General features: G+C 39.5%; 6 protein-coding genes, 1 long non-coding RNA gene, 2 other non-coding genes and 1 pseudogene across 18 annotated transcripts; 5 read left to right on the top strand and 5 right to left on the bottom strand.

Moving 5' to 3' along the window:
- Positions 1–10,550: 10,550 nt before the first annotated feature.
- LOC110561756 (large ribosomal subunit protein eL8-like) lies at positions 10,551–10,943 on the bottom strand. The gene has a single exon (XM_060373896.1). The coding sequence runs from the start codon at positions 10,939–10,941 to the stop codon at positions 10,636–10,638; it is 306 nt and encodes a 101-aa protein (XP_060229879.1). The 5' UTR covers positions 10,942–10,943; the 3' UTR covers positions 10,551–10,635.
- A 4,428-nt stretch (positions 10,944–15,371) lies between these two features.
- On the top strand, positions 15,372–15,478 carry LOC132649797 (U6 spliceosomal RNA). Its single transcript, XR_009588313.1, has one exon. It is a non-coding gene; the product is annotated as a U6 spliceosomal RNA (small nuclear RNA).
- Positions 15,479–50,641: 35,163 nt separating this feature from the next.
- Grm3 (glutamate metabotropic receptor 3) lies at positions 50,642–265,658 on the top strand. 2 transcript variants are annotated; one of them, XM_060373976.1, is made up of 6 exons: positions 50,642–51,589; positions 171,151–171,760; positions 190,392–191,247; positions 243,163–244,229; positions 250,914–251,088; positions 265,080–265,658. In XM_060373976.1, exons 2-6 carry the CDS (start codon positions 171,293–171,295, stop codon positions 265,151–265,153), a joined length of 2,640 nt encoding a protein of 879 aa, XP_060229959.1. In that variant the 5' UTR covers positions 50,642–51,589; positions 171,151–171,292; the 3' UTR covers positions 265,154–265,658. The 2 variants fall into 2 exon arrangements, with proteins under 2 accessions (XP_060229959.1, XP_060229960.1); XM_060373977.1 differs by lacking the exon at positions 50,642–51,589 and adding an exon at positions 75,649–76,093.
- LOC132649806 (small nucleolar RNA SNORA33) lies at positions 81,781–81,911 on the bottom strand. Its single transcript, XR_009588319.1, has one exon. It is a non-coding gene; the product is annotated as a small nucleolar RNA SNORA33 (small nucleolar RNA).
- A 3,364-nt stretch (positions 265,659–269,022) lies between the features above and the next one.
- On the bottom strand, positions 269,023–435,451 carry Elapor2 (endosome-lysosome associated apoptosis and autophagy regulator family member 2). Of its 2 annotated transcripts, XM_021648343.2 has the most exons (22): positions 435,094–435,451; positions 357,755–357,875; positions 340,873–341,068; positions 336,541–336,688; positions 332,674–332,760; positions 330,946–331,051; positions 329,986–330,138; positions 329,307–329,395; positions 324,294–324,474; positions 323,566–323,694; positions 319,585–319,675; positions 318,846–318,948; positions 315,171–315,308; positions 312,437–312,700; positions 302,955–303,128; positions 299,765–299,954; positions 298,203–298,299; positions 297,426–297,527; positions 289,235–289,361; positions 286,960–287,138; positions 285,771–285,936; positions 269,023–271,652 (listed from the first exon to the last, which is right to left on the bottom strand). In XM_021648343.2, exons 1-22 carry the CDS (start codon positions 435,277–435,279, stop codon positions 271,593–271,595), a joined length of 3,087 nt encoding a protein of 1,028 aa, XP_021504018.1. In that variant the 5' UTR covers positions 435,280–435,451; the 3' UTR covers positions 269,023–271,592. The 2 variants fall into 2 exon arrangements, with proteins under 2 accessions (XP_021504018.1, XP_060229958.1); XM_060373975.1 differs by lacking the exon at positions 357,755–357,875 and having other exon boundaries at positions 435,094–435,213.
- A 56,668-nt stretch (positions 435,452–492,119) lies between these two features.
- LOC110555233 (cytochrome c-like) lies at positions 492,120–492,434 on the top strand (annotated as a pseudogene).
- Positions 492,435–506,521: 14,087 nt separating this feature from the next.
- On the top strand, positions 506,522–550,432 carry Dmtf1 (cyclin D binding myb like transcription factor 1). Of its 4 annotated transcripts, XM_021648353.2 has the most exons (19): positions 506,540–506,660; positions 513,453–513,603; positions 514,612–514,734; positions 516,141–516,257; positions 517,641–517,763; positions 525,749–525,843; positions 530,299–530,413; positions 531,236–531,312; positions 535,371–535,528; positions 536,753–536,785; positions 537,612–537,721; positions 539,547–539,775; positions 540,825–540,976; positions 542,255–542,464; positions 544,574–544,659; positions 547,255–547,410; positions 547,737–548,114; positions 548,798–548,942; positions 549,147–550,432. In XM_021648353.2, the coding sequence occupies exons 4-19, from the start codon at positions 516,149–516,151 to the stop codon at positions 549,254–549,256; spliced, it is 2,286 nt and encodes a 761-aa protein (XP_021504028.1). In that variant the 5' UTR covers positions 506,540–506,660; positions 513,453–513,603; positions 514,612–514,734; positions 516,141–516,148; the 3' UTR covers positions 549,257–550,432. The 4 variants fall into 4 exon arrangements, with proteins under 4 accessions (XP_021504026.1, XP_021504029.1, XP_021504028.1 ...); XM_021648351.2 differs by lacking the exon at positions 513,453–513,603 and having other exon boundaries at positions 506,522–506,660; XM_021648354.2 differs by lacking the exons at positions 513,453–513,603; positions 542,255–542,464 and having other exon boundaries at positions 506,522–506,660.
- Positions 531,306–541,732, bottom strand: LOC132649760 (uncharacterized). Of its 2 annotated transcripts, none has more exons than XR_009588294.1 (3): positions 541,593–541,732; positions 541,037–541,108; positions 531,306–531,792 (listed from the first exon to the last, which is right to left on the bottom strand). It is a non-coding gene; the product is annotated as an uncharacterized LOC132649760 (long non-coding RNA). The 2 variants fall into 2 exon arrangements; XR_009588293.1 differs by having other exon boundaries at positions 541,037–541,197.
- On the bottom strand, positions 550,257–565,719 carry Tmem243 (transmembrane protein 243). 4 transcript variants are annotated; one of them, XM_021648357.2, is made up of 5 exons: positions 565,590–565,719; positions 565,048–565,317; positions 552,562–552,612; positions 551,701–551,805; positions 550,257–550,814 (listed from the first exon to the last, which is right to left on the bottom strand). In XM_021648357.2, the coding sequence occupies exons 2-5, from the start codon at positions 565,123–565,125 to the stop codon at positions 550,692–550,694; spliced, it is 357 nt and encodes a 118-aa protein (XP_021504032.1). In that variant the 5' UTR covers positions 565,126–565,317; positions 565,590–565,719; the 3' UTR covers positions 550,257–550,691. The 4 variants fall into 4 exon arrangements, with proteins under 4 accessions (XP_021504032.1, XP_021504034.1, XP_021504031.1 ...); XM_021648359.2 differs by having other exon boundaries at positions 565,048–565,226; positions 565,576–565,715; XM_021648356.2 differs by having other exon boundaries at positions 565,576–565,714.
- LOC132649779 (basic proline-rich protein-like) lies at positions 565,215–566,847 on the top strand. Its single transcript, XM_060374231.1, has one exon. It carries the CDS (start codon positions 565,215–565,217, stop codon positions 565,938–565,940), a length of 726 nt encoding a protein of 241 aa, XP_060230214.1. The 3' UTR covers positions 565,941–566,847.
- The last annotated feature ends 9,869 nt before the right edge of the window (positions 566,848–576,716 follow it).

Below are 576,716 nucleotides of genomic sequence, written 5' to 3' on the forward strand. Positions count from 1 at the left end.
CTAAGGCTCAGCGGAGGATGGGGCAGAGAGAAGGCAAGAGTCAGAGAACTAGGATGTTGCCAGTAGAGTCTTCTGTGTATGACAATCTGTATCTGACAAAGAAGGTGTGCCCATGAAATCTCAACAATTTGGTCACATAAGCAAGAGCTACATAATGATTTAATGCGTTTTTTTTCTAGCTGCAATTTATTATATTAAAAGAAAATCTTCATATGCTTAAAGGGAAGATACAGCACTGTTTTGTTTTTTTTTAACTTTTTGATGATTTTTTCTTCAAATTTTAGCAAAATTTCTAAACATAAAATTTACATGTTGGCAACTATTTAAAAATTTTTAACACAATAGCATCTAAGAATATACACATATATATGCATACATACGCACACATACATAATGGAGACCTAGATTTAGAGATTTTGAGTTTGACCCAAGACACTGCCTAGTTCAGGTTTTCCAGCCTTAGTATCGGCTATTTTTTTTTCAGAGTGAGGAGCCTGACCCCCTGCATTCCTGGTTATTTACTCCTCACTAAAGAGAATAAGACAATGAGTTTTAAGAATAAAACTCCAATTTACTAGACATAAGAGTTTCACATATGATGTCTATTGGAAGTACCCAGGACTAATAATTCAATGCTACATTTGAGAAATTTTACCATTTTAAAATCATAGCTATAAATGTGCATTTCACAGTGTATAGTTGTAATGTTTTCAGAAACAGTTTCTTAGTAGGTTTAATTCAGTCAGAGCAGCACAAACCTAAAACGAATTCAGAACACTGAAGATGGTGCTACTCTGCCCTTCTGTGTCAATTGATAATCCCTACTTATTCCTCCCATAATTTTTTCCTTGAAGATGTTGTACTATCAATTTTTAGTCCCATTTCATGGAGATGAAGGTAAAGATTCATTTCTCAACACAGGTCACACACAATAAACTAGAGGAAAAGGCAGGCATTGTTAAGTAAAGCACTAAAGCAAATATCTTGCATATCAGATGAACTCTATTGCAATTACTTAGTTTTGCATTTTGCAGCATAAAAGCAACAAAAAGAGAAGTCTTGTGAATGGAACGGTATGTTTGTGTGCTGGCTGAAATTTAAATTTGACAAGTTATTATTTTGATTTTTAGTCACTTGAACATGTGAAAACTATTCTTAGCTCATCCCATAAATTATACAAAAATAAATGTGACACGTATTTGACTCACCCCTGTATGATAAGCTTTAATTTCAGAGCACATCAGTCTCAGGATGAAAACATCTGGAATACCAATTTATCTACAAACTTTTAATCATTTAAAATTTATGACACCAGATTAATTGAGTGGTTTAGAGAGAGTCAGAATAAAGAGGAGTAGATTATTTGAAGGAGCATTTTATCCGAAATCAGGTGGATCTTTGCCAATTACTTTCCACAAATAAACATAGCATGTGGGAACTTCAAGTTAAGTAGCTCTTTGGCCATTTGTGAAATTCTCTGAGTTTATAGTTTCACACTGACACCAAGAGCTTAAAGTATGTGAAGTCCTGCATTCAAGCCCCAGCACTTCACACACCTATGACTTTGGAAAGAGAAGTGAGAAATATAATAAATCGCAGGTCACCCTTCGCCACCTTAAAATTGGAGACCAGCCTGGCCACAAGGGAACCAATATCAAAGAAACACTTGAAATGTTGGCTCATCTTTTATGATAGTGAGAGTCTTTTCTAATTTCATGAAAAAAATCTTTATAACTTAATTCTTTATGGAAATTAAAACCACACAGTAAGAATTATTTCGGTGGATTCATTGTATTGTGTTGTCAAGACATTTTGCCTATTATGCATTCTTCTCGTTGGAATATACCAGTGTTTTATGAAACCAAGGTTCCAGAGTGAGCAAAGCCTGAGAGGAACCAGGACAGGGTTGAAATAATCCAGCAGGATGGTTAATGGTCCCAGCACTCCTGTCCTGGACGCAGCAATTCATACTCAAGCTATTTACAGTTTTCACGAATATGCAAGTTCAGAGTAAAGCCCACCTTAGAGAAACAGATGAATCTCTCTTGTGTTTCAGAAAAAAAAACAAAAAACAAAAAACAAAAAACAAAACAAATAACCCTACAAACCTCACAATTATGTGCTAAAAGGTATGTATGGCTTACCTAAAGTATATTTCTTGAGCATAAAACACTTTAAAGAATATTCGTTTTTCTGTTAACTGTTCATGGTATTACAAGCTATTTCATTGATATTCAAGAAGAGCTTACTGTTTGGAGAACAGAATTTTCTGATTTTATAATATAGTTAAAATTAGATTTTTTTTTCCTTACTCATGATAGACACTGCAGTTCATACCCAGAAAAGAGAGGCCTTAGAAGAAATTCTCATCATACTTTGAACTGTATTGTTCGGGTACATAACAGTCTTTGTATATGTAGTTTGTCTTTGTGGCCATTTGCTTACACAATAAATTAAAGTTAAGAATGGCCATTTCAAATAAAACTATGTTGTAATAATAAAAAACAAAGCATTAAAATTTCCCACATACCTCTATAGATTAAATTAATTATAACTCCTATTAACAGGTATAAATACATAAATAGTACTAGTAATATTATTAATTTAAGCCTTTTATCTTTCAGAAACTTATTTTAAAAAGTTGTCAAATGCTTTCTTGAAAAATAAATCATCTATCATGAAATCTCAAGAGGACACTATTCTAATGTTTTAATAAGCTATGGTTTTATCTTCCTATTCTTTTCTGTTTTCTAACACTTTTCACTTAAGAAGTACTTTCACGAACTTCCCCTTCATCATGGAATTTATCCAGTTTGGTTGTACATAGTACTTATTCTGACTACCTACAAATACACACTAGAATAGTTAAGAAAACCTGAATTAATCTATATTGCAAAGAACCATGAGAATAACTCTTGCCTGTTTGCTATCCAGGAGGAAAAAAACAAAAAAACAAAAAAAAAAAAAACAAATTTTTAAAAATTATTAACATAACAAAATTTAACCAAATAATGGAGCAGAGATTGAGGAAATGGCAAACCCATGACTGGCCCAATGTGAGACCCACCCCATGCGAGAGGGCCAACCCCTGTTCAGTATTAATGACACTGCTATGCTTGCAGACAGGAGCCTAGAATAAGTGTCTTCTGAGAGGCCTCATTCAACAGCTGATAGAAACTGATGTGGAGACCCAAAGCCAAACAATAGGCTGAGCTTGAGGTGTTCTGTGAAAGAGTGGGAAGAAGGATAGAGGAAGCAGGAGGGGTCAAAACACTACAAGAAGACATACAGAGTAAACTAACCAGGCCCCATGGGGCTTACAGAGACTGCACCTTCAACCGAAGAGCATGTATAGTCTGGACCTAGATTGCTACACACATGTAGAAGATGGGCGGCTTGGTTAACATAAGGGTCCCCTAACAATGGGAGTAGGGGCTGTTACTGACTCTGTCCCTGCCCCGGGATCCCTTTCCCCTCGCTGGGCTACTTTGTCAGGCTCCAGTGGAAGAGAATGCACTTATTCCTGCTGTGACTTGAGGTTTCAGGGTGGAGCCTCTGAGAAGAAAGAGGGGGGAATGGCAGGAGGGGAATGTGAAGGTGGAACTGAGAGGAAAGGAGGGAGGGGCCAGGGATCAGGCTGTAAAGTGATTAAATTAATAATTTATTTTAAAATTTAACCAAATTAATTATTATGTGAATATTAAGTCATTATAGGCAACAAGCCTTGGATAAGAAATCAAAAGGAAGATTTTGAGTGTTGGTGATAACATTAATTAGCTACACCATAATCTTTACTAAATCTTAAAATGTTTGTTTCCATCAGTAAAATGGCATCAAAAATTTCTACCCAATCAACACAATTATTTTACCTTTTAAAGAAACTTATCTATATGAATACATATAAAGAGAGAAACTTATAAAACTATCTAACGTTTGAATGGGCCCTTTATTAATTCCACTGATATTTACTTGTATGTTGATCTATTATTGTATTAAAACTATTTCCAATACAGACAGAATTAGATTTCTAATACCTCTAAACAGTAAATATGAAATAAAGGCAAGACCATAATATGCTTAGATACATAAAAGTGTCTGATAATTTGATAATATATAAGTTTCTTCTCCATCTGCCTCACAGCCCAAGTGGGTGTGTATGTACAAAGGCTTGCATTCACGTTGAGAACAGCACTTTGACAATTTATGGCACAGTAGCAAACTTGTGTACCTGACCATGCTGGAAGACACCTGCAGGAAAAAGACACTGGACTGAGGGTAGGAAGTGTTGTTATATATTTCATTCACAATCATGTCACCACATTAATTGGCGCAATCAGAAGTAACCTTTGAGAACCTACATGACATATTTCTTAACGAAGCAATCTCGAGCTTCTCCACATATCAGTTTGTTTGTTAGAGACTGCTTTATCATTCCTTGTATACCACCACACTCATAATTAAGTAAGGATACAGTAGCTCATAAGAAATAAACTCCAATCAATGGTTAGCAAAATGCTTATCAAGAATATACATAAAATTATAAAGACTTACTCAAGGAATTATTTTTGTATTCACTGCTGGTCAGCACATTTGTTGCAATCTGTGTTTGTGAATACAAACCTAAAATTTAATATGTGACTATATCAAAGAATCAAAACTAATATTTGACATGGACTTTACAATTTAAAATATCAATGCGACATTCAGCCATACCAGCCAGGTGTTACTGTTTAATTATATCCATCATCCGTGCTTGTTCTCAAAGAATGCCTGGCATCAAATGAAATTTTCTGTTGATAATTCTCATCACAAGGAAGTGAATTCTTATATTCCAAACTACAGTTCTTAATGATTCCTAAAACCCTTTTCGTAAATGACCAGCGGTGGGCACTGTTCACAACTAACCATCAATGAGGTTTAATTAATTAGAAAATCCTCCTCAGTAAGATATTTTGAATGATCTGTCATCTATACAGATCTCTATTAGTATCAGGTTTTTATGAGTTGTGCACTCACTGGTGTATAGCCTTACCAAAATCCAAAAAGAAGAACCTTTGGATATTGTTCTCCAAAGACCTGAATTTCCTAAGACAAACAATACAGAAGAAATTTCCTCTGTCTGAGGCGGAAAATATATGACCAGTACTATACGGCTTTACAACTGAAAGGGAAATAAGCATGTGATGTATTTGAGCAATTTTGTCTTATACCTTAATATAATCATCCTTTACCTTCCATAAACAGTATTCTTTGTGGTTTCTTTTTATATTGATGGTTTTCACATGTTCCCCTAGGTTTATTCAGGCTGGATGGCCAAATAGCTGAGATAGAAAAGGCCCATCTGTTTTGCCTAAAAGCTGAGAATCCTCAAAACAGTCCTACAATTAAAAATGCATTTCACAGTACCTGCTCAATAGATTTCTAGTATTGTCACAGGCATGTAAGACTGTCAGCTTACAAAGAAAGCAGATTCATACTTCCTAACAGGTCTAAAAGTTTCCGTCTATGATGGCTGCACTATTGTGGCAGGACAACAGAAGAAGAGATTTTGGCAGAACAAAACTGCTCATATCATGACCAGGAGCCAAAAATAGAGAAATTAGAAAGGATTGTGGTCCCAGTATACCCTCCAAAGTGTGTCCCCTATAGCATAAAGACTTCCAAATAATTCCAATGTCCTTAAAGTGCTGTGACAGAAGACAAGATCTTTAAGACATTACTCTTTGGAAGAAATTTCAGATCCAAGCTTAAACGCCAATGTTTATTGTTTCTTCACTATTACTCTTCATACCTAATTAATGTTCCTTTAATAAAAATACCTTAGTAGTAAAATTCATATTTGTGCACGTATGCCCAAGGCTCCCATTTCTTGCACATTCCTGCAATTTTAGACTAAATATTTTCTGACTCCTTGTTGAGTGATAATATATTTTGCAAACACTGTGACTCAACTGAAAATATCAATACATGTGGATCACTGAACAGTGGATATACTCAGAAGGAATTCAGAATACCTGCCCTTAACAAGGAATGTATTATCTAAAGGGATTTCGTCTGTACCTACTGGCTTTATCGCCAAAGTAAAACATCTCCCATCTCTTGCTTCTTCACAGCACCTGAAATAGATTTTCACTTAAGTTAGCTAATTTAAAACTGATACTGGTCCTGTCTCAAAACACTGGACAAAATTATACACATTTTACAGATAAATAAACTGATATTCAAAGGAGCCAGGAAATTTTCCTTATGATAACTTTGTAGTTGTGATTCTCATGTTTTATTTATATACTAACTTTCCCCACAAACAATGTATCTCAAAAGAAACATAAGGAAAACTTGATAAACATGGGGGCTACCTATAGAAAAATTATATAGAACAATGAGAGAAAGGTTACAATGATAGTTAAACCTTCTAGCAGACAAGAATTAAAATGTTGTCATTTAAATGACAAAATATTCAATTAAGAGAAAGAAAGAATTGCATGAGAAATTTATTTATCTTGTAACCTCATGATATAATCACTTAAATTAAAGCTTATAAACTTATTTTTTAATTTTATTAGCTTAACGATATTAGGTCATTATGGGATAAAGAATATATCAGGAAAATATTGGCTGATGGAGAAGAAAATAGACTTCTTCAGAGGAATGCTATATGTTCATTGAAAATATGTTTTAATAAGAATTAATTAACATGCAATGGTATAACACAATGATAGTGTGTGTTTGTGTGTTACATGTTTGTGTGTACGTATGAGTTGCATGTGCATATTTAAGTTTTCCTATAAATTCTTTCTGTTTAGTATGTTTTGAATTTGCTCCTAATAGAAAAACAAGTAACATCATTATTTAAGTAGAAACTGAATCATACTTCATCCTGCTAGTAGCTATCAAGTACTAAGTAACAATCTGAAAATATAAAACATCAAAGTGTATTAAGACAAACATCTTGGCATCTCTCACTTAAGTGTGTGTTGTTTTCCAGATTTTATTTCACCCAAAAGAATAAATCTAGCAATTATCTTATTGTTATAGATACTAAATTCCAATTTGTCATGAAACAGCATTCCTATAAAAAATACACAATCGCACACTACTTAAGGTGTTATAAATGTGCAGAGATAAAAATAGAGAATGAAATTGTGTGTGGAGCACGCCCGTCTGTTCGTTATCATTTTTCTAGCAGGTCAACTTGCCTCAAGCCAAAATAATTTATTTCTGCTCACCAAGTTAACAAGTTTCAGTTCCTGTTTCTCCAGCAAAAAATATCATAACATGTCTGAAAAGCAGAACGTGCCACCCGCAAAGGTATAAACTGTCCTTTTCATTAGTGTTGTAAAATTTAATGACAGGGCAGATTATAATTGGCTTTTTCTATTTTGCTTTATTTGGTATCACATTGTGCGGTTTCTGTGTATTTCATAGCCTAACTTCTCTCTAGCTGCTATAGCTCATTAAGCAGGGAAGAAAGATGGTAGGAAGCACGAATTAAATGGTTCCATCATTGGTCCTTTAGGCAAGATAGACATGGAGGCTCCCTAGAGACTTGCCAACCCTCATGGGTTAATAGGCCCTCTGTGGTATTATCTAACCTTTCCTGTTGTCTGTAACAATTCCTTCTTAAGTAAACATTATAGGACTTTTGTGCCATTACAAATTCGAAGTAGAATCATTAGAAAAGCAAAAAAGCCCAAAGGGGAAAAAATACCACCATGAAAACATGTCTCCTCTTACTATCCAGGCCAAAATATGTGTATGTAAAGTGCTTGTATTATATGCAGAAGCTTTTGTTGTGTTTTCAGCTCTAGAAAAACAGGAATTTTCATAGCTAGGTCTTGTTTTAGTACAGTGTACATTGTTATTGCTAAATAACAGGTTGCTTACATTTTTCTTGTTAAAAGTAATGTCTCTATAATCCGGAAGGGAGTCTTATGCTCCAGACACTTTTGTGAAGCATGGCTTTGTATTATTATCCAGTTAAAGGAGAACAGAAAAGGCTAAAACAGGTGAAAACCAAGAAGAACCGCAGTCTCTAGGACAAAGATAAAGAAAGCATGCAATGCTGATGAATATAAAAAGGAGCGCAGAATGACTGTCAGAACCACGCAGGATGCAGACTGAAGCAGACAAGTGCAAACTGTGTTTTCTATACACTAGAAATGAACTGAAATTTTAAGATAAAATCAAAACCATTCATGGGTAAGTTTAGCAAAATTCAATACAAAGTTCATATACAACAACGATGGTAAAGTACTGTTGGCAGCACCTAAGGACACTTCAGTAGGTGGAACTGCTCCTTATATAAATGACTCAGGTGCTTTAAATACTGTATTATATTTCTTTGTCCCCTCCCGTCAAGTTGTCCAAAGCTGGTGCTACTCTCCTGAAACACAAAACTTTTTAGGGGTAGTTGCAGAATCCTTTCCCATTGTTAGGAGAAACAAGGTACTGGCAACTATTTTCATCACAAACTGTGGTGGCTCATGGCAGCATCATTTCTTCCTTGCCCTCACCTCCATTAAATGTTCAGGGTTTCTCTAGGAAAAGGGCATATTTGTAACTGAACAAACCAACTACTGCTTAACTCTGATATTGGCAAAACTGATCAATAAGAATTATGAACAGAAGTTGTCACGTAATATCAATACATATGAAAACCAGTACCTATGTCTGACATGTCCTTATGCAAAAAATATAAAACCTCACATGAGCAATCTTTACTTACACCGTGAAATTTTCTGACAAGTAGAAAAATAATAACTTTAAGTAAATGAAAACTTTCACACATATAATAATTTGGGTTTATTGTTTCCAGTAGGTACAGGTCAACTTCTGGTTTTGGAGGGCTATCTACTATTATTATCATAATACACACACAAATAAATTCAAGATTGAGATTATTGTGGAGATGATGGGGGTTTGGTTTCATTTGAAATGCATCTTCTGTTTGTTCTAATTAAAATTTTATAGGAGAAATCATTAAAGATATAAAATTTAATGTAAAACTTAAAATACTCTACTCAACATAAATTCCACATTATAATCATTTTGAACAAATACCAAGTATATTATTGCCACCCAATAACTAGAGCTCGATCAAACATTTTAAGTGAAGGGATTTTGAAGCAATTCAATGAATAACATTTGTATTTTGTTATAGTTTCTTCTTACTTCAGAATTGTGAGAAAAGTGTTTAAATTTTACCTTAATAATTTCTAAATTGCCACTTCAAATATTTCCTAAATCTAACTTGAAGTAACATGGTTAAAATGTTAATATTAATTGTCTTGCCAATTATGTATTTTGAAGTGTATGTGTGTGTGTGTGTGTGTGTGTACAAAAACAAAGCAAGACCATGAATTTGAAAGAGAGCACAGGGACAGAGTACATGGGAGGGCTTGGAAAAAAGAAAGGGAATGGGAAATTATGTAATTATAATCTCAAAAATACATAAAATTTTAAAAATGAAAAAATTCCGTCCTATCAAATTTTAAGCTATAACCATACAACTGTTTTTTACTGGTTTATAATCATATTAAAAGTAATGTCTTTCATTCAATATTTAGTTAAATTTTCACATCAGTGCTATAGTAATATATTTAAAATCTTAAAAGAGAGAAAGATTATTTGCCAACAAAGAATAACAATGAACAAGTCCATTCCATCTGAAGCAACATAAAAAAAAAAGAAAACTAAAGAAAATACATGAGAAAACCCTTGAAGCATCAGCCATTATGAATGGTTGCACAAGTTGCCAACAGTAAGTTTCCATTGTGTGAGTCATGGAAGAAAAGTCTAGCGTTTCTTGACAAAAGCCAAAGTCAGGGTTTGGAGTTCAGTGACACCAGGGCCGGTAGAGTTTGCAGACTGGAGTACCAGTAATGATGAGGAAAGCATTACAGAGAGAGCGAGCCCTGGGGATGTGCTGAGGAGTGTCTAGAGTAACGTTATTACCCCAGACTATGGGGAGGAAACCCAAATCGCCGGAAAGGAATTCAGAAAATGGTTGCTTAGAATACGCCTAGGCCTGGGGATAATGTCTGTAACCAACAGAGCGCAAAATTTTGTCACACAGGACAGATAGCATTAACCAGCATCTTATTTATTATTTCTTTTTCTTTCTTTTGTAATTATATTTATGTACAGAAGAAAACATAGCAGTGCACCTTTAACCCGGTTTAGTGGTGAGTTCTTTAGCCTTTGCCTTTTTCACCTTGGTAAGTGAGCCACGGATTTAGGACCCAGGACATTGCTTTCCTCAGTGGAAAGCGTATCTCATCCTATCTGTCTTTGTAATTGGTCCTAACAGCTTCCACTAGCTTAGCCAAAGCACCCTTGTCTTCTGAATTAACCTGTGTGAAGGCAGCAGGGGTTCAAGTCTTTCTGTGAACCAGCCGCCCCAGCCTGGCATTTCCCTTAATGATGCAGTAGGAGAGCCTCATCTTCACACACAGGGCAGGTAGGAAAAGCACCAGCTCAATGGGGTCTGTATCATGTGCAATCACGACCCACTGACCCACTGCTCTCCACCAGAAGAACAGGTGCTGTCTTAGTTGGGACATCCATTTTCCCAGCAGCTTTCTTCTCAGCACTGGCCAGGAGCGTGACTTCTTGTCATGCTTTGTCTCTGGCTTGTTACTTGTGGGCAAGCTTAAGCAGATGGGAAGATGTTCGCTGGTTCAGGGCCTGGGTGAACTGGTTAACGGCAGGAGGTAAATGGAGCCACTTATAGACGATGGCTCTCTGCCGCAGCAGCCTGATGTAGTGGGGCCATTTGAAGAAGCGAGTGAGATCTGTTTGGGACTGGGTATCCTGCCCACTGCCGAAGTTCTTGGGCCTTTTCTCAAAGAAAGGATCAACCACCTTTTTGGCTTCCTGTTTCTCTACGACGGCAGTGGCCAGAACCATCTTCTTCCGCTGGATCTTCTTTTCTTTGGGCATCTTGCTGGGCATGTTACTTCTATAGTACGGAAAACATAAGCTTAGATTAATGTCTTACAGTTTCACCTAAAAAAAAATTTAAAGCAAGATTTTTAATAGACAGTTGTAGGTAAATGTTTAAGAAAATTAAATTATGTTGCAGGTAAATGGATGAAGTTTAAAAAAAAAAAAAGTCATCTTGAGTGAAGTAACCCTAACCAACAAATACGGAAAAATTTTTCTTATATGTAGATGATAAATTTCAAGCCTTTAAAAGGTATGCTAAAATCTGTATAACCACTGAGGTTAAGTATAGAGTAAAGGACTGGGGGGAAAGGGGGAGGGTTTCCCAAGCAAGGAGAAATAGAATATATAGTTATGGAGAGAAAGTGGAACGAAAGACTCCAATGGGGAGTAGGACACCCGAGGAGGGTAAAAAAAAAAAAAGGAGCATAGGGAGGGACAGGTACAGCTATAGATGCTCCCTAAAATAGATGCATGTTTGAAACAACTGTAAATAGAGTTACCAAATAACAGAGGAGACATTGCATCCACTAGCCTTTTTTTTTCTTCCAACTGAAACATCCAGTGCAAGGAATAGCTTATACCCATTCGCTGGCCAGAGGTGCCCCGTGGAAACCCCAAATATATCAGACTCAGGCTATTACTTGCTCTTCACAAACTGATAGTAGGATCCTATTACTGAAAACAACACTTCAGTATCTCGTTGAACACAGAGAAGTTGAGCTCGTGCTCAGCTAGAGCCTCCACCCCTCCTGACAGGTGTTCGTGGTGCTGGAAGGTGCTCCACACACTACCAGAGGGAAGAAATGCTCACCAAGCCAGCTACAAACTGTGCAATCTACAATAGTAACAGGCTTGCAAGAGAGGCTGCTGCAAAAGTGGCACAACATTATAGAAGTAACCAACCACTCCCTGGTTGCACTTAAGGCCCACTCCACAAGATGAAACCCCTGCCTGACGCTGCTCTGTTGGTCACAAATCTTGGGCTGGATAGACCGTGGGCACAGCAATACAATGGCTCTTCTGCTAACACTCTGCTACGCCCATAGACCAGTGCCTCACTCAGCCTTTGTCAGAGAAACTTCCTCTTGCAGTAAATGGGAACTAACATAAAGTTCCACATGAGGACAACGTACGGAGAGTGAGAGACTTGGAAACATTCAGCCTTAAACTGGATGCGTCCATCAAACCCATCCCCTCAGAGCCCAGGGAGCTACGCAGAAGAGGAGACAGAGAGATTGTAGGGCCCAGAGGGGGTGGAGAGCACCAGGAAAACAGTGTCTTGCAGGCCTGTGACTGAGGCACGTGTGAACTCACAGGGTATGCTGCGGTGGGCACAGCTCCAGCCACAGCGTCAATCCACGTGAGGTTTCAGCACTAAGAGTTTTCAGCACATGGACACCAGCTCCCACACCTGGCCAAGAAGCTCTCTGAGACTGACACCATCTTGCAAAGAAAAACAAATGGTTTCCCACAATGGATTCTCACTGGGAATATTAACCATACCTAAGGTCCATGCCCAGTAGCTGGTCAACACAAAAATAACTCAGCGGAATTTTTATATACTTTTTCTCTCATATCACTTTGGGGGGCATTGGTTTGTTTGTTTGTTTTACTGGTCTTTTGCTTGAATATTATGGCTTTCTGTTTTGTGTTTTTATGGACACAAGCATGCGTGTGTGTGTGTGTGTGTGTGTGTGTTTCTGGAGACTTTATTTTTTTAAGTCTGGTTTGTTTTGCTCGCTTGTTTGTCTGTTTGCTTTCTAAAATGAAAAAGAAAGAAAGAAAGAAAAAGAAAGAAAGAAAGAAAGAAAGAAAGAAAGGAAAGAAGGAAGGAAGGAAGGAAGGAAGGAAGGAAGGAAGGAAGGAAGGAAGGAAGAAAGAAGAAAGAAAAAAGAGTGAGCATGGAGTTATAGGTGTCTGGGGACATGGGAAATGTCTGGGAGTTGGGAGAGGAGGAACCACAATCAGATTATAACACATGAAAGATTTTTTCAATAAAACATGAATTTCAATAGACCAGCTAGTATACAAATAATTCTATACCAAAATAAAGACCAAAAAAGAATTTTTAAAAATTAAAAGATCCCCCTTTATTAGTGACCTTATGCGCTGCCATCACAAAATATCTAACAAAAGCAGACTAAGGAGGTTATTTTGGGCTCACAGTTCAAGCACGCAGTCATAGTGGCAGGAAGTCATAGCTTTAGGAATTTGGAGGGGCTAGTCATATATTCAGCCCACCCCCCAAAAAGCAGAAACCAATGAAATTAAAGTGCTCAACTCACCTTCTCCTCAATCCAAGACCAGAGCACATGGGATGATGTTACTCACAGTTACCTCAATGTGGGTCTTCCCATCACAATTAACATAACCTGAATCCTTTAGCTTGATAATATTAGCAACCATACCCCTTTAAAAGTAAATTCTACAATGCTTGCCATTCAGAGGGAAAAAAAAAAATCACAAAACATTTGACCCTTAATGAGAAAATAACGACTCATTGGAAAGTTACCGGAAATAAAACAACTTATTTTCACAACATGATTTCATTTGGATCGTGTTACTGTTTGCATATGAAGTAACCCTAAAATGGCTCGCGTGTTGAGGGGATTGGCCAGAGGTTAATGCTACTATCTGGGGAGGAGATAGAACTTAACTAAAGAAAGCAGAGCATTGTGGGGAGAGTACTTGGAGATGTCTTGTTCTTGCCCCAGTCCTCCATGAACCTCTGCTTCCTGCCCACTGAGGGGAAGGAATCTCCTATCACATGGTACTGTCACCATGGTATTCTGCCTAAGTGCATAAGGCCAAGCAAACACGGACTGAACCGTCTGAAGAAATGAGCAAAAATAATTTTTTCTCTTTTAGGCTGTCCATTGCATTTTTCTGTTTTGGCTACAAAAAAAAAAAAAAAAAAAAAAAAAAAAAAGTAGAGTAAACATACTGACCTAAAGTGATCTTCAAGGTTTATAAAGGAAAAGCTTGCTTTTCAGTAATTTTTGATTCACTCTTTCAAAACAAGTTTATTTTCCTTTCAAATTTTGGAATATATCTACACCTTTCTCCAAAAGTAACAGAAACAAAACAGAGCCAAAATAAATTGCTTTATTAAGTTACTATCTGAAGCAGTTGATATGGTAATATATAGAAATAATAGGTGGAAATAACACTTAAAATCAGCATGGAGAAGTTTGAGGGAGGAGAAAGGAAATGGTATAAAAATAGTACATATCTGTGGAATTCTAAAACAAACATTGAAAAATAATCCATCATAATAAAATGAAGGAATGAAAAGCTGGATTTATTTAAAAATTAATCAATATGTGGTTCACCACATTAACAAATTTAAAGAAAAATTTATTTAATAAACTCAATACTTACAGACAAAGCTTTGGGCAAAAACTAATATATACTAACACACACAAATTAGACTTCCACAGATGAGGATTTTGAGTGCTATCAAAGATATGAATGAAGTGAATTTGGCAGCTGCTAAAAATGTTTTGCAGACACATGCAGTAGGACCCAGACATTATACTTATGTCTGGTGCTTATTCAAAAAGTTCTAAGAACATGTCCTTCCAAGTTCCGGAAGCAAATGTTTCTCTCTGTTGCATCTATAAGAATCAAAAACTGAGAGTAAGTCAAATGTGTGAAATTGGGTGAGTAGATTTTTTAAAACATGTTGAGCATGTTTAATAAAAAAAGAAACATAACCTCAGTATGTACATTAACAATTAATTTTTCATTTCAAAATAAGCAATTAATAATGTATAAAATTATATCTGAGGAATGTTTGACATTGTATTTAATCACTAGATATTTATTTTAAATTGTCACACTATATCCCATACATAAGTATAAACATTAGGTCAATAAAATAATAAAAAACAATCTTAAATTGGTTAGCTGGGTGAAAAAAAAGACTTAGAAGTGATTACAAACTGCTTAATTTCACTTATTAAATTATATAAAATGCAAGGCAATCTATACTGATCAAAAGCAGTTAAATTGCTACTTGAGGATGTTGCTAGCGACAAATGCAGGAGACAAAGAACTAAAACTAAGATGACAGAACTTTTCAGTTAACTGAGCCTTGTGTTTGAATTATATAGTCCTGATGGCACAGGAGTAAGAAATTTTATAATGAATTATAATGTCCAACTAAAAAATTTCAGATTTACCACATGAATTATACTCTGATAAAACGTTGAAAGGGTGAAAGAAGATAAATTTGCAAAAATATTAAAACTTGTTTGAGATATATCAAATAAAAATTTATAAAAATTATATAGTATTATATGTCTAATTTTATAGCGAAAATAGATGTTTGAATAAGCTAAAAAATCAGGATGTATAAAACTTTGTTAACTGTGTTCCATAAAAAAAAAAAAATATTGGCAAACATTAAGAAACAGCAGTGAGTCTTCCTTCTGCAGCACATAAAGTAGAACTGAAATAATAACAAAGAAGACTGGCATAGACCCTACGCAAGGATGGCATCCAAATTCATGCAGCATATCTTATTTTTGTAGAAATGACAAACTTATCGTAAAGGTTGGCCTGTGTGCCCCACATACAAAGCAAAGAAGACCGCCTAGCCATGTGCTTGAGGTGTGGCATGAATCCTGTGGGGCATCCTTATAGAGGAGGTAACCATCAGCACACTGACCGTCTCTTCTATCCAAAGAGATGCTTATGTTGGGTGCAAGTTGGGTCTCATTGCTGCACACCAGATTGGGTGACTTTGTGGAACTATAACTGTGAAGGAGACAGAGTACTAGAACTCAAGAGCCCAATAAAGTTTTTCTTTGGCTAATTTAAAAAAATAAAGAGGCAGCAGTAAAGTTTTCTTTATACAGAGCACATCTTCCTAAGCGAACTAATTATTTTACGTTTAATTTATATAAATGGCTCTAAAGGGATTTGGACTGTTCTGGATATGTTTTAACTCTTACCTTCTTAATACTGATACATAGCTCATCAACTGTAGAATTTTTAAGGTTTATTTTTTTTTTTACTTATGTGCACCTATGTATGCTGTGGATATAAACATGTTTTTGTTTTGGTCCCAGGTGTAGGATGTGGGACTAATCCAGATGGTCCACAGCAGCAGACTACTCGCTTCCTGTGGGCTCTGAGAGGAGCTCTTTGCCAGCTGCAGAGAGTTTTAATCTGAGAACTCTGGAGGGAGAATGAATGCCAGAGCCCAGAAAGTGTATAAGCTCTAAGAAAGAACAAGGCTACTGCTGCTTCCCCCTTAGGCTCCCAGTTGCTTTTGATGCAGTGACACAAAAAGTTAGAGATCTCATGGAAGGAGGATTAGACTGGCTTCAAGGAACCCAATGACCCTAACCAGCAGGAAGCAGCTAAGAAAAAGAACTGCACACCCTCTCCCACTAACCCTTTCTCTCTCCTACCTGGTGTTGGGATGTTGGAAGAGACTGGGGAGGAGTAGGGAGAAAGAGATATAAGAAATGTAAATAAGAGATTTCATTACTACTATTATTAATTACAATTTATTCACTTTGCATCCCAACTCTAGCCTCCTCCCTCCTTCTTTCAGCCCTCCTATGCCCCTGCCCTAGTCCTCTGATAGGAGAGTTTCTCCTCCTCTACTATCTGACCCTAGCCTGTCAGGTCTCATCAAGACTGTCTGAATCCTCTTTCTTCATGTCCAATTAAGTCCACCTCACCAGGGGGAGGTGATCAAAGAGCAGGCAACAGATTTTATGCCAGACACTGCATCTGCTCCCCTTACTAAGGAACCCCCATGGAGACTGAGCTACATCTGAGCAGGAAGTCTAGGTCCTCTCCATTCATAGTTCTTGGTTGATTCATCAGTATCTGGGGGGCCCCTAGGCCCATATATTTTGGCTCTGTTGGTCTTCTTGTGGAGCTCCTGTCCCCTCACGGTTTTTCTAGCCCCCCCCATCTTCCATAAGATTCACAATAAGGACATTTCTTCAACCATGTTCATAGCAGCTTTATTCATAATAGCCAGAATCTGGAAATAACCCAGATGGCCCTCAACCAAGAAATGGATACATAAATTGTGGTACATTTGCACAATGGTACTAGTTAGCAATTAAAAATTAGGATATCATGGAACTTGCAGAAAAATAATGGGAACTAGAAAAGATCATCCTGAGTGAGGTAACCCAGAAACAGAAAGACACACATGGTATATACTCACTAATAAGTGCATATTAGCCATATAATAAAAGATAAACATACTAAAATCTATCGTCCTAGTGAGACTAAACATCAAGGAGGACCCTAGGGAAGATGCTTAACCCTCATTAGGAAGGGCAAACAGGATAGACATTGGAAGAGGGAGAAGATAGGGAACACCAGTATAGGAGCCTACCACAGAGGAACTCTGAAAGACTCTACCCATCAGGCTATCAAAGCAGATGCTGAAACTCATAGTCAAACTCTGGGAAGAGCAGAGTGAATAAAAGAGTTTTAAAAACTAATGCCTCCATGTATATCTATGTATGTTTGTGTAACACATGAGTGCGGTGCCCACAGAGAGCAGGATAGTGTGTTTGATCCCCCGCACTTATAACTGTGAGCCACATGACTTGGATGCTGGGTATTGACCATGGTTCCCATGAAAGAGCAGAAAGTGCTCTTTACCCCTGAAACATCTGCAGCCTCAGGCATAACAATCTGTGCTTATTTTAAGATCTATACAAAATGATTTTTTCTTATATTTTATAGTTATAGTCTTGGATGCTTTGATATGCAAGTTTAAATATGAATAGATTCTTTGAAGAGATAGATTACCTTTGTAGTTCACCAGTCTTCAAATTTGCAACACCCCACCCCCCATCTCTACCTGCTAGGATAACAAGTATGAGTCATCATTCCCAACTCCAGATAGTTCTTTAATTTTTCCTTTCTGAATTTCAGGCAATCAAAAAAGACCAAAGCAATAATGAGCTAAATCTATATGGAAATACAGCTTTTCATTTTAAATAGTACATAAAAATTTTTGTTAAGTATTTAGAGCCTGGTGTAGAATACAGATGGCCTCTCTGTGTGAATGCAATATAAAATAAGCAGAACAAAGTAGCTAAAACAGCTTAAGCAGCAAACTTAAGTCTTAAAAATCTGATGCCTGTAGGGTATAATTGCGTTTCTTTCCAGGAACACTCACACCTTGCATTAATGAGAACATTTGGATGTTATTTTTTTTTTTTCATTTAACGTCTCTTTGATATACAACCAAACAAAAGAGAAAAGCCTAAAAATAAATAAATAAATAAAATCTCAGTGAATCCTTAATAATTGCAAACATTTATTGAACTCTTAAAATATGTAGGTCAGTTTAAGGACATACAGATTCTTCCAATAATTCAAGAGCCAATAATTCAAATAGATTATACACTGGTAGCGCTATTCTTCTTATGAATTAATAATGAGTTTTAAATGCCAAGTTGCTCCATAGTAAATAAAATAAATTTGATTTTTACTTAGGCAGCCTATTACAGAAACAATTTTTCACTTAGAATAATTTTGCAACATGGGTAATTATCAACTTACTCAATGGATTGTAACAAGTGTTTAATCTAAATGTTTGTTTTTGTAAATCTCATGTTTTAGAAATTGCACTATACCTTTTCTGGCTTAAAGATTATGTTAAATTAAATTTCACTAAAGCCTAGTCTTGCTAGTTTCTATACCTGTAGTATGCCTAACATACTACATGTAGCATATTATAAAATTTCAAAGAAATGTCACTTTAAACACTGAATTATGTGGACAACTAAATGCTCAGCTTAAGAAATTTATCAGCAGCCTCTGCTAAAATGTACTTCATGTTTTCAGTACACGTTTCTCTCTAATACTACGTACAACCAACATACAAAAGTATAAAATGTTCTTGTAAAACAAGACAATTTTCTATTCTAAATGTGGATGGAAAAGAGAAGAGGATTATTCACTATTTTTCCACCATTTTAACGCTATTAAAATGTAATAGCCCGTGGTAGCTCAGTAACTAATTGGTTTCCCATAGTAAGGGGAACAAGGACTATTTCTAACAGGAACTCAATGACTGGCTCTTTGACCTCCCCCCCCCAAGGAAGGAGCAGTCCTGTTAGGCCACAGAGGAGGGCTTTGCAGCCAGTCCTGAAGATACCTGATAAAACAGGATCAGATGAATGGGGAGGAGGTCCCCCCTATCAGTGGACTTGGAAAGGGGCAGGGTGGAGAGGAGAGAGGGATGGTGGGATTGAGAGGGAATAAGGAAGTGGGATACAGCTGGGATACAGAGTTAATAAAATGTAATTAATAAGAAAAAATAAAAAGAAAATATGTATTAGGTGAATTTATAGCCCATCAGTTCACTAATTTCAAAATATTTCAACAAAATTATGAAAAAGAATCAACTAAGGCAGAAGAAACATATCAGATACATGTCATAAAGATAGCTGCTAAGGGGACGGGGGTATTTCTAGGGAATTCTTTGCTGTGCAAAATAGATTAATTTGCAGCTACATAAAGATAACCCTATTAGTACCTACATAATGCTTACCAGTGTGGATAAAATTTCATTGTATATATACTTGTATATATACATATATATATGTATGTGTGTGTATGTATACACAATGTATATATACATACAATGTATGTATATATATGTATATATACAATGTATATATATATGTATATATATACATATATATATATACCTTGTTTCCCAAGGTAACTTGCACATATATTAGAAGTTCAATGTGAAAAATAAACATGTTTTTTGTATAAAGAAAATATACTGATTGGTTATGTGTAAAAACTCAGATCTTTAAATAACAGACTTTACTTTGTTTTCTACATTGTATGGCATGTCCGACATGTACTTTATTTTTACTAACACCTTAACCTGAGTATATTTGTGTTACTGCTTCATCGCCTAGATAAATGGAAAAACTGGATGACATTTATCAAATCAAGGTGGTATGTATCCGAATCACATCTGCAAATGACCCTCCCTCTATTAAGCACTTAGGAATCCCACAATTTCTATGCCTTATAAAGCAAAATTTGCCTTTTAACAAATCTTTTCCACCTACACAGAGCTCATTATTCACTCACACTTACCTCTCTTAACTAGAAAAGAATCTCAAGGTAAGGCAGTAAATATTTGACATGAAACACAAATAACAAGATAATCAAGCAAGAAAATTGCTCCTGAAGGAAATAGGTATATAATCCACAAAAAGATGAGCCTTAAAATTGAATCACCACCTTCGTGAGACTCAAATGATAATTTTTAGTAATGAAGTCAAACAGTATTCACATTATGATTGAAAAAGTGTGTTTTGCACATGACCTAGATGGTGTAGAAAGCAGCCCTGCATCATCCTTCTCCTTACATGTATAATAGTTGAGCAACAATTTTCAGACCAATCCCTTTTCTGAGAAACTCAGAAATTAATGGAAAGGTCCCTACATCTCATATATAAAAACACGTTCAGCAATGACAGTGTTTACATCTGCATGAGTCTATGTGTGTATGAGAGTGAGTTTACGTGTTTACGTATATGTGTGAAATCGTGGCTGCCTCCTCCAAAATATAAGTAAACAATCAAGACCCACAAAATCTCACAAGGACTCAAAGAGATGTGTATCAACACATACTATCGTCACACTGTGTCAAAGATGAAGACTGTACTTTGAATGAATCAAGAATGGGGATTGATCATATTCAAGGTAATGTCAATAAGACTAACACTGACTTTTTATCCAGAAATCTTGAGTTAGATATGCCCAAAGTGTTCATGAAAAAAAAAATCATTAGTCATCAAGAATACTACCAGTAGGAAAATGATCTTTCAAAAATAAAGAAGCAATTGATTCAAAAGAAAGCCGAGAGAAGTTGTTACTTTTATAATTCCTTTTGTAGAAAAAAAACAAGAGAAATTCTACAAGTCAAAATAAAGAATTCTGAGTAGCCATGTGGTTGCATATATAGCAAATATAAAGCTTATCAGAAAAAATAATTTGATAAATACATTTTTTTACAATACTGCCTTGCAGCAATGGAGCTAGGCAAATCGATTCAATTTTAAGTCTAGTTAACAAAAGAAAACACTTGAAGATAATTAAACCCAATAAAAACATCATAAAGATGTGTAATAAAACCACATGTAAATTCTAATAATAGTTACACATGCTTAAAGAGAATAAAAACTTACCCTAGAACCTTGGACACGATTAAAATTAAGCTATATATTAAAAGAATATAATATAATGGGGGTAACACATACCTTAACTACATATTATATGATGCCAAATAAAACCCTCAGTATCAGGAACAGGATACATCTTATGTCATTGGTTACAGGGGTCCCATAGGCCCTCCACACACTGTAGACTATTGCCAATGCTTTTGGTTATCTTTCCCAAACCAGACAGTAAGACCCGATCGAGGGAAACACCACATAGCTATGACACGGAACATGGACAAATGTAGCTGAGAGTTACATTTGGAAGTGGTGTTCCTAGTTCTAGAAACACCGTACACGTTACTGGAGGCAGAAAGTAATCACACTAGTTTCTTTTTTTATTTATATAAAATTTTATTTTATTGTAATTTTTATTTTTTATATTAATTACAATTTATTCACTTTGTATCCCAGCTGTATCCCCCTCCCTCATTCCCTCCCAGTCCCACCTTCTCTCCCTCTTCTACTTTCCTCCCCCTCCCCCAGTCCACTAATTGAGAAGGTCCTTCTCCCCTTCTATCTGACCCGAGCCTATCGGACCTCATCAGGACTGGCTGCATTGTCCTCCTCTGTGGCCTCCTCTGTGGCTGCTTCCCCAGCAGAAGGAGGTGATCAAAGAGCCAGCCACTGAGTTCATGTCAGAGACAGCCCCTGTTCCCTTTAGTAGAGAACCCACTTGGAGACTGAGCTGCAATGGGCTACATCTAAGCAGGGGTTCTAAGTTATCTCCATGAATGATCCTTAGTTGGAGTATCAGTCTCAGAAAAAAACCTTGTGCCCAGATTTTTTGGTTCTGTTGCTCTCCTTGTGGATCTCCTGTCCCTTCCAGGTCTTTCTATCTCCCCCTTCTTTCATAAGATTCCCTGCACTCTGCCCAAAGTTTGGTTATGAGCCTCAGCATCTGCTTTGATACACATCTGGGTAGAGTCCTTCAGAGGCTCTCTGTGGTAGGCTCCTGTCCTGTTTCCTGTTTCTCCCTCTTCCAATATCCATCCTGTTCACCTTTCTGAGTGAGGACTAATCATCTTACCCAGGTTTAATGTGCACTCTTTAACAAGCAAACAAAAAAAAAGCATTCTTTGATCTTTTATTTTTAAATCTTTTGAAGCAATATTCTATATTGCTATTCAAGAAATTAATACACAAACAAACACACAGAGACATAATTCTAAGTTTTAAATATCTATAACTTTTACTTTTAATGTAAAAATATTAACTTAAAAATGAAAGAAAGGGCATCGACAGAGCAAAAGTATATCCCAACAATAAAATTCTAAAACTTTTTCTCTAATGTCAGAAACAAAGCAAAGATATCAGCTTGCCACTGATATCCACCATACAAGTGTAACTCCTAAGAAGTTTTTGTAAGAGATAAAACAACTGTCCAAATCACAAAGGGATCAGTTTAATCATTTCTTTTACAGATGAGATCTCCAGTGAACAGTTGTGGGAAACAGTTTTAAAGAATCACTACACCAGACAATGTAATGCCAGCATTCAAAAGTTAATTGCGTTTTCATGCACTATCATAAACTAGATAAAAATAAATAGATAAAACAATCTAACCTGCAAAAACAAAACAAAACTAAATCCTAAGAAATAATAATGTAAAAGACAGCTACATATTGAGTATTCTTTATCTGAAAAGCTTGAAACCAAAGAGTTGGAATTTGGAATGTTTCTGAATTTTATAGTATATGCTGATAATATATATTCTAGGATTGGATTTCAACTACACATAGTAAATCCATATATTATTACATTTGCTTCATTCACATAGTGTATAAATAAGTATTTGATATTTTTAGTCTACCTACATTCAATTTTTTTTCCATGTGTATATAAGTCCATGAGTTTAAATTTATATTTTTAGATGAGTGATGCCATACATTTTACAAAAATTGCAAAAGACTAATAAAAATGATAGCAATAATTAAAGGAACAGAGGCTACAAATCTGAGTAAGAGCCAGGTAGGAGGCTTCATGAGTGGAATTGAAGTGAATAAAAGGAAGGGAGAAATGAGACAATTATGTTATAATCTCAAAAATAAAAAATAAAAAAACAAATGAAAAGAAATATCATGTTAATGAATTTTTATTTTTTATTTTTCTTAAATTTAAATTTTTATTTTTTTCACAGTTTATTCATTCCATATCCTGATTGAAGCCCCCTCCTTCAACTCCCCAGTCCCACCTTCCCTCTCTCTTCCCCCCATCCCCTTTCCCTAGTCCACTGAAAGGGGGAGTTCTCCTCCTCTGCCATCTGCCCATAGCTTATCAAGTCTTATCAGGACTGCCTTGATCCTCTTCCTCTGTGGCCTGGCAGGTGCCATCACCAGGGGTAAGTGATCAAAGTTCATGACAGAGGCAGCCCCTGCTCCCCTTACTCCCCAGGAACCCACATGGAGACTGAGCTGCCAATCAGCCACATCTGTCTCTGCAAGACCCCCTGGATTCAGATTTTTTAGCTTTGTTGGTCTCCTTGTGGGGCTCCTGTCCTCTCCATGTCTTCACAGAATGGATGTGTAAACAAGATCCAACATTCTGTTGCATACAAGAAACACACCTAAGTCACAAAGATCAACATTACCTGAGAGTAAAGGACTGCAAGATGATTTTCCAAGCAAATGGACCCAAGAAACAAGCAGGAGTAGTCATTCTAATATCTAATAAAATAGACTTTCAACCAAAATTAATCAAACTTAATCAAACCAAAATCAACCAAAATTAATCAAACTATACGGGGACGGTCACTTCATACTCATCAAAGAAATATTCTACCAAGAAGACATATCAATTCTGAAATCCATGCCTCAAATACAAGGGCAGCCACATTTGTAATAGAAACATTAATATAACCTAAACAACACATAGATCCCCACACATTAATAGTGGGAAACTTCAACACCCCACTCTCATCAAAGAGGTCAACACAACAGAAAGTAAAAGTCATGTTAATGAATTTTAAAAGGTGATATTGTCAAAACGTCCTTACTGCTGAAGCAGCATATAGAAATCATGAAATTCCTCTCAGAATATCTCTTACATTTTGTACAAAAACAGAAAAAAGAGAAAGGGAGAAGAAAGTAAGGAAGGAAAAAAAGAAGTAAGGAAGGGAGGGAGGGAAGGAAGGAAGGGAAGAAAGAAAGAAAAAAATGCTAAGGTTTGAATGTTTGAGTCCTCCCAGAATTCACATTACTAGTCACCAGTGTAAAGGGAAGTGAGGCCTTTGGAGAAATGACTAGATCATGAAGTAGAAACTTATGAATGGGATTAATCAGTAACATAAAATATATAAAATAAAGGTGTAAAGTTCATTCATCACTCCCACTATATTTAGACAAAGCAGAAAGATACCCTTCTAACCAATGCACAAGTCCTCACCAGAAACTTCTTAGTCTCTAAAATGTTTGAAACCAAAAAATGTTGTTGTTGTTGTTGTTTTTAAGGTACCTATTCGGAGGTATTTTCTATAGCAGACTGATATACTTAGAAAAAAAATTAGAACTAAACGAGACCAAAAATCATCACTTTAATCCTGAGAAAAAAACAACAAATAGAAAGATCAAATTTCATAGAAAAATATGTCTTAGCTAAGCGATACTCTCCGGGCTCATGAGCTGTCTCAGCACTCCCAACCACAAGGGCAGCCGGTCCATATGTGCAGACACAAAGAGAACAAAATAGAGAGGACCAAAATAAATCCACACGTATGTAGTCAATTGATCTTTGAAAAGCCTGTCAAGAGCAGAGAGCGTCAAGATAATAATCTCTAAAAACGGCTATCCACCAGCAGAAGAACAACTTGGATCAATTCAATTCAAATTGGATCAACGTCTTTAAGGTAAGACCTGAAACTATAAACTTTTTTCAAGAAGAAAATATAAGAGAAAATTCTTCCAGGCGTTGTCCTTGCCAACTGTTTCAGAGGTACAACTTCAAAACCATTGGAAACAAAACCCAAACCAGGAAAATGAGCTCCTGTCAAGCTGAAAGCCTTTTGCATACTGAAAGAAACAGTCTATAGATTGTAAGAGCAAATGGCAATGAGACGAAATATTTTCACACCATAACAGGCCAATAGGCTAATCTCAAAATGCATGAGGAGAGACATGATTTGTGTGATGAAGTATTTGTTGTACAGACATGAAGACCTGAGTTTGCATATCCAGCACCATGTAAAAGCCACACGTGATGGCATGTGTCTGTAAATCCGGCATGGCGGTGGTGGCAGTTGCAGTGTGGAGGCTGACACACGGTTCGCTGGAACTCACGAGCCAGCTTCTCTAACAAATTGGTGAGTTCCAGGTTCAGTGAAAGACCCTTTTTCAAAAACAAGGTGGAAAGCAACTGAAAGAGAAATGACATTGACCCCTAACTCCACAAGTAGGAACACTTACACATGCCCAGGCAAGCAGACGGCAGATGAGCAGACCTGTCAACTCACATGGGCCTCAGAAACAGCCACGCTGACATTTCTCAGCCCAATAAGCTGTCCATGAAGCACCCAGGGGAGAAATAAATAAAGTTATATGCATATATGAGCAATATATATGAAATAATCAGAGATCTGCGTGATTGATCCAATAGTTCATTTGTTTAATCACCAGTACTTCCAGAAAGACAAAAGGAGAAAGCGTTTTGAGGAAATTAAAGAAATAAAGACAAAACAAATTATATAATAAAAAGAAATGAGAACTGTGAAGAAATAGATTCTGAGTTTCAACTAGAATCTGTTTTTAAAGTCATCAAAACATTCTACTTTAAACTTTCAGACTACCAAAATTAACTCAAAGTATTTAGAAGTTGACAATCACCCATAAAAATGAATGGGCCACCTACAAATAGCCTCCCAAATGAATTTTAAGCAGCAATATTAAAGATTAGAAAACAATTATAACAATTCCTTCAAAGTTCTGTGGTAAAACAATGTTTAGTTTTGGATTCCAGCCAAATATATTAGCTATTATGAGGTTACCTGTGGTCAGATACATACATCTTATCTGGTCCAAATTGGGAAGCTTACCTAAGCATGTGCAAAGTAATATTAGGCTGTACTTCAGAAAACTGGAAATCAATAACAATAAATCCAGAGTGGAATAAAAGGCACAGTGCCGCAAAAATACAGGACTTACCCACAAAAGTAGGTAAGAAAGAGAAAGCTTTTTGTAATAAATTTGGAAACTGAGTGGTTCAGTGAAAGGTGATGATAATACAAGATAAAGTAAAAGGGAAGCAACTAGAGCTTGTGAGCACCAGAAGTGAAGCTTTGTTGAAGTCAGGGTTCAAATGGGCAGCAATTACTTCAAAATAGAGTCAAATGTTCATTGGTTTTTCGAAAAATAGAACGCACTCCAAACCCAGGGTCGAGGGGTGGGGGGAGGAATCAGAGAATGGTTGTGCTTATAAAGATACAGTTTGTTCTTCCTCAAAGTAAAAAAAAAAAGAGCAATGAGAAACTCCAGAAGATAAAACTGTGTGAAAAATTGCCTTGGGAATGTGATGCAGACTACGACGTGGCTGGCAGCTGTAGAGGCCACAGCGGAACTTATTAAAGCTTGAGGTTAACATCCATTCTGGGATTGGAGAATAGAAACTTTAATGAATTCATTTACTCTTCATGGAGAGATTGTTTTCAGTTGGTTTCAGCTTTTAGAGTGTTAACCCTTATAGAACACCTTATTAAAAAAAAATAAACAGAATCAGAATGTTAGTGGCTTTTGACGGTAGAAAAATAAGTTGAGGAATAGGCATGGAGGAAAAAAAATGGTCAAAAAGGCAGGAGTCTTAGCAATCTTGTTGTAAAACTACAGATTCAAAAGATACTGCCTGTAGTAGTAAAAAAAAAAAGTCCATATTAAGATGCTCTATATTTGGTTGTGATGATTCAACAGATAGAACGCATGGCTTTGTGTCAGCCAAGGAAACGCTGAACCACTGGGTTACATACACAAGCCTCGGATGTTCTTTATATCATATAATTAGAAATTTTGTCACTGAGGAAACTGGAAAAGGATAATACAGACATATATGTTGGTTGCCAAGTTAGCAGGTATAGAACAGCATAAGTGTGTTAAATCTTCTCCTGTCACAATAGGATAAAAACGGAACATCTCTACAATTCAATAAATCAAGAAGCAACGCAAACTTCCAAGACATCAAAGCTTCCAAAATAAACAGTTATAAAACCACAACTAGTCACAATGCAGGGATCGAGGGATTGTGGGGAGCCAGTCCCAACACAACTCCTGTACCTAAGGCCCGGGGAACATGCTGGAAAAGGGGGCAGAAAATTGCAAGAGCCGTAGGACCAGAAAGGTTGCTGTGAGACTGGGTCTTCAAGAAAGGTTGCCTTAACATGACATGAACAATGATGATATCAATAGGTATGTAAACACAAAAGAGGGATATTTGTTTGTTTGTTTGTTTGTTTTGTTTTGTTTAATTTTTAATGTATTATTTATTGCAATTTATGGTAATAAATAATATTCACTTTGTATCCCAGCTTTGGCCCCCTCCTTTGTCCCCTCACAATCCCACCCTCCCTCCCTCTTCTCCACCTATGCCCCTCTCCTAATCCCCTAATAGGGGAGGCCCTCCTCCCCTTCTGTCCAACCCTAGCCTATCAGATCTCATCAGGACTGGCTGCATTATCCTCCTCTGTGGCCTGACAAGGCTGCACCCTCACCCCCAAGGGGAGGTGATCAGAGAGCCAGCCACTGAGTTCATGTCACAGACAGCCCCTGCTTCCCTTACTGGGGAACCCACTTGGATACTGAGACTATGGGCTGCATCTGAGCAGAGGTTCTAGGTCCTCTCCATGAATGTTCCTTGGTTTGGGTATGAGTCCCTGCAGGGCCCCCAGGGCCCATTTTTTTTTTTTTTTTTTTTTTTTTTTTTTTTTTGGCTGTGTTGGCCTCCTTTTGGAGCTCCTGTCCCCTCCAGGTCTTTCTATCTCTCCTTTCTTTTGTAAAATCCATGCACTCTGCCCAAAGTTTGGCTGAGTCTCCACCTCTGCTTCAATACCTTGATCAGTAGAGTCTTCCAGATGCCCTGTGTGATAGTCTCCTGTCCTGCTTGTTCTCTGTCCTCTCCTGCCTTTAAGGTCTGTTGCATTTGCCCTTCTGAATAAGGATCGAGCATCTTCCCTAGGGTCTTCCTTGTTGTTTAGCTTCTATTGGACTATAGATTTTAGTATGTTGATCCTATATTATATGTCTAATAACCACTTATGAATGAGTATATACCACGTGTTTCTTTCTGCCTCTGGGTTCCCTCATATCTTATAGAGCCCCACTTTTAGACAAAGAAACTAAAGGCAACTATTCACTACTGAGAGGAGGGGAGTTAGGCTCTCACAAGGATGAGTCCCCTATTTGGTTATCCAACACAAAGTGGTCAGTCTTGAAATCAAATACACATAAACAGGAAAAAACAAAGTCAGCAGGTTGTGTATGTGTGTTTGTGTATTTGTATGTATGTATGTATGTTCATGAAACAATAACTGTAGAGGAATTTTAATCCAGCAACATGGCTGCTCTGGAAAGGTATCAGTCACATCCAAAGACCTTCTATCTAGGTCTTTATGGGTTGGCTGGAATATAGGCATGCTTTTAGTACACACAATTAATCCCAAACAATGACGTCTAATTGAGGGGCAAAGTGACAAATCAGAGAAAGTTTTGCAGAATTAGTCAGAGAAAAAATATCCCCAGCTCTCAGAAAAAATATTTTAAAGAGCTGGCTTGGAGGAGACAGAGCCAGAGTGAGTCAATTCAGAGTCAATGCTGTGCAATGCAGAGGAATTAAGTTTGTTCGTGAGTTAGTTCAGTACAGGTCAGCAGAGGCAGTTGAAGCCAAAGAATAAGAAAGAGTCAGAATATTAGAACAAATTTCCAGAGTAAGGTTGAGGCTAAGCAGGGTTAGTTCAGTGAGAAGCTAAGAAAAGCCAGTTTGAATCAGTCAGCTTGGAAAGGAGTCCGAGCCAGAACAGCTGAATTAGACCATCCAGCCACAGTTCAGAAAGAGCCATAAAGGGAAAAGCTTATTCAGCAGTAAGCTTTTGATATGACAGTTATGTCTGATGAATAAAAACAACTTTTACAAATAATAGTAGTAAAAAAAAAAAAAAGCCATCAATTTGAGAAAGACTAGGGGAGAAATAGGAGAGTTTGGAGGAAGGAAGGAGAAAATGTTGTAATTTTAATTTGAAAATATGTTTTAAATATTAAAAATCTTTTATCTAGAAAAAGATTCATTAAGAGGATGAGAAACAATGACTACAGGGGTATCTTTCTGAGGAGCATCAGTGTGAAGCATGAACATTGCTGGGTTTTAGCATAGGTATGTGTGCCCTACTTAACTCTTAAAATTTCTGTATGAAATATTTTTACTGTTTTTCAATATTTCACATGAGAAAGATGATATAAGCAGAGCATATATGCTTGAAATTAGTTATCAAAGTCACAAGTGAAACAGACTTGCTAGAAGCGCTGAGAAGGTATTCCAGGAAATCACAGAAATTCCATGCTCTGTGTATCCATGGAATACACACAGAGCATGGAATCAGGTGGGTAAAAGTCCATAACCCTTTTCCTGTTAGCACAGAATCTGAGCGTCTGGTCCCAGTGATGAGAAGGGAACATTTTAAAAAGTGCTCGTGTGCCAATTATAGGAAAGACACTGCACCACACTTCAAAGCTATAAGCAGTTAATCACTTAAGAACATCATCTCCCAGCCTTCTGAAAATGCATTTTCTCCATAACCTTTTTCTCCCCAGGGATAATCTGAGAATTTCTGTAGGTACAGTCATTTTTAAAATCACTCTTCAGAAAAGAAATTGGCATACATTGTTTGGTTGTTCTGCCTTTGGATTAAAATATCACTTAAAATTATTAAAAGAAAAGAATTAAAAATATCAGGGTGTGGAATTTCCTGTATCTTAATGTGGTAATTCACCTGATGCTTTTTTTTTTTTATCAGTTACATTTTATTAACTCTGTATCCCAGCCATGTCCCGATCCCTCATTCCCTCCCAGTCCCTCCCTCCCTCCCTCATCTCCACCGTGCCCCTTTCCAAGTCCACTGATAGGGGGGACCTCCTCCCCATTCATCTGATCCTGTTTTATCAGGTATCTTCAGGACTGGCTGCAAAGCCCTCCTCTGTGGCCTAACAGGACTGCTCCTCCCTTCGGGGGTGGGGAGACCAAAGAGCCAGTCATTGAGTTCCTGTTAGAAATAGTCCCTGTTCCCCTCACTTTGGGAAACCAATTGGTTACTGAGCTACCACAGGCTACATCTGAGTGGAGGTTCTAGGTTATATCCATACATGGTCCTTGGTTGAATGTCAGTCTCAGAAAAGACCCTGTGCCCAGATATATTTGGTCCTTGTGGAGCTCCTATCCTTTCCCCATCAGACTAACTCCCCTTCTTTCTTATGATTCCCTGTACTCTGCCAAAGGTTTGGTCATGAGTCTTTGCTTTGAAAACACTGCTAGTTAGAGTCTTTCAGATGCGCTCAGTAGACTCCTGTCATACGTTCAATGCACATCCCATCGGTCTTTCTAAATGAGGATTGATCATCTTACCCCATGTCCACTCAATTGATTATCTTTTTTAGGTGTATAGATTTCATTATGTTTATCATATCTTATAGGTCTTTATAAGTGAGTATATCCCATGTTTGTCTTTCTCCTTCTGGGATATTTCACTCAGAATGATCTTTTCTAGATCCCACCATTTGCCTGCAAATTTCATGATTTCCTCCTTTTTGATTGCTGAGTAGTATTCCATTGTATAAAAATACCACAATGCTTTTAAGGCAAAGATCACTACTTTGTTAGGGTTTCTATCACTGTGAGGGAGCATTACAGCCAAAAGCAACTTGGGGAGAATACGGTTTATTTTACCTACACTTCTGTATCACAGTTCGTCGTTGAAGGAAGTCAGGGCAGGGACCTGGAGGCCAAAGCTGATACAGAAGCCATGGAGGAGGGGTGCTTACTACTCAGTCTGCCTTCTTATAGAACCCAGGGCCACTAGCCAAGAGGTAGCACCACGCACAACAGGCTGGGCCCACCTCAATCTAATTAGGCAAGCTAATTACAGGCTTGCCTAAAACCCTTAAAGAGATAGTTTTGCAGCTGAGGTTCCATCTTCTCAGGTGACTCTATCTTCTGTGAAGGTAGCCTAAAAACTAGACAGGACAATCATATTAAAGTTAAGAAGTTTGCATGGTGTGTGTGTGTGTGTGTGTGTGTGTGTGTAGCTTTACTTATTTGTACATTTGGACTATATGTGCCGAGATCCTTCAACCCTGATATTAAAGCAAAAGATGTGAGTTACAAGAAAAAGAATAATCTAAAAACCACAAAACCACAGATAGTGTCCATAGGGCAAATTCAAGATGATTAAATGTTAATACCTTAGTTTATCTTTATAATCATCTATTGTAAAGAAAATACAATATCACTGAATATATAATTTGCTTTAATCTGAATTAAACCATCTATAAAAAATTAATCCATTGTAATTACTGTCTTTGATTTTTTTTTAAGTAGTAAAAACAAGCATAATTCAAAGGACACTATTTTTGGCCTGTTGCCCACCATTCAGCTTCTCGAGCTCTAGATTAGTTTTAAATAATTCTTTAAAAATGTTGTCTTTTGTTTAAGACAAGGTTAGACAAAGTGATGTTCTCTAGTCCTCAAAAACTTATGTTAAATCACAGATTTAAAACCACATATTTTTTTTTAAATTGTGTCAAGTGGTTTTCTTTCTTTTATAGAGATGTTTTGCATACAACCTGTTCTGTTCAGTTTCCTCTCCCACAACTCTTCCTATATCCTTCCCCACACACAAACCTTCCCACACCTTTTTGTCTCTCACTGGAAAACAAATAGACGTCTAAAGAATAATAATCAAATAAGAGGAAATAAAAGCAAACAAATTGGAATAGGACAAGACAAACACACAAGCAGAAGAAAAGAGCCAAAGGAAAAGCAGGAATGCATATGTAGACGCAGAATCACTCATGTTCTTATACATAGGAATCCCCTAAAAACACAAAACCAGAAGCCATAATGTAAATGAAACGAATCTGTAAGAAGAGGGGAGGGGAGCTGGGAAGCCCTGTCAAAGCTCTATGACAAATAACCTCCAAAAATGCCACTGAGCTTATTTTATATTGGCCATATCACATGGCTTTAAGTGGCTTTATTCATGAGTACCCGAAAGCAACAGCCACACCTGTCCGTATACTTATAAACGAAAAACAACAACGCCTAATGAAGTACCACAGGCTGAGACAGGCGAAGGTCAGTGAAGTACAGATAAAGGGTTACGGCTCAGCTCTTAATAAAATCTAGATCACGATATAAAATGGTACTCAGGTCAGCAAAGCTGAGCAACACTGATACTAGGATAAGGGTACAGACAAAACTCAATTACAAAGATATTCTAGAATTAAGAGGAGAAATCCGGTCTTGATGAATCCCAAAAGTTCCACGTTAAGCAAACGACTTTATTTCAAAACACCAAACAGAAACACCCTAAAAGAAACAAACAAAAATACCCAAAACAAACATAAACACAAACAAAAATACCCCAAACGAACAAAAACACCCAAAACAAACAAACAAAGCCAGAGGGTAAAACATTTGCCTCCCAAAGGCAAGTTTTCAGATCCTAGCATCCATGTAAATGCCATGTGGAATAAGCGTCCCACCTGTAATTCCAGACTCAGAAACGTAGGAACACAGATTCTCCAGAGCAAAGTCTTCAACCAGACCAGCAATATTGCCAAGCTCCAAATTTGGCGACAAAATACTGCAGGATTACTAGATATTAGCCTTGTGCACACATGTACACACCACACACACACACACACAAACACACATACTTTCACACTGCAAAAAGTGTACACATACGCATGCACAGAGAGACGAACCACAAACAATCAAGAGATTGAAAGGTAGTCTACACACTCATGTACACAGAACAGAGGCTATCCTTATAAGCTATGAGCTAGCTTTGAAAGTCATTTGAGCTGATAAACAGTTTTAGCCTAATAAAGTGGAGGAAGCATGGCGGTTTGAATGAGAATGGCCCCCAAAGGCTCATTGATTTGAATGCTATGTCAGAGGGGAGTGTCACTATTTGAAAGGGTTTGGAGGTGTGGCCTTGTCAGAGGAAGTGGGGCACAAGGAGGACCAATCGGCTTTGAGGTTTCAGAAGCCCAAGCCAGGCTCAGTGGTTCTCTTTTCCTGCTTGCTGTGAATACTGATAAAGAACTCTTAGCTGCTTCACCAGCACCGGGGCTGTCTGTGTATGCTGTCATGCTGTCCCCACCTCCTGTCATAATGTGAATGGCTAAGACAGGAAGAATAAAGAAAAAATGTTTTTTTAAACTAGGGGTACTACACAGAAACACAAAACTTAGTACATGGTCAGTTTTCATAGATACATGTTGCCTAAAATTCAACTCCTCTCTTCCTGGAGACTGTGTGTATACGGAGTTCAATATGCAGGATAATAACAAATGATCAAGTATTAAGTCATCAAGGTCCTGAAGCAATACTGGCTGTTTTTCAAGTGTAAATACAGTTTATAGAATTTGTATTTTTTCATGCTTATGAATAGCTCCCACGTGAATGCTAGCTGGAGTTTCCTTTTGAGCCATGTCTCTTCCCCAGCTCTACAATGAAGCCATTGCTTCTACTGAACGGTTTTCATGTGACCTGCCTAATTGCCATTATTGACCGAGCCCTGATTTTCACAAGTGAGCTTGGGCTCTATATTAGAGACAGAGTTCCTACTTCAACTGGCTATCATTCTTTACCATCCTTCTCAATAGTGTCTACGATGAGTTGTTCTAGAGTACAGCCATTGAGCCTTGAGTCAGCACTGACCTCATCTTCTTCCAGATCAAGAGTAGAGTCAATTTTTATTCAACAAATATCTGTTCAACAAACATCTTTTCAACAAATAATCCATTCAACAAATGTCAAGTACTATGTTTCTACGGGATACCTGTATTTTAAAGAAGAAAAAAAAATTCTTGTGGCTGAAGAGATGTCTAGGGAATAGGAGAATTTGTTCCTATTGCAGACAACCTGGCTTCGGTTGCCATAACTCACATGGTGGCTTACAGCCATCTGTAACTCCAGTTCCACGGGGTTTGACACTCTCTTCTGGATCCATAGGTATGACGTATATACATAGTACACATACACTCACACACACAATAAATAATGTTTAAATATATTTTTCTTATCTACGCTTGTTCTTCTGTTTCATCATGAGCTGAAAGCACAGAAGAGATCAATTCCAAATTTCTCCACAAACCATGAGATAATGACCTCGCAATTTTTCCCTGGAGGCTCTCCAAAAATCTACACACATTTTCTAAACCTAACAATTCTCTCCTTGTGGAATCTGGTGTTTCTAACTCTCCAAAATATATACACATTGTCTAAACCTCATTGAGTAATAACAAGAATTCTAGTCTTAAGAAGCATGTGCAAGATTGATAGACTCCTGTAGTTCTAACACTTGGCCATAAGCAGACAGTTCTTTAAAAATTTTAGACTTATGTAAAATCTTAACTAAGTATTTAATTTACTAGTTAAATGCTTATGCACTCATACTTGGGCATAGAATCAAAAGTATCTAATAAACATATTCACTTAGTCAATAAACATCAAATTTGCACTACCTCTAAATTACTGTTCTTCACATTTGAATATGAAAGTGTACAACAAACTCTCTGCTCTGCCAGGGCACATTTTCTGTGGAAAGTAAAACAATCAACAGAGAGGTAAATATATTCTGTGTGTACTGCATATCTAGAAGTACAGTGTGAACAAAGAAAGAGAGGGGTGGATATGTATAACACATATGTTGTAGGGATTATGTCCAAAAACTTTACAGCAGAGATACCAATCTGGCCAACTAAAAAACCTGAGAAAAGTATCCAAGGTAAATGGAGTAACAATGGAGCCTGCCTGAGCCACTAAAACAGATCAAATGGATTGTGGGAAGGCAATATTTTGAAAAAATGTGAAGAGTAGTGACTGCACAGGTAAAAACAAGTTTTCTGTGCCCAACAATCACATTGGCCATAGTTAAGATTCTGGGTTTGACTTTTAAAAGAGGAAGAAATAGTTTAAGTTCTGAGCAGAAAAAAGACATGATGTGATCTAAGGGACAATTTGACTGATGTAACTTTAATGTGGACAGTGGACAGAAGCAGAAACAGAAAAACCAATGGTAGTGATCAAATTGGTGAAATTCTGATTTTACACTGAAAGGTACAAATGCTAAACTAAAACATTTTTATAGATAAAAATCTTCAGCAAAGTAAATCAGAGTGAGTAAAATATTCCCTATCTTTGTGTGTGTGTGTTTGTGTGTGTGTGTGTGTGTGCATGAAAACATGACCAGCTTTTTGAAACTCCTAATAGTATCAATTTTTAGAGTTTTTCTAAGCCTATATCAAGTTTATTCATCTCTCACACACACCCCAAAAAAATGTACTACAGAATGTACCTGTAATGCAGTAATTACATGTGCAAATGAGCAGCTCATTTATTTTGGTCCTGGGAAAATGCCATTCATCAAATTTATGAATGCAATGAAATCACTTCTTCCATGTTTATTAAAAGTCATTATGAAAATGTTATCTCTGCGCTCAGCTGACAGTTTTAAACTTAATGTGACTTTTAATCAATGGCAACAAAATCAATTATGTCACCACTAAGCACTCTAAGGAAGGTAAATTACTACCAGCCAAAAGACTTTCACTTCAGTTTGGGACTTCACATATATCAAAAATTAGAAAGAAAATTCAAATGGTGACAAAAAAAAAAAGAGATCCGTGGTTTCTTTTAGCTCTGTGTTGTGGAAAGTTTCCCTGTTTAAGAAAGAAAATACTGTCAATCAACCATGATCTTCCACATATCTTGCAAATGTCACCTGCAAATTTTACTGAACTTTCACAAAGTAAACGCATAAGAGCATGATCAATCTTATATGTTATACTTACGTATTTTTATAAATGCGCATGCTGATGGGCATTTTGTCACAGAGCTCATTTGTTTGCTTAATCATTCAAATATTTATTTCTTGCACAGTGCCAATCAAAGCCTGAAGTAAGGTTTTAACTTGTTTGGCAAGTGTAAGACAGATGACGGAGGTGTAGTTCGATGGAAGGGCAAACAGATGGATCAATCAATGATGGCATGCCTGATGCTTCTACACAAAACTTAGATTACAATTCCAACGTTGATTTTTACCATGCATTGAAAGTATCCACCTACTCTCACTATATATTTTTCTACACAATAATGGAAGATAATACATTTTAGATTTTTAAATGTTTCTTGACAAAATTTTTTGAAAATACACTTTTCTGCTCTCTAACTAAAATTCAGGCACCATGTTCAATAGTGCTTATCAGAGGGTCAATAATGTGATTAAATAACAAGATTCTCCAACTATAAACTAAAAAAAAAAATATGTTCTGATTTAGATCTAAATATGATCTTTATTGAAACTTTATGGAAAGAAAGTATAATATAAAAATAAAAATGCTCTCATAATATACAATCAAGTGAAATAAATTTTACTTTATTCCCCTTATGTAGTTAAAATTTCTTCCCCCTCAACATCTTGTCTCACTCAGTATTAACAGAATAGATTCTACATGCTAAGGAGAAACTGCCTTCAGCAGCTTGTCTTGGTAATTCTTTCTTTCAGTGACTCAAACTGACACAGGATCTTTTCTGAGACTGATACTCCAACCAACAACCATTCATGGAGATAACTTAGAACCCCTGCTCAGATGTAGCCCATGGCAGTTCAGTGTCCAAGTGGGTACCCTAGTAAGGGGAACAGGGACTGTCTCTGACATGAACTGATTGGCCTGCTCTTTGATCATCTCCCCCTGATGGGGGAGCAGCCTTACCAGGCCACAGAGGAAGACAACACAGCCACTGTCTTCCTCTGTTAAAGGATGCTTTAACATTTACATTTTAAGAAAAAGTTCTCCTTCTTTCTTGGTCTCTTCAGATAAGTAATCATATTAGCATTATCATCGATTTGTGTACCCCATCTTTCATTCCCGAACAGGAGGCTTCCCAGAGCAGTTGTTCTTAACTTCCGTTTACAGTTTCTCAGAATCTTTTAGTCTGCACTAACTTCAGACATAAGGACAAATTGTAAATTGAGCACTCAGTAATCATACGCACATATGTGTTTCTCCTGTTGTCTGCAGTTTACATCACTAATACAGATTTCACAATCAATTAAGCAAAATCAATACACTGTCTATAATTAACACATTGAAGTTTCTTTGTTTGGGGTTTTGTTTGTTTGTTTGCTTGCTTGTTTGCTTGCTTGTTTGCATCCTTCTTTTGTCCAACTCACGATTCACATCTGGTACCCATGCAGCTCAACACTACTCTTGACTATGAGAACTGCTCAGTTTTTTCTTGGCTTGAGCAACATTGATTGTTTTAAAGATAGCAAGCGGCTCATTTTTATGTTATTTACTTTGTCTTCTTTTTCACTCCTTGATGCAGGGCTCACGCTGTTTAGTGAATTTCAGTGATTTATGCTTGTTTTCTCCATGTTTTTCTAACTGGGAAGCTTGTTTAAGTACCCCAGATTTTATGTTTTCAACTGTGAAAGACATGTTTGATCAATGAGTCTAGTTCTATCTAAAAATTTTTATTTTCATCTTTATTTGCTATTTAATCCCAATCTTTAGAAGGCCTGTCTTTAAGCTGATATCCATTCTGCCTTACTTTATTGTGCCTTCATTAAAAATACAAACACTTAATTTCTCAAGCACGTTCTTATAGGACAAAGAAAATATTAGCATTTTACCATGTAGTGAGTGTCATTAGGAACCCCACCCACTGCTAATTTTAATTTTTTGCATTCTTCTTCATAATTTTCTTTTTAAAATATGTTCCTGTATTTTTAATAGCCACATAATGAACAGGTGAGCCTTTTCTCTTGGAATAAGGTAGAGAAAAACAGATCGAAATTAAATTGAAGAAAGACCCTACATTGATCAGGGCCTCCACACATTCTCATTCCTCATCCATAACATCCTATCATGCGACACTAGGACAGTCATAACTGTGGTGCCAGGAATCAAAATTAGCAGGGAAAATGCAGTCACAACAATTTTCAAATCAACCCGAGACAACCACAGGTCACTTCTTTTGTAAATCACTCCCCTGATCTTAAAAGCAGGTGACATAGCATAAAATCTGACAGAAATGTGGAGCAGCTGCCCATGCAGGCCTGGTACAATGAAAAGCAAGAGCCTCACCAGCATTCTCTAGAACATGTGACATCCCATGGCCAAGCCACTTAAAAACAGAAAACAGTGTTATTCCTTCTGATCTCCAAAGGGACCAATCTAAACAGTTTCCTGTGAAAGAGCAGGTCAGCCTGTGCCAATTAACTGTCAAGGCCTTTCTCTCATGGTCTCACCCGATGGTGACTACATCCAGCAATGACGATAAGGTGACCTGTACAACTAGAGTTTGTCTGAGGCACAGGTGCTTTTAGCCTTGGCTGACTAGACTGTCACTTTCCCAGGATATTGTTAATACGCTCCAGTGACCCATCAAAGTCAGAGTCCCACCTGGCCAATTTACAAAAGCTTGAGGCCCAATGCCACCTACCTAGAATGCGTGAGCTAAAAATCAACATTAAAATTGAAGAAAGAAAGAAAGAAAGAGAAGGACCCATATGGTATGCTATAAAAAGTTACCACCTACCAAAGGCACAAAAAAGAAACATGACTCCCACCCCCTCCTCTTGTGTGGTAAAACAAAATCCAAAGGCACCCTTTTGGATCATGTAAGGTCTTTCTTCAAAAATGTGTCTTGAGATCCAGAGTTCCCTGTCTTCCAAATTCCTATTGTGCACTTGTTAATGAGGTGGTGGTCTAAAGATCTTCAGAACAGGGACTTCTCTCTCCTATTGAAACTGGAAACTAACGGAAAATTCAACAAATGAGTCAGACTAGAGAGGTCATCATTATTACTGAGGAATTTGGCTGGCTTTATAGATTAGACTTGTAACCAGAATGCATCTCTAAGAGAAGAGCTCAAAAGTCAGGCCAACTGTATGTTGTTATTGTATGCATGTGTATGTGTATGTTATACACAGAAAAGAGTAACATACTTCATCAAATAAGAATAAGGTCTGAACGGTGTGGTTGTGTTATTATTTCTTGTATTCTAGGAAACAAGTGAACCCTGTTGTCTAACTTAGGGCTTATGTAATTGTAAATACCTATTTACTGAGAGATATTAAAATGTTTAATGTAGAAGAAATATAAAGCCAAAAGTAAAGAAAGTGAGACAAAGCCTGCTTGTTCTCCTATGTTATGTCAGTTCTGTGAAGTTTGATTCTACATCCTCTGTAATAGACAGGGGAAGCCAGGCAGTAGTTTACTTAGTCATAAGGGTTTAGATGCAAACCAAGAAAAGAAGTGATTTTTTTTCCCATCCAACCAAAAATCAATGTTTTTGGTTTGTTTGTTTTTTTACAGACACAGATTGTTATTTAAAAGTATCTTTAAAATCTTTTTTCTTTTTTAAATTTTAATTTTTATATTAATACAGTTTATTTACTTTATATCCCAGCTGTAGCCCCCTTCCTCATTTCTTTCCAATCCCATCCTCCCTCCCTCATCTCCTTCCTGCCCCTCTCTAAGTCTACTGATAGGGGAGGTCCTCTTTCCCTTCCATCTGACCCTAGTTTATCAGGTCTCATCAGGACTGGTTGTAATGTCCTCCTCTGTGGCCTAGCAAGGCTGCTCCTCCCTTGGGGGAGGGGAGAGGTCAAAGAGCAAGCCACTGAGTTCATGTCAGAGACAGTCCCGGTTCTCCTAACTAGAGAAACACATTTGGATACTGAGCTGCCATGTACTACATCTGAGCAAGGGTTCAGGAGCTCCATAAGGACCAAATATATCTGGTCACTGATTTCTGAGACTGATTCTCCAACCAAGGACCATGCATGTAAATAACCTACAACCCCTGCTCAGATGTAGGCGATGGTAGCTCAGTATCCAAGTGGGTTTAAAATCTTTAATATGAAAGACAGCACCTATATTCACAGAAGAAAGTTTCCATGGGAAAAATTTTAAAATGAAGCAAAGTTTAATTGAATATAAGAAACTATTTTACTAAATGGAAATTTCAGTTTTAAGAGAATAAGTAAATCTGGAAATCACCTTGAAATTACTAGCCATTTTGAAACACTGAACAATTATTGCATGTAACCAGTGAAAACAGAGTCTAGAACTCTGTCTTACTTTGAGAACATAATTATTTATGTGGCCTCATAAGTTTAATCAGTTAGCCTAGTTGCTGGAATGATCTAATGGCAATTTTTCTTTAGTTTGGTTATTTTAGTTGAGATTCTATAGCAAAATCTGTTTGTTCCGTTTCTGCTTTGTATTTAAAGTCGTACATTCATAGCATCGTGGAGAAAAGGGCATTTGGGGGTACAGAGAAAATGACCTTCAAAAGCAAATGATGGATCCTAAAGAACACAGAGGTATTACATAAATACAATGTCACTCTTAAAGACATCATCTCCAGTCAGTCCGTTCCGTGCTCTAACCTTAGCCCCACCATTTACTACATGGGCAAGCCACTTAACCTTAGTTATTCAGTCACTTCATCTTTATGTAAAAATAGTAATGCCTCCCTTCCAGGGTCTTATCATAGGAATTAATAAGTCAATGTATATAAATCACTAACATAGTGAATGACCCATAGAAAGTGGTCAAAAATAGAAACACTTTTGTCTTAATCACAGGAGAAAGCACACTACAGAAACAGCTCCCACACAAGACAAATAGCCTTTTGCCACTGCGGTTGTCATTGGTGCTGTTGAAGTTATTTCTGGATCTCTCTGCCTTCTAGGCATATGATAGAAATGCATCTCTGCCCCTCTTGTGGGTGCTGGGATTCATTCCATCGTTAAATTGTGCACAGAATCTATGCATATCTCTTCTTGCACATAATATTTAAGTGGCAACATGAGGCCTTGCTTTTCCCTTTGCACAATAAGCAAGATTCCATATAGTAGCTATTCCATTAGTCTGGGTCACAGAACAACAGAGATGTCCGTAGATAATGTTCAGTCAACATGTAGAATAATTACTGTTTTTAGCAAAGAAATTTAGAAATTGTTTTCTACCCAGAAGAATTTAATCAACCTTGACAAATGTACATAGTATATATCATCTCCCTCTAATATAGAGATAATCACATTGCCAAAACTTACACTAACCTTCATATGTTCTATATCACCCTTTGGTGATTATAACCAAGACGTTGGTTAACATTATCATTGCTATTCACTCATTCAGTGGAAGTTTTCTAACATCGCCCTTGAATCCATTCCTCCAAGGTTGGTTGGATCATGAGATGGACAGAAAATTATGAATATTAACTAAGTATTTAATGTTATACAGTCAAGAAATAATCACCATTATGCCTATCAGTCATAATACTCATGGGTTTACAATTCTATTGGTTTCAATGACAGCTGCAACGCCCAATAATGACTATTCCTTAAAGTTAAACTTTACCTTGAAGATGCTTCTGTGTTCTGGGCATACCATTATTGGGATAGGATTATTTGATAACACTTTTTATATGCCAATGCTATTAAGTATTAAGGTTTGTGGACAAGATGGACTCAGCGGAATTATGAAGGGAACAAAGTAAACGTAAAATACACATTAGAACAGAGTAGTCTGTAGTGAGGTCGAATACACCTGAAAATCACTATCCAGTGATCAAACAAGAAAAAAATGGCAGAGTGAGATAATGGAATGCATGCTGGGTACAGATCACATCATGTCAGCGAAGTTCTCAGTTTACAATGCATTTCTTACATAATCTTTTAAAAAGTCACTTATATTTGTGATTTCAAATTTAGGATGTTAAAATTCAAAGTAATGAGGTAAAATCTAGAAGAGAAAATATTTTTAAATCCAAAAAATTGCTATTTAGAGACATACATTTGTGATGTACACAAAGGGACTGCTGACAAAGACCTCGCGGACTCTGCATATTTGCTACAGTAACATCTGCAACTGGAAAAATAATAAAAGTCATGAAATGAAAAATAATAAAATCATGAAAAGTGATAAAGCCATTGAATGTTTGTGCAAGTTGCAGAGGTAGCATTGTAATCCCAGAAAGAAGTTTCTGTTCCCTTTATTCCAGTTTCCACTTCTAAGGTGACAAGTGGTGGCAGATTTGCCAAGGGCCACAGCTGGGGATATAGTCTGTCATGGGATCTGGGTAAGAAACTGTTTGAGGAGCACTGGGCAGGAGCACTGGCTCCTCTGTGAGTCTCTGTCTAATCTTACTCAGCATTCTCGGGCTTCCTAAGCGGAGGAAATTCAGGGGCCTTCCTCTGCTCCCTACTCTTCCAAACAGAAGGAAAAAAGGCACTGTCGCGTCGCCTTCTAATCATTCTTACAAAGCACAGCACGTGCAGACAGCAACTTTCACAATAATAATTATTATGTTTCAGAAAATTAATGAATCAGCAAAGGGAAAAATCTCCGACTAGCACATAACTGTAATAAACATTTCCCCCAGGAATTTGGTGCAAGTCTTCTTTTCTGGTGTGAGGCAATTGGGTTCGAGCATCGTGGATGTTAATTCTGGTGAGGTAACAGAGTTGTTACAGGTTACCACTAACTTGGCACCGCATCTAATTGAAGTATCCCACCCTGGGTCACTGACTCCACTACCAAGCTGAACCAGAGAATTAGAACCTAATTAATGTTTTTTGTTTTTGTTTTTGTTTTTTCAGTTGCTAACATTAATTCAAACCAAATGTGTTTTGCCTGAGAAAAACACTTCCCTGAAAAGTTGAACTCATTTTATTGAATTCTGGCTTAGCCATGATAGCAAGCTTAATGACCATCATTTACATTCACATGCTGTCTCCACCCATGATCTCTACTATGAGGCCGTTGCACTGAGCCAGGAATATATACTCTTTATCATTAAGGACTTTAAATATCTTTCCTGTTGATGAGGTTTTCCCAGACAATGTAGTGAATTTCACAGAAAATAAAAAAGAATTCCTTAACTAACAACAAGAAATAATTACATACTTTTTTTAAAAACATAGATAGGTTTCAAAGAGGTTAGGCGGTAGGAATTTGGTTTGAGGTATTTTTTGTTTGCTTTTCCAAATAAATAAGAATATTTCCAAAGTACCGAAAAATAAAAAAATTCAGGATGTTACAAATCATAGAGTAGGATAACGTGAAATACAACCAATACATTTATCTAGAACTATCTCCCGTAGTCTAAGGACTATGGTTGAATAATTCCTAAAGGCAAGGTCTTATATTGATAGAGCATTCTCTGGCTGCATGCACCACAATCCCAAGGGCACAATTAGAACACTAATCTGTCGTGCTCACCCAGGATATAGCACACTGACAGGCGCAAACTAGGTGCTCAGGAAACATTGCTGAATAAGCCCCCCCCCAAAAAAAAAAAAAAACAAAAAAACAAAAAAAAAACTTCCAGGGCTATGTCATATTTCAGATATCAAAACTTGAATTATAGCCCAGAACACTGACTCTAGTTTATTAAAGGTATAAGAGGAGGGGAGTGTTGGCATGATTTCCCCAGTCAGACATTACTGGCCAGCTAGCCCCAAACCAATCTCATTTACCTTCTATTTTAAGGCTTTACACTAAAGAAGCTAGGGAGTTAATTATGCCATTTCCAACCTAATTTGCATTTGGGGGCAATTGGCCAGTGAGGCAAGCATTCATGCCACATTGTGTGATGATGAGAAAAACCGTGCGTCCTTGATAAAAGGGGAAACATAGCTCATCGTGTTTATTACCGTTTCCTGATGTGATAGCTGGGGTGGGAGCAGCAACATTGCAACGTGAAGGAAAAGACAGTGATGCTGACCATGACAACACTGTGCCGCTGAAGCAACCCCAAATGCTGCCTATTTCTATAATCATCACATGTTAACACACACTAGAGGCCCACACGTGATTCGGTTGTCACTGGTGAGGTTATGTGTTACTAGCCACCAGAAAGCTGGTAGGATTCCTTTCTTCTTGCATGTGTGTTTTAAAAGCTTAGTCTTGATCTAGTGTGCTCATAAAGTAGTATATCGTTCATCACGGTCACTTGTGCCCACATATTTTATCTTGAGCAATGCATAGTGGCCATACCTACAACGCAGCAATATGTCTTAAAGAACTTCACATATATTCATCATGTTAGTTTTTTTTTTTTAACTGATTGTTACACTTCTACTCACTGTCACCATAAGAACTATGTTCAGAGTTTAGTTTAGTTTTCTTGGGATTGCAGATAGGTGATGCTGTGTGTCGTCCACTATCATTTCCAAGGAGTGGTGTTTGATTGCCTAGAAAAGAACAGAACTATCAAACTTTGCTTTGAAATGAAAAGCCAATTAGTAATGACAAGTAGAATGCTGTTACTTCCAGGTGTGAAAAACAGATCTGAATTGTCAAGAAAGAAATAACCAATATAAGCCCAACATAAATAACATCAGCATTTTATATCTCAAACACACAGTAAAAAAAAACAAACAAAAAAACAAAAAACAAATAACAGCATGCAAATATTTGAGAATAGATTTATAGATGGATAAGCAATCCTAGCTGGCATGCTGTCCTGCCCTACATCTTCCTGAAGCACTTGCCATCATCTTTTATTTAGACTGAAGTCACAGGCTTTTATTAATATCAGTGAGCCTATGTACACCATCTGTATGAATTAACTCCCTCAAATACGGCCTGAGGCTGGAGGCTTTAACTCATTTACCATGCCTACAAGCTTCTCCAGATCCTATTACTTCACTCTCACACCAAAATAATTATGTAAATAAACTTAAAAATAAAAAAAAAAATAGTTTGCAGATTATGAAACACATATCTGAGACAAAACGCCTAGAAAGTTTCCCCCCTTTGTCAGATGCCTGCTAAGATGTCAGCATGGCAAGCACTCAAGACAAGTGAATGGCACCAACACTCACTCCCCTTGTGGAGATTTCAGCCTCATGAACCAGATTAACACATTCAAACTTTTCCCTACATCCTCTTCCTTAGGATGTCTACCCTGTGGTTGTGCTCAAGTTGTTCAGCCATAGAGATAAGTTATTTTAATTTTTGAAAGTTTACTTGTTAATTCAACAACCTGTGTCTATTGGGATAGACTTTCCCCCTCACTATCACTTACACACACACACACACACACACACACACACAAACTTATAAATAGAATATACTTCCACAAGCCACAGAGAAATAAGAGGAAATACTGTAGCTATACTACTTGTCCAAATGAAGCACCCAGTTTGTGTGTGGATGACAAGCTATTCAATTACTCATGATTAGTGACACAAAGAAAAGGATTGGTTTTACTGAGATTTATTTTGTTGATGACCAAAAATAATAATGTGGTGATAGCTCAGTGGGTAAAGCACTGACGGAGAATATCTGCGGAATTTGGGTCCCCAGCACCCACATTAATTCTTCATAGGAGTGGTGGCCAGCCCAGAATCTGATCACTCAGGCTTGGGTTTCCCTAGAACAAGCTGGCTAGCTATACCAGATGATTTGCCAAGCTAGAAGTTCAAATGGATGAGATACTCTACCATCAATATATAAGTCAGACAGAGATCAAGGAAGACAGTCAATGTCAACTTCTTACCTTCACATGCCCACAAATGTATATCCACACATATGCAAAAACTTATACACACGTGAATACACACACATGGGTAAGATAATAAAGTCTCAAAGCAGACGTTTTAACAGAAAGTATTTTAATTTAAACATTTAGGTTTTAACCTACTATATTTTGGTTGTTACTGTACAATATTCAAGACAAAAAGGAATGAAAAAGCATAATAAATACCCAAGGCTTCTTTCCTTCCTTGTGAGAATTAAGGAAAGAAAAAAAAAAAAGAATTGGTTTGGTAGACAGCTTGCAAGATGATCTAAGTTTGACTTTCCAGAACACAGATAGGTCAGACACAGTAGTGAACATTTGCGTTCCTCCAGCAGGATGGGAGGCAGAGACAAGAGACACCCCAGAAGCTTGGGACCAGCTAGCACAAGAAAGGAAGCAGAAGAAGGAGACTGTCTCAAACAAGTGGGAAGGCAAGCACCAACACTCATAGTTGTCCTTGAACCTTCACAAACACACACAGACACACAAAGAGAGACAAAGAAAGACAAACAGACAGACACACACACACCACATCCAAACTGCAGATCAGTGTGTGACTATAAACCTGACAAGTGAGTCTAACAAAGCACCACAAAACACTTTTTCTCTTTTCCCATCACTGATTCTCTGTATTTTGCCAATGATGCTTGTTCTTATCTCCTTGAACATATTGCAAAGGATAGCACTTTGACCTTCTGAGGGTTCCAGATGAAATTTCCTTCCTTAATTATATTATGTGGGGAACTGGCTGAGATTTAGATGGAATAAGGCCCAATGCCAATACCTGTAGGACTTAAAGCCTTTCCGCTCAATCATTTCCAGAGGACAGCACAAGGAAGCCCACAGTAGGGCCCGACAGGTTCTTCTTTATGTCCATCCAGTATTTTGTGTCCCTCCCTTAATCAATAGCCACAGCTTTTGATACCTATGGGACGAAGAGGTCAGAGGTACAAAGTGTGAAGGGCCAAAAAAGAGTCTTTTTTTGTCCAGAACTGGTCTAGCATTGCTGTTCCCTGAGCTCAGCGGGTGTTCATGCCTGAGTTTCCTGAGTTTCCTTTGAAGAATCTTCAGCTATGGGAATCTCTCACAGCAGAATCTGACCTGATTCTGGTGATCTGTTCATGACTGGACACCTAGTACCCTACCCACTTCACCAACAGGCTTCTCCTACAGCCCTTTCTATACATTTTTAAAAAGAGACGCCCCCTCCAGACTAGTGAAGTATAAACATGAAGCCTCCTGAGGTAGGCTCACAAAAGCAGCTGAGCCTCAGAAAGCAACCTTCTTGGTCCTCAGCCTGGCTCTTTTGTGACAAGCATAGCCTGGAAGGCTTTACCACCACAGCCCTGTACCCTGCACACGTGATCTACAGGGATCCACAGATTTCCCACCATGCTCTTCTGGGAGGAATAGGGAAACATCTCCAACATCCAGTGAGCAGGATATCCATTTACATAGCACTCACCTTCTCTTCCCTCAGTCCTCTGTGAGGTGTAGCTAAGCACAGCATTTTATATTCCTCGGTAGTGAAGTAAAAAGCAGTCTATTGTAACCCTAATTCTAGGGAACATAACAAATGACTTCCTGTATAGTACAAACTATTATCGCCTTTTGCACCTATATATTTAAAATAGCTCTAGAAACTCTCTACTATCATTTGCTACCTCTCTCCATTTCCTCGATTTTTCCTCTTTTCCAGAGGATCCATGATGCTCCACTCAAAACCCTGTCAGCACAAAACACCTGACAATATTCACTTGGGAATATGGGAGTCTTGGCACCCCTTTGCCTTGCAGTTGTATTCAAAACAAGGATCAGAATATTTTCACTTTTATTGTGTAATAATAATTAAATTTAAAACCCTAAGGAGTAGGAACAATTTGGAAGGGGGTAAAAAAAATAAATGAGGGTTGCTTATAGTAAATTCATGACATTTTTGTGTGAGTCTACGATAGATAGAGAGATAGATAGATAGATATAGAATGAATAAATATGTATGTTTATTCACTGAGTTGGTCAGTCAGTAGTATCGCAGGTAAAAAGTTCTACAGAGAAAGGCAAAAAGTCACAGAGTAGGTGGAACAAATAAATGAAGGCTGAGGTAAAAAATATGCAAGTGGTCAGGAGGATCAGTCATTTGACAAGCCAAACCTGACTCTTTTGAGAAACAAGGTGAGGAGGAGAAATACAGCCACATGATGGTCACAAACTAGAAGTATGCAGTATAAACTGGATCCTTATCACCACACATGATCAAAATAACTACACATCTCTGGCTAACAGTAGAAATAGCAATGAAGTGATTGAGTCCATGGATATTTGTCATGGAGGACTGAATGCTAGTAACAGAGAAAAAAGGGACAAGAGGGTAGAGGGAAGTCTGTAATTAAAAATTATATATGGGCCCACCATTACTGGCAAAGATGGTATACTTTATGTATCATATTTGAATCAAAAATATACAAGAAGGCAGCCTGTTAACTGTCAAGAGTCATAGAAATATCATGACTAAACATTATTAATCACCCAAACAAATGTACATAAGTTAGTAAAGTTTAAAAAAATTAGTAAAAAAAAAAAAAAATCTAGAAAGAGTGGCCTGAATGCTAAGTATATGTTTGACTTGAAAAAAGATTTGATAAATATAAAAATGTTACACCAGAGCTACTTAAGGGTGTATGATAATTGATTAAAATGGAGCCCAGTAGAATATTTAAGGAGGAGGGGGGGAGATAAAGAACATACTGCTTAATCACCATGTCATCTACTCAGGAGCTAGTGTTTAGCTCTATCCCTGGAGAGTTTTAAGTCTTGAAATGCACACACTAACAAATAAACACTAAAAGCTGAGCTATATTACAGCCAACCATCTTTTTAGATCATAAAGGAAGCATGCAAGTTCAAGACTAATTTGTTTTAAATTAAGTATTCTATCTGCTCACCAATCCAAATGTCATTAGTTAACTACCAACCAGAGACTAATAGTCATAATTAATATTTATAGACTACTACTTGTAAGAACTAAACTTTGACATAATTCTAAGATGTGAGCAATTTTTCCTAGTTTATAGACTGCAAAACTGGAATGTGGTCTTTTTTTATTTTTTTAAGTTCAGTGTTAGAAGCATGTCAGTTAGGAAAGATGAAAAACTAAGAATTCAAATTCAAATAATGTGTGTCAAATAATTTCAGTATCCTCTTCATTTATCATTACTTTGTGGGAGGCAAGATGGGGAAGGAAAGAAATGTCCCATAAGATCGAAGTTTGGTTCCAGATTACTGATTCGTTTCACTATGTCAGCCTCTGCTCAGTGTAAGCCCCAGTGTAATACACATCCCACAAACAGCCTTACAGAGATGCAAGTCAGCCCAGGCATCAGCATTTCCTTTTTGCAAGCACAACAGCTTTTCTTTTTTTAATGAGATGCAAGCATGTGATTTCTTCTATTCTTATTATGGTAAGGTCTTACCAAGGCATGGTGATAGCTTCTGGAACATTCTAGAAGGGGACCCATATCTCCCACAATGGCATTCTAACACTATCCAAATCTTTCTCTTCTCCATTGTTCATGTCGTTGTTCCTTGGTGTTCATGAATCTATTGAGCAGAGATCATTAAAAGTTGTCTCACAAAGTTCTAAATAGGTTTGTGGTGAATAGCACGCTAAGTAATTATAGCAGATCACTAAGGGAAAGTTATTTTGCTTTCTTTCTGACGATTCTACTGAATTTCAGAAGTAAGTGTGGCTAGAATAAGTACTTCAAACACTACTATACAGAAACATTTTTTAATACATCCAAGTTTTTAGATTTAGCGGCACACACAATAGCTGTAATAAGCATGTGTGTCTTTTAAATATCACCATCCTAAAAGAACCGGCGGTAAAGCATTTCTGTAGTTTATAGCATTCTGTAGAATAGCTGGGTTACAAAAGAAAATAGCTGCTGAACAGTTTAGCATGAAATATTAAAGGATAATGTAGCGTTTAAAGCATTCTCTTTAATTGTGTCTGGCTTCATATAACTCAGTCCTTGGTTAATATAAAGTTAGTACATCGGGGTGGAAAAATTAATGAAATTTCAGTTTTGAAATTGAATACAATGCATTTCTAATCAGAGCATAGAAAGCTGGAGTTTTTTTTTCCTTTAGGATGCTATCTGTAGCTTGCAGTCTATTGAAGCTATTTCTGTGTGCTTTTTTTTTTCCTCCTTTGTGCCTACGTCACCGATTTAAGGTATTTATTTATTTAATTTTAAAAGGAAAGAAAAGGTTCTGTGAAGACCCTGCTAACCTGGAAGTAGGACGAGAGAAAGATTAGTTTGGTAATGGAAACGGGTAGCTCCAAGGGGCCAGTGTGGTTGTGCCGGAGGATAAGGAAAAAAAAAAAAAAAAAAAAAAAAAAGACATTATCTCAGCACTTCCCTAGAATCTTTTTCTGCCTAAGAAATTTGGGAGAATGCGAAAAAGCAGCAGCCCAGCATTCTTGAAGGGGCGTGGTTTCTCTCAAGGGGCTGTCCAATCGAATTTCTTCAGAGGGAGCTATCCCGAGAAGATTGATGAGCGTTGCTAGGAAACAGGAGCGTCTCCCTCCCTGCTGACCCAGAGATGGTGCTGCACAGGCCTCCCCAGGGGCTCTCAATGTGCAGTTGAACCGCGTGTGGGGCAGAGCTTGCGTACGGGTCCTCCCGGGTTCGCTCGCTCGCACTGCTCTGTCTTTCGCTGTCTCCTCCAAGTGTGGTCAACCCTTCACACAGGGACCGCGGGAGACTTCTTACTAGGAATGACTGTCGGTCCCTGCCCACTCGCGTGCCAGCAGCCTTAGCAGATCTTCAAAGTTGGAGCCACCTCCCTCTCTACCTCCCCACGCCCCTTCACGCCACTGCTCCGAAATTCACCGACCTTCGCATGCATTGCCTAAGGGCTGCAAACCTTAGGGCAGAGAAGCCAGCAGCCCCGCCGGGCTTTCTGTATCGTAAAGCTCGGGTCTAGGTACAGTAGCTCACTAAAGACTCTGCAGATACACCCCTATAAACGGAGGGAAGAAGGGGGAGGGAAAGGAGGAGAGAGGAAAGGAGAAAGAGAATGAGGAGAGGATGTCAGAAGGTCCGTGCCTCTCTGCTTGAGTCCCAATTAGATGCGACTGTTTCAGCCTGGCCAAGGTGAAGGAAAGTTGCCTCTGAGCCTAGGAAGTGGGTTTGGCTGTAAAGAGCAGGAGGGCGACTGAGCTCTGAAGATCCCCTCCCTTCTGCTGAAGACCACTGGGTCCCCTTCTTCCCAACCTCCTCCTGCTCTTCTCCTCTAGCCCTCCCTTTTCCCACTCCTCCTTGACTCGGAGGCCTGGATGCTGGGCCACTGGGCAGTGGTCCAGCGCGCAGCCGGGCGGGGGCGGGGGCAGGGGGCACTGTGACAGGAAGCTTCGCGCACAAGTTGGCCATTTCAGGGACAAAATAAGTTCTCCCTTGGATTTAGAAAGGACAAAGGCGGCAAGCTCCCTCTTTTGTGTCGGATGAAGAGGACCAACCATGAGCCGAAGCCTGGGTGCAGGCTCACCGCTGCCACTACCACCGCGGTCAGCCTCTGTTCCTGCCAGGAGTTGACGGCGCTAGGTAAGCAACCCCGAGAGGGACGTGTCCCTCCGGAGGGTGCCCAGCGAGGGCGCAGGAGCTTGGGTGCCGCGTGGGGCAGGCAAAGCGAGGAAAGTTGAGGCAGAGCACGGACCGGTCTCTACATATGTGCCAGGGGTGGAAAACGTGGGTCACAGGAGCGATGTGGGTGTGCGTGAGATAGAGTTTGTGTGTGCGCGCGCTACTGTCCCTCCAGGAAGAGGCCGGTTTCAGAGCAGAGATTTGCGGCCAGGGAGTGAGAGGTACAGGGACTAATTAGAGAGACAGGTCTCGTTCGCCAACTGCCTCCATCCAGCCCAGAGCTGGGCTCAAGATTCCTTTGCTTGGGGGGTGGGGGTGGGTTATAAGGCTTTGTGCAGAGGAACCCTGTGATGTGTGGCTGATACGCTGGTAGTTCCATGTGGGTGTGGAGGTTGCCAGGCAAGGTGGGTAGCGGCCAGCAGGACCCCCGGGTGCTGCCAGAAAAAGCTCCGCAGCCAGAGGCAGACAGAGGTTCACCCACCACCGGCAAACATGCTTGGAAATCAGACCTAATTCGCTGCCCTTTGCTCCTTTTTGACTTGAGCCAAGAAGAAATTCAAGAGCCAGACTCAAAGCCTATCTCCCCCTGGATCCTGTTCCATTTTCTTATCTGTCAGTGAGATAACTCGGAGAGGGCGGGAGATCCGCGTTCCAAAAATAGGCTAGGTAATATATCCAATAAACTGATTTCTTAGGAATTGCTCTTAGATCTCCTTCTAGTTTTCCCGGGAAGTAACAAACATGTAAGGGTCTCTTAAAGGTGCAATACTTTCAGAGAACTGTTTTAAGGATTGAACGCCTGCTCTCAAAACAGAGTGCTGCAAATTGTGGAGGCAAATGAAACTCCACCTTTCTCAAGATGTGTGGCCACAGAGTCAACTAATTTACTTATAAAGTAGTTCTACTCTTCTTTAAACAGTAATGCATGTGCTATAGATACACTGAATGTATATATACCCAATGTAATCTTTTGGCACAATGAAAGTTAAGATTTTTATGAGTTTAGTGTTTAAGCACCTTAGGAGTCGGTTACTTAAGAGTTTCTTTGCTTGGATTTGGGTTCCTGGTTCCCAGGACTGCTTTTTTAGCAACTTTGTTTCAGGGTGGGGAGAGAGATCATCACTTTGGAAATACTCATTTACCTGTCTCAATATCTAAATTAGCTCTGGTTTATCTGATCATAACTTCGGGATGCTAGTTGAACTCTGTTATATGTATAAAAGGCATTTCCCAAAATATCCACATTTCCATTACACTAGATGTTGTGGATAACAATCTACCAAAGATATCCAGGAAAGACATCTGGTTTATCTGATCAGCTGTTAGTATTCTGTACTTCTATTTGCCTGTTTTTTTTTTTTTTCTAAAAGTAGTCCAGTATAACTTGACAATCTAAAAGCTAATGTGCAGCAGACCTTAATTAAGAGGCATTTTAACTTTGTAACAGTAATGGCTTAGTTTGCGAAGATTCCCCACACCTGTAGGTTTGAGCTGTCCACACCTTCCGGTTCTAAATGCCTATCAAAAGTACATAGATGTTTTGAATGGACATGCCCTGAGCTCTTTTGGTTTACAGGCTAAGTGGTACTTTGGGTGATCATGATGCAAAACGGCAAAAGAAGAAATTCTGAAATACATTCTAGCACACATAAAACAAAGAAAACTGATCTGTGTTTATAAGGCCTACAATAATATGACAAGAAAACTTTGTATTATTAAGTCCAACCTCACTCATGCCTCAAAATGCTGAGGACATCTGTTTCAGTAAGCTAAACCCTTACCATAAAATATGAAAGTTAATTCATTAAAAAAACACCTTTGTCAGTGCACAAAGGATAAATCTACTGATTTAAAGTGTATAGTGTTTCTCAATTATGTCTTAGTCTACTGATTACAGATGGAAAGATTACAGTTATTATAAATAATATATATAGATATAGTTGTGATGTGACTTACTCATGTATGTATGACAGCTGTATTTGAAAGGTGCTAGTATACATATTGGGGGCAGTGGAAACCTTGCTATTTATTTCAAGATTGCCTAATATCAACAACACTTCTCTTATTTTATGTCGTTGAAATTAAAAATTGGTAAGCTCAACAAATGCAAAATTAACACACACAAAAAAGAGTGATCTTTTTCTGTTATAACCAATATCTCTGTTGAATGAAAGATCTAGGCCATCCAAAGGTCATCTGTTTCATTTCTCCACCTCATGACAGGTGATCAATAGGAAACACACCGTTAATCTAGGATTCTCTAGTTTTATAAGAGTCATAACAATAATAACTTACAACTTCCCTGAGAATAGTCTCCTCATCTGTGGGCACTAACTTTATTTTCAAATTAAATGATCCCTTCTTTCTGTCCATTCTCGTAAGCATGAGTCCCCAAATGAGCCAAGAGCCTTTATGGTAGCAGGTATCAAGATGTAGCCTAGGAATGAAATGTTTTGATTTGTTTTCTGTACTCAACATCATCTCAAGAACCCATTAAAAAAAAGGGGGGGGGAAATACCTAATTTCTTTGGACAGTAGAGGAGGGCAGGTTACATTTCTACGGGGTAGAATATAGACAGAGCAGTAGGGGATTATTTGTCTTTCCCAGAGCCAATTCCAAACAGGGGTTGATGCTTACACACAGTTGTCTCCCTTGGCTGTTTTATGCTGAGTTGATTGTTCATTCCCACTTCTTTTGAGACTCTGCTAAATGTATCCAATTCTGCATTAGATGAATTTGTTCAAATTGCTCTCAAGAAGCAGAGTAAAATGATAGAAGATTATTTACCCAGACTAAGCACACAAAATGAGTACAATCGTAGTAACTGAGACCACACACCGCCATTAGAGCGTCCTCCTGCCTCCCCTAATGTAAGCTGGGTCCCCACAGCATCAGTGTAGTCTGGAGTGCTCTCATCCAGTGTCTTTCTAAATGGCTCATGTAATGACTTCTTCCAGAGTTTTTGAAACACTATTTCATACTGTAATGGTTCTATTAAGAATTTTGTGATATTCAAACGAATTCTTCCACGATTCTGATTTATCCTTATCCTTAACTCCTTATCTTTTACTCCTTCAGGCTATTCCATTCTCTTGTATTATTTAAGGTCATCATCTGATATTTATACAGGACTTGTAAAATTCATGGCAACATAAGAGAGCACACAGTGCCAAATCCACATCTTTGTCCAATAGTATGTGTTTTAGGCTATTTACATGCATGTGTGTGACTCTATGTCCTCATCCTTTATCTGATTAATGTCAGAGATAAGAAATTGTCTTCCCTAACATTAGTGACCTATGTGAATATCCAAATGATCCTTTCCATGTAAAGTTCTGAGTGGTTGCACATTTATGAAATATTTTCATTGAAAATTTGCTGTCACCACTCACACTACAGGGGAGTTTTGTGACATGCTCTTCTGATGCTCCAATGAGCTCCAGAAGCTGTTGTCATGTAAATTCCACTACCAAAAGGAAAGTGGTTTCCATGATTAATAGAATGTGCTGAGAATGTCATAGTGTACCTAAGATAGTTGTGTGTGAGCACAGCACAGAAGTTCTGTTAGTTCTGTTTCTAGTGGCCACTTCATACTGATACAAACTAAAACATCCAGAATTAAGAACATATTATTCAGTGCTCTGTTATCATGAAAAGTAAGCTCACATCATGCATATACCAACATAAAGTATATTTAGGCTTATATGGAAGAACCATATGGGAAGATTACTTTAAAAATAAGAAGCCTGAAATAGCCACCGGGGAGTGGGGGGGGGACAGGATTTTATTTTGTCCACTTAAAATCTGGTCCCAAGGCATCCGTGTGTTGGCTTCTCTAAGATTCTTTAGCAAATTTCTTGGTAGCCTCACTCTCCCACTCAACTGTTTCTCCCAGTCCCCAGGCACTGAAATGCAAGATTTTACTAGACAGTAGAGGAGCGAATGAGTAGGAAGTGCCTCTGAGGTACGCTTTGCAAATATAGAAGATGGCTGTCTCTGAGTGAGGTGGATCAGCAGCCAAAAGCAGAGTGTGCTGCTATCCTCACACCTTATTGGCCATGAGACTGCACACAGAAACATCCACTCAGAAACAATAGGGAGAAGGGTCACTGCAAAACTAACTCTATTTTTAAGGGCAGTGAGATGGGCTGCATGGAGCAAAGCAATTTTTAAGTCAGAATACTCCCTTCTGAAGTCCTAAGAGGTTTGTACAGTGCCATTCATCCCATAGTGGTGAGTACCCTCAAAATGATTTTCCTTAGAAACAAAGGGAAAAATCAATTTTCTTGGTATAGGAAAAGTAGGCCATTAATGTATTTGTGATTTCACCCTGGCACCAGAGAGGCATTCTAAGGAGTGACACTCTGCATAGACTGTATTTTCTTATCAAACCAGCAGTCCTGCTATACAATTGCAAAGCTGCACACCGTATTTTAAGGGTACAGATACACTTAGAAAATTTTCAGGTATAATGTACACCGAGTCTATACCGAGATACCATGTTTCCCAACAAAGCCACATATGTAGATGATAGCTCCAGAAAAAGTATAAGCAGCCCCCCAGTTGAGTTTCTTGTCAGAGTGTACATTTATTATCATTCCTTTTTTTGTTACCAAAAGAGTCATTTGGGCAAGCATAATAGTCACCAAACGTATAATAATTTTCAAAACCCTGATGCACAGTTTTCAAAAACTTATAGCTAATATATACAGCACAGGAACTCTAAGACTATAAGAATATCTATACCAGTGATAAGTTTTAAAATATATGGGGTAGTTTTGATGAAACTCTCTTAAAAGAAAGAACACAGCCAGAAAAGTCGGCTCTTAGCAAAACAACCGGTGAAAAAGTATTTACTAGCAGCTGTTATGAACAAAATATGATTTAGGGTATGTAGTGAGGACACAAAAGTGACAAAATATGAACAGAAACTTTCTAAGCATATACGCAGTTGAAGCTGCTCAAAAACTGAATTAGAAATTCTTGATTAGAAACGAATAAGGAGTTAAGGAGATTTTTTGGTCCAGAAGAGCACTTTCATTCAAACACAAGGACCTGAGGCCCACCCCCAGTAGTCACACAAGAGCCAGCTATGACAGCACGCACCTGAAATCCCAGAGCTGAGAAGGCAGAGACAGGAGGATCCCACACACTTTCTGGCCAGCCAGTGTAGCCAAAGGGGAAGGTCAGTATTCAGCGATAGACTATTTCAAAACGTAGAGCTGTGAAAACTTTAAGGAAGACACCAGACATAGATCTCTCACCTCCACACATGTATCCATACATGTGTACACACACACAACTAAATTAACACCAGCACATATGTGTGCACACATACTTACAAACAAAAGAGTTAAAATAGAGCTGTCAAAATTATTAACCAAATGAAGACACTGGCCTCCTTCATTTAACATTTTAATTTGGATTTAAGACATGCATACATATAGACATTCTCTGTCTCTCTCTCTCACACACACAAATGCTCTATAGAAATACTGTGCTATATTCTGTATGAAGACAAAACTAATGGCATGTCCTAATAATAGATACTTATTGACCTGTTGCCCTGTTGGAATAAGTTTACCTTAACATAGCAAGGATCGTCTGGTTTATAGTTACAAGAAGTCCTAAGATGTTTAAACAGTGACATTCATCCCATAGTGGTGAGTACCCTCAAAATGATTTTCCTTAGAAAATGAATCAAGAAGATACTGGGAGCCCTTTTAACAGAAGAAATGTTACTCCTGTCAGAAACAGGCATTCACCCAGGTCCCAAACAAAAATCCAAATCTATTCTAACCCCATGATAAACTTTGTCAATTATATTGTAAAATATATTCCCACCCAGATTATGTTTCCTTGTTGTGCTTCTTTTCATTCATAAGTCTTTTTTGAGATCAAATGAAGGGACATGCTTCCAAAGGATGTAAAACAAAGAGCAATGAATGGGACTCAGGAAAGGTCCTACAGGCCAAGGCATCATCTACCCCTAAACAGAACCCTTCCCCAAAACAGGAAAATATGGTGAAAGAAATAGACTGAAACATTAATGATAATTAAGTATATATAAGAAAAATCAGAGAATTGGAACTCTCTAGGAAGATGATAGATGTGTTAACAAGCTGAAAAAATACCAGCTCTGAAAATATGAAAGAAATAAATTTCCTGGATCTGAGTTCAATGAAAATCACCATCTCACAGAAATACAGTGACAAAAATACCATCTCTGAAAGAACCAGGAGGCTTTTCTGCTCAGTAAAGACTAAATGTTCCTGTCAGTCTTCTCTTACAACCTAATTATTTCCAGGTAAGCAACCTGGAAAAGGTGTTCTGTAGACTAGCAAAACTTTGAAATGTCTTTGCCAGACTGGAATAGTAACAGTTCATCTTCACATAATCTCAGTATTTTTATGTACTGGAGCATTTGTCTGTAATCTATCTAGCAGCCTGCAAATGAAAGAATTCAGAGATTCTCATGTTTTAGCACACTAAGATTAAGAAATATAAGTAGCCTGATCAATCTGTGAGACTGCCCTATAAAACTCAAATTCTTTGAGAGGAGTGCTTTCTCACAAACCAGAAACCAGTTCTCTTGCTTGCATAGATTTATACCTATTGTCACACACTAAAGGCTTGAAGTATGAGTCTTACCCAAAGATGTTTCTCAGATTTGTGCTAAGATATTTTTATAAACAGAAAGAAAGAAGATTAGAAGGAAATAAGAAGGAAGGGAGGAGGAAGGAAAGAAGGAAAAAGAATGGATATCCCAGATCTGTCCCTCCATCTGGAGGAAGCTGGTTTTTTTCGATTGTTAATAATAGAGAGCAGATAAATTATTAGTAATATTTTGTATTTTACTTAGCAGTTTCAAGAAACCATGTGTTAGTGAATACAACATAGTGGAAACTGCTTTCAAAAATATGTCAAAATACATGCCAATTTGAGAGATGGCAGTACAAGGTCAGAAACAGTTGGAATTTGTATCTGCCTCAAGGAGAAAATGAGATCTGAAGAATATAATTAACTGTTTCTATTTTGAAACACATTTTTTTTTCTGCAAAAGCAGAGACCCTCTATTTGCTGATTCCTTAATCCCAGTGATTTCTGTCATGTTTGGGAATAGTGATGGGCAGGCCCACACCTCACTTCAGCACTGATAAGACACAATGTGAGACTCAGACACATTTGTCTAATGACCAAGGCCTGTCCTTTGGAAAAACACTTAAGGAATATTTAAAGCTCTACTATCTCAAACTATCTCTCCTGACATCTGCCTTGGTTCATGAAATTCTCCAATTTTTAAGCTGTAGCATCACATTCAAAAAGTACGAAAACATACACCTCCAAAGCTATCTAGTGTACATAGTCTACAAAAGACTGAATCGTCAGGGTTGTTTTCCAGAAAACTAACTTCACCAGTTTGGTAGGGATGTTTCAGGAATATGGAGTTTTGCGTTCTGTGGATCTGGCTTCATAAATGCTCAGCTTTTACTAATGTGAGACAATACCATCACTTGAACAAATGAAGCTTTCCAAGAAAAAGATTAAGTGGCATACAGCATGCACCTTCCCCATGTTTCTTCTAAGATCCTAACTTATGCCTTGCTGTGTGGTGTGGAAAGGAAACTGGTGGTGCCTCAGATGAAAGGACTTGGAGTGCTCGGGAGGAAGAGACAGAATGCCAGGACCAGCCTCTGTCCTATCACACAAGACAATACCCTGACTTTGACAATCACCTCTTCAGCAAATAACACTTAACAAAGAATGGCCCGCAAAAGCCAACATCAGGATCACTTAGACATGAAGACTGTTGGCCAGACACAGCCCAGACTAGTGTAATCAAATACAGTTGGAACTTGAGTTAAAGAATCTACATATTGGCTGAGCTTCAGATTATTCATGAGAAAAATGCAAGTTTGAGAAGCATTCCTCAATTAGTCTGCTTAGGACACCATATTAAAGCACTGCAGTGGCAAACAATTCTGGACGCTGAGGTGTCCAAGGTCAATTTACCAGCAGATTTGCTGTACATCTTCTTTTCAGGTAGGATGCTATTTTGCTGTGTCCACACAAGAGGAGGAAGAAAGAACTCTGTTCTTATTAAGACACTAGTCCTGTCAACAAGAACTCAGGTATAGTATAGGCCTCATTCAAGTCTATCTCCCAAAGACCTCATCTGTAGAAACCATCGCAATGAGGGCTAAAGATTTAGCATATGAATTTTGGAGGTACTCAAATATTCAGTACAAATCAATTTAGCATGGAATGATGGTCCTACAGAGAATGTTCTGTGAACTGCTTGTACCAAATGATTCACCACATCATTCTAGTATAATTGGATTAACCAGTTGTCTAAATTCTGCAAGCTGAGCATTTATTAATTAAGCTCAACTAATAAAGCAGTTTCAATGAGTTATATGTGTAGGCTGACTGTCCAGAAATCTATTCTCATTACAAAGGCATTTATTCTGTTACCTGTAGCAAATCTTTATAAAATATATAAACACTTACAAGGCATCATCTTTTTTTATAAAGGTTTTACATTAGAAAAACCTCTCCCTTCACTCTGCAATTTTTACTATAATGCTGAGTTATTATATAAAAGAAAAAAAAACACAGACACTTTAAACAATTCATTAGTGAAAACATTTATTTTCTTTCTTTCTTTCTTCCTTCCTTCCTTCCTTTTTTTTTTTTAAATAGATCAGAAACCTGACTTGCTTCTATGCACTTCAAACTGAAGTTGTCTTTATGGCTATATTTTTGTAATCTAAAGGACATGGTAAAACATTGTTTTGTCCAATTCCCCACCTCCTCCAGATTTTCAGGGCAGCAAGAGTGTCTAGAACCTCATTTGGCAACTTAACATTTTCCACTCAGCTTCTACTGCATTCAAGTGAATGGTTGCTTAGCTGAGGTTGGCAGAGCTCACAATGATAGCTTCCTTAGCAGCACTGAGAACCACATGGGAAAAATGCTGAAGGGAGAATGATGGATGGGCTGCAGAGGGTGGAGGGGCCTCAGACTGGGCCACTAGGTTCTGGTCTCAGGGAGTCTTCATAACTCAGCCTACACTCAAATTCATAAATGGGGCAACAGAGAAAGTCAGACCTCCATGCTTTCAGACATTTTTAAAGTCCAAGACTCTCAGACATCACAGTGTTTACCTACTATAATGTACACTGTGGCTCCTGCAGAGCCTGGCTTTCTTGACCTTTTTTCTTTATGGTTAAGGTAATCTTAATAGGAGCCTCCCTATACATCAAGCTTTGTATACCTAAAGGCAAAAGCCCCATCACCATCCCTAACCATTTCTTTCCTTCATATTTCCCAATCCCAACAAGGCCTCACCTCCTAATACTGCCATTCTCTATGAGCCTATGAGGGCTATTTTTTAATTAAAATTTTATTTTTTGTATTAATTATAGTTTATTCACTTTGTATCCCAGCTAAAGCCCCCTCCTTCATTCCCTCCTAATCCCACCCTTCCTCCCTCATCTCCTCCCCTTCCGTCTGACCCTAGCTTATCAGGTCTCATCAGGATTGGCTGCATTGTCCTCTGTGGCCTGACAAGGCTGCTATGCCCTCATGGGGGGTGGTGAATTCATACCAAGACACTTAGTGATACAGAATTCTTGCCTAGCAAGAAGCCCCGGGTTCAATTCACAAAAGCATCCTCCAATGGGAGTATCTTGATAAATAGCTGGTGTTTCTCTTCCATTCCTAGATTTTCAAACAACTAAATGGAAAATCATCACTTAAAAATAACTTCCTTGCGATCTTTCTCAATACCAACATCTGCTTTCTGTTTTCACCCAAGATAGGCTTTGTATATCAGTGTAGTCACAACTTCATTTTGAATGTATTTTTCCTCCTCCTTTCTACAAACCTATAGTTAAATCTAATTTCACAGTCATCAAAGTCTATGATGTTTTCATCTGTCTTATCAAAGTTTTATCCAAAACATCTAACAGTCTTATACAGGCCCAAATAATAAATTCTGTTTTGGCAGGCATAGAGTATTCGACAGAATAATAAGCAAGTCTAGTTTTATTTCTTCCTTCTTATTTAAAATTAATTTGGTAAAATATACTTGAGGAATAAAATAATGGGAAACTTTACCTACTAAACAGTCTTCATTTAAAAAAAAAATAGTATGCCTAGACCAATAGGATGATTGAAACTTTGAACACTACAGGTAAATATTTTCTTCCTGGCAGCAGGAGCTGTCATGTTTGCATTCAAATCTAGAAAAGAAAGCTTATGTGCTCTCAGGGGTCATCATCAGTGCTTCTTGGTAGCTGTTACTGACTCAGGCTCTGACTTCTGCAAAACTGGGATCGGAAGAAGATGATAGAGTATGGGATAGAGATAAAGAAGGGGTAGACGGAGTATGGGTAGGGGGGCATGGGGGGCAGTTCTTACCTGCCAGTCTTCACACATTCTGTGACACTATATTTTTAAGGTCAAGCACACAAGCATGATGAAAATTCTTTTCCACTGCTGAGGGTTCAGTACCTAAGGTCTCCTGGCACCGTTTTCTTTTGTCTGATCACAGCTCCTCAATCCTTGCTCCTTCAGCAGTCCAGGTCACATGATTCCCATTCTTGGGGTCTTAGTGTCCATCCAGGCCTTACTTATGGGCTCAGTTCCTTTCATTTACATTCAGTCTACAGGAAGTACTCACACATTTCTTCAGGAAAACTCTTAAGCATGAGGACCTAGCTGATGTATCATTACCTCTTTATTCCTGAGCCTCTACTATACCAGCTATGTAGCTGGTGCTTTTTATCTCCTCTGTATTTCCCAGACTGGAAACAGCATTAGCCACTGTTATAATTCCTGTGGGTTTTTGATCCTCAAAAGCATTTCATAATGTTCTCTTCTTAGGACACAATAAAAGACATTACAATTACTTCCTTAGATATTTTTCCTGCTTTGCTGAGGAGACCAGGAAAGGTACTAGTTTTGCAACAAATGCTTATTGAACATCTGTGTTTAGTACTACATGTTAAAGTTAAAAAAAAAAATTCAAGGGTTTTTTTTTTTTTAGAAAAACATATCATTATAATTTTTAGTATTAACACATGTATAGTATACAGATTACAGGGTCTGGTGCCATAGTCTCACACATCCATACTTTATGTATCAAGGGTATCCATCCATTTTACTACTTTCCAGGACTTACCAACCCCTAAAAGTTCTTTTTAATTTCTTTAAGAAAATAAGAAGTGAGGGCTAGATAGACAACTCCACGGACGAGAGCACTTCCTGCTCTTATAGAGGACCAGAATTTAGTTCCCAGCACCCATATGATGGTTTACAACCACCCATAACTCCAGTTCCAAGGATCCGATGTCTTCTTCTGACCTCTGAGTGACTAGACACACGTATACATAAAAACACTCATACACATATTTTAAAAGTACTCTAAAATTATGATACAAAATTGTAATTGTGTCCAATTTTTAAAGACATTTTATATGGAGATTGCTCTATCAAGGCTTATGTAAATCAGAAACTAGAAACTTAAGAAGATTTTATCTTCCTGATCAGAATCATCTCCAAGAAGGCAGAGACATCTTATAACCTTTTATATAAGTAAATCTAAAATAATAATTGGAACATACAGCAATATTTAATAAATATTTCATGAGTGAATAAATTCTATTTTTAATTTTTAAATTTAATCAGTATGCACATTCCATGCTGAAATATTAATGTAATTTCTGCCCTTCATGTGTTGTACTTTAAAAATAAGAATTGTTACATTTTTAATTTCAATCCACAAATTATACTATCTTCCTGAAGGCATTTTGCATCTCAAACAAAATAACTTCATATGAATATTTTAAAATGTCATGAAAAAGTGACATCAATCCAGTGGAGAACATCCTTAAGTGTCTGCTACTTTCAAGGCATTAGGTGATGCATTGAAGTCAGAGAGAAGAGTACCTCGCTATGCATGTCCAAGGAACACGAAGTCTCACAGGAGAATAGCAACACATGCAAATGCAAGTATGGTAATAGGAAGGTTGAATATCTATGCTGTGAGGGCAAGAGGGTCATGAGACTTCTTTTTAACATAACTAGGGAAGGCATCATGGAAATTTTGCATGTAGATCCTGGACCCTGAAAACTTGTTCCGATCTTAAGAAGGGGCTACTCTGGGCCTATGTGTAGATGGCAAATGCTTGGGATTTCCTTGCATGTTTTGTTTTCGCTAACGGATAGGGCATGTGAAGGGTCAATGTAGAAGGTAAGGCTCTCATACAAACTGAAACAGTGGGTAAGATTTTTCCTGTAGGCAGAGAGGAACCACTAAAGGCACTTGAGCAAGGAAATCTGAAAGCGCACTATGAAGATAAATATGAGGAAATAAAGGTTTGGGAGGCAGGGAGATGCGCTGGCAGGTTATGGCAACCCTCCAGGTGAGAGGTAATGATGGCCCAAACTAGGGCAGTGGCAATGGGAATAGGAAGCATGAAATGAATCTAAAAGACATAAAGATGAATAGTGCCTCGTAGGTAGGAATTAGCTGTTGAGTGAGAAACACCAGCCAAAACAATTAAGCTAATCATGTGCCCTTTCAGCAATAGAAAAGAGCATGCTGTATCAATTCTCTTGTTTAATAAAGAAAAAGGGAGGCTATTTAAAAAAAAAAAGAAATCCATCAGGAAGTATGTCAAAGAAAGATGTGTGTAAGATGAAGGCCAATGGCTGCAGCACACAGATGTAACGTCAGCACCTAAACTCAATATAGACAGTCACCTTAGTCTTTCCTCGGGGCTCTGAAAAGAGCCACTCTCAGGCATATGAGCCTCTTTGTCATCAACTTCCTGACTATAGCAAAATAAAATAAAATAAACAAAAGAAAGCAAGCCTTCTAAAAATACAAGTCAAGATGTTACTCCCTGCTGAAAACTCTCCAAAGAGTTTTCATTGCCCTTAGGATATTCATAACATTATTTACGGCTACGTCATGGTATCGGGTTCTTTTTCCCTCACCCTGCCTGTTGCATTCTACAACCACTTGCATTGCTGTCTTCCTTGTTCCTCGACACCCCCTCCCCACAGGGTTGTAACCTTCCACTGACTCCCTCCTGTCCCTCCGTCAGGCTCTCTTAGTTCTGTACCCATCCTGTCCTCCCAAACTGTAGTAGGTTAGTCCTTCCTGGATTGCACACTTCAATCTCCCTGCGTCCCTTTCTTCACGCTCAGCTATAATTTATCTCACCACTGTAATGCGACTGCTTATTCACAGGTGCATCTCTTTCTCCCAGAAGAGCTAGTACTACATAGCAGAAAATCGATACATATTTATTGAATAAACACAGTAATGGTTAATTAAATCATTCTGGGGCTCATTTTACTTCTCTTTAACATTGTGCTATTGAACTTTGGTATTTCTTCTTGCCATGCAATTCCTATAAGTAAACCTTGTCAATAAAAAAGAATTCAGCATCGCAAGATTGAATCAGTAGCCGTTATACAGTAAAATAAAGTGATTGCCAGATGTAAATTTAAATTTAAATTGCTATCCGACTATTCAGGTTACTAATAACAGTCAGAGATGTTTGTTGATTCTTCAGCTGCAACTCTGCTGACATTCTATCTGTCTATTTCACTTTAAACACTGAGGTATGAAGAATGAGAGCTAGAGAGAAGTAACTATAAAAACTAAGAAGTTGAGTGAATGTTCCAAAAAAAAAAATTGTCCGATTCCAGTCATATTTCCTCCTGTTCAGTTTTTTTAAGGACAAAAGTACATTTCATAAATTTTCATGGAAATGAATTCGTAAATCACATTTCACCATGCTAATGCCAACTAATAACACCCCAAGGTGTTCCGCTTAGTGCCAAGTCTGTCTCAATAGTTCTAAAAGTAAATGAGTGTTTTCACATACATGTTTTATACGGTGCTCTTAGGACCACGAGAAAAACATCGTAAACAATAACTTTTATCAAGTGCTTAGAGTAGGTGTGTTTGCACACATTGCTATTCTAACTCCACAGGCTCATTTAATCCTCACAATTAACTCCGAGCTGTAGATGTTATCATTCCGTCCATTTTACAGAGGCAGAAACGAAAGCACATGTTGATCTAGACCAACCGCTTGAGGCCAGAGCTTGTGAACTTGACTGGCTGAATGTGCCATCCCTTTCTGTGAAAGCATCTCAACCCTAGAATGTAAAATGGGCAAACAATTAGAATAATGATCTTATTCCTTGATTAAAAATGAAAAACAGCTAAAAGATATAGTGATCCTGAGTTTTAAAAAATTTGCTTAGAACTTAAGTAACAACACATGCTGGAGAGGATGTGGAGAAAGGGGAACCCTCCTCCATTGCTAGTGGGAGTGTAAACTTGTACAACCACTTGGAAATCAATCTGGCACTTTTTCAGACAATTAAGAATAGTGCTTCTTCAAGATCCAGCCATACCACTCCTAGGCATAGATCCAAAATATGCTCAAGTACACAAAAAGGACACTTCCTCAATCATGTTCGTAGCAACTTTATTTGTAATAGCCAGAAGCTGGATGTCCCTCAGTTGAGGAATGGATGCATAAATTGTGGTACATCTACACATTGGAATTTTACTCAGCAATTAAAAACAAGGAAATCATGAAATTTGCAGGCAAATAGTGGGAACTAGAAAAGATCTTCCTGCATGATGAATCCCAGAAGCAGAAAGACACACAGGGTATATACTCACTTATAAGTGAATAGTAGACATATAATATAGGATAAACATACTAAAATCTGTACACCTAATGAGAGCTAAGCAAGAAGAAGGATCCTGGGTAAGATGTTCAGTCCTCATTCAGAAAGGCAAGTGGATGGACATCAGAAGAGGGAGAAAACAGGGAACAGGAGAGGAGCCTACCACAGAGGACCTCTGAAAGACTCTACCCAGCAGTGTATCAAAGCAGATGCTGAGACTCATAGTCAAACTTTGGGCAGAGTGCAAGGAATCTTGTGAAAGGAGGGGGAGATAGGAAGACCTGGAGGGGACAGGAGTTCCACAAGGCAAGCAACAGAAACAAAAAATCTGGGCACAGGGGTCTTTTCTAAGACTGATACTCCAACTAAGGACCACGCATGGAGATTACCTAGAACCTCTGCATAGATGTAGCCCATGGCAGCTCCGTGTCCAAGTGGGTACCCTAGTAAAGGGAACATGGACTGTCTCTGACATAAACTCAGTGGATGGCTCTTTGATCACCTCAAAGAGCAGCCTTTGAGGGGAGAGCAGCCTTACCAGGCCACAGAAGAAGACAATGCAACCAGTCCAGATTAGACCTGATAGACTAGGGTCAGTTGGAAGGGGAGGAGGACCTCCTCTAGCAGTAGACTTAGAGATGAACATGGGAGGAGATGAGGGAGGGAGGGAGGGACGGAGGGAGGGAGGGTGCTACAGCTGGGATACAAATGGAATAAACTGTAATTAATAAAAAATTAATTAATTAAAAAAATAGCTTAGAATTTGATTGGTGTTATTGAAAACATAATTAACTGTCTATGTTTTAATTTGATTCAAACATTTTCCAATTTCAGTAGCATGGGAGTCAGGTGATCTAAAAGAACCCTTTTTAGTGCCTGGTTTCTTTATTTTTTACTTACGATTTTCTTTTGAGCTCTAATATTTGTCTATCATATGAAAATGTTGTTTGTTTGTTTGTTTGTTTGGCTAAAAATATAAACAAGGAAAATGTAAGAGATCCGAGGCCTCACATAATTTTTAAAAGACAATATAGTTTGTTTGTTTTTAAACAGTGTCTTACTACAGCAAATGTTTTCTATATTTTCCTGAGGAAAAAATGAAAAATAATTAAAGCAATTAAAAATTATTTATATATTAGGTAAGGGGAGAAGTTTTGAATTTTATTATTATTAGTAGTAGTAGTATTGTAAAAAAACAAAATTGATGCATAGATGAAGTTATTTATGAAAAAAAAGGAATCTTCATCCAGCTATCCCAACAAGTACATTTACATGTCGCTAAGCCTTTAATTGATTTATTAAACCGAGCTTACAAATCAAAAAGGACGAGGTTCTGAGGAGGTAATTACAGGAATACAAATCAGGAGAGGCAACTTTGAAAGAATAGTAATTCCCCTTCTTGAAACTGATCGTAAGTCCCTAGGAGGTGAATAGAACAGCCTAAAGCAGCCCTTTCTCTCCATTCAGAAGTGATCATGAATTAATTGTGCAGTTTAGCCAAACTTTGTTTTTCTGTGTATCCAAGGAGAAGATTTCTCACGGACTGAGAATCTTTGCTTATTTGTAACATATACTCGGTATTTAGAGATAGTACTTGACACCACAAGTGCTCACTGGAAAGCCCCAATTCCCCAAACAAACAGACAGGGTAAAGGAACTAAATAGTCTTCCAGCAAAATGAAGAGAGAGAGAGAGAAGAGAAAGAATGTTTTAGAAGCTTTATGGAGATAAATTGGTTTTAAACAGTCTCAAAGATCCTTATTGACGTCAAAAAGCCTGATGATAAAATCAAAACTCACCCATCAATGAAAGCTGTAGCACATGCGCCTGCATTGACTTGATTATAAAAGCACTTACTATAAATTTTATCTATCTTTGAGCATTAACTGGGCTATGCAGCTACAGCAAATATGAGCATTTACTGATAAATTTCAACACTTCTACTTATTAATTTTTATAGTAAAAATAAAAGCATAGATTTCTGACTTAACCAAATAGGGAAATGTTATGTGTGGGCATACCATTTCAGTTAACTAATTAATATTAAATGTACCTTGTTGATTTTCATCTATTCTGTTATTCTCCTGTTCCAGGGGGATAAATTGAGCTCATATGTCAAGCCTGACACTATTGTAAATAATTAGGATAGAATGACAAAAAAAAAATCATAGGCTTCTATTTGCAATATTAAAACTATTCATACTCAAATTAGAAAAGAAGTGTAAATTCCACCATTGCTCTTTATCTACTAGTTCAAAAAAAGGTGAGAACTATCTATTTAGGAATGGACTTCGGGATTCCCTGAAATCATGAATGGAGGGAGGCCTAAAAGTTCCACACTACTGACAGATGGTGACCACAAAGGAATGGAGTCCTTAATAGCTCGTGACATGTAAAATTCTTCTGTTTAACTCAGTATACTTTGGCACATATAGCTGTTCTTCCAGAAATGCTTATTCTTTTCATATATTTGTGGGTCAGACTTGTAGTCTGTGCTGGTAACCAAAAGTATGACCTCAAAGAGTTCATGGTCAACTTGAGAATAATTATAGAAAGTATGGTATGTGTAGAACTAACTTGCTAATTATAAGCACAACATAATTAAGAAGATATTCATCTTTGGGTGGATGACACCTAAATGAACATCAGTACAAAGTCCCAATTTATTTCTAATATCAGAGATCAGACCTCTACTCTTGCCTGATGCGTCTAAAACAAAAAGGGGGAACTGTAGAGAGCTGCGGAATGCTGTGCCTTAAAGATGGAGCTGGTTTCTGCCTTCCACCTTCCGGATGGTGAGTGCTCTCTGTCATGAACAATTCCACATTTGGCTAAGGCTGAGGATCTGGCTTGCTTCCATGTATGTGGACCTATCTGCATTGCCCACATGGCACGCTGGGGTTGGCTACCCAGAGGCTATTTAAGCTGTGGGCTGGCTTTCCCCAGGGTCAGATGATTGTTCAAGGTTCCTGAATAAACTGCATTAAAAAAAAAAAAAGAAGATATTCATCATCATCTAGACTCAGAAAAAGTTTTCTCATGTTCTTTCCTTAAGGTTAGAAAAAATGTATCATTATGAAAATGAAGTATTTTGAAATGACTTTTAAAAAGTTTGCATTCAAATACTACTGGAAACATGGAAGGGAACTATCTAGATTTTCATAGTAAAATAAGTTTGCTTGTCAATGTTTTTCTGAAAATTACAAGATGTATTTTTTAATGGCATCAAAAACATGAAGTAATTAATAAGTCAAATAAAGTAAGAAATCACCATAGCTAGTAAAGTGACTATTATAACTCTTCCATAAAGTGAAATAAGCCAGTAGAGTTATATCTAATATTATCAATAAATATGAAAATAATTTTATTTGTTAATTAGCCATAGCTTTTAACTAGCAATTCCAAATTTAATGATATAACATTAATTATATATTAACAGATCACTTTATGAACAAGATAACTTGGGCTAAAAATATAAACAAGGAAAATGTAAGAGATTCGAGGCCTCACATAATTTTTAAAAGACAATATAGACAACTAATGTTTTAATTTACTAGGTAAATTAAAGGTACTATGTGCCTTGCAATGTTACTCAGATCCAATATAACAATAAATATAAATATATATAAGGTAATACACTTGGCAGGTATCTATTAAGCATTAATAACTAGTAGTCAGTGAGATAAATGGCAAGCCTAAATTGACAAGTAGCATGAAGACAAAGAAAAGAACTTCCTTTTTCAGAAAAAGAAAAGCTGTACTGGGGTTAATATGGGACAAATTAGGTGAGAAATTTGATGGGATCAAGGTGTTTGTCATCATGAAAGTCCCTGGAAGTTACATAGAGTAGGGTCATAGAAAACTAACTGGAAGGCTGATGAGAAAGCTGGATTTCAGGAATTAGGGACAACTGTTCATGCACTGAGTGTTTTTTTTTTTTTTTCCAAAGGCTGACAAATAAATGAAATACCACGAGGGAAATACAGATCAAAGGAAAGTCAATAAATATTTTTTAAGTTTGACTGGATTATATGTGGTATGGCTCCCTGAAGATGAGATTGAGCAAGTAGTATTGGGAGCACATGAAAAAGTATGATAAATCAAAAGATTTTTATAAGAGGTTGTTTATAGTGTCTTAACTTTAGAATAACAATAAGCTATATAACATTCTGACTGTGAGAAGCTTTTTACCTAGAGGGAAACACGGTGATTCATCAAATATCTCAAAGAATATACAGTTACAAATGAAACACATGTCGAGAGAGAGAGAGAGAGAATGAGAGAGAGAGAGAGAAGGAAATGCAATGCTTGGAGAGTTTAATGCCACAGAAAATGGACTCCCATCAAAAACGAGAACTGGAGACTAGAGAGGTGTTTTAATGTACTGCTTGCTTGGCAACCATCGACATCTATGTTCAAGTCCCCAGCACCAGCCTAAAAAGCTGGACACGGAAACACACATCTGTAATCCCAGAACTTTGAGAGCAAAGCAGATGCCTGATGCTCGGGGACCACCATCTAGCTAAATTAGTGAGCTCCTGCCTCAGGGAGAGACTCTGCTTCATAATAAAGTGAAAAGCAAGTGGAAAAGGCGTGAGATGTTCATCTCCGGCTTCTACATGTACAGGTGAACATGCATGACACACACACACACACACTCGTTACAACTGAATACATAAGAGTTGATGCCATAAAAAGGACATGAAATCAAGTTGTATTCAAAGGAACGGATAGGCAGGATCCGTATCATGTGGAAGGAGAGAAGCTTAAAGACGGGAACACAGAAGAGTGGGCGGCAGTGTATGTGCTTTATACTGAAAGCAATAAGAAACCATTTAAGCGCCTGGGAAAGGAAGGTGGTCATTCATTCATTCATTTGAAATAATGATGTAACATTCTCAGAAATGTGAAATATGAAGTGGGTTGAGGGATCAGAATGGATACAAGCAGATTTAAGTGATTGTCACAGAGTACAGAAAATCATATGTAGGGAAGAGTTAACAAGTGGATCATTTCATGAAAAGAAAATTTAGTAATCAAAAGCAGAAAGTAATTTGATGAGTGAAGCGTGGGTAATGCGTAGTAGTTTGACTTCTGCACAGGTGTTTGTGACCTAGGCAATGATCCTGTCGAGCAAAACAGCACTGAAACCCATTTTTAAAAAGAGAGCTGGAGATCACTTGTATATTAGAAGTGCAGATCAGATTCTAAACATTGCTTATCTCAATTGTTTTTGATACTCTAAGAAGAAACAAGTCATTGTTGATGAATGCCCATTGTGTCTTAGGGATTTGGGAACAAAGAGTGCATTCAAAAGCTATGTTAGGCTCATCCAAAAGAAATGACAAAACCCTCTCTACCCAGTACAGCCTGCACAACTCTGGTGCAAACAGATGAAGGTGACATTTGGCTCAGAAGCCCAGAGAGGGTGATTCACCATTACAACTACAAGATTCAAATGCATACTCTTAACACACTGTGCTAGTGAAACCAAAGCCACCCCCTGTAGCATCAATTTTACCCTGACTTGAACCTTCTAGAATTGGGAGGCAGTGACAGCATGGGCTTGGGAAAGTCTGGATTCTTTCATTTATACAACAGCAAACAATTTCTTTACAAATCTGAGTTTTCTTCTTATTTTTCAGCTTTCTGGAAAGAACAGCTAAAACTAATTTAAATCTTAGAACGTAAAAGTTTTATTTCAGGCATCACTATTGATTGTGGTAACTGAGAAAGTATACTTAGAAAGATATATTTTTCATTAGTCAAACTATGTCTAGTAAATGAGGAAATATATTGTACATTAGTTCTATTTTCTCCCACTATTGTCAAACTACGTTTGAGAAAGAATCGTAATGAAGTAGGGGAGTCCCATACTTAGTGCTGGAAGAAAATGTTATAAATCCCATGACTACCTCTTATGACATAAAGCATCCTGGAAGATGTCAGAGATTTCTCCAGTTTTCCTCAAAATTTTGTTCAGATCATGGAAAGTATTAACTATAAATGTGTCCAATAAGGCTTGGCACTTGGTAGGTCTTCATTAAATTTTAATGGAAACCTACTAAGGCTGAAGAGAATCTCCACCTACAGCAGAGTTCACAGCTATATTCGCCTTTGCTCTAATCATGACATGACAGTATCTTCCAATCAGCCATATTAATTCAACTCCATTTTTATAATCAATATGGATTCTAATTAAAATGCTCCATCACTCAATGCTTTCAATTTATCCTTATGGAATTTTAGATCTTACTGTGAATTGCACACTTTTCTCCATAAATCATCTTATGTATTTTTCTGCTTGTGAAAACTACATGTGAGATCTAAAAATTATGGAAATGAGACTTTCATATTAATTATTTCTTGGCATTAGAAAGCAAAACAATGCAGAAAGAGTCCTGGCTGTCTTTATGTCAAATTGCTGTAGCTTTAATAACTTCTGCACCGCAGAGATTACAAAACTGATGCGTATTTTTAAATGTTAACTCAAAGTGTCAGACGGTTGCTTATATTCGGAAAAATCTTAAGAATAAATTTGAGGACAACACAGCAACGCGGGCTGGTGGACATATTTTCTGTCATTCACACTTTATGAACACTCTTACCCTCTAATCATTTTTTTATTTCTATTATATTGTTATCTTAGCTTTCTCAGAGCCTTGAAGTCAGAAATAAGAACTTGATGTTAATGTTAATTACAGGAACAAGTTGAAATGTAGTTTAACAAAAGCATGAGATATTGAAAGTCAAATAATCCCTGAGAGCTTTTTCAGCTTCACTTAATAAGCAGAAGAAGCTAGGGTGAAATTTGGGGAACTAATAACCCATTTTATGGAGAAAGAATTTTGGATCTCACACCGCACCACACACACACACACACACACACACACACACACACACATACAAACACACACGCGCACACACACAATGATCTGATTAGGCTCCTTTTTCTCTAGAAGATGCCTTGGCCCTTGAGGTAAATGGAAAGTGTTTCAAAAGATCATGTTGCCTCCTTGTCAGACTTAATATGTTTAACCCTACAAAAACTAAAAATCTTTATAGAACTAGTATGTTCAATTATGGATGTTTGTGGGTTATCTTTAACATCATCTAAACACTTATGTAGGTTAAGTAAGAGGCTTTGTTTCTAGAAACAAATAGCCCTTTCTGGAAAGTTACCTGGACCACAGTTGCATCTTTGGAACCAGTTTCTTCTTTCTTTCTTTCTTCTTTACTCACAGGCTACAATTAGCTCTTCAAGCTTCAGAATCTCTTTTCTTTCCAAATCATTTGTGGTGTTCAAGCCAGCTGTTGTTCTTTTCATGAGTAAGAAAAAAAATTACTTGTTTACAAAATACATCTTACTGAGAAGGTACATTGAAAAACTAATGAGCTTAATACATATTCTATCAGGTAAGTTAGGAGACTGACTGGGAAGCACAGGCCCTACTGAGCACCCTTACCTGTTCTCAACTCCTCCATTTACTCCATATGGGCAACCTACTCCTGGCAAGTTCTTCAGTTAGTGAATTTCTTGCCAAAATCCACATCAGATATTTTGTTGTATAACTTAACTACCAAGAATAAATCTTTGACGCTGAGGTTGTCATAGGAGACTATGAAATAATATGAGTGGGAACATTTATATAAAGCATATTTCTTTCCGGAAGTTTGATCTCATTTTCAAGCTCAGCGCCTCTGACAGGAAGAAGGCAGCAGGAAGCAACTTATCAAACCAAAGACTTGTAGATCATCTCTATTGCAAATGTCAAAAATCCCTCAAAATTATTTTGTAAAATGAGTAATGTTCCACCTATGCCACGAAACTAACAATACCGTGCTTGCATGTCTGACCTAAATAGTGGAGATGCCTGACTGCCCCAGATTGTTACAGAATTAAGGGCAAAAAAATAGTGGATGATTCAACTGGATGCCTACAGCACAGTGAGGGGAAATACCTGTGGCTTAAGACAGGCAATATTGAATGTTTATAGCTTTACCTTTGCTTTAAAGGAGTGCCAGTGTATATTCCAACCAGAGTCTCCCTTTGTCCTAGAGGTTTTTCATTAGCCTGCTACCTGCCTTGTATTTCTTCTGTCAAATAAAGGTAGGATATTTTGATAAACAGGAAGCAGAGCTCTGACATTATATTATCTCTCTATATGACCAAGCTTCAATGGAGCCTCAGCATAGCCTTTCAGGAGCTCTTGATGAGAGCTGGCATTCACAGGGCATATCTGCTCTGAGAAAGCTCTTTTGTGATGTAGGGATGCCGGTCAGAGGTAGAGCCTGTCTCATGCTCAACTTCCAACCCTTCATGGGCTCTTCACTTTACTCACTCTTACCTAACTCCCAGAAAACTTTTGAGGATTTTTTCATTAGCTTTTCAAATGTTCTCTTTTTTAGAGATTTCAACTGGAGCACAAAGACACACAGACTATAAATATCAAGGAGTTTTGCTTTCCGGTGGCAGCTCTAAAAAAGACCGTACTCTCAATCCCTATCCTGCTCTGGTCACTTTGACCCAATCAATAAACTCTCTAAGCAGACACTGGAGGGAGCCAGACTGTTGGCTTGAACGGAAATTTGGGCAGCTAATCAGTGTACCCTCACCCCCAGTTTTCTTTGCCCTTTCTTTCTTGTTGTTGTTTTTGTGTTTGTGTTTCATTCACAGCTTCTCTCCCAACCCATCCCCACCTCATAGCCAACAGCCTTGTCCCTGTTTTATAGGAAACTTTTGTCAAGTTTATGAATACAAATTAAGACCTGGAGATTTCTTTAGGCTCCTAACTCAAACCTTCTGTCTTGCATGTCTTTAGAATCTGAACTTCTCATCCTATGGGCGGGTACTCCATTATAATCTCTCTGCCTTAGCTATTCTCTCTTTCTGTGCTTCCTCAAGAGTTTGTTAAACACCACCAACAACAACAACAAAAAAAAAGATAACTAACATCAAAATATTTTTTATTTTGTTTTTTTACTATATAGGCTGCCATTTATGAACAAATTTAGACAATCGGGTTTATATAGACAAGAAAATGTACACCTCACTCACAGAGGCTAAATACGTATTAGGAGAATAATTCTTTCATTCATGTTGGCTTTAAAGTGATTTAAATTAATTCTAAGCACCACCTCCACGGCCCATTGGATTGGTTTAACACCCTTTGATGGTGTTGTTTGGGCTTTTCTCTCACATGCTAATGAGGCATTCACTTTAGCTGCCACAACTTCATATAATCCTTCAGCAATTCTCACACTTTCTAATGGCCCTTTTTTTAAAAAGCAGGAAAGCTTGGGGAAGAGGAGGAGGAGGAAGAAAAGAAAGAGGAGAGAGTGTGGAAGAAGAAGAGTGCTACTAGATTAGTATAAATTTACTCTAAAAAAAATAGGATCAGAAAACAGAAACGTGTGGCTGACTGCCCTTGCGCTGGAAGAGCAATTGTCTCCGAGAAACAGATCCATTCATGCACAGACTCTCTTGTCTACTCAACCAAGAGCAAAACCTCACGGCTCCCTTGCAGCATGGTAACCATCCGGAAGTGATTTATAATCTAAGAGGAAGTCTGTTTCTTGAGAGTCTAATGCTTTCCTTAGACGTTCCTTCGATGTGGATTTTACAAACAACCAAAAATTAACGTTATATTGTGATTTGGTTGCTCATACCTGTCGGGTAAAGCCTGGATTCAACTGGATAAAAAGAGAAGAGACAGCGTGCTCCTATTACCCCAAGAGTGAGTATTTCTCCTCGGAGTCCTCTCAGACTCTCAAGACGGGTTATTGATAACTTCCTGAAGCAACTTTGATAATCATCAATTGTAATTTCTCTATGGTTGTCATATTTTTTAAACAACTCTCCAATTCCGCAGCTCTAAACACGTAAAAACATCCTTTTATTTTAAAGTGGTCTATATTTTTTGTTAAATTTTGTCTTCAAGATTTTTTATCTTACCATTTTTTTCTAATTCACTTTACATCCTTTTCACAGACCCCTCCCTCCTGTCCTCCCTGTCCAGCCCTCCCACTCTCTTTCCCCTTCCTCAGAAAAAGGGAGGCCCCTCCCCCAACCCCGAACATCAAGTGGCATCAGTCTCAGCAATTCTTCCACTGAGGCCCAACAAGGCAGCCCAAGCTAGGGGAAAGTGGTCCAAAAGCTGGCAACAGAGTCCATGTCAGAGACAGCTCTCACTACACTTGTTAGGAGACCCTCATGAAGACCAAGCTGTTTGATCTGCTACATCGGTCAATGCATGCACTTTGGTCTCTGTGAGCCCCATGGTCATCAGGCAATTGACTATGTTGATCTTCTTGTAGAGTTCTTGTCCCCTCTGGGTCTCTCTATCCTAACCCCCAACTCTTCCACAAAACTCTCTGAGCTCTGCCTCAAGTTTGGCTGTGGGTTTCAGCATCTGTTTCTCTCTGCTGCTGGGTGAAGCCTCTCAGAGCAGAGTTATGATAGTCTCCTGTCTGCAAGCATAGCAGAGTACAGATAAGAGTTGTCTCTCTCCCATAGGGTGGGTCCACTCAAATTGGGTCAGTCATTGTTTGGCCCTTCCCTCAATCTCTGCTCCATCTATATCCCTGCAGACCTCCTTGACAGGGTAAATTTTAGGTCAAAGGTTTTGTGGGTGGGTTTGTGTCCCACTCCCTCCACTGGATGCCTTGCCTGAGTATAGAAGGTGGCCACTTCAGTCTCCAGAAGCCCCTCTGCTAGGAGTCTCAGCTAGAGTCACCCCCATATCCTCCTCAGAGCCAATTCCTCTAAAGATCTCTAGCTTGTCCCAGAGATTCCCCATCCATTTGTTTCTTTTCTCTCTCCCAACCCTCTCACCTTCCACCCATGCTCTCCCCACACCTGGTCCCCACCCTCACTCTCCTTCCCACACAGTTTTCTCAGTTCATCCACTTCTGATGTCTATTTTATTTCCCCTTTAAGGGAGACTCAAGCATGTTCCCATGGGCCCTCCTTGATACTTAGCTTCTTTGGGTCTATGGATTGTAGGATGGTTAGCCTACACTATATGGCTATTATCTACTTATAAGTGAGTATATACTATGTGTGTCTTTCTAGCTCTGAGTTTCCTCACTTAGGATAATATTTTCTAGTTCCATCCATTTTCCTGAACATTTTTAGGATTTCCTTGTTTTTAATAGCTGAGTGGTATTCCATTGTGTAAATGAACCACATTTTCTTTATCTGTTTTTTGTTGAGGGGCATCTAGGTTGTTTCCAGTTTCTGGCTATTATGAATAAAGCTGCTCTGAACATAGGTCTTTGCGGTGTGCTGGAGTGTCTTTTGGGTATATGCCCAAAAGTGGGATAGCTGGGTCTTGAGGTAGAACTATTCCAAATTTTCTGAGAAAATGTCAGATTGATTTCCAAAGTGGTTGTACAAGTTTGCACTCCCACCAGAAATGGAGGAATGTTCTCCTTGCTCCACATCCTTGCCAGCATGTGCTGTCACTTGAGCTTTTGATCTTAGTCATTCTGATAGGTGTCACATGAAATCTCAGAGTAGTTTTGATTTGTGTTTACCTGATGGTTAAGGATGTTGAGCATTTCTTTAAGTGCTCCTCAGCCATTAGAGATTCCTCTGTTGAGAATTCTCTGTTTAGATCTGTACCTCATTTTTAAATTGGATTGTTTGATTTGTTCATGTTTAATTTCTTGTGTTCTTTATATATTTTGGATCTGTTAGATACAGGGTTGGTGAAGAACTTTTCCCAATCTGTAGACTGACATTTTGTTCTATTGACAGTGTCCTTTGTCTTACAAGATGCTTTTCAGTTTCATGAGGTTTCATTTAGTAATTATTGATCTTAGAGCCTGAGAGCTTTTGGTATTCTGTTCAGGAAGTTGTCTCCTATGTCAATGAATTCAAGACTATTCACCACTTTTTCTCCTATTAGATTTAGTGTATCTGGGTTTATGTTGAGGTCTTTTTTTTAATTTTTATTAATTATAGTTTATTCAATTTGTATCCCCCCATAAGCTCCTCCCTCCTCCCCTCCCAGCCCCACCCTTCCTCCCCCTTCTTCTTGCTTGCCTCTCCCAAGTCCACTAATAGGGGAGGTCCTCCTCCCCTTCCTTCTGATCTTAGTCTATCAGATCCCATCAGGAATGGCTGCATTGTCATCTTCTGTGGCCTGGTAAGGCTGCTCTCCCCTCAGGGGGAAGTGACCAAAGAACAGGCCTATCAGATTATGTCAGAGGCAGTCCCTCTTCCCATTACTATGGAACCCACTTGGATACTACGCTGTCATGGACTACATCTGTGCAGGGGTTCTAGGTTATCTCCATGCATGTTCCTTGGTTGGAATATGAGTCCCTGGGGAGACCCCTGTGTTCAAATTTTCTGGTTCTATTGCTCTCCTTGTGGGGTTCCTGTCCTCTCCAGATCTTACTATTTCCCACTTCCTACTTAAGATTCCATGCACTTTGCCCATCAGTTGGCCTTAAGTCTGTGTCTGCTTTGATAGTCTGTAGGGCAGAGGCTTTCAGAGGCCCTCTGTGGCAGGTTCCTAGGTTGTTTCCTGTTTTCTTCTTCTGATTTCTATCCTCTTTGCCTTTCAGGATGGGATTGAGCATTTTAGTCAGGGTCCGATCTCTTGATTAGTTTCTTTAGATGTTCACTGTTTTAGTAGGTTTATCCTATGTTATATGTCTATATGAGTGAGTATATACCGTGTGTGTTTCTGCTTCTGGGACAGCTCACTCAGGATGATCCTTTCCAAGTCCCACAATTTACCTGCAAATTTCATGATTTCCTTATTTTTCATTGCAGAGTAATACTCCATTGTGTAGATGTACCACAATTTCTGCCTCCATTCTTCAGTTGAGGGGCATCTGGGCTGTTTCCAACTTCTGGCTATTACAAATAAAGCTGCTACAAACATTGTTGAGCAAATGTCTTTATTGTGTACTTGAGCCCCTTTTGGATATATGCCTAGGAGTGGTATGGCCGGATCTTGAGGAAGTGCTATTCCTAGTTGTCTGAGAAAGCACCAGATTGATTTCCAGAGTGGTTGTATGGGTTTACATTCCCACCAGCAGTGGAGGAGGGTTCCCCTTTCTTCACAGCCTCTCCAGCATGTGTTGTCACTTGAGGTTTTCATCTTGGCCATTCTGATGGGTGTAAGGTGAAATCTCAGGGTGGTTTTGATTTGCATTTCCCGAATGGCTAATGACATTGAGCATTTCTTTAAGTGTTTCTCTGCCATTCGATATTCCTCTACAGAGAATTCTCTGTTTAGTTCTGTTCCCCATTTTTTAAGTGGATTACTTGGTTTGCTGTTTTTCAGCTTCTTTAGTTCTTTATATATACTGGATATTAGCCCTCTGTCAGATAAACGGTTGGTGAAGATTCTTTCCCAGTATGTAGGCAGTCATTTTGTTTTGATGATGATGTCCTTTGCTTTACAGAAGCTTTTCAGTTTCATGAGGTCCCATTTATTGATTGTTGCTCTTAGAGCCTGTGCTGTTGGTGCTCTGTTCAGGAAGTTGTCTCCTGTGCCAATGAGTTCAAGGGTCTTCCCCACTTTTTCTTCTAACCGATTTTGTGTGTCCGGTTTTATGTTGAGGTCTTTGATCCACTTGGACTTCAGCTTTGTACATGGTGATAAGTATGGATCTATTTTCATTTTCTACATGTAGACATCCAGTTAGACCAGCACCATTTGTTGAAGATGCTATCTTTTTTTCCATTGTATGGTTTTGGCATCTTTGTCAAAGATCAGGTGTCCATAAGTGTGTGAGTTTATTTCTGGGTCCTCTGTTCAGTTCCATTGATCCACCATTCTGTTTCTATGCCAGTACCATGCAGTTTTTATAACTGTTGCTCTATAGTACAGCTTAAGATCAGGGATGGAGATACCTCCAGAAGATCTTTTATTGTAGAGAATTGTTTTAGCAACTCTGGGTTTCTTGTTATTCTATATGAAGTTGAGAATTTTTCTTTCCAGGTACGTAAAGAATTGTGTTGGTAATTTGATGGGGATTGCATTGAATCTGTAGATTGCTTTGGTAAGATGGCCATTTTTACTATGTTAATCCTGCCCAGCCATGAGCATGGGAGATCTTTCCATCTTCTGATATCTTCTTCTATTTCTTTCTTCAGAGACTTGAAATTTTTTTCATACAAGTCTTTGACTTCCTTGGTTAGGGTTACTCCAAGGTACTTTTTGTCATTTGTGGCTATTGTGAAGGGTGTTGTTTTCCTAATTTCTTTCTCAGCCCTTTTGTCTTTTGTATACAGGAGGGCTACTGATTTTTTTGAGTTAATTTTGTATCTGGCCACTTTGTTGAAGGTGTTTATCAGCTGTAGGAGTTCCCTGGTAGAATTTTTTGGGGTCACTCACGTATCCTATCATATCATCTGCAAATAGTGATAATTTGACTTTTTCCTTTCCAATTTGTATCCCCTTGATCTCCTTCAACTGTCTTATTGCTCTAGCAAGTATGTTGAGGTCTTTGATCCAGTTGAACTTAAGTTTTATATAGGGTGATCAGTATAGATCTATTTGCATGCTTCTACTTGCAAATATCCAGTTGAAACAGACACTCATTGTCCTAGTAAGCCTCCCATTTCTGTGTCAGTTTATCCTAATTTGGTTTCTTTAATGTTTTATACATTTCTTTCAGTAGCTTTATTTTTTTATTTTGATGTATTGAATAGACCTAAGTTTTGCTTTGTTTTACTCCCCCCCCCTTTTTTTTAATTGACTAATATTTCTGTGGAGGACATGCTTATCTTTCACCATGGTCAAAAGTTTTCATAACTTTAACTGGTCTAATATCTTAGACCAGTCTGTAATGCCACTCGTGCTAGTCTTACCACTACCACAGAAAAATGTTAGCATGCTAACATTCCCCACAGTTTCAAATTCATGTTTTCAAATGCCTGTCAAGCAATTTCATTACGTGGATTGGGACCATAGTCTCTCACATTCCTTATGCTTTCTCATAAGTACTTTCCATGTTTTTAAAAAGACTTCCTTGATTTTTGAAAGACTTTGCATTGTTAAACAAAATAGAAGAGTAGCAGTTGATTCAGAAAGGAAGCTAGCACAACTTCTTTCAGTGATGACTATTAGAATGGGAGGAACCCAAGGCCATGACTGTGCCTCCAAATGAGAGGGAGAACATTAGAAGTAATATGATAGAAGAGGAGTCTAAACATTATGGAAATTTAAAGAAAAGGAGAAGCTTGTCTTTTAAGCCTGGAGAGGACCTTCATAAAAGTGGGAATAAGAGACAGATAAGGACAGATAAGACAGATAAGCCTCAGGAAGAGAGATGGTGGAAATGAGACAGAGAGACTATTGAGAGAGGTCTCCCTGTCTAGCAGGTCTAAAGAGGAGTCTTAACTATCATGGAACATGGTTCCCAGAACAAAGAACAAGTCTGATTCTTTTTTTCTTTATACTGTAGCCATTTTCAAGGACCTTAAAGACTGCAGCTGTCCTCAAGGCTCATAACATGGTAACACTATTGCTAGCCCTTTCTAAATTTCTGCAGAAACACATTAAGATATGCAGATCAATTGGCTGGTTTGAACTAAAAAAAAAAAAAAAAAAAAAAAAAACTTTTAGTAATGTCAAAATGTTTTATATCATGTAATTTAGTTCCATATAGCATACATGGCAGGGAGTGTAGAGGAGCCATGTACTATAAATTTAGTCATAACACAAACTGGTTCTCAACTCCTTGTCCTAGAGAGAGATATAAAGGAAATGGACTGATTAAGGCTGTGGGATCAGACCTAAAGATGGAGGATGGTGAGCATCATCTCATACATCTGGTAATATGTGCTTTGAAACCTGGGAAGAACCCCTTCCCGCAAAACACTCCACTAATCCAATATATCAAGTTGATTGCATTTGAAAATGACATCTTAAATACACTCTTCTTTTCCATTCTTGTGTATTGTATCAGAGAACCTACTTTAGCAGTTCCCTGAGTCTTTCCCATCCTATCATCCTATATACATCTATAGTTCAGCCTTCCTAAACATGTACTCTGTTTCACCCATGCTTGAAACTCTCTTGGCCTCAAAAAGACTGAAGATATTATCCAAGGGTAGAGTACTTGCCTAGCATTCATAAAGCCTTAGATTTGTATCCACCAAAAAATAATAATAGATTGATATATCTTTTCTGAAATAAATATCTCAAAGAAATTTCAAATTCAGTGTCTAAGACTGAGTTCATTCTCTAAAAATATGTTTGTTCTCCATGTATCAGCACTATCCCACTGAGAGCTCAAGCAAGAAATATGATCATAATCAATCTTGACTTCTCTCTTATTCCAGATCTAAGCATTTTCTAAATTCAAAGACTTTTAACTCTTATGTATACATTATTTTCCTCTTACTTATCTTTACCTATATTATACCTTTGTTATTTCTCAGTTGATATATGGCCATAGTCTCCTAACTTATCTGCCTGCACTAAAGTTCTGTTCTCTCAAAAGTCACCATGCTCATTATTTACTGTGTAACAAACTGGAGCTATTTAATGCAGCAAGGATTTATTATCTCACACAGTATTTGATGATCAGGTTTAACTGCATAGTTCTGGCTCATGCTCTCCAGAAATTGCATTCAAGCTGCAGACTGGATGTTAAGTAATCAGATAACTTAAGCAGTACAGATGAGGTTATATGTGGCTGTGATTTGAGAAAATAAGACAAAAAGGAAGCCTCAGTGACCTTCATTAGAGAGTTGCAAAAGTTGTCCTCATAGTTACCATTTTATTCTCTTTGCTGTAAGTGCATCGTTAAGTTTGTGCCATATTGAAGGAGGAGAAATTAGATTCTACTTTATAAGAGAGACAGCATCCTAAAGTTTGCAAACAAATTTCTTAAACCACCTCATCCATCAATATTTCAAATTAAAGAAAAACATGATAAAGGCATACATTTGTAATTGTCATATTATTTTTTTTGGTGAGAGAGTTTTTTTTTTTTTTTTTGGTTGGTTGGTTGTTTTTTTTTTTTTTTTTTTGGTGGGAGGGGTCCAGGGAAGGGGGAAAAGGATGGGGAGGTTGAGACAGGTTTTGTCTGTGTACCCTTGGCTGTCATGAAATTCACTTTGTAGACCAGGCTGGCCTTGAACTCACAGAGATCCACCTGCCTCTGCCTTCCCAAGTGCTGGGATTATAGGTGTGTGCCACTGCAAAGGAAAGCATTTAGTTATTAAATTGGAGGCTTGCTAACATTTTCAAGGGAAAATTCCATTGTCTTTATGGCAGGGAGCATGGCAACAGGTAGGTGTAGTGCTGGAGAAGTAGCTCAGAGCTACAGCCTGATCTATAGGCAGAGAGAGAGAGAGAGAGAGAGAGAGAGAAAGACAAAGAGACAGAGAGACAGAGAGACTGGGCCTGGAATGGGCTTTTGAAACCTCCAAGCCCAACCCTAGTGACATATCTCCTCCAACAAGGTCACACCTCCTAATTCTTCTCAAATAGTGCCGCTCCCAGGTAACTAAGTATCGAAATCTATGAGCCTGTAAGGGCCATTTTTATTCAAACCACCACAGTAGACTGTTTTTCATTACAACACCTTGTTTATATTTATACAAAAAAACCCATAGGTTTATTGAGAAAAAGATATTACTTAATTTTTACTCCTATGTAATTAAAGTAGCAATGATTCTTTTAGTAGACAGTGCTTGAAGTCTCAAAGTATACTTGTGAATCCATGATAACCTTCATCTTCAGTTCGTTAAGGAACCATGAGTATAATCAAGATGGTCTAATGGTTTTTAGGTAAAAAGCTCTTTAGTCCTATCGAGGTTTCAAAGAACCTAGATCTATATCCCTGCTTCTAGAGTGCTATATCTGCCTGAGATGGAACTGTCAAGGCATCCAGGAGTTAACGTCTCAGCCAGCTGCAGACTGAGAGACAGAATCAAATCCACTTACAGGGAAAGCCAATAGTCTATGAGTAGTTCTAGCAAAGTACCCCAAACACAGTCTGGCAGTTCTACAGCTGCAGTCACACTTGACATGACTTAGCAGCTTATAGGCAAGGCTAGAAATAATAGTGAATATTATAATACATTATCCAAAAGCCACTAATTTAAGTACACATACATAGACTAGCAGTTATATTAAATCCTAATCTTTTGGTTTCTTCTATTTCTGGATGGAGACTTAAATTCAAAGAATAATAAATCAATATTCTTCTTGATAAAGAAAGCATGTTATTTATTTAACTTTTTCTAAAGATAAACTTTTCTCATATTTTTCTCACTAAAATATGATTGAGAAATAAAAATACCAAAATGAGTATGTTTTAAACCAAATCAGAATTAAATTACCTTTAGTTAAAAATATACTTTTTTATTGCATTAATACTTTCAAAATTGGGAAAGATATTAGAGACAAGTATTAAGAAAAAGAGACGAAAAGAATTAAATAATGTCTGGAATATAAAAAGAAACCATGACTGCGTCCCATATTTATCATCCCATAAGTATAAAATAAAAACAAAAACCAACTCTTAAGCCTTAGGCACTTTTTCTCCAAGCTAAAGCTCTCAGTAGAAGCTACATGAATTTCATCAATATGTTTATATGATTCCAAGCCAAGAAATTCTGTAAAGATTACCAAAAGATCTGATGCAGCTTCTGGCAAAAGATAAAGTACATCTCAGAACCTAGAAAAAAAAATGTGTTAGAAGACTTGCTTATCTGATCAAAAAGATTTTAGATTAAAATCTGGAAAATAGAGAAACATGCCCCAAATAAAGCATAAAATTAAGTACTTTGGAAAATAGATATAATATATTGAACACTAACAGTAAGAAGAAAGTGAGTGAAAAAAATACATATTCCAATCAACCGACAAGATAGAAAAAATAATGTAACAAACTGTATGCTTTAAAGCTAATATAATATTATAGGTATATTCTAATTTTAATGGTGTAATTAATGACTAAACATGCAAATTATTGGGCCACAGAGGAAGAGGATCCAAGCTGTCCTGATGAGACCTGGAAGACTAGGGTCAGATAGTTTGGGAGGAGGACTTCCCTTATGAGTGGACAAGGGGAGAGGGATAGGGCAGAGGGAGGGAGGATGGGCAATGAGGGAGTGGGTTACAATCGGGATACAGAGTAAATAAGTTATTAAAAATTAATAATAATAATAATAATAAATACTTTCAAAAGAAAATATATACCTTATGAAAATTGAATTGATACAATTATCTTCTCTTTAAAAAAAAATAAGAAGAAAGTCATACATATATTTTTAGCAGGATTATTTGGGTAAGCATAAAAGGACAGACCTAGAAATGCCAGTGGGGGTTGGGCAGTAATGTAGGTTTATGTGTTTAGATGAAGCATAGAATGAAACTTCTCTATTAGACCCTTAAATGGGAAGATGATTAAGTAATAACAAAGTGATGTGTATTTAGTCAACTTTTCATGTGTGGAAATCAGTCTGTAAAACAAAGGCCAATAATTGCTAACATTGGTGTTAAACATAATCATGACATTTTTAGGGTCATTCATGAATTTAATTCTTTGTACCAACATTCGCCAAGACTTTCAGCCTGATTCTTAACCTCATACGATCTCTAAGCCATTCTTCATTTTATACCAGGCCATGTACATTAAATGAAAACTCACCAGCATCCCAAAGCCCAGTGTGCTGTCTAGTTTTATATCAACTCGATACAAGTATAGTCATCTGAGAGGAGGGAAGCCTCAATTGAGAAGACTGAGGCACCAATAAGATCTGGCTGTAAGCAAGCTGGTAGGAACATTTTCTTGATTAATGATTGATGGGGGAGGGTCCAGTCCACTGTGGGTCAGGCTACCCCTGGGCTGGTGTTCCTGGGTTCCATAAGAAAGCAGGCTGAGCAAACCATATGGAACAAGCCGGTAAGCAGCACCCTTCCATGATGGCCTCTTCATCAGCTCTACCTCCAGATTCCTGCCTTGTTTTGAGTTCCTGTCCTGACTTCATTCAATGATGATCAATGACAGTGACATGGAGGTCTTAGCTGAATAGACCCTTTCTTCTCTAGCATGCTTTCGTCATGTTTTTTTTTTTTTCATCACAGCAATCGTAACTCTAACTAGGACGCCCAGAGTACATGTAACTAGTCAGAACTTCAAGCATCTTCTCTCTTACTATCCCTGGGTTTTTACCATCCACCATATGATTCACCCAAGCAGATCACTTCCACTTACTTTTCACTCACTATTAAGGCTTAATTTTAAGAAGATTCTGAGCTTATACACAATCTCCTTAGCACCATGACAACTATCTTTGAAGAGAAAAAAAAAAAGTGTGCTGCCCCGTTTAAAACTGGTAAACCAATCAGAATGTGGTTCGTCCTTACCATCCTTGAAAGCCTGTTCTCACCTCCTCAACAGACCGCTCTTTCTAGTAGCAGATGTCTCTTTGCCTCATTGGCTTTCTGCTAGGCTCATCAGACCTATATAAAACATGTCACTTTCCTATTAATTTGCCCTGTTAGAAGACTTTGGAAATTAATATACTTAAAATGAAAAGATAGATATGATAAAGGGCAATTACTAATATCTCTATAAATGTTAAATATTTTGCTTTTCCCAATATGTTTGGAAAGAAAAAAACATCTTGGATGAACTAAGAAAAGATAAACATTTCATCTTCCAGATAAATATACTCTAATTTGAGAATGATTTATAAAACTTCTGAGAAATAGAAAAGCAACTTTTACAAAAAGTAACATCAACAAAAGATGACTACCAAAGGACAGGAAGCTCTCAGAACACTGTGTGATTACATGTACTATTCAATGATCCCACGAGAAAGAACATGATTATCCACATCAACCAGAATACCTTATATCAACATATGAAGTTTTCAAAGAATAAAATCAATAAACAATATATATACACAAAAATATCTAAATGAACAATTGTGGTAAATAGGAAGCCTCCTGATAAAATGAGATTTAAAGCCTAAGAATATTCAAGAAAATTATTTTCATAAGAAAAATATTAGAACCACCCAAACTGTTCCCTGAAGAGACTGCTAAGTATGTTCTAATACGTATCAAAACATATTTTCAGATGAAGAAGTGCCTTAGTGGTAGAAAACTTGCCTACCATGCTGGAGGCCCTAGGTTCAATTCCCAGCACTGAAAACACACACACAGATACACAGATATACACATTTTAATATACATGTATAACATATTCTAATGTTGAAATTTTATTGCACGGCATGTTATCTAACCAGACAAAATTCATGATATAAATATGAATATGCTTCTAATTTTAAAAGACCTAGCCACAGTAATAAAATATATTAAAATATGAACATTTTATATAAAATATGAGTACTACAAATAGTGAATTAGAGTTGATTTTTGTTTTAATGCTTAGGCTATCCACTGGTTTTTAAGTTTTTCACTAACTACTCTGTTTATAAGTGATAAAAATACTTTTCAAAGGTCATGTACAAAGGGTAGAATAAAGAGCACACAATTATGGATGGAATACAAAAATGGTACAAACTTTTCTGGAGTGTCAAAATGCAGAAGCAATAACTCAGGTTTATGAATAATGCCAAGTAGATAGACGAAAAGAAACGTTTAAGTTAGGTTTAAAATAAGAATGAAAGCACAGGCTAGCCCTGCTGTTTTTTTATTTTTTATTTTTATTAATTACACTTTATTCACTTTGTATCCCCCCATAAGCCCCCCCTCCTCCCCTCCCGAACCCACCCTCATTCCCCCTTCTTCACTCATGCCCCTCCCCAAGTCCACTGATAGGGGAGGTCCTCCTCTCCTTCCTTCTGATCTTAGTCTATCAGATCTCATTAGGAGTTAACCCTGGTTTTTTAAACAGGGAAAGTCATGCTAACACTGCTGAAGAAAGATGGTACATCAAGGGCAACTCCAGGGTGTCTCAGAATGCGATCAGACACTGTCACACCCTCACATGGTTTCAGGCTTCTGTAGCTCCACATGCAGACCACTCATGTTCCAACGCCTAGCAGGAGCTTTCAGACTTAATCACAACATTTCAGACACCATCTTTAGAAAATCATAGCAATTAAAAACCAGACATGGTGATGGCTTGGACCTATAATTTCAGTACAAGGGAGGCAGAGTCAGAAAGATCAGGAGCCCATGGATAGTTTTGGGATTATAACAAGTTGAAGGTCTATACAAGAGCCTGTCTCAAAACAAAACAAAAACCCACACACACACATACAAATATACATTTTTACAAAGCATAAAATGATTTCTGAAAAGTGTTACACACTGATCTTAGCTCCATTTCTAGAATGAGTCTCTAGGGAGATTGTGACCTTCAGAAGGTGATGTGGAGCTCTTGTGTCAGCATTTCCGTGTAAGGCATTTCTGCCTTGTAATAGTTAGTAAATAGTAAATCAATATCAGGCGAGAAGTCTGTGCTCCATGGTTTCTGAGCTCTTTTCTAATTCTGAAATTCTGGAATAGGCAATATTTTTTTTATTTCACTTGACTTTTAAAAATCTTATCACTGTGAACAAGTTGGATATGTAGGTGTAAGTATATATTAATGATTAAGTGAATGACTTGTATCATATTGACTATCATGTCATGAGACCCTTGATACACCTTATTCTTTGTAAGGACTTGCCATGAGGCTTTAATCTTTCACCAGACCATTTTATCAATACTCAGAGTAATGAACACGGAAGTGGCAGGCATATTATACCTAGAGATGTTATCAACTTATCTCCACTTTATTTACTCTAAACCTGTATTTAAAGCAAAATATGTTCAACATGAACTTTTTTTCCTTTAATTTTGCCACAAAAAAATCACAATATTCCTTCTGAAATTATATTCCCATTGAAGAGAAAATGAATCAAAAATATAGTCTTGGGTTTCACCAATAGAGAAACCGTGGCCAAAATCTCTTCATGGCCCCGGGATCCCTGTGCGCCTGCTGGAGTTTTATAAGCAATTCTCCATGCCACATTTTGAAAAGAAGAGACAACTCTGAATATGAGCAACTATGATCACCCAGTACATGGAAACCACAAAACATGCAGATGAGTAAGAAAGCTGTTAATCTTCTACATCTGTAATAGAATATCCCTAAAAATCAAGATAGGAAATAGAAGGTTTATTTTAGTAGTTACAGAAGGAATAGAGTCCATCATGGACAGGAAGTTATGGCAATAGTCATGGAAAGCATGGCTGCAGAGCAGGAAGCTGGCTAATCACATCCTCATCCACACAAAAAGCAGACAGAGAGACCTAGATCCAGAGTACAAACTCGGGGGCTGGAGAGATGGCTCGGAGGTTAAGAGCCCTGCTTGTTCTTCCAGAGGTCACGAGTTCAATTCCCAGCAACCACATGGAAGCTCACAACCATCTATAATGAGATCTAATGCCTTCTTCTGGTATTCAGATGTATATGCAGGCAGAACATTGTATACATAATGAAATAAATAAATCTTAAAAAAAAAAGACAAACAAAACAGAGTACAAACTCTCAGTGCTTACTCAGATGGTTATATATTTGTACTTTCTCCTAAAGATTCTACAAATTTCCAAAACATGCCACCAATTGGGAACCAAGTGATTAAATGTATTAGTCTACAGGGGACATTACTTATTCAAACCACCACATAAACTTCAATCATTTTGAAGGAAAATAGTTCAGAGAGCTATGCTAACTGCAATAAGATATTTTGTCTTGTTGTCTAGATTGGCTATTGTCTTTATTCCCAGTATCTTCAAAAGGACAGAGTAGTGTTAGTGAGAAAAACTCGTGGAAAAATTGTAAAGAATGCCTTTTAGACAAAACAATCCACTTTAATATGAAAGCCAAGTCTCTATGATTCAGTCTTAAAGAGCACATTCATGGAGAACAAGACAACTACTGGAATTGTCTTATCTATTCAAGTTCACTTTCACCTTAAACTTTTTTTTTTTACGTGTTTCCAGGTATTTGTATTTAGCCATTTGGGCAGTCTCCTCAAGGTACTGTGTTCCACCACCATAAATAATACTTCTTAAAACACTTTCCCACAGTACCTTATAATATAATTTAGACGCATGAAAGATCCTAATCAGTAAATAACTACAAAATGATTGCAGAAGAATGATCATTATGAGCACAAGAACTGCATGAATACACATCCCAAGGCACTAGCATCATTAACTGATCTACTCTCAGACTCTGGCTTTTTGGTTTCATGTGCTCTGAGGAATTAGCCAGACATCATATGCTATTATACATTAATTAATTTATTTGTTTGTTTTGTATTGTATTCATGTGTTTGTATATATCTAGGCTTATCCATTCCTGGGTATTCATGTAGAGATCAGAGGACAACTTATTGGAATCAGTTCTCTTATTCTACCATGTAGGTATTGGAAATTGAACTGAGGTCATCAGGCATGGCAGCAAATGCCTTTACATGCTGAGGCATCTTGCTGGCCCTTAGCTACATTTTAGAAACCAAGAGTGAATACAATTTCACAGATATTTTCCTTTGATCCTTCACAGTTTACATCTTTCCTGTTTATATGTAATGATCCATTCCCTCAACAGGTTAAGAGAAGATGAAGATTCCCTGTCTTTCACCTAAAATTTCTTCCCATTCACAATCTTTTTCTTCTCCTCCTCCTCTTCTCTCCTTTGTCTTTCTCCTCCCCTTTCTCCTTGGTTTTCTTTGACAACTTTTATGTGAGTATTGTATTTACATCATTCCTATTCTAATCTCCCCGGTCAAATCTCTCCCATGTTTTCCCACTCTCTCTCTCTCAAATTCAAGACCTTTTCTTTTATTATCATTGTTACAAACATATAGATCTAACCTACTGGTTCCATTTAGTGTTGCTCTTATGTATGTACATTTAGACCTGACCAATTGGGATTAAGTAACTGGTCAGGGGCCTCATTCTGAAGGCTAATTCCCCCTCTCTCAGCTATCATTTATTATCTGTAGTCTTCACCTATGATGGGGCCTGATGAAATTTTACCTATCCATGTTGGAGTCTTGTGTGGTCATTATGCAAGTCTTGTTTAGGCAACCATGTTGTTTCCAACTCACAAGTTAAATTCACAATATGACTCCATGTTAAACTAAACCTTAAGGCACCAAATTAACATCATGTTCTAGGAGGGTTTATAAGTACACACATGCTGGAGAGAAAGAGACAGACAGAGAGAGACTGTGATTTTTCTCTTTCCAATATTTCCAAACAATTGTATCTATTAAAGTGACAGAAAAGTTCCAAGAATGTGGAAAGTATTTCTTTTCCTCTTGTGCAAAATTTAGGAGGATGACAATTCAAGATATCAGTGATCTTTCCACACTGTCCAAGAGAACTGATCTAGCCACATTAATTCTACTATCTCATCATTTTCTAAGATTAAAATCTCGTTTACATTTCCTTTTCCTCTAGACCTTTGCTATCCTGTGTCACATGAACAGAAATAAATAGAAAGAATTAGACATGAATGTACCCTACCATAAATAAAGAATGAATATACTCCTTTTTTTTTTTCAGTGTATCTACATTATTTATCAATGGCTTCATTTTTAATTTAGCATAGTTTTTAGTAAGCAGGAGTGGCGTGGGGTAGGGAATAATGAAAACAGCAGGTGGCAAGCCAGAGCAAATGGGGCAATGGCCCAACATCCGAGATAAGCCTGAGGAAATACAGTGTTCCTGACACTTTACCTGTACGTTGTCTGGCCTAAATCCTACCCTTTCCTCTCATCGTAGACTTAGACCGAAAAGGAGGAACCAAGCGTTGAACTAGCCCTGCATTTTGAAGAAGTAACAGCCTACTTAAAAGTAGAAATCCAGGTTACTTTCCTGAGAGAGAAAAAAAAAAGTTTTTGTGATGAGTAGGTGGCATGTAACTTGCAGCCTTGCATCAAAAGTGAAGAATCACAGGTACTAACAGAGCAAACATAGCAAATGAGAGCTGCTGCCTGGAGCTTACTCCCAGCAGACTTGAGCTCATGATTTCTACAGCCAGCTTATTAATGCTAGCATGGGAGTCCAGTGTTTTAACATTCTGGATTTGAAAATAACCAAGCAGTTTTTAAACAAACTCTCACTTTTAACTTGTACATTCTCAAGGCACAGCGTAACACTATCCGACAGACATATTATATGCAAATTATTCACAGTATAATCTAGTTATTTTGCATTTCGTCTATCACAGATGATCATAAATAAAGTGAAAAACATCAAGAGAACAGTATCTGGTGTCAAATATTACAGAAGTAAAATATTGTGCTTGTCATAATTTGGTACATATATTAGCACGTCCTTTTCTATGGCTGTCATCACAATACTCTACCCACAGTTTGTAATGCTCCAAGTCTGTGTGCCCAATAAAAGTGATGTATGAAGGAGTTATGAAGAAAGTGATAAGCAGCAGGCTCAGGTTAGCACATTCTGCTTTTCACCTGTAGTTTAGATTTTGGCCAACACTTTGTGATGTTGTGTTATGGAAAAATTCTGGTGAAGTAGTGCTTAGGATTAGAAAATAAAAGCCATCCTGCCATAGAAAAATATTTAAAAAGCTTGCCTCCAAACTGAACCAAGTTCAAGTTTATAGCAGTGAGTTTTTTTATTATTATTATTATTACTCTGAGACTCTTTAATTGCTGGCCAAGTGTTCTTCATCTATTCATTCAGCAACTATTAAACCCTTGAAAACTGTCAGAGAATGAGCTAGCCATTCAAAGAAAAGTAAGTCTTAGAAATGATAGATAAGTGAGAATAGTAAAAGGTCAAGTGTGTTAACTATGAGAGCGAGATAAATCTAGAGTGTCATACCAGCAAATAAGAAAAAATATTTAATCTCAAGTGGGATAAATGTCATGATGGTTTCCTTTAAAAAAAATAAAAGGGAAAATTTAAAATTTGCTATTGAAGATTATGTAGACCAAATTAAGGAAGAAAATTGATACTCAAAGTGGGATGAAGCGTTGATATGTCAAGGGACACAGAAGCACAATTCAATATGGCTACAATGTTGGTTTGAGACAGAGGTAGGCAGCAAATGGTAGGAAAAAAAACCCTTGCCTTTATTTTCCAAACAAGAAGGCTTATTTCTTGTCCTATAGACACTGAAGACCCAAGATATCAAAGGGGATGAAATATTCAGAGATTTACACTTAAAAAGAAAAATTACTCTAGGAAAGAGACTGAAAACAAATATATCCCAAGCATTTGTCTTAATTTGCTTTCTATTGCTGTGATTTAAAACCATGTACATGGGCTGGAGAGAAGAGTGAGCAGTTAAGAGCACTGGCTGCTCTTCCAAAGGAAGCAGGTTCAAATCCCAGTACCCCCAGTTCACAACTGTCTGTAATTCCAGTTCCAGGGGATTTGGCCCCTTCACAGAGACATACAGAGAGGCAGAACATCAATGTAAATAAAAATTTTAAAAATTAAAAAAAAAAAACAAAGCCATGTCCAAAGACAACTTGAGGAAAGAGTTTATAGTCCGTCACTCAACAAACCAGGCTAGGAACTAAAGGCAGGAATTCAAAGGCTAAAACAGAAGCAGAGCCCATGAAGGAATGCAGGAGTACTGTTCATTTACTCCATGGCGCCTTCGGTTCACTTTCTTATGCAAGCCAGGACCATCTCTCCAAGGAGGCATTGCCTACAATGGGTTGGGACCTTCCACCTTGATCATTAATCAAGAAAATGCTCCCATACCTTTCTCACAAGCCAATGTGATGGAGGTTGAGGCTGCCATTGTCTAACCTGAGGTGACTGAGTTGTATAGGAAGATCACAGAAGAAATGTCAAAGGAGAAGGGCCCTTCCAACACAACCATTGTGTTGAAGGCAATGTGCATATGTAAGAATCCCCTAACAGGTAAGAGCTTGTGTTTGCAAGGCAGTCCCTGAGAACGCATGGCATATTTAATCGTAGCATGCAATAGAAAGTGACAAATGACTTTACATAGGAGCTCAGATAAAGGCTTAGGAGCCTTGAGCAGAGAGCAGCCATTTCCATTCCAAGCAGAAAAGCAAGACTGTGGGGGCTGTTGTGTGGAAACATGAGCTTGGTTAGGCAACCTTCAGTTCTTCCCTTTTCCCCCCAACCCCCAACTTTAATTATCACAGATGGAACATAATCTCTCCCTCTGAAGATCTAAATACTTCATCTCAATTTTGACATATGCTGCGACCTTTTTTTTACTATTAGATTTATACTTGTTTTCTTATCTCTCCTACCAGATTGTAAAGCTCATTGTAGTCCTTAACTGCAAGCCACTCACACAAACTGGCACTCCGTCCTCTAGTTTCTGGACCAATACCCCATGACAATGTCGCCTTGCCCTAGGAACAACACAGTTCTGGGCTAAAAGCCCACCTCAGCCATTTGCACAGACCTCATCTATCTGTGATACACAGGCTATCGATGTCCTTTAAGTCACACTCTCTTCAGGAAAAGAGGATAATATCATATTATACAGAGGTCATTGTGAATATTAAGCACGATCATGCTTATGAAATTGCTGAATACATTGTTTGTGTAGTTGTAAATAGCAATAGTGGATTTTCTTTCAAACAACACTGTGTAATAATGATTTCCTGGGTAACATGAATAAATAAATGATCAGAAAGCAATTTGCTTTTATAATAGTTTTCAGAATATTTTATGATTCTTGAATTCTTAGTTTTTACACAGCTAGTGTTGTTCCTTATTTATGGTTTTCCAGTCTTCCTCAAGTTCTTAGATATAATCACATTTTTATCCCTCTCTTTCAGGAGTTTCTGAGAAATATTTTATGAAATAAACCAGCACTTTAAAACAAAAAGTTTCACTAGTATTAAAGCAGAAAGTGATGGTGTTTAGCTTAATGAATGAGCTAACCACACCCACCCCTCAAGGATTCGGGTTAAACAAGATGTCACAGAATGTTAATATTTCTATAGCATAAAGACCTAAACCCTGTATTTATTAGTCTTACCTCTGCTATTTTCTGGCTTCATGACCTTTGTATAATTTATTCAACTTCTCTCTGCCCCCGTTTCTCATACTTTAAATAGTGACACCAGCCTGAGTTCCTCAGAGAAGTGATGTGAGCTTCAGAAAGTGAAAAATAATCTTTTTTTGTGGTGCAAAGTTGTTGCTATCTTATGTTTCTCATTATTTAATCCATCTCAGTTTGCTTTTATTTGTAGCATGTCTTTTTGGCTTCATTAGGGAAATTCATAAAATAAAATAGAAAATGTAAGATGCACTGAGTTATATGAAGTTTTCTTCAATTACTATTAAAGCAAACAAAAGAGTGTGACAAACATTCCTTCCTCAAACGTGTTCCTATATAAGCCTTGGGAAAAACTAATAAATGCACTGTTTCGTTACAGTAACAAAGAGTCGCTAGAGAGTAGGGCTTACTGAGATCAATTTCTGTCTGTGGAGATAACGAAAATCTAAAGGAAGGCTTGCTGTCCTGGTAAGACAAGATCAGGTCTCTCCTCCCTTTTCCTTCCCCATTGCCTGTGTCATTTGCTGAAAATACAAGGCATTGTTGTTAAAACCAGTATTCTGTCATCTCAATGTCCAGCAGCTAAATAATCAGCATTATTAGATTAGTTTCTTGTCATCCCTACTAAGCCTATTCGAATCCCCTGAAGAACAACTGAAGCAAGTCACAGAGTGAAGGTCTGTGCTCCTTTCCCGACAGGGAAGTTCTGTGACTGGTGTCCAGGATCACTTTTTTTGCCTTGGATAGGCGCGGGTTGCAGCTAGAGTAATAGGAAGGGCCTTTGCTTCCACTTCCGAGACACATAGGTTAGAATTCCTGGATTCTAGAAACGCTCCAACTTAAGGGGCAAACTGAAGAAGGTAGGAGCCAGATCAAGAATCCTAAAAGCAAAGTTCTAATTTGTCCATAAGTGGTACGTAGCTTAAAATGAGAGGAAGTCCAGGTGAAAGCAGGGAACAGGGCTCGACAGATTTTCTAGAAAGGTTAGTACTGGATAATGAAAACCTATGCCCCTCAAAATTGCAGCAATTTGGTAAGCAGCACCTTTGGTTTAAAATCCCATAAAGATTCTCTAAAGAGTAAGAACAAATAAGATACAGTGTGACTCAATGACAAAGTAAGAGCAACCAGCTAAGGGTGCAAGAGATGCAAGTGCCTCCATGCCTGAATAGCGAAAGAAAACCTCTTACCTATCTGAATGTGTTCACTGTTTGCACTCTTTCCAAGCATGCAAGCCATGCTAAAGGGGGGGGGGGGATGGTGGTGAACAAGGAAACAAAATGTAGAAACCAGCAACAAACGATTTCAGACCCTAAAAGATCAAAATTATAAGAATTTAAAATGCTGATGATTAATATATTCAAATAAATAGAATAATGGAAAATTCTGGTAGGATCCACAAAAGCACCAAACTGAAATTTTTTCAACTGAAAATCTGATGAGTTAAAAGAATGTCAATAAAAAAGAAGGAAGGAAGGAAGGAAAGAAAGAAAGAAAATAATCACTTGCCTTCCAATTCTGTAGAAAGAAAAGGTATATCTGAGGCCAAGGAAGAGAAAAATAGGTATTTCCAGTAAAACAAGAGCTAAGCAGTCTTCTTTGTAGGCAGAGCTCTATATAAAAGCAGATACTTTCAAAGCATTCCTGAAGCCTGAAGTGAAAACAGCTTTACAGGGACACAGAACTTCTGGAGTTAGAAAAGTCAAGAGAAGCATCACTTCTAGGACAACTGAATGCAGACTGACAAGCAAAAATACATACTCTCCAATAGTGTGTATCAAATGCCTGTATAACGGGACCATAATGCAAGGTTACCACAAAGGTTTAAGGAGATCAATGAGTGTACATGACTGTCCTTGCATGGTCAGGAAATGGCAAGAAGAATTGCAACTAATAATGTGACTATGAAAAAGAGAATAGAGAAAGTGAAAAAATAATTTCAGGGAAATTTTTTAATGGAATAAAATCTGAGACAATGTTGTGGAAAAAAAACTCAGGAGAGGAGAAATAAAATCTAAACATTTGAAACAACAATAATGAAAAGAAGATACACTCATATGAGCTAAATCAATAATATTTATTGTCAATTGGTTCAACTCTTTATCTAAATTTTAATCTATTTCAATTAGGTAAATATATATATTTTTTAAATTACATTTTTATCTTTTTTTTATGAACAGCTTTTACCTGCCAGTTATACCTCAGTAGAGCTAGAAAACATCCATGGCAAAAGTAAACATATTTTATTGAAAATATAAAATTTGTTTAAGTAAAAAAAAAAAATGCATCTACATGCTACTTCCAAAAAAAAAAAACAAAAAACATTGTGAGCACATAGAGTCATACATTAAGTTTAAAGAACGGATATAGATAGAACTATAAATACTAACCTAAATAAAATTTACATACTTGAATTAATGTTAAACAAACTATATTTTAAGGCAAAATTACAGAATTCCAATAAAAGTTTAAAATCTATATATACAATCATATATATATTAATAAAATCATAATCTTAAACATTTAATGGCACAAGTTTTAATTATATAAAAATTAACAAAACTAATGACATGCTCCCTTCTTTCCTCCTTCCTTCTCCCACTTCCCTTCTCCCCCTCCCCTCAGAAAAGGGGAGTGCCGCTCCCTCTCTATCAACCTTTCCTAACACAACAAGTAACACCAGGACTGAGCATATTTTCATCCCCTGAGACCGGGCAAAGGAGCTTTGCCGGGGAAAGAGATCCAAAAGCAGGCAATAGAGTCCCTGTCAGAAACAGAGCCCCCCTCTCCAGGCATCTCATATGAAGACCTAGCTGCCCATAGGACATGTGTATAGGGGGCCTAGGTTCAGACCATGCATGCTCTTTAGCTGATGTCTCAGTCTCTGAAAGCCCCCATGCGACTGGGTTAGTTGTCTCTGTTGGTCTTTTTGTGATGTTCCTGTCCCATCCAGGTCCTTCCATCTTATCCCCAACATTTCCACAAGACCTCCGGAGCTCTGCCCCATGCTTGGCAGCAAGTCCCAGCATCTGTCCTGATCTGTGGCTAGCTGGAGCCTCCCAGAAGACAGTCAAGATCCCGTCCATCATCAAAAGACAGAGGCCCATCCAAACACTACAGAGATGGCATTAGAACAGTCCTTTGTGAGAATAAAGTTCCCAGTGTCTAGTCAGAACTGCCAGACTTCACAATATTCTGTTTTATTATCGTTTAGAAACATACTTACTAATTGAAATCAAGAGTGTGTGGGTACAAATATACACATCTACAGATATGCTACTTATCATCCATGTTCCTTTCTTTATCTTACATATTTTCAAGGGTTAAGAGTTAAAGGAGCAGTTCATAAGTTAACACTTCCAAGGCTCTGGTGGCTTAAGATTTAATCTTAGTTTTAGCAAAAAGGGAAAAGAGAAAAAACATAGATAAGCCCACTAGATTCTGGAAAAACCACCTGGTTAAGAGAGTACCATGAGCCAGAGTTGAGAAGGCCTGAAAGAGAAGAAGGGACAGAATCGTAGAGTGGGAATCCAAACTCATATTTTAGACAGCAATACAAAATTTTAGTGGAGAATAATAAATATAAGAATAAGAAAGTTCAGAGAACACTGAGAGGCACCGTTTTGCACATGTCAGATAATTTTGGAAATTTACAGGACAGATGATTCCATTTTTTTCTAAAAGTACATGAGCAGCCTAGATATAAAACATGGAAAGCTTTGGTTTCAAACAGGGAAAGTGTGTTAAGCCTGTCCTGAGATTTGAGGCCTCCTCTACAACCCAAAGGAAGAACAAGACATTATGGAAAGGAACGGAGACAGGCGTTAATAATACTCCTCATTTATACAGGCTGCACAGCTACACAAATGCAAAAAGCTTATTACGAACAACCCCTTCTTATCTGAACATAAGCATATATTTAAAAAAGGTTTTCTTCATTTCTTATGAACAAAAGAGAAAATTATTTCCCATAAACTTCTGGTGACTTTTAACTACTAAAGTAGTTTCTGCCAATACTGTGTATATGTGAATTTTAATTTCAGATGTATAATATATGTATGTATATCTATATTCCTATAATATATATCTAATACCTATACAGGCATATAAAAATAAATATTTGTTTATTTTCTTGGTGGTTTTCCAGAACCTAGTAGGCTCATTTATGTTTTTTCTCTTTTTCCCTTTTTGTTAAACCTAAGATTAAATTTTAGGATATAAGATTTTTAATAACCTTATAGGTATCTTTACTATAAGGAAATTTGCCAGAGAATCATAGAACATGCCTGACATTAATAGGTTAAAAAAAAAGTCTCTTAATTTTCTCCAAAGCTCCTGTTCCTCCACCATGATTTCGCTGTCACCCAAGCAAAATTTTGAGATTTCTCCCAGTGTGTCACCTTCTACAGCAATCCATTGGGAAATCTTGTTCTTATTTCTGACTGTCCTAAAAGTCCTGCATGGCTGTATGACTTCATCTTCTGTCTGTCTTCTATCTTTTATCCATCTTCTATCTCTCTCCACAGGCATGCATACTTTCCATTCTCCAACTCGCAGCTGCACTAGGCACTTTTCATTTTGCTATGACAAAGTATTGAAAAAAAAAAAAAACTCAAAAAGGGAAGGTTTGGTTTTGGTTCACAATCTAAATCACAGTCTACCGTGACAGGAGAATGAAAGCAGTGGCAACTTGAAATGGCTTTCATTTGGTCTGGGTGCACAGAAAGATTAGTGCTGGGGTTCAGCTTGCCTCCTCCTCCTTATTTGGTCATGGACCCCAGTATGTGGAAAGGTGCCGTCCACATTTAGGGTGGGTCTTTTCTTCTCAGTCAGCCCAATCTAAATACCCTCTTACAGGCACAACCAGAAGTTTGTCAACCAAACTGCAGATACCAACAGATTCACAGTCAATGTTAGTCGTCACAGTAACCAAAGGGATATTTCTTAAGACGTTCAGATAGATGATTGCCCTCAAACATGTAAAACTATGGCTACAAAGCACAGATTAAAAGTTTTTAACAGCTCATTGAGACAAGCAGAGAGGTTCAAAATCTAGTTCCAAATATAACCACAGACATAGGGCATACAGGAGGGCACCCAAAGCAAGCTTTCTGAGTTGAGACAAAACTAGTTAATGTTGAAAAGGCAATAAAACTGTAACTTCTGGGTTCATATGTCTATCCTTTCTGTCATAAAAATTAATTATTTCTGATAAACAAAAAAGCAAAGAAATATCTAATTTCATTGTCTGGGTTCTGATCAAAAGTAGAATGAGCGTCACACTAAGACATGACCCTTAGGAAATCAAATTATCCTTGGAAGGACTGATAATACAGTGATCTAGTATGTAAGATGGAGAAGGGCACATAAAGCCATCTTTTAGCCTGCTAAGTTTATGATAATTTTTCTTGCTAAACATCAATAAGACTGCGTAATTTACTGTTTTGAAACTTTTTTTTTCCTAGAACAAAGTACATATTTCTTGTCACACATCGCAGAGTCACCCTAGTCTGACTTAAGGACCTCATTGGATCTCTTTCTCACCTCCCCTTGAGTCATTATGATGTCACGTCACAGTAATGTCACTGTTCCTCCATATACCCTTTTCAGACACTGCATTACTCTCAGTTTACACTCAACAGGTATATGCCCTCACACCACCCAGGAGTCTGCTTGGGTGCACACATGGACATACACCTGCCATGTCTCTCTACCACGTTTGTTCTCCTCCTTATGAGGCTGCCATGTCTCTCTACCACGTTTGTTCTCCTCCTTATGAGGTATGACATGAGGTATTTCTTTTTATGTCCCTAGTGTTCATTATTGTACCATGACTTTTCCCGAGGATACATGAACAAACTCCCACACATTGCTCCAACAACAGAACCAAGAAATAATTTCACCCAAGTCTAGGTTAGTGGAAAAAAATTAATTTTTAGGGTTACTTACTAGAACAGGGGTAAAAAGGTTATTTAGTGGGGCCTGAATCATAGAAAAGCCCCTTCCACCAAGGGCAATAATCCACCATAGCTAGAGCTCCCTGGATCATTTGCAGGCAGCCCAAACAGAGTATCCTCTCCCCAGCAACTGTTTATGGCTTACAGAACTTTGGAAAATGGCCTTGTGACTCCTCACAAGCATCCTGAGCCTTGTTTCACTAGCTTTGTAAATATGTTGAGCCTCCCTTTATAGGCCAGAAGGGAAAGTTTCAAGGCTGAGAGAATAGCCAAGCCACTCACAATTGCTAAACTTCTTTATTAGGTTATAAGGGAGCTTTTGCCCGTCAGCTTTTTCAAGGACTCAGTGGCCCTTTACACAGTCCTTTTACATTTTATTTACTTAGTTGATATATGTGCACAAGTGTCTGTGCACACACACGCCCAGGCACACACACATTGTGGTGTGTGTGTGGAGGTCAGAGGACAGCTTGAGTAAATCCAGTTTGCCAGCCCTCTGTTACTTTCGACGGTGGTCTGTAAATAGCAGGCGCAATCAAACCTTTTTTTTTTTTCAATGCAGTTTATTCAGGAACCTTGAACAATCATCTGACCCTGGGGAAAGCCAGCCCACAGCTTAAATAGCCTCTGGGTAGCCAACCCCACCGTGCCACGTGGGCAATGCAGATAGGTCCACATACATGGAAGTAAGCCAGATCCTCAGCCTTAGCCAAATGTGGAATTGTTCGTGACAGAGAGCACTCACCATCCGGAAGGTGGAAGGCAGAAACCAGCTCCATCTTTAAGGCACAGCATTCCGCAGCTCTCTACAGTTCCCCCTTTTTGTTTTAGACGCATCAGGCAAGAGTAGAGGTCTGATCTCTGATATTAGAAATAAATTGGGACTTTGTACCGATGTTCATTTAGGTGTCATCCACCCAAAGAGCATCAGACCCGTCTGATACCTTTTTCTCAGAGGCGGGACCTGGGGCAGCAACCCGCATGCAATCAGACATGCTCTTCTCTGGGTCCAAAGCGGCTGACCCTGAGTGCAGTGCTTAGCCTCGCATCCTGAGCATAACATTTTAGCTTTTTATGGTAGCCAACCATGCTTGGGGAGACTGTCCTGCTTCAATGGCTGTAAAAGCCTGAATGGTCATGGCTGCATTACGCTGTTGTGAGACTCTAATCTTGCATATATACCACAGGCAAACCAAGGAGACCAACACCAGAAGGCCTGCTAACACTCCCATGCCCGCCCATTCCTTCAGATGATTCATGGCTGCAGCAATCCATGATGATAATCCTGTGGCTAGTCCTGCGTCCACTCTGGTAGAATTTACCGTGACAATGGCCACTCTCAGCTGCTCCATCGTAGTATCGAATTCTCCAGTCCAATTACCTAAAATATAGCTCGACAATGCTGTCTAAGCAATCAAACCTTTTTAAGTTAATAATTACTGTGCTAAATACTAACATTTTTTCCTAAAATATTTCAAAAATCAATGATAGAAAGGTATCACGCATGGCTGTGAGAACAGAGAAAGACTTGATTACAGGGATATGAAAAACTACAGCACAGTAGTTCAGCACCTCCATACTGGACAGAGCCACCATAGAGAAGCAGGGGGTGAAAACTAAGTAGCTCTCAGCAGGTGGTAATGGAAGGAGGCCTTTCATTGTCAGAGTTAGTAGATTCGTGTTAGAGCTGATGGTCATAGATTAAGATAATGGGGGAAGGGGAGGGCACAGCATCAGGGAAGCTTCGTACTCAGTGCATTCCCTGCATTATTTCATTTACTTGCTATCAAAACCCTTAGAGGTAATGAAAACACCTATTTTCAAGTAAGGAGACCATGATATACAACTACTAAGTGTCAGAGCCTTCCTTGGAACATCGAGCAGTTTGAAACGATCAAACTTCATCCTGATCATCCCTGCTCCCTGCCACCTTCTCCCATACAACGGCAGCAAAAAATAAAGTGTACGTGTAGAAAGACGGTAAAATTTTAAACCAAAACAGTACGTATTAAAATGTAGTTCAGATACATTGACTAAGGTTAAGTAGATCTTGGTGAAAGCAGATGACTGGAAGAAGAAAAACAGAATGCTAGTGACCAACATTGACAGGGCCAGCCAAGAGGCATCTCACAAAAATGAATGGCTCCTAAGTTCCACATGAAACAACTGTGTTTTCAAAATGAATTCAGGAGGGTTTGAGAAGTTGAGGTATGATGTTAGAACAGAGGTCTTTGAGGGTGATAGGCAGTCACATTTGAAATCCCCCAAATCTCTCAGAACTACTTTTATGGCTGACCTACAGGTAGTCAATAAACGATCTTAGAAAGAAGGGCATCGAGGAAAAAGCTAAATGCTATTAAAGAAATAGAGTTTCACTCCATTGCATCCTGTATTTACTTTTTAAATTTGTATTTCTGTCTTTCTTTGTGGGAGGAATGGTGTGTAGGTTTGGTATAGAGGTGTGTGTGTGTGTGTGTGTGTGTGTCTGTGTGTTAGTTTGGGGGGAAGCTTACTGGAGTTGATTCTCTTCACCATGTGAGAACTAGGAATTGATCTGAGACCATTGGGCAGCAAGTGCCTATACATACTGACCATGTCACTGGACCTGCTACAAGTACTTATTGAATACCTACTCTTTATAGAATACTATGCTGGACTCAAAAGTACCAAATAGTAAAAGATGAACTGTGAGTCCTTTGGGCTCAGTGGGCACTGACTCTGCAGAACATGTTGTGTCATAACTACATTGCCCGTCTTCAAGTCATTATACAGAAATGAAAGATAATTGCCCTTTACCACAATTTCACTGTCTCATTTAAGTGATTCTAGATGAAGTTCATTAATCACTTCTATATTATGGGCTTTTCAGACAACGGAGTGATTGCAAGAGTGATTAAGCCAATATGGATTGTGCAGGAGAAATCCATGTTAATTCAACTTGGATTCATACCAGAGTTATGTTCTTCATCTAGATGCTTATACTAAGAAAGGGAATTATTTTCAACACCAACTAACCAAATAATTCACCCAGAAATAAAGAACAAAATCAACCTTAAAGAGTCACAAGGGAAAACAAAACAAAGCGAAAAAACCAAACCTCATTTTAAGTTTTCTTTTCAATGTAAAAAGGATAAAGAACAAGTAATATAAAAAGAAATAAGTATTGTTCTGTGTTATTTCTTTAAAATATCTTCTTTCAGTTAATAAAAGGTCATTTTTCAGGTTCTGTTGCTTTCCTGGGGAAAATTGCTAATCCCAAGACAGTGCTTTCAGTTTGATGAGTTGCATAATGGTTGGTCTTCTATAGATTGAATGAGAAATAGCTGGAATCTCCCCTCCCTCCAATGTTATGTTTGTTCATGGGCTACTTTCATGGTAATTCTTTCAGAGCATTTGTGTTGGGTAATGAGGGAAGATCAAGGGTTCCTTTTCATGACTACAAAGTTAATTACTGCAATCACAGAGCCTTTGCTGTTGAGGTTTGTATCAACGCTTATCAAGTCCTTAAAAGTATTCATTTGCTTGATTCCTGGACAAGTCACCTAAAATAAAGGAGACCAGAATTGTCCTTCAGTTATTTCCCTGGCTTACTTACTCTTTCTTCCCTGTAACTGAATTTTTTTTCCTTGACTGTAGAGGGAAAAGAGACAATGAACTTAGAGTGAAATAGGAATGAAGGAGTTGTGGAAAATATGTATTTCCTTTTTCCTATAAGTAGATGCAAGATTTTCAAATCGTGCTCACTATAAATGGTAGATATGATCTGATAGATGCACATGAAGATTCATTAAAATAAAATAAAGTAAAATAAAATAAATAAAAACTTTGAAGCCTGAAAGGAAAATCTTATCTTTCATTAGGCTTTGAATATATTTTCAATGTGTAATATGATGACCATGTTAAAGTGGAAAGGCTACAAACAGGAAACTCAGACACACTGCCCAAGTGGTAGATAAATTGTTTTTACTATTAAAAACTATATAACAAAGTAGTGTCAAACTATAGAGCTGTTATAAATAGGATAAGATTCTGAAATTGTAATGAGCACAATATAATTCATAGAAGGGCTTTAAGTTAAGCATAAGTAAGAGAACTAGATCCCAGCACTTCTCACAGTTACTTGGCAATTAAACCTACAACAGGTAGACACAGATCTATTTTATAAGACCCTCTGCTAAAAAAAAGCTTACTTTGACATCAGATGCAATATAGATTCCTATCATGGACTATGGTATGTGTTGTGATACTTCAAGCCAGCTACTTGACATTTCTTTTTTTTAATTAAATTTTTATTTTTATATTAATTATAGTTTATTCACTTTGTATCCCAGCTGTAGCCCCCTACCTCATTCCCTCCCAATCCAACCCTTCCTCCTTCATCTCCTCCCATGCCCCTCTCCAAGTCTACTCATAGAGGAAGTCTTCTTCCTCTTCCATCTGTAGTTTATCAGGTCTCCTCAGGACTGGCTGCATTGTCCTCCTCTGTGGCCTGGCAAGGATGCTAGCCCCTCGTGTTGTGAGGGGTGGTCAAAGAGCCAGCCACTGAGTTCGTATCAGAGACAGTCCCTGTTCTCCTTACTAGGGAACCCACTTACTTTGCTTTCTTCAAAAAATTAGGGACATAACACCTACCTCAGAAGTCATAGACAAGACTGAAGAAGATAATGTAAATATTTTACCAACTCACTGGTTATTTAAAAAAACAAAACAAATAAACAAAAAAGGGGTTCTTAAGCTGTTTATACCTGCTGTGTAAAACTGAAGTGCATCCTTTCCTCGTGGCTTACCTGCAGTAATGATGACATGAACACCATTGGCATATACAGAGCTTCTGCAAGGCACCAACCACGGTGAGAGTTTGCACTGGTTCCTTACACTGCCACCCGCCTGAGCCGGGGAGAGAGTCCAGTAAAACACATCTTACAGCTGACACAACTACAAAGAGTCCAGCGTAGAGTTATCTGAAACCAAGGTCCACTGTGTTCATTGCTGGTCTCCTATTTCTATCCATTTCTTCTCCTGTGTCCTCACACACCAACCTTGTGGAGAGCAGTGAGGGTGTTGTGCCTGGTTCTTACATGCTTCTTAAAAGAAGACTTTAGAGATACTGAATTGCACAGAATATTTTGAATCTAATTTGAATTTGAAAACCCAAATAAATCTATCCCTTCTCAAAAAAGAAATGGATTCACAAATACACACACACACACAGTCAGAAAGAGAGAGAGAGAGAACTTCTTCAATATAGGAAAGTAGTACAATATTAGTGGAAAAAGAATAAGCAATAAATTAATGATAGAATAAGATGTGTAAGAAAGCGAAGCAAAATCAATGTTTAGAAAGCTTGAATGACAGGAGGTCAGACCTTATTTGACAGATGGAAAATCCTAGGATAAGGGGAGAGCTGAAACAAATGTAAAGACTCAGAATTTCTTTTCTCCATATGACCAATTATCGCCAGACTGTCCTCACCTGCCAGCCCCAGTAATGACACGGGGACTATTATTTATTTATTTAGCTCTGGCCTTAGCTTAGGCTATTTCCCAACTAGCTCAGATATCTTAATTAACCAGTTTATTCAAGTCCACATTTGCCGTGTGCCCAGTTCACTCTTACTGAGTCCAGTTTCCTCCATATCTGGCTGGCAAATCCAGTGCCTGTCAGTTCTTCCCATAGTTCCTATCTATGCTTGAAAGTCCTGCATTTCCTCACCTGCCTAGCTAGAGGCCACCAGCTCTTTATTAAACCGATCAGAAGATGATGGAGAATGTTTACAAAGCACCAAGATATGGGTGATGCTCCATAAAAATAGCAGTACCAAAGCCTGTACTCAGTTCCCTCCCAGCACAGGAATCAGTATTTGAATAATACGAAGACAACCATTACACAATGCACAAAAAGATTATCCCAATCTTTCTAAAACCTTAAGATTAAAATTAATTTTAACTGAAAATAATTAATAAAATAATAAAATAAAATAATTAATAAAATAACTAAAAGAAACTATTCCATTTTTAAAGTCATAAACATTGCTAGATTTTAGATTATTTCTCACCTACAAAACATCAAAATCTCTTTACAGGTATATTCATTCCTAAGAGGTAATAATTTATCCCATGGGGTATAACGCTACCTTGAGGGGGGCAAATCCCCTTCTCAGGTTCAGAGATTTGAAGACCACAAAAGGGAACTGACTGAGGCTGTGTCTTTGTCAGTCTATAATTTCTCATTAATTCTGACAACGCTGAGGGTAAGTGGTATTATCCCCACTTTACAGATGAGATCTCTGTAGTTACGGAGGCTTAGAGAAGTTTACTAATTTTATGGATATTAGGTTGAATTGGTGAGTCTGAGATAAATTTATGTTTATTCAGTGACCAAAAATAAAGCAAGCAATTTAGCCAAAACACCATTTCTATCCATTTTCAACAGTAGTAAGCATTGCAATTTCTTGGAAGGAGTCATGAAATGGGTTCCACCAAGAATTCAATGGCTACATCTTTTGGAGTCAAGCACTCTTTGATGTTCTTACCACAGCAAAATCATTCCTGTACCACAATCTATTGCTAACAGTTGGGGCCTCGTAAAGTCTGCCATGGAGAAGCTCATGAAGACACCCCCATCCCACTTCTATGCGAAATGAGAGGTCTTCACCTAAAATGTCTTCTTTGTCATCTTCTTCTTTCACTTTTTTAATACCTCAAACATTGTTACACAAATGCACGAATTTCAAGTTTAGCTTTCTGTTGAACTGGAAAAGATGGCAAATGTCTGGTGAAGTGTAAATACCTGGTGAAGAGAGAAGCAAGATCTTGGGACCAGAACATTTCTGAAAAGAGCACCAACCCAAGGCTGCCCCCTTTGGGTGCACTCAGACAAGTCCACTCCTAAGATTCTGTCTTTCTTCTATGAACTCTCATGTTGACTTAAAGCTCACACGTTTCTTGCTAGAAAGATGTTCCATTTTTTTTTAAACACAGATGCTCAGTTTGTTTTCTGCTCTTTTTTCTGCTTAACATTATGTTTATTTTTTAATTAAATTATTATTTTTTACATTAATTACATTTTATTCACTTTGTATCCCAGCTGTAGTGCTCTCCCTCATTCCCTCCTAATCCCACCCATGTTGAGGCCCTCACCCAAAGCAGAACCTCTGGGAAATCCCACAAGCTGCTGAAATTCTTAAATCATGGACACAGGTCAGAGACCATCAAGTCAAAAATGAAAAGTTTAGCCATAAAGATAAATTTAGGGAAGAAAAATCCTTGCACTTCTGAAGAAGAGAACCTTTCAGCCTTGATTTTCTTATTAACTAGGACAGATGATTTAGAAGGAGATGACTCATGCAAATCAGGAAGGTATCTTAACAGAAAGACATCTCCCATTTGATTCAGGAAATGTAATACTCAAGCTTACATAGGAAGTTTGATGAAAGACCTGTTAGTCCGAGGCTTTCATTTATCAATTGCCAGTATCTTGTACCTCCACTCCAATCCAAATTCTATTGAGCTACTTGTTGTTATGGTTTGTAACTATATATTTAACTTTTATTTATGAGTGTGTGTGTGTGTGTGTGTGTGCTTGTGCAGGTGGTATAAGTGTGTTGGAGGCAGGGTGCATTCCGTGACATGCATGTCAAAGGCAGAGGACAAAACTTATATGAACTCAATTTTCTCCTTTGCCTTCACATGGGTTCTAGGGCTCCAACCTGGATCAGGCTTACACAACAAATGTCTTTATCAGCAGAGCTATCTCACTGGACCATTTACTGACTATCTCTAAAGCCCCAGTTCTCTACCTAACTTAAGTGCATCTACCACAGAATAACAAAACATATTGACAGGAGCTATTAAAAACAAAACTAGTCATAAGAAACAAGCAGGTTTTACAAAGCACAGTGTACAAAGTGCCGACAGGTATTGTCATTGAAAAGAATTTATATTCCTTTTTTAATATTCTTCTGTTTTCAAAATTCCCAGCATAGCTAACTTAACAGTAAGTTCTTCCTCATGAATATAAATTCTACCTTTGATCACAGCTAAAACACATAACCAGCTGAGCTCAGTACACATCCAGTTCATACAAGAATTAACAAAATGATTTCGATAGAGTTTATCTGAGAGCAAGTTTTATAGTAAAGTTCAGTGGCATGAGATGAAGAGAGTCTGCGTTCACTTCCCCAGGGTGATTATATACTTATATCATTCTTTATCATCATCACGGTTCTGAACAACATAAAAGCCATATCTTGTGCCCATATTGACTTGTAATCTTTGTTACTGCCTCAGAGAATATCTGTTCCACAAAGCTCTCTGACTGATGGGTCATTTAGAGGGTAGGCAGCAAGGATAAACCACACTAGGCTTTAAGGCATGCACTTCACGAAGATGGCGAATTTACAGTGTCGGAATGTTGGCCCAAAGATATTTCCAGCACATTGAAAGCAGACCTGTCTTCTTACACATCCTCAAGAAACTGATGTAACATGTCAGGATGTCACTTTATTGACTTGCAACAAAAGCAAAAATGCCTTTAGATGATAATACCTAAGTCTGTTTGCAAAGCCTGAATGCTGCTTTTTTGCATAGACCTCAAAAGGAAGCCAATTTACAATTAGAAAACGATTGTAAAAGCATAAAATTAAAACTAAAAGAGTTAGTTAGACTAAGGGAATTCGTTAAGAGGCATATTTCTGATGGCCTTCCAAGAGTCCTTTGGTTCTGTCAAAGTGCTTCCTATAAGAGACGTCTTCTCTAATCTGTAATTGAGGAGCAAAACTAGAACCCACAATCTTACTTTTAAATTTTCGGAGAAGCCTTCCACCTGCTGCCTACTGCTAACCACGTCTTTAATTTTCCGGCTTAATTTGTACTGTAGTTTAATTAGCAGCCTTGGTCCTGCCTTGGGAATCATGTCTACTTTTCTCTGCCTGAGTAAAAATTGTCACATGCTATATAGTGAATCCAGACAGTTATTTGTGTCTGAATATCTTGACGCAGGATGTGATTATGATAGCTAGAAAGTAGAGCGGTGTGCAATACTGGATTCTTTGCCTGACGTTTTGCACAAAAATAATTGGCATTTCTATAAAAATGTAACGTTATTGGGTAACACCAAGTATTTTGTTTCTGCTGTCATGTGTTCTTCTTGGTGGCTAGAAAACCTTAACATTGATACTTCATGATCCACAACCTCAAAAACATTCAGTGGATGTCAACGGCATCAATATTAATTTATTTTCTATTAGTTTAAGTAGAATTCACCCTGAGATCAACTGATGTTGTGTCAGTGTATTTATTTTAATTTAAATAGTCACACTTTTGAATTTTCAGAATTTCTGAATCAACCCAAATTACCAAGATCCTACGACATTCAAACAGCTAAAAGCTGCTATCCAGAATTAAGTCAGAAACACAGATTTCCATTAACTCCTGTTTTTTTCATAACAACCAGAAGTCTAGTATAAAACTAAAGATAATAACAAATGAAAGACAATGTGTGATTTTAAGAGATTTTAGTATTATTTTTTGTAATGTCCTGCGTAATAACTATTAAATATTATAACCACAAAAAAATTTGCTAATCTAGTAGTATTTTTTTTAAAGCTTCACTGCTATGAAAACGGATCCAAAAGAATAAATGTAGGGGACCTCAAAACACAGAAAGTAAAGTACTATTCATTTTTATAAAATACGACAAATTCCTACTGGCAGAGATGACAAGAGCATAAGGCCTGGGAGTCCCCTGTCTTTAATATTGAAGGTTAAGGTTAAGGCAGTTCAGGGTTAATTGCATTATTTGTTTATTTACTTACTTACTTACTTTTTTTTTTTCAAAACAGGGTGTGTGGTGTGTGTAGCCATTGTTGTCCTGGAACTCACTCTGTAGACCAGGCTAGCCTCAGACTTACAAAGATCTAACTGCCTCTGCCTCCCAAGTGCTGGAATTAAAGATGTGTGCCGCCGCCACCCACTAGAGGTATTATTTATTACTCCTTAAATAGTCTCTTCTTTATTCTCAATACAATGTGCTCCCTTTGTTTTAATTCCCTTTGGATCACTTGCAATTTATCTGAACTTTTTTTTTAATCATGTACTTTTGATTAAATATAATCTATTCCAAAAGGAAAAGATACTCAACCATGACTACTCAAACTTGGTAATGTTACAATTTGGGAAGCTATAAATTTGGGAAGAAAAGACAACAAAAAACTGTATATCTGCAAATGTTATTCAATTTGCAAGAGCAGACATTGATTTTGAATAAGTATAGGCTAAAATAGAGACTAAAGTAGGCTTCCCTGAACTAAAAATTATATATTTTAGATAAAATTGATAATAATCTTGCCAAACCTATGATCCATACTTGTAACCACCGGTACCTGTGAACTGAAGCAAAGGGTCACCTATTATTAATTTAAAACAAGCCTATGCTATAATGTGAGACCTTCTTGGAAAAAAAAAAAAAAAGGTGCTCTCTTCTCTGTAAACATGATCGTCACACTATATCTTTATAGCATTATTGCAAACATAACAGAGTCATTTCCCACTTCATCCCACTAAACAGCAATGCTCATAAGCAAGAGAGAATTAGTGCATCGCCCAAGAATACTTGCAGAGACAGCACAAAAAAAGATTTTGGGGGGAAATATAATTGTAGTGCTGTCTCTGCAATCTAGGCACAGCTAACTGTGAGCCACGCAACTGTAGAAAAGGAGGGTCCAAGTCTCTGCCTGGATTTTCTGGGAAGGCTTTCAGTTCTTTGCACTCTCCCTTGACTGGTACATTCTTGTCCCCATGGACCATAAGGTTGATGAGATTGGCTAGTGATGAGCACCTCCCTCCACCCTTTGCCATGCCCTCTCCCTTACCTTCTTTGGAGGACAGAATGAGCGAGGTTCCAGAATGAATGAAGGGTTAAGTTGGGTTTTCACAAGCAGCTCTAAATCATTGCTAGACACCGCAACATGAAAGCGTCTGAGGCTGATTTGCATACATGGGAAAACAAAGTTAACACATTTTCAAGAATCTGAATTTCTAAAATTGCATTTAAGGGTCTGTGACTCATATTCTAAAGCTGAGCTCTGGATCCCCTGAAAGATTCAATTATCATCCTCTTTATGCATTTTCAACACAAAATTCCACCCTCTCTACACTTTTAAGTGGAAGACTGGCAAGCTAACAGGAAAGTCTGTTTTCTGCATGCTCCTCTTTCTCCCTTTTTTTCTGTATTTTTTTTTTAACCGTAGTATTCAGCCCTAGAAAATACATGGTAATTTGACAGTTTTATTCTGATGAGGTTTCTTTATTTAAACAAAGATTTAAAACACAATGTCAGGTTCAGTGCTATGATTCTATACGTCAAAAGCAACATAGAGTTGGAATATTTAAGAGTTAGTCCACAGGAGGAAAAGGAGGCATAATAAAAGAAACCAAGAGCCCATTTCAAATCCCAAGAGATGATTTCCCACAAGCTGTGTAAACTTTCTTTTTCATTAAACAAATCATCCGAGAGAGGAACTTTTGTTTTTATGTTTTGGGGACAAACAGTATTGGTCACCTGTGGTTTCTCTCACTGGAAACCTCAACAGTGAGGGAAACATGTTTTTCATTTTTCCCAGATGAATGTCTTAAGATTATATTTTTGGAATGTGAACTTTATAAAGTGTGACCTAGGTTTTGTAATCAAATCTAATTTTAGATGAAAGCACAAATCTTTGAGCCATTTCCCAACAATTCCACGAACTTTTCAATAGTAAAGAGCCTTTTCACAAATTCTTTTAATATAGTATGCATTCAAATTGGTGGGAGAATCTGTAAGGTAGAAGGTGCCAATGAGAAAGGCTCCTGGGATTTCAACATATTTTGAGAACTTTAGGAAAATTGTTTTCTATACATTTATATATTTAGCCATAGAAGAAATTGCCCATTCTTGGCAAGCACCCTGCTTGCTAAAACTATACCCTAATCCCTTTTTATTTTGATAGTCTCGCTAAGGTGTAAGGTTGGCCTTGAAATCACTCTGTAGCATAGGATGGCCTTACACTTTTTGTCTTTCTACCTCAGCTCCTAAGAATCAAGATTAGAGGTCAGTACCAGCATGCAGGGCCTGTGAGAACATTTTAAAGATTCAGTTTCTAGTAAAGAAGCAGAGAGACAGAATTGAGAAAAAGGGGAGATTTACACCCAAATATCTGCTCTAGTTTGCTTTTCGATTGCACCATAACTAAAAACAACTTGGGAAACAAAGGCTTTCTTTCATCATATACTCCAAGGTCGTAGACTATCTTTGAATGAAAGCCTGCCATTAACTCAAGGCAGGAACCTGGAGGCAGGAATCACGAAGGGATGCTGCATACTGACTTTCTCTCTGGCTTATACTGAGCTCGATTTCTTATACAGCCCAGACCTATCTATCTAAGAGTGTTACCACCTACAGCGGACTGGGACCTCTTCTATCAATCAGGAAAAAAATAAATGTCCTGCAGACATGTCCACACATCAGTCTGACAAAAGCAAAGGTTCCCCCTTCTAAGGTTTGTTTCAAATTCACAATGAAACTAACCAGGACAGTGTCTCGGAAGTAGCTTACATTCAAAGGTGATGAAAACTCTGAAGAATGTGTCCATATTTAATATGACTGTGCCCCTACATTCAAAGGGATGAGTACATAAGTATCCATATGGCGGTATAAACAGCTTTATGCTTTGTTGAAGTCTGCTCACTTAGTGATCATACTACATTATGGTCAACATGATCATTTCTATTTTTTTTTTTCTTTTTAATGCACCTGGTCTTTTCTCAAATATCTTTTATTCTGAGCATTCTTACTCAAACTTTAATTTGAAACTGAAAACCACTGGCCCCTTAAAGTTTAAGTGGATGATGGATTTTAGAGAAGCCTTGCTTGGGAAGAGGGACACCTTCTGCCTGCTTCACACTTGTGCTGAACAGAGGGAAATGTTACTTGGTGATTACGTAATGCTCATCTTTTGTATTACATTTGCCAAAAGAAGACGGGAAGAAGGCAAATTTTCACTTTGTTCTGTTCTCTAGGAATGTGCATTCGTTCCTTCATCCCTTTTGCCTTTGACTAAACCAAGGCTCAGCCAAGTGGAATGATTCATCAGGAAATACACTGCAGTTGACAGCATGTCAGAAAATCACAGTTCCATTGAATGTATTCCACAGAAACACACAACTTCATCAGCTCTTTTTAACTGAAGCAGGCAAACGAAACAGGAAAATGGTTTTGTATTTTTAAAAAAGACTCTTTCTAGAATCAACGTGGCACAAAAGACACCAGATAGATATGCTGAATTATATTCTGTAAGAAAGAAATTTTTAGACTTATTAAATAACCTCCACAAAACAAATATATGGACATACATAAATATAAAAATATTATAATCGCACTAAAAACTTTATATATTTCCATTTATAAAGTTATCTAATCCCATTTTTGTCTCCCTTATTATTGGTCTTAACTCATCATCTTTCTAGTTAGTGTAAACACTGCGAATTTTTTTATGTATTCATTTACTCTCTGCTAAAAATTCACATAGCTGCTTCATTAGTCAACACAACCAAGCATTTTCAGACTACATGTAAATAAAAAGTGCTAGAGAATTGCTTAATTCGTCATAGGTGCCAGGATATATTTTTAAACCAAGCATCATTTTTGTGATGCAAATGAATAAGAAATGCAGGATAATTTCTTCTTAAATTTTCATTTGACTACATTGGAGTGAACTAAGTATCACTGTAATGAATTCACAGAAATACACTCATGATAATCAAGTTCAATGGCAGAAATATTATCCCATTATCACCTGAATAATTCCTGAAAGATTCAAAACATAACATTGGGAAAATAAATCCTGTTATCTAATCCATTTCTACTAAGAACCAGAACACTTAACACCCTCTTTTGTAAGGTCAAATGTACATGGTGATCTTAAATACTGCTCACAACTCTGACAAAGGGCAATGTCAGACATCTGTAAATTTGCAGTATACCAAAAAAAAATAGTTTTTATCCAACTTTAATCAACTTAATATTAATTTCATGAATTTTACACCTAGGGGATTTTAGTTGCTATAGCTCTTACCGTGAATAATCTTTGCTTTTGCAAACTGATAATTAATTCTTACACCTTGAAAAATCTGAAAAGCCGCGACCTCTGAATACATTCACATGGAAATTAACATTCTTTTCTACCAGTCCTTTGAAATTCCTTCAGAGATTCACTTACCTCATGTAGTTCAGACTGTTTCAAACATCCATTAATACAGTTTCCTTTTCTCTAGATTTCAAAGGCTTAGGATTTTGAGGAACCTCAAGTATGTTAACTGTGAGACAATTTCTTCTGTATTGAGAACATTATTGAATATGTTGTTAGGTTTTAACCAGTGTCACCAGTGTGTAATCTAAGTGTAGAGTTAGTTCACCCTCTTACAGATAAATATTTTTATGAAATCAACATAGAGACATTTAATAAAGAACGTCATTAATATAACACAGTTCATCATAGGATCTGGTAGGTGACTATAAGATAGTATTGAGTGTCACAAACTACTATAATTGGACATTCCCAACATCCGCTCTTTGCCTTCCTTCTTCCTTCTTTCCCTTAAATTGTCTTGCCCTTTTCTTTCAATGTCATTTATTTTTCAATCTTTGGACCATTTATTTTCCCATTAAAGTGAAACACAAAGAATGACTTTCATTACACCTCAGAGAAGTGAAGCACTGGTCGATTGGCACCACAATGTAGGTTCCCTCATTGGAGAAATGGGAGTCATCTCTATTCTCCATCTTTGAGACAGACACTTCACAATGGATAAATGATTTGAAAATCAAACAGGCAAGAGGCATTTTGTTGAAAGAGGAAGCTAAGACTAAAATGGCAGATGGTTTAGGTCATCTACACTCTGAGTCGTGAACAAGGACACACAATACTCTTGAAAATGAATGAGTGCTTATCAAGTCTGGTGATGAAAAGAAAACTCTCATCTTTCCCTTTATTTTGCATGCATCATTCTGAAATCACTTCTTTATGTAAAAGAAAGCCAGAACATAAAATAAACAGAAATTATTTGATGTGTTTCCTGGGATTTTTAATAACACTGTACCAGCAGACTTACAGAACACAAATGTTAATTCATCAATCTCAACTGCCTCTTTTAGAAGATCTTGCCTCTAGATGCTGGGATTATAAACTATTTTTAAATATCACAGGCAACATTTTGTTGATGGAGTTTATTAAAATATAAATCTGAAGATAGCTCCATAAATGGGAGGGCAAACAGAAATGTAGCGTTCATGCTTCCCAGAATCCAGGGCATCTGAATGTTGTCTACCAAGAATGACAAAAGCCTTTGTTTGTACAGATCTACACAGTTTTGCAACCAGTATGTCACATGTTGCTTTTAACGCCAATGATAAATTAAAATTATATAAAGAAGCACTTTACAGTAAATTCATTGAAACACCAGACTCTTTTTACAGTGGAATTTTTACAATTCCACTATCTAAATACTTTGTGAAATTTTTTTTTTTAATTCTTGTAGGTAAAAGCACTCCTCTCTGGGATTTAACTGACAAGAGAGACTCAGAGCAAAGTTGATCGCTATCTGGTGTAGGTGAAAAAAAGGAAGGCTATATAGTGATCAGGATGTAGATGAGCAAGGAACAAAAAAGAAAAACATGAATCAAGTAGGAGAGGTGTACATGAATGCAGAGTCAAGAAAGTGCTTTTATCACCTGAACATGGATGGGCTACTGACAAAGCATACAATAGTTAAATGGCAGATAATTAGAGGTCATACAAGCATACCAGGCCCATGATCTAGAGCTGGGGTTCTTGAGCATTAGCCAATCAGCAAAATGGGCTGATTTTTATAATTATCTTCTTTAATTTTCAGATATCAGCATTATTAAATGGAAACAGTTTGTAATTCATAATGTCACTATGCTAACAAAGCAAGTAGGCTTCATGCTTTGTATTCCCTTCTAGGGACTTGTCCATATGGCTGAATATTTTTATCTAGAAGTTGTTATACAATTTTGCACTCAGAATTTTCTTCACTGATTCTAACTTTGAACATATCTCTGTTGCTTTTTTAAGTCTTCTTTGAGGAAATGTACTTCCCTAGAAGACAGAATTAGCGCTATAGCAAGACTATCTAAAAACAGAGAATATTTCTTGATAAGGTTTTATCAACATACTTCTTTGGAAAATCCCGAAGCATCCCCACCTACTCCACATCTTGATTATTCCATAGTGTGCCTCATTACAAATCTGTCATCTCTCTCCCTGCCCCCTTCCACCTTTGCTATATTCAGATATCGGATTGCCTCACTTAACTTAATTTTATTCCACATGTTTAAGAAATTGGGTTGAATCAAAGTATCTACTACTTTTTTTGTAGTCAAGCCTTAGGCAACCTGCTCATCTCCTCTGAAGCTTAGTTCCTTCTTCTATACAATGAGCATAATACTAACCACTTCCTCATAATATCACTATGATGAATTAAGGATAGTATCCATGAGGGGCAGGGCCTACTGTAGATGAGTTCACAGACTCTGGAACCATTCTCCCTGAATTCAAACTCCGATCCTATTCTTGGCTATGGGACGTTTGTCAAATTATCTAGCATCATCTAGCTTCATGGAGACAATGTGAATGAAGCAGAGGAGGAGAATGTCTCCTTTCAGTTGAGGGAGGAAGTTTCAATTGGTATATGCAATAAATAAATTGTAAAAAGAAATAATAAAAGACATTGGTTCTGAAAAAGAATCAAATCTAATGCAGGTGTTTCTATACAAATAAAAAAAAACAATGCAAAGGATGATAATCATGGCACATATGTACACTATCAAGCTTGCTACGAGGAGCAAAGGAGCAAAGCAAGCAGCTGAGAACTATGCCTTCAATGGAAATACTCCATATTTGTTTATTATGATTGGCATAATATTTAGATCATGGCAAATAGCCAATCGTGGTAGGGAATTCAAACAGGATGCTGAAGTACCTCTAGTAATCAGTGTTTTCATCTTATTGAACCTAGATGGTTTGTGCCGAGTTTATTTACTAAGTGTTCATGCGGGGACAGTAATAAAACTTAGCAGTAGAGGTCTTGAATACCAAGACTTGTGATACAAAAGAAGGAAGGAAAGAGGAAGGGAGAAACGATAGAAAATGAAAGAAGGCAAAAAGGAATTGTATCATATTTACCAAGTGCCAGACATTGTTTTGAGCATTTTTAATTTTCGCAAAACCACTATGAAAAGGTGTCAATGTTCTCACATTAAAAACAAGAAAAAATGAAATGCACAGAGAATGGGTAATTAGCCCACTGTCACCAGGAGACTCTGTCCATTGCTCTACCCCAGCGTGGTGCCTGATGAGACTGGAACTCTGATTCAGGATGTCTAACTCCAGAGCCTATACTTTCAAGCATGCCACCTGTGTGCTTTCTCACAAGGAAAAGCATGCATCCCGTAGGCTTTCTTCTAACGCAGTCTTCAGGGCCACAAGCCAGACACCAAAAGCTCCTTCTTGACACTTGAACAATCTATGGGAACAAGATCTCTAAACATTCAGGATCCATGCCCAATGGTCTCTCTGATTTGTGTCAGCAATCATCCCACCCACACTCTAGAGTGGCCACACACAAAAGCCTCACAGTTCAGGAGATGTCTGGGAAACTCCAAAAACAGAAGGCAGATGAGAAGCAGTGGGGGGTTCGGCCGTGAATGTCTTCACACAGGAATCTAAATGAGGGCATGTTGCCCTCATTGCAAAGGAACCAGAGCCTGCTGGCAGGAAGCTCTGCGTTAGCAGCAAGCATTGAAAAGGAGGCGGGGAGCTTTGCCAGCTGGGAATAGACATCTGGCAAGGGATCAGAGGGACCCCATGTCAACTAATCCGACCCAAGCTGGACTTAAACACATTTCCCCTTAGTGATATGCAAGAGCCTACTGAGTCCACTAGTAGAAGAATAGAGCTGAAGAAATTTACTCAGAAGCAGTTGTTTTTTTTTGTTTTGTTTTGTTTTGTTTTGTTTTGTTTGAAAGTAATGAGGACACGGCTCCTCAGTAAGCATCATTAGGGAGATGCTTAAGCAAAACTTAACTGAGGCTGGCCAGAGTGGAGCCTGGGCATACCTTTAGAATTGAAAAACGTAGATCAGCTGAGTTTGGATTCAGGTTTTGTCTCCAGAGAGTCGAAATGCGGTAGAATATCATGACAAAAAGCTAAGTGGCTCATATTTTTCTACCCAGCAGCCAAACATATACACGCACATAACAGGCATACACACATATACACAGGAAGACAATTCCTTCATTTTTTTAATCTTAAAAATGTATAGAGACCCCGGAATCCTTATGGAAGAAGAGGGACATAGAAAGACCTGGAGGGGACAGGAACTCCACAAGGAAAACAACAAAGCCAAAATACCTGGGCCCAGGCTGGCCTGCAGAGACTGATACTGCAAACAAAGGACCATGAATGGAGAGAACCTAGACCCCCTGTTGAAAGGAAACCCATAGGCTGTTCAGTTTCCAAGTGGGTTCCCTAGAAAGGGGTACACGGGCTGTATTGGACATGAACTAAGTGACCAGGTCTTTGATCATCTCCCTCTGGGGGTGCAGTCTTGCCAGGCCACAGAGGAAGATGATGCAGCCAGCCTTGATGAGACCTGATAAGATAGAGTCAGATAGAAGGGAAGAAGGTCCTCCCCTATCAGGAAACTAGGGAAAGGGCATAGGGGAAGAAGAGGGATTGTGGATGGAACTGGGAGGAGACAAGGGAGGGGGCTGTAGTGGGAATACAAAGTGAATAAATTGTAATAAATAAAATTTAATTTAAAAATTTTAAAAATGTATAGAGGCAACTTGACTTTGATGTCTAAATCATAACCATTATATAACCAAGTTCTCATCTTCCATTTACAGTCAGAGTAGCCCCAAGCTAAGATTCAGTTCAAGCACAGTTAGGCTAGGTGATAATTTCACAATTCATAAGTTTTTTTTCCCCTGCTGTATTGTGTGTTCTTCTGTTTCCCAATTACTCCAATCTCTGCCTTGTTACAGTGCAGTGACTTCCTCAGTTCTCTCCCAATGCAATTTGGCAGCCAGCTTCCCTCGCTCAAATTTATCTATCCCCATCTTTACTTTTAAAGCATTATTATTACTGGTTTTGTTGTTTACTTTTTGTTATTTATTTATTTAGAAACAAAATCTCATTATATCACCCATCTTGCTGGGAACTTGCTGCATAGCCCAAGGTAGATTCAGTTTCATAATCTTCCTCCCTCAACCTCCTGAAAGCCATCCTTCTTAACCCCTTGGTTCCTGTACCCACCATATAGACTATCCCGTCATAGATGATAGCCAAAGCTGCTTCTGAGCCTTGACCTGATGAGTTTTATTCTCTGGCATGCCTCCCTCGTCTTTCCATCATCAGCTTTGTATGTCCCATTAATTTCAACAGGCCCTCAGCCTCAGATAAAAAAACATCAAGAAACAAACAAAACAAACAAACAAACAAAAAATTTCTCTGTCACCAGCCAAAGCCAAGGGGATGCTTCACTGGTGAACGAAACAGACCCAGCACACCTGTCAATCTCTAATGGATACCCTGGGTTTTCTTGTAGAGCCAAGTGGGATCTTGAAATGATATAATATTAATACATGCAAGGGTCAATACTTTCTGAAGACCCAGGGATACAGATACTAAAATGATGACACAGCTGACTTTTGCCTCAAATGTCTGTAACTCAAAGGCATCGGAAGAGATATTCTAAAACGTGATGGAGATAAGGAGAGCATTGAAATACCAAATTCTCTTCAGCTCACGTTGAGAACACAACCTTTTCTCTTGTTGGTTTTAATGGCAAAGACAAAGAATAGAGATAATCTTCCTGAAGAACCAATATTATAGAATGCCTTGCATTTAAGAAATGGAATCAGTATTTCACACTATCCTAAAATTCTACAATTTAAAATTTAAACACTTATTTTCTTCTACTACAAGCCAACTTTGAGTGTGCCCCCTTACTTGGGAGCATATAATAACCTTGAGACCACTTGGGGTATAACTTCTTTTATCTTTGAATATGTAAAACTTCAGTAAGATGAGAAAACAGGAACTCCACAAGGAGAGCAACAGAACTAAAAAATCTGAGCACAGGGGTCTTTCCTGAGACTGATACTCCAACCAAGAACTATGCATGGAGATAACCTAAGACCCCTGCACAGATGTAGCCCATGGCAGTTCAGTATCCAAGTGGGTTCCATTGTAATAGGAACAGGGACTGACTCTGACATGAACTGATTGGCCTGCTCTTTAATTTCCTCCCCCTGAGGGGGAAGCAGCATTACCAGGCCACAGAAGAAGACAATGCAGCCACTCCTGAAGAGATCTAATTGACTAGGATCAGAAGGAAGGAAAAGAAGGCCTCCCCTATCAGTGGACTTGGGGAGGGGCATGCATGCAGAGGGTGGAGGAAGGGTGGGATTGGGAAGGGAGGAGGGAGGGTACCCAGGGGGGATACAAAGTGAATAAAGTGTAATTAATAAAGAATTTAAAAAAAAAAAAAAAAAAAAAAAAAAAAAACTTCAGTCCTTTCATTTCTTCATAATGCAAATGAACTGGTTAAAATGTAATTAATACCATCTGCTCACTTTCTCTTATAGCTTCCAGCTTCCAGTGTTGAGTGAACTAGCCAGCAGTCTTCTTAACTTCTTGGATGAAGCTCTACACTCTAAATTCTCTGGCTGTCAGTAACTCTTCTTCAATATTTTTGAATATTTAAATATTCAAGTATAAATGGTCAATTGTGTTAGAGTTTTACACTTGGAGGGAATATATTTTATGTTCACAGTTACTAAGAAAATGGATAGTCCAGAAAAAATCGTTTAAAATAGAAACAAAGTGAGCAAACTTACACAACTTAACTATAGAATATAATGGAATGCTTATTTAAATTATTTGTTTGAATTTTTATGTAAGCCAATACTCCATGTACATGTTCTTCCCAAGAAGGTGGGGAGATGGGGCTGCAACTATTTTAAAATTTATAGTAGAATGGAAAAAAATAACTTCTATAATTCTTGATTCAACGAAAAAGCATATTTTATTAGAATATGTGGAAAACAGCATAGCCTGGTAGATAAAATTTAACAATAGAAGTGAATGATTATTGCTGTTACTATTACATAGCATGCTTTTAAGGTAATGTTATGTGCCAGGGAAATAACAATAACTCACATGATAGGTACTATTAGCTACATTTTAAAAATGAAAACAAGAAGAGGGCCAGCAGTGTGTCAAAACTCTTAGAAAGTGGTATGGAACCTAGACCTCCAGCAGAGGGTGTTTGACCCAATTGTTCATTCATTAAGCCACTCTTCTGTGTTGTCTCAAGTACCTTTCAGTCCTGCTCTGGACCCTTTCCTCACTAATAAAGTGGAGAATACGTAGAATAAAACTCACACAGGAGCTCTCAACAAGAAATTGTGTTCTTAAATCTTAAATTGCCTGTACAATGTATTCCTGTGGATGTTTAACAGTGGATAAGCATGCAAAGCAGATTCCTAAACACTGCAAGATCACCATATAAGTACGTATGTGTGTGTGTGTATATACATACATGCATATATATATATATGCATCCGAGCTACATTTTTTGAGGTTATTTCTGAGGAATAACTTAGCTGTTAAATCATTTGTTAGCATGCTAAATATTCGAAGGAAATTTCTACCAATTCATAAAATTTTGAAAAGAATGCCCTTTGTCTGATTTCTTTTCAGCTCCAATATTACTGTTCCACTGATAAAAATGAGCATTAATGGTCACCAGTGCCATCTCCAACTTTTTTCTTGGCTTAGATCTGCAGGGAATATAAAATAACACATAAGATTTCTGGCATCAGTCTCCATCACACACACACACACACACACACATATATATATATATATATATATATATATATATATATATATATATATATATATATACCTAAGGCTGGATCTCCTTAACTTCTGGATACTTCATCCCTTTTACTCAATTTAACATCATACTTCCAATCACTTTCCTTCTCATTCAATCTCCTAAAAGTAACAGATATATGTATTGTGACCCAACCCGAATCCTGAGTCTAGAAACTTAGTCCTTGTCCTCTGGAATTCCAGATGAATGTTGGAAACATATTAAAAATTGAATTTGTCTTGCATAAAGTTCACCTCTAGTTTTGTATGTTTTCTTCAGTCAATGTCACTATAGAAAGCTCTTTCCCTTCAAAGTCTATTTTTAAAATTTTGTTTGCTTTGCCTTTATTCCACAACTGATTTACCCTAAAGCTTCATCTAGATAGTTTTCATCTGGACCATTTTCAATGGGGTTATCGGCCCTTCCTCCAACCTATTCATTAAAACTAGTCTTTTTACCTCCAATTAAGTTATGAAGTATGACATGTATTATGGCACTTCCAATTATAATTTTTTTTTTTGGTTTTCATTTACCCCATGATCATCACCCTGTCCTGCCTATAATCTTCCACTTTTAATAAATTCTGTCAAGTCAACGACATAAGTGTCCTATTAACCAAGTTCATTTTTCTTCACTTTTTACCCTCTCATGGTTCCTTCTCTAATTTCATGTCCTATAAACACATACACCACTAAACAAACTTTCTCTCTCTCTTTTTCTTTCTCTCTCTTTCTCTCATACACACACACACATACTCACAACACAATCTGAATATAAGGGAACATTCAATATTTTTCTTTTAGGGTATCCTTTACTTTGATTAATATATTTTCCCAGAAACATCCATCTTCCTGAAACTTTCAATTTTTTCCACTCATAAATAACTTTCCATTACATATGTGTGCCCCATTTTCATTATCCACCCATCTACTGATGACACCTAAACTGGTCCATCTTCCTTGCTATTGGGAATAGAATAACAATAAAAGTGATGTGCAAGGGTGTCTATGGCACCTATGGTAGATATGGAGTTTGGGAGGTATGTGCCCAGAAATGGCGTAGTTAGGTCTTATGATAAGTCCAGTTTTAATTGTTATAGAGACCTTCCTTATGATTTCCTGAATGACTCTCACCAAGAAACAAAGAAAGGAAAGAGAATGAGGGAGGATCTTTTCTCCGTACATTCTCACCATCATTTGTCATCCTTTGTTCTTTTGATGATAGGTATTATGACTGGGGAGAGATGGGACCCCAGAGCCATTTTAGTTTGTGTTGTAACATTATTTTCTCATTGTGTTCTATTTTCTACAAAGAGATTTCTTCCTAAAATAACCTGTGTGGTTGATTCTCTTAAAACCCTTCAACAGTTCTATATTTAAAAAAAAAAAGTTATTTTCATAGTCGAAGTGCCCTGTAACTTAAGTTCAGACAGGTTTTATATTCTGTTAAGCTCTCATCTAGGCTCTCCTCCTTCAAGACCTGACTAACTTATCAAACTCAGCTAGGAACCCATATTTCCAGGTCCCACAGACTCATTTCCTCCATGCCTCATACTGCACAAGTTAAAAGTTACCCTCATGTTGAATTAATTATGTATGGGTGTCATGTAATTTGACTATTTTGGGTATCTCACAAAGTAGTTTATGGTAAAAAATGTTTAACAATTAACTAAGTTCTGTGAAAAAAAAAAAAACTAATCCTGCAGATTTCATAATGCACAAGAATACATAACTAATCAAAAAGCCCCTTCAATTGTCTTTGTGTTCTTCTAACTTTATTCTAAGGCCACACATCAGATAACTCTTCCAGCTTGTAACTACATATGACAGGGTTAGGAACATAGGTCCCTTCCTAGGAGACCAACTCATTTGACTGCCATGTTCGACACAGACACACAGCCTGACTGAACCTCCTGATGCTGTCCTGATGAATCAAGGGCACATAGCACTCCTCCCCTGGCTGTGCCACTTCCGGACCAGATGTCTGGCAGCAGTAAGGTACGCCCTTCTCTCTTTCTGCAGAAAGCTCTAGGCTTTTCTCATAGGCATATTTCCCTGCTGAAATGATCGCACATTAGCATGATCTTGGTTCTACACCTCAGATGGCCAGGACTGACATGTCCATACTCTTGTCCTGTACATGCTTTCCTAGCCTTCTCTTGTACACCACACAAAAGCATTGGCTGTGGTGTGCATTCCTGCTGTGCACGAAGCTTCTCATTTGCTCAGAATGAAGAAAATGTGACCAGCCTTCCCTTTTTAAGAAATAGAAATCCTAATTAATTAATTAATTAATTAATTAAAGAGAAATAGAAATCAAGAAGTTTGGAGGACTTACATGACTTGCTTGCAGTCACTAGCTAAATGAAATTAGAAACAGGGCCTGAATCTGTAAAGCCCAGGTCCAGAGCATATTCTTTTAAACTCTACATTTGGCTACCTAGTCTCTGACCTAATGACGAAAAATGCACTAATTGAAGTCTGAGATCCTTATTCAAATTTTTCTTAATATTCACTTTAATGGCTACACAACTCTTCCCAAAGTGCCATGAAACTCCCAGAGTATAAGATGGACACTAACATTACACAATAGTTTGAGAAAACTCATTGTATAGTGCGACATACTCACTGAATAGTGTAGGCGCTATGTGTTTGTCTAATCAGCAAGGGTGTTTTGCATGGCAACCATGAGTTCAGGAGTGAGGTACGATTTTCTTTTATTCTTTGAGAATTTTATATACATATACAATGCATGTTGATAATATATAACCTGCATTACCTCACTTATATTCCCCTTAGACTACCCTGCAATGCATCCCCCCTTCTCTCTCCCCATACAGTCCAATTAGTGCTCCCTATATTATATTTGCATGGGGGTGAAGTCATTCGGGGGGTGGGTATAGGCAATCTACCAGTGATAGCTTAGCTGGAAGCTATTAATTGCCAATAAATCTGAGGTTGGAGGTGTGTCCTTGGCAGCACCTCCCTTATTCCTGCTGGAATTTAATACAGTGTTTATTAATTTTTGATACTATCATAAGACAGACAATGCATTTTGATCATATTCACATCCTACTCCTCCTTGTATACTCTTCCCAGATTCAATCTCACTGCCACCCAAGTTTGTATTCTTTTTTATAAATTTTAATAACCCATCAAGTCCAATTTGGGCTGCTCATAAACTCATAGGTATGGGGCCGTCCACTCAAACATGGTGGACCTACCATGAGCCACACTTTTCAAGAAAACTGAGTCTTCTTCCCCAAGAAGTCATCAGCTGTTGATAGTTTCTCCTGGGCCCCTCTTCTCTCTGTTCTGGAATATTGACTAGCTTTATCTTGCATAATTCAGGCAAGTACAGTCCTGTGATATGTTGTAATGTCCAAAACATACTGTTTTAGTCTGACCCTCCCAACTCTGGTTCTTATATTCTTTCTGCCCCATTTTCCTCAATGATCCCTGGATCTTAGAAGAAATGACTGATGTCTGTGTCCCCTGCACTCACTGTCGTTTTCTTCTCTGAACTTTGAGCAGATGAGCCTCTGTGCTAACTGCAACCCACAGCAACAGGAAGCTTTCCTGACCAAAGCAGAGAGTAGCAGAAATCTATGTTTCTGTTTGTTTTAAAGAATATTTCCCCCTCAAAGTGGTAAAGTTAAAGATGAGGAATATGAATTCGAGACAAATTTTCCTTCAAAAGCCTCCTAAGCTCATGATCGCCATTTACCATTCAACTGTCACAAAGATAATTTTTGGATCAAGCTGTTTTCTCCTACCCACTCTTTCTTTTCTTTTCTTTTTTAATTCTTGGAGTTAGAAGCATCACCTTCAATGGGTTTCACTCTGCCAAGACCCTGATATTGCAGAGGTCAGAAATGTCTCAGTTGAAGAGATGGAATCAAGTAGAGCTTTCCTTTTTCAGCAAGCATCATTATACATTTGCCAATCAACATTAAGAAATGGGAGAGGTCACAATCAGGACAACACATAATTGGAAAATGGCTGTTATTAAAGTTACAAACTCCAGTTACAGTATCTTGGTTACCTTGGTTGCATTATATATGAATCAAAACCTTTGGCTAACTCCTGAAGAAGTGAAAAAAAAATGCTTGAAAGATAGACTTTAACCTCAGAGGAATCAGGTTTGCATTTAAATCTGTTTATTGAATCAGAGGGAGGCATGTTACCTGCGCTCTGTAAGCCTCTGTTCTCTTTCGTTGTGGTTTTTTTCTCAGAACTAAACTATGCTTTATATGTAAGGTGCCTGGTGTTTTAAATAAGTGCTCAGTAAATGTCTTTTAATATGACTACAAGTCTATCTCTCCTGTTAGACCCGAAGCTCACTTCAGACTCATTTCCAGGTCATGTGTTTTTGTAAATTAACATATATTGGCACAAAATCAATGTCTACTAAGGGCTTGCATGATGAATGGAAGGGTTGCCATCAAGTCAAGAAATGCTCCAACGAAAATTCACATCGGTGACTTTCCAGACTGAATCTACCTGAGTCATGATAAACAAAAATGATTCTAATAAATCTAGAACTTAATTCTAAATGTTCTGGTTTACTCTAAAAGGTCATAGCACATTGGATCAGAATACAAATAGAAAATTTTCATCTGTCACTTTCAATGGCATTTAAACAGGTAATGCTTGAAAGAAAAAGATGGGCTAGGGAGCTCATAATGAAAAAATGATATATGAAAGTCGTGGCAGTTGAATTTTTCTTTAAAGCCAGATTAATAAATCATAGCAGCATCCAGATACCTGGCCTTTTTCATATCAAAACTCTGGGTCAACTTTGGGTCAAATGTTATCATACTTCTTTGCAGGTGGAATTTAGTAACTCGGTGGGTGGAGCTAGATGCTGTCCTTTTTTTCTTAATGTGGAAGAAGTCAAGGTGGGGGTCAGAGCTTGAGCTCATAAACTTGAACTTCTTTGATGACGAAAAGATGTAAAAGAAAGGTCAGTTCAGTGGTGGAGTGTAAGAAAAAGAGGAGAGAGAAGAAATAGAAACAAAGATACAGCAGAAAAAGAAGAGGCAGATAGGAGTGAGTATTTACTGAGCACTTGTGTACTAAATGTATCACATAAGTTACTTCACTCAATACTCAAACAACTCTTTACTTAGATAATGTTAAAGGAAAATTCACACTGAAAAAAAAAATACTAAGAGATCAAACACCTAGTAAAAGGAAAAAAAAAAATATTTGAAACCCCTGTCTTTTCTAACTCCTGAACTCTAAATTTTCCTGATAGCCTTATCTGTGTATATCTCAATGATGATGAGAGGTATCTAAGGCCAGCAAGGGGTGAACAGGTACCTAGGAAATATAAACCTATCTTAGGATTAGAAAAACAATCTCCAATTAACTTTTAGAACCGTGTCACTATCTCAGACAAGAAAAATAAATACTTTGGTTCACACAGTTTCCCTATAATTGTTGACACGATCACTGTCTTTCAGATATATAGATTATAGACCGGTATTTGTAGTATACTTAGGTACTGGAATATAGGAATCTGAAATTGGAGTAATTATACTTAGGTATAAGCTCTGGTTTAATATCTATGTGCTCTCTGGATAGTTATTTAATACTTATTGCCTCCTATGTATGTCAAAAGATGATAATGAAGGTCAAATGAACCCGTTCCTGTTCAAATACATAACAAGCATACAACAAAAATGTTAGCTGGTGGCCTCATTACAAAATGAACCACTTGCTTAATGTATGCCTAGTTCTCTTAGCACTGGCCTGTGCTAACTCCATGAATCAACTTGCAGAACTCAGTTTGATTTTGATCCAAAAGAGATGTCATTGTCAAAGAAATGAAGTTGATTACTTTTAAATGTCATATCCCCACAGTGAAATACGCCAGTCTGCTCCCTCTTACTTCCATGCAAGTGTGTGTGAGCAGTGACTTTTATTTAAATACAGAATGGCATTTGTTACCTACAATCTGATAAATACAGACTGAATACAGAACAATAAGCAGCAAGTGGCTGTCACTCAGTTCTGTCATAATCTCCTACTTCTCCTCATCAATTTCTCCATGCAAAGGAAGATGTTGCTTTATATCACTAATATAAATTTATGAAACTATCTAAGACATGTTGGGACTGTTACTGCCCAGTTAAAACAATACCAATAATTTAAAAATCAACTTACCTAAGACTGATAAGACTCCTGGCCTCTGGCTAGCCATTTTTAAACGCCTTGCCTCCTAGAAAGCAAACAGGAACAACGGAGAATGCAAAGTAGAATTTAAAGACCTGACAGATAAAGTTTGTCAAGGTTTACCAAGCTCTAGTTATGAAAAGATGGGCATGGAGGAGAGGACTTCTGAAATATTAAAGAAGAGGTAAAATTCTGCAACATTATTGATTTCAGAAGCGCAAAGGGAATATTCAGAACAGGAAGAGCACATGAAAAAGTCATTGTAAACCATTGCACATATTGTCCTCACTCTCAGTGGCTTTAAGTAGAAAATATAGGCTCAGCTTTAACATTTTTTACTGATGTGCATTCATTTGCAAGAGGTCTCTTAATTCTCATGGGTTCCTGAAACTGCCAAAATCCTACAAGTGTGACTAGTGTTGTATAAGCAAAATTAATGCCTTCCTTGCTGAGTATGATATTTTAGGCTTTAAATGTGCCTTATTAGCAAGGTTTTATTAAAATGGAAATCTGTTACCATTTATATATGTCAGCCCACCTGACCTTCAGGTAATTTTTTTTCAGCCTGGCATCAATCTTGGTGCTATAAAGCAAGCAAACTCATGCATGCATGAATTCCATATAACAATTTATCTTAACTAAACACTACCTAAGTCTTCAACAAAAAAGACCTGGTCAACTAAATAAATACTAAAACCAGGGTGTGGTGGCACACTCCTTTAATCACAGCAGAGGCAGGCAGGTGGCCGTGAGTTCAAGGCCAACCTGGTCTACAGAGTAAGTTCCAGGATAGCCAGGGCCACACAGAGAAAGATGTCTCAGTGAAATCATGTCTGAAAAAAGAAAAATAACTAAATAAACAAATACTGAAAAACAAAAATAATCACCATAATCTGACCCTTTGAATGATGCGTGCATGTGTAAGAGACAGCAAGAGAAGAGGAGAAATAGAAAGAGGATCTTGAAGGATGTTTTTGGTTTTTATAACATATAAGACTTTTCTTACCGGAGATGGGATCTCGGTCTGTAGTTCATACTGCCAATAGCTCACAATACTTCAGGCTCGATGCAGAATGAAGGTATTCTCATGCCTCGATCTCCCACGTGCTGGAGTACAGGCATGAGGTATCATCCACTTTCTTTAAAGGGATACAGAATTTTAAAGGACTAACCTCTTGCAGCTCAACAAACAGCAAATAGGTTCTCTACTTACTTTTTCTGAAACACGGCCTCTTATGATTCCTCAGTACCCTCTTGGAAATTCCTTCAAACAAAACATTCCATGCCTTGCTGATATTGCTGACAACATGAAGGCATACATGCTGATCTGCCTTCAGACTGACAGTGACAAAAATACCATGCAATTTGATAAAGGCTGCGTGCAAAACATGCTTACACAAAATCCAGTGCAGCATCATGGATTTAGATGGATTTGGATTCCAGTACCCTAGAAATATTTTCCAACCTGAAAACCAGTGGACTGTGAACATAGTATTTAGTATGTGAGGGGGAAAAAAAAAGAAGCTTTCATTTAGAGGAAGACAGTTTTTTTAAACAAATTCCTCTAAGCATGAATGACATCAAAGGACAACTGTGCAGTTCTTATAAGAATATCTAACAGAAAAATTTAGTGAGACTGAAGGGTGAGAGAGAGAGCTATTCTGAAACTTGAGGAATCAAGAAATTCAAGTGTGAGGAGGAGGGAGGAAGAAGAAGAGAAGGAAGAAAAGGAAGAAGAAGAAATCTTAACTAGTTAAACATCACAAAGGCTATGTCAAGGCACAAGCATGGTACCTAAAGTACGTTAACAGATACCCTGATCTAAATCTAGACTCCCCCTTTTAACAGCACATATTACTAGGATGAAAGCCTTATAACTTGATAAAAGTAGGCAAGAACCAGATCTGGAAAGGCCTCACTAGGTCTCAGGAATACACCATAGAAACAGATTAGGATAAAATAACAGCAGGAAAAGAATGATCGGTTATTGCAATAGTCCAAGTGGAAGATGATGGTGGCTCGGACAAAAATGGTGGCAAAAAGTAGTATAGAAAAAGGAGAAAAACTCAAAAATTAATTTGGAAATAAATTAGAATTGAAAACAGATTCATGAAGAGGGAGAATATTAATACAACTACCGGATGTCTTCAGTGAACAGCTGTACAGACACTGAAATAAGATTACGAGAAGGTAAATACAGGCAGGAAGTAGCATTGTCTAGTGCACTTTGTAACTAGAGCACATTGAACTGATATGAGAGTGAGACAGAACCCTTGAGCAGTTGATAAAAAAAAAAAAAAAAACGCTTAAGATATCAGAAGAAACATGGGAAATGGGAAACAGATTATACGAATGAATGAATAAAAGCATAGTTGTCAATGAAAGTGCAAAGAACATCTAAAGGAAATAAGAGAGAGTTACAGGGAATTTATCTGGGTGTCATGGCTATGCCATGAAATACATGTAGTGGAGCTCAGTAGTTCCATGTCAACTCTTCCTCTATCTCACACTATTTCTACCTAGAACTTCTCAACCAGCATTCTGCTAGCGAGATCCACAACAGAGCAACATATTGTAGCATACTGAGTATGAACTAGCATGATACACCACACCATATGTGTCACAAATGCTCAAACCCCAAACAATAGCACACCTTAGATTTTTGTATCAAAGTGTTCACTCATTCATTTGTTCAATAGTTATTTCATTTATTGTGTTGCAAGCCAACTTCCAAATGCTAGAGATAAAATAGATGAACAGGCTCTTACAGCTTACACTGTGGTGGAGGAAGTCAGGGAAAACAACAAATAAGCAAGTTCTCTGCGTGCTATGAGAAAAATAAAAGACAGAGCGATGGAACTAGAAAACGGGCTAATTTAGGTAGTTTGGCAAAGTTTGGCTTAGCTCAGACCCCAGGGTAAGTTAAAATTCTAAAAATCAGCTGCCTAGTTGTCTGAGACACACCCAGTGTGTGAACTTGCTTGCTCACTGAAAGAATAGACACCTATCCTTTCAAAATTTCCTATTGTTTAGAACTCAATCGGTAGCAAATTATTCTACTGAGCAGAAGAGTTCAAAAGCAGTTGCTTGAGGCATGGTATTAAACAGACGACAACTTCCAACATCTTGCCTTCATGCTGATTTGTTGATGAGTTTTTAATTTCTTCCTCATGGCCTCTTAGATGAAATACCAAGTAAGAAAAAAAAATCTACGAGGTATTCATTTGACCTCTAAAAATCCTAGAAATCGCTATTCCTTCCCCTTTGTGACACTAGTAAGAAATGAATCTGTGGAGCTGGAGAGATGGCTCAGTGATTAAGCGCATTTGCTGTGCCTCCAGAGGACCTGGGTTCGATTCCCATTACCCACATGCCAGCTAACAATTATCTGTAACTCGGGTCCTGGGGCTTCATGCTCTCTTCTGGCCTCCAGGGACATTCAGGCATACATGTGGCACACAGACAAACATGAAAACAAATGCCCCCACACATAAAAATCCATCGATAAATAAAGCCAAGTATACTGGTGATGCCTTTAAAAAAGAAACTGGTAAATAATGCCTAATACTTCTAGACAACACGTTCTCCTGTGTAAGGGTAGCTTAGTGCATACTAGGTCATGTGTTACTTTTTTCTGAAATTCCAATTTTGTAATTTGGATCTTACATTTGGGCTGCTGAATTAAATCTAAAATTAAGCATGAAAAATATGTAGTTACTTGGATGTGGATACAACACTATGCTACACAGAAATACATGTGAGGAATTGCTGCCAGTGAGCTTAAAGGTGCTAAATGTTCCCTGCCAGTGACTGGCTTGGATTATCGTCTTCATACAATCTCTGTTAAAGTATGCCTGGTACCTTGTCAAAATGATGGTACCTAGAACAGATGCAGTTTCAACTAAAAGAGATAGTTGGATGCACATTGGGAAGCAAGCTTTAGATTGAACAGACCTAAACACAGAGGAAGTCAGTGAAACACAGAAGAAGCCGGACTTGCCCCAATGCAGTGTGACATCACTGAGTCTCTTGGAGAAGGTACATCACTGGGAGAACATAAAGGACACCGGGAGAAACATTGATTCCTAGAAGACCAAAATTGGCAGGGCAGTACATGCTCAGTAGATCAAGATCCCACATTGACAAATGGGCCCCTGGGAAAAAAGTATCTCAGAACATTGAAAATGAAATGAAATGAAGCACAATCTTCACATTTTCTCAGCCTTCCCTTTCCTGCCCTATCATTGGCAATTTGATATGTTGTATCAGTTCTATTCTTTTAAAAAGTCTCATATTATGAATCTCTGTTCTCCTCTCTCTCTCTCTCTCTCTCTCTCTCTCTCTCTCTCTCTCTCTCTGTGTGTGTGTGTGTGTGTGTGTGTGTGTGTGTGTGTGTGTGTGTGTTTCTGAGGATCAAGCCAGGGGCTTCATGATAGGGCTGTGCTCTATCATTGAGTTACACACCCATCATACATGTAAGGGACTGTATATAAATAAGGCTACAAGGATGACCATGTTTCTGTCCCTGCTCCTGAAAGCTGATTTCTAAGCAGACCTCAGTTTATCTATAACATCAGTACAATGACTCCAAACCAACACAACAATCCAACATAAGTATGAGCTGCCAAGGCACATGCTATGTGGGGTACATGTACAGTGCTTTCTGGTAGCCTCACTGAGGTAGGTCTAAGGTAAGGATGCTCATTAGTCATAGTCTGGGACTTCTTATCTTTATTCAATATATTTCTGCCACATTATTGTTCTACAACTTTAAAAATGTTACCTGGAGCTGGCCATTCCTAATGCAGACTTAATAGCCCCAAATAATAGAACTATTAATAGTATTCACTCTACTAAATGTGATTTCCCATCTGGTATGAGTAACTTCTTTAAATGACAACAAAATGTCAGATGATTTAGAAATTATATTTGTTGAATGGCTCTCAAGGAAGTGATCATTCTATTATGCTCCTTGTGGGGAGAAGCCTAGGAGACATAACATCTCCTGCTGAGGTTTTTATCTATAAAAAATGAAATAGCATGTGAAATATGGTTCCAATGACAGCTGTAATGGTTACTATGAGCAAGGAAAATGATACCTGTGAGAAAGGATAGAAGAAATTGGAATCACCTAGCCTAGAGAGGAAAAGCTAAGAAGGATGGTATTCTAGTACTTGAGAAATGTTATGCGTAGATTGGTAACTGAATAAATCTCACTAAATCTGACAGAGGAAAATGGGCATAAATGTTCATCCTTTTTCTATAGGCAGCTTCAAAAAGTTAAAAAAAAAACAGAGTCAAGGCAAGATATCCAAAGAGTAAGAATCATCATTCACTAAAGAACACTTAACCTATATTTGCATTATAGGTTATAAACTATTATATTCATTATAATAGTTTATATTAAGAAACTACAATGGCTGAGGCCACAAAGGCAATTTTGTGGAAGGACAACGTTTGATTTAAGAGAGTTGACAAAGGTGATTACACATCATTAAGTAGGAAACGCTGACATGCTAGGGATGGTTATCTCTCCCACAGCTTACCACCTTCATCCTGAGCCCTAGCTCAGCCAGTTCATGTGACTCACAAGAAACAGTTAAACTGAGCTACAATACTTTGTCGTGCTTTGCCCTGGATGAGATAACAAATTTAGTCCAAATATAATGCACATATAATTATAGACCATCACTATAGGTTTGTTAGTTGTCAGTGTGCCAAATTATAGGAGAAAATGCATTTTGATAGACGGAAGTGGAGTGCGTTGGTCAGCCCATTTCACTCCCTTGGATGTAAACAGCTCATAAAAGGCTCACTCCCATCTCAGCTACACCTTCTGTGCCTGAGTCCCCACCCAAAAAGACTTGTAAGTAAACAGATTTCATACAGCTCTTCTGCTACCCTAGAAAATAAATTAACAGGCTGGTTCTTGATTTCCTTTACAAACATCCCCCACACAAAGCTGTTTAACTCTTAAGGGATTGCTCCGTAGTAATGTCTGGGAAAGATTTAGGAGATAATTTTCCAGGCAAGGAACTAATGGAATTTACCTCTCATTATCATAGGATAAAGCACCAGGTTTCAAAGCTCATATTACCTATAGATTGAAAAAGAACTGACTTACAGACGCAATCTCCATGCTCGGAAATCTTTTTCTTGGGAGCACTTTGAGTATCTTCACAACACACTGGAGAACACAGTGACAAATAGCTCACTGTTAGGGACTTTTCTAAATGGACACCAAAATCAGGCGCATTAGAGTTCCTCAAATTCAACTGTGCCTTTCAAACACCTGGGGATGTTGTTTAAAATTCACAGTCTGATTTGAGGGGCATGGTGGCAAATAGCACATTCGTAGTTGGCATTTTTATTATTAACTTATTGATAATATTCTTAAGTGGAAAGGATTAGAACATCTACAAAAAAAAGATTCTATAACTGATGAGGACCCTTTCCCTGGTTTTCACAAGTGGGAGATGGAGAGAAAGAGCTTTAGTTTAGGTTGTATTCCAAATTCCTTCAAAATGGAAATTTTGATTTAAAATAAAAGTTTAGAGATAAATAGGAGTTCACAGAACCTATCAAATATTTAGCACTATAAACATAGCTACCAGTCTTGCTACATAAAATTTCTATCAGGCTTAAGCCTTCCGATGGCATTATTTGATGATCTATAATTTCATCTATGTCTAGTCTTTGGTCTAAGAAGTGTTTTAATAGTTTCTAGCCCACGGGCATGACAGAGTAACATTCAGGGGCTAATGTTTACTTCCAATTGGGAACAGAAATAATTTCCTTCAGCAATGGACCTTTCTAGACATAATAATGCTTTTCCAAATCATAAGACCATTCTTGTTCCTGAGGCTGAAGACAGACTCACAGCAAACAGGAGATTGCTGTGCCCAGCTCCTTCATGACTAAGGTACAAAAATTCATCATTGATTATTCTCAGCTTTGGGATTAGCATTACATTGTGGTCTGTGGTTCAAAACCAATATTCAATGGTGTTGTAGGAATTCAGTTTCCTTCTTTTAATCCCCACACATCTTCCTCTCTTTCTCTAATCTTTTTTTTTCTGAAGTTAGTTCACCATTACTAACCATATATTCTTCCTTCCCTGTTGGTTATTTTATAGATTATTATCATTACTCAAAAATATATAAAACACAATCCCATAACTTCTACCTTCTAGTCTTCTTGAACATAACTCATCTTTCAAACATATAAAAAAGAATGCTAAAAACACTTTTTATTTTTATATTCTTTTTAGTTTTAACATTATAATATAATTACATAATTTCTCCTTTCCACTTCCTCCTTCCAAACTTTTCCATAGACACTCCCCTTTAAATTCATGGCCTCTTTTGTTAATAATCGTAATTGCATGCACATTCTTACTCCCAAATTCTATATCTGTATTTACCTAACTCAGGAATCTACTGTGAACTAATGTTATTTCTCCTCTTTTGTGCTTTGTAATCATCATTATCCATGATATAAGAGTCACAGTCATTGGTCAGAAAAGATCTCAGCACTTAAAATAGGCATCAAAACTGAAGAAGACAACTTTGAAGCTGACACTAGAATTGAAGTGGGAGAGCACAGATCTGAAAGGAAATCCAACAGAATTAATAAAAATTATATCAAGACCCAGTCAGATAAGTAACATCTATGTTAGGAAATAGTACAAATTGGTGTCAGGGAAAGTACTCTCTCTAAGGAGATGTCATTCAAGCTAGCTAAATTCTGTTTATTAGTAGGACAGTAAGTTCTTTGTAAAGATACACAGAATCTGAGATGATCTAGTCCTTAGTGATAGCCTTAGCCCTAACCCTTTCTTTTTTCATATATGCTCCATCCTTTTCCTTCTCTGATTTCTCACTGCTACAAGTCGCTGAGGCTTCCTTTAGTTTCCACATCTTTTTCTTTCTCTTGACCTATTATGTACAAAGGCATAATGGCATGTTAGGAAACCTATGTCTTTACCCCTCTTACTCACCTGTTGGGGGGACATTTGTGCAGGTTGACTTGCTTGATTTCATGTACGTCTGATGCAGCTACATTGAGCTCATGAGTGCAAAGCTGTTGTCATTGAGAAGACATTGCTTTTATCTGGTCCTCTGAGACCTCTGGATCTTGAAGTCTTTCTGCTCTTCTTCCATGATGTTCCCTAAGCCTTATGGGAAGGGCGTGTGATAACAGTTGTTCGCTTTATTTTTGACAACTTCACAGATACTTGTTTCTCTGCTTTATATTGACTGCCATCCACTGCACAAAGACTCTTTTGATGAAGAGTAAAACAGATGTGAGGACCTGTGGGTACAGAGATATGTGTATAGAAGGCAAATTCATACAATGTACATTTAACAGCATACTAGTAGTCTTGTCTAAAGCCCATGGGCTCCACAGATATGGATTCCTGGCCAGATGTACCACACCAAACATGCTTTTCCTCCTATGGAGCAGGACTTACTTGGTCACCCCCATAATATATAGTCCACTATTAAACTCACGGCCATAGCTTGCCCGGCTGCTGCTTATTGTTATTTACAAGGTTCACTTTCCCAACTTTTCATAGAAAAAGCTCATCAGCCCATACCCTAAAAATCAAGATAAGTAATTGATATTTAGAATAACAAATATAATGTCTTGAAATGGTACATAGTCTAAACAGATAGTATATAAATTCTATATAAGAACTACAATTTTTTGACAAATATTCTTCCATGTACCTTCTATTTATATTTTGTGACAGCTCCCTACCTAGACCTTGGTCTCTGCCTATTGCTTGAGCTGTCTCTTACAGTAAACAATGTACAATGGCATATAAAAACTTAGATTATTTTTTAAATTAGAATTAAGAGCAAAAAAAAATTTAAGTGAAAGGAAACAGCATTATCAGTCCTTTCATCCCTGCAAGCCAGGAAGAAGTATTTTCCAAGTACTATAGATAAAACATTAGTTAAAATTAAGCATATTTGAACTATCTTTTTCCTGGTTCTACTTCTTTAGGTAGAAGTAGGTTCTACTTCTTTAGAGTTTATATGAGTTTGGCTGTCTGGAGAATTAGGAAAACTTGACAGATAGTAACCTGAGACTTGCTCCCGCCTTCCACAGGCAATGAAGTTATTGAGTAAACCAATGACATAAGCCAGGCAAGTCAGTTACCACATACTAAGATCTCCAAAGCTCTGGCCCCAGCACAGTGGCCCAGTACTGAACCAATTGCCCTTTACATCATGTCCTTCCTTCCTCTCAAGGCTTCTGCTTATCCTGTCCATTTTGAAAACTCGTGTGGGGCTCTCTTCTTATGCTTACTGTCCTTCATTTGCTATACAAAAACTAAGGCATCCAAGCCCACATCTGTTCTGCTGCTGAGGATATTATCATTTACATAATGATCAAGCAATGAAGCTGGTGAGGTAACCGCAATTAACTTCAAACCTCTTAATGTGAAGTGCAGTGGCAGAGATGGGCAGTCATTGCCCCAGGGTTTGTGGTGCTGCTCGGTGTCCAAAGGATCTCAGTTTGTTCATTTACAGGGAAGTTTTTGTTGATAAACTATCATTTAAAGTGTGTGTGTGTGTGTGTGTGTGTGTGTGTCACTGTCCAAGATAAGAACTTTATACTTGCTGCAATTGATTTAACTGCAAAGAAACACACATTTGTTGGTGTACTCTGATTCTGTCTTTATCGAGTTAACTGAGATGTAATCACCTAAAACTATTTCTGCTTAGCTTCTTGCAGTGTGATCATTTCCATTAAAGAGTGTTGATGGACCCTTTAATCCTGGCAGCAGAAGGATCTCTGCATTTGGAGTCAGCCAATACTATCTAAAGAATTCCAAAACATCCAGGGCTACACAGAGAAACCTTGTCTCAAAAAGAAAAACGAGAGAGAGAGAGAGAGAGAGAGAGAGAGAGAGAGAGAGAGAGAGAAAGAAAGAAAGAAAGAAAGAAAGAAAGAAAGAAAGAAAGAAAGAAAGAAAGAAAGGAGGGAGGGAGGGAATAAGGAAAAAGGAAGGAAAGAAAGAAAGACGCTCAGAAACAGTGCAATGTTATAGACAGAAGCAAGGACTCTTAACTCTTATGCTGGGTAATCTGTCCAAATCCTAGCTCTGCTGTCTCCACAAAGTGATTTTTCATTTTCGCCATCTGCAGACTGATTGTGATGGATCTTACTGCATCAGAATGTTGGGAGGACTAGGTGCACTGAGTGCATTTAATCCACTATTCCTCGAACACTAGAACCTAGCCTGCAAGAGGTATCTGATACTACTGATCTCCCATGACAGAGCAGCTGCATTTCTCTAGAGTCTCTTTTGTGCTCTTCATTGGCTACCCCATTAATGCCAGAAAAATGGTTCTGCATGAAATGTTGTTTTGGGCTTATGATTCCAAACACGTTGCTGTGACAAGGGGAAAAAAAGCCATGGTTTCTAAAGGTTAATGATTCTTTTCTCTTTCAGCAAGACAATGTATTTGTGACTTATATGTTGGTTTTAAGCAATATACAATATTTCTTAAAAAAGAATGCTAATTTCATATGGATATGTATATTACATTCATACACCTCCAATAATAGCTGAGCAAAGTATTTGCATGCTACCATAAAAAAGCTAAGTTATTTTAAAACTCACAAGAAAATTTTAGTAATATTTATTTCCTCACTTTCATCAAAATAGTCAACAACTTTCTTTAATAATCCAGCATTTCTTAACCAATAAAAAAATCAAGTAAATATCAGGCATAGAGCGAAGTCATTTAAAAACTGTTGTGGGCTTTACTGGGAAAAGATAACCCACAAGTCTAGACATTATTCCATTTCTGTCCAGGACTGCAGACTGTCCAATGCCCTATTTCTCAATCAGGTTGTTAAATTTTGAGTTCAGTCTTTATTTCCTTCCATGTACTTGATTCTAGCATCATCCTATATAGACCTACAGCTCATATCTACTGTTGCTTATTGGATACTTATAATTAAATACTGTCATCTGAGATTCTAAAACTTAGCTCAAACAAAGCTCCTTAACCTAGCTGTCTCCTTTTTGTGTGTAATTCCACTCTTTTCCCACTTGGGTTTTAATTTAGGAATCATCTTTAACCTTTTTTCCCTTCGACTCATGAACAAATGAGTCAAATTATGGTGATTTTCCATGTGATGGTTATTAGCTAGACATTTTCTTGTTTGTAATATCAGCAGCACAATTCACTCACTTTTGAGTTCAAACTTGATTGTTAAGAGATCCCTGACTCTACCTACTGACTGACAAATCTGTTATATTCATAAATGTGTTCACACATGTATACTGGTACACCAACAGCCTACTCAGTTGTAGAGGATCCACACTGTTACACTACCACTGAGAAATCTCTTCAGAACCTACCAAACAACATGAAAGACCTATCAGATTTTCCTCCAAAGGATCTCCCACAACCTGGCACTAGTAATTTCTCATTTTTATTTCCAATAATAAAGCAAAGTGGACCACCAAACATTCCTTCAGATAAATTTGACAGTTTCTGCCAAATGCCATCTTCCATTTTATGTACTTGAGTGCCCTATTCTAACATAAACATTATGCTCCATTTCCTCTACACATCCTACCCTGCCTCTCCCAAACTACATAGACATAGTTCATATTAGGTTGGGCAATGTAAAACTCATAATAGTCCATCAAAGAGCTATTATCACTTTTTCAAACAGAAAAAAATATATATAATATGTAATTTTAAAATTTTATATATTATATTATATAGGGAAAATCCTTCAGTTATCCTAAGTATGAGTACTGGTGGTGCAAGTGTGATGTATTATGAGACATGAGGATACAAATAATAATATCTTTGGCTGTGAAGAACTTACAGGTGACCAGAGAGGAGAACATTAATAAATAATCATTAAAGCAGTGTGAGAAGTTACCTAAGAGCAGAAATACCAAGTCCTTTCAGTGCAAGGAAGAGGCACACTCGGGCATAAGGCAAATGTATGCTATAGCAAGGGAATGGTTTACAACAGCTTGCATTGGAGGTTGGAGAAATTATGCTGGCTGCAGAAACAGTCATTAATCTCTGAAGAATGTGGTCAGCTCCAGGGCAATTCAAGCAGATTTTAATTCAGAGATATGACATAGGAATAATGAGATTAGTAAGAAGAGAAACAAAAATAACAGCTAATATTTTTAACATTTAATATGCGGTAGGCAAGATCCCAAGGGATAACTAATTTCATATTTGAAAAAGTCCTTTGAAGCAGATATTAACACTATGCTAATTTCCTCATGAGAAAAGTAAGCTTTAAAACGGCTCAGCTTTCCAGTGGTCACAAATAGTAGGGTATCTGATAGCTGGAGAGGAGGAATGAAGCACGTTGGGAAGACAGATGGAGGACCATCCTGGGAGGTGATCATTTCACAGAAGAGTGGTAGCTGAGTGATATTCAGCACCAAACTTGGCAAGAGGAATAGACTGGCAAGATCAGTTCTGTGGACTCCAAACGTTTTGGATTCCAAATCCAAATGGAAACCACACTGCTATGTAGTAAAGCTAAGTCTGAAAGCATTAAATATAGAAAGAGTCTCCATGGGAGAAGTGATTAGGATACATGTGGTGATGGCTGAGAATGTGGAAACTCATGCCCTAGAGAACCAGTTTTCCAGTCTATGGAACAAGGGCTTAGCTCAAACTCAGGAAATAGTGCACTTGGGCCTCTTATTCTTCCCAAAAGTACCAGTCAGGAATGGACCAGCACATGGGGAAAATCTATAATGCCTCGGGGATTGAACCAAAATTTACAATTTAAAAGTGGATAGATAATTATAGAATCTTAAAGCGCCTCCTGGAAAACATAAGAGTTTATTTTGGATTTTAAAAAGTACCAGGTCTCAGGAGGCATGCTTAGTAGCATATGCCTACAATCCTAGAACTCAGCAGGCTGAGTAAAGGGGATAGTGAGTTCAAGGCCAGCCTAGACTACATAGCGTTTTCCTGTGCACTCTCTTCTTCACTACCTAGGTCTCTTTGCCTCCTTCACTCTTTGTACATGTGTGTCTGTCTGTCTGTGTGATGTGTCTGTGTGTAACTTATAAGATTGATAAAAACTGAAGCAATTTCTAATGAAGCAAAGTTGTCATAGGGAAATAACAACCAATCCAGTTTTTGCTAATTTAAACAAGTAACTATGAAAAAAGTACCAGGCTGAGGAATCAAGAGTATATGGTAGACTATAAGAGCTGTAGATAGTCCTATGGTGTTAAGGAGACATTTTCCTACCTCTAGCTTTTAATTGTCTCAGAATGAGAAAAAGGTGGCTTGAAAAAAATCAATTAAGCCTTAATTATAGAGTATATATATTTCCAAGACCTTTGATCTCTCTATCATTCCCACTGCTTTCTTGTTTGGGCCATTTCTTGTTGAGTTAGTTCCTTTTCTGGGAGCAATGCCAGGTAGGTAGGAGGCAACTTTTACTTACCACTTCTGCTACCTGTTAACAATGCTGCCATCTTAAACTGCTGGTTAAATGAAATTTGGAAATGATTCCTCAGCTCTGTTTCTGTTTCTTCTTTCTGCTTATCAGTGCAATTAGTTGCATGCTATAAATTCCTCACCTACGTCTTAAAGTTAGGTAAACCAAACTGTGTCTAAATTAGACTGAATAATATATGATATGATATAGTACTGAAGAATGTTGAAATAATATTAAGTGTTGAGATACGAAAGAGAGGTTGATGGATACATATTAATCGCAGCGGTGAAAGAACGGGACCATGCACAAGTAAAGGCATATAGGCAAGTGAGGAAGAGCTATTCTATGTGATGTACAGGGATTATGAGCAGGCTGGTTCTTTCCGTAAGTTATCAAAAGAGATGAACAAGGTAAGGAGCCAATATTATTAGCACATCTGCCAAAGTTCATGAAACATTTCTGTATTAGTTTCATGTAACAAATAAATTGCCAAAGCAAAAAATATTTAACACCAAAGGAAGTGACATTTTCTTCAACTGAATCCCACCCGAGTGTTTTTGTGCTCAAGTCACTGTACTCCAGGCATGATTCAAAGAGATCCATGTACTTTCACCTATCTCTCACCTTTTCTACACACGAGTTCAAAGATTCTCTGCCTGTATTCAGTTCAGCCATAGAGCAAAGAGAGCATGAGAGTCATGTCACTGAAGGCTTACCTGAACTGCAGCTTGCCCTCATCCCACTGTCATATCTTAGTTGTAAAGGATGCAAGAAATGCAATCTTCTATGTGCATTGATGAGAAGAAAGAAGATGGATTGGTGGCTATCTAGCATCCTGTCTCACAACTCTTCCATACCCATAGTCTTCCTTTTTGCAAAGTGAAAGTTTTAAATGTAGTGTTTAAATTTAACCCATTATCTAGGGAATGTCTCTAAATGGAGTCATCAGAAAAGCATCATATCAGATGTCCTAAGTATCAATAACTAGGTTCCACAATGAGTTAAAACCATCCAACTATTTGTTGAAAGTGATCATTTCTATGAATCTTTCATAGGCAGATTCATCTGCTAGGTAAGATTTTAATTCAGCACGAAAGCATCCCCTTGGGCTTGAGATGAAGGACATACATAATTTTGCAGAAATTATTTAAGCCATGATTGCACCTTTCATTGGTGATAGGTAAAGTTTTCTAAAGACCAACCCCTTATATGTCATGTGCAGAAAGCATCACACTTAACATTCAAAACACTTTGAGATTATGATTTATGGATGAAAATACAACCTTGGAAAATCCAACTTCTTCAAGAACATAACAAGGTTAACCGACTAAGCTCTAAGGTCTGAAAATCTCCTGTTGTGCAGGTGATGACACGTGGTGGGCCATTCTGAATACAACAGAAATAATAATACACACCACTCACAGTTTTTACAAACAGTAAATGACCCTGTGAATGAAACATATTAACAATGCCAAGCATAAAATGATATGCTCCGTTTGTAGTCCTTGCTATTGATCCCATTAAATACCCACTTTCTCAACATGAGCTTCAACCTACCAGGTTGCTTTGTTCACCATCAAAAAAAAAAAATATGCCCAAGAAAAATCCAATAAAAATTCTTTCTGACACAACTGTCTTAGATACACAGACCTCCAGAAATTTACTGGCAGTTATTATGAGTTCAAACAGTTTCAGCAGGGACAGGCCATAAGACAAAAATAAATATGTTCTATAGAGAAGCTTCAGGAAAAGAGAGGATGAAATATAAAGGCAAACCTCTAATGAAACAGCCGTCTATCAATCTACAAACCGGCAGGAAGGAAGGGTAAAGACTCACATTGGGATTTCAGCATGCCCCAATTAGTTCCATTTGAAGTTGGTGGGGCACTCTCCCCTCCCCTTTTAGATGCTCCCTTGTCGTATCTGCCATGAGAGCATTTCCTGGATTTAGAAGTTTTATTCTACTGGGAATATTTTGTAGGCAGCAGAATAGTGGTGCAGTTAGTGACTATGGCTGAATGAAAGAAGATAAGGATGCCATCCAAGGGAGCCATTTCTTTATTTAGATTCCCTGAGACCCAACAGGAAACAATCAAATATAAAGCCAGATAGTTTACTTTTTATTACATTATCTTATTTAACTTAACTTAAACACCATATCATTTCTGTAAAGGAGAAGCTCTCTGTTTCATTTTATCAATGAATAAAATGAAAAAGAAGTTAAGTACGTGCCAAGACTATACCTTTCATGAATTTCATAGAAAAAATATCAGATAATTCTTTTGCTCTAAACTTGGTCTCCTTGTTCAGTGTCCATTGATTGAGGTGTAATGAAAAGCTTAATTCAGGAAAGGAAAACCTCATAATACAATGAAAATAAAATTAAAGTATTAATTGGGTGATTTAATAAATTACATAGAACATTTACTCAGTGTTGAGTTAGAAAATAAGCCTACAATTTAAATAATATCACCAGCTCCTGACCTCACATTTGCCAGAAGAGAAAACTTCAATGGAAGGGCAGCATTATTTCCTCAGGAAGAGATGCTGTTTAATTATCTTTGACTGTCTTATACCATATTGCTCTTCCTACATGTGTACCAAACACAGAAACTCTGAGCATTTTCTTTATCTGCCTGATCTTTCATATATGTCTTAAGCAACTCATGGACTTAGTCATTTAAATGGTATCAACTTGAAATTCTACCAAGAGTCTCAAGAAATACCCAATGTCAACAGGGAGAATAATCAAAGAACTAAGACACAAAAATAAATGTTTGCTGACTGTTACTTCCTGTTAACATCAGACACATGGTACTTATAAAGATCTGCTGAAAGTGACAAAATGAATGAGTTAGGGTGTGGCTAATCCTACATACCAGAGTGAACAATCTGAACCGCCAGTATCACCCATCACTTTTGATGGAGGACTGATCATTGGAGCTGACCACAAACGTGAGTGAGAATCAATAAGCTCACATCTCTGAAAGCATGTGTACTATGGCCTTTTCAGCTGACAGCTTGACTTCAACTTTAGATATTAGACTATCACCACAGTAGATCTTAGGAAGCAGAAAGAGAAATCATCAATGATTTATAAGACTAAGGAACTACCTAGGGAAAATCAGGAATATAATCCCTTAGTTTATTACTGATGTTCCCAGTTTCTATATAACCTTGCTGTATTCAGATGAAGCTAGGTAGGTAGGAGGGGCTTAGTTTACTTAAGGGAAATGAGACAAATCAGTGGTTTGCAAAGATGGCTGAGGATCAGCACCATCTGTATAAGCTCAAACTCAGCACAGAACCAATGTCTGAACCCCATCCCTTAGAACTCTGGGGATGGAGTCTAGCAACTTGGCCACACCTCCTAAGAGTGCCATTCCCCATGGCCAAACATTGAAACACATGAATCTTTGGGTACCAAACCTATTCAAACCACCATAAACTGTTTTTTGTTTTTGTTTTTGTTTTTTTTTTCAGTTGAGAAGAAATAAGAATGATAACTACTAAAATCTTCTCATCATTCCATGGTACACTCTGCAGTTTATTAAGGGTAGAGAGATAAAAATAAATAAATAAATCTTTCAAATAACTCATTCTAGGCACAACTGGAAGCTGGAAGCTGGAAAAAAAATAAGACAATATACCCATCCCGCAGTAATATTTTCTTGGTTCAAAGGTTCCCACCAAGACAGATTGGAAGACAAGAATTTTTAACAAAATAACAATCTTCAAACAGAGAACTAAGTTACCAATGTGAAATGTAAAAGAAGACCTAATGATAATAAAAATAGCAGTCTCTTTGTCAGTTCAAAATCAAATTTGAAGGGAAAGGATGCAATCCTCCAAATCAAGTGAATCCCTAAAGTTGATAATTAAGTCTCCTGAAAGCGTTAGATATTTAAAACTCAAATTATGGCATATTCGGGCTGAGATAGTTTCCAGGAATCCTTGAGTCATTTCAGAAATCAATCTAATAAGTGGTTGACATCTCATCAACACAGAAGCAGGTCCATGGCAAGGTTTTCTAACTCACTGACTTCATGCCATCAAGATTACGCCATTGATATCTGTCACCTTCCTTCCAGAGTGATAAGAGTGATTTTTTTTTTATTCCGTCATTATAATCTTGTGGCATGTCATACAGCATGCCAGCTAGAGACAGACTGATCAGCTTGGATGCTTCTTCTCTAATCCAACCCTTACAAAAAGACAAAGAAAGGAACGTGTGGGTATGTGTGGACGACTGTGCCATTCGGGGAAAATGTCACCAGTCATCACCATGCCACTGTGATTCCACCTCACACAGTGTTCTCCTGGACCCATTGCACCCAGACCCTCTGAAAGCACACAAATATCTCACTCATTTGACAAAACAGAGTCTGTGCCAATGGACACAGGTATATGTGCTGCAGATTTCCTGAAGTACAGGGCATACATTGCTATGTGACCTGAACAAAAGGTGTTTTAGAAGAAGAGCCAGCGGATGGCAGGAGAATGGAGTTCTCATTTCAGCTCTGCTAACTACCCTCCATGCCTAAAGCAAGCCTTACTAGCTGCTGTTCCTCTAAGGATAGGGAGCAAACTACATTGGTGGCTTCCTACGGGTCAAACTGCAAAGATTTTAAGTAGGTTTCAGAAATACCACAGACATTTCCACAGGAATCTCAAGAAACAGGCCCTGGTATTAATAACCATGTAATGGGTAGAGACAGATAATTTTCATTCAAAAAGGAAAAAAAAAACATAGATAGGAAGGAAGGAAGAAAGGAAGGGAGGGAGAGAGGGAGGGAAGGAGGGGAGAAGGGAAGGAGGGAAGAAAGAAAAGAAGGGAGGAAGGAGGGAGGAGGGAAGGATGAGAGGAAAGAAGGAAGGGAAGAAGGGAGGAAGGAAGGAAGGATGAGAGGAAGGAAGGTTGAGAGGAAGGGAGGAAGGAAGGAAGGATGAGATGAAGGAAGGTTGAGAGGAAGGGAGGAAGGAAGGAAGGATGAGAGGAAGGAAGGATGAGAAGAAGGAAGGAAGGTTGAGAGGAAGGAAGGAAGGAAGGAAGGAAGGAAGGAAGGAAGGAAGGAAGGAAAGAAGGAAGCTTACACAAGAGATGGCTTAGTGAAGGACCCACTGAGCAAACACATAAAAACAGCCACATAAAAGCCAGGCATGGGGACACACACGTGTAACCCCAGTGCTGAGGACAGAGAGAGGGAAGAACAGGAAAATTCTTAGAGCTCATTGGCCAAATATCTAGCCAGATCAGTGAGTGAGTTTCAGGACCCATGGGAGAACCCGCAACTTAGGAAGACACCTGAGGCAACTTCTGGCCTCCACATGTACACAGGCACACACACATACACACATGCACTTTGTGTGCACATGCATACACTCACATGAATACAAAACACATCATAGGCACCTCTGTATACATGCACACATGCACACACACACACACACACAGTTAACTTTATATGTAAATAAGTATTATTCACTGTGTATCAAACCACCCCCTTAGCTTGAGGGCTTAAACTGATGAGCACAAGGTCAACCACATTTTTTTTCTTGGGGACCTGTGATTCAGACAGATTCTTACCCCATTCCCCAGCCCCAGCCCCAACCCCACCCGACACTCCCCCACCCACCACCCCTACCACAGCCCTCACCATGACCTGATGCAGCTCAAGTCTACAGGCCAACATCAGCCTGCTGGCACCTCCCCTGACCCTGCCAGCTGAAATGTACCCCTCCTACATGTGTCACTCTTTGGGGCTGTGTGGCTCTATTCCAGGTGCTTGATTTCTAAAGACAAACATTTCTAAAAAGAGATACAGGCAGGGACAGGAACCTTGTCATGTTTTACAACTGTGTCACTAGGTCACTCTCAGCTGTGGCTTTTCCTTATATCTACGAGGAAGTCGGAAAAGTTAGTCTGGGTTCAGGAGGAAGGAAAACACGGCTTTTTATGTGGTACAAGGGACAGCTTATTAGAGACGGTGTGGTCACTTCCTGTGAAGAGAGAGCAGTGAGGTACGTTGAGAGAAAGTGGGAACAAAACAGGTTTGGGAAAGTGTGCTCTGTCCTGGCAATCAGTAAGACAGGAAGAATTGAGAAAGAATAGCTGGTGTGGTAAGAAATGGGCTAGATCTATACAGCTTACACAGTAACAGAAGACCTTGAAAACCAGACAGCAGAGTTTACACGTGTTGAGGGAGGAAGTGGAGCCATGAAAGGGTTTTAAGGGTTTTGTCTTTAAGCCAAGAATTCCTACTCAATTTTCTCTCCAGAAGAAAATGCATAGTGTTTAAATGTGACCTTTGCCAAGTGCTTTAATGAAAACATTTAATAGGCCCAGAAAAATAAAGTGTGATTCTTCTCTGTGACCTCACACCAGCTTCCATAGCTGTAAATTTTAAAAGGAGAATGGCGGAGCATTGATGTATCTACTGGATCCTTGAATGTGGTGTTTTTCTTCAATATGTAAAAACAATCAGAAATGGGCACTTTTATTACATTTTACAGACCCTGAGCCTTGAGTTCAGAAGTAGTAAATAACTTGCCTAAATTTAAATGTCCTATAATTCACAGAACAATGATTGAGACATCTGGGTGCTTACAAAATGAGACTTTTTTGGCCCTGTCATGTTGTAAAGCCCCTTTTAAGGGAACATGCTATATACGGTCGTACACAGTATGATTCTTGCAAAACAACTGATACTATAGAAGTTCATATCTGACGGTTTTTAATTTCAGTAATGAAAAATGAATGTGACAGCAGTACCTTACTGCTCCATTTTCACAGGAAGTGAGCACACACTTTATAATTGTAAGTTGTCACTTGTACCTCAAGAAAGCCATTTGAAGAGACAATATTTTATTTCCTCCTGAACCCAGACTGGCTTTTCTGACTTCCTCATAGATACAAGGAAAAGCTGCAGCTGAAAGTAACCTGGTGACCCACAGTTTTAAAATGTGACAAGATTCCTGTTGCTGTTACTAAAATAAAACTCTGTACTTCAAATTTGAGCTAAAACTTTTGCAAAGAAATAGAAAACCTCAGTGCTTTCCTCTCCCAGGCCACACACAGAAACTTACCTAAGTGATTCAAGGACACATACTGCACTCTTAAGAACCAAAAAGAAACCATAATAAAATAAAATTAGAAAATATTAATGGAAATGTCACGGACTTTACTTTTCTTTTTTTTATAGGAGAGTACTTATTATAAGGCTTAAAACAATTCCTCTCTCTTAAAGTTGCTGTTTCTTGATTTTCTGACTTAACATTAAACACTGGCCTGAATCTTTCTGCACCTAGGAAAAACTAGAAGATAGACAATGCCTTGGGCAATGATTGCATCTAAAATGCACTTAATAAGAAAAGAGAGAGAAAGAAAAGAAGAAAGAAATGAAAGACAGGGAAGGAATGGAAGAAGAAGGGAAGAAAGGAGAAAGGAAAGGAGGGAGGGAGAGAAGGAAGAAAGATGGGAGAAAGAGAGGAAGGGAGGGAAGGAGAAGCAAGGGAAGGAGGGGGAAGGAGAAAGGGAGAAAAGAAAGGAGGAGAAAGGGAGAAAAAAAAGAAAGGGGAGAAGAGGGAAGAGAAGGAGGAAAGATGGAAGAAAGAAAGAGAGGGAGGGAAAACTGAGGGAGGGACAGAGGAAGTGTGATATTATATTTGTGCTAGACTGCCTATCATTATAAAGGTTTCAGGAGTGTAAGGAATGGAATGTTGTTGGCCCAATAAGAGGCTTCAGATGAGGGTCTCTGCTGGCTAGAAGGGAATGTTTATCTTCTCCTCCAAATCTATCAAGTCTGACTCAAACTGCTGCTGTGGATAATTCCTCAAGAAAGAGATTTATCAGACAGTGATAATGAGGTCTTTTGTCATTTACGAAGCACATTCACAGGCATCATCTAATTTAGATTGATAAATAATACCCTTGAGTCGCTATTATCAGCCTTTTTTTACAGATGAGAAAACTGAGATCGGACTTGTTCAAGACATGACAACAAATAGCAATATGACCTCTCCAATCTAGCTCTTCTACTTGTCCAGCAGGTAACCGTCACCTGGTTCTAGGCAATGCCTCCCATAGGCGTGGCTCGCACCCACTTCTTTCCTTGCTGTGGAGATTTTTGTGTGGCTGGGGATGTAAGCACTATATTAGGACTGCTTAGCCTCCATTGAAGAGCCACAGCAGCAACCACGCAGCCAGGAACTCTTGCCTGCTGCAGCAGAGGACTTTACGTTTTGAGTCTTTTCTGGAGTTTCTAGGGCCTTGAAGAAATTACCAAGGGCTTCATTGTTGACTTTATCCTATAATAGAAAACACAGAGAGCTTCTCATTTCTGAACCCCATCAAGAGGAAATGGTATCCACAATATAAGGCTCTGAAGTGGGAATAGTAAAAGTTTCCCCAACTGGCTCAGGCATTGGGTTTCTACTGCAGCTCAAGGAAGTTGCCAACATGGTGTTCCCATCTCTGCAATGTCACATCTTCCGTGGAGTAGCACCATCTCAGAGGCACGAATCACTTTCCTACTAGGCAGGCTGTGTGGCAGTTCTCCGACACCGCGGCAGATGCGCAAGGAACTGAACAGGCAACTAAGGAAGTCCCAGGAACTCTAGATGTGCTGAAATAGACTCTCTGCCACACAGAATATTATGTCCTTTACAAAAAAAAAATAATAATAATACGCGTTGGAAGGAGTAAAGCTTTACTCCTCATGCCCATGCCCTTGCTGCCAGCCAACTTCCTGAAACCAGCTACCACCAAATTTGGGTACCTTGGCTATCTTGGTGTTTTATGGTCCAGTGGGATAAGTGGCTGATTTATAATGAAAAGGAAAGCCAGGCTTTCTCGTTTGCATATTTCACCTTATGGAAATTTCCTTTCTATCTCATAATTCCTACAGTGCTGGCATGTGGGTCAGTTCCTCCTCCAATTGGCTTTGTTAAGTAGCAGCACAAAGTCTGGGCATTTGGCCACAGCAGAGGGGCAGGCAAAGCTTGACTAAGATAAACTCTATTTGACTTGGCACATGTACCCAAAGTCCCTAAGGGCACTAGGAGGTATGCTTTATCTAATTATTCTCAGCCTGCTGCTGGGTGGGATGTGGCATTGACTGAATTCTTTCATATTAGCCCTGGCCCACATTGGAGAAGGAAAGCCCCAGTTTAGAGCACCATGCTCCCTTTAAACTTAGGAACGTAGGTAACAACAACAAAGAATTTGAGTAAACAATAAGAAAGATAAACCAAATATAAATGGAAATGTTCTCCCAGGTCCTTGCAGACACCTTGGAAACAGGGCTCACAGCCACCTAGTTCTGGGACCTTAGATAATTCTCTAGTTCTTGCTAAGCATCTAGCTGCAGGACAATACAAAGGTCTCTTGTAGAGCTGTTCTATAGAGCTCAGAAGACTAGGAAATAGGGCCCTTGGAGTGAGAATGTTTAACATGGAATAAAATATATAACATTATTTAAACAAAAATATACATGCCCATTCTCTCTATGCTATATGGCTGAACAAGTTACAGGACAAGAGCCTACCACAGAGGGCCTCTGAAAGACTCTACCTAGCAGTGTATCAAAGCAGATGCTGAGACTCATAACCAAACCTTCGACAGAGTACAGGGAATCATATGAAAGAAGGGGGAGTTAGTATGATCTGGAGAGGACAGGAGCGCCACAAAGACCAAATTTATCAGGGCACAGGGGTCTTTTATGAGACTGTTTCTCCAACCAAGGACCATGTATGGATATAACCTAGAACCCCTTCTTGGATATAGCTCATGGTAGCTCAGTATCCAAATGGATTCTTTAGTAAGGGGAACAAGGATTATTTCTGACATGAACCCAATGACTGGCTCTTTGACCTCTCCCCCCACCCACAAGGGAGGAGCAGCCTTGCTAAGCTACAGAGGAGGACATTGCAGCCAGTCCTGGTAGGCTAGGCTCAGATGGAAGGGGAAGAGGACCTCCCCTATCAGTGGACTTGGAAGAGGGCAAGGAGGAGATGAGGGAGGGAGGGTGGGGTTGGAAGGGAAAGAGGGAGGGGTCTACGGCTGGGATACAAAGTGAATGACCTGTGATTAATATTTAAAAAAAGAAAAAAAAATATTGAAAAAAAAGAAAGACTTTGAAGACTTAGTACCTATCCATACATAAGCCTCCTGATGGCAAAGACTTAACACTCATTCTCAGTGTCTTCAATATTTGGCATTAAAATGCACTAATCAGCATTTGTGACATTGCTTTGTTTGTGTGTGCGTTTATGCGATCCACACACTTGAGTTTGTGGGTGTGTGTACACCCACATGTGGCAACCAAAGCTAGACCTCATGTGTCTTCCTCTTCCTCTCCCTCTCTGCCTTAATGCCTTGAGATAGAATCTCACTGAACTGTGAACCCCAACACCGACATAAAAAACTGGGTGCTGGAGATGGGGGCAAGGGAAGGTCGCTAGAGTTTCCTGGCCAGCTAAGCAAGTCTTGTTGGTAAGATCCAGTTTCAAGAAAAGACCCTGTCCCAAAGAATAAGTGGCGGACAGTACAGGAAGACACTGAATGTTAACCTCTGGCTTCAACATGTCCATACACAAGCATGAATTCACCCCACATACATGCACACATACAACATGCAGTATACAAAAAAAAAAAAAAACTCTTCCACATATTTTTCCAACTTCTTAACCTGGCTTTCTCACCCTTATTTTGTGATTATCTAATCCGTGTCCTATCCAAGAAGAAATGTGTTGGGCAGTGAAGAAGAGTCAGGATGGGACAAATATATCTCCACCAATGGGAAACAAAACTAAGCATATGACAGCATTAAAAATTACTTCCATAGCAATCGGGTTAGATCTGAGGAGAGAGAATTAAGCCAAAGTACTGCTAGAATTCCAAAAACATCTGTCAGTAATGAACATAAAATATAAGAGGAAAACAATTGTACACGCTTGAGAATACCTTAGATACCATTCAGCTCAGCACATTTATCCTACAAGTTAAAAAAGTAAACTCAGAGATGTTCCATATAACGCATCAGAGTCCAAACACAGCCTACGAGCTCTTTGTCCCACCTTCTAAGCCAGGGAGCTTTCCTAGCTCGATGCATTTGTTAGTGCTAACATTCAGGAGAGTTGATTTCAAAGACATACAGCACTTTACTCTGAAGGAGTATTTGACAGGGATCCAGCGGTATTTTTAGTGACTTCTTAAGTAAAGCAGATCATTTGGAAAAAGCTTCTTTGTATAATGTATCTGGCAAACGTCACACAGCTCTGGCTTGGTACAAAGTAGAAGAATCCATGTCCCTGATACTGCAGATTCTCATAGCAAATGTGCAATGGTTTTTGAAGTTATCTATAGCAAAGACTATTGACACCTTTTGCACAGACAGCATGTTCAAAGGGGATTAAGGTTGGCATGGCTCAGTAGGTAAAGGCACTTGCTACCAAACCTGACAAGCTGAGTTCGATCCCTGGGTCCTACATGATGGAGGGAGAGAATCAAAGAGGATTAAGTGGATTTTGGAGGCATAAACTTGGTTATAGTCCTAGCTGTGACATCAAAGTGACAGCAACATAATAAAGACCATCAATAGTTCCAGGAACTCAAAGAAGATTGAAAGAATGGTTTATAACTTCTCTTCCATATTTAAGTGTCCACAACTCCACTACATACCCAATTAGCCTGAAAAAAAAATGTAAGTAAAAGGACTTTGACTCATGAGGTGAAAGTTGGCTTCCAGCGACACCATAACTTTCAGCATACTTGACAAAAGAATATTTTATCTATAAAATAGTCTCTCCCTTACAGCCTCTAAACCCTTGACAGTAGATTCTCTACTGCCTCAGGTGTTGTTTTTTTTAAAGGATTTTAAAGATATTATTTTAAGTCCCATTTTTCAATGCATTCATTTCATTCCATGGAAAGGAACAATAGTACATGAAAAATTGCAATATTCACTATCTTTATGGCTCCACATAAACTAAATCCTGCTTTCCTTGTAGACTGAGTATATTCTCTGAGTGGGAATGCATCACCAGGTATTAAAGACTTTTAACACAAACTACATCTAAGAAATCAACTATACACTTCACCATAATCACATACATATGCATATATATTTATTTATATGCATAATGCAAACACATGCACACACCCCAGAAAGACTCTCCAGGAACATTTCAGGACCCTCAGTTCTGATTTGCATTTTAACCTAATGGCTTGCTACTTTTTCCTTTCACACAGTTAGGCATCACAAATGGTTAAGAGCTGAAACACCAACACAGCAAGTGTAACTATAGTCAACTGTTTTTATTAATGATTTCTTCATGAACATATCATAGTCCAGTAAACACAGAGTTGTTCTGTGCTGTTGTTCTAAAAGCAGCTAATAGCAGGATGTAATTTGAAGCAGCTTCAGCTCACTTACAAAACCCTTGCTCTGTTAATTGTGATTTCACACCCCACTAAACAGCACAGCCTGGAGCTGATGCTCCTGCAGGGAGCAGTTAGTGTTCTGCTGTTTCTCCTCTCTCGTGTTGTTTTCTGTCGCTCTGAGGTTAACTTCTCCTTTCTCAAAAGCGCCAAAGACTAAAGTAGGTAACTTCCACAAGGAAGCATTCTTTTTTGTCCCTCACCTGGCAGGAGACAGCCTGTTGATCTGCCTATTATTCGCTTGTTCCTTTTGTTTCAACCTTTCCCTTTTTGTGTGTGTTTGGCCATTGTTCTTCCAAACCTAGAATGTGGCCAACACAAGCTTTATGTTTTCTACAGCTGGCAGCCTCCGTCCCTGTGATTAAACAATAGAACGCTTCTTTTCTGCCTTGGCTTATCCGACCGGTACTCCTGACTCTTTCTTTCAGTATCTGTGCCCTTAGGAAGGGATGATGCTGTCTAATGGAAGGAAAATGTGGGCAGGAATTCCAAGTCATTTGGAGGAGAGTAACAAGCCCCTGGCTGAGTACAGAACATATAGTGGAAGAGTGGAGCACAGTGTGTTCCACGCACACGTTCTCAAATATGTCCCACGTGCAGACTAAATTTTCATCCATAGCCAAGGACCATAAATAGCTTGAAAACAAGACCCTAAAGTAGGAATTTTGAATAAGTCTTTTCCCAGGGGACTTAGGCTCTTCATATGAAAATCTAGAGGACCAAAGGTCAGACCGGGTGATGTCTGAGACCTCCGACCAAAGAAAAGTATAAGTTTAGTGGTGGTAAATGAAAGAATCAGACGCAGAACTAGTTCCTTACCAGGATACTGTAAAATATCCCATAGAACCCAAGGGCTGTCCCACTGCTCACTAATTAGCATAAAATCAGCTAAAAACTCCCCAAAGAGCACACGTATCTCCTTTTTGGCTCACCTGTTTTGCAGATGGTGTCATTGTTCTGACACTATAGATGTCAGGCCTACATACAGAATAATAGTAACACATTCCAGGGGGGGTGGCTGCTTAAACATTTAAAAATCTGTTTAGACAGAACATATGGATGCTGGTATGAGATTTCATGCAAAGTCCAACCAGCATCCACAATATTCTAGAAAAGAAAAGACAACTTGTGTTGTCTTTGCATATTTGAAAACAAAATAAAAAGAGGCATTGCCCATTTGAAAAAGAGGTTCTTTTTAAAATTTACTGTCACAGTTTTCCTACATAATGTTTTCATATAATATCTATTTTTTTTTACTTCATATTCCGCTTTTCTCCAGGGAGCATATAAAATACCATTCTTTGGTGACAACCATCTTGTATACCCCATCTTAGGGCCTGTAAAACTAGAGCCCTCCCCTTGTGGAGTGGGTCTCTTGATGGCTATGGAGGTAGGTGCTTGGGCAGTTCCCAGCATGGATATCACTGGGAAAGTTTTGCCTACGGTTTTACAGGAATTGCAGGTGAGAGCTTTTGAAATTCCTCAAGGTTATTACCCTTTATGTATGTTAAACAGTAGATGCAAATGTCTTATGCTAAGCACAAGTTAAGAAAACATCTGGACAAGTTGATGAGATTGGATCTAAAAGTGGACTTAATGAGAAGGCTAATGGATGCCAGATGCAGCAACAGACTCATGGTCAGAGGTCCCCTTCTTAATCAGGATGGCCCCCCAAGTGTTATGGCCCAGAAGAATTCTTCTGGATCTAAGTTTTAGCATGCACACACTTCTGACTATAACACTGGGAGTAAGGAATGTGAATGAAGTCAACATAAATATGTCTAAACAGAGAAGGGTTGGAGAGACAGGGTCCACCAAAGGTTCCTAACATTTGGATCCTTTTATCCACCTTTTGGAATCCCATGGGGTGTGAAGACACCACTCTCAAAGGAGCAAGTTTAAAATCAATGGGGAGTCGAACAAACCCATTCCAACACGCAGTGACTGGGCTCATAGATCAAGTAGTACATGTGTGCCCGTAAAATAGTATACTTACCTTTTTTACAACCAAGAGCTTGAACAGACTGAGTAAGAAAGATAAAATTTCTTCCCGTGAGTTCAAAAAGATGTAACACTTCCCATTCAAGAAGGAAGATAAGAAAGCTGACAGTTATTGTAAATGATAAAGCAAAAAGTTGTGATATTCATGCATTTCAGCAAAAACATGTATTGCATCCCTGTTGCATGCATGGTAATGCATCCCTATCACAACTGAAAATATTAACCTTCATGCGTTTGCTGGAACTCATGGGATCATCTATGAAAACTGGTTTGAGAAATACTTGCCAGGTTTCTTAGACCACAGTTCACTTTAAAACCACAACATGTTTTTGTAACATAGACCGATACCAAACATGTAACACATCTTTTCTCTAAAATTGTACAATATGGACAAATCAAATGCTGTAGGTCTTATTAGTTCCACAAGCTAACCAACTGAATTAACGTGTTGACAAATAAAAAAATAAAAACGTATCAATCAGGTTAGAAATGAAAAGAAAAAGTTAGGAGTTTCCTGCACCTATATGTGTGGCAACCTAGAAGGGGTCGGTTCTCTCTAAAAGGCAGTCAGCAAGCAGATAAAATGGCAGAACAGAAGTTAGACCTGACACACAAACGGTATTTGCCATGGAATTTGAGGTTGATCCTCATTAACAGAGAGCTCTGACCTTCTGTGACTATCTTCTCAGTGTTTCCTCTGCTGTGATAAAACACTGCTACCAAAAGCAGAATGAAAAGGAAAGAGTTTATTTCATCTTGCAACTCTCAGGTTGTACCCCAGCTGTGAGGGCAGTCAGGGCAGAAACTCGAGGCAGGAAATGAAGCAGAGGCCTGGGAGGAATGCTGCTCTTCGTGACTTGCTTAGCTTGCTTTCTTACATACCTCAGGATCACCTGCCCAGGGTGATTCCAACCCTGTGGGCTGGGCCCATTCATATTATTCACTGATCAAAAAAAAAAAAAAAAAAAAAAAATCTGTGTGCGTGTGTGGTGGGGTGAAGGGTATTTCTTCCATTTGGGTTCCCTCTTCCCAAATGCCTACTTGGCAAAGCCTAACCAGGAAGGACAATGACTAAAACTCCTAACAACATGTCAATGGAAATTAAGTAATCTTTGATAACGCTCCATTCTAAGCATAAAAATTGATTAATATCTTCATCCAGAATGATTCAGAACAACGGGGCCAACCAAGTTCATTTCCAAAAACACTTGCTACAAGGAAAAATCAGAAGAGCAGCATAGTTACTTTTATGTTATAATGATAAGATAGTCTGACAAAAAAAAAATCTAAGAATTAAGGGATTGTTCTGATAAACAGCTCATCACTACTGGGAAGGCATGGCAACAGTAGCATGAGACTGGACTACAATTAGGAAGTTGGCTGTTCACATTTCATCTCCAGACAAGAAGCAGAAAGAAAACAGGAAGTAAAGGTAGTCTTATAAGACCACGAAGCCAAACTCTGAGATACAAGTCTTCCAACAAGAATCTGCCTCCTACCCAGGCGCATGCCTGTAAGCCCAGTACTCAGGGAAGCAGAGGCAAGAAAATCTCTTGTGAGTTTGAGGCCAGCCTGTTCTACAAAGTGACCAGGACAGCTAAGGATACACAGAGAAACCCTGTCTCAAAAAAACAGAACAAACAGAAACAAAAGAGAGAGAGAGAGAGAGAGAGAGAGAGAGAGAGAATCCATCTCTTAAAGGTTCCATAACTTTCCCAAATTGTGCCTTAAAGTGGAGACCAAACCAAGTGTTCAGATCCACAAGTCTCTAGACATTTCTCATTCAAACTCACAGCAAGCAGGGAAGAGAACACTTCCTGAAGATATGAATGAATCAACTTACTGTGAGCATTTGCCTCTTTTAGCAGAGGCTCACTTATTTCCCAGTTATTCTGGAATTTTATGATACCTAGCTCCCATGAACATTAAACAGCCCAGAATTTATCAGATGCTCTGGAACCCTGCCTTTCATCCTTCTGGAAAACAGGAGGTTCCCTAGAGCTCATTCTCCAAGGAGGGTGCTGGAGGATTATCATTGGGTGGCTCTCTTCATAAATGAAGAAATAACAGCTAAGGTTATCTAGTCCTGAAACTACAATGACTTTGAATCAAGAAGCTATTATGCCTATGGCCACAATTTTAATAGAAGCCAACAGCTAGCTATTATGGGTGGTAACATATAAGTCAACAGACCGAGGAACATCATTAGACCCCTCATGCAGAACTGAACCCTGAGGTATTGAAAATGCCATCACTAAAAATGTTCCTCTTTTTCGTAGGGCCATTTAGTCATCTTGAAAAATTGATCATCCCTGAGTGACTAATAAATTAGTTGGGATTTATATATTAGAGATTATTTATATATTAAGGATTAACTTGTTAACATGTTTCCTGTTGGATAGGAGAACACTTGAGGCTGAGTAAAAGTATGAGGAAAGGGGTTCATTTGGGATCTTGATTCTAGATACTAGAAAGTTTAAGACCAGATGGCCACATCTGGTAAGGATCTTTTCTTGCTTCAATCTATGAAAAGCAAGTAGGCTCTTGTGTAGAAAAAGTAAAAGGCAACTTAGGAAAATAAAAATGACTTTATAACAGTCACTCCTACAGTAACTAATACAGTTCTGCAAAAGCAACCTAGCAAAAGTCCTTTCATGAGGGCTTTCTACCTAAGACCCATACTTCTTCTCTTGGAACCCATCTTCTAGCACTGCAACACTGAGAACTAAGCATCTGTGTACATTTGGGAAGGAACAAATCATATTCCAAGCATGGCTGATGACTTTATTTGTATTAACAGGACGAAAAGGTAAAAATTCAAGTCATAACCTTTAGGAGAGATAACTTTGGAAGAGTAACTCTTTCAGAAAATGCTTTATACAAATAGGATAACTAAATGGGAGTATCATGAAACCTAGCCTGAAATTGAGGACATCACCAGCACCGTTAGAAAGAGAGAAATAGGAGAAAACTTGTGGGGATAAATAAAACAATCTACGAAGAACATTGAGCTTAGTTTAAGCACATAGTAGGTGCTCAAATAGTTTTTACTATCCTCGAGGGTTCACTCTTGTTTTTTTGAGACAAGGCCTTCCATGTAGGCCAGACTAGCTTCAAACTTGCGGCCCTACTGCCTAATCATGCAAATGGTGGGGCTTTAGGTGTGCCCTACCAACACCCACACCAATCTTCCCATCTTCAACAGAAATGGAAACCAGAGAGATGCTGTTTAGTTATTGTTCTGTTGCTGTGAAGCAACACCACGACCAGGGCAACTTATCAAAGAAAATATTTAGTTGGGGCCTTCTTACAGCTTCAGAGGGTTAGCCATTTTCATCATGGCAGGGAGCAGGGCATCAGGCAGGGAGGCAGGCAGGAATGATGCTGCAGAAGTACCTAAGAGCTACGTCCTGATCCAGAAGCAGCAGGTGGTCCTGGCCTTTATTATTATTATTATTATTATTATTTACAATTTATGCATTTTGTATCCCAGCTGTAGCTCCATCCTTCATCTGCTGCTTGTCCCACCCTCCCTCCCTCTTCTTCCCCTATGCCCCTTCCCTAGTCCACTGATGGGGGAGGTCCTCCTCCCCTACTATCTGATCCTAGCCTACCAGTCTCATCAGGACTGTCTGGATCCTCTTTCTCTGTGGCCTGGGGGAAGTGATAAAAAAGCAGGCAACAGACTTCATGCCAGAGACTGCCCCTGTTCCCCTTACTCTGGTACTTCCATACAGACTGAGCTGCTCAGGGGCTACATCTGAGCAGGGTGTCTTAGTCCTCTCCATGCATAGTCTTTGGTTGATTCATCAGTCTCTGAAGGCCTTCCTGGGCCCAGATTTTTTGGCTCTATAGGTCTCCTTGCGGAGTTCCTGTCCACTCCAGGTCTTTCTGTCTCCCCCTCTTTTCATAAGATTCCCTGCACTCTGCCCAAAGTTTGGCTATGAATCTCAGCATCTGCTTCTGTACCCTGCTAGGTAGAGTCTTTCCAAGGCCCTCTGTGGTGGGTTCCTGTTCTGTTCCCCGTCTACACCCTCTTCAGATGTGACCTGTGCTTTTGAAACCTCAGTCCTGGCCTGCAGCAACACACCGACTCTGACAAATCCATACCCTCTAATCTTTCCCAAACAGTTCCACTAGTGGGGAGACAAAGCATCCAAATACATGAGCATTTAGGGATCATCCTTATTCCAACAGATGCTCTTTAGGAATTTTAATGTGAAGTGGTATGAATTATGTCAGGCTGAGAAACTAAAAGGAAAGTCATTGTTTTGGATAACTGAGAAATTCAAACTGATTTAGCAGCCTATGTCACGGTATCCACCCCATCATTTTCCTGTATCTTGGCCCTGCATTTCTCTCAATTTATTCTCACATAGGCTCATGTGTCATGGTAGATAAGGTGGCTGCCAGCTGCTCTGGCTTGTCATCATTTCTCTCAGGCACTCTGAGAGACAGATAGGCTTTTCTCCTACAGGTTCTTTGGTTTGGGTGAACTAGCCTAGCTGGCAATGATTTGGCCAGGGCACTTGATGCTGGTCAACCACGTGTGGTCACAGGCTACCTGGAAAATCAGGAATGGACTCCTCTCCTTGAGAACATGTGTGCTGATTGCTCAGAAAATTATGATGTAGTTTCCAGAAAAATGGGAAAGGAATTCTACATTGTTAGACTACAAAGGAAAAGCCAATCATTCCAGCTAATAAGGCTTTTAGGCAACAAGCTGCCACTTAAATAAGTAAATAAAATCTTTCAAAATATAAAAAGTAAAACTTCCCCCAATGCCTCTAACATCTTCTTCAACAAGTAACTTCAAGAGTGATACTCAAAAGGCTTAAAAATCAGCACTGATTTTTACGATGTTCTCAGTGAATCAAATATCACTCACAACTTGCACAAGAGCACTCATTTACTCTCTTTCCGTAATTTCCCCTTTATCTTGGGTTTTATTAGTGAAAGTACAACACTGCTTATAATACAGTTTGTTTATAATTACCCTTACTCCCAATTTCTGAGCTTCTTTGCATTGTAACCTTACGTTTGCCCCTAAATCTGGAAAATCATCCGCCATTATTTCTTTAATCTCCAATCTCCTTCTGAAACTTTGTGTTTTATTCTAATCAGAATATTTTCCAATTAAAATTGAGCCTCTATTCAATTTATTTTCAATACTCTCTTCTCTGTAAGATGAATATATTCATCATCTTCAACTTAACTGTTTTGCCATTTCTAATTTGTCACTCCCTCTCCTTGGTGAAATCTTTAGTTAGGTATCGTACTTCTGAGTTCTAGTATTTTCAAAAAGTCCTTATTTTTAGTGTCAGTTTTCTGCTGAGATTTGTTATCTACTCACTTATTTAAGTCTTTCGTCATGTCTGTGAATGTGAATTTAAAGTACTTGTCTGTGAATTCCAACATGTGGGTCATTCCAGAACCTGTTTCTAATGATGTTTTTCCCACTTCATTTTGGCTTCACTCTCCTCTTTTGTCGTCATCTTTGTTGTTATCTTTCTCCCGACTTCTCTTTCTAGTTCTTCTTCCCCTATTCCTCTGCAGCTGGTTGACCACTGGCTACTTCCCATTTCTGTTGTGACTCGTTGTGAGTTGTGACCATTGCATTGGTACCATATGTATACAGACTGTCTTCTCCTTGTCGCTATCGCCCAAACACCTCCCTTTTTACAATGCTTTAGGAGTAAGAGTAATTTAGACATTGTGTAAAGTAAATGGAAGATGCGGTGGGTGTATGTCAGTACTAGGGCATTTTATTCAAGGGAGTTATCTGAGGACTTGGCTATCTACAGGGAATCATGGATCCAAACGCTTAAGGACATAGAGGAGTGACTGGGACCTCTGATGTCAGGATATGCCTCTCGAGTCTGACGAGGTCCCTCTGCCCCTCACCAAGCAAGCTCTGGCACTGCTCTGTCTCCTGACAGCTCCAGTCCTCGAAGACTGCAGCCACTTCAGCATCACAGAACTCCAATCTCCGGCTTTGTTTGTTGGTTTGTTTGTTTGTTTTCATTTCAGTGAGATTGCCACTACTGCGTGGAGGGAAAGTGAGTGCCCCGTGCAGTCCAGAGTGATCGTGGGGTTTTCCTACTGTAGTTCACAAACAAGTCAGATGCACATACTCTAAGTCAGCATTCCTCACAGGAGAGAAATGAGCCTTTCAAATGTTTTAATATTTACATACTAAGGAATGTTCTTAGGAAACATAGTGAGTTTTTGTGGGTGCATGTTTGATCTCTTGTAGCTGGGCTTTGCTACTCTGTGGGTTCTTCTTTTCCCACCCTTTATCCCTTCTTCCCCATTTTGCCCCCTAACACTAGATAGGAGAGAAACAAGAATAGAAGGGAGAGAGAGGAATTAGGAAAATCCCAGGATCTAATTTCTTTTTTTCTTCTTTGAACACAGCTAATACAAACCACAACCAACCCCCCTAAATGACCAACAACCACCAACCCCATCTCTTGGGGCCCTCACATTTATGTACCCTCTGAAAAGTTCTCAGAATTACAAATGTCACATAATCGTAGAAATTATCTGCAGCTGGCAAAACTATGTTTCTACTAGAATACGAGGTAAATCATGGTCTGTTGCTGCTAGACTCTGAAGAAGCCCCACTTCCCTACACCTGGGATTAAAACGAAAGCACAGTCTTATACTATTTGTCTTTAAAAAAAAAAAAACACAAAATTCTAGAATTCTTAAAAATATCACTACAATATCTCTCCCTCTTGCTCGCTCTTGCTCTCTCTGTCTTCCCCTACCCCCAGTGTGTGTGTGTGTGTGTGTGTGTGTGTATACATGTGTTTGTGTGAAATGCAAAAGCTCCTATGTTGCTGTTATCCCAGACTCTTTGTACTCCACTTTTGTTTTTGTCTTTCTAAGAGATGCCAAAGCTAAAAGAAGCTAGTTTGCCAGCATGAACACTGGGCCTAGAACACAGCTTGCTAAATGTTTTCCTCTATTTCTGCACTAAATAGCAAAAAGGCTGAAATGGAGGAAAATCATTTTTAGGATTTTTTGCTGTGGGCAACATGATCCAAGGGACTGCTATTAATACAATGTACGCACTCATTTTTCATCAGAATTCAAGGTGCTGCACAGTTACTAACACTTACTAATTTGTGTGAAAAAAATAATATTTGTTGCTGTAGGAAGAGAACAAGATGCTACACACACACATGCATACACAAACACACACACTCGGGGAAAGGAAGGAGCATGCATATGCATGTTTCCATGATGTCTGGAAAAATGAACACTTACTTTGAAGCAAAGCAAATAAACCTTCCATTTAGTCTCAACTGAATGACCCAGCTAAGGTAATATTATTTACTGGCACTAAATTACTAGAAATCACCCACAGGACCCAAGATTATGTACAACTGCAAATCCCACTGCTACCACTGTTATTATTTTAGAAATGATGCTCTCAACAGATATTTTATGAAAGAGGTTTATTGGCTGAAGATGGAGAGAGAGGGAAGAAGAGAGGGAGAGAGATATGGTGGGGGAAAGGGGTGGGAGGTCCCCAACAGAGAAGATGGGAGTGAGTGGGAAAGAGCAAGAGAAAAAAAGTAAGTGAGCAAGAGAGAGGAAGAGCAAAAGGATGGAGGTAAGAGGCAGGTGTCCATTTACAGCTTCTACACAGATGAACCCTGCCTGCCAGGTGCGTCTGGCTATACCTGGAAGGCGACAAATGATGACATCGTAAGTCACCAGGCAACCGAGAAGCAGGCTGATTAAAAGCTAACAACCCCATTGGGAGATTTGCCTTAAATTCAAAAGATAAAGAAAACTATGTCATTTTTGAGAAGAAATTTAATTTTGGTGTAAGGTTAAATAGGGAAATGATGACTTCTAAAGTTATCAATATCTCCATTATCCTAGCTTTAGTCTGGTCACCTAGAGGTCTCAGATTCTTTCATCTCCTGAATAAATTAATCAGGCGCCTTGGAGAAGCTCTCCTAAACTATTCAATCTAACTTTGGGTTATTTAATCTTTATATTCATTGTGATGTTTCAAAAGCCTTAACCTCAAGAGTTTTTGAAGGAAGGGGAGCCTTTTCCCCAGCTGCAACTCCTGATTCCCAGCCCTGGGCTCCACTGCTATGCCCGGTCCACTACTTGTCAGGAGCATTTCTCCTAATGTCTGCCAGAGGAATGATATGGGTTCTTTCCAGTTTCTTCAAATGTCCTCAACTTTCCCAAATATAATGCATACTTCATATAAATATTAAACAACAACTTAACACTAAAGTAGTCAGATCAGACAGAGTTACTTGAGGCAAACTTCTTTAGCTGAATCCCAGCTTTTGATTAGTCTTTTTCACCTTCTGAATGGAATCCAGAGTTGTTCAAAGCTCCCGACCCGTCTCTCAAACACAAAGGTGCTACTTGGGATTTGTTTAACAGATATTTAATAAGTGTGCTGAGACATTATAAAATGTACAACAGTGCCCAGTGCATTGTCCTCTATTGATAGACAGTTGAACAATCTGATGGGGAAAGAGATCAACTTTTAACTTTAAACAATTTGGCATGAGAATCAGAATTCAGAATCCCAGAACCCACATAAGAACTGGGTCCACATGTGTAAGCAGAGCTCCTTGGGACACACTGACTAGCTAGACTAGACAGACATGGCTCAGCGAGAGATTCTACCTTAAAGTAGAGAAGAAAGGAGGAAGACACTGGCTTCAACTTCAAGCCTTCACGTGTACACACACACACACACACACACACACACACACACACCTGCACACATATAAGTATACAAAATAAAATAAATAAATCATTCAAGTGAAAAAAAAACAGTATAAAATTCTCAATATAAACCTAGCAGAGAATATGTGGGAACTCACCGAATGAGAGAATTCTTACAACTAGAGTAAGACAACAAGAGAGACAGTTTAGACTTTATCAAAAGCATCTTTTAAATAGTCAGATAATTATATTAGTTTCTGTGTCTACTATTAAACTTCCAAACAAAACACCTAAGGGAGAAAGAGTTATTTCTGTTCAGAGGCTCAGAGGTTTCAGTCACAGTCGCTGGTCTCGACCCATGTATGCTGGGGTAGCAAGCATCCTAAGGGACAGCATGGTGTAGAATGCTCACCTAATGGCAAACAAGATGATAAGAGAGGGACGGACAAGAAGAGCAAGACAACCTCCAAATACTTATCCGAGTGACCAACTTCCACCCGTTGGAATCCACTTTCTGATTTTCACCACCTCTGATTATGTCATCATATTATGAACTCATCAAAGCATTTGCCTGTCGATTAGGTTAGAACCTCCAAGATCCGATCACTTTCCAACAGCTCATATGCCTATCCTCTGACAGCTAAGCACCTCATAATGAGTGTAAGGGGGACAGTTCATAAGCAACCCATAAAAGCTTCTCAAAGACCTTTGGGACATTATTCTCTTCCTTACCTCAGAGTGCGGAATTGCAGTCATGTTATTAGTATGCACTCTGGTACTTAAATGCTAGTGTACCTATAGCATCACTTTATTCTATTTTTAAAATAGAGGTCTAATAACAAGACTCCTTTCTTTTGTTGCCTAAAAATCTAGGCAAAAATACCTCAACAATCAAACTGAGTATGCTAGGCTAACCTTAACATTTTTTTGGCTTGTTGGACAGACAGGATTTGAGGACTCCCTGAAATCCATCAGTAGCTCAGGGGTTCATTTCTGGGGAAAAGTGAGCATGGTTGCAGGCATTGTACCTCCCAGATAAACCCTCTTACTTCCCGGGATAAACTACTTATTCATTGAGTCACGGTAGGTTTCAGTTCCCACACCAACTCCCCAGGCAAAGTCAGGGGAGAAAGGAAAATACTTATTAGCCTACACAGTACAGAAATGTTTTCTGCCCACGTATTCCAGGGGTTATATTCATAGAAAACCTCTGAGATTCCATTAATGCAGTGATTAATAAAACATTACTGAGCAGGTTGCCTACAGAGAGCCCTACACATGCTTGTTTATAGTTGACACATCGCTCATCATCCACGAATGGAGAACCTTAGTAGAGCTACAATCCTCCAGCTGCATATGAATGTGGCTGAGCAGGGAAACTGTTTATCTAGGGACTGGACTGCTTTTAGATTTATAATGAACAGAATCTGCCCTTCCCACAATCCGATAAGCTGTCACACAGAGATAAACATTTGCATTGAGTTAAGAATGTTCATCTATTTTTTTCATTGTTAATTTTTAATTTTCTCTGTCTTTCCATTTTTAGGGCTTCATTTAAAAAAAAAAAAAAGCTAAGAGTTTCTAAATTATGTATAGCTCTACAGCCTTAATCATCATAAATTCTCTTTTAAGGAGGAGGTAAATAAGAAAATACTAAGACAGTGTATTTAAGCATTCCTTTAACTGATTGTTAAGTTGTAGACTACATTCAATATTACTTGAAGAGGCCTATGTCATATGGCCTCAATAAAAACACTTTGCATGAAGTTATTACTCAGTTTGTGCTGTATTCTGAATATCCAATTTTTAATTTACATATTACACATAGCATAAATGGATTGTTCTTTGAGTCAAGTACTTAAGGAAACTCATACCATGTTTACATCCAAGAGTTTTTAAATGATGGAGATACTGGGCAAAAAACAGAAGTTATTTTCTATTACCCTTGACTTGTGCAAGTGGACTTTTAAGCATCAAGAACTTTACTTGATAGCCAAGATAACATTATTTAGTTTACAATTAAGTAATATTTCTAGGTGTCTAACTCATGATCTAGTGTAGATACAGGAAATATTCAATAAATATTTGACTCGAGTCAATGAATCTCTAAGCTTTGACATAAGATAATATGTTTTCTACTTGGTATTTCCCAGACCTGAAGATCTAGAAGTAAGTACAGGTCCATTTGATGGTTTCATAGGAACCCAACTCAGTGGCAACACCCGAATCCAAAGAAAGCATCTTTGCTTGCTTGTATGTGCTTGGGAGGCCGTTTCCAAAATGCTCAGAGACAGAATTGTTCTAGTTTTCAGCTTCTTGCAGACATTTTAGAACATTTACAGATTCATAATGAAACATCTTGCTAATGTAACCCAAACCCACACCTGAAGCTCATCTATGCTCCGTTTATACACCATACTCATCCCTTGAAGTAATGTTTTAATTAACGTCCCTGTGTGGGGGTTGAAACTTAGTACATGTACTTAGGAGTACAATTTTCATTTGTTCTGTCAGTCCTCAAGTTATAGCTATTGTAGCACTGCGTATTTCCAAACTGAAGACCCTCAACCTATAAAGACCTATACATTTCCTAATTTTGTACCTGTTAGACATGGTCCAACCACTGAAGTGTGCAAAAGGGGGAGAGCATCTGGGTAATTAAATGGTTAATGCGATGAAAGCCATGCATTTCCCTGTTTTAAGCCTTATTTGCCATGCTGTGAGCTAAAGGAGAAGAGTTTATTTATAAATACAATAGTCGTGGATGTGTGTATCCTTCAAAAAACATTCACTGAATGTCTTCTGGAGTGTAGGCAGCATGTTAAGTCCTAGATATACAAAAATAGTGCACACACACACACACACACACACACACACACATTCCCTACCTGTCAAGCAGTCATACCTGCATATGTCATCACATTTAGAGTAACCTGGTGATTTCCCTGAGGTGTTCCTTTTCTCAGGGCACTTTCTCAACAGGCAATTAAGTTTCCTGCAGACTCTAAGGTCATCTTTCCCCTTTGAAGAGTCAGTGCCAAACTCTTCACATCCAAAAAAAAAAAAGTCAGTAGTTTTTAAAGAGACATGGTAAACCTTCTTTGAATTAATTATTCTCTCTGATTAGGCAAACAAAACTGTGATTTTATAGAGCAATTCTTGCATCTTCATTATTAGTGATAATGATCGGTGTCTTTTGCCTTCTAGTGATGGTGCTTACACTTCAAAGAGAATTGTACACAAGATCAAAGGAACCAGAAATTGATATGTAACCATGATTTTTTTTTTAAAAAAAAAAAGGCTCTCTGGTATGAACTTTTAAAAGAAACTATTGTTTTAAGAATTTCTGGTACCCTGTGGCAGACCACGCAGAGAAGCCCTAGGTTATCATTGAGCATTCCATTGACTACTGCCACCATCACAGAGATTCACAACCAAACAGATGAATTTAACAAAACTCAGATAACTGTGTTTCTCAAGAAAACAATTCATCCTTTGCCTGGTGGAAGTACCAGCAAGCTGATCTTTAAAGGGCCCTGCTCTCGTGAGAACGGCGAGATGTGAGAAATGCTGACATAAGCACTGGACTAATGCCCATCTTAAATTTGAATCTTTTTTTTTTCTTGATAGTAAAGGCTGTATCAGATCATTCATTCCTAATGAACACATAAGGAAAAAAAATATGGCTAATGACAATAGCAAATATTATTTTAACAAGTTTCAACAGTAATACCTCACAGATTTTGAGAATTTGAATGGGAACGGGAAATTAAAAAACAAAAAGAAAAAAAACAATGAAACAAACAAACAAAACACTTGATGTTTCTGCCATTTCCATTGATTCTTAGTGTCATAAGTATTTGGAGGGGAGAAAATAAGAGTATTTGCAGAGAAGTAACAGCATGAGCAGACGTGAGAGATGGTCACACATATCTGTGAATCCCCTAAAATGTACGTAGTTGAATGTTTCTGGAGCCAAAGACTTGAAAGCAGGAGTGGGACAAAGTTGCCAGCTATGAGTTTTAAGACTAGAATCCTCACCAAGGACAAGGTCATGGGGCACTGAGAAACACTCAAGTAAAGAAGTCAGTCACTAAACCTGAAGTCAAGGTTTACAGACAGATGGGAAATAGGCTACCTGGAGCAGTAATTAAATCTGTGCATTAGAACATCTCTTCAGGGAGACACCTTTCATATTGTTAGCATTGATAATTTATCTGAGAGTATATCAGTGCTTTCCAAATCTATAATCCACTTTATAAGCCCAGAACCATACTCATTGCTGTACTTGTGAGGAATGAAATGTGATAGCCACAACAGAACTTGCCTAATACAAAAAGCAGCCACCAGCAAAACATACCTACCACCACTTAAAGTATAAACAATAACAAATTTAAAGATTTTTGTTCTTGAGAAAGAATTTTCTTTTCAAGGTCATAAGAAGAGGGTATTCTGAGGACCAGTAGGAGTTCTACTGAAGCCATTGCCACAGCTATGCTACAGATGACAGGAACTCAGTATCACGAAAAAGGAAGGGTCTGTGGCTTCAAAGAGGAAGAACAGGGAGACTCTTCAGTTCTTATGACTAATCGGAAGTGTGTGGAAGGGGGCAGGACTCTCAATGGCAGATGCCTGGATTGAAAGTTTATATACAGATATAATTGGACATTTATTACATGTAGACTTTGAGGATGTTTGAGAGATGTGTAGCTAAAACTACTCCACAAACAATTACTGTTGGAGTTTGGAACTCATTGAATGGTAGATCAGACCACGAACACAGGAAGGTTAGCCCATAAATTGGGTGTAGAAGATACAAGGAAGGTAGTTATTCAACAATGAGATTTGATAGGTACCTAGAAGTAAATGAAAGTGGAAGGTGATTAAGTCTTTACAGGTAGATAATAGTCAAGATTTGGATAAAGGACAACTGAAATAAGTACCAGAGTTGGTTTGCTCAATTCAAGAACCCATCAAGGGTCTTACTAAGGAACATCAATAGAATTATTGTTGTTTTTATCATTTTTGTTCATATAAATTTTATCTCTTTAGGAATTCGGTGACGGGCTCTTTCAGCCCAATCCTCCACTATTTGAAGGACAAGCCAAAGATCCCACTCGGAAATGAGAGCAGACTAGCGGGTAACATTGGCTCCACCCAGTGATTATCTCCAAGAGATACAAAAACAGGATCCATGAAGATGTTGGCAAGACTCCAAGTTCTTATGTTAACTTTGGTTTCAAGGGGATTTTTACTCTCCTTAGGGGATCACAACTTTATGAGGAGAGAAATTAAAATAGAAGGTGACCTTGTCTTAGGGGGCTTATTTCCTATTAATGAAAAAGGCACTGGAGCAGAAGAGTGTGGGCGAATCAATGAAGACCGAGGCATCCAACGTCTGGAGGCCATGTTGTTTGCTATTGATGAAATCAACAAAGACAATTACTTGCTACCGGGAGTGAAACTGGGTGTTCACATTTTGGATACATGTTCAAGGGATACCTATGCATTAGAGCAATCACTGGAGTTTGTCAGGGCATCTTTGACTAAAGTGGATGAAGCTGAATATATGTGTCCTGATGGATCATACGCTATTCAAGAAAACATCCCACTGCTCATTGCAGGAGTCATTGGTGGCTCATACAGCAGTGTTTCCATACAGGTAAGAGTGTAAATGCTACTGCCAACAGCTGCGTTGCTTTTCTTTTACGTTGCAGGGGAACAGAATTAAATGTTGTTAACAATTTAATATTGCATTTCTATGAGTATTTATTGATATTTTAACATAGAACATTCTACTGAAAATTACTTTGAAGTGTATTGGATGGCTACAGCAACAAAACAAACTGCCCCCAAGTTTAATGGCTCAACACATTTATTCAGACACAATCTGCATGACAGTTGAGTGAATAAAGGCTCAGCTGTGACTGGTGCTGCCCAGGTAGTCTCCTTTCTTCTTCCTGTGATCAGTGAGCTACTCAGAATGATTCTAGAGTGATTCCAAAGATGCAACAGGATGCAAGTACGATTTCTTAAGCTCCATCCAATCTTCTCTGCTGTGTCATAGCTGCTACTATCTCATTAGCAGAAGCAACTCACAGGGCTCAAAATCAAGAACTGAGGAAAAAAACACCTCGCCCACAGGATGAGTCCTGCAAAGTTTCATAACATGGTCCTTACAAGTTGACTTGTATTTGGAGCCATTCATGCTCTCCATGACAACAAGCTATAGTATCTCTGGATTCTATTTTTCACACTAGGTTTTTTTTTTTTGCTTTTGTTCAGAGATTTAAAAACACATAATTTTTCAGTGAAGGTATAATTCAAAGAAGCCAAATAATTACCATAAACCAAGGGAGAGAGAGAAATCTAGACAGGGAGAAGAAAAGAGAGAGATTTTAGAACACAAATTATATAAAGCTGATAACTGTTTTCACAACTTCATTAGAAGAAGAAGACATCTGTCACTGTGAGTGACACAGTGGTAACTCACAAAGTCACAGACTTTTGGAGCTAGGAAGTGGCTAAGAAGTCATTCAGCTCAATTTCTTAGTTTTCCCAATTCTCCCCAAAAGATTGGCTTCTGGAAAATTCCCATCGTTAGGCAGAATGAGAGCTAGACCTGAGATCGATCTTTTGTGCTCTCAGCTACCCCATATGGTTTTTATATACTACCTGAAGTTCAATATTATTTTTTTCTGCTGAAAGCACTAATGTCACAGTAATAGAAGTTCATGATTCTAAGAGACACATACTCTGCCTTCTACTAAATTACTATAATCAAAATCCAAGCACTGAAGGCAGTGATATAATATCTTCTTCATATGTCACAGTTCTACTTAAAGAGACTCTATTTGCATTGGCATAGCCTTATTTTTATATTCCAGATTTATGGCACTTAAAATTCCGTGTATAATTCTGTGCTGCTCTAAATGAGCTTTTTCAAATTTCTTTCCTTCTTCAGAGCACATAGTCATATTACGAGTAATTAGGATAATTGGTTTTTCATAAACACCCTTTAACTTTATTAGAAGGGTAGAAAATATTGCACATCCCACAGCAGATCATGTAAATTTTGCCATTACTTTTATACTTGAGTCAGGAGAGGTGAAAATTTCTGCTTGAAAAGGAGAAAATGTAAGGCCTATGTCTGACACACTTCAATAACAATTTTACCAGCCAGGTATCAAACATTTTCCAAGTGCTCATATCCAGTATTACTCCCAATAAAGGGACACACATACACACACACACACACACACACACACACATGCTGTTTGATACATTTATTTTTCCCCAGTCGTAAGTCTTACTCTACATGTGTCCATAGTCATTTCTTATAGCTATGTAACAAGCCACCTTGCAAACACTAATTTTATTTGACCTTGCTCTTTTGATACTATGCGCTCTTCAGAAGAAGTCTGGCTAGTTGAAGGGGAAGAAAAAATATAAATGTGCATGGAAAATCCTGTAAGTGTTATCAAAAAAAGCTGCGTCTCCCACATCAAAATAACTGACTTGTTGTTGCATTCACTGGCTGTGGGCTCTGTGAATGGGTTGGACAAGGTGAGAAGTGAGGGTGGCTGACGGGATGGAAGCTATACGGGGAATCAGGTAATCAACCACACAATGTGAATGAGACACAGCATTGCAGAGGCTGATCCCAAAGCTATGAAAAATGTTCATGTACAAAGGGAGAAAGACCTCACAGAAGAATTAGGGTGTGAACTAAAAAGGACCAAGCACTGGGCTCCAATCTTTCTAAGAATTTAAAGCACTCCTGGACATTAATAAGGAAACACTTCTGGGGACATAAGGTTCCTGGGGGGTATCTCTCCTGTGTATCCACCTCTGTTCCCAGGACTACGGTGGTCAAACATCCTGGTGTTTGGTAAGTGTGGTGAAAGCAGGCATCTGGCAGTACTGCCCTAGGTCTTTATAAACTTAGATTTCCTAAATGTGCACTGAAAGCTTGAACTGGAAAAAGATGAGAAACGAAGTAGAAATAAATGAGCACAAACATCACATGATTTTAAATGCCTACCGTCTCTTGGCATCCAGGCACACCAGGGTCCAGAGTTTCCTGCTGAGAACAGATTATGGAGAACAGATTATCACAGAAAGCGATATTCTGCATCTTCCCTCTTGTGGCTCCATCAGCTGTTTAAATATCACAGTGCTCTTGTGTCGGTGACCTCTGCATTGCTGTGACAAAAGTACCTGATAGAGACAACTTATAAGAGAACAGATGCATTTTCCATCACTGTTTCAGAGGGCCTTGGTCCTTCCTGGTGAGGAATACATGACAACTTCACGCCACAGACTTCCCAACATGGTAGAACAGGAAGCAGAGTGAGTTGGACAAGATCTGGGGCAAGCAAAAATCCTGTCCCTCTGGGTGACTTCTACCAGCTACACCCCACCTCCTGGAAGTACACAGCCTCCTAAAACACCACCAGCTGGGGGTCAAACTTTCAAACTGGTAGGGGACAGTTTGAATTCAAACCTTAGCCAGTCCTCGATTTAGCCTGTATGGCTTTGTTTTCCAAATTGCTTCAAAAGATGTTTTCTCTTCATCTTCCCGCTAAAGGAGAGAAATTTTCCCAAAGGTGGAAAAGGAGGCCCTTACTGCCATGTTAGCTCATAGTGTTAGTGAAATCTACATGGAATGTGAGATTCTTAATGACTTGCTGGGTTACGCTGTAACACCATCAATGAAGACCTGGATAATTATTCTACCAATACGCTCATTAAGGACAACAAACCACTCCGTAGTAGTCCCTTTATAAAGCAGTCAAATTGATTTCTTAATTCAGTCATCAATGAACGCAAACATCCAAATACTTCTACATGAGCAAATATACCTGGGGGATCTATCCACACCCTCCAGCGAGCAGGTTTCTTTTCAAAGCGTTTTCAAGACTGCCCTGGTGTCCTCTATAAGCCTGCAAGCCTCTCACTTCAGGGAATATAGTGTTTCAAGAAGAGATTTAGGTCGATTGCCTTCAGCTAGGCGATTGTGTTTATGGCACTTACTTAGGAGCAGTGTTTATGCCTGTGTCTTTTCAAATGAGCTGCAGTTAGCATCTGAGATGTCCAGCCAAAACATTCTCCCAAGAAATGTTCCTAAAAGGTTAGAAGAAACACTCTTTCCCTGGCTAATCTTTCCTGCATGGGGCATGCTTTACCTGGAACATGGCAGGTGGAAGATGCTTTGCCTCTGAATGCTAAAGTAACCTCAGAAAAATTGAGACAATGCAAAAGATTACCTTGAAAGAGTGTGTAGTGCTTCCATGTATGTGGACCTATCTGCATTGCCCCCGTGGCATGCCTGGGTTGGCTACCCAGAGGCTATTTAAGCTGTGGGCTGGTTTTCCCCGGGGTCTGAGGATTGTTCAATGTTCCTGAATAAACTGCATTGAAAAAAAAAAAAGAGTGTGTAGAATTGCCATTAGCTGACAACACAATACAAAGAGGCCAAAAATAAAAATGAGCAGAAAAGAATGGCATTGACCAGAAGCAAGATTTTAGACAAGCTGTTTTACTGCCCACTTGGCAAGACAGTTTCTTATACACTAGTGGGTAGAAGCTGCACAGACTTTCGTAAACAAACTGCTGTTCTCATTTTATACCTAAATTATAATGTTCTTTGGCTATCAGTACGTCTTACCAAGCTCAAATTCTTTCCTCATTGAGAAACCATTCCTAAGCTCCATCTTCTAATTCCTTCTGTTCTAATTCATTAAACGATTTGTCCATTTACGTTTCTATTAGGGAATTCCTCTTTGTGTAGCCAGCACCTGAAATAAGCTCTCTGTGATTTGGAAAATATTTTTTTTCAACAAATTCCAAGAATTGATATATGATAGTCTGCCATACCACCAAAAGACAGGAAATCCCTAAATGAGTTTTGGATTGGGGTCACAGCCATCACCTTCTGTGCTAGGTCATTTTACGAGATCACGGGTATGGACTGAGCATTCTCCTGAAGTGGAAAACCGAGTGTCTTGTTAAAGATAGATCAGGAAATCCCTCTTTTACTCACTGTCTACTCAGTGGCCCCAGACACCTTCATCTGAGAGCTTCTTGCAGGCTTACATACCACTGATTCTGAGACAGGCAGGTCCAAGGCTACACCCCACCTGCTTAACTGGAACCATGCTCAGTAGGATGAGAGCCCCATGCTGGCTCTCATCTGGCTCTGTGTGGTCTCTCCACAGAAAGAATATACAGAAAGAATATACAGAGCTGGGCCTGGTGGTACAAACCTGTAATACCACTAGCCGTATTGGAGACAGAGGCAGGAGAACTGCAAGTTCAAGGCCAGACTGAATTATAGAATGGTATCAATGCTAGCCTAGACAAAACTTTCTACAGGCAAGATATGTACACACACACACACATGTGTATATATATATATGCACATATATATGTATGTACATATATATACACATATATACACACCTTGGGCTATATATATCATATATATGATATTGATATATATATATATCATATATATATTCAGAAGGCCTACTAAATCTCAGACAGTATGCTACTGTGCTTACTGTATATTTAGCTGATGCAAGGCAAATGGGAGCATGGTTCTGTTCTCACGTGGGGCAAAGGACAGCACTAAAACTTCATTTACTAGTTTATTATTAGAAAAAATAAAGTGATAGCTGCACTTAGTGAGTTTAATATTGCAACTATAATGTTTATGGCAGGAAACAACTAAGTTTTCATTGTGTCTCTCCAGAAAACGTTCAACACGGTGACTAAGATTCTGACTGCAGCTTGCTAAGATTTATGTAACCTCTCACACCTGAGATGGAATTGTCAGCAGCACTTCAGTCACGGGGTTCATTTCTCAACCTGTTCATTTTTGTCGTTGTTTTCTTTCTTTCAACATGTTCCGTCCACTCAAGAGGAATAGCTCCAAGAGAAACCGCTCCCTGAAAGAAAGCACCAAAGCTCAAAGTCCTTTAAATTTAGGACCCTCCACCCTTTGCCTCCCATGCCAAGTACTCATCATTTCCTCTGACGGTCCGAACTCCAGAAACACCTTACTCAAGACTTGTCTCGGAGCCACCCTATTTCCCTCTCAGCCTTCCCAGTCCAAAACAATCTCGCAAAGCTGGTTGTTTTGAGACCTTCCATTGCTCTTTCTCTGCTTCCCAAAAGAAAGGTCAATGCTGTTCAAGGGCTTTATCACAGGGAGGGAGGCACCGTCAATAGCAATTAAAGGTGTTTTTGCTAACATTGCTTTATTGTAGAAAATTCTCACCAGAGGTAATTACCTAGGGGACACTATATTTCCCTTTGCTTTGAGGTTAATTTGTTCCTTAATTAATTCCCTTCCTGTTCTATATTTATTAGGAAACTACTCTAGTGAGAGACAAGAGGCTGCCACCCAGACCACCACGCACAGGGTGTGAATTCGCAGTGAAAGAGTGGCCGTGGCTGTGAACCATGTTTGATTTACAGAACTCAGTCTACAATTGACACCATGTGAAAAGCAAGAAATGCAGCCATTCTTAAAATATTATTACCAAATGCTTTGCCTACAGATTACCAAGTAAACTAGTTGAGATAAGACTCCGGACACTTTTAGCTGAACCTTAAAATGATTGCTTTAATGGCTCAAATTTTAAATTGCCATTAAGTATGTCCCTTTTCAATAAATCAATATGTACAAAGGTTGGTATTTTAATATAGAAAGAGCCAACCTTTAGTAGTTTATCATGATGAAAGTCCACTGACTTAATGTAGCTGAAGTGTATTTTCTAATCTATGGGAAAATGTAGGTGAGAACTAATAGTGTTTTTCCAATTAGTGACTTGGTGGATTTAAGCACAATGTTCCCCAAACACCTGCAGTTAAACTCTGAGCAAACACTGATACTCCAGGCTGTGTATCAGTAGGAATTCAAACACTAAAATTATAATGTCGCTATTTTTGACAACACCACCTGGCATATTATGGAAATCCCTCTGTTACTAGTGACAAAGTCTTAATTCTTGCCAGCTCTTTGACTTCATATCCAACGTTGGGAATTACAGCACAGGAGAAAACACAATAGCAACAATACTTCCCAAAATGATGCTCTAAATATAGATCAGGTTTTTTGGCCGGAACAGCAAAACATTTTGAGACATTTGCCACCAGTCACTACCGTTGAATATGCCAGGTGTGCAACCCAGGGACGAGGCAATGGCCTAACATTTGGGTGACTGTCACCTGGTTCCCAGGGAGTCTCCATGGAATACAAACTGGCCAACAAAACCCTCTCAAGGTAGAAAACATAGTGCTGAATGCATGATGCACAGTTTGTGAAATTTCTCTGTAAAAAGCCAGGGTTTGGTTGACATTTTTAATGGACATATGAATTAGCCATATAGCTCCTTTGTTTACCAAGTAGTTTTAAGATAGACCGTTGGTACCAAATTTGAAACAACACAACAGTAAAGGTAGGTTGGTGTCACCCAGTGAGCTTCAACTGCAAGAGTGGGCTATTCAACATCCCAGAAATTTGCTCTACAGAAAAGAAAGTCATGAGCTATCTTTTCTGAGTTGCCCACAGGAAGTTAAAAAATTCTCCAGCCTCCCACAGTTTCCATAAACTGTCTAACTTATGACCTGCTCCCTCCTAAGGCTGTGCCCAACCAACGGCACACACTAAAGAAAATGTTTCTGAGTAATTACTATCAACCAATTGAAATGGGTTTTAGGGAAGCTAATGTTTTTCTCTTACACCTTGATCTTGATATTTCCATCAAACTGTTCAAAGCAACTGGAAATATAGGCTTTCTGGCCTTTGAGACCTCTGTCTGTGTCAGAATAAGTATTCTTCCCAAATGAGGGCCTTCCCCTAGTGACTTTCAAGTTGGATGCTATCCACTGTGATATTTTTAAAACTGTTTTTTTCCATATAATTCCTGTACTTACATTTTTCACTTTTACAGCCTAAGTAACATAGATCAAAAAAAATCTATAGTTGCTTATAACTTTTGGCTGTCTGATTATCACCCCTATGTCTTTACCATCTCCTGTTCCTATAAGGCACTGACATTCTGGTGACCTACCTGATACCAATAAAGCAATATGCCTTCTCCCTAGTATTTGACTTGTCTCTCCTTCCTAAAAGCTCATATCTCCTGTCTCTTCCTGGAAAATCCGCACTTTCTTTTCAAGGTCAACTTTAGATATTATGACCTGCCAGCTCTCACCTACCTGAGATTAGTTGTTCTTTGGTCTGTGCGTTGTGTGTGTACCTCAGAATGTGATCTGTGCCTATTTTTCGTTATCTCCTAGAGGAGCATAACTTCCTTGAAGGCAGTGAGGACATAGGTTTATTTTTTTTTTTTTTGGAAAAATTTTAGAAAAATGCCTTGAATAGACATCATCTTCACTACCTTTGAAGTTTTGCTTTTTGCTTACCCCCCCCCCAGGCTGGTCAGTAAATTACTATTTCCTATATATTGTTATTTAATCCTTATGTAACTTCATAAATCTAGGAATTACTACTATTCCCTCCTTATAAATGAGGAAACTGATGCCTAAAGAAATAAACAATGCTGCCCAAGTTCACACCGCTAGGGAGAGAAAAAAGCTGAGGTCAGGACGCTGGTCTAGTCCTGGGTCCTGAAGTACTACACAGTCTGCTTCTTCTGTGTCTGACAACTTTGCTTAAGTAATACAGTGAACGGAGAAATCCTGAACAACACTGTTTCAATCCCTACAAATAATGCCATGTGTATTGCTCTTCCCTGAGTTAGCGCAGAACCCCAAAAGTAAGCAGTAAGCACTTACAAAAATATCGGGCTATAATCCTCGGTTCCTTAAAGTTCTCATTTTTGGTTAACAATCAGAAACAGTAAAAATGACTTTTTATTAATTATGGCATCTTAATCATATCATTGCATTAAGGAAACTCCGCAGGCTTCAGAAAAAAAAACATAGCTTAGGCTAACTGGTGACTCTGTTAAGACTTCAAAAGATATTTCCAAAAATCAATCCCTAAAGCACTAAAATACGTTTCTGACATGTCTTTTTCAGTGTTGGGCAACCTGGGAGTGCTTTGTAAGTATAGATGTTCAACTTAAATGTCCGATAAAATACCGCAGAGGCCTGTTACTGTAAGGAACCGAAACCAGCTCAGTTTCGTGGTTTCTCTTGAAATTTAACACATGGAGGGCGGGGGAGGGTCAAAGAAACAGGGTGAAATGACTTCTTTTTTATTACGTAACTCCCTGCTAAGCATGAGTAGGAAATAATTCTTGAGATAGTTCTGCGGAGATAAGAGAACAAGACAGACACTTCAGTAGGGAGTCGCATTCTCACAGCGGACCTCTAACCTGCTTCCGCATGTCCGTCTCCTGAAATAATGGGATTCAAAGGAGCCTTCTTGACCTACACATATTTTCAGTCTGATCGATAAGCCACAAGAATGGAAAACAGACATGCTCCACGACTCCTCAATTCTTTGCTTTCAGATGAGAAAGCAAAAGCATATGATGATCCAGATTGCAGACCACAGGTGCTAAGAGGGGTGGTTTCTAGGGAAATTAAAATAGAAATAAAGACCAAGGAAGCTAGCTGGCGCCATCTTTAAGGGTCTTTTCTTGGGATTTCCATGGACCGTCATTGGGACTATGTCAAGAAGGAAATGGCAGGAACCATTTTGACGTAGGTATTTTCAGAGCCTCTGGAACGCAAGCATGGATAGCTTTTACAGATTATAATGAGCAAACTGGCATTCACTATACTATTACCACACTGTATGATTTCCTAAATTTAAATTAACCCTTGCCTTTTTATACTGCTACTTCTCCCCCCTCCCCCACCACAGGGGATGGAACATGTCTCCAGATGTTCTGCAGCTAATGTGCCCAAAAGAAAAAAAAAAATGACTCATCCCTTTTGCAATAACAGGATGATTGGCAGCCTTTATGGGAAGATAAGTCATGTGATGTGAACAGCTTGGATTCCTCAGGCAGTTTCTCAACTACCAGCCACCTCCAGTTCTGGTTTAAAATACAAGCCAAGCTGGCATTTTGTACGGCTAATAGTTTGGTTTGATCAGCCTGAAAGGAAGAGCGCTGGGGTTTCTTAACCTCACAAGTTCTAGAACTTCTTCACCTGGTTAGTGAGCTGTGAGTTACCAGACGGTTCAAAGTGCAGCCCTCAGTGGTTCTCTTCCAGGCTTACATCTATGCATTTAATTTAAATAACTAGACAAAAACTCAGCTCTGCATGTGTTGCAGAACAATTAAAGGTGCGGGCTTATTCTTAGAAAACAACCCCAGGGAGATACGGGCTGTGAACAGAACAGAACAAAGGGCAAACCTACAAGGTTATTATTGTTGGGTCTCCAGATTCGGGAGACAGCAGCAATGCTTTCTTTTTTTTCAAGTGTATATAGTTCAGCCCTGCAAATAGCATCTTTCTTGGAAGTGTTTGGTGCCTCCTTCCATCTGGAATTTTTGTAACTAAGCGTAGGTCCACATAAAAGCCAGTTGTCGCATTTCCCTTTAATACATCAGCAAAGATTCAGAAGCCAACGCTATGAAAGTTCTGAAAATAATTCTCATGGAGGAAGACCAAATTAGTTGGCACTTGTTTATATGAGACTCTAAACGTGGATGACATTGTGTTAAGCAGGAAGTCTAACGCTCATGTGTGAAATGGACATATTACAGAGGGCCTGAGCAAAAGATTTGACATGGGTGCCACAGGTAACTCCGAAGATTTCGAACTGACACTCTCTTTCTTCACAACATAAAAGAAATGGTAGACACCCTGAGTCTTTCCCAGAGTTCACATTCTTTTGTTCTTCATGATCAGAGTACCACCAAAATAAAGGCTGCCATCTAGAATAAAAATGGAAAGAATCTCTGATGCTGAAAATGTCAAGAATTATAATTCCCCAATAAACTGACAAAAGCCTCTATTTTTTTTTAATTCTTGAATCAAAACTAAATATGAATATATTTGTGACTTGGTAGGCTATAGTGAAAGCGTAAGTCCTGGATAAACTCAAGGCACCAAAAAAATGTACACCCCAAAGTAACATTTCATGTAAAACTAGCCTGAGCCAGCTGGATAGGCCAGAGAAGAAAGGCGCTTGTCACCACCAAGCCTGACAATGTGAGTTTGATCCTCCAGTTCGACATGCTGAAAGGAGAAAACAATCTTCTGAACGTCTGCAGATTGTTCTATGACCTTTATGCTCACATTGTGGCATGTGAACCCACACCTGTGTGCCTGCATGAGCACATACACACACACACACACATACACATTATAAATAAATAAATGCAAAACAGTAATATATACTACATGTGGAAAGCTTTCTGATGTGAGCAGGTATTAGGGTTATATGGGAGTATCTTTCCACAGTCAGAATTGGTTATGGGAAAATCAAAAGTTTATATATTCCCAAAGCAAGAATAACAGACGAACAACTTATATGACTGGCTAGATATCTGTACACAAGGCATTTGTCACAAAAGAAACCTGACCTTGCCTAAAGACCTTGGGAACAACTCATTTGGTGATGATCGCCTAAGGTTTATGTTTATTTGAGGCCAACTTAAATATATATGGTTTGATTAACCAAACTTCATAATAAGGCCCTAAATTTGTTTTATAGTCTTGAGGAAAGAGTCGCCACTGGTGTAGCGGCAACCCCAACGGATATAGACTTGGATTTCTTTTGCCTGTTCATACTAACGTAATTTGTAGAAAATCTTGACTGAAGATCCCTAAAGCTCTAAATGAATTCCCTATGAATTCCCTAATTTTATCTTGATGAAAAGCTGAATATAATTAGTGAAGATTTCACACTGCACAGCAAATTATTTATTGGAAGTGCTTGATGGTAGCCTTTCATTGTTCACTGGATCTAGCCTTTGCTTTCTCCACAGACACGTATCTCCGTCTTAGAAAAGGTGGTATGGTAGAGCAGAAAATATCCATCACTCATCAGTTCATTCAGTTATCAAACATATTGGAGCATCACTAGCTCTGGAAGGCATTGAGGACAGATTAACAGAGATTAACAGTGCATATTTCCTGGTCCAACGTTTAGTAAAAAACAGAATTTACCACATTTCACTTGTGATATTTACAGTTGTAAGTTCTCATCCTCCAGGCAGAAACTTCCCAGTGGATTCTAGGAAAAATCATTTTTATCATTGTTGATGGTCAGGCCACAAACAAAGTGTAGCCGGATAAATTTAAAAGAATGCTTTTGCCTACAAGGTATGACTGTTCATGCCCCTCAAATAAAGGAGCTTAAGGCCTTAAAAAAAAAAAAGAAAAAAAAAGAACAAACACAATGTCTTACCTGATTGCAACATTGAAAACTATTGGCCATGAGCTCAGGGTGCAGCAGAATAGACTGAGTCAATCTGGAATGATAGAGTATAAGGAGAAGATCTCAGATTCCCAGGATCAAATCCAGCATCTAACACTTTTTTTTTTAACACATTGTGCTTCAATTCTTCAATATATGTAATAGAATAATGGCTTTTTCTATCCCATAAAATTATTGTGATGATTAAGAGAGAATATACCACCACAACAAAGGCCAGAATGGCACAAAAACCATATAGGTACAGTAGTGGCACACATACCTTGGCAGTAACCAACAGCTCTCCAATTGGATTTAAGACCCACTCAACAAAGGGGACCTAGCCCTTTGGGGCAGTGAAGTGACTCTTCCTTGGAGAAAAGTCTACAATCACTACTTTACTAAACCAGCATGATCCCTGACTACACTCTAAACATTAGTCCTTATACACACAGGTGAGTTTATTCCTTACCCTTCACCAAAGAACTCTTGGCAACAGACCATTACCAAAAACAACAACCAATCAAAAGGCAGAGTCATTTTTTTTCCAATCAATACATCTACACAACAATCCCACACCTAAAACTTAGGGCACTTTGTGGTAGAGGAAAAAGAAAAACCGTAATAGCCAGAAGATCAAGGAGCTTGTTGTAAGATCATGTCTCCTAGTAATGTCAGACGCTACATCCATAAGAGGTATCAGTCACCAACATGATAGCCCAAACATGAGCTGAAGAAAGGCAACAACAATAGACTTGCCAAAGTTGATGGGGCAAAACCTACAAGGCCTCAACCCTACAAATAGAACTACAGCCAACTGAGAGGGGGAGAATTAGTCTTCTCTTGTGAAAAGCACACAATTAGTTAAACATTCATACAAATAACATTGTTCAGAATAAAAAGGTTAGATTTAGGTATATATATGCATGTATCTACATATCTACACACATACACACACATATATATATATACATATCTACATATATATAAACAATGCAATACCAATTGATGAAAAAAAGAGGCCATGAATTTAAGAGTGCAAAGAGGAGTGTATGGAAGGGTTTGAAGGGAGGAAAGGGAAAGGAGAAATGCTGTAATTATTTAATAATCTCAGAAAAACTAAAATGAAAAAAGAGATAAAACATCTCTAATAAGACAAGAGCTAGGAATAAATACAAAATGTCAGGACTGTAAAACATATTACTGATCTTAAGAGTTTTCCAAAACTGAATGTTGGAAAATAGGAACGGACTAGAATGGCTCTTCTCTGTCTGCTTTTGCAGAACACTGGACAGAATCTTAAGTGAATGAAGCACTCGCTAGTCCATCTTTGACATTTTAGCCCATGTGGACAGCAACCTCCAATTTTCATTTGTGGTTTTATTCTTTCTGGTTTTCATCACAAAGAAATCTCGATTTGTGTCATTAGAATTTAAACCCAGAAACATACATCTCAGCTGATGGAATATCACCTTGCTTGCAGAAAGGGAACCTGATCTTCCACAGAGTGTGCTCCATGTTGGTCTGTCTGTTGGCTCTGTACATTTTGGAAAGTCCCTTCCCCTTGTGTCATTCTTTTTGCCTATAAAATAGAAGTTTAGATCACATTTCTTATTCCTTTAAGCTCTAAAAGTGCAATGATCCTGCAGCTTATTTTTTATTTCTCCAACACTGTTGATGAAAAATGTATGTTTACTTAGCTACTGTATGCACAGTTCCTTCCAAGATGCTCTCAAGCTGGGCATGGAGATGCACACTTGCCATCCAGTGCTCATCAGGCTGAGGCTGAAGAATCATTAATTCAGGAATAGCCTTGTGTCACAGCAAGTTCAATTGATACACACAAAGATTCTGCACGCACACACACACACACACACACACACACACACACAAATCTGCTTTGACCATAATTTAAAATTTTGCTTTGCACATATTTAGTTTGCTATCCAACTCCTATCACTTTTCCTTTTTCACAAGACTCAGGTAACATCATTAATGCTTGGTTGAGTCATGATCCTCCATCATCCTCCATGGTCCTCCAAACTACAATTCTTCTTTAAATGGTTCAGCTAATGCTGAAGGTACAGTGTGCTCTTTCTGAGTCCATCCTGACTCTTAATAGTTTCTTCTTTCATGTGTGTTTGTGCCATATCTGTTATAAAACTGGGAACTAGAAAATTACCAAAATCATGCCTGTTAATTTATGTCTATTCTTTTGTTTCCTGAATTTGCCTCTCTTCCTCTTCTTTCACACTTTAGTCTTTCCACTACTGATTTATTAAAATGATTTCCTAATCTTCATTTTCCAGAATTCATGGATAGAAGCTAACTGGCTATGCTTTTATGAGTTTTTCTTTCATTCTGGAGAGATTTGGTGTAAGATAAATTTTCTATATTATTTTCATTTGTATCATCATTTCCATGTTAAAATACACCCGTACTGAGAAGAGAGGGGAAATAATATCGTCACCTTTTAAAAGACAGGGTTTATTTGTAGACACCATGCAGGCCTCAAGCTCCTGCCTCAGCCCACCAAGGTCCTGGGATTACAGGCATTCATCACCATGACCAGCTATTATCTTTTGTGCTTGCGGAATCAACTTCTCCAGCCATTAGCTCTTCTACAAACCACATTTTCTCCTGAAAGATAAGTCAAAGCAATATAAAAAGAGTAAGAAACTATGCTTCCATTTCCAAATTCTGTCTGCAGTTCTCATGAGTTCATGCTTGGCTTCACACTGAGCACAGAGATGCTCCCAACACACCCATTACACTCATCCCTTCACCCTCAATTCCATCAACCAGGGGAATTTGGGGGCTTGTCTTCCCTCTTTTATTGAGTCCGTATTGTATGAATTATTTTTAAGTGCTTCTCCTACCTTAAAACTCTACTACTTAAATCGTTTCTACCTTTGCAAAATCTGTACCTTCTTTTAAAGTGTTTCTGTCTAAAACATAAAACTAGGTCTTGGTTTTCTTCCTTCCTCTCCTACTAATAATAACATAACTGCGTAGCTGTCTTCCAGATTTCACACCACTTCCCCATCCTTAGATGATTCTTCCTTTCTCATTCAAAATGATGTCCAGTGCAGGAGTTTTCCTTACTTCTTCATGCTTTCTCTGAAAAACCATATGGCCAGTTAGCAAGTCAGGAATGTTTTAAGTACCCAATTTTTCAACAAATGAGACAGAGAACTTAGCTGACAACTACCTGGACAGCTCCCAACCCTAACTTTAAATTTTACATTAAAAAAAAAATAGCTCAGAGGACTGGGGAGATGGCTCTGTTGGGTAAAGTGTTTACTGCATAAGCACAAAGACTTGAAGTTGGACTTGCAGATAAGTGGATAAAGCTAGGTAGGGCAGTACATGTCTGTGATCCCACCTCTCCTATGGCATGATACAACGTATAGACAGAAGGACCTCCAGAATCCTCCCACATATAAAAAGGAAGAGGGTGAACACAGGCCCCTGAAGTTTTTCTTTCCGTCTACATACATGCTTAGCAGGCAAGCATTTGCATTCACACACAAACATGCAGACACAAACTACTAATGACATCAGCTAGATAGTGGCTGGTGTGCAGCAAACACTACTTCTGTCCCTCACCTGTGCTCTCCCTGGCTGAATGTCTCCATTCTCCAGGCCTCAGACTGATGGCCACACAGTAGAGGGAGAGAGGAAGGTAGGAGGAGACAGCCACAGTATTGAAAGTCAGACTCCTGCTGTTGTATTTTCATTTTCCGTCACCATCAAATTGTAAAACTATGAAAAGTTTTCATGAGTTTATAGAATTCACTTTTGCATGTTAAAATGAAGGTAAAATTTACCTGAAAAGGCCATTGTAAACATCAAGAAAGAAAAATCTCTTGTGCATGTGTGGCTTTATACACACACACATTACAGACAGTAACTGATGTTATAAGAAAACAGATCCATAAAAAATTGCACAAACCAAATTAAGAACGTTGTTCTCTAGAAATCAGATTAGACTGAAGGAGTAAGGAGGAGAAGAAGAAATTAATAATCTGCCTTCTGTGGTACCAACTTATAAATTATTACTTTTTTCACAATTATTACTTTTATAACTAAGGAAAATAATTTTAGAACAGTTCATTGTAATCAGAGCATTGCAGTACTTTACCCTTAATACTAATTTGTTGTAAATGTGTTTGTAATGTGCCTGAATAGCATTACTTTATTTTATCGCTCCGTGCTGTTCAATATGAATCATGCAGTTGACATTGTACTTGCAAGAGGTCCATCCCTGGATCTCTTCATCCCTGGAGGCGACTATGCCTCCTTTTTCTAGAGTCAACTGTAGCCCCCTTGATTAAGCATACATGCACAGGGGCATGTGTAGCCATCGTGAAGGGAACGGCAGTAGTCAGAAATTCATTCTAGCTCAACGCCTTCCCAAACAGGCTGCCGCTTGCTCTACCTCTTCCCAGAACAGAGAATGTCCATGTTGCTATCATGTGGGTGCTAACTCGTTCTCTTATGCGGCTTTTCTTAATCATAACTTGTTCTCAGACATTCTGGAGCAGCAGACATAAAACCACAGGATCTAGCAGTGGAAAGACAAGAACATTTTTCCTGAGCACTTCCTTACCCCTTCGGGAGAAGAAAACTTCAACAGCTTTGAAACTGTGGTTTTCACTTCCAGGAAATGCCTCTGGGTGTTTTTTGGTTTTTTTTTTTTTTAAGTTTCATTCATTTTATGTCTCCCAAGAGAGTTCAGATTCTGGTGGCTCCAACTGGAAGATGAGAAAAGCATTGCACCAAGAAGAAATGGCCTTTCTTGTGCTACCCAGAAATTTCACAATCAGATCTCTGCATAGAAAGGGATTACATGTTCATAGCTGCCACAGTGTCATAAAAGTCCAGTGGAAATCAGGCGCAACGGCAATCTGTGTTCGGGGCCACCTGCCCTTTCACTTACCCTAAGTAAACAAACAAACAAACAAAAAAGGGTTCCTGTGTTCTGATAAGACAGTGTGGCACACGCCTTTAATCCCAGCACTTAAGGAGGCAGAGGCAGGTGGATCGCTGTGAGTTCGAGGCCAGCCTTGTTTACTGTTTACGAGGTGAGTCTAGGACAGCCAAGGCTATACAGAGAGACCCTGTCTTGAAAAACAAAAGACAACCAAAAAAGGCAGTTGTGGTCAAGCCATTCCATGCAGAAGTCTTCAGTCCTTAGCAGAGAAGAACTTCATGCCACCTGTACATCCAACCATTTGCCTCCTCTTGAGGTTCTGATTTTTCATTATTTGGTATGTCATGTCTCAGATTTTTCAGCTGCCCTACCGGAGTTAAGTGAGAGTTACTAGAATTGGAAAATATTTTTGATAGCTGTGGCTATATCTATGATACTTTTAATAGCAGGCCAGAGCTCCACTAATGGCTGTGCAGCTGTGTATGAACCTGGTTGTCCTTTTCTTTTACTACATGAAATGAGGATTAATTGGGACTCGTGTCCATTGCTTCCTGTTGTGTGTGTTGTGCTCAGAGCTGCCCATTTCAAGCTGATCTCTCTGCATGTCGTATATGAACACAAAACTTCAATTGCCAGAAGAAAATTTCTCCAAATATCTAAACTTACTCCAATATACAGTTTTCAAAAATACTCAACTTGTTTGTTTATTAAAGTTGACAGGGAATTATGCAATTTAAATTCAGTAAAGACAGAACTTCCAGAAGCCAGGGAGAAGGAAAACAAATTTCTTTGTAATTTATTTTTTATTCTCAAGGTAGGGTTTCTCTGTATGTGGCCCTGACTGTCCTGAAACTGGCTCTGTAGACCAGGCTGGGCTTAAAATGAGAGATCTACCTGCCTCTGCCTCTCAAGTCCTAGGATTAAAGGCATGTGTCACCACCACCACAGCTAAGAGCAAATTTTTTACTAGATTTGCATATAATCTACTTTGATATGTATACCTACATACATATATGTGTGTGTATATATATATACATATATATACATATATATATACATATATATACATATATATATACATATATATATAATATTCCATGAAATACTTCTTGATAAACTAGTATCACTTTCTCTTTTTGTCCTATAATAAATAAAAACAGTGGAATATTGATAGCTGGTTTATAAAAAGAAATACATTTTTTTTGTACTCAGCATAGGCTTTAAATATGTCAAAGGACTCAGTCATTCTTAACAATGTCACCAATACATCTTCACTTGATTTTTATTCAAAAATGTCATAAGAAGAGCATCTCTGGATAGTTTTCTTACAATTTTTAAGGAAAAAAACAAGTCAAAGGAAAAGTTACTGTAGTTTCAAAAGTTTATCAAATTATTTGGCTAAAATTTTGAATGATTTGAACAGAATTTAAGTAGAATTGAATTTTTTTTTCTTTTGCTTAACCTAGATAATAAATGTCTAATTTGGACTGTCCATGTGGTACTGGGTTCCCAAATTAAACTCTTTCAGAAACTGCCGTTTTTAGCGAAAGAGGGGGAAGTGAGAATTAAACGCCCGGGCTCTTTCTATACAACCATGGCCAACTCGCCTGAAAACCAAATTTGGCCACCTAACTGTAGTTCATTGTCTGGCAAAGCTATAGCAGGACCCCGGGAACTTGAAATGACCACGCTCAGAACCTCTCAACAGTTTTCGTTAGTCTAGAGTCTAGCACAGAGCTTCAGAAGGTCCAGCCCTGGCGTCCTCTCATTTTTCATCACGCCCTTCTCCAAAACATATATGGCCTGCTTTGGACCTGCTGCCTCACGTCTGTCTAAACACGGTACCCAGGAAAGCATCTGGTAAAGGTCTCAAGAAGTGACCTGCACAGGAAGCTGGTAACTGACATGAACAGCATAACTTTTTCACGCGCATAGTCATTGGTTTCTGGTTTGTTTGTTTTTGTTTGTTTGTTTTAAAGGTGTTGCCCTTTTCTCCCCGCTCAGGTGGCAAACCTGCTGAGGCTCTTCCAGATCCCTCAGATAAGCTACGCCTCCACCAGCGCCAAACTCAGCGACAAGTCGCGCTACGATTACTTTGCCAGGACCGTGCCCCCTGACTTCTACCAGGCCAAAGCCATGGCCGAGATCTTGCGCTTCTTCAACTGGACCTACGTGTCCACTGTTGCCTCTGAGGGCGACTACGGGGAGACGGGGATTGAGGCCTTCGAGCAGGAAGCCCGGCTGCGCAACATCTGCATTGCCACTGCTGAAAAGGTGGGCCGCTCCAACATCCGCAAGTCCTACGACAGCGTGATCCGTGAGCTCCTGCAGAAGCCCAACGCGCGCGTCGTGGTCCTGTTCATGCGCAGCGACGACTCACGAGAGCTGATCGCCGCAGCCAGCCGCGTGAACGCCTCCTTCACCTGGGTGGCCAGCGACGGCTGGGGTGCCCAGGAGAGCATCGTCAAGGGCAGCGAGCACGTAGCCTACGGCGCCATCACCCTGGAGCTGGCATCCCAGCCTGTTCGCCAGTTCGATCGCTACTTCCAGAGCCTCAACCCCTACAACAATCACCGCAACCCCTGGTTCCGAGACTTCTGGGAGCAGAAGTTCCAGTGCAGCCTCCAGAACAAGAGAAATCACAGACGGGTTTGCGACAAGCACCTGGCCATTGACAGCAGCAACTATGAGCAGGAATCCAAGATCATGTTTGTGGTGAACGCCGTGTATGCCATGGCGCACGCGCTGCACAAAATGCAGCGTACCCTCTGTCCCAACACCACCAAGCTCTGTGATGCAATGAAGATCCTGGATGGAAAGAAATTGTACAAGGAGTATTTGCTGAAAATCAACTTTACGGGTAAGCAGTGAGTCTTTAATCATCTTCTGTGGTGTGGACAGGTGGACTCTGCCGGGAGCCAAACACCTCTGCCCCTAACGAGACGTCCTTGCTTTGGAAATGTAGAGTAACCCAAAAGGAAGTTCATAATCTTAAACAGCTCAAGACACATTGCAAGGATAGCTCTTTGATAGTCTTGTTCATTTTTTGACAACTATCTTGGCTGGTACACTACAGGAAGCTGAAAGGCCCCTAGGCTAGGTTGGTGGTCCCACTGCACCAGCCGCCCGGATGGGACCATGCCACATTGACTCTTTTTTTGTTAGCTGCAGGATATGACACGTATGATAGGGGTATTTAATCTTCTGCTGTGGAATTGGCAACTGTCTAAGGAACATGAATTCTAAGCTCTCCTTGTGGGGTATTTCAGCCAAAGAAGCTCATAACTGTCACAGTGGGAGAGAAAAAAGTCACTTTTCCCAGAGCCTAATTAGGGACAGAATAGAAAAGACAACCAGATCATGGCGTCTCCCAAGCACTGTGGTTTATTTCTCCTGCTATACAGAAACATTCCCTTGGGGTTTTAGAAATGTGGGTTCTCTCAAATTGTATTATAAAAAACGCAACTTTCTCTGTAATCCTGAATAGAAGCAAATGGAAGACTGATTGAAGTCATTCTGATCTGAAGTAACTACACAGACGCCTCCAGAAAGAATATTGCTGTCCTTAACCCACTTCTAAATAGGGCATGAATATTTCTAGGGACGGTTTCACATTACTAACGCACTAAAAACACAGTCTTTGGGTTAGCATCCTCTCAGGTGGCATCAGCTCTTTGACATTCTATGGCTCTAAGGACTTAAAGCCGAGCTATAGAGTGGTAAGTAACACCGAGGACAGTGACCCGGGGTGCTCTTACGCCTGCACTGTTAAAAGTCTCCTACGCCGTTAGGCAACTGATTCTGGCCTGCACCATCAATTTCAATTCGTCACCCGTTATCTGGACGTTTGTTTGCTTACATCGTGTGTTCTGTAGAGCTAGAATTCTCACGGTTCCTTCGTAGGTGGTCTATTCCAACATTTCCATAGACTTCATGGTGGCCTTGAAAATAAGCACACATATTCCATTGTGAAGTTTTGCATATTTTCTGTCCTTCATGCTCTTTAAAGGACAAAGTAATGGAGTCAAACAGCATCCTTCTTATCCATCTGATGGATGCAACCTCTTACCACTAGAATAATTACAGGAAGCACTAAAGATTAAGTATTTCTTATCCTTTATGTGTGTGTCAATTAATATAGAAACAAACAGCCACCACCAGAATTTTTTAAAAAGCTTAATAAAAAAAAAACTACCATTCATCTAAGGATCTCTATCAATTTCTACTGACAGACCCCAAAGAAATAAGAAAAGGCCCTAAAGTTAGTTAGTACCAAAAAGTATCTGCACTTCAAACCTAGAAATGAACTGTCCATAAAGACGTAATTCTTAAAGACAGTTATCTATTATGTACAACCTGAAGACTACCTATGAGATAAACATTTCTCTTTATTCTCCACATGTATTAATTATCTTTGATATTCTATTTGCCCCTCAATTTGTGAATACATACAACAGGTTCATTCATTAACAACCAAAACAAATGAAACTCAGATTTCAGAGAGCCTTTGCAAGATAACCACAGCATTTTTCCTTTCTCTGGCGGCTTGGTCCTAAAAAGCAGAGGAAAGTGAAGAAATGAGGCCCCAATTTAGATAAATAAAACAAACATGTCTTCTTTTTTTCTCTGTCTTGTTCAATTACCGGTTTCAATTCTACAATCCTCATTGCCTGTGCAAGGCCTTACCACAAAGTGCCATTCTGGCCTTCTCAATTAGTCAGGCATTACCCACCACTCTCCATTTATGAAGAGAGTAGGAAAGTGAAAAACAGATTTAAACCACAGAGAACACAGGTAATTTAGACTAGCCACAAAGCAAATATGCTTGGAAATAAGAAAGGCATGCTAAAAATGTGTTACAAAGGTACCAATATAAAAGAATTATCTAACAAGAGTTTTTAAAAATGAAGAATCGACTCTATAAAGTCCTTCACTTTAGAAGAACACACCTGGAGTAGCGAATAGAATTTCATGTTGAGTTTGTGGTAACATGTGTGTGTGTGTGTGTGTGTGTGTGTGTGTTCCTGTGTGTGGTGTGTACATGCATGGCAGAAGGTGAACATTTGGGCTGGCAGGTGCATGTGTGTCTTATCGCTGTGTGTGTGTGTCTGTATGCATGTGTGTTGACGTCATGTATCTTCCTCAAGTATTCCCTGCCTTATTTTTCGAGACAGACTCTCTCACTGCATCTGGAGCTCATCATTTCAGCTCTGCTTGGGTAGCCAATGAGCTTCGTGGATCTCCATGTTTCTGCCTTCTCAGCACTGAGGTTACCTATGGGCACCACCACACCTGGTCATTCTGTGTGTGTTAGATCTAAACTCGCATACCCATGCTTACACGGCAGGTATTTTACTGACTAAACTAGCTCCCTAGCTCCATAGAGATACATATATTCTAAAGCTTGGAACTAGGTGAAAGATTGCAAGCATTTATGCAGTGACACTACCTTAATTAAAAATTACCAAGGGATAGTCTTCTTATTTTGTTAACAACTGCAAAATCAGATGCACTTTATGTTTCTTTTCTAAAATAATATCTGGTTTTCTTACTTACATACTGATACAGTGGAATAGACATGATAGTCAGCACTAAGCTGGCACTACCACATCTGCCCAATTGGCTTCGAAAGTCCTCTTCCTGCCATCAGCTTCTAAGAAGTAAATCCAAGACTCTGTAAAGGGACAAGAACTAGCAATTCGATAACAGCTATGGTTTTTTATAGGACTTTGGCCACTTAATCCCTTTTTTGCTGTGCTCCAACTAGGGGGTCCCTGTGTTGGTTTCATAAATCTTTTGAGCTTGACTCAGTTTGGACATTCGGTTTTGCTAAATAGATTTAACAGAAGTATGTGTTCTCAAATTTTCTACTAAATTGAAAATTCTTCCGACATGGGACAGAACCAGTTTTCAACTCTAGTTCCCTTTTCTTTTTGTGAAGATTGTCTGTAGTTCCCCAAACATGCCATGCCTTCACTCGAAATTTCATACCCTGTGAACAGGCCAGTTGCTCCACCTAGAGCACACTCTTACCTCGCCCTCATTTGCCTTATGTACACTCCTGTCATGTCTTTTTTTTTTTAATATTATTCTCATTTATTATCACAAGCAAGGCTCCAAACGAAAGGAGGGAGATGGCCAGGGTGTGAACAGTCAGCACAGGAGGCCACTCTGATAAGTGACAAGGAAATCACAAAGAGGAGTCCAAAGACAATGTTGTGCCAACTAGCCATTTACCTGTTTATACTCTGTCAAAACACTAATACCCCATCCCCGCCACACCCCTCCAGTGAGGCGCTGTCAGGAAAGCATATTATGATATATATATATATATATATATTTTTTTTTTTTTTTAATGTGAAGCTGGGGTGAGAGCTGGGTTAGTGACTAAGTGTGCTTACTGCTCTTGCAGAGGGCCCAGGGTCAACTCCTGGAACCCACATGGCAGCTCTCCTGTCATGTCTTTACCTTTACTTTTCATCCAGACATCCAGCGTTATCATGGAGGCTTCATCTTCAAAACTCATTGATTATCCAAATTCTGATTTCCTCAGCAGCAAATTGAATGGTCCAAACTGCCAACCTATCTAGCCTGAATTTCTACAAAACCCTCCAAACTCCTCATTCTTGCCCGCCCCTCACCAGCCTCTACAACCTACAGCAAAACAGAGCAAATGGTTAATTCCCTGCCGCATCTCATGTATGATACCCAGTAAATATTCACTATGAAAAGCATATCATACTCAAAGTCATGTTTTTCTAGCATCTGTTCAGATTGTAAGTTTTTTTTTTCTTTTATTTTTGAGATTATAATAGAATCACATCATTTTCCCCTTCTCTTTCCTCCCAATAACCAATCACTGCACTCTGCCTTCCCCAGGAAGACTATTTCTCCTGCTCTCCGCATTCCGTAGTTGTTTCTATTCTTTTTTTTTAATTTTATTTTTTTCTTATCAATTACATTTTATTAACTCTGTATCCCGGCCATGTCCTGCTCCCTCATTCCCTCCCAATCCCACCCTCCCTCCCTCATCTCCACCATGCCCCTTTCCAAGTTCACTGATAGGGAGGAACCTCCTCCCCATTCATCTGATCCTGTTTTATCAGGTATCTTCAGGACTGGCTGCAAAGCCCTCCTCTGTGGCCTAACAGGACTGCTCCTCCCTTGGGGGGTGGGGAAGTCAAAGAGCCAGCCATTGAGTTCCTCTTAGAAATAGTCCTTGTTCCCCTCACTATGGGAAACCAATTGGTTACTGAGCTACCACAGGCTACATCCGAGCAGAGGTTCTAGGTTATATCCATACATGGTCCTTGGTTGAATGTCAGTCTCAGAAAAGACCCTGTGCCCAGATATATTTGGTCCTTGTGGAGCTCCTATCCTTTCCCCATCATACTAACTCCCTTACTCACTTATATAGACCTATAAGATATGATAAACATAATGAAATCTATACACCTAAAAAAGATAATCAATTGAGCGGACAGGGGGTAAGATGATCAATCCTTGTTTAGAAAGACAGATGGGATGTGCATTGAACGTATGACAGGAGTCTACTGAGCGCATCTGAAAGACTCTAACTAGCAGTGTTTTCAAAGCAGATGCAAAGAGTTGTTTCTATTCTTATGTAGTGTTGAGGCCTTCTGGTTCCATTCTTCAGTGTGTCTATTAGTGTTGGATACTATTACAGAAAACTGTAAAGAACCGAAATGTGAAGTTATGGAGCTCAGTTCCAATGGACACCTCTAACACATGACCACTACACCAAAGGCTCAGGGAGTATAGTGCAAGGAGTGGAAAGATTACAAGAGCCCAAGGAATACAGTGTTTGCAATGTTTGTGTCTCCTACTAATGTCAGAAACTACAACCGTAAAGTCTCACTGACATGACTCTTGGATTCTAACTTCCTTAAAATCACAGAACATCTGGGCTCTCATTTTAAATATCCAGCACAGTTTCCATCAGATAATAGGCACTATAGGAATGTTGACTGCAGGAAGGAGTTAGAAAAAGAATCCTAACATTGATAATATGATTCTTTTGTGATATTTTAGTATATATACTTTATTCATTAAGGCTATATTTCAAGAAGTATGCCATATGACTTCTAAAGTACCTTGCTTTAATGGAGAAAATCTCCCTCGGTTGTTATTTCCCTTGATGTATCAAAAACTAAGTATCATCAGAGTTTGAAGCAATCTATCACTTTCATACAGATAGCCAACCCTCAAATGGGAAGGTCATTCATTGGGTAAGTAGAAAGGCCAAGATTAAATGTATCACACTGACTCTCATGTTGCCTTGACACATTTGTGAACAGTCTGGTTGGTTAAGGTCTTTGATTCAAAGCATCTGTACTCTCTGGTACAGAGTGTATATTGACAAAATGCTGACTGAGGGAGCATAGGACCAGTCAATGGGTTTGAGATGCATTTTCTTTAAAGTTACTTTTTCCCAACCTGCTGAAGCCCCTTGGGTTGCTTCCTCATTTAACTGTTACAGGTTCAGGAATAGCAGCACACTGACCACTCAAACACCACACTCAGACTGATGGAAGTTTATTGAATGCCCAACAAAAACTGACCACTCAGGGACATAATCTGGACTCGGGAGACAAACTATGACACTGGTCAGTTTCTAAACAGGTTGTTTTATAGGAAAAACTGTAACCAGGGTAACTAGGTGTAGGAAGCAGGGAGTTGGGGGTTGGGGGAAGGGAAAGAACGGAGGGCAGCATTACATAATTTCCACTAACTAAACATAATCAATTTTGTTCCAAGTGTACCACTGTGTTGTATCTAGGTAGTTAGACAAAGCATTTTAAATTGATTGGCTGGGATTTAGGGTCGCGGAGCTCTTGGGAGCTTTCCAGCTTTCTAGAGAGTAAGGAACATAGCAGGATGTTACAATCTTTACCTCAAGCAGAGCATGCATTTATCATCTATTGTTTTATTCTAAGCAGCAAGTATTGAACTATTGAACTGTATCATGGTCTCAGGCATGTACACCTGAGAATTTGAACTTAATTTCATTCTATGATCAAAATGAGACTTGGAGGCAACATGTTTTTTGATTTGGTAAAGGCTATATCAGGTGTTACCAGAGGAGCTATACTTACTCTGAGAACTAAAGAAGGTCTCAACAGAGGGGCTATAGAGTTTAAACAAGTTATACCACTATCCATTCTCCGAACACCCACACTTTTAGAGTGAGCATTAAATTCCAAACCTTGAGATAGTCTCAAAAACTGAACCTTGAAAGCTTTTTTCTTTTTTAAAATTTATTTATTTATTCTATTAATTACAGTTTATTCACTTTGTATCCCAACTGTAGCCCCCTCTCTCTAGTCCCCTCCCAATCCCATCCTCCTTCCCTCCCTCTCTTCTACCCATGCCCCTCCCCCAGTCCACTGATAGGGAGGTCCTCCTCCCCTTCCATCTGACCCTAGTCTATCAGGTCTCATCAGGAGTGGCTGCACTGTCTTCCTCTGTGGCCTGATAAGATTGCTCCCCCCTCAGGGAGAGGTGATAAAAGAGCCATCCACTGAGTTGATGTCAGAGACAGTCCCTGTTTCCCTTATAGGAAATCCGCTTAGAGACTGAGCTGCCATGACTACATGGCAGGGAACCATGAATGGTCCTTGGTTGGAGTATCTGTCTCAAAAAAGACTCCTGGACTCAGATTTTTTATCTTTTTTCTCCTTGTGGAGAGAAGGTCTTCTCCAGGTCTTTCTGTCTTTTCCTTCTTTCATAAGATTCGCTGCATTCTGCCCAAAGTTTGGCTATGAATCTCAGCCTCTGCTTTGATACCCTGAAAGTTTCTTTTAATTATTAAAAAACTTCTGTGTAAAAGAGTCATTACATCCATAAATTCTAAAATTAGTACTAAATAAGAATTCTTTTATATGTCGTGTGACACTCTAAACTAATTAGAATAAAATTTTATATGCCTTTTAGGTGAAAGAAAAACTTAAACTACCCCAGGAAGGTCATAACAGGGGAAACAGAAAGACCTCCTAAACCCTTAAATGAATGCAGTGTCACTGTGTCCACAATATCCCCATGAGACTATTCAGAGAAAGTAGACTGGAATAAAATCACAGGGTTACAAAAAGCCTTCCTGGAAAATGAGCTCGTGTCTACTCCTCACTTGAGAAAGGTAGAAATTTAGGATATCAGATTATTATCTTCTCTCACTAAAGCATTCAGACATGAACTCAACTGTCACAGTGACACGGTTACTAGAATACATCCAATCTAAAAGAAAATGAAAGAGCTGTCACCCACCCGACGCACAGCCAGAAGTACCTTAAGACATTTCCAGGACTGAGGGGGCATTCTCTCAGGAATCATTCAAAACAGCCATGCCCTGGTGGGATATCAGGAGGCCAAAATGGTGAGCGCTGAGAGCTGGAACCTGAGATAAGAGAAGTGTATCCAAGATCACAGAATGAATATCGACTGGGCAAGCACTCACAGACTTTCTTTACTCAATAATTCTGCATTAGATATTTATGCTAAGATCTGGGGTTTCCCTCGCTGTACACAAAGACCACACCACTGTCTGGTCTTTAGAACCCTAACATAAAACAGACTATTAGGATCTACGGTGTTAGAGAGCTGCTCTTGGCTTTTCGTTCTGTTTTGATTTGAGTCTTGGTTTTACATGGGAAATTTACTGTGTATCCTACTCTCAGGAAATGCCTCCAAATTCCATGATCAAAACTTAATCCCAGGGCTTCACTTACCAGTGATGAGAACAGTCCCATAGTCCTGTAGGACTGGTGGTTAGGACCTGATGGGATAAACAGCCCGAGTAGGTTTTGAAATCTATAATTATTTATAGGGTTGTTTACGGACTTTTCCCTCCTAATATCTCTTGGTGCTGTAAAAAGAAAGACTGCTGAGATCAGAGAATCAGAGTCTGCTTAATACAGTCCTTACGTTTACAGTTCTCAACACTAGGAAGAGGTGCACACTAGGAAAAATAGTGAGTCCAGCCCCGTTGCCCCCATTCACCTCTGCATCTGGCTCATCCAGTAGGAACAAAGATCACAGTTGGGATGATAATCACCAAGTGCAGCCAGGAAGGGCATATTTTCTGGAACATTGCACTTCAAGGAATACATTTTAACTGGCCCAAACCCAGCAAGGCTTTTCTCTTGAAAAGGACAGGGCCATCCAAGGCACAGTGAGGAAGCCAAAATGGTAATGGCCACATCTTTAGATGAATGGGCTTTGAAGTCCCTGAAAGAGCAAACTGCTCTTGATCTTGTTTCCTCCACTGGCACATGCGTAGTTCCCACCAAAGCACAGACACTGCCCCAGCTCTTCAGATCAGAAGCATTTCCAAATGCAGACACAAACCTCCTGTATGCCTTTCCTCTCCTTTCTTCCTGGCCAGCTTCCTGAGGTTGCAAGAATAAGATTTAACTTCTCAAAGGGCGCCACAATTGTGGTCACTCATTTATGAGCTACAGATCTGTGCTCTGCTGTCCTGGACGCTTTAGGGATGATTCCCATTTTAAGATGGCGAGGTAGTGAACAGAAACCTATAGACAACGTAGTTCCTGCCTGGGGCCTGTGTTCCCCACTGTGGTATCTTTTAATTGATATTCTCATTGTAGTTGCTGTTACTATTACTGTTTCAGAATCCACAATTATCCTGGTTTATGTGCATAACTACTCTGCCTGTGAAACAGGAAAGTACAGTCCTCCCCAGTGGAATATGTGAGAAACGGATTCTACCATTTCGTTACACACTGCATTCCCACCCCTCAGGCACCTCTCCCAACCCCCAGCATTGTTTATTCACAGAAACAACACAAAAGAACCTTAAAGGCTGGAAAATATCTTGATCATATGTCAATTGAACTAACATATTGTTTAAAAATCACTCCATCAGCCAGGCGTGGTGGCACACGCCTGTAATCCCAGTACTCTGGGAGGCAGACACAGGTGACTCTGTGAGTTTGAGGCCAGCCTGGTCTGCAAAGTGCATCCAGGACAGCCAAGGTTACACACAGAAATGCTGTCTTGAAAAACAGAAAAAAAAATCAGTCCATTTTCTATTCCTAACACTTTGGACACCCTTATATTAAGCCACAACAACCTGTCTTCTAAAAAGCTCTAGTTTGGAAATAATGTCACAGTAAAACCAGACACATGTTTTGTGACCACTTTAACATGTCTCTCTCAAAGCTACACTTGTTCTTCAGTAAGTCACTGGAAAACCAACACCGACAAAAGAATTCAAAACATTCCTACCAAAGCAGCAGTCTGGTAAATAGAAGGATTTTCTATATAGAATTTAAAGGGCTTAGATTGTTAAGTGATGGATCCAGGCAATATGGGAAGTCCTCCCCAGAATTCAATTTAGTAAGGCTTCATAAGAACCAAGAATGGTGTTCCTTATGCCTGAAGATAAAGGATGCTTACACATTACCATGAAGAGTATGCCTGAGGACAGAAGGATGACTGTCCACTGTTCTCCTATTTACATTAGAAATATAACAAACATCTACAGTATTCTTAGTCCCTTTTTAGAAAATTAGCATGAAAGATTTCACATTGTCATTCTAGAAGTTGAGCCCAATTCTTGACACTGTGGGTGAAGCAATCTAGGCACTCCATCTGTGTCTCATTTATCCAAACCTATGGGAGTCAACATAAATTGGAATTTGGCAGAGTCCTTGGAAGTAAGTAATAACACTTTAGAATGTTCGAAAATTTAATCCTATCAAAAAGCAGTAACAGGTTTACTTGCGCAATTAAGATATCTTAAATTTGCAAACTAACATCTCAGCTGAAAGTATCACAATATATGTGAGCTATGTATGTATATATACATGAACTAAGCCAGATGTGATTAGGTATTCTAAAATTTGGTCCTTAAGATTAACCTGCCCATTCTTTGTGCTTCATTCTGTAAGCAGTAAATAGCACAATTTGTCAAGTGTAGCACAGAAATGGAAACTTAAGTCAGTTCAGTGCACTTTAATTACTTAGCCAATTCAGAAAAGATAATTGTTTGGGGATTAATTGTAAACTTCAGCCCATACCGAACCCAAGCATGGGAGAACGGTTGGAGAGGCATTGGTCTGGATTGTTTATATTTTTTCGTGAGGCAGGATTGCATGTTCTATGCCTATAGTAACCCAGCTGTCTACTACACATAACACGCTTTGCCAGAGAAACACAAACTGGTTCATGACGAAACAAAAAGAAGATTGGAACCTGAATGCTGTAAAGCTAGCCCTGTTATGACATCTTTTAAAAGGCAGAGGGGATTCATAGATAATTGCTGACATCATTAAGACATTATAATATTATTGTGAGACTTTTTAGAAAAATTTTAGAATTTAATTTAAATAATATCAGTGCTGTGTAGAATGAAAATCAAGGTGATATTTGAAATATCTGTATGTACATATATGCATGTAACAACAATCAATGAAAAGGACATGAATTTGAAAAATAGTAAAGAGAGGCATATGAGAAAGCTTGAGGGGAGGGGAAAATGGAGAAATGGTGTAATTATGCTATAATATAACAAAATAAAAGAAAAAAATTAGGTCTGAGGACATAGCTCAGTTGATGACATCCTTGTTGCAAACATATGAAGACCTCAGTTCACCTCCCCAGAAACTATATAAAAGCCAGGCACAGCAGCATGAACCCTATGCTGGAGAAGCAGAGACAGAATTCCTAGAGGCTGTTGGTTCTCTATTCCAGCCAAACTAGTGATCTTAAGATTCAATGACAGTCTCTGTCCCTCAAAGAAGATGACAAGTAAGACAGCCAGCATCAACTTCTGCCCTCCACACAAGGAGGCACAGATGGTTGCCCTGACACACATAATATACATGAGAAATTTGTTCAGCTTTTACGTAGCTTAGCATGTAGCATGGTTATTAAGAGAATAATAGCTTCTACATATTGCAGCACCTCATCGTGGTCCCCTTAAAAGACAGTAAGTTGTACAGTATATAAATACAAAAGAGACATCACAGTGATTGGGGTGTCAGAAAAAAAGGTTGAATAGGACAAAGATTTCATTAAAAGAGAAGAGAAAGGAAAAAAGATTTTCCAGGTGGAGAGATCATTCAACACAGATATCTAAAAGTTGTCAAAAATAATGTGTTGGTGTGCTTTTGTAGACTAAATCTGAAGTATATGTTTCACTCAACTTGAATAAAACAGGGCACGTGTTCCACAATCATACAGTGATCACTTGCCTTCACCTTAAACCTCTAATCTAAAAGGGGGGAGCTTAGCACTGACTGCTTACTTACAGCCTGACAACAGCCATGTACTTAATTTGTACTTATATGTACTTAATTTGTTATTTTTCATAATAATCTGGTCGGATAAGTAAACATCATTTTTGCTTTATGAGTTTGAGGCTCAAACCTTACACAGTTGAGTAGCTGCCAAAGCCAACCTGATTCATCTATGGCAGTACTCCTCTTTTTTTTCAATTAAAATTTTATTTTTTATATTAATTACAGTTTATTCACTTTGTAGCCCCCCCTGTAGCTCCCTCCCTCATTCCCTCCCAATCCCACCTTACCTCCCTCATCTGATCCTATGCCCCTCTCTAAGTCCACTGATAGGGGAAGTCCTCCTCCCCTTCCATCTGACACTAGCGTATCAGTTTTCATCAGGACTGGTTGCATTGTCCTCCTCTGTGGCCTGGTAAGGCTGCTCCTCCCTGGGGGAGGGGGATGTCATAACTTATAACTTATAAGTTTATGTCAGAGACAGTCCCTGTTCCCATTACTAGGAACAGTGATACTTGGATACTGAGCTGCCATGGGCTACATCTGAGCAGGGGTTCTAGGTTATCTCCATGCATGGTCCTTGGTTGGAGTATCACTTTCAGAAAAGACCCCTGTGCCCAGATATTTTGGTTTTGTTGCTCTCCTTGTGGAGCTCCTGTCTTCTCCAGGTCTTTCTGTCTACCCCTTCTTTCATAAGATTCCCTGCATTCTGCCTAAAGTTTGGTTATGAGTCTCAGTATCTGCTTTGATACACTGCTGGGTGGAGTCTTTCAGAGGTCCTCCGTAGTAGGCTCCTGACCTGTTTCCTGTTTTCTCCCTCTTCCAATGCCCATCCCATTTGTCTTTCTGAGTAAGGATTGATCATCTTACCCAGGGTCCTCCTTCTTGCCTAGCCTCCTTAGGTGTACAGATCTTGGCACTACTACTCTTAAGGAAAAAATAAATAAAAAATAAAGATAGGTTTGTACCTGGAAAGAAAATTTGGGAACAGCCCTATTGTCACTGGGTCAGCTTACTAAGAGAGGTGATATAATAACAAATAACTGCTCCAATATTCATTATCCAAAGAGGTGTTTGTTAACTCTTTCACTAACTGTCATAATGGTGGCTTCAATATTGAATGACTCATCACACAGACTCCCACTTACATACTTTGCTATTTCCTCTGAGGGCATCCAGTTGCACTGGATCGATACTTGCAACATCCTACCATTATTTCCTTAAATCAATACTAAACTGCAAGAACAAATAAATAATCACCCATGTGTTCAATGCTCTTTGAGACTACATTTTTCTTTCCTATCACCTCATTCTCTCACTCTATAACAAGATGGTTCCATGCAGAATTAAAAGTAAATTGATAGAAGAAAAATTAAAAAGTACTTGATATGAAATTCTACAATTTTCAACTAAAACTAAAAGTTTTGTGAATTCATCTAATATGTTTGCATATTTCTCTCAAGTTTCCTGGTGGTAGATGGTGGTGATTTATTTTTAGAACATGCAACAATTCAAGTTTATTTAAAAAATAAATAATTGTTATATAATGTCTCATGCATTGAAACTTTTAAAAGACTATCTGCTGCAAATGGTGGGATCTAGAAAAGTTATGCTGAGTGAGATATCCCAGGAGCAGAAAGAGACACATGGTATATACTCACTTATAAGTGAGTATTAGACCTATAAGATAAGATAAACATACTTAAATATGTACACCTAAAGAAGATAAACAAGAAGGAGGACTAGGGGTAAGATGATTAATCCTCATCTAGAAAGACAAAGGCGATGGACATTGGAAGTAGGAGAAAACAAGTAACAGGACAGTAGCCTACCACAGGAGGCACCTGAAAGACTCTAACTAGCAGTGTATCAAAGCAATTGCTGAGACTCATAATTAAGCCTTCGGCAGAGTGTAGGGAATCATATGATGGAAGGAGGAATTAGTATATCCTAGAGGGGACAGGGAGCCCCACAAGGTCCACAGGGATCTTCTCTGAGACTGTTTATACAACCAAGGACCCTGCATGGATATAACCTACAACCCCTGCTCAGACATAGCCCATGGTAGCTCAGTATCCAAGTGGGTTCCCTAGTAAGGGGGACAGGAATTGTTTCTGACATGAACTCAATGTCTGGCTCATTGAGCTTCTCCTCCTCTCCCCCCCCCCAAGGGAGGAGCAGCCTTGCTAGGCCACAGATAAGGACATTGCAACCATCCTGAAGATACCTGATAAGCTAGGGCCAGGTGGAAGGAGAGGAGTACACCCCCTTTCAGTGGACTCGGAAGGGGGCAGGGAGGAGATGAGGGAGGGAAGGGAGGATTGGGAGGGAAAGAGGAAGAGGGCTACAGCTGGGATACAAATGAATGTAAAAATTTATTTAAAAATAGAAAATATAAAAAAATAAAATAAAATAAAAGACTATCTGCTGTGAAAGTTTCGGGAACTTTTTCAGACAGGACCTTGCAATATAGCCTTGTCTGGACTGGAACTTACTCTGTAGTCCAGGCTGGTCTTAAATGCATAGAAACCCACCTACCTCTAACTCTCGTGTACCAGAATTAAAGGTATGTGCTACCATATCTGGTGGAAGTTTTGTTTGTAGCTTACCCAATCACCATCAGTATCATGGCAGCACAACTTGCCAGCTCTGTGAGGAACTTACAAAGAATTCCCTTGCCCCAAAAGAATAGAGTGATAAAACCTTAAATCTTGATAATCCCAATTTTAATAAAAGTAGAAAATAATTTATAATGTAGATATTTATAGCTTCACTGATGTTTGCTAAGAAGTCTATGATGTCTTCAACAGTATTTTAAGTTCTGAAAAGAATGTCTAATGCCATACATTTCTTTCCTGATTTTGCCTACCCTTGGGTCTTCCTATAAACTTAAGATGTAGGCCATGGCATTTCAGTTACTTTCCTCCTTTCTTCTCTTTTCTTTTTTGTTTGTTTGTTTGTTTGTTTTTGTTTGTTTGTTTTTCAAGACAGGGTTTCTCTGTGTAGCCTTGGCTGTCCTGGACTTGCTTTGTAGACAAGGCTGGCCTCCAACTCAGAGATCTGCCTGCCTCTGCCTCCCTGAGTGCCAGGATTACAGGTGTGTGCCATCACACCTAGCTGTTCTACTCCTTTTTGGTGGAGAAGTTTATTACATTTGTTTTTTCTGCCTTTTGTCTCACAAAAGTCTTTTTTGTTTGCTTGTTTTTCATTGCTAGGGACAGAAAGAACCCAGGGTCTTCCATGTGTTGGACAACAGGTCTTTGATTATTAATTAATCACTCCTCAGCATGGGGATGGGGGTAAATGTACTTAATGTTCTTCGTTTGGGGAAATTTACATCATAATTTTATTTTAAATACTGTGAAAATAGTAAAAGTTTTATTATGGGCTTTTAAAAGTAAAGTAAGATTAATTAATTTGATGATAATTATGAGAAAACAGGAATTTACTTAACCTGGTGGTTTCCTTGTTTGTTTGCTTGTTTGTGTTGTTTGTTTTAAACTACTGTCTACTAGACCAAAGAGATTTAATTAATTAATATGCTGCTGAGTCTGCAAGTTCATCCCTTTATCTTTTTTCCCAAGCCACAGTGTACCAAGGAGTTTATTTTAGTGTCACTCATGTTTGATGGTCCATTACAGGAATTCCCTCAGTTGAGAAACTAAAACAATGACATTGCTAAAAGTTCAACTATTTTAAATGCTAGTATTAGTTGTAGCAATAAATGTTCGCTCAGCACTTTAGTCACTTCCACTTTGGCTTTTTGATATGGGTTTTCACTATGTGCCTAGGCTGGCTTGAAACCCATGACATCTTGCTTCAGCCTCCAGTGCTGAGATTATAGTCATATGCCAGCACTGCGTTTCATCCTGTGTTTTAGGTCAGGTCAGTAGAAGACATAGGGAAGTTGAAGACATGGGGAAGGGAGACAATGAATTCACTCACCTAAGAGAATTAACTCAGAGATTAGAAGCCACTTCCTTTCATTACTATGTAGAAAAATAACCTAAATAACAGGTGGTAGGATGATTCCTAACTAAAAATCAGAAAAATGTGACTGGCATCCAGAAGTAGCCTAGTTACGTTTGCTATTGGAGAACCTTGAGAAAATATTAACAATAAATAGTAGAGACATAGAATCACCAGAGTTCATACCACTGGAGATCTACCCTGCTTGGGTCTGTGGACTGTAACACATTCAATTGCAAATTCAACTATTAAGATTTTATGAATATAATAAATATAATGAATACCAAATGCATATTTGTTGATGGTAATAAAATTATTATTGTATACAAGGTGACCTGAAGCTAATATATGAGGAGAAATCTGAAGGATATGAAGGAGCAAACCATATAGGAATATGGAAAAAAAACATCCTTGTCAAGCTAGACAAATCCTGAGGTACAAGTCTACTCAAGAGTAATTGAAAGGACCACTGTGGCAAGATGGGCTCAGAATATAAAGAATGGAGGAAGTGAGATCAGAAAATTGGTGCAATCTAGAAACTGTAGAGCCTTGAAGCAAATGCTCCTTTACGCTTCAGTCTCTGAGACATAGCTGGAACAATATCCAAAAACTCAGAATATGACACGTAAAAAGAATATTGATAGGTCAAGAAAACTTACTTGAGTTGAATTTACAGCTGAGTGATGAAGTATTCACACACACACACACACACACACACACACACACTAAACTATTAAAGGTACCTAAAAATACCAAATAAATTTTGACACCCTAATACATATTTCCATAATTACTGAGGATTCTGTCATTTTAATTTCCAGAGAATAAGCCATTTGTTAACCAGCCCCCGAGGTATTTGACTAGCACTAGAGTCACTTTGTCTACCACACAATAATAATTAAGCACAGGTGAGAGTCTCCTATCAAATTGCACTTTTTTTTTTTAGTAGTGGTCAAGACTCACTACTAAATTCATGTACTTATAAAAATTAAATGCAAATAAACATAAACCTGAACTTCATCTAGACTTCCTCCCATACAACTATTGAGGACATCTAAAGCCCTCGGAGTTCAGAAAATAGGATGTCCTTCTCCGCCAACGTCTCTCCTCCCTGCAGCAGAACACCTGTAATCTAATTGTGTGGCTTCAAGAAATATTCAGGTTGCCCTGACCTCCTGCAAGTCCTGTTCATAGCAGGAATCTCAAGCTAGCCTACTTGCTTCACCACAATAATGTATCATTAAAGACAGTAACATTGAAAGCACTATGAGCTACATTGATCAACATGTTGCCATTTCTTCAACAATTATTGAAGTGTGTTTCTTATGTCAGACACTGAAAAGGAGACAGAGTTGAGGGAACCACTCTCAAACAACAGCCTTCCTCCTGCAGGTATATAAGTTGAGCCATGACATGAGGCAGCTACAGTTAAGACTATAACAAGAGTATTGTTGGAATAATTAAATCCCCTGCTTGATGCTATAGACTTAAAAATGTCGTTTAACATCTGGCTTCTCTTTTAAAATTTGTAACAATTTTGAACAAATTATGCTTCTTTTTATTTTTTAATTAAATTTTTATTTTTACATTAATTAAAGTTTATTCACTTTGAATCCCATCTGTAGCCCCCACCCTCATCCCTCCCAATCCCATCTTCCCTCTCTCTTCTACTCCTATCCTCCTCTCCAAGTCCACTGATAGGGGAGGTCCTCCTCCCCTTCTATCTGACCCTAGCTTATCAGGTCTCATCAGAACTGGCTGCATTTGTCCTCCTCTGTGGCTGCTCCAGCCTAGGGAAAGGCTGTCAAAGAGCTAGCCTCTAAGTTGATGTCAGAGACAGTCCCTGTTCCCCTTACTAGGGAACCCATTTGGACACTGAGCTGCCATGGGCTACATCTCTGCAGGGATTCTAGGTTATCTCCATGAATGGTCCTTGGTTGGAATATCAGTCTCAGAAAAGACTCCTGTGCCCAGATATTTTGGTTCTGTTGCTCTCCTTGTTTGGAGAGGACAAATTATGCTTCTTAAACACAGTTAGAGTGGATATCAATTCTGAAGTTTTAGGAAGGAGCCACAGGAGTCAGGCCCCTTGAGAGGAACTGGAGGGCAACTCATTTAAAAGTCACAAGCATATTTGTACAAGTGTTATGTATAGGATACTTTGGTGATCTCCAAAGCCAGCCTTTTATATTACAGTGAAATCTTATCCTCTTTGGTTTGTAATGACCTTAGATTATATATATATATATATATATATATATATATATATATATATATATATAAACATGATTCTCTACTAAGATAATTTATTCAACATTCCCTCTCAAAAGTAAAAAAAAAAAAAATAATAACAAATTTCTGCTCAATATTGTTAAAGAAAACTTGGAAACATAGGAATTTAATTCAGTGCCATAAAACCTTCTCCAGCTTGATTGATCATTGAATTCCACCTTCAGTGCCACAGAAAGGGGGTCCAGAAAGAGATAGATACACACACAGAGGATAGAAGAAAGAATAGGAACTGAGGCAATGGCTCAGTACACCCACATACATGCCAACACATATAAACACATGCGCATACACTATGCACACTTACATGTGAAGGGTGCAGAAAGAGGAAGAAGAGAAAGGAGGGAAAAATGGAAGAAGGTACTGAACATCATTAATAATAAAACTTTGCAAAAATATATCATTTTCCTTCAGGAGCAGCATAAATAAAATCTGAAAAGTTGGTATAGGTAGAAATCCAATAATAGTTCCTGTTTTTATTTTGAAGAAAAATAGAAATAGCATATTGCATATTATCATGAGTTTCCTACTTTGGTTTCACTCCTCAAAAATGACAAGATAATCTTCCTTGGCTTTTAAAATTTGGAAGCCATTTTATATAATGTATTGACTGAAAACATCCTCTCCATGGGTTTGAAACTGTCTCCTTCTTGAACTTAATCTTTGCCTATTAAGTGTGTCACACAAGGTAACTCTAATTCTAGGTATTTTTATAGAACCAAACATGACATATCAATGTAATGTATTGGTCAGAGACTCTGTAGATATGAGAGTTTAACTACGGCGTTGAATACACCATTTCATTTCCTTAGTTCCCACTTATGGCATACATCAAATTAAAGAACGGTTTTTGAAAGTAGCCTTATTTTTTTCTTGAAGGCTTTAATAAAAATATTCAGTGTGCAAATCAAGTACACAAACACACACAGGGCACATCACATAAAAATACATCAATTGGAATTAATTCCCATGTATTTTGCTTTGTATTGTGTACAAAATCACCATGGAATAGTTTCTTCATTTTATTTTTGGTACCACTAAACCAATAGGTCATTTCACCCACTTCGTTAACCTTCATCAGACAATACTGCTATGTGTCTTGTGGGATCATCTTTAATTGACAGGGGCTAGAGTGTCATTTTTTCCTACTTGTTTAGCATTTATAATAAAACTGTTCAGAACACATGTTTTGCTATGAATTTCACCTCAAGAGAGACTGCAGCTAAAAAGTCGGGAAGGGAGATCAGGAGCTGGCAGCAACTCATTTGTGCCGTAAATTGTTGTTTACAGCACATAAGGTGCCATCTACCTTCATAAGCCATTATCAGAGTAAAAGTTCAGGATAAGCGACAACAATAAAGGTTTGCTGAAGGGCTGGAAGACACATTCAGCTTTATGTCTTTTCAATTTTCTCTCAGATTGTTAATATAAAGAATCAACTTTTGAACTTTCAGCCATTTTTAGCCTGCTCCTTAAAGAAGGCAATAAAAGCAACGATATTGCTCCATGAACCATTTGTGCTCCTCCCTCCTGGGTGTACAATTTTTTTTTTCTTTCTTTCTTCAAGGTCTCTCTCCGCTCACCATGAGTGTCAGTCAAGCACCATTCAAGGCAGATAAACAGAGACTCAACAGTTTGGGTGGCACCCTTACCTACAGGGTACACTCATAACAAATATTCTCCAAACCTTAAGCCGGGCCCTGGATGCTGCCTCACAGCCATCTAACCCCTGTGCTTCAGGTCTCCAAACACCCTACTGGTAAAATTGAGAACATGACCCCTCCATGATATGGTTAAGGGGAAGGTTTTTATTGTACTTTTGAGAGAGAGAATAGCCAGAGGATTCTGGAAGTGTCCAGAGCAGAGAAAGTAGGAGACTGAACATGGCCAGGAGATTAGACCTGGAGATAGATATATATATATATATATATATATATATATATATATATATATATATATATATATATATGTATGCGGCGAGGGAGAGATGAAGACAAAGAGAGTGTTGGCAAGAAAGGAGAGCTTATCCAAAAATAGCAGAGTAGCTAGGGGGAGGGAAGCCCATGAGCTAGAGGAAATTTAGGGTAGGGGAGCAGGTTAGAAGGGCTAGGATGCTAGCATGTACTTAAAAAGGTGTAACAGGTACTTGTACTGAGGGAGCCTGGAGGCCAACATGCACTTTGATATGCTAATCAGCACCACATATTGGTTTGTCCCTTCTTCCAGAGGTAAGGGAAATGGCTCCTTTATATTAATTATTATTATTTATCACAGTTTATTAACTTTGTATCCTGGCTGTGGCCCCCTCCCTTGTCTCCTCCCAATCCCACACTCCATCCCTCTTCTCCCCCTATACCCTTCCTCTGGTCCGCTAGTAAAGGAGGACTTCCTCCCCTTCTTTCTGACCCTAACCTATCAGGTCTCATCAGGACTGGCTGCTTTGTCTTCCTCTGTGACCTGGTAAGGCTGCTCCCCCCAGGGGGAGTGATCAGAGAGCCTGCCACTGAGTTCATGCCAGAGACAGCCACTGGTTTCCCTTACTAAGGAACCCACTTGGGGACTGAGTCTGTGGGCTGCCTTTTAGCAGGGGTTTTAAGTCCTCTTCATGCATGGTCCTTGGTTGGGGTATCAGTCTCTGCAGGGTTCCCAGGGCCCAGTTTTCTGGGTTCTGTTGGTCTCCTTTTGCAGCTCCTGCCCCCTCCAGGTCTTTCTATCTCCCCCTTCTTTCATAGAATTCCATGCATTCTGCCCAAAGTTTGGGTATGAGTCTCAGCCTCTGCTTCGATGCCTCAATTAGTGGAGTCTTTCAGAGGTTGTCTGTGGTAGGCTTCTGCCCTGTTCCCTGTCTTCTCCTGCTTCTGATGTTTGCCCTTCTGAATGAGGATTGAGCATCTTCCCATCTTCTTGTCTAACGTCTTTAGGAGTATAAATTTTGTATGTTTATTCTAAATTACATGTTTAGTATCCACTTATAAGTAAGTATATACCATGTATGTCTTTCTTCTTCTGGGATATCTCACTCAGGATGATCTTTTCTAGATCCCACCATTTGCCTGCAAATTTCATGATTTCTTTGTTTTTAATAGCTGAGTAGTATGCCATTGTGTAAATGTACCACAATTTCTGTATCCATTCATCCATTGAGGAATATTTATGTTGTTTCCCGATTCTGGCTATTACAAATAGATCTGCTACAAACATGGTTGAATAAATGTCCTTGTTATATAGTTGAGCATATTTTGGATATACGCCTAGGAGAGGTATAGCTGAATCTTGAGGGAGCACTATTCCTAATTTTCTAAGAAAGCACCAGATTGATTTCCAAAGTGTTTGTACAAGTTTACATTCCTACCAGCAATGGAGGAGGGTTCCCCTTTTTCCACGTCCTCTCCAACATGTGTTGTCACTTGAGTTTTTGATCTTTCCCATTCTGATGGATTTAAGGTGAAATCTTTAGGGTTGTTTTAATTTGCATCTAGATGATGACTAAGACACTGAACATTTCTTTAAGTGTTTCTCTGCCATTCAGTATTCCTCTATTGAGAATTCTCTGTTTAGCTCTGAACCCCATTTTTTAATCTTTTTTTATTTTTTATTAATTACAGTTTATTCACTTTGTATCCCCCCATAAGTCCCACCCTCCTTCCCCCTTCTTCTCGCTTGCCCCTCCCAAGTCCACTGATAGGGGAGGTCCTCCTCTCCTTCCTTCTGATCTTAGTCTATCAGATCCCCATTTTTAATTGGATTGCTTGGCTTATTGGTGTTTAAATTCTTAAGTTGTTTATATATTCCGGTTATTAGCCTTCTGTCAGATATAGGGTTGAAGATCCTTTCCTAATATATAGGCTGTTGTTTTGTTCTGTTGACAGTGTCCTTTGCTTTACAGAAGCTTTTCAGTTTCATGAGGTCCCATTTGGCTCTAAGATCAACAATCAAGAAATCTTTTTGGTAGAAGGTAACCAGGTTCAAAATTTCCCAAGGAGTGCTAGCTTTTGTCTAACTTCCAGAATTTTTGGAAATGAAAAATTGAACATGACTTTTTTTTTTAATTCTGGGAGCATAGTAACTGTGTTCATAACCATTGCAGCCTTTTAGCCTGAGATACTTTTGGGAGAATTGTTTACTCGCCCCCACCCTTTAAGTAAAGAGCAATAACCGTGCTGTTAGGATGAAGAAGAGGGCATATATGATTTGACAAAAATGAGTTTATGAGATAATTTTTAAGTATTACACAACTGGTTTCACAGTGCACATGGGTAATGACGTTTGGACAGTCAGTTGCCTCTCAGTGGCACAGGTGGCCTCACCCATCACAGTTCAGTGTGAGGCAAGTGTGTAAGCATAGTTGAACATCAGGAAACAAGGAAGCAAAACTAAGTGACTAACTTTGCCATAAGTGGCTGGTGTCATATTTACCAAGTTCAAGAACAGAAAATCTACTTTCAGTGAAAATGTTACTGCTAAAGCTTTTGTTTCAAGCCACAGATGGTTCAATGGCATGAGAGCCCATGAGAATGTAACCAGAATGAGAGTGAGCATCAGAGTCCTGAAGAATGTAGCCACCAAGAAATTCCTCACAGCATATGCAAGGAACATCAAGGGTAATTCTTCCTTAGCATTTGATGTAGAGAAATGTTTTACCAAGAAGAGAATAATATACACATTTTAATACTTCATATACTTCAAGGAAATGAGAGGATAGCCAGCACAAACTGTTCTCAACCATGTCAGACCAAGGAGAAAAGGGATTTATGTGTTTCAGAGTCTAGTTCATTCCCAAAAAGAGAGTTGGTCAATCTTTGTAACAAACAACTAGACTTCTGAAACACTCATAAGCCTCTTATCTTGAATGAACTGGCCCATTTGGCATCGGGAACTTTATACTTAAATTTTCATTATCCATTGTTGCTGAAATATGCTGTCTAATCACAGTGTCCTCCACTATTTCAGGACCTCTAGAGTTACTTCAGAGTTCAAAATCACTTTTTTCTTTTTCTCTCTAATTTAAAAGTACAACATAAAAATAAACTGCATTGTGCTTCAAGTAATAAAACCTACACTCATCTGTTAAATGTGCAAAATTCTTTCTATAAAGCTAATTAACTAGATAAAAGGTCTGTATCGGGCTTTAAACAGTTTCTGTCTCAAAGGGCCTAACTCAGTAATTAATTATGTTTCTCAGCATCTCTAAAATCACTTTTACAGATTCATGGGTCTTTAGAAATGAAACATCTTGGGCATCATGCAAAATATCTTAATCTTTCAATCTGCTTAGAAGAGAGTCAAATTCTTAAACGGAAGCAAAATTAAATATCTGTAAAATTAGGCCTGCATATTCTTATCAGTTAATCACTTATTTACCTCAGAATGCAGATAACATTGATTGAATTTTTACTCAGCCTCATTTTAAAAGCATTATTAGCACCGAAGGGACCATTTATTGGGGTCAGCCTCATATAACTGGTGATGGAATTCAAAGCCATTAGTGAAGCATGCTTTATGTTAACACTCAGGTGTGTGGCTCTTACTGGCATGCTAGATATGAACTAGGGTATGTATGAACATGTTGTGACCACCAGGAGTTTGCGCAGCACTTGCCACATGGTCATGGTCATGTCATTCTTGTTAGGAATTATAAAAAAGAGATGTGGAGGTTTATTAGGTAGAGGGGGGTTACAGAGAGGGAGGTAGATAGAGATAGAGAGAGAGAGAAAGAGAGAGAGACAGACAGACAGAGAGAGAGAGAAGAAGGAGCGAGAAGAAGAGAGAGAGAGAGTGAGAGAGAGAGAGAGTGAGAGAGAGTGAGAGAGAGAGAGAGAGAGAGAGAGAGAGAGAGAGAGAGAGAGCAAGGGGAGGGGCCCCAGTTCTTATAGCATGATCCAGAGCATGCGCAGGTGGTTCCAGGTGGTCAGCAGGTGGTCTGGGTGTCTTTCCAAATGCCTGATACCTGCCGGGTCTGCCGGGCCCCAGGGGCTGCCTGTAGAAATGCCTGCTTGCTGATCCCAACAATTCTGCCATTAAAAATACCAGGGTAATTCAAACCCTCCCAAGATCTGTGACTTTTTTTTTTCCCAGTTAACCCTAACTGAGCTTGACTTGCTGAAGGTAAGATGTTGAAAGGGAAAGATTAAGAAACTTCTCCACATTCCACCATTCTGCTTAACCCCTCCCTTACCTTAGGTTTTCCCCTCTTCTAATTTGTTAGCTTAGATAACTTTCTACAACTCTTCAGAAACTTTGGCTGTAAACCTGGTAAGCATGCTCAAAGCAGCACTGACTGTAAAATCTATGCCTTAAAGTCTGCGATCTAAATTCCGTGGCTATGTTGCCATCACAGCCTGCATTTATTCGCCTCTTTTGTAATCAGTCTCCTGCAGCGGATTCCAAACCCTTCAAGTTATTCCTGAACAGTGGGAGCAATACAGACTTGAAAGAAAAACAACTTGTACGAGATGAGGCCTGACTACTTCAGAAGAAACAAAGCGGCTCCTCTTGAAGGCATTAAGTACCTTCTCAAGACCACTGGAAATGAAGCTCTCTTTCCTACCCCTTTAAGCCTTCAGAGTGTCTCCCTGACAAAGCTGAAGAGGGTCGAAAATTTTAATTACAGGTTTCCTTTAATTACAGGCTCCTTTGCTATGTTTACCAAACAGCTAGTAGCCCTGAGGGTGGAGCTGGGCTCTTTAAAGTCATGTTTTAATCTCCTTTGTAATTGCAATTTGATTGCTGGTGTAACTTGTGTAGTAGGCTTGCCACCTTCAGCGCCAGCCATTTCCCAGAGTGCATAATTTTGAATTGAAAGGCTGATCTCCGTCCAAAAGTTTACCAGAATGTTTCAGGGACTCCTTGAATTATGCATTAAACAGAATTCTTTAAAAAGAAGGCAAGAGGTTCCTTTGATGTCAGCTGGGGTTTTAAATCATATTATGGACTATTAGTTTCTAGACTCTTTTAGAGGTGGTTTCTTGAAACCAATGTTCAATTCAGGACTTAACACTGCTCTTACTCTAACCTTTCATATTTTATTTTAATGGCATCCTGTGTCACCCTGAATGTGGCTGTTTCTGGCAGAAAGCTGGGGTTAATTTCCGAGGAGGGGTGGCAACAGGGAAAGAATAATCTGTTGTCAACACGCCACCTGCTGCACAAAGTGTGTATATACAATGGCAGTTTCACCATAGAAAATCCTTCAGAAGCTTCGTAGGAACAGGCCAACAGGGAGCTGTGTATGTACCACAGCTCCCTACATCCCTGCCTCACATCCTAAGGTCAGGGGCCCCTGATGACTTGAAACACTTTGATGATAAGTCTTCACAAGGGACATTGTTTGCTTGTTTTTTGTTTTGTTTGAGCTATGGCCCATCCAAATGTCACCCTATAAATTACTAAGCAAATAAACAACCCCTACCTTTTTGTAAAAAAAAAAAAAAAAAAAAAAAAAAAAGTTAGACAAATTTTTCATCATGGTAGGAAAATATAAATTCTTTTTAAAAAAGTTTATATCATACTCAATTTTACATTACCATTTTTTTCTCCTGCACACCAAGCACTTTGAAATCTGTGAAAGGTTATGCCTTTCTGTGCCCATATAGATTGACTTTACACAGTAGGGGGGCTTTATCATCTGACTCAGTCACTTCTGAGAATGAGAAAGAGCCCTATGTGTCATTATGTCAGACCACAGAGAAACTGGGGCTGTCCCAAGCGAGCCTGAATGAACAGAAATCAGATTCTCCTGAAAAGCAACCATCTCTCATCTACTGCCGACCATGTTTCAGAATAACATAAAAAGATGAATTGATCCTGCATAGTGAAAGGATGTTAAATTGAAGAAATGGAAGGAAAAAAAGATTATTTTTCATCACAGAATGAGATTGTTTTATTTATAAATTATTTATAATTTTATTCTATTCTGTACATCTGCATATATCTGTAGAGCTGTTAGGTTAAAGCAGACCTTAATAGAAGCCATATAAAGCCTCATCGTTCTCTAGAAGCTATGACATCTTTATCTAGAAGGAGACATTTGTTTGGAGAGAAGGTGCCATTTGAAAGAATGTATGATTTCACAATCAGGCACACCAGGAAGGTAAAAACACTGAGTTGTTAAATGAGCCAAAACTAAAATAAAGAAAGAAACAAACAAAGAGTGATGTCCACCTACGTAATTATCACCTTTCAGCAAACAGTTCTTGCAACTTGCTAAGCTTCAAGAAACTGTTGGTACAGTCATGGGTAAGAAAAGCAGACATCAAGTCATACATTTGAGAATTTACGTCGTGGGGATGCTCAGCAGACAGCCTAGTGAATAAAGCCCATGCTGCCCAAGCTTGAGCACTGGAGTTCAGATCTCTATAACTCATGTATAATGACAAGCAGAAGGGTGGCTCACCCCTATTCCAGCATGTGAAATGCTGCAGCCTGAAGACCACGGAAGTGCACACTGAGTCATTTGGGCACCAAATGTTATGATATGTATATTACACGCCTTGGAACAGGTATGGTACAAGGAAGTTTATTGTGAGAAGGGGAGGGGAGATATAGTCTGAGTGAGCCAAGAGAGAGACAGCAAAGTGGGGAGGGAGACAAATAGACAGAGGATAGAGGATGCAAGAGAAGAGGGAGAAAGAGCAGTAAGAGAAGGAAAGGGGGTCTTTTATCCAGGGTCCCTGGGAGAGGCAGGTGATGACATCAGAGGTTGCTAAGCAACATCAGGGCTGGCTGGATGCTAACATTCCTCCCTTTTCATTTAATTAAAAAAATGAGGAACTAGGAAGAGGTGACAAGTTGGGAATGAGGACGTTGGGCTGCTTCCCATACAAGACAAGTTAAACCATATAAATGCAGGTTCATTGGAAGCAGCTCATGGCTGCCATGCAAGGTGTGGGTGGGGGAGAGAAAGAGACAGACAGAGACAGAGACAGAGAGAAGCAAGCACACCAAAATGTCCGGATTATATGGTGACAGGGAAGGGGAAGGGCCTGCCCTGGAAAGTTCAGGGTAGAGGTGGGATTTGCCAGCCATGCCCACCAGCAGGTAGATACCTAACATCCCAGCCTTTTGTTGAAAATAAATAGATAACAGGCAAAGAAATCAATTGTACTTTGGCTGCTTCTGGCTGACACTGGGGTGTTAATTTGGGGGCAAAGGCTGGAATGTTGGCCAGGTCCCAAGAGCAGGCTGTTCTATTTGCTGTTCAGGATCTGTGCGATAATCTGTGGCAAGGTAGTAAAATACAGGTCGAGCTCGATGTAATCTGCTAAATTAGACTGGAGCACCTTCAGGTAGTTGTTTTGTCACTGTCATGGGTGTAGGAAACTCCTGAGCCTGGCAGGATACTGGCAATTGTAAGGACAGAAGATGAAGTTAGGTAGCTTATGGAGAAAACTTAAGTGTACATCTGAAACTTTTTGGGATTGTGAGCAGAGAGGGAAGGTTTGGAGCAAAGAAGAGAAAAACCTTGAACATAGGGAACCTCCTTCCATTTAGCCAATTGCTGAGAATAATTAAAAAGGCCCTGTTTTGGATCTGTCATCTGAGGCCAAGTTTGGTTGCAGAGTCATGTAAGTTTGGAAGCCCTTAAAATGGGCACTAGGCATAGGAATTTGAAATTGTCTAGGAAACACCCAGAGGAGACCCTGGTATAGAGGTATAGAGAAAGGTACAGTTCCCATGGGTGAATAAATAAAACTAAATTAGTTTAGCCAGATCCTGGGGTGTTCCCCAGAATGCAGGGGAACCAAGAGACAAAACAGCATAGACTTGTACTAGGACCTTCAACGCCCAAGAAAAGGAAACTGAAAACCATGCAGAAAGAAAAGAGATCATTCATCCAAGGGAAGTTGTTTGGATGAGGGACAGCGAGAAGGGTCAACCGTAGCCGTGAAGGCTGTGGTTGGGGGTACCTCCCCTCCCCAATGAACCAGAGAGGTGCCAGACACTCTAGTAGCTTATGAATTGAGCTAGTTGTCTGTTTTCTAGCTGTGCACCTACCATTAGCTTAGCTGTCAGTATAACCAGAGAGCTGAGAAGGAAAATTTGCAATCTAAATGAATCTATGTATCTATCAAAATGGCAGATATAACCAGTCAGTCCACAGTCCACTATCTAGACAGTTGTCCAGGTCTCCGTGGCAACATGCAGAAAGTCTGGTCATCAGATGCAGAAAGTAAGAAGTTTTGGTTTTTTTGTTTGTTTGTTTTGTTTTTCTGTGGAGGAAGAGTATGGCAGAGATTGGCCTCGCCTCATTTTCAGCAACACGAGACAATAACTCTCCAGGTGTTCAGTTTGTCCATAGTTCAGGCTGGGCCCTAGCAGCTGTCGAGGCATTGAGGGCTAACCCAATGGTTAGCATATCACACCCCAGGGTTTAAGTCATCTGTCATTGTGCCCAGATTTTCTCAGAGACCTTGGGGAGTTACTGTTAGGCTTTGGGTCTCTCTGTCTGTCAAAATAAGCTTAAATGTGTTAAAATGATATATTCAGCTGGTCTCTGACAGGTCTGAAAGCTAGCATATTTGAGTTAAGCAATTTTTGTCTGTCTTTAGTTATTTGCTCTAAACTATACCCTGCAAACATGAAGAGAATGCAATGATCTGTGATTATGTCATTCTGTAGCTGTTTGAGGACCATGTCTATCTCAATTAGGTCTACATTAAAGACCAAGAATTTAGGTTTCATCCCTGTTAAGTTGAAGCCTTAAAAATCATAGTTTATGGAGAGATTGGGAGCCTTTTCATCTTTTTATGATATAGCACTATGGAGTATTAACAGTTTCTCATATGATTTAGTTTATAAAAGTCAATAGCTTTTAAAAATCTAAGGCTATATTATAGATTAATAACATTACCATATTGAGAAAACAATACTAAACATATTTTTATGGCAGTGATTTTTAACGTTTTTAAGAGTGAAGATAGGGCATAATGACCAAGTTTTGACATGGTAAACAAATGAGTGTCTCCAAAATTAATATATCCCATTGTAAAAATATCTTTGGAATTATGTTACATGGTTTAAGGTTAGTTAAGCACAAGCTTTTAACTATTGATCCTGGACTTTTAAAAACATGACTGGGTCTGAGAAAGGATTAACAATAACCCATTTCTAGAGTCAGTGATACAGTAGAACAATATAAGACAATTTTAAATTACATTTGAATTTATTATACCAACTCCATTCACCTCTGGAGGTGAACCCAGAACACAGGTGGTGGCAAAAGAAACAGCATTTATTCATTCAAGTATCCAAGAACTAGTAAAGGCATAAATAGGTAAACATATATTTAAAATTAGCTTGTTAATCTGAATAGACCTTTATAACCTTGAAAGTTTGCCATCATATAAAGAACATTTTGAACCAGGATACAATATAGTGTAAATACAGTAATAGTGTAAATATATAATACAGTAGAGTATAAAAATCCATACCAATTTAAGATGAGACTTGTTGCTTCTTAGTCTACAAAGGAGATAACAAAATAAATAGTTAACCATGACTAAGAAGTTTTAGAAATGTCATTTTATACCACATGGTCATTTTAAGATGGTAGAATTACATGGCAGTTTGTAAATTACATGGTCAGCAAATTATATAAACCCCTAGGTAAGAGTTTACAGTATAATCTTAAGATACTTTTCAAAAGTAGAGTGTACAGAAATCAGGGAGAAGAGATTTTTAAGAGCTGCAAAGTAGAGCCTTAGAGATCAGAGATTTTGGGAGGGTAGAGCAGGGTTTAGATATCTGGGGATCACTTGTCTGTAATAATTTGGAAATTTGGTATGCCGATTTTTGGCTTTGAATGAGGCCAGGTTTAGAAAATGTGCACTTGGCCTCCTGCAGGCCAGCTGTGGAACTAAGAGGAGGGGCCATTGGCCAAGAGGAAGAGTACAGGCAGATAGAAATAGAGAAGACTTTGAGAAAAGAGAAATAGGGAATCACTTTTCATTTCACTGATCATGCTTAGTGTTCCTGAATAATATTAGACATTTGACTAGAAGGGCAAATATAAGTATAGAAGCAAAGGTTTTCCAAAGAAGAGAAAATACGAAGAAACTGAGAATAAGAAAGAGAAATGGATTGTCCCCAGCAGCCTGCACTCATGGGCATCACCAGGACTCAGGTGGGACTGAAGGTTTGGCTAGTGGTTCATCAACCAAGTCGCACCTCAGGTCAGAAACTCAGTGCCTGGTACCAGGGCTTTAGCAGCAGTAAGGCTGGGTTCTCATAGAAAGAATCTCATCCACAGGAAAGGATAGAAGCAGATAGGCAGCTTCAGAGTGGAGGTAGGAAGGAGCATAGTGGTCCTTCCGGGTCTACAAGAGAGTGCAGTTTTGCAGCTCTGAAAACAGTGGGATGGAAACGAGGTACTGAAAGCACCTGGCAATGGTGAAACCATGACTTTTTCATAGCCAAAATGGCTGCCAATCATGTGATTTAGTCAAGATGGTTGGTGAAGCCATGGCTCCACACTCTTTTTTTTTTTTTTTTTTTCAATGCAGTTTATTCAGGAACCTTGAACAATCATCTGACCCTGGGGAAAGCCAGCCCACAGCTTAAATAGCCTCTGGGTAGCCAACCCCAGCGTGCCATGTGGGCAATGCAGATAGGTCCACATACATGGAAGCAAGCCAGATCCTCAGCCTTAGCCAAATGTGGAATTGTTCGTGACAGAGAGCACTCACCTTCGGGAAGGTGGAAGGCAGAAACCAGCTCCATCTTTAAGGCGCAACATTCCGCAGCTCTCTACAGTTCCCCCTTTTTGTTTTAGACACATCAGGCAAGAGTAGAGGTCTGATCTCTGATATTAGAAATAAATTGGGACTTTGTACTGATGTTCATTTAGGTGTCATCCACCCAAAGAGCATCAGACCTGACCGATACCTTTTTCTCAGAGGCGGGACCTGGGGCATCAACCCGCATGCAATCAGACATGCTCTTCTCTGGGTCCAAAGCGGCCGACCCTGAGTGCAGTGCTTAGCCTCGCATCCTGAGTTAACATTTTAGCTTTTTATGGTAGCCAACCATGCTTGGGAGACTGTCCTGCTTCAATGGCTGTAAAGGCCTGAATGGTCATGGCTGCATTACTCTGTTGTGAGACTCTAATCTTGCATTTTTACCACAGGCAAACCAAAGAGACCAACACCAGAAGGCCTGCTAATGCTCCCATGCCCGCCCATTCCTTCAGATGATTCATGGCTGCAGCAATCCATGATGATAATCCTGTGGCTAGTCCTGCGTCCACTCTGGTAGAATTTACCGTGACAATGGCCACTCACAGCTGCTCCATCGTAGTATCGAATTCTCCAGTCCAATTACCTAAAATATAGCTAGACAATTGTTTAGACAGATTTGCAGCACAGGAAAAATTCTCATATTGTATGCTAGTGACACAAAGTCCAGCATACTTCCATTGACAGCCAAGTTGAGCGATTTGCCATAGGGTATCAATTTTCTCCTGCACGAGGTCAATCCTCTGATTGAAGGCTCCACACTCTTTAGCCTAAAAATATATTGTGCTCACAGCAGCAGAGCACTGCTACATGTTGTATGGGCAAACTCAGTAGGGCCAACCACACTGTGAATGCTGCAGCATGAAGACCACAGAAGTGCCCACTGAGTCATTTGGGCACCAAATGTTATGATATGTATATTACACGCCTTGGAACAGGTATGGTACAAGGAAGTTTATTGTGAGAAGGGAAGGGGAGAAAGGGAGGGGAGATATAGTCTGAGTGAACCATGAGAGATACAGCAAAGTGGGGAGGAAGACAGACAGGCAGAGGATGCAAGAGAAGAGAGAGAGAGAGAGCAGTAAGACAAGGGGGGCGTTTCATCCCGGGCCCCTGGCAGAGGCCGGTGATGATGTCAGAGGTTGCTAAGCAATTGGGGGGCTACCTAGATGCTAACAGAAATGGTTCTGAAGAGCTGGCAAAACAGTAAACATCTGTAATACCAGTGTGGGTTACAAAGGAAAACCTTGTAAAACAAGTAAGGCACATGAACTTGAGGCACTCCTGTATGTAAAATAAGAGTAAGAATTTGTGAGTTAAATACATTCAGAAATAGTAGTATAAGAGTAAAATAAAAAGAAAGATATCTTCCTTTGGAAATTTGAAAATACAAGCAGATCTAGAAACTTGTTGATGTGCAGATCAGATGTGACTTTAGCATCTTCATTAGCCAGCAATTATCACTATATTTTAAAGTTATGAATAGCTTTCTCCAAGGAGCCTAAATGCTTCATGTATCTCCTTTATGTACCTCCGTAGGATTGATATTAAATTTCAAAATGACACGTTACTGAAAGTTAAGCAAAAACACCATTAGCATCTCAGCCATGTTCAGTTTTAGATTTCCTTTGGGGAAACACTCAGTTCTCCCTTTTCGCTTTCAGTGAGGTGAATCAAAGCAGAGCCCAGTTCCCATTTATTTATGAATATAAAATTAATGGAAAAGATAGCTCCATCATTCTTCCCAGTTCCCAGCTGTCCCTCATTCTTAAATGAATACCATCCAAAGAGCTGCACAGGCTTCCCGTGTATAGCTCTTCAGGTTAACACAGGGGAACTCTAAGGCACAACTTGGTTGGCGGTCAGTGCCAGGACCAAGAAACACTTCCTGACTTTTCTGAGCACTGCTAGGAATTAGTTGAGTCTTCTGAAGCCTTCATGTGTGTGAAGGACTTCATGTGTGTTCATAATCCATGCAGTAAATAGTTATGAAGACCTTACTGTATGTTAGGCTCTGTACCCACATATTTAGGAGGAAAAATCGATGCTCTCCACTTTCAGGGAACTTCGAATCCACTAGAGAATATGCAATATAGAAAAGTGACTACAGTAGTGTGATATAGCTAACTGCCATTGGTTGAGCTTTTTGAATTCTAATCATTCTTCTTCAGGCTTCCATAGTGCTATTCTCTGCAACAGCACTACATTCCTCACAGACACCTCTGTCTTTCTTGTTGGAAACTTTCTCTTACATAGTAAGACACTGTCCAAAAAAATAGTAAAAATTTCAAGATAACTAAAATCCTAATTTTTTCTTTTACTCATTATTCCTATTTCATTTTTTTATCATTCGTTTTTAAATAAAAACCCGTCATCATCTTTGAGTCTTCTTTCTTAGAGCTACTTCAAAAGTTAAATCCTAGCTCAGCATTGCAGTGTATAGAACTTGGGAAAATCCTAGAACTTGGGAAAGCCTATGGCAGAAGAGTGGTCAGTTCAAAAACAGACTGGGATATATGGCAAGATCCTGCCTGAAGAAGTGGCAAAATAGAATAAGGAATCACCAAATGTGACCACTTCCTAATATCTGCATCTCTCATGCTAGGCACTTATTAATCTTTATCTCCATTTTTATATTTTTAGAGTTAATTTTATACTTAGAAATAAGAGAAAGTCATTAAAAATTAAAATCTAATCATGAGTTCTAAACCCTTCATTAACAAGAGAATAATATATAAACATGTGACTGGAGTCCACAAAGCCTTCGATGGTTCAGTCTCCTCCTTGACACACCATGCCTTTCCTTTCATTCTTTCTCTTTCTTTTTCTGTGCATCAGCTACACTGGCCTTCTTTCCTACATCAAAGATAGCAAGCATGGCCCAGCTTTAAAGCTTTCTCTTCTTTCCCTCAGACTAGAATCTTCTTCCTGCAGAACTTTGAAAGGCATGACTCCTTCTCACCTTGAGCAAATTGTTTTCCTAGAAAAGCCATCTTTGATCACATTGCTAAGGAACACCCCCACTGCCTCTGCCTGTCACTCTGAGCCATTACCTTGTTTTAATTTTTGTCTCAGTACTTGCTACACTTTAAGTTTATATTCTAAGGCACTGATAGTTTGTTTAGTTTTTTTCCATCCAACTTATATTGCTTTATTTCTATATAATGAATATTCAATTTTCCTCTCACATCATTTTTCTATATGTCTTTTTTATTTTTTTTTATTAGTTACATTTTATTAACTCTGTATCCCAGCTGTCTCCCGTTCCCTCATTCCCTCCCAAACCCTCCCTCCCTCCCTCATCTCCTCCTTGCCCCTTTCCAAGTTCACTGATTGGGGAGGACCTCCTCCCCTCTCATCTGACCCTGTTTTATCAGGTATCTTCAGGACTGGCTGCAAGGACCAAATATATCTGGGCACAGGGGTCTTTTCTGAGACTGACACTCCACCAAGGACCATGTATGGATATAACCTAGAACCTTTGCTCGGATGAAGCCCGTGGTAGCTCAGTAACCAATTGGTTTCCCATAGTAAGGGGAACATGGACTATTTCTGACAGGAACTCAATGGCAGGCTCTTTGACCTCCCCCCCCCAAGGGAGGAGCAGTCCTGCTAGGCCACAGAGGAGGACTTTGCAGCCAGTCCTGACAGTTTGTTTATAACCCACCAGAATATTTGGTAATAGGCAAGATTCACTCTTTCAACCCTCCATCTAGTAGATGTTTGATAAATAAATTAATGATCTGAGATAAGAACAAGAATTATGGGCACACAAAGAAATGCCAAGTGTCATAATATTGAAGAATCAGCAGAAATGAGACATAACTTGAGACATAAATAAGAATTACACAAGGGACATAGATGCAGGCAAAGAAAATTATACGTGCAAACAGAGGCAAAAAAATGAAATACTTTCCAGCAATAATTTTCTGTCATTATTCCAGGAGCAAGGAGCTTGAGAATAATGGCCTAAGGGTGGAGTGGTGGGTATGTTGGGAAGAAGGGAGGAGTAAGAATGATAACTGAACCTTTTGTTAGACTTAGATAAGTAAAATTATTATGAAAGTACCAAGTTCATTGGGAAAATAGTTTTCATGGTGACAAAAATGCACTCAAGGGTTTTTTTGGTACTAGGATCCTAACCTGGGTTTCAACACAGGTACCTTGAGATGGACCCTCAAGCCTCCCTGAGGGATTTTGATGAATAGAGTACCAAAGCAACTACACTTTTGGGAAAATTGCTCTGGCTGCAGCATGAAAAATAGTGCGAGGTAGGGAAGTCAAGGGTGTTGGTCAAAGAGGGAAATCAGTTATCAAGCTAAAAAGAATGTTTTTCTCTTGAATTACATAAACCTAGGCTTTCTGGGGTGTTTTGGATAAATGGAAAAAAATAGTCAAATTAACCTTAGGAGACTTCTACTAAACCTTGAAAAAGCCTTCTAGCTTTTCCATACACCTCATTTAACCAGAATTTTAAAAGATGATTTTGCTGCTGCTGTTTGAAAATTCTTGTAGATGATGAATCTTGGTCTTTTTTACCACCTCCTCATAAGGCTTTTCTCCCACTTCTTCTTACTGTTTTTGTTTTGTTTTTGTTTTGTATATAAGAAGGGAAGGAAGGGGGAGAGAAAGAGAGAGCACCCTTTAAGTTAAATTGTGGACAATTTCATGAGGATGTGTTGGGATTATTTGTTTACTGGATCACAGGCCATCTAAGTCTTTAGACCACCAAAGAAAATCACACACACACACACACACACACACACACACACACACACCATTAATGACCCATAGTCAGTAAGGAGAGGGCTTTATCTGTGATAAAATGTTGAGGGTCCTCTTTTGGAGCCACTCTTGTATAAGTGATCATAGCTGTTGTTGCAAGTTTGTGAGTGAAAAATCCATGTTGAGCCCAGAAGACATGCTGGCAGCACTTCTTCTCTCACTGTTCTGAAATGTTCTCTGAGTCCTAGAAGGCACCATCTAGATGGTCCATTTAGAGCTGAGTGCTCAACAGTCACTTATGCTCAGCACTTTGACCACTCATGAGTCTCTGCATTAACTACTTCCCACTATCTACACACAAAATGGTCTTATGGGTATAAACATGTAATAAACTTTCTTCTTAAGGCCTATGACCTCCCCAGAAATGTTCTTAATCAGATTTACAGTAGCAGGTATGAGCTGCCTGTTGGGAAATGAGACTCAAATCCAATAAGATTACATTGTATATATCTTCATAATAGTTTTGTTACTGTTGTACCAATGGACACATACTAATTGACAGTGCCTTATTTTAGCTTGTGTGGTTCACAGGTGAAATGCCTGACTAAAAAAACATTATTTTAATTACAAAATTAAAATGCAGAAATATGATTTAAAAATAATCCACAAATATGCTCTCAAAAGTCACTGTCAATAAATGAAATGGTCCAGTTATCCAGAATCTAGTTAACATTACAAAAACAACTATAAAGTGTGGTTCCCCAGAAAGGGATATGACATGCCTGAAGCACACCATGCAATACACACACACACACACACACACACACACACACACGAGCTTGCCTGATGACATGCTATCTCCTATCAGAGGCTACACCATTTCTTTAGTGTGAATCATCACTTCTCATGAAGACAACAGAAAAACTAAATTACTCCTCAAAGAACCCATGTATAGAAACCTTCAAGTGACAATCTGAAGATGATTTATAAAATAAAAGTACGGCTTGCTATTCATTTTTAAAGATTTAGTTGTTTTTATTACATATACAAGAACATTTACTTGCATGTATGTGTGCATGCTTTGTGTATGCTTGGTTTCTGAGGAAGCCAGAAGACAGTATCAGATATGCCTAGAATTGGAGTTGTAGACAACTGGCAGTCACCATGTGGGTGCTAGGGAGCAAAGCCAGGCTCTCTTCAAGAGCAACAAGTGTTCTTAACCACTGGGCCATCTCAGCAGCTTTAACCATTCTGAACTGATCATTCTCCAAACACCTAATACTATGCTTCTTATATATCTCTAAGACCGCTGAATAATGGTGAGATAATGAATCTAGCAGACAAACTCAGAAGCCACCAAAGAAAGTACTAAAAATAAATGTAAATTAAGCTGAAAGATTTAAGAACAAGAATAGAATAAAGTAGTGCATGTTATAATTAAAAACACAAGTGCTAGATTCGCGTAGACCTTGGCTTGGGTCCAGAAATTGTTCACTTAGTAGTACTTACATAACTCAGATTCATTCATACGAAATCCCATCATCTCTACAGTGTTAAAAAAAGAATCCACTTTATTAAATTAAATTCAATGGGATGGTATAAAAAACAAGAATGAATACGGGGGTGGGTACTCACTAAGATACATGTGGAGCCAAAGGCATACATATGATTTATTATTTCTTCCATATATGACTAAAAGAAATCATTGTGGAGAAAATACACAGAGAAGTAGATAGAGCGAGGGTAGGATACAACAAAAGAATGTGTTATACAAAGAAAAGTATCAGCATCTAGCAGATGCCCAAATCTTAGTCACTTCCCACTTGCACCCGAAATGCCAGAAACATAACACAACAATTAGTAATAAAAGATGAAAGACTAACCCCACAATGCCACAAAGAGGTGAGTCAGCTTTCTGGGTACTCTGGCATATTCTGTTGCATATTCCCGAAGCTTATCTTCAGGACCCCATGTTCCTAAATCACAGTTGCGGCCTCCGATCAAAACGGGGTAAAACGTTTTGATCTCACCTGTCTTTATACAATGACCCTTCAGCATCTGTCTCAGACATCTTTCCTGCAAGATGTATCTGCTTATAAAATGTACCCCCGTGAGCTGCCTCAAGCAGCTCCAGCCTCTCCACTTGAAAGAGCACTTCACTTTACACTGCAATTATCACAGCTGGATGTGCTTGATGCCAGTCTCTGAATTCGCAAGATGAAAATAAAAAGGAAGGAATAGCTGTCGTTTGTATGTCTCTATGCATGTGTGGGAAGCAGTGGATCTAAGAAAGATTCGGTTTTCACCTTTCCCCTTTATTCAGCAACAATTTCTGTAAATGTCTTCCTTCTGAAATCACACATTATCAAGCAAAGCTTTGAGAAGGGGCTTTATATGCTCATTCCAATTGCTGCCTTGAAATGTTATTACTTGTGCTTCAAAGGAATTGCTTCACAGTGCATTCAAGAAAGACAGTCATACATCCTAAAGCTGACCAAAAAAAAAAAAAAAGTGGTATTCCCAGGATAATTTTGAATTTTGCAGCAACAGTGTTGAAAACTGACCATTCTAGCAGTGACAATTAAAGATGGAGAGACTGAGCCAAGTGTAACGGAGTGCTGACCGCCAGGGCTGGAGCAAAATCGCCTCCAAATGGCTGTGATTAGCAGCCGCAAAATGGGCTAGTCTAAAAATGGCAGTGCAACAGTCAAGGGTACGTGTGATCCAAGACGTATCGTGTTTAAACCTTTGAATGGCAACTCACTGACCATCTTCACCTCCTTCCATTCCTGGTTCTAAAGTGGAAGGGTGGAGAGATGATTCAGTGCCTAAGAGTACTAGCTGCTGTTACAAAGGACCCGAGTTCAGTTCCCAGCGCCTGCACTGAACAGCCCACAGCCACCTGTAAGTACAGTTGCAGGCGCTTGGACACTCTCTTCCAATGTCTGAAGACACCTGCACGCACATGGCGTCCGTACAGATTCCACACACAGACAGGTCTACATAAATACATTTATTTTCAGTTTTTGTCAGTTTTTTTAAAGCTTAGGTGTAAAGTAGAAAAGACTCGCTATATTTAAAATGGTTCTTTTTTTTTAATCCTTTCTATTCTATACAAGGTAGATCAAAATAAAGTGAGAATAGAAGGAAGTTGTGTAAGGATAATACTTAAGAAATTCTAGGAGAATGTGTGGGACTGTCTCTAAATCCTTCAGAGATTTTTCTTTCACCATCCCCAAAGTAATCTTTTCCAAGATTATCACAGGAAAGAAAATTACAAGGAAAAAAACTCTCAGGTTTGCAAGAGAATGAGCCTGTGGCCAGGTTTAATTTTTAAATGCATACTCTGAGAAACAACCACTCCTTTTGTGGACACTTTTTTCTTAATGCAGGGAGGGTATTCAGTTCATCAATATAGGAAGTGTGCAGGTGTTTCGGGAAAGGAGAGACTACGTGGTCAAAGTTCAAGCACGTGAAATCTTTTGTTTGAAAATGACTGCTGTGATGGGATACAGCAAACTCACGGGTAAAAGAACACCAAGATCTCAGCTCTGATCCCTGAGTCAAGAAGTGAGGTGAGGAGGCATTAGTGTCTCTTTAGATCACTGGATCACTATTTTTAACGTGATTACAGAGGTTGGTGACTTAAATGAGGTTTTCAGTACCTATGCGAAACCATCTAATTCACTCTCAAGTGTCTTTCAGTTTTCAGATAAAAGACTTAAGTATTAATCTCACATATACCAGACTACTTCAGGGGGTTAGGGCAATATAAAAAAACAGTACTCTGTGTGTGTGTGTGTGTGTGTGTGTGTGTGTGTTAACTCCCAACAGAGAAGTGGTAATCAGGCAAGATTTTTGCTTGAAGCTTTGTTATATTACAAATGACTTTCACAAACTAGGAAAAAGTACAATGCTGCAAATTTTATGCTCTGTGATCAAAGGCCAAGCAAATATTTCTATTCACTAGAAAGAAATATGTTCTGTCAGAAAATGTAAATGGGTTAGTGTAATTTAGGTAAACGTAGTTTACATTCTAAAGAACTGTTATGATTCATGTAACAGTCAGATGTACAGTAACAAGCCATTTAACCTCAGTGCAGATGTCCAGATGGTGAGAGCACAGTGGTTGGTGGGCAACAGACACAGAGCCTCTCACTCATTTATCCATTCTTCTTTGTTCACACCTGACTTTTATATGTTGGAGATTTTCATTAGCTAAGGCTGCAATGATTTAATCAGAAGAATGATTACAGTTGGGTATATGTAATAACACTTCATTTATTTTGCTGGCCAAGAAGGCCTTAACTTAGTGCAGTGCTTCAGAATTACTCCAACTAATATCAGTCGTGGTGAGTGGGAGTGATGACTCTGTGCTTAACAGTGCTCGCACTTCTTGAAGAGGACCAGAGTTTGGTTCCCAGTACTCACGTACTCTGGCTCACAATAATCCGGTGCCTTCTGCTGGCCTCGTTTATTCATTCTTTGAGCAAGTACTTACTGATGGTGGATGACAGGCATTCTAACGATCATCTACAGAACAACTTCTGTATGTTAGACCTGAACTAAGAACTCTAACTTAGAGTTAACGATTCAAAGCACACAAATTAAGTTCAGCAGACCCTTAGCAGTGAAACCATTGCTTCAGGGAAGGCATTAGAAGGTGGGGAAAAAGAAGCATGAAACAGCCCCAAACTCCAAGGAACTTGAGTGGATAGGGGACCCAAACAAAATAAATGACCTATTGGGGTAACTTGCAATGGAGGTCTACATCTATAAAGACCCTAGGGCCCCAGGGTCCCTGTAGAGGTCTTTATGGCTACATATGGCATGTTCAGCTGTGTTCTCCATCTTCAAGCTTCCTTGACAAATTTTTCCTCTCAGTTATACAAGAAAAATCAAGTTTAAAAATCTCTTTCTCTATAATTTTCTTTCTAACTAGTAGAGTTTTTTTCTTTCTTTATTGACATATTCTCTATTGACATCAATATTGACATATTGACATAATTACATCTCATTTTTCGAGCCTGTTCTTCCTAACACCTCATTTAAAGGGGGTAGAAACCTAAATATGTTATCAAGAAGACTGTTCTTCAGATGGGCATCAGGGAAATTCTATCACTTTCCAGCTATGGCTGTACTCAATAGACCCACGGAGAAGGGGATTAACATTTTTTTCTCTAAATATTTAATCAAAGAACACCAATTCAGGCATCTTGAGAACACAGCACGTTATAAAACAAACATTTCACATGTTTAATTGAACCCACCGCCACCGTGTTATTTGCATGTATATGTGCATGGTGTACTTGGATGTGTTTGTGTTCATGTGTGGGAACACATGTGTGCCCGACTGCACGTGCACATATGTGTGTGTATAAGCCAGAGCTGACATCACTTGTCTTCCTTGATCATCACTCTTCAACCCAGAACTCATTCATTTGACTAGTCTAGCAATCAGTATTTCTCAGGGATCCCCAGTCTCCGCCTCCCAAGTGCTGGGATTATAAGCAGGGAACCACAGTGAACTCTTCTCATACCTGCACAGTAGGTGCTTTAGCTGCTAAGCCATCTCCCTAGCCTCCTGGGTAACAGTTTTTACTTGAAATACAGGAAAGATTAGCTGGGGTCTTGAGAAGCTCACAATATATTGGAATATAGAAGAGTAATTACAAAATTCATACAGAAAAAAAGTACGTGTTAGAAAGACAGTAAGTGCCAATGGAAAGGAATGGTATATGGGACATCAAAGAGAACAATTGGAACTTCCAACTCCAAGAGAAACAGGAGGGCACAAGGAATATATGTTCTGGCCTTGAAGGACATTTCCCAAGTGCTGTAGGAAAGAAAGAACTTGTTGAAACACAGGGAATGTCGAATAAAACTGTGCAATGGTAGCAGATGAGCAGCTCAGTCTCCATGTGGGGTCCTAGTAAGGGGCCAGGGGCTCACTGACAGGACTCTATTGCCTGCTCCTCAATCACTTCCCCCTGGTGGAAAGGCCTTGCCAGGTCACAGAGGAAGAGGATGCAGCCATTACTGATGAGGCCTCCTGCTTTCTGAGGACTAGAGGAGGGTGATGAGGGAGAAGAGGGAGTGAGGGTGGGACTAGGATGAGACAAGAGAGGGGGCTACGATCAGGATGTGGAGTGAATAAATTTAAACTTTTTTAAATTAAAAAAAATGTGCATTGAAAAGATGTAGTTCTGTGTGGTGGAAGAGGGGGACATTTAGATCCAGTTAAGGATTATGAAGTTGTTAGAACAAAAAAAGTGAGGTAAATCATGTTACATAGATCTGTGAAACTCAAGATGATAGGTAATTCTGTAGAGCACAGCTCTGGGACATACTAACAAGCCAGATGTGAAGCATATTTAAATAAAATAAATTAAACAAAATAAAATGAGATTATCCAAAAATTGGGATAAGTATTATATGCATATATATGCATGCATGTCACGTCATAATAATTTTTAAATGCTTCTCAAAGCAGACTCGCAAGTTAGATGCTAATAACCTAACCCCTATACCCCATAATGAAAATTGTGTGCCTCTGTCAATCCAGTTTTATGGATTACAGATCTTTTTCTCTAAGAAGGAGACAAATTACTAGCATCCCTTAGTGCAGCAGGAAAGTTGTTCCGGCTTTGCAAAATGAGACAATGAAACTCTAGTGCTTTGGCACCTCAGAAACATAAGGAGCAGAAGGCATGGCCCATGGCTAAGAGCACTTGCTGCTCTTATACAGGACTGGAGTTTGGTTGCCAATATTTGCTTCAGGCTCAAAATAGATTCTGGCACACAGAGAAGAGAAAAATTTTATAAAGAATAATTTCTTACTTTTTCTTTTCACTTGACTATTTCTAGAGACATAGAGACCCTTTCAGAATGGTGTAGGTTTGGAATTTCTTAGCAGTGCATAGATATGTTTGATGACCTGACGAAGTCCATTGAAATCTTATGGTTCAATACTGCAGCCCCTTTTGTGTGAAGACAGACCCAGCTATGGTGCAGTGGCTTAGGAGCACGTGGGGACTTGACAATGGACCAGCATTCTGGCAGAAGTTATTTATTTCTCCTTGTATTCTCTTTCCATGATACTTCAGAGAGCCAAATGCATGCCCATGCATGTATCGGACAGAATAGAAATTAATTTGTTTTACCCATGGAAATTTAAGTTCCTCATGCTAAGCTGCCGTACTTATCTTTGACACATTCATTTTCAAAGGCTGAATAAAATTTCTGCTGCTCTGCTTTTTGTATAAAGAAGTTTTGTGTGCCTTAGAAGGGGAAAGCTCATTTTATTAAGTATATTCTTGTTACTGTCACTGCATTCTTCAGAACATGAGCTCTGCTAGCAATTTTCACACATTTTGCAATGCTGACTTACTGGAGCATTTCTGAGTGGGATTTGCCCAGCGGTTTTCATCCTCCTGTCCTTTGCCAGTTTCATTCATCTGCAGCACTTAATGTCAATCTTCTGGAACACTGAGAACTGGTCTAAGGCAGAACAATGGAAAGCTTAAGCCTTCTTTTGAAAAATTCTTGAATATATATTTTTATACAGGTTTGTGGTTTTTAAGAAGGCTCTCCCCCTTTTTTTCTGTTTTTCTATTTATGCTCTAATACATGACTTTGTCACATTAAAAACCATGAGAATCAATTAAATTTGTCTTTTAAAACCGAGCCTGATTTGTGAGCGTCACAACGTCACGCAGTATTCCTAGACACTCAGTGTTGTGCTGGGGCTAGAAATGACCTGGGAGGGAAGTCCCCACAGAGACCACACTTGACTCTCCTTAGGATCAGACATCTCTGCTGGGTGACAAACTCTGTAAAGCTGGATGCCGCCCACTCCTACCTCATTCGGGAAGATGCTTCTTCTCTTGGATCTGACTGGAGAAGTTCAGCTAGTGGTGGCTTCCAAGTGCTTGAGGAGGAGGATCCGTGAATCCCCACGAGAAATTGACTCTGTGGGGAAAGCAGGAAGAAGGTGCTATGACTTCACTCATGTGAGTTGTTGGTGAGTGGGAAACAGAGGAAAATGTGTAAACTGGCGGTGGCTGTTGGAAGTGATGCAGCAAAGAATTAATCACATTGAGATGGGGCGACTGTAAATAATTACTTGGCAAGGGCATTTTCCATTCACAGAAGGGACTAAGATTTCCAAGATCTATCTAGAAATCCTGACATGTATTACCCTAAGCAAAAGTCTCTTAATTTTAATACTGTTGGTATTGGTTCTCTGATCCTTGTTTTTAACGAGGGTGTGTGTTGGACTTTGGGGGACAGTCGGCAGCATCCCTATCCCTGACCAGATGTCAGTAGTAAGAGCACCTCTGCCCCCAACACTGCAAAACAGTACATTAAGACATGAGTGTCAAGGGGCTCATCAGGTAAAAATGCTGGCGACCAAACCTGATTCCCCAGTACCCACGTGTTCCCACAGTCATCAGCTGACCTACACACACACACACACAACATACCCCACATAAATAAGTAAATAAATAACGCTTGATACCAAAAAAGTGTCAAGAATTCTTCTTAGATTCTTACCCAATTTGTCTGTGTTATAATTAAAAACAAAAATCCCATGATTTTAAAGTTTAAGTAAGTTAAATTTTATAAATTTTAACAAGTTAAATGATCAATTTGGGAGGCAATTAATGAAACCCTTTTATGTGTCCAGCATTTCCTGATGAGTGTACAAAGACTAATGAATCATTTTCTCAGTTCTATAGAAGCTTAGACTCCAGTGAAGAGATGAGCAGCCACTGACAGTCTTACAATGCTCTGTGGTCGGTTTCCTTAGAGTGAACTACAGAGCATGTCATCAGAACAAAAGAGAGCTTCTCAGCCTCGCGACACACATTCTTCTGAAATATGTTCAGCACCTGAGTGCCTCACATATGAGCAACCGATATTCACAATCAGAAGAGGTCAGACTGCTCCAGATAGAGGGATGAAACCACTAGTCATAATATTTGGAAATTAGAAGTTAGACATAAAATCTTGAATTTAATTGTAACTAAAGCCAAGAATTTGTGTTCTTTAGGTAACTGCTATAAACAAAGGTGGGCCACAGAGTGGCAAAAGGCATTTGCCAAAAATACATTTGAAAATTACTCATGTCTGGAATAACATGGACATATAGGTTATAGATGATAGACAGCCAGATAGATAGATAGATAGATAGATGGATGGATGATAGGTAGATTCCTGAAAATCAAATTTAAAACAAAGAAAATTCAACATAGGTGAGACTGCAAAAGGCGCTTCCTGAAATAATATTTCCAAGTGTTTTCCCGAGAACTGTAGTTACAGGTGGTACTTAGTTGACACATGGGTGCTGAGAATCAACCCATGTCCTCTGGAGGGACGGCCAGCGCTCCTAACTGCTGAGCCATCTCATCAGCCCCCCCAGTAGCTTCATAAAAGCTTCTGTGGTGGTCTTCTGGAGATATTTTCCACAGGAACTTTGTAGCTCATGGTAGCATCCTGTGTTTATAACTATATCATGTTGAAAGTTCCGTAGAAGTAGAACTCCTGTAGCCACCCTAATGACAAAGCAAAAGTTGTCCCATTCAAGCTGATTCCTGAGCTTTGCTCTTGTACCCAATTCCCCATTAGACACTGTACCCCAAGGGGCCCCATTGAAACTGACCTGTGAATATCTGAAATTCCAGCACCCAGACAGCCAAGTCAGCAGAATTGTGAGTTTAAGGCCAATTTGGGCGATGTAATCAGACCCAGTCTCAGACGAATAAAGCAGCGTGAACTAACTATATCTTCTCATCAGTGCATGAATAAATCTCACAAAATTTTAACCAAGCGATATTCAGTACCAACTAATACTTTACCATATCATCATTTAAATAAGCTTCAATATCAGACAAAAATAGCATGTGGCTGTTAGAGGATGAATACATTTTCCCTTCCAAAAGCTGTGTTGAATTCATAGCCCCACTTCCTCAGAATATGGCCTTATTTGGGAACAGAGACTTAAGATTATAACCAAGCTGAAATGAATTCATTAGTGTGGACACTAACCCAGAATGACTAGTTTCCTTCTAGAAGGTAAAGCTGGGCCACAAATACAAAAATACAGGAAGAGCATACTGTGCTGATTCAAACTTGAGTGATGGCTCTATAAGCAAAGACACACCAGAGATCTCAGGGAAATTACCTCACCTAGAAGAGAAGGCTGAAACAGGTTCCCCTGCAGAGAGAGCCCTCGGGAGGAATCAAGCCTGCAAACTCTTGCCTTCAGACCACTGTGAAATAGTAAATCTCTGTCACTTCAAGCCACCGTTTCATGCTGGTTTTGTTACAGCAACTCCAGCATTCTGAAACACTTACATCAGAGATTGGAATGGTGACTACCCCTGAACAAAAAAACGAGTCAAGTGATAGGGACAGGAGCAAAAGAAGAGAAAATATACATCTTAATAGTCATGATATTCATGTGTTCACTTGTAGTGAACTTATTTTATACTTTACATTATTATTATTATTATTATTATTATTATATGTTAGTGAAAAGGTTTATAAAGAAGCAACAATTAAAGCAGACACGAAGGAGTCACTATTTACAAAATGAAAAAGACAAGAGTCTGGTGGAAACGGTAGAAAAAAAAATGTGCTGGTAGCATCAGCTCACGTGAGGAGCCTTCCAACCACAGTGAGCGACCACTCATATGCAGCTAAGAAGAGATGGCCTCTGAGACAGCCCTCAGATTAAGACTGAGGTCCCACCTTCTTGCACCTGCTGCTGCTTTCCTCTTTACACCTTGTCTCTCTCCATTCTCATTCCTAGTCTAATATTAGACTGCTGCCTTCGGAACTGAGCTCATTCAGTCTTGGCAGTGCTATGGAATCTGGAGAAAGCACTTGTGGAACCCTGCATGGAAGGCTCACCCGCCAGCTAACTCTTCAGGAAAACTGAGGGAGTCCTGTTCAAAACTCACTGTTTCTTGGTGTTTTGCCTCCTTGGTGTTTTTTTCACTGTACATGTTAGGTTCTCATCGGCCATTCCTCCACATGGTACAGTGAGTCCAAGGACAAAATGACCCTGGATCCCAGCTGCTCCATTAGTTGATAATCATGAGAATTGCTTCGGCATTTCTGTTCCTCCTTGGGAGCTAAATCCCTGACTACTAGGGCTTCATACATTGTTTCTACTCTTCTTGCTGCATGGTGATTGTGACAAAGAGCTTGTCTGCTCTAGCCACAGGAATTTGCCTTCTTCACCTCTGACCTCTGCCATAGCCTTGGAGGGAGATGGTATTTTCCTCTTCTAAACCTTATCTTTACTGCAATTCATCAGATAGGTTCGCAGCCACTTCCTGAGGCTCCAATTTGAAATTAGAACCATGTTGCTGTCAGTAGCTTTTGCTGTCCTAATTAGTATTTACCAATGTGAGCCCGGGCAGTGGAGACAATGTTGCCTTTACCGATGGCCTCCTAAGAGCCTTATTATTGTCTTACCTTAATTGGAGGAGTACTGAGAGAGAGAGAGAGAGAGAGAGAGAGAGAGAGAGAGAGAGAGAGAGAGAGAGAGAGAGAAAAGGAATGAACCAATTTAATTTTCTTTTACCATTGCCCTGTGTGATATGTCTAAGAAATAGATTTGACTCATCTCTACCAAATAGGTCCTAGGAGGCCTGATCACCTTGGTACTAAAACTTTCAGATAAATCCTCTTGGAATTGGGGTCAGTACTAATTGGCTAATGGGGTACTCCAAACACCACTGTCTTGACCTGAGGCCAGATCAGTGTCTGAAAATGAAGAACTGATTTTGCACCATTAGAGGGAGAAGGGGATAAGAATTGGGTTTAGGAAAAGGCAGTGAGTCTTTAAAAAGAAATAGTATTCCATCTTCCTGTTTGTTAGCCTTTCCCCCCTTTCAGTCTGGATTCTTTCATGGTGTTGCAATACCAATGAAAGGTGAAATGATTTATTTTTCCATGTCTAATGGCTCTTACTCCCCTGGTGTGGACCAACTTAAGAACCAACAAACTCCTCAGCGCTCCCACACTAAAGAACTATGCAATTGATTGCTAGTGAGTCCTGATTCCAGTTCACTGGGTCTTGATTCCCTCCCCAGTGAATCATTTGACCTGGATCAAACTCTAACCATATCAGGAAGGTGACAGAATCGATGCAGGGGGGATTCAGCTGTGCTGCCACTCAGCGTCAGTTCAGTACGGAGGAGCTTGCTTCATCTCACTCCCCAGGCCAATGTGTTTGAAATCATTGTTCCAGGACAGGACTAGAGTCCTCTTTTGTTCATTTTCAGGATGGTGTGGACATAGCACTGTCTATGTCACACTAAGGATCAGGGTGCTTCTGACAGTGGGTTTCTAAAGTAGTTGTCTGAAGGAGTCTAAGGCGATTCTTGCATTTAAAGGATGTAGAGATTAAGCCATATTTTGTTATATGTTTTATAGTTTCACAAATTTCGTGAAGGTAAATTTTTATTGAGAAGCCATTTCTACCAGGGAGATGGTTTAGTCGGTATTTATTGTGCAAACATAATCACCCGAGTTCACCCCGCACCCCGCTTCCGCCCCTGAAATCAGCTAAAAAGCAGGTGCCCTGGAGCACACTGTAATCCCAGAGCTATAATCACAGCATTGGGGAGGTAGAGACAGGAGCATCCCTGGACTCACCAGCTCCACGTTCAATGAGAGACCCAATCAAAATACAAGATGGAGAGGATTTAAGTAAGATAACGGCTCTGGCCTTCATACATGTACACACATACATGCATATAGGTACATATGCACATATATGTACGCATACATGGACATACACATATACACAAAAATCCACCAAAAGTATCATTTGTTTAGTCACTACCTATTTTCCAAAGACTTGTTAAAATACTTGCAATGTTTTCATAATTATTTACCTTATAAGAGGGTTTTGCCTGCTCTTCCTTGACTATTCTATTTAATTGTATAATTTCTCAGCAAAATCAGGTGTGTACATATTTATGTGACTACAGCGCTCTTAAAAAGAACAAAGTCCTCTTCCCTCACTTTCCCCAAGCCCAGCCCACCACCCAGAGATGCGCTCGTCTCTGTCTGTCCTCTTTTTCTGGAAAACAGAGTGATCCATTTCTGACTGTACCTCTCTTTTCCCTCCTAACATTTTGTCCAAACTTTGAGAATGTTCATCTTTCAATACTTACTCTGATTTTCTGTATTTGTTATATAATTTTGCAGAGCTGGCACGTTTGCATGTATTCAGCCACGTGTGTGGGGGTGGTGCACATGTATGGAGCCCAGAAAATAACCTCAGGTGTCAGTCGTTAGGTACTTTTCTCCCTCCGGCAGCCTATCTCCTGATAGACTGGCTCCACAAGTTCAAGGCCAGACCAGGAACTGCTCGCTACACAACAGTTGCTGGCCAATCCACCTCACTATCTTTCTTCAAACTGATTTTATTCCTAATGCTTATGGAAGCTGAACATCAGCATTGATTGTGCTAGTGGAAAAGCAATGCATTGCCAGGGCTGAATCACATCTTGAAAGCCCCACAGAAGGGTTCGTTTTCTCTCCTTTGCAGCCTTTATTGCTCACTCATGTTGGCGGCTCTTTTAAAGCCAACAGTGGTGAGCTTCATCATCTGTATCTATCACCCAGGAACTGGCTCCTCTGATCCTTCTCCAGCATCTGTGGCCCGTGTCAGTAATGCTGGGCTCACCCCCGTGTAATGTGAGATGTTCTTATGTCAGCTAAAAACAACCTTACTTCCAGTTTTAATTCATCTTTTATTGTCTGGGATAATAGTACCGGGGGCCTGACATTTAGGTTGTGTGTATCTTTCAAGGACTATTTTTCTGCCTTTGTAAGTTTGCATTTTTCTGTTAATTTGACCAATGTTAAACATATTTTTGCACGTTTAAGAAAATTAGATTTTCCTTACAGTAAAATAACTATTCATATTCTTTGGACATTTTCTATGAGTTACTAAGATCCATTTTATATTGGATATGTGTACATTATCTTAAATACCGTTGGAAGTCTGCGGTATCATTTCCCACGTTTGCTCTGATGTTATTTTCCATGTGTATTCGTTTTGGAACTTTGTGTATGCGAACATTTGTGGGATTCATGTGTATAGGACAGTACACACACACATACACACACACACACACACACACCAGCACACAAGTGTACACAGGTCTGTGTGTGTATGTGTTTCGGTGTGTACACGTGTGCGGAGGTCAAAGATCAACCAGGGTTCATCAAGAACCATCCACCTTGTTATTTAAGACAGCTATTCTCAGTGGGACCTAGAGTTCACGCATTAAGCTAGGCTGGCTAGCAAGGGAGCCCCAGGGATCCTCCGGTCTCCACCACTCTAGAACTGAGATCAAGTTCCTCCAGGTTACCCAGGCCTTTCGCATCGAATGCTGATGACTGAACTTACCAAAACTTAAAACTTACCAAGGTCTTTACCAACTCAGCTGTATCTCAGCTCATTATTTGGAACTTTAAAATCTTGTTACACTTTGGTATATGTTTTCTTGGTTTTTGTTTGTTTGTTCTTTTTTCATTTTCAGTAGCCTTTAAAAAGGACTTTTCCCACTCTGATATTAAAGTACTTTTTTATTTCTAGAACTTCTTTGCTTTTGTTTTTATTTTTTTACATGCAAAACTTTGATCCTTTCGGAATCAATCTGGGAATAAGTAATGAGATACAGACTTAAATTCATTTTTTTTCAGTTGGTTAAACAGTTACTTAACAATGTGTACAAAATAGCTTCCCTTGTTTGAGATGCCACCTTTAGCTTTTACTAGGATGTAGTAGGTTTATTCACGGATATCTTATTCTACTCTCTTGGTTTCTCCACACACCCCCAAGTATCATGAAATTAGGAAATCAAATATGGATGTCTATGAATCACACAGAAAGTGACAATCTTCTCCTAAGGAAAAACTAGAGACTAACAGCGGGAAATGGAAAGTACACAGCAGACTAGCAAAAGTGGAGTAAAAAACAAAGATCACAGTCATGCCGGAGCCTCATGGCACATGAAAATTCAGTCTTCAGCTGCATCTTGAAGAGAATTACCTAGTAATTATTATAAGAGAATGGCATATGGAATGGAAAGGTAAGCGGGCCAGATAAGAAGCTGTAAACTGAGTAAAATTTCCCTCTTCAACACAACCAACTCCTGAACACTTAAGGCTCAGGTAATATTATAGAACAGTGGGCAGGAAGGCTGAAAGAGCAGCCAGAAGTCCAGGGAGTCTGCCATATGAGATTATGTCTCCTACATATGACAGGGGAACTATGGTCATGATACCATAACAACATGACTATCTAAACAATGACAATACCAATTAGACAGGCTGACATGAAAGGAGGAAATCTTCGTGGACCTCGCTCATAGATAAAAAGAACTACAAGCAATTAATGACTTCTGAGAGAGAAAGAATAGTCTTCTTAGGGATGAGCCTCCTAATTGGATATTCGATTCCAAGTGGTTGGCTCTGAAATCATACACATACAAGCAATATTAAGCGGACTCAGCAGGTTGTATTTATATATTTATGAGAGAGACAGAGAGAGTGTGTGTTGTGATGGTGTGTGTGTGTGTGTGTGTGTGTGTGTGAGAGAGAGAGAGAGAGAGAGAGAGCATATAACAGTAAAGAGAACAATGATTTAGGAGCAAGTAGAGGAGGAGCATGAGAAAAGATGGAGGGAGAAGACATGGGAGGAATTGGAGGGAGAAAAGGGAGAGAGGAAATAATGTAACTATATTTCAATTAGAACTATTACGGAGAACAAGCTTCCCCTCTTAGTTCATGGCCTCCGTGAAGCTCTGTTATTACCTGGGTGTAATATTTCTGAGACGTTTAATAAATGCAAACCGAGACGTAAGAAGAATAAATTGTATGGAAGCTCATTTTAGAAGTTGTTCACAACAACTGTAGAAATAAGATGGACTACAGTTGGAAAAGAGGAAGGCGTTCAGATGTTCAGACCAGGTGTTTTCTGAAGACCTAGAAAAGGCACAGGGTCTAGAATATACCATTGTCTGGGCATCCACTATTATGCATATAAGATATCTAACCAAGCATGGCAGCGCATTCAAGATGCTGAGGTTAAAAAAAAAAAAAAAAAAAAAAACTGCTATGAGTTTGAAGCTAGTCTGGGCTACCTGGAAAGACTATATGCCAAAAGCTACAGAATGACTATAAATAATTTCAATTGTTTCCTATGTTAAGCATCAGAAATGCTTACATACATGTATTATACATTTACATTGAATCTCCATTTAAGGAGAAAATTCTTCCTATTAATTTTATATTGTCACGAAAATACTTCAGATGGCAAAAATCTTAGTGGTTGTATATAAATAGGTATGAAGTAAGACATGAAGCCTTGCCCAATTGCTGTTATAAAGCTTTCAAGAAAATAACATTTCACACCGCACAGAGTACATCTACGTGTTTGCCAGTGCTCTTCTCTTATGTAATACATTTCCTTTGAAGGCGGCACTCCTTTATGCTCATTGTTATCACTAGCACTTGGCACCCATTAGACACTCAGCAATGTTAAGCGACTAAATTCATGAATGCATAAGCACTCTGGAAGCTTTTGATGTGTGGCTTTCGATGGTGAGTGATAAATTGTGCCACCCTTGCTGTCTCTGCTCCCTGTTACTTCAGTTCTGCTGAGTGTACACCCAAAGTAATTGACTGATGACATACGAGACACCTAAACAAGTGTTCTTTTCTTTTCTTCCATTCCGTGTATCAAAGCTCCGTTCATCCCGAACAAAGGAGCAGACAGCATTGTGAAGTTTGACACTTTTGGAGACGGGATGGGAAGATACAATGTGTTCAACTTCCAGCACATAGGTGGAAAGTATTCCTACTTGAAGGTCGGCCACTGGGCAGAAACCTTATCTCTAGATGTGGACTCCATCCACTGGTCCCGGAACTCAGTCCCCACTTCCCAGTGCAGTGATCCCTGTGCCCCTAATGAGATGAAAAACATGCAGCCAGGAGATGTTTGCTGCTGGATCTGCATCCCCTGTGAGCCCTATGAGTACCTGGCTGATGAGTTCACCTGCGTGGATTGTGGTCCCGGCCAGTGGCCCACTGCAGACCTATCTGGATGCTACAACCTCCCGGAGGATTACATCAGGTGGGAAGACGCCTGGGCGATAGGCCCAGTCACCATTGCCTGCCTGGGTTTTATGTGTACATGCATAGTTATAACTGTTTTTATCAAGCACAACAACACACCCTTGGTCAAAGCATCAGGCCGAGAACTCTGCTACATCTTGTTGTTTGGAGTTAGCCTGTCCTACTGCATGACATTCTTCTTCATTGCTAAACCATCGCCTGTCATTTGTGCGTTGCGCCGGCTTGGGCTTGGAACCTCCTTTGCCATCTGTTATTCAGCTCTGCTGACCAAGACAAACTGCATCGCTCGCATCTTTGATGGGGTCAAGAATGGCGCTCAGAGGCCAAAATTCATCAGTCCCAGTTCTCAGGTTTTTATCTGCCTGGGTTTGATACTGGTCCAAATTGTGATGGTGTCTGTGTGGCTTATCCTGGAGGCTCCAGGCACCAGAAGATATACCCTTCCAGAGAAGCGGGAAACAGTCATCCTAAAATGCAATGTCAAAGATTCCAGCATGTTGATCTCTCTGACCTATGATGTGGTCCTCGTGATCCTATGCACTGTGTACGCATTCAAAACAAGGAAGTGTCCGGAGAACTTCAATGAAGCCAAGTTCATCGGTTTCACCATGTACACCACCTGCATCATCTGGCTGGCATTCCTCCCGATATTTTATGTGACATCCAGTGACTACAGAGTAAGTCTTTGAATGCTTTCTTGTTCTTCTTCTTTTTCTTCTTAATTTGTCTTTCTTCTTTCCTTTGTTCTTGTCATTTATCAGTGTTTGGTTGGGCAGAAGTTAGGGTAGACTCCTTTTATTTCATTTCAAGGCTGAATCAAATAATTGTAAATGCAATAATTAACTTCAATATGACGTGAGAAAATTAAATCACTATGCTTTAAGACACTTAATTAGGGCTTAATTTGTTCAGAGTGCTGTGCAAGGCACAGAGGGGAAGATGGATATAACGGATGGGTCATTCAAGTAGTTTATAATCTAGTGAGGAATAAAACATAATACATACACATAAAAACATCTTAATTAAATTTAAAAGGCAATTGACAAGAGAATGAGACTTAATCACTAAAACCCCAATGAGAACACTTGAAATTAGACACAAGAGGGTGTCTACAATAGATGGACCTATAAATTAAAGTACCATTGCAACATTCAGCCAAGATTGGTATCAAGATCTAAAACTTTTATTCATGCTTCATTATGTCCCCACAATGGATTAAAATACAATCTGCTGTGTGTTTTCTAAACCTTGTTATATAAACAGATATATTCTGTGCATAACTATGTGTCATTGAACAGCTAAAGATTTTATTGTATGTATATGGCTAACCTAATTAAGTAATTATTTATAGAGTCTTGTATACAATTCAAATTTATGGACATCCATATAATTACCATCTCTTGTGGGGAAAATGTCGTCATCCCACCATAATTTACCAAGTTGTTGAGCCACTGATAAGTTCATTTTACTTTAGTAATTTTAATGTAGTGTTCTTAGTGAGTAATAAGATTTTTTTCCCTTTTCTGGCAATTGGTTTTTATTATCTCTGCCTCTTAGGTCATCATAGATCACAGTTTTCTGCAGGCCTGTTTCCTTGTTGTAGCATGAGTTCAGAAAATTAAGTACTCCGTAGGTAATAACTGTTCCCAAATCTTCTGTTTGCCAGTAATTACAACATTACCTCAAGTCTAGGAATCTGAATATCAAAAGGAAGGCACAGAAAATCTCAGATCTTAGGGTAGGAAAAAAAATTCACAGTGTCTATGGCACATCACACTCTTGCATTTTTTTTCTTTTGGTTTTTCAAGACAGGGTTTCTCTGTGTAGCCTTGGCTATTCTCAACTTGCTTTGTAGACCAGGCTGGCCTTGAACTCACAGAGATCCATGTGCCTCTGCCTGCCTGAGTGCTGGGATTGCAGGCATGTACTACCGTGCTCAGCTAGATTGCTAAAAAAAAAAAAAAGTATATTTATTTGTTCTCACCATAAAATAATAAGTATATAAGGTAAAAATGTGCTCATGAATTTGATTCTTTATAATGTTTTCACTTTTCAATATGTTACATATGTGCATATACATATATATATATGTACCATGATTAACTTCAGTATGATATGAGAAAATTCATTATTTTTAAAATTATATATAACATACTTATGTATATGTTTATGTATATACACAAATATATGTAATTTCCACCAACTAAAATAATGTTCTAAAGGACAAAAAGACTAAAACTGGGAATCAAGAGCTTGACAAAGGTTACTGTCTTTAATTCAAATTATTCACAACTACATGTTTGAAACCTATGGACCACACGCAGTAATAGTTAATACAAATTAGAAAGGTATATTCAATGTTAGAATAATACTCTGCTGTTTTTAGTGCTCAATACTCTAAGGCAACCTATAAAAAATTTAAAAATCCTTAAGAGGGGTAGTATCATAATTTGATAAGCAAATTCAAAGGCAAAAATATGTGAACCACAAGAGTTTGAACAGTCAGGGTTTTAGAATAAAATAAAGTATTGTTAATATTTTTAGAGCCCCTCCACCCAATTGTTGTTTTTACAGATCCCCTCACCCCACGGATCAGCATGAACAACTGATTTTTCTTACTGTTGTTACTATATCATCCCTAATGAACCTGCTTTAAAGTATATTGGGAATGAAGACCAGTTATGATGGTAATATGTTAGGATAGAAAAGATAATGGACAGCTACAGTTTGATACATAAACCTTAAAGTTATTTTACGTAAGAGGTTGGCTGGGGAGCTAAATCATGTAGGGCTTTGTAGGATATAGCAGTGAAGTTAAATTTTATTTTCTATGGAAAAGGAAGCACTTGGAAGATTTTTAGGTGGACGAAATCATCGTCTCACATTGTAAGGGAGAAAGCAGAGGCAAGAACACGGGGTGGGGGGCAGCCTGCTTGGTTAGGTGGGACAGCTGCAACTGAGTATTAACACTGGAGAGGGTTAGAAGTAGAGATAGAAACTGACAAGGAGCCTAAGGAGCCTAACCAGCTTTTATACCATTTTCAATCTACCAAAGTAACCCGCCACAGTGCCAGGGACAAGGCAGAGCACACGTAACCACTGATTCAAACACAGAGGACTTCATCGCTCACAACCATGGCAGCAACTGTAGAGTGTCAGCATCTGCATCGGAGATGCTGATCCCCAGGTCCCAGTTCCTAGAAAGCAATGTGAAGTGGACTCAGGGATACCCGAATGTGCTCTGATCAAGACAGGCCCAGCCTTACTGACTTGATGGACTTACAGTAGAGCACAGCGCTGCTATGGATCCCGTTCCTAGATTAATTATTGGGATTGTGTTCCTCACAGCTTTTACCATTATTTCTGACTTTAAAAATATATTTTTAAAAGCATTAAAATATAATTTCTCGTTATTATTGAGTTGTCAGAGCTCCCTTAAATTTTCATCTGAAACAAGTGTCTTGCCCTTAGCTTAGCCTTACTTCCTCAGTACAAAAAAAATCTGGGTAAGGGGATGATTTGGATACCAGTGTAACATACAAATTAGAATTTCTCCCCTCTCTTGAGTTCCCTAGCACAGTGTATCTGGTGTATGTAGACATCTGTCACTCTCAAGGATGGAAAGAACTCCTCTCTAGCCTTCAGTGTGTTTCTGCTAAAGCAGCTAAAATCATGGTGGAGAGTGAGATAAAGCATAAACTACATGGTGATGCCCTGTATTAAACAAAGAATCCCAGCACTCTGGGAGGCAGAGGCTGGTGGATCTCTATGAGTTCAAGGCCAGCCTTGTCTACAAGGCCAGTCCAGGACAACCAAGGCTACACGGAGAAACTTTGCCTCAAAACAAACAAACAGACAAACAAACAAAAAACCAACCAAACAAAAAGACAATATTACAGCTTTTCAGTTTCCCAGATGATAGATTGTTGGCACCTTTTCTCTCCCAGCAGCTTGCAGAGCACTTTCGAGACTTATAAATATGGCCAGCATGGAAGAAGCATTGTGCTCAGTTCTAGTTTGATCTTTTTGTGTCCTGTCCCTAGCAATAGGATCTTATCATCAAGTTCTGGTGAGCAACCAAGAGCTGTAACAATAACTTGTAGTGTTATTTCTCAGACTCCTCCTGACCAGCGACTCACAGGGAGATAGGTATCACACATCTGTCACTGAGATTTTGGTTTAATAACCTAGAGCTTTGAGGAGCATTATTTCAGATTTAAGGCCCACTCCATAAAAGGGAACTCACATCTGGTACTGTAAACCTGCCCAATCCTCAGTAAAAAAAAAAAAAAAAAAATCCACAGCTGGGATGATCATAGGTCTCTTATTACTATTATTTTCCTAAATGGTTATAGTGTCAACCTATCTTCTGAACACTTCTCTTCATATCTCTGTATAGGGCAGATCTTAAACTTCATCAGAGACTCTGCTTTTTTCAGTGGGTAACAATAAATACAGAATCTGTATTCTGTATCTGTAAACAAAGAGAATAAGTAACTGTGGAGTGGTAGAGTCTACATGGAAACACACACACACAACACAGCTCAAAAAAATTATAGAAGAAAGAAAATAAAAGCCACAGTCTGATGATTACTGCTGCAAAACACTGTCTTTGGGGCATGACACAAGCAGAAAACCCACAAACTCATTGTGGCTGTTGTCTGCACAGGACCTGTACAATACTGAACCCATTCCCATTTCATCATGTGTGGGACAGGGGCTCCCGAGGTTCCAATCCTGCCTGAGAGACTATTGACAGTTAGTGGAGGCTGGGAGAAGACTTGCTTTCTTCAGTGGTGTAGCCACTGAGAAGTTGTTCATATTCTAGCAAATAGTCTTCTGCCCATGCTCAAGCAGGCAGCTCTATCTAAACTAAATGGGTCATACACACAAAGACATGAAACTAGGAAGAGGACTTGTTTAAAGGTTCAGTAGAAGAAAGAGGGGAAGTGAGACAAGGGAATGAACACACGGTGGGAAGAATGAAAACTCGTCCTGTACATTCACTGAACTGACAAAGAAGACAGTGCAGCCAGTCCTGATGAGATCTGATGGGCTAGGGTCAGATAGAAGGGGAGGAGATCCTCCCCTATCAGTGGACTGGGGGAGGGGCATGGGAAGAGAAGAGGGAGGGTGGGTAGGACTAGGAGGAGATGTGGGGGGGCCACAGTGGGGATTCAAAGTGAATAAATTGTAATAAATGATAATAATTAATAAAAAATAAATAAATAATGATTTTTTTAAAAAAAATAAGAAATAAAGGGAAAAAAAGGAAGAAAGAAGAAGCCCAATTCAGGCAAAAGCATATAGACACACGAGCACCTCACCTGTAGATAGCCTAGACTTTTTCTTTCCAGGCAAATGTACTCAAGTAGACAAAAGCTCCTATTTGTACCCAGATTCCACTGCAAAAACTAAAACCCTGGTCATCTCAAAAAAAAATGTCTTTAAAGGATAAGTATTAAGAGAGTCCACTATGGTCTTCTTTCTGTAGCAAGTATCAAGTGCCCTGTTCCCAAAAGTATAAAATTCCCTGTTCCCACAAGTACCACAAATACTAAATGTCCTGTGCCCACAAGTACCAAGTGTCCTGTGCCCACAAGTACCAAGTTCCCTGTGCCCACAAGTAGCAAGTGCCCTATTCCCTTAGCTTCTAAAGGAAATCAGCCAAAGTTCAAATGACTCATCTGCTCTATGCTTTCTCTGATGGTCCCTCTTCTGTTGATTATTGAGGTTCAAATCTCAGGACTCTGTGTGAAAGGAATTAAAACTTTTAGCTCAATCAGAACAAATGTAATATTGTCTTTAGTATCAAATGGACTTGAATACTACTGTAGAGAAAAAGGTTCAGAAACAGAGCACTGAACTAGCTGCTCTCTTTCAACCATTTTCCTGTATCCCAGCATTCAATCCCCTCTCCAGACCCTTCCATTTAATAAGCAATAAGTAGAGCACTGTTTGAGCATACCAGGGTGGCCACACAGTTTTGCCAACATGTTTGCTATTGATTTTTATAGAGCTACTTTGGTCCTTGAGACTATTGTATTTCCCTTTTTACGAAGCCGTATCTCAGTGAGAACTCCATCTTTACTGTCGAAACTGCCGAAGCCTGCAGTTTATGAGATTTTGTTCTACTTATTAGTAACAACTTATCCTGATGGCTTTGTTGCTTCTGACAAAAGAAAAACAACAACAACAACAACACATTGTGATTGACATCAATAACAACAGCCAGACTGTGAGCATTTATTTGTCGCAGTCTCTGAGCCTCCCTTTTCACACAGAGGAATGCCGGCCTCTCGCACTGGGAGGAGACTCCTCTGTCTTCTAAGCTCTTTAGGTGAATATCCATGAAGAACTAGTCCAGAACAGAGGGAGTTAGAGCCTTTGCTTATGAGATATGTAGAAACAAGAGACCTGCAAAGAATTATCAGCCAACATAAACCGTTATTGGATTGGATGAGTGAGTTTAAAGAAGCAGAAAGATCAAAGATGACTCACAAGATTCTTAAACATTTGTATTGCTCAGACTGGAGCATTTAGGAAAGGAGATCAAGCTTGGGTTACATGTACTTCCTTTATTCCCAATAAATAAACATATTGTGTGCTAGGGACGGTTGAATATGTAAATCTGGAAGCATACAGAATAGGTCTGAACTAGTAAATATCTGGACATCAAAAATATAGCAGGTATCTAAGTCATGAGAACTTAATGATGAGGGGGAGATAGTAAAGAGCCAAGGTCTAACCAGACCCTACAGTTCAGATAGAAGTGATCAGAAACAATCACCCAGTCTAGTGAAGGATATGTCTAGGAAGCCAAAATAACAAACAATTAGTGATGTCAAATGTTGCTATGAATCTGAAGATAAAGTCAGGGCCGAAGGAACTAGCAGTATAAAATAGAACAGAACGTTGTAGGTAAACACAAAATTTTAATCATATGACTCACTAAAGGAACTGGACAAGTGAACTCTGAACAAGCCAAGTTCACTGACAACAACCACCCACCATCTATCACTGAATATTTATATTTTACTATTTAAGATTCTGACTTCACTGGTTCTGCATAAATACCATTATCCAAATACAAAGCAAACAAGAAAGTCTATGTGAAGTTTTGGCAAGCAGTCAGCAGCAACCCACACAAATGATGCTTGCTTTGAAATCCTAAACAATGTTTTCATGAATATCCCAAACACAGCAGATCCAATATAGTTAGCACATAGACTTTGCGATGAAAAGAGCAGCTATGACCAATTCTGGCTTTCTAACTTGGGCTTGCCTCAGTGTTCTCTGTAGCTGACTGCGTGATGGAATTTTCTACGTGATGGCTACTCATCAGCCAACCTTTCTTGTAGGTGCAGACGACAACAATGTGCATCTCCGTTAGCTTGAGTGGCTTCGTGGTCTTGGGCTGTTTGTTTGCCCCCAAGGTACACATTGTCTTGTTCCAACCCCAGAAGAACGTGGTCACACACAGACTCCACCTCAACAGGTTCAGCGTCACCGGAACTGCGACCACATACTCTCAGTGTAAGTATGAAACTAAGCACTGATTCTTGCCACTAGGGGAGCTGGGACAGCAGGGCCCAATGAAGCATGCCTGTTCCTCGAAAGAATCCCAGCTGGGCAGTGATAGTAAGTTCTATTATGCACCTTAAATTAGAATGTCTGTCAGGCTGAGCTACGGGGCTAAGGTTACAGAAGATTTAGTAGTTCTCTTTGGGCACCAGGCAGAGTCTACAAAGAAAGAGAAACATTCAACCCATTAATTCAGTTCAGCTTTTTGACCAGACTGTGTACTCATGGGACCAACCTTCTAATCTTTTTGCAGTTGTACCCTGGGATGCCTTAGGAGAGGCATTGAGTTGCTCTCTGCCTCACTTTACTCAGTGGCTGGAGAGAGGCGTTCTCTAAGGAAAGTGCAATGCTGCACACATGCTGAAAAAGTGCAAGGGAACAGATGATCAGAGGAAAGGCTTCCAGCTGATCCCACCCGTTTTCAAAAGTTCAATCACGTCTATTAACATGGTGAAGCTAAGGGTGTGAAGGTTCTCTCAGTGAGGGCACCTGTTTGGCCCCTTTGTGTTTAACCACAGTAAAATCCAACCAACATCCCGTGACAGGACTCTGGAAAGTACTATAATAGATCTTCCTGATTCACTGACACAGTGGGTTCCAGATGAACACAGCAGAGAGGCCTGTGTGAACAGAATTCTAGGACCTGTCCCCAGACCACGATTCTCTCCCCCCACGACTGGCCAAGTGACTGAAACACTGTCATCCCAAAACACACAATTCAGTCTTTTCTAAAGCACAAATGTATCTGAAGCATGGCGCTCTTTGAAAACATTTTCAGTTAATTGGTGGTGCTAAGTAAGAGAATTCACTGACAGAGTGTGAGAGAGAAAGGGATAAAGGCACAGGGGAGGGAGGTCTTGGAATGACAGAAACAAATGACTGCTTCGAAATTTTGCCTCCAGTCAAGTAGAAAAGATACTTCAAAATAGCTCAGCCTCATGGGGTGACAAGTGCATCGGTCCTCCAAGTTTCTCCAACAAAGTGTAGACTGTCACCCTTCTCTGTCAGGGGGAAGACTGACAGGGAGGGAGCACATGCGTGTTCCAGGATGCACACCCTTAGCTCCTCAGCCCTGAGCCACTGTGACACGGGGATCCACACATCCCCTACTAAACTCTCAGGTTTCCCAAGAGTAAAGGAAGACCTAGAAAATGGAGAAACAATTACTTCTTTTTATTTTATTAAATTATTTTTATATTAATTACAGTTTATTTACTTTGTATCCCAGCTGTAGCTCCCTCTCTCATTCCCTCCCAATACCACCCTCCCTCCCTCATCTCCTCCCTGTCCCTTTCCAAGTCCACAGATAGGGTAGGTCTCCTCCCCTTCCATCTCACCCTGCTTATCAGGTATCTTCAGGACTGGCTGCCATGTCCTCCTCTGTGGCCTGGCAAGGCTGCTCCTCCCTCGGGGGTGGGGAGGTCAAAGAACCAGCCATTGAGTTCATGTCAGAGACAGTATCTTACTAGGGTAACCCACTTGGATACTGAGCTGCCATGGGCTATGTCTGAGCAGGAGTTCTAGGTTATATCCATGCATGGTCTTTGGCTGGAGAATCAGTCTCAGAAAAGACCCCTGTGCCCAGATATATTTGGTCCTTGTGGAGCTCCTGTTCTCTCTAGGTCTTACTAACTCTTTCTTCTTTCATATGATCCCCTGCACTCTGCCTAAAGTTTGTTTATGAGTCTCAGCAAATGCTTTGATACACTGCTAGGCAGAGTCCTTCAGAGGCCCTCTATGGTAAGCTCCTGTCCTGTTTCTTGTTTTCTCCTACTTCCAATGTCCATCCCATTTGTCTTTCTAAGTGAGGATTGATCATCTTACCCTGGGTCCTCCTTCTTGCTTCGCTTCTTTAGGTGTACAGATTTTAGTATGTTTGTCCTATCTTTTAGGTCTAGTATCCACTTATAAGTGAGTATACACTGTGTGTGTCTTTCTGCTTATTTCTTAACTAAACAAAAATTTTATAGCTAGCTAGTTCAGATAATTTTTAAAAAACTGGCAATAAGAACAATGTCATCCACAGAAACTATCACCCAGTATTTTCTACTGGTGGGCATTGTGATAAACACGGTGAGTTTGTGTGTGTGCATGTTTATTTAATGGAAACGACTTTTTTTTTTCAATGCAGTTTATTCAGGAACCTTGAACAATCATCTGACCCTGGGGAAAGCCAGCCCACAGCTTAAATAGCCTCTGGGTAGCCAACCCCAGCATGCCACGTGGGCAATGCAGATAGGTCCACATACATGGAAGCAAGCCAGATCCTCAGCCTTAGCCAAATGTGGAATTGTTCGTGACAGAGAGCACTCACCATCGGGAAGGAAACAACTTTTAAGATAAAGAAACCTGAATGGGGTCATGTGTTTTAAGTTCTGATTCAGAACTTAGTATCTTAGTATCAGTACTTCTGATGTCAAGCCCCGACAGCTAATTGCAGTATCATGCTGCCTCTTCCCAAAAGAATACTGGGGTTATTCATGATGCTAGGAGCTTAACAGCTTTCACCAGGAAGATGAGGCGGTACTCACTCTAGCCAAAATAGGACAAGTTTCCCTGGAGTCTGCTGACAACTCAAAGCTCCTGGTTAGGAATGGAACAATGACACAGTCTTTAAGTTGAAACAGACACCTTTAAGCCAGACCTTAATAACTCAGAAGCATATTCTAACACACATTAGTAGAAATTATTAAATTCCTGAAAAAAAATTACTGCACTCATTACCTCACCAAATCTGTCCTCAGAAATTGGAAAATACCCATGTACACAAAAATTTTGGGCTGAGGTGATGCTGGACCCTCTGTTCCCTGTAAGCTAATGTGATAATGGTCAAATTAGTGCTTTAAGGAAGATGTCTACCCAGTGTCACACTTTTGGAGTATCCCCAGAGCTCACTGCCTCAACGGTGTTGCCTTAATTAATTTACCACAATCAATGAAGTAGTATTTTCTAACAAAATAATTTATACAGTATCCATTTCAAATTGTAGGAATAACAAATACACTCACCCGTAACTCTGCGTGTAATGTAGCCCAATGTTTGCAGATTTGTTTTTATCCTCATGATATCAGAGATTACAAGTTCTATTTTGTAGTTAAGAAAACTGAAAAGTAAAGTTACTTGGTCTGTTGATAGCTCAAAGATCTTGTTTATGATTGGAACAAAATAGTTTTTAAGTCATTTTTCAAGACAGGGTTTCTCTGCGAACCCCTGGCTGTCCTGAAACTTGCTCTATAGATCAGGCCAGCCTGGAACTCAGAGATCTGCCTACCTCTGCCCGGGATCAAAGGCATATGCTACCACTACTTGCCTGGCCTATAATCAGACCTCAGTCACTCAAAACTAGTAATATATTCCCCTTGGATTTCCTGACTTGCAGTGAGAATATTTCCCATTTTAATAAATTAAAGCTATACCATCATGAAATTTATTCATTCATTAAATTTTTAAATATTACCACATTCCAGTGACATATGAACAGTAAGTAAATTACAAGTTAATGCTGAGATTTTCAAAAAAAAAAAAAAAACAATTTGATTATTTTAGTGCCCGTTTCCTCTAGCATGACTACAGGGCAGCTGCTGTCCTTGTCCCTCCCAGATACTCTGCAGTGTGCTATTTTATAAATTACACAAAACTCCTAAGCTACTCTGACTCCATTAGGTGGAACATATATTTTACTTAGAGAGTGAACGTAGTTACTGGTTTTAGATTTCCAAATCCAACTCACTAGCAAATCAAAAAGACATTTGAGGGGGAAATGCATAAAAAGCACTAAATATCCACAGACTGATGTTCAAGTCGCTGTTCTGTAAACAGTGCAGTTCAGTCACCATGTGCAGTGCTCTAAGTGTAAGTAATCTGGAGATGGATAATGTGCATGGGAGATGGCTGTAGGTTGGAGACAAACAGCACTTTACAGATAGGACTTGCTCAGATTTTATTGTCTGTGGGTAGGGAGGGAGATGGGGGAGGATCCTGCAGAGAATACTTTATAGACATCCAGGGACAAATGCAACTTTTGTCCTTCTAGTAAGTACTATGCTGACGGTTTATTATACTGATAGTTATTGATGCCACTCATGATTTTGAACTTTACAGTGATTTTTTTTCCCATGGGTAAAAGAAACACATCACACACAGATGAGAACACGCCAGGGAATAAGCAATGTTTACTTATTTCTATATAAGAAGCTGCTTTAAATGGCTTTACACAATTCTTTTATCACCTCCCATAGCTTTGTGAATCAGGAATTCAGCCAAGGCCTTGGGTGGGCAGTTCTTCTGCTTCATGATGCCTTACTTGGCATCCTCCTGTTGTGTTCCCTCGAGACTGAGCTGATCTGGAGGAAGTGTCCTAGTCTCACACCTAAGCTTAGCACTCTGGTGGGAAGACACCCCATGTGGGCTTTCAGAGAGCGTGCTCTGTGAAAGCACCAGCCAAAACCAGCCAGCTGGGAAACCTACACAGGGTGTCCTGTGCTGTATCTATTCAAGGATAGGACACAAGCTGCCCATAGTCAAGGGAAGGGACTAAACCAACTCCCAAGGGATCTGCAATTGTTTTTATCATGCTGTACTTTCCAGATCCTAAATGACCTCAATGATCCACTGTTTTCAGGGAATAGAGTGACTCCAAGGTGCAGCCACATTAATTCCTTGGTGAGAATTAATGTCTCTTTGGTGAGACAGTGGCAGATATATCACTTTGGAGCAATGGGCACCCTGTTACTAGAAGCTAAGGTCATTAATAACAGGAAACTATCTGTTTATATATAGTTGTTGTAAACAAAGAAAAGTATGCCCAAACTCAGAAGTCAGCATGAAAGGAGGGGTATGATTAAAGACATTTGGGAAAACTAATCTCCAAGAAATATTCTATATATTGTTATGTGTAAAAGAACACTTCAGTTTGTATCTGCTTTTTTTAATATACAGTGGAAGAATAAAAATAGACTTAACTTTTCTCCTTTAATGATACCTACAGGTTAAGGGCTCCCAACTGTCTGTATATAAATAACCTATTGAGGTAGAGATTTCAGGCTCCACCCACAGATAGTCTGATTCCTGTGATCTGGGGCAGAAGCAAAATCTGGTTTGTAACAGAAAACATAGCTTTTCAACAGAGGTAAGCCAGGAGGAAGCTTATGAGAATAAAACAGTAAGCATATTGTTGGATTCATCTCTTATCAGGTAGTTCAGGGAGAGCTTACTTCATGACCTTCACAGTGGAGGCCAACCTCGGTTTCAGACAGTGGCAATCACCCATGTTTTGCTTTATGACACCGCTGGCCACATACTTGTGCAATTTTTTTTTCCTAGAATACTGCTGGCCACATACTTACACAGCCATTTCCTAAGCTCCCTCTAAGAACTCTCCAAGGAAGTCATTTTGAGAACAGTGTCACCTGGCCACCCATAAAGACTGCTCCTCCCAGGGGAAGTATAACTTAGCCATCTTGACATCTTAAGCCCATCCTTGCAAGGCTGCCCCCACACCCACTCACTTAAGCAAACATCCTATTCAGTGAGACCAAAAAGAGGTCATTCTTTGTTCCGTTCTGCTTGGAAGCAACGGAGATTCTCAGAGCAGCTTACCAAAGAGTAAATTGAGACAATATGCTGGGGATGTAAGTGGAACTGTATAATGCTGGAGACACGCTAGACAGATTTGTGAGTTTATGTGGTACAAAACCCTCCGGGAGCTATACAGGTCAGACTGCCAGCACTGAAATGGTTTGGGATCAGCATAGATCAGCAATGAGGGTAGAAATGAAGTGTGCCCTATGGTCCTACAGAGCTATTAAGTACTCACACTTGGTCCTATGGGGATGTAAATATTCCTCTTTCTCCAAGTGATCATTTACATGTATAAATGTCATTATCGTTCTAATCAGCCAAGAGACTTCTACTAATGATGCCCAGATCTAGGTCTTAGAGGAACTCTACCCAGATGTAGATTAATTTTCTATGTCCAAATTTTATTCAGAAAGTCACCTGTCTTTGTGGTAATCTGTGAACTGCTCCAATAATAGAAACTAGTCTTTATTGCAAAGTATTTTTATGCTACAAAGTGAAATAAATTGTATAAAAAGATCAAGTCAACAACCTTCTAGAGACAGTGCCTAAATTTCTACAGAGTGACAACAGAGAAAGCAAGCATATAAGAACAAAATTCTGTGTTTACTAATGATTAAGCTTTTGACAAGACTCTAATGAGCAGAGTACAAACCGTTGTTGAAATCTGAAAGCGACTTTATAACCTTAACTATGCCATATAACGCCCAAGTTCCTTCTCTATATTACAACTCCAGAAAAAAATAACGGTATCGTATGCCTACACTGTAGTTTCAAGATGTCTCACAATGACACTATGCAATAGCCTGGCCAGACAAATCAGAAAGCTATTGGTCGCACACACACACTGAAGAGACATCCTTCCCACAGGCAGAAGTATATTGCAAACACGAATCAGTGGCGAATGCATGAGGAGCCTAGGGCACTCGGAAAGCGAAGCCATCTGCTTTCAGGCAAAGTAAACAAAGTGCATCCGATTCAAATAGATGTCCATCTACATTTCCCTTTGAAAAGTCCACAGCAGTCTGGGAATTTCATTCCGACTCTTCCACATCCTCCTTCTTTGAGGGTGGGAGAAGAGCCTGCAGTGGTCGGAAGTAAGCCTACAAGCACTAGAAACGAGTACTTCCTCCTCCTCCCATTGAATATCGCCATTGCATTTACTTCGTAACTATTTGCTTTTCTAACCCCTGACCTTTTTACAACATCCTATATGAGAAATGACCACAGTGACTGGAGCTACTAAGGATCATCGATCCTAATAACGACATTTCCAGATGAGGAAGCTAGGGCCCACCTCATCTCATAGATGCTTTAAAGAATTTGGCAAAAAAAAAAAAAAGTCATGAATAAAATTATCAAAATATGTTTGATAACTCCCCTGGACTCTCTGGATTTTCTACCTTGGCTCACTTAAAAAAAAAAAAAAAAAAAGTCTATTCTAATAACGTGAATCTTAGCATCTTAATCCAGCATACTGGTCATAGATTCCCTCTCCAAAGCCGGCCCATGTCCAGAAGTCCAATACCATAACCATATCCATTGCAGACTATAGGTGGCCACAGTGCCACAGTGCACAGAGACAAGGGAATACACCCCAGAAGGGAGATGCAAATGTTCCCAGAGAATGTAACTGGATGAAGACAATTAAGGGAATAGTCTCACTAGTGACTGGATGTTTATGTCAAGGGCATGCTTTCTCTCAGCAAGTGGTCCTTTAAAAGAAACTATAAAATTGCACCACATTTTCCCTCTTCCTGTGTTGTATCTTCAAACAAGAAGCAACACAGAAGGAGTTCCTGAACCAAAGAGTTCCATATTATATTAGAATCATCTAGAGTCAAACACAATTGTGTAACCCCAGAGTGACTGGATGTCTTTAAGAATACTGCACATATTCAGAATTATGCGAATGCGCTAACTTTTAAAGAAAACTAAGTTCATGGTCAACCATTGTCCACAGTTTGTCTTAGATGATGAGCACATTAGAACAAAACAAGTGAAAGACCAATTTGCTTTACTAACTTATCTGCCCTATTTCCAGTTCGCTTTAAATGAAATGATCTGGAATATTCCTAAATGGGGATATTTGTGTGCCCATGGAGGATGAAAAGTCTCTCCACATGGGATACAATGATGTGGAGGGGAGGAACTTCTGTCTTACCTGTGTGACTGCAGAAGGAGGGTCCTTCTGCAAAGAGTACAAACAATCCTTAATTCCTTCACTGAGGAAGCATTTAGGAGCTTAGAACTCACTGCTGGGAAATGCAGCCATGATGAATGAGAAAAATCTCTTTGGGAAAACATATCTTTAATTTGCACCTCGATTGATATTAATAGTTTTAGATCACCATTTGAACTAGCAAAATTCTACACTCACGGTCTTGCCATGCTAATGGGCCAGGGAAGGAACACAAGTAGACTGATAAGACATCATGAAACACGTGTTGGTGAGAAGTGTAAAAAATCATGGGGGGGGGGGTGAGGGGGAACTGGCAAATTCCATCTGGCGTATCAGGCACAAAGAAGACAGAGAAGTGATTATTACATACAGCATGGCTAGGGATGGCCTCTTTGCTTTGGCAACACTTCTTACAGAGACATGAAGGAAACAAAGAAAATCGTGCTGATATCTGAAAGACAGATACTGAAGGTGTGGTACCAGCAAGTGGAAAGGCTCTAAGTTGGGGATTGGGCACGTGCCAACGAAGCTATGGTGGTAGAAGAAAATGGCTAAGATCTTTGTAAGAATGGTTGCTTTTCTACTGAGAGAAACAGGACTGCTGTAGGCTTGTCCAGAGGTATGGCATGAGATGGCCTTCCAAGGGCCACTGTGTCTGCATGAGTGGACAGCCACACAGGGAGCAGACAGGTCGCTACTGGACTGTCCAGTCGCTGCTGGCTCAGACCAGACAGATAGCAATGGAAGCTAATGAAATATTTAGATGCTATATATGATTTGAATGTGCCTGGCAGAGGCCTTTAGAGTTTAACACTTGCAGCTTCCGATTCTGGTCCCTTAGCATAGTAGCACGCACACCTCAAGTTAATGGACTCTCAAGGTGAGTGAGCTTCTGATCCCTGAATGAACTTTAATCCACACTTTGATGGGGGGGGAATATATAAAAGAGAGAGTACTGAGCAACTCAGAGGTGGATAAGAAAAGCACAGAATTAGCTAAAAAAAAAAAAAAAAAAAAAAAAAAAGTGTACAGAGTTCAGGAGCTCTTTCATTTACCCGGTTAGTACTACATAACCACTTCCGTAGTTCATGAGGTAGGTCTTTTAAAGGCAGATGAAATCTCTGCTCACAGGAGAATTAAACTGTATCACAAGTTTATGAAAAAAAATGTACGTATCTTTTCTATGAGTCATTTCTCAGAATGAAAAAGTCTTAGGTTTTGTAGAATTATAAATCTCATTGGGAAAACATATCTTTAATTTGTACCTTGATTGATATTGATAGTTTTGGATGACTAGCAAAAGTAAATACTTTCTGAGAATTCAGTCTAGAAGTACCCCCAATGTCTGAACAATGGACACCCTGTCTTCCTCCTTGAAATCTCTACAATAGCAACTTCGGAGTCTAGCAGCACATCTTGACCAGCAAATGAAAAGGGGGTGAGTAAAACTGAGAGGATGAGTAAGAAAACAGGTTTAACGACAAAGGAGGAGGACAAAGAGGAATACACACAGCCGACAGAACCTGGATTCCATGACTATTTCGTGAATACATAAACAAGCAGGTATCCCGGCATAAGTTATTTGAGGACACCAGAAACAAGCACACTGAAAGGATGGCAGCACACAGGAAATTCCGCTCTGCTGAAATGCCTGTTTTCTCCCAAGTATGATAACCCACAGGGTTTGTTCAGACCTTGATTCTCGGGAGCCAGTCTCTTAGTCGGTTAACAAAGTCTTGGCATCACTAAGGATGTTTAGCATTGACCAGCCCAGCTCCATGAAAGAGTCACCTTTTTCTCCCAAGCCTGCCTGGCCTATCTGTGACTAGTGGGAAAGGCAGTGGATTTCACAGCGAGTCAAAGCTGCCACGTGGCTACTTAGACCAATGCTGTGAAGTAAAACATGTCTTTTTTTATAGGTGTAAACTGTCTTTTCATGATCAAAGTCTCTTCCAGGTATTTTCAGTTTTCGCTTTGAGTGGCCAAAAGCACCTGTAGCCTGGAGCAGGCAACAGCTGATGTTCACTCCAGGTCCTGGGAAAACCTAAGAGAAGCCTGCATACTGATTGCAGAAAGACCGATCATAGAAATCTGCTTAGCCACGCTCTGAAAACGGGTTGAACTTACACCATTAAAAAACTCAGAACAACAAAGAAAATAAAATGTAATTAATGTAAAAAAATAAAAATTTAATTAAAAAATTTTAAAAACCTCAGAACAATAGCAAGGGCTTATCAAAAGGACACACACACGCACACATGCACACATGCACACAAGCACGCACACGCACATGCATGATGACAGCATTTTTCTTTTCCACATATTTTACTACCCTAGGAAATAACAGATGGGCTAATATGGGAAGCACATCTAAAATATTTATGAAACACAAAGTAATTGAGATGGCAAACTCATAAAACAATAATTTCTCCTACTATGTTCAGCAGCCTATGCAAAAAAGTGGGAATTTTTTAAATATATAATAGAATGCAATGGCCAAAGCTACAGAGAAGCAGCAAAAGAAAAGCAGAAGGCTGCAAAGTAGAGAGATCCCTTCAGCACACTGGAAAGGGTCCGAGGGAAACTTCCTGCAGAAAGAGTGCTGTGGGCACTTTAGCTGCTGTTATTTTGTGAGATCTTGAATTTCCCTTTGCTTCCTCGAAGAGTTTAAAGCATTCTTTAAAGCAGAGTGCTTCCTTTAATGTCCCTGTGGGGCAAAGACAACTCACAGTGCTCTGTGGACTCCCATAATGATGTATCTATGGGATGCAGAGGAGACTCTGAGGCCATGCAGCTCCTACCTAGGCAAATGCAACCAGTTGGTAAGAAATTGGAATGCAGGAAGCAAAACTGACATAAGAGTATAATTCCAAGTACAAAGTCCCATCATGTACCACAGCGGGCTGGGCACATCAGAAAACTTTTTTGTTTTGTTTTGTTTTTTTCTCTTTCTGTATTTTTTATTTCATTTTTTATTTTTTATATTAATTACAGTTTATTCACTTTGTATCCCAGCTGTAGCTCCCTTCCTCATCTCCTCCCAATCCCACCCTCCCTCATCTCCTCCCATGCCACTCCCCTAGTCCACTGATAGGGGAGGTCCTCTTCCCTTTCCATCTGACCCTAGCCTATCAGGTCTGCAAAATGACCTCAAGAAAGGCATAGAGAGGTCCTGAGTCTAGTCCAAGGTAGACAGAGTCATTGGCACATCAGCCCTTAGTTATCCTTGCCCTATCCCCCAGGATCCATACTTCCTCTTCAATCTCTGAAAAGAGGCAAAGATGTTATAAAATGTGATCTTAGAGAAAGTAAAGGAATTACTCAGAGGCAGCATGCCTGCTATCAGAAGCTGTCACCTTGAACCAGTGCTCTTTGCAAGAGTAACTGGTGGCCATGACCTCAGTGTGACATGGGAAGCAGAGAAGTCCATCTGGCCTAACGAGGCTGCCTGCAGACCTCACAAGTGTACCACCTTCTTAAAATATCCACTGGCCTCTTTATTCTTAGAAATGTAAACATTCCTGTGATCTCTCTGGAAATATTTAGAGTATCTCTTCATGGAATGTACTGGAGACCAATAATGGAATAAGCAGGGCTCCTGTCCATTTTATGATCAGTAATGAAGAAGAGTTGGAGGAGGAGTTGGGGGAAGATGGAGAAGAGGTGGCTGGAAGCACCAACTGTGCAGGCCTGAGTTTTAAAACTAGGTGATACAACAGAGAGCTACTTTGGCCTGGGTTGGCTGATGACCACATTTTTAAGGAAGCCATATATCGGATGTAGGTGACACAAAGGAGCCATGTGATGATCAGAGAGAGTGTTCTTGGTAGAAGCCATAGCTATGGCAAAGGCACAGAATTGCAAAACACAATTGCTATTTGGAGAACAAAGCAAAGAGGGGAGAAAAAAAATGTGGAATGTGTAAAACAAAAACCTAGAAAGATCGGCATAGTCCAATAATTTGGGATTCTAAGGCCAAGTGAAAGCACAAGAGGAAGCAACTAAAAGCTTCTAAATAGGTGACTCATGTTTTACAATAGAGCTGCCCCTCAGGATTGATGGAAGTGGCTTCAGAACACCCTCCTTATGAATGGCTAAACCTGAGCTGCTCATGTCCTTTTTACAAAACGTCCCGCTTTCACATAACCCATGGACATCTCCGGTGAACTTTAGATTATCCCTAGGTTTCTTACCATCATAGTGTGAATGCTGTATAAAGTCATTATTACATTGCACTATTTGGGGAAAGCAAGAAAAACTCTGAACATGCTCAGAACACTTCTCCTGAACATTCTCAATTTGTGGTTGGTTGGGTCTGCCAATACGGGACAATAGGTATGGAGAGCTGGCTGTCCGTACTGCTGACACGTAGAAAACACACGACCAGGAGAAGTCTAAGGAGCATCTGCCTGTACTGTCAGTTTCTGGACGCAGATAATTAATAGTGGCTTGCCCAGGGTGAGAGGTGCGGAGGTGGCAGGTGTTAGATATGCAGATAGCGCTAATCAGACCTGATGATAGGTTGCCATAGGAAATGGGACAGAAGAAAAAGGAAATTCGGCATGAATCTCAGACTTCTGGTTTAGGATAGCAGACAGGAAAGGAAGGCTACGGCTAAGTGGGAAAAGGCTACCCAAAGTCAAGAGTTCTTTGGATACCAATTTTGAAATGACTGTTAATGAAGATGTCAAGCAGGAAGCTGGATCTAGGGTTCCCAGACAGAGCTCTCTGCTACCAATGATCTGTGTTTTGAACATCACTTACCTTCTTTTACCTTGCCAGCGTTTACTGATTCTAGGATTTCACAAAGCATATGAAAATAATTGGAGAACTAAATCACTAAAGGTACCACACTTGGGGGATTATGAGTTTAAAGCCAGCCAAGATTGCAAATAAAAATATTTATTTAATATGGTCTATCTACGTTGAAAGAAAAAAAAAAAACTACCAAAGAGTTTTTTTGAGTTTGTCGTTTCAGGTCGTAGACTTGCTTTATCTTCTCACATGCCTACTCAGTTTTCTAAGTTGAAAAACTTTAGCTTGGCTGCTGGTGGACCTGTTACAAGCTGTCAGTGCCCTAAATATTTAGGTGAATGTTCCTTTAGAATGTTGTGATAGCTCTGACGCCAGTACTGGTTATTCCTTCGTGTTTAGAGTAATTGCTATATATAAAACAATGTTTGGGTCAAGAATACATCTGCTATCAGATACGAACACTACAGAATGAAATTAGCTCATATGTCTTTAAGGAACAGGAAGATGCTTTATTAATTGTAACCAAGATATGTTCTGGTTACCTAGTTTCTGTCATGAGAATATATGTTAGTATAGATAGAGAGACAGTAAAGGTGATATAAGTTCACTTTAACCTAGTCTCTTGATTATATGGTTTCATTCCAAGGAAGAATGAGAGTCCTGCTTATGTCCTCATTCAATGAAAAGACATCATACACATAAATACCATGTGAATAAATTTCACATAAAAACTTGAGTAAGATGTTAATAGATGGAAATTGTATCTGGAAAAACTGGGTATAGTAAAAAGAGTAAATATACCCTACTTTATTATACAGGCACCACGACAGAGTGTCCACTATTGTCATTGGCAAAGGTACTTTCTCTTTGTAATATCTTCATCTCAAGAATTGTTTGAGAGCCAAAGCTCTCAGCACTCACACTTGCCAGCAATCCCACAGAGACTATACAACACAGACAGTGAAATCAGACCAGTTTTCTAAAGCAGTAGAGTTCACACAGGACCCCAAGGGCCAAAGAAGGGTCGTCCTTAATCAAAGAACAAAACTAATTGTAGTTATTGAATGTAGCAAAAACTTTAATCACCTATGAAAAGTTATAGGGCCCTTTAGTTTATTCCGTTTATTTTAACCATTTCATAGATTATTAAAGTCAATTTTTAACCCACAAAAGATTCCTTTCAGCAAAGATGATGCTTTTAAATCTCTTTCCCAAGAGGCATGGCATGAATGGAGGCACGTTCCAGGACACAAGCTAATGAGCAGAAATCTCTAGGAAGTTTATTTGCTATCGCATAAGCCAGTAAGCATTTCGCAAAGCCATGTTAAAGTGGGTTTTTAGTCTAATCTTAACCCAGGGTCTGGGAGCCTTTATGCCATTAACTAAGTGACTTGCTTAACTAAGTGTCCCACCCCATTTTGTTTTGCAGCCTCTGCAAGCACGTATGTCCCGACGGTGTGCAACGGAAGGGAAGTCCTCGACTCCACCACCTCATCTCTGTGACCGTGACATGTGGTTCAGTTCTCATGTTTTTAGGCTGTTAGACAAAGTGCTCACAGGCTGCTCCAGAACATGGAAACAGAACAAAAGGAACAACCCTAGCACCTTTTTTAGAAACAGGACAATAAATTATTTTTGAGGACTGTACGGTATGTAGTGATGTGCTACAATTTTCTAGGCTGATTCTAGTGCCCCTATTAACAGTCCCCTCCCTCCCCCCAGAACATGGAAATAACCATTGTTTACAGAGCTGAGCATTGGTGACAGGGTCTGACAGGGTCAGTCTACTAAAACAAACAAACAAACAAACAAAAAAACCCTATACAGTGGCAATATTAGGTAACCTTTTTCCTATGAAGTCTTTTGTAGGTTCTTGTAACTAATTTAAGGTGAGTTTCTACGTTGTATATTAAAGTTACATTATGTGTAACAGATTGTTTTTCTCAGTTCAAAATAAGCATCTGTATTAATGTAAAGATAACCAGAATAAAACCTTCAAGGTTTTCAAGCATGGTGGATAATAGTTTGTCCTTTTGGATCACTCAAGGTAATTTGAATAAGTAGATTTCAAGTCACCTTCTCTTGTTAATGTTGGAAGTAATTGTCTAACTGCGCTTTTCTTCACCCACATATTTTGAATCAGGTTGTAGCCCTACCAGAGGGTTGTGAGTAGAATGTACTTTTCTATGGATCATAGTGATCAGAAATGGACAAGGGGTGACAACATAAATACAAGCCCAGCTCATGATGACATACACATGTTATCTTTTTACAACTATGTCTACATGACAAGCCAGAGCTGCCAACTAAGCCAAAGGCTTCCTTATTTGCCAAATAGAGAGTTTTGACCTGCCAGACAAGGTCAGGTGGCTCTGATGTTCAAAACAGACATAGCGATGGGAAAAGAAACTGGAAAGCATCTAATAATTCCAATGAGGAATTACTCTTGCCCTACATAGATGAAAGGGGAAGTAGAGATCCTGGCCATCTTCTCATTGCTTTCCCAAGTTTTAGGAATGATGTCCCAGCACTCAGACTTATCATTAGATTTAAATATCTTACTAACCTAAAATAAGGCATGAATAGTAAGGGTAAGGCAAAAGTTGATTATTCTCACTAAATGCTGCCCTACTTCTAGTTACAAATAATTTTTATTTTTATTTTATTTTTTTACAAATAATTTATTAATGCTGGGGAAAATAGCGAGAACACATCTATCTGTAGAACTTGTGTCATGTACCATAGGAAGACACAGTTGTTCCCTGCGATGATGAGGGAAATACTATAATGTATGTGGCTTAAATCAAACAAACAAAATTATTCTGTCACAATTAAGGAGTCAGTAGGACCAGGCTGCCTGTAGATTCAAAGAAATAATTCATCCCATCATTTTTCTAGCACCGGCTAGAAACACACAGTTCCTTGGCCTATGGCCACATCATTTCAAACTCTGTTCAGTCTTCATTATCATGTTCACCACTGTCTGCCCTGTCTTTTGTCTTTTAAAATGTCAAGTGTCATTAGCATAGAGACACCTAGATAACCAGGATTCTATTACCTTGACATTCTTAATTATATCTGCAGAGGACACCTGTTTGGAAATGTTGTTGCTTTGTTTGTTTGCTGTTATTGTTGTTGTTTTAATAAAAGTATTCTCAGGGTTCAGGGACTAGGATGTAGAGGTACTTTTGCAGGGTCACTATTTAGCCCACAAAAGAAAGACAAATGAGATTTAGTCCATCTAGTTCCTGCATTCAAAAAGCATACACTAGAGCTGTGGATATCACTCAGCTGGTAAAGTATTTGCTTTGCATGCATGAGGAAATATTGTTTAAAGCAGGACTTGTGGTCAAGAATGACAGAGAAAGGAATAAAGTAGAAAGTTAACTATATGGGAGACAGTATCTGAAATAAGTAAAACAGAACAATACTATTTTAGTAATCTAAAAATAATGAACAGGGACATTAAGGCCAACAGGATTGGCCTCAAAGGAAACAGGATGTTAGAAAATTTTTCCTCCTTCTGCATGCATTTTGATGAGCAACCTAAAGAATCCAGCCACATCCCACAAGATGCTTTGAGCAATGGTGCTCACCACTCCTTGATTTCCCGTTCTCACATAAGTACCTGGAGGTTGGGGCATGAACTATGGTAGTTTTACTAACAGATCCAAAGACACTAAATAACAAAATAAATTCCACTCTGACTGCAGTTGGCGGGAGTGCTAGATACGCATGCTCAGAATGAACATATGCTTTGGACACAGCTGAGCAAGGCTGATGGGAGAAAATAAATTCCATCCACTGATGGAATGTGACAGTCCAAGGAAGGCAATATGGGATGGGCTGTTTGGAGGTTCAACTGATGCCTCTGTCAAGCTGATCATGGATCTGAAAGCAAGACAATCAGCGTTGGGTCTAAATCACGAGGAAACCAGTTTGGGGGGCTGGGTTCTGATCTATACCCACCATATTTTATGCCCTGTCAGTACACTAAAAATGCATTGACAGGCAGCTTTTGTCATTTTCTCCATCCTTACTACAAGCCTCATTTCTAATTAGAGAGTGCACCATCTATCTATATGATCCCTAGAAATAATTGTTATAAACATTTAACATACGTATAGAAGATAGATGCTGTAAAATCCTTTTATGCAAGCCATTTAAAAAAAAATAGGTTTAGAAGCTTTATTTCCCTCCATTGGTAACAATATTTCATCCTTCCAAAATGTAAAACCAATTGATCCATCTCTGCAAAACTTCCCTAAATTTAAAGATTCCAAGCTAAATAATAGGTCCTATTCATAACAGAAACTTTGAGAAGCTTGCCTTGTGTTTCTGAATAGTTATGACACATACCCTCTCTAGCTTATATAGTAATAGGCTTCCTGCCCACCCAAGTTCAGCATGGTGAAGGGAAGCTGCTCCTATTTTTAAACGGCCAGGCAAGTTGGCTTCTAGACAGCACAGAGCACAGATGTAAAGAATGCCTGAGAAAGGTAATCTCTGTCTTTACAGGCTTCTCATATTCCCTCAGCTAGTCCCTGTCCCAGCTACTTCCCTAACTGTGATCCTTTTAAATCCTGTATAACCTGTCAGATTTGAACTAGAGCCTTGAGACAAAGGCACACACCCATGGGTGAGACAATTAAGCATCCTGCTCTGTAACAGCAGGCTTAGATTTACATAATTGCTATTGATTTACTCTTTTTATTTGGAATGCGGCCAATAGCATTTTGAAATCAGTTACCTGACATAAAGGAAATGTTGCCATATCTACTCCAAATTCACCAAAATCTTTAAGTATTTTAAACAGAGGCTTCCTTCCAGGGGTCATGAAGAAAAATCCATCTAACTGAGGTCTTCATTGACATTTCATCCAAGGAAATGGGAGGTGTTTGCTGAACCAACAATTATAAAACTAAATGCCATTTGCAGTTTCATATTCAAACAGGATCTGGCAAATGGGTGAGCACTGAGGTACACCCAACATGGACAGATGCCATAAATGAACCAGGGAAGCCTCTCCAGTAACTGGTCTTAAGAATCCTCGGGAGACATCTTCTACTTACAAACGTGAGAACATAAATATGAGCGGCACATCCCAAACTAACCAGTCAACCGGCTTTCATGTGGAAAACAGAAACATATTAGCCTCCCATTAGGAATGACCATGAACCACAGAAAATACTGTTACCAAAAGACATCACACGACACTTGTCCAGATGGGACGTAAAGAAGCAAAACTGACTGCTATGCACCACCTGAAAACCAGATGGTGAATAACTGGTCTCAAGTAATTCTTATAGCACAGTGACTTAAGCCATCATTCTGGGGGGGAAGAAAAATAATGACAAAAGTCTACACAAAAGTACTATGAAATATTTTTAATCCTAGGAAAGATATGAGTATTAGTAACCAAAGAGGGAGAAGGTCAATAATAATAAAATTTAGTCTTTTAAATCAAATGAGTACATACCAAATTGCTCAACATTTGAAACGGAGTAATGTAACTTAGCATAGAAGACATGTTCTCAACCAGTGGAAAATTGACTTAAATATGCTTTGACACAGCACTGAGATGTTACAGGCAACAGTTGACTTGATGAAGTATTTAAGGCTCCAAAGTATGCCTTTAAAAAAACAACAAATAACATTTTTTTTCTATCACTGGTGGTAATGGGGAGAGTAAATGTCAACTAAGTCATAGAAACATAATAATTTGTTTATACATTTCAACATTTCACTGGGCTTGTCAGAGGCCATACATAAAACCAAACAAAATTTTATACCTAAATATGGTCTGCATATTCTCCTCCTAATGTTCTCTCTCTCATAGTTCTTCAGCTCTTAGAATAAAATGACAAGCCATGGGAATCCAAAGACGGGACTGAGCTGACAAAAATCTATTTAATATCTAAAATTAGAAATAAAATAAAACTTCTTCAATATCAACTGCATTTTCAGAGAGTTCATTAAAATTTAAGGCATTTTTGACATGTCAGGGATTTTAGTCCAGTGACAAGAGAAAAAAGAACGACCTGGGAACAAACCTTAATTATCTCTATGGCTTGGGACATCCATGTTGAACACAGTGGGGGATGAAGAAGGGTGACAGGTGATGGAAGAGGCTTTCTGACTGTGTCCAGTCTGTACACATCTGCCAGCTTCCTCTGAATGGTATTTCAAGTGCATTTCCACTCTTACAGTTAAATTTTGATGATGAGAGGGAGAGGCATGCCAATATTCTGATATTGGGACAAAGATGAGCGAAGCCAAAATAATTTCTAGCTTAGGAAAATATTCAAGAAATTAAATTCAAAAAATTATGCTAAGTAACATTCTCTTCAGTCTTATGACAAACAATAATACAACATCACCTATTTCTATATTTAATAGTAGATACAAACAGACAGACACACACACAAAACCATTCGTTTAGTGATAGCAAAAAGGTCTAGTGTTTTGCCTGCTGGCCAAAAAAACACATTTATTTATTTATTTTCTCCCACTTTACACAAAAATAAAGGCTACACCACCCATAAAATCAAACATTACAAGTCACTGAAACACCCTGGGCAAAAAAACATGGTTAAAAACTTACCCATGTGCCCTGCCTACTTCAGCCAATCAAAAATATTTAAAATTTTTGGATTAAGATCTGTAAAGACTACAGTTTAAACCAGATCAATAATGGGCAAGATACTCTCATTCCCAGTTCTTAAAGTTTACTTAAACTTGATCAAATTCACCTTCAAACTTCTTTCAAAAATAATATCCAAGTCACACTAATACTCATAATCCATTATAAGAAATGTCACAATTTTCTGGGTTGCTTTTGAACAGGAACAATATGCATTTTGTAATGCTGATAAGGTTCTTACTATGAATACAACTATATGCATTTCAAAAATCAAATTTCTTCCTTCTTGGCTTAAAAAATAAAATCGCCGAAGAAATTCATAACCTTCAACGTTCTGTACAAAAGGAAAAATACAAACCCTCTGGAGCTCTGGACAGCCCAGGATGTGGAGGGAAAGCCCCAATGACATGTGTGATAACCTTGAGTTACCCTAACAGCACAGCGATGTGTGCTCAGGGACAAGCCATCCCCCTCCTTCCTGACTGTGCAGGGGTCTAGTAAACAAGGTGTTCCACTTGCTTTATTCTCCCATGACACCCCAAAGCTTTAAGCCCTCTGACTTCTGATGATACCAGATTATTTAAATTAATAGAAGTTGGGGTTTGTCCTTATCACCCCCCTGCCCCACCCCCACACACGTCTCCTTCAATAATTTAATTAAATTCTTCATACTAGTTCTAACAGGAAAGGAATTTTTTAAAGTGATTATCACTTCAGATAAACCGAGTAAATAATTTCACAAAATATTACTGATATGCTAGACTTCCAGAGTCAAGAAAAAAAAAATAGCCTATGAAAATTTATTTTCTTCCATTGCTCACCATTTTAATAGAAAAGATGTTTTCATGTCTTGGAGAAATAAAGGGAAAAATAATTATAGCTTAATTGTTGGTTTTTTTTTTTTTCAAATCGTCCAAAGTACAAGAACAAGACATACTCAGAAACACAAGGCATATGCTTATGTCTGCCTTCCAACACATATTTTGTATGTAGACATTGTAAAGAATTAAAGTTACCCAGTAATTATATGGCATGCATCAGCAGTGCATTGGTGGGCTTTAAACTTGGGTTCCGGTTATGTGTGTACACAGCTAGATCTCTTCCTGAGTTAAGCTTCATCTTCAGTGAGGCCCAGATCACTCTCTTCAGTAGTTTGACCAAGTATGTGACGTGTTATAAGGCAATCAACATGTCTGCCTCCTCCTCCTCTCGGTGACACACCTCCTCTGTGAGAGCACAGTCATGACAGGTGTGAGGACAGGTCCTAACAGGGGTCCTGAAAGCTACAGCACTGTCTCTTCACATATTGGGGCATCTTGAGGATTTCAGCTGAACAGATTCAAAGTGGTCATCTTTTTCCTAAGGGGGAAAACATAAAATAAAATCAGCTCACTGAAATGCCAATGAGATCTTAGGATTTTTGCTTGCCATAAAGAAAGTTCCCCAAATTACTTTAACCTATGAACCTGCCACTTACAATTAGGATCTGACATTTAAAGTAAGGTGGGAAATTCAACAAACAGTGTATCTGCCCTGAAGGATAATTTTGATGCACAAGTGATAAGACAGACGACTCCAAAATAGAAACAAACACAAGATTGAGCAGATATCAGAAGATGCAGCTGTGAGTTTTTGAAGAAGTGGATGAGAGTCTCCCTGAGGACACACCTGACCTTGGTATGAAATCGGTAACCTTGGCATGCTAATTGTAGGCAAAATAGAACTAACAGACATTCATATCTGATAACATAGGCTGGATAGTAAGAAAAGTAACAGCCAAAATGCATTAAGTTGATTTATGTGTTTCAAGATAATCTTTTGTGAATGTGTGTACTAAAAATGTTGTCATATAAGGTAATAGATCAAATGTTTAACTTAAATATGCTATTGCTGGTATATATAATATACTCAAAGAGGAGGCTAGCTTTTAATGTGCCAAAGGAAAACTAGAAGGTTGAATATTAACGGATGTTTTAATCATTAAATATAGAAAAAAGCCTTATGGAATAGGAAGATCAATAAAGAGAGGCAGAGTGAGCTAGGATTAGGTTAGGTTAGGTTAGGTAAGATGGCTCAGCAGATAAAAGACTGGGCTCCAGCTTGTGCTCGATCCAGAAACCTCACAGTGGAAGGAGATAAAGTAACTCCACAATTTGTCTTCACACACACACACACACACACACACACTGTGACACATGCATGCACAAGTAAGTAAATAAATAAATTTACAAAGAAAATGTGGGATGAGCTGTAGCTCCGTGATGGAGCACTCGCCTAGCATATAAAGAGCCCCAGACTCTTCCCTTTAGTTCACAAGGAAAGTGGGGGGGGAGGGAAGGAGTGAGAGAAAAAGGGAAGAAAAGGCAAGGGGGAGGGAGAGAGGGAACTGAAGGCAATCGGCTATCAACTCCCAGGTGAGAACAAATGTATGCTAAAGTTTAAGTGTAATAGGAAAAAATGATGGGGAGTAGACATTGAACAGCTGACAGAGAGGACCGCTAACGGAGTGAGACTTCCTGGTGTGGGGAGTAGATGTCTTCCTCTCTAAATTTCCAGAACAAGACTTGAGAAAAGTGTATCGCATTGGGCAAGTTGTTAATGAGTACTTACGAAAGTAGAGTGTGGTGATGTATGCCTGTATTGCTGCAGCCCAATGCTTGAAAAGCTCGGGCAGGAGGAGGATCAAGGGCTACACAGTAAGACTCCACCTCTACAATGAATGCACCAAAATAAATGCACTTCACTATAGAAGAAAAATGGAGGCTGGAAGGTGGGAAATATTGACTTCTCAGCCCTAGCACCTATTAGGCAAACCAGGATGCTGCCTGTAAGGATGCCACACAGGAATCAAGAATCTACACAAGCTCCCAGAAGCTTTCCTCACCATCCTGCTACACCTCTCCTACTCCCATCCCCTCCTCCATGCTGAGACCCTCCTCTTGTTCTTATAATACTGAACAACCATGCACACATGCGTGACGTGTCTCTACAATCTCTGAGGTTAAAAATAACAATGAAGTTAACACATTTCCCCGGACCAAAAGAAAAATCGTATAGTGCCTTGTAAGTGACTGTAGAATAAACAATTTTAAAAACCCACAAAAGCTTAATTGCAGCTTTCTTTTAATTGCTGAGTGAAATCCAGGCTAATAAACAAACGTCCAGACGCAGTATAGCACTAGGAAATTACTAAGCAAGTTATGGTCTTGAGAATCTAAGGAAAAGCAGAAAAATTTAAAAATCTAAGCTTTGCTTGTACAAATCATGCATACCCCTTTTTAAGTGCACATACAGCAAAACTAGATGTGCCCAGAAGCTCTCTTCAAACACTGAAAGCAGTATAGGTATTCACTAGCAAGATGTATCCATATAGTACTGCACTACCCGTGACTAAAAAGTAATCTACTCTTGATGAAAACAGAGTGTATGGATATCACAGGCACAAATACGACACACTGTGTGACGTGATTATGTGGGGCTCTGAAAGACATAAAACTAATCTATGGTTTAAAACATCATCATCGTAATTGCCTTTGAGAGAAGGGAGCCTGATTTCATGCCAAAGGACTAAAGGTCACTTTCAGAATGAAGCTAGTGTGCCAGATTGCCATAGAATTTGAAGTATGCGCTTTTCCCAGAATTCATAGGTCATGTATGTACTCATAACACATATACTGCCCCCAAAGCAATTGGTCCCAACCTCTGGGTCACAACCCCTCAGGGTCACAGATCGGATATTTGCATTCTGATTAATACCAGCAAAAGAAAAATTAAGTTGGTAAAGTAGCAGCGAAAAATAATTTTATGGTCTCCATCATGTGAGGAACTATATCAAAGGGTCACAGATTTAAGAAGGTTGAGAACCACCGCCTTAAAGAAAGCTTAAAATATATATATCCCGGAGTGTTTAGGGGTGAGGCATATTGAGTTATGCAACTTTTTTTAAAAATACAATATAAAAAGAAAACTTTAGGTAAATGTGCAGATATGTTAAAACCTTAGGTAGATGTGCAGATATGTAACAGAGCAAATAGATTAATGATTTGTATCATTATATAACTGTTTCTTTTTCTTTTTTTTTTGCAATAGTTCAAACTTTCAGTTCAAAAAGTAAAAAATTAAAAAATAACCTCTCACATATAACTGATGAAGACTTTCCCCCATTCTGCACAAGGCCATCTCTTCACTGCAGTGACCATTTGCTCTGCTGTGCATGGGCTTTTTAATGTAGCGTGATCCTATTTATTAATCCTTGGGATTATTTCCTCTGCCACAGGAGTCCTTTGTAGAAAGGCCCTGCCTATATCTTAAAGATTATGTTTGCATATTTTCATTCTGAACTTTCTAATTTTCAAGTTCTCTGTTAAGTTCTGTCTTTGATCCATTTTGGCTTTTGTGTGTGCAGGGTGAGGAAGAGGAATTTAGTTTCATTGCTCTACATGTGGCTGTTCGGCTTCCCCAGAACCTGTTAGAGAAGAGGTGTCTTTCTCAATGCATGTTCTGTCACTTTTGTCAAAAATGCGGTGGCTGTCGCTGTGCAGGCTTACTTCTAAGTCATCTACTGCATTTTATATTTTACGCTTGTCTTTGTGCCAGTGCCACACAGTTTTTGTCACTATCGCTTCGTTATGTAATTTACGATCAGGAATTTCATCATCAGTGTTCTTTCAACGTTCTTTCCGCTTAGAATCGCTTTGGCTATTCAGGGTCCTTTGTGCTTCCCTATGAATACTCTATCAAGCACTGCAAAAGTTAAACACACACACACACGCACACACACACACACATCATCATCATCATCATCAGATTAGTAAATAAGCCATAAGTTAATAAATACAAAAACCCAGTAAGTATTTTAACATGTGCTCAACACTCCTACCCAGCAGGAAAACGCAAATTAAAACTGCCTTGAGATTCCATCTCACCCAGTCAGAATTGCTGTCATCAAGATAAAAAATGGTAGCAAATTCTGGCAAAAAAAAAAAAAAAAAATGTGAGAAGAAAGGAACCCTCAGACAGTGCTTATGGGAAGATAAGTTGGTAGAGCCCTCATGGGAATTAATATAAAGGTTTCTCAAACACTTAAGAATAGAATTACCATATGATCCAACAATCTCTCCCCTGGCTATAGACACAGAGGATTCCAACTTCTACTATTACAGGAATACTTCTAGACCTGTATTTACTAATGTATTATTCACAACCAAGAGGAAATGGAACCAGCCTTGATGTCCATAAATGTATGAAAGGGTAGAGAAATTGTGATTATATACATTTGGGACTTTATTCAGCCGAGAGGAAAAGCAAAATTACGGCATTTGCAGGGGGAAAAAGTGGGTGAAACGCTAAATCATTGTATTGAGTGAAATAAGCCAGTTTAAGAAAGACAAAAACTGCATGTTTTCTCTTGTATGTGTATGACTAGGTGGGTGGGGTAGGTGTTGAACTAGAAGGGGCCTAAAAGATGGGAGGAGTAGATAATTAAAAGGTGGGAGGGGGAGGGGAAGCTACAGTAGTGGAATACCTGTGATGTCATAAAGGGGTGGGCTATTAAAGAGTGAAGGGAAAGAGCAAGAGTGGGGTAGTGGGGTAGAGGGATTGGGGAGGGTAGCAAGGGAGGGAAAGAAAAAGTGTAACACATAAATGTGAAAATGTCAGAATAAATCACATTACTTTGTATGTTGACTTAATTATTGAAAACAATAAATTTCTAAAAGTGGACAAAAGAGATCATACTGACTGAAACTGTTATATTAAAAATATATATTCTGAACTTTCTCAAGGAAGAATACCTCTGTTGACCTATTTTCTGTGATACTTTCTAAGACACTTTTCCCATCTTTCAATGTTCTGTCTCTACTATAACAAGGGGGGAAGGGTACTATGATATAAGGAAACACTTTAAAGTCTTTGTCATGGTTTATCTTACTCTCCTCCCTGTCCCCTTGTACCTAAATGTTCCTTCTCTGAAAACATTCTGCTCAGTCAAGAGAAACCTAAATATATGATGGAAGGCTCTTCTCTCTTGGCTTCTATATACCAAAGACATGGATTATCTTTCATTCTAAATAATCTTGTCAAATACATTAATACAAATCAAAATTGGATGATAGAGATGGTTTCTTCTTCCAGAGCAAAGACGAAGTCTGCTTATAGGCCTGAAAGCTCAAAACAGAACCTCCCATCCACAGCAAATAGGAAGCACACTATTACAACAGACAGAGCCCCCAAGACAGGGTTTACTTTTCCAGAACACAGTGTATTGTATATGCAAGCATGGTTTTTTTTTTTTCCAGCAGAATGTGAAGACTGAACAAACAAAACAAATTTTGGCTGTTGTTCCTACTGTGGATAATAGACTGTGTTTTGTCTCTGACATGGGTGACTCAAGTCTCCTAAAGAATATGAGACCATGGTAGAACAGTGTGTTGGCTTGCAAGTACAGTGACATTTCAAAACCATTAGAATTCTTCAGCGTTTTGTAATGACGATGGAGGCTTGGTTTTGTAAATAAAGAAGGATTCAAGTTTCAAATGCTGATTAATAAGAATTGATAGAAAACAAATTCTCAAGATTCCATGAAGCTTTCAGCAAACATGTTGAGCAAACACTCAAAGTATAAGGGGTCCTACATTTTACTGCCTGATAACAAAAAGGATTATATCTTGTCAAGACTATACAAGCCAACATTAGACCCATTAATGACAGTTCAATTGTCTCTCAGGCACACAGACATAAGTTAGGTCTCCAGAGCCCATGTGAAAAGAACATGGAGTGATAGGATCTTATAATCCCAACACATGAAATAGGCAAATCTTTGGGGCTTGCCTCCAGCCAGCCTAACCTCCTAGGTGATCTTCAGGCCACTAAGATCGTGTCTGAAAAAACAATGTACCGGAGGAATGACACCTGAGGCCAGATCCTTGAGGAATAACCTATTTGCATCTAACATATGTGCATATGCATACACATATACAGGTTCATTGCCCTCCCAAACCTGCACACACATAAGCATCCACAGAAATAAACATCCATAACAAAAATTAATTTAAAAAGCTGATAGGAAAAATACCTCAAGATTTTATGCAGTTCCTGACCAACAATCACAGAGCATTGCTTCACTCTAGGAGATTTTCCTGAAAACAAATGCCCACGAGTACATATTACACAGAACTGACTGGTATTGGGGCTTTCCTTTCGCTGCAAGATGGATTTATAAGGTATAAGGAGATCACTGCATTGTAAAAAGTTGGCCAACAAGAATCCAGACGAATTGTTATAGCCAGCTATCACAGAATCTGCGGTTGGCAGAAATTCTTCACTACAGAGAATTCTTTCATAAGGTTGTCGCCAGAATTGTAATGATGCCCTGCATTTCTGGACAGGTTTTTAACATACCCTATTTGTTAGGCCCAAGTCTGGAAGATTCTACCTTATAGGTCAGCTGACATGAAAGAACAAATAGAGTGCTCCAGTGAGGTGAGTTCTCACGGTAGAAGCAGCGTCAAGTTGGAAGCTAGTCTGTATGCCTAGATTTAGGGTTATAGCCCCATGTAGTAATAGGATTTTTTTCTTATCATGTCTCTGAATTTCACTGGGGTTTATCAGCTACCTTTCCAAGTAGAAGTGTCTAGGTAGACATATGTTAGCACAGGTCAGAGTGAACTGAAGGTGCTGAGCATACAGAAAAAATGTCACTTGGGCAAAAGAAGGTAGAGGAGTTGTGTGAAACCTTAGTTCACTCACTTGCTGCAAAAAATGGAACAGGAATGAGGAACCCCTGGCCTATAGCCTTTTTTTTTTAACATGTGATTGCTCCTGAGCCTATTACTTGGAGAAATACAAAGATGCAACATATAATTTTACTGTTTTCAAATGTTGCAACACTACCATCAGTCTCTTCAATAGACATATATTCCACATGGTTATATTATTTTCATTTCTGCTCTATCTCTTGCTCAAATCCTTTCACAGTTCCAGAAATTAGTGACTTGAGGTTACTATACTCGGCACAGTCATGCTGAAAACTTGGGTCCCTAGCAGACTCCATTGGTATTCATGGTCTTCAGTTCCTCCTGGAAACAACCTTATGAAAAAAATTCTCTGCAGTGAATGATCTTTGCCAGCTGCACATTCTGGCAATAAAAAAGAAGTCATCCCCAATATTCCTTTCTATGATGTGTTTCTACATCAAACTATCATCTATTTGACCTACCTGCCAGATGCTACTGTTATAAACTCTTCCATTCACTTGTTGCTATGTTCTGTTCTAACTGACTATCATTCCTATATTGATCTTATAACTCTATGCTTTCACAGACCCATTTATGGTAGGTCAATGGTGACAGAAAATAAGCCTTCCTAAAATATAAATGGCATGTATTCAAGAATGTGGCTGACCTCCTGGTCTCAGCCTCAAATGAAAATATGTCAGTGTACCCTTTGAGGAAAATTTTACTTCCTACTCTATAGTGAAAAAAAAAAAATCCATGGAGTCAATGGGACTCTTCACTCATCAACATTTTAGTGTATGCCAAGTCTGATTTACTTCTCTGGTTGCTATGGGTATTCAGTCTCTGATTTGCATATGTATAACTGGAAACTGATTGATTGCTCAGCTTAGTGGGAAAACACACAGTTATTCTCACAGAGCCATCCGATGCCTCCTTGATAAATCTTCAAATGTTTTTACTGACTCATGAGCTTTTGCAAATGATCCATCTGTTTTGACTGACACTGACAACACTATATACCCTTCTTGAGGACAACAGACTCTGGAAAAAAAAAACAGAAAAACCTTAGCTTCTGAATCAACTATCTGTCACTCAGAGAGATGGCCACAGCAAGAATTTGTCATATGAAAATAGCACAGGGGCTCAAGCTTCTGTGAAAAACTGCACAAGCCACAAAGGCTACACTGACCCATCACTCCACCTACCATTATAGACAGAGCAAAAGTGAATGACTGCACATATGTGTGTGTGCAAATAAATATATAAATATTTATTAATTTAGTGTGTGTGTATGTGTGTCCTGGCATGTGTGTGGCAGTCAGGGGACAATTTACAGGTGTCAGTTCCCTCTTTCTATCATATTGGGGTTCAGGGACTGAAGACAGGTCTTTAGGATTGGCAATAGGCACCTTTACCTGCTAGACCAACCCACTGGATCCAAAACTATAGTTCTGATACAGGAGTTACCACAGAATGCCAGGCTTGGGATTTATGACAACAGCTGATCAGTTTTCCCTTAGACACTTGGTGACATTATTCTTTGGCTCTTTCTTCTCATCTGGTGGTGTCTTACTACTTATATGCCAATTCTAGCTTCACTGGTTTTACCCCATATAAAGATTATGGATTCAGGGACTGTGTATGACAATGGTGCACTATTTCTTAATCACAAAAGTCATCCAGCAGTGGGCTGAAAGGATGGCATTTAGTGGGCTTTCCACACCTACTCATGAAAGGCATACAGTATCACCAAGCACCGAGTTAATTCTCAGAAACTAATTCAAAATAAAAAGCTTCTGATTATCTCTTCTACCTCTCTCATACATCTAATTAAGGCATTTTGGTCAGTAAGTATGACTTTCCTTATGGTGACACTATAGATAATAAACAGGTCTGGAGAGATGGCTCAGAGGTTAAAAGCACTATATGCTCTTCCAAAGGACCGGGATCCAACTCCCAGCACCCACATGGCTGCTCACAAATGTCTGTAACCCCAGTTCCAGGTGATTTGACACCCTCACACCAATGCACATAATATAATAATCAGGAAGTAAAAAAACATAAATATGCTTTTAAAGTTCCTCTTGCCCTTTAATGTTCTAGAGAATAAATCTGAGTGGCAACTGAGGATGAGTAGAGATAGGTGATGATATAGTTACAGAAACAGGGCAGGCAATCAAGGGCCAGGACATAGTGTTGGAAAGATACATCTAAGATGCTGAGAAGTGAAGAAGTGACATCACTGACTTTCAGTGCCTTTCTATCAGAAGGCTCTGAAGAAAAGTGCCCAGTATGGCTCTCTCAAAGTGGTACAAATACCTCACATGGCTTCCTGGCTGCCATAGCCACAACATGCCCCATTCACAATTTTCTGGCCATTCCTTTTAGGCTTACTGAGAAATCCATCCTGTGTGGTGAGGGATGGCCTCAGCTCCTGTCCTAATGCTAACCAATACCCCTATCCCCATAGCCATTACTCAGCCATGTCATGGGGCCACACATGCAACCCCACTTGTGGTACAGACAAACAGAAAAGCTGAACTGACTTCTCACCTTTAAAAAGAAGGGACACAGTTGTTTGGAATGGACTGGAACCCCTAAATTTTATTAGCTATCACAAGAGGTTCCTCTGTAGGCACAGTCAGCTTGTGATTCCTGACTGAAGTAGGTCCTACCTGGCGTCTCCAACATCTATAGCTAATAATAAATTCCAAAGACATCCTGCATACCACTGAGACCATGGTGTACAAACCGGAAGTTAACTTGCTTGTCTCCTAAGAAAATGGCAGTTTTACCTTTAGAAATGATTATTTGAAAAAAAAAATCTTCAATTTTTATGGGAACAACCCAAACAAATCACAGAGCCTCTAGAAAACTATAAGAATCTTTCAAAATGAGTAAATAACCCATTTAATATTCACACTCATCCTGTGCCGTCATTTAGTTAGGAAAGATGCTAAAGGTTTGCCTCTGCCACCAACTGGTGGTCAATGGCCCCATGTCTAAGTCAAGTTCATATCAACCTACTCCCTTATTCTCTTAACATTCAAGTTAATATCAACATTACTATAGACAATATAACTATAATTCATACAGGTGAAAAGCTGCACAGCAACTAATACATCCTGTTGTACATTTTCCTGATAGATTGCATTAAAATGATAATTACCACTGACGTGCACACATTGCTCCCAGAGCCCATGTAGACAAAAGTGGGAAATACATTGGGTCTCTATGTTGGTTTATTGGGGGTGGGGGCGGTAATTCTTGTCCCTATTCCACTTGAATCTGATGGCAGAAACATCTTTCTCTCAGCGGAAAGGTATCTATGGCTGAGTAGAAATGTCAACACAAAGACCAAAAGAAAGACATTCACTGCTCTACACTACAACCTAATGTTATGTTCGGTTAAGTGTGTTCAGAATTGGCACACAGGGAAGTGAGGCAAATTAGCCTCGTCTTGCTGCTTGGTAAGTATCCTGTTGACACAAGCTGCATTTCAATGATGTATGGAGAAAATGGACAAGGTTTCATCCGGCCTCGGCAGTCACACTAAGCAGAACGATGGATGGAATTTACTCAAATGAAAATTCATCAAAAGCCAAGATAACAGAGAAGTGCAGTTCAGATATAACTGTGACACAATGCTCTGTGATGCTCATACATCTCTGCACATCCTATGAAGAAAACGGATTTATTCTTGTTTCGTACTATTTTTCAAGAGTGGAGGGTGAAAGCGAAAAAAATTCATAAGGGTATGAATCTATCAAACAATAAAAAGAAGAATCGGGAAAGTGTGTTTGTATTGAAGGCAGCCTTTAGGGTTGAAGTGTTTTTTCTTTCTACAGCAAATACCAGGCGTGCCTACTTGTGGCAGAAATGGCTTCTCCCTCTGAAGCACCGGGAAGGCATCTTATCTGTTCTGTATAATGAAGAATAAAGGACAGGCATGCTTCCTGCCAATGCTGAATGAAACTCATACTGTCAAAGCTTAGGAATGTAAACAAATGTTTATTGTTTCCTCTGCATAGGACGGTGGGAACGACGCACTGAGAACTGTATAGATACTGTTGCTCTGCCCAGTTCACGTCTGAAAAATCTAAACTCTCTTTGGCTTTCTGCTTCTAAAGTATACATGAAGCTAGTAGGCTCGCTTGTTCCCTATCAAACAGGGAAAAACTTTAATTTTTTTGACAACCACTATATATTTGTTATTCCACTGTAATCATACTCTCCTTAAAACCCTGAATTAATAAAGAAAAAAACTGTAATAGAAATGTAATTTGTTCATTTTATTCCTAAATTATTTCCTATACTTATGTACCTAAACTAGGAGAGTGAAAGGAAATAGTTACTAAATCATGACTATAAATATCTTTTCTTTTTTACTTTACGTGTGTTTGTATATTCATGCATGTTTACATGTGTGGGGCCCACATGTATAGATGTGGCACATACAGAGGTCCAAGGTTGATATCACAATTTATTTTTTTCCTATTTCATACCTTTTCTTTTTTAATTAAATTTTTATTTTTCACATTAATTATAGTTTATTTTCTTTGTTGCCCAGCTGTAGCCCTCTCCTTCCTTCCCAACCCCACCCTTTCTCATCTCCTCCCATCCCCCCTCTCCAAGTCCACTGATAGGGGAGGTCTTCTTCCCCTTCCATCTGACCCTAGCCTATCAGGTCTCATCAGGACTGGCTGCTTTGTCCTCCTCTGTGGCCTGGTAAGGCTGCTTCCCACTCAGGGGAAGGTGATTAAAGAGCCAGCCACTGACTTCATGTCAGGGACAGTCCCTGCTCCCCTTACTAGGGTACCCACGTGGACACTGAGTTGCCATGGGCTATCTCTGAGCAGGGGTTCTAGGTTATAACCATGAATGGTCCTTGGTTGGAGTATCAGTCTCAGAAAAGAACCCTGGGCCCAAAATTTTTGGTTCTGTTGCTCTCCTTGTGGAGCTCCTAACCTCTCCAGGTCCCACTATCTCCCCCTTCTTTCATAGGATTCCCTGTACTCTGCCCAAAGTTTGGTTAAGAGTCTCAGCATCTGCTTTGATACACTGCTGGGTAGAGTCGTTCAGAGGCCCTCTGTGGTAGGCTCCTGTCCTGTTTCCTGTTTTCTCCTTCCAATGCCCATCGCATTTGTCTTTCTGAGTAAGGATTCATCATCTTACCCAGGGACCTCCTTCTTGCTTAGCTTCTTTAGGTGTACAGATTTTAGTAGGTTAGTCCTATATTATACATCTAGTATCCACTTATAAGTGAGTATATACTGTGTGTGTCTTTCTGCTTCTGGGATACCTCACTCAGGATGATCGTTTCTAGATCACACCATTTGCCTGCAAATTTCATGATTTCCTTGTTTTTAATTGCCGAGTAGTATTTTATTGTGTAAATTACCATAATTTCTGTATCCATTCCTCCGTTGATGGACATCTAGGTTGTTTCCAGGTTCTGGCTATTATGAATAAAGCTGCTAGAAACATGATTGAAAAAAATGTATACTTGAGAATATTTTGAATATATGCCTAGGAGTGGTATAGCTGGATCTTGAGAAAGTGCTATTCTTAATTGTCTGAAAAAGCACCAGATTGATTTCCAAAGTGGTTGTACAAGTTTACATTCCTAGCAGCAATGGATGAAGTTTCCCCTTTCTCCACATCTTCTCCAGCATGTATTGTTACCTGAGTTTTTTATCTTAGCCATTCTGATGGGTGTAAGGTGAAATCTCAGGGTCATTTTGATTTGCATTTCCCTGATGACTAAGGATGTTGAGCATCTCTTTAAGTGTTTCTCTGCCATTCGATATTCCTCTACAGAGAATTCTCTGTTTAGCTCTGTACCGCATTTTTTAAATTGGATTACTTGATTTGTTGCTTTTTAACTTCCTGAGTTCTTTATAAATTCTGGATATTAGACCTCTGTCAGATAAAAGGTTGGTGAAGATCCTTTCCCAGTCTGTAGGCAGTCATTTTGTTCAAATGACAGTGTCCTTTGCTTTACAGAAACTTTTCAGTTTCATGAGGTCCCATTTATTGATTGTTGATCTTAGAGCCTGCACTATTGGTGATCTGTTCAGGAAGTTGTATCCTATGCCAATGAGTTCTAGGCTCTTCCCCAGTTTTTCTTCTAACCAATTTAGTATGTCTAGTTTTATGTTAGGGTCCTTGATCCACTTGGACTTTCAATAATTGTCATGGTTCTTCCATGTCATTTACAAGGCAGGGTCTCTCTATCAAACCGAGAGCTCACAGATATGGCCACATCTTGCCAGGTAGTTTGTTCAAAGTATCCCATCTCTGCCTCCTGAGGCTGAATTACAGGTGGACCAACACATTCATCTGGCATTCACAAGTGTTCTAGGGATGCAAACTCAAGTCCTTGTACCTGCATTTCAAGTATCTTAACTATGGGCCACCGTTCCAGCCATTGTCATCATTTTTCATTTGTCCATCTTGTTGCAAATCATTTGAAGTGCACTTTCTAACCTACTTTTCATTCTGTTTTTACTTTGAGTGGGTAAGCTGGCAAGTCTTATGGCCTATCTCAATAGTGAAGAATGTCAGGGAAAGTGATTTCAAACAATATTTAAGGTCTTACATTCTCTTTGTATATTGCTTTCACTACAAAGCCAATGACATGATGACATCCAACACAACACGATTGAACATCTGCCCAATTATATAATTTTCTACAGAAAGACAATCTTGTCGTGAAATAAACACAAAGGTATAGGTAAATATGAGATCTTTTTATTAACCAAACTTTTTAAAAGACTATAAAATAATACATGATCTTTGTGAAAACTTAAAAATTACTAAAAAGCCTGCCTTCAAAGATTCTCATGAGAGTCCAATCCCCCAAAGCAGTTAATGTTAATTTCTTATTATGTAAATAATGGCACATATATTTATCATATAGAAATATTATTTTTTACTTATTTTCACTTTAGTTTGAATCTATTGATCCATCAGGGTACAAAGATACAGGATAAAATTTTTAGTTCTTAGTTTTGAGATCATAATATAGTCACATAATTCTCCTTAGCTTTCTAAACCCACCATATATACCACTCTCTCATTCAAACTCATGGTATCCTTTTCTTTACTTGCTGGTACACACACACGTTTATGTTCATAAATACAATCTTTTTAGTCCGTACAATGTTAATTGTATGTGTACATTTTCAGAGCTGACTATTTGGCACTGGATAACCAACTGACGTGCTCTTCCTTAGGGTAGACTATTTCTCCTATTCTCAGCTTCATAGTTGCCAGGAATGCTTTGTCAATTTTTAAAAAGAAAATCAATGTTTTGTTATACTTTTTATTATTTAAACAATTTTTAAATTTATATATTTTGATCATGTTCTTCTCCTCCCCCAAGTCCTTCCAGATCCTCTCCCCTTCCCTTCCAAACCAACTTTAAGTTCTTTCTCCAAAAACAAAAAGATTTTTAATAGCTGTAGAGGTCACTCAGCATTGAATTTTTTTGATAACAGAAAAATTTCTCATCTAACTTCCATGCAGGCTGTAAAGGTGGTTTCTACTTTGTTAACTTGTAAATATTGCGTTCAGTTATTAATCTACTATAATAAACTTTCTAAGAATACTTTTCTTGAGCAAATACTGATGAGGCACAACTGTTCTGAACGGCAGTGCTTGCATAAATGACGTCAGGGCACCATGGCCCCTGGTAGATATATACATGCGCAGTAACTCCAGGTTAAAAGTTAGCTCTCACCTTTGTGGCCAGAGACTTAAGTTTTCCTAGTAGTGACTGCTTGTTGGAATATACAACATCCTCTTCATTATCTTCTCCTTCCATGATAGCACAGCTGTCTGCAGCTGGCAGTGCACACTCTTTTGAGTTAGTCGTCATTACTAATTTAGAATATTTGTATTCCAACCTAGGCAGAAGTAAATAAATAAATAAGTAATCTAGCCATTTATAGTAATAATAAAGTCATATTTTGTATAAATGTTCATATACAAGCTTTTAAGATAGTCCCAATAGTCCTGCATAATTTCTCCAACAGCAAATTCCTCTTACCCACGGCTGTACAATTAAATGTTCTCACTTACCAACTATCTACATAAAAATATTCCCCAGAATGTCAGAAAATCAGTTCAATACAGTAAATTTTAGCATCTATTTTTCATTGACCTTACTGTCCAATTATATAGAACAGTTCTAAAACAAAGAAAAGCCTTGAGGTCAGAATGTATTTCCTTAACGTATTAATGTGTCAATATCACATTTTCTAATGTTTAGATAATGATGATGAGAATAGCAAGCAGGTGGCTGGCTTTTTTTACTATATCTCTACTTTATTTGTGCTTTTGCTATTTACTTACGACCTCAGATATGAAAATTATTCCTAGAAATTAGAACATACATCTGCTAAGAACACTCCCTACTAAGCTCTAAATCATCACCAAAGACTCAAGCCCTGTAATAGATGCAAGACTTAGACTCGGCATTCAGCACCAGAGTCTCTGAGACCTAGAATAAATAGATATGATATTTGCCCATTTGCTCAGACTGCTTCTTTGAAAACATCTTTGTAAAAGAAACTGAATTGGAAGGATGGAACAAAAAGTCAGATTATGTCAGAGAAAGTAAAACAGACCCAGAGAAATGCAGGCCCACCTTCCGGCTCAGCCCTGCTCCTATCTGAGTAGATTAGACTTTTTCCATTTTTATAACTACAGACTAATTCAATGGTCAGTAATGTTCTTTCCACTTTCACTTATCAAAACAAGAATCACTAATTCTCCTTACTTTCTCAAATGCCTTGCTTACACCTTCCTCACCAGAAATGTCTTGTGGCATTGAAGGAAAGGACAACATACAAAAATTAGGCCTAAAATTCTCACAGGATAAACAGGCGTTCCAGGTTTTATAAGGTCATCCCAATGAGGTTACTTACTTTTGATTCTTCTTCCAAAAGTAGCATGTTAAAGCCACCAGCAAAACAGCTGTGAATGCCCCCACACCAGCTCCCACTTTCAACCAAAAATCGACTGTTTCGCAGGTTGACAACTTTTTCTCGGGCAAAGTAATTCCTTTAATGCACCACTTAGGTTCATTCCATACATACAGTATTTCCTTTTAAAACAAACAAATGAGACCGTAGATGAGCTTAGGACTGAATGGTAAAAGCTAAAATTGATACTGAGCCAACTTATCACAGAAGAAAGAGTTTTGCTAATCCTATTCTCATCATAAACATAAAGGTTATTTCCCACTCAGTTAATATGATTGAATACTAGGAAGAAAGAGTTATAGAAAAATGAGTAAATGATGAAAATGCAAAAATAAAATAAAAACGTTTACTGTCCCATCAGAAAGGTTTACCACATGCTGAAGTAGTAGAATAAAAATCACTCCACTTTGACACTTCTTTAGAGGTTCTTTCCTTAAATTTTGATGACTCCAGACTTTCACTCTTGTTCTTAAATACAATCTCAGGTTACTTAATACAATTAATTGGAATGGTTTTCACACATCTAATCAGTAGGCTAGTTAACCCAATAACCTGTCCCTGAATGCAGTTGCCTACTCACCCTGGTCCTGGCATACCTAAGTGTACCACAAACTCACCAACTGGAAATAGCTCGTGTAAAGATAGGTGCCCAAGACACACACTGCTTTCACTTACCAAACTAAGGAGGGCATTAACCTAGGGTCATCACCACTCATACCAAGCATTCTCACCCTCCCAAAGTAGAGAATTCAGTTCCTAAAGCAATGTGTCCTAAATAGCAGTGGTAAGCAACCAGTGAACAAAAAAGCCAATGCGCTGGGTCTTAACAGGCATTTTTTTTTTTAAATAAAGTGATAAAATGAGGCAGATCAAATATGGAAATCAGAGTTCAGCACAGTCTTCTTTTTATACCTTAGCACACATTATGACCAGCAGTTATCTGCGTGATCCATAAATCCAGTTACATGGAGCATTTGTTTTCACGTCTGCTTTGTCATTAAATTTTCTGGTGTATGATGGTCATGTTACCTGAACTCTAACAAGGGGATCCAGCCATGTTTCACTTTATTGTTGTATGTGCATACACACATTTCTACCATGAGTTTTGAAAAATATGCAGGAGAATAGTTTAGGATCGGGAAAACTTTCAGTCAGGTTTCAAACAGGATCTCTTAGATCTTCTTAGAAAGGGTTATCATTTTTATGGAACTAAACATCAATAAGTTACTCTTGAAACGGGTGACATTTTTATGAGAAAGGGGAGAAACACACTTAGGATCGCCCCCACCTCTCACGGCATAAACCAGAGTAAATGTAAACTCTAGCACATGGGGACCTCATTTAAAGTACATTCTACCAACACCACCGAACATGCTTAGGTGAAAGCCTACACGGTCAGTTCTAACAAATACTATAAACGAAAGAAGTAAATGTAAAGATGGATTTAAAAGCCCCACTGACTATATTCTAAACATCTCAAAAACTCAAAATTACAAAGATATATGTAAACCCAAAATGTCAAACTATTCACTCAGCACCTCAGATGCTGTCAAAGAAGGAAATGTAACTGGGAAAAGTTCGTAGTCATTCTAAAACTATTCACTGGAAAGCTCGATCCTATCATCTGATCAGGAATCACGGGGAATGGACAGACAGCTGACACAGCAGCTGAACAGTTCCTTATTCCAGCATGGAGGTGGATTTTGGAACCAGCTGAAGATAAATTTAGTGATAAATTCGAAAGCATTTCTCTTACTGATAACACAGTATCGCTTCAAATCTTTATTGCTGTGTAATGTTTGGTATGATGTTTAACACATACTCGGAGCCTGGTATAGAGTTTTGAGATCTCAATTTGATAAGAGTGCTTTCCTCACAAGCCATGAAGTCTTTTTGCTTCTATCAGCTATGCGTGAAGGACTTACACTCTGTAAACTATGCACTTCTGTACTTGAAATACTTACAGAACAGTGGACATGCATGCCCAGTCAACACAAAGTGGGAAACTGAAAAGAACAGGGAAGGAAATAGGACTGAAGCAGTCCTTACAAATTAAATGCTTAGAATTTTAAAAGATACACATTGAAATATGTTTGCGGTCACTGCTTTTGCTCAGTGGTGAAGCTTTAGTGTCCAAAGAAATCCTCATTTAGTCACAGACACGATGGAGAATAGCAACTGACATACGTTCAGGATGCCTATGTAGGTTGGTCCTTACCTGCAGTCCTCTCTTGCAGGCTCCCTCGATCTCATGGAAGTCATGCTCCGTGCACAGAGGGCAAGCCTCTGCACTCTCCCATAGAAAGTAGAATGTACAGCCATCACAGGTGCCCGCTGGACACTTGCTAAAATTTTAAAGAAACAGCAGCTCTTTTAATGCATTCAATCCACTCCAGTTCCCAAAGCTCACTGGGGAGAAAATACTCGTAGAAAACAAAAAAGGCCTAAAGAAGCTGAGACTGCAGTGATAGCCCTTCATGTTGCTACAATCTTGGTGGCTAGAATAAAACAGACAAATAATGCCAAGTACAGTGAGAAAGTGGGAAAATTGTGGATGGGAATGTGAAGAGCCTCCTCTACTTTCAGACAGTCTGCAATTCTTCAAACAACTACACATGAACGTACTGTATAATATGTCTACTCAAAGGTAGAAGCCCAAGAGAGCAAAGTGTATCCCACGCAAATGTTGGTAATGACTATCCACAGCGGGGTTACTCAGAATAACCAACAGTGGAAACAGCCCAAATGTGCAGTCGATGGTAAGTGTAATTGTCTGATGGACTTCTAATTGGCTATAAAGGAATGCAGCAATGATAGATGCCACGATTTGGATGAACCTTGAAAACACTGTGGTCAGTGGAAAAGTAGCCAGAAATAATACACATTATATGATGCTACCCCATATGAAAGTCTAGAATAGGGACAGAGAGCAAATAATTTGTTGCTTAGAACTCAGATGAGTTCTGAGGGTTAGTATACAGGAAGATGAGGAACAAAGGGTTCAGAGATTCCTTGGAAAATGATGAAAATGACCTAAAATTGGTTGCGGTCATGACTACATACTTCTATTAAGAATCTAAAGAATCACTGATTTGTACACGGATTGAATAGTTTACATGGCTTGTATAGAATTATACAGCCACATCTTAATTTTTATACTGAGTCTGTGTGTGTGTGTGTGTGTGTGTGTGTGTGTGTGTGTGTGTAGTGTTCATGGACGTGCTGCACTGCTTCTGTGGAGATCAGATGAGCAACTTGCAAGAATCAATTCTCTCCTTCTACCATATTGGTTTCATGAATCAAACTCAAATCATCAGGTTTGGCCACCAGCATGGCACTTCTATCCACTGATTTATTTCACTGGCCCCAAGCTGTTTTCTTTGAAACTTTAAGGGACTGACATAGATTATTACCAAAAGAAAGAAAGATAAGAACTTCTGGGAATGTTTCTTGGAAATTTTGGGATCAAAGTTGAGTCTAGAACACTTACAATAAGTAACACAGAAGGAAGCAAAGAACTTCCTACCAAAGGGATAGAAATGGTATGATAAACTGATAGAAAATCACACATCAGTCACTCTTGCTGGACCCTCAAAGGTAAAGCAACAAAGAGAGTTAGGAGCCAGAGCCCTAAGCCTCAGATGTCAAGCAGATTATAGTTTCCATTGAAGACAATATACCTCAGAGAGGCAATTTTTGAAGAGAACCTGTGTCTCTTATAGCAGAAGAAAAACAGAGCCACGAAAGTTTCAGAAGTGAATCAAGCAACCATCAGGTCAACATAGCACTCTACACTGCAGTACAATCCTGGCTCTCCTGGATTGATGAAGGAGTGAAGATACAGATGAGGGACAGAATAGACCTGGCTAGATTACACTGAGAAACCATGGGTAAAATCTAAGTAGATTCTGTATGACTGTAAATAATATTTTAGTAACCCTCAAACAGGCGGCATAGACAGTCTGTGATAGATCATGAGCTACTCATATAAGACAAATGTCTCTTCCCCATAATAGGAGGAGTAACTTTCACATTGGACAGCTGGGCCCAGGGAGCATGCATAAGACTCCTCTATCCTATCCCAGTAAAGATGATTGGTATCCATTTCTGGCCATAAGATCCATAAAAGCTCACTGGGCAGGGAGACTGGACAGTATTCCTCCCTTAAAGACCCCCCAACTCTTGGGAGTTTTTCTCACTTTCCCTTAATTCATCCACTTTCACTCTGCTCACCTCCTTGTCTCTGGTTCCATATTCTTCCTGGGAATGAGACAAGGCCCTTGGAAGCTACTGGATCAGGGTAACATTGGTGACCATTGATCATGTGACCCTAGTTCCCTTAGTCAAGCTCACCAAGAGCCAAGAAAGGCTCCATTAGACCCAAAAGCCTACATCTATATACAATTTAAAACTATTTTTCTAGATGCCAGCAAATTTTCAAATTCTTAGTTAACTAAATACATTCCAAGATATCCTAAAATATGAACACAAAAACGTCTACACATTTAATGGTTGACCTCATTTTTTTAACAAGCCAGTCTTTCCAAAGTATCTGTGCTGTGGATGAGATAGATCCAGTTCAGATGCAAACAAACAATCCTCCTTACATCATTCAGTAAAAGTAGCCTAGGTTTTGTTGTTTGTTTGTTTGTTTGTTTGTTTTTGTCAAAGACAAACAATAATAGTAAATTTCTCTTTAGGGAAAAACTAACAATAATTAGCTGCTTTCATCTAACTATTTATAAAACAAAGAAATAATATGTACAGACTAATAAACAGGGGCTTAAAAGAAGAATAAACACAATGAGTAAAAATGATACCACACAAAGTATCATTCCCTACTCCTGGTCTTCTAGGTCAGAACAGGCCATTCAAAATAGTTCTTTGAATTTTTTTTAATATAACTTTCAACTTCCAATTAGAAAGGTATTCCAACATAACTCTTATTTTCAGTTTTTAAAATAGCTATATTTTTGATCATTTAACAGAAATTTTTCATGTATCCTTCAGCTCAAATCTCTCCTCAAGATATTTTCTGCTCTCTCCTTCCAAAAAGGGCGAGCTAGAGAAGGAACAAACTGTTGATCCTCAGGTAGGGAGAAGACAGTAAGTCTTCTAAACTCTGAAAAGAAACATAAATGAAAATTAAAATTAAAGTTGTGAAAACTTCAGGAGATCACTCAAACTGGACTTTAAGCTGACAATTTTCCTCCTTCCCCTGCCTTGTTTTTGTAACTTGTCAATGTGGAAGCTACCCTGTCTTCACTGGACAGGTACAATTCGTGAGAAGAGAGAGGCAAACTTGGGAAGCTTACAGCACCATAAAAAATTTAAGACTATTAACAATGTGAGTCAATTTCTAAAGAAGTGAGAAAAAAATACAAAAACTTCAAGAACAAACACCTAGACATCCGTGTCATTTATAAGGCTGTTTGTGTCAAAACACTAGTGATAAGGTACCTGGCCTTGGTAGACTTCACTTTTTAAAGGATACACTTAGGTTAAATACAGTTTAGAATAAAGCCCATGACTCTTTTTTTAACCCAATGACTCTTTTATCATGTGTGGCACTCGATTTTGATTCTTTGGTACAAACTGAGTTTCAGAGTCTGGATCAAGCCATCCCTGTGAGGAGCACTAGGGTACACAGGCTGTCATGTGACCTGCTGCTGCCTATTCCTCTCAGCCTTGGCATCTCCTGGAACAGCCTTTCTCTGTTGCAGATCCCGGGCATTGGGAAAAGGCCTTCTCATGTTGGACACTTTAAAACATAGTATCTTGCCTCATTTTCTAAAGGACAAGTACAACTGTATATATCTGTGTCTTACTCTATTTGGTCTGCTAGAGCAAAACACATTAACTTGAAAAATAACAGAATCCTATTTTTTAGGTTTGCAGAGGCTGGGAGGCTAAGTGCCCAGAGCTTCTGAGTGGAGGCTCGCCCTCTGTTTCTATCTTACACTGTGTACTCACATGACACACACGTGAGTGTGCAGGCTAGCTAGCTCTTTAGGGAACCATTATACGAACAGCAATGTCATTCATATTGCCAGAGCCACTATAACCTAACCACCTTTCAAAGCTACTGCTCTCTAATATCCCCAGGCTGAGACCTAGCATTGCAATGTCATTTTCACATATGAATTTAGGGAATTCACACTCTCAGACCTAGACAACTGAATTTTAACATAAGGATATTTTTTACATGTGACTCTTAGATCCAGAGATATAAAAGCACACCTTTAACTACCCCCCTTTCTAAAGAATTATCTCTAGGTTAATTTCCAAAAGTTAATACCTGTTCGAGACCACGTTATTTAACTCACCCTAATTTCTTTTTAGCTATAAACTGTTTTCCTTAGTGGAAAAAAGTTGTTTTATCATCACTTCTTCAAAATTGCTCTTAAAAAGGCATGAATGTTTCACGATGTGATTATATTCATGTCTTAAGATGACTTATTCATGTTTCTGTAAATTCATGTTGAATTGTATAATTTTGGCAAGTCTGCATAAAAGTTTTCCATTTCTTGATCACAGTGTTTTTGCGTATATTCAAATGTTCATAAAGCTTTTACATGCATCAGTTCATTTCTGTTCTAGGGACATTTTTTGTCTTAATCTTTGTGTTATCTTATTTTTCAAATTCCGATATCTATTATTTTTCTGTAAGGAGTCAGAGAGAAAAGATAAGGAACTCATTTAGACTATCTCTGACTCTTAATTTCAAATAGACTTTTTTTTTTTTTACCTCAATAGGCTTTTCTTGGTGTCTCAACCAAATACTGCGTTAGAGTTCAATAAACCTAATGACTTTGATATAAAGACTAAATTTGAGCCTGTGGTATGAAGCCCTAGAGTATCCCACTCTCAAACACCATCACCACAGAACTGTGAAGCATCTCTTCGGTGAGATGCAGCATCTTCAGAGGTCATGCTGATGAGGAAATGAACTTGAATTCTGCAAGAGGGTCTCACAAAATAATGTTAGACTGACTGGAAAAGAACTATAGCATTTGAATATGCTCATAAACTGGCAGGAAGGAAAGAGAGGGATGAAGATCATACTCTTACACGAACATTAATGATGAATGTTTGAAGAAGGCAGTTCCATGAAAATAAGACAAAAGCAACTTGCAGATCTGCTCAGCTGGGTCCTGGGATTAAATCTGCTGTTTGCCTCCTTATTTAGTGTGCCTCTTGACAAATCTCCACTCAGGACCCATTGAAGGACAGTGGCTTGAAATACCAAGATGAAAAAGCATTTTGTCATGAAAGAACAAGAGCCATTAGGAGGTTACTCCATCCCAGGTGTGGTCCTCAGCAGCGTCACAACCTCACACTCGATGCTTCCTGCTTAGTGAAGTGAGTATGTTTAACTCAGGGACCTCACAATAGATCTGTTATCAGAGCCTGCTTTCTAAGGAGGCACTCGTGAAATCTTTTCACTAACTCATGCCTTTAAAAGGGCTATTCTAGGAATGCTCACAGATACATCATCCCTAACAAATGGAGTCTCTTCATCTCCACACCCGTCTGTCTGTACTCCTGACCAGAGGTTTAAGAAGCCAGGGAGAGGGTAATATATATAGATTTATTTAGAGTTACTAGCAGTCCCTCGTAACTTAGTCTGCAGTGAAGCAGTAAAGTTCGTTAGAGAAAAACGTCTCAGAAGCCACTTGGCTGGCAGAGTTTATCTGCCAGAGATGTCACACTGTCAAGTCTTCATCTACAGCACCTCATCCGCTGCACACACTTTTCAGAATCAGGAACCACATCCATACATCTGCCAGGTCAAGCAGATGGGCTGAAGTTTCTGATCACGGATGAAACGGAAGTCCAGACAGCAAGACCCCTCTCGTGGCCTCACTTAGAACACACACACTTCCCGCTTCTCCCTGTCCAGGCTTTCCCCTTTTCAAGAGCTAAGAGTCTTTTGGAAGTTTTCCTGACCACCAAGATTCAAAGACCCTGCTGACATTAAGAATACTGAAGTCACTTTTGCCTGATTGGCCAAGAATAATTCCTGAAGTGGCACTATTGTCAAGGTCTCCCTCTGAGATTTCCTGGAGAGCAAGAGGCATTTCAAGGCTGAGTTAGCATCTTTTCCTTGAAGATTTTAAAGCTTCCTAAAAGATGTAAAAATAAGTCTTCCTCAAAAGTAGTCTGAGAAACCTGTCTGTTACTTTCCTGTTAGTTGAAAATCTTTATTCAGCCCTGCAGCTAGAAAGAAAGAAAGAAAGAAAGAAAGAAAGAAAGAAAGAAAGAAAGAAAGAAAGAAAGAAAGAAAGAAAGAAAGAAAGAAAACCTAATTATTTAAGGACAAGCTGCTATTTTTCCTGTTCTGATCCTTGGGCTCCCCCTTGTGCCCTGATGGGAAATTCACTCAAGAGAAAACCAGAAGTCCTCACGCTGACTGTAGGACTCAATAGCTCCCTAGAGCAGTTGTCTGCATGCTTTAGTGTTCATCATGGCTAACTACAAATGAATTTTTATCAAGATCTGTGGGAAGTAGTCTGCCACGAATACTGCATTTTAAGTCAACTTTTCAAAATACAGAGATGCAACCAATAATACCAGAGAATCTGTCTCTGGAAGATGGAACAAGCAAAATCTATGTTCATCGACAGAAACAGCCCTCCAATTTTACTATGCTTTCAGTTGCTTCCTTTCTTTAGAAAATAATACCATGCTCATCATCCAGATGCTCTGAAATCAATTTTAATAAGAGATAGTCTAAGGTTTCTACTGTAGGTGATCCTGAGAAACCCTGGTGAACACAGTAAAGTTCCCTAAGAGGTAAAGCTTGCCGCAGGTCAATAGAAAAATGTCATGTTCATATGCTTATGAGATGCCAGCCTTTAACCCCATGAGGCGATGCTTTATTTATGGTAAGATGTCAAAATGCACTGCAAGCCAAAGCCACCCAGATGGACTCTGCAGGCCAGACCCGGAGAGGTTAGCACAAAACCTAGAAAAGGGCCTCAGGAGGCTATAGCAAATGTAATGAGCGCCAGAACTCAAACGACCCAGCAGAGCACCAAAGTGATGAGAGGTGCTTCTGTTCCTGGCATCTTTGCATGTATCTTTCCATAGACACCCTGGTTTGCAGTGGAAACTCCAGCAGTGGGACGCTCTGTAACCCAAGAGTGCCCATCTCTCCCTGTTCCTTTATCTGTGGTCTATGCCTCTATCCTTCCGTCACATTCTTCTCTCACCTTGAATAGGTAAAAAAATAATAATAATAACTAATTGGTACAGTTATGCGGAGATGCAGCTGGTGAGAAGCAAATGCTGCTGTGCCTGTATATCCCCAAATGAGGCAGCCACACCATGTTACTGGTGTTATCATCAATAGAATCCGCAGTAGTTCAAGGTATAGAACAACATGTGATGTGAAAAGGAGAGCTTTAAAAATCTCTCAAACGAGGTTACAGAAAACATTAAATCATTTCCTCTTTTAAATATATGGTCTTGAGCCTGACATGGTAGCACACACCTTTGACCCCAGCAGAGGCAGGAGGATCTCTGTGGGTTCAAGGCTAGCCTGGTCTACAAAGTGAGTCCAGGACAGCCAGAGTTCTGTCACACAGAGAAACCCTGACTCAAGAAACCAAATATATATGTGGCTTAAGTTGAACAAGCAACTATCATCAATAATGTCCCTTAACTCTAAGAAGATTATACATCCTGAACAATACACTGAAAATACTGAGGCAGTTAAGTGTTCCTTGTGGAGATAGTGGGCTAAATATAAAGTAATAGTTTTCAGAGCCTAGGAGTTATGTTCTAGTATTTGCACCAAAATTAACAAGACATATCAAATACAGACCACAGAGAGCTGGTACCTCCGTGTCAATCAGTTGAATATTCGGCATTATGCTCTACAGGCCAGATTTACCCTGATGATTTTAATCCGTCAGAAACCTGGCCTTGAAAATGGATCTGGACACTGTCTTCAACATCCAACCCCTTTCAGATAAAGGCACCGTGACTCAGAGAGAGTCAGATTACTTAGTCCAGTGACTTAACACCCAGGCAGGTAAATGTTGATCTAGTTCCAGGAACCAGGAGCATTCCAATCCAGTCAAAGGAAACTGAGAAACAGTGAGAACAAACACAAGAACACAAACAGTGTCATTTCTTGTTTGTTGCCTAAATCATTTTGAAGAAAAGACACTGAAGGAAGGCAAATGAGACAAGGGAATGTCATTAAAGAGACTGGCCAGTAGTAAGACTGATGAGAATCTTTTCATTTAAATCATGCCCTGACCTATCCCTACAACAAACCCACAGGTCCTTTTGTTCTCTTCCTACTTTATTTCCATAAAGAATGTGTTTTAATGGTAACAGACCAGCTTTGCTTCTAAAATGAAATTCAATGTGGAATACCCCATAGCAACAGTGAATACCTGGGGACTGAAATCACCCCTGCACCAGGTCTCATGGGGTTACACCGCATTTTCACAGCAGTTGATCGGCCATTAATACAAGAGGTGGTAGCTGTGGAAGACCTGTTATAAAGCAGGAACTAGATTAGAGACAAAATACAAGACAAATGACCAGGGCAAAAGCATCTCATAGTGAATGCTCCATGAACAAAAAGGGGAAACTTATTAAAGCTCACTGATTTGGAACTTAACACAAATTCAATGTACTGACTTTCACTGCCTAGGTGAAGATGGTCCATTCCATCAAGGCATTTAGTAAAATTACTGTAATTTTAATCACAATTAAAAAAAACAACTTTTTGAAGGAAACAGGGGTGGGTCAATATCAAAACATGTTTTGATATGTAAATAAGAAGTAATTACTGCTTAGGCAATGGACCAAAGTCTCCTGATTGCTTAATTTTAGAGACTGAGAGAGAGTGCCTGGTGTGTGTGTGTATGTGTGTGTGCAAGGTGTGTGTGTGCGTATGTCTGTGTGTGTGGCATGATGTGTGTATATGCATAAAATTACATAAGACTCTCAAAATATTCTGTTTCTCACTTTTTACCAAGCCACTTAATGTCACATTCTTATTGTCCATTAAGTACAAGCTGCCATACTAGGCACAGTGAAGTGACATTATCTTTCTTTTATGCCACTAGAAAATTATAACAGAATAAGGACTAAAATCCGTAGATTCCGATGTATAAGATCGTTATTAAAAAAAAATGGTCACAGGAAGAAATATCTTCACTTACTTGTAGAAGAAATGCACATCTGGTATTTGGCTTGGTGACACTGGGAACATATCCTCCTTGATATTAACGTTTTGCAAGGCAGCTTCAACTGTGACTCCTGGATGACATTGAAAAAACAAAGTCTGAGGCAGCAGGAGAGATTTATGCTTACCTAATGTCTGCACATCTGGGTGCTAAATACTTTTCCTTTGACAACCGTCCCCTCACTAAAAATATTAAAATAAGACATTCTAGGTAAAATTAAGAACTTTCTAACATCTCCAGAAGAAAAGATTGTAACCTCAGCCGTATAATCTAGCTCTTTTCACCACCACCCCAGGTATGGTTTTCTTGTTGTTGTTTTGTTTTTCAAAAATCTGTGGGATATATACAGTGTCTTAGATGTTTTTTAAGGTCCCTTGTGGTTCTAATGTTTCAAAATCGATTCCAATATTGTGCTCTTCTGCTGAGTTTTATCAGTAAAGACAGATTACTTTGCTAATATAATTTTTGCTCACCTTCAATGCAGACATGTTTATTTTGCAAAGCCTGCAGCTCAGACAACTTTACTGGCTGAGCAGGACGCGGAATCCACAACCTCCACCCAGCCACCGAAAAATAGGGAAATAAAGGAAAAAACTTTGCCCTAATTCTTTCTAGGAACAAATCCCGAATTTGTGTAATCAGAAAGACAGGGTTTCCCCTCTCACAGGTAAATCCCTGCTGGAATCATATTTAGGGCAATGAGCCAGAGCCTGGTGGCTGACCTTGGTGCTGAAATTTGAAGCTCAGTACATTCAGCGTCCACAGCAATGTTCTCAGATCAGGTTCTAACCCATCCCAGAAGTTACAATTAATTTGATTCCTAAAAAACACTGGGGAACTATATTCCTCTTAAAGCTTCCCTATATTATAGGATCTCAGACAGAAGGAACGAAACTCAAGGTGCTGGCGCCCTTCTGAAATGAGACAATGAAGCACAGCAGAACATACTATGACTTAACTGCTCTTTAGAATTTTGCAAAGAACTTCTATTTTTTTATATGAAGGAGGAACGTATCCTTTTGTGTAAATACATGCATCCATGTGTATACATATGGAGGCTGAAGTAGACTTGAGCTATCTTCTATCACTCTCTTATTTTTGAAACAGTCTTTCTGGCCTCTAGAAACCAACCATTTCTGCTAAGTGAGCTGGCTGTTAAGCACCAGGAACTTACCTTTCCCTAACCTCCCTAAGGGTTTGACATAGGCACCGGAGCTCCAAACTCTTCACCCTTGTGCAGCAAACCCTTGAGCCATCTCCCTATTTCCCCCTTAAGCTAAAGAATCCAAATAAAGACACCTACTCTCATAAAACATCATGTCCCATAGAATTCCATATGAAAATGAAGAACTTTCTTGTACTCTGAGATTGAACAACAGACCTCACTCCTGTGGGATTTTTACCCATTTTGCAAAATCACAATTTCTTGGTCTGCAGGCTTTAATCATGTGTGGTAAACATCAGTATGATGACAAGTTATCATTACGGTAAAATAGGAATGAATGCAGGCATGCATATACTAGCCAAAGAAAACTTACCTAAAAATGTATCCGCCAGAATGATAGACTGGGATGACAAGGCTGCCCGGAATCCTTTACTTTCAGAAGGAATAATAGTTGACTGGCATACAAATGCTCCAACCAAATTCGTGTAATCATCTGACCCTGTCACCACTTCCTTTACTGTAAAGTCTGAAATATTGTTGGTGCAGAGAGCCATCTTTCTCCCCTAGGAAAGCAAAGCCACAAGTGAAAGGTTCACGGGTGGTCAGTCTTTAACCTTGTGACTCTTGTCAGAATGGTTGCTTTCTCCTCATCACAGAGATCCTCATTTGATTCATTTAATTGCTCTGAGGGTGGTGCCTGCGCATCAGTCTCAAGGCAGTCCCAATGTTCAGTCCAGGGTGGGAGTTGATGAAGTTATTCCAGACACACTGGTCCTCCTACTACACGAATCGTCTGTTTTGGATGAAAGCCATATAACTCCAGGAAATAAATATCATCTAAGAAATGTTTGCCTCATAGACATTCAGTGGAGGCAGCAAGCTGCTGCTGAAGATTTGAATGCCAAGGAAGAAACTCGCTCTCCCTTCTCCTTCATGAGTATGGTTGAAGAAGGCCTAAAAGCTACATTTCTATGGCATCCTAGGACATCTAAACTCTAGACTCTTGATCACTGCAGATGTCTTAGTAACCTACCCTTGGACACGGTAGTATATCCATTTATATAATAATTTGAGGGAATGAAAGTGATCAAGAGGTTAACATTTCAGTCTGAGGCTGGTTGTATTTATGTAATGTTTAAATATACTGCAGAGCACTGCAAAGAACTACCTTGGCCCATAATTTCTACAAAGAAATGTAAAAAGAAAATTGAAAAGCTATTTTATTGACCTTAAAGTATATACACAAAGACATGAAACATAAATAGTTCTCTTTCTTAATGCAACTAGCAATCCTAACGTATAAATTTTCTCCCTCCGTAAGGCTTTCTCATCACAAAACAGGGGAAATATATTTTCACTAAATTGTCGCAGCCAAGAACATAACAGAAAATAGCTGAAAGTACTCAGAGGGGGAAGAAAAAGAAGGAAATTTCAAAGAAAACAAGTGAGAACAACAACAAGGTAGGCCTAGATTATGCCTACAGTGTTCACATGGGCTTGAGGCTAGCCTGAACTAGGTAGGGAGTTCCAGGCCAGCCTGGGATACACAGCAAACTCACCCAAAAGAAATGAAACCGAGACAGAGAGAGAATGAAGACAAAGAAACAAAACAAACAAACAAACAAAAAGACAGAAGGAACAAACAGCAGTAATATAAAAATGGGACTGAGAAATGCAAAGCATAATGGAATTATCTCATTCACTGCTTCATACTTAGGTGTTCGGTGTGCATTCCTTTATTAAGCAGAATGAGTGACTAACCTTGCAAACGTGTTGAATTACGACCAGTAGAGTCAGGTCCTGACAAGTGCATTGTCTGAGTCAGGGTCCTATTGCAGTGATAAAACGCAGTGACCTAAAGCACCTGAGGGAGGAGCTTGTTTCATTTTACAGCTTGTTGTCCATCACCCAGTGAAGTCAGGGCAGGAACTCAAGCAGGTCAGGTACCTAGAAGCAGGGACTGAAGCAGAGGCCATAGAGGGGTGCTGCTGACTGGCTTGCTCCCCATGGCTTGCTCAGCCTGCTCTCTTATAGAGCCCAGGACCACCCAAATTGGACTGAGGCCTCCTGAAACAATCATGACGCAAGAAAATGCCTGATAGACCTGCCTAGAAGCCCTGCTTATAAAGGCATTTTTTTTTCTCAATTGAGAGACCCTCTTTCCAAATGGCTCCAGCTTATGTCAGGTTGACAAAGAGCCAGCCAGAACATTCAGATAAGAAAGGTTTATACATATCTTACTTAAAAATGTTCATGGTAACCAGATCTTGTTCACATCATTTGAACAAGTTCATCATAGCATCTGATAGTGAAGATGATTAGATACGGGTCAATATGAAAAAAGATATAGGAAAAATGTCTTACTTTGTTAATGGTATGTATACTGTATCATCTCTCTTTTTATCTCTCTCTCCCCTCTACCCCCACCCCTAATCGACAACCTCAAATAGCAATGAAAATACAGCACCTATAGTGGTATACCTCTCCCAACAATGGTAACAAAATTCTACTTTTTCTATCCCACCAAATAAATCACATACTCATCAGCAGAGGCTACTTTATCAATTAACATTTGGCCCTGTATATCTCCTTTTGAATTTGGACAGAATTCCTCCTGGTAGTTTTTTTTTTCCCTCCTTTAAAAAAACATAACCAGAATGCATATTATACATCTAGACAGGCAGATTAAGGAATGCTGAGAACGGGCAAAACACTAACTCGGGGTAGTGTTGCCAGGGTGCTTCATAGAAGACTGGTAGTGGGGTGGTTGCCTGAGGGATGGGAAGATCGCCTTGAATGTGGGCAGGTCTCATTCATCTGGCTGAACCCACATAGAACAAAAAGGCAGAGGCAAGAATTCCTTCTTCCTGAGCCTGCCACACTCTCCTTCTGCCACAAACATTAGGGCTTCAGGTTCAGGTTTTCTGACCTTGGGTCTCTAGGACTTAAGCAACAGGCCCAGTTCTCAGCCTTCAGCATTCTCTTATTCTGAACCCCTTACACTTGGGCTGAGCCACACTAGTACCATCCCAGCATCCCAGAGAGCCTATCACAGGACCTTTTAGGCTCCACAATTACATGCACCAATTCTTCACAAAAATCCCGCATTTATCTATGTATTTTTTTTATCCCTAGGGAATCCAAATACAATAAGCTTTCTCAAACCACAATACTTTACCTATGTTTTTTTTTTAAAAAAAAAAAGAGATTAACAAGCTTAACCGTTTTTATCCCTTCCCACTTTCAGGAAGAGAGAGGGAGAGGGAGGGACTTGGTGTATCTAAGCCATGGCTACAAGGCTTGGAGGTCAGCTGATTGGATAAGCAACTTGACAGTCTAAGAGACAGATGAGACTGCCCTGGCCGGGAAAGCAATCTTTTCTCTGCCTGTCAATATGATAAGTAACAAGATTAAAAAAAAAAAAAAAAAAAAAAAAAAAAAAAGAATCCCCATTCCTGATATTATTTGTTGGCTGCCATGGAGATGTCATCGGTCATTTAACCCAGAACGTATCTTAAAACTGGAAAACGGATCCATCTCAGCCCGGGACAGCCAGAACTCACCTCATGCCCACATAAACTTATGTTGAAGAAATGGAAGTATTTCGTTCCCTTGGAAGTGAAGCTGGGGCCGTTCATGAGCGAGCCCACGCTGCTGAGGTTGCGGAAGTCGTAGTGCAAAGTCTGGTTTTCTTTCTCATAGTAGAAGAAGCAGTCACTGTAGCAAACCGAGTGATCCTTCATTTAAAGACCAAATAAATAAATAAATAAATAATATTGCAGAAAAGCTATTAATTGCTATGAAAAAAATATTTCCAAAAAGTTCTAGGTATAAAATCTTCCAGTGGGGGAGGGGCAAGATGGCGGCGCCGGGAGGACTCTCATTCTGAGCAGCAGCAGCAGGATCAGCACAGTGAACAGTAATCAGAACTCATAAAACACAGTCATTGTGTTTCCCAGAAAAAGTCTAGCAGACCAGTGGGGCCGAGGCGCGATCACTCAGCTGTGCTCCAGACACAGGCACAAACAGTTGCTGCTCGCCTGATGTCCAACTGGGTCACAGCAGCTGATCATTAAATTTACAACAAGAAACCCAGAAACAGGGCAGCTGCCCTCAGGACTTCCCTGGGTGAGAGGAGAACCCTCTCAACTAACAAAGACCACAGTTACCACTCAGGTCTGTATCCCTGAGGTGAGCAACTCCTGAAAAAACAGCAGCCATCCAGGAACTATACCCAAAAAGCTAAGAAGACATCCTTCAGGAAAAACCAGCTTTCTGCAAAGGGGACTCTCTCCACCACAGGATCCCCAGGAACCACCAGAAAATAACCCCAAACACCTAAGATAGCACAATGGGTAGAGGCCAGCGTAAAAGCTCAAGCAACAAAAGACAGAGCAATATGGCATCTCTAGAACCCAGTTACCCAGGGGCAAGTAGCCCTGGACACCCCAGCATAACTGAAATCCAAGAAGATGACCTAACAACTATGCTCATGAAGATGATAACAGAGGAAACAAATAAGATACGTAAAGACATAGAGGAAGATAAACTCAAACAGAATATTGCCATCCGTAAAGAAACAGAGTAAGCTGCAGCCAAACAGTTTATGGCCTTTAGAAAGGAAATGCTTAAAGCACTGAATGAAATAAAAGAAACAGAGTTGAAGGAACTAAAAGAAAAACAGGAAAGTACAATCAGACAGGTGAAGGAAGTAAACAAAACAACTCAAGACCTGAAGATAGAATTGGAAAAATTAAAGAAAACACAAATGGAGGAAATAATGGAAAGGAAGAATCTAGGGAAGAAAACAGGAACTACAGAGGTAAGCATAACCAACAGACTACAAGAGATGGAAGAAAGAATCTCAGGTGTAGAAGATACAATGGAAGAAATCGATGTATCTGTCAAAGAAAATGTTAAATCCGAAAAATTCCTGACACAGACTGTCCAAGAAATCCAAGACAATATGAAAAGACAAAACCTAAGAATAATAGGTATAGAGGAAAAAGAAGACTCCCTTCTCCAAGGCCCAGAAAATATTTTCAACAAAATCATTGAAGAAAATTTCCCCAAGCTAAAGGACAGGCCAATTAGAAAACATGAGGCCTACAGAACACCCAACAATTTTGACCAGAAAAGAAAATCCTCCCGCCACATAATAATCAAAACAGTAAGTATACAGAACAAAGAAAAAATATTAAAAGCTGCAAGGGAAAAAGGCCAAGTGACATATAATGGCAAACCCATTAGAATCACACCTGACTTTTCAACAGAGACTATGAAAGCCAGAAGGGCCTGGACAGATATCATGCAGACCCTAAGAGAACACAGATGTCAGCCCAGGCTACTATACCCCGCAAAACTCTCAGTCCTCATAGATGGAGAAAACAAGATATTCAATGAAAAAACAAATTTCAACAATACCTACAAACAAATCCAGCATTACAGAAGACACTAGAAGGGAAAATACAACCCAGGAAAACTAGCTACATTCAAGAAAACACAGGAAATAAATAACCTCACTTCAGTAAAACAAAAAGCAACCAAGCACACAACCTGATGACTACAGCCAATATCAAAATCAAGGGATCTAACAGCCACTGGTCATTAATCTCTCTCAACATCAATGGACTCAACTCCAATAAAAAGAGACAGATTAACAGAATGGATACGAAAACTAAACCCAGCAATCTGTTGCATACAAGAAACACACCTAAGACACAAAGATAGACATTACCTGAGGGTAAAGGGTTGGAAGACGACTTTCCAAGCAAACGGACCCAAGAAGCAAGCAGGAGTAGCCATTCTAATATCTGATAAAATAGACTTTCAACCAAAATTAATAAAAAGAGATGGGGAAGGACACTTCATACTCATCAAGGGAAAATTCCACCAAGAAGACATCACAATCCTGAACATCTATGCCCCAAATACAAGGGCACCCACTTTTGTGAAAGAAACATTGATAAAATTTAAAGCACATATAGATCCCCACACATTAATAGTGGGAGACTTCAACACCCCACTCTCAACAAAGGACAGGTCAACAAAACAGAAATTAAACAAAGAAACATTGTCTCTGACAGAAGTCATGAATCAAATGGACCTAACAGACATTTACAGAACTTTACACCCAAACACAAAAGAATTTACCTTCTTCTCAGCACCTCATGGAACCTTCTCCAAAATAGACCATATAGTGGGTCACAAAGCAAGCCTCAACAGATACAAGAAGATTGAAATAATCCCATGTATCTTGTCTGATCACCATGGAATAAAGCTGGACCTCAACAATAACAGAAATAGCAAAAAGCCTACATACCCATGGAAACTGAACAACTTGTTACTAAATGACAGCTGGGTCAGGGAAGAAATAAAGAAAGAAATTAAAGTCTTTCTAGAAATCAATGAAAATGAAGACACAACATACCCAAACTTGTGGGACACAATGAAAGCAGTGCTAAGAGGAAAGTTCATAGCACTAAGTGCCTTCAAGAAGAAATTCGAGACAGCTCATTCAAGCACCTTAATGGCTCACTTAAAAACCCTAGAAAAACAAGAAGCAGACACACCAAGAAGGAGTAGACGGCTGGAAATAATCAAACTCAGGGCTGAAATCAATCAATTGGAAACAAATAAAACAATTCAAAGAATCAATGAAACCAAGAGCTGGTTCTTTGAGAAAATCAACAAGATCGACAAACCCTTAGCCAAGCTAACTAAAAGGCAGAGAGACACCACCCAAATCAACAAAATCAGAAATGAAAAGGGGGATATAACTACAGACACTGAGGAAATCCAAACAATCATTAGGACTTACTTCAAAAGTCTATATGCCACAAAATTTGAAAATCTAAGTGAAATGGACAATTTTCTTGATCAATTTGACTTACCAAAGCTGAATCAGGACCAGGTAAATCAACTAAATAGACCTATATCCCCCAAAGAAATAGAAGCGGTCATCAAAAGTCTCCCATCCAAAAAAAGCCCAGGACCAGATGGCTTCAGCGCAGAATTCTACCAGACCTTCAAAGAAGAGCTAACACCAATTCTCTTCAAACTATTCCACAAAATAGAAACAGAAGGAACATTACCAAACTCATTCTATGAAGCCACAGTCACCTTGGTACCTAAACCTCACAAAGACTCAACAAAGAAAGAGAATTTCAGGCCAATCTCCCTTATGAACATTGATGCAAAAATACTTAATAAAATACTTGCAAACCAAATCCAAGAACACATCAAAGATTATCCACTATGACCAAGTAGGCTTCATCCCAGGTATGCAGGGGTGGTTCAATATATGGAAATCCATCAGTGTGATCCACCATATTAACAAACTGAAAGAAAAAAACCACATGATAATCTCCCTAGATGCTGAAAAAGCATTTGACAAAATCCAACATCCATTCATGTTTAAAGTATTGGAGACAAAAAGGCTGAGAAAGAAATTAGGGAAACAACACCCTTCACAATAGCCACTAATAACATAAAGTACCTTGGTGTGACCCTAACCAAGCAAGTGAAAGACCTGTTTGAGAAAAACTTCAAGTCTCTGAAGAAAGAAATCGAAGAAGATATCAGAAGATGGAAAGATCTCCCGTGCTCATGGATTGGTAGGATTAACATTGTGAAAATGGCCATACTGCCAAAAGCAATCTACAGATTCAATGCAATTCCCATCAAAATACCAACTCAATTCTTTACAGACCTTGAAAAAAAGATTCTCAGCTTCATATGGAGAAACAAAAAACCCAGAATCTCCAAAACGATCCTGTACAACAACAGATCATCTGGAGGTATCTCCATTCCTGATCTCAAGCTGTACTACAGGGCAACAGTAATAAAAACTGCATGGTACTGGCATAGAAACAGAAAGGAGGATCAATGGAACCGCATAGAAGACCCAGAAATAAATCCACACACCTATGAATACTCGATATTCGACAAAGAAGCCAATTCCATTCAATGGAAAAAAGACAGCATCTTCAACAAATGGTGCTGGACCAACTGGATGTCTACATGCAGAAAAATGAAAATAGATCCATATTTATCACCCTGCACAAAACTAAAGTCAAAGTGGATCAAGGACCTCAACATAAAACCAGATACCCTAAATCAATTGGAAAAAAAAGTGGGGAACAGCCTAGAACTCATTGGCACAGGAGACAACTTCCTGAACAGAACACCAACAGCACAGGCTCTAAGAGCAACAATCAATAAATGGGACCTCATGAAACTGAAAAGTTTCTGTAAAGCAAAGGATACCGTCATCAAAACAAAACGACTGCCTACAGATTGGGAAAGAATCTTCACTAACCCTTTATCTGACAGAGGACTAATATCCAGTATATACAAAGAACTAAAGAAGCTGAAAAGCAGCAATCCAAGTAATCCAATTAAAAAATGGGGAACAGAGCTAAACAGAGAATTCTCGACAGAGGAATATCGAATGGCAGAAAAACACTTAAAGAAATGCTCATCCTCATTAGCCATCAGGGAAATGCAAATCAAAACGACCCTGAGATATCACCTTACACCCATCAGAATGGCCAAGATGAAAAACTCAAGCGATAACACATGCTGGAGAGGTTGTGGAGAAAGGGGAACCCTCCTCCACTGCTGGTGGGAATGTAAACTGGTACAACCACTCTGGAAAGCTATCTGGCGCTTTCTAAGACAAATAGGAATAGTGCTTCCTCCAGACCCAGCTATACCACTGCTAGGTATATACCCAAAGTTTGTTCAAGTACACAAAAAGGACACTTGCTCAACCATGTTTATAGCAGCTCTATTTGTAATAGCCAGAACCTGGAAACAACCCAGATGTCCATCAACGGTGGAATGGGTACAGAAATTGTGGTATTTTTATACAATGGAATACTACTCAGCAATCAAAAAGGAGGAAATCATGAAATTTGCAGGCAAATGGTGGGATCTAGAAAAGATCATTCTGAGTGAAATATCCCAGAAGGAGAAAGACAAACATGGGATATACTCACTTATATAGACCTATAAGATATGATAAACATAATGAAATCTATACACCTAAAAAAGATAATCAATTGAGCGGACATGGGGTAAAATGATCAATCCTCATTTAGAAAGACAGATGGGATGTGCATTGAACGTATGACAGGAGTCTACTGAGCGCATCTGAAAGACTCTAACTAGCAGTGTTTTCAAAGCAAAGACTCATGACCAAACCTTTGGCAGAGTACAGGGAATCATAAGAAAGAAGGGGAGTTAGTCTGATGGGGAAAGGATAGGAGCTCCACAAGGACCAAATATATCTGGGCACAGGGTCTTTTCTGAGACTGACATTCAACCAAGGACCATGTATGGATATAACCTAGAACCTCCACTCAGATGTAGCCTGTGGTAGCTCAGTAACCAATTGGTTTCCCAAAGTGAGGGGAACAGGGACTATTTCTAACAGGAACTCGATGACTGGCTCTTTGGTCTCCCCACCCCCGAAGGGAGGAGCAGTACTGTTAGGCCACAGAGGAGGGCTTTGCAGCCAGTCCTGAAGATACCTGATAAAACAGGATCAGATGAATGGGGAGGAGGTCCCCCCCATCAGTGGACTTGGAAAGGGGCACGGTGGAGATGAGGGAGGGAGGGAGGGAGGGAGGGACTGGGAGGGAATGAGGGATCGGGACACGGCTGGGATACAGAGTTAATAAAATGTAACTGATAAAAAAAAATAAAATAAAATAAAAAAAAATAAAGTATTGGAGAGATCAGGGATATAAGGCACATATCTAAATATAGTAAAGGCGATATACAGCAAGCCTATAGCCAACATCAAACTGAACGGAGAGAAACTTAAAGCAATCCCACTGAAATCAGGGACAAGACAAGGCTGCCCACCCTCTCCATATCTCTTCAACATAGTGCTGGAAGTCCTTGCTAGAGCAATAAGACAGTTGAAGGATATCAAGGGGATACAAATTGGGAAGGAAGAAGTCAAATTATCACTATTTGCAGATGATATGATAGTATATGTGAGTGACCCCAAAAACTCTACGAGGGAACTCCTACAGATGATAAACACCTTCAGCAAAGTGGCCGGATACAAAATTAATTCAAAAAAATCAGTAGCCCTCCTGTATACAAAAGACAAAAGGGCTGAGAAAGAAATTAGGGAAACAACACCCTTCACAATAGCCACAAATGACATAAGGTACCTCGGAGTAACCCTAACCAAGGAAGTCAAAGACTTGTATGAAAAAATTTTCAAATCTCTGAAGAAAGAATTAGAAGAAGATATGAGAAGATGGAAAGCTCTTCCATGCTCACGGCTTGGCAAGATTAACATAGTAAAAATGGCCATCTTACCAAAAGCAATCTACAGATTCAATGCAATGCCCATCACAATTCTTTACAGACCTGGAAAGAAAAATTCTCAACTTCATATGGAATAACAAAAAACCCAGAATTGCTAAAACAATCCTCTACAATAAAAGATCTTCTGGAGGTATTTCCATCCCTGATCTTAAGCTGTACTATAGAGCAACAGTTTTAAAAACTGCATGGTACTGGCATAGAAACAGAATGGTGGATCAATGGAACCGAACAGAGGACCCAGAAATAAACCCACACACTTACGGACACCTGATCTTTGACAAAGACGCCAAACCATTTGATGGAAAAAAGATAGCATCTTCAACAAATGGTGCTGGTCCAACTGGATGTCTACATGTAGAAAAATGAAAATAGATCCATACTTATCACCCTGCACAAAACTGAAGTCCAAGTGGATCAAAGACCTCAACATAAAACCAGACACAATAAATCGGCTTGAAAAAAAAGTGGGAAATACCCTAGAACTCATTGGTACAGGAGAAAACTTCCTGAACAGAACACCAACAGCACAGGCTCTAAGAGCAACAATCAATAAATGGGACCTCATGAAACTGAAGAGCTTCTGCAAAGCAAAGGACACCGTCATCAAAACAAAGCGACGGCCTACAGATTGGGAAAGAATCTTCACCAACCCTTTATCTGACAGAGGACTCATATCCAGTATATATAAAGAACTAAAGAAGCTGAAAAGCAGCAAACCAAGTAATCTACTTAAAAAAATGGGGAACAGAGCTAAACAGAGAATTCTCTGTAGAGGAATATCGAATGGCAGAGAAGCACTTAAAGAAATGCTCAACCTCACTAGCCATTAGGGAAATGCAAATCAAAACAACCCTGAGATTTCACCTTACACCCATGAGAATGGCCAAGATCAAAAACTCAAGTGACAACACATGCTGGAGAGGTTGTGGAGAAAGGGGAACCCTTCTCCACTGCTGGTGGGAATGTAAACTTGTACAACCACTCTGGAAATCAATCTGGCGCTTTCTCAGACAACTAGGAATAGCGCTTCCTCAAGATCCAGCCATACCACTCCTGGGCATATATCCAAAAGAGGCTCAAGTACACAAAAAGGACATTTGCTCAACCATGTTTGTAGCAGCTTTATTTGTAATAGCCAGAAGCTGGAAACAACCCAGATGCCCCTCAACTGAAGAATGGATGCAGAAATTGTGGTATATCTACTCAATGGAATATTATTCAGCAATGAAAAATAAGGAAATCATGAAATTTGCAGGTAAATGGTGGGACCTGAAAAGGATCATCCTGAGTGAGTTGTCCCAGAAGCAAAAAGACACACATGGTATATACTCACTCATATAGACATACAACATAGGACAAACCCACTAAAACCTGTGCATCTAAAGAAACTAAGCAAGAGAGAGGACCCTAACTAAAATGTCCAATCCCCATCCAGAAAGGCAAAGAGGAGGGACATCAGAAGAAGAAGAAAACAGGAAACAACCTAGGAACCTGCCACAGAGGGCCTCTGAAAGCCTCTGCCCTACAGACTATCAATGCAGATGCTGAGCCTGATGGGCAACTGTTGGGCAGAGTAAAGGGAATTTTATGTAAGAACTGGGAAATAGTAAGAGCTGGAGAGGACAGGGTCTCCACAAGGAGAGCAACAGAACCAGAAAATTTGAACACAGGGAACTTCCCAGAGACTCATACTCCAACCAAGGACTATTCATAGAGATAACCCAGAACCCCTGCACAGATGTAGCCCAGGGCAGTTCAGAGTCCAATTGGGTTACATAGTAATGTGAAGAGGGACTGTCTCTGACATAATCTGATTGGCCTGCTCTTTGAGCACCTCCCCCTGAGAGGGGAGCAGCCTTACCAGGCCATAGTAGAGGACAATGCAGCCACTTTTGATGTGAACTGATAGACTAAGATCAGAAAGGAGAGGAGAACCTCCCCTATCAGTGGACTTGGGGAGTGGCATGCATGCAGAGGGAGGAGGGAGGGTGGGATTGGGAGGGAAGGAGGGAGGGGCTTATGGGGGGATGCAGAATGAATAAAGTGTAATTGATGAAAAATAAAATAAAATAAAAATTAAAAAAAAAATCTTCCAGTGATTTTCGTCTTATTTAAATTTTGTCATATTAATGCAGAGGACTTCTAACCTCTAAATGTCTCTACAAAAAGTTCAGAAGAGTCAAGTTTTTTTATTCAGTGATATTTTCTCATACTACCTTCTTATGGGAAGATAATTTGAGATACGGCAAAAACTTTCCATTAAGCCTGTTTTCACAGACAATGCAACCCTTCCACTGAACTACCTTGACCCTCCATTGGTCTGCTGTTCTTTCTCACACTTAAAATGCTGTATGCTGTGTGTGTTGCTCCTCATAGCATTCCTGCATCTGGCTCATGAGAGCAGCTACCCCTTCTATCTTGGAAATGCACAACTTAACAATTTTATTATTTTTGAAAACATTCTTATTTGAACATTTTCCCCCCTCATATTTTGTCACTAGTAACTAGCATTTCCGTGGCATGTATTCAGTGCTCACTTACTGGGAGAGAAGAGAAAACAGGAAAGAGAATTAAAAAGCATTTTTCCAGAGTCAAAAGAAATTCCACAGAACCCCACCATCACCTCTTGAGATGCACAGACAGGAAGTACTTGGCTTTTCTACGCTTTGGGGAAATAGCTGAAAGGCAGGCTCACCTGGGTGCTTTTACTTCCAGGCCCACAGGGAATACAAGCTTCCTTGCCATAGACCTGGTGGATGGACAGGTAGGTGTCAGCTGGACACTCCTTGCACTGGTTGGTTTCTTTCTCGATGTAGTGGCCTGGGGGGCAGGGTACACATGATGAGCCCGACTGCTCGGAACCAAGGGCACAGGCACGGCATGATGATGCTACCCCGTCAACCGCATTAGTGGCTGTGATGGAATAAATCTTCACCACATCATTGATGAAACGTCTGTTCTAGAGAGAGAGCAGAAAGAATGACATCTGCCTTGACAACTGTACAACCAAGTTATGATTATGTTGACACCACCAAAATAAACAGAGTGAACCAGACTGATAACTTGATAATGACAGTTGGGTGAGCTTTACGCCTATTTGATAGTTCTAAATAAGAACCCTTAAATCTTGACATTAGGAGCCACTTTCCGCAACCATGCAATTCCAGATGTATTGCTGCTGTTGGCATCAGGCAAGTCATAACTGGCACAGGCACAGTTAAAGACTGTGTCCAAAGGAATAGCAGAGTAGCTTATAGCTCACCTAAGTCCACTCGGGCATAGCTCTTAATGACACGGTCAGATGCTGAAAGTCTGACGCTGGGAAATCTTGGAGGGTGAGGACCTCTTTTCTTCACTCAAACACTGTGATTACTGATGGACTCATATCACTTCTCCGATCCTTCCTTTCCCTGACAAGCCCTTCCCCTAAGCAATGCACTCTAATTTCTAACAGAAGCATGTTGAAGGGGAAAGCAAGATCCTGAATCCTGCCATGCTTTTCCTTATACGGTACAGCATTAAGGCTGGGTTTTTGTCACCGCAGCACCCAGTGTCACAGCTGGCCCACTTAATGCTCTTCTTCCGGACCAAGATGGAGAGGCATAAAGGAGGAGATAGAGCTTGAGCCAAGTCCATCCTCTTATGTTTATATTGTGAATATTAAATAACAACGCCTAAAGAACAACTGAAGTAAGCTGGGTGTGGTGGCACACTCCTGTAATCCCAGCACTCGGAGGCAGAGGCAGGTGGAGCTCTGTGAGTTCAAGGCCGCCCTGTTCTACAAAGCAAGTCCCAGGACAGCCAAGGCGACACAGAGAAACCCTATCAAAAACAAACAAACAAACCAAAAAACTGAAGTCATGTAAAATCTGGGGACTGGGTTCCCACTGAAAGTCTGAACAGAAAAGAGAAAATGCTACATGCGTCACCACTGCAAGGAAGCTACTCTGAGAAATCATTCACCCTGTTCTCATTTCAAAAATCACTGAGGAGATACACAACAAATAGCATGCCTGAAGCTCTGTGGCAAAGCGCTTGTTGCACAAGGGTCGGGACTGGAGTTCGACTCCCGAGCAGTCACATAAAAACTGGGCATGGATTCTCCAAGCCCAGTGCTGGGGAATTGGGATGGGACAGACAGATGTTTTGAGGGCTCTCTGGCCTGCTAGAGTCTAGCCAAAATAGCTGGCTCTAAGTTCTGTGAAAGATCCCGTCTCAAAAAAAAAAAAAAATGTTGAGAATAATTAGATGATTTCCAACACTGACTTCTGATCTACACAAGACACACATTCACACACATACAAACACAGGTAAAGATAGCAAACACACATGGATATACTATACTATACACTAAAACACAGACATACTCCAAAAGTTGATAGATAGATAGGTAGATACATACATACATATATAAATTGAAATATATGATGGAATTTTCATACAGAGGATTAGGTCTATGCTACCGATGAAAACCACAGAAAGGCAATGGTTGCCTGTGTCCTACCATTCTGTATACAAATGCATTCTCTCTAAAAGGAGATAGCATTGTAATGCAAAACGTAAATCATATTAGTTAATGATGTTAAACAAATAGTAATAGCTGGATGCAAGAGAATAAAGTTATGAACTTGCCTACCTCAGGAATATTTTAAAAGAAAGCTTTAAATTAAAACAAAATTGAATTTTTCTCTTAAGCTTCAACAAGTGTATTTGCTCATATCTCAAAACAAATAAGAGAGTTGTGATCAATCCAGCCATTTCATGCATTCATACTCTCAAAAAATTAAAAATTGTCACTTTATACCAATTCACTCTATAGTAAGGTGAGTGACTCAAAGAAGCATCTTCTTCAGCTTGAGTGACTGAGTATCACTGAGGAGCTTTGTAAACATCGCCACAAACGCTCATCTTTGTATTTAAAAGAAAAAAAAATTATGGTAGTTGCATAAGACTGTGTGCATCTACTGGTGCTGCTTTAAAGTTCTCTGTTCTCCCCATAGAGTTCACAGTGTCCCATGCACAGGTTATAATGCTCTACACGGATATCACATTTTCATTCCCCGACCTCCTATTTCCACGTATAGAGTTTTTAATGCCCTGTAGGAAGCTCATGATGCAAGTTTACCATTCAGGGTGCACTTACAAAGGGCTTGTGTTGTGTCGTTAAAGGATGTATAGTCTGCTGTATACAGGCCAGAATGTATTTGCACAGAAAACTCAGATCACCTGTACGTAGCTTGTGACGATCTCAACAGAGCTCATATCTACTTATGTAGGGTATGCATGCCCTTTCAGAGTTCATAATGACTTGTACAGAGCACATGACACTTCTGCACACCACTTTTAGTGTCTCCAGTAAAGATCAATGTGCTCTGAATGGAGACTGTAACCGAGGGAGGCTGAAGAGTAATAAAACGGTTGAAACTTACGTCTTGACCTTGATTTGTTCTCTGGAATGCCCATGTAAATGTAGAGGTTGCATTCTTGAAGATGACGTGTGTGTATGCTTGCTTTTCTTTGGTTCCTCCCCACGATTCTACCACATTGGTACTTTTTCTGTTTATATCCTAAAACAGTAGAAAAATAATTACAAATAAAGCACAAACTAAGTATAAATACACATACACATCCATCACTAATATGTACTTTTATTTGGAGAAAGTTGGATAGGATTCATGTCTTTTTTCTGCTGCACACTAACTGTTCTGACCTGACAACTCTCAAAACTCCCTCAAGCATACGTTGACAAAAATCCCAAATAATAGTGTGTTTAAGACACATACTTAGAAAACATTTTTTTAGAAGAGAGAAGATTTCAAACTTCTCACAGAAAACTTCTAGGATCCTCACTGAATAAAAACCTTCCGATCTGTAACTTTTTCTTCAACTCTAATAGAACCATTTATAGAAATTCTAAGTTTCCTTCTGAATTGTACTTGCTACACCCAAGTGAAGGCTAACCGAAATGTTATCCCATGCTCACGAAATACCTTCTGGAAAGTATCTAAAGTCCATAAAGTTTCATTTATAAACTATTTTATTTCTGATTTTCTTAGCTAAATTTAAGAAAATAACCATGTAGATTTGAGGCATTCCCACCAGTAATATGACTCGAAAGCAAATACAATGACTAATACAATTATATAATTTATTTAAAATGAAAATAAAGGTTAAAATCTGGTTTTAAGTCAAGCTTTCCTGTAGAATTTCTGATAGATAACTTATTTCTATTAGTTATTTGAGTTGTTGGAAGTAGGCTGGCATGGCCTCAAAATTTGTCGCTTCCTATAATATTTATAGAAGAATCAAATATATTATTAAGCAGTCAAATATGCCAACAGAAGATACATCTTCTGTTCACATCATAGATAACAGTACAGAAAAATGATTCCCACATGTTACAGAAATGTTATTACCAAGTAACCAGATTGTCATGCTTGCCATTTACACAAAGGAGTTCGTTACATATGGGTGGTGTTTCACTAAACATTGTTCTGAGTTATAAGAAGTAATTTATTACCTTCCTATAAGTAAATGTAACTTTACATTGTAAAACATTCTTATTTGTGGTTTAGTTTGATAATTCAAAACTCCTATGAGAAAACCAATCACATAAAAAACAAAGAAAGCTATCAAGCTCTGTCATAAGCTACATCACTACAATGATTTGTAACGTGTAGTCTTGGCATGGTGGTACTCTGTAGACGAAGGGACAGTGGGATCACAAGGTTAAATAGTGAGAGCCTGTCTCAGTAAGTAGATTCCGTGGGATGGATTTTTTTAAAAGAAGAGGACATGGAATTAGAGACGGAGATCTATTAGGGAGAAATGGGGGGAGTGGAGACAAGAAATGGAAGGTATCTATCAAAACACATTGTACATATGTGTGAAATTATCGAAGAATAAATTAAATGTTAGAAACAGAATGACTAATTGGATGACATGAGACTGCTGCCCTTGGGATTGCATGATGGAGGCAAAGAGAGAAAGGCACTGATACAAGTAACGTAGGTTTGGGTTTTGTTTGTTTCCCGAAGAGTTTTACACGTCACAGAGACTTGTGAGTTTTACTTAAAGGAATAAGAAAGCATTGGCAAAGAAGTGAAGCTAGAGCTGCTTCAAATATGTATGGAAGTTACTGGACAAAAGGGCAAGCCGAGGCATGTTCCGGCTTAGATATTACAGCACAGGAAGTGGAAAGTGCAAGGGGCAAAGTTTTTCAGCAAGATATTCAGTGAGACCAAGAAAGGTGCCATCGCAGGTAAAGAGGAGGTATGCTCAGAAAGGCTGAGGAGGCCAGAACAACTAAAATGCACATTGCCGGATCCCATACACAGAGCACCTTATTCATTAAGACGGGGTAGTTGGGGGAAAGACATGAGAATGAAACAACACTGTGCATGCTAATTTTAAAGTATTTTTAAATAAGAAATGGAAATAAGAGTCACTGCGCGGGATAAGAGGAGAAGTGTTGATGTCTGCTACTGTTACTATCAGTCATAAAGGTGACTTGATGGTAGCATGAATGAGAGGAGATGGAAACAAAGGGTTGAGATCACTGAACTGGTCAAGAGATGACAGGAATCTGAATTTCTCCAATAGCACTGAGCACAATTCAGTAAGTTAAAGACAGAAGGCCATGGCTGGGAGGACTGAAGACTCACTGATTATGAGGAAGAGGGCTCTACTGAAGGTCATCCATGACCTTTTACTGTCCACACATCAGCCTTTGGCAATCACAAATAAAATGTTCAAATAGTCACGTATCTTGGATATCATAGAAGAAATTCTTTAAGACTAAAAGTTCACTGGAGACAAACTAAATACAAGCTATGAAGTCATTATTTAATTAAAATGATAAAATTTCAGCCAACAAATATCTAAAATCTATATGAGGTCTTGGTGAATTCAAATTGTTACTTTTCTCAAGCTAGGAGTTGAAAATTAAATTCATCTAGAAAACAAATAAGCAAATTTAACATGAGCATAGTAAACTTGCTTGTCTAAATGTCTTAGGTTAAAAAAGAAAAACTTTTGTTTTGATTCCCTGTACTCTGCCAAAGGTTTGGTCATGAGTCTTTGCTTTGAAAACACTGCTAGTTAGAGTCTTTCAGATGCGCTCAGTAGACTCCTGTCATACGTTCAATGCACATCCCATCTGTCTTTCTAAACGAGGATTGATCATCTTACCCCATGTCCGCTCTCTTGATTATCTTTTTTAGGTGTATAGATTTCATTATGTTTATCATATCTTATAGATCTATATAAGTGAGTAAGGGAGTTAGTATGATGGGGAAAGGATAGGAGCTCCACAAGGACCAAATATATCTGGCCACAGGGTCTTTTCTGAGACTGACATTCAACCAAGGACCATGTATGGATATAACCTAGAACCTCCACTCAGATGTAGCCTGTGGTAGCTCAGTAACCAATTGGTTTCCCAAAGTGAGGGGAACAAGGACTATTTCTAACAGGAACTCAATGACTGGCTCTTTGGTCTCCCCACCCCCGAAGGGAGGAGCAGTCCTGCTAGGCCACAGAGGAGGGCTTTGCAGCCAGTCCTGAAGATACCTGATAAAACAGGATCAGATGAATGGGGAGGAGGTCCCCCCTATCAGTGGACTTGGAAAGGGGCACGGTGGAGATGAGGGAGGGAGGGAGGGAGGGAGGGAGGGACTGGGAGGGAATGAGGGATCGGGACACGGCTGGGATACAGAGTTAATAAAATGTAACTGATAAAAAAAAAAAAAGAAAAACTTTTCTTTCTTTCCAGTATTCTCATCCTCCCACTTTTTTCTGCCATCACTTGTTAATACATCTTCCCTTCTGATGTTTGCATTAGGGAAAGCTCTTCACCAGCACAAACTCATTTTCCACAAATTAATATTCTGTGGCTTTAGCCGGTCACCTGGGCACCCTAAAGATGAGGAATGAACACTTAACTTGTTGATCCTTATTGTACAGTTCCTAGTAAATTCTTCAGGTGTTTTAAAAATATTTTGCCGAGTGCTAAGAAGGGCGAACGATTCTTACCCCAACTTACAGACACACATTCCAACGTGAAAGAGAACAATAGGCTCTGAGATCTGCTCGCAAGCACTTACCACCATGAAGTACAGAACACAGTCGGCCGAGCAGAGAGTCTCAAAGACAAACGTTATTCTTCCTAGCTCAGAGCCTGTGGCTCCGGTCAGAGACGTGGGGGGCCTACGTGACAGATTAAAGTTGCAGTATCAGCAATACGTTCCGAACGCAACTTGAAACAAAATTAAATCGTGTGTTCTCCTTAAACTGAAAACCCAGCTCCTCTCTTTAACCCCCCGTGTCCTGAGGAAGCACAGACCCTTTTTCTTTCAGTCTGCCCGGCCATACACTTGCTGTGGGCCATGATGATATGCCACATCCCTTCCCGGCTTCGGAAGGACGGGAAAGGCTCATGCTGACAAGTCTTAACATAAGAGACTAAAGCAGAGACATAAATAAATGTGTAACATAGTAACTTACGGAGAGAAATGAGAAAGACAATAGACGAATAAGCAACAAAATAGGCTCCTGCAAATTACTTAGACTAAGTCTTCCTTGATGTTATGGAGAGTGTCTGTAAGGCTGGTAACACATTTCAGCTCTATCTAAGGCATACATGTCTAACGCATACAGGCTCTTAGTGACTAATTCCGTAGGTGCCTCTATATCATAGATCACCCTCTGGCATACTGCTGTTCACTTGATAACTGCAGCACTCTCCTGCTCCCCTATGTCTACAATCACAGCCAGTCCTACTCCCCAATTTCTCTAGAGGAGGCGAAGTCTCTCTTAGCAAGGAGTCAGACGAGCTTCCCTTACTTAAATCCCGGGATGTGCAGGTTTAGGATCAGATAGTCATTGTCAGAGCCTCCAGCGCCACTCCGGATGTGATCTCCAGCCACCTCCCAACCTGACAACGAGAAAGGACATTTTATTAGTAAAATATCATAGATAACAACAACAACAACAAAAAGTTAAAATAGGGCAACCACAAAAAGCCAAATTATTTATTCTCAAAGTTAGAAGCACTCCAGAAAACCCCATCTTTCTAAAGATCAATTGTAGAGTGATGCGGACATACTCTTGTGGATACCAAGGCATTCTGACTGTGCCACTTGGCATACAAGCTCTTTAGAGTGAGACACAGCGACAGTTTCCTCAGTGAAGCATGACTTTTCAGACTGAAACAGATGGTCCTTATTCACTGCAACACAGTGAGGTGGAAAATCCCCACCTTGCTGACAGCCGGTGGAAAACTGAAACTTCAGCTCACTTACCAAAGATTTAGGGTAGGAGTTTACTACAGTTTACTGTAGTATTATGTCCCAATTTAACTCTTACTGTCAATGAGTATGGCATGCATGGGACAGCAGATAGATTTCCCTCCCTGGGAAATAGAAAATTTGAGGCACAGACATGCTAACACGGGTCAAAAGTGTGAGGTGACAGGATTGTGCACAGAAAGTCACATGAGGTATGTCCTTTACACAGGAACAACCAACATACCATAAGCCAAGACTACCACTTTAAGACTTTAAGTATAAGTGATCGATCCACAGATAGCATCAAGCAAGTTTGTCAGCTAAGGGCAGTACCTTGGTACCGACACATCTCCAATCGTTTAATATTATTTCAAGAGATGTGGTACAGGCATTCATATCAGTACTAGCTTGGTAACTTGGCAATCTCAATTATAATAATTTATAGGAAGTTGGTATGTTGAATACACACCAATAAAACAAAATAAAAAAATAATGTGTGCTCTTCTACTAGAGAAATGTTAGTAGTTCTGGTGCCTAAAGGCTCCCATGATTGAACACAAAGAAAAGCAGCTACCAACTCTTAATTCTAAGAGGGGAGTAACCATTAAAACCTGGCCCAGTGAGAGGAGCATGTAGGTAAGAGGAGAATTGGGGTTTTAGACAATAGCTATGTGACAATGGTAACGGGATCAAGACATCCCATGCAGAACAGTGAATGCCCAGAACGACTATATTTCTAAGTTATATTTAGAATATATATATAACCCAGAACGGTTATATTTCTAAGCATAGCTCTTTGAATCTATGAATGCCATGAAGAGTACAAGGGAAGGCCAAGGAAGAGGCAGTAGTCAGTGGATTGCATGTAGGGGTCACTGTGCTTCAGGTAGAAATAACTGCTTCATGGTGTTCCAATATCATCTAGTGCAGAGCCACCACCTCCCCCCACTATTTTTCTGTCTTCACTAAAAAATACAGATTACAGACTTTCTCACTTACCGTTAACATTGATTTTTTTAATAGCTATGCCACAAATATCCCCCCACTATAAATCATTCTACAACTAATTTTATTTAAGTATATCCCCACTGTTGGAAATTTGTTTCCTCCTGTTTTTCATTCTTACAGTTAACATATTTGTGCATAACTTCCTTCTTCATATCACATTGTCTCACTGGTATAGATCCCCAAAAATAGTATCACTGAGTTGGACAAATTCTGAAAACATATTTTCAAATATCTTTCAATGTAGTTTCCATATAATAATGACACACATAATATTTTATTATGTTACCTACCTTTTGTGGGTAAACATTATTTATTCTACTGCTGGAAAGTTAAGCTATTTCCCTTGTGTTTTTATAGATAACACCCCATGAATCCACTCAGGAAAAATCAACTTTTCTCCAACTTTGAATTTCTTACAGGCAAAATTTCAGTATACAAAAGTTGGCTCTTCATCCCTAATACACAACTTTGTCAAATTCAGACTTTCGGGAATATGAAAACACTTCAACCATGCATCCAAGTCCAAACCAGCCTAGACACACCCACTTCACCTCTCCAGCCAGGAAGAAGGTGACTCCCTCCTCAGGCTGGCTGCCCCATGCCTTTCCACTTCCCCCTACTGTGTGCTCCTCATTAAAGGAGACTCCAGGTCACGGACACACACCTCTGTTTACCTTTTGTATTCCTATTCTACCTTCCTGCTTTGAGCTAATTTTAAAGTATAGCCTGTAAATAAATTGGTAGTGAGTGAGTAAAGCAAGTATTGATGGGAGAGTCAGGGCCTTCTCCAACTCTGATGATGTGACTAGTGAGTGAACAAGACATGTGCTAGTCCTTCTGTGGACTCAGTCAACGCCCTTGCTTGTCCAATTTCATTTTCCTAATTGATCTTAAATTCCTGAGTTCAAATTCAACCATAGGTCACATCGTAGAGAGATGACTATTGTAGTGTTTCCTCTTCTTTGGGGGGATAAATTCCTAAAGGTGATATTATTGGTCAATAAAGAACACTTTGTATTTAATATACACATCACATCTTGGTCTTTCACTCATCTGTTGACTCAAAATTATTCAACTCTCTGTTTCTTCAGTTGATCTCCATACTCAGGTAAACATCTCATTTCCTATGTCCCAAATCTGTTTTGGAGAGATACTAATTTAAAACATGCAAATTTAAAACTCTATGAAAACCAACGGACAATGACCAAATCTAATAAGAAGGAAAGTAGAATGATAAAAGTGATGGTGAGCGGCTATAATTGGAGGATGGATTTCATTGATTACCCGTGTTATTTAGAATACTTGCTGCTGGTGTCAGATTTTGAAATGAATACGACCAACAAGAATTGCCAAAAGAATGCTAGCAACTGTCCTACAGAATCCTCTGCCACGTTTGCACGTTTTCATTCAGTAAGTGGGATTCAGCAGCTTCTTATGAGCACAGTCATGGACTTCACCGGAAATGGAATTTGAAATCTTTAACTCTTTACCATGGCACAGCACCGAGGCAGACTAAAAGGAGTTAGTAACCTACTGTTCCTTAGAGCAGTAAATGACGTAGATGCTATGACCTTCCTTGAAACACCTTGTCTGGTGTTTGTGACTTTCAACGTGAGTTTCAATGTCTGCTTCAAAAGTGACTACATAAAATGCAAGGTTAATACAGCAGCCCATCCACCCTCTAACCCCTCATATGCACATCTGCCCTGGGGAGACAATCTCTAAGACCCCACAGTGAGCACAGCAAGCTCTACTGTTTTATACCTTTTCTGGCTTAGCACTTACCACACACTGCCAGTTAATTTCTGCATTTGAGGTGTGAGAGCCATGTTGGCACGGAAGTTACTTTTCCTTCTTCACAGCGTAATGGCTAAAAGCTTTTTCTTACCATAGATTTTTAGCAACTTCAGCATGCAATTTATGTTCTCTCTTTACTAAGTTGAGAACTTTTGCATTTTCAGCTAAAAGGGTGGAAGGGAGGGGGGGTGAGGGCTTGACGGATTCTCTTTGGCATGTTCCTTGTGGGTTGAGATTATTGTTAAGAGAGTTATCTCAACACAGATATTGTGAAACCTGAGCACTGGATGTAAAAAGAATGACGGCTACTAAGTCACTACTGGACAGGAAGCAGAAATAACCAGACAAAGGGATAATCATCATACATCATAGGCTGGAAAGAAACAAAAATGGCGTGATGTTTCAGTAGCTACCTAAAACAATTGGCCATTTAAAACTTTAAGTATTTGGTTGTGGGATTTTCTAATTGATATTTACATGCTGCTATTGACTGTAGAAAGCTGGAACTAAAGACAGTGCAGCCACGGGGAGGGGAGAAATACTGTAGTTTCTATCTCTTGAGAAGAGTCACCTGACTGATTGCTTGGTTTTTCCAAAAGGGCTAGAAGACGGACACACGGCCGAGGGAGACAAAGTTCCTCATAAATGTGTCCGGTATGTTTAAAAAAAAGCTAAGTCTGAAAACAAATGATGTTCTTGCTGCCATGACAGGTTAAATAGACTCCAAACTCACCGTTCATTCCATCGCACTTGGAATTCCCAACGTTGAAGCAGGAAGTCTTCATATTGGCCGGGAGGACATTCCACCATTTGTATTCAAACCCAAGGGCCGGCTCTGTCCCTGCTGGGCATGGCTTGCATTCTGCAGGAGACGGGTGAGCACACAAACACATTAGGCTGCACACGGGTAGCTTGCCCCGTGCTGAGCACCTCTACACTACAATTACCAGAGAAACCTGAGGGAAAGAGGCTACGCGTTACCACCAAGTCCCTCGGTAACTTTTTCAAACGAGATCTGGAAATTTTCCTAGATAAAGTATTGACACATGTCTTTATATCTGGTGGGCTTGTTTGTATGCTGCTTCCTATTATGCACACATAGACAGACAGACACACACACAAACACACACACACATACACACACACACACACATAAATGAGTGCTTACCCATGGTCACCCAGTAGGATAGGGTTATTTCTCAAAGAATAATTAAATACATTATCTTTAAAGGAGCCAGTCACACATACAAAATGCCAATAAGACGCTTCTCATCAGATGGTAAATAAGTCATCATGGTCTCACGGTCCCATTATCACTATTTTTCAACTGCTCTCCATCTTAACAAAGCAAGAAATATGTCTTCTAAAGACTTTTCCAAAAAAAAAAAACCACTCGATAATGAGAATCCAGACCTCTTGAGATTGTTTTGCTGGAAGTGCAGTTCATGATAGACACCCTACCCTTTGTTCCATCTGAAAACGTCCCAGGAGGGCAGGGATGGCAAGAAGAGGATCCGTTGTTATAGAATCCCGGGTTGCAAGGGGGACAATCCTTCTTCTCTCCAGAAGGGGGCAACCTGATAGCATCCGTGAGATCCTCCCTGCAGATTTTCGGCTCTATCCACTTGTACATTATCTGTGTCTGAGGTAAAAAGTTTTAAAAATTAAAACTAAGAGCAAATCATATAACAGCCTTCCAACAAAGATGATAAGCTGAGGAGCTAAAAAACTACTACAGACAGAAGAGGGGGCTGAGAGAATCTAAAACACTGACAAAATGAGCGAAAAAGATGAAACTTTCATTAATACACTAAGGAGAAAAATTAAACATTGGTAGGAAACTAATCATGACTTGGCGTGCATGTATGCATGTGTGTTTAGTGCATATGAACATATGAAGAGCTGAGATCAATATCTGTTGTCTTTTGTAATTGCTACCCTCCTTATCTCCCCCTCTGTGCGTGCGTGCGTGCGTGCGTGCGTGTGTAGGACTTGCAGAGGTTGGGTCTTTCCTTCAACCTAATGGGGGACTAAACTCAAGTCAGCAGGCTTGGTTGGAAATGACGTTCCTGGATGAACCATCTCTCCAGCGGCCCCAGATAGTTTTTTGAGAAAGAGCCTCTCACTGAACCTTAAGCTTGTAGATTCAGTTAGACGGGCTGGCCAGCTAGTCCTAGGTACCCCTCTGTCTACTTCTCCGGGTCTAAGATTACAGGAATGGACGCCTAGGCTCACTTTTAACTGTGAGTTCCAGACAGCCAACCTTGGGTTCTCATGCTTGCGTGGCAAGCGCTCTGCCAAGCAAGCCATCTCCTTAGTGCCTGGAAATGACCATTACATCACAACAGCTTTTTACCTAAGTCAAAAGTACCCTACGATACAGACAGCATGCTCCTCATCATGAACCCTCCCCCTTTAAAATGTAAACAACTACCACATGGTCACCCTGAGCACTTACATATGAGTAACATTATACAGACTGAGCAGGTTATAGCTAGACATATCTGCATACACATATACACATATACATGTGAAAGCAGACAATGAAAAACGAGGCTGTGAGTTTGAAAGAGAGCAAGGAGGGGCATTTGGGAGGGCTTGAAATGAGGAAAGGGAGAGGAGAAGTTATGTAACTATTTTTATGATCTCAAAAATTAAAGACAAATTATAAACAGGTGCTTCCCTTGCATCCATCCATTCATTTCAATTTGTAGCCAACAGCTTCAGTGAACTGACTTTTTTCCTGTTTATTCGTGACCTCCATTGCTCCCTTCCTTTCCTTAGCCACAGCCTTTATTACCACACTTTGTACATAGTAATCATCAAAGGAAAAAATGTTATTTTCCAAAAAAAAATATACAGAACTTCATGGGCAATCATAATAATTCATAAATACAGTAGCTCCTGAATCTTTTTCAGTAACAAGAGCTGTAGCTAAACTATTCTCTCCAGAAGCTTCTAGGCCTTTTGCACACTCTCTGCACATCAGGACAAACCCTCTGCCCTCCATGAGCACAGTCAGCTAAACCCCTTTCTGTTGTCCTCCCCAATATGAAAAATTTTTAAAAAGTGGTGACTCACCTACACCCCAAAAGCTGCCCATGCTAACATTAATTATTCCCACTTTGAAACCAGAATAACAAATAGGTTAGCTGTTTTAAAGCCAAATTGGAATATGAACATTGAGGTGGTAAGAGGACGCTTTCCACCCTAAATACAATAGTAAATCAATATTATAACTAAATAGAGGTTTTTAGAAGAGAGATAACTGTTCCATCCAATAAACATTTGAAAGTATTGTTTGTCCTTTAAAACAATGTCTGCAGTGGGAAGTCTATTGAAACTAGAGACCTAAAGACACAGTCAGTCCTCTACCACCATTTCACCAGCAAGGCATGGTGGACTCTGAAGGCCACTCAAGTATATCCTTAAATATGTTCGTGGAAGATACAGTCATTATCTTGTATGAAGAAGGATGCTAAGAAAAATGGTTTAAGTCTGGATGTCCCTTCAGAATAATAAATAGTATTGTTTTCTCTTTATAGCTCCCTCTCCACATTCATTTAACGGCCCAGGCCATGATATGCTTTAATGGGCTACTTTTTCCCTCTGCCTCCATGACCATCTGTAAAACCGTGGCTCCAGCTAATTCTTCCTAAGTAGCTAAAAATGTCAACTAGATTTTATCTCCATAAAAGGCCCTCAACTCCCCTCAAGAAAGGCAGTATAAAATTCAGAGAATCTTTTTTTGTTTGGTTGGTTTTTGTTTTTGTTTTTTCAAGCCAGGGTTTCTCTGTGTAGTCCTGGCTGTCCTGGAATCACTTTGAGACCAGGTTCGCCTCAAACTCACTGAGATCATCCTGCTGCTGCCTCCTGAGTGCTAGGTTTAAAGGCATGCACCGCCATTTCCTGGCTAAAATTCGGAGAATCTAAACAAAGAACCATTACAGGAGACACACTGACTTTAAACTTCCAGTATAACATATATTAAAAAAAATTAAAATCCTAGTAAATTCACTAATTTCCTGACTCACATTAATAAAAGTGTGTGAGCAGCTACATTTTGGGGAAACTTTGGTTCCTACACAAGAACAGAAAAGATGTGGTGCAGCATTGTAGACTCTTCCCAGGCTCTTTAGGACAAGCACACCACTATGCCCAAGTTTGCAAACAAGGAAAAACTGTAGACTAAAGTTGTGTATGTGCACATGTGGGCCAGATGACAATCCTGACATCATTCTTTTGACGCCGTTGACTTTTCTTTTGAGACAATATCTCTTATTGACCTGGATCTCAAAAATTAGGTGAGGCTGCTGGCTGGCCAGCAGATCCTGAGAATCTGTCCTTATGTCCCCTGGACATATAAACACATGCCACCAGGCCATGCTTCCTACATGAGTACTGGGGACTGAACCCACATCATATAATTTCTGAGGCAAGCACTTCCCTCACTAAGCTGTCTGCCCAGCCCCAGATGAGAGAGCCATTAAACAACTTACCCAAGAGATGCTAACAGCACCACTACAGAAGGCTCAGTCTGATGGGAGTAAAAACAATAAGATACACAAACAGACTTGAGACACCAAATAACCAGTGGCTTCCAAGCAAAGAAGCAAAGCAGAGTTTTAGAAATTAATATATATCTATATGTTTTAGAGGAAATCAAGTTACAAATCCTCCATAATCCCAGTTCGGCTCACAATCCTTCCTGCCGCACACACGACAAACTGCTTCTCTGTCTTTCTAACTGAGGCATATGCTTCCAAGTGTGGCTGACAGGAAATTAATATTAATGACGCTCAGAAGCAGATGGCTCATAGCGCAGGTGAGAGACCAACAAGCAACTCATTCTTCTGAAAGTGCGATGCAAACATGAAATGTTTTTATGAAACCAAAACCCTCTCAACAGAGCAGTTTTACCAGAACACCATAAAGACTACATGTGCGCACACACGTGTGTGTGTGTGTGTGTGTGTGTGTGTGTGTGTGTTTTAAATGATATTTAAATATGCACAGCCTTCATTCTACAAGGCCAGGCCAACCAAATATTGTCAAACTGGCCACTGGCACTATACTAAATATAATAAACACACTAAATATAATTATTTATATTTATATAAATATAATATATAGTATATGATAAAGCACTCAGTAATGGTATGATTTAATATATTTTCATGTTGTTCAGATATAGTGCACCATTAATAGATCTCATTCCTTTACACTGCAGTAATGCTGAATTAATCATCATTAATTAGGCAAGTTTAGCTAAGGAAAGTTTATTTTGAAGGTCTTATACCTGATATTTCCATTCCATTTTAGTGGCATCTTTCTGTATGTATTTTCTAAATTAAAGCAGCCTCCCATGTAATTATTGTAAGGCCATTGTCAACCTTACTTTACAACCCTTCATTAGTTAGTACTATTAGTTTGATTTAATATTTCTTATTAAAAAAGAGTTGTATTTCTTATTAAAAATTTCCACTAATCACTTTAAATTTGTATGTATTTACTCTAAATCACTCAACCCCAAATTTCTTCAAAGTACTTAAAGGCATAAAGGAAGTTCCATATTCACATAAATATGAAAAGTACAGATTAGCACTCACAGATGCAAACTTAGCAAAGGAAAATAGTATTTGATGATATCTCCAAAAACTAAATGCCCCGTTTCAGGATGCAGACATATCTACAGGACACTTGCCAGGATCCACTTCCCCCTCAGCTCCTCACTGGCACAGGCTGGTGGTAATGGCCGATTCGTTAATTGGCAGAATGATGCATCAACTACAAAGTTTATCTGCACATCTTCCCCCGGCTAAACGCTGGACACGTGGTAATCACTTTGTGTGTTCTAAATGTGCTTACAGAGTAGTCTGCCATAACCGAATCAGCCTACGGCGGCACAGCTCCTTTGATAAGACTTTCTGGGTATCTCACAGTTCAAGAGACGCTGCAAGGCATTTTCATCCTGTGAGCTGTAGCGTGTACTTCAAGCTGTGCTCTTCTTGATTATTTGAACATACACACACACACACACATATATATATGAACATATTTATTTAAAAATAGCAATAATATGTGGGACACTCACCACATGAAAGGCCCTGGGCTAGAAACCTTACTTTGAGTATCTTATGTCTTCCCATAGAGGCTTTATGAAGAAGGTACTTTTGAATATGGAAAAATTGGAGGCAAACATGAAATATTTTGTTGTTGTTGTTTTGTTTTTTTGGTTTTTATGAAACCAAAACCCTCTCAACAAAGAAGTTTTACCAGAACAACATAAAGATTACAGGAGAGCTGCAATGTCTGGAGAAGTAACTGAGAGGCCACAAGCAAAGGCAGGTTGCAACACCTAAACGCTGAGGCTTCCTCTGTACTGACTACACACACTGAGTGCAAACCAGAGTGTGCTCACACCGGGAAGGGAGTTTGCTAGAGAGGAAGTGTGTTAAACGCTGCTCACGATACCTTTCCTTCTTCATCACACGGAGTATGGATCTGAAAATAGTCTTTGGTAGTGCAGGGTGGGCGGTCCACACACTCACTGGCCCCTTCCTCTGTAACACACACACACAAAGCACTTCAGAAATGGACCAATCTCTTCGTGACCGTAAGAAAAAAAAATAACATTAAAACACAAAAAGCATGCTAACACGTAAAAATAAAAAATAAAAAATCACTGCACCAGAGTAGTTTAGGCAGAACTAGCCAAGCCTTAAGCAAATAAAGGTTTGTATTTTTATTTTCCCTGGATGGAGCATAACTGTTTCTGTGATACATCTGCATCATAGTGGCTGTTCCCAGAAGATATTAGATTTTTCCTATATTATCACTGAACATTGGAAGCCTGGAACAAATTAAAAATTCCTAAGTACATCACTACAGTCTCTATGGTAACAAACCACGTGAATGGAAACAGTTGGCTAAATTGGTTCAAATGCATATGTACCGGTCAGCTATAAAGTATGGAATAAAGGAAGTCATAGAGGGAGAGAGTCACGCAGAGAAGGACGCTGGGATGTCTATTGTCCTCAACAGGCACTGGTGTGTGGCCCGTCATGGCTGCCACACTTATTCTACCGAGTGAGGCACACCTGACCAAGGTTAACATGGAAAGAGAAGAACACAACATGTCGATTAACCTTACCTGAAAATTGGGAGTCCTCCCTACACCTTCTGCATTCTTTAGCCCCCTTCTCAGAATAGGTATTTCTGGGGCACATTTGGCAGTTAAACGAGCCTGGTTTGTTGCTGAAAGTGCCTGGCTTACATGGAAAGCACTCTGAGGTATACGCCACCCCTGTGTGGAAAGGAAAAACAGGGCTTGGGAGAGAGAACCCAGTACAATAAACACCTACTTGTACATTAGAACCTACTTGCTCCTACTGCACAGAAGAGAGAAATATTAATAGGAAATTGAGCCTAAATTATTTATTTACTTGGAACAAGGGAAGATTGACAGTGTGCAAGCAAAGCAGGAAAGACCCTAGAAACGGATATTGGTTTGTAATTCCAGCTTTGGCCAGCAGATGTCCCAATGACTAATGAGTTAACAACTCAGGAGCAGGCACAGAGGAGGCAGCAGAACATACAAGATTTTAATAAAGAGGAATTGCTGCCATGACTAGATGAACTCTACTTGAGAATGAGCCATGACAGGATTTACTGGTGGCTCAGCTGAGCCAGAAGGGACCCATCTGGTTCAGAAAGGCACAAGAGGTTTAGGAAACAGCCAGACTTTCATTATTTTTATGGCTATAACAATGATTAGATTATCTAGCATAATTTACATATCTTTAATGAGTAATTGCCTCTTGTAAACAAATACACTTTTGTTTTCTTTAAAAAACACTGAAGATCGGCATTGTGCTTACTGCTTTACACCTACTAAATAACTCAGTCTGAGGGTAGAAAAAAAAGAAAAAGAAAAAGCTGATTAATCAATTTGGTGGACATAAAATTAAAATTAAGGTCTTTAGACATGCATAACACCTGACATTAATTTGTCTTTATTATAAATCCTTAGGTCAGTTAAACCAACGCTCTAACAAACATTTCAATAATAAAATTGGACTAGTGAGTACTGAGGCACATAGCTATGAAATACCTTCAATGGTGATGTTTTTCACCAGCACAGGCTTGACTGCCTTAGAACCCATAAGGATGCCCGTTGTCCTCCAGTACAGAATGTTTGTGCCTGATTTCAGCATTACCTACAGAAAGAAACACAAGCCACTCAGGTCAAAGCAGGCATTTCCAGGCACAGCCTAAAAGTACTCACTTATATCCTCCTTTAATTCCTTATATTAACACTATTAGAATACAATTAATAAATTTAAATACTTTTAATTTCAGCTGAAGCTATAACGAAGTTGGTTTAAAATAAAAAATAGAACACTCTGACAATCCGCAAATATACAGAGAAAGAAACTATGTCTAAACAAAAGATAAACATGTTTTTAAACTTCAAAGTTGTGGCTTATACGCAGAAAGGTTCTATCCTAAAGGTAAATCAGCCACAGTGTGATAGGAACAAGAGAAAACACACTTTTTTATAGGTAGCTTGATTTAACTTTGACTTGAGAAATTAAATGACACTAACATTTGCTTCCTTTGCCACTGGGACATTTTCTATATATAAACCAAACTAATTTTCTAACAAATTTCTTGCTCATGCAGGTAACTGACCCAAAGTCAAGAGGTCTTTGCTTCCTCATTTGATACTTTTATTCTTCTTTACACCCTGACCAATGACATTCAAGCTACAGACATAGCAATCTGCCTGACTACAACAGCCTGGCAGAGATGCAGAGAACTAGGGCATTCCACACATTCCTGCCAAAGCTCCACCAAATGGTTGTTGAAGTGAATGGACCTTAAGTGGTACTAATCTTACTTTCAAGCACAGGATAAAAAATGCACCCGAAAGTCTAGATTGCGTAGACTCAAGGATGAGAGAGTTTCTATGAACTCAAAGACCAGAATGGTAGACAGAACTCAGGTTCCACACTGGAGGCTCTATCTAGGCCCTTCCTGTCACCATCTCTGATACAGGAAGATTGTTCTCATTTCTAAAATGAAAGAAAGAACAGCCACAAAGATATCAACCAACCCATCTACAGAAATACAGCTCTAACATAGAGCCGGGTTTTAAAACCATGCCTCTCTCCAAAGGGACAGTGTCACAGATAACATGAGATGTGCTAAAACATGTCATCTGAGCATGTTGGATGCAAGCCTTCAAAGAGATATGCTGGACAGAGGTAAACTTTATACTATGTAACCAGAAAGGGTAGGCTTTGGACCAGCAGGTAGCAAATACGTAGAAAGTTGAGATCCCAAAAGTGAATATATCTTGTGACAATCAGATCTATCCAATGATAGAGGCTGCAAAAGGCCCAAAAAGCAAACCCGGGAATAACTTCCTAAAAACAATGGCAGAGAACAAGGAATGAAATGATTCATGGTCTTTCTAATGACCAGAGGTACTGGCCTATGCCCTGTGGCAGACACACTTGTAAATTTGCATTCCCAAGCTTTATAACATCGTATATTAGTTTGGAATAGCTTCCTAAACTGCTGAGTCCCACTTTAAGGAGATGACGGCTGAGGAGAGGCATGGGAAAGCATTCTAAGGGAAAAGACGAGAAAACATCTGAAATTTTCAATGTGAGTCTATGAAACACAAGGGCAGTTTCTTCGCTCAAGGGAGCTTATCTGAAGTAACAGACCCTCTTTTCTTAGAATGAATCCTTAGAAATAGTTGGGAAATGAAAGGAGAGGAGTAGGGCTGGCGAAAGCCACAAAAAGAAGAAAGACATAAAAAGAGACTTACAGAATGGGAGCCCCATTCTCCACTGTCTGTGAGTTTCACCCACTTGTCGGTGGTGGCGTCCATCTCCTGGCACTGGTCATTCTGAATCTGGGAGTTGAACACAAGGGTGTCAGTCATGCTTTCGAAATGACAGCTTTCATTCATGTCTGTCGCCAGCACATGCCGCAAGCACGCCCGTCAAGCCATTTTAAACCACAAACTAAGTAATCTCCAACAAGCAACACACCAAGACCACTGGAGACTGTGCTCCAACCGCATGTGAGGGAGCAATCCTGACTAAACCACCTCAAAATGCCAGGCTGTTGGGAGAGGAAGAATTGCCACTGGAAAGTCCTTACAAAACCTCCGCCCAACTTCCTCAAATGTTTTAATAACTCACATTCACCATGCAAGTTTGAGTTTAAAAGCAAAGTCTATTGTATTTAATTTAAATTCTTCTCTTTCGCTCGCTCTCTTTTTTTTATGCTTTATTTAAATCATTTTCACTTCTCCTTCTCTCCCTAAAAGCCCTTCCTATACATCTCCAGCTACTCTGGAATTCCCTACCTCTTCTTCTGTATTTACTGTACATATATATACGGAGACCACAGTGCTACTCATATGTAAACATGTTTAAGGATGAATACTTGGGAATTTTGCAACCTATTAGGGGGTTACAGCCTGGAGAAAACGGATTCTCCCTCATTCAGCAGTGATTGATAGCAGGCTGCTGCGTGAGGGAGAATCAGATTTCCACCTAGGGGAGGAGCCCTGTAGACGCCTCCCTTTCCTCATTGGCATGTTGACTGGGGCGGTCATTATTCAGGTCTTAGGCAGACACACTATTAAGATTTTACTGGTGCAGCTTCTCTGTCATGTCTGGGTGTCACTATCTCACAGCAGGTGTCCTGAAATTTGGGCTCTTAAAATCTTTCTGATCCCTCTTCTGCAATGTCCCCCTTAGGGGTGGGGGCTGTGCCATAGGTGTATCAACTGGGGAAGGGCACCCCACAGTCTCTTATTCTCTGCATTTACACCAGTTGTCTATCTTGGTTATAACCTGGATCTGCTGAAAAAAAAAATTCTTCTTTGATAAAGAGTGAGAGCTACATTTATCTGTGAACGTCATTGTCAGCAGTAAAATTTTAAATTAGCAAACAAAGTTTGCTTAGGTGGCTGGTTTCCTAGAATGTAATCTAAATCTATAGTTAAGCGGTTATGGACAAAATCTAAGTCTTCTGTAATGAGGTAAATATTAATACAAAATCTGAAACCTTTTGTAATGGAGTAAATATTAATCATTTACCATGCCAGTAAAGATGATTAGATTTTTCATATTTAACATCTTAAACTCTCTGGGTAATCCTTCAAAAATGCTTAGAGGTTAGGATACCATTATTTTCAGCTATAAAAAGTACAGAGATGCCTAAATGCCTAGCCATCGTTCTGGTTCAGAAATATAGTCAGCAGCAAGGTGGAGTCGGATGACGCCACATACACAAATCAACCGCTAAATCTCTTTCTCTTCTTGAAATTATTCTTTCTGCCTTAGTGATTTTCCTATCTGTCATGAAGCTTAAAGTGTTCTCATTAAGAGAAGTTTCTAAAGGCTTATTAACCAGACAGCAGTGCCACTTGCGATCTCCATATCAAGAGAATAAATATCCAATTTATATTTAATTGAATTTGTGCCCCATTTCTCCTCTGACCATCATGGTCACCGTGACACCCGTGTTAAGCCATTTCTTAGGAGTTATAGGCTCTGAGTATACCTTGAATGAACAAATAATAGGCAAGCTTTTTCACACGTGAAAGCAGTCATCACGTGATTGTGACACTCCCCACCAGTCTGGGGAGTAAATCCCATTATTTTGAAAGTAGTTAAGGTGAATCATGGACCAATACCTTCTCTAGGTTTCAGCTTCATCATTTTGAAAAGACAGGGTAGTTCTGAGTGAGTTTCCCTTGGTGCTCAAACTCAGCTCTTCAATACTTCAATCTATACACTGTTAGTATATTTTTCTCTGTGTCCACCTACACCTCTTTTATCTTTAAACATTTCCTTTTCATTGCTTACTAATGACGACTGAGAGGTTTGAACTTCTGAGTCATAATATATAAACTCGAAACTCCAACAAAAGGATCAGCACAAGCTTGCCACCCCTTTCAGAGTCTAAACAAGGACACTGGCATCCCTGACAGGAAGTAATGAAATGTTTTACCTTAAAAGCACCTTTATTGAATGCTCTCAAGGGACTTGTTGGGAAATACAAAGGAGCTGCCCATTCACAACAATCAAGCCGTTGTCTCACTTCCTAATTTTATTTCATTTTCTGGAATATCATTGAAATGTTCCAAGAAATGCTCATTCATTCTCACAAGCTATTTTGCAAACAAGATATACTTTAAAAAGAAAATCTGTCTAAATGTTGCTTAGCATCCTAAAACATCAAAAGGTATCCATACCGGAAGTTCCGGGAAGGGCCTTATCTAAAGGTCCACTTCAGAGAAGGGAGTGGTAATGGCCGGAAAGTTAGTCTAACTTCTCAAGAACAGAGAGCTAATAATTACAGAGTTTCAACGAAAGCCGGATCTCTTTAGTTCAAAGGTAAGGCTTACTCATTCATGGGAAATATCTCTTGCTATCAAATTTCTGATACAGAAACCACAGCTACTGATTTAGAAATAATCATCACCTAGAGCAATATGAATTTGTTTTAGAATTGTTTGTATATTCTTTTCTTAAAATCTGGATCACAGAAATATTTTTCCCATTGACAGCAAAACAAACATTGTGCTCAGTGTGAGTCCATCTGAAAACATTTTGTCAAGAATTCAAGTTACTGTCATAATAAATATTACAATATCTGCTATAGCTATGTTAGTTAAATAGCCTTAGTATTTCTTACATTAGTATATGACTACATCATAGATTCTGTATAGTCATTAGCATATGACTATATCTTAGATACTTACACTCATGACAGGCACATCAATGATTTCATTCCATGAGTTCTTTCAGCAGTACAAAACTCAACAAAAGTACAAATTCCACAGAACCAGAACATACAGCCATTTTACTTTTTAAATAATTGTGAATAAAAAAATAACCGCAGTCAGTAAATAAAGGAGTATTTACTGGCTCACAAGGAAATATCCCAAGTAAAAACAAAAAACAATGTAATATAACTTTAACGTGATAAAAACTGTGACGGTGACTCAATGGGTGATTACTTGCTACACAACCATGATGAGGACATCTTCAGATCCCCCGTGCATTTAAAAGATGGCTGTGGCGGCACACATCTCTAACCCCAGAGTTGGCAGATGAGAGAAAGGCAGAACCTCAGAGTTAGCTGGCCAGGCGTACAGCTGAATCTGTGCGCTCGGGTTCAGTGAGACACTTCTCTGCTTCAAAATACTAGAGTGGAGGATGGCAGAGGAAAACAGCCAGCCTCAGTCTCTGTCCTCCACAGAGGCACATGCATGTTTCTCTACAAATGCACATACACATGAACATGCAAACGTTGATACTCCTCTACATACACAGTGCGTAGAAAAATGATAGCTTTTGTAGCTAAAAAGAAAAATACGTGTTGGAAAACTATTTGTGACATACAGTCTAAGCCAAACGGCTACCTGATGAACATCACGAGAAGTGAAACAAGCCAACATTGTTCCACCACAAAGAGCTGAAGAGCAAAGAAACAATATTTGACTTGAACACAAAGTACCACAGGTGGAAAAGAAACTTTCTCTTAGCATTGAGAGGTTTGGTTAACAACCTCCAGAAGGTTAGGAGGCATAAAGCGGAATAGACCGGGAGGTTTAGAGGCCACTGTATGCATGTCCCTTAAAAATCAAGTTCTATAATATGAAAAGCCTTACAAAGAACTCAAAGAAGATGTTGTTGTCCACGTATTGGTACTCAAAGAAGACATAGCCTGACTTCTTCAGGTGCACGGCGTAGATCAGCGACACAGTGCAGTCATCGCGGTTAGACTCTATGTAGTTTCCACGAGGGAGCCAAGAAGAGCTGTGGAGACAGAACGAAAGTCTGCTGTAGGAGCTCAGAAACCTCTTCTAGCTACCCACAATCCTTTGGCCAAGAACTGGGAGAAGATTTCGTGGGCAACATAAAAAGGATAACAGCAGCTTTGCTAAAACTCAAAGGTTCAACTCCACGACTGAGAAGTTTATTTTTTACTTAATTTAAATTCATTTTTAATTAAAATGATTAGAACCTCTCTTCCCCTTTCCTTTCTTCCCTCTAAGCCTTCCTGTGTCCTCTCCTTCCAACCCTTCCCATGTGTACCTCCTTAATACTTCACAAATCACCCTCAGAACAATAACAGCACCAGTAGACATAGAAGAAATTCAAGTACAAAAAACTACAACTAGAATTACTCTTCCAAACAACATCTGAATTTGACTTACACACACACACACAGAGCAGGTCCATGGAAAATATTAGTGTCATTAAATGCTAAATATCTGGGTTAACATATAAATTTTTATCTTTGGCCTTTTAAGTTGTTGAAGAAGACGTGATAGAAGCCGAAGCCTTTCCAATCACTGAGTTAATGCTGGATCTCCTAAAGCAACCTAAGAATGTCTTAAAAGCAATGGTCATTTCAAATTGAACACTGGTATGTGTCAGGGTTTACAGCACACTTCATGCTGACAGAAGCACCAAGAGAGATATGCAAATGTTCATGACTGTTCCACATGTAATGATCTATAAGATAAAACCCTCTTTACACCACAGAGGACACACTGTAATGTGCAGACTTCAAAACCTAGGGTCAGCCAATAGACCCTAACACAAATCACCAAGCAGAACAGGAAAAAAATGCCATTAAAAAATAACACTTTTCAAATTTTAAATCTCTAATTATCAAATACCATTAAGACAATTAAAAGTCAAAAGCCACGGACCTGAAGGACATAACACAAACACACCCCCGTGTATATTTCATAGATACACCCACGTAAGTCTCAAGTCCATAATATATAAAAGAGTTCTTGGGCTCAATGATTAAGTCACCAATATGACCCAATTGATTAAAAAGAAATAAATAGGATGTAATGCCAGATGGGTGGGGGCAAGAAGAAAACAATATCAAACTAAAATTTATGTTCAGACGATTAGTATATTAAAGAAACTATATTGAAAAAGTCTGCTTATCATGTATATTGTTCTTGATGAATAACCTAGTCCATCTAGAAAAAAGATTGCTATGTCAATATTTAAATTCACCAAAACAAAGACTTGGTGCCCCATCCATGCTGCTAGCACCTTCCTCTAAGGTACTCTTATGCATGCATGCTGCTGTGCTTCGCCAGGTCTACGCGGAAATGAATCGGCAGTTTAAGAGGACTGAACATCGGTGGTGGCTCTGTGTAATGGTTCATTTTGTTTGTCAACGTGACTAAACAGAGAAAAGACTAAAGCGCACCTTGTGGTGTATCCGAGCAAGCTTTATCAGAGACAATTCAGTCGTAAGAATTTTGACCTAATAACCCATGAACGGATTCAAATTCTGAACAGATTGCTGAGAGGTAGAGAAGGTTGGATGGTAGACCAGAGTGGCTCGTGGTCACTGAGGGCATGCTCTTGTCCTGGCTCCTATTTGTGGCTGATCCTTTCTGTTCTGCTTGCTGTCTGCTGTGAGTTGAACAGCTGTGCTCTCCCACCCCCAAACCCCATAGTGTGTACTAAAGCCATGAACAAAACAAGTCTTTCCTCTCTTTCGTTGTTCCTATGGATCTTTTCACGAAAAGCCGTGTAGAGTCAGGGGAGCTGAGACCTCAGAAAAGGATTAATACCTTTCTCACTGAACATTTCTCTCTTCGCACATGCCGGACTGTACCTTCATTTTCAACGATGATTTGGAGCTATATGAAGCTCTCACCAGATGTCAACACGATGCTCTTGGGTTTGCAGAACTAAGCTAAATAAATCTCAATAAAAGTCCCTCAGTCTCAGGTACTGTAAAAATAAAAATGCATAAAATACACACACACACACACACACACACACACTTAGAACTATCTCATTCTCCAAAGAGAAAAATAAATCATTGCCATTCAGCTGAGAGAGCCTAGGAGAGGAAACACATCTATTTGCTCAGCTAAATAATGATAAAGACATTGGGTTCCTGGTGGAGCATTCTTGTCAGAAAGCAGCCAGAGGCTACCGATTTTACCACCTCAGGTTTAATTTTCGCCACATTACAGGAAATGCTGCATAGTCAATACAGAGAACAGAAAACACAAGTAAATAAATAAATAAATAAATAAATTCTCTTTTTCTCTAAGACAATTTAACATTTCTCCAGTGCTGCCATAGGCAAAGCCAATGATCACTTAGCAATTAAGCAAAGGACCTTTCCACCTTGGATTCACAACCCACTCTTCTAGAAAATAATCAAGGTCTAAATAAAGGCCAAGCATTCAAAGAAAAGAAAAAAAAATAAACGTGAATTTTTTCTTTAAAAAAGGAGAGTGGTTAGTAAAAACACTACTGCCTTAGGTTTGACTATAAATATAGGACAATAAGCTCGTTTTTTCTAATAGCTCTACTGCATTCTGCACACAGTATCTACTATATTGTGAGACCAATTATTTTCTGATTAAAATTAGCTACGTTCTTTGTAGTGACTGTCTAAGAAATACTCCTCTTCTGAGATGTTCCCTGAGCCTTAGGTATAGGGCTTCTGTTAGAATGATATCAACTGACTGTAATGGTTTCATAGACAATCTTTAAAAAAGCTTCTTGGATAAAAGGTGGAACCTAAATTTATCCACAGATATAAGTATAAGTGTTTAGAATATGGTTAGCTGGGAGGGAATGAGGGAATGGGACACGGCTGGGATACAAAGTTAATAAAATGTAACTGATAAGAAAAAAATAAAATTAAAAAAAAGAATATGGTTAGAAATTATACTGGTTTAGGAAAGTGGCAGTAATAGGTTCTCCTCTGGGGACCATGACCTCATCAATCACGAATAGGCTACTTCCACCCGGAGGCACAAATTCCCTTCTACCAAGCAAGGCCTGAGCCCAATTAGATAGCTGCTGATGGTAAGATACAAGTGCCACTATGACACTGTTGAACTGTCTTGCCATGCTAGTCACTGTTGTAGTTAATAGGTTTGACAGCTGAGCAGACTGCTGATCGCTTTCCTCTATTGTCAGCTTGCATAGCTCCTTCAGATACTATGAAAGCTTGTCCTCGGCAAGAAGTTTCCTGGTCAGTGCCAGCTCAATTCCTCCAGGGCTAAAGTACGTTGTGTCTTCAGCAATCAAATCTTACCTTCAGGTTTTGGGAAGCAACCGAGGACAACGATGATAACAGCCTAAATTTGATGAGGAGGGGTCTCTTGGACTCCACTGACCCCCCCAAAAAATATCAAGGGGCAAATTTCCATACCTGGGTGTTTATTAGATGTCTACAGCTCTTGAAGGTAGGGAGCGTTATAACCCAAGTGATGTGACTTCATTAAGAGTGTGTGTGTGTGTGTGTGTGTGTGTGTGTGTGTGTGTGTGTGTGTGTTTTAAGTGCATATACATTGCTGAAGACAGTGGAAAGATCTTAAGAACCAGAAAACCAGGACATCTGCTGAACAGTAGAAGCATCTTCAATATATGAAAGGGTAGCTATACCCACAAAATCTCAACAATATGATTGCCTATACAATATCTGCACCATGACAAAAAAAAAAAAAAACACCAATTAACATGACAGTGTGGATGAGAGAAATCTCTCAATACCCCATTCCTAGATAAAGAACTATAGGAAATTAATGACTGCTCAAAGAAGGAAAGTCAGTCTTTCTTAAGGATGAGCACCATTAAACTCTCCAATCCTAAATGTTCAGTTCTAAAACACACACACATTTGAACAATGATAAATAGACTCAGCATATATAATATATATTATATATATAATTACAGACATATAAATCTCCCCACAGAGATTTATTTATTAAAGAAAAAGAGGTCAAGAAATTTAAAGGGGTTAGGGGGACACAGGTGGAATTAGAGGGAGGATCAGGGGTTAGAAATTATGTAAATACAGTTCTCATTTATGAAATCCTCTAAAAAATTTACAATCCTTTCTCCCGAACTCATCTGAAATCCTCATCAGTACTAAACTCTCCTCAACTACACTTTTGTCAAATCTCCAAAGTCCAAGGGTTCCTTTGGGGTCTTACTTGTTACAGCCATCTGGCCTGTTGTCAGAAGGGCCCACCACAGTGTCCATAAATGTTGCAACGTTGGAAAATCCTGCCGGCAACTCATCCCATTCATCAAATTTGATGCCACTGCCCAGGGAGTAGGTGCCTTCAGCACACTTGCTGCATACCTGGTTCTTCATTTCTAGATACTCTCCAGAAGCACAGGAGAAAGCTGTAAAGCAGAAGAGAAAAAGCCATTATCATTGGCCTCTTCCATTAACTGTCTCTCCTTCAGACTGTCTGCAGAATTATTTTGTATAAAATTCGGATCATATCCGACCCTAAGTAAAGCCTTCCAGTGTCTTCATCACTGTTGCTCTTTGTATTTCACAATCTGCCTCAACCTACTTTTACACTATTCAACTTTGCTCCATCCTCTTTGGATCAAACAAAATGCATATTAATCTTCTCGTCTTATACTGTGGCTTTTCTTTCCAGACCTGTTGGACAAATGACCTTCTATATCTGGACAACTCCAGTTCCTATGTAAAAATGAACATCTTCATGACAGATCACCCCACCCCACTCATCCCAGATAGTCATCTGTGGCCCCCCTTCTATGGCCTAACAGCCTAACCCCCTCAGCACCTCTGCTAAGGTACACAGAGAGCCTACTGAAGAAGGGACATTCTGCTTGTTCTCCACAGAAACAAGGGTCATTATTTTGACATTCCTAGTTGTGTGTAGCATATGCTAAGCCCAGATGCAATGCTGATCCAGTGAAGAGCGAATTAGGAAGGGCATACGGGAGAGCAGTGAGGTAGCTAAGTAAAAAAGCTATCTCCACTCAGAAGCCTTTTCATCATCTTCTACATTTCACTATTCACAATGGCAACCTGTACATTTACACCAGCTCCATCCGTGTATGATGCCAAGTTCTCTGCCTTTTTAGGAGCTCCATTAAGCCAGTGGGTCTGCTGCTAAGTCATTATTCATTCATTCAACAAATGCAAATCAACATGTCCAAAGTACATGGCCCTGTGAGGGGTGGAATTAGAGCTCAAGCCTAGAAAGGGGCTATCTAATCCCTTAATCGGGACATTAAAGAACTAAGAACAAAATAAAATGTCTAAATTAGCAGATGAAAAGAAATCTCCTAGCCCAGTGAGGCAGCAAAGCCTCGAAGGCAGGCATGTCCCCCTTTTAACACAGTGGAGGAATTAATCAGAAATAAAAACAAGCTGTCTTTGAAAAAAAAACTAATTAAGGAACTAGAGCTCAAACCCACACTCATCCACCTACTTGTCCACTAAAGTAATAATGATTCTCTTTAGAAAAGCTTCACAGTGCTGTTCAGTGAACTTTTAACATTAAACCAACACCCTGAAGTCAGTAAAACAACAGAATATCAGCAAAGGCCAGGCAGAAAATACTGCATATTAACTATGAGACCAAAATTATCCTGGAGAAGAGGAAGGAAGACCATCTTGGAACAAGGCTGTAATACCTTTTCTTAATCTTGTGATACTGGTCTCTTCAGGCATTTGTTTCTGAGAGAGCGACCCCAGCACCTACCTTATATTTTAATACCTCACAGAGTTAAGGAAATGAAATGTAGCACAGAGTAGTCACCAGAACTAGCATGTCACACAACACACGCTCACCGTGGGCTGCTATTGTCAGGATGAGAACAACCAGCGAAGAAACAGGGTTATGGAAAACAGTTTCTTTTAGTTTCAGTGAGTTGAAGACCTTCTAGTAAGCTCAGATTCAAATAACAGTCCTCTAATATGATAACCAATGTCACAAGCAATAAAGCAGCATTAAAAATTATCTTGGAAGGCAGCTTACTCTGAAATCAAAAATTGGTCTTTTAAATTGATTGGCAGTTAATGAAGATGTTTTATTTCACCTTACAGTTTATAGTCCATCATGACGGGAAGTTAGGGAAGGATCCCAAGCCAGAAACATGGAGGCAGGAACTGAATCAGAGACCATGGAGGATTGCTGCTTACTGGCTTGCTCTCTATGGCTTGCTTAGTTTGCTTCCTTATAGAACCCAGGACCACCAGCCCAGGGATGGCAGAACCCACAGTGGACTGGGTTCTTTCACATTAATCAATAATAATAATAATAAATGTCCCATAATGCCTACAGTCCAATCTGACGAAAGCAATTCCTTATTTGAGGTCTCCTCCTCACAGATGACTCTAGCTTGTTCCTAGTTAACCAAAAAAAACCAAAAAACAAAAAACTAAAACTAGTACATTAGGCTTGTAAATTATTGTGAAAGCACTAAGTGTATGGGTTTGAGGGTCATAAATCAACTATGTAAACATAGAACCCATAAATCATGAATATTGACTGTATTTGTAGTAGACTCATGAAGGAGGAAGCTATTATGTACATACGCCAAGTAAGAAACTGAGCCACAGAACATTTAAATACCCTGATTACCCAGCTACCTAATCAGCAGACTGCCAAATAATATTTAGAATCTAGCTTGCTTGGTTCTAAAAGCACTAACCTACCTTAAAGAAAGAGCACGTCAAACAATAACAGTGACCAAAGGAGAAGCAATTTTAACTAATTCGATACCATCTTTCACACCATAAAACATCTGCACCATAAAACAATAATTATTTCTCCCTCTCATGTTTGTTGTAGAACTTTTCATATGGTAAACCTAAAACATTCATTTGAGAACTATTTTGCAAACTCCTAACTTCTATAAGTCTAATAGCTTTGTTCATGGATGGAAGATAAAAAGTAATATTCATCTCAGAAAAATGTGTTAACAGGTGCATGGAGCATTGTTCAATATCCCTGGCACATGCTACAAATAATTGTATCAGACCCTACTCCTATCAGGAACCTGAAAATAATAACACTGCTACCAGTTCGATGATGCCTTTTCTCTACAAAACTGCTGTGCACTCCAAGTTCAATGGGTATGGGGCCTTTACAGGAAAGCGAAAGTGTCCCAAAGTCTTTCGTCTTTTAATCATTTGTTTCTCTTCAGTCTTTTTTTTTTCATCCTGGCAGGCGCATATCAAAGGAAGAACTACACATTCTGATTAAAATTTAATTGATTTCACACGATTGTACTGAGAGTTAGCAATGCCTACCTCTGCTAGCAGCCACGGCATCTGCTTTTCTGATAATTGCAAAGTCTCATTCACTTTCTCTTTCAACACTGACCTTGGCATTCAGGCTTTAATTGAATTCTGTGGTCCACAGTTCCAGTGACTACATTCTTGGTTTTGTTGTTGTTGCGTATTTGTCTGTTAGTATAACAGACTTTAATTAGTTGATTAGTTAGTATAACAGACTTTAATTAGGCAGGATGGTAGAATTTTTTTCTGGATATTAGCTGTTGTTTGGATTAGCTATATTTCATCTTAATTAATTGGTCATTTCTAAAGTAAAAACTAGCTTCTTTCAACAACCTTGCAATCCTACAACTGAATCGAACTGACAATTAGCAAACTCTAGAGTTTTGGAAAAGGGACTATATTAGTTTTTCACTGCTTGGGCAAAATACTTAAGCAAAACAAATTTTAAAAAAACATGGATTAATTATGGCTCACTTTCTCAAGTTGGTCCATCGTGGTAGGGAGAGCATGGCAGAACAGATTTCATCACATCATGGTGGCCAATAACTGGGAGAATGCTTACTGTTACACTCAGAACTGCTCTTGGCTAATCTGCTAGGAACTTCAGAATTCAGTCACACTGAGAAGAATAGAAAGCAGAAAGGGGTTGGGGGAAGGAAGGGAGGAACAAACAGACAGACAGACAGACAGACAGACAGACAGACAGACAGACCTTCTTGTCTAAAGCTGCCATTAGGTAGCAGCAGTCTCAGTCTGGGATTTCATAGTACTTTATCACAGCAGCAACTGGAAGAGAGATATTTGAAACTCAAGCCCCTAAAGTCCATGCTTAAGCAAGAAGTCATACACTCACTCACCACTCTCTTTCTCATCTCTCTGCCTCTGCTTTCCTGACATTTATTGTACAGCTGTGTATCTGAAAGGACCCAAATACACAAGAAGCAGATATGGAAGATGCTGTATTCATATGTCACCAAACAACAAAGCCATGGGCAGCTTTCTTGACCCTGTAAGTTCCTATTCTTTTACATTCCATCAAGAACATTCCATCCTCTTCATAGATCTGCTTGGGAACTCAGTAAGAGACTAGAAAAACTAAAGTCTCCGTGGGAAATAGAGCATGATATAGAAAGTCAAGACACTACGGTAATTATGCAAGTATAATGCACCAAGGAACAGTTATTAAATTGAATTGCTTTTATGCTGACTATCCTCTGATTTATGTCTATCAATAAAAAGTCTATTTTTAATCTTTTTATCACAGCAACTCTTGGTTTTACTTTTTCCTCCATCTAGAGACCTCATGCTTTAAAAGACTATGGCTATAAATTACATGTACTCATAATTTATTTATTTTTGCTATTTTCATTCCAATTATTTCATTACTAAAATGTGTTTTCTGGACCACAAACAGCAGTAAGAGTAGCCATAAAAGAATTTCCAGTTTGCTTGTTTAGTGAGATTATATCTCACTATGTAATCTTATTATAGTTTTTCACTGCTTGGACATAATTTAATATAGTAATATAAATAATAATAATATAAATTTAAGCAGCAGTACTTTTTAGTACTTACATTTTGACAGTCAAAAATTAGGCATCAGGCATGTGGCAGCAAATAAGAAGAAAGAATTAATTCTGCCTCTGTGCTCACAAAGCTGCTATTCTAGCCTAGCGTTCCTCAAAAGCAGTTATAGCTACCTCATCTCTCAGAGCTTAAACTCATTACGAAGCCCATCTCATTTGTCAGACTACGTTAATATCTAAACACAGGTAATTATATATTTATGGGGAAATGTTGAACCTAGAATCAAGAAGCACTAGGATAGTACCTTTCTTCAATTGATTAGCCCCGTTTACTAAGATAAATACCGCTGGTATTATCGCTCTCCCTTTGCCACTGCTAATAATGGTCACTACAGATAAAGGGCTGAAGCTGGGACATGGCGACTGGGTACAGGATCTAAGAGTACACTTCGCTTCTCTGGTAGTTGCTTATAATCAAAATCCTCCTAGAAAATTAAAAAGAGGGTGGGGTGTCTGGGAGAAAAAGAACAGCATTCTCAGCCCAGCATGCCCTGCTTCTCTCTGTCCTCAGAGCCAGTGATGAGGACAGCACTTCCATAGTCTCCCTTTCAAATCTAATCTGTGCAATTCCCAAGCAGAAAAAAAAAAATGATCTTTCTTATTCTGCAAAAATGAAAATGAGACAGAAGGAAGCCAAATCATTACATTTAAACAGGCCATTTCTTGCCACTTCTCTGATTCACGGGCGGCCAGATTCCCTTGGCTTAGAGGGAACACTTGTTCCTTTTAACTAACAACGGCTCACTTATCTCAAAGAAGACATTTTCCTCCAAGGAGGGCTGCCAGCGATTGTCAGTTGCCTGTCATGTTCAATCTAAGGCAGAATGAGAATCATGTAAGATAACTTATCCAAATTCTGTGAGTAGTATTGGTTCGCCTAAGAACAAATGTGCAAACACTAACAAGCTTCATTAGATTAGTATTCCACTATAATTTGTAAGTTATTGGTTCTGAGGCCTGATTTGACCATAGGAAAAAAAATGAATCTATGATACTTAAACAATCATCTTCTATCAAGATAACTAAAGGACTTTTGCGATCTCATGGCTGTCCTTGTGGCTTCGCATCTGCATGTCTCTGAACATCTCTGCTGACGCTATCCAACAGAGTCTGTGAACTGCTTTACAAGCTCTGAAGTTTGGGGCCATGAAGCTAGAAGAATTTACTACAGTGGAACTACTGCTTCCATGTAAAGTAAAAAGGAGAGCAACAGGGAAAGCTTTGCCCTGAAAGTCAAAATACATTAATTCTAGGTCTACCATGGCCATAAAACTACTTGAAGTAATTATGTGCAAACAGAAGCTGCATGGTTAAATGACCAGAACTGGACTTTCAAAGTCAAATCCTAGCAATAATAAAATCCAGCTTTCCAGTAAGAGAAAGTGTGGATCACACAGCTGCAATTTCTAAGTTTTCGGTTGTGAACTTCTTAGAGAATAAATAAATATTTTCACTCCTCGGTATACAAAATAAAAGTTAGTCAAGAGATCCACAAAGGGACATTAATAAAACCAATTCTGGCTGATCTTTCAACTGCCATGCTAAAGAGCATTTCGTGAAAGCAGTGCCTCTTAGCATCTGAAAATTGATTCTCACAGTATCCTTTCTTTCACACATCCTTATATGGTCAAGTCAGGCATAATTCATGAACTACAAGACCAATCAGAAAAACAGGAAAACAGAGTGATGTAAAACAAAAAACAAGCATCATTAAATTAGCAGAATATATAAAAAAGATTTTGTCCTTTTTAAGCTAAGCAAAGGTAGTTTTCATCTTTAAAAGACAATGAAAACCACAAATTTATTGCTGCTGTGGTTTATCAGAAAGGGAGAAAGTCTCAGTTCATTGAGAACAAGATGACCTGAGGTTCAGAAGAAGAGAAATAGACAGGAAGGAGGGAGGGAGGAGACAGCGTGGGGGAAAAGAAAGAGAATAGCAAAGGTTACAGGAAGAACCTTTATGAGTCCTTGATGAGTCACCAAACAGAGCAAAACAACACATCTCTGAAATTGTTTTTCTCAACTTCTGGTTATGCCCTAACACTTGGGCTCTTAGCACTTCTCATCATTAGAAAGTACCCATCATCCCCTACTTCCTGAGAACATTTCCAACCTTACTGCAGTCTTGAGAGCTGAGTTGCCTACCCTCCATAGGAAACCTTTTCTTCAGACAAGCTCCCTTAACCACAGCCCCCATCAAACACCACTATTGCCATGGGCCTGCTTCTAGCTGTTATCAGAAGTTTTGTTTGGTTTTTTATCTTCTCTCTTGAGGCTGCCATGCACTCCAGCCTCTTGCCTGCCACTTGTGGGCTGCTGAGTCCCACCTAGAAATGCACATCAGCATTCCTACACCAAGCCTGCCAAGAACAAAGTGATCTTATCTTGGTGCACACCAAATGAATTCTTACAAATCTTATTACATATGTCCAATATCCTATGAATCCTGTGAGACTGTGAGTTAGGGACACAAAAGTGATTCAGTTGGCAGAGGACTGTAGGATTCTAGAAACTTAAGAGTCGTGAGAGGATTTTCAGCTGTTTTTCAACAGCCCTAGTCTACATTGCAGAAAGGGGAATTCTAAATGAAGACTTTCTGTAAATGAAAACTGCCTAATTTTTAATATTTGTTAAATGAGGAAAGCACACAGCACATATAAAAGCACTGGTATGCTAGACACAAACTAGCGTCTCTATTACGTGAGGTCATTACAATAAACTTTCTCAAAGTTCTACATGCTAGACTACTCCAGAAAATTCATACAAATAAAAAGTCTACAGAGATGTTTAGCCAACTTAAATGACCACAAAAAAAAATACATCCAAGCCTTTAGATCTAATCTTCTAAAAATTCCACCATGTCTATCCTGTATATCAATTTTTACCAAGAGGTAGACATTAGGAAAGCCATTACTCCTCAAAGAGGGATGGACATTCGTCTGAAGTGCATTGTGCCATGTTCCAAGGGGGTAGCAACATGATGGCAAGATGATCTCATCTGGGCAGTGGTGGTACACACCTTTAATCCCAGCACTTGGGAGGCCAGCCTAGTCTGCAGAATGAGTTCCAGGACAGCCAAGGCTACCGAGAGGAACCCTGTCTTGAAAAACAAAACAAAACATGTTCTCAGTGCTGAGATTTTTGTCTGGTTTGAACCTGTGTAGGTCTTGTGTATGCTGTCACAGTCTCTTGAGTTCATATGTTAATCAGTCCTGTTGTGTCTAAATGAGGCCATTTTCTTGGAGTTATCCACCCTTTACTCTTACAATCTTTCTATCTCTACCTTCCAACAGAGAGTCCTGAGCCTTGAGAGGAGGGATTTGATAAAGATAAATCAATCACATTCCAGGGTTTGGCCAACACAAAATGGACAGTGTGTGTGTGTGTGTGTGTGTGTGTGTGTGTGTGTACATGTACTTTTTTTGGTATTTTGTCTTATGGATTTTCTTTTTCTTTAACTGTTTTGATTTTCTTTTTTTGTTTTTGCTGATTTTTTTTCCTTTTTTGAGAAAGAATAAACATGAAGTTGACTGGGTAGGCAGATAGAGAGATCTCAAAGGAGTTGGGGAAGATGAAAGAATATGATCAGAATAAATTTTAATAAATTCTTTAAGAATTAAAAATAAAAGATAATCTAGAACCCCAACTGTCTGACATCCAATCTCAGTTCTGACTGTGACCTAACTGTGTCTCCAGGGTTCATTTCCGCTCTTCTGTTAAAAAGTTTCAGAAGACGCAAGAGAAGTTTCCTAAATAATTTAAGTCAAACACTTCTAGCATTTATATTTGTGCCTTTCATACAACAAAGATCATTTATTCTGAGTACTTTGACTACTTATTCCTACTAAACTGTACTGCATAATTATGACTCCAGGCAAAACAGATTTTATTTTTCAGCTCATAACCCCTTGAACCTGTGGCTGACTTCAAATGGAAGTCCACCGTCCTTGGCATGACCCAAGAGAAGGCTGCGGCATTTACCAGAACCTGTGCCTTACCCACAATTCCCTTGAAAGCTAGCCATGCAGCCCTCACGAAAGACCCAGGAAAATCTAGGCCCATTCCACTCAGCATGTATTCCTACGCCCCAGCATGCTACTTTACGTCATCAAGATGAAAAACCTCAGATTCTACTTCAAAGGTCTATGTACGGAGCTTAAATCCCAGTATAGCACTAAATCAGGACAAATGTTTTCCCCACATGAACCAATGAGAGGTTAATAGTTTCCCAAGGTTGCTCATCTGGTAACTGATGATTCTGAACTTCAAGCTTACATCTGCTTCAGTGTGAGGCATATGACTCCATCTGAATACCCTGTCTTCTTGGTGAGGTCATTCTGAATAACACAGGTACCGTGCCCTTCCCACCTTCCCTGTGGTGGCTGTATTTACCTCTCCCTTGCTGAAATGAAAGTCTCTCAAAGCATGAATACTTTCACTTTTATATCATTCTTCTCAGCAAGCATAAAGGATATATAATAAATGTTTCTTCGTTGCATGAATTAAAGCTCAATAAAAATTGTGGAATAAGTAGTTTTCTCAGGAACAAACAGGTTAGAATTGAGGTTAAGCTGTCAGCTGTAAGAGGCCATTGTCAAGACACCAGTGCAAATGTACTGCAATAAAAAGTTACAAAGAAATGACATGAAATGAACTAAATTATAACATAACTAACTTCCTGTAACATTTACTGTGTTAGTCAAGTGTGATGATGTTTTTTTTCTCTAATATTTTAATGGATATTGGCAAAACATAATTGTGTGTGTGTGTGTTTGTGTGTGTGTATATATATATCATATATATGGTATAGAAAGTGATGCTGTGATGTACACGTTCCAAGCAAAATATTGAATCAAGCTAATTAACATTACCTCTCACTCAGAATAATTGTTGTTTATTCCTCCTGACTTAATGAAATGTATGCATTTTATTAACATTCCCATTCTGCTGTCTGCTCTGTGAGTTCAGTTGGCTTAGATTTCACAAGTGAGAACTCAGTGTTTGTCTTTTTGCTTCTGTAGCGTCCTTAGTGTTTCACTGAGTATGACTTACAGAATCATCCACACTTTTAAAAACTACATAATTCTTAACTTTTTAGAGACAGTATAGTATTCCACTGTATACAGTATTTATATTTTCTTTATCTACTCTTTAATTTATTTTTTTGAAACAGGATCTTACTCTGTAGCCTAGGCTGCCCAGGAATGTTTATGTAATCCAGACTAGCTTCAAATTCACGGAGATCTTTTTGCCTCAGCCTCTGAAGTATTGGTATCGTGGTATCATACCTAACCCTCCATTCATTATGTATATATTTATATAAACGCGAATATAAATGTGTTTATGTGTGTATGTATAAATGTGCACGTTTCTGTATGGATGAATATGCACATATATGTGTGGGTATGTATGTCTTTATTCATTCATGGAGGCTAGATGAGGGCATGAGTTGTCTTCTTTCAGTCTCCGCTTCTTCTTTGAGGCAAGCATCTCTCTGAACCTGGGACTTGTGCTATCACAATTAGGTGCTGAGATTCTCATGCCCTTGCCCTACTGGACACTGGCTTGTTTTATCAGTGGTGATATTTAAACTCCAGCCATCGTGACAGCAGAACAAGCACTCTTGACTGTTGAGCTATCTCTCTAGCCCTTCCATTCATTCTTAGATGGATAATTAAACTGATTCTATAGCTTAGCAATCATGGCACAACAAACACCACTAACCAGGTAGCCTTTGACATACTGATTTCCAGATCCTAAGGGCGATGTTCCCAGAACTGAGATTGCTGTATCGCATGACAATTCTACCTTCAGGATTTTAGAAATTTTAGTATGTATTAATTATACAAAATGGTAGGCTTCGCTGTGACATTTTCCTAACAATATACAAAGGACCCTGATCAAGTTTATCTCTCCATTACTAACACTTGCCTGTTCCTCATCTCTTGTCCCTTAGTGTTCTACATCTGAGAGAAAGCACATGATCCTGGTTTTTCTCAGTGCAACTTGTATCATTTAACATGATGCTACCCAATTCCATCTATTTTCCTTCTTCACTGTTGAGTAAGAAACCACCCAATATTACTTTTCTTAATTGCTGTACTAATTTACATTCATGCCAACAGTACACAAGGGTCCATTTTTCTCCATAACTTTTGCATTTATCTTTAATTGACTGATAATAGCCATTTTGAAATGTATGAGTGACATGTTCACTGTGGCTTTAACTGCATTTCTCTAATACTAGAGATGATAGACTTTTTAATATACTTGTTAGCCATTTATATGGCCTTTTGAGGGATATATTTGTAGATAGTCAGGCCATTTTCTAACATTTTTATCTTTGTGCTTATTTTGTTTTGATATTGGATGTTCTAGTTTCCTGTTTATTTGATATTATTAACCCTCCATTAGCCTTGTAAACATTTTTCCCATTCTGTAGGTTGCCTCTGACCTGATGTACCCTGAACTGTGATATTCTTTAGTTTGTTATGATACCATTTGCCCACTTTTTGGTTTGCCCCTGAACTTTGGGGTCAAATGCCAAGTAATTCCTCTTCAGCCCAAGAATACATGCTCACTCCTCTTTGTTTTTCTTGTAGTTTATTCTGAATATCATGTACAGTAAAGGTCCTTTTTTTTCCTTTTCCATGTGGATACCCTCTTTTCTAATACTTTATTGACAAGACTGCCTTGCCATATTGTGCATTTTTGGCACTCAAGGGTCCCAAGATAAGTCATGGACCCCAGTTCTCCAGCATCAAAGGATAAATGAATAGTAGTGGGATCCTCTTTCCAGTAAGTTCAAACATCTTTGCCCAAACATCTTTGACACTCTCTTCAAGCCCAAATGAGCCATTTCATCAGTTTTTGTCATCCTGAACATGAAGAGGCACCTGGGGCCCTGCAGCCATATGCTGTTTGAATCTTGTCATGTTCCTGCCCTGGAGGGTCAGGACTACAGGAATTCATAATTCTCCATACTTTCCAGAGTCTCAGCTGGTTGTGCCTGTCAAGGGCTCTGACCAGAACCGCAGAACCATTCAGGTTGCCTATGTTTACACATCTTCCGTTTGGTTTTGATTTCATTCCATCACAGTTAGAAAAGATACTTGAAAAGCTTTCAATCTTTTCAACAGATTCCATTCCAAATGCATATACTGACTATACACAAGTTTGTTGAGTTGAATAAAGTTTGGATCTGTTCAGGATTTTTGTTTGTTTGTTTTGTATTTATTTGCAAGATTTTCATAATAAAGTTTATTGATTTTTAAAAATATGTGTTTTGACAAGTCTCATCAGGAAGGGGATGGGGGGAAGAAGGAGAAAGGGTGGGACTGGGGAGAGTAAAGAGAGGGGGCTTCAATCAGGTTATATAATGAATAAAATGTAACAAAATTAAAATTAAAATTAAAAAAATATGTGTTATGCAACTTAGCTTGTGAGCATTTCCGCCAAATATTCAAAGTGTACCTGAGAAGAATGTGTATCTTGATGCAATTGAATAGAACACTCTACAAATATCTGTTAAACATCTAGCCTAAAGACTGTTCAAATCTACATTTCACTAGTGGTTTCCTTTTAGGGTACTCTTTCATTATTATAAATGGGATACAGAAATCTCCTAATATTACTGTATTGCTTGTATTTATCTCTTCAAATGTGTCAATGTTTGCTTTATTTACTTAGGAGTTCTGATGTTGAATACATTTATAATTTTTCCATCTTCCTGTTGTATTGACTCATAATTATGTTGCCACCTATCTCTCTGTTTTTTTTCCACACATGCACATATAATTTTTTCTTTGCCTCTACCAGTAAGTACATCTGTCTAATATAACTGTGTATTTCTCAAGAGCAATTAGATATGGGTCATAAAAAAGATTTCAGAGAAACATGAGAAAGGTATGTACCCAAAGCCTTGTAAAACTAATCTGAGCATAGAGCTTACTGATCCAAGTAAAATGAGGATTAACTTACAACCAAGCATTGAAAGATCAAATATAAATGTATGTATGTGTCTTGTATAAAATTTATCTCATTAAAGCTACATTAATTCCTTGGCTCTTCTATGAGAAATACAAGTGTAAATCTTCGCACACATTTATTACTTATAGATTCATTTTTCCATACATATTTTCATGTATACTTTTGCATAACATATGTTCCATGTGTCATTGTCTTACAATATTGATACTGAAGCACAAGATTAAACAAAGTTCACAAGACAAAATTGATCTGGTTATTACATTCTATAGTAAGAATTTTGGAATTTTGGTTTCTTTAAAAATACAGAAATATTATAGGAATGCATTTTGATTTAAATCTCAGGTGTGGGGATATGGAGCTGTTTCACAGCAGCTGACTATGATTTGCCTTGTGCTCTAGCAGAGGGGTGGTTTTGCCTACTGAAGATAGTTTCTGCAGTTGTGTGACATTTGAAATTCTAGGTACTTTTCAGGGGGTATATAAATGCTAGAACCCTGATAGGGGAAATCAGTGGTTGTTGGTGGATTGTTGGTGGGCTGTTGTTGTTTAGTTCAGTTGGTTACTGTTGGTTGAAGTTTGGTAAGTCGTCATTTGCAAAGAAGAAACAACAAGAAGAAATCAGATATCCTGATTTCTTCAAACTTGCCCCAAGGAGCTTGATGGCCCTAATCAGCAGGAAGTAGTCTAATAATAATAATGACTCCCCCTTTCCAAGCCCTTATTTATTCAGTGATCTCTCTATCCTTTTTTTTTCCTTTCATATCTAGTGTTAGGCAATTGAAAGGGTACGAAAAAAGGTGTGGAGAATGGTTGAAGAAAGAAGTAAAAATCCGGCTACAACATCCTAAATGTTGAATAGTCATCTTGAATTGAAATAGTCATCCTCAATTAGAAAATAATATATTTAAGGCTTTGAAATTGCTCTTGAAATTACAGGTTTGGAAAAGCTTGAAGGGGTGGGCAGTAAATGAGGTATGCTCTCCCCCACCAAAAGGAATGAGAATATAAAAGCAACAGATGTGTTCATTTCTTTCTCGGTGATTCAGACCTTTCTAAAAATATGTAAAGGTAAAGGAACTCTTCTTCATTGCATCTCCCAGGAGAGCCAAGCCCTCACCCTTCACTTCTAAGGCTTGCTTTGAAGCCAAAAAGCCCCTGTCTCCAGACTGTGTGGTTACAGTAGGAAATTGCTCAAAGATGACCACTATTTTTGACAATCTAAGAGTATCAAAGGAACTCCAAGGCTTAAGAACTACTTTAGAAACTCAAAGGATAAAACCTTTAGAAACCTAAAGGATAAAAGAAGAAAGTGAGCCAACAGTGGGGAATCTGTGGAGTTTAAAAAGGGCCACAGCCTCTTGTTCTAATATTGGGGTGAAAAGTGCAGTAGTTCAGGAATGGCAGGCTACTTGCAAGAACCTGATGGTAGATTATGCCTGTAGATAACAGACTGAGCACCAGAGCCTTGGGAGAAGCAGCTAAGTTCCCTATGAGTGAGCTAGAGCCACAAGGTCATCTCAGTGTCCAGTGCAACACCAGGGAGAGAAATTTCTTGATGTACAGGCAAATTCAAAAATTTACCTGGGGAATGTTATTGCTGGAAAAGGGTCTCTGCAACATTCAAGTAGCAGCCACTCCTACTCAGCATTGGGTTCTAGTAACAAAAATTAGTGATTCACAGCATCCTGATAAATACTAAAAGTATGACTTCTAAGCGAGGAAGGCCCTGATTGGGAATGACTACCAATTTCCATGGTATACAGTCTTTCACTACAGTCCACTTTAAACTGGACAGCCAGAGCTAGCTCAGACTAACACACCTCCTATGCACAGAGTAAGCATTCAGGATAGTCTCTCCAAATAAGGCTGTCTACAGGGAAACAAGGAAATAACCCCAAGGGTACAAAAGTACTGGAAAATACAATACAGATTGTACAATAAGCCAATTGCACCATTGTTTCTTGGGCCCCACCTCCCTTTAACCACATTCTGCCCCCACTGAGAACAAGTCCTGTGTGGCAGTGACTGTCAAGACCCCAGCAGGGCGGCACCTACTTTTCTATTGATCCCACTATCTTTCCTGACTCTCGATAGATCACCTGATTGTGGGGACTCTCAGGTTTTTGATGCATTTATTTAAAATTCAATCACCAAGAACAAAATGGCAAATTTTTTTTCTGATTTCTTCTTCCATCGAACTATTGCAGTCTCCACAGTACCTACCAGTACCTTTTCCCAGTGAGCAACAGATGAAATGTATGAACAAGAAGGAATCCGTCACCTGTTTAATAATTCGCTTACCCGTTTCATTCATTTGGAAACAGAAACTTTCTATAAAAGCTTTTGGCAGTCCACAGAAAAATCAATAGTTTTTCTGCCAGCTGTAGAACCCAGGGCCACGGTTAATCTATTTCATTGCATAAACTTCCAACTTACCAAACTAAAAAAGAAATTTAGTAGGTAATTCATAAATAAAAACAAATTTGATGGCATCTCTCTGTCTTAATTAAGAAGGCTGAATTTCAATCCTTCTAATTGCCAGAAGACAAGACAGTGAATGTATTATTAGCAATTCCACAGTCTCTGTACAAGTTTCACTTAAAATAACTATTTCTATGGCTAAGAAAATGGAATACATTGCTAGAAAAGATCTGCGGACAGGGGTAGTAATGAAAGTAAAAAAATATGAATATACTTAACTCAAAGGTTTTTTTTCTCTCTCTCTCTCTCTCTCTCGTTTGTTTTTCAATGCAGGGTTTCACTGTGTAGCCCTGGATTTCCTGGGACTTGATCTGTAGATTAGGCTTGCCTTGAATCACAAAGATATGTCTGCTTCTGCCTCCCAAGTGCTGGGATTAACGGAATGTGCTACCACCACAGGACAAAAGGTTCTCTCTAAAGAGGAATTCTAAGTGATGCATGTTTTACTCAATTAAAAAGCATTATTTTGGATCTATGCCTAGGAGTGGTATAGCTGGATCTTAAGGTAGCACTATTACTAATTACTAATTGTCTGAGAAAGTGCCAGATTGATTTCCAGAGTGGTTGTACAAGTTTATACTTCCACCAGCAGTAGAGGAGGGTTCCACTTTCTCCACATCCTCTCTAGCATGTGTTGTCACTTGAGGTTTTGATCTTAGTCATTCTGATGGGTGTAAAGTGAGAATTCTCTATTTAGCTCTGTAACCCATTTTTTAATTGGATTACTTGATTTGTTGCTTTTTAACTTCTTGAGTTCTTTATATATTCTGGATATTAGCCCTCTGTCAGATATAGGGTTAGTGAAGATCTTTTCCCACTCTTCAGGCTGTCATTTTGTTCTGACAAAAGTGTCCTTTGCTTTACAGAAGCTTTTCAGTTTCATGAGGTCCCATTTATTGATTGTTGATCTTAGAGCCTATGCTGTTAGTGTTCTGTTAAGGAAGTTGTCTCCTGTGCCAACAAGTTCAAGGCTCTTCCCCACTTTTTCTTCTAACAGGTTTAATGTGTCTGGTTTTATGTTGGGGGTAGGGATAGCCTTACCAGGCCACAAAGGAAGACAATGCAGACAGTCCTGATGAGACCTGACAGGCTAGGATCAGATGGAAGGGGAGGAAGATCTTTCCTATCAGTGGACTGGGGAAGGGGCTTGGGAGGGTGGGATTGGGAGGAAATGAGGGAGAGGACTACAGCTGGGATACAAAGTGAATAAATTATAACAAATAAAAAATTAAATTAAAGAGTATTCTTTTAAAACTCAAAGATCAGTTCTGTCAATCTTCTCTCCATAATTTCAAATAAGAGAATAGGTTTTTAAAAATAACATCCTTTAATATTGTGCATATTGCATCAAACACTTCAACCCAAAAACCCAAAGTCCTGAGAAAGACCCAGTGAGTAATGGTACCTACTGACAAGCCTGCCAATCTGAGTTCAATCCCCAGGAGCTACATGGTGACAGTAGAGAGCCAATTCTCCCAAGTTGCCCCCTGACCTCCACACACACACTGTAGCACACCTGCACCTACAGGCATACTTGTATACATCAATAGATACATACAAACAAAGTTGAAAAAACGTACTAATAAAACGTTCCAAGAAAGACTCCTTTGTTTTGCTGGATATTGACAATACATATGCATTGTTGTCAGGTCTCTTGTCTTTATTATGATGGCATCTAGAACTGATAGGATGAGCTTTTGGGTTAATCAGGAAAACAAATGGTCAAAAAAAAAAATCACAACATACTGCATTCTTTGCCTCTCACTGGGTCAGGCAGGCCAGAGCAATCCACTGCAGAATTCGGAATGGCGACCCTCCACCTGGAGCCAGTGCTATCACATTCTGTATATTCAAAGTGGTAATCTTTCTGCAAACAATCACAAAGACAAGCCTTCGTTAGAGCCAGTTCTGACTGGTGAGCTGAGTCCGCTCTATCGTCCCAAGTGGCCTGTTTCTAAACTGTACCCTCTCCTGGGGTCTCATCCCTCTCCCACCCCACCATCAACTCATCAATCAAAACTGGACCATGCAATGCGGAGTGGGCCCTGAAGAACTGATGAAAAGAGGGTGCTCAACACTATCAGTCTATCTGCTGAAAGTGCTATAGCATACATCCCATATCTCCCTTGTAGACTTTTTGAGCTCTAAGTAATTGACAGATATAAGGGGGAAAAAATGACAGGAGGAAGTCAACTGTTGTCACTGTCTCGAGTGTTTCAGAAGCCAATCATTTCTATTGACCTAATTCTCACTCTGCTTAAAACTTAACAGAAGGCATAAAAACTAATCATTCAAACCTACTAAACTGCCATGACTTTTTAAAGCCACTCTCTGAGGCTTAATTCACACCTACCTCAGCAGAATGTTTGAAGTGAGGAATCAGTACAAAATGTTACAGCAGCATTTCAAAAATGACAAAAATTCCAAGTCTACACAATAACAGTTTCATTTCAATAGCCTAACCCTAGAGACTGGACCTCATATCTACAAGGCAAGCATTCTACAACTGGTCTATAACCCCATCTTTGCAAGTCAGTGTTCTGAATGGTAAGTGTCTGCTTTCCCCACTGGTTAGTATCCCTTATTATATTAAAGACAGGCAAGAATAGAACCATCAGGTAACATCATCACTGGGAAATTGGGAATGGAAGGTCATGGCTGATAGTCTTTTTTTTTTTTTTTACAGCACTCCTTCTTAATAGTCAATCCGTTCTTCTAGAACCTGTTACTATCTGAATGTGCTAAGAATTCCCCCAAATCATTAATTCTCGGCTCCTATGCTAACAGCTCTCTTGATTTATCTATTCCTTCTTCACCTTCCCCCAAACCCTACTTTTTTCTTGTTTTAACTATAAGAAGTAAGAATAAACCAGGGCACGCTTTTGACAGTCCCCCACCCCAAATTTTCAATGCAGTGTTTCTAATTTCCTTTTAAGCCCTCACCAACGGTGATGGTTTGAAAAATAATGGCCCCATAGGCTCATAGTGAGAGGCACTCTTAGGAGGTGTGGCTTTGTGGGAGTAAGTATTGCTTTGTTGAAAGAAGTGTGTCACTGGGGATGGGCTTTGAGGTCTCAGAAGCCCAAGCCAGACCTGGTGGCTCACTCTCTCTTCCTGCTGCCTGCAGATTCAGACGCAGAACTCCCAGCTACCCCTCCAGCACCACGTCTGCCTGCAATGCCTCCATGTTTCCCACCACGATGATAATGGACTAGACCTCTGAACTGTAAGCCAGCCCTAACTGGGTGCTTCTCTTTATGAGTTGCCATTATGCCTCTTTGAAGCAATAGAAACCCTAACTAAGACACCAACATTGCTGTTGCTATTTCTAATATCCTACATATGGCAATTTATATTGTGTAAGGCAATGTGGCCTTTTTGTCTACTGTGTTACTCCATTTTTATTGAGCATTCAATGAGAGTATTTTACATGCCATTTCTATCAATAATCTTCTTGAGACAATCTTGAGACTTTTATATTCAAAATTTCTATTAGTTCCAAAGCTACCTCACCACTTTCAGGTTTTTGCTTAGCAGAACTTCCTCAGGTCTGGATATATATATATATTCTTCAGTAGTTTCACATGATAGCAGGAATAATCACCACAGCAGGAATGAATTTTTCCATAGCTATGTAGGTATTAAGTCCCAGGACAGTAACATGAGTTAGACCGAAGTCAGGTACATCAGATGGACAGTTGCTCTACCTATCTTGGTCATGGGTTGGTTGTAAATTTCTAAGTACCACTCAGAGTGTTAATTTTTCATGTCATAAAAGCAGCGCTTCATATCATAGAGTCTTCTCTTTAGTGGATGAACAAACTTTCCTTGTCATGGCTCCTCAGCACTTGAATGAGAGCTGCCAAACTGTTCCCTTTGTGAAGACTGTCTGAAGCAGGGGGCTGCCAGCCAGACAGCCTAGCCCACCTTTGGGTCAATGTCCCAAGCTCTCTGCTTGGAACCCCACTCTCATAGCAAAGAACACTGAAAGCACAGCTGAAGTTTCGGCTTCCCCTTCAGGAGGTCTTGCCCCAGTCACAATGGTTCTAGCTTTATAAGAATGTGGAAAGGTCTGACTATTACAACTCAAGGGCCAAATTGTCTTAAGGTGTCTTTAACCCCTTAATAGGTACCTAATACCTTCTTCTTCCTGACCCAACACTTAGGTAATCATTAGGCAAATCCTCTGGAATCTACATGCAGACTCCTAGTTTCCAGTCAACCAAAAGACTAAAAATGCTGTTATGTAGCATCCAAAGCCTAGAGCAGAGATTAGGCCCTTTGCTGTAACCTCACTGTCTAGCGTTTCCACCGAAAAACCTTGAAAGTGCCCTGTTTTAGACTTCTCTTTGTTCTGATACTATAAAAGCCTACATGAACTGTTAACACACTGCACCATGGAACTTGGGGTAACCTCGGGTTGTTTTCCATCCTTTGGGGGTTTGTCAGGGAGCCTTTTCTCCTAGGCCATGGTCACTCATACTTATCTCCAGAAAACACTATCTCTTGACCTGTGGGAGTTGTGTTCTTGAATTGAGGACTCCAAACTAACAAACTCCAGTGATCACCACATGACCCTACACACGTGCCCCAGAGTGTCTATTGGCCATTCTGAAAGGGTTATTTTTTTTAATCAATCATGGCCCTATGAGAGTTGGAGACCAGCAAGAGTACCTCCAGTAGAGATGGAGCAAAATATTCATGATTGACAGAAAGGAGACTGTTTCTGATTAACCATCCTTAGTCAAGATTTATGTGGTTGGGCTTTATATAAGGCTTTAACTAGCAAAATTATAGCTGAGCACAAGCATTGATGTGCCTTTCTTCTGGCTGTGTAAGTAAGCAGGCTGTTTTCCACCCTTTTTGGGTTTTTCAGGGAGACTTCTCTCCTATGAACTATACACTAGTATTGAATACTAGGCCAATACAAGCTTCTCCTAAATGGCTTCTTTGCATACTTGCCTTTATCACAGGAAGAACATGCTGGGTAGATAACCAAGGAGCAGACAAGGCTCCAGGGATTTCCAGCCTAGGCAGCAGCAGTGGCAGTGAGGAGAAGATGAAGAATTCCAGAGATCCAGAAAGAGCTGAGCATCCCTGAACACTGTAACTTTAAGAGACAACTGAAGAGCTCCAGAGAGCAGCTAAAGAACTCCAGAGAATAACTGAAGGCAGAAACCATGAGATGCTAAGGCTCCAGGAGCCAAGAGTTCATTAGGAGTTAGAGACTGGAACTGAAGCCATGAACACTATAGGTAATGGTGGCTAGAAGAGAGCTACCAAAAGGTGAAGACTCAATTCCAACTTGAGCACGAAGAGCAATAAGCCTCCAGCTCCGAAAGCTTGAAGCCATAAGCCTCTTTTAGCCAAGGCTTAGAGCTATAAGCCTCTGGATCTAGAAACTTGTCTTGTGAGCCTCTGGAACTCAACACTAAAGTCACTGCTTGCTTCTCACCTCTCTGCAGATTTTACCTAGGCAGAGCAAAGGACTCTCCTGTCACACTGTGATGTGACTGCCAGGTCACAGTCCCTGGGAAAGCTGGGGTTGAACATCCACTCCCACCTTTTTCCAGCGTGCGTTGGAAGTTAGCATTCTTGGCCTTGGGTCTGGATCATCCCCTGCTTTGTGGTGACACTGCCTTCTCCCCCTGTGACAGCTTTTAAGGATCACCTCCATGCTTTATCTCAAAAATTTTAATTTATGTGATTTTTTCTTTTTTTTGTCATGAAAGGGAACATTTACTGTTCTAAGAATTTCTGGTCCAGGAATCTTGTTTTTGTGATTGTTTTCCTTTTCCTTGGGAGAGTATCTCTTTGGTCTCTGTGGAAGACAGCCCAGGCTGGTCAAGTACTTGCATGATGACTTTAATGTTTCTCAGGCTCTCAGCTATTTGTATTCATACAGCTTTCTTATTTCCACATCCCACTGAGAATATCGCGGCCTCTAGATGTAAAATTTACATTATTTCTTATCATCCTAGCAAAATAACGATGCTATGAAGTGTGACATGAATTTCAAATGCAGCGAGGCCTTTGAATAAAACCGGCAGGCCTCTGACTGATTCGGGCTGCCAGTTGTGAGACGACAACAGAGCTTAGAACAAGGAAGCAGGATTCTGTTTTCTGACTCGAGGGTTGGACGTCATATGCTCATTAATATGCCTAAGATTATTTTATCCTATCTGCCACCCCTGCAATACCCAACAATTGCAAAGGGCCACGGGTGCTGTTGCTACCAAATGCCGAGTTGACGAGCAGGAAGCTATAATGTGTTTCTTCATAATTTAAAAATACTGAGATTCAAATCTATTTCATGCAAAGAGCAAAGAGCTTGGTGCTCAGGGATTTCGATTGCAGCCTAAACCAGATGGATTGTCTTTCAAATTATTTAATAGACCACTTCATGTGAACTCATAACAATTTTAAGACTCCACTCCTCACACCCATCAAACGCTCAAAAAAAAATAGTGTGGTATAGTAACATTATTGAAAATATGATATATAGCCACCTAAATTCTCTTCAGAGAACTGAATAATGAGAACCCCAGCATATAAATGTCCAGATGTAGAGGAACATCCCAGAGCCCGAATTACCTGATACTCATCACTTGAAACACTTTTTCATTTCTGGTGAAGTGGAGAAATGGCTCAAAGGTTCAGAGCATGGGCTGCGCTTAAGAGGATCGGAAATTGGCCCCCAGCACACACGTGGCAGCTCCCAACCATGTCTATCCTCAGTTCCAGGAGATGCAGTACCCTCTTCCAGCCTCCCTGCGTACACATACCACGTGGTATACATACATATAAGCAGGCACTCTTTTTGTAACTTTTTTTCTTTTATTAATTATAGTTTATTCACCTTATATCCCAGCTGTAGCCCTGTCCCCCATCCCCTCCCAATCCCACTCTCCCTCCCTCTTCTTCTCCTATGCCCGTCCCCCAGTCCAATGATAAGGGAGGTCCTCCTCCACTTCCATCTGACCCTAGTTTATCAGGTCTCATCAGGACTGGCTTGTCTTCCTCTGTGGCCTGCCAAGACTACTTCCCCCTCAAATAGAGGTGATCTAAGAGCCAGCCCATGAATTCATGTCAGAGATGGTCCCTGGTCTTATTATTGGGGAACCTTCTTAGCTACTGAGCTGCCTTGGGCTACATCTGAGCAGGAGTTCTAAGTTATCTCCATGCACAGTCCTTGTTTGGAGTATCTGTCTCAGAATAGACCCCTGGGCCCAGATTTTTTGGTTCTGTTGTTCTCCTTGTAGAGCTTGTGTTCCATCCAGGTCTTTTTGTCTACACCTTCTTTCATAAGATTCCCTGAACTCTGCCCAAAGTTTAGCTATGTATCTCAGCATATGTTTTTTTAATTAAATTTTTATTTTTTTAATATTAGTTACAGTTTATTAACTTTGTATCCCAGCTGTATGCTGCTCCCTCATTCCTTCCCATTCCCACCCTCCCTCCTTCATCTTCTCCCTACCCATTTCCAAGTCCACTGATAGGGGAGGACCTCCTCCCCTTTCATCTGACCCTAGCTTCCAGGAGGATCACGAGTTCGAGGTCAGCAACCCTGCTTGGTGAAATCTTTCTGAGGCCATCTGTGATAGGCTCCTGTCCTGTTCCCTCTTTTCTCCCTCTTCTGATGTCCGTCTCATTTGCCTTTCTGACTGAAGATTGAGCATCATAACCAGGGTCCTCCTTCTTGCTTAGCTTCCTTAGGTGTACAGATTTTAGCATGATTTTCCTATATTATATGTCTAATATCCACTTATAAGTAAGTATATACCATGTGTGTCTTTCTGCTTCTGGGATACATCACTCAGAATGATCTTTTCTAGATCTCACCATTTGCCTGCAAATTTCATGATTTGTTTTTAATTGCTGAGTAGTATTCCATTGTGTAAATGTACCACAATTTTTGTGCCCATTCCTCAACTGAGGGACATCTGGGTTGTTTCCAGCTTCTGGCTATTACAAATAAAGCTGCTACAAACATGGTTGAGCAAATGTCCTTGTTGTGTACTTGAGGATATTTTGGATATATGCCTAGGAGTGGTACAGCTGGGTCTTGAGATAGCACTATTTATTCCTAATTGTCTGAGAAAGTACCAGATTGATTTCCATAGTGGTTGTACAAGTTTATACTCCCACCAGAAGTGAGGAGGGCTCCCCTTTCTCCACATCCTCTCCAACATGTGTTCAATGTTCCTCTATTGAGAATTCTCTGTTCAGCTCTGTACCCCATTTTGTAATTGGGTTACTTGATTTGTTGCTGTTTAACTTCTTGAGTTCTTTATATATTCTGGATATTAGTCCTCTGTCAAATATAAGGTTGGTGAAGATCCTTTCCCAATCTGTAGGCATTTGTTTTGTTCTGAAGACGGTGTCCTTTGCTTTACAGAAGCTTTTCAGTTTCATGAGGTTCCATTTATTAATTGTTGATCTTAGAGCCTGTGCTGTTGGTGTTCTGTTCAGGAAGTAGTCTCCTGTGCCAATGAGTTTTCCATTTTTTCTTCTAACAGGTTTAGTGTGTCTGTTTTAATATTGAGGTCTTTGATCCACTTGGATTTTAGTTTTGTGCAGGGTGATAAGTATGGATCTATTTGCATTTTTCTTTTTTTTTTTTTACTAATTACACTTTATTCACTTTGTATCCCCCCTGTAGCTCCCTCCCTTCTCCCCTCCCAATCTCTCCCTTCCTACCCCTTCTCCAACCCCACCCCTCCCCAAGTCCACTGATAGGGGAGGTCTTCTTTTCCTTTCTTCTGATCCTAGTCTATTAGGTCTCATCAGGAGTGGCTGAATTGTCTTCTTCTGTGGCCTGGTAAGGCTGTTCTCCCCTCAGGGTGAGGTGATCAAAGAGCAGGCCATTCAGTTCATGTCAGAGACAGTCCCTGTTCCCATTACTATGGAACCCACTTGGACACTGAACTGCCATGGGCTACATCTATGCAGGGGTTCTAGTTTATCTCCATGCATGGTACTTGGTTGGAGTATCAGTCTCAGGAAAGACCCCTGTGCTCAGATTTTTTTGGTTTTGTTGTTCTCCTTGTGGAGTTCCTGTCCTTTCCAGATCTTACTATTTCCTACTTCTTTCATAATATTCCCTGCACTCTGCCCAAAGGTTGGACATAAGTCTCAGCATCTGCTTTGATAGTCTGCAGGGCAGAGCCTTTCAGAGGCCCTCTGTGGCAGGCTCCTGACTTGTTCCTTGTATGTAGACATCCAGTTAGTCCAGCACCATTTGTTGAAGATGCTTCCATTATATGGTTTTGGCATCTTTGTCAAAGATCAGGTGTCCATAAGTGTGTGGGTTTATTTCTGAGTCTTATATTCAATTCCTTTGATCCACCATTCTGTTTCTGCGCCACTACCATGCAGTTTTTATAACTGTTGCTCTATAGTACAGCTTGAGATCAGGGATGGAGATACCTCCAGAAGATCTTTTATTATAGAGGATTGTTTTAGCAATTCTGGGTTTCTTGTTATTCCATATGAAGTTGAGAATTTTTCTTTCCAGGTCTGTAAAGAATTGTGTTGGTAATTTGATGGGAATTGCATTGAATCTGTAGATTGCTTTTGGTAAGATGGCCATTTTTACTATGTTAATCCTGCCAAGCCATGAGCATGGGAGATCTTTCCATCTTCTGACATCTTCTTCTATTTCTTTCTTCAGAGACTGAAAGTTTTTGTTTTGTTTTGTTTTGTTTTTAATACAAGTCTTTGACTTGTTTGGTTAGGGTTACACCAAGGTACTTTATGTCTTTTGTGGCTATTGTGAAGGTGTTGTTTCCCTAATTTCTTTCTCAGCCCTCTTGTCTTTTGTATACAGGAGGGCTATTGATTTTTTTTAAAGTTGATTTTGCATCTAGCCACTTGGCTGAAGGTGTTTATCAGCTGTAGGAGTTCCCTAGTAGAATTTTTGGGGTCACTCATGTATACTATATCATCTGCAAATAGTGATACTTTGACTTCTTCCTTTCTGAACTGAATCCCCTTGATCTCCTTTAATTGTCGTATTGCTCTAGCAAGGACTTCAAGTACTATGTTAAAGAGGTATGGAGAGAGTGGGCAGCCTTGCCTTGTCCCTGATTTCAGTGGGAATGCTTTAAGTTTCTCTCCATTTAGTTTGATGTTGGCTATAAGGCAATATTTTAAAAGAGGAAAATCATTTTTTCATGCAAATACATTTTTACTTTATTATTATTATTTACAATTTATTCACTTTCTCTCGCAGCTGTAGCCTGCTCCCTCATCTCCTGGTCCCACCCTCACTCCCTCTTCTCCCCAACCCATGTCCCTCTCCTAGTCCACTGATAGGGGAGGCCCTCCTCCCAATATAAAATTAATGTATGCAAAAGACTCATGACTAACTAGCAAGTCAAATCAGTAAAATATTGCCTGGTAGCAATATTGCTTGGTAGCAATATTTTACTGATTTGACTTGCTAGTTAGTCATGAGGAGAACTCAAGGGTCATAAAAAAACAGATAACCAGGAAAGTGCAAGGCAATTATTTATGCAAAAGTGGTAAATATCCAGAAGGTAATAATCAATTGCATTCTAAAGACAAATGCAGTTTCATTTCTAGGTAGAAGATGCATTCATATTACGGCTAGTTTCTTATAGCCTGGCATTATAAAATCTTTCAATGACAGTAGAAAGTGCAGGCCTCTGAAAAACTGATCACTCAGAAAGGTACACTTGCTAACCTTTTCTGCCTATTTCAATGTGCTTCATAATTTTACTTGACAAGGGGAAATTTCTTGACAAATTTTTCAACATTTTAGAGCGCCCAATAGTTTTCATCAAACTGACACAAGTCATATAGCATGTGTTCAAGAGCCAGTCTGCAAACCAAAACCTGGAACAAGCCCACTCCAGCGCTAAGGATGGACATTACTTACATATGTCTGCAAAGCATGGGCTACTGTGGCATGGAGACACTGGCCGCCATACAATACAGGGCATTGGGATCCCTTACACTACAAATGCACAGGAGCCAGGCAGCACCCCAAAAAGAAATAGAACATAGACTTGTTTCTAGTCAGAGAACACTTAAAGGAAAACAACCCTTCCATAGAAATTGGAACCCTCCCTACACACAGTATTCACAGGTCACAAATAAAGGTACAGGCCTAGACCTTCAAAGCAGCACAAATGTGTCATGTTACATGGGAAACACAAAATGTCAGGATATACTCAATGATTACTGCAGCATCTCCCCAAACAAAGCCATCACTAAAAAGCCTCATGGTACTCCTTGTGAACTTTGGGCATCAGTGTTCAAGTATTTACAACATTTACACTTTACACATATATGATTTCAAATAAATCTCATATAAAAAGAACATTAACATAGTGATAACATGCATGCATTTCGAATTGCATTAGCCAGTCTTCAGAACCATAATGAAATGTGAGATAATTCACTCATTTGTGTGTGGTGGATGCACACAAGCATTTGCACACTCATGCATCTACATGCTTAAGCTGGGGGAGTATGCCTGACATCTCTCACTCTCTACCCTCTTATTGGAAACTGAGTCTATCACTGAACCTGAAATTTGCTCTTTGCAAGACAACTCTTGGGATTCATCTGTCTGCATAGCCCGATGCTGAAGTATCAAACATGCACAGTCATGCACAGTTTTTATCTCAGGTCCTCTTGATTTCACTACAAACACTCTCTCCAACTGAGCCATATCCCTACCCCAACATTAGTAACCGATAAAGAAAAACTTCACTGTGGCCCATAGTACTGAAGGTTCTGTTCTGTGATCAGTTGCCACCACTGTTTTGGGGTCATGGTGAGGCAGCATGGTAGCGTAGAAGTGTATGGTGGCATAGCACACCAGCAGGAAGCAATAGAGAGAGAAGAGGCTGGTAGGGCCTTGCCTCTTCGGCTGCTCCACTCCTCATTGTGACCCAGATTTTAACATATGGGCCTTGAAGAGAATCCAAGATCTAAACTCAAGCAGACATCAACACATCTTGTCTATCAGAGCTGTCAACTTTTCTAATGCTGTAATCTTTTAACACCTCATGTTATGGTGACCCCCAACTATAAAATTATTTCACTGCTATTTCTAAACTATAATTTTGTATATGTTATGAGTTGTAAATATGTGATATGCAGGCTATCTGATGGGTCACAACTCACAGGCTGAAAAATCCCTGAGATACAGAAAATTAGGAATAGTGTTATCTCAAGATCCAGCTATACCACTTCTAGTCATGTATCCGAAATATGCTCAACTATATGATAAGGACATTTGCTCAACCACATTTATAGCAGCTCTATTCATAATAGCGAGAATCTGGAAACAACCTAGATGGCCCTCAGCAGAGGAATGGATACAGATATTGTAGTATATTTACACAATGGAATACTTATACTATTCAGTTATTTTTTCCTATTTTAATGTTTTTATTAATTATACTTTATTTACTTTGTATCACCCCTGTAGTTCCCTCCCTCCTCCCCTCCCAACCCCTCCCTTCCCCCTCCTTCTCCACACATGCCCCTCCCCAAGCCCACTGGTAGGGGAGGTCTTCTTTTCCTTCCTTCTGATCCTAGTCTGTTCGGTCTCATCAGGAGTGGCTGCATTGTCTTCTTCTGTGGCCTGGTAAGGCTGCTCCCCAACCCCCCAGGGGGAGGTGATCAAAGAGCAGGCCAATCAGTTCATGTCAGAGACAGTCCCTGTTCCCATTACTATGGAACCCACTTGGACACTGAACTGCCATGGGCTACATCTGTGCAGGGGTTCTGGGTTATCTCCATGCATGCTACTTGGTTGGACTATCAGTCTCAGGGAAGACCCCTGTGCCCAGATGTTTTGGATCTGTTGCTCTCCTTGTGGAGCTCCTGTCCCCTCCAGGTCTTACTAACTCCCACTTCTTAACAAGGAAATCATGAAATTTACAGGCAAATGGTGGGAACTAGAAAGGATCATGTTGAGTGAGGTAACCCAGAAGCAGAAAGACACACATGGTGTATGCTTACTCATAGTGGTTATTAGACATGTAACATAGGATAAACATACTAAGATCTATACTCCTAAAGAAGCTAAACAACAAGGAAGAGCCTAGGGAAGATGCTCAATCCTCAATCAGAAGGGCAAAGATAGATATCGGAAGCAAAAGAAGACAGGAAGGACAGGAGCCTGCCGCAGAGGTTCTCTGAAAGACTCTACTGATTGAGGTATCGAAGTAGAGGCTGAGACTCACAGCCGAATTTTGTGCAGAAGGCATGGAATTTTGTTAAAGAAGGGAGATAGAAAGACCTGGAGGGGACAGGAACTCCAAAAGGAGACCAACAGAGCCAAAATAAACAAACAAACAAAACAAAACAAAACAACAAAAACCCAGAAACAAAAATCTGATCCCTGGGGGCACTGCAGAGACTGATACCCCAACCAAAGACTATGCAAGGAAATAACCTAAAACCCCTGCTCAGATGTAGCCCATAAACTGAGTCTCCACATGGGTTCCCTATTAAGGGGAGCAGGGGCTTTCTCTGGCATGAACTCAGTGGCAGGCTCTCTGATCATCTTCCTCTGGGGTGTGCAGCCTTGCCAGTCCACAGAGGAAGATGATGCAGCCAGCCCTGATGAGACCTGATAGGCTAGGGTCAGATAGAAGGGGAGGAGGACCTCCCCTATCAATTGACTAGTGGAGGGCATAGGGGAGAAGAGGGAGGGAGGATGGGATTGCGAGGAGACAAGAGAGCGGGGATATAAAGTAAATAAATTGTAATGAATAGATTAAAAAAAAAAAGAAAATCCCTGAGATATACATATGTACATATATATACATATATGATATTTAATTATTAAATAAGCACTATAGACTTAAAGGCTATCTAGGAGATCTAAAATTATCTCCTCAATGAGTTTATGATTTTGTCAGTATGCTAGATACACACACACATGCACACTACAAGAAGCTACAAAGGAAAAGATTCAAAGTGCAACAGAAGCACTGCAAAACTGTGCAAGTAAATCTCTACCTGATCAAGATTCTTGTGAAAATCCCTGAACTGTCCAGAATGTATAATGCTGTGCCACTGCTCGATAAATTCACTGAAGCCAACTTTTTCCTAATCACTCTATTAAACACCTATTTCGTAGAACTTAGATAACCTCAGATAACTTTTAGAAGCCAATATTTCTAGAAAGGTAAGGTTTTTTTTATTAATTACAATTTATTCACTTTGTATCCTAGCTGTAGCCCCCTCCCAATCCTACCCTCCCTCTCTCTTCCTCTCCCTTGCCCCTACCCCAGTCCATTGATAGGGGAGGTCCTCCTCATTTACATCTGACCCTAACTTATCAGGTCTCATCAGGAGTGGCTTCATTGTCTTCCTCTGTGGCCTGGTAAGGCTGTTCTCCCCTCAGGGTGAGGTGATCAAAGAGCAGGCCAATCAGTTCATGTCAGAGATAGTCCCTGTTCCCATTACTATGGAACCCATTTGGACACTGAGCTGCCATGGGCTACATCTGTGCAGGGGTTCTAGGTTATCTTCATGAATGGTCCTTGGTTACAGTATCAGTTTCAGAAAATACCCCTGGGCCCAGATTTTTTGGTTCTGTTGCTCTCCTTGTGGAGCTCCAGTCCCTTCCAGGTCTTTCTATCTCCCCCTTCTTTCATAACATTCCCTGCACTCTGCCCAAAGTTTGATTATGATTCTCAGCCTCTGCTTTGGTACACTGCTGGGTTGAGTCTTACAGAGGCCCTCTGTGGAAGGCTCCTGTCCTGTTCCCTGTTTTCTCCCTCTTCTGATGTCCATCCCCTTTGCCTTTCTGAATGGGGATTGATCATTTTACCCAGGGTCCTCCTTCTTGCTTAGCTTCTTTAGGTGTACAGATTTTAGTGTGATTATCCTATATTATATGTCTAATATCCACTTATAAATGAGTATATAGCCTATATGTGACTAGAAAAGATCATCCTGAGTGAAGTATCCCAGAAAGGTAAGAATTTTTAATGTTCAGAACTGCATTTGACAGACTATGTTGGCTGAGTTTGGAAAAAAAAAAAGACTCTAGTATCATGACTTCAGAATTAGAGGACATTCCTGTAAGCCAGCACAGCATGGAGAAGATGGCCTGACAGACAGGGGAAAATGCAAGTATACAAACATTCATTCATCCCTTCATGAGTGCCTAGCTTCACAAGTATCATAAGCAGGATGTCAAACCTGAGGATAAAAGGCCTAAGGGTGTGGTGTGAAACACATTAACCTACAAAGGATTAATAGATGACGCAGTGAACCGAACATAGGGACTGGACATAACTGTTACTGTGAGCTTTGTCCATATCAACGAGCCAGAAGAAGGAAATTGACTCCTTAACTTCTCTGCCTAGTCTCTGTAAGCAATTTCAGAATTGCCCATAAAGGATAAAGATACAGCAGATAACATACTTTCTAATAATAAGAGAAAAAGCAAAGAGGTCTTGGAGGGTGTTTCAGTGTACAAGGCACCCATCATGCAAGCATGAGGGCTCAGAGCAGAGATCCCCGGTAACCACATAAAAGGCAGGCAGGAATGAGACCGGATCCCCAGGGGTTGGGGGAAGGCTAGGGGTCTAGACTACCCAAATTTGCAGACTCCCATTTCAGAGACATATCATGCCACAGTAAAGCAAAGAGAAGAACAATCAAGGAGGAAACCTGATGACAGCCTCTGATATCCACATACAAGCACACACACACAAGTGCACACACTCACATGTGAGTGTATATGTGTGTGTGTGAAACACACATATACACATGTTCAATAGATAGGTAGGTAGGTAGAGATAGATAGATAGATAGATAGATAGATAGATAGATAGATAGATAGATAGATTTATTTTCTCAATTCCATTTTTTTCATGTAAAGTTCTTCATCTGAATTTTTATACAAAACATTGGGAGCTTTATTACCTAAGCTTGATGAGACTGCTATTTCCAAAGAACCCCTGGGCGGAAGTGCTCAGCAAGCACTTGAGTGAGACATTAAAAAGGAGAAAATATGAGCCTGTAGTGTCCAGCTCAAGTACTTCTACTCCAATGAGTGAGCAGATCTCAGTATGCCAGGCAAAAAGGCCAAAGGCAAGGCAGCATTTAATGCTTACACGACTGAGAGCAGTTCCATTAGTCTCCATTATAAGGAACATGAGCTGAGTTAGACTATTCAGAAATATTTATTTTCAGATTTTTATTTTATAAAGGGAACATGATGTTGCCATAGAAACCTATTGCTAAGTAAAGTAACATATATCTGATCTATTTAGGACACATCCTTTTCATTTGTGGATACAGTATTTTTTTTTAGAAAGTATTTTTAAAAGTTCATATTTCAAACCTGACTCTTATGTCTGCCTTATTAAACAAGTCTCTGTAAGTGCACAATTATTTTTCTTTTAATTCAACTTTATTGAGCATATCATGCACCACTGTATGGAGGACGGAGATGCAACCAGAAACAAGATTGTCAAGCACCTGTTCTCATGGGCTCGTATTTCAATGCGAAGAGAATTGCATAGCGTTCCTTTCTTAGCAACACCCAGCTTGTATGATACACCTCCTGTGGCCCAACTAGTGAGAGAACTGGGCAGAGAGGCAGGACATATCTTGATTCCAGTGTCTCCTGTCTCTTAAGTCACCCACTGTGAGCTCAGTCCTAAGTCACTCAACAAATCCAGGCTCCCCTTAAGCCACAGGAAGCAAAAGCTATGCTTTCACCTCTTACAGTCCTTACCCTACACGTTGACTGGCCATGAAATCCAACCATTTTCAGTAACTGTGTGCCACCGGGGAAAATTTCAAAATATGAATACACGGCAACAAGACCATCCATGAGGAAACTGAAGTCTAAGGGAGCTAATTTAAACCGTGTCTAGCCATGGATTTGCTCAATTTCCTCAAGAAGATGATAGCTAGGTTACGTATAATATCAATAACCTTCGTAGCAGATGATAAAGAAAATGAAGCTATAGCCTTGTGTTTAAAGAAAAAGACCTAACCAAGGACTGAGGAAAGGGCTCTGTAGTTAAGGGTACTGCTGTTCTTTCAGGAAACCCTATTTTGGTCTCCAGCACCCACATGGTGGCTCTCCGTCACCTGTAAATCCAGTTCCAGCAGATCTGATATCCTTTTCTGGCTTCTGGGTGCACCAGGCATACACATGGCATACATACATAAATGTAGCCAAACACTGATACACATAAAATAAAATTAAATAAAACTTTAAGAAATGCCCTTAAGACTATGCCAGCTAATTGCAATTAATTCGTTTGTTTCTGGTCCCCTACAAACCTGTAGAAGAATGGATAAATTTCCAAAGGGAATTCAATAGAATAAATGAGTGGAAATACTGTAAGCAAAAAATACAAAAATAAATATAAATAGTGGAAATGGCAATAGACAAAGAAAGCAGTCAACAAATATTTTTGGAAAAGATAAGCTCTAATTGACTCATCAAAGCAAGAAACTCTAAAAGCTAAAGGCTGCATGGGGTGTGAGAATGAGAAAGCTGAAGACTCAGAAGAGAGAGCATCAAATACCGAAGGAATCCGAGGTGAGTAATAGATCTAAAAACAGAAAAAAGCAGGTTGAAACCCTGTTTAAGAAAGTAGACGCCACAACGTTCCCTCCGTGGTCAGGCAAGAAGGGAAAAGGGTATTTCCACTAAACATACAGAACTAGGAAGGTTAGAGATGTGGACAACAGTGCAACAGCAGAAGGGAAAGAAAGGCACCATCCTGAACCTCTGCGCTCCTTCCACCTCAGGGCATGCTCCCCGCACAAGTCCAGATAACTGCAGCATCAGTCACCACCAAGCAGCCTGGGAGAACTCCTTCCAGCCCTCCCTACATTCTGCGCTGGCTTTCCCCACATTGCACTTGCTTGTCTTGATTGAGATTAGCCGGAATGTCATTTTATCTACAAGATAAAGAGTGCTATCAGCATTCTCAGTGCCCTATCTCAAAAACAGAATCCAGTCACACAGTGGTCCTTCATGGAAGCGAGGACATCCTCATGGCCACAGCCTTATTTCAAGCATCCTCTCTGCTACCTGGAAGGCCATCACCAACAGCTCAAGCGGCCTCTCTGCTTCAGCCTCTTGCCTACCTGCCATACTAAACAGTCGGTTGCAGGGCAAGCATCTCATCACATACGTCTTCCTGCTCAAAACTAGCAATGATTTTCCATTGGCCTGAGGAGAAATCCCATAATCAACATAGCATGGTTTTCTATATTCTCCAAACTTAATTTTTTTTTTTTGCATATGAAACTGCAGGATCAAATACATTATACTCCTCCTTGCCTGCAGGTCTGAACAAGGGGATTTTTCTCCATTTGGAAGATTCGCTCTGCCTCTAAGTTTGATTAGCACATGGGAATCTATATACAAGAGCAAATCACTGTGTAATAGGATCTATTCCTAACATTAATAGGATCGAGGACAAGAGTATATATTGAGGGGAGCCTATCTCCTCTTTCCTTCCTTCCTTCCTTCCCTCCTTCTCATCTTCCTTCCTTCCTGTGTTGTAGATCAAGCCCAAGGACCTTCCGCATACTTGCCAAGTGCTCTATCACTAAGCTGGACCCTCACTCTCTGCCATTTCCTACTCTGTTCCTATCCTGTATCTTGAGAAACCTTCACATCCAGCAGCATCAGCCCATGCACCTATTCCTTAGCATTGTCCCATCCACAATCTTTATATTCAACAGGATGAAGCTTGGAAAAGCCTATGGAGGCCTTGGTGGCAATTTCAGGCTATTTATTTATTTAATTAATTTCTCAATAATACCATCCGGTCATCCTGACTACAGTTTCCCCTCCCTCCACTCTTCCCAGTTCTCCCACCACCACCTCCCTTCTCCCCAGATCCACTCTTCCTGTGTTTCCCTTCAGAAAGAAGCAGGCCTCCCAAGGGTATGAACCAAACATGGCATAACAAGGCCAGTTAGCTCAGTTGGTTACAGCTTCGTGTGAATTTCAGGCTATTTAAATATGTGATTCCAAAGTCTCATTAACCAGAACACGGTTGGCATGAAAAAGACCATGACATGAGAAAGGTAACAGGCTGCAAGGAAGAAAGAGGGATGCCTACAAAGGAAGACCCGTGTGCAGCAGCCTACAATAGAGACTAGGCAGGGTCTCTCTTCTTCAGCTTGCAGTTGACATTGGTTTGCGTTACATGGCAACATCACCAAAAGTGACAAGAAATGCATCAATTCCCTTATAGGATAAAATTTCCTGGAGAGTGAGAAGGGTCCATCTTCCTCTTGAAGGGTTGCTGAATCGCAGTGGAACTTTATGAGGGTGGGTGCTTTGACCAACTCAAATAAGGTTCTCACTTTTGCATTTGGACAAAGTAAAAAGAGAAAGTGTTCTGGGCTTCCTTCGTCTGGTGAATAATTCATTATAAATGGTCAGGCAACATGTTCACCTCAGGACCTAGCCAAGGGTTTCATTTCTGTGATTAATTGTCCAGTCAAAGCTATATGGGTCTTAGAATAAATCCCCAAAGTGTAATGAGAGCAGGAGCCATGCTTTTACCTGAAAAAATGTGAAGGAGGTACCAAGTGCACAGAATAACAATATTCACAGTTTCTAATTAGATGCCTTTTAATGGATGTTTTGAGGTTTGTTTGTTTCTGGAAGTGTTTTTTTTTTTTTTTTTTTTTTGAGAGATCCTAGGTGGACTGTGCTCTTCTTTAAAAATAAAAATAAAGACAAAGTTCCATTGACTTTCAAGATTCTGCCTAAGCTAGTTGAATGAAAAGAGCATAAATAAACAGTGTGTTTTTATTTAGATCACAAAATGTGAAAACAAAACATGGTTTAACATGCTAAGATATTCAGAGCCTTTTTATCATGTATTTCTGTATGAGCTTTGTATAACTGAAGCTCAATTTCAAGTTGGTAGCATTGTGAAGAATTAGCTTTTGAATTTAAATCACATTTTTATAAATCCTTTCCATCTAAATTCTGCCAGTGCTTAGATGAATTCAAATGTGGAGTTGTCCCTTCTGGAGCCAGACTGTAAAGTCAGCAAAACATATTATCCAAGCTCCTTTACTTCTCTTCTCTCTTTTTTCCTATCCTATTATCCCAGAATTTATCTGCTTTAGAATCCTTGTATCTGCGTGCTTGGACACAAATTAAATTCCTCAGCTTCCACAGACCTTGTTGACCTGTATCCTATGACCTAACCTATGCATTTAAAACCTAGCTAGATGATTTACTTCAACCAGAGAAACCTAGACGGAGGTGTTAATGCAGCGGAACACTTTTTCTGTCATATCCTTGCATGTCTTACCATGTACTTTAATTGTAGTTAGGGGAAATATGAATAGTTCATATGTTCTCTTCACATGAACTTGGGGAAAGTAGTGTACGTGTGGAAACATTTGAAAATACAGATCATAAGAAGGGCACTAACAGGGTTGTATTGCTCAGTGACCTGCCTTCCATCTCAAGAGCTTAGGAGGTTCCAGGACAGGAGCATAGCTCCTAAACCCTCTACCAAAAAACTCTAGTATAGGCAAGGCTACAAAAAAAAAAAAAAACATCTTGAAAAAACTAACTAAATAAATAAATAAATAAGTAAAATGAGCAAGGCAACACTATAAGGGATGCTAAAGGATTCAGTCTTACAAGATAACATTTAATATATGCAGAACACAATTCTAAATTCTCTGAAAGACAAAAAACAAACACACTTGGACTCAAGAGAAAAGACAACCAACATTTAACACCATCAAAATATCCTGGGTATTAGAATTCTCGAAGGAAGGGTTCTAAGACGCTGTTATAATTATCTCCCATGAGGCAAGATATCCTAGTGTCTGAGGTCTCAGGACTGCCCCATATTTCAGCCCACTTTGAGCTCTCCAATTAGTACACTGTTTTAAACTCCACCTGCTGCTAAGGGCTCCAACAGATGTGCATGATTCTATAAAGTCAACTCACATTCATGACTGTCTCGGATTCCATGCCAAGTATGATTGCACTAAACCATGGCAGCTGCCGCCCATTGTTCACATTCACCAGGCATTGTGCTAATGTCCTCAGAGAATCTCCATGCTGTCCACTACTTCTGTGAGGCAGAGATTTTAAAGATCAAGAAAAGACTCCATCACTTTCCCAACATGTGATCAATAGTACATCTAGGATTGGAAGCTAAGTCTGTCTGTCTGTCTGTCCGTCTACAAAGCATATTCTCATGACCACTTGGTTAGCTTGTTAGATTCAAGAACTAATGCCAGCTCTTATAACTCTAAAACAAAAACATCCTCATCCTATTCTCAGCTTCACAGGGAGCAGAACTTGGGCAGCAATAGCCCATACCTCCCAACCTCTCCCCATATCTCCTCTCAGCACCCTATCCCCTTGTTCCTGTGGACAAATAAGCTCAAGATGAATTTTTAAAAAATGCATTATTTGTCAAAACAGCTTTATTTTATACGACAGCATCCTAATTATTCAGCTTTGCTTCTTTTCCTGTTATGTTGGTTTCAAAGTAACCCTTGTTGTTTGCTTTTTCAATTGCAAAACAATACTTACTCAGTGTGAAACATTTAGAAAATAAGAGAACTCACAAATAAAATAAATCTCTATCATAATCCCATCAACCAGAAACATGTTAGCACTTCATTTTTCAAAGTATATTTATTTTAGAAAATTAGATGTTACCAGCCTTATTGTTCTGGTAATGTCTGTTTGCTCTCGATAAATAAAAAAACACAGATAAGGATGGCTTTTCTTTCCACAGTTTTGCCTTGATCCATATTTCTATGACATTGTCACATTGAGTAAGAAAATTAAGCAAACACTGACCTCTTCACATAACATAACAAAACTATGTATACTTCAGAACGAAGGAAAGTATAAGGACTATTTGCCCAAGTCTCTGCTTACACTATGAATGATTCTCCTTTGTGAAACAAGTTAAAAAAAAAGATTTCAATGTTCTCACGTAGATCTCCAAGATCCATTTCAATAATATTAACCACACAGATTTATCTAAGAGGGTACCTTAATGCCAGAGTCAGCGCCCTTATTTCTCCTATCAGGTACCTTAGGAAAGCCACCTGATACTGGATATCGCCAAGCTTTATGGGTTGTTGTTGTTGTCACTTATAATGAATACAATTATAAGAGCTTCTCTCTTTCTCTTGCAGGGTTGTAAGAACAGTTAAGCTAACTGAATCCCTATTAGAACATGAAATGGTTAGTCCTCCACAAGGATAGTAATATTTAAGATGTCTGTCACTGAACTGTTATGCCTTTGGCTTTGCATTATGCTGACACTCAGCAATAATGACAGTGCAGCTTGTGTGCACATTTCACATATGTTTGGTGATCTAATTCTCATGACAACATGTGAAGCAGACTTCACTATGCTCCTCAGTATATAAATTTGAAGACTTCTGAAATTTACATTAAGAAAAAAACAACTTGTCTCAATCGATACAGAAGAGCCTGACAGTTGAAGAATAGGCTTAACATTAGGTCACCTTTATGGTCACTCGCTATCTATCCTTTCAGTCGACTTGTTTGAATCATGAGAGTCAACCATTATTTTCACCATGTCGTGTTGCTCATAGTACCTGAGGACAAAAGAGTCACACAGTAATAACAGCGAGGATCCCAAAAGTTAGTGTGCTCAAAGTCTGCAATGCTAACAGAGAGGGCTGAGACTGCAGTTTCATCAGCATACACCACAGAACTTCAAACACCAGAACAAAACCACGCAGGACACTTTCGAAGGACTATCAGTCAGCAACTGTCCGCCAAATATTTCTGAACAACCCAAGAGACAAGATTCAATAGCAAGGGACAAAATCAGGAGTGCAACCTGATGGGGAAAAAAGAAAGAAAGAAAGAAAGAAAGAAAGAAAGAAAGAAAGAAAGAAAGAAAGAAAGAAAGAAAGAAAGAAAGAAAGAAAAGAAAAGAAACATACACACGTGCTATGGGTATTTCACTCTTTGATTACTGGCTTTTAGTACTTCAAAGTCTTCTGCCTTAGGTAAAGCCCATTGCAATCTGTTCTTGCATCTTCCCTTATAAACTCACTTTCTCATTCTCACCAAGGGAATTCTAAAACAAACAGTCATTCCAAGCTACATGTTAAAGTCCAGTCTGTTTGCTTTTTTTATCAACAAATAGCCTTACATCTAACCTTGACAGGAAAATGAAATCTATGCCAGCACCGTTTTCCTAAAGTCGTCTCCTTTCTGTATGTGTTTATGCTTCTTTGTCTTCTCTATGTGTTTCTGTAAACATGCTTGCCTCCTCATTAGTCTGCCCTTCCACTTCCCAAAATGAGCATCTGTCTGTGTGTTCTTCTAATCGCCTATCTTCACATTTATGCCACAAACTATTCTGCCCCTTCCTCTTTATTTTTTCTCTCTTATCTGGCTCTCCCCTCAACCAATGAATGATTAATGTCTCTCCCATTAACAAAAGAAAAATTAAACCCACTGACCCTGTGCATTAGCAGTTCAGCACTTCCATCTCCAATCCCATTTGCTGAGCGAGGCATTTGACCTCTCTGTGCTGTGTCACTTTGCCTTCTGGATTCTGTCTGTATATATCCAATGGGGGGGGGGGGGGTACCAGACTGTAAGCAGAATAAAAAAATATATTTCCCTTCTACCTTCCACAGCCAGCGAGGTTCCAGAACTCCAATCCTGATGCTTCCTTCATTATTTCCTTCGTTGGACCCCTGCTATCAGTCCACACACTATGAAGCAGAACTTCCCGTGTGAGTCATTTGCTACTAGCCAGGACCCTTAGTAGGCCAGCTCATGGCTGTCTTTGGCTCCTGTCCCTTTTTTTCCAGATATGTTTCCTGAATCGTATCATCATCATCACTAAGTTACACCCTAAGTCACAGTGATCTGGCATCTGTCCTTTCACGGAGCTGCTAAAGGGCTCTTTTCCATGGCATCTTCTGAAACATTTGTAACTCGAACCTGACCACCTTCCCTGTGCCATTAAACGATGTGTTCCACCGATATCATGTGTCCCTAGATGTTTGGATCCCTCTGCCTTGAGAGTCTTCCCCACTTCTGACACCTGGTGAGCTCTTATGCATTGTTAAACTTCAGTGCAGGAAAACACCCTCTAGAGAACATTTCCCCTACTCCTATCTTCTATTAACCAGAACTAATTATTCCTTGTTTATCCCCAGCTGAGAATAACTGTTGTACACATTGCCTTATTCTACTGTTGTGGATTCTAAGGCAGTCTCATGAAATGACTCTCTTTCATAGCTTGATAATACGAGATCTCCAGAAAACAAATCTGGAGACAAAAGTTTGTAAGATGGCTGGATACTAGATGTACAATTCTAAGGAAGCAGGAGAGAAGCTGGAAATGGAAGATTTAATCTAGGAGAATGCACTAACAAGCTTCAAAGACTTTAGAGACATGGTCTAAAGCTACCGGGTCCTCAAAAAGCCACTTTAGAAATAGGGAAAAGGAAAAAGTTATCCACTAAATACCTTTCCTCCTTGTTCAAGCTTGTTCACAGAAGATGATCAATCAAATAACAATTAGAGACTTTCCAAAGGATAATTATTTTAACTTGGGAATAGTAAAGCACCACAATAGGGAAATGCACGTCATGGCAAAAACTACAACTAAAGCATGAGGACACTTTTGAAGGTAAAAATGAGGGGCATTATCTAAACTACTGTGACACAACAACCCTCAGCCACAGAAGTAATGGGTGACACTGGGATAAGATTAATCAGCTGGGCAGGAGTCCTTACAGAAGTATTTCTGCACAAAGTTGTGGCAGTCTCTACGAAAAGTATGGTTCTGGTAATCTTTCATTAATAGTTGTTGTAATTAGACAAAACACCACCCTGCTTTCCAAACCTCTTGGCTAGTTTTTGCCATGATGGTTGACACAGAAATTGTATTCTGATTCTCACAACTTTCACAGGATGTTACTGGATGAAGCCTCTCAGAAGATAGCTATGCTAGGCTCCTGTCTGCGAGCACAGCAGAGCATAATTAAGAGTGTCAGGGGTTGCCTCTCTCCCATGGGTGGATCTCAAATTGGGCCAGTGATTGTTTGCCATTCCCTCAATCTCTGCTCCATCTTTACCCCTACACTTCTTGTAGGCAGGGTAAATTTTGAGACTAAAGTTTTATGGGTGGGTTGCTGCCCCCTCCCTCTGCTGCAAGTCCCACCTGGCTGCAGGAGGTGGTGACTTCAGGCTCCTCAACCCAGCTCCTAGGAGCCTCAGCTAGAGTTACCCCACAGACTCCCAGGAGCCTTACCTGTCCCAGAGATGCCCTCACCAACACCAATTCTCATTCTCTCTCCTTGTCCTCTTCCTTCCCCCAACCCTGGCACTCAGCACACCTAATCTGAACCCCTGTTGCCCTTCCCACCCAAATCCCTCCCTCCACCTACTTCAGTTGTCTATTTTATCTCCTGTTCTGAGTGTGATTCAAGCATTTTCTCTTGGGCCCTCTTTGGCTTCTTTGGGTCTGCCAGAAGCTGATAAAAACAGATGCAGAGACCCATAACCAAAGAGTAGGCTGAGCTCTGGGAGTTCTGTGAAAGAGTAGGAGGAAGGATAAAGGGAGCTAGAGGGGGGTAGGATACCACAAGAAGACTTATAGAGTCAACTAACTTAGGCCCATGAGGGCTCACAGAGACTGAACCATCAACCAAAGAGCTTGCATGGGCTGGACCTAGACCCCTACACATGTGGAGCGGATGTGCAGCGTGGTCTCCATGTGGGTCCCCTAACAATGAGAGTACGGACTATCTCTGTCTCTGTTGCCTGCTTCTGGATCCCTTTCCTCTAGCTGTGTTGCCTTGTCAGGACCCAGAGGGAGAGAATGCTCTTAGTTCTGCTGGACTTGAGGTGCCACGGTCAGTTAATACCGCTTGGGGGTCTCCCATTCTCTGAGAAGAAAGAGAGGGGCTAATGTGAGAAAGGCAGGCACGAGGGTGGGACTGGGAGGAGAGGAGGGAGGGGTCTGTGATCAGGCTATGTCGTGATGAAATTAATAAATTTAAAATTTAAAAATTATATATGAGGGGGGAAAAGGTGGCTGAGCAGCCCTCCCCCATAGTACTGGTATCAGGAAGAAATCCTATAAATCTGGGATGGGGGTGAAGGTGCTACTGGGTTCATCACTGAAGCAACATACAGGACTGTGCCTGCAGCATCCAACCCCACAAATGTAGGAGACGGCAGAAGTCAGGCCAAACAAGCACACAGATTTGAGATGACATGGTGAGATCTGAGCTCTCACTACACATGCTTTAAGGATCCAGAACACTTCTAACTACAAGCATCAGCACCGAGTGAAGATTTACTAACGTATTAGAGGAGGGAGGATGTATACCTTTGCCTAGTGAGTAACATCCAAGTGAGCAAGCTCTGAGATCTCCTGGTGAGCAAATGCATGTGGCACTAGTGTCTTGGGGGATGACATCCTGCAGCTAACTCTAGGTCTTGTGAGTCTACAATCCCAACCTTAGAAGGAAGGAATCCAAGCATCGCAGGCAGGTTCAGTGTTTCCAAACAGCATCCTTTTCAGAGGACAGATGTTTCATACCCAAAGCTGAGATGCCTGTTAATCAGCAACCGTTTCCCAGTCACCTGTGTGGGACCATCCCCCATGTCATGACTCTGTCGTATTTGTCATAACTACACATCTGATTAGGATAAGCACCCTGTGACTGGGATGCTACCATGCCTGAGAGAACAGAACGACGACGCCTGTGCCCAAGGCTATGCCACCGAGTCCTGATGTGGCAGAGCCCAAGCCTCCCTAAGGAGGGTCCATCTAATTATGAGCCCGGAAGGGGGCTTGGAATTCTTCTGTCATTCATGCCTGTGGCCTGCATGTTGCTTTAATGAAGGCTTCCAATATTTCAGTAACAGCCTATATTTACATTTATTATAAAGTATTTGACTCACAGATGATACTGTAGAAACCATCAGAAATGAAACTCTAAAGTAAATCTCTCCCTTAACACTTATGTTAAAACCCTCCTTCCTTAAATATTTGCTTTGATTGCCCTTGTGCTGAATTTTAAGGTCTGTGCTGGAAAAAGAAGCCCTGGATGTTTACAGCTGTAGGCTTTGGTTGTGAATATCACTTGCATGTATATATTCACTCATGATTAGCAAGGACTCTGACAGAACTGATGGTTTCTGAATTTAGGTTGTAGACCCAGGCCTTAATACTGAAAAGGCTCTAATGTATTTGCTTAGTTTGATACAAGGTCATTTTGACCCAAATGATTTTAGGCTTAGTATTTCTTTTTATTCTTTTATCCAGACTGTCCCAAAGTTATCAGCTGAAGTGATAATTTGGAGATTACTAAGATGAAAGTGATGTCTCTAGTGTCCTTAGTTGATATACTTACTTAAGTGTAAGTGAGAATATAGTATCAAAAACTGGTTTAATCTACAAAAATGGCTATATTGGTTCCTGATATGAATACTCGGCCATTTTTATAACATTTCAAATTTTACCTACCCAAAATATTCCTAAGAATTATTTATTTCTGTAGCATCACACCACTGCTAAAACTAGTAGTTTTGGTTGAACAGCCTCAAACACTTCTTACTTACTAACTATAAAATCAATCTTGATTGGATAGGTAGAGACAGCCATGACATGGACGATGGTCCTGTACAGATAACTGGGCATCTTAGCTTTGGGTATGAAACTGAAAAAGAAGTTGTATGGAAACACTGAGCCTGTTTGTGGTGCTTGGATTCCTTCCTTCTAAGTTTAGGACTGCAAAGACTCTCAAGACCTACAAGTTAGCTGCAGCCTGGCATTCCCCGACGACACTATTGCTCTAAGCAACTGCTCACCAGGGGATTTCACAGCCCCCTCACTTGAGGGGGGCTTAAGTGTGTGGCTTAAGCAACAGTAACTCAGGGCTCACAGATTAGGACCAGGGCAGTCCAAATTCAAGGTGCTGACCCATTTGGTCCCTGGTTGCTCTCTTTTTTCAGATTTCTTTATGTGGCTTTGCTACAGTGCACATACAGCCAGGAGGGAGATATCGTTATAAGGTCACCAATGCTAACATGAGGGCCCTCCTGTTTTAGCCCTATCCCACCCTAATTATCTCCCAAAGGTCCCATCTCCAAATGCTATTGTGAAAATTTGGAGTGAATGCTGTCCACTCCTGACAGAGCTGACTCCATTGTATTAGGAGAAAGAGTAAGTCTCAGAGTTCCAACACCTCTTCTATAAATGCCTAAGGAGACTCTATTATCTTTGTCATTATCAACTTCCAGTCAAAGGAGAGGACACTGTGGGACACTGATAGTCCTGTCAGCTAAGTGTTTGCTGCATAAGCATAAGGACCTGAGTTTGATCTCTAAACTTCCCATAAAAAAAAAAAAAAAAAAGTCAGCTGTATTGACACATGCTTGGAATCCCAGCACTGGGGAAGCAAACAGGGGACTATCCCAGGCTCACTGGTCAGCCAGCCCAGCTCACTAGTGAGTTCCAGGACAATGAGAAGCCATATCTCCAAAAACAAGGCTTCTGAGGAATGACCCAAGCTTGACCTCTAGCCTCCTCACCCGAACCCCACACATGCACCCACATACATAGGTATGCAGGTATGCACACACAAGTACAAGATGCTGAAATTAGATCCTGTCTGAAGAGCAGTTTAGTTTTCTTCTTTTTCCTCTCCCCGGGGATTAACAACGCATCAGCCTCACAAGGTTGTGGAAATTAAATTAGCTAACGCACACACAAAAGCAGTTGAGATGGTGCCTACGTGAGAGTAGCTGCTGTCTGAGAACTGCCACTGTAATTACATCAACTACATAAACATTGCTACCACACAAGATCTTCTGAGTTTAGACAGAGTCAAAGAACAACTGAGTATTGCCATTGCATGTATGCTGTATGTGTAGCCTTCCTCGGGAGAAAGCAAACCACCAAGACAAACACAGACCATCGCTTTCATAAATCTCATGAACCCATCACAGAGCCTTAAGCTGCACATTTTGTGATGTAGAACACTGAGCTGAGATACATTTCATTTACCTACACATAAATTTCTCCCAGAGATGTAAAGAAAACAAAGTGCAAGAAAGTTTCTTCCCTTCCCTTTATTTTTGTTTTGTAAATTTCTTTTATTCTGTGCATTCCAAGCAACTTATGTAGAAAATGACCCAGCCTAATTCAGAGTTCACAAAACCATAAATAACTACAAAAAAAAACTGCAAAGGCTTCTCATAAATAATGAAATACTCTCAAGTTATTAAAATAAACTGAGCACATAAAGCTAACCAATCATTTTTGTAAGCTTCATAATTTGCGAGCTGCCAGATTGTAGGTATTTTTTTAAAGATGCAATTTTAATCAATGTTGACATAATTTCCCTTTTAAATTATGTAGGCTATATGCTCTGGGCTCCAAATATCTTTCTGTTTAGCTATAACGAAGGAAGTAAAATATGCACATCCAAATTATGTGCATTTTTAGAGTTTGGAGATTCTTTTGCACTGGCTTTTGGCTGCCTTAACTTCTAATCCAGGAGAACACAGAGCTGGCCATGCATCAGTAAGCATGGTAAGAGGGGCAGTGGGTTCCAGGCTATTCCCGCATTTCAAAGCCTTTTGAAGAATTATAATGCAGACTAGAATAGACAGCCCCATTTCAAAAGTAACATTTCTTTGCCCCTTATATTTAAAGAAAACCAGCATGCCACTGCCAATGTAACTTACCAGCACACGTGTATAAGTGACTGAAAGAAACTCAGGAGCCAGGACTTTTTACCATTTGTAGCCATACCTTATCTCCAAAGGGCAGGTCAGATGTGTGACACAGGGCCCCTTTGGTCTGGATCAGAGATGGGACGCCCTTTCAAGACTGATCTTGAAAGCGCATCTCAAGGATAAGAAATGAGCAAATAATGAAAAGCACAGTCGACAGTTGGGATGATTAAGCATAGGACTTTTTGGCTTCCTGACAAACACAAATGCAATGTGCATTCAACATAAACCTTATCTGAAATTATGATCTTTTTCCAGGCTAGTGAAAAACAGTGTAACAGTATTAGTGAGCTATAGAAAGCCGCAGTTTCCAGCACACCAAGAAACCACAAGGATAAACAAACATGTTTCATGTGGCTAAGCTAGAATATTCCCTGACAGGCTAGGTACATTAAACTTTTAACACAGTAAAGTTTCAGTGGACAATGAGTTTCCTTGGATATAACCATACTGTAAGGAATATCAGTACAAAAAAATTGTTTATTGCTTGTAAGAAACAAAATTAAAAGCCCCTAAATGTCAAATCTATAAACATTTTTATTTAGCTTTGGGAAAAGTTAAAGGTGAGGCTTTAGGTCCAAAAGCACTGTAAGTGTTGCCATGAAGAAATAATCTTCTCCCTTAAGAATTCAAAGCATGGTGGTGGCCATGCCTTTAATCCCAGCACTCTGGAGGCAGAGGTAGATGAACCTCTGTGAGTTCAAGGCCAGCCTGGTCTACAGAGCTAGTTCCAGGACAGTCAGAAAGAAACCCTGTGTTGAAAAACAGAAAAGAAAAAAAATTCAAAGTGCTTGAATCACAGTTACTTTTCTCAGAAAGTTAGCAACAGCTTAAAGATTCCCTGTTTCCTACAGAGCACCAGAGCACAGAGAATCAACAACAAAACTGGAGATACAACAGCCTTAGTTCAGTTTAAATCCACACAAGACTTCCTGTTTATAAAAGCAAATTCCTGAATTGCTGCTGACAATTGGAGAAAAATTTGCCTCAGCTCTGCTATGTCAGAGTTTGTCTTACATAAAAGAAACCAAGGAAAAGGCAGCTCAGAACCGCTGTGGAGGCACCATGAAATCACGAGGCTCCTTTCACCTTCTCTTTCCCCCTCTTGGTTCTGTTGGCTTCAATCAGCCATTCTGCTTTGGTCATGTGGTGATGAAGTCAGGAGCTCAGAGTAGAGCAAAACTGCAGCCAGGGTTCTATTAACTTCTCATCAGGAAAACTACCAATGACTTAAGGACCTCCCACCAGGACTCATGTTTTCAGTGGTCCAACTTCCCAATACCACCCACCACCGTGGGACCCAGCCTGTAAAATAAGATAAACTGTATCAAGAGCACACACCATCTTCTTATCAATCCATTCAGTGCTTCTTTCACTGGAATCTATTAAAAATCCTAGTCTCCCGTTGATCTCAGTGGGAGTTTTTGGTCTATGGCAGGAGTGACTCCTCAGTTTTGCTTCCTATTTCATTCCCAGACAATAAAATTTTAATCACTTTAGAAACTGAATTTTTCATACTTTTGTCTCAGCTGAATCCAATAACAGTTGTTAAATGAAGACGAATAATTGTGGCAATTATCAATCATATTCCTACACTTTATTTGCAGAGGGAAGGGCCGAGAGTAGATTAACAATATGGCATCACTTGGGAAATGAGGAAACTGTATTATATTGTCTTTCCCTTCAAATACACAGAGTCGGAAAGATAAGTGCAAACACTGTTGAAGTAGAAGGTATAATGATGAATAAATAAGTCATTAGTCAATTGTTCTGAAAACTTCAAATCAGAGCAATCAAATTAGCACAGGAGTCTTTTCAGCTACCTTAGATATTTCAACAGTGTGGCTAAGCATAAAAACTATATACACACTGAAGAACAGCCTTATTAACACATTTGCCTGTTAAGAGCTGATTGGCCACAATTCTTGTCCGCTGTCTTCCGCTGTCTATAATGTCTTCTGTTAGCGTTTCCTAATACATCCTAACAAGGGAGTCACTTCTTAGTCACAGGAGAATGGGGGGGCGCTAGATAATAGGACCAAAGGAGCCAGTTTCACTGCCAATACAAAAACAAGATGAAAAAAATAAATAAAGTGGCATCTTAGGAGCTGGTATGAGGGTGAGAAAGGATCTTAGTCTTGAGCTGGTACTAAAAATAAGTCTGAATATTACAGTCATACAAACCACCCCTGTGACTCTCCATCCACAACCAACGTGAAACAGTCATAGGCACAGTTCCTCTTCCAAGCCCCATCCATTCAGCAGGTTAACTGCCAATATATCTGCTAGAATACCTTGGGCTACAAGTAACAAAAAAATTCTATTCAACTAGTTTAAATAAGAAAATTGAATTTTGTCCTATTACAAGAAGTCACCGAAGGAGGAGCGTTTTCAGCATTGACTGGCTCAGTGACTTTAGATGTCCTCGGGGGCTCAGATTGCACTTCTCTTAGGAAGGTTGGCTTCATCTTTAAATTGGCAATAAGAGCTTGTAGTAGTTCCAAATATCACCTCCAGGCGAGACAATATCTAGAGACAGAATCAAGAATTGTTTCCTTCGATTTTTCTCTCCTGTGATCAGGGACACTTCCCCTCATTTCCCACAGCTCACGAAAGGCCCCCAGCTACGTATTAACGTAAGCAGTCCATGGCATGTGATGGGCATGCAGCTATAGCCACTGACTGAAATGGAAAGAATTAAGCAATGATGTGGCAAAGTGTGCAGTTAAAGACTGGAAATACGGTTAATAGGGGGTGTTCGGGACATGTTTCACAAAAACACCATGTCACCTCATAGTCACAACATTGTACTTAAGGGTCCACGGGAACACAATCTCAAGATCCACCTCCTAAGAGCATCCGTAAATCAGAAAATATTCTGGCTGAATGAGAACACAGAACCATTCCAGTATGTTTATATTATGACATAAGTTCCATATGACTTCCTTCAGTGTACCGGGTATTTTAATAGCCATTAGCCCTTACTCATCCACAGCTGGGTGATAAAGCAGCATCTGTACTTCTACAAAGAAGAAAGGAAACAGAGAGACTTGCAGCAGTTTGGAGAAATAATTGACTGGAATTGAAACCCCAGGCTTTGGACCTGGTGCTTCAGCAGGCGTACTGTTCATTGGGGGTGGAGCCTATAGCATGTCGCTTCTGTTCATTACTAGCAGGAACACCATCCTGAGCATGGCATTGAAAGCATCTTTAGAAATTGCGAACTCTTCCCCTGGGGGAGAAATCTGCATCCTTCCCCAACTGAGGAGCACTATAAGCCACTACTAAGGTTAATAGAAATTCTGCATTTACAGTATAAGGTAATTCTAATTTAGAAGATCATTTATTTTCCATAAACTCAGTATAAAAAAAAAACTATCATATCACCCCACCCTATCCCCAGAAAACCTGAGGGAACCATAATACCTTTTAACCAGCAGAAACATCAACTCCTAAATGTAGTAAATGCTAATACAGAGTTTTCTATAGAATTCAAGGTTTGTTAAGAAACAAAAACTATTTATATACTCTTCTGTTTTTTGTTTTTAATGTATCAAATTGGTTTTCTCTCCACCATTTCTCCCACCTTCCATATTTTAGCAGTTGTAGAAATAAAAAGACATCTGAGAAATAAATCCCCCTTCAGTATCAGCCAGGAGGGGAGCCAAGAGCTGACAGAGCACACTCTAGCACTGAAAGCCTTACCCAATGAGGCCACATAAGAACAGAGAGTACCATCCAGTTGAATTCACGGGGGTTATTGAGCATTTTTACTTTTCTAGCACTTTTTAAAAAGCAGAGCTTGTTTTAATCACTGGATTGCATTCACGGCTACAGATACAAAGAGCTCTTGCCAACAAAAAGCTTAGGAGAGCAATCATGGAAAAAAGAAAAATATATGCTCCTATCAGTAAACCTTGTAAGGTAAATTTTAACTAATCCCAATAATGAAACATTCAATCCATTACACTCTTGGTTATTCAACTATAAAGATCAATGGAGTATATAAAATGCAGAGTAAAGAAAATAAATGATTGGGAATTATGGCTTGAAGTAGGAAGTCTGATTGGCTCTCATCATCATACACTCTGGGTCTCGTTTCTGCTCCTGTTTATTTTACAGCAGCCTCTGGAGACAGCACACCGGGCTTTTCCTGATATTTAATAACGCTCCAAGCCTGCCCAGGGAAAACCAGGCAGTGACTGGCTCTGCCTGCAGCAGCGTTTCACACAGCTTCAGCATCATCTCTTACTCTGTTTTAGGAGTATATCCTAAATGATGAGTATATCCCCCTGAGGCAGACACATACACAAACACACACCTGAATTCATTTGTGGTTTGTACTAACTCTGCATCCTAAGTCACTAAGGAAGAACTCTTTTTGTTTTCCTAACAAAGATACACACACACACACACACACACACACACACACGAGATGATTCTTATTCATATTTCATCTGTTTTCAGAACAGACCAATATCAGACCTAAAGGTCAACCCCCGGTAAAGATGGTGCAAGAATAAAAACAGTACCATATGGAGCTTCCCGAGCTGGAAAATGCATCCAAAAGAGCCACATTAACCTCACAGAGACACACATTACCGTCCATATGCAAGCCCAAACCATAAACAGATAAATGCAGTGCCTGCTGCCAGCCCAGCCCGCCATCGCACCACCCTTTGTGAAACTGCCCAGGTTAATGTTCCTCATTGCTCTTTTAGGAAATATTTTTGAAACACACACAGGCACACATGCACGCACGCACAGATGTGTACACACACCACAAATCTATACCGTGAAAGCAGAAGCAGATTAATCACATCCTTAATAGGAGCATCATTAAGAAAAGCCCCTCTTCCACAAGCCATAGGCACAAAGGCTTAAGTCTTTCCTTTGGTTGGGTTTCTCAGCCAAGAATGAAAACTCCTGACCCCTTTTCTAGTAAGTATTAAAGTATCACGTAAATACAACTCCTGGCAGATGTGCTTTTGATAGCGTGTAGAAGAGCAGCCTGGCTTTGCACACTGGCCCAGCAGGCACCTGCCTCAGCCCCGCAGTGTCACTCCCTTGCTGGGGATTCTGAGCCAACCGTTTATTGTGGCTGCCGCTGTTTTCATTACTCTGCCTTCGCTATTAACCTCAGCAAGTGCCAACACCATTCCACATATTGCGCTGAATATAAAACAGAAGCTGAACCCGGGCCATCAGCTGCACATCACAAGTTTCAGTTTGGCTAATTAAAAATGTAGGGAAAGCACTATATTTTCAGTGTTTCCAATCACATGAGAAAACCTCATCCACTGACCCGTATAAAAGTAAGTGCAGGGCTGACTATCTGGCAAACTCAGCCTACCCTGTAAAAGACGCTGATGGAGGATGGCTGCACATTCTGGAGAGAAGCGGGGTGACAAGATGGAGGGGGGGCAGGAAATCTCAGCTGTGCACCTGGCTGGATGTGAGTGCTGGAATGATTTCTGTGACTTCTCCGAGTTTCGAAGTGCTTTTTATTTCTAAGTGCAAATGTTGTGCTAAAACTCCGGAGACACTGAAATGAGAGGGCGCGTGTTGCTTTCACACTTCTCCAATACAGTAGGCTCCAGAGAAGCCAACCCACTACATATAACATAAGGGAAACCTGTACCCCACAGAAGTAAAAAAAAAAAAAACCTACTGTGAGACCCTCAACCTACTGTGAAGCAGTCTAGAGGGCTCACAGCCAGCAGCCGGACGCCTGTGTGACATATGTTCTGTATGTCTGCTCTCCTTGGAGTCCAGAGGGCCTAGATGTGGTGTTAGTGAAGTCAAAGGGAAAGCCGTAAGGCAGAAGAGCTTTTAAGCTAGCTTCCTGCTTAGAACTCCTAGCTACGATCATTTCACAGAGGGGCGTTGGGGGGGGGGGGGGGTCTTGAGATGAACTAAGACAGTGGTGAAGAGAAAAATGTCTAAATGTATATATACCAGCCTACCTCTATTCTGTGAGAGTGAGAATCCTACCACAGGCCCTGGGAGCAAATGTCAAAAGAGCTCAGCAGCTGGCTCATACCATGGCTGAGCAAGTCACGTGGTATTCAGTGGGAGGACTCAGAACTGTAGCCCCGGAGCCTACCACCACACCAGGGAGAGGGATAGTCAATCTGGCCAGTGGGACCAGAGCCGTAAGACAGCAAAGAAAGGGGACCTTGTTCCCTGACCCCGGCCTTTATATGCCAAGTAGGTGCTCTGAGGAGCCCCAGTACAGTGTAAGAAATATCTCCGTACAATCAAATGTCCCTTTTCCTTTCACTATGAGATCATCTAATGCGGGGCTCGTGAGCTGTGGAACTGGAGGAAGTCTGTCCGGAACAAGGGTGGGGTTGAGGAGTGTCCAAACCCCAGAAATCTCCTCCTGAGATTGGCAGGAATAGGGTGGCCCACCCCTCCTGCCCTGGGCTTGCTCTCCCCGCCAGCCCCCCCCCCCAAGTCGCATAGCCCAGGAGCCAGGTTACTCTTCCTCTCCCCTTGGAAGGTCATGTCCGGCAGCAACTGGAATTTCTCTTCATGAAAATGAGGCAGCCCCAGCACCTGGTCAGTGATGCACACTCATCCCCAAAACCCCTACCCACCTCCCAAAGGTTTAAGTAGCCTTTTCCACCCGCCTATTAAATGAGCTGTCTCACTAAAGCTGACTCCCGAGAGTCTGTTCTTTCGGGGCTCACAACAGCCTGAGGTCTCTTCCGGTCCCGGCCATTCTAGCCTCACTTCCGCTCAGCAGTGTGACAGGTGAGGAAATGGAGCCTGAACAGCAATCTAAAGCCAGTCCCATCCAAGTTCATTCACATGCCACTGCAGAGAACAGCACGGGCTCAAGTCCAAAAGAACACACATCCCACAGCAGAGCTGCTATGCTTGCCCTTCAGACTAGCTTTGCCTAGATGTTCCAAAATTAGTCCACTGTCCCTTTTCATTCAGCAGGCTGGAGACCTCAAGAGGGAGGTCATGAAAAATGAAGTCACTGTATTATGTGTGCACACATCTAAACTTAACACAATAATATGTGACCTTCCAGAACTTCATGTCCATGATGATTTGCTGTCCGGTCAAGTTCTTTTGAAAGAGTCTCACACATGCATCTGTGCATTTTTCATTAAATGTCAACAACTTAAGTCAAGGAAGCAATCAAGCTTTAACTTGTCAATTAGACATATCCAGGACCAGACCAGTACTATTTTTAACCATTTCCTACTTAATGTGTGCCATAGTCCAGCCCAAAGTCAGGGTATCTTGCTAACAGATTCACTTGTGCAGTTTGTTAACAGTTGCTCCTTGAAATGGGGGTTGGAGGAAGCACCCTTCCCTCTTCCTACTCAGCTCATGTCCTGAATAGCCAGGAGAAACAAAGGGGTGATGCATCAATATCCCCCTCTACCCTGTTGATGTTAGTGACTCTTGTCATCAGCCCAGGCTATCCCCCTTATACAAGAGCCAAAGGCGGATGCTTTCTGCCACCCCAGGCCAACCATGCCGTCTGGTTCCATTGCTGTGTGAAGGCATGTGACATTCTGAGAAGGGAGTTTCAGATCTTTTCTAGAGCCTGCCAGGAGTAAGCAGGGTACTTCTTTAAGAGTTGTGTATCTCCTTAGCTAGTTCGGGGACATCTCCAAGGGGCAGAGCACAATGCCTGCTCCTCAGTCAACTTCCACAGCTTGAATACAGAAGACGCAGAAACTACAGCCTCCACTACCCTGAGTCTTGTGGGATTTTTGTGACACTATGGCACACGTGGGATCATAGTCCCCAGCTCTTCATCCCAGCATAGCTTGGAGTACTTATGTGAGTGGCCAGCCAAGCATAAGCCCTAGTAGATAGTTAGAGCAAATTCCTTCAAGACCTCCCATGACAGACATGAGACAGATTGTCTCCTGGATTTAGGGCTTGGTTTTTGAGGAGAGAAATATGATCAATGACACCCCACCACCACCACCAAAGAAGACATGGCAGGTACTTCCTGTGTCCTAATTTCCTTCTCCCCAGAGATTTTCTTTTCCTTGTTAGGTGGCCCAGGCAAGTTACAGGCGTTCTGCAACCTCAGCTCTCTCTTATAAAACAAAGGATTTGACTATACTAAGACAAAGGAATTTCTCCATTCTACAGTAGAAGAAATGCATTTCTTTGTGCTTTTAACTGGACTATCTTCGGAGTAAGTGATAATCAGGAGTAGCATCTCTTGGTGATAGTGCACATCATCCATCATGCCCCTTGGTTTCAGCAGCTGGAATTTAGGTTCTTCCCCAACATAAGCACCTCCCAGCAAGGTGGTCTACTTTGATCCAGTCCTTTCAAAGACTGGGCTTACTCTCCTCAAATGTGATACTACCGTCTGACTAGACAGTCCAATAGGACCTCTTAAGACCAATCAAGGCACTTTAAAACCAAAAGGTTACAAAAAGCCTTCCAAGAGGGAAATTCTAAAGAACTATAAAGAAGGCAGTGGATACCAGAAGTCCCTGCTCCACATTTTCCCACAGACAAATGCAGACTGGCATTGCAAGGGCCAGCTGAACCTACAATGATTCCATTGCCATGACGAGTGTGGAACCAGCCAAAGGCTCCCTTCCTTAAGTCCTAGAGCTTCTGGTGTTATGTATGGGTTGCAAACCTCTAGTTGTGGTGAGTTCAAAAGGCAGAGCTGACAAGTACCCACAATCTCTCATAGCCTTTGTTTGGAAATAAAGGCATGGAAGTTCTGAGAAGAAAGCACTATCCCAGAATACAAGCTGTGCTATACCGGATATATTTTTCCCCCTAAAGCTAGTAAAAGAACGATGCAAGAGGAGCACATGAAACAACCTTGAAAGCTTATATGTCTCTTTGCCAGGGTCAGACAGAAATGCTGATACTAAGAATGTCAGCACTCTGCTGAGCTGCATGAGATGAGAACGGGGATCAGAGACAGTATGCACAATCCCAGGCTTGTGGGTTTGACTGTAGAGGTGCTCATCTACAAAGCCGTCTAAGAGCTAAGTGAGCTGCTGCCTACACCATAAGCTCACTAATTAAAACATATTTGTAGCATCACATCCTATTATCCTTTCTAAGAGAAGAGAGAGCCAAGCCAGCCTCCAGCAGCAGAAAAGATAATTAAGTTAAACTGTTTCTCACAGATAAATAATGGATATGACAACAGATGCCCCTCTCTCCTGGATAGGCAGGAATAACAAAGGAAGGCTGCATTTGTTCCCAAAATGAAGGCAAAATAGCTTCAGGCTGAAGATCAGCTTCCATTCAGACACCAGAACAGAGAGAAGGTCTGGCATCTGTGCTCCAGCATGAAACAAAAGCTCAGTGTTTCTGTACATATCACTTATTTTATTGTGTACTTTCCCTCTGCCTTACAAAAGAAGCTAATATAAATTCAGGACGTGTCCATAATCCAAACATGATGCTGCTGCCTTGCTAGCCACGTGGCATGAGCACCTCAAACCCTAAGCCTTTATGACAGGTCATTGTACACAAGACGCTGCAGAAACCAGCTCTCTCTAGGAGCTGTGAGCCTGCCTGTCCTGCCATCTACCATCATTCTTTCTTGTTCAGCAGCAGTGGAGTAGAGATAACAACAGCCACCCAAGACATTTATCCTAACTCTTACACGCTGTCATGGTCACGTGCTGACGGCAGCGGAGGCACATCATCAAACGCACACCTAATTGCAGATAACATGTTCTCACTGTGAAAGCCATTGGGCACATTAACAATGGAGGAAGCCTAAGCTGCTAGGTCCAAAAGAGAGAGAAAGGGAAATAAGACAAACTTTAAATGAATATCTTCTTGCCGAATAAGAAATATTAAACTGCAAAGGAAATTGCTAGCCTTGTGAAAATGAATCCTATATAATGAGCAGGCAGGAGAGCTACGACCCCTCTTTGCAATAGCCCAGAGCTGCTACTAATGAGAGCATTGTAGCACCTTGTGACTGCTTGCCTGGAGGAAGGGCGTGCATGATTGTGCACACTGTACAGGCCAGAGTGCAGGTGCCATTATGGTAAATTTCAGCCCCGTGTGCAGAAAGGTTAGCAATGGTTTATAAAATCTAGTCACAATAAATTGGTCACCGGGGACTGGGGAATTGGCTCAGTTGGTAATCTGCCTGTGGCACTTGAGTTTGGATCCGTATCACCCATGTTAAAGCTAGGTATGGTGGCACATGCCTGTGACCTCATCTCCAGGGGGATGGGAACAAAGACAAGCATACCTCCAAAGCTCACTGGTCAGCTGCTCTTGCCAGTAAGAGCAGTAAGCTCTAGGCTCAAGGAAAGCCTTGTTAAAAACAAATAAACAAACAAAAAACAAACAAACGTGGAGAGTGATTGAGGAAGACACCTAATGCTAACTTTGGACCCAGACACACAAACTCCTATGCACATATGTGCACACACATACAATTATATTTTTAAAATATCAATTGCTATTCGATCAATTGCTTATAGTGAGGAAGTTTAAAATAGAAGCTCAAAGGTGTCTGGAGAGGTGTCTCAGCAGTTAAAAGCACTCGTTGCTCTTGCAGAGGGCCCAGCACCCAAATGGTAGCTCACGACCGTTTGTAACTCCATTTGCAGGTTCCAAAGAATGATGCAATCTTCTGACCTCCAAAGGCACTAGGCACATACACACACATATGGTGCACATACACACATACAGGCAAGACATCTATAAACATAAAATGAATTTTAAATGTAGGCCACAGGCAGCTCAGGCCCCATGTGGGTGCCCTAGTAAGAGAGGCAAGGGTTATCTCTGCCATGGACTCCGTTGTTCACTCTTTGAATACTTCCCCTTGGTGGGGCGACTTAGCCAGCCCACAGAGGAAGAGGATGCAGGCAGTTCTGATGAGACTTGAGAGGCTAGGGTCAGATGGTAGGGGAGGAGGACTCCTCATTTCTGTGGTCTAGTGGAGGGAAGATGAGACTGGAAAGAGACAAGGGAGGGAGCTACACTTGGGATATAACGTTAATAAATTATAAAAAATTTAAAAATAAACAAAAAGTAAGTAAACTTAATACAGAAACATAGAAAAAAAGAAATAAAAACGGGAAGAGAGAAAAGCACAACAACTGATTTTACTGTATTTGCTCTGAGCATCATGGTACATGATAGAAATGAAAACTGGTTTGTTCTATCACTGAAGTCTGTATTTTATAAATATGGCTTATAAATATGGCCACTATTAATGTTAGCTTCAATGTTAGCAAAGGAAAATGCCAAGAAGCAAGTTACACATGTGCTAAAACTTAGTGGCAGATGTCATCCCACAGCGAAGCATGATCCATCTTCCCTGGCATCTTTAAAACTGGGTAGTCAAGGCATTGCAGGCAAATGAGCCAGGGGAAGAGATGAATTTAAGTTTTTATGAATGCTGCTTGGAAAGGAGAGTAACAGCTCAATGAAAATCAAAGCCATGCTGGCCACTTAAATGATTCAGAGGAGGGTACAATGCACATGTCTGTAATCCCAGTACAAGGGAAGCTAGGTAAGAGCACTATGAGTTCAAGGCCATCCTGAACTACACAGCCCCTTCAAGGCCAGTCTGCGCTATTTGCTGGTATCTTGTCTGAAAAACAACCAATAAATAAACCAGCAAACAACTGATTTCTGATAACTCATACAGGCAACTGATTTCCCAAAGTGATGCCAAAGAAATTCAAGGAGGATAGAAAAGTGTTCACAAAGTGTGCTGGAAGAACAGAACATACATGTGAAAAATAAACCTCAAATTATGCCCAACATCATACATAAAACTTAGTTCTAGGAGGATCACAACCCTGAGTGTGAAGTCAAGACAATACACTTTTAGAAGCAAACAAGAGAACACCTTAGTGCTCAAAAATAAGTACAAATTTCTTTCATATGATATAGAATACAGCAATCATAAAATTAGGTATTATTAAAAATATAACCGTACAAAACAGAAATAAATGCTGGAGAAATGAGTCAGTATTGTTATGAGTCATCTTTTATGTGAAAAGTCCTGAGTCTGATCCCAGCAAAGGAAGAATACACAAACAGGAGAACAGGAGAAAAGGAGTGAGGAAGGGAGAGAGGGAAGGAAGGATGAAGGGAAGAAGAGAGGAAGGAAGGAAGGGAAGGGTGAAGGAAGGAAAAAGTAAGTACAAGATACAAGTAATAGATAGAAGAAATATTCTAAAACACATTTCTAGCAAAGAATTGTGTCATCATTGTCTTAGTTTTCTTTTTATTGCTGTGATAAAACACCACAACCAGAAGTAACTTGGAGAGAAGAGAGTTTATTTCAGCTAACAGGTGTAGTCCACTATCAAAGGAAGATGGGACAGAAACTCACGCATAAACCTGGAGGCAGGAAATGAAGCAGAGGCCATGGAGGGACACTGTACACTGGCATTCTCTCCATGGATTGCTTAGCAATTATTAGCATTTATTATAATTTATTCAGCTTCTATCCCAGCTGCAGCCCGTTCCCTCCTTCCCGCTTCTCCCCCATGCCCTTCCCCTAGTCCACTGAGAAGGGAGGTCCTCCTCCCCTTCCATCTGACACTTCCCTATCAGGTCTCATCAGGACTGGCTGCATTGTCTTCCTTTGTGGCCAGGCAAGGCTGTTCCCCAGGGGGACAGGATTAGAGAGCCTGCCACTGAGTTCGTGCCGGAGACAGCCCCTGCTTTCCTTACCAGGGACTCACTTGGAGACTGAGTCTATGGGCTACATCTGAGCCTGGGTTTTACGTCCTCTCCATGCACTGACCAAGACACACATGGTATATACTCACTCATAAGTGGATATTAGGATTCTTAAAATTTATACTGCCCAGGGACTACATGTGAAAAATACCCACAATGGGCTGGGCCTTCCTACATCAATCATTAATAAAGAAAATGCCCTACAGATTTGCCTACAAGCCAGTCTAGAATGAAGGTGGTGTCTCAACTGAAGTTTCCTCTTCCCATATGACCTTGCGTTGTGTTTAGTTAATTAAAAAAACTAACCAATACAATCATATTTGAAGAACTCTTATGACTCAATAAAACTAAATTTCTAAATCAGCATATGACTTCCTAGAAGCATCACAAAGATATGCAAATGACCTATGTGCACATTATTTCATTTACAGGAAGGCAGATACACACAGAGATAATCACATTAAGAACATTAAGCCAGTCCAAGAAAGAGAAATATCTTCTTTCTTATTTGCATTTCCTAGATTTTATAGAGATAAATAAAATTGCACATGCATATATAATATGAAAGGTAAACGTATATCGTAGGACAATTGGAGGGGAGGGGCATGAAAAGGAAGGGAAGGATAGAAGAACTATGTTCAACATACAATGCCTGCTTATACAAAACTTTACAAAGTGGATTAGTGAGATGGCTCAATGGGTAAAAGGGCTTGACATGCAAGGCTGACGACAACTGAGTTCAAACCCTGCGATTCACAGTAAAGGTGGAGGGGAGTCACTGACCCAGAGAGTTAATCTCTGACTTCCACGAGTGTGCCATGGCATACCTGATACCATGTGTGATCATCATAACCATGACAATAATAACACCTTCATTTAAAGCTCTTTCACCTTTGGTAAGCAAGTAATTGTAAGTTAGAAACCACAATAAGGTCCTGTTATACATCCAACAGAATGACTACAATTAAATAGGCCAAAACCTCATAATACAGGCAGGGGAGTCAATCACAATACCCATATTTTTTCAGATGGAATTAAAAACCTAAGTCTGTCACTTTGGAACATATATTTGACTGTTCCTCAGGCTGTTCAGTAAACATTTAACAATGGCCCAACCATTCTATTTCAAATATTTTATCCAAAAGATATCAAATCAAACATATCAAATGTTCAAGAGAGCATGGGGAGGGGAAGAAAATAAGGCAATGGCAAGTTTCTGGGTGATAAAAATGTTCTGTCTCAACAGAGATGCATTTGCCAAAATTCAAATTGGATCCATGGGATCTGTACATTTGATTGTATAGAACCTCAAAAAAGTTAAAATATTCTTCTGTCTCATAGGCTAGGGGTTTTTAGGAGCATGAGCCAAGAACTCGGGGCGGGGGGGCAGGAAGGAGGGAGAAAAAAAAAACAACAAAAAACATTTTCTGTGTGTTGTAGATTGTGATGGTTTAAATGATAATGGCTCCCCTACACTCTTTTTTTTTTTTTACTTGTTACAGAGTTTTATTAGTTAAATGCTATGTTTACCACCAAATTCATATGATTAAAGTATAATTAATCTTCACTGTAGTAGATCAGGAAATGGGTCTTGTGTCAATTACTTTTGTTATTGCTGTGACAAAATAGCCGACAAGAGCCACCAAAGCAAAACAAAAGCAAACAAACAAAAAACAAAACAACAACAATAACAAAATGGGTTATCTAAGCTCATAGCTCGGAAGTCCAGCCCATCTCAGCAGGAAGGCATAGTGGTGAGAGCAGGTCTAGCTGTGGCAGCAGAAGCATGAGGCAGTTGCTCAGAGTGCATCCGTAGTCAAGAAGCAGAGAGATGTGAATGCTGGTTTTCTGCTTGATTTCCCCTTCATTCCTTCCTTTTTTATATAGTTTTTTTTTCCTTTTATTTTTTTATTTTTATTAATTACAGTTTATTCACTTTGTATCTCCCCTGTACCTCCCTCTCTCCTCCCTTCCCAGCCCCCCTCCCTCTTCCCCACCAGTGTCCCTCTCCCAATCCACTGTAAAGGGAGGTCCTCTGCCCCTTCCCTCTGATCCTAGTCTATCAGGTCTCATCAGGAGTGGCTGCATTGTCTTCTTCTGTGGCCTAGCCTTCCCTACACTCTTATTGAATACTCAGTCCCCAGTTGGTTGAACTGTTTGGAAAGGATTAGGAAGTGTGGCTTTATTAAAGCAAGTGTGTCACTGGGGACTGGGGGTGGGTTTGAGGCTCCAAAAGTCCACGCCACTCCCCCATTCCAAGTTAGTTCTTTCTCCCTGCCTCATGCCTGTGAATTGGATGTACTGCTCAGCTACAAATACAGCACCATGCTTCCTGACATAATGGACTCTACCCATCTGGAAACATGAGCCCCCAATTAAATGCTTTTGTTTATAAGTTGCCTTGGTCATGGTGCAGGACTTATACAACCTAAGCTTAATAGAAACTAAGATTCTAGTGGTTGAAGAATGGGGTTACAAATAAAGAAAGAACCCAGAGCCAAGTTAGAAGTTACCAGAACAAATTGCAACTTACATACAAAACAAACAACAACACAGAAGAACAAGCATGGATCCCAGATCTCAGTTTCAAAACCATCCTCCATGGTGGGAAGGAAAAAATAAACAAACAAACAAACAAAAAACGAAGGAACCCTAGTGAAAAAGCGAACTGAAGAGCTAGGTAAAAAGAATACAATAAACCTAGAGCAGCTTCTACACAAACATGAAGGAGAAAAATCCTCAAAGAATGAATGAGACAAGTAAGGACAGCACAGCAGCCATGGTGAGGCTCCTTGGCCTGAATCTGCATCAAAATAAAAAGCCAGCACTAATGAACTAAAAGAACAGTCACTCCTAATTAGCATCAACTATCTAGCTGGGTGTTAAGGGGCTTGCTGTACTTGTTCAATTGCTGTATACTAGAAAAGTAAAGGAGGGAGAGATGAAGGGAGGGGGAGAGGGGAGAGCACTAAATGGTTCACTTAGCATTTTATTAGCTCATCTTTACAGAGGTCTTATTCACATTTGTCCACGCTGATTTCTACAGTTTACTAGCTCTTTTGTTTGTTTTTTTTTCACCAATAAACTCAAGAAAGATTTAAAGAACACTCTTTAAATTTTTATTATATAAAAACCTTTTTAAATAAACACCACCATTAAAGCATCTTTGCAGGTAAACTCATTTCAACATGAAAAAACGTCTGCTTTCAAACCATTTCATTTCCCCAAAAGTTGCTTTCTCCCAGTGCAAAGATGAAATCCGTGCCCAGAGCTACTGCCAAACTTTTTTTTAACTTATTTTTTTAATTGTATTCACTTTACATCCCGATAGTAGGCCTCTCCTTCATCTCATCCCAGTCCCACACTCCCTCCCTCTTTCTCACCATGCCCCTCCCATAGTCCTCAGAAAAGGGGAGCCCTCCTTCCTAACCAACTGACCCCAGTCTATTAAGTCTCATCAGGACTAGCTGCATCCTCTTCCTTTGTGGCCTGGTAAAGTTGACCTTACAGGGAGAAGTCAACAAAGAGCAGGCAACTGAGTCCACATCAGAGATAGTCTTGCCTCCCTCACTAGGGAATACAGTTGGAGACTGAGCTGCCTGTTAGCCACAGCTGAGCAGGGGCAGAGGTCCTCTATATGCTTGGTCCTTGATTGGTGCATCAGTCTCTACAGGCCCCCTGGGTCCAGATTGTTGTCTCTGTTGGTCTTCTTATGGAACTCCTATCCCCTTCAGGTTCTTCTAACCCCCCACTCTTCCATAAGACTCCCTGAGCTCTGCCCAAAGTTTGGCTGTGAGACTTAGCATCTGCTTCCAACCCCGGGTGGGTAGTGTCTTTTATAGGACATCTGAGGTAGGCTCCCATCCTGTTCCCTCTCTCCAACCTCTCCAATGGCTCCCGGTGTTTCTTCTATTTGCTCTTCTAAATGAAAAGTAAACATCCTCCCTAAGATCCTTCCTTGTTACTTAGCTTCTATTAAGTCTGTGGACTGTAGTATGGTTATCTTGTACTATATGTCTAATATCCACTTAGAAGTGAGTATATACCATGTGTGTCTTTCTGGGTCTGGGTTACCTCTCTCAGGATGATCTTTGCCAGATCCATCCATTTGCCTGCAAATTTCATGATTCCTTTGTTTTTAATAGCTGAGTAGTATTCCATTTTGTATATGTACCACAGTTTCTTTATCCAGTCTTCAGCTGAGGAACATCTGGGTTGTTTCCAGTTTCTGGCTGTTACAAAGAAAGCCATTAAGAACATAGTTGAGCAAATGTCCTTGTGTGGTGGAGCATCTTTTGGATATATGCCCAGGACTGGTATAGCGGTCTTGGGGTAGAGAACTGTTTCCAGTTTTCTGGAAAAGCACCAGATTGATTTCCAACGTGGTTGTACACTTTTATATTCCCTCCAGCAATGGAGGAGGGTCCCCTTTCTCCACAACCTCTCCAGCATGTGTTGTCACTTGAGTTTTCGATCTTAGCCATTCTGATAGGTGTGAGATGGAATCTCAGAGTCATTTTCATTTGCATTCCCCTGATGACTAAGGACATTGAGCATTTCTTTAAGCATTTCTCTGCCATTCGATATTCTTCTATTGAGAATTCTCTGTTTAGCTCTGTACTTCATTTTTAATTGGATTTTTTGGTATGTTGGTGTTTAATTTCTTGAGTTCTTTCAAATTCTCACCTAAAATTTCCTCTATATCATAACTCTACGAGTAGTCTGTGGTTTTTCAGAAAGGATTTTGCTCTGTCACCAAGATTAGAGTGGAGCTTACTATGTAGCCCAGACTGACCTCAAACCTACAAAAATTCTCCTGCCTCAGCCTTCTGAGTACTGGATTACAGACTTGTGCCACTATACCCAGCTTCCACAAATAGTTTTGACTACTATAAACAAACACATTCTTTATGAGAGGAAAGTAAAACCCTTGGTCTTTCCAACATTTACCAATACTTCTGTCAGCTTTCCATGTGGAAATCTATGAAACTGGAACTCAAGTGGCACCAAGAAGATTTATCAGATATGAATGGGATCAGGAAGTGGAAACATACTACCCGAAGTAATAGCTCTGTCTTTCTACAGTGCTCCAATTAACACAGAACTGCAATTACAGCCTATGGAGGGCAAGACTAAGCACTCTCTGACATTGTTTGGGAAAACCCAAGTAATCCATGATTGTACATTTCTATTACACTGCCAATAAGGGTCCATCAAAAATTTTGAGTTTCACTAAGGATTTCTCCTGGGTTGTTTTGTTTCTGGACAACAGAAAGGTGACTGTCTATTCAAGGGAAGAGACAACAGCCTTGTCCTGCCACTGCCTTCAGCGTTTGTCTGATGGCGATATCGTCACGGCCTCACTGCGCCAGCTGTGCAGTTCATAGCAGACACTGTCACAGTTCATAAAGGTGAAAGCCAGTGAAAAGTCTACATAAGCCAATGCCCGAAGCCTCTTGACGGTAGTTACACACAATGAAAAACCCAGGGAGCCTTAAAACTTCCATTGATTTTGTTGTATTCTATGAGGTCAGAATCCAACAGCATCCAGCACATGATTGTTGGTGCCTGTCACAGCTCTGCAAGACAGATCGTAAAGATAGTAGAGAAATAAGATGGCAGCACATGCAAGCAGACCTGGAGCAAGAGCAGCCTGCACGTGTCTCTCCTCTTTTCCAGTTGCCAGATCCATAACACAGTGCTTGTCATTTGCCTCTCATAATCTGTTTCCTCATCTACTGTAATGTAAATTACAAGTAGCAATAAAATAAGCATCACCAGTAAAGTGACTGTGCTTGGATTTAATATTCAGATGAATGAAGGTGTTTGAAAAATTAAGTCAGACAATTTAAGGTGTTCCTTACAGTGCTCAGCCCATCATGAACATGGGGCCTCTTCAGGTTGCTGTACCATCTGTCTGCTGCATGCTCCTCAAGGGACCCAGTGGGACTCCTCATCCAGCCTATACTCTACTGAGGAGGCCATGTGCTCCACTGAAAACTATGCCTTCAAAGAAGCCACTTTCTTCTCTATTTTGGTTTGTACAAAGCAGAAGCACAGGTTAGCAGCGGTCAGAAATGAGTGTTCACTATGGGTTAGCTGAAGCACAGCACAGTGGTTGGGACCTTGAGAACGCAGGAACCACTAGTCTCCATCAATATCTCCAGCAGCTCCAAAGCAAACGCAAACAAGCTCTAAAATGGGCAAACGACTTGAATAGAAAAGAGATTAGATAGCTCAATGATAGATACAGCTATAGATATATAAAGACAAAACAGATATCTGCAAAGATAACATACAAATGACTGCAAAGTATGTGAAAGTGTCTCCCAGATCACAAATCAAAGACATGTAGATCAAAATATATGCACTAGACAGGTACACACATATGTATACAACACACATACATGGAAAGATAACAGCATGACTTATGTTTTTCAAAATATGATAATCGGGTGAGGATATTGCTCTGTGATGGGACACCTAATTATATGCACAAGGCTCTGCATACAATCCTCAATACCTCAAAAATAAAATGTTAAGAGGATATATCTCATACGGAATATTTTTATCAATAAAAAGAAACACAAAGAAAAAATCCGAAGATGTTGGATACATTTTGTCCCTGATGGCAATGGTGACTATATATAAACGTATGTCCAAATTCATCATCATACATTCATTGAATATGTGCATTCTTTGTACAAAAAGTATAGACATAGGATACTCCTTTATCTATACTTATATTTTTCATTAATAACAAAATAAAAAAATCTTTCTGGCTCAACTAACACAATTTCTCAGGCTTTTAAATTCCTTCAGTAGGCAGTAATCAGCAATGAGGCATAAAAAATGAAATTTCTAAATCTAATTCAAAAACTGATGATACATGGTTTTTGTTTCCCTTTTCCTCTTTATGCTCCTACAACCTCTAAGAAAAGGTTACAAGATGACATGCAGTCAATGAGCAGTCGCTGGCTACCTTCGACCACAGCATTTGAACTGGATAAAGAACATGGATAAAGCACAGCCTAACAGCTGCCCAAACAAATGCCATACTTGAAGCTAGCTAGTGATAAAGTAATGAAAGACGCCAGACAGAGCTTTTCCCAGGCTGAATTAATCTCTGTAAATAGTCAGAGCTGCAGAACTCCAGCTCAGGCAGACCTCAAACTCACAATCCACCCTCAGCCCCCAAGAGCTGGGAACGTGAGCCTGTGCCCTCATGCTGAGCCAAAGCACTTCGGGTTGCCAAGCACTCTATCACGATCCAGTTCTTAACCAAAACAACAAATTCTAAGACAACTAATAATTGAGCAAAGATTGTACAAATTCTTTTAAACATTTTAGCATAAAAGCTCAATCCAGTTTTTTTTTCAGTTTTAATTAATTCTCAAATTTGTTAGCAGGCTTAACCTTGACATTTAAATGTCAGGGTCTGATCCAAGATATTATCCAGAATTTACTAATTCTGGATCTTAGCGCCTTTCATAAAAGTGCATAGCAACTACCTAAAATGAAGAGTGTGCCAGTGGAGTCACTGTGGAATTGGTCATGTTTCATATTTTTTTCATTCTATGCAACAGGATAACATTATAGACATTTATAGAAATGGAAGAAAGATGAGAAAAGGAAACAATACAATGTTTATACATTTCAAGTTGTACCATGATGTCCATATGATCTATATATTATATATCAAACAACAAAAATGCAAGCAACAAATACAAATTGCAAATTCAACTTCAGATTTCGTAGTGATACGTTGAAATGGTTGAACAGATAAATCTCCCTTGGCTTAAACATATAAGGAAAACACGCAATTGTTTGCCATATTAAATCACCTAAATGTGGTGTGTGTATCACATGCAGAAAGCACCTCATTTGTGCTAGCTACATTTCATGTACACACACGGCTACTGTTGAGCTAGGCTTCTACACGCACTCAGCAAGTGTTCAGTTATATCTTTATATCCTGAGCTAGTAAATATCTTTGCACTTAGAATATGTGTATCAATCTCATCAGGTCTGACCGTAGAGCAACACAAATATGACAGAAGCTTAATGTATGTAGTTCAGACCTAAAAGACTAGTCCAATAAGAATGAACAAAGCTTTCCTTATTTTTCATTGCTGAGTAATATTCCATTGTGTAGATGTACCATAATTTCTGCATCCATTCTTCACTTGAGGGGCATCTTGGCTGTTTCCAGCTTCTGGCTATTACAAATAAAGCTGCTACAAACATGGTTGAGCAAATGTCCTTATTGTATACTTGAGCCTCTTTTGGATATATGCCTAGGAGTGGTATGGCTGGATCTTGAGGAAGCGCTATTCCTAGTTGTCTGAGAAAGCGCCAGATTAAAATTTGCAGGTAAATGGTGGGACCTGGAAAGGATCATCCTGAGTGAGCTGTCCCAGAAGCAGAAAGACACACATGGTATATATTCACTCATATAGACATGTAATATAGGATAAACCTACTAAAATCTGTACATCTGAAGAAACTAATCAAGAGAGAGGACCCTGACTAAAATGCTTGGTCCCCATCCTGAAAGGCAAGGAGGACGGACATCAGAGGAGGAGGAAAACAGGAAACAAGATAGAAGCCCCCCCACAGAGGGCCTCTGAAAGGCTCTGCCCTGCAGACTATCAAAGCAGATGCTGAGACTTGTGGACAACTGTTGGGTGGTGTGCAGGGAGTCTTATGTGAGAAGTGGGAAATAGTAAGATCTGGAGAGGACATGAACTCCACAAGGAGAGCAACAGAACCAGAAATTTGAACACAGGGGTCTTCCCAGAGACTCATGCTCCAAACAACTGCCATGCATGGAGATAACCTAGAACCCCTGCGTAGATGTAGCCCATGGCAGTTTAGTGTCCAAGTGGGTTACATAGTAATGGGAAGAGGGACTGCCTCTGACATAATCTGATTGGCCTGCTCTTTGCTCACCTCCCTCTGAGGGTGGAGCAGCCTTACCAGGCCACAGAAGATGACAATGCAGCCATTCCTGATGAGATCTGATAGACTAAGATCAGAAGGAAGAAGAGGAGGACCTCCCCTATCAGTGGACTTGGGGAGGGGCATTCATGAAGAAGGGTGTTGGAGGGTGGGATTGGGAGGGGAGGAGAGAGGGACTTATTGGGGGGATACAAAGTGAATAAAGTGTAACTAATAAAAATAAAAAAAATGAATGAACAATGCTCAACAGAAGTGTTGTTGGCAATGGGTACTTTGGTAGAATATAGTTTTAAATATGTAGCTACTCTAAATAAGAGAAAAAAGTTCACATATTACTATTGCTAAATGGACCATCAAATAAGGCATCAAACTAAAATCCAAGAAATGCAAAAAAAAAAAAGCTATAAAAATTCTCTAGGAAACTGGCCAGAAAGTTTTAAATATGGCCTGAGCAGAATGGAGAAAAACACAAACTCAAAATTTGCAAATGTGTTAGCAAAAGAAGTATTTGGCAAATTCCCCCATCAGTTCTGTTATTACTCCTGTTTCTCGTCCTTCTATTATAAAATGAAGACAATATATCCCAGAAGGATTACGGTGTGCCAGACGACAGGGGAGGAGATGCTGGATTTCACAGTTTATATTCAATTCCAGCAGAGGAGAATGAAGCTGGCAGTGTTAACGGGAGATTGAGCGATCATCCTGTCCACTGACTTCATAGCCAAAATCCCAGGATTCTACACTCTCTCATCCATCATGAAAAACAAAATGCTAATAAAACAAAAAAGCTGCTAAGTCAGAATGGGGAAAAAAAATTCATAGATTAGATTTCTAAATTTCCCTGTCGCATGCTAAAATCATCTCTAATGCATGCCCCAAAACTATTCTTAATAAGTATGACAAATTTGTTTTCTGCTTTCTCCTAAAATCCCCAGGTTTTTCTAGATACTGGGATTCCTTGGAAGACTGTTAGATGCCTAGAGGCTGCCATTTGAAGAGGAGGCAGAATGAGGGAAGAGCTGATGGTAAGGAAGCCAACGGTGAGCAGCAGTAGAAGCTGCTGCAGGTAAAAACCATGGACATGACAAATCTTCAGCAAGCTTTATAACTTATGTTACCTTCATCAGCCTATGCCAGCAAGATACACCCATCTGCCCTTGTCTTCGGAATTCAATTATCAAACAGCTTCAACTACTCAATTCTCCTTAATTGTGAATCCTGCATTTAAAAGTCCAGTCATCAACTCCTAAACTAGTATTGGTGGCCCTTACCCTGTCAATCATGGACGTGCAGAGTAGGGGGAAAATCATGCCGAGGCACATTTTAGGGGCAAGTAAAATGACACTTCTCATGTGAGTTTTCAGAGTGTAAACTCGCCCCTCTCTCAATTCACTTTGTGCCACATTTCATAATTTCTTGCTTTCTTTTTTTAGGTTCAGGTGGTGACTCTGGCATTTAAACCGAAATGTCCACTGTTTCTAGATGGCTTTGGTGGGTCTTACGGAGAAAAATGCCTAGGATTAGATACATTTCCTTTATTTGTGACTTAGCATTGGCTTGAGGATCAAGGGCCAGCTATAAATTCAGTAGGAATTATTTAGGCAGAAACATACATTAAACAAGGTCATGCTTCCATCCGTGGCAGAAATATACTGCTGGCCCCGAATTTCCACTCAGGGAAATTTTGTCGTATTGGCGATTTCAGTCATCATAGCAGTTTCACAAGCCATAGCTCTGAGTCACAAGAATTAACTATGCAGGTTAACAATCAAGGGTTCGGTACTGACTGAACTAACCAAAGTTCCCAGCTATCCACTTAGTAATCTACAGTCCCTTCAGACATAGCTAAAATAAGAAGCTATAGTTGTTCCCAAACCAGGCTTATTTCTAGACTTTGGCACACTGATGTGAGCATCGTGGCTACCTCACTCACTAGTAAAGTGACAATCGTGTGATTCACACCTGTGGGGATTGCAGAACGATCTAACAGCAAGTGTGCCGGAGGAAGTAAAACAAACAGCAAGATGTGTTTTAAATTTGAGATTTTGGTTGATTAAGAACTAACCATTTAATGTAATAAGACTTCTTTTTACAGTTTATTTTATTATTATTTATTACAGTTTATTCACTTTGTAGCCCAGCTGTCTCTTCCCAGTCCCATCTTCCCTCCCTCTTCTCTCCCTATGCCCCTCCCCTAGTCCACTGAGAGGAGAAGTCCTATCTGACCCTAGCCTATCAGGTCTCATCAGGACTGGCTCCATTGTCTTCCTCCGTGACCAGGCAAGGCTGCACCATTGGGAAGGACTTTTCTTCCACTGTGATTAGAGAACCATTTAATCCTATAATGCGTTATATTTATATCAGGAAATCCTACAAGGACATTCTAGAATCCACTTCTGAAAACACCTGTCGTGGGAAGACACTTGTGATAGGAATGTCTGTGCTAATTACTAAAATAAATAATTGCTTCACAGTGAACTTATTGTCCAAGCTCAGCAAACTGTGTGCACCAAACAGGTCCTGTTTGCCATACAATGATAATGTATTTATTTATAGCAATAAGACTTCCGGATTGAAAAAAAATGTACTGTTGTATAGTAAGAAACAATTACTATAATGGTAAATAATCCTAGGCTAGGTGTATGTGTGCCTATTCACATAATGACAGGTCTCTATTAGTTGGAACTAACCATTTAGTACTATAAAATCTTTTTTCCAAAGAAAATTTTGTGCTTTACCCACACAGTGCATTTTTTGTCATAACCTTTACAAAACCATCTATTAATATTCGCTATCAATATATGAAACCACAAAATAGTACAGAGTTGACTCCTTACCTACACTCTGCCTCAAGTTTCTTTAATAAATATAGACTTTTTAATTTCTCACTAAAGAAATTACAAATCTCGGAGCCAGGGAGATAGCTCAGTCAGCGAAGTGCTTGTCGCTTCAAGACGACCAGAGTTTTATTCCCGTAACATCTGGAAGAAGTCACGCATGGAAGAATATGCCATAACCGCGGTGCTTGGGAGGCACAGACAGGAGAGTCCTGGCGTCTCATGGCCAGCCAGCCTAGCCTAGCCGGTGAGCTCCAGACCAGTGAGATACCCTCTCACACAAAACAAGATAAAGGAGATAAAAGTTCTCGTAAGGAATACTGCCCGACATCGTCCTCTGGCCTACAGACACATACACAGCTGCACAGATACACACGCACCCACATGAACACAAACCTACAAGGGACACAGAGAGAAATGCTAAGGCTTTATTGAAAGAATTCCTGTTTTAAATCACACAAAACTAAAAAAATGTTTTCTGAGGACAACTGAGAACCTCTACCTTTCGTTTCAAATTGGACGCCTTCTACAGCCTGCCTCAGAGTGGACTCTGCTGCCACACCATTTCATTAGAGCAATTTCCTTTGTAGCTCACTAACTCTCTCCAAGACTGTGAGTACCTTTACAACCTTGTCTTCCAAAATTAGTGCTGTGTTCCTTTTCTGTACTTGAAAGATTCACCACGAACTGAAACCGAGACGCACAGACTTTTAACCACCTGAATGCAAGAGGCAGAAAATTCCTTCTTAGCTTTCAAGTGCAGAGCCAGGTCGTTCTTTCTCAAAGATTGGTATGGAAATAAAATGGCTCTACACGTCAGCTTATGGGCATTGGGACAGTTCAGCCCCATACTCTTGTTTTCAAAATGAGATTGCCAATCCCTGAAAATTATGAAGCGCATTAGAATGTTTCAAGGTTCACAACGAAGTCAGCAAAGCGGAATAACTTATGAGTGGTACTCCAGTCACTTCTATCAATTATATAAAAAATGGCTGTTAGGTCCTCTTTGGGGGCGTGACCCCGGAGATACTGCCCAAGTTTGAGAGGATGCCTCTACACCTGTACAGACACAGGTAGCACTAATTTGACTAATTGGGGGAGGGGAGAAAGAGAGAGGATATGGCAGGGAAGGGGGGGACTTGGGAATAGTTGGGAGGGTACAATCAAAGAACAAATAAAAACACATTTTAGAAAGAACTGACTTTTGAAATATTTGTTACACTGGATTATGTGACAATCCCAAGACAATGGACCTATCTTCTCTCTATACCCATAATCCTAGCTATCAACTACACAAGGTAACAGTTGGCAGTTGAGAAATTGGCTGTATCTGAGCAATAGCACCTGCAGCAAAAAGTTCTCTAAATATCAAAATAAACAAATTAGGAGCCAGAGGGATGTCTGGGGACAGGGGGAAGCACCTGCCACTGAACCTGATGGCCTGAGATCAATCCCCAGAGCAGGTAGCAGGAAAGGTAGCAGGAAAGAAAAACTGCATTTCCAGAGTTGGCCATGGCCATGGCACACATGTACACATGTACACATGCAAACACACAGAGAGGCAGGGAGAATAAATAATCTTTAAAGACAGAAACAGGTTAGGGACAGTCAGAAGAATAATGTCTACTTAAAGAGCTTGTTCCAAGAAAGCATAGCCAATAACAAAACAAACAAACAAAACCTTCTTTTACCATCTCAAATTTGTTTTCCACAAGTGGAGAAAGAGTGATAGGGGAAGGCCACTGGGAGAAAAACACATACAAATGATATCTTTACACTAAAGGGAACATTTTGATTTTTCATATTAAATTTTAAATACACCCAGCCAAAAAACTTTACACCCCTGACAATCCTATTTCTCCCTGAAGACACTTACAAAATTCAAAATTGTCTTCATTTCATTGTGAGGATTTTATCTATGAAAGCGCCTGAAGATATGTGCCTAAAAGATAGCAAAACTTTCACCATGGCAATATTTATTGTGAAGTAAAAATCACTCAGGATGATCACCAGTAAGGAACTGAAATATATGCTGCTGTGCCCCCATTGTAGCATTCTGTGTACTTATTTCAAATTGTAGCATCTCTCTGGCACAGCAAGATGCTCACAAGGAGTACAGTCTGATTGAATTTTTATAAAAGCTGTGTGAGTGGCAGCTGATATATGAAAGGGAATGAGAGCATATATTAAACAGGATTCATCTTAGTGGTTTTGGCTTCCTTGTAGTTCCTGGTTTCTTTTATAAGAAACCTATATATGTTCACACAATGAAAAAAAAAACAATATTCAGAAGCAGAAAACACACATATTGTCGTTAGTATCATCGCCATAAAGTAAGCAGCCTTTTCATTTCACACCACAAAAAAATGGCATCTCCAATTCTGATATTTAATGAAAGGGGAAAATCTAGCTACTTACCCATGTTAGCATTCATTCACAAAATTTACTTTGCTAGTGTGCAGGAATATTTTATGTCTGCAAAATAAAGTAAAAAAAAATGGAAATAAAAAACGAGGAGTTCTACTTAAATTATACTCAAAGGGTGAAAATGGTTTCATCAAAAATAGAATGCATTCTATTATACGTTGACTAGCCTTCACCCTTTTCTGGATGAAGGAGCATCCCAATTCCTGAAAATTCCTATTTTCCGGATAGATGTGCTTCTCTTCACTTGAACACAGAGGATCACAAGCTACGGTGAAAGTAGCTCCCATTCATTCCAGGGATTTTTCTCACTCAGTTCCTGAAGGAAGTAATCCATAGCAAAGTCATTACTGAGATGAGCAGTACTCCATCTTCCAACAACACAGTACTGGGATTTTTTTTTCTTGTTGGCAAATATATCAGTCACCTAAGGGACACTTACAGATACATGCACAGAGGCAGAAATGACAAAAAGTAAAGAATGGCAGATTACCCCATGGTAAGATTTATAAATCCTATGGGACCAAAGTATTGTAGCCAAAGTGAAAGACATGACTATGCTCAAAATAATTGTAGTGAAATGCCTACACTTATATCTTCATTTTATCATTTAAAAATCTCTGCTAGTCGTTAAGCCAAAGAAAGTGCTCTATGAAGGTCATGAAGAAGATATTCACAAAAGAAAGAAAACAGTAACATATGACAAAAATGTTTTATGTGAATTAGGATTTAAGAATACAAAAATGAGCACCATTTTGTTAAGGCGATAATGATTTTCAATAAAAGAACCTGAGCAAACAAAAGAACACTCAGTCCTCAAATACTGCTGGCCAGAATATAAATCAGCAGAGCATTTCCACAGGGAAATCTGGCCATTAGTCAAAGCCTTAAAAGGATAAATTCACTGACAAAAATATTCGATTCCCATGACTTTAGCTTCAGAAAATAATTAAGTACTGTTCTATATAAAAATATCCATCACAGCACCACTTAAGTAGAGGATACCAAACTAAATGCCTATTAGAAAAAAATGATAAAATTAATTAGTACATGAAAAACATAATTAGACAGGACACTTACAGAAGTTAGAGAGTGTTCCATACTGTTACATGGTAAACAGTTATAAAACAGAAAGGACAATATACTCACAGTTTCTCTTTTTCAGATCTTTATATATGTATAGATGTAAAGTATATATACATATATTCATAGTTATATATGCATATATGAATTCACAAGATGTATATCAAACCATAAATTTGGATTATTAACACTTCTGTATTTTCTTAAATTTCTATGATAATTATATTACTTTTTTCAGAATAAATTATCTTTTAAAAGTCGATATATATTCACAGCACTATTATTGATAATAACCAAGAAATAGGAAGACAAAATAGAGTACACTAGTAGATGAATGGGAAAATCAATTGTGGTATCGTACAGCACCAAAAAACTTTCCTGTCAGACAGAAAGCCCCAAAACATCATGCCAAGCCACAAAAGCACAGCACAGAAGGCTGTGAGTTACAAAATTTCCATGTATATAAAATAGTTGGAATGAATACATTCCCATAATACAGCCCAGTGGTTGTGGGTGCCACAGAGAATGAAGAATGGAGAGACACTGCCTACTCAGCACAGGCTTACTGCTGGAATGAAGGACCTGTTTTACAATTAGATAAAGATGGTGGTTGTCCAGCATTAGGAACATGGTATAATAAATGCTGCTGGATTTCTCACTCTGAAACAGTTTTACGTTATGTGGCCTCCACCTCAAAACTTGTTTATAAATATAAAACTAGTAAAATAAATAGCAAGCATCTAAGTAGTAAGGCTTACCCAATTGTTCCTACCAGCTGATCATATAAGAAAATGTCTTCTCAATCAGTAAATCGTAGGTACCCTATTCTGCCACTGGGTCTTGTGATTTGTGTTGCAAAAACAATAATGCTAATATGATGCTGGAGGAATTGCCCAACAGTTCATATGTATAATGGATGTTAACACCATAAAACAATTTTGCAAGGCAGGTATCAGAGGCTGGGTATATTTTTTTCACTATTATCTCCACAAGTGAGAGAAGAACAGACAAATAAAGTACAGCTACTTGATAAAATTTTAACTCCAGACACGACACGCTAACTCCAGCCCATTCCTTTTAAATGTTTCAACTATTCTACCCTAACTTCAAAGAATATATGATTAGTGTAGCAAATGTAGAGATAGAAGTGAGTTTGTGAAAAGAGGAAAGAGTGGGTCCATAGTTCCCTGGGGAACAGTCAGAGTAAATAGTCTGCTGAGCATTTCCCCAAACATATGGACACCCAAGCCAGTGTGGTCATAGTGCGTTTCATAATCTGCTTCCCATGTGAGTCTCTCTAATGTAAGTATAATGCTACGTCAGCACATTTAATGACCGATGGTATCCATCTAACAGAAGCTATTGTATCTAATCAATTACCTATTATAAACAGGTAGGCTGCTTGGGAACATCCCTAAAAAGAATGCACTTTTGTATATCTTCATCCTGTTTGCATAAGATAACCATAAAAAAGATGCAAAATTCTCGGTGAGTACATTATTCTTTACAGTTCTTGTTATTACCCAATTGTTATAAAAAATCATTAACAGTTCATACTGTTTACTGTTACGAACAGAAGTACAGGGCTCCCCTCCCCCATCACAATTCTGTTCAGATTTCTAGCTAAGCTTAGAGCAGAGTCTATATTCCAAGCTTTGGTACCATTTGGGTTGGTGAGGATTATTTTAAATGCATACTTTACACTGAGGCATATGCACCTACATATAAACACATGTGTATATGTATGTATAATTATATGTGTATAGACAGGAAATGAATATTGCTTTGTCAAAGTGATAATGGCTTTTTATAAAACATATATATACAAAGAAAGAGAAAACTGGCATAACCCAGATTATAAAGGCTGTTTTGCCAACTATTTTTAAATACTGTGGGTTCCCCCGCCCAACTTGAAACTGTAAAGTTTCATCCTCTGCCCATTATTCTCACAGTGAAAATAAAAATTCCTATTCATTTCAGTACCAAGACAGCATTCCTGATGTTCTAAAGATGCAGATGGAAATGAAGCCAGAATATCCAGGGACTCACAGATAACCTAAACCAATCTTTTTCCTAAATAGAAAGTTACCCAAGAAAAAGCAAATAGCTCAAGGTCACACAAAGAGTTTCCACATCATAAGTCACCACATCCCATCAGTCTGACCCACATGGTCAGCTGTAGAAACTAAACAGTTTCTACAGAATCTTGTCACAAAAACAAAACTTTTCTTCTAAGTACCTAAAATGTAACTATGCTTTCAGCTGCTACAACTCAATGACAATTCTGTAGACAACACTGAAGAATCATTAAGACTCCAGTAGGATTAATTTAGCAATTAACTCTTCTAAACTAAAAACAGTTCATTTCAAACAAAATCAATTCTGAGCACAAGTTGTTAAAAACTCCCCAGCATGCTAGACATAGAATATATATATTTGTTATATATATACATATAGATAGATATAGATATATTGATATATTAATATATAATTATATTAATGTTATATATTAATATTACATATTAATATATACACAAGTTGTCTAATTCATGGCAAAAAAAAAACCTTTTTAACTGAAAGTTTCCACAAAGTGTCTTGAAATAAACATGCTCATTTATGGCAAGCCAAGCCAGGAAAAAGGAAAAATAGAAGCTGGGACAACTTAAAAAAAAAAAAAAAAAAAAAAAAAAAAAAAACCTCTTAAACAAACATGTTCTCCCATAATATCTGCTTGAATAAAGCAGTCTAGCAAAGCACAAGTCTAGACCTACACACACATCCACTTCCATCTGTTCTTTGTATTTTCCATGGTGCACTCACTGGGAAGTCACGAAGGGAAAGATGCCTGTTCGGGGTCTCTGACTGTGAGGGCTGTGAAAAGCTGGAAGGGGGTGATTTCACGACTGCAGAGATCAGATTCCAGCATCCCTGCGTGGTGCTCACAGGCATGAAATGAATATCGCTTTGTCAAAGTGATAATGGCTTTTTACAAAACATGTATCTACAGAGAAAGAGAAAACTGGCATAATCCAGATTATAAAGGCTGTTTGGCCAACTATTTTTAAATACTGTGGGTTCCCTCCCCAACTTGAAACTGTAAAGTTTCATCCTCTGCCCATTATTCTCACAGTAAAAATACGAATTCCCATTCATTTCAGTAGACTGGTAGACTGTGGGTAGGGCAAAACTCCCGTTAGCAATGACCTGCTTTCATCGCTGGCTTCCGAGAAACCTCCCGTCTCATTTGTGGAGTGACCTCTGATAATGTTTGTTGCTATGTTACCCTAAGAACAATTCATCTCTTGAGCCATTTTCAGACTATTTAAAAAGGTAAAATTTTTAGTGATTTAAACAAAGTTTACAAAGTTTTTTAAAAAAAAAAAAAAAAAAAAAAACGCTTCTCCCAAAAATATGTATTCCATGGTGGTGTAGATTATAATTCAAAGCCAGAAAGTCATTTAAAAGCCATTCCGTGAGGAACCTATATTATATGTATTCTTATTTTTAGTCATCTCACATCCTGGCCGTAATCCCATCCATCCTCACCTTCCAGTCCCACCCTCCCTCCCATTACCTCCCTTCTTCATTCCTCAGAGAGCTCCCTTTCCCATCTACCCCAGCTCATCAACTTGCATCAGGACTGAGCATGGCAGTTCCATGGAGGCGGGGAGAGTGATTCTTAATCACAAATATTTTGTTCATTTTAGGTATTATACTCGGCCTTAAGGTTCTAAGGACATAATATGTGCAAAATTTTTTTGAAGAAGTTCCACAGCTAAAGGAGCATCTCCTATGTTGTGCCACAGAAAAGGAGCTAATGGGTCCCACAGGCTGACACCTATACTCTCTAGTTATGACTGTTACAGTCACAAACTGGGCCATGAGGCTGCGGGATGATGGCTGATGTTCCAACTAGAACCAGCACTCTAAAGAAAGTTACCCCTCACAGGGCAGAAGAGCCAGAAACTTCTCTGTGGACTGTACACCTGGATGTAGAAAGATGAGGTAAATTCTGTAATGCTTTTCTTGGTATGACAACAACAAGTTCTTATAACAAGCGTAATTTCTCTCCATAATTAGGGTAATTTACTTTCAGGTCAGATAAAACTAGACTATGCTGCTACACTGATAAAGAGAGAGAGAGAGAGAGAGAGAGAGAGAGAGAGAGAGAGAGAGAACTATAGATTTTAGTATGTTTATCCTATATTACATGGCTAATATCCACTTGTAAGTGAGTATATACCATGTGTGTCTTTCTGCTTCTGGGTTACCTCACTCAAGATGATCTTTTCTAGTTCCCACCATTTCCCTGCAAATTTCATGATTTCCTTGTTTCTAATAGCTGAGTAGTATTCCATTGTGTAAATGTACCATAATTCTGCATCCATTCCTCTGTTAAAGGACATCTAGGTTGTTTCCAGATTCTGGCTATTATGAATAAAGCTGCTATGAACATAGTTGAGCAAATGTCCTTGTTGCATGGTTTAGCATCGTTTGTATATATGCCCAGGTATAATATAGCTGGATCTTGAGGTAGCGCTATTCCTAATTTTCTGAGAAAGCACCAGATTGATTTCCAAAGTGGTTACACAAGGTTACCTTCCCACCAGCAATGGAGGAGGGTTCCCCTTTCTCTACATCCTCTCCAACAGAGGACCTTAGGGAAGAGCCTAAAACCTCACTCAGAAAGGCCAACAGGATAGACATTGGAAGTAGGAGAAGGACAGAAACCTTCCACAGGGGGCCTCTGAAAAACTCTACCCATCAGTGTATTGAAGGAAATACTGAGATTCATAGCCAAACTTTGGGCCGAGTGCAGAAAACCTTATGGAAGAAGAGGGAGATAAAAAGACCTGGAGGGGACAGGAACTCCACAGGGAGACAAACAGAGCCAAAAAACCTAGGCCCAGGGGGTCCTGCAGAGACCAATACTTTAACCAAGGACCATGCACGGAGAGGACCTAGACCCCCTGCTCAGTCTCCAAGTGGGTTCCCTAGTACCCCTTAGAGTCAGGGGCTGTCTCTGACATGAACTCAGTGGCTGGTTCTTTGATCACCTCCCCCTGGGTGCTATACCCTTACCAGGCTACAGAAGAAGATGATGCAGCCAGTCCTGATGAGACCTGATAGGCTAGGGTCAGATGGAAGGGGAGGAGGACCTCCCCTATCAGTGAATTAGGGAAAGGGCATAGAGGGAGAAGAGGGAGGGAGGGTAGGACTGAGAGGAGATGGAGGGGGATACAGCCAGGATATAAAGTGAATAAATTGTAATAAATAAATAAATAAATAGATAGATAGATAGATAGATAGATAGATAAATATTTAAAAAAAGAAAAGGTATATACACGGTTCAACCCAAGAGTATTCCCAGTGAAGGCACTTCAGCTCATTTTCTTTCCAAAGTAGAGAAAGTTTCCAACTACTGGAGTGATTACTCTATTCTAAACATGGGATTAAAAGAGAAGAAAACAGAAGTCCAAGAAAAATGTGACTTCCTGTTCACAGTATTAAAACACCACCTCTCTGATTCATTCCATGTTTCATTTCTGAGAGGAATATCTTTTCAGCTCCAGCAAGGATTCATGTTACAGCAGGAAGGCCATCTCCTCCTTCAAAATAAGGAACCGGAGAGATGGCTCAACAGTTAAGAGCTCATAACTGTTGCTTTTACAGAGGACCTTGGGTTCCATTCCCAGCACAAATCAATAACTCAATTTCTAGGGAATGTGATGCCCTCTTCTGATCTCCACAAGCACCACACTCATACACACACACACACACACACACACACACACACACACACAAAATATACAGGCATATATGCACCCTAAACATTCACACAATAAATGTAAAGAAAAAAAAAGTGTTTTTTAAAATCTTTTCAAAAGTCCAAAATTAAACCCAGCATCATGAAGACTAGACTAGATAGCCAGTGACTATCTCTCAATATCACTCAGCAGAAAGCTCAAACATGTTAATGGAATAAAGCCTCAGAAATGAGCTTATGGGAGAGGAATCCTGCCTTGAATTATGTCCTACCTCCTAGTGCTTCAGGACATGGCTGTACTGGAGATGGGGACTACAGGGAACTAGTTAAGTTAAAGCAAATTTATTGGGATTATCTTTAGTCAAAGAGATGGGTATTAAAGGTAACAGATATGAAGAACTAGGGAAATGGTCATCACATTCTTAAAAGGGAGGCCTGGACTGATCCTCTTCCAGCCTTCAGAAAGAAACATCCCTACAGAGGCCTTGCTTTGGATGTCCAGCCTCCCCTTTAAGCCACATCCATAGTAGTTTGCTTTAGATGCACTATCTAACTAATACAAGAGTATATCTCTAACAAGAAAGAAAAGGAACTATCACACCACATGAAGTGGCTGATTTTTTTTTTTTAATCTCTTAAGATATTCACCATCGTGCATACAGGTCACTTTAAGAGATTCTTAAACAAGAGGTCACGAATAAACTGAAAGCTAGAGTTGCTTCTCTTAGGAAAAGCCCTTGTGTTAGGAACAGTGAAGTGTGCTCTGCTACATAGTTTTCACTATCTGCTCTCCCTTTCTCCACTGTTACTTTCTTTTTTTTTTTTTATCAGTTACATTTTATTAACTCTGTATCCCAGCCATGTCCCGATCCCTCATTCCCTCCCAGTCCCTCCCTCCCTCCCTCATCTCCACCGTGCCCCTTTCCAAGTCTACTGATAGGGGGGACCTCCTCCCCATTCATCTGATCCTGTTTTATCAGGTATCTTCAGGACTGGCTGCAAAGCCCTCCTCTGTGGCCTAACAGGACTGCTCCTCCCTTCGGGGGTGGGGAGACCAAACAGCCAGTCATTGAGTTCCTGTTAGAAATAGTCCCTGTTCCCCTCACTTTGGGAAACCAATTGGTTACTGAGCTACCACAGGCTACATCTGAGTGGAGGTTCTAGGTTATATCCATACATGGTCCTTGGTTGAATGTCAGTCTCAGAAAAGACCCTGTGCCCAGATATATTTGGTCCTTGTGGAGCTCCTATCCTTTCCCCATCAGACTAACTCCCCTTCTTTCTTATGATTCCCTGTACTCTGCCAAAGGTTTGGTCATGAGTCTTTGCTTTGAAAACATTGCTAGTTAGAGTCTTTCAGATGCGCTCAGTAGACTCCTGTCATACGTTCAATGCACATCCCATCTGTCTTTCTAAACGAGGATTGATCATCTTACCCCATGTCCCCTCAATTGATTATCTTTTTTAGGTGTATAGATTTCATTATGTTTATCATATCTTATAGGTCTATATAAGTGAGTATATCCCATGTTTGTCTTTCTCCTTCTGGGATATTTCACTCAGAATGATCTTTTCTAGATCCCGCCATTTGCCTGCAAATTTCATGATTTCCTCCTTTTTGATTGCTGAGTAGAACACCAACAGCACAGGCTCTAAGAGCAACAATCAATAAATGGGACCTCATGAAACTGAAAAGTTTCTGTAAAGCAAAGGATACCGTCATCAAAACAAAACGACTGCCTACAGATTGGGAAAGAATCTTCACTAACCCTTTATCTGACAGAGGACTAATATCCAGTATATACAAAGAACTAAAGAAGCTGAAAAGCAGCAATCCAAGTAATCCAATTAAAAAATGGGGAACAGAGCTAAACAGAGAATTCTCGACAGAGGAATATCGAATGGCAGAAAAACACTTAAAGAAATGCTCATCCTCATTAGCCATCAGGGAAATGCAAATCAAAACGACCCTGAGATATCACCTTACACCCATCAGAATGGCCAAGATGAAAAACTCAAGCGATAACACATGCTGGAGAGGTTGTGGAGAAAGGGGAACCCTCCTCCACTGCTGGTGGGAATGTAAACTGGTACAACCACTCTGGAAAGCTATCTGGCGCTTTCTAAGACAAATAGGAATAGTGCTTCCTCCAGACCCAGCTATACCACTGCTAGGTATATACCCAAAGTTTGTTCAAGTACACAAAAAGGACACTTGCTCAACCATGTTTATAGCAGCTCTATTTGTAATAGCCAGAACCTGGAAACAACCCAGATGTCCATCAACGGTGGAATGGGTACAGAAATTGTGGTATTTTTATACAATGGAATACTACTCAGCAATCCACTGTTACTTTCACTTTGCCACCAATTACAAAGCTCCTTCAGAGAGCTGCCTCTGTCATGGTCTGGCTCCTTTCTTTTCTTTCTCTCTCTCTCTCTCTCTCTCATCTCTCCCAGGCCCACTCTAATCAGGTTTTTCCTCAATCAGTATCTTAGTTATGGCTCCTATTGCTGTGATTAAAAAAAAAAAAACAAAAACAAAAAAAACCTAACCAAAAGCAGTTTGGGGCCTTTCCACATCATAGTCCATCTCCAAGAGAAGTTAGGGCAAGGCAAGAATCCAAGCAGGGCAGAAACCTGGAGGCAGGAACTGATGCAGAGGCCATAGCAGGATGCTTCTTACTGGCTTGCACTCATGTTATTGCTCAGCTGCTTTCTTAAAACACCCAGGACCTCAGTGAAGTGGGCCCTCCTAAATTTACATCAATCAAGAAAATGCACCATAGGCTTGCCCACAGGCCAGTATGCTAGGGGCATTTTCTCAATTGAGGTTCCATGTTCCCAAATGACTCCTGATTGTGCCAAGGTGACATAAAACTAGCCAGCAAATCGCAGAACTCCTCACGACCCTTGAGGATCTCCTTTCTCAGCATTCCTTTCACTCACTAGGTCTAATAATGCCTGAATCACTCTGACAGTTGTTCTCCAGCACACGCTACATTTGGCCTCTGGGTCAGCCCTCTCCATCAAGCTCCCAACTCTCCCAGTGGGCTGCCAATGTTTGGTCCCTGAACCCTTCTTTCTCTAGCTAACAACTCCCCAAAACAGATCTTAGTAAAGCCTATTCTCTCTTTCAAGATTTTTTTTTTTTACATACAATGGTCTTTTTACATAAAACTTGTGTAACTTCTGCCCCCAAAGCCCCCCATGGCTTTCATTTCATTCTGAATAAAAGGCAAAAGGTGTGCCCATGCCCACCCATCGTGTGTTCCTACCCTCCTGCCATGCGTGCCCTATTCATGCCACTCAAGCCCCAGTGAGTCACTCTTCTTGGAACAAGTCATGTGGGTGCTTAGCCTTGTTCTCTGTGCAAAGAAACTCCTTCCCCAGGTGTCTGCACGCCTTCCTTCCTCCCTTTACTCAGGCTGTGCTAACGCCCCACACCATGAGCAGCCCTTCCCTGACTTCTCAGACATCCCTGCCCTCTTGAGCCCCTCTGAACCTAATGCCTGCTGTCATCCCTAACTATCTCAGTTTCCCAATCCCAAAACTCCATCGGAACAGAAACCTTATTCGTGCTCTCTGGCATAATCCTGCTATCTATCCCAGCGACAAATACAAAGAGGGCTGAACAAATATTTGTTGGGAGAGTGAATGAACACCATATGGCCTAGCGGAGAGCCAGTGTTAAATGAATGATACTTTGAAACAGACATTGGACAAGAGATTCTTTGGGGGGACAACGGGGGCATGTGTGTGTCTGTGTGTCTGTGTGTGTGTCTATGTGTGTGTGTGTGTGTGTACACATGCTCCTATGGAGGTCAGAGGACAACTTGCAAGATCCAGCTCTCTTCCTCCCCACCATGTGGGTGCCAGGCATGAAACTTGGGTTGTCAGGCTCAGTGACAGACAGCTTTCCCTGCTCAGTCATCTTGCTAGACTTCGGCAAGCGATTCTTAGTCATGCCTGCAAGCTGGTTCCCAGCCTCTGGGCTCTCTCAGCAGACATTCCTAAACTAGAAATAACTTACTGATCTACAATTCTAGTGTGTAATCATGCTGACACTTGCTTCTCTCTTTTCTCCTTAAAGAAAATGGTTGTCTTTTTTTTTTTTTTCATGATTGCTTTCATAATTCAGGGAGCTTTGAGAACTTGACAGAGAAGGTTGGATGTAAGAACTACGCAAGAAGTACCATGTTACTTTGATCTACAAAGTACTCAAGGAGAACATATATGATGGTTATTGGGAAGATAAGCAGTTGGATTAAAAAAAAAAACAACAACATGTAAACAAATTAGTCAGCCAAATTCTCATACTTACCCCCAAAACAGAAAACCCAACTAAAGCTCGGCCAAACCTAATGATCTCATTGCAGTTATAGTACTATAATTTAGATTAGTAATGTATACATGTAATTGTCCTTTCAGTTAACACAGTCTGCTCTTGTCCTTGAAGAGTCTGTAAGTATCTGTTACCAGGACATAAAGCAAATCTTCATTACAGCCTCAAAACCAGTGGTCTGAGAGCTTGTACTTTTTCCCACTTGTACTTTGGAAGACACGGATTCGTTCATTCAGAGTAACAGCAAATTTTCTTTTAAGCCTACTCACCCAGAGACAGAGTTCAAGGATACAATATTTTGCCATTTCAATTAACTGAGGCTGGACATCATACTTGAGGAAGACATCCAACATCAACCTCTGGTGCTGTCTGTCTGTCTGTCTGTCTCTCTCTCTCTCTCTTACACACACACACAAAAATTGATATTATTATTAGGCTCCACTCATAACCCACCACTATGGCTATGCAAAAAGCATTGTTACTAGAGCTATAATAGATATTAATATTGTTTTACAAGAGAGACTGAAGACCTCCTTATCCATGGTGGTCTAGCCTATGGACATGGCAAAACAGTTAAAGCCTTAGGCAAACGTCAAGTCCACCTTTGTGTGATTTCATGCAATTTTGACAACCTAAGTATGTCAGGTCAGTGGAGGACTTTGGGCAGAGCCAGAGATCACCCCAATTGAAGTTGATAAGTGACTAATAGAATGGGAAGGCGTCTGCAAACCTTATAAAGAGGGCAAATGGTGACGCTGGCGGCAGTGGTGTGGCTGGTAATTAAGGATCATGGCAAAGATCAGGCTAAGTATGTCAAAAATTATAGCAAATGCAAAAAATAAAAAATAAACAAAAAATTGACTCATATTCCGAAAAATATCAACGATGATAGACAACTGAAAACAGAACCTAACAACAATCATATCCAATTGACTTCTGGAATAGTTAGTCTTTCAAAATCAAGACTTATTTGAATAGCACTAACCACTGATGAAGCAGAAAATAACCTCCAGAAATGTCTCAAAATTCCAACATCCCAATGGCTTTGTTATTACATTAGAGGCTGCTTTTGTATAAACAATTTAGCAAGCACAGGCACAACTTGCCCTCAATGTTCACAGATTATATTATTATAATATAATAATGATGTCAAGTCCTATGATTAGAACTGCAACATGTCACAAATATATGAAGTAAGAAAATGAATATGATCATATAATAAAATACAATTCAACAATAAAAAGGAAAAAATGATGCACACCGTGATGTAAAGAAACTTCAAAATCATTTCACTGAGTGTAAGAAACTTGCCATAAAAAAATAAAGTACATATCATATTATTGCACTTACCTATATTTCTAGAAAAGGCAAATGAAACTGTAATTACCAAAAGCAGATAAGTGCCTGCTTGGGAAGAGGGCGAAGGGCTAGGTTGCAAGAAAAATGGAATTTCCTTTGTAACATGGGAAACAGTTATCTTATGATGATAGTTTCACAGATTTAATATGTTAAAAAACGATGAAATAGAACACTTCAAATAGTCACAGTTCAGCATGCATCAAATAATCTTCAATAAAGTAAAAAAAAAGAAAGATACATGCATTAATTTAGCCTTCTGTCATTACTAGTGTTGGCAATCTAACAGATTCTAGAATCCTCTCGGATATATTTTTAGAGTAGCACAAAATAAACTTAAAAAAAAAAAAGATAAAGAGGTAAAATTACCAGTTCTGTCAGGGCCATTTTATGTTCAGCCCTTGCTATAGTTTAGATCAAGAATGCCCTGCTAGACAGCTGTGCTAGACACCCGTGTTGGTGGTGCCATGCCCCTCTTCCAAGCACACTATGAGGTGAGTGACCTCATATGTTTTAACTCCACCCCTCCATCCCTGTATGGCGCTCTGCCTCACCAAACCTAAAAGCAACAGAACCAATTGACCATGGACCAAAATCTCTAAAACCCACTGTCAAAATAAACATTTTTCTCCTTCAAGATGATCTCCTCAAAAACTTTGATGGACAGCTGACGACCTCAGACCTAAAAGCCAGCATACAGCTTTGGTGCTGAATGAAGCTTTATAAGGCTTCGTATAGAAAAGCCATCTTTTCTTTTGTTTTAATTTATGGGATTTTTAAATTTGAAGTTTAAAAACTTTGATATTTTATTTGATGAAAGAGTAGGTAAAACAGGCTTGGAAAAAATATAAAGTTATCACAGAGGTAGTCGGCCAATCTTTCTTTCTCTAAGCATGTACAAATTCTTATCTATTTTACTAAAAGACTTTAGGACCAGCAAGCCAGCCTCTATGCTTTCCCATCAAAGATAAGCAAAACATTCATTTGTCATGATTATATTTCAAATGTCAGTGACATGAATGATTGTCTTTTAAGTGGTCTAGTATAGTAAGTTATATTTTAAATCCAGTATTTTCTGGCACTTGAATTGCCGCGATATTAAGTATGTTTCACATGGAAGTGTTTCTAATAAAGATGATGACATTTTAGAAATAAGTCAATATTATAAGTACTTACATGAAAGCTTTCACCTGGGAAGCAGAGCATTTTTTTGATCTAAAATTTTCTGAGCGTCAAACTGAATTCATTTTTTAAAATTTAATTTATGTTTGACTGTTATGCCTTGACTTCAATGTAACATCAAGATGGGAAGTTATAATAGCTCAAGCAAGACACACCACCACTGGCCCGAAAGCCACAAGTGGTGAGAGCATTTGAATCACAGACAAGAGAAGCTGCTGACAGATGTGACACAGCACATGAGGGACAGGGAAGTCGGTGGCGCTCCTGGAAGGGAGGAGATCCGTTACATGAAGTGAGGAGAACTACAAAGAGTAAGGCCTGGAGTAAACATCAAGGGCTCAGTTTGGGATCCGTCATATTTGAGGCAGCTAGCCCAGCAGCGACAATGGTTCTCTGCTCATTTAGAATTCAAGAGCAGAGCCACACAAAAGGCATAAAGTTCAGAGCTCTTACCATGTATGTGGAATTGAAATATTCAGTAACGGATAACATTGCCACCAATGTGAGAGGGACTGGAAAGACGGAAGGATGAAGACTGAACCCAGAAACATAGCAGCGTAAGGCAGTCAGGAGGACGAGAGGACCAGCGAAGGCTGAGGACTACAGTGGGTAAACATGATGGCGCATGCCTTTACTCCTAGCACTCAGGGAGGCAGGGGCAGACGGATCGATGTGAGTGGGAGGCCAGACTGGTCTACAAAAGTGAATCCAGCCAAGGCTATACAGAGATACCCTGTCTCAAAAAACCAAAAAGGAAAGAAAAAAGTAAGTGTGGTGGTAAATTTCTGTGATTACAGAATAATTACTCCCAAACTTCCATTGTTTTTTTTTTAAAAAGAAAGAGAGAGAAGTATAGAGTACTTCAGTAAGAAAATTGCCTATGTATATTCCAATTCTTTCTCCAGCCCTTAAAAACACTGTTCTTCAATTATTTGAAAGTAATAACTGATGTCATTCATTGCATTCTAATTTACAAAGTACTTCCAAATGAAGATGAGGCAGGATTTACTACCTCTGTTTCTAGACAAGTACTCAAAGGTTGTTCAAGGTCACATCAGCCAGGTTTCAAAGGGTTTCTTTTTCTAATTTATTTCTTTTTATGCACATCGGTATTTTGCTTATAGTGCCAGATCCCCTGGAACTGGAGTTATAGACAAATGTGAGCTGCAATGTGGATGCTGGGAATTGAACTCTGGTCCTCTAGAAGAGCAGCCAAGGCTCTTAACCACTGAGCTGACTATCCAGCCCCTCAAACGGTTTCTTTCTTGAAAATTCAAGAAGATACTCTACAGTTTAAGTAGCAAAGACTGGAGAACATTAGCCAGGAAAGCTGACCATGCCCTCCGCTTACCATTACAGCTCTTTCTAATCTAATGCCAATCTTGGGTATGGTGCTTAAACCTTTCCATAGTGCTTCTCCTGTCAGGTTCGAAGTTCTAGAAAGTGTTATGTCCTGTCTCCTGACCCACATGTGGCCGAGTCTTGGTGTGCAGAAGAAAACTGAGCAATGTCCACAAAGGCGCTTCCTGAGAACAGAAGGATCCCATGGTCCACTGTACTTCATAGCTTTCTGCGGTGTTCTGCAGAAGCAGGAAATTGGCTAGGGTGAAGGGTCGAGGACATTTTTAGGGTCAAGGACAAAACTTGTCTTTCCCCCTCTCCCGACCCCCCCCCCCCCCCCGTTTCAGAGCAAAGTCTGTATTCCTTGCTTTCTTCCAAAGGCAGTGGTCCTTATACTTCAGAGTGCACCATAATTACCCACAAGGCTGACAACAGCAGAGACTGCTGTGAACGGGGCCAGGGCCCAAGATGCTGTTGTGTGTTTAAAAAGTTCCGGGATAACGTTAAACGTTGCTGGTCCTAGAATCACTCTGAGAACCACTGACCAAGGGGAAGAAACAAGTCTTTAGTAGCAAAGCTTTGAATAAAAATAATAAAATCATCTCTTCTGCCCCAGAATTTTAAACTGAAGGCCCAGTATATCCTGATCGCTGGGTGTTTATTTCTGTCTTAAATTGGGTACAACTGAAAGAGGATGTCAATTATGACTAATTGCACCATAAAAATCTATTTCTTCATGTAATTGAAAAAGCAAAGCTAACTACTTACTCTCTTTTGAAGGCAGTGATTACTGCTTCCAAGGAAGATCTATGCCTTACTTATTTCTATAATCCCAAAGTGCTTTTGACAAAAATACCTTCAATCATTGTTTGCTGAGTAAGATTATGTAATTCTCTGCCTCAGTGAGCATACTATGTACTTGGGGAGAAATATGTCTTTGCTAAAGCATATGCTATCCTTGCTTAGAAAACTTAGAAAATGGGCCCCTTCTGGACATATGATTTGGAAGGAGGTATCCCTTCCTCCAGACCTTCCACAGACATGCAGCTGGGTGTCAGAGCACAGGGTTTATCATGCTGAGCTCTGGGTGGATTCTAGCTCCTTCTTGCTCCTCAGCTAGGTGCCCTGTTTACAGGATACAACTCACTCTCCCTCATTGGCAGCTTCCTGCATACAATACTTATGGGAAAACCTGTAGTTGCCAGAAAATAAAAAAGATGCTGCAACTAGAACTCAGAAAAGAGAAAAGGACCATTGTCTTCTGTGGTCGAGGAAGAGGTAAGTGGAGGTCCATGAACTGATCTAGGACAGGAAGCCTCATTTGTCTGAGATGTTCAATCAGCAGCAGCCGGGACCTTGAGCCAACAGGCTCCTGTTATTATACTGACTTGCCTCTTGCTCCTCACTAGGGTGGTTTTATGGCTTGGATATGAAGCATTCCTCCAGGAGACTCATGTGTTGAAGGTTTGATCCCCAGTGGGTACAGAGAGCTGACTGGATCCTGAGGGAGCTAAACTTGTTGATGGATCTCTCTGTTCGTGAGTTCACAGCTAAATGGGCTGGCAAGAATTAGGGCCTCCTCAGGGGAAGTGGATGAAAGGTGTACCTTGTTCCTGAACCCTTCCTTCCATCCCTCCATCCTTCCTTCTCTCTCCCTTCTTCCCTTCCTCTTTGCCATGAGGTCTGACACGGACTTCTTCCTCTCACGTGCACTTCCAGACTCACAGTTTTCTCTTTGTCTTGCCTCAGGCCCAAAGCAAAGAAATGGATTTCCATAGTCTGAAACCATGAGCCAAAATAAATCTTGTAAACTGTTCCTCTCTTATTTTTGTCACAATGACAAAACACTATATAACACAGGTGGCTATATGTTCTCACCATCACACTTATAGCAAACGTAATTACATGATGTGTGGGTTTGTTTCCGAATTGCCCCACAAGATTATAAAGCTCTGTGTAAGAAGAGGCCATATGTTTTCATCATCTTACTACAATTACTTGGTACCTAAGTACTGTATATGTGTGTTTATATAATACATACACATATACATATTGAAAATTGAATTGTTATATTAACAAATGCAGTAAAGAAAGAAGTATCAGTGGTTCCTTCCATGGAAAATAAAATACAGCCAGGACTTGGAAAGTTTCTGACAATCAAAAGCACGAATTCCAAACACCGCTGAAGAAAGCACGGCTAGGAAAGTATGCCGCTGTCTGTACTCTGTGCTGCTATTTCCATCTTGTGCTAAAATATGACGCTTCACAGATCTATCAACTCTGGGTTTTACATTGTAAATATTGATGGTGTGAATACTTCCTGACATTTGCCTAAAACATCAAAAATGGTTCCGAGCATGAAAACTTGAAATGGAAAACTCACCTCCCCAGGCCCAACAAGCAAAAATAATTGTGGTAACTGTGTGACAACAAAGGTGGAGTCCTGTCTCCTTCAGTGACAGTGTGACTTCCCCCATAGCTCATGACCAAAGCCTCCTGCACGTAGTCATGTACACGTTTCCTGGTTTATATGGAACTTGGAAATGCTGAAAACTTCCCAAGCCTGGGAAGCTTTATCACTATCACCAATAACCCTGCCTCTTCTGCTAGATAGTATCAACCCATCCCACCTGATTCTGGTAGAAACGCTCTGGCACAGAGGACCAGCAACATAATTGCCAAATAAATGCCCTCTGTCCATTTTCTCTTGTGTAGGGCACCTGACACCCCTTTCTTCTTCAAAATCTTTTCTCCGTTTCCTCAAAATCTCATAACTCATATTTCTCTGGTCTAGCCATTGTTTTGTTGTCTCCTTTGTGAACATTACTGCTTCATTTAGAGTTGGTAAAACCTAAGTTCTATCCTTTCACCCATTCATTTTATCCGTGTGATTCTCAAGCTCCCATACTAGCCCAGACCATGATCCTAAGCATTGTAGCTTGATCCCTGGCTGCCAGCTAAACAGTTCTATGTAGATCAGTTCCTCGAAACACAAAGTCCCTTAATTTCCTCACAATCCTGAGGTTATAGACACCTCTCCCTAATCAGGCTGGATCCCCTCATTCACTCACCACCTCCCCTCAATCTTCTAATCACGCTTTTTCCCACTTTCATGGCTACCCTTTAATTGATGCTCTGCCTTCCTCCTCCTGGACTACTGCAGGTCTCACTCCTTTCCATTTCCCACTCTTCTAATCTAGCCTCCATCTTACTGCCAAACTAAATGTTTAAGTTCTTCCCTTGCTCCTAGCTGCCTGTCAAATAAAGACCAGCTTCTTAGCACGGCATAAGATCCTTCGTGAACAGGCTCCTGTGCCTCTCAGATCCACTGCACACGAAACGTCTTGCTGCTCACTCGATTCCAGTTGTAATCCCATTATAACCCAATACAGCTTTATGTTTCTGCTGCTTTTCGATCTGTGCTCTACACCCGATAGTCCTTTCCCTCAAAGGAGCCATATGAACATCTGACTTTTGTCTTCTCGGAAAATTCCTGCTCATCTCCAAAGCCCTCTTCACTTCTTTGGCAGTGCTTTTTCTAATCCTTCTCCATGGGTTCTAGTGCCATTTGTGTATCTTGTGGCACCAAATCCCTCACTTACATTTTTTTTGTTTATATATCTGCCTCATCCTTACCCATATAGATTGTATTTTTATGCTTTTTTTTATTTTGTAATATTTGTCATGACATTTTTGCCTGCTGACTAATATAAACTGAATACATGTTGGTAGAATAAAAACTGTTAGCCACGCTCATCATTCACTAAGCATTCAGAGACCAGTAGAATCACATTGTGCAAGATTTCAGAGCAGTGAACTAAGAGTCTTGTGACTACAATTATCAGATTTAAATAATGTAGACACAATCCACTTAGTTCTGTTCTTTTCTGTTCTCACGAGCTCTTTTAATATCTCAATGCAACTCTGAATCATCTGTTGGCCTGGATACCTTTTTTCCTCTGGCTGCCCTAATAGGTCCAATTAGTCAGTTAGTCAAAAATCCCACTCAAATTCACAGGTGTAGGCCTAAGCTATGAGCCTGGGCCTTTGAAGCCTCTCTCTAGACGTTTCCTGCAAAATCAGCATTGACCTGATCTAGCAATATAATAATATAACACTAATCTAGCAATATAACAATTCTCACACTGATACAAATTTTCCCTTTAATAAATCACACATTCTCATGATGAAATAGGTCATTTATTGGAGTCAGGTTGCAAGTGAAAAACAAATGCACAGAATCCCAGAAAGTGTTTCCTCATACAAAACCCCAAGTAATCCCATATACCTCTACTGTTCAGATATCATTTTAAAACATCACATCTATCCTCGCCCTTCACCTGCGGGCACATAGACTTGACTTTTATTTTTCTCTTCCAAACTGGCCCTTCCTGTTTGTGCTTCCACTTCCACCCTGCTGATTTGGTCTCCACATAAACTTCCGAAAGCAATCATTTTTCACTCCCCCTTTCCGCTCTATAATCAAAGGTCTTTGATAGCACTGCACTTAGAACCTCACTCTGGAGTCCAATTTGCCACAAAATCTAAGGTGAAACGTCTGCCCACTGCCCGGTTGTATTTTTGAAGGGACCTTTGTCTCATCTCAGGCAATCATCATCAGGTTCCTCCCCGACCAATTTTCTACACTGTCTCTTTCCTTCTACAGGGAGGCAAGAAAAACCAGTCCTTGTAACTAACTTCATTAAACGTGGCTTATTTGGTGAAAATGTTGACAAAGTTTTGAGGTTTCGAGTAGCCTGCTGATTTTCCCATGCTCCCTTTCACTCCGGTTAGTAAGACTTGGCTTGAGTGTGTAGCCTTAAAGGCCCTCATTTAAGGCCTCTCTCCCCACCTCACAGTGCTGCTATCCTTTGTGCTCAGCAGTAATTCAGTTTAATGTTAAGGAAACCCAGGACTGAGGAGGCCATCCCGGCTCCCAGCACTAAGGCGGCAAGCACCAGGTCACTCTGATACAGGGGTGAAAGCAAGAAGAGGGAGTAGTTAGCCAGCCAGGACAGAGAACCGTCGTTTTTATTCTGCTTATGGTCGGGCTTCAATAGCTGTCTCTCAGAGGAACTTGCTAAGCTCAAGATGGACCTCCTATATGCTCACACCCCCAGAACAGGAAGTCCTCACCCAAAAAGTCCGAGACGTCCACTTTTCCTCTTCAAAATAAAGGCAGATTGAAACAATGATCAAGAGTACAGATTAGCTAGTCTGGGTATGGACAATCAGATCGTGCCCCTGGGAGGCCTCCTCTTATTTCCAGAGAAGCCTCTAATGTACAGGGACTAGTCTCACACTGCTGGCAGTCTGCAGGAAGAATATAAGTAGACCTGGGCATTCCTGGTTCTAAGAGCACAGCTAGCCACAAGCTGGCTCAGTGGCACCCTCCTATCTATTTTCTCTATTTTCATTTTTTAAAGGGAAAAATCCAAAATTGAGATCGAAAGGGATGAACCGCATGCAATTTCTAGAGCTGATTCAAAGAAAAACTGGAACTTGGATGAGCATCGCGTTCTCGTACACTCTCTCACCCCCTTGCCTCAGTTCTGTGTGACTGTGGTCTAGGAATAGGGATGTAGCTCAGTTGGTAGAGTGCTTGCCTAGAGTACAAGGGGCCCTAGATTTGATCCCCACCACCATATAAACTGGGTGTGGCAACCTATACCTGTAGCCCCAGCACTTGGGATATGGAGGCAAAAGGATCAGAAATTCAAGGCCCATCACCAGCAACATAAGGAATTTAAGCCCAGCCTGGGGTAGAGGATAAATAAATAAATAAATTACTTAATTAATAAATAAAAAAAAATTTTGGTGTTGAAGCCTCTCTTCTACTGGCCTTGACCTTTCCCCTTCAAGCAGATTCTTCACTACCAAGAATTAATATTGCAAGGAACCTAGAACTTCACCGCAGAAAAGAAACATGATCTCCATACTAAGACTAGGTAACTGGACAATAAAGTTTATCTTGCCATAACAGTTGTGGATGTCCAAAATAGCCAAATTCTACGGAAGCCCGAAGACTGGATTATTCCAGGTGACAAGTGGGCAGGATACATACTGAACCAATACTAGTACACTCTGAAATTAAGCACAGATGTTTGCTAAGACCTTGCCCTGATTCACCAGCTACAAAACAGCTGCATCTTCATGCTCAAGCTCGCCATCTGACTCTCCATCATTCCAGACTGCCCTGAGGCATGCACTGTAGGAGAGGAAGATGAAAATGCATGCGATGATGGATGGTGTCTAAAAGGAAGCTCCTCTAATTCAGAAGTAGTTCCAGCATGCACAAGAAAACAGAATCTGCCCTTTCCTCTCAAGGGGAGCTAGAGGCTAACCTATTTTTGCTGGATAAATTTAAAAAGAACCCATCATCCTGATTCCTAGCAATCTTCCTTAAACAGCCTGTGCGCCTCACCTGCTCTCCAACACGATCATTCAAAGTAGGTCAGAAATGTTACTCTCTTCCCCTCATTGATTTTCATTAAGAGGATGCACTTTCTGGAGCATTAAAGGAAAAGATAAACACACAATACAACTTCCAGTGGCACCCCCTGTAAATTTTTGGCACACTAAGTCTCGTTTTCCTAAAAGCAGGAGAAAAACCTAATCGTCCATAATTTATTGGCTTCTTGGCTATAAATCAGCAGTAATCTCAAGCTGTAAAAGCACACAGCTACAAGGCTCCAGCTAGGTAACGAATCCCCCCCAAAGGAGCCTATTTGCTCTGCCCATTTTGATTTTCTACATCACCGACCCGCCTCTTTCCTAAGTACTTTTTTCTGTACCTCCTTCACATCCGTGCCTTGCCAGAATGTCAAGAGACCACACCGTGCCTTATCTAGAAGCTGAGAGCAGAGGCGAGTTGGGTGAAAGCTTTTGTGGAGACATGGGAGCAGAGAAAGCAAGAGGAGGGAGGGTCGGTATGTAGGTCTCTGAAAAGCTCTAAAGCCTTGGTTTTCCAAATCTCACGGGGCAGGGCTTCCCCAGTCTCCTCCCCTTCCTGAAATTTCTCCCTCTACCCCAGGTCCTGCGACCTGGCTCTCCAAAGGGGGCGCCGCAAAGTCCTTCCGAAACCCCCAAACACCAGCGCGGAGAGATATACACCACCAGAAAAACAGCAAACCTGCACACCCGCTCCATGCCAGAGAAGAAGGGCGAGCAACTTCATCCCCGGACACAAACGAACGTACCTATCCTCCAAACCCGAGAAAGGTGGTGGCCGCTCTGAGCCAGCGTCCGAGCGGCCGCCCCACCCCGCACCCTGCCGCAAACTCCAAGTGGGGACCGGGTGCTGCTCACCTCCTGGCACGCAGGAAGCGGGCGGCCAGAGGAGGACGAGTCCCCAGCCCAGGCTGCCTGGCAGCCTGCGAGCACCCAGCACCAAATCCAGGCGGGGCTCCAGCGTGGCGAGCGCTCGCGCCGGGGACCCCCGGCCGGTCGCCTCCGGCCCCTGGCCCGTGCCCGCCGCAGGGCGAGCAGCAGCATCCCGGCGGCGCCGGGCGGACTCGGACCGTGAGGCTGCGCAGCTCCGGCTCCCCGGAGGCGAGGACCGCGCTCTTGGCTACCTCTCGGCTCCGCTTCCCTGGGCTGGTCCGCCCGCTGACAGCTCGGCGGCTCGCAGCGCGGGCAGCCGGCGCCCGTGCTCCCGTCACGCCAGAGGGAGGGACCGTGGGACGCGGGCGCGGCGCGGGGGCGGGACGCGGGGCGGGGACGCCAGAGCCGGGAGCAGGTGGCGCGGGCTGTGGCTGAGGCCCAGCCCGGCACGCGGGGAGCAGCGGCACCGCCAACCGCGCAGGAGCCTTGCGACAAGGATAGAGGGAGTCAGGGAGGCAAGGGACCTCGGGGTGTAGCCCCTCTCTAGACCCCCCTGGACACCCTAGGAGGATCTCTTGTAAAGGATGCACGCCTGGCAACGTGAAAATGAATTTCTACACGGTTAGGGTTTGCCTGAGATGGCAGGGAGCAAGAAGGCTTGAGGTTTGTAGTATTGGATTCGGCTCTGTCATCTATTCTATGAAAATGGCAACAGTGCCCACCACGGGGGGTCGCCAACGCGGGTTAATTAAGTTGATGTGCACAAAGCTCCTGGAAGGGCGCCTGGCTCACGGTACATGGGAATGTGATGGCACCAAACGCGCTTCCTGCTGATACTGGTGTTATTTCCTACAGATGTGTGGCCTCTGTCGAGTAAACCATTTTTTTTTTTTTTTTTTTTTTTTTTTGTTACTTCTGGGACAGAGTTGGTCCTGTACAGAGACTGCAGTAGTGGTCTATGTTGTGTGGCCCCCACCAGGCAGTGAACCAGAAGGACATGTCTGTGTGGGAGAATCTCAAGGATCCTCCGACCTTTGATCCTAGGAATTAACGAGCGATGGTGTTCAGTTATCCCGTTCATTTGCGTACATAGAGAAACCCACCTGAATTCTGACCTGAATTTGTCTGCAGCAGAGGAAATGTGACGACTCCAGTATAAGAACATTTCCTTTTCATTTTCTGCCTCTTGTGGCTTAGGAGTATGCAGACAGGTAGATGGCTCTCTTACCACTTTGTTTTTATTTCCTTTGTAAGTTTTTTTTTTTTATTATTATTATTCTTTAATCCGTCAAGAATTTACGTGAGCCAGATTTATATTATCTTTGCCAACGATTAACAGCCTGTCTAATGAATTTAAGCATTTTCTTCCTTTATAAAAATAAAGCCCATTTTAGTCTATGTAGAGTAAATTACAGATTTCCCTTCATATCACCTTTGAGTTAGTAGGTGCACATTAGTTTTCTTTTTCACAGGGTCCCCACAGGTGAACTTCACTAGCAATCAGCCAAGGGCAGAACTACATCAACAACCTGCAAGGCTAAAGGCTATTTACATAGACTTTTCTTTTTGCAGGTAAACAAGACCGCAATACAGATGACCAATTTTTTTTTTTAAATCCTGCAAGCACAAAAGTGTTACAAAGCATGAATGAATTCAAGTATGAAATGTTTGAAATGTAAATTTTATATAAGGCAGAATGAAATATTATGGAAAATGTTTTTATATGAGTCTAGGAATGAGAATAATTCCAGAAAATGTGTTTGTGGATTATGTGCTCTGGAGCGGAGATATTCTGTGAAACGGTTTGATGCCATATTAAAACATGTTTGCTCATTCAGGGAGCATGGTGGGAGAAGAGACAGAAAGAATGTGAATGCAGAAAGGAAGTTAAAGAGGGCCACCACAGGCTGTCTTCTAAGCGTGACACAGCATGGCAGTCCTGACAGCCATGCCCACTGCACTGCGCTGTCGACAGGAAATCACGGATCCCCAGGGGCTCTAGCCCTATTGACTATTGAAGAATAGTCTTGACTACTGATGAATTCTGAAGAACTATTGACTACTGATGAATTCTGGAGGATAGGGCAGCCATTGCCTCCACTTGTGTATCAGTCATGAGCCTACCAGACTCCAATGGACAGCTGCAAACCCATGATCCTACAGATGGCCTTGGTTAAGTTCAGGTGGTAACAAACAAAACAAAGGGCCTGAGCATGGAAAGGGACATGTCGAGAGATAACAGAAAGGTTTCCCTGAAAACTTATCTATCATCATGCAGCTGCTGCTGCTGCTTACTGCTCCCTGTCTCCTACAACTCGTTTGAGAGTGATTCTTTAACCCACTTTCAACATAGAATGTAGCCACCAGGGAGCCATGGGAACGTGGAGGGAGAATGTCAACAAGGCCAGTGAATCCCAAACCAAAGCTACTCACAGCCGCTTCAGGATGTTGCTGCTCTCCTTCTGCGAGGGTACTTACACATTCATGGTTTTCTCCCTCAGGTCTCTGTTTTTAAGCAGTTAAAACACACTTCATATCTATAAGACTTAACATATTAGTACTGGTAACTGTAGTGTCATTAGCATTTTTATTTTTCTAAAAATATAACTTCTAAATGAAAATTTCATTAAATTGGGATATTTTATCTCTTTAGCCTTGTTTGGTTAAAAGGGCATACTAAAAGTAAGGCAAAATGAATGTGAAGGAAATCAAAATACTTTCTGCAGCACTCATGCCCTTCCACTCACCACTGATCCCACACTAAAACTTTCATATCTTGGTACTGTTCGTTTCTTGCCTGCTTTGGTGACAATCCCATTTTAATATCCTGAAGTAGAGTGAATGAATTATGAAGGTAACTACCACATATGTGAAGCGCTAGAGATTACTATTCAGCAATAAAAGGAAATGGACTATGCATGTGCATTATAGCCTGGATGAATTTCAAAATCATTATACTAAAAGAAGGAAGCCACTCTAAAAAAAAATGCTACTATCATTTCATTTATATGGAATTACCCAAAATAAATAAAATTATAGTTACAGAAGTTTCCGGTTCTTGGTGGCTGAAGTGGAAGGGACCTATAACCTCGAAGCAATAGCACAAAGTAGATATATGTACACATGTGAATCCGTTTTGTATCTTAAGTTTAGGAGTGGCTGCTCGAGGTGTTAAAGTTCTACATATCTGTTAGAATTTATGGATCTATACATTTTTTAAAGTCAGTTTTGTTATTATACTTGGGATTCTGTGACAGTGTTGACCTCCATCCTCTGTGCTCAGCTACCATCTCATCCAGTTATGACTGGGCTCACTGAAAGTTTAGCTACTCAAGATTAGCCTCATGATCTTACCTATCCGAGTTGCTGCAACCCTCCACTAACTTTCATCATTAGATATTACAGTACTAAGAGGCACTCCAAAGGAACCTCTAGAGTCCATCCTAGAAATTCATGGGAAATATTATCATAATACTTTTTAACTTTTCAGCCCACTGCAAAAGAAAGTCCCAAAATAACATGTGGTAATTTGCAAGTTCCAGATCAATTTTGTCCCCTGGAGGAATATTCCTCTAATGAATACTAAGACTCTTAAGCTAGCAGAAGCTAAAATAATAAATTTAGGATACAAAAGTTTTGTGCCCTGATCATTAAATATAATGAGAAATGTCCTTCCCACACTCATTACCCAATTAGAAGAAACAGCATTATGTATTATTTGTTCAGAAAACATATTTTATTCTGAAGGATACAGCCCCTATGTTAAAAGGTGGTGTTTCTCCACTCAAAGTCCTAAGTCTTCCTTAAACTATCTGTTGTGCCATAAGTCAGATGCTTTATAATGATAATTTTGTATACATAGTACTGAACTCAAAGAATAGTGGCTTTAATTATTTTTCTATAAAGTGATTTTATTGACTCAAAGAATAGTGGCCTTAATTATTTTTCTATAAAGTGATTTTATTGACCCAAAGCAACACTGTGTGAGATGACATGGTTAAAATAAGGCATTCACTAAATGAATAGAAGCAGCGTGGTGGCTCCCAAACTATCCAGACTGTTGTTGCAGTGAGGACAAAAGCACTGTTTGTTCCATGCTGGAACAAACGTAATGCGATCAAAGGAAGAATGGTCCGTCCCTCATTATAATATTCAATGTAGAAATTTCACAATTGAGCATTCAGCCCCGGCAATAGCTAGCTATCAGTTCTTTATTGAAACATGTGCAGGCTTCATTGCTGCTATGATAGGCCCTTTATTGTATATGACTTCACTGGTACCACTCACAGGGGAACAAAGTTGAGGGACATCAACATGGTGAGTCAACTGACTCACTTGGTCATAGTGCCTTTGGTTAAAACAAACATACGCACAGAATATTAATATTAATATCACACACTGCATCTATCTCAAATGGTTCGTTCACTATTATTCTCCATTATTCTTCCTTACCACCAGAGTTCGGAACCTGTTTTCTACCAGCTCCTTCACTCTGTAGCTAAACCTCTTCACCTACCTGTGAACTGTGTACATCTGATGACATCATCAGCCAGGCAAAGTATACCAAGTTATATGCATTACCGGCGTTCCCTTCTTCACTGCCCTGCAGTGCTTATTTGTAAAGTTGGCCCGTAAGGGTTTTTTTTTTTTTTCCTTTCTTTTTTTTTAAACAATTCTAAGGCTAAGAATAATGAACTAAAAAGCATGACAAAGATTAAATCACTTATAAGCAGAATGTTACACTAAATGAGACAGTGAAGGCTGACACAAATATTCCTGTGAGACACATTATTCAAAGGGTAACAAGGCTGATTGTGAACCATATCTCAATGTTTGCAAATCTATTAATATTGACCTTGCTACGGGTAGGAACATTATAGGATATTAAAGCAGTTATAAAACAGGAATTCATTACCTACATGTATGACACTGTCAGAGGATTAAAAATGGAAGAAAAGAAAATTCATGCGACAGGACAGTTTAAGTCATTTTTCAACTTTCGTATTCTAAAAGAAATGCAAGTGTGATTGGCATACACATTTTTCCAAGTCATTTCCCCAGATGTCTCGGGTAAGAGCAATGAAAGAAATAAATTTTCATCATGAAGGATCAGGGATATACAGTAGGATATCATGATAATCCAAAAGAAAAGGCTGGGTGACTGTACATGAGTTCAAAAGAACCTCTGCTCAGATGTAGCCCATGGCAGCTCAGTCTCCAAGTAGATTCCCTAGTAAGAGGAACAGGGGCTGTCTCTGACATGAACTCAGTGGCTAGCTCTTTGATCACGTCCCTCTGAGTGGGGGCAGCCTTACTAGGCAACTGAGGAAGACAATCAGCCAGTCCTGGTGAGACCTGCTAGGCTAGGGTCAGATGGATGGGAAGGAGGACCACCCCTATCAGTGGACTGGGGAAGAGGCAAGGGAGGAGAAGAGGGAGGGAGGGTGGGATGGGAGGAGAAGAGGGAGGGGACTACAGCTGGGATACAAAGTAAATAAATTGTAATTAACAAAAAAAATAATAAAAAATAAGAAAAAATTTAAATAAATAAATAAATGCTTTGTCCAAGTTCTAATACTGCAGAAGCAGCAAGACTTGGATGCTATTTCAAAAGTCCAGAAATGTAGTATCTGCATCCCTGAGCACTACTTTCTGCTGGCCCCATGCCCAGCCTTCCTCTTAGGAGGGAAATGGATTATTCTCATTGTGTAGGCATCAAAGACAGGCAGAGAGAAGTTTAGCTGAATGCTGACACAGTAAGAACCAGCCTATCCGAACACGCTTACTCACAGGTTCAGATCTTTCATGTATCTCTTCCAAAATTACCTTCCTGGATTTGGGGTATCATCCCACCCTCTTAAAAAAAAAAACCCTCCAGATACTGAATAAACAATTAAACTCAATGTTTTGGTCTTTGCTGCCTTTTTACAACTAAGATGGTAAATAAAGCTTCCCATGTGTTTAAGTTAGCAACTTCTACTACACAGAAGTCCACGTGGGAGGAATTAACATACTAGCAGTGGACAGGTTTCCACGGGCGAGCACTCATTCGTCCCGTGATGAATACATGCTCGCCAGCTAGTTCTGTTGGTCTTCTTGTAAATCACCATTGTGATCGTTGGGGTTTAAAAGCCATTGGCTTCGTTTCATTGTGTCTGTGTATGTGTGTGGTCACACACCTGCCATTGTGGGTCTACATAGGCCAGAGGACAACTTGAAGGATCACTTCAGGTCTATTGAGTGGGCTCCGGGGCTTGAACTCGTGCCATCAGCCTTGGAAACAAGCACACTTAGCTGGCTGGAGGGTTTTATAGGGTTTTATTTGCATTTCTTATTTAGTTTAACTGGTAGTTTCATTTTTACCTTGATTAAATTATTGAACCCTGTATATTAATTATGTTATATTGTGAGTCACGCACAGTCTTTTTCAGTAATAAATGTTTGTCACCTGAGTAATAATTCTGTAGTTGCTTTGAAACACCATGATATAGTCAATATACTTAGCAGTTTTCTGTTGTGCTTGATTTCATTGTTTGGCATTTATTATAATAACCTTTATTTGTATAAAGCAATGTTTCCTTTCAGTTCATTGAGGATACAACCTCCTAACCTAAAATTCAAGCATTTGATTGCTACTGCTGTTATTACTCACAGAAACAATGGGCTCTAAAAACCTAGAACATGGAACATACTTCTTTTGACATTGCTTTGGGATTCGGATTTCAGGTACAGTAAAATGTGAAAAATGTGAAACTCTAACAACTGAAGAATGTCATCATTTATTGAGGATATTTGTGTCCATATTTCAAAGCAGTGCAAAACTGAAAAATCTCAAAACTGTATTTCTGTTCTCCACTACCCAGCTAAGGTGTTTAACTACAAAGAAATAAAAGCCATTTAAATCTAGTATCGGGAAATATTTTGTTATCTTTTTAACTTACACCAAATCTCCCTCAGATGTTTTTCTGTAAAGCTAGTGATATTAGCTAGTGATACTATACTTGTCTTTTTCCAATTAGCTTTATTTTGAATAAATCTGTAATGCTATTATCCCTCTGGGAGATACAAAAGGTCACTTTCCTATTCTAAAATATAGAATTATTCAACAGAGCTTACCAACTGTGCTGGTAATGTAATTCTTACTATACCTCTGAGAGAAAATGCTCCTTCAGATAGATTTAGAGCAAGTGGCATTTGTAATGCTAATGTATTTTGCCTGAGAATGTCTCAGCTGGGTCAGTTCCCCCACGTGTTCACCAGGTCCTAATGAAGTTCTGGGAATAGAGTGGAGAAAGATGCAATTCTCATTTGTCATATCTGCCCGAAAAAAAAAAAATCATCAGTCACTTATAGGATGCATATGAAGGTTCTTTTGATATCTGTGATCCTTGGTATTTATAAAATAGATCTTGAATTTTGATAGCACAATCTGGATTGGCATTTGATGAGTTTTTCTTTTAATAATAAAATAAGAAATGGTAAAAAAATTTTAGGGATGCCTTGTCAAATGAGCATGGAAAGAACTATTTAGCCAAGAGCCAGCCTGTTCTTTTTAAAATGGGAAACAAACAAACAAAGTTTCTAAGCCTTGTGTCCTTAGGGCCACAGATCAGCTTAAATCTTACAGAAGAAGAGATCATTTCAATCCTATTAAGAAGGATTTTCTACAAGAAAGAAAGAAATTATGTAAATAGCATCAAGCCATCATCAGAAAGAAAGATAATTAGTATCAGAAACTCCAGGTTTTATTGAGGTTGAACTCCTGCATCATAGTTTATCTTTGTGGATACTTGATAAAGGTCACACGGAAAATCTTAATTCTATAACCCTTCCATAAATGATTAAGTTTTTTCCCATAAATGATTGACAGGTTTGTGTGTCAGTTAGTAGCTAGAGTTATTATTTGATACTTTATTAAATATACTTTCTTCTTAAATGTCAATAAAATATAAATATAAATAATATAAGTACATATTTAATAATATAATAGATACTAATTTAGTATATGATAGTTTATATCTTAATATATTTTATATGTGAATAAAATTAATATAATATCTAAATACTACTAATTTAGATCCCAAACTAATTTAAGCTTACATTGCTTTGCCTAAAAACTCATGCCTTTGTTGCTGAAGTCTTGGTCTGACTTTTAATTGTTAGCACATTGTTTCACCCAAATCACTTGCAGTGCAGCCAGGTGTGGGGTTACCGAAAGTCCTTCACTCTCTGCTGTTTGCGCCTCTGCATCTCCGCTCATGCTCTTTGTTGCCTCATCGTGAAGTGACCAATTCGTAGTCTATACACCAAAAAAGGGTACCACTTTTCTTTAAAATGTTTGCTTTTTTTTTTTTGCAGTTGTTCCTAAGCATGCTGCTGTGACAGTTTCATTAAGTTAATCATTGAAGTCTTTTAAAAGTCGAGTCCTTAAATATACTTCCTGGTCTCTTCTGCAGTGTGGCACAGCAGAAAACTATCCAATAAATCTACAAGAGTGAGCTAATGAACAAGAACTTGGTCTTATTTGTGTATTCTTCTATTCACAGAGGATCCTCGACATTCTTTCCCAGGTGCATCCCCCCCCCCCCCCCATTTATCTCTGTTTCTCAGTCTCTTTCTTTCTTCCTCCTCTCTGCGCTTGGGAACAAACTTAGGGCCTTCTGCACATTAAGCGATTGCTCTGCCACTGAGCTGCATCCACTGCGAAGCTGCCTTTGAGGGCCTGGGTTTCTGTTTGCCTGCTTGATTGGTTTTGTTTACACAGGCTCTCCTACGTACCTATTGATAACAAAACCTAGGGATTCTTTGCACAAGACCAGTTCCACAATTTTTGAGCCAATCTGATGCAAGTTTTAATTAAATGCTGGCCAGGATAATGGACTCTGATCATGACTGTTCCTGGGTTCCAAGAAAATGGCTACAAGTCACATTTTGCAGAGGCTTGGGAGCTGCATCCAACAGGGACTCACCTGCTAGGTCTTAGCACTTTTTCCTGGAGGGACTGCCTTACCAGGCCGCAGGAGAAGCGGACACCTTCAGTCCTGATGCAACTTGATGAGCTGGGGTGGATGGGAAAGGAAGCTCCCTTTTTCTGAGGAAAAGGGGAGGAGTGAGAGAGAGAAGGTGGTACTGGGAGGGGAGGAAGGAATGGGCTCCAAGGATGTAAAGTGAATAAAATAAAAAAATAAATGAGAAAAAAATAAGGCAAAACCATAAGGCCACCATATTTCCCATCAGGTCCAATCAGGGGCAAACATACATCCTGATGTTCTTCTTACCTGTGTACCTCCTGCCTACATCCAATCAGGGGCAAGCTTACATCGTGATTTATTTCCTGCCTGCATAGCTCAAATGCCACAAACGCTGTACCTGCCTACATAATGCTGGTACATTGCACAGCCTCTCCTACGTACCCTGGTTAACCTTGAATTTTTGATCTTCCTCCTGTTGCCTCCTGAGTACTGGGACTGTCAGTGTGTGGCAACGCACCCGGCATCAACTCTTAAGTTTAGTAAAGAAGCAAGTTCGTCCTTTTAAAACCCAGAACCTTTCCTCTCCCTTATTGCTCTCTCCTCAGCAGCCTTTGAAGACTCTAAAACTTCTATTTTCCAGTGATGCAGCACACTTCACACCATGACCAACTGTCACGCTGAGAATAATTAAAATAGCATGGTTATTTTAAAGTACGTTGCTGTGCTAACAAGAAAGCTTATTCAGTTGATTTTGAATCTATTGTTTTCCATAAGGACAGATGAACCTGAGCTTCTCCATTCACAGACCTGATAAATCATTAGGGAAACAATCCCCAAAGTAACACACTAGCAATTCTTAATAAGGCGGCAATGACAAAGGTCTGAGCTTTGAAGTTATGCATGACATAGAAGTAAATTCAAGAGACTGAGAGGAAAATACCTATTAGAGAACACAGCACTGGTAAGCGCGGTGGTTTGACTAGGAATGACCTCCATCGACTCATGTGTTTGAATGCTTGGCCCATAGGTAGTGGCACTATTAGGAGGTGTGGCCTTGTTGGAGGAAGTGTGTCACCGTGGGTTGGGCTTTGAGGTCTCCTGTGCTCAACCTACATCCAGTGTCAGTCTTCTGCTGCTGCCTGCGGATCAGGATGTAGAACTCTCAGCTCCTTCTTCAGCACCATGTCTGCCTGGATGCTGCCATGCATCCCTCCATGATGTTAATGGACTAAACCAAATTCCTTTCAAACACCCTTCCAACAGATTTAACTTAGTAAATATGCACAACTGGTTCTGAAATCTCTGTCCTGAGGCCTTGGGGCACCATCTATTTCAGTAAATTTAACATTGAAAAGACCTTTTCTCAGCCATGTGGTCTTTAATCCCAGCACTTGGGAGGCAGAGACAGGTGGATCTCTGTGAGCTCAAGAGCAGCCTAGTTTACAGAGCGAGCACCAGGAAACCCAGGGCTACACAGAGAAACCCTGTCTCGAAAGCCAAAAAAAAAAAAATTCTTGGGATTTACTTTGCTCCTGCATTCAATCTTTCACAAAAGAAAGTCAGTTCTAAGGACAGTCTATGGACAGTCTCTCACCATTTTTTTTTTCACTTCAGTTGTTGCTTGTAGAGGAATTTTAATTTAGAACATGGATGCTAACAGATAATACCCAAAGGTCTTCTAGGTCTGTGTGATCTGGCTGGAACACAAACATGACTTTAATCCTTAATCTGGGAGACAAAGGCAAGCAGATCTGAGTTCAAGGCCAGCCTGGTGTAGGTCAAGTTTCAGGTAAAGAAAAGCTTAGGTCCAGGCATGGTGGTGCACACCTTAATCTCTTTTTTTTTTTTTTTTTTTTTTTTTTTTGCACACCTTAATCTCAAACAGTGAAAGTAAAGTTAGTTTATAGAAGGAAGCATCCATGTTTGAAAGTGATGTCTAATTGTGTGGTGGAAAACGTGATGAATCAGAGAAATATATGACAGAACAAGATGCCCAACTCTCACGAGAGGAAAGGGAAGCTACTTAATAGAGGAGGAGGCAGTTTTACCAGGAGAGTTTTACACAGAGAGATTGAATGAGAGAACAAGCTAGACACAGGTGAAGGCAAAACAAGCCAGAGAATGAGCAGATTGCTGGAGTTAGTCTGAGGACAAGCAGGGCATTCAGGAGTTAAGAGAAAAGCCAGATTGAGTAAGTCAGCTGGGAGAGGAGTTTAAGCCAGGGCAGCTGAGTTGAACCAGCCAGCCCAGAGCTCAGAAAGAACTAGTAAGGGTGAGACTAATCAGCAGTAAGTCTCAGAAGCTGAAAACATTCTAGGCCTACATTAGATTGTACAAAGGCTAGAGGCTTCCAGGACTAGGCCTAGGTTAGCAGACAGGGGCAGTAAGCCTCCAAGACAACAATTGTAACAGGAGAATAAAAGTTAGTTTTACAATTGCTATTATGATTTCTGAGCCTAATTTTGTTTTACTCTGTAATATATCTGGTCTCTCCATCTCAAATATCCTGCGCAATGGATCCTCATGAGTCATAACCATTCAGGAGAAAACTTCGGAGCCTGACCCTGGAGAATGACTTTTGGTTATACAAGTCATGAAAGTAAATCTATGATATGTGGGTTGACAATATTCTAATTGGGCAACTATATAAAAAGCAAACCTATGTTCTCAAGGTGAAACACATGTTTTTTAAATTTCATGACTAAGTGGCTAAAATTAAAATGTTTGGAGAAAATACAAGACTATCTTTAATATCTCAAGACAAAAAGGCTCTTAACTAGGGCATGATAAGAATAAAACATAAAAATTTGCGATAAAATTTAATATTTGCGTACAGAGGTAGAAGAAAAATGTTTTTCAAATACTAGATCATGATTATAATTTCCCCTTTCAATAAAAGGGGAAAAAAGAAAAATAAATTGTGTGCACAAAAAGAAGTCAACTTTAAAAATAGAAAGATAATCCAAAACTGAATGAGAGCTTTAGATAGCAAATTTCTGTCAAGTGATTAGTTATAAGAATATATATTTAATAAAAAAAAATCTGTGACAATGACAAAAAGACAACTCAGTAGAAAATAGGCCAAAGTCCAGGAAAGAAAAATAACTGAAAAATATCAGTGACTTAAATATACAAAAATTCAGTGGCACACAAATTAAAGTTACAGCAAGCTATCAGATTGGCAAGAATTGAAATGGGATAGTCGTTAAATGCAAGATGTGACTGTAGAGCAAATGAAAACTTTGACATGGTCTTTGGGAATGAATATCAAGAAAACACACTCTGGCATCATATAATAAAGCTGATGAGTTTATACTATGACCTGGTAATTACAATCCGAGGAGTACATGCGGCTCTACAAAATGTTCCCATGTGTATACCACAATACCTGTCAAAAATATTGATAACAGTATTTTTTTATTTTAGCCAGAAACTTGGAGACAACCCAAATGTCTGTCAACAATACAAAGGAAGAAGGAGTTGTTGTATACATGATGGAATTTCACATACAACAGTGAAAATCAAGGGACAGCCACACAGAGTCACTGTGGGTGAATTCCAAGGACACGCTATTAAATAAAACACAGAAAAGGACACATTAACAAAGTTCTGTTCACATAAGGCCAAAATGCATTATTATTGACATGGATTTTTTTTCTCATTTAACAATACTGTTAACTTTACAGTCTGAAGGCAAGAAAAACATTGAGCTAAAAATTTGAAAATCATTTTATTACACTTTTACATTCCTGAGAGTCATTCTTGAAGCTTTCATTAATCTTTTTTTTTTTTTTTTTCAGAAATTGCCGAGGTTTAAATCAAAAGAAAGGAAGAGAGAATGAAGTGTGACCAGCAGAATGACAGCTCCACTATTTTTCTGCAGTGGTAAAATCAATACGTTTCAAATTTCAGCATTTCCCATTTATTTGGGATTTTTGAGTTCAAACTAGTAATATTTTATTTTCTTTGCAAACATTTTTAGATGACCAAATTATTGACCAAACTATAATAATAAGTTAGATTGATATTGGCATTGCAGTACAAAGCAAGAAGGATGCCCAAAATCCTGGGCCTTAGTTCTAGTTCCTGAGTCAGTCCTGGTTCCTTCACTGGCTTCATTTCTTCTCTTAAGGCAAAGTAATATGCCTATGTGAGGGGGAGATCCTGATTCGCCAGCATCACTGATTCGCGTTAAAAATTAAAACAGCTAAGTGGATAAAATTACCTGCTGCTCTTTCATAGGGCCCAGTTTTGGGTTCCAGTACCCATGACAGGTGGCTCTCAACAGCTGTAATTCCAGCTCCAGGGAAACCAATGTCCTCTTCTGGCCCTTATGAGCACATACACACATGTGTATACTCTCTCTCTCTCTCTCTCTCTCTCTCTCTCTCTCTCAGCCTTAGCATCATCTTCCTTGAAACTCCTGTGCTGTGAGAGTGAAAGGAGCAGAAGAAGCGAATGTTCAGGCTGAAACACAAGAGAAGAAAGATGAAGCAAAGGTTCAAGTAAATTAGCTTGTACACCACTAAGGCTGCAGGAGCAGAAGTGAGGGATGCTGAAGGCCAGGACGCTGGTACAAGTTGGACTGCGTGCTGCTGTCGACAATACAGTCTCCATGGACCTGGAACACCATCTCGCCGAGACCACCTGAGAAAATGGCTGCCTTCCCTACAACCAAAACAGTGCCACTGGACCTCTGCCCTGGACCTTTGGCATTCTGGACTAGTTCTGTTCGCTTGCCAAGAGTGTAACTGGTATACAATAAACCATCTTTCTTGCACTCTGAGCTGAAGAATTAAAACACACACACAAATAAATAAATAGATCTTTAAGGAACAATTGAAACAATATTTTAAGTTCTTGTGTTAGTTCCCTACCCTTGGCGTTGTTATACTTGGTCATATGGATCATTTATGAGTAAGGGTAAGGAAGCGGATGGAGAAACAGCCAAGTTCAGAGGGTTGAGAGCTCTTTACTGGCATTCTGTGGAGCTCTTACTTAGATAGTTTGAAGTTCAGAACCGGGACAGAGAAACAATGAAAAACATACAGAGCATTTATTACAATCACCAGATGTGCTCAGAAAACAAAAGGTCTCATGCCAAGCAGAGGCTGTTTGCATAATGCCCTTCAGCTGATTGCTTAGAAGGGGGAGAAAAACACGCCTGCATTGTTCCTTGAGCAAACAAAGCTCTAGGAAAGGAGGGTTCACACAACAATGTTGCGTGGCAAAGTCCATTACCTGTATGCCACACACTTGGATTTTAAGGGGTTCCCCCCTCTTCTATTTCTGTATAGAATGGCTTGGGAAGTTTTATTTCCATTGCTTTGAATCTATAAATTACTTTTGGTAGGATGGTCATTTTGCCAACAGTAATTACTCACTAGAAGAAAGACAGCATCTTCTCCAAATTGTGCTGGGAAAACCAGATATCCACAAGTAGAATGAAACTAGACCTTTACCTCTCACCATACACAAAATTACACTACAAATGGATCAAAGACCTCAACACTGAAGGGCTCTAGAGCATGGCAAAATGGCTCTAGCGGGTCTTGCCCTCTTCCGTTCCCTCTGCCTTGCTAAACTGTCGAAGGCTAGCCACAAAGGTCTATTCTCTCATTTGGCTACTTCTTCCTCCTGATGCTGACTACCAAGGTCCAGCTATCAAAGGATTAATGCCCATAAATCAAACGCCCCCCTTTGGCTCATTTGATTAACATGCCCAATTAAAATTAAACACCTCATCCTAGCACAGGCTGCTTCACCTTTGCAAACTGCCACTTTCCTTCAGACCACCTGTGTCCCTCTATGCAGAGACCGTCCTTTGTCCCACTCCAGGGCGAATACCCCTTCCCCTCCTCCCTCAACCTCAGTCTCCTGTCTTTATCCATTCCCTGATCTTTATTCCTCTAGGGAAAATAAATCTCCTTTGTGCTGAATACTTGGTCTTGGTGTGTCGTGTGCTGCCTCTGGCCCTTTCAAACATAAAACCTTAAATCACGAAGCTGCTAGAAAGCCAGAGAAGGAATTCACAGCAACACATAGGCATAAGTAAGGACTTTCTAAACAGGATGCCAATTGCTCAGAAAATAAAACCAACAATTGAAAAATACAGCATTATGAAAGTAAAAGTCTTCTATATAGAAAGGAAAAAGAAGTCAACAAAAAAAAGAAGCAGCCCATAGAATGGGAGAAAACTGTTGCCAGCTATACACCTGATAGGCGACTGATAACTAGAATACACAAAGAACTCAAAAACCAAAATATATATATTAAAAAACAATAAGCCAATCAAAGTTGGCTATATATCTGAATTTTAAAAAAAATCGCAACAGAAAAAATACAAATGGATAACAAACATGTTTTAAAGTAGTTAGCATTATTTTTCATCAGGAAATAGTAAACTGAAGCTACCTTAAGACTCCATATCACAGCAGTCAGAATGGTTTTCACCAAGAAAATAAACTTTGGCACGGATGTGAAGAAAGGGGGACACTTATTCACTGTTGGTGGGATCAAAATCAATAGAAATAAAACTACTGCACTGCTCAGCTAGTCCATGCCTGGGTATATACCCAAATGACTCTGGATCTTCATACAGAAATACTTGCTCTTCCATTTTCATTGTCATTCTACATAAGTAGGAGATAGAATCAGCCTAAATGTTCATCAACTGATTCAATTGCTGGCACCACCTTCTCAGGGTGGGCAGAGATCAGAGGTGCCATCCCAGAGCAGCATGGCAGGGCTCGTGGTGCTGGAGCTACCGGTGGGTACCCATGGGTAATACCCGGCACCCACACAGAAGGCATCAGGGCAGAGATACTTGGAATGGCAGAATTCATGCCAACAAAAGTAGAGAAAGAGAGAGAGCTAAGATAAATTAAAGAGACTGAGCAGCATAAAGATGGAAAAGAGTTTAGAGAAAATGAAATCAGAAGAAGATATTACGTTAAAAAGCGATGAAGGAGAGATAAATAAATTCACATAGAAGATAAAGTTTCCAAGGAAAGGAGAAAGAAAGAAAAATAAACTAAAGTCTCCAAAAAGAAAGAGGAAGAGAGAAACAAAGAAAAGTCTCTGAAGAAAGGAGAGAGCCAGAGAGATTAAAAAGAATCTTTTTCTGGGTTAAAAAGTAGAAAACACAACTAGGCGTGGTGGTACATGCCTGTAATCCCAGTACTTGGGAAGGCAGAGGCAGAGTGATCTCTGAGGCAGGAGGATCTCTGTGAGTTGGAGGCCAGCCTGGTCTACTAAGCGAGTCCAGGACAGCCAAGGCTACACAGAGAGTCCTGTATAAGAAAGAAAGAAAGAAAGAAAGAAAGAAAGAAAGAAAGAAAGAAAGAAAGAAAGAAAGAAAGAGAGAGAGAGAGAGAGAGAGAGAGAGAGAGAGAGAGGGAGGGAGAGAGGGAGAGAGGGAGGGAGGGAGGGAGGGAGGGAGAAAGAAAGAGAAAGAAAGAAAGAAAGAAAGAAAGAAAGAAAGAAAGAAAGAAAGAAAGAAAGAAAACACAACGGCAGAGGGCACTTGGACCCCTTATAATATTCTTTCTTTTTTTTAAAATTTATTTTTATTTTCATTAATTAAAGTTTATTCACTTTGTATCCCCCTGTAGCACCCTCCCTCTTTCCCTCCCAAGCCCACCTTCCCTGCTTCTTCCCCACCCACACCCCTCCCCCAGTCCACTGATAAGGGAGATCCTCCTCCCCTTCCCTCTGATCCTAGTCTATCAGGACTCATCAGGAATGGCTGCATTGTCTTCCTTGTGGACTGTTACAGCTGCACTCCCCCCCGGGGGAGTTAATCAAAGAGCCAGCCACTCAGTACATGTCAGAGACAGCCTCTGTTCCCATTACTGGGGAACCCACTTGGAGACTGAACTACCATGGGCTACATTTGATCAAGGGGTCTAGGTTATTTCCATGCATTGTCCTTGGTCGGAGGATCTGTCTTTGCAAAGGTCTTTATGCTAAGTTATAAATACAGATTCTGTTTAATAAACCCACCTTAGAGCAATGTCATACAATAGCTTATGTGTTTGCTTTTGTAGTTTGGAGAATTAAATTATATAAATATGTTAATACACCATATCATATATTTATAGTCAAGATTTTAATATGCTTTTGCCTTCAATTCTGAAAAGGATAATTCTGAGATTGAGCATTTATTAAAGGTGATGACTATCTTAGAGATGCCTTTGAAGGTGGAAGTTGATTATACTTCAACATATGTATCCATTAGAATACAACCATTTTTGGCATTATGGCATATAGAAAATGTTACCAATATATCTTATAATCCTACAGGACAAACAATTGTGAAGAGATCTAATGGAAGTTTAAAGAAAATGCTCATAAAACAGAAGGGGGATATGGGATATCCCAGAAATATATTAAATATGCTTTATTGACTTAAAAATTATTTCTTGACTTTAAAATGCTTTATTGACTGTTTCAATAGCTATTTTCTTAAAAATCTACATCCAGAACAACTGGGAAGGGATGAAAAAGAAAAACCAGGATGTTATAATCTCTAATTATGGCATATTTTGGAAAAGTGTTTTAAGACCATATCTATTTCTATAATTAGGAACGTTTCTCTCTTTATTTTCATGGTACCTAATACAACACTATGCTTCCAGTGTTTATTGAAAAAGATTGTTGAATGTGGAGTGTAAAGATGAGTCTGTTTAGGTAGAGTGCTTGCCACACAGGGATAAGGACGTGAGTTCAACCCCCAGAACTTGGTAAAGAAGCCATTGACGCATGAGCTAAGTCAGCAAGCTCTAGGTTTGGTGAGAGTATCTGTTTCAGTCAAATCTTTCTGGAAACACCTTGAAAGACACACCCAGGACCATGTATGGATACAACCTAGAACCTCTGCTCGGATGTAGCCCATGGTAGCTCAGTATCCAAGTGGATAACCTAGTAAGGGGAACAGGAACTATTTCTGACATGAATTCAGTGACCGGCTCCTTTACCTCTCCCTCCCCCCTGAGTGAGGAACAGCCTTGCTAGGCCACAGAGGAGGACATTACAGCCAGTTCTGAAGATAAGTGATAAGCTAGGGTCAGATGGAAGGGGAGGAGGTTCTCCCCTATCAATGGACTTGGAAAGGGACAGGGAGGAGATGAGGGAAGGAGGGTGGGAATGGGTGGGAATAAGGGAGGGGGCTATGGCTGGTATACAGAGTATAATATTAACCTGTGATTAATATTAAAAAATTAAAATTAAAAAAAAGAAAAGAAAAAAAAAAAAGAAACAGCGCCTCCCCAGGAAAGCATTCCAACAAGAAACCTCCACTCTAAGAAGACACATAGAATTCCATAGGCAAGATAAGAGGCTAACTAGAAGCTTGGATGGCTGATATGTTCAAATGGAGTGTAATCCTGGAAGTGTCTTATAATAGTAACCACGGTTGTTGTTATTATTTCTGCTTCCCTGAGAAGTTTTAAAAATATGAATAGTGAAGAAAAGAACAAAGTAGTAAGTATTCAGGCTTGCAGGATAATGAAAAGAATTAGTCATTTCAAAACAATTTTATCTCCAGGGTGACTTCAATAATTCAGGAAATAATAACCTGTCCTAGATATGTTTATTGATTTTTAGAAAATGTATATAACCTTATGTTTCAAATGAAAAAAGGACAGATGACAACTAATTATTTACTGACTAAATATTCTCCAAATAGTACATTTGAGGCTAATCTAGAAATAATAAAAAATGAATGCATCCATGCTTTATTTATTTAGCATTTTAAAATTAAAATTACTACTAAAAAAGAACCAATGTTGTTAACAATGGATTTCCATAGGTGAGAATCTAAAGAGTGTATTTTTCTTCTATTTTTAAAATAGTCTTATATTTTTTAAATGTCAGGTGTCCACCTTTTTCCCCTGAAACAGGGTCTTTCACTATATCTGGAGGTCACCATTTTTTGGTTGGAAGCCAGCAAACCCCAGGGATCCTCCTGTACTGGAGTTACAGGCACTCATGACCATGCTTGATGATAAAAACTGAATCTTCATGCTTTCATAGCAAACATTCTGAGTCATATCTCCAGCCCTTCCTTTCCAATTTTATATAATGAATTGTATTACTTTGTTTTTCTTTTTTGGATTTTTGAGACAAGGTCTCTATATGTATCTTTGGCTGGCCTGGAACTTGTAATGTAGATCAGACTGGCCTCAAATTCATAGAGATCCACCTGCTTTTGCAGGTCCTGAGTGCTGGAATTAAAAGTTACAAGCCATGTCCAGCTGTATTGCTTCGTAATAACTTGTGATCAGAATACCTAACATGAGGTCTACCTCTTCATAGCAGTTTAGATGAACAATTCATTGTTGTTGGGTACAGGTACTGGATTGCACAACAAATATCCATCTCTAGAACTTATTTATTTTTCTTGGCTGAAAATATATACTACCAATTAGTAACTCTGAATCTCCCCTCATCCTAGCCCAGGGTAACATAATCCTCTTTGATTGTTCAGCTTTGATTATTTTTAAACAAATCATCTAAGTGAAATCGTGCAGTGTTTGTCTTTGTGTATTAGGCATATCGCCATCAGCATACTATACTCTATTCATTTATGTCTTGACATAGTACAGTACAGTTGTGTAATGTTATACCATATATACATATCACTCTTTCTTTTTTTTTTAATCCATTCATCTTTTTCAATGCATTAGGCTGATCACACATCTTGGCTTTTCTGAATAGTACTGCATTGAACACAATAGTATTAAGATGTCTTGTAAATCCTGATTTTATTTCTTTTGGATAAGATTTCTGGATCATATAATTGTTATATTTTTATACATTTACTTATTAATTAATGGGAGGGTTTTTCAGGACAGCCATGTGGCAGCCAGATGACCACCGTGGGGAGTTGACTCTCTTCTTTTAATATGTGGGCCCTGGAATGCAAACTCTGGTGGTTAGGCTTGACTGTAAGCGTCTTCATCATCATCTCTAAAAACCAAAATAAGGATAAACTAGTCAAATCTAAAAGTAATCTACAGACAGGTAAACACAATATGCTAGAATTTCAAACAGCAAAAATGGAGAATGACAGGGACTCAAGTTCTATCCACAGTATTACTATATTTTTACAATATAGCTGGTAAACCTTGTCCGAATGGAGCAGATAGTAAATTTGTAAGCTTTTAAAGGCACACAGTCTCTGTTGAAATTATTCTACTCCTTCATTGAAAGTGATGCAAGCATGCAGTAACTATATAATGGATCACATTTCTTGGTTTTTATATTATAGAGCTGTCTCGTTATTTTCTATCCGTGAACCCTGTGTACATGAGGAATAAGTGGATGGACATTTATCTGTGAAGTCAAGGTGACCTTGAGAGTTACCATAAAAGCCAAAAGAATCTGATGAATCTGTGCTAAATTGTAAGATAAATAAAGGGTTGCCTTGCACTGCCAGATAAAATGTACAGGTTCTAATTGCTCTCTTCCAGAAAATTTAAAGTTTAAAGTCTCTGAGTCTTCCTGTCTAAAGCACATAAAAGCTTCCTGAGTCGGCCTTATTCCTGCTACCACTTCTAGCAACTGTGGTACTTTGTCTCTCTAGCCATTACGTCTTACTTACTTCCTGGCCTTTGTGGGAGACCGCTGTCTCCACCATCTCCGTGGTAGAATCTCCTGCCACCATCATTTGCCTGCAGATAACAGCCATTTCATGGGCACAGGGGCACCTGTCACAGTGTATTTCCCAAAGCCTCGCAAAGACAGTAATTATGGATTCTCCTGCAGGGTATCAGTGGGAATCAGACTAGAGGAAAATTAATGTCATCAATCCACTACAGTGTATCAGACTCTGAATATGCCAGTGCATTACATCCCAACTCTTTACGGATCAAAATCAATAAATTTAGGCCAATTCAATGTTGCGTTTGGCCTTGGTCTGGCAACTAAAAAGTCTTCTCCATCAGATTCCTGCCACGCAGACATTTTAGTAAAAATCTGCAGTTCTTTTGAGTATAAATCAATCAGTCTTACCTTAGATGGTAGCTGACGCAATGTAGTAAATCATGAGAGGCAGTACTAGTGGGTTTTTACAAAGCCAGGCATTCCCTTCCCAGGTATCTGCTTCAGACGAAACATTAACAGGCCTTCCAGGAAGGGAAGGCCAGTCTCCTCAAACACAGAGTTACAAAGGAGGCTCACAAAAGCGAGAGCTTCGTGTTTCAGCTCTGAGTCTTGATGTACCGCACTTTGCATACACCCGTTAGAGCCTATGTCTTAGTCGCCATTGCCAGGAGAAAACAGAGAGCTGTCTTAAGTTGATCTTTGATGTCAGTTAAATGTTCAGCACCTCACGACCCTGTGTCAAGCACAAATGGACTGAGAAATGTCCAGTCATACTCAAAAGCCCTTCAACTAATAAAAAAAACAAGAAGAAATAACACATGCTGATGAGGGTAAAGAAGGGGGTGTAAAAACCTGCTAATGCTTGATGGGGGGGGATTTGTGCAACCATTATGAACAACATTACGTAAATTCCTCAAGAAGCTTAATAGATCAGTCACATTATCCACTAATCCTTCTTCTGTATGAACTAGCATCTAATGACGTATCTATGCTCCCTTGCCCATTGCAGCTCTAGTCATAACAGCCACAATTCAGAATCAACCTATGTATCCAATAATGGATGAATGGATAAGGTGTGCTACAAATTATTCAAGTGGAACTTTATTCAGCCATATAAAAGGCAAAAATGGATAGGAACATTATGATAAATGGAGTAAGGTAGGCATGGAACAACAAATATTGCACATTCTCACTGATATGTGGAAGCTAAATGAGTTAATTTCAAAGAAGAAAAGAGTACAATTCAATAAACAGAGTCTAGAAATGGGAGATGAAAAATAAGAGATGGGAAAGTAAAAACAAAATTCAGTTGAATAGGACTGAGTTCTGCTGTCCTACAGCCTGATAATGGGTCCACAGCATAGAACATACATGTTTTGTTAAGAACTAGAGGAGAGGACTTTAGAAGTTCCAACCATATTGAAGTGGCAGGGAGATGAAGATGCTAAGTACCTGGTTTGATCATCATGTAGGTGCACAGATGCTGAATTATCAAGTGAACCCCATGAGAAAACCTGAGTGAATTTGACTCCTACTAAAATGACAATACAAACAGAACCTTTCAGACTTTGCTTCAGGAAGTGTGAGTTAGTACAACCACACACACACACACACACACACACACACACACACACAAAATCTTTCAAAGAATGTATGAACAAGTCTTATCTGTAGGAGCCAAAATAATAAAAGCAGCCATGCTCACCGGAACATGTTCCATCTATAGTAATGCATTGGAATGCAGCCTAGCAATGTGCAAACATGAAAAGCATACCACATTATTCCCCGAACAATGTCGTAGACGAGCAAACCACTCACACACAGAAGAGAGCATAGTCTATAACTTCATTTGAGAACATGCAACAGTGATGGAAACTGAACCACGTTGCTTTGCACGGACCATAAAACTAAACGTTCCTTCAATAAAAAATTAATTTCATCCTAAGCAACAGAAAACGTAAAACGTATCTAAAAAACAAAAAATATGTTTAATATTTGCCACATTGTTCTTATATATAATATATATATATATTATTTATAGTAAATGTTTGATTTGTTCAATTAAAATATATAGTAAATGTTTCTATATAACAAAAAACCCAAAAGATAATTTACAATTTTTTTCTGCAAAATAATATCTGAGTTGTAATAGTTTTTATTTGTGAAATATCTGAAAAAAAAAAACCTCTAGAGCAAAATCCAGCTTCTGGGCACTGTCTTTATAATGTACTTAGACATGTAGCAATGATTCTGTCCCACTAGGAAGGAAAAGCACTAGATCAATCCAACTGATAGATTTGCCCCAACTATAAAAGGCAATAATTCAAGCAACCCAATTAAAAATGGGGTATTGGGTATGGAGCTTAACAGAGAATTCTCTGTAGAAGAATATAGAATGGCAGAGAAACATATAAGGAGATGTTCAACACATAAGGCAGATGTCCTTCTGCCTCCTGGATTCAGAAAGCCACCCAGGTCAGCATGCAGAGAATACAGACATCTCCCAGAGACACCAACTAGTTCAGGAAACTACCGCATAATAACAAATGCCAACATTTTGTCATATAATAGAAGTAATTGTCATCTTCCAAGAACCTAAGTATGATCATTGTGTGCAGATCTTCAAAAGAAAGAATAAGAAGTTTTGACCCTTTGTTTGAGCTTTTGTACAAATACTAACTTCTTTCAATGGTTCTGGTGCCAAAAATTATGACTCACGTTCTCATTGAAAAGTAACTCTGACCTTTAGGACTTGGCTAGAAAGGGCATGGACAGACATGAGATATAGTGGCTTTTCCTTTACTGTAATGATCAAGCAAATGTTCATAACTACTAGAAAAGACTGTTATAGAAGGGTTTTGTTGATGGACAATATACAGAATGGCAGATAGCTTGAGTATCTCCAGCTTTGGAACCCTTAAATTCAGGGCTTACATACACAAAATTCCATATCAAATAATAAGAAGAAAATATGTGGGTGGGTAGCATCGGAGTTTTCAAAAGAGAGAGGGACTCTGCAAGCCATGTACTCCAGAAAGGATTTTCTGAAAATGTTCCAAAGTGGCTTGGATTTGGAAAGGGCGTTTCAGGAGACAGTGTTATCACAGAACCCAGAGGCCTGCTCATGATACACCAGCTCATTTTGTGTAGAAGGCTTCCACAGAGACAAAACTAGGAGATAATGAGAGGGTTCCTGCAGGTGTCACGGTAGCCAGGGAAACGATCTGTAAAGAGGTGAGAATAAAAATTTGATTCAGCCTGACTTAGGCTGGATCAAACTTCAGGCGTCTGATGCCAGGCTGTTGGCAAAAACCAACACAGTACAATTTGGAAAAAAATAAATTTCCTGATGTAATATAATCCTCAGTGCACAATGAGGCATAATTACATTGAAACTCAACTCGAAGTACATGTCATTTCTTCCAAATAGGCTACCTGTATTAGCTTAAGGGCCTAGGGCAGAACCTGGCCAGGTCTCAGTCAAACAGAAAGCGTGGAGGTGTTGTGGGCTATTAGCCACTTCTGGTCCTGGTTGTGGGAGCTTGATATGGCATGGCCCACCGGATAACGCAGAGCACGACCAGGCTATTAACACCTCTGAGTCCCAGCCTTGCGGATGGGAGATCAGCTATTTCCTTTTCTGAGCAGACACCCTTGTGTAATTCACATTCCCGGTTTATCTGGAGATCTGTGGGCGCAAGGACCTTCATGCTCCCAACCGTATAAGAAACCAGAAGTGGCTAGGGTGAGTCGGAGTGCTTTATATATTATTTTTAATTTTGTATGTGCATATATGTACAAGCTTGTGTGGGTGCATATGTTCATGCAGGTTACATGTATGAACCTCTGCACCTGAATGGAGGCCAGAGGTCAACATGAGAGGTATTTTTCAATTGTTCTCCATCTTATTTTTGAGGGTCCTGAAACTCACTGATTAGGCTGAGCTGGCTATCCACTGGGATCTGTCTATCTCTGCCTCCCCAGTACTGGGACTATAAGTATATACCACCATGTCTGGAATTTTTATGACTTCTGTGGATCTATAACATAGGCCAGTTTTTGAAACTATATTTCTTAGAACAAATATAAAATTTGTAGATGTACTTTGCAGTATTGAACAAGAGTATTAGAATATCAAAATTGCTTAAAAAAACCCACTTCTTTATAGCTGCTAAGATAAAATTTTCTGTCTCAAAGAATTTATGCTACAAAAAGAAAGCAAGGATTCTTTTTCTTATTCATGAAGTCAAGAAAAGAACTAGCCTGACATAATACCACAATATGAGTTCCAATAGAGACATTGCTCAGTTGATAGGTGTTATGAGGGCATAACCCAGAAATATTGGGGGAATAATGCTAAAACTAAGAAAACGATAATAGAAAAAATTATTTTAGAACTTATAAGTTTTGTCTCGTTAATCCCTGTTCCTGGGGTAACATAAATGGAAAAGCAGAGTACCTGGCCATGTGTCCTTCCTTTACTTATTGGGCCAGTGGCAAACTGAGGAGTACTGGGACCATACGGGTTTCAGCTCAGTGCCAGAAATGGGGTCACAGTGTCTGCACAGAGTGTTAAGTCAGGATAAGGAAGGTTTAGATTTAGGCAAACTGAGTATTCATCTCAGGCATAAAACTTAAGGGGTGCAAAAATTCTCAGTGATCATAGACAAATCAGATTATCATTTTCTTTAAATAAAAATGCAAATGTTCTGTAACAAAATATTAAAAGCTTAAATTAAAACAGGGTCAGTATTGGCAATTATTATTACTTTTGTACTATGCATAAAGCCAGTTTTCTTGTCCTTATTTAAAATTCTGATATTTTGTCTAGCACAAAATATTGCATTCATTTTTGGCTCTTCAACACTACCCTACAATATTAGTTTTGTTACTGACGTGTGTGTTCTTTAAGCAAACGTCTTCTTGTATACCCTAGAGAACCCTCCCCTAGATGGCTTCAGTGTTGGTAATCTACTGACTCACAGACAGGAGATTAAAAGTCAGCTCAGAATGTCAGGGAGTCAGTTCATTCTGACAGACGTGCTGGGAAACCGATCGGACACCTTTTCCTAGCGCTCATAGTTTGCGGGAAGTGGTTGGCGTCCCTCGGCTTATGATGGTTTCACAATTCCAAAAATCTCTGTTCACATTCACATACATTGTCCCCAAGTGTGTCTCTCTCCATCTTTCCTTTTCATGGAGGCACAAATTGTATTGGACTAAAAGATCCATATGAATGAGCTGACTAAAATTCCCATTAGAGGTTCGTGCTGGAATATTACCCCATCTTAGCAGTCATATACTTTGTGAAGATGGTATAGTCAGCAACAAAAAGTATATTTGACAGGAGTTCCACAAGAATATAACGAAAGTGAAAACCACTACTGTGTAGCCCTTGTGCAGCGTTCTTCTGTGCTTTAAACATAAATACTTGCCATAGTGTTGCAACTGCCTAGAGTACTTAATACTGTAACATGTTGTACATGTGTGTAGCCTAGACTAATAGGTACAGTTTAGCTTAGCTGTGTGTCAGGCTACGCAGTCTAAGTTTGTTTACATAGACTATGATGTTTGCCCAACAGTCACCTAATACCACATTTTTCAGAAGCACCCCCCATGAAGGGCTGTATGGCTATAATTACATCTGCCGTAACTTTATTTCCAGGTAAAATATTTCACACTCCTAATTCCCGGAGGTTGAAACTGCGACATAGGGGTTGGAATGGCAGACACAATTCAACCTACACTATATTTAGTTAAGTTCTCTATTTGCTCTACTCTATTATCCTTTAGAAACTCAAACACAATTAATTTACAGAATCTCTACCTTGAACTCGGAAAGGATTGAGATTGCTCTACAATTTCTGGCTTCCTTTTGACTATATTGAATTCTGTATTTATCTAGAAACAAATATAGGCTGGAATGTGCACTCACCTCAACACTTCTTGTTTCCTCCACTGTATCTAAGTCTTACAGTCTAAGCCCTAGGAGGAAAGAAAACACAGAATCCAGAGCCTCATGTACCTTGGGATCCTGGGAAATAGTAGGATGTGTCCCCACTCCATTGCCTAATTATGCATTTATCTAGTCTTCATCCCTCATATCCAGTTCTGAAGGAAAATAAAAGTGGCCTGAACTTTCACTTTGACCTTACATCTCTGGAGGTAACAATGAATAGCCTTAACTGAGCCTTTACAGATATGTCTTAATTCAGTCCTCACCAAATCTATCCAAGAAATACAGATAAGAAAACTGATTCTTAGAGTTCCTACAGACAGTGAGTGATAAAGTTAGAACTTATACCCGATCTAGCTGACCTCACAGTCCTGAGTCCTGAAGCTCCACCCTGTATCTCACATCTTACATGCAGATCTAGGGCTTTATCTGACAGTGTAGGATGATCATTATACATAAAGGATACCCAAACAAATGTCCTGTCCACAAAGAGAGCCTATCTAATAGGTCCTGAGGGGTCTATCCTCAGGAGGATATTAATGCTATCACCATGTTGATTGTTGCAAGAGTGGGTCTGGAAGAGAAGCCATCTTGGCCTGTCTTAGTCTATCTCTCTTGCCATGTGATGAAGGTCCTCATCAGACAGAACTTCCTCCACCCATTTCCTGGCCGATCTTGGGCTTCTGAGCCTTTGCAACTATGGTCAAGCAGACTTCTTCTCCATACAAATGTCCAAGACTCGGCTATTTTGTTACAGCAACACAAACCAGATTAAGAAAAGTTCCTCATTTGTGTTTTCACATAAACTATGTACTATGTAAGTTTTCATCTCTTCACTTTGCAAGATCTTTGCACAGATGGTTAGTCTAAAGGAGAGTTTAGATGGATGATATATAAATAAGTAAAATTCACAAATATTTTTCATTCTGATATAATTAATGCTTTAATGAAACCACTTAATGAAGTGCAGCAGATAGAAGAACTTGTATCTCTATATCATAATTATTCAAGGCGTAAACATCTGGAGCATTGAATAATGATGTCCTAGGGCTGAGCAGAAGGAAAGAAGACAAATCAGAGGAACATATAAAGCCTGAAAATCCCAAACCACACTATGACATCATTCATTTTTGAGGGGTCTTTCGGGAAGAAGCAGCAATAAAATTAAACAGGGAAAACACATGGACCTGCCTCCTTGTTCATTTATTGGTCGCTATTTTTCATGACAATGTGTAATTAGACATGATAGTCCTCAGGAAAAACGATGGTTAATATAATAAGGGCTGTCGCTTATCTTTCCAGTGATCCATCTCACTCTGAATTAATTCGCTCACCGTCACCGAAATCTTAATATCATCATTTTTTTTAAAATCCTTGCTTCTGAATGCCCTAGAAAATAGTTTTCTGCTATTTTCAGGATAGGAAAATAAAATGACCCCACTTAAAAGACTCTGGTTTACCATCACAGACACCCCTTAATAGACTCAAAATACCCATTCTCCCCTTTCATTATGCTACCGTCTCTCGGTGTAGTTTTGACCAAAGCTTGGTAATGTTGAGCCATAACTTTGGATCATTTTACTACTGACTGCTATGATTTTCCAGTTATTGTCAGGCTCTATGATCTTAAGATCCCAAAGATACATGATTTGCCTTTAAGGTTTTTGTTTTACTCAAACAAAAATTTAGAACCATTTTGGAGATTTTGGAGATTTAAAATACAATATAAAACCAAAATTATTGCCCCCGTGGCACGCCTGGGTTGGCTACCCAGAGGCTATTTAAGCTGTGGGCTGGCTTTCCCCGGGGTCCGAGGATTGTTCAATGTTCCTGAATAAACTGCATTGAAAAAAAAAAAAAAACAAAATTAAGCACAAAAACGTCTTGCTATAAAATTTTATTCTTACAAAGGAGACAGCTGCCTATTCTGTAATGTGCTCTTTCTCATATTATTTTTGATGGGATATCTCCAATCAGACTCAAGAAATAGCCTCTTTTTGAGGAAAGTGAATTTGTCCTTTAGTTGTAATCACTAAGTTCTCTTTGTTACACACAAGAAGGCTATACGACTCAATCTCATGCTTCTAATCATTTCCGTCTCCTTATTCCCTCCTTCTAGGGTAACTGAAGCAGGACTATTACCAAAGAAGAAACTATTCAAGAAGAAATTAAGTGTTCCTGAATTTTTTTAAAGCTTCATATAATAAATATTTAAATTTCCATTAAATAAAGTAATTGACAGCTTTAAATCTTTAGTGAACATATTTTAAATTTTTACTTAAAAAGTTTTTGTTATTATTATTATTATGTGGAATGTATTTATAAGTCTGGAAGTAACATTCTCGGACCTTCAGGCCCTCCTTCATCGGTAACAATCAAAATAGTGACTTATGAACTACTTATATGAATAGTACTGGAAGAATTCTGTAGTCCTTCCTGGTTTGAAGGGAAATAATACATTATCATTTGATGAACAAGCATCATTTTTAGAAGTATAGGAAATATGTTAGTGAAATAATAGCAATTTCCCAAAGCAAAAATATTTAAAAGGTCAATGATCACAGCTAGAGAAATCAGTCCATTCTGGAGTTCTCTGAACCTGTGTGACTTTTCTAGAAAACATATAACATAGACAAGAGTCTACCAGGTGGGACCATTGCAGCGACTGAACAGCTCCCATTACAACACGGCAACAGCTAACAGGACAGTGCAAGCCCGTCTTGCAAGGAAACATGAAAGGTTCCTGTACAGTGAGGAATCTGCCCACATGTCATCCTTTCAAGGCTACCTTCATTACCATAAAAATCTTTCATAGGAAACACTGGCATATAAGAAGGAGGCAAGAAAATCTAACAACTTAGCTGTCATCTGCGACTCTAAGATCGTGACCTGGCAAGGGACTGGGGGCTCAGCCAATACTCTCATCTTTCCATGGTGCGCTGGCATCTGGGCCATCTCAGCCATTAGTGCCAGAATTTTTCCCAGGTAGACCAAAACACTCCTGGTATCAAATCATAAGGAGCATTGTTCCTATCTATGCGTTTTTCCCCCAAGATAAAGCTAAAAAATGTGTTATATATATGTGCAATAATCATGCATATAAGAAATATAATAGACATCAAACTTAGAGAAAAACAGAAGGAAAAGAAACACACAGGAAGGAATAGACAGTAGATTTCTCATCTTCACACTCACATTGAGGTCTAGTATTTCTACCTGGAAATTTTTCTTTTAGAACTTACTCCAGGGACAGGAAAGATGACTCAGATGTTAAGAGTGTATACCGACTGCTCTTGCAGAAGTCCCACGTTCGATTCGGGGGAGTCAACAAGTCTGGCCTCCATGGATGCTTGGCACTGGTGTGCACATACGGCCACAGAGCCATACACAATATGTAACTAAAACTTAAAGATAAATACTTTTTAAAAGCTCAATCCATTTACACGAATAGATTACTGCACTCCCCAGGTGCAGCTACCCCCCTTATACCCATTCCTTTCCTATCTCCTCAAGGGAAAAAAGAATCTCTAGCCAGATCAGTAAGCTGAACATATTCAGTTGGCCACACTTAAAAATATAAAAATTCACTGCACATTTAAAATACATAAGCTGTAAGAAAAAAAAATTCTCTGCCTTTCTTGTTTCTTGGGGCTGAGTAGAAACCAACCTGAATTGCCAAAAAAGGAAAGGAAGGCCCTGCCAGGCCTTAGTTATTTGAGTTATGGCTGGCCAGAGGATTCTAACATACCAGTACATAGACTCTGATTGGAAGCAATAGGTTTACATGACCACATTTACAATAAATGATCGTAGATTGGAGCATGCTCAGAGGGAGGTAGGCCTCTGAGAAACGCTGATCTGGGCTATGTAGATCAGATAAGTTGCCCTGGGCTAACAGCTCTTTCCTCTCCTCCACCATTACAGAAAAATGAGCTGTAGTGCAAGATGGCCACTACACCTCGAGTCAGAGGTTGATTCCTTTGGCTGGTCAGACCCAGGCATGTCTTCCATCTGGACACTGAATCCATCAGTGTTTTTGATCCTTACCCACAACAACTAGAGGAAGCATCCATAGCTCAACTGCCTGTACCATCCTCAGGCCACAGCACTTCAGAGACTTTCTGTGACCTGATGGCCCTAGATTAACAAGGTTTGTGGAGGACAGAAGGAATCCATGATATAATTTGCCCCAGGCCCTGCACTGAAGGTTGCCTGCTTCCTAGACCTAATTAGAACAAGCACAATCAATAATGCCTTATCCAACCTTTTGAAATTCTTCAAGGGTCAGTAGGCACAAGCTCTGTTGAAATTTCCACCCAAGACACCTACTCAGTCTTGATTTTAGTTCAAAAGTATTGAGGAAATGCACTAAAGAATTGGCATTTCACATATAATATCACCTAAACTAAGTCAAGAACTAAGGAGGAGCAAAGTGCTCTTCCTAATAATCAGCCAGTGAACCCTGAAAACCTTTAGGCGTTCATTTCAATTAATAGCACCGTCTTCCTGCTATCAGCTGGAGAGACAAAATGCCATTCAAACGTATTTAAGTGCAAAATGCTAAAAGTACAAATGAGAAACCAACAGAGAACACTTAGATATGTATGCTGAATTTGTTGCTGAATTTTAATTGCAAACATCTAATACAGAGAGATAGGCTGTGAAATCCATTCAAAACACTGACAGCCCATATCTAGCTATGTGTTTGTTTCTAGGGAGCTTCTAGTGAGACATTAACTTTTAATAAGAAGGCAGCAATTGCCTCTTACTGCAGAAGGGGTGTCCTCTTGGCATACTCACTCCCAGTGTCTGTTCTTTCTTGTTGTGCACCAAGTAGTGTCATTGACTAGATATTCTGGACTCACTGGGGAATATGACAAAGTTCCTACTCCCACGGAGTCTACTTGTGAGTTGATGAAAAATAAAACAACAAAAGGTAAATCAGCTACTTTCACCTAACCGCGCTATAAAGATAATAAATTGGGCCAATAGACAAAGCTCAGCAGACAGATTTAGGTAAGACCTGAAAGCCACACTCACTTCAGGGTAAAAAGCTTTCAGGGCCCAAGGTGCTCTGCCAACCGAATGCTCATGATGTGAAGTACAACCAGCAGAGAAGGCAGACATGAAAGAAGCAAGCAGGCTTGGCTCATAACGCATTCCTCAGATCTGCCAGACGACTGCACCTTTTTCTGTAGGAGAAGTGAGGAGCTGGAGAGAGTGGGCTCAGAACAGGATCCAGAATCACTCACATATTTTTAGATGCAGGAAATACTCTTATGTTAGATCACAGTGTACATCAGAAATATTAATAATACAAGAGCAAATAATCCAATCAAGAATGGACAACTGTGTCAAATGGATATTTTTAAATAAATACTTAACATGGTTAATAAATGCATAAACAAGCAAACAAATATTCAACATCTTTAGCCACAAAGAAAATGCAAATGAAAATGGCACTGAGATTCAATCTCACCCTAGTCAGAATGGCTACTGCCAGGAAAACAAAATGTATTGGGAAGATTGCAGATGGAGGAAACCTTTAAATACTGTTAATATTGTTGGTAGGAGTACAAGTTGATCCGGCCACGATGGAAATCAGTACAGAGATTCCTCAAGAAGCCAAAACTAGAAGTATCACATGCTGCTGCTATGCCATGCCTGACGGAATTAAAGGCAGCATAGAATAGAGATACCTGTGTACACATGTTAATTATGGCTTTATTCATAACAGTCAAGACACAGACTCGGCCTGTGTGCCTACCAACACATGAATGGGTAAAGAAAATGTGGCTTTTTTCTAGAAAAACACAATGGAATTAGTCGTCAGCCATTAAAAAGGAAAATATGCTTTTTTATTTTTCCTAGAAAATATGGGGATTTGTGCCACCATTGTAAATTAAATAAGCCAGACTCAGGAACACAAATGTCATGTTTTCTTTCTAATGTACAACTTTTTACATTTTCTTAGTTTAGAATTTCATATAATTCATTTGGCTCATATTCACCTGCCACTACTCCCATTAGCTCCCCACAAGAACCCAACACCCTCAACAACAATACTATTTTTTGCTACAAGTAACCTGCCAAGTCCAACCTATGAGACATGTGTGGGGTAGGGGTACCCTTGAGTGTAGGTCCATTCACTGGATCATGATAGGCCTACCGGAGGCCACACCCTTGGGAAAACTGACTCTCCATTGATGTTCACCTAAGGTCGAGAACTACTACTTTAATAGTTATTCAGCCTGTTGCAAATCTTGGCATGTGAGAGCTGCAGCAAAAAAGTCTGAGCCTCGTCTCTACCTCTTTCATCTGCACCATGACCGGGCTGGCTTTCTACCTACTATCTATCCCAGTGATCCTTTTTGAAAACTTTACAGAATTAAAATTAGCAAAGGTAAAATGTGAGACCCTCCATTATTCTTTTCAAAAAAGAATGCACACATGTACAAATATTAAATATTCTGTGCCCGTGGTTACAGCTGTTTTTCAGTCATCTTTACAATTCGTTTATAATAACCTCTCGGCGAGTGGCAGTTCACACTATGGCTCTGTTCCCGCTTCCCAATGGACCCCCAACATAAAATCGTAATGAATTTGTGTTTAAAGCATGGACACAATCCATGGTATTAGTAACATTTCTTACTACCAATTGCACGATCAGTCTTCCCAAAATAAAGACCAGGCTCTGACATGATGGCCACTTTGCCGGCTATGACAAAGCCACTGCAGTCCCCATGCCTCAGTAAAACAGACCTAATCCATGAAATCTTTTGCTCTCCGCACCTCAGCTCAGACTAAATACCTATTAGCTGGGTCCTGTGGCTGCATCATAAAGAGAAACTCCTTGCCCTTTTGGAATCACTGGCTACCTTCCCAAGTCCTTGCTCCCAAGTCCTACTGTCCTAGATCGATGTCCATGAGTCATTTCCTAAAGCCATCCCCAAGTCTCCAAACCCATGCCAGCTAGAAGTGAGCTGTCAAACCAAAGAGGACAATCTAAGCCAGGGTCATAAAATAGCATTAGCCAGAAGCATCCTCTACACCCACACTTAGAAATGCCAGAAGCTACTGAACAGAGCTCACAAGAGACATTTCTAAGGACACAAAGGCGGGATCAATGAAATTCGAAGTAAATTCACTACACTAAAGTCCCTGCCGCTCCTGTCTATAGGAGTTTGCTGTTTATTGTGGATGGATGACATTTGGGTGTTTTTTTTTTTTTTTTTTTTTTTTTTTTTGTCTGTCTCTTTCCAAATGCAAGCACATTTCATACTTCTTAATCATTGTGTGTGATTGTGCAGGGATCTTGGAACCTATAAAGTTTATATATCACTTGAGTTTGGAGTACAAGGAGGCTTGATAGAAAGAAATGGATGGAGATCTTGGCCTTTAAGAGAATGAGAGGTATGTTTTCAGTGTATTCCTAGTTTCTATACCCTTGCTGGAAATAGCTGTTATGATTTTTAAGATTTTAATTCTTAAGGTTGGCCAACCCAAGAGGTATAATTTATAATGGCAATGTGAAATTGGTTTGTACTCTACATGTGTTAAATGCATTAAAGTATATTTTAATACACGTGCATATTTAGATACGTGATCTGCATAGTACACTGTTTTTAATTGCATTTAAGGGCTATTAAGCTGTAAGAACTCTATATCTGTTCTAGTTCCAACCCTGACTAGGTTCATCATTTGCTTTGTAAATATTTGCTCCAAACCTAAGATGTTGCTCAGAGTCTTCCATCTTGCAAATTTTTATTGTTTATTTTTAAAAATATAACATTTAATTTTTTATCATCATCATCATTAAGTTTCCCCATGAATCATAGCTGCATTTTTGTCTCAAAGATATATTTTTATAATCCTTACCACTATATACACCTTTTAACTAATTAATTTTTGTGTGTTTGACATGTAGGAATTCAGTTTTATTGCCCAGTAGATGGACATTTGTGCCATGACTAACTGTCAAATTAGTCTTTTCCTTGTGCTGTGTACCCAAGAGAAATGTACTGTATCAGGCACTATCATCAACACAGTCCATTCCTCTTGCGGAGGCTGGAGTCATGCACCCAGAAGTGGGTCAGCAAAGCATTAAGTAATAAACAATCACTCCATCTCTCCATTCAGCTTGTTTACATGCTAGTCTTAAGAATGCTGGCTACTTTTTTTTTCCTATATCTGTGTTGGTGGGTATTGACAAAGCTCTACTCTCTAACATTTATTTTTGAAACATTGGCATTTCCAAAGTATTTTCTATATAGTCACAAAAGAATAATAAAGATATCTGGTATTTTATAACACTCATGTTTTTTGTTTGTTTTAATAAACTTGCCTATGACAAGGCTGTTATGTTTTTTTTAAGGTGATGAAACTGAGCTTTAGAGAAGTAAAAGAACTCTATATCAGTGGCTCATAGAAAGAAGAACTAGGATATAAAATGGTCTAGCTGGCTCTTGCACTGGTTTTCTGGTCTTTTACAGCAGTGTCTCTCAATGCATGGTCCCCAGGCTACGGGCAGCAGCATCATCTAGGAAGGTGTTAGAAATGCAAATTCTTTCCTGGAAAGGTGACCAGGAAAGTTGGAAATAGCCCAGATGCCCCTCAGTTGAGGAATGGATACAGAAATTGTGGTACATCTACACAATGGAATATTATTCAGTGATTAAAAAAAAAAAAAAAAAAAAAAAAAAACAAACAAACAAGGAAATCATGAAATTTGCAGGTAAATGGTAGGAAATGGAAAAGATCATCCTGAGTGAGGTATCCCAGAAGCAGAAAGACATACAGGATATATACTCACTCATAAGTGGATACTAGACATATAATATAGGATAAACATACTAAAATATGTACACCTAAGGAAGCTAATCAGGAAGGAGGACTCTGGCTAACATGCTCAATCCCCATTCAGAAAGGCAAAGAGGATGGACATCGGAGAAAACAGGGAACAGGACAGGAGCCTACCACAGAGGCCCTCTGAAAGGCTCTACCCTGCAGGGTATTGAGGCTGATGCTGAGACTTATAGCCCAACTTTGGGCAGAGTGCAGGGAATCTTATGAAAGAAGTGGGAGATAGTAAGACCTGGAGAGGACAGGAGCTCCACAAGGACAGTGACAGATCCTAAAAGTCTGGGCACAGGGGTCTTTTCTGAAACTGATACTCCAGCCAAGGACCACTCTTGGAGATGGCCTGGAACCCCTGCATAGAGGTAGCCTATGGCAGTTCAGTATCCAAGTGGCCTCCATAGTAATGGGGACAGGGACTGTCTCTGACATGAACTGATTGGCCTGCTCTTTAATCACCTCCCCCTGACGGGGGAGCAGCCTTGCCAGGCCGCAGAGGAAGACAATGCAGCTACTCCTGATGAGACCTGATAGACTAGGATCAGAGGGAAGGGGAGGAGGATCTCCCTTTTTAGTGGACTTGGAGAGGGACACAGGTAGGGAAGGAGGGTGGGATTGGAAGTGGAGGAGAGAGGGAGGTACAAAGGGGATACAAAGTGAATAAACTGTAATTAATAAAAATAAAAAAGATAAAAAATTAAAGCAATTGTAAATAAAAGATAAATAAATAAGAGTATAAATGAAAAAAAAAAAAGAAATGCAAATTCTTGGGCTACACTCACCATGTCAAACCCAGACTAAGACCTAGTCATCTATAGTTTAACAAGCCTCACCAGGATCAGGATCCAGTTTGAAAACCAGTTTTATCACTATGGACCTCTACATAACATTAAAAGGAAAGAAAGAAAGAAAGAAAGAAAGAAAGAAAGAAAGAAAGAAAGAAAGAAAGAAAGAAAGAAAGAAAGAAAGAAAGAAAGAAAGAAAGGAAAACAGCTCTGTGGGTGGACAGAAAGACTTCCTAAAGAAAGTGACCTGTATATTGAACCTTAAAAGAAGAACAGAGGTAGGCATTAAAAAAAAAATATTGTACTGGATGTGCTGGAATGCCTGTAATTCCAGTACTCAGAAAAGGGAGGGTTGAGAGATCAAGACCAGCCGAGGCCATATTTCAAGACTGTCTCAAAAGAACAACAGGAGAGAGAAGGGGGGCACATTTCTAGTACCTACTTCTATTTTCTCTATTGTGCTATATAATAACCCCTGAAGAAAATTATGACTTGGTTCAGTATTGAAATGGCAGATAGAAGTAAGACAGACAGACAGACAAGGAGACAAATAGATTTTGTTCAGCAAATGAAATTTTTGTGAAGGATAAAGTGAGATTGAACTTGCCACTTCTGTATTTTCTGCACAAAGTTTTCTTGTCTTTCCTTGATCTCAGGATTCTTAAAGTCCTCAGCTGAAAATCTTCACATGGCTCTCAGCAGAAGTGTCGTGTGCCCTTGTATCACTTAAGACAATTACCTTCATTATCTTTAGAAAAAAAAAAAAGATTCTTGCCTGAACAAACATAAAAGGGACTCTACATTTAGTCCTGTTAAACTACGATTATATTTTTTTCCCCTGGAAATGTAGAAAAAAATGAACTCAGATGGAAAAGGAAATTAATGCATTTTGTTGGATAAGATATGCTTATCCATTAAAATGAGAAATAGGTGCAAATTTGGTAAGTAGAAGATCATGAATAGTGGTCTCATTCTGATTCATATAATGCTGAGATACTGCAGTCAGTGATTTCTTCTATTGGAGATAACCCCAGTGGGGCAGAGTCCATAATGGATATGTAACATATTTGTTTTTCGTGACAGCAATGCCCTGCTGTTGTTCTGATGAACCCCGCCTAGCTATGTGCTAACAGATATATGATTACATGATTTTGAATTCATAGAGTTCTCCCAAAAAAGTCCTATATACTTAAAACTTTTATCCAAAGTGATTCTGAGAGATAGATACTGTACTCTCACAAAATATCCTACTCCCCCAAAAGTAGGAAAAAAATGCATTTACCTGATGTCTAAGGATGTTTCAACCAAACAAGAAGCACATAAGACATATTGTAATGCAATACGAGTGCTTCATATCAGTGCTTACACACACATGGGGGGGGGGGATGGAGAGACATATGGAGGTCAGAGGACAACTTGCAGAAGCCGGTTCTGTCTTACCACTAAGTGTGACCCAGGGTCTTAATTCAAGTCTTAGGGTTGACAGCAAATGCCTTTACCCGATGAGACATCTCCCTGGCCCTCACATATGGCCTACTAGAACTATGTGGTAAGAGCCTATTGCTGAAGATGCCACACTGTTTCCTTACAATGTAATCTGGAACCAATTAGGACATTCACTCCATGCTGACTAGATTTCATAGTTCTAGTTCTAGAAGGTGCTATGCAAGTTGCTGGAGGAGAAAAGAAATCAGTGGTCTTAACCAGCTCTAGACCTTTCCTGCTGCCATGCTGACCTGCCAGGCAAGATGTGCACGCTGGTACAATAGGGATAAGACACTAGAGAGGTCATTTTCCTTGGGGAGTGGTAGTGGTAGGCTGTCCATGCTCTGTTGAATGACCCCACACCAATGCCTGTATGGGCAGCACTAGTTGGACTGCTGTAGGGTATGGAAAAGAAGGACATGCGCTCAAGAGGTAGGTGTGTTTTAGGAATTGGAGAGAATTGAAAAGAGAAAGACAGAGGGAGGTGTTTCAGATTAAGACACAATGTGTAAATGTATAAAAATTTCAAAACATAACAAGAACCCCTAAAGCCCAAAACATTTAACATTTGATTCACAGAAAGCATGATATAATATTCCTTATTTTAGCAACAATTTGTTAATCAATGACAAGCATATAAAACAAGAAGCGATATTTTATATTTTATATAAAATATCAAAGTGACATTTTTCTATAAGAAGAAATGGAGGCATGTAAAAGAAAAGGAATATTTGAAAAAAGAAATGTTCTAAAGCGCTTAGTCAGAAAATTTGCTTTTTACTATTTCTCAAATAAATAAATATAAAATCCACTATCCACTATAGTATTTGTTCTGTTCTACAGTTACTTGTTCATCTGTCTTCTGTTCCAGACAATAAGAAAATGCATGAGTTAGAAGCGAGGCATAAAACAAGAGATTCAAGGGATTATTGAACAAAACAAACAACAGAGAGATAGATATGAAATATGAGACACATATGATATAGTTGCCCCTTGAGCATTTGGTTAATAAATAAATGAGACAGCAATTCCAATGGATTAGGGTTTCTTATAGCCCAGCATCATGTTGAATTTATCAGATCATTTAGGAGGAGATATCTCAATTTAAGAGACATTGAAGGATTTTCTGGTTCCGTTTAAAATGGTGCGAACCCACTATGCCTTAATTCTTCTCATTACAACTCTTGAAAATGAATTTAAAAGCAATAATTTCCTGGTGTGTTTCAAGAAACTCTATTCAGAGTATATAGTGTTAGAAAAGAACCTATGTTTAATAAAAGGAAAAATAAGAACACATATATAATATGAAAAGAAATAAAATAAATAAGGCCAGGCGTCTTGATGAATAAACTCAAACTAAAAGGAAAACCAGCACATGTTCAGCCTTCCAGGTTAGTCTCAAGTGGACTCCAACTCTTGGAACCTCAGTAGGAATGTGTAGGAAACCCTCTCATAGAAACACTCGCCTTAATCAGAAAGCTGGGAAGAGCGTTCTCTGAAATGTCTTCAAAGAGTGGAGGAAGCCTGAGGTTTTCTCTTTTCCTTTTGCCCATGCAAATACTTAATAAATGCTCAATAATTTGACTTGCTGTGGGGGAGCTAAAACTCCGTGAGTGCAGAGAGTTCTTCTAGCTAGAAACTAAGATAAATTAATATCCTTGGAAATGGACATCGTGGAAGCTAACAAAGGAGACTCTCCAGATCTGTGTATTTCTCTAGGCACCATCACAGCTCTTAGGCTCACTCCTCAGATACATATGCTCAAGACAGCCCCAAAAGAAAATGGTGGAAGCTTTAGAGCTGAAGGACATTGTAGACCATACCCAGGTAAGAGCCTGGTGCTCAGTGGCATACAAGGCATGGATTCAGGCATTTATAAAGGTTCCAAAAGTTGGGCCACTGGCACAGAGGCAACCTCACAGGGTCAGCTTCCTGCTAAAATAACCATGTTCATTAATTCCAGCAAATTCTTTCCAAGACTCAGAGACTTTTACTGAAAATATTCAGGTACTGAACTAAAAGTTCTTTCTATTAAAAAAAAAAAAAAAAGGGAATCAAACATATCTCAAGAGACACGGCTACCATCAAATCGCAACCCTAAGATGCATGGTGCTAGATAATTAGACATATATTTGAATGCAGTTGTTAAAGTCATCTCCAAGAAATGTATTTGTGATCCGGGTGTGGTGGCACACAACTGTAATCCCAGCACTTGGGAAGGCAGACGCAGGCAGATTGCTGTGAGTCTGAGGCCAGCCTGGTCTACAAAGTGAGTCTAGGACAGCCAAGGCTATGCCAAGAAACTCTGTCTCAAAAAAAACCAAAACAAACAAAACAAAACAAAACAAAAAACAAGAAAGAAACAAAGGAAAAAACAAACAAAAAAACAAAGAAAGAAAGAAAGAAAGAAAGAAAGAAAGAAAGAAGAAAGAAATGTATTTGTGTACTTCAGAATCTGAGCTGATATAATACATTCCCTATCTCTGACTTAGAGGCCTCCAGAATCTATGCAAACTTGTTATAATGTCTCACAATTTCTGACTTGAAAGTTTAATAGTTTAATAAATATTGAGAATGATAGAAAAAACATCACCACAGATCTTAACAGACACTTTAAAGCACAATAAAGGAATGATGTGAACAACCCCATTCATGCAATAATGTATTTTACAATTCTGTCTTTCATAAAAGAAGAATCTAGCAATATATAAAAAGTACACCACTTAACCAAATGTAGTTTATCCCAGAAAAGCAAGAATATTAACACTGAAAGTCAACCAATATAACTCACCACCTTAGTGAAGTAGAGGAAAAAATATATACTGTGATCTCTAAAAATAAAAAGGCAGTTTACAAAATTATGCAAAAAACAAAACTTCTTTCATGAAAAATTCCATAAGGTCTTTTTTAGATGGCTTTTTTTGTAAAGGCTTTTAAAATGTGGTCGGGGTCTGGAGAGATGGCTCAGTGGTTAAGAACATTTACTGCTCTTGCAGAGAACCCTGGGTTTGTTTCCCAGCATCCATGAGTTGGCTCACAGCCTTCTGATATCTGTAGGCCCTGTAAACACACGGAACACAAACACATACAATTAAATAAATGTTAAAATAGGTAAGTAATGTGGTCTCCTATAAAGCCACAACTATGCAAATGTGTGATTATAAATAGTCGTACAGACTAAAAAACGTGAGATTTCCTAATTCATAACAGGAAGGCTCTGACTGAAAAGGAATCCAGGAAGCTTGCTCAGGCAGCTCTCACTGCATAGACATGGGGATGGTAGTGTTGTGGGATCCAGACTCCGCTGCCTGGCAGGCTGAAATCCCTCCTGGGTCCAACTTCTAGCCACCTGTTACCTCTGATCTTGGAAATACTCACAAGTACATTTTTGGTGCCAGCTTATTAATTTGCAAAAATGGAAATAAGCCCTTTGCATAGGGCTTTTGGCGAGATAAAGGAGCTACAGCTTCCTCAGCTCTCAGGCAGTGTTTGAGGAGATTGGACTCTGCAGAAAGGAAACCAGCGGATAGCACCTTTGTGTCCTCCTGCTCCCTGGTCTGAGGGGCACGCGGACTGTGAAGCTGGGAAAAACAGCCAGGAGCTAGAGTCAGGTTGAGCCATGTCCAAACCCCAAGACCGGCAGGAGTAAGTTTTGCTCCCTCCCCCACCCCCACCCATTCTGTGCCTGCACGTTCCTGGGCACAGTGTCTTGCAACTCCCACCTCCGTAATTCTCTAGGGGGTCTCATAGCCTAGCACCTGGAATTCCTCTCCATGCAAAAGAAACATTCCCAGCACCTCAGCCCCAGACAATGACGTTCACTCACCCCAGATCTCCTCCCCACTCTCCCAAGGTTTATCCCTTATCCACATCCACCTCCCTTCCCCAATAAGGAGAGCTGTGTCTCTTGGAAGACCCACTAAAATGGCTGCACCACTGGAAGAGTTGTGTCTGAGGAAGACAGCTAGCTATCCCTACCCCCCTACCCCCTGCACTTACTCAGGCCCACCCACGTGGCTAAGCTTCGTTCCTTTGGGTCCAGCACCTGTACATATCGGTGCCTGGATGCCCCCTTCATCTAATCACCTGCAGAAGGGACTTAGCTATGACACAATTGGTGTTCATCCCACTCAACGCTCCAAAACCACTGTGAAATAACTACTGATAGCATTGCCATAAAAACTGAGTTGACTCACTATATATATCATCAATTATTATTATTACATTTTTTTTATTTGTGAGCTTCTCTGTCTTCTTGCATAACCTTTTCAACGTCTAATCCTGAGTCAGTATGCATCGATTTTATAGGCTGACCTTCAAAGGGGGGGAAAAAAATCTCATTTTCTGTATTTTGCCATTCATTCCGAATGGAAATCCTCTATCACCCTCACCCATGCACTCAGCACTTTTTCCATAAAACACCTTATTCTATACACTTGTTCTGAGTCTGGAAGCTTCCCCGGGGTCCACCACTTTGGCTAAGTAATGAACAAACCATGTGATGTGTGCAGAAATGTGAGTAAATGCTGTGTTCAGCGCATGTAGGAGTAAGCATTCTTGGAGTTATCGTGAGGATAGCTTTCAGTGGCTCTTTCCCGTCTCAATAAAAGAAACATGGTGTAAACGCGCACAGGAGACTCCCCTTGCTGTTTGGAAGCAGTCCTGGTTGTTTTGGAGTGTTTTCTTAGAAATAAGCTGATCAATTTTTCTGTACTTATGCCAGTGACTGTGGCAGCAAGGCTGACTTGGAGGCTAATTACATGATTTCATAGCTGTTTTGAGAAAACATGAACATACTGGAAATACAGTGTTGACTGGAAAAAAAAATGGAGAAAAGCCAGATTGTTAATGACTTCTACAGTGCTCAACAGAAACCATCCCCCATGGTCTCTGTTGATACACAGGATGAAAGCTTTCCAAATTATGGATACTTAAGAAGGGCCCGCATGAAGTCATCTTCTTGTCCTTAAAAGAATCTAAATGTTGTTTTTAAAAACAATTATTATTCAACAAACACTTTATTTTTTATCAATTAATATTTACTTTACATTCTAACCTCAGTTTCCTCTACCTCCTCTTCTCCAAGTCCTTCTCCCCTTATCTCCCCCCCCCCCAACACACACACACACATCAACTCCTTCTCTGGTTCTCTTCAGAAAGGAGGAGGCCTCCCATGGAGATCAAGCAGCCTTGGTATACCAAGTTGCAGTAAGACTGGGTGCATGCATTGTCTCCTCTTGAGGATGGATTAAGCAACTCTGTAGAAGGAAAAGTCCCAGAGCAGGCAGCAGAATCAGACAGCCCCTGCTCCTACTGCTGGAAGTCCCACAGGAACACTAAGCTACACAACTGTAACACATGTGCAGAAGGCCTAGCTCCGACCTGTGCAGGCAACCCTGATGGGCAGTTCAGTCTCTGAGCCCCAGTGGGCCCAAGTTAGTTGATTCTGTACGTTTTCCTGTGGTGTCCTTGACCCCTCTGGCTCTTACAATCTTCCCTCCCCGTCTTCCGCAGGATTTCCCAAGCTCTGCCTAATGTTTGGCTGCAACAAACACTTTCTTAATCAGATTTCACATTGGATTCTATGTAATTGGCCTGTAGGGGTTCTCAAGCAAGGGTAAATTAAACGGAATAACAATAATTTCAGAAAAATTCTCAAAATCCAAAGGAAGAGAGATATGCACACTCAGAGAAGATCTACTCAGGGGCGTTAAAGAACTCAGGCCAGTCATTTCAAGTGGCTCTTTCCTATACTAACAATAATACACAGGTGATATCAAGTAGAACTATATCACATTCACCCTCTAAAGCCATTTAATTGTTGAGTCCATTAACAATCCTTTCATATAAAAAGGACACCAACTCAATTTGGCTTTAACAATAAAGAAATCTGTGTTATCAAAACCCCAATCTCTCCATCTATTCCCTCTGCCCTGCGTAAATTAGGTCTCATTCTCAAATCTATATCCTTCCCTACTAGCGGCAGTAATATGGATACCATAAAACCAAATTTATGTCAGATCTCGACATCTAGGAGATAAAAGATGTCTCTTCTGACATTTTCCCTAGATTGCATTTTTTGTTACCTTTCTTTGAGCTCAGCTGGTGCCTTTTACATATTACTATTCTGGTCTGCTCATACACCGCTATTTGAAGTAGTCATGGTCATAAAAATGAGATATGACTGTCCTAAGCCAAGGCAGACTGTATGTTCTGCAACAGACATGTGTTATACAGGCTGCAGCAGCCTGTAATAGCAGAGTCTTTCCAAGAGACTAGCTCCTCCTTGAAGCACTTTCAGAACATGCTATCAAATGACCTTTGTCAAGACCAAGGTACCCCACTACGCTTTGGTAAAAGTGTTGGACAGCTCAATTTCCATTTCCTAGGGATGTTTTACTTCCTTTTGTAAGAGGAACACTGACTGCATAAGCTAAACAGTAACTGGCAGAAACTTTTGTTCAGAATGATGTTTTCAATATTAAGCAACTTTTAAGGGCAGCTTTCTTTTGGTGATCCTTCCTTTTATCTAATTCCCCTTGTTTTCTGCTACTTTCATCTTATAGTGGAAGCAGGAAGGAGATTATGAAGTCTGTGGCATTGACAGGCTTGATTAACCTGTTACTGTGAACTGTGAAAGAACTGGGTTTATACCATAGCATGGATCTGGAGAAAGATGAGGTGAGCTGCCTATTCTGCTTCCAGCATCATGGTATTGCCTTCAACTGTGACTCGCTTGGCTCCCAGCCCTCAATGCTCACTGTCGTGGTATACTGAGCACCCACTGTACCTTCTAATGCAGCTCACCAAGACGGACACACAAACTCCAATACATGTACAGTGATTTGCAAGTGAAAGTTTGTATTACCCTGTTCCCGTGGCCTACCCCTTCTTTATCTACAGAAATACTACCATGGAAGCTAAATTATAATCAAAAGAGTTTTCAGTGGCCAGAGCTTTTGAAAAAGTGATGTCATTTTGACTCTGTCCCTAAGCTGATATCTCCAGTCTCTAAACACAGTCACCCCATGACACTGCAATCCTCCTCTTAGGAAATTTCAAGGATAGCTGGGTTCCAAATCATCTCATTAAGACATTCTTTCTTTGCCTACCACACACATTCAGGCAGATTGCAGTTGGACGCCACCTGCCAAGGAAACCATCTTTATCTCCTAGAGAAGATGTTGCTATTTTGTGATCTGCTTTAGGCTTGCTTTTCCATGGGTAGACTGAAGTGTATCTGAGGAGGAAGGAAGCTGATCTTCACAGCCAAATACTCTTAACAGGCAGTCATGTTTAATTTCAAAACTTTCTTCTTTAATGTTCTCATACCTTGAGAGAGTTGTTTAGGAAAAAATAAAATAAAACAAAACAAAAGACAATGTGGGAGATGTTGGCACTCTTATGCCAGTTTAACTTGGTCACAGATGGTCCCCAGACCAAGGGGTCAGCAGTTCAAAAGCATGTACAAGATGAAAGTAAGGATAAGAAAACAAAGGACAATCAGAAACAATAAGACAGCAACAAGAAGTCATGATCCATGATCAATGAAACCCAGAATATAAAGTCAGAAAAGCAGTACACGTGGGGGACAAAGGGGTCAGAGGAGGATTAGAGTGACCTCTTGGACGATTCTAAGGGGACCTTGTAAATGGAGCCTGTGAAGTCTTGACTGCTTATGAGCACCATGTTACAGAACAGGAGAGAAAGACCAGAGGCTCAGACAATTAGGTATAAAGGCAGCCAAGGGAACTGAAGATGAAAAACTGAACAGAAGTCATGAGGCCATGGTACCAAGAGGACTAAAAAGTTCTTATGCTTTGTCTAACTTAGGAGGCTTTCCTATAGTTCCACAAATATAAAAAAGGACATTGTCTAACTGGTCGGAAATAATAAACCAAAACAAATGATAACCCTAGCGGTGAGGAGAGGTGGGAGGGAAAAGAGGCTGGGTAAGAATGATGGCCACTCCCAATGAGAAAAATTGTTTATGGTTGGTCTTTCACTTCAAGTTCCACAGCTGGACTATGGTGATGGTGCTGAGCACATGTCCTGTCCAAGCCTGATATGTCACTGGAAAAAAAAAATTCTTCAATGACCAGGAAATGGTTAGGAAAGAAGTATAATGTATTTCTCACGTAGACATTTACAGTCCTCAATAATCTTTCATTATTCCTAACCAAAAAAGTAAAAGTTTTCTTTTTTGCATTTGGTAACTGTCCTGTGAGATGATTACTTAAATCTCTCTCATAGAACTGGCGTACCTTTGGGCTTGGAATATATTCCCAACCAGAGGAAATGATGTTAGGGGAAGCTTAACATCAGTAAGGAACTGTTTTGAGCTACTGAGATTCAGCTACAGTGGGCAACCCCATTAAAATGTCATCAACTTCTTCCTCATTCTAGAAACATGAACTTCATAAAGACTCTGAGGACCTACCAGTTTATAAGGAATTTAACCTTTGTCATTATATTTCACTATTCTTTTTTTTTTAAGTTTAGGAGTTTATCAATTTTTTATTTATTCATGTTATAACCCAATCACAGCCCTCTCCCTCCTCTCCTCCCAGTCTCAACCTTACACTCCTCCCCCTACTTTCCCCTTCCTTTCTCCTATGAGCCTCTACTCCCATTGTTAGGGGACCCACAGGATGACCAAGCTGCACATCTGTTACATATGTGGGGGGGTGTCTAGGTCCATCCCATGCATGCTCTCTGGTTGGTGGTTCAATCTCTGTGAGCCCCCAAGGGTCCAGGTTAATTTACTCTGTAGGTGTTCTTGTGATGTCCTTGATCCCTCCAGCTCCCTCAATCCTTCCCACAACTCTTCCTCAAGACTCCTTAAGCACCATCTTTTGTTTGGCTGTGGGTCTCCATATCTGTTTCCATCAGCTGTTAGATGAAGCCTCTCAGATGACAGTTATGCTAGGCTCCTGTCTGCAAGTGTAGAAGAGTATCATTGATAGTTTCAGAGGTTGACTCTCTCCCATGGAATTAGTCTCAAGTTAGGCCAGTCACTGGTTAGCCATTTCCTCAATTTTTGGAGGATATTTTGTGCATGGTGTAGTCAAGTGGTAGTTTCTGTACCAGAGATCTGGTTGCAGTGTGGACATTGGTGTTGTCATTATTATTGAAGCATCTCCTGTCTCAATGTTGTGTAAGAATTGTTCTTCATCACCTGATTGGTTAGTAAAGAGATGAATAGCCTATAGCTGGGTAAGAGAGTTAATGCAGGATTTCCAGTCCCCATGAGGAGGTCAGAGCCACTTGACCCACAGAGCCATCTCCTCAGCTTTTGATACTAATCAGGTGGAGAACAGAGAGAGAAAAGAAGGTTACCATGAGGGAGTCACCAAAAGGAAACAAAAGAACAAGAAGGTCCCAGAGTGAGACTAAGATGGCAGGTCATGGGCCCTATGGCTGGGGAGTACCCCATCCCAGCACAGTCAGGTTAGAATAGATGAGTATCTGCCCAGCTATAACACTGGAAGCTTATTAATAAATATTGGGTCTCAGTGTCATAATTTCAGAGCTAGGATGGGTATTAGGAAAGCCCCCACTTTTAATTTTACATTCGATCTCTGCTCCATCTTTATCCCTGCGCATTTTATAGGCAGGGCGAATTTCCTGGATGTCTTGTGTCAGGAACTTTATTTAACATTTTCTTTGACTGATGTATAAATTTCTTCTATCATATCTTCTACTCCTGATGTTCTCTTTTCCATCTCTTATAGTCTGTTGGTGATTTTTGCATCTGTAGTTCTTGCTCACTTACTTAGATTTTCACTATTCTTGCCAAGCAAACTGACATACGTCTGTAAGCCCAGAATTCAGAAGGGTGAAACATGAGAAGTGGACTGGGAAAGACAGTAATACCAAGAGAGAAAGAAAAACAAAAAAAAAAATGAGAGAGAAAGAGAAAGAGAGAGGAGACAGAAAAAGAGAAGGAGAAGAAAGAAGGAAGGAGGGAAGGTAGGAAGGATAAAATGCAGAAACAAGGAAGAAGGATGGAAGGAAGGGAAAAAGAAGAATGGAAGGAAGAAACAAGGAAAAAGGATGAAAAGGGAGAAGGGAGAGAGGGAGGGAGGAAAAGAAGATGGAAATATTTCACCGTTTCTTACAGCACCCAGCCTTTGATGATTAACTTTATCTGTGAGCCTACCCAGGGCGTGGAGTCACCAGGTTAAGCATTACTTCTCGGTATGCTATGAGAGCGGTTTTCTTTTGTTTTTAAGTAACAGTTCAATCAGAAGACACAGTACAGCTCCCTCTCAGTATGAACAGGCACTATCCATGAAAGAACTGGAATTTACATCATCAGTCCTGCTTTCCAGCCCTTACAACACTGCCTGAATTGTACTACTAGTTTCTTTCTTTCTTTCTTTCTTTCTTTCTTTCTTTCTTTCTTTCTTTCTTTCTTTCTTTCTTGTTAGTAGACAATGGAACTGCTTAGTCCCCATCACCTCGGAAGTCAGTTTTTCAGTGTGAAAAAACAGGCAAACACTCATGGAGTCATTTTCTCAGGAAAGCCTTAGTACATGCCCTCAGAGTGACATAAGAGTGACATAAGAGGTCAAGAAGAAAGGACACACGAGGCACAAAAACTGACTTCCAAGCTGAATCAGCCTATCACAGGCTTATTTAAATAGGGTTAAAATTTGCATTCTATGGTGATTTTTTTTAAGTTTTACAAGAGTATACGTATGTGTAATCCACATCTCAATTAAAGAATAAAAATATTTCCATAATGGTAATAAGGTTACTGTCTCCTTCTACTCAGTTGCAGTCTTCAGACAGCCACTGCTATGATACCACAGTTTAAATCTGTCTACTCTTCAGCATCATATAAATGGATTCATAAAATGTTTTCATGTCTTAGTCAAGCCACTCAACATAGTGAGTATGAGAAGTATTTGTTTGGTGGTATACATCATTTTTGTTCTTTATTTGTGTTTGTTTTAGGAACAGGGTGCACAGGTGTTCTTTATTTGTGTTTGTTCATTCATGAATGTGCATATAGAGACTAGGGACTGATGTCAGCTGTCCTTTTCTGTCACTCTGAACCTTGTTCTTTGAGGCAGAGTCTCTCATTATACCTGGAGCTGACCCATTTAGTAAGGTAGCCAATTTGGTCAATGAGCCCCCAGCATCCACCTTTCTCCTCCCTCCCAGAGCTATGCTTTCAGATGTATGTAGTTACGCTTGGCTTAAATGTGGGCACTGAAGATCAGAACTCAGGTTCCGGAGGATGCATAGATAACACTTGACCCACAAAGCCATCTCCTCAGCTTTTGATACTAATCAGTATTGCAATGTTCCGTTGTATGAAGACAGCACAATATTCATACATTCTCCTGGTGAAGACAGTGGTGATGTTATCCCTGAGGTTCTGCACATAAAGCTGCGTATCTATTCCCACGTAGTCTCTGTTTAAAGTCCTCTTCACTCAGGGGGCCTGAAAATGACAGTATAATTATCATACCTAGTTCCCAGTTGTTGTTGTTTTTTAATTTTGACATTAGAATACAATTACGACATTTCTCACTGCCCTTTCCTTCTTCCAAACCCTCCTGAATATCTTTCTCCATTCTTCTTCAAATTCATGCCCTCTTTTTTCCACTAATTGTTACTGTATGTATATATGCATATGTATTTCTAAATATAACCTGTTCAGTTCACATAATGTTACTGATATGTTTGTTTTCAGGGCTGGCTGTTAGGCTCTGGACAATCAGCTAGTGTGCTGTTCCCTGGGGGTGACCTCTCCTGCTCCCAGCCTTCTTAGTTGCCGATCTTCCTTTGTATAGGGTTGAAGTCTCATGGATTTTTCCCTATCCCTTTTGGCATATCCATTGGTGTCATTCTTGTTCAGCTCACATTTGGGGAGCCATGCTGGTGAGACAGCATGGCACAATAACCCTACTCGTGGTACACATACTTTGTCAGTGACCAATAGCACTCTAATTGGACTTAAAACTCAACAATAAGGAAATCATGACTAGTACTAGACACCTAACTAACTGTTCAATGCTAGTGATGTCCTGGTTATTGGAAGAGACTCTATAACCCCTAATTTACTAAACCAGAATAACCACTAACAACAATCTAAAAAAAATGTTTGTCGTTATATCCATAGGTAAGTGTGATCTTCATTTCTCATCAAAGAAACTTCTCTATGAAACAGACTAGGACTCCTAGAGAAAACCACAATCAACCAAATGCAGAGTTGAGGAGCCCAGTTCCAATGGTTATAGTTTCAAAACACTCTGACACCTAAGCCTTAGAAAGACTGTAAGAGACAAAGAATGAGGGGATTTGCTGTGAGATTGTGTCTACAGTTATGTGTTTCTAAATAGCATTCTTAACCAGCAGGAAAAGCAGGTGCTTCTTAGAGAAATAGTTGATTCAAGAATGTCACAGAGAAAATATGACATGAGCCCGGAGCAAGAGATTTGTTTCTTTGTTGAGATAATTATTTTAGAAATAGCATTTTTTTATAATCCATAAAGCTATATGTGAGTCTAAAACTAAACAAAACATAAGAAATAGGATAGCTATACAATCCAAGTGACATTCCTCCATGAAAGTTATTAGTAATAAGTGAGGGGGGAAAGTAACTTCATAGTACAGAAAATTGGCATACACCTTCATAAAGTGTATTCAGTGAACATTATTAAAAACATGGTGGGCAGAACTCATAAGATGCCCACACTGTCCTGCCCAGGAAGTGTCGGTGTGTTAGCGAGGTGGCATAAGGAACTGTACAGATGTGATTATGGATCATAAGACGGGATACTGTCCTGGTTCAAGGCATCACAGGATCCTTAATCATGGAAGAGGAAACAGGAATTAGAAAAGGAGATGTGATAAAGGCAGTGATTGTCTCAAGGTGGCTCCTGGCTCTGGAGACAGAAGTTATAACATAAGTCGAGCAATCGTTAAAAAGAAAAAAGACAGATTCTGCCTAGCGTCTCCAGAAGAAATGTGCAGTATTGACCTTGATTTAGGCCTAGTAAACTCATTGAAGGCTTCTCATGTGTATAGATATAGAGCAAACATTGATGTTTTAACCACTTAATTTGTAATAAATTTTTATGGCAGTGGAAGAAGTGACAAACAAAAGAACAAACAAAATTCTGTGCCACCTGACACAGTTACACCTGACACAGGTTAACAGGATGCAAGAGCAGAACTTTTGAGGCTTCTGACAAAGTCGCAGTACCTCAATATACTCAAATGGAAGGACATTTTCCAAAACAATGTTGGCAATTTTCATGTCAAGGATGTGAGAGACAAAGAACTCTAAAGAAAGAGGTGTAACAATTAACATCTGAGATTTGGCACCAAAAATTTTATTAGAAAATTTTAAAGAGTAATTAGTGAAACCAGACTGAGATCTGAGAATTTAATAGTAATGTAGCAATTAAAACTGTGGTAGTAATTATGTGTACTTACAGGGAGAGGGGACATCAGCAACTTAGTCTCAAATGACTTGGATAATTCATAGTATAGTTCATTATACTATGCTGACATAGTATACTTCATTATACTATACTAGCAACTCTTTTACAAGATGGTATTGATTCTATTTTAACTTTTAGATGGAAGAAATCTATACACATAAATCATTAAGCCTTCAAAACTGCATGAATTTGGAAACTGACTTTAACTGAATTAATAAGGATAGATAACTAACAACACATATTAAAAGATACACAGATAGTTGTGTGACAAAATGGAACATTAAATAACCATTAGGCATTTCTAGACTAGATTTGTAAAGATATTTCACTGCAGGAGATAGTTATATTATTTGGGGTCACTTAAAATTGTCCAGTTCTTCATCTCAAAATTTTCAAATGTTCTGTTCTTCCAAGTTGAGTTTAAATTGAGATTCTGATTCTAGTCAACTGTGTTGTTCAGGGCAGGCATACTGAGATAGTTTATCTCGCTGGATTTAGCTTATCCAAATCCAGCTCTTCAGTGATGGAGGGAAGGGTTAGAGACCTGAGGGAAAGATGCAAGGAAGGGAAGATGCTTTCTCTCCAGTTTAAGTCTTATGTTTTTCACAATATGTTCACACACTCTGTTTTCTATTATTCTCCCCAAATGAAACCCCTCGGGAATGTAAACTGGTACAACCACTCTGGAAAGCTATCTGGCGCTTTCTAAGACAAATAGGAATAGTGCTTCCTCCAGACCCAGCTATACCACTGCTAGGTATATACCCAAAGTTTGTTCAAGTACACAAAAAGGACACTTGCTCAACCATGTTTATAGCAGCTCTATTTGTAATAGCCAGAACCTGGAAACAACCCAGATGTCCATCAACGGTGGAATGGGTACAGAAATTGTGGTATTTTTATACAATGGAATACTACTCAGCAATAAAAAAGGAGGAAATCATGAAATTTGCAGGCAAATGGTGGGATCTAGAAAAGATCATTCTGAGTGAAATATCCCAGAAGGAGAAAGACAAACATGGGATATACTCACTTATATAGACCTATAAGATATGATAAACATAATGAAATCTATACACCTAAAAAAGATAATCAATTGAGCGGACATGGGGTAAGATGATCAATCTTCATTTAGAAAGACAGATGGGATGTGCATTGAACGTATGACAGGAGTCTACTGAGCGCATCTGAAAGACTCTAACTAGCAGTGTTTTCAAAGCAAAGACTCATGACCAACCCTTTGGCAGAGTACAGGGAATCATAAGAAAGAAGGGGAGTTAGTCTGATGGGGAAATGATAGGAGCTCCACAAGGACCAAATATATCTAGGCACAGGGTCTTTTCTGAGACTGACATTCAACCAAGGACCATGTATGGATATAACCTAGAACCTCCACTCAGATGTAGCCTGTGGTAGCTCAGTAACCAATTGGTTTCCCAAAGTGAGGGGAACAGGGACTATTTCTAACAGGAACTCAATGACTGGCTCTTTGGTCTCCCCACCCCCGAAGGGAGGAGCAGTCCTGTTAGGCCACAGAGGAGGGCTTTGCAGCCAGTCCTGAAGATACCTGATAAAACAGGATCAGATGAATGGGGAGGAGGTCCCCCCTATCAGTGGACTTGAAAAGGGGCACGGTGGAGATGAGGGAGGGAGGGAGGGAGGGACTGGGAGGGAATGAGGGATCGGGACATGGCTGGGATACAGAGTTAATAAAATGTAACTGATAAAAAAAATAAAATAAAATAAAATAAAAATAAAATTAAAAAAAATAAAATAAAAAAAAATAAAAAAAAGAAACCCCTCAAGTGGAAGATGAACACCAGAATGTATGGTGACTGTAGAAAACTACAGAAGAAAACAACACTGTATTTCTTTTATGAAATGAAAATGATTTAGCCCACTGTCATTCTATACAGTATTAAAGGATGGGAGAGGGGGTGGAGAGAAAATGGGAGGAACAGGGAGAGGGGAACTGTATTCAGATTACATCTATGAGAAAAGAATCTATGTTTAATAAATGGGGGGAAGTAATTTGCACTTGATTTCACCAGTTTAACATATAAAGCACCAATGTTTCCATAGATGCATTCTCCGAATGCAGTCTGCGCAATCTTTGTCTTACTTTCTGTTGACAGCTCATCTGAGTGCTGACAGCTCAAACAAGCAGCATATGCTCTTCATTCATTCTTCTCCCAAATAATTATTTGAGCAATTATTAGTCACTAATTTGCCATTTGTCAGAAGACATTTTTATTCATGTGTTAAACTATCAAATCCCTCTTGAGAGGCCTCTGTGGAGGCCTTGAAACTTCTTACAAACATCCTTTTGGTTGAAGGTACTGAGTTTTGGCCTTCTCTTGCCCTTCCTTCTCTTCCTCCTTCCCTCTTTCACCAGTCTCTACCACTGTCAAACACTGCTACCTCCTTCTCTTTACATCCTATTGCATTTCTGTTCATTCATAAAAATCTCTCTACTTCCAAGCATTTCTTTCAGATGTAATAATGGTTAAAATCTGTTTTCTCCCTGCTGATGCATTTACCCTTGAAACATGCTATAACCAGCTAGTTTCACCAAATCATGTTAAAAGAGCAATTTTTAAATGGCAATTTTTCTGCCATTACTTTTTAGTTGTCTTTATGCCTATGTCATCTCTCTCTTGTATTTGTGCTCTCTAGCATTCAAGCTTATTATTTGTGTGAGACATATATAATTTCCCATCACTTCTATTCCTATGGTGATGTAATGAGAACTCGGGCTATTCCCAAATAACAATAGTTTGGACCACTGTTAGCTGATTATCAGATTTTCCTTTCTTTTATACTGTCTCTGTTTGGTGGCTTCATATGTGGCTACCATATGTGTTACAATTACCACATGGTATCTTCCATTTTGTTCTGTCTTCCATCTAGTTCACTCCAGGTAATACATCATCCTTGAAATTACTCAGGTGAACTTATCTACCAGTTTACCTATAAAATTTCTAGGAGAAAAATCTTGGGCCCCAAGAGACAGTAGAAGACTTAAATGCACTTATAGCCTACTAAATTCCAACATGAACTGTCCCCAATGACCATTTTATGCTAAAGTTTAGACTTTCTCACACATGCATGCATGGCATCATTATCCTATGACTTTAACATCCATGTTGATTATTTTAATTTTATGGGCTGATATATTGATCTCTGACAACTACTCTCTACATCTGCCCTCCAGAATGATCATCTTATAAAAGCACTCATGGAGTGGAGCATGTCTGTTGATAAAATCTCTGGTTCTGAATTTCATCACACCACCCCCTCAATTCCCTCTACTTCATCCTTATACCCTTATGCTCTGAGATACGCTTCACAGTATCTCACATGCCAGTGAAAGTTGGTTGTAGATTATGTGGTGCCAGGCTCAAGATCATAGTATTTATCCTTTGCTTAATTTCCATATCATGCTAAAACCTTCATGTTCTCTCTCCCCTTTTAAAACTTGAGTTCATTTAGTGCTGCCTGTATGTACATGGGTACTCAATCATCAACTGGAACCTGGGTAGCTTCTCAGAGCCTGTTTCCCTGAAGAAAACTCTTTCCCCAAACATTTAAAAGCAGCACTGGTAATTTTCTGTACATTGCCTTAGCCATGTACAGAAAGGGGTAGGATTTCATGATCCTATTCTCTATTTTTCCTTTTTCTATTTGACCTTCCTAGATGCTCACTTATAAAATTTCTTTCTTTATAAAGTGCCTTTGTATCTTAAAGAAAGTATTGTTCATCTTCCCTGCTCATGGAAAATAGCATATACATATTTTAAAAAGCCTAATTTCCATGATTTCCTCTTAGAATAAAAACCCTATTTTTAAGAGACATGTTGCTGTTAAGAGAGCTAATCTATGGTGATCAGACAAGATACAAGGGATTATTTCAATCTTCTTGTATCTGTTGAGGCTTGCTTTGTGACCAACTATATGGTCTATTTTGGAGAAAGTTCCATGAGGTGCTGAGAAGAAGGTAAATTCTTTTGTGTTCGGGTGTAAGGTTCTGTAAATGTCTGTGAGGTCCATTTGATTCATGACCTCTGTCAGAGATATTGTTTCTTTGTTTAATCAAAGCGACTGCCTACAGATTGGAAAAGAATCATCACCAACCCTTTATCTGACAAAGGACTCATATCCAGTATATATAAAGAACTAAAGAAGCTGAAAAACAGCAAACCAAGTAATCCACTTAAAAAATGGGAAACAGAGCTAAACAGAGAATTCTCTGTAGAGGTATATCAAATGGCAGAGAAGCACTTAAAGAAATGCTCAACCTCATTAGCCATTAGGGAAATGCAAATCAAAACAACCCTGAGATTTCACCTTACACCCATCAGAATGGCCAAGATCAAAAACTCAAGTGACAACACATGCTGGAGAGGTTGTAGAGAAAAGGGAACCCTTCTCCACTGCTACTGGAAGTGTAAACTTGTACAACCACTCTGGAAATCAATCTGGCGCTTTCTCAGACAACTAGGAATAGTGCTTCAAGATCCAGCCATACCACTCCTAGGCATATACCCAAAAGAGGCTCAAGTACACAAAAAGGACATTTGCTCAACCATGTTTGTAGCAGCTTTATTTGTAATAGCCAGAAGCTGGAAACAGCCCAGATGCCCCTCAACTGAAGAATGGATGCCGAAACTGTGGTACATCTATACAATGGAGTATTACTCAGCAATGAAAAATAAGGAAATCATGAAATTTGCAGGTAAATGGTGGGACCTGGAAAGGATCATCCTGAGTGAGTTGTCCCAGAAGCAAAAAGACACACACGGTATATACTCACTCATATAAACATACAGCATAGAATAAACCCACTAAAATCTGTACATCTAAACATACTAAGCAAAAGAGAGGACCCTAACTAAAATGTTCAATCCCCATCCTGAAAGGCTAAGAGGATGGACATCAGAAGAAGAAGAAAACAGGAAACAACCTAGGAACCTGCCACAAAGGGCCTCTGAAAGCCTCTGCCATGCAGATTGTGAAAGCAGATACTGAGCCTGATGGCCAACTGACAGGCAGTGAATGGAATTTTATGTAAGAAGTGGGAAATAGTAAGAGCTGGAGAGGACAGGAACTCCACAAGGAGAGCAACAGAACAAGAAAATTTGAACACAGGGAACTTACCAGAGACTCATACTCCAACCAAGGACTATTCATGGAGATAACCTAGAACCCTGACAATGCAGCCACTTCTGATGAGAACTGATAGACTAAGATCAGAAAGAAGGAGAGGAGGACCTCCCTTATCAGTGGACTTGGGGAGGGGCATGCATGCAAAAAGGGGGGAAGGGTGGGATAGGGAGGGGAGGAGGGAGGGGCTTATGGGGGGATACAAAATAAATAAAGTGTAATTAATAAAAGTTAAATAATAAAAAAGAGAGCTAATCTAAAGGCCATTGCATTGACTAAGATATAAACGCAATCACAGACACTCAAACTATGAAAATATAAAAAAATCCCTGCTCAGATGTAGCCCATAGACTCAGTCTCCAAGTGGGTACTTTAGTAAAGGAAACGGGATGTCTCTGGCATGGACTCAGTGGCAGGCTCTCGGATTACCTTCCCCTGGGGGGTGCAGCGTGCCAGGCTACAGAAGAAGAAAATGCAGCTAGTCCCGATAAAACCTGATAGGCTAGGGTCAGATAGAAGGGGAGGAGGACCTCCCCTATCAATGGACTAGGAGAGGGGCATTGAAGGAGAAGAGGGAGGAGACAAGGGAGAGGGCCACAGTTGGGATAAAGATTGAATAAATTGTAATAAATAATAATTAAAAAAAAAACAGGGTGACAGAGGGGGACGTCGGTCTTCAAGTTATAACATTTGTGGTGTCGACCAGTCCAGACAATATTAAAACATGGATGATGCTTAGAAAGGCAAGAAGATTTTTGTTCAGAAGTGTGCCGAGTATCACACTGTGGAAAAGGGAGGCAAGCATAAGACTGGACCAAATCTGCATGGTCTTTTGGGGCAGAAGATAGGTCAGGCCGTTGGATTCTCTTACACAGATGCCAACAATAACAAGGGTATCACCTGGGGAGAAGACACCCTGATGGAATATTCGAAGAATCCCAAAAAGCACATCCCTGGAACAAAAATGATCTTTGCTGGAATTAAGAAGGGAGAAAGAGCAGACCTAATAGCTTAATTTTAAAAGGCTACTAACAAGTAATTCCACTGCCTTATTTATTGCAAAACAAATGTCTCATGGCTTTTAATGTGTACCATGATTTAATTCATACAAGAATGGCTAACAATGTTTTTGTTGGATAGTCCTGATTTAAGTAAAATTGACTTGTAGTAAAGTGAATATGATCTTTTTTAAAAATAACAATCCAATTGCATACATACATACTATCACTGTTCTCCTTTTCTTAAGATTGGACTTAAGTAGTAATGTTCTACTTTCCACAAAGATGGAGGTGTCACTTCAAACCTGTTAAATGGTTTTATACTTAGATTTATATAACTGGGCATATGAATATGTTTTAAAACTGGGAAAACTCTATCATTGTCTCAAAAACAAGAAGACTCACCTGTGTTTCAATTTCTGCTCACTGTTCTGTTATAGGCAGTGCTAAACATCAGGAAGCAACTGTCTTTTCTTTTTTTAATTATTTTTTAATTAATTACAGTTTATTCACTTTGTATCCCTGTGGTAGCCCCCTCCCTAGTCCCCTCCAAATCCTACCCCCTCCCTCATCTCCTCTCATGCCCCTCCCCCAGTCCACTGATAGGGGAGGTCCTCTTCAGACCCTTCCCTCTGACTCTAGCCTATTAGATCTCATAAGGATTGGTTGCGTTGTCTTCCTCTGTGGCCTGCTAAGGCTGCTCCCGCTTCAGGGGGAGGTGATCAAAGAGCCAGCCACTGAGTTCATGTCAGAGACAGTCCCTGTTCCCATTACTAGAGAGCCCACTTGAAGACTGAGCTGCCATGGGCATTCTTGATGATGCTGTTTTAATTAGAATTCTCTATGTCGAGAATGCTGCCTTTTACCACTGAAAGGCACTGACTGTGGTTTGTGATGAAATCAAATGAAGATTATTTAACACTTTTTTTAATTTTAAAATATTTATTTTTATTGGTGTGTGTGTGTGTGTGTGCGTGTGTGTGCGTGTGCGTGTGTGTGTGTGCGTGTGTGTTTTCTGTGTGAATGTATGCTACATGTGCGGCTGACTACAGAGGCCAGAACTGGTTGTCAGATCCCCTGGAGCTGGAGTTCGAGGTGATTGTGAGCCAACTGATGTGGGTTCTAAGAACTGAACCTTGGTCTTGATTTTAAAAAAACAGGATAAAATGTACTTCTGTCTTACATAACAGGCAAGATATAATCATCCAAAGATGATATGAGACTCCAGAAATCTAGCCATTTATTCCTGGTGCCATTATTTTTAAAGTACAAGATGGTTTCTTATAGCCACAGCTACATTACATTACAGCCAGAAAAAAAAAAAAAAAAAAAGAGGGAAAAGTGAATAGAAGGGCAAAGACATTTCTTCAGGAGAAAATCATGTTGTGCTCTTCAGCTTTGCCTAAATCACAGTGGTCAGACAATTCCACTTAGATTCACGGGGGTTACAGAATATATTCAGCATATGGAACTCAAATATTCTCTTACTGTGGAGGGGAGTAAAATATGGAAATCAGTAGGGTTATTATTCCACAGAGTAAGACAGTCTGTTAAAATGCCAGGGACAAGGCAAGAGGATGAACAGGCCTTGCTCTTGAGAGAGTGCGAGCATCAAGAAAGAAGCAAGACAAGTGGTAGGAGGCAATGGTCCTCTTTAAAGAGTTTGGTTCTCTTATAAATTTGTTCTAAATTCTCTCAATGAGCAGCTTCATAGCAAAAACAAAAAGGCTCACTTCTTCAAGTTAAGACAGAATTTATGCCTCAGTGCAAGAATTAGAGGGAAGACATCTATGACCCCATTAAACCTTAAAAACCAGCCTTAAAAACCAACCTTAAAAACCAGAGTGGAAGTCAGAGTTACTCTGAACTTTTGATTTAAGTATTAAGAAAATCTCACCTTAATTTCACGAGGCAAGAGATGTAAGATACTGGCTGACACTGAATATCATCTAAACTCATAGCATTTAAGCAAGCAGCAACACTAAAAGCGGGAGTAAGTACAAATAAAACTTGGTTTAAGTATAGCATTCCAATTATAGTTTCTACATTTTATTTTTAATTTTTTATAAAATATGTTTGATCCTATTCTTTCCTCTTCCCCAAGTCCTCTCAGATCCTCCTCCCTATCCAACTTCATGTTCTCTCTCTCTCTTTCTCTCTCTCTCCAAAAAAAAAAAAAGCCAAGAAGACAAAACATATCATGAAGTCTGTTTTGTTTTGATCAACTACTGTTGAGCACACAACCTGCCCTGGAGTCTGGTTGAGATGGCCAGTGCCACTCTGTTGAAGAAAACTGATGAATTCCCCAGCAGTTAAAAAAGAAGTATAACTGAAGGGGAAGTGGGCACAAAGTCCCAATTATACTTCTTATAGCAGCCGCGAAGTCAGCAATGTAAGAGCACTTCAGTTAGGATTAACAAAGTGTTCGTGTTGGCCACTGAAAATAGATGTCAGGTATGAACCTTTTTCTTGGCTGAAATGTAGACTAAATGTAGCCAGATTTTAATAATGCTTCCAAAATTTCCTCGCTACTGTATTTTGTGTTCTGATCATAATTCATCAATCAGGAAAAGAAGTTAGTCAATTTCTACTCTTTTCAAAAGAGCCCAAACAGACTATAGTTTATCTTTTGAGTGAAAATTACATAACAGATGGACAAGCATGCCCTTCTGACAGACTGAGACATGCCTAATTGCAAAATAATTAATTGCCTAATGGGCTTCATTACCCTTAGAAGTTCTCAAGGCGAAAGCTTAGCTAAACTCAAAGAAATGTAAACCAAGCTTTATCAGAAAACCCTACTTGAGTTTTCTGTGATAGAAGAGTGATCCTTGAACATTGACCAGGCAAGACCATCACTTAGATGCTTAGATTTAGACAAGTTGGTTCAGTCTTTGCTAAGTACACTGTAGAAGAGGAACTGAGTATGGACCAAAAACTATGAAACAAGAACACCATCCTGACCTGTTTGCACTATTAATGAGTCTTCATTCTTCTGTCTGGATGTTCAGGCAACTTCTGTCTATTAATTATTAGCCTACAGATATCAGGTAATTTCTGTGAACACTTGAATTTTTAGTGACATAATAAAGGTAGGTATAACTAGTGTGCTCCAGATGTTTCATTTTCTGCACACACTATGGTTTGCAGGGGCTTGTGTCAATTATATTTAAAATATGTCAAAAATATATGTAATAATTTTAAGCCTCTCAGACATAACACCAGAATCCTGTGAGTGGGCTCAATATTCACTGAATTACGCCTATGACCACTTGGATCCAGTCTTTGTACCTCTGAAAAGGATGCAGGTAAATGCCCTTTGGGAATTCGAAGAAATCTCTATAGTCTGGGATACTCTACATATTGTTTATCTTCTAAAACCACTAGTAACTCTCAGGTACATATTTTTTCCAACCTCCACCTCTATAATACAGTGCTGAAAACAAGAATTCCAAGACTGAGTGTAATTCCAGTGCAAAAAAATGCTGCATGTCTGAGGTAATAGATATGCCATTTACCCTGACATAACTATTACATTATCCACATATTACAGTATACCTCATAAATATGTGTAGTTACTATATATCTATTTCATGCAACTACTTCCAAGTCCACATATGACTGAGAGCATGTGGTACTTGTCTTTCTGTGCCTTCTTATTTTTTTAACATAATGATTCCCAGATCCATCTATGTTGTCACATATGACAGGAATTTAATTTTTATGTTGAATATTATTTTACTCTCTCCATGTCCCACATTATCTCTATCCACTTATTGTTCTATGGATATTTGGCTGGTTGCTATTTCTTGGCTATTATGCATAGTGGTACAATAAATATGAGAGTAACAATGTCATTTTGACGTGCTGATTACCATTCCTTTGTTTATATGCCACTAGTAGGACTGCTTGATCCATTCTGTTCTCCCTAACACGTAAATCTAATTTATATTCCCACATACAGTATGCAAAGGTAAGAAATACAATTCTTAAATTCTTCATCTTATCATAGTGCTCTTATGGTAAAACAGACGAGTAGGAACATACAGTTTCAGTTATATCTACTGCAGCAGACAGCCATTAGAGGGTGCTTTATTTACTATTACCACTTCAAACAACATAGTTCTCATAGCATTATGTATGGAGCATCGTTCTACTGTTAGATATGTTTCTTTCCATGGTAAGGTGGAATGGGTTTCTTCTCAGAAGAGAGTCAAGAACGTTTAATCAAGATCAATAACGTTCTTAATAGAGAATGATTCCACCACATAGAGTTCTATGACGAGGTAAAAGAAAGAAAAGACTGGAACACCAAGTGAAAAGAGGCTATGTAAAAAACAGACAGCAGCAACAATAAAACCCACAGCCTGGCCTGTCGAGTGGTGGTGGAATAGAGAAATTTCACCTTATCTCAGGCAATGCCTATGACAGATAACCTTCTGTCTTTCTACACCAGGTTGAGCCAACACGAAGGACAAAGTTCTACAAATACAACCTTCAGAGTGAAGTATAAATAGATAGAGGGAAAAGTGAGCAGTTTTTCTTACTGCTGAATTCACATACTTCCTTACCTAGGCTTACTAAAACATAGTACTGCTAAAATGACTATATTAAATATGATTATGTATTTGTTTAGACTTGAGGATGACATTATACATATTATGTATTAGAATACATATAATATTATACTTACAATACATATTATATGTAAATAACCCATTGAAACTCCATATTTCTAATCCTGTTAGTATAAATTTCATTCAATTAAATAACTAAATTTTATTTATCTTAACTAGCCCTACCTAAGATATAGTGTAACAAAAGTATAATGCTTTGTGAAGTGTTGCTTAATGTGATAATAGTTTTGCTTAATGTGATGATAGTTTAATTTCATATGGTTATCTTCAGTGCAGCATAGAGACTCATAAATTATTAGAGAAGTATTCAAAACCAGGTTGAGTTTTGCTGAGATGGTTTAGTTGGTAAAGTGCTAGCCCATAAGTGTAAAGACATAAATTTTATTGTCACTATCATGTAAAAAGAAAACATGGGAGTTAAGGCAGGTCACCTTTAAATGGTATCTATAAATGTGGAGGAAGCAAAAACAGAAGGAACTTTGGACTCACTAACTAGTCAGTCTAGTCAAACTGGTGAGCTCCTGGTTCAATGAGGAGGCCCATTTTCAAAAACAGAATTCTGTTTAGTACTATACCTCATTTTAAAATTGGTTGTTGGTATTTAATTTCTTGAGTATTTTTTTTATGTATTCTGTATATTATCCCTCTGTCAGATGCAAGATCTTTTCCCAGTCTGTAGGCTGTTTGGTTTTTGTTTTGTTTTGTTCTGTTTTGTTTTCTGTTGACAGTGTCCTTTGCTTTACAGAAGCTTTTCAGTTTCATGAGGTCCCGTTTTTAATTGTTGATCTTAGAGCCTGGGCTGTTGGTGTTCTGTTCAGGAAGTTGTCTCCTGTGTCAATGAGTTCAAGGCTCTTCCCCACTTTTTCTTCTAACAGTTTTAATGTGTCTGGTTTTATATTGAGGTCTTTGATCCACTTGGACTTTAATTTTGTTCAGAGTGATAATTATTGATCTATTTGCATTTTTACATTGTTAGACCAGCACTTTGTTGAAGATGCTGTTTTTTTCCATTGTATGGTTTTAGCTTCTTTGTCAAAAGTCAGTTGTCTGTAGGTGTGTGTTTATTTCTGGATCTTTGATTCTATTCCATTGATTCTATTCCATAGGAGCCAGTCTGCTTCTATGTCAGTACCATGCAATTTTATTAAAATCTGGGCCTGGGTGGAGGGAAGGTGAGCAGAGATTGATGCATCAACCAAGGACCACGCATGGAGAGGACCTAGACTCCCCTGCTCAGATGTAGCCCATAGGCAGCTTAGTCTCCATGTGGGTCTCCTAGTCAAGGAATCAGGGGCTGTCTCTGACATGAACTGGTTGCCTGCTTTTTGATAACTTCCCTCTATCAGGGTGACCTTGCCAGCCCACGGAGGAAAAAGATCCAGGCAGTCCTGATGAGACTTGATAGGCTAGGGTCAGACTCCTCCTTTCAGTGGACTAGAAAAGGGAGGGAAGGAGGGAGGGAAGAAGGATTGGGGGGGCTACAATCCGAATACAAAGTGAATAAATTGTAAAAAAAAAAAAATAGAGATTAAAAAATTACCTCTGGCCTTCACACGCGTCCACCTATGCTAAACTTCACCCCTTGCACGCATGAACACACACACACCATTATCATCACCCTCACCATCATCAAACACAACAGTTCTCTTGTCCTATGATGTATGTTTCATGTAAAAAAAAAAAATCTCTAATACTTCAGAGCACTTGATATTTACCAGACACCATTTTTTTATTATTCTTTATTAATTACATTTTATTCACTTTGTATCCTCCCTGTGGTTCCCTCCCTCCTCCTGTCCCAATCCCTCCCTTCCTCCACCCTCTGCATGCATGCCCCTCCCCAAGTCCACTGATAGGGGAGGTCTTCTTTTCCTTCCTTCTGATCTTAGTCAATTAGGTCTCATCAGGAATGGCTGCATTATCTTCTTCTGTGGCCTGGTAATGCTGCTTCCCCCTCAGGGGGCCAATCAGTTCACATCAGAGACAGTCCCTGTTCCTATTACAATGGAACCCACTTGGATACTGAACTGCCATGGGCTACATCGGTGCAGGGGTCTTAGGTTATCTCCATGCATAGGCTTTGGTTGGAGTATCAGTCTCAGGAAAGACCCCCGCAGATACCATTCTTAACACACTGACTAAACAAGAGCAATGGACATTGACCATCTTTCCTAATGTTTGAGTTTTGCTTAATGTATTGATAGCAAGGGGTTTGGTTTCTATGTTGTCATTACCACTCATTAAGCTAATTATAAAAACGTTTATAGACAGGTGCTAGTCGTGTAGTAAACTGGCATCTTAAGATTTTGCATGGTGTGAGGTAGAAAAGTTACACTGTGAGCTGTTCCTTAGAACACAGATTCTATTAAGGTGGAAATTTTGTCTGTCTTGAGCAAACCATATTCTCTGTGTCTAAAATAGTGCTCAGACAAAGTAGGTTCTTGGGGATATCTGCTTAACAGAATGAGTAAACATATTATATATGGGTGAACTCCTGAAGGTAGTGAAGGCATTCGTTTCTTTCTCTTCTGCTGCACATTCAGTGAAGGAAACACCATGTATACACTGACTGAAAGAAATGAGCATTAATCTACAACACATCTTTAAATGCTAGAAAGCCTTGTCATATTTGAATTCAAAGCATAATCCCTACTCTTGGGGTTTTATTATTAAATTTGGGTCTGAATTCTTATCTGTGATCTGCTATACAGTTCACTAACAATTCAAGTCCCCCAAATTTTCATCTACTGGTAAAAAATGAAAAAGATCTCGCTGAACAATAGAGACACCTGCTGGTTAAATGATATGCTTTGAAATGCTGCATCTAAATCAACAAGAATTTAGTAGCGGACTTAGAGTAACAGCAGATGTGATATAGTGTTAAAATTGACCTCCTTCCTTTTAAAGAATAATAAATGCCAGCTTTAAATTATCCATGTAATGATAATTTTCTCCAAAAAGAAAAAAAAAAAGACTGTGCTCTCCTTGCAGACAGGATTTTGCTACTGCAAAAGAATATTTAGCTTCTAATTCTTTTGGTTAAAGAGAATTGATTATTTTTGATATCAGTGAACATTTAAGTATTTACTAAGTTGAGATACTGTGCCATATGCTGGCAAATTAAAGCTCTGACATGATGGAAGGGAGCGATGTATCCTCTTGGCTCTACCAGGGCCCATGCTTAGCTCCAGTCTTAGACAGGAATACCATTCCGTCTTGAAAAAGATGAAAGTTCTGCAACCTCTGACAACATGGATAAACTTTACAGATACCATGCAAAATGAAATAAGTCAGTCCCAGATACAAACACATTATTGTACTTAGATGAAGTACATAAAACAGTGAAACTTGTAGAATTCATGAAATCAAAGAGCAGTCTAGTGGTCACCAGGGATTGAGGGGAGAAGAAATGGAAATTACTAATTCATAGGCATAATATCTTCAGATGGCTAAAGAGACTTTCTGTACAAGATTGTACACACTTGTGTGTGTGTGTGTGTGTGTGTGTGTGCGCGCGCACATGCATACACTTGAGAATTTAGAAAGAAGGTTGATCTTAGGCTGCATTCTTTCCAAAGGGAAATAAACTTGCAACGTCTGAACAGGACTTGGTCTACCAGTTGCCTTAGCTATTTTATGCTATATAGGAAAGTCGCTTTCTATAAATATGTACTTTCTTGCACTAATATAGACAAACACCTTCCACCTCCCAGACCCTACTGTGATGTTTGTGCTCACTTTTTTTAGGCTCTGCTTAAATACGTTCTCAGCAAGGCCTGCTGTGAGTTGTATGTGTAAAGTTTACTTCCATAGAATCCCTGTTTGATCCTTACTGGATAGAAGAGTGTGAAACCTTAGACCTCCATTCTCCTAACAACAACTGGAATTTTCCTTTGCTAACACTGTTAGCAATGGTCTACTACAGGAGAGAGAGAGAGGAAAAAAAAAAAAAAAAGGAACTGAAACAGGTACAGAGTGGTGGTGTCCGGGCTGAAGGATTAAACTGAGCACAGAAATGAGACATGAACAAAAATGGACTTTGAGAAAAAGGGTTGTGAGCTGTAATGCATTTATGACCCAGAGTAAAGTCTTCAAGAAAAATCTGAGATAAGGTTGAGCCAGAAGTAAGGCGGGACTAAATAGAACAGATTGCCTATTCCTCCACTAGCATTAGGATCCCCTAGCGTCAGATAGCATCAGCTCTCTCAAAGCTTTAGAAAGTCAATTGATATATTAACAGGATTAATACACTGTGTAGAAAGAAAAATTACATATTTTTCTTTTACTATGAAAAATCTTTTTCTGAAGCACATCATCTAATTCCATGTTTGAGCACATAGAGAACAGGAAACAGAAATCACACCTTAGTATTCCAAATGCTTTTATATTAATTCATTAACTTTTCAAAAGAAGAAAATTAATGTGTATGGTGATGCATGCTTATAATATTAACATTCCGGAGGCTGGAGCAAGAGGACTATGAGTTTGAGTGCAGCCTCAGCTCTGCAGCAAGAGTATGACTCAAATTAAGGCGGCAGGGGTGAGGGAGTGAGGGGGTGATGAAGGGAAAAGGAAATACAGAGGGGAGAAAATTTCACCAATATTGAACCTACAATGAAGTTTATGAGTCTTACATAACACATGGAGCCTAACACAGGAAATCACATAAAGCAAATGCCATTAATGTGCTGTATATGTTTTTATGCCATAACTTTTGTTAGAGAAGGTAATATGTCTCGTGATTATTTTTCTACAAGACATTTAAATGCCAAGTAAATTCCAATATCCTTAAAATCTCATGTATAATCTAAGCACACACTGACTAAGAGAAGTAGGTGTAACTACAGACAGGCATTCTGGGATTCAAATCACATTCTAGAAATCTTTATAATAATTATTCAGGTTAAAAATCTAGAGGTGTTACTGTGATAACAGATTTACATTTTTTTAATTCACTTTACATCCTTGTTGTAACCCAATCCCTCCTCCCCTCCCAGTTCTACCCTCCTTCTCCCCTGCCCCTTTCCTCAGAAAAGGGGGGCTCCCTTTCCCATCCACCCCAACTCATCAAGTTGCATCAGGACTGAGTATGTCCTCATCCCGTGGCCTAGCAAGGCAGGCCCACCATGGGGAAATGATCAAAAAGCTGTCAAGTAAGTCCATGTCTGATGCGGTCCCCAGTTCCCTTACTAGAGGGCCCACATGAAGCCTAAGCTGCCCATCATGCTACATCTTTGAAGGGGCCTAGGTCCAGTTCATGTATGGTCCTTCCTTTGTTGATGCTTCAGTCTCAGCAAAGCTTCCTAGGTTAGTTAGCTCTGTTGTTTTCCTTGTGGAGTTCCTGTCACTTTTGGGTCCTTTTCTCTTTCCTCCTACTATTCCCCAAGACTCCTAACCCCTAACCAATGTTTGACTTTGAGTGTCAGCATCTGTTTTATGGTGCTTCTGGGTAGGGCCTCTCAGAGGACAACTCTAACAGGCTCCTGTCTTCAGGCTTAGCACAGTATTGTTCATAGTGTCAGGGGCTGGCACAGTGATAGGGTAGTTCTTTGGCTGAGCATTCCCTTAATCTCTGCTTTATCTGCTCTATTTTTATCCCTGTACATCTTGTAGACAAGATAAATTTTGGGTCAAAATGTTTGTGGATGGGTTGGTGTTCCCCTTTCTGCAGTCTCTATGGCCTCTGCTACTGAGTCTCTACTTAAGATCCCTTTATCCTCCCAGGAGCCTGCCCTGACGTAGGTCTCCAGTTTGTCACAGAGATAACCCCACCCTCAGTTTCTCTTTTCTTTACAGTCCTTACTACTCAGCTATTAAAAACAGATAAATGAAATTTGCAGGCAAATGGATGAAACTAGAAAAGGTTATCCTAAGTGAGCTAACCCAGACTCAGAAATACACATATGGTATGTACTCACTTATAAGTGGATTTTAGCCATGCAGTTCAGGATAAGCACACTACAAGGTACAGACCCAAAGAAGGTAAGTAACAAGGAGGATCCAAGGGAGGATGCACAAATATTACTTGGAAGGGGAGATAGAATTGACAGAGCAAGTGGCTGAGGAGAGGGAAAAAGGTAGGAGAGGGTGTGCAGAGAGTTTTAAGGGGGTGGAGATCAGGGGAGTGAGGGTAAGAGGCTAGATTTACATTTCAAATATCAATATTGTGACTGTTCTTGTTTTGTTATGCTCCCTTAGTCTCCCAATCCAAAGCAGTCAGTAAAAACTAGTCTTCCCAACAGCAGGTGATAGAAATAATCTTCCCTCACCTTTCTGTCTTCCAGACAGAAATACATTTTTCTTACCAGAAAGGATTCTGTCGTAAGCCCATAAGAAAATAATGCAATACAAAGACACAGAAAGAATCTAACCTACACGCCTTGCTAGATTTTCCCACTTGCTAGGTTTTAGCGTTCCATCAGACCCTTTTGCATCATCATGCTTTTGCAGTGTGGCCTCCATAACCCAGGGCAGGCTTCCGGATGGCTGACCAAGAGCACAACCTTGGAATTCGGCACATCTAAAGATGGTGTGGAAGCTATGCACCCTCTCCTTCACGCTTCTCTCTCCCTCCACATTTTTTGCATCAGCAGAGTGCAAGCTTACCTAAGATTCTGTGGACAAGAATGAGCTGCATGTCTGCAATGACTACTTTGGCTTAGTGAAGAAAAAAATATATTTATCTATATCTAAAAACTGTCGGGAGGAACCACTTTCTCATAAATTTGTCACTTATTCTTTAGATGTAATTATTTTTTCATGAGAATTGTTCTTTCAGTCATTTTATTGTTTTTCTCATTTAGGGCTTTCTTTTGGACTTTTTTTTACATTAACCATAAAATTAAGCAAAGTACAGAAAATTCTAACATGCCTCATGACTTCACACACACAAACACACACATCAGAATGGGCATCTGTTATTATGAATGAGCCTACATGAACACTCCATTGTTAATTCACAAGTCTATGCATTTAGCCCATTCCCAGGTTGCTTAGGTACCTGCAATGTCACAGGGGCTCAGGATAAAAGGACCCCTGCTTCTTCCCTCTCTCTCTTCCTCTCTTCTCTGCTCTCTCCCCTTTTCTCTGTCGGGGCGGAGCCTTCCTCCATCTCTGTCCCTCTGTCTCTGTCCTCATGGCTTACTCAGGTGCTCTCTTCTGCTTCCTTTCCCCCAAATAAATTCTTTCATATAATATCTGTGGTGGCATCATTTGAAAAAATGCTAACAACCATTAATAAAAAAAGTTTATGTTAGAATTCACTCAAAGTTTTACTACAACTATCAAGACATGCTATTTCACAGACTTTGTTGCTATAGAAACCTGTGCACTCAAACCTCTGCACTCTTATTCATTTTCACAAGCCCTGGAACCACCGTTCTTACAGTCTCCATAGTGTTGTCCTTTACAGAATATCACTGTGGTGGACTGGATGAGAATGACCCCTGCAGGCTTGTATATTTGAATGTCTGGTCTCTGGTTGGTGGAATTCTTTGGGAAGGATTAGGTATGGCCTTGTTGGAAATGGTATGTCACTGGAGGCAGGCTTTGAGGTTTCAAAAGTCCACAAATTACCCAACAGGCTCTCTGCCTTTAACGTCAGATAAGGATGTAAGCTACTGCTCCAGCCCATTCCTACCCGCCTGCTGCCATGTTCCCCTCCATGATGATTACACAGTCATCCTTTAAAACTGTAAGCAAGTCCCCAGTTAAACTTTTTTTTTTTAAGTTGCCTTGGCCCTGGTGTCTCTGCACAGCAATAGAAAAGTAAGACAATCACAATGTCATAGTTTTACCATGCTTAGCTTTTCGAATGCTTTTTCCAGTTATTAATATATATTTTGATTCTTCACAACTTTAGTACCAAATAAAATTCCGTTGTACAGTTATGCCTATTTATGCATTCACCTGCTGAAACACATCTTGGTTGATTGTATTCAGTTCTGCCAACTGTGAATAAAGCTACTGTAAAGAACTTGGAGTCAAAATTGCCATCTACTCCTATGAACCAGACCTGCCATAGAGTATGGTTGATCCACCCAACTTCATTCCACTGAAAACTCATTTTCCCTTTCCCTAGAGCTATCATTTGTAAACGGCTTCTAGATTAGGGGGTGGGACTTTGTGTCCACTTCCCCTCTTTCTTGCTTAGACTTTTCAGAAGCCCAATTTTAAATTTTTAACCAAACATGAAAGGAAAGCAGAGTGTAATATATCTTTGCTTTATAAATAGGTTAAATGCTGTTGAAATCATAAAAAGAACCTCACTGCTTAGAACCTTAGATCTTAGAACCTTTTGTTTTGTTGAGATGGGTTCTGTGTAGCCAATGCTTTCTCAAACTCCAGTCTTCCTTCTTCCTCAATCCCTTCAGTGCTGAAATTGCAGATGTAGGCCACTGTGCCCCGCTTGGGGCTCTTTAAATACAGCAAGCAAAAAGAGCAGCTTCTTTGATGTTCTCATCAGTCTGCACTTAAGAGTTTATAGCAGAAAAGCCCAACTGGTCAGTGTGCACAGTTAAACGACTGTGGAGTGCCCATCTCCAAGTGGGACATTTATAACACAACTCCTACACGAAGGCTATGGGAGCATGGCTGAGGAAAGAGCCAGGAGAATGGGAAGACTTGTGTGAAATTGCCTCCACTCCGCAGCTATGGTCGGTCTCCTGCACACCAACACTCCAGTCAACATTCAGCATGGATGGGGTAATGGCTAACATTTTCAATCCCTAGCTCAAGCAGTCAAAGCTGCTGAAGGAAGAGTCAGTTTTCTTCCTGAAGAGAGCGGACTGGTCTCCAATGTCCAAGTAAGTGCTAGGTACATTTGGGCCACATATGTACTCAGAATAGACACACACTAGACTAATAGGACACAATTTTGATTGAAGGGGACTGTCAGAACACGGAAGGAGTTGGGTTGGATACATCAAAATGCATTTACTCATGTTTGAACTTCTCAAAACCAAACAAGCAACTCTCTGAAGGAATCTGATTTTTAAAGATTGGCACGAGGACAGGGCTTGTATTCTGTTCATCTCTAAGGCAGCTCTTTAAATGCACGAAGAGCCGCGGTTGCCTAAAAGCGAGATCACACTCAGGGAGGTCACCTTTCACCAAGAATTATACCACACGCCCAGACACCGGGGAGCAGAGAGACACCCTGCTTTCTTCTGCACCCCTACGAGCCGGGCCACACCGCTCGCTCCGATCCACTCTGATACTTCGGGAACTAAGAGACTCCGCCGGCGGGGCCAGAGACAGACGGTGCAGAGACCTGGCGAGGCCTTCCTTCACGGCATTCGCAACAGCTGGGCAGCGAGGGCCTGGCTGCAGCTAAGAAGATCGCTCCACAGCACGGTGAACCACACTGGCAGGAGAACCTACCAGCGCGCCGACGCGGACGGAAGTGACGTCTCGGGTGGCGCGCAGGGCCGCCCCACGGGAGAGGCGGGCCGGAGGGGGGAGGTGCTGGGAGGCCAGGGGCGGGGCGCGGCTGCGGCTCCGTTTCCGGTGGCTGGTTGCGCTCGCTCACCCCAGCTGCAGCCACTCTCTCCCGTGGCTGCTTCCTCCATCCTGGTATTTTTTGGAGCCTCCATCCTGGTTCTTCCAAAGTGCCCGGACCCAAAACAGGAAGTAAGTGCGATGGAACCTTCAGGTCCGGGCCTCAGCCGCAGCCGCTCCGCCCAGTGCGGCCGGGCCGGCCCCTTCGCAGGCCTCGGCTCCCGCCGGCCGGGTACAACGGGCGGGGTCGCAGCCCGGCTCTCGCCTGGCCGCCCCGGCCGGCCCCGCACGCCGCGATCGAGGCCTCCTCCGCCGGCCCGTGCAGGCGCTGGCTGCTGGAACGGCCGAGCGGGCGCCGGGGCGCCGCGGCGAGCCGGCGGGGGCGGAAAATGGCGGCGGGCTGGAGGAGCTAAATGGCGCCGGGACCCCTGGGGGTGGGCCGAGCCGCGGAGCACGGCGCCGGCGGCCCGCGGGAGCCTGCGTGCTTGGCGGCGGCTTTCCAGCCCGGCTTGGCCGGGTCCGCTGTCGAGGAGGCCCCTCCGGGCCGGGTGCGGTTGGCAGTGAGGGTGGGGGTCGCCCCAAGCCCACCCGTGTCCCTTGGGCTTGGTCGACCTGCAGGCCCCTCGCCGGTTGTAGGGTTCGGCTGTGCTCAGCGAAGGGAGTCGAGGCTGCTTGGCCAGACCTCGTCTTTAAAGACCGCGCGGGACGGGGCCTGAGGTGCGGGGACAGTCCTAGCCCGGCCAACTAGTAGTTGACCTGATCGTGCGGAGCAAAACCCTAACGGTTTCAAAACCCCCTTTGGTCCTCTAGCAAGAACTCTTCTTTGAGGATCTTCTCGGGAACCTTAAAGAGTTTCACTGGGAGGGAAGTGGTCCGGTGCCACCGTATGCTGTTGAATGAGACAGCATTTGTTTTTATAGTAAGAGACTGGGCGTAGCTAAGAAAAGGGTATACCCTGTGCAGTGGACATTACTTTTCTCTTTCCCAGGCTGAATTCCCGTGATTGCATCTTCTCAGATCTCGTACCCCTTTCTGACAGCAGAACTTCTGTCTAGGGACATCCTAGACAGAAAAAAAGCATTTCAGTACTGTTTCTAGTATTTTATGTCCTAAACTAGTTATTTGCGACTTTTATTAATTAGACCTATATTATTATTTTGTAAATAACTTCTGTGGCCTTTAGGCCACAAATCAAGAAAGAACCTTAGATTGTGTTGAAAGTTTTTCAAACATAAAAGCCATTTTCCTTAAGGGTTTTCTTTTGTGATACTTCAAAATTTTTTAAAGCCAGTTTTAAAGGTACCTTAGTAATTCGAGTGATTTACTATAACATTTAAAGCTACAACTATAATAACAAACCAAAGTCTTATTAGGCTGATACAGAAGTGATAAAAATGTGTACGTTTGGTTAACTTTAGAACAATTTTAAATTACATTTCAAAGATTGTTATATTGTGTGTACTAAGTTGTTGAGAGTAATGGTGCCTCCCACCACGCTCAAAAATTACAAATAAGAGCTTGATCCTATGTGAAAAAAATTACTTGTTAAAGTTAATATGGAATTTAATTATGTTTTTATTCCATTACTTTACCCTGTTTTCTAGGGGTGCTTTTGTGTACCACCAAACAAGCTAATGTTTCTTCATTATTTTAGATGATAGACTTACCTCAAACTTGTTCAGGGGGAAACCTGCTTGTTCCACTGAATATTTTTAGTTGGATGTCATTGAGCTAAATGGCGGAGCCACCTGGAATCTTTACCATTTTCTTGTCTTCAGCATTTACTCAGAAAGTGGTGGGCACTGCATGCTTCTGAAGAATTTAAATCTGTGTTGTTAGCAGCTTGGGGAGTACATACAACATGAACCTTTTGCTCACTATTCAGGTTCCAGTATTTTGAGGGAGGAAATCAAAGTTTTGGACTTAAGGTTTGAGCTTGACTATGTCTGGGAAATGATTACTATTGTCCTCGGGGTGTTTTTTTTTTGTTTTTTTTTTTTTTTTTTTTAGGTTGTGCTTGCCTGTGACATTCTGTGTCCCTGGGGCTTTGCTTTGTATTTATTAAATAGCACAGAAAACATGGTATGAGAAAGAAATGAAGGATACTGTTTTATAGAAACAGTTTTACAAGGGCAGAAGTTACTTTAGTGATCCAGAAGAGCGAAACCAAACCGTGTTATCAAACTATATCCATATTTAGCATTCAGTATTGATGATAAATGTTTTGTTTGGGGTTGCTTTCAACCTTTTTGCTTTCAGCAGACGATTGTCACAACGTACACAAATTATTCTATGTCAGGAGCTTGGACAAGTACTTAATTTAAGAGTAAAACTATGCTGCATTTAGCTTAGATTGTAAAAGCTAATTGCATGGGAAATCCACAGCATCATCATAAGGTTTGTCACATTGTTTTCATAAAGGCAGATTAAACTTAAGCAGGCTGAGCACACAGTAAGACAGCAGCATATAGTCTTCCATGATCTCAAGGCATGTTATTAGCTTGGGTGCAAGGTCTAGCAAGAACCCAGTCTCTTCAGAGACAGGATACTTTCAGAAAGCCCCACGGTTTTTGTCTTAGTCTCTTGAGTTTAGTGGCTTAAATTAACATCTCTGAGAATCCATGCCTATTAAGAAAAAAAGCACCCCAGCTAGTTATCTACAGCCTGGCTGTAGCCATCAGGCTAAAGAAAGAGCCTACTTTAAAAAAGTATTGAGGAACTGGGTAACTTAGTTCAAGCACCTGTCTGACTGCAAACATGGAAATTTTTGAAGCGCACCGAGGCTAAGGATTCAGTAGCGACCCTGTCAGCCGTCAGCCTTGCACCCAGCTTCAGTGTTTGTAGAGACTGTCTGCTTAACTACCCAGTCAGAGCAGCTCTGCTTTTACTGGTTGATTTCATTCTCTTTCTGCCATAATTTTTAGAACTTTCTCTGCTTGAAAGGATGTGGAATTTGTACACTTCAATTATATATATTTTCAAGAATATAGTGCATAAGCTGAGAGCCAAATGTTAACTGAATGAAGGGCAGAGGTGTGTGGAGTTTGTTGGCTTTTGTGTCGTTTCTCCATTTGTCTTAGTGATTTTGTTTTGTGAATATAATTCTTGTAATAAAAATAAACACAGTTTGTTTACTTACTTTGAAACCATAAAAGTAAATTGGTTCCGTTTCAATAAAAGGAATCTTTATTGTGTCTGCTTTTTTCAAGCTTGTGGAGAGAAAGCCCACTTCATGATTAAATTCCAAAAGTTGTCTAGAACAACTATGTTGGAAGGTCTTATATAAACTTTTTTCCATTATATCTTTTAAAACATCACTTTTTGGCTATACAAACAGGCCATTTCTTCTAGCATTGGTGTTTAGAGCTAAGCCCCACTTCACTGTAAGGTGTTTTATGCAAAAGAAATGTGTGTTAGGGTTTATTCACTGCCTAGTATGCTTTAGTATTTAGTAAGGAAATCTAATTTTAAAATAAACTAGTGGAAGGAACATGGTAATAATTTGTATTTAAAAATCAGATGGTGTTTTACAAAAGTGCTGTTTGAGAGGATGGTATGTAACAATGTAGCCAAACACATAAGCTCTTATATCGTCATTAATTAGATAGCCAATACAATTTTATTGCCAGGTTATGTATGAAATCTTGTACTTAAAATGACCGTTATTGCCATATAACTTACTTTATTCAATTATAGCATCATTGATAATTAAATCAACACTTAAAGCAATTGAAGCATTACTTTAAACGCCATTAACTTGTTGACACTTAATGGTATGTATTATACTTAATAGTAGGTTTACCATCTTTTAATGAAGCCATTAATCATGTACCTTAATTCAGTATTCTTTACCCTGATTTTTAAATCTACTTAAACTTTCCCACAAAGTATACAAAACGATTCCCAGGTGTCCAGAGCTGTTACCGCTACTGTTACTTTTGCTCTACCTGGATAGGAATCCTGGGTAGGCAAAGAGAATCTCTTCCATTGCCAGCAGTGCTGGGTCCTGGAGTACCCAAGACCTAGTGTCTACTAACAGTACAGTAAGCTTAAAGTTAAGAACCCCAAGCACTAAAGACCTATTGTCCCAGGCTTGTATTTTAACCCAAGACTAACAGCTCTACTAGGCTTTCGGGTTCGAGACTGATTGCGCTTGTATTAACTGCAGGTGGACCCAACACTTGGCAGTTTTTGTAATTCATGATTTGGGGCAGGCTTGAACAGCAGAGGTGGGCAGTGCTTTTAGTCTTAGAGCTTTCTTACAGGTATTGGATGCTGACACTCCTGACTCCGCAGCAGCAACTCTTAGAGCTCTCAAGCCTAAAGATGAATGGGACCCTCTTCCTGCTGACAGTGACTAATGTTAACAGTTCTCAATGGCCAGAGAGTTTGAGAGTCCTAGCTCAATGGCAGCTTCCTGGGCCTCTTTAAAGAGCCAGGATCTCCTTTGTTCCCTCTTGCTTCTGCACTGTTAGCTCTGGAACCCTTCAGGTATCCTTACTACTGCCACTGTCACTTTCTCGGCCTCTACTTCCACTTGAACTTTCCGGTTTTTGTGTGTTACCAACTAAGCCTGTTCTAATAAACATAGAAAGTAAGAGAAGATGACACTAAAGAAGCCTTTTATTGGGCCTAATGTTGCAGGTGATAGTGTAGGAATGTCTCCAGCTGGCTCACAAATGTGGTAGGGGTGTTTCATTCACAGCAATCCATACAAATTCTGAAAGGTTTGTGCGAGTTAGGACAAAGCTCCTTATGCAAATGAGGAACTTTGCTTCTGCCAATCACAGGCCTTCACTGGACCACCAGAGGAGTGCTCCCCTTTTGACCTGGGTTGGAACAATTGTGGGGTCATGAAGAGTTCATCAAAGCTTGTGATGGCAAAAAGTCTGGTGGTTGTAGTTCAAGCAAGCAGGTTGGTTGCTGTAAACCTTTCTCAGAGCACCTGTCTGTTTAGAATACAATGTTCAAAGCAGTTGGTGATGCCACAGTGCACTCAGCTGGCTATGTAGTTGGTAGTCCTTTGCTCAAAGCAGTGGAGACACTAGGGAAGCTAAATAATTGTCTAATGAGATTGTCAAATTGCTCCAGCTCCCTACATCTTAGGTTATTTGAAGAAAAATAAACAATAAAAGGGATGCTCACAATTCATCCTTAAATATTTACAGTGCTTAACTCTTAACCCCATGCTCCAAGAGGTGGCTGGCTGATCTGTCTCAGAACCATTTCCAAAGCATTCTCCATCAAGTGCAAAGTGTTCCCACCTGACATAGTCAGTATTCCTGAAGATGTTATTCTGTAGGCTGGTATGTTTTCTAACATCACTGTATGTACCCATGAATGAAATTTAGGAATTTATTATCTGCCAAGACTTTGCTACTTGGCAGAGTTTTGGTTTTTTAGGAAAACAGCATATTAAATATATTTTCCAAGTTACACATTACTAGGTAAATTTCCTTTTAAATGTTTCATAAGGGTATGTGTGTGTATTAGGTGTTCATTAAGGAGTTTTTGTATATACTATGCCCTCAAAACCTCCTAACACTTCCTGTCTAGACAGGTATTATATGCTTATTAAAATGGTGGGAAACATTTGTATTGGGGGGTGATGAGAAATGGTGCTTGTTAATACTATATTGGGTCAGGAAATCTCAATTAAATATGGCCTTGCTCCCTTAAATTACATGTCTCTGTAGGTTTCTCTTTCCCGCTCCTCCCTCTCCCTCTGGTTTTTCAAGACAGGGTTTCTCTATATGGCAGCACTGACCTAAGGGAAAACACGAAACTTCTTGGATTTTTATTATTATTATTCTTTTAACTGCCCCAAAATTCAGGACTAATGGACATGTGAACCTAAGAGCTAAGTCACTACTGAAATGAAGGGGAGCATACGAGATTCCCTTCCTTTATTGAATCCTTTGTTCAATAACAAATGTTACTTTTAACAACTGTCATCCCTGCTTGTACCACCAGGTTATTGTAGTCTAGAAAACAGGGTCATCTTGAGTCAGCATGGTGATGCAAGCATGTTGTTTCAGTACTAGGAAGACTGAGACAGATAATCAATTTAAGGCCAGCCTGGGCTACATTATTGGACCCTGTTAGATGCTTCCCTCCCCCAGTCATCTCTATTAGGAGCTATAAGTGAAGGGTTTTCTTTCACATTTGCACATATGTAAGAAGGCCATCATAAATGTTTCGTACCATTTTCAGGCTCTTTTTCTTGAGCTTATTAAGTATTTGTTTTTCAAGGGAATTAATCAATGATGGGACTATACCAGAATGTCAATTTACCAATTAAAATGTTATCTGCCTTTCCTCCATTATATCTTCTCATTTCTAATTAGTGTAAAAGTGATAGCACCAATGATTTGGGGAAGGGGGTCAAAAGAGTTTGATGGTGGTGTATATGTGCTCTAAAAAGTTTGTGATAGTGTTGGGAATAGAAAAAGGTTCCAATGTCAAACATAAGTCTGTGTCTAATGAATTAGAATAAAAGCACCAAGTTACTTTTTCCCAGTTAATTTGATTTATTCACCAACATTTCTCTGTTTAAAGTCAGAAATACTCTCTAACACCATGACCCTACTTTCTTCTCCTACTCTCTTTACCTTCACAGTGTGTCTTGTCGTCTATATGTTGGATTCTCTGTTTGCCAGCCACCCCCAATCCACTGAAATGACTCCTGTTAAGGTCATAAGTGTTCTCTATATTGCCAGATCAAATAAGTACTTCTCTGTCATCTAACTGACAGTTACTCATTTTAATGTCCATCAAACACTTTTTAGTTTTCCTTCTGTGTCACTAACTAGTCCCCAGTCTCCTCTGCTTGTTTTCCTCTTTTCTTTCTTTTCTTAAAAATTAGTTGATTTTTTTTTCTGACATGGGTGTTTTTTTGCCTGCATGTATGTCTGTGTACCAAAGGCCAGAAGAGAGTGCTGGACTCTGGAAGTGAAATCACAGAGGCTTGTGAGCTGCCATGTCAGTGCTGGGAACTGAACCCAGGTCTTCTGGAGAACAGCAGATGCTCTCGACCTGAGCCAGCCCTTATCTCCCTCTTGACTCCCGTATATAAGTAAGAGTGTCCTGGAACTAGAATCTAAGCTGTCCTCTCCAGTTTCTATGTACCTTGAAAAATAACTTGCATGCCCTGTTAAGTCAGAATTGTAGCTGTTATTTATGCATGTTGAGCACAACTTAAATATTCAGCTTCTCCATTTGGCTCCTTTATTTAAATACCATGTATCTTACGTTTAGATATCATTAGTACTAATATTAATAAAAACAGCCTGTGATAAAATACCCTCTCTTAAATTGGAGCCAGATGCCCAGGACTTCCTGAGATGGAGTCCCCTTTCTTGGTGTCAGTCTCCTGAGTCATAAAGCCTAGTTGATTTTGCCCCCAAATCATAAGATGTTCTCTGTCCATCCTCTCCTTGGGTGCTATGATATTTCCAAACCACAGTCACCTCCTAAACACACGCCCTTATAATTTACACTCTTCTCTGTTCTCCGTACTCAGTGATCTCTTAGAAATGAACTATCCCCAGGAAATGTTTCTGTCCTGATAATATAAAGAGACTAGTTAGTTGTTCCGACAGATTCCTAAATAGGGTTGTTCACCTGTTCTCTGGTTGAATAGATAATGTAAGTAATTTGAAATAAGGTATTTTAGAAATGTTAGTAAGTCATCATGAAAGAACGTGTTAACTGGAAATATTATTTAGTTTTTAATATGAAGTGAATTTGCACAACAGTCCCAAGGTTTACCACAACCATTTGTATGCCTAAATCTATGTGTTCAGAGTATCTGACTGCTTCATGATTGGGTTCTCAACACCTTGGGTTGAGAAACTTTCCTATAACTATGTAGGTGAAGAATGATTTGTTTCTGTCTTCTGCTTGTATAATACGGGTTTTGAGGCAGATTTCCATAAAATGTATTCCGAAGAAAGTTGTACTTCTGTCTCCCTGTACTGAGTGAGACATTGGAAGTGTAAGGCCAGAGTGCAACAGCATTATTCCCAGTTCTCAAATACTGTTTGTTGTTATTAAGCCTCATATAATGCAGTTACTGTTTTAGAGTATTACAGATGCACAAGCATGGAGGAGAAACAGTCCGGATAACATGAGAGTGATGCTGCTGACCAAAGCACAGAGACGTGATTCTGTGGGAAGGGCTGTAGCTAATCCATTCGCGGTCTAGGTAAGCCTGCCTTTACTGCAGAAATCCACCTGGTGGTTTGCAGAACTTAGTCATAACTGTGTCATTATTTCCAGTCATTGTTATATTGAAAATGGTGTCATTACAGTTCTAAGTCTATAGTACTCATTGGATCTTTACCGTGTAAATATTAATATAGCTGTCTTTTTTGCCAAAAGAAAATATTTGTTTAAATGATGTTAAACTGTATGTAAATGGACTAATACCTTTATGGGTCAAATACTGAGTGGCGAAATTAATGAAATACTGTCTATATTAGTTGGGAAAAGGTATGTGGGGAAAAAACTGCTGAGACGAGGACTGTACAGTAAGATTCTATAGACTTCAATCAGGCGTTGGTTGTCCAGTATTAATCTCTGCTAGCCACAAGACCTTGTGAAAAAAGACTCCAGTTGTTTAGACTCAGTACAAGCTCAGCAAATGTGCTGTTACATATAAAACAGCAAGTGTGGGCACTTAAACAGGAATTTTCTTTTTCAATAGTAGGCCCAGAGCCCAGACAAAAGCATTTGGTCTGTGATGGTTAAATGTGTTTGTTTAATACTTATGGGTTGGGGGAATTACTTAGTGTTCTTATTTTTCAGGTAACAGGACTTAAATACTCATAAAAGGTGTGTTAGAATAATGTTTATTAGATCAAGATGGATGTTTTGGGTTATTTCCTCCGAAAGATACCAGGCTTGGAATCTAGTTCACTAGCAGACCATTTGCCAAGTATAAATAGAAATCAAACACTATTGTGTCCCTTTCCAAAAGCATGACAGTCAAATGTTAAAAGCTTGTGAGAAAAGCTACCAGTAAGAATACTAAAGCATAACTAAAAATCGCTCTGAGTTTTGATGCTAAACAACTTAAACAATCTCTTTCTTTGGCTATAGTAAAAATAACTTGTAATTGCTGCAACAAAACATATTACAAAAGCATCTTAAAGGGTTAGGTCCCTCAAGCTTGAGGGTGTAGTCCGTCAGAGAGGGTGTGGCAGGGGCCTGGGACAGCTGCTCATACGCATCCATGTTATGTGTTTAGCCAGAAAGCAGGGAAACATGCCTGCTGCAAGTGAGTTTTCCACTCAGGCTATTCTAGAAGACTCCCTACAGTCATGCCCAGATGTTTCTTTCTGTGACAGTTCTAAATCTCAGTCATGATAACCGTCACAGGTGAAAATACTGTAAGAAAGTTGTTCGAGCAACTCAGTGGGTCAGATTTTTGCAGGTGATTGAACCTAATTTTAAACGGTGGTTAGAAACTATAAAAGGCAGTTTCTAAAATCTAAACTTCCTTTTCAGTTTCCTATAAAAACTGTAAGTGATAATCTAGATCCATTTCATGTACTATTTCATGTGCAGGAAATAATATTTTAAAGCCCTAAGTGTTCTCTTCTCACACAGATTTGAGCATGAGCACAGTTGAAGAGGATTCTGACACAGTAACCGTAGAAACTGTGAACTCGGTGACCTTTACTCAGGACACAGACGGGAACCTCATTCTTCATTGCCCTCAGAATGGTAGGAGAATTTGCTGACTCTATCCAAAACTGGGGTTGCTCAATTCCACTTCACCTTTTATCCATCACTCACAATCAGAATTTAGACTAGTATAGTCGAAAAGGCACCAGTGTCTTTGGATTATTTATTAATCTTAATTTATAATCTATCTTTTAAAAGTATTTTTAATTAATTATGAATTTTAATCTAGTGTATATGTGTGCATTTAGTGTCCTTTGCTAATCTTTGTCTCATTAATGTGAAGTCCCTGGATTATTTCATTCATTCAGCTAGCATCTACCTATTCCACTGGCTCATATTTCTGTCTTTATTATGAATTCTCTGTGCTGCCTCTAGGCACCTTAAAATCGACATAGTCCAAGGGGTTCTCATCACATACTTTCCACTCTTCACTTTTCCCTTTTCTTTAGACTCTCTGGTCATAGTTAGAGATAAACTCCTTATCTTGTGATTTAACTGCTGATATGCTGTTCTAAAAACTCCATTTATTTCTGTTTTGGGTCTCCTTTTATTAGATCAGATTACCTTTTCTCATCTGGATAACTCTTGCCTTTTATCCAGTTTTCCCACTTGGTAGTGCAGGGTTTTTGTTTTGTTTTCGGTATGGGGGGTGGGTGGGTGGGGGGTTTTTTGTTTTCTTTAGTTTTTTGGTTTTTTAGAATCTATAATTGGGTACTTTTATTACTTCATTTCTTCTGAGCCTTCCCTCCTGCCATAGTTGTCACAGTTCTTGTGATTATGTTTTAGTACTTCACAGTTGTTTTAAATTTTTTCATAATATTTTTTTTTCATCCTTCAGTTCTACTGCACATTTTGTTCTTCCTTCCAGGAGGAACAAACATGTTTCCGTGCTTCGTTGTTTTCCAAGTACATGATACCTCCTTAGGAAACCTCCCTTCACTTCAGTCTAAATGTGTTTCCTCTGTGCTCTCATGACCACCTCTTCATTCTACTTTCACAGCTCTGAGTACCCTGTTTTGAAATTGTTCAGTTATTACTGAACCATAACCTCTTTGATAGGGTGCCCTTCATTGCTCTGTTCCCAGCACTTAGGGCAGAGTGTGGACATTGAGTAAATGTTTGAACGGCTCCAGTAATTAGCCCTCCTCTTTGTACATGAAATCTTTGGAAAACCTAGAAGATGCCACTTTTGTTCATTTCTTGTTACAAGAACAAGAGCAGGGCAGTACTGTAAGCAAGGAGAAAGCAATGACTTTTTGAGCCTGTGTAGCTGGATGAACTTGTGAGCAAATGGGTGGAAGGATGGTTTTAATGAATAAGAAAATTGCTGCAGAGATTGATGTACTAGTTAAAGATTTTTGTTTTCATAATTGATTCGAGGTTTTGAGCATTTTGTTTGGTTTATTTTTCCCCTTCCATTAGATCCTGATGAAGTAGACTCAGAAGACAGTACCGAACCTCCACATAAGAGGCTTTGTTTGTCCTCTGAGGATGATCAGAGCATTGATGACTCTACCCCTTGCATATCCGTTGTTGCCCTCCCACGTAAGTCTGTTAAGGAACATAGAGTTACCTTTTGAATATGATTTTAGCCTGTGAGAGACAATTGGCATTTCTAGGGAAACTTGAACTCTACTTTTCCCTGCTTAGTCAAAAATAAATAAATAATAATAATAATAATAATAATAATAATAATCGGTTTTTAAACTAATGCTTAATGAGTGTTTATTGTATACCAAGCACAACTCTGAATGTCTTTACATATTGTCCAATCTCTTCAACATTTCTTTACTCAAGACCTGCTGCTGTGGGCTTTATAGTGAGTCTTTTCAAGGAGTGTTTTGCTGATTACTGTGTCTTATACATACTGAGGCTGTCCTCATTTTTTAAATGGTTACCTGTGCATCCCTGCTTTGTTCAGGAGTATACGATTTTTAAGCCCACCCTTCCACCAGGGCTATGCAGTGGGTATGATTATCATTTGTACATGGAAATGAAGAAACTGGAGCTTAGAGAGACAGGACATTCAGACATTTCCAGGGAGTCTAGTTCCTCCAGCACATGCGTTAGCACTCATGCTGATCTGCATGGAAGTTAGGTTGATGCCTAGTTTACTTACCCTAATAAGGTTTTTAGTATGGCTAGATTGCAGAGACGATAGAGCATTTCAGATGAAATGCCATTGGCAGAGGCATACTAGCAACAACATTAAGTCCTGTTTTTTATTTGCTCAGTGGAGAATATGGAGTCCTGTTCCTATTAGATGCCTTCATCTGTGCAGGTAAAAATAAGCACACCACTGTTAATGGTGTCATCACCATAAGTGAGTTTTGCCATTTTTTAAGAACTCTGATTTTACACATAGCATCAGGTGAAATCACATCTTTATCTAGTCAGTGAAGTTAAGACTAGCATGGAAAATTGTGTATTTACAAGTAGTATGCACAGAGCTAATTGCTTCTCAAATTGAACAGACACCATTTTATTTCCGTTTACTCTGCATTAAACGGAAATAAAATACTCTGTATTATTACTCTGCAATAATACTCTGCTAGTATTATTTTCAAGTATAACATCCATGCCTAAAATTTTGAACTAAGTAAGTTTCTTTCTGTTGATTCTTGCTTCTAAATGTCTCCTACTGTGTCTTTGTCACTTGATTTAAAACTTAGTTGGCTTATTTATACAGATATAATTCTACATGGATATTTTATAAGCCAGAGTTGACTAAATTATGACTAGTTCATTATTTAAAATGCTTTGTTCATAATCATAGGTTCACTCTGTAGTTGGCACTTTGTTCTATTTTATGGTTTAAATCTTTGCCTTTATCACCTTATAAATAAGTGGAGCTATTAACACTGATTGCATGTGGTACACAGTTTGCCTGTTACATATGGAACATAATTTGAAGTCTAATAGGAGTCTGAACTTGTTAAGCTGGGCTGAGTAGGGCTCTGAGTATTTGTACTCCACATTTGTAAATATTGTCGATAAAATCCATTTGGGAAGATTTGACTTTAAGAAAAAATAATAAAAATAAAAGCTATAGTAAACATACAATGTTTGGCCACTCAGTCCCCTCTCGTCCCTTGGCTCTATCGAGTAGCCAAGCTGCCTATCCAAAAAAGCGGAAGCACAAAAGCAGCCAGCTGGTCCTACCCACCACCCCAGGAAGCAAGCAAGTCACCCTTGCAGCTCTGTGTGGGTAACTGTGTCGTTTTTTGGTGTTTTGTTTTGTTTTGTTTTGTTTAATTCATAAATCCTCACATATTTGTGAATGTGTGTCGTTTGTATACACCTATGGGCATTCTTGGTGTGCGTGTGTGTGTGTGTGTGTGTGTGTGTGTGTGTGTGTGTGTGTCCATGCGTGTGCCAACCAGAGCAGCCTATCTCCACATAGTCATCTGACACTAGGGAACATTCTGCTACACCACCAGGTATATGTTGAACCTAGAAGGGACCACAGTGGCTTCATCGTAGTTGACTGCATCAACACACAGAAACTGACAGTGAGCACATGGTGCCTAGCTGCGCTTGCACACCATGTCTAAGAGAGCTGTATCTTACATAGCAGATAGGATAATCCCACTCATACTCTGCTCTAGGCCACTGAGTCACCCCTAGGTATTACAGGTATTGGTTACGGCTGAAGAAGTTACATGAATACTTAACTGCTGCACCTCCCTGGATGCAGAGCCAAACAGTCTACCCTGCTAATGCCTTAGTACACAGCTCCAGTGGGGAAAAATCTTCTTCTACCTATAAAATTGGTAGAAGCAACTTAATTTACAGATTTGCATGTTTTAATATATTTAGGGACAAAGAAATGAAAATAAGGTAGCATTACTGCTGAAAGAACACAGCCAAAGGCAACAAGTTCAAAGAAAAGGAAATAAACCAGTTGCCTCTTTAAAAGTTTAGTAGTTTAAATAGTAATTGTAATTTAGTAAAACACAAGAGAATGAAAACAGTTCAATGAAATTAGGAAAACAACCTTTTGTTGTAAATAAAAAAATTAGCAAGGATATGCATTATAAAAATACACAAAGGAATGTGTGTGGTGGTGCACGCCTTCAATCCCAGCACTCAGGAGGCAGGGACAAGGGGATCTTTTGTGAGTTTGAGGCTAGCCTGCTCTACAAAGTGAGCCCAGGGCAGCCAGGGATCTGTTACACAGAGAAACCCTGTCTCAACAAACAACCAAAATACACAAAGTTTGGAGCTAAAGAACTTAGTAAACAGAAATATAAGATATAGTAGAGCTTTAACACACTAGATAAAGCAGAGAAAGAACCTCTAAGTCCAAATTTCTGAGTTTGAGGTTATAGTAGGTATGTAGAAATAACTCAGATTAAAAGAAGAAAACATCTGAAAGACATCATTAAGCAAGTGATGGTACTATAAGTATTTTGTAATAGAAAAGAAAGAGGCATATAAAATGAATTCAGTAAGCTACCAGCTGAACATATTTCAGATCTTGAATTAATGTTTACATCAAGGGCCTTAAACTTCAGAAACCCCTAATAGATTCTTTCAAGAAAAGTCCTGTCATGCTGGACTGTGGTAGCACTCAGAAGGCAGAAGCAAGTTGATCTCTTAAGTTTGAGGCCAGCGTAGTCTACAGAGTGAGTTCCAGGACAGCCCTGGCTATTCAGAGAACAACCCCTATCTCAAAAAAAAAAAAAAAAAAACAGGAAAAAAAGGGAGGTGGGTTGGTAGGTCTGTCCTCTCTGAGGCATATTATAGTAAAAAATTAACAAACGCTCAAAACAAGAGTGCCAGCATACAAGGGATCCTCTTTTCTGAACTAGCAGCAGACTGCTCAGCAGAAACCTTACAGGGCAGAAAAAGAATGAGATATATTCAAAGTTATAAAAATAGATAGATGGCCCCTGGAGAGATGGCTCAGAGGTTAAGAGCACTGGCTGTTCTTCCAAAGGTCATGAGTTCAATTCCCAGCAACCACATGGTGGCTCATAGCCATCTACATTGAGATCTGGTGCCCTCTTCCAATGCTCAGGCACACATGCAGCCAGAATGCTGTATAAAGAAAGAATGAATAAATAAATAAATAAATGTTTAAAAAAAATAGATAGATAGATGGATGGGCTAATTAATAAACTGTAAATATGCTCAATAGCAACATAAATACATTCTTTAGAAAAGTGCTAACATTCAAAAATAGAAGATACCTTTTTAAGACAAGCAAAACCAGAGAATCCATTGCTGTTAGGCTACACCAGCTTTATAATACTGGGGAATTCCTTTACCAGAATCAAAAGAACAACTATCCAAAAAAAAAAAAAAAACCTATAATTCAGTCTCACCAAAACAGAAACAAGCTGCTGAAGAGGGAGAAGGGAAACTAACACATACAAAGCAAACTCCGAATTTAACAAAATGACAAGAATGTACGTTAGCAATGCTAATGCTAAATATAAATGGATTCAATTTTACTTTAAATGTTTATTATGGCAAGTGGATTTATGGACAGAAATTTCAAGTCATTAGCCTACTTATAAGGACACACAAAAGACCCAAAATCAAGGAATGTAAAAAAAAAATAGATGAAAAGTAACAGGAAGCTTTTATTTAAAGGTAAAATGGATTTTATTTATAGATAAGAAACAACAAAGGTGAGCGTAATTATAAAGGGATCAGTTGAACAAGGTGAAATAATAGTTGCACACATGTATACACCCTCATCAGTAGAACACCCGTTTATATAAAGCAAATGTTGGCATAAAGAGAGAAAGTTATTGCATAAAGTAATGGTTGAGTTCCAGTTTCCCACTTTGATCTCTGGAATGTCAGACAATATCAATAAAGAAAGAAACATTGGCATTAAACTATTAAATCAAATGGCCCTAGTAGACTTTTACATATAATTTCATCCATTGGTGAACTACATGCTATCTTCAGTACAAGAAACATTCTTTAAATAGACTGTGCATACATCAGCCCATGAAACATATTCCAAAAAATTTCAAATGTAGTCATCAGGCCACCATGTGAATGAAGTTAGAAATCAACAGCATACCACTGAACAATTAATGTGTCAACAAAGGAACAATGTAAAACGTGTCTTGAAACTTACGAAGATGAGAACACAGCATACCCAGGCCCACAGGATAAGTAATGTTCAGAGAGAAGTTCATAGCAGAAAATGCCTACATTGAAAAAAGAGTCCTAACCAGATGGTACACTCAAGTACCTACCAAAACAAGAATAAATTATAAGGAAAGACATAACAAGTACCAGATCAGATAGAGACAAATTGGATCCTAAAAAGACAATATAAAAGTGAAGGTGAACAGCTAACTTGTGAAAGCATGTATATAAGTTGAATTGATAAGTCATTAGATTAATCAGAAGAGACTCAAAATCGGAGACCAAATGAGAAATTATAATCGACACAACAGAAATACAAAGAATTAGAGATAACTGTTTGTAAACAACTCTGTGCCAAGAAAAGGGTAAACCTCTAAGTGAGTAAACTTTGTGGATACGTATACCAAAATTAAAACTTATAGAAAGAGAATTTGAACAGACCAATAACAGGTAATGAGATAACACATCTCACACCAAGCAGAATGAATGACTGTAATTAGAGTGTTGACAAAAGTGCAGAAAAAGGGGGAGGGGAGCTCTTGCACGTTGAACTATAAGTAGAGCCATCCTGGAAAATAGTGTGAGGGTGGTTCCTAGAGTAGAATTAATAGGTGATTGATCTATCAAGAGATGCCTTAATTTCACATTCCCATGATTATAGCACTGTTCACAGTAGCCAGAATATGGCTTCAGCCTGGGTATCCACCCACAGGTGAAGAAAATGCGGTACGTGGACATTGTGAAATACTAATTTAGACAGAAAAGAAAGTGGCTGCATTTAAAGCAGCAGCATCTCTTGGGTGAAGTAAGCCAGGCACAGAAGCTGAAGGTTGATTTCTTGCATGTAGGCAGTAAAATGAAGGCTGCTGGAGTTGAGAAGGGTGGGAATAGGGAGGAGGTAGAGAAAAAGGTACCAGGATGCAATTACTTGGGAGGGTGTGGATTGTAGTGCTGTGTGATGAAGTAGAACACTGGTGTTCCCTGTGCAGGGAATTAAAAACTTCCTGTGCTGGACTTGGGGGAACATGAAATGCTGCATCTCACACTAAAAGCATTATTTGCTAGACTCTATACAGGTCAGTTAGTATTGAGCCTTATGTTTAACTAAAAACCCAGGTTTTACATCCTTTTAAAGCTGATGAGAAAGTCCTCATTTTAGTCATTCTAGCTTTTGTGCTCAGCTGCCAGTGCGCGTATGCCATTTCTTACTCACAGTGCCATGTTAATTCCCTGCAGGTTTGGTGATTCTTTTAAGACCCCAATAACTCACTCTTTTTGTTCTCCATTTCCTTCTCCCTTTTCTGCTCTAGGTCATGTGTTACTGGTGTGCATTTGTGGCCTTTCAGACTTGTTTCCTCCTATTGCTTTTTCTTTCCAGTGCAGTCCCTATGTAGTACTCCAGTCATCCTTCTCAGTACTGAACCCACTGACTATTTTTATTGTCCCTTTTTTGCTGTGTCCTTCCTCTCTTCTCCGTAAACTAGTTGCTGTTTTGTGATTAATCATTATATTCACTGTCTTGCAATTGCTTTCAGATGCCTTTTCCTCCTTCCCTTTCATTGTTCTGTGGTAAAACTATAACCCTGTGTAAATTGGCCTTTGCCAGTGTATGATTAACACAACTATTGAATGGCCCTAGAGAAAGGTAAGATGAACAATCTGACTTGACTCTGTCCCTCACAAATGGGATATGTGATCTATCAGGAGATGTCACAGAGACTTACTCATATTCTTTCTTCCTGTGTCATATATCCCAAAATCTGACACCTCCATCCTTCTTACTCAGAGGACAGCCTTGTTTTCTATTTCAGAGAAAATAGACTGTACTTTCCATTACCACATCTGTCTTTGCCTATCCATGCATCCCAGTGTTCACCGTAGCTAGCTAAGGCTTGCTGTTTCATTTACCAGCTCCATGTCTTTGCAGACTCCAGGATGTTGTTGCAGTCTATAGGTCTGTCTTCTGAATCACTAGTTGCTCATTCTCTATGTGGATGACTATGATTAGTGTTAAACACGTTTTTCTGCAAACTAAAGCCCTGAAGCCATTTTTTGACTACTGTCCAGTCACCTGTCCATGTCTTCTCTCATTTTTTTAAACAAACTCCAGAGTTTTATTCTTGACCAAAACCTGTTCCTAGGTCTCCATAGGTCTTGTACTAAATCTAGTATTCTTTCTTTATCTTTTTTCTTTCTTTCTTTCTTTTCTTCTCTCCTTCTGATTTTGTCTTCTCTGTTAAAAGCTTTTGTCCATAGTCTTCAAGAAACACCTTTCTCTGTTTTTCTTCTTACATGTCTATCTTTTAGTTTGATTTGTGTACATCATACCGACCTTTAAATATGGAATACTGCAGGGTTCAAACTCAGCTCTCAGAGTGCTTCTTCTGTTCTTACTCATTACTAGGTGGTCTAAATTGTGGCTTTTCTCTCAGTGATGATGACCTCGCTTATTTTAGCCAGACTTCTCTTAGAAGTGCTTGATACAGTAGAGCCACCTTCAGACTATTTCTGAATTTTGTAGATATCTCAGTCATTTTTCTAGAAGTGTCTTCCTGAAAATTCTATGAATGCTTAATAGTAGTCTATTCTTGTTGCTTAGATTTAAAAAGGGGGTTAAAATACCTGCCATCCTTGTCTTTTCAAGTTCTCACACATCTTGTCTTCACATCATACAGTTCCATCACCAACATACATTCACAATTTGAACTATTTATGCTTCCACCTAGTCCAAAACCACTGGCCTTTCTTTCATTACATCATTAGCCTCACTGTTCTCACTCTAGCCCTTCTAGCCTTCAGATTGTTTTTCTCACAGCAGCTAGAGGAATCATGTCGAAATGAAGATGAGCTTGTATCATTTCTCTGCTCAGAATCATCCAGGGCTTTCTTGTCTCAGAGCTAAAGTTGTCATCTTGGCTGTGGCCTGTAAGGTCTCACACAGTCCCTTCTGTTTCCTTCATCTGCTGTAGCAACAATGAACTTGATTATACTTGTGCCATTCTAAGCACACCCTATCACAAAGCCTTGTACTTGTCTTAAAGTGCCTTCTGGAAGACACCAGCAAGACTTCCTTCCTTTGTCCCAAGTCACCTACCTCTTACCTAAAATTTCAAACATACTGCTTCACTCCATCTCATTCCCTTTTCTGCTTTATTATTTTGTTCTCAGTTTATGAGTATCACCCAACACAGTATACTATTCGTTACTAGACTATAAACCCCATAAAAGGAGTTTCCTACCTGGTATTCATGTCCATTGAGCTACTTAATGTGCAGTATAATGATTGGTAAGAAGCATGTTAGGAAGTTAGATGATCACATTTTCTCCATGGGGTTTTTTGTTTTTGTTGTTGTTGTTGTTAGGCTAATTAGATCCTACGATTATTATTGTGGAGATGAATCATTATTTTCTTGAAGTTTCAGAAAATGATCAGAGCTTTGAGGTGACCATGACGGCAACCACAGAGGTGGCAGATGATGAACTTTCTGAGGGAACTGTGACACAAATTCAGGTATAGTACATCTTTTAAACTGGCTTCAGTGAGGAACATGGTTAATACACACAGCTTAAGTAAAAAATGATAAAGATAAACTTTGACAATATAGCGACAGTAAAACTAATGTAAGACCTGTCATTCAGGTTTCCAGTCCCCACATGTTGTAGGTAAACATTTGTTCCCTGTAGAGCATTTCTTTACTATTGGAATAGGACATGGTGGGTTTGCATTCATCTGTGTCTAGAGAGCTTGCTTGAGCTGTTAATAGCAGTGATTATGGTCATACAGTTCCATCTGGTGCTTTCCCATGTGCTGTGAGGTTGGCTAGTAGCCAGGCCTTACTATTCTTAATGTGAGCTTCTTTGCCCTCTTACATGGTCTGAATCTAAAATGTGTATGTATTCTAAATTTATGTCGACCTGATTGTACCTTTTGCTTTTAGTTGGCCTATTCTTTTACTTCATATTTTCGCTTACTAAACTAGTTAATAATTTTGAATTGGAAACATCTGAACATTGTTGTGAAATATCACAGCAGTCTTTCACTGAAGAATAAGCATTCCAGTTGATATGTAATGTTAGGGACAGGGAGAATAGGAAACTAGCTTTATATCCTCTTTCATAACTCATGTTCATTACTTGCATTTAGTCGTTTCTCATTATATTTGGCCTTTCTTACTCTCTTTTCTATGTTATACGTTACTGGCATGTATGTTCATTTAGATATAATATTGGCTAGATTCTTCTGAGATTGTGTGGTCTTACTTGATTTACATTCAGAGCCCTTCCATTTTCCTGCAGAGTTTGTTATTTTCATTTTCTTTAGAGCTGCATAGTATTATAATAGTATAATAGTATTCTATTATAAATTTTCATTATCTAGTAATTTCAATTGATGCTAAAAAGGCATTTGACAAGTCTAACATGTCTTCATGATAAAAGGTCTGGAGACTTTAGGAATACACTTAAAATGAAACACACTTCAAGAAAAAAATAAAAGCTTTATACAACAGACCTATAGCCAACTTTATATTAAATGGAGAGAAATAGATCATTTCCTCTGAAGTTAGAATGAGGCGAGACTGCCAACTCCCCTTTATTATACTGTAGAGTGCTTGAAGTTTCAACTGTTAGAAAGGCAGAAAGGATGGAAATAGGAAGGAAAGGCATCAAACTTTCCTCATATAAATTTTTTACTTAAAAGACCCTATTGAGTGCATTACATCTAACCAAAGGTAAAATATTTATACAACAAAAACTTTTAAGATACTGGGAAAAGGCAATCACTAAAACCAGACAATGAAAACACAGACCTTGTTCCCGAATTGGCCAAATTAATACCAGGAATGTAGCTATACTACCAAAATCAATTCATAGAATTAATGATGTCATATTTCACAAAATTATAAAAAAAAAAATACATTCCAGGGAGATTTGGAAAGAAAAGAACTCTTCCTCACTGTTAGTAGGGGCATAAATTAATACAGCTGTTGTGGTAATTAGTTAAGAGATTAGTAAAAAAAAAAATTCAAAATAGAACTTTTATTTGACCCATCTGTTTCACACCTAAGCATATACCCAGAGAGTTCATATTGAACCATAAAGGTATTTACCCCATGTTTATTGCTACTCATTTCCTATAGCAAAGAACTGGAATCAACCTAGTTGTCCATTAGCATTCTAAATTTAAAAACTACATAAGCTCACTTTCTGTTCAGTTTCAGCATGGTAAAAATAACTATGTGGTTTGATTTGCAACCTGATTACTGTAAGATTGCATATTGGCAAGTTTTTTGCTTTTCTTTGCTTGTTTTTTGTTGTACTTGGGGTTTTGTTGTTATTGTTGTTAATTTTTATTGGGAGTTGTTTTGTTTTTTTGTTTTTTCAAGATAGGTTCTTATCCTGGGACTAGCTAAGTAGACCAGATTGACCTCAAAGAGATCTCTGCCTCCTTGAGTGCTGGGATTAAAGGTGTGCACCACTACCGCCCAGCTTCTTTGTTTTCCTTTCCTTTTCTTTCTCTCTTTGTATTCTTTCTCTCTTTCTCCCTCCTTATTTATTTATTTTATTTATTTATCTATGTATTTGTTTGTTTGTTTGTTTAGTGTGTATGAGGGTAAACCATGTACTTGGAATGCCTTTGGAGGCCAGAAGGTGATGAATCCCTGAAACTAGAGTTACATAGAGTTGTGAGCTGTCCTGTGGATGCTGGGAAACAAACCTGGATCCTCTGGAGAGCATCAAGTGCTCTTATCTGCTAAGCCATCTCTAGCCCCAAGCAGACTAATTTTTAAGTTGTTCCACCCTAATCCTGTAGTTATAAAAGAATTCATTAAAAATAAAACAACAAAAGCACACTAATAAAACCTGGGTAGTTTTAAGATTTCTTTACAAAGTAGTGTAAAATAGAACAAAGTGTTACAAAACTTAATATGTATATGTTGAGACTATATTACTGAACTTCAGTCTCTTTCTGTTCTTAGTAAACTCATTGTTACTGACAGTGTTGAAGTTATTGCTAGCTACCAATTAATAATTTTTCCCCTGGTAGTTATTCACAATGACTTCATCACATTAACTCTTCATCAGGAAGGTTTGAACTATACTGTATTAACTGCCCCAAGAAAGCAGTTAATCCATGACAGACTTAGTCCTAAAATTTAGGTAGAGTGAGTTCTGCTCTACAGTTAGTTTTTAGAGGGGGGGATCGACTCTTGTGGAACTGATGAGTTTTTGTTTTGTGCTCTTTTCTGAGAAGAGTCTCACTCTAGAGCCTAGGTTAACCTCAAATTAGCAGAAGTTCTCTTCCTCAGTCTCACATGGTGGGATAACAGACATAAGCAGTTCTCAAAACTGGGCATTATACGTGTTAGGTCTTTTCAGGGGTATTTCAATAGTGTGTGGTCCCTCTGTTGGATCTTAAAGAACTGTAATTGCCTTAGGTGATATCTAGTTTATCTCAGTTCTCTGCTTTATAAAACTTCCTCCTAGTCTGAAAAAAATCTAAATGTATGACACAAGTTAAAACTGTTAAGACTTGTTATCCTTGATCCATTAGTTTTCTCACATATTTGTATGTACCTATTTGTATATGCATGTGTGCACATATGCATGCTACAGCAAACATACCAAAGTAAAAGACAACTTGCAGAAGTAGATTCTTTCCACGGTGTGTGTTCTGGGACTGAATTCAGGCCAGCAAGTTTGGTGGCAAACAGTCTTTACCTTGTGAGCCATCCCACTGCATGTCCAGTGACTTCTAGCTAGATGTAAATCACCTCCACAAATAGACAGTCGAAAAGAAGGCAAGCTTAGACATGGCTCTTTGTGCTCTGATCTTTCATTGACAGCTTGTCTGTTTCTGAGAAAAAATGGGATTCAGTTCCTCTTCAGATTACAAATCCAGTTTCTGTTTATAAAAGAAACAATCCATTTATTCTTGGAACTTCCCTCCAGGCAGTGACTTAGCCTTGTAGTTTATTCAAACCAGAAACTAAACTGAATGACAGTTATTCTTGTGACTTTCCTTACCCTTATGTGTCTCTGACAGCCCGGTACATATGGTAGCACTATTATCAGGTTTATCCTCTTTACAGTACAGTTTCCTTGAAGCCCAGAGTCAAGTCTGTGTTCTATGTCTACTTAATTTGAATATATTAAAACTGTAGCCAATGGTGAGTGCATAGATAATCTCTATAGCCACAGTGATAATATCACATCATAGTGAATCGTCTTCACAGGCCAACACAAAATTACCAGTAGGTAAAACAGACAGTGATTTTTGCAGTATTTTTTAATTTAGTCTGATAATGTTTCGTGAAGAAAGTAGACTATAGAGGAAATCACCTCTGAGGACATTAGCCAGTCATAATACCCAGAGATAGGAGATCTCTTTATCCTCTCTGAAAACATCTGATACCAAAAAAAAGAAAAGAAAGAAATCTGATAAGGAAAAGCTCATTTTGCATACAAAGATAGCCGAATGACTTTGGAATATCTTTTTTGTTTGGTTGGTTGTTTTGGCTTTTTGAGAGAGGATCTCACTGTGCAGCTCTGGCTGTCTTAGAACTCACTATAAAGAACAGGCTGGCCTTCAACTCATAGACATCCGCCTGCCTCTGCCTTGGCCTCCTGCCTCTGCCTCTTTAGTGCACGGATTAAAGGTGTGCACCACTGCACCTGGCTTGAAACATCTCATTTTCATTTTTGGATATAGGATCTCAACATATAGCCCAGGCTGGCAAACTCAAAATCCTCCTTCTTCAGCCTCCCAGATGCCAGGATTATAGGTATGTGTCACAACACCCATCTTTCTATAATGATTTAGGTAATGCAGTATTAGCCTGGATTATAAAAGGTGGTATGCACACAAAAGTGAAATATTATGTTAGACTTAATAAGTCCTAGAATCAACATATGTGACTCAACTTGGCCTTTAAATCAAGCTCCCCATTCTCTCTCTCTCTCCCAGATATTACAGAATGATCAACTAGATGAAATATCTCCATTGGGTACTGAGGAAGTTTCAGCAGTTAGCCAGGCATGGTTTACAACTAAAGAAGACAAGGATTCTCTCACTAACAAAGGTAAGGCAGACTGAATTTTGGGTTCTAATACCAGAAGCCATGGGTCTAGAAAGGCTTGTTGACATCAAGATTCTGAATTGGGGATTTATTGGTGGGACTGAGTAATGTAATCTTTCTAATGGGTTTAAATGTTAGCCTGAATGATACCATAAGGCCATTTATTTTACAGTAAATTTTATAGTAAGTTTTTTATTATTTTTTGAACACATATATCATGGTGGATATCTAACAGGCTAAGACTTATTACTTTTAAGAGGAGAAAGTTGGTCAGTCTTTGCTTTGAAAATCCCTTAGAAGCTTAAAGTGGGGTAGCACTTTCAATGCTTTGCTACTTACCAGCATAGCTGGGGTAAGCTGTTATCAAAAACCAAAGAAATGCAGTATCTGTACTACTAAGGAAAAGAAGCAGAGATGCATGAATGATCTCAACTGCCATGCAGTGAATACTTGTTAACGACCCATTCACCTTGCGTCCAGTTTAGTATGTTTACTTAGCTCCGGAATCTTTACTGCCTGTTCTTTTTGCCTGTAAAAATAATTTTTTAATGAAAGAAATCTTTGAATATAATTTGACTCTCCTTCCCTTTGCCTCAGCAATTTATGCTTCTGAAAGAGAAGTAGTACTTCTCTTTTGTCATTAACTTCGTTCAGTAAGGTTACCACCTGCGGACATTTCAGACGAATGGAAAGCTAGTCCAGCCCCGGTCTCGTCCCAGTGGCAACTTCCTCACAATGGAAATCTGTTGTATTTTATTCCTCTCAAAGGGTAACATTTTGTGTAATATTTCTTTGAATTATATTATATTAATATTCCTTTCAAAGGACATAAATGGAAGCAGGGGATGTGGTCCAAGGAAGAAATCGATATTTTGATGAACAACATCGAACGCTATCTGAAGGTACCCATGATAGAGTTTTCATGGTTCAATACTTTGTTTACTGATGATAGCAACAATATCCAGGTAGTATTTTGTGTGATGATTATGAATGTCTCACTGGTTTTCATAACAGAAGGTGATGCCTTAATAATTTTGAGGTCTGTGATTATAATATTATATTTTTAAACTGATTTTTAATTTTAACCATAACATAGCATTAGTTACTAGCTGAAGTTTAGACAGAAATCTTCATACCGTCTCAATTTGTTAAGCTCATGTTAAAATGGCTACCTGAAAGCCATTTTTTCAGGACTTGTCCACGCCCAGGGTTTGCATATTCTTTCAGCTTACAACATAGTAGTTCCATTGCTTTTTAAAATAAGCAACCTTAAGTTCATTTGCATAGCTTGTTATCTTGCAATCCATGTCTTTACTAAATGTCCATTGAATGTAGAAATTTTGAGGAGTCACTGGAGACAGAATCTTCTTAACAGGTACTAACTAGGGAAAAGAAAACAGTGAGGAATTATGCGAGGTTTTCATATGCAAAGCACTCAAGCAAGGGTGTGCATGAATTCAGGGAGGAATTGTTTATTCTCAGCATCGGAACAATTAAAAATTCTTTTGATTTGTTTTTTTGAGGCAAGGTTTTACAGTGTAGCTGGGTTGGCCTGGAGTATAGCCAGGCTGGCTTTGAACTTGTTGCAGGTCTCCTTCAGCCTTTGTGGTACTGTGATTACAGGCAATTTTTCTATGTACCAAGGTGTGAGCTAAGTCTTGCAAAGGTATGAAGTGAGAATGGGCAGTATGTGGTAAACAGTATATATAAATGCTGAGTGGCAAGGGATCAGAGATCCACAGTAGCGGGGTTCTCATTGCTAATGTCATTAACCCTTTAAATGGAAACAAGATAGCAGCCCTCCCGTTGGCATCAAGTTCAAGTCAAATGATTAGAACTTTATAGAAATGGGAAGTAATGAAGCTAAAGAAAAGCTGACTGGTGGTTTAGCTAAGTGGTAGATTGGTGGTGGATAGCCATACTCTACTATAGAATCCTCCTCAGAGCCTTGCTGCCTTACCCTTGAGGTGGAGTTAGATTCAGATGTTTGCTGTAGATCACCAGCACTGCTTGGGATAGCAGCATACATGCACTCTTTATTTAGCTGTTGTCATTATTTGACACATATAAATACATTGTTGCCTACCACATCTATATTCCTAAGCTGAAGTCTATCTGCAGATTTCCTCAGGAAAGCTTTGTAAACTGTAAAGAGCTTTTAAAGCTTTCTTCATCAGTTCTTTACAATTGATGAATGGAAATTCTTTCACCAAGTTTATTTTGAAGAAACAATAACAAAACAAAGTCAGTAAATGTTGAGAATAAGTTAAAAGTTGTCCACTGGTTACTCACATACACTGAAAGTGAAGCTGGTGGTTGCTGTAGGGCAGTGACTAATGCTTCCCTGGTAGGAGGTGGCATGGGGTGCCAGAAAATGATAAAAGCTTAGATACAGCAGTAAAACATGGTTAAGAAACACCAGATTTGAAAAATTAAAATGGTTCTAGCTAGCAGATTTGAGTAGACGATCTCCAAGGACCTTTCCATTTTAGTGATCCTGACCAAGATTCGCCATTTGTGAAAAGGCAGTAGGCTAGGTGAGAATGACAGGAACTCAAGCTGCCAGCGGAAAGCAGATAAGCCAGTACTCTGTTTGGAGTCCTAGTGAGGAGCTGCTACGGGACAGTTAGAACGACTTTAAACTCTCGGTTTTAGGTCCTTTGGAGAATAGAATTGATAGGAATGGCAGTGTTGAAAAGATTTGTCAGTCTTGGGAGGGGAAAAAGATAATTGGTTTTTAATTTTTACAATGTGATACTCTTAGAAAAATGTTGAGGAGCCACTTTTAAACAGCATTCTCATTGTTGAATGTCTGATAGTCCATATATTGGGCAAAATAATAAACAAAAGTAACTGTCACAAGCAAAAATGAAAAGGGCCGACATGCTTGGTTCATGTTGTCCCACAGTGCCAAGTGCATAGGTGTTTGCTAAATCCTGGGCATAATGCCCTGAGGTGCTGAAACTGAATAAATGGCAGAAAAGACTGTAAACTTTTTAGAAGATCTGTGTAAATTATATAGTTTTGACATTTATGTAAAAAGATAGTATTTTCTAAGTTGTTTCACATGCTCAGTATTGTACTTTTTGGAAGCCATATTTCACTAAACAGATATGTTTCAGGTTGCCCATTACATAGAAAGTGCCTGTTTTAGGTTTATGCTGATTTTCAAGCAAAATAATTTTAGATGCTATTGACCATTATATTTCTTCATTAATTTCTCTATATTTCCTACCCATTTTGCTGTGGGTTTTGTTTTGTTTCTGCTAGATGCTCATATATATATTAAGGATTTATAGGTTGTTCATTACAGATAGCTTGTCAAAATGTAGGACCTGTCTCTTCCTTCTCCTTTAATAACATTTAATGGACAAACATTCTTAATTTCAGTATCAGTTTTTCGTCTTTTTTACTTTGTTTTGCATGCTTGTATAAGAAAGCATTTCATATGTATGAAATTTTTTATTTATTGTCCTGTTCACATTTTATTTTACATTTAATACTGATTTTATTCTCCCAACTAATGTAAGGTAGGGCTTCAGTTCTTTTTATGTGTAGATGACAGTTCCTTCAACATATTGTGTATGGTGTGAAATGTTTTTTGTTTTTTTCTTCTTCCCAACTTTTTTCCAGCTATCTTTTGTTATTCCCTATACTAGTATAATGCTTGCTTAAAAAGTAATGCCTGACAGGGAAAGTCCCTTCATGAATGTCTTGGTTATTTTTAGCCCTCTTCTCTTAAAAACTTAGTTTGTACAGAATGAAATCCTGATACAATTTCTATTGGAATTACACTGACTCTGTACAAGAATTATATTTTTTAATTCTGTGTACCATGACTTTTATAAGCTTTGTATAGAAATGCAAATGTCTATTTGTTGGTTGATTTTATATTTGACAGTTTAATACAGTGCTTTGTTGTTTTCTGAAAAAATGGGTTATCTATACGCATAACATTCTCTACAAATAAATTATTTTCAAGTATGTATTTCTAGTATGTACTTTTATCAGGTCAGCAGCTAACCCTGATTCAGCACAAGTTTTATCATTTCTGAGTATTTTCTTCATATTTTGAAATTTGACATTTTCTGTAAGATAGGAGTCATCAGAGTAAATTGTTTTGAAATTCAGAGACACTTCTACTGCTGGGATAGACTGCCATTGATATATTAACTTTCTTATATGTCTCTGGGTTCAGTGTACTAATATAGTGGGATTTCAAGATCTATACTAATGAGTGAGCTTTACTCCTGGCCCCAATATTAGTTTCTGAAATTAGTACTGAGTTTATGCTAGCCTAATAAAACCAGAAATTATCACCACAGTTATTTTCTCTTGAATATTTGTAGTGTTTGTTGATAATATCACTTGGACCTGGCACTTTCATTATGGAAAGATCAGTAGTAATGGGTTTTTTTTCTTAATTATCTGGTTTTATTTTCTGGGTTTTTGTTTGTTTTCCAGAATCCGTTTTGGTAAGTTGACTGTTTTTAGGTGTTTGCTCATTTGTTCAATATCTGCAGCATCTCTACTTAAGCCAGACTTTTTTCATTTCATTGTGTTTTTTTCTTGTGCCAGAAATATATCATTTCAAAATTTATTTTTAATTCATCCTTTCTGAGAGCCAATTTTTAAACTTACCTTTCAATTTATTTGACTGCTGCTGATTAATTTTGCTCTTTTGATTTTCTTGTACCAGTTTCAAGTTTGTTTTTAATTTTTTTATAATTTTATATAAGTTAAACAAAAATTGAGTTGTTTGAATTGGATGGTTTATTTTTGTGCCTTTATAACTTGAATAACTATTGCAATATTTTAAGTTTATATTTGAATTATTATCAGTAGAGTCTTTCTCAGAATGTCGTTGTTGACCTTTAACATTAAAACTAGTTTAAAAGCATAGTATATCCACATTCATTGTATCCGAAATCCCTAAATCAAAGAAATGTAACCCATTTAGGCTCGCGGAATAAAAGATGCTACAGAAATCATCTTTGAGATGTCAAAAGACGAAAGAAAAGATTTCTACAGGACTATAGCGTGGGGGCTGAACCGGCCTTTGTTTGCAGTTTATAGAAGAGTGCTGCGCATGTATGATGACAGGAACCATGTGGGAAAGTATGAAAACTTGTCATGCTGCATGTTTTCATGTAACAAGTGGGAATGCTTAAGGAACTGTCACATTTTAGAGTTAATTCCTGAAGAAGCATCTGTGAATCATTGCTGATTTATTATCCTCTAAGTCTTAGTTATGTGGTAAAACCTCATAATAAGGACTTTTTTATGAATTAGAATATAAACTACCTTACTTAGGTTAACTTGATTGAAATGACTATGTCAGAGTTTGCTTTGTAGAAACATTGGGGTTGTTTAAAGATGTAGGAAGTGTTACAGAAACTCCAAATTCATTGATAGTATTTGTTTCCTATTTGATTTGGGAATATAGTTTTTAAATAAAGCCAGAGTAGAAAAGAACTTAGCTAGTAATGATGAATAGATTTCTGCCAAAGGTGGCATTTATGGAAAGGGGTCAGGATGGTTCAAGGGAATGCTTCTGTAGTGTTGCCGATGCTTTCATCTCTGGGATTTTAGGTGGCAATAATGTGGCCTGATACACTGTCAAGCTCCCAATCCAGGTTTTCCTCTAGCCTAACAGCAAGCTGCCAGTGAGAATACATTTGAAACCTGAAGGGAATCAAATTATGTTTTATTATTTTATGATTGTGGAAAAAAAAGATTTTGGAAGGGGGGGCTCAAGAATGAATGATTTAGCTAACTTTTCAAAAACCTACCGTGTAGTACAACTTTAGTAACTTTTACAAAGCTGTAAAGCCTTATATAATTTTCAAATACATGTACTTTTTAAAAAATGCATTGGCTGTGGGAAAATAAAGAAAGAGATTATGGTATAGTATCTATGCCTGACTAGAGAAAGTTGTTTTGTTTTGTTTTGTTTTGTTTTGTTTTGTTTTGTTTTGTTTTTTCTTTGCTGATCATGTACTGTTATCTGTAAGTCTATTGGAGCGCTTGTAATTTCAGAGACCTAACTTTGAAATAAAGGAGTGTCTAGGTAACTCAAGGCAGGTAGATGTTTTAACTGTTGGATTTCCAGAAAAAATGATATAGTATATATGTGTACTATAGATAAAATTATGGGGGTGGGGGTTCTTTTAAGAATGCAGAAGCATTTCTTTTAACTTTTAAGAACCTACCTTAAAACACTTTACAGATACTATCCATATGCTGTGTGGTTTAATGTTCAGGTCTCTAAATAAAGCTGGATTTTTGTAATGTTTTAAGCATTCTGTATTTAATTATTTTTCCATTGTTCTGAATTTCTAGATATACCCCTGAAGAAATTGAGAAGCTCAAGGAGTAAGTTTTCAATTCTATTTCTATGATTATAATTGTTGGCTTTTTAGCAGACTAGTGTAATTTCACCTAGCTTTTAAAAGCATGAATTTCTTAGAAGAGTATATATTAGCTTTATCCATAATACACCAATTAGTCTCCTGTTGTCAGTCACCAGGTGCTTGCTGAGACCACTAGTAGGGGTTCCCAAAGAAATTAAATGGATATTTTCAGTGGCCTGAACACTACATTTAGGAAATTTATACCAGGATCAAAGGCTTGATATAAAACTATGACCTGTTGAATGTTCCCTTGAATGTCTGGGCTGCCTCTACCATGGATCTCCAGAAGCATGTTGCTTCATTGACCCAAGGCTAGAAATATAAAGTATGGTATGATGGACTATGTGTATCTGAAGATTGAAAGTAGAGCCTACTTATAAGGATCTGTTGGACTTTTTTAGGTATCTAAAAGTGCTTGTTAGGAATATGCTTTAACAGAAAAGCTCTGGGGCTTGCCTGGGAATTGTGTCAATAACCTGAGGGGAAATTTGGTCTTTCTTTTTTTTTTTTTTTTTTTTTTTTTTTTTTTTTTTTTTTTTAACACATATCCAAGTTATCTATTTTTTCTCTGACCCAGGAAAAGGGCAATTGCTGCCTGTTTTTTTTCACCCACAGACAACTGTGGACCCCAATAAAAGGCCACACTTTCAAACTTTGACTCTCAAAAGTATTGCTGCCCACAACTTCCAAACCAGTCAAAAGGGAAGAAGAAGAATGAAGAATAAATGATGAAATTAAAAGGGAGAAAACAGTTGAACCAAATGCTGATTGGCAGACTCTTGTTCTAGGCTCCGGATAAAACATGGCAATGACTGGGCAACAATAGGGGCGGCCCTAGGAAGAAGTGCCTCTTCTGTCAAAGACCGCTGCCGGCTGATGAAGGATACCTGCAACACAGGTACTGTGCTGCTGTGTGTTGGTGCCTGTCCCTGTCACTCTGTGAGCCTCCTGCCTCTGCAGATACTGTATGCCACTCAGCTTAATTCAAATAATCAGTTCCTAGTCTTTCTGCCCCTTCTGCCCCTTCTCTCCCATTTAATAGATAGAGCCAACTAGGTGTTTTGCTTCTAAATACAGTAACCTTGAACATTGTTAACAAGGACACAGCAAGCAACACTTCATTTTCAAAGAATTTGAGTGTAGCATGTTTCAGTTTTATATCAATTCAGAACTGCTCCACGTGGAAACGTGTTCCTTTTTAAGGCATAGAAGTAGTTTGATGTAAGCCCATCTAACTGAATTGACAACAGCAGCCTATGTTTGTGAAAACATCAGGTACAGGAAAATCCGAAGTCAGTCAGGAAGAACCTGTGCAAATTTTAGGGGTTTGTATATATTTTGTGGATCTCAAACTTGAATTATATTTTTCCATAAATAAATTAATGATTATTAGTATTGCAGTGTCCTGACAAAACTGCATATACCTATTAATATATGCAGGTGTACTGATGATGTGTCAAGCCTAATATTTGTGATAAACAGTGGTATAATAGGAACTCTGCCAGTCTCTTAACTTTCTGAGCTTTACTTCCTCTGTTAAACAGGTTACAGTAGATGCTTGCATAGTCTCCTAAAGGATCCATAAGCCATGTTCAGCCTTTTCAGTGAAAAAAAAGTTTTTTTCAAGCTTAGCTTCAGCTTCTCAGCAGTCTTCCTTTACCTAACTAAGTGAAATCAAGAATACCTCTACCTCTCTCACCATAGTTAACCACCAAAAAGATAGCAAGAACATGCGTTTCACCAGCTGGCATTCATTCTTTACCGTGCTGGCTTAAGGAATGACGCAGACGCTGTGTTTAGACGAGGCTCCAGAGGTTCACACTCGAGGCAGTGTGTTACCTGCGTGTTAGCACAGCGTGGGGCATTCTCTGACAGCAGCCTCACAGGCTGGCTTGCCAGCTTCCCTTTCATCCTACAGCATGGCTTCGGATGACTTCTCTCCCTGTGCCACAAGACAGCGCTGTTGTGTCTTCCCTCCTGCCACACTGTGCTGGGAGAGCGAGCTCTGCCCTGTCCATCCATGTTATCCCAATGAACACTCAGCAAATATTTGTTCTATGAGTGTGGTCTAGACAAAGTTTTTTAAATTTCTAGAAAATTTTAGCAACTGGTGGCTAAAAAAGCAAAAATAAAGAATATTTTTAAGTTCATTTCTATATTTTTGCTCAAGCTTTATTACATAATAAGACAAGAGAAACATTAGATTTTATTAAGCTTAGAGATTCAGAAAAAAGCAGGAATGAAAATGTGCATGATCAGTGTCGTAATTGACTGATATATAGTCACAGTACCTTGGAAGTGGGATGTACAAATAATGGTAGAATCTAGTTTTTACTGAAGTAGGTAAGTTCATAGGTGTTAATTCCATTATCCTTTGTTATTTACTCTTAATAAGAACAACGTCTGAGTATATTTCATTGTTGCTGCCAGAGTGGAGGGGGAATATCAATGCAGAGAGCCATCAATGAAGCTCCTCCCACTTATTTTTCTCTAAAGGACTTGATACAACCTGAGGCTACATAATTTTCTGTAGTTATGTTTTAGGTAATATTTCTGTCCTTCAAAAGCCAGTAAATTATAATTCTAGTGAATACATGTGGTTTCTAAACTGAGTGCTGTTGCAAAATAAGCCAATCAACAGAACTCCTGTACCTGCACATAGAGGGCTGGGTCCTGGAATGACTGAGAAGATAGCAATGTAGTCTGGATGATTTCCTTTTCAGGGAAATGGACAGAAGAAGAAGAAAAAAGACTTGCAGAAGTAGTTCATGAGTTAACAAGCACGGAGCCAGGTGACATTGTCACACAGGGTGTGTCTTGGGCAGCTGTAGCTGAAAGAGTGGGTACCCGCTCAGAAAAGCAGTGCCGTTCTAAATGGCTCAACTACCTGAACTGGAAACAGAGTGGAGGTACTGAATGGACCAAGGAAGATGAAATCAATCTCATTCTAAGGTTTGTATCCTAAATCTTTCAGCAACAAAAGCCTGCTTTGTTACTGTAGACACTACTTGATTGACTTTCCTCTTGATTTCTTTAAATTCGTAATGAAAAGCAGCCTTTCCATGGACAGCCATGTTTACGATCCTGCATACTGTATATTGAGCTCTTTGATCTTTCCTTTATTGTCGACTTAGTTAGTGCCCCAGCAAAGTAGCAGGTTGAAGATGCAGAGACTAGGTGGTAGCAGCACAGCTCTTCCACTGTCCTGCCAGTACTCATCCCTAGCCTGTGGGAACATGGTACATTCAGTCTTTGTGTGTATCAGTCCTCAGTTCCTATGCTAAGGTTGGCAGCAAGGACCTAGTCTTAATAGTCACACACACACATCAAGTTAGATCAAAGTAAATACCCCTGCCTCACACAAATTCAAAAGAGAGCTTTGGGATAAGAGTGGCAGGGGCGTAAATTTGGTTTTCAATTTGTTACAACCATAAAAACTAACGAACAAAACATGGCAGGAAAATCTTCAGAACATCGAAGTTAGAGTTCTGACTGCTCCATGTCAGACATCAAAGTCATTGTGACAGAAACCTAGGAAATAGACTTTTAGAACCTCAGATTTAATTGTATTTGTTTTTTGTTTGGTTTTGTTTTTAATTTTTCTCAACTGAGTTATTTTTATATATAGTGAACTTCTAGACATGTTTAGTTTCTTTATAAATGGAAAAGCTCAAAGCCAACTAATAACTTATTAAAACCAAACTATAAGACATTGCAGCACTGTCAACTAAACCTGCTCTTTATCTGGTTATAATCTTTTAGCCTGCTCCCTTTCCTTCACGGTGCTGAATCTGCTTCTAGCCATTTACAGTTCAGTTACCCTGGCTGCACTTTAGCTTTCCTTAGCTCTTAGGCTTACTTGCACTGCTGGAGTCCTTTTTCTTTAATAATGGTACCTTGTTGGCATAACCTACCATTGCTGTATTGCTGGTCTTATCACCTTTATTAGGAGAATTTATGAATTTATTTAAGATCTGATAAACTTATTATATAATCTGTAGGATAGCAGAGCTTGATGTAGCCGATGAAAATGACATAAACTGGGATCTGCTAGCTGAGGGATGGAGCAGTGTCCGCTCACCACAGTGGCTTCGAAGTAAATGGTGGACCATCAAAAGGCAAATTGCAAACCATAAGGATGTTTCATTTCCTGGTAATGTACTAACTGCTTACAGTATTACTCCTGGAGAAAAATTAGTAGTTAGCTCTTTACCTCAAGTAAGGGCTGTTACAGCAGATTTTCACTTAAACTGCCCTGGTTCGTTGAGTAGTTGTCCTTTCTGCCCTGGAGAAGAATACATATGATTTCTAATTCCCAAAGCCTATAAGGGGAGGGCACATTTACACATGTATGTTCTTGTTCTTCCACATAAACTATAAAAAGGAAACAAATTTTACATGATTTCATTTAGTACAAACCTTTCTCAAAAATGAGTTGTATATTTTTAAATATCTTAGCTAAATTTATTATTTGGAGAAAAATCTGGCACCCTATTTTATAGAAAAGAGGCTCTATGAGTTTCTAGTTTTGTTAGTAAACCCAGGGATCTTAAATTGGATTTGCTTATAGACGTTTGTTTTTTTTGTATTTATGTGCTAGCCTAAGTTACAGAGTCTGCTCTAGGTTATCAAACTCGTTTCTCTTCTTAATGCACTCCAACTTGCAGTTTTCAAAGGAGAATTCAGTGTTGAGGGACTTGAACTCCCAGTTACAAAAGATCAGTGTAGATTATCATGAAAGAGCAAAAGCTGGACATCATGGTTCATACCTGTTATCCCAGCGCTTAGAAAGCAAATGCAGGCGATCACTATAGGCTGATACACTGCCCCCTCACACCTGCCAAAAAGAGCAACATCTAGAGTGAAAGACCTTACATATTACTATTTGTAGTCAAGTGCAGCCCTTGGGTCATTGGTGGGCGAGTGTACACTATTCATTTCAAAGTAAAACAGTGTTAGCATCACCAGTAGTCTTCCTAAATAATTCTGCCAGAAGACTAGGATACAGAAGATGGTCTCTTTCCATTCCCTTAACCATGTCCACCCATTTCCATTTTGTTAGAGTTCTGATAGCAAGAACAGTATGATTTTAGTATTTTCAAAATCTGGGCAGGCATGGTGGCACATGTCTCTAAGTCCAGGCTGCTTGAGGGGCTGGGTTATAGGATCCATAGGTCCAACAATTGGAGACCGACCTGGGCAACATAGCAAGACCACTCCCATCTCCAAAAAAATTTTTTAATCCTTTTTAATCTGTTAGATGGATGTTAGTTTTAATATTTTTATTATTTTGACAGTTCTCACATGCAGTATACAATTATTTACTCCAAATACTTTCCCTCCTTACCCCCTCCCACCCTACTTTCCTTGTTGCTTAGATGGTGGTCTGTCAGAGAGTCAATGTTCTTTTTGTCTACCCATCTCCCTTCAGTCTTAATAAAAGGTCTTAAACAGTTACATGAGAACCAAAAAAACAACCCAGTGCTTTTGGAGAATAAATCAGGATCTGGAGTTCCAAACAGTAATTGCAATTCCAGTGTACAGCATGTTCAGATCAGAGTCGCCCGCTTGGAAGATAATACAGCCATCTCTCCAAGCCCCATGGCAGCGTTGCAGATTCCAGTCCAGATCGCCCACGTCTGTAAGTGTTGGCACCTCAAGACTCCTTGCCATTGGGCCTTATATGATCTAGTTAATGGCTCCAATGCCTTTTAGTCTTCTAGAGTGTTGATGGAAATTGAATTGGGAGATCTAAGGCATTTTATGTTTAACTCAGTTAACATTTACACAAGAATGAATGTGACAAGAAGTTCATCCACCTAGCAATTAAGTATTTCTAAATCATCTTTCTAGATTTTATACTTAAGGATAAGGATTTTATAGAAATTAATTAAATATACATCTAATTCACTGATGATTAAAAACTTCCTAAAAAGTTAGTTAGCAAGCAGAGAAATAGTGTTCAGTATGACATGAAATCATTGTTAAAAAAAATTACTAAAAAAATTAGTCACCAAGCAGAGAAATAGTGTTCATTGTGACATGCCATTTATAATTTATCCAGAATGCAAACAACATAGGGTGGATCTGAGATAGTGTATTTTTAAAATAGGCTTGTTATAAAGGTTGAAAAAAAACCAAGGTAGTAAAGGGCCAGTTTGATACAGGGAAGTGTTTCTAGTCTCTCAGATATCTTTGTCTATCAGTTCTGTGCTTAGAAAAATGCAGGAACCCAGCAATATAGCATGAGGAATGATTTTTCAATTAAACTTCAAGTTTACCTTCCTCCTCCCCTCCTTTTCTGACATTTCTTTGATTGTAGTAACAGAAACGAGTTCCAGTTCTTGGAACCATCTTTCTTTACCATAGACCTCCCTCCCCCCCTTTTTTTTGGTGGTGGTGGTGGTCCTACATGATGCTGTTTGCCTATGAAAAGATTATTGCCCACAAGTACACACTTGATATTTACACCCGGGCATTTTATTATTTACTGCACTTTGAGTAGCTCTTTGCAGGACACCCTCCTATCACAACATGCTCAGTGTTTCTTGACTTCATTTATACGATCTTAATACTTCTTTCTGTCATTAGGATAAACGTAAAAACACACAGCATTTCCAAATGCACCCACCCTCTTGATGCCCTGGTTGAGAAACAATGGACACCTATTGATACTGTGACCACCATATGTCTATATTCAATGACTATCAAAGTTACCTTTGGGGCTGCACTTTCCTTGAGTGGGTGAAGCCCTGTGCTTGATCACCAGTACCACAAAACAAAGCTATTTTGGAAACATTTAAACTAATTACTCATTATTTGGCCCTCCATTTTGTTTATTTTATAGTTGAAGAATTGCAAAGTAACAAAGTTTCTAGTCTAAATAAATATGTGAGTTATTATTGACTGTAAATCCTACGTGGAGAGTATGAGCCACCACTAGGATAACACTATTAAGATAGCAAATATTTTGTAAATGGAACCTAGTAATTCATACCATATCTTTTAATAGCTTTTAAGAGAATTTTCTTACTTCCAACAAGATACCTGAGTATAGTAAGAGTACTGTATCCTGTCATTATTGTTAGCATTCTGACCACCATCTCTTGATTCTGCTCATTAGACCCTCTCAAATATGGTCTTCTGAAAAAAAATACTATTATAAATTCTTTGGTTTTAAAATTGCTTTTGTTCCTCATAACAACTCTATATAAGTAGGACAGATAAAATCTGAATGTTCAAATTTGGATTAAAATACTTTTTGGCCATGGAAGAGGCAGTGTTACTAGAACTAAATACCTAATGTTATACATCGATAATGCTTACTAAAATTTCCAGAAAATTTTGTTATTCTTTGTTTTTCTCTTTCCAGATTAGCCTTGGTGTGTTCCTCTTACTTCTTGACACTTGAAACACTTTCTGATACACACCAAGAGTTATCAGCAAACCTCTTGTATGGTTCCAACAGTATCTTTGGCTTTATGAGCCTTATGTCGTCACTGTTGCATTCTATAAAGTATGAAAGCAACCATGTTAAAAAAAAAAATGGTAGGCATGACTGTTTTAGTAAAGTTGGCAGTGGGCTAAAGTTAGCTATTGGGTATGTCTGATCTTTGTGCCATCCCAGATAAGTCCATGCTATAACTTCAGGTTTGCAGGCATTATTCAAAATGCATTTTCTTTCAAAACAGCTGCGTCCATTGGAGAAACATCACAAAGCATTTCATTATTGTGCTTGTTCTTACTACAGCTTCAACAGACTCCCCTGCTGCTTCTGTTGACTCAGAAACAATAACACTAAACAGTGGAACACTACAGACATTTGAGATTCTTCCAGTGAGTAATGCTTCAGATAATAGTTATTGGCTGTTCTTATGCAAAACAAAGGTCGGGTATCTTATACAATTGTTATTATAGAAGTAGGTAAACAGAATTCTAAGGCCAGATGGTTAGACAACATAAATTAGATTTCCACTTCTATGTCATTGTCATTCTGCTTTTTTCCATGTGTATGTAAATCAATGCATTTTTTTATATCTGAAAATGACAATAATGGTATAGATAAATGGCATAGTTTTGTACTGACTCTTATGTCAGACTGATTACTAAGAAAAAAAAGTCGGTAGACCCTTCATGGGCTGTTAGTAACATTTATTGAGTATGTTGACAGTAGCAGTTAACACAAGCTACTGAGTACAGAATTTTTAGTTGGATCCATAATAGTTTTACAAACTCTTGTTACTTGTAAAAATATTAAACAGTTATCAGGAGCTGGGAAATGGCTCATAGGTAAAGTATTTTCTTTGTAAGAATAAGGACCTTCAATTCCCAACATTGATGTAAAAACCTTGGGCATGAAGCACACAGGTACCTATGTAAGTCCTCCATTGGGGAGAGTCTAGCCAAATCAGTGAGCTCCATTTTGATGAGAGACTGAGGAAAAGAACTATGTCGACCTCTGGCATTCACACACATGCACACACTATATACTTGTTTTCAAATGACTGAGTTCTAACTGCAAGTTTCTTGAGAGAAAGGAGAATACCTGTTGACACAAGAACTGCATGAATGCTCGATTCTGAATTTCGGGCTAGCAGTGTGATTACTATGTGGGTGGTAGCTGCAGCCTCAGTCAGCCACACGGCCACCATGACACACAAGCGCTCATCCACAGTGTGCCGACTTGAGCCTCAGTCAGTGCAGTAAAAATCTTTTTGGCTTAACAGTATTTTTATCTACATGTAGCTCCATAAGATTTTCTTTTACTTAAAGAAAATCTTTTGTGGCTCTCACTTATTTGAAATTCCTCCAAATAAAGAAATATATGGATATGATGCAAGTAAATTTTGGTTGGCTCTAGCTGGGGAGACGAGATGGCTCATAATTTAGATGTGCACGGTTTCTTTGGGGGCAATGAAAACCTCAAAGCCCCAGTTCATGTCCTTCTTAAAGCAAGCGTAGAGTAGTTACTGTCTTAAGAAAATGTAAACACGATTTATGTTCCCTCAAGACTGATTTATTTTGAAGAATTAAATAATAAATACAAGTTGGAAGATCACCAGAGTATCTACAGATTCTATTTCCATCTCTGGACTTGACTACAGTAGTCTCATATAGGAATAGGAATACACAATATCTTTATTTATCAATGATAGTAACAACTTTATTTTATGTTTGTTTATTTTTGCTTGGGGAAAGGAGTTAAAAGGGAAAATAAACACATGTATGGGGGTTATGCTAAGGTTTTTTACTTACGAAATTACAACAAAATTTTGACGAGACTAGGGCTGGAGAAAACTGTTCAGCAGTATGAGCACTGGCTGCTCTTCATAAGCACCCACTTTCAGTTCCCAGTACCTACATGATGGCACGCAAGCATCTTCGACTGCAGTTCCAGGGTGAAATTCAAAACCTTCTTCTGATCATGGCAAGCACCAGGCATGTATTGGGTGCACAAACAGCAGGCAAAACATCCATACCTATAATTTTCTTCAAGTATATAAAGACTTAAGTTTATTAAAATACTTGAAATGTATATGCTTATATACAGTACTGGCAGTGATTCCTAGCTGTCATGGTCAGTACTTGTAACCATTAGAAAAATAATTGGTTTTCACTTTTAGGGAAAGCTAAGAATAACTTCCCAGTGGGTGGTAGGCATTTTAATAATCATTTCTATTTCTACCAGCCCTTTCCTTGTTAAGAAAACCTGTATTCAGGGATTCAGGATACAGGAAACATATTTTGGCCAAAACAGTATTAGACTAAAAACAGACTGTCCAGTTTACCCACTACCTAAATCATAAAAATATTAGGACAACCCAGACTCCTCTTACAGACAGTTTCAAAAGATACACGTTTTTCTAGTTAGCCATCTTTTCCTCATTTTCCTAAAATTACGCTATAAAAACATTCAAGTCAATAAACATTGCTGGTGTGCCTTTCAAAAACTTGTTATTAGTAGCGCATCTTTTTATGAGGGGCACCGTGCCTTAGTGTTGATAGAGCTGCAAGAGTCTGTTCTTTTTCCATTTCGTGGGTCCTGAGCATCAAACTCAGGTTTGGCGACAAATGCCTTAACCCACCAAGACATCTTGCTGATCCTAAACAAGAGATTGTTTTTTTTTTTTATTTTATTGAACTGGGTTTCTGCATTGCCTATGGTAGCTCATGAACCTACTGTGTCAATATTTAGTTGAAACAAGAACATAGAAATGAATGGAAGCACAAGACATAATAAATGTTTTATTCATTATATCTCTGATTTGAGACTGTTTACATAATGAAGAGTATTCCCTTTATCATTTGTACCTTTCATGATGGAAAAGTACAGTACTAACTACTAAGTTCAAATGAGCCTTCTTAAATGCTAATAGATGTACTTAATCCAGAGGCATTTGTACCTGTGCTGAATCTCTTTTTCTTCTTTAGTCTTTCCACTTACAGCCCACTGGTACTCCAGGCACCTACCTTCTTCAAACAAGCTCAAGTCAAGGTCTTCCTCTGACTCTGACCACAAGTCCCACAGTAACCCTGGCAGCTGCTGCCCCTGCTTCTCCTGAACAGATCATTGTCCATGCTTTATCCGTATGTTACATCATAATATCTGAGCGCCTTTTATGGGTCAGGATTAGTTGATAGAAATGTAGTGTGGGTGTCAGTATTTCTTGTGCCACTTGCCTTTGGTGCAGTATGTTGCATGTAATTTGTCAATGGATGCACCTAAATCTCCACTGTTTCCTTTTTATTAGATTGATATCCATTCAAGTAGGGAATTTGAGGGACTCCATGGGTAGTAAGCAGATTCTAGAAAAGTTATTGTAAAAATAGCTGTAGAGGTGAAAAGTACGGGAAAGGGAGACTGTCAGTTCTTTGTCATTTTGTCACTGATAGTTTCCTTTAATGTTTTATAGCCAGAACATTTGTTGAACACGAGTGACAATGTCACAGTGCAGTGTCACACACCAAGAGTCATCATTCAAACTGTTGCAACAGAGGACATCGCTTCTTCAGTATCCCAAGCAGAACTGACAGTTGATAGTGATCTTCATTCATCTGACTTTCCTGAGCCTCCCGATGCACTAGAAGCAGACACTTTCCCAGATGAAATTCCTCAACCTAAAATGACCATGCAGCCATCATTTAATAATGCTCATGTGTCTAAATTTAGTGACCAAAATAGCACAGAACTTATGAACAATGTTATGGTCAGAACAGAAGAAGAAATTGCCGACACTGACCTTAAGCAGGAAGAACCGCCTTCAGACTTAGCCAGTGCTTATGTTACTGAGGTAAGCTATGTAGAAGATTATAGCCTGTGTTTTGCCTTGGACCTCCAGAGGTACTTTAAAGAGAGATACTCTCTAGCACAGTGGTTCTCACCCTTGCTAAGGCTGCGGCCCTTTAATACAGTTCCTTGTGTTGTGCTGACTCCCAAGCCATAAATTATTTTGTTGCTACATCATGACTAATTTTGCTACTGCTATGTGTTGGAATATAAATGTCTGATATGAAGAATATCTGATGCAACCCCCAGTGGTTGGGGACTGTTGCTCTAGTACCTTCCTTTTTTCTTTAGACTCACAAAGTATAAACTCAAAAGGTGTCCACGAGTCAGTTCTTGTTGCTGAAATGGCAGGCAGACACACTTGGGCATAGTTCCTTGCCGAAATGTCCTCTCCCACAGACAACAGATTGAGAGGCATTTGTTGCATCCATTCCTGGATCACCTTTTGGTGGTATGGGTAATACTAAATTTTTGGAACTACAAATATCCACAGTGCAACATAATTGTTTTCTCTATACTCAAATGATATAAGATAGTTTGCTGGTTTATGCTCTACCTTGTCAATATTCACTATTAAATTAAGAAATTATTGGTTCATAGGCACCATCATTTTAACAAACCTGGACATACTTTGGGAATATAAGTCAGTATCTCTTTGTTTCTTTTTTTTTTTTTAATATTATTTAGGATTTAGAGTCTCCCACCATAGTACACCAAGTTCATCAAACAATTGATGATGAAACTATACTTATCGTTCCTTCACCACATGGCTTTATCCAGGCATCTGATGTTATAGATACTGAATCTGTCTTGCCTTTGACAACACTAACAGGTACTGTACAAGACTCTTAATCCTGAGCGTGGTAATAATATGGGGGGAAACTAGGCAGTTGTTTTATCCAGTCATGTTCATCTTCTCTTGATGAATAAGTGTTCTCTTATTGGCAGAGTCCGCTTTGGTAAAATACTTGGACTGGATGGAGGAGAATCAGTAACATGCATTTAATACTGACTATTTAAACTTTACTCATTACAGATCCCATATTCCAACAGCAACAGGAAGAATCAAATCTAATTGGATCATCTTTGGGCAGTCCTGTTTCTGAAGACTCAAAGGATGTTGAGGACTTGGTAAACTGTCACTAGATTGTTAGAAACAGGTACTTTGAGTAAAGAAACCACATGGTTAACTATTATCTCCAAAGAAAGGAGCCATCCCAAGAGTTTTGAGTTGCCATTCCTCTGGCTTGTCCATAACTACTGTGCTTAAGCCATGCACATTGTTGCTGCTGTTACTTTTTACCTCCTTTTAAGTCTATCATCTGAGGTCCAATTTTCTGACAATGTGTTATGAAGTATAGGAAGTTTTCATTGCCCAGACCTGTTAAGTTTTGTGACAAGAGGAGTTGCATTCACTGCAGCTACTTAAATCACCAAAGCTTAACTGCTCAGGCTTAAATACGAGCAGTAATACTCATTTCTATAGTTAGACTCCAGGCTCTGTCCAGACTCAAGTTGGTCTGGTTATAGTTCAGGTTATATTATCAACATGGTCCAGTTTAGTTAGCAGTGACCCCAGAAAGATTAACTTAGCCATGACCAGCATCCAAATACAAGATCATGGGAAGTGGCTGTGATAGTTACTTTAGTTAACCCATTGCTGGCAGTGGGAGCTGAGTGAGATGGGGTAAAGAAAAGCATTAGAGAGTCAAGAAAATTCACTACAGGTCTTTGATTTTTAAAGGGAATGTGGATAAAGTAGAAACAAAACCCACTAGTAGCAAAGCAGTTATCACCCCTCATCAGAAACCAGTCATTAGTTTACAGTTAGCACTTTGAAGTAAAACTAAATGAGGGGAAAGGTAATATCACCCGTTTCTGATAACCATGGCTTTTCATTATATGTTTTACTATATAAATTGCCCAGAAGGTTGAGGGGGCATTAGCATATGCTGTTCACTTAGTGCATTACCTGGTGGGAGCACAGTATAGCTTCTCCCTCAGGCACTTTTAAAAAACAAAATTTGCTTCTCTATCAAAAGAAAACAAATCAAGAGTCATTCCTAAGGGTAAAGCCAAAACTAGCCTCTAGGGCTTTAATGATATGATCCTTATAGAAAAGTCCAAAAAAAAAAAAAAAGGAAACTTGTATAAATTATTTTATTTATTATTGTAATTAGATCTTCACAATCAAAGTTGTCTTTTCACCATTTGTGTTTTATTAATGTGAACTGTAGTAATAAGCAAAAGTTGGTTGCCTAGGGAACAATAATTGTTTATTCAGTTTAACAGAAATAAAAGAGTATTTGTCTTAAAATGCAAGATTTTGAGCCATGCAATTAAATTGTAAAAAAAAAATAATAATAATTTCAAAGTGAAAATTTTTGCTATTTGAGGGCTGGAATGTTTCAGCTTCTTAAGGAAAATACAGCTCCCTTGCAAGAGGGAATTCAAATGTACAATTAACATGAAAATCATGTACCAGACTTCTGTCGAGGATTCTTCAGCATACTTTTTGACAGCAGTTAATTTCACATAGACAGTTTCCAAGAGTCCTGGTAAGTATTTCTTCTCGGTAGCCTCACCTTCCCACATCATGGAAGTACAAGTTTGCACAAATACATAACATGATGATAGAAAATAATATATAGTAAATTAGATTTCTAAATTTAGGTTCTAAGTCTCCTTGTCGATACCAGTAGATCTAAAAGAAGAATCAAATAAAAATTTAATGACCAACTGTTACAGTGTAAAATACAACTAGTGCTTTTAATATGGATAGCATTAGACTTTATTGTCCTGAGATGGTGGTTCAGTTACTCATTCCTGAGGCCAATACAGCCAATTCTTTATGATTTTGGTAGTGCTACAAGTGATTCCATGGTCCAAGATCATATATATTCCGTTATTTTATGACCAAAGTAGTATGCAGGTCAAGGTAGATGAAAACTTATATTTTTAGTATATTTGAATTATTAGAATGGAGGGCATTTAGATTTATGTAACTAATTTAACAACCTAGGACTAGTTCCTAAAATCTATGTTTTAAGGGATTTGCTTTTTTAAAAATGGTGTTGGGGGTCAAACCTAGGGCTCCTGCACATGACTGGGCCACAGCCCCACAGAAGATGAAAAGCATGACCAACAGTTAATCTCCAAACACTGAGAAGAGACAACTGCCATCCTTTGGTGGTGGGGGGTTTGGGCATATAAAGGAGATTTGTTACAAGTACAACTGCAACTTTGCTTCCTGAAAAATATGTTAATTTTATATATTTTAGGTAGATCACTTATTATGAGATGTAAATCCAGAGTCCTGTGTCCTCTTGGAAGACTTTCTCAATGCCTGTGTGAGCCCTATTGTGTAATCACTGTGTGCAAACAAGTCCCATCTGATTTTTCACCATTTGAAGTATTTTGACAATTCTTTAAACTTTCATTTCTGCCCATCAAAGGAACAATTTTCTTTAGGCTTCTTAATTTGGGTTGAGGAGAAAAAGTAAAGGATGGACTCTCATATAGACCCAAGGGCTAGAAATTTGTCTTAAGCACTGCCATATTAGACCCTTACAACCATTTATAGTACTCACAAGTATGCAGGCAGTAATACTACTCAAAGAGATGCAGACAGCAAAAAATATATTCAGTGGTTTGGGAGGTAGTTGAGGGAAAACAAAAGCACTGATGAGTGTTACCTGTATAGAGAGAAATTAGGTTAGGCCTTAAGAGTAATCCAGAGGTGTGGTTAGGCTGCAGAGAGGCAAGGCAGCACTTTTTGCACCATAAAATCATAAAAATGACATTCAGATTTGTGAAGCATTCCATTTTTATCAAAACTATACCCCATAAATCATATGGCACATAGTCATGCATATACTGTTAACATCCTTGCATTTATTTTCAACAACATGCTATGGGAAAATGACAAGATTAGAAAAAACAATTATATATATACCAAACCTGAATATAAGCAAAATTAATTTGGCTTACTTAATGAAAGATAGGTTTCTAGTTCCTATTTTATTTCTAAAAAACAATGGACAAACTAAGGTTTGTTCTCCTGGCAAACTCAGATTTTAGAAACGATCTTTTCATTCTGATAGACCTTTACAGAATGTTTATCACATATATTCTGGTGTGCTATACAGTACTGTGTATACATACATACACATGCATACATACATGCAGTACTTGGCCAGAGTAAATTTATGCAGTAAGAGAAATGGGAAAGATGATAGTCATTGTCAGAGGAGCTGATTAGTGCCACTATCATTTTTATTTTAAATTTAGATCATGGCAAACTCAGTTGACTGGTTTACTCTTGACTTATAATTGGAATATTCCACATACTCGTACCCTCTTTAAAAGTCTTTCTTTGGCAGAATTGTTACTAAAAGTTCTTAAAACCGGCCAACAGTATAAATGTGGCAAAACAAGACAAAGATACTTACTAGAATCAACAAGGTGGTTAGGCTGCCAACAACTAAATTGATGATTCGGTCCTGAAAGAGACAAGAGTTTGTAAACCAGATGATTTGGATTCAGGTGCTGTCAAAATGTAAGCTGAAATCTTATAGAATGAAGAGACCAAGAACTGGCCCTTTCTACAACTTACTTAGACTTCAGTAATATAAACAATCATTTGACCAAAGCGATTCTATATCTAAATATCTGAAGTGGAGTAACCTAAAGTTTACAACTTAAGGTAAATTTGGGCCCAGTGTATTTTAAAGTACTTGCCAAAACTTAAGAGTTTACTCTGCAACCAAGTGTAACTATGTTACAAAATAAGAAAGTTGGTAACTTACAGAGTTAACAACTCCAGCAAGTTTTCACTCAATAATACAGCACTTGCCTGGCATGTCCAGGACTCTAGGCTTGATTCTCCAATTTTCTCCCTGCCCATCCCCAGCAGGGAGAAAATTGTATTTACTACAAGGTTGGGTTTAAGACTTGATCAGAAAACAGTACTTTAGGGCCACTGAGAACAACTTACTTGTGAGAAGCCAAAGCCAAGTCATGAATTGCATATTCATAGAGCAGAGGCTGCTGGGTTCCACCCCAGAGCCTTGCATATGGTGCTACCAAGCTCCGCACCACCCTGGCTCTTAGAGGATTGTTTTAGCATCAACAGACTAGAGGATGTGGAAACAGCAACACACCAGAACCTCTTTTCCAAATTCTCTACTTTTGAAAAATACAAATTAAAGTGGCAGTCAAAGCTGGGAGTATAGTAAAGCCAGGTTTGGAGTATGCCTGACCTGTGCAGGGACAAAGCATAACTCCAGATGAAGGCCCGTGATCACAGGTTAGAAAGGAAAACTAAACTACACATAACTGCACTAAGAATTCAACAGCTCTTAACATTGCAACCCACCAGAAATCAAGACCATTTCTTAAGGAAGAGACCTCATTGGTCATTCCTCCCACACATGACTAAAGTGTGTTTAACAAAGTGTGTAGGATCTGTACGAGTCTGGAAGTTTCAACTGTATTCTGGGAATATCTGCTCTTGGAGATTTGTAGAAATTCACTATTGGTCTGCATATCTGAACAGCTATTGGCAATAGAGGTATATAATGACCAAGGTAAGTAGCTGTTTCCAAATGTCACAGCAGCTTATATGCTTAGAATCAAGAGGAAAGGAAAAAAACAAAACTGATGGAAAGCAACTAACCAAACTTTCACTTATCTTCTAAAGTCAGGGAGGAAGGGAATGGAGAGTTGGCTTAGTCAGTAAAGTGCCTTCCACACAGACCAGAAGATCTGCGTTTGGGTCAATTCCCAGCATTCACCTAAAAAGCTGGACACGAGGCCTGGAGAATTGGGCCCAACTTTGGTTTTCAGCACCTATGTCAGGCAGCTCAAAACTACCTGTAACTAACTCCAGGGGATTAGACACCTCTCCCAGCCTCTGGTTAGCCACATACACAGTGTGTGTGCGTGCAATTTTTTAAATTAAATTAAAAAGTTGGACACAGCAATGTGCATCTATAAGTCCCTCCCCAGGATAGATGGATGGAAACAAGTGGGCCTGTAGAGCTCAATGACCAACCAGAGTAGCTGAATTAAGAGACCTTATCTCAAAAAAATAGATGGAGAATGATAAAGGAAAACATTGGGCATCAACCTCTGGCCTTTAATGTGTGCATACATGCTACACATTACACGTAAGGTTGAAATTGCAGTATGATTTGCACGTGGGAGAAGACAGCTTATCCTAACAGCCACTACTGCTGTAGACAAAGCTGTCAGTTGACAGATGGCACCTCACAAAGCCTATTACCATGTCTTAATAGCCTATTAAGATAGCATAACTGTTTTGAGTATTAGAATGGAAACATACCTAGGTTAGTGTTTCCCTGCCTAGCTTCTGCGTAGCCACTCAACATAAGTTACTCTGCTACAGCAGTAAGGTAGGCTGTTTGAGATGTGGCAGAAATGGTTAGCAGGGTTTGCTTTCTTGCTTTTGGGTCTTCTGCTGTAGAATACCATAAATCCAGGTCACAAGAACCACAGAATTCATTTGAAACTTTTCACTTCTAATGATGTACCCAAGTCTGGCTACTCCAATATGGTATATGGGCCAGTTGCATCAGCCTCTCCTAAGAGCTGTTTATGTGCTTGGTTTTTGTTTTTTTTCTCAGATCTGCTGAATCAGAAAATTTTTTTAAGAAAATCTGGTATGAGTCTTGAGCAAACCATTTTGAGATTTCAATGCTTAGGAGAGATACTCCTTGCTTGGGACGAGGATTATATTCCAGGGTGCAGCAGGCTCTAGCCATTCTCCAAATCAAAAACCAGGATGATTCAATTGCTAGTTAGTTAAGGTGTCAAAAGCATTTAAGGAAAAAATGTGCTCCAAACCTGAGCTAAATAGTAGCTGGAGATGAATTCTGGATTTAAACTTTTGTCATTTGTTAAGATAAACTGAAATTCAAGTTTTTCTTTCTGTAGCTGGTGTTAGTTTATTTTTCCCAGAAACTACCTTTCTCTACACCCCCAAGTTTCATTTTGACCCTAGTTCTTAGCTTACTCTACCACTGTCTAGCTGTGTGACCCAAGGGGATCCCTTAATAGTGTTAACAATTTACAGTCTGGAATCTGCTTCAGATTATACTTAGGCTCAGAGTATGCCTAGTCACCTTATGAGGTTAAAAATTCCCCAACCGTACCTGGTCAGTCATTGTTCAGCACACTGATGGAAGGCACAGGCCCTCAGATTCAAACTCAGGTAGCAAAAGCTTTACAGGATATTGACCGTGACATCCAAGTAACTTAAAGAGCCAGCAGGCTATCATCTACTCTTGGGAAACACCCTGTTGCAGCAGAGTTTAGAATGCTAACAAACATTGTGTTCAGTCTTCCATTTCCGTGGCAATATATGTTTTACCTACTCCCAAAGCAGATTTTGTGCTAAATGTAAAAGCCACCTAACAATAAAAAGATGAAGAGTGAAAATACTAAAGGGGTTTAGAGAACGTATAAAAGTGAAAAGAGGTAAGAGAATTTATGAGGAAATAGACTCATTTCTGATTTAAATTTAATACAATGGTCTGCAATGAAGTTTTGCATTCCATAGCTTCAGTTACCTATGGGTCAGTAATACATAAACACAATTTATATGTTGTAGACTATAGACTGTTCTGAGTGACATGATAAAACCACATTGTCTAGCTCCATCCTGCCCAAAATAAAAACCATCAATTCACCATACTGACACTCTATAATACCTATGCTGTTTGTCTGGCATAGCCAACTCAGATCTCAGTTATAGCATTTGCGTTCAGTACATGATAGTGAGGGTAGGAATTTAGATAAACCAAAGACAAACCACCGAGGGCTGCCTTTCAGTGAGATGATAGAATTTCTCAAATTGAAGAAAGGGGTTTGTTGGCGTTAATATCTCCAGTACAAACACGTCTATGTGAAGTTCTACAAAAGGAAAATCTTGTGCTCATTTTACTGTTGCTCCTCAAAAGGTAAGGTAAAGCCACAGTGTATGGTTAGTACTTAACTAAGAGGAAAGGGCATCTCTTGAAGACAAAGGACACTTCTGAGATTCATGGCAGCTCAGGGTTTTAGTTCTTGGCAGAGAATGCAAGCTGGATCATCAAATGAGGCAAACTATTAGTTCTAGGCATCTGTTACATGATACTGCACATAGAAAATGAAGTATTTCATATACAGTCAGTTCTCATTTGGTCTATAAAATAAGCTAAAGGCATGATAGGTACATTCCAAAATAGTGAATTGGGAGGTGAAAGGTTGAGATGCTGCTCCCAATGTGACTGCCCCTCCTTGATAGGTCAACTCTAATATCACTTCCACTATAAACCCTTCCTAGTATATCATCCCTCAAGAGATACCCCCACTTCAAGACCCCCAAAGGTTTTACCCAGATTTTACCCTTACTACATCAAAGTAAGACGCCTCTATGTTTCCCTAAGGCTAGCAGTTAATAGTGGGACACATGGCCTCCTTCAGCATTGCATACTGCTGTTATCTAGGCTGGCTACAGAATTAATATACAAGTGGCCAATAGCATTTACCTTAATGCCTCTTCACCAGTAGAGGGTACTCATCTGACCAGGGACCTGACCTGTCACAACCAAATGTGGCCTCGCTGCTTGTGGGATGGGCAAATAGCAGAACAAAAGGTGTGGCTTGGTCCTGCACCTCAGACCCAACATCCTCTCAAGTGCTTCCTAGAATAGACTACTGTTAGTTTCAAGGAAACAGTAGTAGTGGACTCTGGGAATCACAAGGGTACGTCCTCCTAGCTTTATTATAATGTCAGTTACTTTCTGCTAGGGCAGGAAAAGGCAGTGACTACCAAGGCTTCATTTAAAGGTCTCATCCTTAAGCATTGTATTCCAGCACTCCAAGGGAGGAAATGAGGGAGATCTGCAGAAAAGAAAGACCCAAGAATGCCACACTTTCTCTACTCTTGGAGAAGATGGGATAGAGGAGTCCTCGAGGTTGCCCTGCAGAGTTGCACCCCTCCCCAGGTGTTCCCAGTCTTTTCTAGGTCAGTCTCCACACTGCATACCTGCATGTTCCTCTTTTCCCACTCCTAAAGCTATGCCATAGGAATAAAGTTCATTATCAATACTTAACAGTTCTCCAGAGATGCTCATCTCCAGACCTCACCAAAACAACTCACAACCATGCGTGCTAATGCTAGGCTCAATTCTAGATCCCAGACTTCACCAGGTGGTCATTTTTGTTTTCCAGACCAGCATAAGACAATTTTCAATCATACCAACTAACTTCCCTTCCTCATCTCAACTATTTGCTATGCTAAGCCCTAGTCTTTTACCTCCCTCCCTCTCTCCCTCCCTCCTGTCCGCAAAACTGGACCATTTTCATTAACCAGAACAAAACCAATCTGCTACACCAAAGCTGTGACTTAAGGACTTTACTTGCAGGCTAACTGTCTGGTCAGCAATGCACAGAAGACTCCCCAGAAAATGCATCTTGGGAAATCTGGCTCCGAGCCATGTGGTCCAAACCCCTACCAGCTACTGGGCCCTGGCACTAAGCCTTGCTCTAAATTGTTCAAAACACCTTAAAACTTTACTTACTTCTTCCTCTACATGTCAAAGTTGGGGGTGGTAAGACTTTGAGCCACTTCATAATGGAAGTCTAGCCCAGTGGTACACTTTCTAAGTTTATGCCACAGCATATGTTCTCATCCTTCCAAAAGAAAACCTTTTCCTAATTCAAGACAAAAACCAAGCCATGTGTCACGATGCTCACAGTGACTTCACTGTATCTCATCATATTCCTCTGCCAGCCACAATACCCAGAATGTACCAGGACGATTACATATGGGAAGAAACAAAGTTTACTACAGATTTGTGTTTTCTAGCCAAGGATAGATCTTTGCCGTGTTTCATTGGTCTTTATTTTGAGTTGACTGTTTCTGACATCTGCAGAAAGTAGCTGGAAGCTCTCTCTCCTCGGGGCCTTGGTGTACCTTGGGACTTGCTTTGCAGACCAGGCTGGCCTCAAACAAACTTACAAGAGATTTGCCTGCCTCTGCCTCCCAAGTGCTAGAATTACAGGCATGCACCACCTTGCCCAGCTTCAGTCCTATTCTTGAACCCATTGTATTAGTGGTGATCCCCACAAAACAAATGCTAAGAGAGAAAGGAGTGTCCAATCTCTACTCCAGCCTAACCAGGATCTAAGAGTGGCCTGCTTTGCTGTCACTCCTGCACTCACACCCTGCCTCAATCCATCATCTCCCAACACCCCTGTGTTCACTTGTTCTCACCGAGGATCAAAACTAGCCTTAAAATCTCAAATCCCTCCAAAATTAGAAGAGCCCTATTCTACCATGCTTTCTGCTTGGATTTTAAGCTTTCACTTTCTGTTCTATTGACTATGAATATAAATAGGTGACGGGTAACCGGGGACAGGTAGGAGCTTGAGGAATCACTGCAGTATGAAATTTGAAAAGCCCTTTTTTAAGGAAAAACAAATAAGAGTCTAGAGAGGAGTGTTGCAATAAATCTGTGCAGCAATGGCCAAAACTGATACAGAATGAGCTGGGAAAGCTATGATCCAACTTACATAGTGGCATCCTCTCCAAATTTAATATGGAAATAACCCCCAGAGCTGATTTAAGAGGTTGTCCTCTTTGGAGCCAGGCAAGATGGCTGTGGTGGTCTGAATAGGTCTGGCTCCCATACACTCATGTGTTTGCATGTTTGGCCCATGGGGCCTGGCACTATTAGGAGGTGCAGCCTTGTTGGAGGAAGTGTGTCACGGTGGGGGCTGGCTTTTACCTATGCTCAAGCACTGCCCAGTGTGGAACTGCAGTCTCCTCCTCGCTGCCTGTGGATCAAGATACAGAACTGTAGGCTTCTCCAACACTATGTCTCCCTGCACACTGCCATGCTTCCCACTATAAAAGACTAAACCTCTGAAACTGTAAGTCAGGCCCAATTAAATGGTTTCCTTTATAAGAGGTAACTTGTTCTTATGGTCTCTCTTCACGGCCATAAAATTCTAAGACAGTAGCACATGTCTTTAATTCCAGCACTTGGGAGGCAGAGGCTGGTGGATCTCTGAATTCATGGCCAACCTGGTCTACAGAGTGAGTTCCTGGACAACCAGAGCTACAGAGAAAGCCCTGCTAGAAAAAAAAGAGGGAGGGAGGGATATCATCTTTGGCAAGTGATTAATACATAAAGGTGAGGGGTGTCTCACTTAGCACCTCTCAAAGCCGCCTCTTCCATTCTGTTCTTTCCGCTATGTTGCGAACACAGCTTTACTCCCCTCCAGGGGGCAGCAACAAGTCACTTTGAAAGCAGCCCTCACCTGGCACCAGTCCTGCTGACATCTTGGTCTTGGACTTCCTGGCCCCTTAAAACAGTGAGAAAATAAATTTCTGGGATTTCCTGGGATACAGCTGTGAACTGCACTGTTTCACTGTCACCATGTCCAGTTAAAATTCTATTCATGTTTCTAGGTCAAGTCTCAGAAATCTGACCTGATATTCTGAAGAACTCCACCTATGAAAGGACGCACTCTAACACCTTATCAGTTCTTAGCTTCCTATCTCGCAAACGTCTCTGAGGATTGGGTCCTTTCTAGGAAGGGAAGCAAAGCAATATCATAATGTGCAAAGGTCCACCAGGCAGACTGTCTTCCCACTGTTTACCTGGAGTGAGACAGAGCCACATCCTAGCTTCACACTTCCCAAACTTAAGGACTTTAACTCTGTAAGTTACAGGTGGATTTCCAAAAATTACTTTGCTTTTCTTCAAGTCACAGAGGAAGCTCTGGAAATGGCTGGGGTAAGAGAGCCCTGAGGCAGAGAAATGCCCTGAGAAGATATGAACCGTGGGAGGTTTCCTTCTACTGGGTGAAGAAAGAAACTGCTCTGTCAGTGGGTTTGTTTCTTCTGAGCTGTACTGTATGGCTCTGCTTAAATGAGGTCTTCACCTTATATGGTCACCAGAGGGACAGACAGCATCCACTTGGGTGGAAAATGAGACTTCTTGCTTCGCTGGCTAACTAATGAACAGTGAGCTCTGCTCAGTGGTACAACTACTCTGAGATCTCCCCAGGGAACAGTGAACTCAGAACAGAAGCATGAGCAGAGAGGATACATGGGAGAGGGACTCAAGAATGCAGGTGGCCAGGCATGGTGGTACTTTCCTGTAATGTCAGCACTCAGGAGGCAGAGGAGGCCTGTTTCTTTGAGTTTGAAGCCATCCTGGTCTACACAGTTCGACAAGCCAAGGCTATGTAAAGAGACCCGACCCTGTATCAAACACTGCAGGTTTCCTGACAACTTCACACACATTTTCCACTGCCTCACATGAATCTGAATGCACAATTCCCTCTTATATCAAGCTAACTCAGACATGTTAATTTCCCCTTGTTTCATCATATTCACATTTTGAAGCATCTTCAGGTTGTGAATATTTTTGCACATTCCCCCTACCAGATTCTCCTCACAGATGAATGTACCTGAAATAGATTGTGCTCACTGAAGCACTATTTATGGAAACCAAAGTAAAAGTAGAGCACAAACACAGTCTACATGTTTTAGGGGAGAAAACAACTACAGTTGGTACTCACAGAAGCACACTAATGATATTCACTCAAGCTTCAGACTGGCAGACTGCACAAACACGGAGGCCCAGGCATAACAAGCCTGCCTTACCAACCACCTCCGCAGCCATGTACCTATCAGCAGGCATGGATAAGACACTTAACTTTTTAAGATGTAGTTTTCCAGCTGTGTACCACTTGCTAGGTGACTGTAAGGATTAGGAATAAAAGTCCTTACAACACGGTAGTGACTGTTCAATGGAAAATGGTGGCCTCGCTGGGTGTCCTTGTCTAATGGGAAGTCTTTAAGGACCCGTTAGACCCCTTGGAGCTTAGTGGGACTCCTCCATGCTTAGCCCCAGTTTCTAAAACATTCGTTTTATTTCCCATAAGGACATTCAAGTTTGTCAGCAGTCTGAGCTCGGGAGATAGTACCTACCACCTGTCTGTGTGTGACCTGCACCCAACTAAGAAAAGAAGTATTCCGTTCCTGAGAGCCAGGCAACTGCCACGCCTGAGCAGAAGCCCAGTCTCCCCAGGGAATACCGCTCCATGTGAGCCCAAGAGGGCGGGCTCAGTTGTTTCTTACACAATAGTGTATTCACCCATTTACCACCGGCCTCTGCTATATATACCTCAACAGGAAGAGAGACAGGAATTAAATTGCCTGAGAGTTTAAAACAACCACTTCCTGTTTGGGCAACCAGTGCACCCAAGTTTCTGAACAGATGCCTTTGCGTTGTTGTTTTAGAATCTCCCAAGAACACAGATTATTTTGGGGGTGATGTTTACCCTTTCCATCAGTTGAAACTCAGCACACTTAAAAACCATACCTAGGAAGAGTCAAGAGCTCCTTCACTTAGGGAGCAGATGCTCTAGAAGAAGCCACACCTACCCAAGTTCTTCCCAGTACCCAGAGCAGTGGCAGGACACCCCTCTTGACAGCCAAGACTGTTGGAGGGAAGCGAGGACAGAAGCAGGGCTGAAGGGTTTCAAAGCAGAAAACAAGACTGACTGAACAAGATTCAGGTTTGGGGAGAGAGGAGGCACTACAGAAAGACCACAAAAAATCGAGAAGCAATTAGTTATAAGACCAACAAAATGGCTCAGTGAGTTAAAAGCAATCACCACACAAGCCTGACATCCCGAGTTCAATGCCCGAACAGGGCTGGGGGTTGCAGGACGGTGCTGGGGAGCGAACACACAGAACCTTGTCCATGTTAGGCAAGTGTTCTACAATGGAGCTTAAGTCTTTTCTGGGTGTTTGGGTTGGTTGGGTAGGAGGTAAAGGTTTTTAGGAGAGGTGGGGAGAGATAGGGAGAATTATGAATTAAGCCTGAACCCTTGTGCCTTCTGGGCATGCGTATATCCCCTGTCCTTGTGGTCCACATATGGGTAGCACTCTTTTACAAAGTACAAAAGCTACAACACAGCCACAGAAACACCAGATACTTATTATTCTGCTCTCTGCCATACTTGGTTTTCATGTGAAAGAAATGTACTATGGAACAGAACTTAGAATGTTTTTGGGTTTTAGTTTTGTTTAAAATAGGGTCTCACACTGTACCTGAGATGGGCCTCAAACTATGGAGCCAGGGCTGGCCTCAGATTCATAGCAGTCTTGCTGCCTTCTTGCTGGGAAGAAATGGCTTAAAACACTGAAAATAACATTCTGAAGTTCTTAGCAAGATTGATATTATTTTCAAAGGTATTGATGAGGTGTAGTTTCTTACAAACTACGAACACCATTCCTTCTGTCATCCCTCATGTAGCAAGAACTGTTTAAGTGGATTGAGCACTGAAGCTATTCACTGAGGACGGAATAAATTTGTCATTTCAGTAACTGGACTCACTGCAGTCATTCCGTACAGAAGGCAGAGGGTCCTTCAAGTCTGCCCACTCAGGTGCTGCTCAAGGGCCACTAGGTTTTATGTTTCTTCTTCTGTAGTGCATTCCAGTGTCCTGAGTGGAAAACTCGCCACCTGAGCCAGGGCAGCCACTTCACTCCTACTTCCTGGGAAATGGCAACAAGTGTCTCTGCTGTCCTAAGAGTATTCAAGGCTACATGGTTAAGTTACTATTCACTCCACTGCTCATCTCACAAAAGGGAACTAGATGTGACTGAACAAGTGACCCTGTGACCCTGTGACCCTGTGACCCTCAGCTGTACAACAGAGTAAAACATCCATCTTAGAAAGGACTCTGATGGTCAAACATGGAACCCCAAGTGCCCCACACTAAGGAAACAAACTCTCCTCTGTCTGGGCTTCAACGCCCTTTGCCCTAGAGATTACACCTATAACTGCGAGCCTATACACTGTCCCTTGTTCTAAAGAAACAAGATCACTAAAAGCTCTGAGATTTTGACATGAGAGTGGGCTTTCTCCTCTCTCCTTTTTCTCCGGTAAACAGTAGTTCACTGACACCAAGCTTCCACTTAAATGGCTACTGTGTCTAGTTTCCTGATGTCAGAGACACCCACATACAAGAGACAGAGTTCTCAGAATCCCCAAGACTCCTCCAGTCGCAGCAGCTCCTACCAACCAAGGCAATGGCTGCACTGCAATGCGTCCTATCACTCCTGAGACCCTGTTCCTGTTCCTTGCGCCCATCCAGCCTACAAATAAAGCGCTGGACTTGCTGAAAGACAAAGGCCTCTCCTTCAAAGTAGGCATCTCAATTTATTGGAAACCTTATTTGCCCCATTATTTATCAAACCATGCATCTCTCTCCTTTCTCCGGGCAATGGGATTTTACACAATTGCCCCATCCACCTCACAGGGAAAGCTGAGCGATGCAGTTTTAAGCGACTTGTAATCATTATTGTTAACTTTTTTCTTGAGTCGCCAGCGCTACAAGGTTCTACAGCTGCCTAAGTGGTGCAGGGCATTATAACCATTGCATGCTTAGACCCAGGTGTGGCTCAAACAGAGATGTGTTTGGATACTGATGTCCTTGGATGGGTTTCAAATAGATGAAGGATGCTAAGAAACTTTCAAGCAGCAGGCATTTGGCTGCTCAATAACATCAATTATTTCTCAGTTCCTACATATTTGTTAGGGGGGTGGGGTTGCTACTTTGCTTTGAAGCTTCTGGCCTTGCTCTGGGGTCAGGACCGCACTATGTTCCTTAGGTTAACCCTGAACAGCTGAGATCAATTGCTCCTTCCACCCTGGCATCCCAAGTGCTGAAAGTCACCCCAGCCAGCTTCAGAATGTCTGCATGAGTCAACAAGTCCATCAGGAAGTCCAGCGCTGCTGGATTTCAGGGTCTATGGAGTTAAAAGTGGCCTGAACCACCCACATTCCCAATCAGCGCTCAAAAAGCCACGTGCAGGAGGAAAATGAACCTGATTTGGAAACAGATGGACAAATTTTTCATGTAAGTGAATCAGTTTGTCCTCTGTTCTCAAAACGTGTCACATCCACCTGAACCTCTGTCTTACGTACAGACCTCCCCTTCCCGAATGCTCTCCTTCAACACCCAGGACCGAGTACAGAACAGACGCTCAAGTGGTGTGTGCACTAACAGGAACAGTGCTCAACTAGAGCTCCTGAACAAGGTCAGGCGAGATTATGCAAGGCCACAAGAATCCGGACTTCCATCTTAAGATGTCTTATTAAAACACTCCATGATAAACCAAAACCTAAGTGGAATTTAAGAATAAAAGGAGTCTTTTCATGGCAGGCTGGCAGCTGCCAAAATCGGGACAGTGCCCGTGAAAGCACGGTAGAGAAGTTCCCTGGACGAGCTACAGAGTCTTCCCCAAATTTAAGAAACCCAAGCCCTGCATAGGCAACTTCTCAAAGGCTGCCAGCGGTTCACCAGGGGTCAAAGGTCATCAATGCCATTTGCAATTGGTGAGGGGGGGGAGGGGAACCACAGCAGCTTAATCTTGCCCAGACTTCTCGGAAAGCTAATGCTGAGTACAAAGAAAGGCTCTCACAGATTGTTAATCAAGGGCATTACCTAATCAAGCTTCTTGAAAACTCTTAAACTTCTAAAGGACTTCTGTAGCGCCTCTGCCTATCCGAGCGCTGGGACCCTCTGATCACCTCCTACCCTCGCGCAGCTGTTTCACAACCTCAGCAACGGAGCCCTTTAACAACTCCAACTAAACAATCGAGAAGCAGCCCTGGGGCTCTGGGCGCCAGCGTGCAGCTGCGAAGTTCGGTTTTGCAACCTTCCCGGGGCTCTCGCTGCACAAACTGCTCGGTACTTTCTGAACTTTCCTCCTCTCCGGGCTGCTCTCGGCGACGAGGGCAGGACGGACACCCCAGGAGAGGGGCGGAACTGCGGGACCAGGCGTACTCCGGGCGGGCCGCGGGAGCCGGCGGGCTGGGGGGGAGGGCTCCCGCACTCACCTTGGCGGACGTCTCCCCGAACAGAGGTCTGTTGTCCAGGCCGCTGGTCCCGTAGGTCCTGGTGGTAAAATCCTCCATTTTGGGGCTGCTCCGCTCGTCCCCAGGCGCTCAGAAGCGAGTCCGCATCAGCTCGCGGGGTCCGGACGCCCGGCCCTCACGGCGCGCGCATGGCCCGGGCCCTGGAGGGGCCGGGAAACCCCGACGGGGCGACCGTCACTCCCGGGGGCCGCGGCCGCTCCGCCCCAGCCCCGCCGTCCTCATCTCCAGCGGCTGCCGCAGGAAGTGAAAGGGAACAAACAGCGCTTGGCCGCCGCCCCGCCGGCCGCCCCCGCCCGCCCCCCGCCGCCGCCTCCCCCCGGGGGGCCTCGCCCCGCTCGGCTCGGCGGGGACCAAGTTTCCCCGGAGCGGGCGGGCGGGCGCGAAGTTGCGGCGCGGGCGCCCCCGCGCACCTCCCCGGCTCCGCTCCGCGTCCCGTCGTCCTCCCTCCCCTCCCCAGCCCCCCACGCCGCCCCGGCTGCTCCCGCCAACCCGCGGCGCTGGACCTCGGCGGCTCCCGGCGGCGCCCGAGCCCGCTGCGACCCCGAGCCGCCGCTCCCCGACCCCCCGCGGGACCCCGGCACGCGCGCGCGGCCAGTGCCTCCGGGCTCTCCGGTCCCCGGACCCGCGGCCACTGTCGCAAACCGGTCGGGCCCGCCCCGAGCGCGTCACGACTCCCGCAGCCAATCCCGCGGGCAGGGGCGCCGCCTCGGCTGCAGAGCTTGATTTGCAGAGGTGCTGGTTCTCCTACCCGGCCGCCGGTCTCCGCAGCTGCACGTTGTTGCTCCGGCTCTCGGCGATCAGCGGCTGCGCGGGGCCTCGAACTGGGCGTCTTAAAAGCCATCCGCCTGCTCTGACCGCTCCAGGAGTTGGATTTGGACCCTTTAGAGTACCGGAGGCGTTGGCGATTTGGTGTGCTTGTTTTAGTCTGTACTACATGCACAAGTAGAGGTCCTGGTTGACATAAACAGGAAGAAATGGTGCTAAGCTATTTCTTCGGCTGGTCCTGTGAGGGTGCTGTCTAAGCACGTTTGCTGTCACAGGCTAGAGCTTCGCGCCTTGGGCCTCTTTGGAGTCTTGGGGCTTAGAGAGCTGGATGGAAGTGGACAGGCTGCACATTTAGGGTCCTTCATAAACACTGAAAACCAAATCGCTACGTGGGATTGTCCCGACACTGTAATACCTAGATTCAAGGGAGCTCTGAAAGTGTTAGAATACAGGAGACGCTCAGTTGACTCAGTTGAAGCGGTAGAAGCCACGCAACGCTTAGAATCTAGACACGGGTTCCAGGGCCACGCAACAGTTTAGAACAAGGAACGGAATACGCAAAGAATTTCCAGCGCTGAGCACACCTAAGTATTATAATTATATATATATATATTCCCATCTGCCAATCATTATACTTACTTTACAAATTAGCTGTTTACTCTGGACTTTTCCTTAACAACAGCAATACTTCATAATCCAGCACCCAATTCTATTAAACGGTCCACTGGTCCAACAAATAACTTCATCCACTTGTACTCGGCTATATTCAACCAAATATATTTGAGGCTTTCACCTGTAATCCTTCAACGGCTGGAGTTCCAGATCACTCTACATAGCAAGACCCTGATCTCAAAATCAATATATAAATAAATACATTTATACTTCGAAAATCTGCTATGTGCCTAACAACTATCCATCAGAATAACACAATAATTAAGGGCTTGGGCAACGATCCCAAAAGACAAACTTTGATGCTTTAATACCAAAATTGAAACACAGGACAATCAAAATCCCTAAAAAGTCTAAAAGTCTGAAAGGTCAAAATTCTGGAAAGATAATTCTGGAAAAACAAATAAAGACTTTAAATAAATATATTTTAAAATATCTTCGAGAAACGAGAGAACATTTCATAGACAACTTTTTACAGTAAAATAGACAATAACATCCATATTCTGAAATTATATACTCTCCATGTATACCAACAAGCGTACTCTCTATTAAATGTCCACCTCTTCTGTGCTATGCTACGAGAGAGAGAGAGAGAGAGAGAGAGAGAGAGAGAGAGAGAATGTGTAGAAAGCTCTCTACACACTCATCTATAGGTCACAAATTGGGCAGAAATAGTTCTGGTGACTGAACAGAGTAAGTATCTTCTTGTTCTACTCTGCATACAATCGTTTTCAAACCAGTAACTTCGCTGGTTTCCTCTGGCAAATGGTACTTTGGTTCACTAAAACTTCGGGGGCTGGAGAGACTGCTCACCAGTTAAGCGTGCTGAGGACCCGTGTTTGTTTCCCAGCATCCACATGGGGGATCACAAATATCTCTAACTCCAATTAGAGAAAAATGACGAGAGAGTGTGTGTGTGTTTGCACAAACGTGTGCTTCCAGCCAAGAAAGCCAGGGAGAGTGTCAATTCCCTTAGTAACAGAGTTATAAGCAGCTGTGAGCCGCCCACCATGGGTGCCGGGTCCTTGCAGAGGACATTAGGCTGTCTTAGCGTCCTCCGAAAGAATATCAAGCACCTTTAACTGATTAATCACCTCTTCAGCTTCCCAAACAACATATTTTGAAACTAAAATTTTTGTTGTTGCTGAAGCCCATGGCCAGCTCCATCGCCAGAATTAAATTTTCTAGTCCTGATACAAGAGCCTCTTTCCTTGGGAACTGCAATTTTTAAAATCTGGCTTTCGTGGTGATTTAAGTTAAAATGGCCCCGCAGGCTCATAGGCAGTGGCAGTCTTCGGAGTTGTGGTCCAGTTGGAGGAAATGTATCCCTGGGGGAGGCTTTTCAGATGCTCTGGCAAGGTCTGGTGTCACTCTCTCTTCCTGCCCCTGCCAATCAGGAGGTAGAATTCTCAGCTTCCTCTCTAGCACGTCTGCCTACACGCCACCATGCTTCCCACCAGATAATGGACTAAACCTCTGAACTGTAAGACAGCCCCCAATCAAATGTTTTCCTTAGTAAGAATTGCTTACTAAGAATTGTGGTCCTGGTGTCTCTTCACAGCCATAGAAACCCTAACTAAGACAGCCTAATGTTTCAGAACTTGGCAAACCTTTTCAGACTATAACTGGGGGATTATAGTTTTGGTCATTTGGATTATATGATCAGCACCAGGGCAACACATAAGCATGGGCATAGTCTTGAGGCTGAAGAAGACAGAGAAAACACATAGTCACAATCTAGGGAAAGGACAATGCACCAACACAGGCTTTAAAGTTAATGGCATTTCATCATTTCACAATAGAAGATGCACCTAGTCTTAGTCTTAGTCTTGCAACTTGATATGCCAAGGTGGGCCGATACCTATGAGAGGCCTCCCTCTTCTGAGGAGAAAGGGAGGACTGCAGGATGGTGGGGGAGGGGAGGGACTGGGAGGAAAAGAGGGAGGGGAAACCACAATCCAGATGTAAAGTAAATAAACTAATTAATTTTAAAAAGCTTTTAATTGATGTCTTTTCACATAATGAAACCCTGTCTTTAAAACAAACAAACAAAATGAAGATGATAATAAATGGAAGTATATCTGACTTCAACTGTATTTAAAATATTTGATATGAATACATAATACACCAGCAAATACGTTTTAAAACAGTGGTTGTCCTACATGGGGATGTGTGCTATAATCCTATGCTGATAAATTCCTTCCCTGGTGAGACATATACATTGTCTATCTTATGCCTCCTTCTAATGTCCCAATGATACACCAAGCTACAATTCCACCAAAGTTCCCCTAGGGAACCAAAGAGTTTATCAGGCTTATGGAACAATGGATGAGGGGTTACAAAAAAGGGATAAATGTCCTTGAAGTAGCCGCACCGGAAGGTCTGCCTCAGCAGGGACGGTGGCTTCCCATGGCTGTGAAAATGGGGACCCCTCTCCTCATCCCTCCCTAGATCCTCTAGCCTTTTCCCCAGCTGTCCTCCCTAGTCCATGTGCCGTTAGGACAGAACCATATACAACGGTTTGGGAGATGTGGCCGGATACTCCGTGAGGGAAACCCAGCCGCGATGATCTCTTGGTAGCAGATCCCCTGCAGAACCCTGAAGATTATGCCGACTTGGCTAGGATGATAGTCCTATACTACCCCTGGACAGTGTGTGTATGATGGGCTATGGGAGGGATGGCTTCTAAAGTGGCAGGAGAAGCGCCTTGTGAGAGAAGGCTTCTAACTCAAGACCCCAAAGGGGAGTATGAAGCAAGATGAGGAAAGGAAGAAGGCCACCGTAGGGTGGCCTTGGGAAGAAAGGTTGACTCAGAGACAATGACCTCACTCTATGACGCTACTTCTCTGGGTCACCAACTTTTTTTCCCCCTTAAACTCCAGCTTTCTCATGATGACTAGTTCCGCCACACTTCCCATATGGCTATCGCTTGTTTAGATGCTAAATTTGGGGGAAATGGAACTATATTATAGCCCCATGGCCCCTCTTGTTTGGCAGGCTCAATGTATAGTTTTATACTTCAATTCACATTGTCTCAGTCATTATTCTGTTGTTGTAAGGAGACCCCATGACTAAGGCAATGTTTGGGGTTTTTTTTGTTTGTTTGTTTTTCTTTGAATATTCTTTTTTCTTTTCATTATTTAATTGATTTATTCACTTTACATCCCACTCATAGTTTCCTTTCCCTCCTCTCCTCCCAGTCTCTCCCTCTCACCTTCCCTCCCCCTTGGCAAAGAAAGTTTTAGTAGGGCTCATCTTCATCTATTGAGGTTTGTAAGAGAAAGCATTTAATTGGGCATTTGCTTACAGTTTCAGAACGTTAGTCCATTATCAACCACGGCAGGGAGGCACACTGCTGCAGAAGAAGCTGAAAGCTCTATCCTGATCCCTAGGCAGCAGGCAAGAGAGGGCAGCAATGGGCCTGGCCTGCCTGGGCTTTTAAAACCTGAAAGCCAAGAGCCAATGGTGGGCCACGCCTTTAATCCCAGCACCCAGGAGGCAGAGGCAGGTGGATCTCTGAATTTAAGGCCAGCCTAGTCTACAGAGCAAAGTTCCAGGACAACCAGGGCTACATAGAGAAACCTTATCTTAAGCCCTCCAACCCCCCCAAAAAAAACCTCAAAGCCCACCCCCCAGTGACATACCTCCTCCACCAAAGAAACACCTACTCCAAAAAGGCCAGGCCTCCTAATCCTTCCAAAGGATTCATCAACTGAGAACCAAGAATGTTAGCCTGTGGGGAACCATTCTTATTCAAAGCACCATACACACGAAGACTTTTTGTCGTTTGTCTTACTTACAGTCCTGGGGATCAAAGCCTGGATGGCAGGCTTAGCAAGCAAGTGCTCTACCACTGGGCTTTACCTCTCTCTCTTCTCATAAAAAATTGTCATTAGCTCAGCACAGATTATGTGTTGATTCTTGGGTGCATTCGTTTCTCCATCCCCAACCCCAAACCCCCCCCAGCCCCCCTACACCACCCTACCACCACCAGACAATGTCAGGGAACAGGTGAAACGTATCTTTTAAAAATCTACCCCTTTCAGCACAATGAAAGCAGAGTGTTTGAAGGAGGAGAATGCACATGGGATGTCAACAACAGGATAAGCAGTGTCCTGGCACTCGGTGTGGGGTCTCCAGGTGAACTGGGCTGGTGTGATAGCTTCCGGAAAATGTAGAAGTTCTTGCGTATCAAAATTCACTGCATCACTATGCACAGTAGTTTAGTTATAGCGCCAACAGAACCGCCCATCGACAGAGGGACAGAGAAAGAAAATGTAGGTGTTCACCAGGGATTATGTTCAGCCAAAGAAACATGAAATAATTCTGTTTCAAGGCAAATGACAAGTGAAGGTAACTGCCTAGAATGAATTAAGCCAGTTTCAGGAAGTACGGCATGCTCTCTCTCAGTTGTTGGTCCTAGATTTTATGCAGATAGATAAAATCATGTATGCACAGATGACATGAAAATACAACTGAAACAATTTAGGGGAATAAAGGGGACCGAGGAGACAAAAGGGAGGAGAAAGAAAGGGGGACTGGGGTTATGCTTGACGCATATTCTATGTTTGCATGAAAATGGCCTTTTGTAACTCCACTTAATACAATAATAAAAACGAAGAAGGAGAAAGTCTGAATTTCAATTTCTTGTCTCAGACCTAATGAACTACATTTACTGTTTACTAACTCTTCTGAGGATTCAGATTTACAACGAAGCTTGAAAATCACTTACTTCATCATTACACAATGGGTTCAAGCCACATAATCAACCCCCTTCCCATACACACTACAACATGACTTCTCAATTCTTGGTCTTCATTCTGTCTCAGCTATATATTTTGCACATTTGAAACTTTGACATCACCCAGAGTCTCAGCATGTCTACAGGAAGTCAAGACAGACCATTGGTAAGCCTTACCATCTCTCTCACTCATGTCAGTCTGTCTCTGATCCTTTGGTCCTTTGATGCTTTCCTGATGGAGCCGCGCTGTGTTCACTTTCTTCTGACCGAGATTCCATGCCCTATCATGGCACTTTCTCACCTTACATGTCTTCATTTCCTTTTTTTAGTTGCATTGCTACATGTGTCCAGAAAGCCTCCTGAGATATTAACCTGTCTCCTCAGCTTCTGTGGCCAGACATCTAATGAAGATGGGGAGTTTGGGATTCCCTGATTGGACAGCCGGCTTCAACTGTAGGCTTAAAGACACATGGAAATACTGTGTTTCCTAATGGAACAACATATAGCCCTCACCTCAAAGGGATTAAGAGATCATTTATTCTAGAGCCAAATTTGTGTGACCATGGCCTGAGAACACAAATATCAACGTAGAATCAGTTCCAATGTAGAACCAGTTTTATGAAAGTTCTATAGTCTTAGAAAACAAAGAATAAAAAGTCATTAGGCTCTCATGTACCCATGGGTGGCTACACCAGAGAGACAGGTACAGAGATATAGGGAAATCTTTCCTGTGGGCCTCAGATGGAATCTGATGGCATTCTTAGCTTCTGGGTTGGTAGAGCTAATAGTCTGTTAAATTAATAGATTCTAAAATGTTTTTGTCTATTCCTTACAAAACGTTAGTTCTAACACAGAACAGGACAAGGAACTGAGGGCTAAAGCTCGCCTGCAATGAGGTAATTAATAATTTGGGCCTGCAACATTCCAACCTCCCCACATTACTGTAGTTCTTAACCAGTCAATCGGCCTTTGCAGACACAGCCTCTTTCCAGGAATCTCGCTGACACGTCAGCTACTTTCTTCAAGCCTCTGGGTCCTTTCCACTCAGCAGATGACTCAGCCACCCAATGACCGAAAGAGAACAGAAGCCATCCTATGGGAATTTCCTCACTTCCCGACAACCGTCTCTCCTTCCATCGATCACAATAAAAGGCATGCCTATCCATCTCATATTTTGAGATTCCATGGCACCTCACCCTGTAAATAATTTCTATGAAAAGGCATTGAAATGTGTTGTTTCAACCACAAAGAAAGAAACAAACAAACAAAAAAACTTTCACTGAGTCCATTTCTCTTTTAGATACTATGTGCTCTCTTTGCATCCTTTGTGGAATTCTTGATTATCTACAGCCATCTGTCCCTTTCCTACTTCCTTGAAAACAGAACCTATCCAGTACATGAATATACATATATACACACATATATATAAGTTCAACTTTTCCTTGCAGCTGAGGAAGGAACTGAGTGTTTAGGCCAAGGATTTCCTTAGAGAATTCTGTTTAATATCCTTAGGAGGAGCATCAGGATTGTAGTTAGCATCAGCTGTCAAGCTGACATCAACCTGGAGCCACTTGGGAAAAAGGAACCTCAACTAAAAAAGTGCCTAGATAAAAATGGCCTTTGGCCACGTCTGTGAGGTACTTTCTCAATTGCTGATTGATGTAGGAAAGTCTAAGACACTGGATTAGGTACCATCCCTAAGCAGGTAGACCTGGGCTTTTATTATTTCAAAAAATAATAAAAATAAACAGATGAGCAGGCCTGAGGGAACGAGCCCATAACTCATCTTCTTGCATGCTCTCTGTTTCAGTTCCTGTTTCTCAGTTCCTGTTTGAGTTTCTGCTGTGACTTCCCTCCATCATGAACTGTGAAATGGAAGTGAAAGCCAAATTCACCATTTCCTCAGCCAAACTGGTGTTGGTCTGAATGTTTTTATCACCTCAAAAGAGAAGCAAACTTGGGCAATCAGAAAAGTGTTCTCTTTAAAGATCAGAAGGCTGTCTGAGGAGAACTTCCCCCTAGATGCTTTCATGGAAGGACATGATGTCTGGACATGATCTCAACATCTTATGACCATGAGAGACCACCAAGGGTATCCCAGAGAAGACATCCAGTCTAAAACTGTGACCTGCAATTTTCCTCTGGTGTCTTGTTTTGTGGTGTGTGTATGTGTAAACATGTACATTTGCATGCGTGTGTGCACGTGTATGTGTGTGTGTGTGTAAGAGGGTCTCTATTAAGTCAAGTCATCTTTGTGTTAGGTGTTTCTAATACAGCTATAAACATTGACAATATTTTTAAAGTCTGTAAAAAGATCTGTACAGTACTACAGACTAGATCTACCTCCTTGCTTTCCATCCTTACTTCAAGCTAACCAGCTTCAGCTGTAGGTGCATGGTCCCATAAATACTCACCCACGAGAACTGCAATAATAGATAGTAAAAATGCCAATCCCAGGCCTTCCTCGTGTCTAGACTCTCGGCAGCACTCTTGCATTAACTTTTAGTGTCCATCTCTCAATCTTCTCTGTACATTTGTCTCTTTGATGCCATCCCTCAGAACAACGGGCTGCAGCTTTTTTACTCTCTTCACTGTATACTTTGCAAAGTTAATCATGCCTACTTCAAACGTACATGCTTGGACCCCAGCAGCTTGGCAGGAGGCGTGCACATTGTAAAATATTTTTAGAAATTAATACAAATAACTACTCATTTCAGGTTAAGACTTATCTGTGTTTCTGTTTTCTTTGTGCAGTAGAGCTGTGTTGGTAGAAAGCAATGGCTCTGGATTTTGAACATTAAAATGCTTGGAAAACTATGTATTGGCCTAAGGCCGCACATCAGACTTATGAAATCAGAATTGCTGATTTTTAAAAGCTCCCTAAATGCTTCTCATTTCTGGCCAAAATCTAAAGCCATTGGTTAAAAAGGGACTGCTACTGACAGCAGATGCCAGGTCATCCTCTGGCAAGGCACTAGTATAGACTTTTAAGTTAATAGCAAGGTGAACCCTTCCTATCCTGGACCATTTTCATGTCAACTTGACACATACTGGAGTCTTCTGAGAGGAGAGAACCTCAGGTGAAAAGAAAGCCTCCAGGAGATCTGGCTTCAGACATTTACTTAATTAGTGATTGCTGTGGAAGGGCCCAGCCCAATGTGGGTGTGGCCATCTCTGGGTCAGAAAATAATTCAGGCCTACCAAGCCGCTGAGCGGCACTCCTCCATGGCCTCTGCATCAGCTCCTGCCTCTACAGTCCTGCCCTGATTGATATTCTGCCCTGGCTTCTTTTGATGATGAATTATGATATGAAGTCTAAGTAAAATAAATACTTTCCACACCAAGTTGCTTTTGATCGTGGTGTTTTACAACAGTAACAGAAGCCCTGACTAAGATACTTCCTTTCTGTTACTTAGCTGACAAGAGTCTTTTTCTGTGGTAATGTTGGGTAAATGCTCTGCTGCTTTTCCATATCTCAAGTAACCTAATTTTTATTTTTGTGAAACTATCAAATATTAATTGCCTTGTAGAATTTTGTAAAAATTAATTTGATAACACTGTAAATTATACAAACGATGTAGGCATCTAGTAAAATGAGCTTATGTCCACTGTAAAAAGAAGGAAAAATTACATTTAACGTTGTAGGGGAAAAGTAAGCACAGTACAAAATTTATTAAGTTGTTAGGTCTAAACATCCAAGAATGAGCTCAAACTGAACTACAGAAGAATTTCTGGTGGTTAGATAAAAGCCAGCATTCCTCTGAAATGTGGGAAATCATTTCCCATCTGCCAAGAGGAATCATTTCCCTTACCTCTGAGAGAAGAGACATATGACTGACCGCCCGTGGTACCTATCAGCCTATCAAAGTCCAAGCTGGCCTCCAGGCTTTCTCAGTATCACACAAGTACTTGCTAAGCATGTCAAAGTCCACATCAACATCATGGTTCATTCCTCCCCACAGCTACTCACCTTCCCTAATCCACATGATCTATCCAACCTCACACCTTTCTTTCTGTTCCCACTCTTGCTATCCTCTCTGTCTTCTCACCCCCTTCCTTGCTATCCCCCCTTGCTCTCTCCATATTCTCTGCTCTCTATCTCCTGCCATCTCCACGATTCTTTCCCACTCCAGCCCAGTTCCCTAGCCCTGGCCATGTCCACTCTGCTTTCTTTCTACTCTGGACTCTCCAGGTGCCTCCGTATATTTTCTCTCTCTTATTTACAACAAAAACCTTCCACCTAATAATGGTGTGGTCATGTTGGCAGTTTCTTTACTGCACCCCACACACACATACGTTATGAATGCATATTCTGACATAGCAAAAACGTTCAGTCTATGCTATTCGTTCATGACATAGAGATTCTAAATGCCTCCAAATTCCTGGTCCATATAAGGTCTTACAAGGTCATATAAGATCCATATAAGATCTTTTGTTCTAAGCAGCTGACTCCAGGTGGGCACCCAGGCACCATCAGGGTCAGTGCTGGTCACCAGAAAACAACAACAACCCAGTCACAGTTAGAAGTATGCAGCTCCCAGGGATGACTGAGTATTGATCACACTCACAGGATGAAGCCTCCGTAAACATCCTGAGAAGTTCTGCATCAGACCTTAGCACGTGCCTGTCACAGAGGCTCGCCCAACTCCACCCAGGCAGGGTTTCTGCATTCTCGACCTTCACAGGCTTCAGACTAAGCATCCCTTCCTCATAAAGCCACCCATCTGTGTAACATCATATGGCCTGTCAATAGTCAAGGGCCAAAATGTTTTGAAACTGAAACTTAAGTGAAGATAGGGAAAAACAGAGTCTGTTCTCAGAGTCAGTCCGAGAAGGGGAACATACAGGGTGAAAGTAAAAGTCAGAACTCAATGCCTGTCAGTAAAGAAGGTTCCACTGCGCTGGGGAGGAACAAATGGCCACATGAAATCTGTCCTCTTTTTTTATTTATTTTTTACACTTTTTATTATTGCGTTTTGTTGTTGTTGTTGGTTGTGGTGGTGGTGTGTTTTGGTTTCATGAGACAACTTCTTACATGGCCTGTGCTGGCTTTGAACTCACCATGTAGCTGAAGATGACCCTGAGTTTCTGATTCTCCTAACTCTACCTCCCTAGTGCTAAAATTACAGGCATGGCTTTCCACTCTCAGCTTTATGTGGTAGTGCTGGGGAGCAAACCCAGGACTGTATGCGTGCTAGGCAAGGACTCTACCAACTGAGCTACAACTCCAGGGAACCACCCACAGTCTTGACTGGTGACTGAACCTCATCAAGCAGCTGGATTTTGGCAGGACCACAACTCAGAGCAGCTGTGAAGAAGGGAACGCTCTACCCTGCTCTGATCCTGGCGTTGAAGGATGCCCTGGTAATGTGCTGAGGCTTCTCTCATCAACCTGCTGTGTCTCTCCAAAAATGTCTCAAAACCTTTCTGCAAGGATTGTGACCAACACAGCCTC

This window comes from Meriones unguiculatus, chromosome 21, assembly GCF_030254825.1.
Source record: "Meriones unguiculatus strain TT.TT164.6M chromosome 21, Bangor_MerUng_6.1, whole genome shotgun sequence".
Classification (NCBI taxonomy): domain Eukaryota; kingdom Metazoa; phylum Chordata; class Mammalia; order Rodentia; family Muridae; genus Meriones; species Meriones unguiculatus.

Excerpts from the sequence above, each read along its gene's own strand:
- LOC110561756 (XM_060373896.1), bottom strand. The coding sequence starts at position 10,941 with ATGCCCAAAGAAAAGAAGATCCAGCGGAAGAAGATGGTTCTGGCCACT.
- LOC132649779 (XM_060374231.1), top strand. The coding sequence starts at position 565,215 with ATGGCCCGGGCCCTGGAGGGGCCGGGAAACCCCGACGGGGCGACCGTC.
- Elapor2 (XM_021648343.2), bottom strand. The coding sequence starts at position 435,279 with ATGCTGCTGCTCGCCCTGCGGCGGGCACGGGCCAGGGGCCGGAGGCGA. Across the intron at positions 357,876-435,093 it reads CGCTTCCTGCGTGCCAGGAG|AAAGATTACCACTTTGAATA; the intron begins GTGAGCAGCACC and ends GATTGTTTGCAG. Across the intron at positions 271,653-285,770 it reads TTAAGTCTCTGGCCACAAAG|GAAAAAGATGACCACTTTGA; the intron begins GTGAGAGCTAAC and ends TTTCCCCCTTAG.
- Dmtf1 (XM_021648351.2), top strand. The coding sequence starts at position 516,149 with ATGAGCACAGTTGAAGAGGATTCTGACACAGTAACCGTAGAAACTGTG. Across the intron at positions 530,414-531,235 it reads GGATTCTCTCACTAACAAAG|GACATAAATGGAAGCAGGGG; the intron begins GTAAGGCAGACT and ends TTCCTTTCAAAG. Across the intron at positions 544,660-547,254 it reads AGACATTTGAGATTCTTCCA|TCTTTCCACTTACAGCCCAC; the intron begins GTGAGTAATGCT and ends TTTCTTCTTTAG.
- Grm3 (XM_060373976.1), top strand. The coding sequence starts at position 171,293 with ATGAAGATGTTGGCAAGACTCCAAGTTCTTATGTTAACTTTGGTTTCA. Across the intron at positions 171,761-190,391 it reads ACAGCAGTGTTTCCATACAG|GTGGCAAACCTGCTGAGGCT; the intron begins GTAAGAGTGTAA and ends CTCCCCGCTCAG. Across the intron at positions 191,248-243,162 it reads GCTGAAAATCAACTTTACGG|CTCCGTTCATCCCGAACAAA; the intron begins GTAAGCAGTGAG and ends CGTGTATCAAAG.
- Tmem243 (XM_021648357.2), bottom strand. The coding sequence starts at position 565,125 with ATGGAGGATTTTACCACCAGGACCTACGGGACCAGCGGCCTGGACAAC. Across the intron at positions 552,613-565,047 it reads TCGGGGAGACGTCCGCCAAG|GACCGAATCATCAATTTAGT; the intron begins GTGAGTGCGGGA and ends TGTCTCTTTCAG. Across the intron at positions 550,815-551,700 it reads GTATTACTGCCTGCATACTT|ATCTACTGGTATCGACAAGG; the intron begins GTGAGTACTATA and ends TTCTTCTTTTAG.